General features: G+C 39.1%; 3 protein-coding genes across 11 annotated transcripts; 2 read left to right on the forward strand and 1 right to left on the reverse strand.

Moving 5' to 3' along the window:
• The first annotated feature begins 1,065 nt into the window (after positions 1-1,065).
• USP33 (ubiquitin specific peptidase 33) lies at positions 1,066-71,385 on the forward strand. 3 transcript variants are annotated; one of them, XR_014297194.1, is made up of 25 exons: positions 1,215-1,267; positions 28,084-28,215; positions 28,419-28,472; positions 28,905-28,967; positions 30,101-30,253; positions 32,491-32,593; positions 33,333-33,402; positions 34,901-35,014; positions 37,492-37,570; positions 38,705-39,116; positions 41,465-41,605; positions 42,869-42,984; positions 44,141-44,313; positions 44,414-44,508; positions 45,506-45,539; positions 47,176-47,221; positions 47,666-47,846; positions 48,249-48,375; positions 49,521-49,690; positions 50,839-50,920; positions 51,565-51,673; positions 61,804-61,906; positions 63,296-63,364; positions 63,766-64,096; positions 71,331-71,385. XR_014297194.1 is itself a non-coding variant. In XM_082661772.1 (24 exons), the coding sequence occupies exons 2-24, from the start codon at positions 28,135-28,137 to the stop codon at positions 63,921-63,923; spliced, it is 2,733 nt and encodes a 910-aa protein (XP_082517898.1). In that variant the 5' UTR covers positions 1,066-1,267; positions 28,084-28,134; the 3' UTR covers positions 63,924-64,927. The 3 variants fall into 3 exon arrangements, 2 of the variants coding, with proteins under 2 accessions (XP_082517898.1, XP_082517899.1); XM_082661772.1 differs by lacking the exon at positions 71,331-71,385 and having other exon boundaries at positions 1,066-1,267; positions 63,766-64,927; XM_082661773.1 differs by lacking the exon at positions 71,331-71,385 and having other exon boundaries at positions 1,066-1,267; positions 44,438-44,508; positions 63,766-64,927.
• A 14,101-nt stretch (positions 71,386-85,486) lies between these two features.
• ZZZ3 (zinc finger ZZ-type containing 3) lies at positions 85,487-188,129 on the forward strand. 2 transcript variants are annotated; one of them, XM_082678310.1, is made up of 14 exons: positions 85,487-85,600; positions 127,366-127,499; positions 129,110-129,263; positions 134,331-135,886; positions 168,363-168,501; positions 171,569-171,716; positions 171,803-171,918; positions 173,238-173,309; positions 174,346-174,447; positions 175,111-175,206; positions 177,598-177,750; positions 183,550-183,684; positions 186,220-186,320; positions 186,634-188,129. In XM_082678310.1, the coding sequence occupies exons 4-14, from the start codon at positions 134,382-134,384 to the stop codon at positions 186,776-186,778; spliced, it is 2,712 nt and encodes a 903-aa protein (XP_082534436.1). In that variant the 5' UTR covers positions 85,487-85,600; positions 127,366-127,499; positions 129,110-129,263; positions 134,331-134,381; the 3' UTR covers positions 186,779-188,129. The 2 variants fall into 2 exon arrangements, with proteins under 2 accessions (XP_082534436.1, XP_082534437.1); XM_082678311.1 differs by having other exon boundaries at positions 171,806-171,918.
• Positions 188,130-193,457: 5,328 nt separating this feature from the next.
• AK5 (adenylate kinase 5) lies at positions 193,458-430,465 on the reverse strand (the record flags this gene model as incomplete). Of its 6 annotated transcripts, none has more annotated exons than XM_082678332.1 (14): positions 193,458-193,520; positions 209,295-209,483; positions 221,585-221,701; positions 224,166-224,329; positions 253,607-253,651; positions 255,898-255,940; positions 306,286-306,362; positions 313,911-314,001; positions 380,833-381,024; positions 414,758-414,871; positions 414,968-415,137; positions 419,058-419,225; positions 425,939-426,125; positions 430,406-430,465. In XM_082678332.1, 14 exons carry the CDS (start codon positions 430,463-430,465, stop codon positions 193,458-193,460), a joined length of 1,680 nt encoding a protein of 559 aa, XP_082534458.1. The 6 variants fall into 6 exon arrangements, with proteins under 6 accessions (XP_082534458.1, XP_082534457.1, XP_082534460.1 ...); XM_082678331.1 differs by having other exon boundaries at positions 193,458-193,526; XM_082678333.1 differs by having other exon boundaries at positions 193,471-193,526; positions 209,291-209,483.
• Between the last annotated feature and the right edge of the window lie 58,280 nt (positions 430,466-488,745).

Here is a 488,745-nt window from a genome sequence, read left to right on the forward strand (position 1 = left end):
CTTCGCTACAAGACATCAGGGAACAAATGATTTTCATGATCGTTCTCTTATGTCTTTACAGAGGAGTATAAACATTTAAAAACATTTAGATATTTGATTTTTTAAAAATAAAAATTAACCACATTGCTGACTACTGAAGCATGTAAACTGCAATATTTTGAAATATGCTGACCATCAGTGAACCCAGGATAGGTTGTGGTGCAAACTGAGGCCTTGGTGTCAATCCCTATATAGGATGCTGGCAAAACTTCATTTCTTCTATTTTTACCATACGAATAGAATTGAAAGCTCTCATATTCTCTATTTGCTTCTGATGGAGATTGAGCCTCTTACATAATGCTTGAGTACAAGCTCCCATTTGGGAAGCCAAAAAGATAGAGGTAAACAGACATGTTGAAACTGGCAATTTGAACAATTAATTAATATTAATTTAACTATTTTTATTATTTGCATATCAATTGAACGGATTTTAACAGATCCATAAATTACAAGGCAGATCTCTTCAAATGCTCTAGTCACTAAGCAGATACTAAAGTTTCAATAAATATTTGATATGATCTTGATTTTGGCTTAAGGGAAAATGGGAGAGATGAATTTCTACTTTGTAGATGTGGAAAAAGAAACGCAATGACTTTCAGATAGTCTATGTCCTAAGACGTTGGGAGAAGAAAGAGGAGAGGAAGGGAAAAGGGTTGAATTGAATTAAGTAGTCTAATTTTTCTTTGCACAAAGTCAGAAACCTGAGGCCCTTCAGTGGACAGCCTTAACACAAATTCTGTAATGCATAGAGACAGACCTGCTAATGGTCGTAGTGTGACTGCAGAAGAGGGGAAGAACACGTGTAGAAACGAAAAGTGCCCCAGATCTAAAACTGCTCTGCACGTACGGTCCCTGTGCCGCTAGCTACTTTGGAAGTCCCAGCGGTGAGAGCAGCTTGGGTCTCCACACCTGGAGCCGTTCTCCGCGGCCACGCCCCAGAGGCGGGAGGAGCTTTCCTCGAAGCCCCGCCCCTGCCCGCCCTCCTCGCCCTCCTGCGACGCCCTAGAAGCCGGTGGCGGTCGCGAAAACACCGGAAGGAGCTGGAGCCGTTGCGGGAAGTGGCCGGGAGGCTGGTATCCCGCAGGCTGAGCTGCGGGTCCGTTTTCCGGCCTTCCAGAAGCGACGCCGCCCCCTCCTAGGCCAGGGGAAGAAAAGCGGAGCTGGTGGGAGGTGCGGCCGCAGGCCACCGTCGGCCGCGCTGGCGGGGCCCGTGGGGAAGGCCGTGGAGGTGAGCGCGTAGCTGTTGGGAGGGGCGCGGGGTCGAAGTGCGCCTCGCCTTTAGCTAGGGATCGGTCTGTGTTTTCGCTCCCGCGCGCCGGGGCTGTGGCTGCTGCAGCGGCTTCTTTTTCTTGGTTCGGGGTGGTGGTGGGTGCGCGGGTGGGTAGAAGGCCTAGGCCCCTCCGGTGCTCTGCGCTGCAGGGATGATTGATGGCCTCCCCAGTAGGGGCGGTGGAGGATGCGAGTCAGTCGTAGATTTGAGGAAGGGTCCCCAGGGGGCGCTCCCCTGGGAAGCGGGAGGAAGGAGGGGTGAGAAGAGTCCCGAAGCGGGCCTCCTCTCTTTTCCTCGGTCTCCGCATGCCGGCTTATCAGTCCAGCACGGTGGGCGCAGGCGACTGAAAGCCCCGCAGTGCGCTGGCTCCTGGGTTCTGATTTCGCTTTGCGGCGTAGTTGGGGTGATCGGACCCATTCGTGCAGCCCCAGGGGTCCCGTTATTAATTGTTGTCAGCAGGAAAACCTAGGCGTCAACGTCACCGAAATTTTTCTTAGACGAATATTTAATCCTTACTGTTTCACCGGTTACTCCTTGCGGTCTGTCCATCCGCAGCTTTTGTTTGAGTCAGTTTCCATGGTGTGTGGTTTCCCAGACCGTTACTCTTACATATTTTACCTACTACAAAATGATCTTCATTTGAATATTTACAGGGTGCAAATTGAGCTGTTGGATGACTATGGGTGTTTTGCACTCAGGTATTTTTAGGGTTTACGTCTCATATAATCAGTATAAGGCCGGGAAAATTGGGCCAGAGGGGATAACGCTGGCAGGAGCATAGGCTCTAAACTTACGATAAGAATCTCTAGACTTATTGCTTAATAGATGTATAGAATAGTAGAATTTTTTAGTTTAATCAGATTATTTTTCTTTTAAGGAAAACTTGTTTCAAAAAATAATGAGGCTGTTCTAGTTCCACTTCTGGTTGAGACAGTTGTATCATTTGGAAAGGTCTGACCAAAGCAGATAATAAGCTATTTGATTTGAACCTAATACGAATATTGTTAGTGAATTCATGCTATTAATATAAACATGGGGAAAAGTAGGAATCTTATTGAAAGACAGTGCTAATTTTAAGGAAAAGTAATAGTAATAAGTTATACTACACCGGAGGCTTTATGTTATTTAATTTACTTTGGCAGCATTAAAATAAAAAGGACAGTACAAAAGTATTGCAGGAATAAACTATTTGACCTCTTGCCATATGCAAGAGGGATAGTCTACTTAAGATTGCTTCTTATTTTTGATCTGGTTTATAGCCAGCTTTCACTTTTTTGTCTTGAGCTCTTTATAACTTACGCCTTTATAACCTATTTGTAAAAAATAACTGTGCATTTAATGACGTTAGATTGTAGTAAATAGATTATTTTAATCGTTTGAAATTCAGAGTTAAGGAGATAATTTTTACATTTATTTATTGTTAGAATTTTCAGTGACCTTTCACATATACAATCTTATTTGATCCTCATGCCAGTCCTCTGAGTTAGAAATGCCAAGAAGTAAAGTCTTTTCCCATGACAGAAGCATTTCAAGATTGTGTAAGGATCAGAATTTCCCTAAAGCCTGAAATAATCTTGAAGTAACCTTTGATATAAATTGGAATTCAGCTAAGTATTGGAACACTGTGAAGTATAACATGGGACAGACTCTGGACTCTTTGCAAGGAAATGAAGTACATACATGGTGAAAGATTTTTGGTGAGAAACATGAAATGTAGTCATTTCCCAAAAATAAAGGAATAAGTAACAGCTTTCTTTAGTGTTGTTTTTAAACTTTTTTTTAAGTCTGCATGTGATTTCAGGAGCATTTTGATAAATAGGTTAGTCCCAAAGAGTCTGAGATAAGCTCAGTTTGTTTGTCTGTAAAAAGGAGCATGAATTTTGTACTAATACTTAAGAATGCATATATAAAAATAAATGTTCTTTTCAAAAGTTACTCTAGAAGGCTATGTAGGTCAATATCTATGGGTCTATCAGGGAAAGAAAGCCCTTTGGAAAATAAAAAGAATGGAACATGGTTTCTACCCTTAAAGAATTTAAAGTCAGGCTTGTAGTCAAGTAGGGTAGGTTTTTACAGAACTGTGGTAAAATGTCTTATGACTATTACAATCAGGAATTTAGGTGAGGGAGACATTACTTGTGATTGAATCTTGATAGAGATGATATTTGAGATGAGTGAGCTTTGCAAGGTTTTCAACAGGCGAATATTGGAGAACATTTCTAAAAACAGTAGATTATTGCGTTCCTGGAAAGGTACAACTTATATTTGAGAAAGGATCAGTACAATAGTTTGGCTGATGATAAGTTATGATTTATCTAAGTTAGAAATAGGAGATGAAAAAGACAAATCACGAAGGGCTTCATTGAAGATGTTTGGTTAGAAGAGGTATGTGATCCATATGAATGCAGAATGAGCTGTAATTGGGAGATGATTGAGACCAAGAGAACACTTGGGCAGCTTTAGGTTAAGCAAGATCTTGATAGTGTCACTTTTTTTTTTTTTTCAGTACGCGGGCCTCTCACTGTTGTGGCCTCTCTCGTTGCGGAGCACAGGCTCCGGACGCGCAGGCTCAGCGGCCATGGCTCACGGGCCCAGCTGCTCCGCGGCATGTGGGATCCTCCTGGACCAGGGCATGAACTCGTGTCCCCTGCATCGGCAGGTGGACTCACAGCCGCTGCGCCACCAGGGAAGCCCCGATAGTGTCACTTTTGTGGCCCTTGTAGTTTCTCCAAAGTGCTATCTTGTAAGCAGACCTTGAGATAACATGGGTGCAGGTGAGATGCCAGGAAGCACAAGTGAGGGAGTGGGTAAAGAGTCAGGAAAGGGAAAAAAAGCCAGTGATGGGCAACTGGGGGTTAATCCTGTGGAGATTTTTGTAGAGCTGCCTTAGAATTGTCCTACTAACTGAAGGGTAGATGGGGAGTTTTTCCACCTACTCTAGTCCTCACTGATGGAGATTGTTCTTGAAATGTTTCGAGCACTTCCCATTGTCTTAGCTAGGGTTGGGCAGGCTCCTGTTGGTGGAGGTGGGAAGCTGTCAGGATACTATCTGTACCAGCTGCAAGGTGAGCTGAAGGGATGGGGGCCGGATGTCAACTGTGTCTGTTAATAGGCATTCTTATTAAATAATCAAGATGTGAAATAAAAGCCTCAATTTAGGTGGAGATCTAGAAGAAATGTGAGTTGAGAAGTGATGGATAAAAGAAGCAAGCAGTAGAATTTGGTAACTGGTAGAATATAGAAAATGAGGGATGCTAAAATGGCACTGAGGTTTGAGAGTTATGTAACTTGTGATTGAGGAGGGTTGACAGAAGGTCACTGACATTCAAATTAGTTATTTCAGGAGAATAAAGGAATTACAGTGTGTTGATAAAGTAGAGTGTAGGTGACCAGTCATTCAAAAGGGAAAGTAGGGTGGAGATTTGAACAGTGCTGCCACCCCTACTAGATACACAGTGTCTGACCCATACTTGATTGGGCCTTTGTTAAATTAGCCTCTAAATGCCTGGGGCTAGCGCGTCCTGAAATATGGCAGTATGGTGAAAATATGAGACTGAATGTGACATAAGAAGATTTCTTACATTTTTTAACTATTTATAAAATCCTGAAGGAGGAATTGCTAATATTTTTAGTAGAGGCATTATTTAGATGAATAAATTCTGATTCTTTTTTATAATCAACAATATTCTGGTAAAGAAAAAAATTGGCAAAATTTCTTAGAGTGGTTCTCATTTGAATATGGTGGTTGCAATTGTTTTTCCATGATTCTACATGTTCTACTTAAGTAGTTTTAATGACTGTCCCATAATGTTGATACTCTGTTAATTTAATTACCCCTCCATCTTGCTCAGAAGTGACTTAGGGTGAAAATTACCATCAGCTGGTTTGTGCTTCATTCTATTCATTGATTCTTGTTCTCCATTTCTCTTCCTCTTGCTTCCTCCCTCTTCTCTCTTCCCCCTCTGCCTAGTGTTTGTCACAATTATTTCAACTAGATAAGGCTACAGTTGACTATACTTTGCTGTTATTGGACAGATTTTTTTTCTTTGTAGGAAATGCTGGTTAATGTTTACAAATCTTGATTAAGGAATTTTATTTAAAGCGAGGTTGCCGGGTTGGAGCTATGCTTTTGGGTGGTTTATTGTGGCAGTGTTAAGAATAGGTTCTAGAACAGCTAGATTGCAGGTAGAGCAATCAATTAGGAGATTATATAGTTCTCTTAATAGACTCAGTAAGCCTCTCATTAATTAGACTGTTAAGGGTCAAAGGGACAGATGTTTTTAAGAAAAGGGAAATTAGAAGATTAGTACTAAATTTCTTTTTCTTTGTTATGATTTGAACGAAAATTAAGAACGATTAGGGGAAGAGTTATAGGACTGTAAGATCTGTGTGAAGATTTTAAGGAGTTTGTGTTTGCTAGAATATTTGTTTAAAGGACAAGAAACACAGTTCTTAAAAGTGCTCATCAGGGGACTTCCCTGGTGGCACATTGTTTAAGAATCTGCTTGCCAATGCAGGGGACACGGGTTTAAGCCCTGGTCGGGGAAGCTCACATGCCGCGGAGCAACTAAGCCTGTGTACCACAACTACTGAGCCCGTGTGCCACAACTACTGAAGCCTGCGCGCGTAGAGCCCATGATCCGCAACAAAAGAAGCCACCACAATGAGAAGGCCGTGCACCACAACGAAGAGTATCTCCCGCTCGCCGAAAGTAGAGAAAGCCCGCGCACAGCAACGAAGACCCAACGCAGCCATAAATAAATAAATAAATTTAAAATAAAACAGTGCTCATCAGGGGACTTCCCTGGTGGTGCAGTGGATAAGACTCCACGTCTTATCCACTGGGGGCCCGGGTTCGATCCCTGGTAAGGGAACTAGATCCCACATGTGTGCTGCAACTAAGAGTTCGCATGCCACAACTAAGGAGCCCATGAGCCACAACTTAAGACCCGGCACAACCAAACAAATAAATATATTTTTTTAAAAAGTGCTCATCAGCATATTTTATAGATTAAAAGTCTCCACGGACTCTTATTATAGATTGATTTAGAATAAAATAAACTTTTCTGCCTATTGTACTCTTTGCTGATATTAATACTTCTATTGTCAATGTTTTTGGCTTGCTTTTGTTGTATAGTAATTTTCTTCTATGGTAAATATGGAAAAATAAGCTGTAAGGTTATTATAATGTTGCATTTTTACAATTAAAATAATTTTGAAACCTAGTATTTAAAATAGTACAGTTGGGCTTCCCTGGTGGCACAGTGGTTAAGAATCCACCTGCCAGTGCAGGGGACATGGGTTCGAGCTCTGGTCCAGGAAGATCCCACATGCTGCGGAGCAACTAAGCCTGTGCGCCACAGCTACTGAGCCTTCGCTCTAGAGCCTGCAAACCGCAACTACTGAGTCCACATTTCACAACTACTGAAGCCTGCCCACCTAGAGCCCGTGCTCCGCAACAAGAGAAGGTACCGTAATGAGAAGCACATGCACTGCAACGAAGAGCAGCCCCCACTTGCCTCAACTAGAAGAAAGCCGCACACAGCAACAAAGACCCAACACAGCTAAAAATAATAAATAAAATTAAAAATAAAATAAAATAGTACAGTTGGGGGCTTCCAGGGTGGTGTAGTGGTTAAGAATCCTCCTACCAATGCAGGGGACATGGGTTCGATCCTTGGTCCGGGAAGATCCCACGTGCCCCGGAACAACCAAGCCCGTGCACCACAACTACTGAGCCTTGCGCTCTAGTGCCTGCGAGCCACAACTACTGAAGCCCACGCGCCTAGAGTCCGTGCTCCACAACAAGAGAAGCCACCACAATGAGAAGCCCGCGCACTGCAACAAAGAGTAGCCCCCGCTCGCTGCAACTAGAGAAATCCCAGGCAGAACAACAAAGACCCAATGCAGCCAAAAATAAATAATTATTTTTAAAAAAACAGTTTAAAAAAGTAAAAGATAAAATAGTACAGTTGGACTAGTCAGATTAGTTGTAGTAATGGAACAGTTGTATAGGTTGAAACTACTGACAGACAAATCAGTTTTTCTGCAGTCAGAGAATCTTAGAATTGACTTTAGGGCAAAATGCTGTCCTTTGAAACACCTGACAGTTGGTCTTCCAGCCTCTGTGTGTAACAATGATGGGGAACATCCTACTTCCCAAGGTTCCACCTTCCATTTTTATATAACTCTAATTGTTGAAAATCTTCACCATTGACTGGAGTTGCTATTTCTAAATTTCTCAAGTTACGTAAAAAAGAAAAGATCTCTCTTACTTTGGTCATAATGTCCAAATAATTGGAATGCATGTATCAAGTCCTCCAACTTTTTTTTTTTTTTTGGCTGCTTGGAGCGACTTACGGGATTGTAGTCCCCCAGCCTAGGGCCTGGGCAGTGAAAGTGCCGAGTCCTAACCACTGGACCGCCAGGGAACTCCCCTCAAGTCCTCCAACTTTTGCCTTCCGCTGTCTAAACATAACATCCATACTTTCAATTTTTGCTTATAATAGTTAACATTTATTGAGTGCTTACTCTCACTCTGTTCAAAGTAATTTATATATGTTAACAAATGTGTTATATAACACCCCCCCAACTCCACGAGGTAGATTTTTGTAATTATCTCAATTTTATAGATGAGGGAACTCAGGCACAGAGAAGTGACTTAACCCTGGTCACAAATCTAGGACATGGTGGAGCTTGGATTTGAACCCAGGTAGCCTTGCTCCGGAAACTTTACTTTTAGCCATAGTGTTGTCTTTATGAGGATACAGTTTTCAAATTATTTAAGACTGTCTATGGAAGGCATTTGTATTCTGTAGCTTTTAACGTTCTTCATAAATAAAACGTTCACTAAATAATCTACTTAGTTTATGAGTACAATAAGACTGGCTTCTCTTTTTATTGTGAAACCTATTCTGTTGATAAATTGAGTGAGAACTGCACTGTTGTTTCCTTCGTCTTTTAGCATCTAGAATCTAAATACCTGAAACCCTTTTTTTGGCCTTACTTTAGACAGTAGACTCTTTTTTTTTAATTAATTAATTTATTTATTTATTTTTGGGTGTGTTGGGTCTTCGTTTCTGTGCGAGGGCTTTCTTTAGTTGCGGCGAGCAGGGGCCACTCTTCAACGCGGTACGTGGGCCTCTCACTATCGTGGCCTCTCTTGTTGCGGAGCACAGGCTCCAGACGCGCAGGCTCAGTAGTTGTGGCTCACGGGCCCAGTCGCTCCGCGGCATGTGGGGTCCTCCCAGACCAGGGCTCGAATCCGTGTCCCCTGCATTGGCAGGCAGATTCTCAACCCCTGTGCCACCAGGGAAGCCCCTGACAGTAGACTCTTTTAATGCTAATATAGAATACTATATCTATCCTTGTTAATCTTAGCTCATTTTTCTAAATAAAATGTCATTTCTTTAATTATTTTTATAATTTTATAATTAGATTTAACTAGCCTGTCTTCTGTGTCTTTATCCAGATTTTTGTTAAGAATTTTGAACAGTTCTGCCATCTGCTAATACAGAGTTTCTTCTGGATTCATATTAATCTTCTGTGTAACTAATAAATTAGCAACCAGTTCTCATGACAAGTTTTTTTGTCACAGTCGCTTGATTCTGATTCTTTATAAATAGCTTTACTTTTTGGAATAGACTAGATAATGGAATACAGGCAGTTTTTCAATATTAAAAGGTTTTCCTTAGGTTACCAACTATGTCTTGATGTGTAACAAATATTAATAACACTGGTCCCTATGCTTTTCCTGTATTAAAACTTGAATGTCTGCTATTCTTTTATTAGGATGACTAGGTCAGAATTTGGGGCCTGAAGATTTGGGGATTGTACTGCTAAAAAGTAATATCTTCCCCACCTCCTTAAAAGTAATATCTTCAGAAGCAGTTTTGAATCTACAGATGGGCACTTGAGCCCCTGCCAAAGCTGTACATCATACAGCATGATGCTGTCATTTCAACCTGGAAGATTTTTCAGTTGTTATTACCATCATTATTGCTGAGGAGATTTCAAATTGTCCAGATAGGGTAGATAGAGGGAAAAGTTGTCTGATAAAAGATTGCAAAGGTCAGGACAAATTGAGGTCAAATTATGGAAAGCCTTAATTTCCATGCACAGTTTGAATATCTTTTGCTCTCTAGTAATTCCCAACCTGTGATCCCCAAGCTTCCAGAGGAGTCTTAGAGTTTTGTAGGTTAATAGTTTTGTAGATTTGTATATTTTGGAGATTAAACCCTTGTTGGTTTCTTCACTTGCATATATTTTCTTCCATTCTGAGGGTTGGCTTTTTGTTTTGTTTATGGTTTCCTTTGCTGTGCAAAAGCTTTTAAGTTTAATTAGATCCCATTTGTTTATTTTTGTTTTAATTTTCATTACTCTAGGAAGTGGATCAAAAAAGATCTTGTTGCAGTTTATGTCAAAGAGTGTTCTGCCTGTGTTTTCCTGTAAGAGTTTTATAGTGTCTGGCCTTACATTTAGGTCTTTGATCCATTTTAAGTTTATTTTTGTGTATGATGTTTGGGAGTGTTCTAATTTCATTCTTTTACATGTAGCTGTCCAGTTTTCCCAGCATCGCTTATTGAAGAGACTGTCTTTTCTCCATTGTATATTCTTACCTCCTTTGTCATAGATTAGGTGACAGTAGGTGCATGGGTTTATCTCTGGGCTTTTTACCCTGTTCCGTTGATCTGTATTTCTGTTTTTGTGCCAGTACCATACTCTCTCGATTACTGTAGCTTTGTAGTATAGTCTGAAGTCAGGGAGCCTGATTCCTCCAGTTCCATTTTTCTTTCTCAAGATTGCTTTGGCCATTTGGTGTCTTTTGTGTTTCCATACACATTGTAAAATGTTTTGTTCTAATTCTATGAAAAAATGCCATTGGTAATTTGATGGGGATTGCATTGAATCTGTAGATCGCTTTGGGTAGTATAGTCATTTTCATAGTATTGATTGTTCTGATCCAAGAACATCGTATATCTCTCCATCTGTTTGTTCATCTTTGATTTTTTTCATCAGTATCTTATAGTTTTCTTTTGTAAAAAATAAATTTATTTATTTTTATGTATTTGGCTGTGTTGGGTCTTAGTTCCAGCGTGCAGAATCTTTGTTGCGGCATGTGGGATCTGTCGTTTCAGTGAGCAGGCTTCTCTCTAGTTGTGGTGTGCGGGCTCTTGAGCGTGGGGGCTCAGTAGTTGCGGCACGCGGGCTCTCTAGTTGTGGTGCACAGGCTCCAGAGCATGCAGGCTTAGTTGCCCCGTGACATGTGTGATCTTACTTCCGCAACCAGAGATTGAACCCGTGTCCCCTGCATTGGAAGGCGGATTCTTAACCACTGGACCACCAGGGAAGTCCCAGTATCTTATAGCTTTCTGAGTACAGGTCTTTGGCCTCCTTAGGTAGGTTTATTCATAGGTGTTTTATTCTTTTTGTTGTGATGGTAAATGGGACTATTTCCTTAATTTCTCTTTCTGATCTTTTGTTGTTAGTGTATAGGAATGCAAGAGATTTCTGTGTATTAATTTTGTATCCTGCAAGTTTACCAAATTCATTGATTAGCTCTAGTAGTTTTCTAGTAGCATCTTTAGGATTTTCTGTGTATAGAATCATGTTATCTGCAAATTAATTCTCATTAAGCTGTTTAAATACCAGAACATTAATAGCAGAATGGAGAGAACTGATCTTTCTCTAGTCCCCCTTTCTTCTTTGCTGTGAGGCAACATTCTGAGTACATAACCTTCAAAACTGTATTTTTATCCTTTTACAGTGGATATGTACATACAGATACAACGTGCTATTATGCATGTTTTGTTTTGGGGCTTTATTTTTTTTGAACATTGTTTTCTTACTTTTTTTTTTTTTTTTTTTTATTTTAACTGAAGTATAGTTAATTTACAATGTTGTATTAGTTTCCGGTGTACAGCAAAGTGATTCTGTTGTACATATATATATTTTTCACATTTTTTTCCATTATAGTTTATTACAGGATAATTAAATATAGTTCCCTCTGCTATACAGTAGGACCTTGTTTACCTGTTTTATATATAGTAGTTTGTATCTGATAATCCCAAACTCCTAATGTATTCTTCCCTCAGGTTTTAAATTTTTACTTCAGTGGTATCATAGAGAATGTATTATTTTGCATCTTCCTTTTTTTCTATTCAACATTATGTCCTTTAGATCTACTCATGTTGATAAATTATCCATCCAGTTCATGAAGTTAAACTGATGTGTAGTGTTCAGTCATGAATATATATACATATATATGTATATATATGTATATGTATATATATATCCAACCTTGTACTGATGCACTTAAAACATTTTACAGTCAAAAGTGAGATAACATACTGTCTAGAAAGCAGTGAGAAGAACATTTCCATCCCATTGGCAAACATTGGTGTTAAGAAGAAAATGTATAGTTTAAATACTTTTATTATTAAGTAAATAAAACTAAGAGAATTCAGTTCCCATATTTAGGGATTAAGAAAATAAAACAGAAACCAAATAGGACATGGGGATTAAAGATAAAAATGTAATTAATGAAAGTGGAAACAACAAAACAAAAATAGTGGGAAGGATAAATCCCAAAGCTGGTTCTTTGCAAGGACTGATGAATTAGATAAACCTCATATAGAAGAGAAGAAAATGGAGTAAAAATATGCAATATTAGGAATGAGGAAGGCGACATCATAGATACCCAGGTATAGGAGAGGTTAACGGAATTTTATGCAAACCTTCTTGAGAATACTACATGTTATGCCATGATGCCAAAGTTGAAAGTCAAGATTAATGGATAATTTTTTTTTTTTTTTTTTTTGTGGTACGCGGGCCTCTCACTGTTGTGGCCTCTCCCACTGCAGAGCACAGGCTCCGGACGCGCAGGCTCAGCGGCCATGGCTCATGGGCCCAGCCGCTCTGCGGCACGTGGGATCTTCCCGGACTGGGGCACGAACCCATGTCCCCTGCATCGGCAGGCGGACTCTCAACCACTGCGCCACCAGGGAAGCCCTAATGGATAATTTTATACCAAAATATAAATTAATAAAATTGACCCAAGAAGCAGAAAAGTTGAATTGACCAGTTCTTGCTCAAGGATTGAAAAGATCATTGAAGATCTGTCCTTGAAAGAGACAGCATAACAGATGGTTTCACAGCTGACTTTTATTTAGTTTATAAACAACATATAGTTTTTTTAAAAAACTGTATTGTATGTTATTAAAGATGCAAAGCTACTCAGTGCATTCTGTGAAGTACACATATTGGGTTAGCCAAAAAGTTCGTATGGGTTTCTCCATAAGATGTTACAAATTTTTGGCCAGCCCGATACTTTTATCCCTGATTAAAATGCTATCAAAAAAGGTCAATCTCACTTACATCTAGAAATGCAAAATTTCTAAATACAATATTAGCCAATAGAATCTAGATATGAAATAACGGACTAATAGTACATTTTGACCCAGTAGGGTGTATTACATCAGTGCAAGGATCCTTAGTATCAAGTCTGTTAATATAATAGATAATATCAACAAATGAAACAAGGAGTCTAGGAAGCCATCAGTAGCTGCTGAAAAGACATTTAAAAAAAAAAATCTTTATTGGAGTATAATTGCTTTACAATGTTGTGTTAGTTTCTGCTGTATAACAAAGTGAATCAGCTATATGCATATGTATATCCCCATATCTCCTCCCTCTTGAGTCTCCCTCCCACCCTCCTTATCCCACCCCTGTAGGTGGTCACAAAGCACCAAGCTGATCTCCCTGTGCTATGCAGCTGCTTCCCACTAGGTATCTATTTTACATTTGGTAGTGTATATATGTCAGTGTTACTCTTTCACTTCATCCCACCTTCCCTTTCCCCATGTCCGCAAGTCCATTCTCCACATCTGTGTCTTTATTCCTGTCCTGCCCATAGGTTCATGAGAACCATTTTTTTTTTTTAAGATTCCATATATATGTGTTAGCATGTGGTATTTGTTTTTCTCTTTCTGGCTTACTTCAGTCTGTATGACAGACCCTAGGTCCATCCACTTCACTACAAGTAACTCAATTTCGTTTCTTTTTATGGCTGAGTAATATTCCATTGTATATATGTGCCCCATCTTCTTTATCCATTCATCTGTCAATGGACACTTAGGTTGCTTCCATGTGCTGGCTATTGTAAATAGTGCTACAGTGAACATTGTGTTACATGACTCTTTTTGAATTATGGTTTTCTCAGTGTATATGTTTGGGATTGTTGGGTTATGTAGTAGTTCTATTTTTAGTTTTCTAAGGAACCTCCATACTGTTCTTCATAGAGGCTGTGTCAATTTACATTCCCACCAACAGTGCAAGAGGGTTCCTTTTTCTCCACACCCTCTCCAGCATTTGTTTTTTGTAGACCTTGTGATAATGGCCATTCTGACCAGTGTGAGGTGATACCTCATTGTAGTTGTGATTTGCCTTTCTCTAATGATTAGTGATGTTGAGCATCTTTTTTTTTTTTTTTCTGTACGCGGGCCTCTCACTGCCGTGGCCTCTCCTGTTGCAGAGCACAGGCTCCGGACGCGCAGGCTCAGCGGCCATGGCTCACAGGCCCAGGTGCTCCGTGGCATGTGGGATCTTCCCGGATGGGGGCACGAACCCGTGTCCCCTGCATCAGCAGGCAGACTCTCAACAACTGCGCCACCAGGGAAGCCCGAGCATCTTTTCATGTGTTTGTTGGCAATCTGTATACTTTTTTTGGAGAAATGTCTGTTTAGGTCTTCTGCCCATTTTTGAATTGGGTTTTTTGATACTAAGCTGAATGAGCTGCTTGTATATTTTGGAGATTAATCCTTTGTCAGTTGCTTCGTTTGCAACTATTTTGTCCCATTCTGAGGGTTGTCTTCTTGTCTTGTTTATTTTTTGTCTCCTTTGCTGTGCAAAACCTGTTAAGTTTCATTAGGTCCCATTTGTTTATTTATGCTTTTATTTCCATTTCTCTAGGCGGTGGGTCAAAAAGGATCTTGCTGTGACTTATGTCATAGAGTGTTCTGCCTGTGTTTTCCTCTAAGAATTGTATAGTGTCTGGTCTTACATTTAGGTCTTTAATCCATTTTGTGTTTATTTTTGTGTATGGTGTTAGGAAGTGTTCTAGTTTCATTCTTTTACATGTAGCTGTCCAATTTGCCCAGCACCACTTATTGAAGGGACTGTCTTTTCTCCATTTTATACTCTTGCCTCCTTTATCAAAGATAAGGTGACCATATGTGCGTGGGTTTATCTCTGGGCTTTCTATTCTGTTCCATTGATCTATGTTCCTGTTTTTTGTGGCAGTACCATACTGTCTTGATTACTGTAGCTTTGTAGTATAGTCTGAAGTCAGGGAGCCTGATTCCTCCAGCTCTGTTATTCTTTCTCAAGATTGCTTTGGCTATTCGGGGTCTTTTGTGTTTCCATACAAATTGTGAAATTTTTTGTTCTAGTTCTGTGAAAAATGCCATTGGTAGTTTGATAGGGATTGCACTGAATCTGTAGATTGCTTTGGGTAGTCCAGTCACTTTTACAATGTTGATTCTTCCAATCCAAGAATGTGGCATATCTCTCCATTTGTTTGTATCATCTTTAATTTCTTTCATCAGCATCATAGTTTTCTGTGTACAGGTCTTTTATCTCCTTAGGTAGGTTTATTCCTAGGTGTTTTAGTCTTTCTGTTGCAGTGGTAAATGGGAGTGTTTCCTTAATTTCTCTTTCAGATTTTTCATCATTAGTGTATAGGCATGCAAGAGATTTCTGTTCATTAATCTTGTATCCTGGTACTTTACCAGATTCATTGATTAGCTCTAGTAGTTTTCTGGTAGCATAGGATTTTCTATGTATAGTATCATGTCATCTGCAAACAGTGAAAGCTTTACTTCTTCTTTTCTCATTTGGATTCCTTTTATTTCGTTTTCTTCTCTGATTGCTGTGGGTAAAACTTCCAAAATATGTTGAATAATAGTGGTGAGAGTGGGCAACTTTGTCTTGTTCCTGATCGTAGAGGAAATGGTTTCAGTTTTTCACCATTGAGAACAATGTTGGCTCTGGGTTTGTCATATATGGCCTTTATTATGTTGCGGTAAGTTCCCTCTATGCCTACTTTCTGGAGTGTTTTTATCATAAATGGGTGTTGAATTTTGTGGAAAGCTTTTTCCACATTTACTGAGATGATCATATGGTTTTTATTTTTCAGTTTGTTAGTATGGTGTATCACATTGTTTGATTTGCATATATTGAAGAGTCCTTGCATTCCTGGGATAAACCCCACTTGATCGTGGTGTATGATCCTTTTAATGTGTTGTTGGATTCTGTTTGCTAGTATTTTGTTGAGGATTTTTGCATTTATGTTCATCAGAGATATTGGCTTGCAGTTTTCTTTTTTTGTGACATCTTTGTCTGGTTTAGGTATCAGGGTGATGGTGGCCTCATAGAATGAGTTTGGGAGTGTTCCTCCCTCTGCTATATTTTGGAAGAGTTTGAGAAGGATAGGTGTTAGCTCTTTTCTAAATGTTTGATAGAATTCGCCTGTGAAGCCATCTGGCTCTGGGCTTTTGTTCGTTGGAAGATTTTCAATCACAGTTTCAGTTTCAGTGCTTGTGAGTCGTCTGTTTATATTTTCTGTTCCTTCTTGGTTCAGTCTCAGAAGGTTGTGCTTTTCTAAGAATTTGTCCATTTCTTCCAGGTTGTCCATTTTATTGGTGTATAGTTGCTTGTAGCAATCTCTCATGATCCTTTGTGTTTCTGCAGTGTCTATTGTTACTTCTCATTTTTCATTTCTAATTCTGTTGATTTGAGTCTTCTCCCTTTTTTTCTTGATGTGTTTGGCTAATCAATTTTGTTTATCTTCTCAAAGAACCAGATTTTAGTTTTATTGATCTTTGCTATTGTTTCCTTCATTTCTTTTTCACTTATTTCTGATCTGATCTTTATGATTTCTTTCGTTCTGCTAACTTTGAGGGGGGTTTTGCTTCTTTTTTCTTTAATTGCTTTAGGTGTATGTTTAGGTTGTTTATTTGAGATTTTTTTTTGTTTCTTGTAGGATTGTATTGCTTTTAACTTCTCTCTTAGAACTGCTTTTGCTGCATCCCATAGGTTTTGGGTCATCATTGTTTTCATTGTCATTTGTTTCTAGGTATTATTTGATTTCCTCTTTGATTTCCTCAGTGATCTCTTGGTTATTTAGTGACGTATTATTTAGACTCCATGTTTTTGTATTTTTTACAGTTGTTTTCCTGTAATTGATATCTATTCTCATAGTGTTGTGATCAGAAAGGATACTTGATATGATTTCAGGTTTCTAAAATTTACCAAGGCTTGATTTGTGACCCAAGATATGGTCTATCCTGGAGAATGTTCCATGCGCAGTAGAGAAGAAAGTGTATTGTGTTGTTTTTGGATGGAATGTCCTACAAATATCAGTTAAGTCCATCTTGTTTAATGTGTCATTTAAAGTTTTTGTTCCTTATTTATTTTCATTTTGGATGATCTGTGCATTGGTGAAAGTGGGATATTAAAGTCCCCTACTATGATTGTGTTATTATTTCCTCTTTTATGGCTGTTAGCATTTGCCTTACGTATTGAAATTCTCTTATATTGGGTGCATAAATATTTACAATTGTTATATCTTCTTGGATTGATCCCTTGATCATTTTGTAGTGTCCTTCATTGTCTCTTTTAATAGTTTTATTTAAAGTCTATTTTGTCTGATACAAGAATTGCTACTCCAGCTTTCTTTTGATTTCCATTTGCCTGGAATATCTTTTTCCATCCCCTCACTTTCAGTCTGTATGTGTCACTAGGTCTGAAGTGGGTCTCTTGTAGACAGCAGATATATGGGTCTTGTTTTTGTATCTGTTCAGCCAGTATATGTGTTTTGGTTGGAGCATTTATCCATTTACATTTAATGGAATCATCAATATGTATGTTCCTATTACCATTTTCTTCATTATTTTGGGTTTGTTTTTGTAGGTCTTTTCCTTCTCTTGTGTTTCCTTCCTAGAGAAGTTCCTTTAGCATTTGTTGTAAAGTTGGTTTGGTGGTGCTGATTTCTCTTAACTTTTGCTTATCTGTAAGCGTTTTAATTTCTCCATTGAATTTGAATAAGATCCTTGCTGACTAGAGTATTCTTTGTTGTAGGTTTTTCCCTTTCATCACTTTGAAAATGTCCTGCCACTCCCTTCTGGCTTGCAGAGTTTCTTCTGAATGATCATCTGTTAACCTTATGGGGATTCCCTTGGTTATTTGCTGCTTTTCTCTTGCTGCTTTTAATATTTTTTTTGTAGTTAATTTTTGATAGTTTGATTAATATGTGTCTCAGAGTGTCTCTCTTTGGGTTCATCCTATATGGGACTCTCTGTGGTTCCTGCACTTGATTGACTATTTCCTTTCCCATGTTAGGGAAGTGTTCGACTGTAATCTTTTCAGATATTTTCTCAGTCCCTTTCTTTTTCTCTTCTTCTTCTGGGACCCCTAAAATTGAATGTTGGTGCGTTTAATGTTGTCCCAGACGTCTCTGAGACTGTCCTCGATTCTTTTCATCCTTTTTTCTTTATTTTCCTCCCTAGTAGTTATTTCCACCATTTTATCTTTCAGGTCAGTTATCTGTTCTTCTGCCCTGTTATTCTGCTATTGATTCCTTCTACAGTATTTTTAATGTCAGTAATTCTGTTGTTAATCAGTGTTTGTTTCCTCTTTAGTTCTTCTAGAACCTTGTTAAATATTTCTTGTGTTTTCTCCATTGTGTTTCTGAGATTTTGGATCATCTTTACTATCATTACTCTGAATTCTTTTTCAGGTAGGTTGCCTGTTTCGTCTTCATTTATTTGGTCTTGTAGGTTTTTACCTTGCTCCTTCATCTGTAACATATATATATATATATTTTTAAATTAAATTAAATTTATTTATTTATTTTTGGCTGTGTTGGGTCTTCGTTTCTGTGCGAGGGCTTTCTCTAGTTGCGGCGAGCAGGGGCCACTCTTCATCGCGGTGCGCAGGCCTCTCACTGTCGTGGCCTCTCTTGTTGTGGAGCACAAGCTCCAGACGTGCAGGCTCAGTAGTTGTGGCTCACAGGCTTAGTTGCTCCATGGTATGTGGGATCTTCCCAGACCAGGGCTTGAACCCGTGTCCCCTGCATTGGCAGGCACATTCTCAACCACTGCACCACCAGGGAAGCCCTGTAACATATTTTTTTGTCGTTTCTTTTCTTTTTTCTTTCTTTTTTTTTTTTTTTTTTGATGGATGGATGGTGCTGTATTCCTGTCTTACTGGTTGTTTGGCCTGAGACATCCAGCAATAGAGTTTGGAGGCAGTTGGTTAGAGCTGGGTCTTGGTGCTGAGATGAGGACCTCTGGGGGGGCCTCACTCTGGTTAATATTCCCTGGGGTCTGAAGTTCTCTGTTAGTCCAGTGAGTTCGACTTGGAACTCCCACCATGGGAGCTTGGGCCCGACCTCCAGCCTGGGAATTGAGATCTCGCAAGATGGTCGCTGGGGGTTCCTCCCGTCCCCTTAGGTCTCCGTGGTCCCCCACCAGTGCCTGGTAGGTGCCCTAATTGTGAGGAGATGTGAATTCCACGTCCTCCTAGTACACCATCTTGACTCCGCCGTGAAAAGACATTCGATAGAGTTCATTAATACCATTTCTAACTAATATAATAATATAAATCAACTATACTTCAGTTTTTAAAATTAATTTATTTTATTTTTGACTGCACTGGGTCTTTGTTTTTCTAGTGGCCAGCGGTGGCAACTCTTCATTGTGGTGCGCGGGCTTTTCATTTCAGTGGCTTCTCTTGTTGCAGAGCACAGGCTCTAGGCACGCGGGCTTCAGTAGTTGCAGCACGGGGGTTCAGTAGTTGTGGCTCTCAGGTTCTAGAGCACAGGGTCTGTAGTTGTGGCGCATGGGCTTAGTTGCTCTATGGCATGTGGGATCTTCCCGGAGCAGGGGCTTGAAGCTGTGTCCCCTGCATTGGCAGGCAGATTCTTAACCAGTGTGCCACCAAGGAAGTCCCTGTACTTCAATTTAGAAGACCATTTCTGATTTTAAAAATGTAAGTACACTAAGAATGGAAAAAAATTATAGCAGATATCCTAAATGGCAAAACATTAATATAAGGACCCTGACATGGATGCTTACAGTCACCTTTATATTCAAGATTGCCTTTAGAGGTTCTAATAAATGCATTAAAACAGTAAAATTAAATAGCTGGTAGCAATATTGGAACAGAAGAGGTAAAATTATCAGGTTGTCTAGTGTACTTAGAGAGTAGACAAGGAAATGGAAATGGAACAGTGAAGGAAGTATGTTTTTACAGTTATCAAACTATTCTGTGTAGAATATTAGTTTCTGAATTAGATTAATATAATATGGGCACAGACAGATGAGTTTACAAAAAAAGAAAATCCAGAAATATTTTATGTGCCAATTTAATAAAGAATAAAGATAGGATTATAATTCAGTGGGAAATGTGTTGATTGTATAATAAAGGCACTGGTACAAATGTCTACCCATCTGGAGGAAAATAAAATTGGATTCCTGTCTTAAGATAAACTCCAGATAGATTAAAAGCCTTGTTAAAAAAAAAAATTTAAGGGTATTCTACAGCTTTAGCTCTATAAATTAGGGTGAAGGAAACCTTAAGATTGGAAACTCAGATGCTATTATAGAATGAGATCTGTCTGATTTTATAAATGCAAACTTTTAATAATAAAGCGTACCATAAGAAAGTTAACAATAGTTTTAGGCTTTTTTTTTTTCAGTACGCGGGCCTCTCACTGTTGTGGCCTCTTCCATTGCGGAGCACAGACTCTGGGCGCACAGGTTCAGTGGCCACGGCTCACGGGCCTAGCCGCTCCGCAGCATGTGGGATCTTTCTGGACCGGGGCACGAACCCGTGTCGCCTGCATTGGCAGGCGGGCTCTCAACCACTGCGCCACCAGGGAAGCCCCTGACAAAAATTTTTATATATAAGGTGTACAACGTGGCAGTTTCATATAAACATACATTGGAAAGTAATTACCACAGTCAAGCTAGTTAGCATTCATTACCTCATGTAGTTACTTTAATTTTTTTTTCTTGTCATGCCCCCACCCCTTCCCCTTTGGCAACCACCTGTTCTCTGTGTTTATGTGTTCGTTTCTGTTTTGTTTTTTAGATTCCATGTATACGTATTTGTCTTTCTTATTTTGACTTATTTCACTTAGTATAATACCCTCTAGGTCAATCCATGTAGTCACAAATGGCAAGGTTTCATTCTTCTTTATGGCTGAGTAGTATTCCATTTTGTGTATATGTGTGTGTGTGTGTGTGTGTGTGTGTGTGTGTGTGTGTATACACCCCACATATTTTTTATCCATTCATCTGTTGATGGATACTTAGGTTGTTTCCATATTTTGGCTGTTGTAAATAATATTGCATTAACATAGGGATGCCCATGTATGTTTTTGAATTAGTGTTTTTGTTTTCTTCAGAAAAGTATGCAGAAGTGGAATTGCTGGATCATATGATAGTTCTATTTTTAATTTTTTGAGGAACTTCCATACTGTTTCCCATAGTGGCTGTACCAATTTTCAATCCCACCAACAGGGCACAAGGGTTCCCTTTTCTCCACATCCTCACCAACACTTGTTTGTTGTCCTTTTTATAATAGGCATTTTGACAGGTATGAGGTGATATCTCATTGCAGTTTTGATTTGCATTTGCCTGATGATTAGTGATGCTGAGCATCTTTTCATGTGTCTCTTGGCTAGCTGTATGTCTTTTATGGAAAATGTCTATTTAAAATGCCCGTTTTTAAATCAGGTTGCTTGCATCTTTGATGTTGGGTTGTATGAGTTTTTTGTATATTTTGGATATTGATCCCTTATCAAATAAGGGGCAATTGTGGGGTCTTCTGTTGTGGCAGCGCTGACTGCTGTGGGTGTGCTAGTGGCTGGGGCTGGCCCCTGGCCTGGTTGGCTGCCAGGTGCTGCCTCTTGTAGAGGTTGCCAGTCAAGAGTGGAGTTTTGTTTCCTGCAGACCACCAGCTTTCCCATACTCAAGCCCTGCTGGCCTTCAGAGCTAGATATTCTGGGGGCTCATTTTCACTGTGCAGATCCCTCAGGCTGGAGAGCCCAGTGTGGGGCTCAGAACCTTCACTCCTTGTGGAGAAACTCTGTAGTAGTGATTTCTTTTTTAATATTCCTTATTTTTGGCTGTGTCTGGTCTTAGTTATGGTACGTGGGATCTTTCATTGTGGCACGTGGACTCTTCATTGTGGTGCGTGGGCTTCTCTCTAGTTGTGGTGTGCAGGCTCTCTAGTTTAGTTGTGGCTTGTGGGCTCAGTAGTTGCGGTGCACAGGCTTAGTTGCCCTGCAGCATGTGTGGTCTTAGTTGCCCAACCAGGGATCCAACCTGCGTCTCCTGCACTGGAAGGTGGATTCTTAACCACTGGACCACCAGGGAATTCCCTGCAATTGTGATTATTCTCTTGTTTGTGGGTTGCCTACCCAGGCGTGTGGGTCTTGACTATATTGCATCCCTGCTCCTTCTATCTATTTCATGGTTCCTTCTTCATATCTTTAGTTCTGGAAAATCTTTTCTGCTAGTCTTCAGGTCATTCTCATAGATAGTTGCTCTGTAAATAGTTGTAATTTTTGTGTGTGTGTGGAAGGAGGTGAGCTCGGGGTCTGCCTACTTCACCATCTTAGTAAAGTATCCCCTGGTCAAATGTTTTTTGTCAAGAGTGCCAAGACCATTCAGTGGGAGAAAAAACAGTCTTTTAGAGAAAGGGTATTGGGCAAACTGTATATCCATATGCAAAAATATGACATTGGATCCCTACCTTACACAAACATACAAAAATTGACTTTAGTGGATCAAAGGCCTAAACATAAGAACTAAAACTCTTAGAAGAAAACATAGAGGGGGGAACTGTGACATTGGATTTGGCAGCGACTTCTTGGATCTGACACTAAAAGCACAGATCACAAAAGTAGTAAATAGATAACTTGGATTATATCAGTTAGAAACTTCTGTGCATCAAAGGACACAGTCAACAGAGTGAAAAGGCCACCTATGGAATGGGCGAAAATATTTGCAAATTGTGTATCTGGTAAGGAGCTAAATATCCAGAGTACATAAAGGACTCCTACAACTGAACAACCAAAAAGCAAAAACTCGATTAAAAAAATGGCTCAAGTACTTGAATAGACTTTTCTCCAAAGAAGGTATATAAATAAATGCCTAACAAGCACATGAAAAGATGCTCAACATTACTAATTGCAAAAATGCAAATCAAAACCACAGTGAGATATCACCGCAATTGAATGTTATTCAGTCTGGAAAAGGAAGGAAATTCTGGCCCAAGCTATAAAAATCAACGAACATTGAGGACATTATTCTAAGTAAAATAAATCACAAAGAAAATACTCTATTTCACTTGCGAAGTACCCTGACTAGTCAAATTTGTAGAGACAAAAAGTGAAACGGTGGTTGCCAGTGGTTGGTGGGAGGGGGAATGGAGAGTTGCTGTGTAATGCTGTGGAGTTTCACTTTTGCAAGATGGGATGAGTTCTGGAGATTGATTGCCCAACAGTGTGAGTGTACTTAATGCTACTGAACTGTACATTTAAAAATGGTTAGGATGGGCTTCCCTGGTGGCGCAGTGGCTGAGAGTCCGCCTGCCGATGCAGGGGACACGGGTTCGTGCCCCGGTCCGGGAAGATCCCACATGCCCGGAGCGGCTGGGCCCGTGAGCCATGGCCGCTGAGCCTGCGCGTCCGGAGCCTGTGCTCCGCAACGGGAAAGGCCACAACAGTGAGAGGCCTGCGTACGGAAGAAGAAAAAAAAAAAAAAAAAGGTTAGGATGATAAACTTATGTGTATTTCATCAAAATTAAAAATTAAAAACTTAATAGACAAATAGTAAGTTTGAAAAATGGTTGCAGTATAGAAGACAGGATTCTGTTTACAAGAAGAGGCTATCAACCCAATTGTAAAAAGAGCAAAGATTTAAAGAGCCGTTAAATAAAATAACAAATCTAGGAGGCTATAAAATTCATGAAAAGACAGTCTCACAGGTTGTCAAGGTAATGCAAATTAAAGAGTCTCGTGCTCCACTGACTGAGCTAGCCACGCATGTCAAGACAATGCAAATTAAATACTAGTGAAATATAACAGCATACCCATCAAATGACAACAGTTAAAAAAAAGAAAGCCAGTAATACCTTTACTAGTATAGAAAATAGTGTTGATGTACAGAAAATGGTATTCCCTTATGAGTGGAAATATGAATTGTTATAGCATTTTTGGAAAGTAATATTGTAAAATCTATTTTTATAAATTGGCCCATGTAATACAAATATAAAAGCCCACCCATTATGTTTACATGGATTTTTTAGTGGCAGAATATGGAAGCAAAGTGAAAGTCTATTATTAGAAGAATTGATTGAATGCATGCATCCATGTGTGAATGCATTTCGTATGTATCCATGAAAATTTTGACATAAATGGATGTCTTTTAAAATATTATTGAAAAAATAAAATATTATTGACAAAAAAGATGGCCATGTATATCTCTGTATGTGTATTTGTGTATGATTTATATAGAAAATTATTAAAGCATACCTACAGGTTTTATAGTGCAGGTATGCTGGTGATAAATTCTTTCAGCTTTATTATGTCTAATGCAGTCTTTATTTTGCCTTAGTTTTTGAAAGATATTTTCCTAGGTATGGAGTTCTTGGTTGACAGTGTTCCTTCAGTAAACTGTAAAGATGTTGCTCCTCTGCCTTCCAGCTTATGTTGTTTCTAGTATACATTCTGGGTCTTTTGGGGCTGCTTTTAAGATGTCTGTCCTGTCACTGGTTTTAAGCAACTTGTTTTTGATATGCTGTGGTTTTATTTGTTCTTATATCTTGTGTTGCTTCAATTTGTAGGTTTTTTAGTTTTCATCCTGTTCAGACTTTTCCATCTAGCTGAGTGATGCTCTTGTTTAAGTTTCTCCATCTTTGTGTTTCATAGTTTCTTTTGCTGTGTCTTCAAGTTCATTATTCTTTTGCCTTGTCTTATCTACTCTTAATCTCATCCATTGTATTTTTCACCTCAAATTTTTTTTTTAACATCTAAATACTTGATTTGGGTCTTTTTTCCCCTATCTTTCATGTCTCTCCTTATCATTTGTATCCTTTATTCTATCATCTGTCTTATGTCTGGGTCCCTTAGTTTTTCTTCCCCACTGAGGGTCAGATTTTCCTTCATTGTATATCTTATAATTTTTTTTGTTTTGTTTTTGCGGTATGCGGGCCTCTCACTGCTGTGGCCTCTCCCCTTGCGGAGCACAGGCTCCAGACGCGCAGGCTCAGCGGCCATGGCTGATGGGCCCAGACGCTCCGCGGCACGTGGGATCTTCCCGGACCGGGGCACGAAACCGTGTCCCCTGCATCGGCAGGCGGACTCTCAACCACTGCGTCACCAGGGAAGCCCTATCTTATAATTTTTTTAAATTAATTAATTAATTTGTTTATTTTTGGCTGCATTGGGTCTTTGTTGCTGTGCGTGGGCTTTCTCTAGTTGTGGCAAGCAGGGACTACTCTTTGTTGTGGTGCACTGGCTTCTCATTGTGGTGGCTTCTCTTGTTGTGGAGCACGGGCTCTAGGTGTGTGGGCTTCAGAAGTTGTGGCACATGGGCTCAGTAGTTGTGGCTTGCAGGCTCTAGAGCACAGGCTCAGTAGTTGTGACGCATGGTCTTAGTTGCTCCACGGCATGTGGGATCTTCCCAGACCAGGGCTCGAACCTGTGTACCCTGCACTGGCAGGCAGATTGTTAACCTCTGTGCTGCCAGGGAAGCCCCTGTATATCTTATAGTTTTTGATTGGATGCCAGACATTTGATTTTTACCTTGTCAGGTGCTGGTTGTTTTCATTCCTTTAAATGTTCATTTTTTTTTCTGAGGCACAGTTAAATTTCTTGGGAACAGTTTGACCCTGTAATGCTCTCTTTTGAACTTTTTGAAGGCAGAACCAAAGTAGTCTTTCTTCTAGGGATAATTTTTTCCCAATACTAAGGTGATACCCTTCTGAGTATGCTATTTTATTCCTTCTGTATTATGAAATCTTTCAACTCTGGTGGAAACACAGACAGACCTGGGTTGGCTTTGAGAATTGTTCTACCTGCTCCTTTCCAATAGTTCTTTCCCCTTCTTAGGGTAGTTTAATCACAGGCACATGCTCATCAGTACTGGTTGAAAACATAATGGTAGCCCTTTACGAATCTCCAGAGTTCACTTCTCTCTATTCAGTTCTTTACTGTCTGTTACTCACCTTGGCCTCCCTGAATTTTCAACTCTGTCTCTTCAACTTAGAGAGATCACCAAAATCTGTTTGGGTTTTCTTCTACCTGTACTGTGGCCTAGAAGGAAATTCTCTCCAGGCAGTAAGTTGGGGTAGTCACCTTGTTTTTATCTTATGGATCAGTGTCCTGCAGTACCTGTTATCCAGTGTCTGTGTCTGAAAACCATTATTTTATATTTTTTGGTCTGGTTTCTTACTTATTTGAGAGGGTAAATCTGGTCCATGTCACTCCATTATGGTTGCAAGTGGGAGTATTTGGGTAAGAGGGAAAAGATATCTAATTACAAAAGGAAGTGAGAGGTGGGTGGGAAACCCTCCTCCATATATAAATAAAAAATGGAAAATATTAATTATTTTAAGTTTAACTTCATGCTCTGAAAGTCAGGAGCATGGCTTATGTAATATTACGTAGTAATGTGGTATTTATAAATAATGACTTATTCAATATCAACCCCAGCCTTATTCCTGTTGTATTTAGTAAGTTGCAGTATAATATTGGACTTATCATTTGATTTGATTTGATAGAAGCTTTTTATTTAATGTGTTTTCTAATGTGTTAATATTTCAGCACATGTATAACTGTTTATTCTTTCCTAGAAAGTTTCTTAACTTTTTCCCAAATAATTTTCTCAAACCCCAAAGATGAATGAAAGTTCATAAAATGCCCTGTTATTAAGAATGTACAATCCGGGACTTCCCCTGGTGGCGCAGTGGTTAACAATCCGCCTGCTAGTGCAGGGGACACGGGTTCGATCCCTGGTCTGGGAAGATCCCACATGCTGCAGAGCAACTAAGCCCGTGCGCCATAGCTACTGAGCTTGTGCTCTAGAGCCCACGAGCCACAACTCCTGAGCCCCTGTGCTGCAACTATTGAAGCCCACGTGCCTACAGCCCGTACTCCACAATAAGAGAAGCCACTGCATTGAGAAGTTTGCGCACCGCAACGAAGAGAGCCCCCACTCTCTGCAACTAGAGAAAGCCTGTGTGCAGCAACAAAGACCCAACACAGCGATAGATAGATAGATAGATGGGTAGAATGTGCAGTCCAAAGACGACCTAGAAATCCTTACTGAGTTAGACTTGAGATGTTTACTTGGAAATCACTCACTTAAACCATTCATAAAATAATCTGGGCATTGAATGCAGTGTATAAGTTTGCTCTATGATTCATAAGATTTAAAGTAGAGGTAGATAAAATTTAGTGACATTACAGTACATTGTGATGTCTTGGAGGAAATTAAGTTCACTGGGATTGCAAAATACTTTGCCTTCTGTTTACTTTAATGGAATTGAGGAAACTCCTGAAGAATATTAGGAAAATTATTATTGATTTGGGAAACTACCTCAGTCTTAAACTGGTTGTCTCATGGGGGAGGGAGGTCTGAGACCTTTTACTGGTCATATAAAAAAACCTCAAGGGATGATGCAGAGTGCCTAATAAAGTTTTATGTGTATGTGTAGTATGTGCTACACACGTGACATGTACTACCTCATTTAACCCTTACGGTAGGAGTACGGCATTCAGCACTTACTGGAATCTTCAGGTCTATTTGACTTTAGAGTCCTTGGCTCTTACCCATGAGATATATAGGTGGATTCAAATCCTAGTTTGAATCCTATGTTAACAATGCGAACTCAGTTAGGTTTTCTTCTCTTATTAGCCTTATATGCAGATGAAGATAATAATGGTGCCTATCTCAGTGCTGTTGGAAGGATCATATGATAATGTGGTTCTCAACCTGGGATGACTTTGTCCCCAGAGGACATAATTTTACACTGTCTAATGACATTGGTTGTCGAAGCTCAGAGTGGTAGTAGTGAGGGTGTTCTGGTATCTAGTGGGTAGAAGAAGGAATGTTGCTAAATATCTTACAATGTACAGGACAACCCTCCACAAGAGAGAATTATCTGGCCTGAAGTGTCAGTGGTGCCAGAGTTGAGAAACTCTGATGTGAATTGACTATGCTGGTTTATTGCTAGGATACCAAACTATTTCATTTATATCATCAGTGGGCTATTGCTAGTGTGAAAATGAAGGTTTCCATTTGAATTCTTTTTCTTTTCAATTCCAATTCTAGCCTAAGGGTTAATCTTTTTAAACGAAAAATAAGAAGGGGTAAAAATACTTAAATTGAATAACCTGACGTTTTTTCCCTTTTATTTACCTTTAAAAAATGAAATGGGAGAAAGGGGAAAAAGCAGCAAAAGTAATGGAGAAAAACTTACATTGACTCATAGGTATCAATTTTAATAAAATGATTATTTATTAGTAGAGAAACTTCCAGTGTTGAAATTAACTTCAATTGTGAAAGTACCCTAGATGTATTTGAAAATATACACTTTTGTAGGGCAAACTTATAAACATGTATGCTTCTTGTTTTATCTTTTAATAATTTTTAATATATTAGCACTTTTAAAATTGACTTTTCTGGTCAATTTTTCTGTAGGTATTACCTCATTTGGAAAGCCTTGAGAAACAGGAAAACATTTCTAACAAAATGTCAGCTTTTCGAGGTCATTGTCCGCATTTGGATTCAGTTGGTGAAATAACTAAAGAAGATTTAATACAAAAATCTCATGTAAGAAAGAGGGCTTTTTTTCTTCCTTTAAAAAATCCTTTAAAAGATCATATTCATTTTTCTCCCAGATATGTGTTTTCTGTAGATTACTACAATATTCTATGTTCATGAATCCAAATTTTTTATATATGATATTAGTGAATGTATATATTTGGCTGTATTTATGTAACGGTAATGTTGCCTGTGTGATTTTCCTTTCATAGGGTTCTTGTCAGGATTGTAAAGTCAGAGGACCAAACCTTTGGGCGTGCCTGGAGGTATGTGTATGTTTCTTCTCAAAAGTTTGATATAAAAATTTATATCTGAATAAGGTTAACTAGAAGATTTTTTTTGACACTTAGAGGACTTCATAAATGAACATACTTTAAGAAGATCATTATCGATTATAAAAATTAAACTTTAAACTTCGGGCTTTAATTTACAGTGCTTTTCGCAGAGTTTGGTAAATCACTAAAATATTTTACCCTCACCTTTTATTAGCGGAGACATATCTTTTAGCTTATAAATATTCCAGTTATATTCTTTTGTGCCTAGTACCTTTTGGTTAAAATAACTGACTTGGGAAGTCATTTAATCTTTCCGTTAAACCATGTGATCAGAACTTCATTGTAAATGTAATTGTAATGCTATTATTGTAAACTTACATGTTATAAAATACCTAATTTTCCTTTTTATATAATTATTTATAGAATAGATGTTCGTATGTTGGCTGCGGTGAATCACAAATAGATCATAGCACCATACATTCTCAGGTATGTATGTAGAAAAATTTCATGCAAGACGTTTTTTAAAGAGAGCCTGAAGGAAAGGGAAAGCAAATACAACATTAAGTTGTAATTCAAAATTTTGTACGTTTTTCTTTTTTTTTTTAATAAACGTGTTAAATCTTAGCTTATAAAAAGGTGGGGAGGGGAATTGCTAAGATCAGTATTAGAAAGAGGTTGTAATTAAGAGAGTAGTGATTTAAGAAATGTACCTCCAGATGTATGGAGGTGGTAGCTGAAGATATTAGTAGGATATGGAAGTTGAAGTCAAGAATAGAAGCCTAGGCTATGACAGGGCCTGACTGACTTCAAGTCTCAACTCATATACCTTTTTCTCTACATCCTCCTTACTGGAGTCCCGTTTCTACGTCACCCTGGTTGTTTGGTGCTTGTGTGTAATTCTGGCATGCTTCTTTTACAGATTAGATAGAGCTCCCATTCTAAACTATACATTTTCTTGAGAATGAACTGTCTTGTTCATATTTATCTCTACAGCATTAACTGTTCTCAACCAGGGTTCTTCAAGAGAATTAATTAAGGCTCTCAGGCATCATGGTACATAGTTAATTTACTTCTCTTTGGTGCATCTAGAATGGTGGTACTCTGTACCATTCTTGGGAGAATTGAGAAAATAGTTACTCAGATCATTGTCTATAGGGCATTATTCTCTTGCAGAACTCTAGTTGAGAAAGGCTGGAGTTTCGTATATCCAAGATCATATTCACTATCGCTTGAGCTGTTTTGTGCTTTGATTCATGTCATTTATATTCTTTTGCCATTCTGATCTCCTGGAACAGTTAACTGTGCTATTGTCAGTTTTCTTGTATTATAATTACTTGCTAACCGCAAAGCAGAGTCTTATAATAACTCTTGTGTTTATCTTTATAATGAATAGTGGTGAAAAATGACAATAGAATAACTTTTGGAGTAGGCTTAGATTTATCTATTTATCTATTTATCTAATTTATCTAAAAAATGGTTTTTTGGTGCTCCAGTTTAAATTTTCTCTTTTGAGTATATTGTTATTCATCAAAGGCCAGCAGTTTATCTTCTATGATCTTTTGAAAGGTTTTCAACTATAATTTTGACTCTTCTTCCCTCTCTCCCATGAAATTATACAGGAGACAAAGCATTATTTAACTGTGAACCTTACCACTCTTCGAGTATGGTGTTATGCTTGCAGCAAAGAAGTATTTTTGGATAGAAAATTAGGAACTCAGCCTTCATTACCTCATGTAAAACCACTTCACCAAACACAAGAAAATAGTATCCAGGTAATAATCTAAATCTGTGTAATTAAAATATCAAATATTTTCAGGTAATAATTTCAGAATTTGTCATGTAGCTGAAATCTAAAAGAGCCCTACTTCACCTGTACTTTAAAAAATTTCCATAATGTGCCTCCTTTCCTCAAATGAAACACCGAAGCTGGCCTTTGTTCTTTTATAGAGTGATGGATTAGAGTGAAGTTGAAGCCCACACCTGTCTGAAGATGGAAAAGCATCTGATGTGTTTTAAAAACTTAAAAAAACAGCTGGTTTAAATAATGTTTCTTTTTCTAGCCAGTCTGATTCTAGGAGAGGTGATGGGCCTTCTTTGATAGGCCCTAATTCAGCTCTCTTTTCCTCATTTCCCTCCCTGCTTCACCCCAATGTATATTACTGTAAACATTTTACTAATTTATTGAAAACCAGATAGAATACATTAAAGCTTAACATCAGTGTTTGGTTACAAAAGATGGGTAAGCTTGCAAAGATTGGTCACTTAATATTGAGACTTTTCTAGTCATATAAAAAATAGGAAAGGGAGGGACTTCCCTGGCCCTCCAGTGGGTAAGACTCCGCGCTTCCGCTGCAGGGCGCATGGGTTCGATCCCTAGTTGGGGAACTAAGATCCTGCCTGCCGCGCGGCGTGGCCAAAAAAAAAAAAAAAGAAAAAATAGGAAAAGGAATGAAAAAAATAAGAATAGTTGGCGTCCTATCATCATTTGGTCTGTATGGTTTAATTAACACATCAGTGAGTTTTTTCCTTCTGTGTTATAGAAATCACATTGTATTTCTATAATTGTGTTCTTCGATACCAATTCTTAAGATATTTTGTGTTGTATCTTTGTATCACATTCTGATGGTAGATATTTGTGATAGTAAATTTGCTTGCCTCACACGTTATATAACTTCAAGTGACTAGATTTTAGACAAGGTATACTTGTTGCATTTCTAGTTTCATAGTTGAATAACTCTAGTTTATAAATTACCATCATTACTGTTTCTCCTACTGATACCTATTTATCATTCAAAAACGTGTTTTTTGGTTTTCTTTTGAATGCCATGGTAGTTTGAAAATAAGTTTACCTGAACCCTCTAACACTATTAACAAAAATGTGATAATTAAAAGTTTAATCACATGAGGAACTGATAACAATTTATAATAATCTAAAGAATAAGTACAGATAGTTCACAAAGAAGAAATACAAATTAAAACACATCGAGAAAATAATCATCACTGACTAAAGAAAAGTAAGTTAAAACAGCTATCTGCCATTTCTGCCCAAATAGATTATGATTGCACACTCTTAGTGAATGCTGAATCTGGTTGAATAAGTATACTGATACTTTTCTGATAGCTTGTAAATAATTTTCTGGTGAGTTATATTTGTAACACATAAAAGGCATGAATTTAATTTCATACAACTTCCTGATGATCCCATTGTTGAAGAAATTACTCAGAAGAAAAAGAAAGTTATTTGTACAGATTTTTTTTAGCAGTATAAAATTTACAGGCTGTTTGAACCCAGTTCATCAGAACATTAATTATAGAATAACAGTATTGGAAACCATTCAAATGTCATTAAGATTTTTCAAACAGTTTTGTAGGAGGTAAGATTTTGAATGATTTTTTTTTAAAGCTGCTCTACTTCTCTGTATTTCAATACACCAAAGTGAGAATATGGGGCCTACCCAACTATCTAGTATCTACAGATGCCAGGAAGGTAAAGTAAATGTATAAAGTGGGTGGGTGTAAGTGCATATATGCATGCCTTGAAGAAGAGAAATAGGCTGTAATAAGTTGGAGAGCACGTGCTAAGTACATTCTGCTGTTCAGTTTCCTCCTCCCACTGATGGTTGCTAAATGGGTTCAGTGTACTTTGATCTTCTGCTATTAGAAGAGAACTTGCAGAATTTGATTTTTATATGAGCTCACTCAATTTTTAAAATATTAGCTCAAAGTTTTGCTTTTGTTTCGGTTTTTGTCCTTTTTTTTTAAAACAGTGTGGACTAGCATTTGACCAAGTCACCAGTTGCAACCTCTTGAGTTAATCCAATTCTCAGGAATTAATATTGGAATTTTAAAAAATATTTAAAACTATTTCATATGCATAAAAGGATGCAAAATAACTTTAGTAACAAGTATCAGGAGAGATTGTAGAAGTCTACAGATAAGCTGCGAACAAATTAAAAAAAATTTTTGACCTAAGGATTTGTTCAAGCCTGCTATCTTTTCTGTTATCCAGGATTTTAAAATACCCAGTAACACAACGTTAAAAACTCCTCTGGTTGCTGTATTTGATGATCTGGACATAGAAGTGGAAGAAGAAGATGAACTTAAGGCAAGAGGTAAAATAATTCTCCTGTATAACACTCCTTTGTATGCTACTGTCCATTTCTTTAGGAAATTGTATCATGTGAATATTTCAAAATCTAGAGATGATCAGAAGATAATTACAAAAAAAATTTCTAGGAATCAGATTATCGGTTATGCTTTTTAAAAAAAATTATCAGTTTACATAATCAGGGTGCATTTTTAAGTTCTACCTTTTTTTGTTTATTTATTGTATTATGCATCACTTGAAAATACCAAGGAAATATCCTTTTGTTTTTAATGATGCATGAGTGGAAGTAATGCTAGTTGGCAGTATTTGATTGTAATAAATCAATAAAGTAATTGTATTTTAAAAAAAGTTCTGAAATTTGACCTAGTAAAATTGTATCTGTGAAAAAGCAAACGGACAACTTTGATGCTTCTTTTCTCTTGCATCACTTTACTAAAGCCCACAGTTCTTAGTATAAACTATCTGTATAGTTTAGTACAGACTTTTCTGTTTTATAGTTGATGTAAGGGAATCTTAACCCTTTAAGGATATATTTAAATAATTTTCTGAAAATTAACACTTTGGTGTAAGTCTGACCTCTTTGGTTATTCAAGTTGCTGTTTGTATTTCTATAATGTATTTTGTATTTCCTTAACATAGTTTGGGAACCATAATAATTACCTAGTTACATATTCAGCGAACACTCATAAAATTGAGTCATTGCATTATTGAATGATAACATAACTTATAATTTTTCCTAATAGGTCTTACAGGTTTGAAAAATATTGGAAATACTTGTTATATGAATGCAGCTTTGCAGGCTCTTTCCAATTGGTAAGTAGATAAATTAATTTTGTTAGTATAGTTTTTTAAAGTTACTCTTGGAGGACTTCCCTGCTGGTGCAGTGGTTAGGAATCCGCCTGCCAAGGCAGGGGACACGGGTTTGATCCCTGGTCTGGGAAGATCCCACATGCCACGGAGCAACTAAGCCCGCGCGCCACAACTACTGAGTCTGTGCGCCACAACTACTGAGCCTATGCTCCAGAGCCCACGAGCTACAACTACTGAGCCTGCGCACGTGCCGCAGCTACTGAAGCCTGCGAGCCTAGAGCCTGTGCTCCGCAACAAGAGAAGCCACTGCAATGAGAAGCCCGCACACTGCAACAAAGTGTAGCCCCCACTCACTGCAACGAGAGAAAGCCCGCGCACAGCAACAAAGACCTAGTGTAGCCAAAAATAAATAAATAAAATAAAACTATGAAAAAAGAATAATAGAGTTACTCTTGGAGCAGAAAACCGTGCTGCTGTAGTACACTGAGAAGAAAGGAGTGAGAAGAGAAAAGAAAGAAATATACATTAATAGTAATATGGGAAAGAGGTGACAATTATATTCAATTCCCCTAGCCAACAGGATCCCATTAAATCCTTGCTGTACCTCTTCCCTCACCCCTCTCAACACATAGTGCTGCCTCCCCCCCTTTTCTGAAATGCCCCCACTTAAAAAATTATCTGGATTAACTAAAGCCTAAATGTGTAAATATTCCTGAAAAAGTTATTTCCTCTTTCTTGTTGAGTAACTCTTAAGGTAGAGTAGGTAAGAAACTGAGTTGGGACATAATCCATTGTTGTCCCAATGGGGTTGCTTTGATCGTGCCTGTAGTTTCCTAAGACTGCTGGTCCTGGCTCAGACCCTAGGTGGTTGTATGTCTTTGAGGAAGTTATTTGTTTTTACATCTAGAAAACAAGGAGCTTAAACTAATTAATTCCTCAAATCACTTTTAGTTCAGAGGTCCTAGGAAAATATTTTATATTTTTCTGTAGGTGGAAAGTCTCTAATAAAGCAATTAGTTTTTTTTTTTTAATTATAGTCCTGTAAAGTAGGTAGGTGCAGTATGGAATGCTCTGCAGACGATCACCCAGGGAAGAGATGAAAAGTTGAGGAACCCTGATAGTTATATACCTGGTAAGAGCAGAAAAAACAATAAAGAGGGAAAAGAGTTACCAGAGAGGTCAAGAAGAAAAGTAAAAAAGTGCATTACGTTGGTCAAGAGAAATGGGTGAACCACCTGTGACAAATGCTACTGAGGGGGAAATGAAAGGTCTTTACTGGATTTGGCAGCATTGAGGACTCTGATGTGGTGGGTCAAATCTGATTTGATGGGTTGAGCAAGATAATGAAGGAAAGAATGTGAAGCTGTAAAAGGGAGCAAAGAAGTAACAGATACAGGGCTCTATGTGCTGTCAATTCATTGAATGACTAGAAGTCAATCAGTATTAAGCTGTGACTGCACTCTAACTTTTTTTTTTAACCTTTTTTTTTTTTTAAACTAGCCCACCTTTGACACAGTTTTTTCTTGATTGTGGAGGACTAGCCCGAACAGATAAGAAACCAGCTATTTGTAAAAGTTATCTCAAACTGATGACAGAGCTGTGGCATAAAAGCAGGTATGTACTTAATATGTTTATTTTCATTATTATATTTTTAAATGAATATCATAAATATTAAACATTTGCAGGTGCATTTATAGAGCTGTAAAAAGGAGATTTGAGACACTCAGTTTTGGGCATGTTATATTTGAAAATGAACATCCAAAGGAAATATCTGGACTGGAGATAAAATGTTGAACTGTTAAAGCTGCTGTTACTGACACTTTTGATTTTTAATTCAGGAGTAGGCATTCTCACAGTGCTAAAATCAGACCATAGAGGCATATATGAATGTTTATTTTTCTGCTTATCTTTATTTATTCTAAGTGTAGCATTAGAAAAATAATTGTTTGCTGTAATATTTTGTATTAGAACTATTCAGAAAGTTGCATTTAATGGTTCCTAAGAACTGCCCAGCCTTTCTTCTAAGAAAACAATCACCAAAGCTTTCATGTACTTATATTCTTAAGTGCTTCAGTTTTCTTTGAGATATTTGACTCCCTACTAAAGAGTATCTCTAGAGTTAAAAATTTGTTATTACTGTCATTTCAGTATGCTAGGAAAAGATTGTTTTAATGAATTATTTTGGGATGTGAAGTTATATATCATTCACATTTCTAATATTCAAGAGACAGAATTCTCTCTTGTCATTTATCCCTATTGGGTATTACCCGTTGCTGCCAAGGGTTCTAACATTTCTAAGTTCCTTACTGAATAACTAGAATTAACCCTTAACTGCTATGTTTAAGCTTCTTTGCCCTGCAACTATAAACTTAACATTCTTGGAAGTTTACTAAACTTCAGAAGTGTTATAGTACAGAATTTTAAGTGATTAAATCTTGCATCTGGTTTACTTTTCATTTTTGTTTTCATGAGTATTTGATGGCTGGTTTAAAATTTTTATTTAGATAGTGTACTAGATATACTTATCCCAGGAATTTTAAGTAATTAAAATATTATTTTAAGTAATTAGAAGTATTTTTTGAAAAATCATATAGTAGAGCATAATCATTTCATTAGGGGGGAGAACAATAAATTACGTAGCTTAAATATCAAAAATAAGCTATTTTGATGAACCTGTGAAGCATAATACTAGGCAATTTTTTTGTTTGCTTTTGTTCTCTTTTTTTTCTCACTGTTTTCTTTTTTAAACGAAGGGGCAATCTTTTTTTCTTTTTTTAAAAATTAATTCATCAATTTATTTATTTTTGGCTATGTTGGATCTTCATTGCTGTGCGCGGGCTTTCTCTATTTGCGGTGGGCAGGGGCTACTCTTCGTTGCGGTGCACTGGCTTCTCGTTGTGGTGGCTCCTCTTGTTGCGGAGCACAGGCTCTAGGCGCACGGGCATCAGTAGTTGTGGCTCGTGGGCTGTAGAGCGCAGGCTCAGTAGTTGTGGTGCACGGGCTTAGTTGCTCTGCAGCATGTGGGATCTTCCCGGACCAGGGCTCAAACCCGTGTCCCCTGTATTGACAGGCAGATTCTTAACCACTGCGCCACCAGGGAAGTCCCTGTATTTTAAAATTTCATTTTATTTTTTTATACAGCAGGTTCGTATTAGTTATCTATTTTATACATATTAGTGTATATATGTCAACCCCAATCTCCCAATTCGTCCCACCACCACCACACACGCCCTCTTTTTAAAAAAAATATTTATTTATTTTATTTGTTTATTTGGCTGTGCCGGTTCTTAGTTGCGGCATGTGGGATCTAGTTCCCTGACCAGGCATCAAACCTGGGTCCCCTGCATTGCGAGTGCGGAGTCTCAGCCACTGGACCACCAGGGAAGTCCCAGTATTGGGCAATTTTGAATGATTCTTTTTATTTTTTTTTTGCGGTACGCGGGCCTCTCACTGTTGTGGCCTCTCCCGTTGCGGAGCACAGGCTCTGGACGCGTAGGCTCAGCAGCCATGGCTCACGGGCTTAGCCGCTCCGTGGCATGTGGGATCTTCCCAGACCGGGGCACGAACCCGTGTCCCCTGCATCGGCAGGCGGACTCTCAACCACTGCGCCACCAGGGAAGCCCTTGAATGATTTTCTGAAACACAAATACTTTTCAGTTTAACTCTCTGAATTTTTGATTGTTCGTTTCTTTTTTTTATTATTATTATTTATTTTTGGCTGTGTTAGGTCTTTATTGCTCACGCGGGCTTCTCTCTAGTTGTGACACGCAGGCTCCAGAGTGTGCGGGCTCAGTAGTTGTACCACACAGGCTCTTTAGTTGTGTTGCATGGGCTCCAGAGCACTTGGGCTCTGTAGTTGCGGCATGCGGGCTCTTTAGTTGTGGCACGTGGGCTCCTTAGTTTTGGAGCGTGGGCTTAGTTGCTCCACGGCATGTGGGATCTTAGTTCCCTGACCAGGGATCAAACCTGTGTCCCCTGCATTGGAAGGTGGATTTTCAACCACTGGACCATCAGGGAAGTCCCTGATTGCTCATTTCTAAAATAAAAACTAAAAATCACAGATTTCTTCCTAAAACTGTTTTCTTCCTCAGGCCAGGATTTGTAGTGCCTACTAATCTGTTTCAAGGAATTAAAACTGTAAATCCAACATTTCGGGGGTATTCTCAGCAGGTACGTCTTTATTGCTCTTTATTCATAATATTAATCTTTAATACATTTGCAGAGTGCTATTATGCATTATACTATTATATACTCATTTGCTATTCTAAGAATAATAACCCCATATCATATTTTTGGCTTACATTTTTCCACTTTTCTCTTAATTTCATATTTTTCTAGATATTTTAAATTTGGGGGTGTTTAAATATGTCAGTATATTCTAGCGCTTTTAGCTTTGAAAAGTTCCACATCCAGAGATAAATTTTACCTGTATTTTCTGATTTAATAAAAAAAAAATTCTTTAGACATGTGTCATTTATTTCACATTACAATATAATCCAAATTTAATTTTCCGCAAACAGCTAACAAATTGTATGAAAGTACAGATTTAAGAATTTTCTTATCTGGTTTTAAAAGTTTCTTCTTTATTAATTTGATGCTTACATTAATGTATAATAAGGTCTGTTTCTGGGCTTTCTAAGCTGTTTCATCGACCTGTAATTTTTTGGATTGACACCAATGGCAGTTTCAATTATTGTACTTTATATAATGTTTTTTCATGTTAATACCTGGTCCTCACATGTGTTTCTTTTTCAAAACAATACCTGTTCTCTGTTAACTTTTTCTGTTGCAAATTCCTGGATCACAGAGACTTGGTAGACATAAGTTGGGGCCTACGAATTTGTATTTTCAATAAACATTCTAGGTTGATCAAGGATTTTTGAGATACAGTGCAAAATTGGATAAAGCTTTAGTTTTAAGCCAAACTTATACTTGAATTTAGGATATCTCTCTCAGTTGTTATTGTCAGATGAGGCAAATCCTTACTCAAGTTTTTTAAAATAGCAGCAGTACTAAAGCTGACCTCCAGATCATCTTCAGTTTTTTGTTGCTGTTGTTTATTGTTTTTTTTAGTTTTAATTGAAATACATGTTCAGTTTTTTAATTACTTTTGTTTTATTTACATAACTTTTTAGAACTTAGTGCTTCCTATCCCTCCAATGCCTTGTGTCTACAAAGTTGTATTTCCTTAGTATAAAGCTACACATTTAGAAATCAGTTGCTAACCACATTTTGTATATTTTCTCATTTCTACATACATGTGTTTTTAATGAAATGGTAATATCTATGTTGCTTATATATTAGGATGCTCAAGAATTCCTTCGATGTTTAATGGATCTGCTTCATGAAGAACTGAAAGAACAGGTCATGGAAGTAGAAGAGGATCCTCAAACTATAATGACTGAGGAGACCATGGAGGAAGACAAGAGCCAGTCAGATGCAGATTTTCAGTCTTGTGAATCTTGTAGCAGCAGTGATAAAGCCGAAAATGAAAATGGGTCTAGAAGCTTTTCTGAAGATAATAATGAAACAACAATGTTAATTCAGGATGATGAAAACAATTCCGAAATGTCAAAAGATTGGCAAAAAGAGAAGATGTGCAATAAGATTAATAAAGCGAATTCTGAAGGAGAATTAGATAGAGACTCTGTGTCTGAAACAGTTGACTTCAACAATCAGGAAACTGTCAAAGTGCAAATACACAGCAGAGCTTCAGGTGACAATTTTTATAATTTTCAAATGATAGTGTTTCATTTTTAGACAAAGGGTGCAAAATGTGTTTATATATATATATATATATATATATATATATATACACACACACACACACATATATATATATAATTTTGTGTGGGTGTGGGGGTGTGTGTGTGGGTGGGTGGTATGCGGGCCTCTCACTGTTGTGGCCTCTCCCGTTACGGAGCACAGGCTCTGGATGCGCGGGCTCAGCGGCCATGGCTCAGGGGCCCAGCCACTCTGCGGCATGTGGGATCTTCCCGGACCAGGGCACAAACCCATGTCCCCTGCATCGGCAGGTAGACTCTCAACCACTGCGCCACCAGGGAAGCCCCAAGATATGTTTATATTTAAGATGATATTTGTAATTTTACCATTTTCTGATTTGGGGGAGAGCGGAATTAGCCTGACATGTGACTTTAGAATACATTTCTAATTTACATGTTAATGTTCACAGTTTATATTTAGCATAATAAAAATAAAATAGAATAATTAATAGCTTTAGCTTAATATTTTGTGTGTAGTATATGACATTATAATTCAACCATACTAATTGAAAGAAAGAGGGTATTAAATAGATGTTACTTTTGGGCTTTCTGACTAGTAGAGTTTAGTACTATTTGCATGTGAGTGTTAAGTTAATGTCATTTAAAGTAGATTCGGTTGAGATCTGCAAAATAGCAAAATAATCCAAATTGTAGACTGTTAGATTTAGATTGCTGTCATTGGAGTCATATCAGCTATGAAATACTTGGTGTATGTTTGGCATAGGAGTTTAATTAACTATAATGAACCCTGTTACGATAGATTATACCGTTATACATGTCATTGTTCCTGTGGGAAAGAGCAAGTGGCCAAATGAAAAATAGTTGAGCTAGGTTGCTTTGCATTTTATATTTATTTCTTCTAGGGTTAACTTGTGTTAGCTTAATGTGGTATTTAATTCTCCAAAGCACATAAAATTAAACCATCAGAGGTTCAGATTCTCTGACCTTAAAATAAGTGGCAGACAAGGAACATAAAAAATGTATCTTTTGTAATTACTGAAGAGTAGGAACTACTAAACAATTTACTTACGTTTTTGAACCCCACATTTTTTCTGGAGGAGAAGGATATTTCCTTAACCACAGGAATACTTGTGGTTCACCCATGTGCAGTGCATAAATGCCTTCTAGTCAGGAGAACATGTTAGGCTCCTTGATTATACTGATGTTATGTTTAGCAGTTTAGATGTGGTTAGAAGTTGCTTAGTCAATAGATATGTGAAATTTCAGTATTGAAAGACTTAGCCGTCTGCTATCTAGCCTTTCCTCATCAAAAGCCTGATTAAGCCTGATTACTTGACCTACTGGTTCTTTATTGCTCCATAGCAAGTTTATGCTTACAATTAGTAACTAATTGATGACCTGGATCAGGGATCTGAGGTTTTACATTTTCTGATTGAAAAATGTGACAAAGACCGTGTATGACATGCAAAACCCAACATATTTACTATCTGGTCTGTTACAGGAATCATTTGCCAATCCCTGACCTAGATGATATTAACTTTATTCCCTTCTGAAAGGCTAGAGCGAGTCTCCTCCTCTTTCTTCCCCCAATATTATGCAGTCTGCTTTTAGTCATGGTTGGGATAATGAGAAATGCCTCTGTGAAAGTAACAAAAGTCATTTATTTTGCATTATCTGGAAAAATCCCTGAAATCATTCTGTTTCAGGGTCTGTTATGTACAATTCTCTTTTCTTCACTCAAATACTTTTTGAGCAGTCTCTTGCCCTGGAATATATGTTATGTACTAGGAATCCAACAGCAAATCAAGATAGCTCTCATAGAGCTTATATTTTCTTGATTCATAATTTAATTCCAAAAAAGGTGTTTTTTTCTGACAGAGGGTTTTATTTCCTTTTATAACAGAGTAAAATAATTCATAATTACTTTATGCCTAAATTTCTTGTTAAATTTTGCTTACTATGTCAGTTTGGGAGGATAATCTCTTTTTCTCCCATATAGTTTTAAAGCTTTCTAAAAAACTGCCCTAAATTGCTTTTGTTTTTTAAATACTAAGGACAAATATGATCCTCTTTGGCTTTATATTTCCACACTTATATTTGCACAGTTTCTGGATTGCCTACAACAGTAACGTGTTTTAAACGTTAATTAGATTCCTAGGGGGAAAATCACTGTTAGTTTGCTTAGCAAGCCTAATGTCTATCAGGTGTTTTACCTGACGTTTATTAATGTGAGTTGTGTTCAAAATCTCAGATGAAGAAAGCTTTATTTGACAGGTGGAATAATTTTACTATTTAATAATACAAATTTTAAATATTACAGAATATATTACTGATGTCCATTTGAATGAGCTGTCTACATCACAGACCCTCCCATCAAGTGAAGGTGTTAACCCACGTTTATCAGCAAGCCCTCCGAAATCAGGCACTTTGTGGCCAGGATTGGCACCTACACACAAAAAAGGTAGAAGTTTCAGTTATTCAGGTTCCTTTGCTTTGATAGTTTAAAGTGTTAATTATGAAATATTATTCAAGCTTTTTAAATTGACAGCATAGTTTTACACAACCATGATTTAAAATTTGTGTGTGTGTATGGCACAAATTTACATACAACAGAATTCACTCTTTTGGTGTAGGGGTCTGAGTTTCAACATGTGCACAGATTGTTACCATCACCACAAACAGAATATAGAACAGCTCCAGTACCCCAAAGAATTCCCTTATACTATCAGACCCTCCCACTACTCCTCCCAAAGCCCCAGCCCTGTGAATCTGTTCTCTATTCCTATTGTTTTTCCTTTTGCAGAATGTCATATAAAGAGAATTATACAGACGTAGTCTTTTGAAACAGGCTGCTTTCACTTAGCGTAATGAATCTGAGATACAGTCATGTCGCAGGTCTGAATAGCTCTTTTTTATTACTGAGTAGTATTTCATTGTGTGACTGTACTACTGTTTATTCATTCACTGACAAATACTTGAATTTGTTTCCAGTTTTTGGCAATTATGAATAATGTTGCTATAAACATTTATGTACTGGTTTCTGTATGAACATAAATTTTCATTTGTTTAGGGTAAACACCTGGATGTGGGGTTATTGGGTTTTATGTTAGTTTTATGCTTAATGTTGTATGAAATTGTTTTTCGGAGTGGCTGTATCATTTTGCTTTCCGACCAGCTATGTATGAGAGTTCCAGTATTAGAAAATGTAAAACTGTAAAACTCTTATAATAGTTTTCATGACCTTGTGTTAGAATTCTTTAAAAACATCAAAGACATCAAAAGCATGATCCGTAAAAGAAAAAAAATTAAAATCTTTCTTGACAAAAGACACCATTAAGAGAATGAAAAGATAAGATTGGAAGAAAATATTTGCAAATCGCATAGCTGACAAAGGACTTGTATATAAAATCTATAAAGAACTCTCAAAGCTTAATAGAATCCTTTCTTCAAATAAAGCCTTACTTGGGAGCAAAAACAAATAAGTAAAAGCAAAACTATTCTGGTTGAAGTCAAGATGGGAAGCTGAATACTTTCTATTTCATCATCGTTTCTCTTTGAGGTTTTTGTGTGTGTGTGTGTGTGTTTTCTTTAGGTAATGCTTTTGAATGGTATTTTGACAAATTTCTTCAGCATAGTAATTTTGCTGTTAAAAGATTTCAGAAAAAAATGCTAAAGGAACTACTTTGATTTCTAAAAAATGTCTATGCTTGTTTTTCAATCCTAGCTCAGTCTGCATCATCTCCAAAGAGAAAAAAACAGCACAAGAAATACCGGAGTGTTATTTCAGACATATTTGATGGAACAATCATTAGTTCAGTGCAGTGTCTGACTTGTGATAGGGTGAGTATGAAAGAATTATAATACACAGGAAATTTCTGTCAAATGCTCTCTTTTAAAAAAAAAACCTGACAAAATGGTGTGAAAGTTTAATGTCTTTTCCTTGTTGTTGATGATTATACATGTATTTCTTGTGTTTGAAGAAATATAAATTGATTCTAGGAGTAGAACTTGTTTTTTGGAAGCAGTAGTAACATACTGATTTAAGGATGGGTCTTGACCTGTCACTGAACAGGCATGCATTTAGCAGGAAGAATTAACTCAGTTCTTCATCTCTGGTCACATACAAAGGAGATATGTTGCTCAGCAACGAGAATTTGTAACACATGCATATTCTTCCAAGGCTGATGAAATTAGTAGGAAACTGTTGTTATTCACAGGCACAAGGCTATGTATGTATCTTCTCCACTTGGTTGTATGGCTTATAAATATTTTCCCATGTTAAGTTTGGATTCAGATAATAAAAGTAGTATCAGGTTCATAAACAAGAACATGAATTAAAATCATCATGAGATTTTTAATAATACCTCTAAATTCCTGAGTTTCCTAGAGGTTTTCTTAAGAACAGTTTTACTTCAGTGCAGTGATGAATATAATTAAGATGAATGTAAAATGAACTATCTCAAAAAAAACCCAAAAAAAACCCCAAAGTAAGTTTTCAGTTATTGTGTTAGAATTAAGTCAAATCTAAGGGTTTTCAATAGGGTTATCTTAATGTAGGCTATTTTGGTACCAGATATTTAAATGGAATTATCCTGAAATGTTTTCAGCTGTTTAGGTTTCACATCTTGTTTTTTAAGCTACATTTAAAAACTATCACTAGAGGTCATTTTCAAAAATAAATGCAGTACTGCTTAACAGTCTGGAACTCAGGCTACAGTGGCTGTGTGTGAGATACTTCTCTTTACTGCAATGTCCTTGACTAATGGGGATGTTAGTAGTTACCTCATAAGGTTTATGTGAAGATTAAATTTAGAACAGCACCTGGTACAAAGCAATTTTGCTTTCGTTATTACTATTTTAGCTTTTTTTACTATATAAAAAGCAGTTTGTTTTTTTCTTATTATAATTTGCTTTGATCTTTGCCGTCTAAAATCTATCCTCAAATGTTTGTGCTGGATTATTTTCATCCCATTGTTAAAACACAAAACAATTTTAGGTGTCTGTAACCCTCGAGACCTTTCAAGATCTGTCCTTGCCGATTCCTGGCAAGGAAGACCTTGCTAAGCTGCATTCATCAAGTCATCCAACATCTATAGTCAAAGCAGGATCATGTGGCGAAGCATATGCTCCACAAGGGTGGATAGCTTTTTTCATGGAATATGTGAAGAGGTATGTATGTGTTTTCTTTGTATTAGTTGATTGTTAAAACTGCTGTTTCTGCTGTACTGGCAGAACATTTCCTTTCTTTTTTCTATCAATAATGTTTCAGGTTTGTTGTCTCATGTGTCCCTAGCTGGTTTTGGGGTCCAATAGTAACCTTGCAAGATTGTCTTGCTGCCTTCTTTGCCAGAGATGAACTAAAAGGTAAGAAATACGAAATAGTTTTCATCTATGGCTAAACTGTTGTGAGTGATCTAAAATACTAGTGGGACAAAATATAGAATGTATTCATAAAAGCTGAGTTTTTTTAAAAATTTATTTTTGGCTGTGTTGGGTCTTCCTTGCTGTGTGTGGGCTTTCTCTAGTTGCGTCGAGAGGGGGTTGCTCTTCTTGCGGTGTGGGGGCTTCTCACTGTGGTGTCTTCTCTTGTTGTGGAGCACGGGCTGTAGGCGTGAGAGCTTCAGCAGTTGTGGCATGTGCACTCAGTAGTTGTGGCTTGCAGGCTCTAGAGCGCATGCAGGCTTAGTAGTTGTGGCGCACGGGCTTAGTTGCTCTGCGGCATGTGGGATCTTCCTGGACCAGGGCTCGAACCAGTGTCCGCTGCATTGGCGGGCGGATACTTAACCACTGCGCCACCAGGGAAGCCCAAAGCTGAATTTTGAGGCAGCTCAAATAGTACTTGCCCATATTGCCATAGTGCCAGTATCTACCATGACAACATAAACACTATAAATAATATCCTGAAATAATTGATACAGATTCCTATAGTACTAGACAATATGGTATTTGAAGTGTCTAAAATCTTCTCTGGGATTGAAAAAAGAGAAAATTCAACCAAAATATAAAAAACTTACTTGTATATCTGGATTAGTCTGAATTTCTCCATAGTATTTAAGATCCAAGCCTTCACTATTTTTGTGTGTCCAGCACCTTGCTTGGACATATAACAAGCAGTCAGTAAATTTTGTTGAGTGAATAAGTGTACAGATGTTATTTGAGATACGCCTTCAAGGTTGAAAAAAGAGCAGATAAAGGGTGTTGTAGGTGTGGTAAACGTGCTGACTCGAGCAGAGGCTAAAAAATGTGAGCCTTGTGTTACTGTTCTACTGGTTCAGCATTGCAAGCTCAAAGAATTGCAGAACCAAAAGAAAATAACTTGCTTTTAGTTTGAGAGGAATGACCAGATCTGTTCTGTTTTCAGGTGACAATATGTACAGTTGTGAAAAATGCAAAAAGTAAGTGTCATTGGCAATGCTTTCAATTGCATGTTTTGTAGTTTAAATGGTATTTTTATTGGTAATTTGAATTGGCCATGTAGGGTTAATTTTCCGTTTTATTTAGAAAAATATAAAGGCCAGTAAGCTTTGTCCTAGTAAAAAAATGACTGGTTGTTCTGCAAAACAAATCTGAGGTTAAAAATTTAACAAATTTAATCAGCTTAGCTAAGATGTGACAGTGTATTTTAAGATATAAAATAAGTATGTAATTTTGCATAAAACATTTTCCAAATATGTTATAAATATATACTAGGATATATAACATATATTTTTATTACATAGGTTAATTCTGTCATCATAAATAACGCAATATTCTTTTCTGGCTTACCACCTTAACAGGCTAGATTTAGGAAGTGAAAGTGACTGTAAAGGTACATAGTTTCAAGTTTGTGTAAAATTCAGAAAGGTTATACCATCTCTAATGTTACCTGCTGTATGAGGGCCGAATAAAGAAGACAGTTAAGAAAAGTATGATTTTATTTCTTTATATCTACTACTAGCTGCCTTTTTCTGTCTTGTAATAAGTTTAGGCTTTTAAGCCTTCTTGTTGATGAGTTAGAAAAGAAAAGTAAATGGAGAATTGAAAGCAAATATGTCTGAGGTAGAGTGAACTGGAAAATTTTTCTGAATCTCTCTGATAGAAAAATAATGGCCTCCGAATAAGATCTATTAATAGAGTCTTCATAATACAAACTTCTGACTTTTGTCAAAAACCCAGGGAAATGTTGATCTGCAGCTGTTGGTCTTCTTCATTACAAAAAGGAATAGTATATTGTTAGGTCAATAAGGAAGAAAAGCTGCTTTGCACTTTCTAGAAAAAAATACACCTCTAGTGAATTGGAAAGTATTTATTATCAGTTTGTCCTTGAAGCCACAGCTGATAGCTGAAGACTGAGTTGGCCCAGAGGAGGAATCTTTCTTGGAAAAACAGTGCCAACTAGGAAAAAGATAATAGTGAAGATGGAAAAGAACTTGCATCTACCCCAGAATCCAGAGTAGAGATCTGTCAAGTATAAATTAATATTGATTATTGGGAATTCCCTGGCAGTCCAGTGGTTAGGACTCTGCGCTTTCACTGCCGAGGGCCCAGGTTCGATCGCTGGTTGGGGAACTAAGATCCTACAAGCCGCGTGGTGTGGCCGAAAAAAAATTTTTTTTGATTATTAATAATAACCTCTCTATTTTAAGTTATTTGTTTTCACATTTAGGAATAAAGGTTGTAATATATTGACCTGACCAACCAATTCTATAAAATTGGGATTTTATTTTACCCAGTTTTACGTGATACCTGAATGTTATAAAGGCATAGCCAGGCCATAGATAGTAGAAGATTTTCATCAAAGAATTATACAACTCTAAATTTTTATTACTGATGTCTTAATTTAAATACTTTTTTTACAATAAGGGGTTCCAGTGTTTTATTAGTATTTTTTTAATTGGTAGTGTATAATTCAGTAGTAAGCATTTTTAGTCTGATACCTTTATTTCTGCATTTTCTAAAAGATTTTGCTGTATATTTGAAAATACTAAAGGTTTTGTAGATTTGTATGGGAAACAGGTTTATTAAAATTGGTTTTCTCTTTTCACCCCTTAGATTGAGGAATGGAGTAAAGTTTTGTAAAGTACAAAAGTTTCCTGAGGTATGGGCTTTATCACAATTTAATTTATTTTATGTGATAGGTAAGGTATTAATATAACACAGTGTAGTAAATTCTTTAGCTTTGGTCGAAGAATGGAATGGTTCTATTGACCAGTGACTGTGTATACCCTATTAAGATTATCCATTTTTTAAATATTGAGTTGCATACCAAGTAAGTGCCCTTAGCAGTAAAACTGTGTTGAACACAGTTTAATCAGATACTGTAGGGTCTTGCAGGCATAAAGTGTAAAATTGGAGAAGCCAGTAGCTATGAACTTAGGAAGTACCATGTTTCATCATTTCCACATTTTAACGTCTCTGGAATCAGGTTATCAGAATTGCAGGGTAATGTTTAATCTTGACAATATGTATATTTAATAGACTCTTTTATGTAGCATATGAAACAGTAGAATTTTAAATAATCCTACGTTTCTCTTTTAAAAAGATTTTGTGCATCCATCTTAAAAGATTCAGACATGAACTGATGTTTTCCACCAAAATTAGTACCCATGTTTCATTTCCACTGGAAGGCCTGGATCTTCAGCCATTTCTTGCTAAAGATAGTCCAGCTCAAATTGTTACCTATGATCTTCTGTCAGTCATTTGTCACCATGGAACTGCAAGTAGTAAGTATCCAAGTTTGACATATGTTTTTAGATTTTAAAGAAAAGAAACATCTGAATTGATCTCTTAAACAAGACCCGACTGAACAAAAGAAAAAAGTATAAAAGTAGATTTTTATTAATTATTTTATTTTGGTTATTAAAAACATGTCAGAAATTTTAGGAAATTGAATAATTTTACTCTGAAGTTTAAAATACTGGAAATTATGTTTTATGTGAAGATAAATAATAAGGACTTAAACATGATTATTTTTACACTGGGTTTTTAAGATTACGTTCTCTGTCCTGATTTTCATTTCCTCAAGTGGTGGTGGTAAGGGTATCTACTGGAAAAGAATACGAAGATAGTTCTTGCTATATCTTTTTATTACTGAAATTATTTAAATTTTTTCTGCTTAAATTCAGGTGGACACTATATTGCCTACTGCCGAAACAATTTAAATAATCTCTGGTATGAATTTGATGACCAAAGTGTCACTGAAGTTTCAGAATCTACTGTACAAAATGCAGAAGCTTATGTTCTCTTCTACAGGTGAGGAAATAACTCTCCTGGATAGGCTGTTTTGACAAATATGACAGAACATCTCATGTTGAGGTTAACAGTGACTTCTAAGACTTTCAAAGTGGATTTCTGAGTAAAGATTAGAAATTGCTTTACTCTCATTTCATTATGTGAGTAAAAGTGAAAGGTTGCATGCAGAATGATCTTTTGTTAAGAGAATGGTAAGTCATTTAGTTGAAGGGCAAAGGAATATATTTTGTTTTAGAAAGACTGGTTTTAATTTTAAAAATTAGGCACTGACAGTAGGAATTGTCTCCTAACATAACTAATAAAGGAGGTATTGGACTTCCCTGGTGGTCCAGTGGTTAAGACTCCGCGCTTCCAATACAGAGGGCATGGGTTCAGTCCCTGGTCAGGGAAGTTCTGCATGCCACGCGGCATGGCCAAAATAAAAATTAAAAAAAAAAAAGGTATTAATATAAAAATAAATCCTTGGTACCTTTTAGTATCTTCTAAAAGATTGTAATAACTACTAAAACAGGAAAGCAGATTAACTGTTTAGATCTTATTAACAATCATTTGAACGTCTGTTCTATAGCAATAGTTATGTGGATACTAGTAGTTAAGATATAGTATCACCCCTAGAGTGTGTAATGTAGTGGGGGCAGGGTGGAACAAAGTATATTTCTCATGAATAATTTTCAAGACCTAACAAGATTCACAGTACAGTCCACCCTCCATATCCATTGGTTCCACATCCGAGGATTCAACCAACGGCATATTGAAAATATTGGGGGGGAAAAGATTCCAGAAAGTTCCAAAAAGCAAAACTTAAAATTGCACACCAGTACTATCTACATACCACTTATGCTGTATTTACCAGTGTTTGCATAGCAGTTACATTTTTTAGGTATTATAAGTAATCTAGAGATGATTTAAAGTATATGAGAGGCTGTGCATAGCTTATATGCAAATGCTACACCATTTTATATAAGGGACTTAAGCATCCACAGATTTTGGTATTTGCAAGGGTCCTGGAACCAATCCCCCACGGATATAGAGGGATGACTGTGTTAATGTGTGTGCTAAGTCTAATAAGTGAGCGGAAAAATCCACTTACTAATCTAATGGAGTAAAATGCATATTGAATTTAATGAATCACTGTCCCTTAATAGGAAGAGCAGTGAAGAAGCACAAAAAGAGAGGCGGAGGATATCAAATTTGTTGAACATAATGGAACCAAGTCTCCTTCAGTTTTATATTTCTCGACAGTGGCTAAATAAATTTAAGACCTTTGCTGAACCTGGCCCTATTTCAAATAATGATTTTCTCTGTATTCATGGAGGTAAGAAACTCTGTAATGGAAAGTAGTGGTAGGGATTTGCTGTTAAATAATTTACAAATAGGAAAGAGCCAAGAATTTTCCTCTTCCATTTATTTTCCATTTCCCCATCTACATTCCAACTTAAATGTGTTTATTTTGCTATGGTTTCAGAAATTAGCTTTTTCTTCTAATTATAGGCAATCTGTAGCCTTCTCATAGAACAGATATTTACTGAGTACCTGTTCCAAACCCTGTGCTAGAGCCTGAAAGTACCAGAAACACTATTTCTATTTGCATAGCTTTAATTTCATAGTAAAGACAGATGCATAAACAGGTAATTATGGTGCAGTGAACACTTCTATTCCCCATCATTTTTCTCAGCTGAGAGACATGCAGCTCCAACTGTATCCGTGGCTCTTATCCCTTTTGTCTAAATGAATAGCTGGCTCTTTTCCTAACTATAAAAATGTACTCAGAGTTTAGTAAAAAAACCTCATGCAGTTATTTGCTAAATGTAATTTATGCCTTTGTGACTGTGTTAGTGCTTGTTTCTATGACAACCTTAGTGTGACACCTTAATTAAATTTCATGGTTGAAGACTTGATATTCTCATTAATTAATTATTTTTGCAGTGAAACCACAAGAGATAGTAGAAATGTCCTATATTGGATTTAGAAATCTAAAACTTGAAAATATTTCTTTCTTTTTTTTTTTTTTTTGAAAATATTTCTGTATGTGAATTTTTCTCTTATTATTTCCCTACTTGAGCTACTAACTTAAGTCTCTTCCGGTTCCAAATCTCCCTATAATCCTTCTATGGCATTTATCTGTGCCTGCCTTTTATTATGGTTATTCATATAAATTCTTCATTTCTACTGCTAGCTCATAAGCTCCATGAAGGAAAGATTGTCTCTGATTTATCTCTGGCTTGCCCCAATACACAGTCAAGGCTTAGTAAAGATTTATGTAAGTTAAGTACTTGAACATCTTGGTTAACTTATTTTTCTCTATTTCAAGAAATATGTTCATCTTTAGGAACATATACTTAATTTTTAACCTTTTGGGGAGAGGTTTTAAGAATAATGATTGGAAAAAATACCAGTGATTAATCAGTTAAAAGTAATATAACGGAATTTAAGAATGAGACAGACCCATTTAAACTTTTTTAGGTGTTCCTCCACGAAAAGCTAGTTATATTGAAGACCTGGTATTGATGCTGCCTCAGAACATTTGGGATAACCTATATAGCAGGTTTGTTTTTTTAAATCAGACAATATGGTATTGTGGAAATCAGTTTGTGAAATTCGTTAAAAGGAGATTGGATTATTTTGTATATGCTCCCTGTGCTGTATGTTGCTTATGTGGAATATTCCCTTCTTCCTTCATTTATTCACTCTGAAGTGTGAGTAGAGAGACTTTTGTGGCTAGTGTGGCCCTAGTCTAGATAATTAATTCTAAGTTTTATGTTCTGATAATCTGTATCTCTAAAAGTATGCCGTGACATTTTTCTTAAATATTTTTTCTTAAATATTGAAAATAATTCATTCTATGAATTCTTAGTGGCCAGGGGAAGCCTCCTTCTAATTAAAACTTGATTAAAACTGTGGCTGTGTATAACTTAAGATTTATATGTTGTATGCTAACTTTTGACAGCCACTTCTTTTACTTTATGTTGTTGCAACAAACATATTTTGTAACAAAAGTAGCTGTAAGGGAAAGTTGAAATACAGATGAATCAGTAAGTCAATAAACTGATAAAATCAGCGACCCTGAAAAACATAAAATCAGGCCCTTACGATAATTTAGTTTTTACATTTTACTAAAACTTGGACACATTTCCTAGAACATCAGCTTACTTCCAGATTATCATACTTATTAAATTCTTCATGCATTAGGTATGGAGGAGGACCAGCCGTCAACCATCTGTACATTTGTCACACTTGCCAGATTGAGGCGGAGAAAATTGAGAAAAGAAGAAAAATTGAATTGGAAATTTTTATTCGGGTAAAAAAATGATGCTTTTCAAATTATCAAAATGATCTAGAATAAAGATAAAGAACTGACAATTAGAGGAACGATGTTAGTGAAATGATTGGACGAAAGAGTTGTAATACATTTTAAGTCTCATGGGCTCATAACAGTGAGAGACCCCAGTCAGGTGACTATAGTTCTAGTGAGTTAAGTTCTTCTCTTGGGGGTTTTTGTTTTCATGGATTGGTAATAAATTTTGTTTTATGTATTGGCACTGGCAAGAAATCTCTTTATTGAAATGGTAAATTATAAGTTTCCTTAAGTTAGTGGTTTTTCTGAAAGCATCTACTCAGATTGCATTCTTTACTTCCACCCCTTTGTGAAGTATAATATTGTTTGGGGGGACTCTCTATACTTATACCTAGTTCCCACAAAGTGAGTATGTTATGAGGCATTTGTTGATTGCAAGCAACAGAAAGTCTGATCACAGAATCAATAGGAAGAGCTGAATAACCAGGTTTTATTGGACAAAGACTAGTATAGTTCCATTTGTCTAGGTAGCAAGAAGTAAGTTTCTTCAAAGTGCTGCTGTCAGTAATACAGCTCCAACCATTTATTCATTATTCGGGTTCCTAATAGAGAATACTACTAGAGTTTGAGTCACCTGAGAGGCATGTTCATTGATATTTCTATTGAAATTATATTGGTGGAGGGATAATTCTATAAGGGAAGATTGAGATTCTTTTAGTAAAAGAAGGGGAGAAGTTAATTGAGCAGATATTATAGATGAACAGTACATTCCATGTTGTGGCCACAGGCTTCTTTTCATAGATTTAGGGGTGTTTTGTGTGTGTGTGTGTGTGTGTGCCTTTGCCTAAAGTGAAGCGATTTTCACATACACAGGAAGATATTACAGGTGTGGATTGATTTACTGTGCTTGAGCCTCATTTGCTTTCTAAATATAAGGAGGCAAATTTCAGTTGAATAGTAAAAGTAGTTCATTCCACGAATGCTTAAATAAATGGCTAATGACTATATCCATTAGGGTTTTTTTTCCAATATTTATTTATTTATTTGGCTGCGCTGGATCTTAGTTGCGGCACACAGGACCTTCATTGCTGCGTGCAGGATCTTTAGCTGCGGCATATGAGCTCTTAGTTGCGGCATGCATGTGGGATCTAGTTCCCTGACCAGGGATTGAACCCGGCCCTGCTGTATTGGGAGCATGGGTTCTTAACCACTGGACCACCAGGGAAGTCCCATACATTAGGGTTTGATCAACAGAAGCCATTCTAAGTATTTTGAGTAGAATAGGAATACAGGCAATGAAAGACTTAAATAGCTACTAAAAAGACTGGGCAGTGAAAATCAAGAAGACCATAGCTGACTTTCAGGAAATCTGGAAGGCTGCCATACTGGAGGTAGGAGTGGGCACAGCAGCTCAGAGTGGGGTCTCAGAGCCCAGACAAGGTAAAGAAAGCTTCTGTGTAGTGGTGTGGGCCTGGTCAAGGATGTTGGAGCCCAGGCAACGTAACAGTGGATGCCCGTGTTGGCTGGAGATTGCTGTGTGAGGCGGCACAGCTTAGTGGTGGTGGTAAAATTGAGGGATTGATTCCATGTGTAGGATTGATCAGATAATATGAGTGTAATGAGAGCCAGATTTCTTATTGTCAGATAAGGGAGTTACAGATATTGAAAGAGAGGAAACTAAAATGGACTCTTTGTTATTGGATTAAAATTGTAGGCATCTTTGTGAACTCACTGTGTTAGATACATATATACATATAGAGGTATAAATGTGTGTATATGTACACATATATAGAAATAAATGATGTACCTAAGTTAATTTCCTAACTCTGTCACTGAAAAGGCCTGGAAGCAGTAATAACTACAGTAGGATTGAGCATACTTAGCTCTCTTCGGATCTTGGCTTCTAAACATCTTTCTCTAGTAAAAGGAACCAGCCCTCCTTGGAGAAATGGCTGCTTTCAGGGCTGGGGCAGGGGAATTACAAGATGAGCTTGGAATTTCTTACTGTTCCAGAAATTAAAGAAGTTTTTGAAGAATGATGGGGAAATGTCAAAAGTACACAGAAGCCAGCTTGAAGGGACTTTTACTTGCCAAATTTGGGACAATTTATGCTTCAAAATAAATTATAATGGTATTATAATGCATTAAACAAAATAGGAGATATTGTGTTCATACTGTTATAAATAAGTGAATAAATTGAAAGACTGATGCGGAATGGAATATTAACATAGTTCCAGCTTATTCCCCACAAAATACGTGTTAATTTTGAAGAGAAAAGACTAAGCAAGAAGAGTCTGGCACCAACTCAATGAAGTCATTAAAGTGAACATCAGTAGCAGTGGAATATATCAAAATCATGTGCTAGGATAGGATACAGTGAGAAGAACACAGCATCACTTGTTTGGTAGACAGTGCATAACCTGAGTTTCAAATGAGGAAAGCCAGGCAGACCCAAATTGGGGGACATTTTATAAAACAACTGGCTTGTAACCTTCAAAATTGTCAAGATCATGAAAGTCAAGACTGAGGAACTGTGCCACCTTAAAGGAAATATGAAGTTACATGCAACAAGTGATTCTTGCTTGTTTTTGTTTTTTGTTTGTTTTTTCGGCTGAGCGGCATGTGGCATCCTAGTTCCCGGACCAGGGATCGAATCCGCACCCCCTGCAATGGAAGCGTGGAGTCTTAACCACTGGATCGCTAGGGAAGTCCCAACAAGTGATTCTGAACTGGATCTTCGGGCTATAAACAAGATTATTGGATCAATTAGAAAAACTTGATGGAGTCTGAGGATTAGGTGCTAGTATTACATCGATGTTAATTTCCACATTTTTATCATTTGTGTTAAATGTGTAGGAAAAAGTCCTCGTGTGTTTAGCAACTTACTCTGAAATGGTCTAGGAAAAGAAAATTTCCTCGTATTGTACTGGAGTTTTCCTGTAAGTTTGAGATTGTTTCAAAGCTAAAAAGAAGTTTTTAATTGCACGAAGCTTCTGGAAATTACCTATGTTGCTTACCACTGGCAATCTCAGGAGAATGCTCAGAAACTTGATAGACTTGATAAGCCGCTAATCTCAGGACCCTGGTGGGTTATCCTGAGGATGCTGCTGTTAAAGATGTTAGCTGCCTGTGGCACCGAATGAGGGATTCTTGGGAAGATGCTTGGAAGTGGTGGCAAAACCCTACTTGTGCCATCTGTGGAGGCCTCAGTCCTGCCGCAACTGCCACCAGAGGACGTGGGGGAAGTTTCTCTTTCTCTTGTGCCTTCCGTATATTGCATATATCATTGGCAGTGACTGAGCTGGAGCACTACTGGCAAGCGATCCTGGAAAATGAAATCTTCTCTTTTCATAGAAGAGAGTGTAAGAATGAATGGAAATGATGCATTAACAGACAATAAATACAGTATAGTTTGCCCCCCTTGTCATATGCATTCATACGTCAGCAACAACAGTAGCAATAGTATCATGTTTCTGCCTAACATGATGCAGCTAGCTCATGTACCACTAGATGCAGCATTTATCCTTTCCCTAAACTTGGAAAACCCAAAGTCCCATCAGTCAGTGTATCCATTTCTGGATGATGATCATTCATGTTTAGTTCAGTCAGTTTAGTCATAATTTCCCTTTTATATTCTGCAAGCTAAAGAATAAACGATAAGATTAACCACCAACAACATACCTTATATGAAATAGAGGAATGAAAGGAAATATAAATTGGTAATTTTTCACAAATTTAGAAATATTTACAAATATGTATTGGGTTGGCCAAAAAGTTCATTGCGTTAGTGAATACATTGTTCAGTAAAATTCTTGGTGAAAATGAAAAAGGTGTCTTTTAGTTCTACTTAAAACCGAATGAACTTTTTGGCCAACCCAGTGCATGGGGGAAGGAAGAAGCATGTGTCTACAGCTTATAACTACCCATTCCATATTCTCTGTTTTCTCATCCAGCACTTCAGCTGGTTATTTACCTGATGAAGTAACCCAGACCTTCATTCCTGAAGAGTCTGAGCTCTTTGTAGTCTTGCCTGTGTTAGATTTCTCTAGTTGGCTATGAGCTTTTAATCTGTGGATATGGAAATACTGAATGGTGCTTATAGTGGATTGAATGCTGGCCCCCCAAAAAGGTGTTTCCGTGTCCTAATCCCTGTGAATTGACTTTATGAAAAGGATCTTTTTATATATAATTAAGGATCTTGAGACAAGATCAACCTGGATTATCTGCATGGACCCTAAGTCTAATGATAAGTGCCCTTATAAAGAGATGCACAGAGGAGAGATACACAGAGAGAAGAGGTGAAAGCCATATGAAGACAGAAGACAGAGACTGGAGTATACACTCACAAAGCAGAAGGTTGAAGAGGCTAGGAACCAAATCTCCCCTTCTCCACAAGAAGCACGGTCATGCCTACACCTTGGTTTGGACTTCTGACCTCCAGAACTTTGAGAGAAAAAATAATCTGGTTTCAGCCACCAAGTTTGTGGTGATTTGCTATAGCCCCCCTCTGAAACTAATACAGTGGCTATAACCTGATTTTCAGACATAGTTCCCCTTGTTTCTGTTGTGTAGTAGTCATTTTATTCTACTTTTTATATAGCCCTACCCACTTTGTCTCTTGGTTCAGTGACATGAGGAACCCAAAATGGCCAGAGGAGTGTCTCATCTTCCAGTCCAGTAAAATCATTGTTGTGTCCCTTTGGAACCTAATACCTCTAAACTAGTAGAGGCCAAAGTTGTGATAATTAGAAGCAAAAAAGCTTTTGTGTCAGTAGGTAGTAATAGATAAACTCTCCTACTTCCTTTACCTGGTACCTACTCTCATGTTTTCTGGTTGTGGGAAAAACAGCACCATAGGGTTGTTTCTAGTTTGAGGCATATACTACATCCCATAGGATAGTACCAACCCCACGGTGTTTTGCCACCCGGGCACAAAAACAGTATTCAGTAGGCCAGCAACTTTTAGGTGATGCCATATGGTAAAGTCAGTGAATTCTATGGATGTGAGCCCATTGCTTCATTTATTTTGTGTAAAATTAGTTACATAATCAGAGGTGATATGGGATATCATCTCAGGAAATGAGACATTCAGTAAGACCAACAACGGTGATACTGGAAGAAACACTATAGGTTAGGAAGGTAGGCCCAAATCCAGTTCTAAGCATTTGTAAATCATTTATCATCAAGGGGCTTGTATATATCCAGATTATATAAGATTATATAAAGAATTCGTACAACTCAAGAAGATAGATATTCCAATTTAAAAATAAGAAAATATTTTAATATACATTATCCTTAAGATATGAGTGATAAGCACATGAAAAGGTACACACTCTCAGCAGTCATCAGTAAAGTGCAAATTAAAGCTACAGTGAGATACCATTACATACTTCTTAGAATGGCTAAAATAAAGAAGTGGACAATATCAAGTTCTGACAAAAATGTTGGGCTTCCCTGGTGGCGCAGTGGTTGAGAGTCCGCCTGCCGATGCAGGGGATGCAGGTTCGTGCCCTGGTCCGGGAAGATCCCACATGCAGCGGAGTGGCTGGGCCCGTGAGCCATGGCCGCTGAGCCTGCGCGTCCGGAGCCTGCGCTCCGCAGCGGGAGAGGCCACAACAGTGAGAGGCCCGCATACCTCAAAAAAAAAAAACAATGTAGAGCAACTAGAATTCTCATATAAACACTGTTGGTGGCCATGTGATGTCACATGCCAGATGACAACCAGTTTGACAATTTCTTATAGGTTAAACAAACACTTAGCACATGACTCAGCAGTCTCACTCCTAGGTATTTACTCCAGAGAATGAACACTTACGTCTGCAAAAACCTGTACACAAATGTTCATGAGCAGAATTGCTCATAATTGCCCCAAACTGGAAATTGATGTCTATCAGGTGGCAAATGGATAAAAAGGCTGTGGTATACTACTAAGCATAAAAAAGGTAGAACTACTGATGCATGCAGCAATATGATGAATCTTAGGAACATTATGCCAAGTGAAAGGAACAAGACAAAAACGACTATGTAATGTCTAATTCCACTTATATGAAATATCTAAGAAAAAGATAGGGACTTCCCTGGTGGCACATTGGTAAGACTCTGTGCTCCTGATGCAGGGGGCCTGGGTTTGATCCCTGGTCAGGGAACTAGATCCCACGTGCATGCCGGAGCTAAGAGTTTACCTGCCACAACTAAGGAGCCTGCGAGCTGCAGCTAAGGAGCCCTTGAACCACAACGAAGACCCAGTGCAACCAAATAAATTAATTAATTAAAAAAAAAGAAACACAAAGTAGGTCAGTGGTTTCCTGGGGCTGAGAGGAAGTGATTGTAAACTGGCACAGGGGAGTTTTGGGAGTGTCAGAAGTGTTTTAAACTGGATTGTGTTGGTGGCTGCACAATTATAAACTTACTGAAAACCATTGAACTTTACACTAACACTGTGGATTATACTTTAATGAAGCTGTTTTATAAAATGCAAGTCTATAATTATTCCATAACACTAGGGTTTTTTTTTTGTCTTATTCTACCAGCACCCCTTTGAAAAAAAGAAAAAAAGCAATGTCTTAGTATAAAAAAATAACAGGACTTACGTGGCGGTCCAGTGGTTAAGACTGAGCTCCCAATGCAGGCAGCCTGGGTTCCATCTCTAGTCAGGGAACTGGGATCCCGCATGCCACAAAAAAAATTAAAAAAAACAAAACAGAACACTAGAGTACAAAAATAGGTGCCCTTGCTAGACTGGAAATTAAGTGGAGTTTCTGAAAAATTGAGAAAGCAGATAGGATCAGTTTGAAGAAGCAGACCAATGTCATGGGAAATGACCACACAGGCTTTAAGCTTGGAAGCAGCAGATACTAATAGTGATTTCAGCACTCTGCCCCCTGCATTGTACTAAGCAGCAAGCACGAAGTTGTCTGCTTGGATTGAGCAGTGAATGTGGACCCTTGGGTTGGTTAAAGAAGGCGTTAACCTTAGCTAGCTTGTAATACCTAGAAAGAATTGTGTCTTCCTAAGTTATGCCTTAAAATAAATGATTGATTCTCAGAGAGATGCATAAGGATATTGTATCCTAAAAACAAAACAAAACTCAATAGATGGGTTGACTGAATGGCAGAATAAATACTGCTGGAGAGCATATTAGTGTACTGAAAGATCTAGTGAAGGATTTCTCCTAAAATGAAGCACAAGGATAAACAGGTGGAAAACAAAAGTTTTGACACGTTGGGTAGATACAGAATCCAATGTTTTTCTAATAGGTATTTTAGAAGAGAGTAGAGAGGTGGAACTCCTTTGAGAGCAACAGTTTAATTTCTGAGAACTAGAGAGAAACAGATGCCTTTAAATAACTGGGGTGATTATACTTAACTCAATTTTCAAAAGCCCCCACCTAGACACATAAGGAAGAAATGTCCTAATGCCAGAGAGAAAGTCCTGAAAGTGTCCAAACCTGGTAATGCTGTGAATGAAACGGATTCATCTGACAGAATCAGTCTAACATTACATTTCAGAAATCTCAGTTCTCTAAGGATAAGTTGTACATCACAGGAAGTCTAAACTTTAATTCTTTACCTGGAGACAAACATGCCTTGATTTCATCAGAGGCAATCACAACATTATTCATTGTCTTTCATTGTTCTGTGGAAGCAGCTACCTTGTGTCCCAGAAGGATCCTTGCTCTCAAAGAGCTTACATTTAATAAATAACAAATACATTATATATCAAAAGGTAATGAGTTCTATGGTGAAGGAAGATATCTAACAGGATAAGAGGATCAGGAGTATAGTGATGAGGAGAGGAGTCAGGTGCAGTTATAAACAGTGTGATCAAGATGGGCCTCATTGGGCTTCCCTGGTGGCGCAGTGGTTGAGAGTCCGCCTGCCGATGCAGGGGACACGGGTTCGTGTCCCGGTCCGGGAAGATGCCACATGCCGCAGAGCGGCTGGGCCCGTGAGCCATGGCCGCTGAGCCTGCGCATCCGGAGCCTGTGCTCCGCAACGGGAGAGGCCGCAACGGTGAGAGGCCCGTGTACCACAAAAAAAAAAAAAAAAAAGATCGGCCTCATTGAAAAGGTGACATTTAAGCAAAGACTTGAAGGAGGTGAGGGAGATATTCAAATATCTGTAAAAAGAAGGGATGCCCATGCAAAGGCTTTGAGAGACAGGAATGTATCTGCTTGATTTTGGGAGTAACAGAGAGGTTTGTGTGACCACAAGTGAATAAATGAGGAGGAAAGTACTAGAAGATGAAGTCAAATCATGGGGCCAGAACATAGAGGTACTTCTGAGCTATTATTATAAGGATCTCTGGGGACAGTGGCAGGGTTTGGATTAGATTTGATCATAGGGGAGAAATGAGCTGAACATCACTGTTTTTGTCCATAGGTAGTATGTACCGCGGGCATTTAGTTACCCAGCATGAGATATCTGCAGGAGTCTCACTGTCTTTTCACACTATTACAATTAGATAATTTTCAAATACCCTTCATTTTCCTCAGGCTCTGTTGCTGTTCCTCTCTTTTTTTTTTTTTTAAATTTATTTATTTAATTTATTTTATTTTTGGCTGCGTTGGTTCTTCGTTGCTGCATGGGCTTTTCTCAAGTTGCGGCGAGCAGGGGCTACTCTTTGTCGCGGTGCACAGTCTTCTCATTGCGGTGGCTTCTCTTGTTGCGGAGCACAGACTCTAGGCACACGGGCTTAAGTAGTTGTGGCGCACGGGCTTAGTTGCTCCGTGGCATGTGGGATCTTCCTGGACCAGGGCTCGAACCCGTGTCTCCTGCATTGGCAGGCGGATTCTTAACCACTGCGCCACCAGGGAAGCCCCTGTTCCCCTCTTTCTATGCCAGTTTTTCTGTCAGTTTGGTTTTTGGTTTTGTCTTGTTTTGTTGGGTTTTTTTTTTTTTTTTTTTTGGTTTTTTGTTTTGTTTTGGCTGAGCTGCGTGGCTTGCGGGATCTCAGTTCCCTGACCAGGGATTGAAGCCAGGCCAGGGCAGTGAAAGCCCGGAATCCTAACCACTAGACCACTGGGGAACTGCCCAATTCGGTTTTTTAATTGAAAGTCGTAGAAGTCAGATTGGCTAACTTAAGCAAAAAAAGAAATTTATTGAAAAGAAAATTTGAATAACCAGACCTCCAGAAATTCAGGAACCAAGTTACTCCTGTATAGCTAACAAAATTGACATTGGAATAACTCTGTTCCAATCATTAGGTTACTCCTCTGAAGATTTCCATTTCTAGTAGTTTTGCCTAGTTTGAGTCATATACCCATTTCTTGGGCCTTGGGACTAGAGGAGGAAGTGGAACGTCTTCAAGGACTGTCCCACCACTTTTGAGAATTTATCCTATATATATATATGTTGTTGTTTAAAATATTTATTTATTTATCTTTGGCTGCATTGGGTCTTCGTTGCTGTGCCTGGGCTTTCTCTATTTGTGGCAAGCGGGGGCCATTCTTCATTGTAGTGGCTTCTCTTGTTGCGAAGTACGGGCTCTAGGCACGCGGGCTTCAGTAGTTGTGGCTTGCGGGCTTCAGTAGTTGTGGCTCACAGGCTCTAGAGCGCAGGCTCAGTAGTTGGGGCACACGGGCTCAGCTGCTCCGTGGCATGTGGGATCTTCCCTGACCATGGATTGAACCCGTGTCCCCTGCATTGGCAGGCGGATTCTTAACCACTGCGCCACCAGGGAAGTCCTATGTATATGTTTATTGTCTATGAAATAACACGTACAGAACTTTCCGTTTCAACATTCTGTTTGTAATAGCAACATGTCTACCAGTATCTTAAGTGAATGGAAGTAAGATGTAGACAGTGGGTATGGTATGTTTAAATAAGATTTACACATCAGATTTTTAATAAATATGTGGAGTATTTATTGCCTTGAAGACTTTATCTTGACCATTTTCACTTATCCAATCATTATGCCCCTTTTGTGTATACTTGATAAACTTTGAGATATAACCTAGAATGTTTATTAGGTGTTACCACGTATCCTAGTATTAAGTTAACTTAGCATCAATGTAAGTCACATTATTTGTGTGTGAGGAATTGGCCTTATCAGATGCTGAAGTAGAATGGTTGTATTGTTCTGCTACAAAGCAAGTTGTAGATTTTAGATGACTAATTTTTTTCCCTCTATAGCTCAACAGAGCATTCCAAGAGGAGGATTCTCCAGCTACTTTTTATTGCATCAGTATGCAGTGGTTTAGAGAATGGGAAAGTTTTGTGAAGGGTAAGGATGGAGGTAAGTGTTTAACTGAAAGACGAAATTCTTTGCAGATTTTTTTGTTTATTTAACAAATGTTTTTTGAATATCTACACGCACTTGGGATTACACTACTGAACAAGAGAGAAAAAAACGTACATTCTAGTTCATATGTTGGTTATTTTTATTTATTTATTTTTTTGTGGTATGTGGGCTTCTCACTGTTGTGGCCTCTCCTGTTGCGGAGCACAGGCTCCGGACGCGCAGGCTCAACGGCCATGGCTCATGGGCCCAGCCGCTCTGCGGCATGTGGGATCTTCCCAGACTGGGGCACGAACCCATGTTCCCTGCATCGGCAGGCAGACTCTCAACCACTGCGCCACCAGGGAAGCCCTGTTGGTTATTTTTAATTTTTTAAAAACTTTCATGGATTATAGCATATTCATAGCAGATATAAAAGAACTGAATAAAAATTAGTCTGTGATCTTAACATTGAAAAATTTTAAAAAATATCCTTCCAACAATAAGATTGGTTAAACCATAGTTTATCCATTACAATGGGATACTATGTGGACTTTAAAAATTATTTGTGTAACAGTGTTTAAAATTTAAAAATAAGATGTTCTTGATATATGAAAAAGGTTGTAATGCAGTATGCATAGTTGGAACCTTTTGTTTTAAAAAAGAAAAAGGCAAACATATGCAAAGGCAGAAAGACCTCAAAGGTACTAGAACAGTTTGCCTGTCTTTCTGTGGTAGGATAACAGTATCTTTTTCCTTCTTGTGCCTTTTTGTTTTTTTAAACAGTTTTTGATAATGAACATGCACTGTACTTTTGTATCCAGGGGGAAAACAAGGTTTCTTTCCTTAAATTAAAAAAAAGGATGCACTTTGGGAATTCGCTGGCAGTCCAGTGGTTAGGATTCCGCACTTTCACTGCTGAGGGCCTCGGTTCAGTCCCTGGTCGGGGAACTAAGATCCTGTAAGCCACAGGGCGCAGCTTTTAAAAAAAAAAAAAAAAAAGGATGCATTTTAACATTTCATTTTATCATGCTTTTAGTTTTAGTTTAATGGAGGTCTTAAACCAAGAATTGCATTTCTTTTTAAATTACAAAGAATTGTTCTTTTGTAGCATTAAAAGTGCATTTTAACCTGTAATCCCCAAATGGATACTTAAGAAATCATTTTTATTAAATTTTGGATGGTAGTGAGAGAACTTCTCTCAGCTTCTTTCCTGGTTCTATTTTGGGGGAATTAAGACCCAAAAAGGAAGAAGCTTAGAAGAAGACAGTTAAGAACTGACTATAATAATCTGACTGAAAAATAATCTGATTATACAGTTATATCCTTCATTAATTCAGGCATAGAAATATGCAGTTCTTTGGTACATTTATACATTTTGATTATTTGTTTTTCCTTTTGACTTAGATCCTCCAGGTCCTATTGATAACATGAAAATTGCAGTCACCAAATGTGGCAATGTGATACTCAGGCAAGGTAAGTTTGACTAATACTGTTAAGCCTTTACTTGTTAGTAATTTGTCACACTGTTAAGAATATATCATCACTAGCCATCTATACCACCTTTATATCCAGCTCAATGATGTAATTCATACATGAATTAGGACAAATAGTGGAAAAATTGCCAATGTTTAATTTTTATCTGAAGAAAGATTTTAAGGCTGTTAATAGGAGGCAGGAAAAAGGATCTCTAACTTTTTAAGGCAGACCATAAAGTTGCAACTTGTAACAGTATGGGCCGGTAGTCTGAAGATTCATGTTCCAAAAGTTCTCAATTATTCCTAGAGTATTCATGCTGGGGGTACATTATGAAAGTTTTTGCAGTATGAATATGTAGGTTTGTAAATATTATTCTTTCTCTATATACTTAATTTTAGGAGCAGATTCTGGTCAGATTTCTGAAGAAACATGGAATTTTCTACAGTCTATATATGGTGGAGGGCCTGAAGTTATCCTAAGACCTCCGGTTGTTCATGTTGATCCTGATGCAATACAAGCAGAAGAAAAAATTGAAGTAGAAACTCGGTCTTTGTAATTTTGAGGATATAGAGAGTTCTAATGAGAAATCATTTTCACTTCTGCTGACATGTTCCCATGCAAAAACATTCCTAAAAGCATGTTTATTTTCTTGATTTTTAATACTTTATCTTTCATTCCTTCTTACTGGGCATTATGGAAGAATGTGTCAAAATGTATAATATTCTACAGGTTGGTATATTTAATGCTAGATAACTTATCATAAAGTCTTTCAGTGTAATATTTTTGAAAAAAGAAGGAATAATTGTGATCATTTGGTAATCAGTAGGTTATCTTTGATCTTTATACTACATGTAAATCCATAGTATCCTTTGTAGCTTTGTAAATACTTTTGCTTTGAAAACTTTTCCATTACCCTAAGCCACCATAGTTCTGACCAATCTTTTCAGTTCCCCAAAAACCTAATTTAATTGTATAGTTTTGACATGGCTTCATATAATAAAGAGCCTATTTTAAATGGAGAGTAGTAGTCAGAAGAATGTTGTTAATCTCCTAAAGCTCAGGAAACTGTTAGGGTGTCACGCCTTTTGCACTGCAGCATATAAACTAGCATATTAATATTTACAAAATGTCTTTTTGAGTGTATCAATGGTGTATTTAGTCTGAGTGGAATTTGTGTCAACAGATATTAGTAATTTATTGCCTCTTACACTGTAAAATGTTAAATTTCAGTTCCTATAACCCTGAATAGTATTCACTAATATCAGTAAAAAACTTAGGGTTAGTTTTAGGGCACTTTTTATTTTGAGAGCATGGAGTACAGAATGTGTCAATGAGATTGTTGATAAAGCTGAAGCCTCTTGCAAAATGATTTTTTAAATGAAATGCATAAAGTCTTTTTGAATAATATAATATGCACTGCTATTTGCTTGATTATGTGATGTCAAAAGTTTAACTATATTCCAAGTACAAAAACAAACTGGATTACTTTGAGAATGTTGAATAGCATTCACAATGGCTTTGTTTTGGTTTGGGGCAGCCGCCACCAGCTAAAACAGTGTTATTAAAATTAGTTCAATAAAAATGATTTAAAAATGTAGAACTTGGATGTATTTATTTGATAGATATTAAGGGTGAAGGGTATAAAGTTTGTTAATGTCTTGTTATTTTTTAATCAGAAGTATGCAAAATAAGTCATTTGGTATAGTATTTAAAGTTTTGGTATTTAGTGAAATGAAATAATCAGCCATTAGAATCTATTTGAATTTAAAAAAAATAGTTTTTAGTTTTCTTCTTTCTCATGATTATGCTATAATCCTCTTCAAGGATTGAATGATACAACTGATCTGTCTTGTATCACCAGAGATCAGTGTAATGCCTGGCATTTAGGAGATAATCAAAAAAGATTCATTTTTAATAGTGCTTGCCATTTATTACATATTTATGATGTTTCAGTCACTCAACTAAGGGCATTACTTATATATATATATATAAATAAATTTATTTAGTTAGTTTAGGCTATGCTGGGTCTTTGTTGCTGTGCGCAGGCTTTCTCTAGTTGCGGTGAGTGGGGGCTACTCTTTGTTGCAGTGTGCAGGTTTCTCATTGCGGTGGCTTCTCTTTGTTGTGGAGCACAGGCTCTAGGCATGCGGGCTTCAGTAGTTGTGGCACACGGGCTCAATAGTTGTGGCTCGCGGGCTCTAGTGCACAGGTTCTGTAGTTGTGGCGCACGGGCTTAGTTGCTCTGCGGCATGTGGGATCTTCCCGGACCAGGGCTTGAACCCGTGTCCCCTGCATTGGTGGGCAGATTCTTAACCACTGCACCGCCAGGGAAGTCCCGCATTACTTATATTTAATCCTAATTACAACCCTATGACTTAGGTCAGGTGGTTTGCCCAAAGTCGTACAGCAAAGAAGTAGCAGATATGGGACTCCAACTAAAGTCATTGCAACTTTATACCACTGTCCTTATTCACCATATTTTCTCCCACTGAATTATTTTAAAACAGATTATAGTATTACTATTAGATTCATTAATAGCATCTGTCATTGGGATATATAATATGGTAAAGAATACTGGTCTTGGACTTCGCTGGTGGTCCAGTGCTTAAGACTCCGTGCTCCTACTGGGGCATGGGTTCGATCCCTGGTTGGGGAAGTTCTGCATGCCGTGCAGGGCAGCCAAAAAAAAAAAAAGAATACTGGTCTCTAAAGGTTTATATAATTTTTTTTACATTATAATCATCAAAATACATAACAAAATAGTACGTAAAGGATTATTAGCAGTCCCATAGACTCTCAGCTGAAAGTTGGCGTATGTGTTAACAGGTGTCAAATAAAAGATATGGTTTATCTGAGGATGATTTTCTTGGAAATACTTAAGCTGAGAAATAGGAAAATTGCAGTTAAGGGATAGTGAGAGCCTACAATATTTTAAGAATACTACATTGATTTATAACACGAAGGTGATTAGTTTTTGGACTCTGGAGTCAGTTTGCTTCTGTTCAAATGCTAGTAGATAAGTCATCTTCCAGCTATGAGTTGGAACAGAACTTAGAGTTCTCTATCTCCAGTTTTTTTCATCTCTTAAACAAGAATGTTTCAGGTTGGGTTTTCCAGGACGCAGACACTGAGATGGAGTTAGAAGTACAAATGATTCTTCGGAAGTAACATCAGTGAAAGAAAACGGGAGGAAGCAGGAGTTATCAGAACATAATGCTGACCTGACAGAGTTTCTCCCAGCTCCGTAGAAAGATCTGGAGCTAAGGTTGTCCATTAGAGAAGTCTTGCATTGGGCAGAAATGGGTAGGCTCTTGTACTGTCACTGACTAGTGGCTACCTGGAAAAGAGAGTGACCTCATATTGACACTGCAGGGACTAATAGCAAGATGCTATCAGCCAAGCACTCTCCTCTCATCTGGGTAATGAGTGCTTTCTTGAAGAGTGGTCTGAAAATCTGTGTGTATGCCATACTTGATCATAAGATTATGATAGTTATGTGTATTGTTATATATATTATACTTAACATAACTTGGCACTTGATGAGGTAGTCCCTTATTCTCTCTCTCCTTTTCAAAATGTGTAACTTTTAAGGACACATCTTTGTAAGAGGGCTGCCAAAAATATTTAATCTGAAGCTAATCATGAGGCGGGAGGGAATTGTGATAATTGTTTAAAAAAGGCACATTATACAGAACAGCTTTCCTGGACTCTTAAAAAATTAGTGTTATGAAAGACAAAAAAAGACTGATGAAGTTTAAGAGAACATGACAACAAAATGTAATGTGTGATCCTGGATTGGAGGTAATAATTTATAAGGAGTGATACTGGGACAGTTGGGGAAATTTGGATAGGGAGTATATATTACATAATAGTAATGTATCAATGTTAAATTTCTTGAGTGTGATAACTACTGTAGTAATGTGAGGGAATGACCTTGGTAGGAAATACATGGTCAAGTTTTTAGGGTTAAAGTCATGCTATATGAAGTAAACACATGTGAGAGATAAAGCAGGGAGAGAAAGTGCAAAGAGGTGGCAAGTGTTAATAATTGGTGAATCAAATCAAAACCACAATGACATGTCACCTCACACCTGTCACAATGGCTATCATTAAAAAGAACACAAATAACAAATGTTGGCCAGGATGTGGAGAAAAGGGAACCCTTGTACACTCTTGGTGGGAATGTAAATTGGTGCAGCCACTGTGGAAAACAGTATGGAGGTTTCTCAAAAAACTGAAAATAGAACTACTATATGACCCAGCAGTTCCATTCCTGGGTGTATATCCAAAAAATATAAAAACACGAATTCAAAAAGATACATGCACCCCAATGTTCATAACAGCATTATTTATAATTGCCAAGACATGGAATCAACCTAAGTGTCCATCGGCAGATGAATGGATAAACAAGATGTGAAATGTATATATATATATATATATATATATACACTCAGCCATAAAAAGAATGAAATGTTGTCATTTGCAGCAACATGGATGGACTTGGAGGGTATTAGGCTAAGTGAAATAAGAAAGAGAAAGACAAATACTGTATGATATCACTTATATGTGGAATCTAAAAAATACAACAAACTAGGAAATATAACAAAAGAGAAGCCGGCTCAGATACAGAGAACAAGCTAGCGGTTACAAGTGGGTAGAGGGAAGGGGTGAGGGGCAATACAGGGGGAGGGGATTAAGTGATGCAGACTATTAGGTATAAAATAAGCTACAAGAGTATATTGTACAGCACAGGGAATATAGTTAATATGTTAAAATAACTATAAATGGAGTACAACCTTTAAAAATTGTGAATCACTATATTGTACACCTGTAACATATAATGTTATACATCAACTGTACTTTGATTTTTAAAAAGGTTAAGTAAAAAAATAATTGCCGCATATAGGGGTTCACCCTATTCTTGGAACTTCCAATAGGTTTGAAATTTTTCAAAATAAAAAGGGCATTTCCTGGCAGTCCAGTGGTTATTTAGGACTGCACTTGCAGTGCAGGGGGCATAGGTTCAATCCCTGGTCAGGGAACTAAGATCCCACGTACCATGAGGCCAAAAAAAAAAAAAAAAGTTGGGGTCAAAAAGCAGTTGTTACCAACCCTACCTCCCAAGTTTAAAAAATTTAATCTCCCTTGATCCTGACAATGACTCCATTGCTCAGAAAGGTTATGATTTTGCATTGCAAGATTATGGATTCGGGTTAATTAAGAAGTATATACTCTGATACTCATATATCCTGAACTATTACTAAACTGCTTGCAGTTTTAAAATGTAGTTTAAGAAGGCATAGAATTTCAGAACCATTTAGAATCACTGAACTTAAAAAGTGAAGATGGGAAGACTAACAATATCTATATACCTTTACATGGTAATCATAAGATACTTATTTTTGCATCAATTTAGTTCCCAGAGTTTAGTGACATCTTTAGTGATCCTTTGTCAATTCGTCAGGATAACATACTACCACACCAGCTCTTCCAAACCTTGCCTTTCCCTTGGTTGCAGTAAATAATCTTACCCCTCTTTTGTTAAGATTGAGGAGGCATAAGCTTCTTTGTCTTCTGTTGCCACCTCTTAATATTTGGCATCTTTCTGCATTAGAGAAAGGAGAAGCCCTTCTGTTTCCTTCTCTGACTTCCTGTCTTCACCATGAATTTATTTATTCATTCAGGGTACTTTTCATGCCCTTTCACTTCCTTCAGTACATTGTTTTTTAATTTAAAAAAATTTTAATTGAAGTATAGTTGAGGTACAACATTATGTAAGTTACAGGTGTACAATATAGTGATTCACAATTCTTAAAGGTTATACTCCATTTATAGTTATTACAAAATATTGGCTATATTCGCCATGTTGTACAATATATCCTTGTAGCTTATTTTATACCTAATAATTTGCACCTCTTAATCCCTGACCCTTATATCGCCCCCACTTCCCTCTACCCACTGGTAACCACTAGTTCTCTGTATCTGTGAGTCTGCTTCTCTTTTGTTATATTCATTAGTTTGTTGTATTTTTAGATTCCACACATAAGTGATATCGTACAGTATTTGTATTTTTCTGTCTGACTTATTTCACTTAGCCTAATACCCTCCAAGTCCATCCATGTTCCTGCAAATGGCAACATTTCATTCTTTTTTATGGATGAAGTGGTAATCCATTGTAATACACCTCAGTACATTTTAAAATTAAGTATCGGGACTTCCCTGACGGTCCAGTGGTTAGGACTCAGCGCTTTCACTGCAGGGGGCACGGGTTTGATCCCTGGTCGGGGACCAAGATGCCACATGCACCACATCATGGCCAAAAACAAAACAAACAAATTTAAGTATCCACACCATAGACTTTCTCAAACTTCCCCTTTTCACTTGCACCTTCCCCTGCCTTCACTCTTGCTAAATTTTCCCTTATTGGGAGGGAGAAGATGAGGGAAGTTAGTATTTCCTAGACCAATTTGCCACACCATATATATTTTTTTATTGAGGTATAGTTGATTTACAATGTTGTGTTAGTTTCAGGTGTACAGCAAAGTGATTCAGTTATACATACATATATCGATATATCTATTTTTTTCAGATTCTTTTCCCTTATAGGTTATTACAAAATAATTGAGTATAGTTCCCTGTGTTATACAGTAGTTCCCTGTTGGTTACCTATTTTATATATAGTAGTGTGGATATGTTAAACTCCTAATTTTCCCTCCCTCCACCCTTCCCCCCTGGTAACCATAAGTTCGTTCTCTAAGTCTGTGGGTTTCTTTCTGTTTTGTAAATAAGTTCATTTGTATCATTTTTTTTAAGATTCTGCATATAAGTGATATATGATATATGTCTTTGTCTGACTTAACTTCACTTAGTATGATAATCTCCAGGTCCATCCATGTTGCTGCAAATGGCATTATTTCATTCTTTTTAATGGCTGAGTAATATTCCATTGTATATTGGAATTTCTTTATCCATTCACATATTGATGGACATTTAGGCTGCTTCTATGTCTTGGCTATTGTAAACAGCACTGCAATGAACACTGGGGTGCATGTATCCTTTTGAACAATGTTTTTCTCCAGATATATGCCCAGGAGTGGGATTTCTGGATCATACGGTAGCTGTTTTTAGTTTTTGAAGGAACCTCCATACTGTTCTCCATAGTGGCTGTACCAGTGTACATTCCCTCCAACGGTGTAGGAGAGCTGCCTTTTCTTCACACCCTCTCCAGCATTTATTTTTGTAGCTTTTTATTTTATTTTCGGCTGCATTGGGTCTTTGTTGCTGCGCGTGGGCTTTTCTCTAGTTGCAGCAAGTGGGGGCCACTCTTCATTGTGGTGCGCAGGCTTCTCATTGCGGTGGCTCCTCTTGTTGCAAAGCACGGGCTCTAGGCATGCGGGCTTCAGTAGTTGTGGCACACAGGCTCAGTAGTTGTGGCTCGCGGGCTCTAGAGCGCAGGCTCAGTAGTTGTGGCGCACGGGCTTAGTTGCTCCGAGGCATGTGGGATCTTTCCAGACCAGGGCTCAAACCCGTGTCCCCTGCATTGGCAGGCGGATTCTTAACCACTGCACCACCAAGGAAGCCCTGTTGTAGACTTTTTGATGATAGCCATTCTGACTGGTGTGAGGTGGTATCTCATAGTTTTGATTTGCATTGCTCTAAATAATTAGCGATGTTGAGCATCTTTTCATGTGCCTCTTGGTCATCTGTATGTCTTCGGAGACATGTCTTTTTAGGTCTTCTGCCCATTTTTTTATTGGGTTGTTTGCTTTTTTGATATTGAGCTGCATGAGCTGTTTGTAAATTTTGGAGATTAATCCCTTGTCAGTCAGGTTGTTTGCAAATATTTTCTCCCATTCCGTGGGTTGTCTTTTCTTTTTGTTTATGGTTTCCTTTGCTGTGCAAAAGCTTTTGAGTTTAAGTAGGTCCTATTTGTTTATTTTTGTTTTTATTTCCATTACTCTAGGTGACGGATTGAAAAGATATTCGTGAGATTTATGTCAAAGAGTGTTCTGCCTGGGACTTCCCTGGTGGCACAGTGGATAAGAATCTGCCTGCCAGTGCAGGGGACATGGGTTTAAGCCCTGGTCCGGGAAGATCCCACATGCCACGGAGCAACTAAGCCTGTGTGCCACAACTACTGAGCCTGCTCTCTAGAGCCCGCGAGCCACAACTACTGAGGCCTGCATGCCTAGAGCCCATGCTCCGCAACAAGAGAAGCCACCGCAATGAGTAGCCCGCTCACTGCAACGAAGAGTAGTCCCTGCTCGCCACAACTAGAGAAAGCCGTACACAGCAACGAAGACCCAATGCAGCCAAAAATAAATAAATAAATTTATTTTTTAAAAAAAGTGTTCTGCCTATGTTTTCCTCTGAGAGTTTTATAGTATACAGTCTTACATTTAGATCTTTAATCCATTTTGAGTTTACTTTTGTGTATGGTGTTAAAGAACGTTCTAATTTCATTTTTTTACATGTAGCTGTCCAGTTTTCCCAGCAACATTTATTGAAGAGACTGTCTTTCCTCCATTGTATAGTCTTGCCTCCTTTAGCATAGATTAATTACCCGTAGGTGCATGGGTTTATTTCTGGGCTTTCTATCCTGTTCCATTGATCAATATTTCTATATTTGTGATCTATATTTATTTTTGTGCCAGTATCATACTTACTGACAAAGTTCTTACTTGATTGGTCTACACTCTTGTTACTGAAACAAACTTGGGTCCCCTTGCCTGTGCACAGTAAAGCCCATCTACTGACACCAGGTCGTGGTGAAGGAAAGAGCAGCATTTACTGTAAGGCGCCAGACAATGAGTCCAGGGCAGCTAGTGTTCAAAACATCCCAACTCCCCCAGTAGGTTTCAGGGAGACATCTTTATAGGCAAAATTTGGGGGCAGGGCTGCCGGATGTGTAACCCTCCTTTAATTGGTTGGTGGTGAGGTAACAGGGTGGTATTCCAGGAATCTCAATCATCAATCAGCCTTCTGGTTCCAGTTGGTCTGGGGTCCAGTGCTTATGCTCAGCCTGAAGTTACCATCTTCCACCTGGGTGGGGATCTTAGTTCTTGTAGAAGAACTCAGAGATATGTATCAAATTGTTATTCACATCCCCCAGGAGGAACCAGGATTTCACCCCATTCTGCATTATTGTTTCTTTTTTTAGAAAAATTATTAATTTATTTATTTTTGGCTGTGTTGGGTCTTCGTTGCTGTGCACGGGCTTTCACTTGTTGCAGTGAGCGGGGGGTGGGGGCTACTCTTCATTGTGGTGCGTGGGCTTATCACTGTGGTGACTTCTCTTGTTGTGGAGCACAGGCTCTAGGCGTGTGGGCTTCAGTAGTTGTGGCTCACGGGCTCAGTAGTTGTGGTGCACAGGCTTAGTTGCTCTGTGGCATGTGGGATCTTCCCGGACCAGGGCTGGAACCCGTGTCCCCTGCATTGGCAGGCGGATTCTTAACCACTGCACCGCCAGGGAAGCCCCTGCACTATTGTTTCTTGATTGCTCCTCCTTTGTTTTTGCATTCCCTCATTTCCCTGGTTAGCAACTGTTTGTGTCTGCCTTTTGGAATACTGGGGAGGTCTAGGAGGCTGAATGAAGCCTATTTCCTACAAACAAGAAACAGGGGACATAGAAAGGGTTTATACCGGGAGGGCCGCACAGCGTCCTGCTCTGTTTCACTCCTTGCTTCCACTTCAGTATTTACCCTCTTTACTTTTCAAATCTCTGGCCTTTACTGTTGCCACCTGGCTCAAAAAAATTTTTTTCTCTTATATGGCTTATTAGCAATCATTACTATTTTCATAACTAACTTTGGAATATTATTTGCAGTTAATTATATCAGAAAGATGCAATTTCCTTGTATTTTGAAGCTACTCCCTTAAGTCTCAAAGGAAGATGATCAGTTTGAATATACTAGTTACCATTTTGAAGGATTGTGAGTAAAGAGATTAGGAAGAAACTGCTGTGTAACCCAGATTGGGACTTGAACCCACAGTATTTTAACTGAGATCACACACCTGGTCTCAGGACTTAATGAAGCTCAGGTTCTTGATGTCTCGTCACAGAAAGAATTCCGAGAGAGACAAAGTGATAGGTAAGAAGATTTGTTTATGGAGAAACACACTCCACAGAGTGTGGGCCGTCTCAGAAGGTGAGAAAGGCACCAGGGTATGGGGGTTGTCAATTTTTATAGGGGTGGGTAATTTCATAGGCTAATGAGTGGGAGGAGTATTCCAGCTATTTTGGGGAAGGGGTGGGGATTTCCAGAAGTTGGGCCACTGCCCACTTCTTGGCCTTTATGGTCAGCCTGGGGACTGTCATGGCACCTGTGGGTGTGTCATTTAGCTTGCTGATGTGTTACAATGAGCGTATACTGAGGCTCAAGGTCTAGTGGAAGTTGACTTGTCTGCCATCTTGGACCTATTTGCTTCTAATCAGTTTATGTCATGTCCTTGGGCTGTGCCATTCTTCTAAAGGTTGTGCCCTGCCCCCTTACCTCCTGTTTCTCTAGGGAAAAAAAAATGGGCTATCATTCAAAACTATTAACAACACAACCACTACTAATCCCTACTAATTTTGAGTTCTTAGCAAGTGTCAGACATTAGGCTAAATGTGTTTACAAACAAATTAATGTTCCTGAGTACATACAACTATTAAGTGTCAGAATTCAAGCCCACATGTGTCTGATTCCAAAACCTATGCTTCTGTCAGAAGTCACAAGTAAATTTCCAGTTAGAAAGTCCAATGACTTTCTCAGTGACAACTATATCCTGAAACTTCCCTCCTTCAAGTTGCATGGTGCTGCTTTCCACCCATTTTTTTCCTCTCTGCATATCTGCCTACTGTGGCTTCTCTTTCTGGATGTTAAATGATAAATCTCTGTCGTTCTACCTTTGTAAATACATATCCTCTTATTTAGGGAGCTCGGTTACTCCCTTGCTTTCAACATCATGTCTTTTATTATTTTTTTTTTTTGGCTGTGCTACACGGCTTGTGGCATCTTAGTTCCCTGACCAGGGATTGAACCCAGGCCCTTGGCACTGAGAGCAGGAATCCTAACCACTGGACCGCCAGGGAATTCCCTGAATATCACTTATTTTATTTTTTTTAACATCTTTATTGGAGTATAATTGCTTTACAATTGTGTGTTAGTTTCTGCTTTACAACAAAGTGAATCAGCTATACATATACATATGTTCCCATATCCCCTCCCTCTTGTATCTCCCTCCCTCCCACCCTCCCTATCCCACCCCTCTAGGTGCTCACAAAGCACCGGGCTGATCTCCCTGTGCTATGCGGCTGCTTTCTTTTACTTTTTTATTTTATTATTTTAAAAATATTTTAAAAAAATATTTATTTAGCCTGTGCCGGGTCTTAGTTGTGGCATGCAGACTGTTAGTTGCAGCATGCATGTGGGATCTAGTTCCCCAGTGGTCCACAAACTTTTTGGCACCAGGGATCGGTTCTGTGGAAGACAATTTTTCCACAAAATTGTGGGCGTAAGGTTCAGGCGGTAATGTGAGAAACGGGGTGTTCAGGCGGTAACGCGAACTATGGGCGGCGGCAGATGAAGCTTCGCTCGCTCAGCCGCTGCTCACCTCCTGCTGTGGGACCCAGTTCCTAACAGGCAGCGGACCGGTACTTGTCCATGGCCCAGGGGTTGGGGACGCCTGTACTGCCCTGATCAGGGATCGAACCCAGGCCCCCTGCATTGGGAGTGTGGAGTCTTACCCACTGGACAACCAGGGAAGTCCCAATATCACTTACTTGAAAATGATTCTCAAGTATATTTTACTACCCTCAATGCCTCTTACAAACTCAAATTTCTCTTTGCCAAATGAACCTACTTACATGTCAGTCACCTAAAACTTGAACAATCTGAAAAGCAATGTAAGTAGTCATTGGAAGAATGGGCTTCAGAGCCAGTGTATCAATTACTTTTGCTACAATAATGCTATGTAACAACCACAAAAACTCAGTAGTATACAAGAACATTGATTTATTTCACAAGTCTGGGGAGTTGAGCTAATCAGGCCTTGGCTGATCTCCCCTGGGCTCACTCCTCACTCGTGTATCTGCAGTCAGCTGAGGGACGGCTAGGCTGGCCTCTAACCTTTGCTAGGCTCACTCATTTGTCTAGGGTTGGGCTGATGGAGGATGACTTCCATGGAGATGACCGGAGCAAACTGGTTCTGTTTCTTATGTCCTTCAACATGTTCTCTTGGTCATGGCAGAGGGACAAGTCGTTTTCAAGTCTCTGCATATGTCCTATCTGCTAATATTTGCTTGACCAAAAAGCAAGTTGTGTGGTGTAACTCAGAATCAAGGAGGGGGGAATACATTCTACTTTTAATGATAGGCACTTGGCAAAAGACGTGGATACAGAGAGATGTGAACAATTAAGGTCATTAATACAATCAATCTACAATAGTCAAATTGCTTACATTGAATACGGGCTCTTCCACCTATTAGCTGTGTGACCTTGGCAAGTTCTCTCACCTCAGTTTCCTCATCTGCAAAATGAGTATCTACCTTGAGTTGTTACGAAACTAAATGTTTAAAGGATACAAAGTACCTAGTAAATGCACAGCATCTCTCTCCCCAGTTTTGGGTGCATATAACATGCCCTGTCAGATGCATAATCCCACAGTGCTTTTCACATGTCACCAATGGCAGAAAGTCCAGGACACCAGACCATCCCTCTATAGTGCTCCAAATACTAAGTAGATAGTGACTTTGATAATTCATGTCTGAATTGTGTATTGTGTGGCAAAATTATGGAGGCATAGTTATTTATGATAGCAACTATCCAGGTGCAGATTTATCAGACAAGCCTTTTGGGTTTAAGTTCCTTCAATTCTCTGTCTCTCACCCATGTGAAGTTCTGCTACAGGACCTGAGGACACTGAAGTATGAGACTGTTCATGAACACAGCAGCTGGCATAGTTCTCTAACAGTAAAGTCATGATGCTACTCAAATTGAAGACGATCCTTTGTAGTGTGACAAAGGGCCCCAAAGCTTACTGACTTAAAATCAAGATTTATTATTTTTCATAATTTTCTGGGTCTGGGTGGTTCTTCTCCCTGTGGTGTTGTCTGGAGTCACTCATGAAGTTAATTGAGCTGGCAGATTTGCTGTGCTGGGAGGTCCAAGAAGGCTTCTCACATAACCAGGGCCTTGGAGCTGTTGGCTGAGGCACTACATTTATTTCCATCAAGGCCTCTGTCTCCAGGATCTCATCCCCTAGGGCCTTTCCATATGGCTTCCCTCTGTAGAAGGATACCCCAATCTTCCTTACTCCCCCGCAGCTACATTCCAGGAAGGTGAAAGAAAATGCTGCAGGCTTCTAAAGGGTTGGGACTGGACCTGACACAGTACCATTTTTGGCCATCTTCTTTTGGGAGGGAACTATATAAGGGCTTGAATACCAGGAGGCATAGTTCACTGGGAGACACCAATATAACTGTCTAACATGTTTGATGAGCCTGGTGAAGTGAGGGGGTCATACAATATTTGGTTATCCCACTTTTAATGATACAAGGATTGATCAGTGGGTTCAGATGGTAAGAGCTCAATCCTTCAACTTATCAACGTATAGTATTATCTACTGATATTATTGCCTGATTCAGTTATTTCATTACAGGCTGAAAAATGGTGATTTTTCTAATTCTACCATTCTTTTTGAGGGACTTTTTCAAAATCTTCTTTACACTGTAAATGGACTGTGGAAAAAGAAAGTGGTTCTGGATCTGTGATGTGATAAATGTCAAAACCAGTACTAACCTGGAGCCCTTGGGGTCAGTTGAGATCGCTCCTTTAGTGCTTGGTTTAAAGACCCTTGAGTGCAACCAGTTGGGGCTACTTGTAGTTCCCCTCTCACATTGCCACACATTCACATTCATGCAGTTCCCTCTGCTGAAAATGGTCTTTTTTCTCTGCAAAGTCATGCTGTAACTCAAATGCCAACCCTTGTAGAAAACCTTTCCCAAGTCCTCCTCTGTTGCCGCAATACTTTATTTGTATCTCTATGTAGAACTTCTGCAGCTCAAACTTGGGTAAGCTACTTAAACTCTCTAAGCCTATTTTCTCATCAAAAAAAAAATGTGAATAGTGTCACATGTTGGGTTCTCCAGAAAGAAGACTCTTACATGATTAGTGTGCATGTTTATTAGGGAATGCCCTTTGGATCATCACTTGTGAGAGAGAAGGGAAGAATGGGGCAGAGGGAGAAGTCGAGCTGCAATGCAGTCTCAATGGAATGCAGGTTGTTCTGGGGATGGGATGATCCATCAGAACTGTCCCAACTTGAGGTGAGAGGGCTGGGCCTTCCAACAATTTGTAGACAGATATCTGCCTCCTGGGGAAGGCGTGTGACATTAGGCAATGCCAGAAGGGGTCTGACATCTGATGGCTATGGCTGTCTGTGGGCAACACTCCTGGCTGCTGGGGTAGTATGTCCCTCGTTCCTGAAGGGGATCTGAGAAGTACATTTCAGTGTCCCCCACTAATAGCATCTATCTCAGGATTACTGGAAGCCTAAAATAGGATACGGTATAAAAAGTACAGAGCATACTGCCTGGCACATAGGACTCAAGAAGAGCTAATTGTTAAGGTTACTATAAATTAGTATGTGGCTCTTAAAAGCATATAGAGCAAGGTAGGGAAACCTTGTTTTGTTAATTTTTGTGTCTCTAGTCCTAGTATAGGGCCTGGAACTAATTAGATTCAATAAAGGCTTGTTGATGTGTCAGTATAAAAATATACCTGCCATCCCTGGTCTCCAAGCAGATATTATTTTGAGTTGAACTCTCAACTAAAACAAATACAAAAAGGCATTTCAAGCATTTAATAACTTTTATTAGCAAAATAAAAGGAGGCACATATCCACTTGCCTGAAAAAAAAGTTTCAAACACAAGGTAAACAAAAGCAATGAAGCACTACTGGACAATTGCTGAAGAGCTCCAGTTAAAATAGCTGCTACCACTGCATTTGATATTTTTAAAATATAATCTTCAAATTATACAGAGGGAAGGAGATTTAGTTCAGCTTTTTCACAGCTCATAAAAGGTGAGGTTGTCAATGAAACTACCAACCCAAAGTAAGTACTTATCTCCATCAATGGGTATTGGGCCTTTATTTTCCTCCATGCTCACTATGGTTCCTTGATATAATTTAATACAGTATCATACACTGCTTTGTTCCAGACACAGGTTCTGTGGATACAGCAAGATCAAAGGTTACAAAGTCCCTGCCTAAAAGGATCTCTGGACTCCCTCTTGTGAGAGTACCAGAATCACAACTAACTGCTGAACAATTATCAAGAGGAAGACACTGGAATTCCCTAAAAAAGATATCCCACATCCAAAGACAAAGAAGAAGCCATGATGAGATGGTAGGAGGTGCGCAATCACGGTAAAATCAAATCCCATAACTGCTGGGTGGGTGACTCACAAACTGGAGAACACTTATACCACAGAAGTCCACCCACTGGAGTGAGGTTATGAGCCCCAGGTCAGGCTTCCCAACCTGGGGGTCTGTCAATGGGAGGAGGAATTCCTAGAGTATCAGACTTTGGAGGCTAGAGGGATTTGATTGCAGGACTTCAACAGGACTGGGGAAAAGAGACTCCACTCTTGGAGGGCACACACAAAGTGTGTGCATTGGGACCCAAGGGAAGGAACAGTGACCCCATAGGAAATTGAACCAGACCTACCTGCTAGTGTTGGAGGCCCTCCAGCAGAGGCGGGGGGTGGCTGTGTCTCACCATGGGGAGAAGGACACTGGCAGCAGAAGTTCTGGGAAGTACTCCTTGGCATGAGCCCTCCCAGAGTCTGCCATTAGCCCCACCAAAGAGCCTGTAGGCTCCAGTGCTGGGTCGCCTCAGGCCAAACACCCAACAGGGAGGGAACCCAGCCCTACCCATCAGCAGACAAGCAGATTAAAGTTAGACTGATCTCTGCCCACCAGAGCAATACCCAGCTCTACTCATCACTAGTCTCTCCCATGAGGAAGCTTGCACAAGCCTCTTAGATAGCCTCATCCACCAGAGGGCAGACAGCAGAAGCAAGAACTACAGTTCTGCAGCCTGTGGAAGGAAAACCACATTCACAGAAAGACAGAGAAAATGAAAAGGCAGAGGACTTTGAACCAGATGAAGGAACAAGATAAAACCCCAGAAAAACAACTAAATGAAGTGGAGATAGGCAACCTTCCAGAAAAAGAATTCAGGATAATGATAGTGAAGATGATCCAGGACCTCAGAAAAAGAATGGAGGCAAAGATATAGAAGATGCAAAAAATGTTTAAAAAAGACCTAGAAGAATTAAAGAACAAATACCTAGAAGAATTAAAGGACAAACAGAGATGAACAATACAATAAATGAAATGAAAAATACACTAGAAGGAATCTATAGCAAAATAACTGAGGCAGAAGAACAGATAAGTGACCTGGAAGACAGAATGGTGGAATTCACTGCTGTGGAGCAGAATAAAGAAAAAAGAATATAAAGAAATGAAGACAGCCTAAGGGACCTCTGGGACAACATTAAACCCAACAACATTCACATTATAGGGGTCCCAGAAGGAGAAGAGAGACTGAAATGACCTGAGAAAATATTTGAAGAGATTATAGTCAAAAACTTCCATAACATGGGAAAGGAAATAGTCACCCAAGTCCAGGAAGTGCAGAGAGTCCCAGGCAGGATAAACCTAAGAAGAAACACGCCAAGACGCATAGTAACCAAACTGACAAAAACTAAAGACAAAGAAAAATTACTGAAAGCAACAAGGGAAAAATGACAAATAACATACAAGGGAACTCCCATAAGGTTAACAGCTGATTTCTCAGCAGAAACTCTACAAGCCAGAAGGGAGTGGCATGATATATTTAAAGTGATAAAAGGGAAGAACCTACAACCAAGATTACTCTACCTGGCAAGGATCTCATTCAGACGGAGAAATCAAAAGCTTTACACACAAGCAAAAGCTAAGAGAATTCAGCACCACCAAACCAGCTCTACAACAAATGCTAAAGGAACTTCTCTAAGTGGGAAACACAAGAGAAGAAAAGGACCTACAAAAACAAACCAATAACAATTAAGAAAATGGTAATAGGAACATACATATTGATAATTACCTTAAACGTGAATGGATTAAATGCTCCAAGCAAAAGACGCAGGCTCTCTGAATGGATACAAAAACAAGACTCATATATATGCTGTCTACAAGAGACCCACTTCAGACCTAGGAACACATACAGACTGAAAGTGAGGGGACGGAAAAAGATATTCCATGCAAATGGAAATCAAAAGAAAGCTGGAGTAGCAATACTCATATCAGATAAAATAGACTTTAAAATAATGTTACAAGAGACAAGGAAGGACACTACATAATGATCAAGGGATCAATCCAAGAAGAAGATATAACAAGTATAAATATATACGCCCTCAACATAGGAGCACCTCAATACATAAGGCAAACGCTAACAGCTATAGAAGAGGAAATCGACAGTAACACAATAATAGTAGGGGACTTTAACACCTCACTTACACCAATGGACAGATCATTCAAAATGAAAATTATTAAGAAATCACAAGCTTTAAATGACACAATAGACCAGATAGATTTAATTGATATTTATAGGACATTCCATCCAAAAGCAGCAGATTACACTTTCTTCTCAAGTGCACATGGAACATTCGCCAGGATAGAGTACATCTTGGGTCACAAACCAAGCCTCAGTAAATTTAAGAAAATTGAAGTCACATCAAGCATCTTTTCTGACCACAACACTGTGAGATTAGAAATCAATTACAGGGAAAAGAAACGTAAAAAACACAAACACATGAGGCTAAACAATACATTACTAAATAACCAAGAGACCACTGAAGAAATCAAAGAGGAAATCAAAACATACCTAGAGACAAATTACAGTGAAAACACAATGATCCAAAACCTATGGGATGCAGCAAAAGCAGTTCTAAGAGGGAAGTTTATAGCAATACAAGCCTACCTCAAGAAACAAGAAAAATCTCAAATAAACAATCAAATCTTACATCTAAAGAAACTAGAGAAAGAAGAACAAACAAAACTCAAAGTTACAGAAGGAAAGGAATCATAAAGATCAGAGCATAAATAAATGAAATAGCAACAAAGAAAACAATAGCAAAGATTAGTAAAACTAAAAGCTGGTTCTCAGTTTGCAGGGCATAAATAGAGACACAGATGTAGAGAACAAAAGTATGGACACCAAGGGGGGAAAGTGACAGGGGGGTGTTGTTGTTGTGATGAATTGGGAGATTGGGATTGACATATATACACTAATATGTATAAAATGGATAACTAATAAGAACATGCTGTATAAAAAAAAATTCAAAAATTCAAAAAACAAAAAAACCCTAAAAGCTGGTTCTTTGAGAAGATAAACAAAATTGATAAACCATTAGCCAGACTCATCAAGAAAAAGAGGGCGATGACTCAAATCAATAAAATTAGAAATGAAAAAGGAGAAGTTACAACAGACACCGCAGAAATACAAAGCATCCTAACAGACTACTACAAGCAACTCTATGCCAATAAAATGGACAACCTGGAAGAAATGGACAAATTCTTAGAAAGGTAACCTTCCAAGACTGAACCAGGAAGTAACAGAAAATATGAACAGACCATTCACAAGTAATGAAATTAAAACTGTGATTAAAAATCTTCCAACAAACAAAAGTCTAGGACCAGATGGCTTCACAGGTGAATTCTATCAAACATTTAGAGAAGAGTTAACACCCATCCTTCTCAAACTCTTCCAAAGCACTGCAGAGGAAGGAACACTCCCAAACTCATTCTATGAGGTCCCCATCACCCTGATACCAAAACCAGACAAAGATACTACAAAAAAAGAAAATTACAGACCAATATCACTGATGAATATAGATGCAAAAGTCCTCAACAGAACACTAGCAAACAGAACCCAACAACACATTAAAAGGATCATATACCATGATCAAGTGGGATTTATCCCAGGGTTGCAAGGATTCTTTAGTATGCACAAATCAATCAATGTGATACACCATATTAACGACCTGAAGGATAAAAACCATATGATCATCTCAACAGATGCAGAAAAAGCTTTTGACAAAATTCAACATCCATTTATGATAAAAACTCTCCAGAAAGTGGGCATAGAGGGAACCTACCTCAACATAATGAAGGCCATATACAACAAACCCATGGCAAACATCGTTGTCAATGGTGAAAAACTGAAAGCATTTCCTCTAAGATCACGAACAAGCCAAGGATGTCCACTCTCGCCACTATTATTCAACATAGTTTTGGAAGTCCTAGACACGGCAATCAGAGAAGAAAGAGAAATAAAAGGAATACAAATTGGAAAAGAAGAAGTAAAACTATTACTGCTTGTGGAGATGACATGATACTATACATGGATAATCCTAAAGATGCTACGAGAAAACTACTACAGCTAATCAATGAATTTGGTAAAGTTGCAGGATACAAAATTAATGCATAGAAATCTCTGGCATTCCTATACACTAATGATGAAAAATCTGGAAAAGAAATTAAGAAAACACTCCCATTTACCATTGCAAGAAAAAGAACAAAATACCTAGGAATAAACCTACCTAGGGAGAAAAAAGACCGGTATGCAGAAAACTAAAAGACATTGCTGAAAGAAATTAAAGATGGTAGAAACAGATGGAGAGATATACCATGTTCTTGGATTGGAAGAATCAATATTGTGAAAATGACTATACTACCCAAAGCAATCTACAGATTCAATGCAATCCCTATCGAATTACCAATGGCATTTTTGGCATTTTTTACAGTACTAGAACAAAAAATCTTAAAATTTGTATGGAGACACAAAAGGCCCCAAATAGCCAAAGCAGTCTTAAGGGGAAAAAAGGGATCTGGGGAAATCATACCCCCTGACTTTAGACTATACTACAAAGGTACAGTAATCAAGACAGTATGGTACTGGCACAAAAACAGAAATATAGATCAATGGAACAGGATAGAAAGCCCAGAGATAAACCCATGCACCTATGGTCAACTAATCTATGACAAAGGAGGCAAGGATATACACTGGAGAAAAGACAGTCTCTTCAATAAGTGGTGCTGGGAAAACCGGACAGCTACATGTCAAAGAAAAAAATTAGAACACTCCCTAACACCATACACAAAAATAAACTCAAAATGGATTAAAGACCTAAATGTAAGACTGGACACTATAAAACTCTTAGAGGAAAACATAGGAAGAACACTCTTTGACGTAAATCACAGCAAGATCTTTTTTGATCCAGCTCCTAGAGTAATGGAAATTAAAACAATAATAAACAAATGGGACCTAATGAAACTTAAAAGCTTTTGCAAAGCAAAGGAAACTACAAACAAGATGAAAAGACAACCCTCAGAATGGGAGAAAGTATTTGCAAATGAATCAATGGACAAAGGATTAATCTCCAAAATATATAAACAGCTCATGGAGCTCAATATTAAGAAAACAACCCAATCCAAAAATGGGCAAAGACCTAAATAGATATTTCTCCAAAGAAGACATACAGATGGCCAAGAAGCACATGAAAAGCTGCTCAACATCACTAATTATTAGAGAAATGCAAATCAAAAGTACAATGAGGTATCACCTCACACCAGTTAGAATGGGCAGCATCAGAAAATCTACAAACAATACATGCTGGAGAGGGTGTGGAGAAAAGGGAACCCTCTTGCCCTGTTGGTGGGAATGTAAATTGATACAGCCACTATGGAGAACAGTATGGAGGTTCCTTAGAAACCTAAAAATAGAATTACCATATGACCCAGCAATCCCACTACTGGGCATATTCCCAGAGAAAACCATAATTCAAAAAGACACATGCACCCCAATGTTCATTGCAGCACTATTTACAATAGCCAGGTCATGGAAGCAACCTAAATGCTCATCGACAGATGAATGGATAAAGATGTCACACATATATACCATGGAATATTACTCAGCCATAAAAAGGAATGAAAGTGGGTCATTTGTAGAGATGTGGATCGATCTAGAGACTGTCATACACAGTGAAGTAAGTCAGAAAGAAAAAAACATATATCATATATTAACGCATATATGTGGAACCTAGAAAAATGGTACACATCAACCGGTTTGCAGGGCAGAAATAGAGACAGACGTAGAGAATAAACGTCCGGACACCAAGGGGGGAAAGCAGCGGGGGGTGGTGGTGTGATGAACTGGGAGACTGGGATTGACATATATACACTAATGTGTATAAAATTGATAACTAATAAGAACCTGTTATAGAAACAAATAAATAAAATTCATAAAAACCCCACCAGATCTCACATTCTTGGTGGCAGAGGACAGATAATTAAGGTCAGCAAGTGATAACTGTCACAAAGAAATGTAAGCGTGTAAAGACAGCAAAAGCGGCGGTGCAAGTGTGCTCCTTTGGATAGAGCGGTCTGCGAAGACTCAGATATCGATCTTTGACAAAGGACCTGAAATACGCGCCGAACGAGTTAAAAGAAATCTGGAGGAAGTGTTCCAGACAGAGGGAACAGCAAGCACGAAGTCGTGAAGTGGATCGAGCCTGCGTGTTGTAGGAACAGAGGGAAAGCCAGAGAGGTGAGCGAGGGACCTATGCGGTGGGAGATGAGGTAGGCAGGGGCACATACAATATACACACATATTTTTCTACCTGAGACCACATTACTAAGGAAGGGCGGTGTACAAATCTCTCAAGAGGCCACAAAAGGCAGGATGAAACGGACTTCCAACCGCGGCGCTCCAGGGACGCCCTTCCTCCAAGGCTAGAGCCAAGTTAGTCAGCCGTAGGAGATGGACTGGGTCCCGCCCTCAGAAGACCAACCCTTGCCCAGGAGCAGGGGCGGATCGCGGGGGTGGACCTCGCCTGGGCAGCCGGCGCTGCACCGGCCGCGGTTACCAGCAGGCGGTGTAGTGAGCGCGCCTGCAGCTGCAGCCGCAACCGCAGCAGCCCGCCAGTCCCAGCAAGGACGAGAAAGGAGGGGACCGGAAGGAGCCACTGGTGCTGCGGGAAGTGGCAGGAACGGGAGGCGGGGACCCACCTGGAAGCGCCCCAGCGCCGCTGTCGAGCTTCCTGCGGCGGCGGCCAGCCGAGCCAGTGCCGTGGCGGGGGCGGAGAGCGGCCACGGCGACGGCGCCTCCCGGAGTGGCCTGCGGTACTCGGCCCCGCCCGAAAGGTGAGCAGGCGCTCGGGGCACGTGGTGGGGGCCAGATGGGGGAGGGGGAATGGAGGAGGAGGGATCTTGGGGATGATCGGCTTTGGGACCCGGATTTGGAACCGAGTGCTAGGAGGGGGTGGATTGGAGGCGGCAGCGGCGACGGCGGCGACGGCGAAGCCCCCACGTGGGGCGGGGGGGCGCGCGCACGTGTGCGCGGGCAGAAGGGGGGCGGGGAGGGCTCGGGAGGGTGGCGGGCGCGCGCTCGCTCAGTAGTGGTCCACGTGACCGGCACGCCGAGAATGTTTCCACGTGACAGGCTCGGAGGCTGGCTGAGGCAGAAGATTGCTGTGTCTGTGTAGCGCAACCGTGGTCGTCGGAGGCTTTAGGGTTGTTTGCCGCTTTTCATCTCTACTAGGGGGGTATGAAGAGAAATATAAGGCGGAAAAGACTTCCCGCTCTTTCTCTGTTATACACATTCTTTTCGTAAATGAAACCCTTTCTAAATGCCGAAGTACTGATTTCTGTGTACCGCCATGTTGGTTCTGGGGAAAACTCGCGAGATGCTAGTGGGTTTGTATCGCGAGATCTCCCGATTCTCGCGGGACCTTGTTGGCAGAGCAGTTGTCCTGGATGGCGGAGCCCTGGGTTCCGGGGGCCTGGGACCCGCAACTCTTTCTGCAAGGCAAGTTGCGAGGGAGGGGCCGGGGGCAAGTGCCTCTTGGTGCCGGGAGCCGTGCTGCGTCATCTTCCTGTAGTCTTGAAGGGAATACATTGACCCAATTGAGGCGACACGATCCTCCTCCTCCCCACCCCCCTGCGGGCGCTTCGCCACCTGCAGAAGCCACCCCTCAGCCCGGGCTCCTTCTCCCCCGCTCAGTGATAGTTCCTCCCCCGTCTCACTGGAAGTACGGAGCCGTGCTAGCACAGACGTGAGGATTACATTGGATACCGTTCCTCTTACTTACAGACGTTCTTGTCAGTTTTTCCCCTTGTTACAATTTTCTGAAGAATTCCAGACCTGTTAACCATTCTCTCGCTTGTTTCTGCTGCAGAACCTTTCTCCACGGCCCCTTCTCAGACGCTTAAAATAGAACGCATTCCATTTTTTCTCTCTGGGCATCAATTACTCACATTTATTTGGTCATTGATAACTCCCTCATCACTCTAACTTTGTGTTTACGATAACTTTTGGCAGTATTTGGAGGGATCCTTTATATCTCTGACAATACCTGATGTCAGAATAAAACCATTCTTTTAATTTTTTTGCTACGTGCCTATTAACTCATAATTATCGATAAGTTTTTTTTTCCGACAGGATTTTGATTACTATTGTTATGAGTTTGCCATCTTTGTTGTTCAGGGATGATTGATTTAGTTTACGTATTTAAGGCAATAGTGGAATGTTTTAAGTCGAATTTAAAAGCAAACTAATCTTCGTAAACTTTGATGTCAAAACTTGAGTTCAATTTTTCCTTAAATGAATTTGACGCAAGATTAGTTTTTCTCCAACCCGTCAGTGTTTTATCAAAGATGAATTTATAGTATACTGTTTTTTTCGTATTTTTGAGCAGTCTGGATTTATTTAGTATTCGTAGTGGTAAATTAATCGCAAACTAATCAGATAATTAGGTAATCCGGTCATAATTTTTTTTTAACTACAAACGTGTTATTTTCCTCTACACTTAGTACAGAGAAAAATAAAGGGTAAAATTCTTCCTGTTACATTCTACCAAGTTGCCTCCCTCAGTCCTAAATCTCTGTAAATACTCTTAGCGGTAGCTATGTATTATTCCAGATATTTTCCATGTGTTTTATTTTTTTTTAACAAAGAGGAGGAAACGGAGGGGTGTTGTTTTAAGATACTCTGTCACAACATTAGCAATCAGTAAAATTTTTTCTGCTCACTTATATTTTTATTTAGTGGTTTTTTGACTCATGCATACATGCTTTAAAAAAGTAAATTTTTTGTACAGATATTTTGGTGGTATAGTTTTGTGAAAATAGCTTGAGTGATAGCATTATTTTTACTGTAGAGTGGTATGCTGGTTGTTCTGTACAAAAATAAAGTACATGTGAAATAAGATTTAAAGATACAAATGTTTTGTCACTTGAGTTTTATATTTTTATGTTTAATAGTTGTGCTGTCTATTTACATTTATATTTATATGTTTATATTTCTTGATAACTTATATATTCTAAACTGTTACCGAAGTGTGTATATCACAGTTTTCCAGAAGTTTAAAAAGTTATCAGCTTAATTAAATAGTTCTCAACTGAAGAGTGGAAGATACATCAGTAGTTAATACAGACAAACATCAGTAGTTAATACAGACAAACATACATATACTCAAAAGTTGCTAAGCAGCATTTTGTGATTGTTTTTTGTATTTTTCCCTCCAAACTACCAGCAATATTATTTATCACACTTGTCACGTAAAAAAAGTGACCACTCGTTTTGGTCACTGTAGTTTTCTCTTGTAATAGTTAAAGTAGGAATGTTGGGGAATAAAAGTGAGTGTTGAGAGGTGAGATGTGGGAAAGAGGAAAAGGAGACACGGGAGTGTGTATAGGTTGATATTGAAATGGAATTAGAGAAGTTGCAGAGAAAAGAAAGGATGGTAGAAGGTTGACAGAGCCATGGTCCAAAAATAGTCTGTTCATGATGGCGGGAGGGTGACTTGAGTTGACCAGAATTTGGAATCAGTATGTGTGGCAATTTTTTTCCTCTTAAATAACTTTTTTTAAACAGGTTTCAGCCCACCCCCAGATGTGCTTGATATCACCTGTCCCCCCCCCAAAAAAATAAAATCAACTGAAGTTGATGTTTAATCGGAACTTTGTGAATTCTTTACTTATTTTATGTTTTTAGAAGTAGGAGCTTGTGAAAATAACAGTGGATTCAAAAGATCACAGTTCTATAATGGCCTTTGCAAACTTTACAAAGTTTTGCTTGGGAATTGGGCCTTGAGAGTTGTCATGTGCATCTGATCCTTGTAATAATATATGTTACTTATTCGTACAACTTTGTTTTATAAACTGTTTTTGGTAGAGGATCTTAGGAATTAGCAAACTTTTACAGACACTAAAATACCCATATACTGGGTAGAAATATACTGAGACAATACAAGAAGAAGAGAAATATATTTTATGTGAGTTGAGTTTTGCTTGAGTAAAAACCAGAAAATTTTATTTTCCTGTTTCTCAGTTATTACTGTCATAGAAGTGACCTATGAGAGCTAATGAGCTTCAGTAATCAGAGGATATTAACAAAAGTGATAATATGATGTCCTCACTTGGATTTTTTTCTTTAGATATGACACAATGCTAGTTTCCATAGACCTGTAACTTTGTAACTATATAGTGTAATACCTATGTTACATATTAATTATATGAAGAATGTACATTTTATTTCCTGCCTCTTCCTGAACCAGTGTCCAAGACAGATTACAGGAAATTACTTGACCAGAAATATCAAATACGTGCAGGTGCTTTTTTAAACAATCTGCCATTTCATATGAAAATTCATTGTCAGTTTAAGTACAAGGAATATTTGCTGCAAGTCTTTCCATGTTTTTTGTTTTGTTTTGTTTTTTGTTTTTTTGGCCTTGACAGTGAAAGCGCAGAGTCCTAACCACTGGACCACGAGGGAATTCCCAGTCTTGATTTTTAAAGTACTATTTAATATATATGTGGTATACACTGTAGTGCAGTTTTCTATAGTTAATATCCTGATAACCACTGTAATTATGCTTTAAAAAACACTATGTGTAAATATTTCCCAAAGTCATAAGTCTTGCCTTCTAGAACCATGCAGTATGGACTTTGCTATTTCATTTGAACTTGTCCTTCTCACTTCTTTCCTTCTTTTTCTTTTCATCTGTTATTTCTCAGCTTACTTAGGTAATTTTTCTCTGGTCAGAGACAAGTGAGTTGAGTAACTTTGAGGAGACTATCAAACTATTCAGTTATGATTATTTTGGAACTCCAGAATATGTGTAAGTTGCAGTTAGTAATTAAACATTTTTTGAGTGATTGTGATTTTAGTCATTTCAAACAGCAGAGATCCTGAGGCTTCAAAATAACTGTAACCAAGTATAATAAGCCTATGAGCTTTATTCAGAATCTACTAACTGGAGTAAATAACTTAACATTTTGCAGCCCCAGCAGGGTTGGTTATCTGATTTTTCAGCCCACAGATTACAATTTGCAAGGTTGGCCATTGGAGTTAGACACACTGACAACTGAAATGTCATCTTATTTCAAGGCTACTGAAGAACTATTAAAAAGTATATGGAACTATAAAAGGGTAGTGTTTTAAGGCCATTTCGTGGAGACATACAGTTCTATAATCATCAACTTCTGAGGGAATCACAATGTTGTAGAGTAGTATAGTACATGGTCTGTCACAGTGATGATCTTAATCATAAATAAACTTTTACTCTATGTACTGTGTTTAAGGAATTAAGAAATTGGTGTCTTTTTAGAAGACTCTTATAAGGGTAAACATTTTCAAAGCTTTTTAATAAATTCATTTCAGTTTTCTAGAAAATTCACTTAACAGAAGTCATCTGATACCCCCCCCCAAAAATGGGGCTGCTGTGTGTGGAATTGTCTTTGTTTTATTTTATTGCTTTTATCTACTTATTTCCTTATTTAGTATTTCAAGGAGTTGCCTCCCAAGTAAGACTCTATTACATTTAATATTTGATATCAGTAATAATTAACCAGTTGGCTAAAGATAAGCACGTTTGTTGATGAAGGAATTTTCAGAGCAGATAATTAGAATTAGTAAATGACCTGTCTGTGAATCAGTTGTATAGTTCTGAATCCTGGTAGTGAGTCTCCATCCTTAGCACAGCTGAATGTCCAGAGGTGAGAAATGTTTCTTTTTGTAGTAGATTTTGTTTGTTGCTTTGCTTGCCTTTTCAGTCTCTTTTAATATGTTAATTTAAACCTTACGCGCCCTTCAGTGGTAGAGTGATGGTGTATAGCACTTGATTTAGGTATTAAGTGTGTATATTTGTGTGTGTTTTAATGATTTTGATGGCTGGTTTGAGGATTTTGAATCTTGGGAATTAATATAACCATATTAAAATTTTGATGTATTTCTTCTATTATTTAAAATATATCTTTTACATGTTTACAGATAAAACATATTTAATTTCATGTCCTGCTTTTAACCTAATGTTAGGTAACATTTTCCCATTCTCACAATGAGGTTGTGTTTTTTTTGTTTTTTTTTTTGTTTGTTTTTTGCGGTACGCGGGCCTTTCACTGTTGTGGCCTCTCCCGTTGCGGAGCACAGGCTCCGGACGTGCAGGCTCAGCGGCCATGGCTCACCGGCCCAGCCGCTCCGCGGCATGTGGGATCTTCCCGGACCGGGGCCCGAACACATGTCTCCTGCATCGGCAGGCGGACTCTCAACCACTGCGCCACCAGGGATGCCTCACAATGAGTATTTTTCACCATCATTATAAGTGGTTGTATGATGTTCCATGTGTAGATGTATATCATTCTCCTGTTCTACTTTTTTGCATAAGAGTGTGAAAAACATTTATATATAAGGTGTTTCTTATTTATAGTATTATCTTCTAGTATATTATAGGTATAATTTTTAGGTACATTTTAAAGGCTCTTAAAATCGTGTCACGATATTTGTCAAAAGGATCAATTTATATTCACATTGGAGTGGCTGTTGACTCTATACGTCAACATTAAGTATTGTTTATAAAAACGTAATACGGGGGGTTTCCCTGGTGACACAGTGGTTGAGAGTCCACCTGCCGATACAGGGCACACGGGTTCGTGCCCCGGTCCGGGAAGATCCCACATGCCGCGGAGCGGCTGGGCCCGTGAGCCATGGCCGCTGAGCTTGCGCGTCCGGAGCCTGTGCACTGCAGTGGGAGAGGCCACAACAGTGAGAGGCCCGCGTACTGCAAAAAAAAAAAAAAAAAAACCGTAATAGGGGATAAGTCGTATTATAACATTTTTTTTCTTAGATTACTACTGGGATGAAACATTATGCTTAATAGGTGTATTTCTTTTGTGAGTTTTTCAGATAAACGGAATTTTAAAATTAATATAATCAAATCATTGGCCTAATTTTGTTTTGTTTCTGATCTTACGAAATTCTTCCTTCTCTAGAAATGTAATAAATAATACTGATCTTAATACTATTTATTTTAGTTTTTCTAAGTTAGATTTAAATAAATTTAACTTTTTATCTCATGTGGCATTGGTATGAGAATGTAAATGTTTTCCTGCAAATCGGTAATTGTCTCAAGTCTATTTATTAAATAATTTTTCTTTGTTTTGCATGTTTCATTTTTACATTTTAAATGTTTATATCTTATATTGCTTATTTTTAATCCCAAACTTAAAAAAATTAGTATTGTTTTTTAGATGATTCTTACTACATGTTTAATATCTTTTGCCCTGGTCTCTTTATTGTGTTTGTTTTCTTATCGATTTTTGAAAGCACTTTATAATTTGAGGATAATAAAAGCTTATTTTGTACAAAACAATGTTTTATAATTCCTTTTGTCAACCAAAATTTGAAATATTCTTTTCCCATATATCAGAATTAAGTAGGATTAAATGAAGCAATTTCTCCTTTCTTGAAAAGATAAAATATGAAACTATGTAAAGGTATACAGTACAAGAGGCTGTAAAGAGAAAAACTACTTTGGTAGATTTTGTGGAATTAAAGAAATAAACTTCTAAGATCAACAATTTAGGATGTGTGCTTAAGGTGTTTCCCTCATTAAATAGTAATATACAACTTGACATCATATCCCTCTAAAATATTTAGAAAAAAAAAGTGTTCATTTGCAGTTCTAGGACTCAAGTTCCAGAATCACAATTCCTTTGTTTTTCAACTGTTAAGAATGATGGCAATGTTGTGTGTTTACTGAAATTAAGTAATGAATCTGAGAAATTCTATGTGAGCATTCGTGAGGGCATCCATGCCAAGGAGAGCTTTTTAAATGTTTAAAGTTCTTATTGTTTACGAAGGTGTGGTTTGTTTTTTCCTTTATGAAATAATTATTCAAGATAATAAAATAATTTTTTTAAAAGTGAGATATTTATACTTACATTTTAAAACTGTAATGTTCCAAGCTATTATTTTATTAAATATTGACTAGCATTTTCTGTTGGCTACAGAATGGTATGGTTACATAATTGCTAGGAAGAAAAACCAGATTAACTTTGTATGAAAACGTAATATTTGAAAACACATATGCCCTGTGCTTGGGTATTACATAAAGAGAATTGCAGATGAGGAACCAGGTGTGATGAAATTTCCTTTTACCTTGGATTGGGATGAGATTTATAGGGATTGGAACATAATTTATATCTTTTATTTCTACTAGAATTCTGCTACCCCCTAAGGGGTGAGTTTATTTTTCAGAAGGGCACTGAAGTGGTCCAGGAATAGCAGTTGCTAATTGTGTTCTGGCATTTACTTACCTCCTTACTAATAACTTTTTTAAAAAATTGGACAAAAGTTTAAGGAAAGTAGATACTGCAGCTCATATACACTTCCCCATTAGAAGCAGATTTATGTGTTTCATAAATAGAGTGAAATTTAGCTTGGCTGTATTATAGAGGGAGGTACCAAGATTTTTTCCTCCTGAAAAAGGTGTGTGTATGTTTGTGAGATTTATCTACTGAAAGCCCTTGAGGAGCTTTCTAGTACTTCTCCATATTAACTCTCTACTCCCCACCCCAAACCTGTAATTCTTAATCTGAATGATCTCCACTATTTTTTTTTTAATACATTTATTTATTTATTTATTTATTTTTGGCTGTGTTGGTTCTTTGTTGCTACTCATGGGCTTTCTCTAGTTGTGGCGAGCGGGAGCTGCTCTTCATTGTGGTGCGCAGGCTTCTCATGGCGGTGGCTTCTCGTTGCGGAGCACGGGCTCTAGGTGCGTGGGCTTCAGTAGTTGTGGCATGTGGGCTCAGTAGTTGTGGCTCGCCGGCTCTAGAGTGCAGGCTCAGTAGTTGTGGCACACGGGCTTAGTTGCTCCACGGCATGTGGGATCTTTCCGGAGCAGGGCTGGAACCCGTGTCCCCTGCATTGGCAGGCGGATTCTTAACCACTGCGCCACCAGGGAAGTCCCTAAAAATTTTTAATGTTGCTTTTGCAGTAATACGTTTCATTTCCTGAAGGAGAAATTCCCCCCCACTTTAAAAAAAAAAGTAAATATGATTAGCATATTAATACACACAGAAAGTTCTCCTAAATGTACAGTTCAGTGAATTTTCACAATATGAACACACCTGTGTAATTATTACTGAGAAATAGAACATTATCAAAACCCCGGAAACTGTCTTGTGCTGTATTGTGGTCATTAACTCCCCACGCCCATGAGAAATCACTATTTCGATTTCTAGTACCGTAGAATAATTTTGTCTGGTTTTGAACTTTAACTTCCTTTATAAACGTTAATGCATTGTTATCCTGTTTTGATATAAGTAACTTGAGAAATCCTAGAACTTGATCTAGTTTATACTTGGACATCTCAGCACTTAGACATTTTTCTCATGGTATTCGTAGTTTTCAGGAACTCTAGAAGGGGACATCAAAGAACCACCTTCTTTGCTTTCAGATTGTGTGGTATACCCTGTTTGTGTTTTAATGTTGTTTGGGCAAACAGGATGCTTTTAATTTCTGTCATTGATGGCCTTCAAGAGTACCTCACCTTTTTTTTTTTTTTTCCCTCCTACTTAAAAATTTTGTTTTGAAAACTTTGGTATAGCATTCCTGACCAGCTAATGGCTTTTTGGACTTTCATCCTATGAGTTGGCAGCTTTTTTTTCATTCTTTGAATTCCTTTCAAGCAGTGATTCCCATTCACATTTTTATGACAGCTATCCTGTAGTATCTGCTGTTATTTCAAAGAATGTCGTGAGTACCCACCCCTCCCTTTCCCTCCCCTCTCATAAAAAGTCTCAGGTTAAGTCATTTTACTTTTAAAATATTTATTTTGTATTTATGAACATTATAACATTGTGGTATACAGATTATAGATCAAATTATAGGCTACTAAACAATTGAGTCAGCTATACCTAGTTAGCAACTCCTTTCAGGCTGGCTTCAAGTGTTAAGTGTAACTTTCTTATGAGAAATTCTCCCTTTGTACTTTCTTTTCTACCCCTCCATTTCACTTTCTTAATTTTAAAGGAAGGCATAGGAAAGATTTATTACTGTGTTCCTGCACATAGTTTTTCTTTCATTTAAGTCCCACAGTTAGCCTGGAAGATACACTTAATTTCCTTTATAAACGAATTTTGCTTGCTGTCACTCAGTAATTATTAGGACCAGAATATTATAAATAGCCTGTAGCTGTCAAAATTAGGTGTTTTGTTCATGTATAATTTAAGAGTAACACGTACCTACATTTTGTACCCTAGTGCTCTTTCATTTGCTGAGCTTCTGTGGAAATTAAACGTTATGCAAAAATTTAGACTAATTTCTAAAACAAATTTTTTTTTTTTTTTTGCCTGGATATTTTAAATGTTTGACTTTGGGCATCATGTTATAGGAGAACATCTCATGAAGAGTGAAGGAGAAAGTAATTGACTTTTGTAAAGATTATAGAGTTACCACTAAATTTGAATAAATGCTGTTCTTGGTGAATGAGTCAGGACAATTTCCAGGTTGACCTCAGGCACATTTATGGGTAGGTACTTTTCTTTCTATAGTTAGCAAAATTTCATGCAGGAAATTTTGATTCGTGTGTAACTATAAGGCAGTTGTTCTCAAACTTTAGCATACATCATAATTGCCTGGAAGTTTTGTTTTTATTCTTTAAAAACAGTGCATGAGTGTCAGGTTTAATAGATTAGGAGATCACACAATACTAGGGTGTAGTAAGGGCACCTACATTTAAAAACAAACAAAAACCCCACAGGTGTTTCTGATGTACATCCTAGCTGAGAACCTTTGAGCATTATTTCTTAAAATATCGTCCTGGGAATTTCAGTTGGCAATCTGTTAAAGGTGCAAATTCTCTCAAACTCTGGGGTGAAACCTAGAAATCTATTTTAAACTAGCCCTCCAAGTGATTCTGGTGTGTGCCAAAGCTTGAGAACCATCCTTGTAACTCAGAAGTGGCCTTCCTTGACACCTGTCTGGGAGCTTGTTAGAAATGGAAATTTCAGACCTTCTCGATAACAATCTCATTTTAACTAGATTCCCAGGCAGTTTGAATGTATATTGAACATTGTGAAGGACAGCTCTAGATGATTTTTATTACCATTATAAAAATAATAATTTAAAATTATTGAACATTTGCTGTATGCTAGATACATGTAAATACTGTATTCATTATTATTTGGTCCTCACAGCAACCTTGTAGGGATGTTATTTATGTATGTATGTATGTATGTATGTATGTATGTATGTGTTGGGTCTTTGTTGCTGTGCACAGGCCTCTCATTGTGGTGACCTCCCCCGTTTCAGAGCACGGGCTCCAGGTGCGCGGGCCTCAGCAGTTGTGGCTCGCGGGCTCCAGAGTGCAGGCTCAGTAACTGTGGCGCACGGGTTCAGCTGCCCTGAGGCATGTGGGATCCTCCCGGACCAGGGCTCCAACCCACGTCCCCTGCAATGGCAGGCGGACTCCCAACCACAGCACCACCAGGGAAGTCCAGGGATGTTTAGTTTTATCCTCATTTTGCAAATGAGCAAGTTGAGGCAGAGAGGTTAAGTATCTTGTTCAGTGTCACACAGGCATTGAATGCAGGGTTTAGGATATGAACTTAAGCATTCAAACTCTACTTTTGGGGTTTGAGATGCTATTATCAGGACCATTTATGTGCATGTATATGTGTCTTCCTTGTTGTTCGAGCTCCATTGTATTGACATATATTCTAATGAGTTTTTTGTGTGTCAAATTTTACAGTGGCATTTGAATTTTCTTCCAGATCTTATATTCAAGGACTGTTTTTGCTAAAATATTGTGTTTTATATACAAAAACAGAACTGGAAGTAGCTGTGATTTGAATACTTCGGTTTTTAAGAATAGAAATCACTTAAGTTTATTCATCAAGGTGTTACTTATCCAAACTCTTTGTTCCCTTATACTTTTGTTTTGTGTGCAATTGTAGTAAGGCAGCTCTTACTGGTTAGTGTTTCATTTAAAATTTTGCACAATGATAAGTTCATATATTCAAAAACTGTATTTGTTTATTAAAGAGGACCGGGCTTCCCTGGTGGCGCAGTGGTTGAGAGTCCGCCTGCCGATGCAGGGGACACGGGTTCGTGCCCCGGTCCGGGAAGATCCCACATGCCGTGGAGCGGCTGGGCCCGTGAGCCATGGCCGCTGAGCCTGCGCGTCCGGAGCCTGTGCTCCGCCACGGGAGAGGCCACAACAGTGAGAGGCCCGCGTACCGCCAAAAAAAAAAAAAAAAAAAGAGGACCACAGTTGTAGTTAAGTACTTAGAGGCCCCGATGTGCTGAAACTATACTTGGGGTTCATTTCAAGTAAGCATGCGTATTTGCAGAATAATAAATCTAAATGATGGCGTTTATTTCAAGGTAATAGTATAAGAAAGCATTCTGGTCACCTTATTAATAATAGGTTATTTTGGGAGGATTTGAGTCATATTTTTTAAGTGTACAATTCACTGATTTTTAGTAAATTTACATTGTTGTGCAACCATTTCCACAGTCCAGTTTTAGAACATTTCCATCAATCTGATCTCTTTTTCTTTTTTTGTCAGTCTCACTTTCAGCTTATTATAGATTTTTTAAAAGTCAGCTGGTGGGTTTCCCTGGTGGCGCAGTGGTTGAGAGTCCGCCTGCCGATGCAGGGGATGCGGGTCCGTGCCCCGGTCCGGGAAGATCCCACATGCCGCGGAGCCTGGGCGGGCGTCCAGAGCCTGTGCTCTGCAATGGGAGAGGCCACAACACTGAGAGGCCCGCGTACCGCAAAAAAAAAAAAAAAGAAAAAGTCAGCTGGTGCATTTTAGAAGTCCTTCAATATAGTACCATACTACATTATTAGTTGTAAAAACCTGTGTATAAACCTTAATCCATAAACCTTTTTTTAACTTACTTTTAAGAAATGGGAAAAAAAATTAGTGTTCTAGTTCTTAGTTTCTGTTCACTCAAATCAGTTAACTGATTGGCAGGATTCAAAGTGATGTGAATGGTAGTGTTTAGGCCTAGGAAACATTCTTTCATTCACTTAATTGGCTATTCAATCGTATGAAGAGAGAATGAGGAGAAGAGAAAGAGAAGATAATTAAGGGAAACTATAGTTCCATGATGATATTGACAAATACAGAGTTCTGTTTGGTGGTTGCTTGGTTTCTGGAAAACTATGGTAAGCATTTCTGTTGTCTTGATCTGAATACCTCACAAGAATGACAGTTTTTTTTAAAAAAAAAAAAAAAACCTTTTTCGCTACATTGTTTTAAGAATTTTGAGGATGAGTAGCACATTATGCTGAATAAGGTAGTTCAGCCACCTGACTTTTTATGTCTCTCACCCTGGGTTTTTATGATTGCATATAAGGCTCTTTTAACACAAAAATGTCTGAAAATTACGTGTGGTATAATGTAATAGAATTTTTCCTTTTTTTTTTTTTTTTTTGTGGTACGCGGGCCTTTCACTGTTGTGGCCTCTCCCGTTGCGGAGCACAGGCTCCGGACGCGCAGGCTCAGCGGCCATGGCTCACGGACCCAGCTGCTCCGCGGCACGTGGGATCTTCCCGGACCGGGGCATGAACCCGTGTCCCCTGCATTGGCAGGCGGACTCTCAACCACTGCCACCAGGGAAGCCCTTTACTTTTAATTAAGTGGATTAATTAAACAATACATTAACAATAAAGATTATCAGAGCTTTTGATACATTATTCGCTGGCAGTTTAGTCTCCTGAATGTGGAAGAGAACTGCTGGTATGAAATTGATTCCGACCAACAAGGAAGAACAGTGAGGGACGTGTGGAATTAACTATTATTGAACATTTGTTTTGGGCAGGTGGACCCATTTTATAGTCTCTTCTTTGTGTTGTAGGAAAAAGAACATGGGCTTGGAATCAGACCTGGATTTAAATCCTGGCTCTAGTACTCAGAAACTCTGTGACTTTAAGAAAATTGCTTATATATAAGCTCTTGTTTTCCTCAATATAAATGATACATACTTTCTACTTACATATAGTGTATAAGGTACTTGATATAAAATAGGTGCTCATTAAATCTGTTCTTTATTGATGTCAAAATGGAGACTCAGAGAAGTTTGTTACATGGCTAGTGAGTGACAGATATCTGTCTGATTTCAAAGTCCATGTTTTTCCAAAATACTGTTCTTTGTCTCCTAGATAGAAATGGAAATCATGGGAATCAGAAGTTGAGACTGTGTCACTTTGGATTTTAAATTATTAGGTAGGAATTCACAGAAAAGCAAGTTTCAGAAAGGTCAGAAGAAAGATTGGTAATGACCACAGATGATGTAGACAATATTGATAGAAGGCACTTAAAAATGAAACATGTTATTTTAAAAAATGGAGCATGTATTAAAATTATAAAAAATTTCCACTGAGGGGAGAAAAATGCATGAGTCATTCAGAGAAAATATTGTGACTTTCACATAGGTAATTTCTAATAAACTTCAAAAGAAAACGTATCAAGAATACCTGCATTACTAATGGTTTATAACTGATGGTTAATACTAAAATGTGTCAGTAGGAATATGGGGAGGCTAGAGCTCTGAATGAGTTAAAGTTTGCAAAAAATGCTTAAGCCAACAAGGGAGGGCTTTAGCTAAACTCAGCAAGATAAGTAAGGAAGAAAGAGACCCATTCATTGGGGAGGTATTAAATAATGACAACTACTCAAATCCTGTTTTACTTCTCTTATGTCTAGGAAGATGACTTTCATACTGGAAGGGACACAACCTTGTTTAAAGAGGAGACTATTCCATGATTGTTATGTGGTAAAGAGCACCTAGTTTCATTAAATAAATTTAGATCTCTAGTTCTAATGAATTACTTAGAGCAATGAAGCATCATTGTTTCTTGATGTCTGTGGCTGCTTTTGGGTGTAAAGAAGACCATTTACAAGTTTTGGTAAAATAATATTGAGTAGTTAACAAATTAAAAAACTTGTCTTTTAAGTTCAACTTATATATTTTATTACTCTATTAATAAATTGAGCAAGTTTCATATAAACTAAGAATATTTTTGTTATCCTGGGTGGGGGGATGACACTTTGATTACTGTATCTTAGTAATTCTTGCTGAAGAGATTAAATCTCCCTTAAAACACCCTTTCCAGGTAAAATGGCTTTTGTACTTGTTTTCTTTTTCTGTAATACACTTATATATTTGCATGCCTTGCTCCCTCATTTCTTAGGTTCAAATGTCACTTGGTCTAGAGAGGTTTTCCCTGATGAAGGAGTTTCCAAGGGGCATCATTTACATAGGCTTCCCTGCGAATGATGCTTACTGGTGTGACCCTCTTTATACCATCTAAAAGAGCACTTCCTCCTTTCAGTTTCCCTGGTTTATTTTTCTTCACAGTAATTATCATATTTGATATTTATTGTTTGCCTCTTCTCATTAAAATATGAGATCCACGAAGGTTGAAATTGTGTTTTCATAATTCACTGATTTATGTTCACTGATTTAATTCTCAGAGCTTGGAACAATGCCTAGTTCATGGTGTATGCTCAGTGATTATTTGTTGAATGAATGACTTTATATTGTAAAGTACTTGGAACAATGTTGAGCACTAGGAAAATGCTCTTTGAATGTTAGCTGTTAGTAGCACTACTGCTGCTGCTTAACTTAATTACATTCCTTATATTTACACATTAATTATACTGGTTTTTATTTTATTTTTTTAGCACTTTATATACCTTACAGAGTAAATGTAAAATTTCAACAAGCAGGACTTTCCCGAATACTTAAAACTCCTTTAAAATTAATAAGTGGAACTTATAACTATAGTCAGTCATAATTTCTCTTAAGCATTCCAATATTGCTTATTAACCAAATCAAATACTTTATACCTTTAAACTTAATGTCCTAAGGCTGAAGTCAGTTACTATTTTAAATTTAGAATTATAAGACTGTCAGATTCTATAATGTTAAAGTTCTCTTAAACACTATAAAAACTTAAAAAATACATAGTTGTAAACTTAACATGGAAATATTAATATTGTGGGTTTGATATATAATACTTAAATTTTAGTAGTATTTAATTCTAATTCACCTTGGCAGAGAGTCTGTTACTTAAGGGAATAGTTTTGTTGTCTCAAGCAAGTTGAAATTTCTGTGACACAGTTTATGAACACAGACCAGTTACCATCTCTTGACTGGCTGATTATCAACCTGACATTGATTGGCTTCAGAAGCTGCCTTTGTCCAGGTGGTTTTTCTCATTCTGCACACGGACACGTTGAACCTTTAACAAAAATCGTGATATGATAACAGTGGAACTCCAAGACAATGTCTTTTGGTTTCTTCTCCATTCAAGTTTAAGGCTTTTTGTAACTGCCTTTTAATTCCATTGCCTGATAAAGTTCTGTAAACCCCACCCAGGTTGTTTCACCATTTGATTGGATTCCAAGAATTCATTTTCTACCTATTTGGCTAATGCCACAGGTTTTAGATCATTTAAATGACACAAAGGAACTGAGAGAGATGTTGATAGCTTTTGTTAATTTGTGGTGAGTCAGAGTATGCCAGAAGATTAGAAACAGACAGTCTTATTTAAAAAAAAACAAAAAAAAAAAGAGTAGTTTTTAAAATCATTTTCCAGTCCTTGGAGGTAAGGTAGAGAAATAGGCTAGTTCATCAGCATTAAGAACGTTACATTACTAGGTGTAAAATAACCTTTCTTAAATACTGGTACAGAGGGATTTATGTCAAACTTAAGAGATATATCTAAAAAGGCTTTTTTTGTCCTTGTCTATTTTAATATTTTTATTAATACTTCGCATAAATATACAGTTGTGCTTATTTTCTGAACAACTCAACTGGCAAGGATAGATGACTAAAAACAGCTTTCAAAATTTTGTCTGAAATCACAGGCAGGAACCTATAGTTTGAGTTACTTAAAAGTGAAGAATTTCTGAAAAAGTATGGAATTCGATTGAAAAAGTTCTCTGAGTAGAATTCTATTCAGTTCACCAATTTTAAGGAACTGTACTAGAGAATAAAACATGAATTGCACTGTTCCCTCAAGGAGCCTGTAATCAAGTAAGGAATATACACACATCAAACTATACATTGTAAATTCTGTGATAGAAGATTTAAGTGTTATGGGAACAAAAGAGAGCATTTAATTCTGATGGATCACTGAATTGGGTTTTGAGGAAGAAAAGTTTTCTAGGAGTTGAAGATGGGAGAAAGTCATTGTGGTGTTTTGTTTTGTTCTCTTTTTTTTTCTAATAAGGGGACTGAAAAATCAGCCAGGGCTCTGTTTATTAAGACATATATTTGTGAATAGATAAATAATACATTGGAATGGGAGATTAATTAGGCTATTACAGTTGTTAAAATGGGGTGATGATGGCCTGACCTGGAGCAGTAACAGGGCAGAAAGAGTAGAAGGTTTTTTTCAGGACATTTCAGAAGTAGAAGAAGTAGGGTTTATTGATTGTATACTGATGGGAAAAGGAAAGAGTTAAGATGTCTCAAAGTTTTTTAGTTTGGGTGATTAGATATATGTCCTTTAGATTGTTGACATAGGGAGGAGATAGTTTTTTGGAGGTAGAAAGAAAATGACTAGGGATTTGTACTTGTTGAATACAATTACTTTTGGGATATCTAGATTGAGAGCTCAGAATATGCCAGTCTGAAGTTTTGGGTATTGGTTGGGGCTAGAAATATAAAACTGTTTATAGATTAAATTTATCTGAAAGAGTTTGACTTCAGCTATGGAGAGAGGGTTAGAAAGGGCGGGACATGTACATTTTGTTGGGAGCAGAGAGGAGTCACATTGCATGAGAAAATGGAGGGGGAAAGCCTTAGAAAATTTATCTCAGGTAGGAGGAAATCTAGAAGGAAATGAAGGTCAAAGATGGGAGTTTCAAAGGAAGGAGAGAAGCGATGACTTGATTAAAAGCTCCAGGGTGTGGCTACTGAGAAGAGAAACCTTTGCAGCTGGGGTAAGAACTAGCTGGATTTGATAGAGAATTTTAGGAGTTTGGTTTTGCATAATCTCAGAGATCCAACAGTGTGAGTTGTTTAAAAAAGAACAAAACAAAACAAATGAGGTACCAGGTTATATTAATGGGATTCTGTCCATAATAAGGGATATACTGTAATATGTATTCCATGTTGGTTAGAACATGTTTACGATGTTGGCCTTGCTTTTAGAAGCTGCATTTTAAGAACAGTAAATGAAAAATTGAATGTGTCAAGAGGAGGGTAACCAGATGATGATGAAGTGTCTGAGAACCTTTGAAGGAGTTTGGAGTGCTTACTGTGGAGAAGGGATGACTTGGTTGGAATGGGTGGAGAATGGGAAGCAGCAGCTATTTTCAGGTAGTGAAGGGCTGTAATGAAGTTTCATAGAGTGGAACTAGATCCAGGTATACTGCCAGACTTTTTTCCTTAACTGAGATATTCTTTTTAAAAATCGCAGTTACAATGATCAAAATCAGGAAATTTAACATTAATATAATATCTAATTTATAGTCCATAATTAAATTTTGTCAGTTATCCTAATAATTACTTTCATTGCTTTAAGATCAAGGATCATGTGTTGTATTTAATTATCCTGTCTTTCTAGTCTCCTTTAATCTGGAACAGTTCCTCAAGTTTAGGCCCATTATTTTGTTGAATGTACCTCAGTTTATGTTTCTGATGTTTCCTTTTGTTTAGATTCAGGCTATATGTACTGATACCTTCAATTCCAGTCACTGCAGTGTGTATTCCAGTTTTCCACCCTGATATATTTGTAACTCTCTTCTCCAATAAAGGTAATTAAAAGGTTTTTTTTTTTTTTGCATCATGTTTAAAAGTACCCTGTTTCCACTTTGAACTGCTCAAAAATGGAGAAGGGGATATCTTGTGAGTTTAGAAACTCCCCTGAATTGGATAAAGGAAACTGACAACATTCTACAATGATCTCATTTTATTTATATGATAATTATCAATATTAAGATTGGTATGCTTTCCTTTTTTATACAAGAGAAAATCGCTCCTCAGAGAATTGTAGTTTGTTACCAAATATCTAAATATAAAGTTCATATTCATTTTCCTCTGAGTGTCAGAAAAGCTGTTAGGGTGTGTCTTCAGGGCTGAATAACGTCTGAGGGTGTTTTCAATCATTGCATTGGAAGTTTACTTTTTGTATGTGTGCCATTGTTAACTGCATGCTTTTCTGGGTGATTTTTATGAGGGGATCTAGCGATGTTTTTTTTTTAAAGTTAAAACAATTAATGCTCAATTTATTGATGACAAATTAGGGTGGCAAATGCACTTAGAGTACATATGGAATTTGAGTTCCTGAATTTTCCCAGAAAAGTTTTTATAAATGAAAAATATATGTTTTGTTTATGTTGTATGTTCATAAATGTGTGGTTCCTGTTGGAACAGCTATTGCTAGATATAAATTGGAAGAAATGGAGATTAGCCCAGAATGATAGGAACCTTGGATTTGGTCACAATGATAGTATAAAGGGAAGGGAAGATAGTTGGGCTCTAAAATAATGGGATAGAAGTAATTGTGGCCTGTTACTTAAGAGGCATACCTTTACCTGCTAGAAAATGAAATGTGCCTCTTCATTATTGGTCCCTATTGATACTTCTCTACTGTAAGTTTATTCTTCTAGCTTCTTGTTTATAGGAGTGTTAATTGCAAATGTAATAAACTTTTTCAAAACCTTTTTGTTGAGGTATAACATAAATACGAAAAACAAATCATCATTAAGTATAAAGGTCAGTGAATTTCCAGAAACTGAACCAACAGCTAGATCAAGAAAGAGAGCATTAGCAGTACCTCCTTTCTTTTCTTCCTCCCTCCCTCCCTTCCAAAAAATAAAAATAAAAAAAATATATATATATATATACACATGGCTGCACCAGATCTTAGTTGCAGCATGTGGGATCTAGTTCCCTGACCAGGGATTGAACCCAGGCCCCTTACCCACTGGACCACCAGGGAAGTCCCAGCAGTACCTCCTTTCAGTCACTTTCTACTTCCCCATGCCAAGGGTAACCTTTATCTTGACTTCTGATAGTATAGATTAGTTTCTCTGATTTGAACTTTATGTAAATGATATCACATAATGTTAATTTTCGAAAGATTTTAAACCTAAATGCTTTTACTACTTTTGTTATGAAATCATAATCATAAAAGTTTTATCCTTTCACTTCTAGGGAAAAGATTATCTTTTATATTTGTATGATTAGTTTAAAATGTGAGTCTGCGCTAACTTTTCCATCGATTTATAGAAATTTTCATAGCTCTGTATGGTGAAGTTTATGCTGACATTTCTGGAGAAATGAACAAAAATTACATTAATATATTTCTTCTGGATAAAGATAAAACTTTTTTTAGTGAAAAATAAAATCATAAGTGGTTTAGTTATAAAGCAGGGTTTAATTTGGAATATCCAATTTAGGTGTTTTCTATAAGATTTTGATGAACATACTGATTGGGAAAAGGGGTATTATTGTAGAAAGAGAGGTATAAAAAGATAAAGGATGTTAATGTTATCCAGCGCAGGCCCATCCCTCGTCCTAGGGGTGGAATATGTTATCCAGGCTAAAGCCGGATCAGCTCACCACTGGCCAAGTGATTGGTTCATGAGAGATGAGCACATGACTGAAGTTAGTCCAATCAGAGTGAATCTCAAGGCTTTACTGTTACTGGAGTGTAAACTCAATAAAAGTAGGGACCTTCCTTACCTGTCTTATTTCCACTGCTTCCACAACATCTAAAACAAAGTAGATACTTAATAAATATGTTTGAATGTTAAATATCCAAAAATGGAGCTAAAAGTGGAATAAAAACTGGATTTTAATGACATCGAATTCCTGTACCTCAGCTAAATCTACCCCTAGGTCATTCAGTTACTAAGTCAGTAATTTTCTTTGTTTGCTTATACCAGTTTGAGTTTGGATTTCTCTCACTTGAAACCAACAGGTAATAGGGAAATAGGACAGGAAAAAAAAAAAGATAAAAAGACTTTAGTGATAAGCGTTTGATATTAAAACCAGAAATTAGACGTGGTAAAGGAGAACAGCATAAAACTCTATCTTTTAGTAGGGAAGCTTGATGACACTTGACATCTTCCCCCCCCCCCCCCATGTCCTGTGTTTCTTGGTAAATAATCTTTTACACTGGGGTTTCTTACAGTGGGCAGTTGGGCTGTGACCTTAAAACAATGGAGTGAACTGGCATTTGGCAGTGGTTCCTGAGAGATACCTTTAGTCTGAAGTTCTGATAATCAGCCATTTGGCATTCGGCACCTGTGTGTTTCTCTGATAAACATTGCTGCCTCAATGTCAAGTTACTTTGTGGTTTTTCAGATAAGAAAATATTCCTTAGGTAAATTGAAATACCTTAGAATCAGTATATATAACCATTCTGTAGCCTTGAGCAGAATATCAGAACGCCTTTACAGAACTTCTAGCAAGTGTCCCTTTTAACCTTTATTGATTTCTGCTATATTTATGACACGCCATCTTCAGGTTTTTTTTTCTCCGAGATGTGTAGGAATTGGAAAAAAAAATTAAAATCTGAGACCTTCACAGCCACACACTTTCTTTGAAATGCAGTTTTTTTCTTTTTTAAATCAGAATATCAGATTAAACATTTTAAAATTTAAAAAAGTTGATTAGGTTTATTAGAAAATGTTAAATGGAATAATAAATTGGTTAGCCTATATCTAAAATCGTCTTTCATTAGTAACATTAAAACACTTAAAGGTACATCGAGTGATAGCAAATTATTGTAGTATAAGCAACCTTTCTATATAAAATGTGCTTAATAAGGATTTTTTTTTTTTTTTAATGCGGTACGCGGGCCTCTCACTGTCGTGGCCTCTCCCGTTGTGGAGCACAGGCTCCGGACGCGCAGGCTCAGCGGCCGTGGCTCACGGGCCCAGCCGCTCCGCGGCATGTGGGATCTTCCCGCACCGGGGCACGAACCCGTGTCCCCTGCATCGGCAGGAGGACTCTCAACCACTGCGCCACCAGGGAAGCCCCAAGGATATTTTAATGCATTGTTTTGTAGTCACCTTAAATTTAGAAGTTTTAACATATTCAGCTTTATATTAACAAGTATAAAATATAAAAATATAAAACCTTTATCTGAAAAGCAACTTGACGGTGTTCATCACAACCCTAAAAAAGTTCATATCGTAGGACCCAGTAAGTCTGTTTTAAACAAGTAGTCAGGGATGCAGAAATGTACAGAATGTACAAGGACATGCATCAAAGGGTTATTTATAATCAATAATAAAGTATCAGAAGTAGTCTAAATGTCCTAACAGAATGGATATGGTTGAATTAGGGACTGCTTACAAGGTTTTTCTATATCCATTAACAATTTTAAGACTTAACCGTGTGACATGTTAAGTCTGTGTGAGGCAGGATGTAAAATTAAGAATGTGAATGTGAGGGCTTCCCTGGTGGCGCAGTGGTTGGGAGTCTGCCTGCCGATGCAGGGGACACGGGTTCGTGCCCCGGTCCGGGAGGATCCCGCGTGCCGCGAAGCGGCTGGGCCCGTGGGCCATGGCCGCTGGTCCTGCGTGTCCAGAGCCTGTGCTCCGCAACGGGAGAGGCCACAACAGTGAGAGGTCCGCGTGCCACAAAAAAAAAAAAAAAAAAAAAAAAAAAAAAGAATGTGAATTTTGACTTAAAAAATGCACATATAATAGGAATGGAAGGGAATACACTAGTATTTTAAGTGGTTGTTGAAATGGGTTAAGCTATATTTGTACTTTATATTAAGGATGTGTCTAATAATGTTTGTATAGTAATTATTCATTTAACAAATAGTATTGGACATCAAGCTCTGACTAGGCTGTGGATTATAAAAGAGAAGAAAACAAAGTCCTTCTAGTGGAGATTATACGTAAGTTGTGGGAGGTAGCAAGCAAATATTCCATTGAACCTTATTAAAAGGCTGTTATTTGATCATTTTTGACCTACTAAACTGGAAGTTTCATATGATTTAAACATATGTCAGATGGTGATAAGTGCTGTCGAAAAAACTGGAAGTAGGGTAAAGGGGATGGAGACTGTGGTTGTGTGGAGGCAAGGAGTGGCCATCAGGGAATATCATATTTAGGTGGTCAGGGAAGCCTGATACAGTGATATCTGAGCAGAGGACTGAAAGAAGTGAGGGAATTAACCAGAAAAGTATTCCACACTGATACAACAGTAAATTGAAGTCCAGAAGCCTGCAGTTGTATACTGTGCTTTATGCTTGTGAGAATGCTTTACCTTGTTTTTGCAGTATCATGTGTTCTAAACACATGATCCTAGGTTAGGTCAATTATATTAGCACATTAAAATTTCTTAGGCAGAAAAATAGAATTAAGATAATGATTATCTTCTCTGTGTTTTTTAGGCATGTGTATTTTCTGGATAACAGTTCCCAACTCTTTCCCTATAAAACTTCTCATTTATTATTTCCCCTCTAATCTATATTTTCAAAGGCTTTTACTAAAAAAATTGCATTATTAATAGTTATGATCAGCACTGAGATAACTAATGTGGCCATATAACTTTCTAGTCAAGAAACAGGTAGAGTGATAAGAATGTAAATATGGTTGATTTTCATTATTCGCAGGTTTTGTATTTATGAATTCACCTACCTGCTAAAATTTATTTGTAACACCAAAATCAATACTCCTGGAGCTTTCATGGTCATTCACAGACGTGCAGAGTGGTGAAAAATTTGAGTTGCCCAAGGCACATGTTCTTAACTGAGGTTGAACAGGGTCATGACCTGCCTTCTTTCAGCTCGCATACTGTAAACAGTGTTCTTTTCATGGTCTATTTAGTGCCATGTCTTTCACATTTTTGTGTTTTGGGGGGTGAGATTTTGTTGTTTAAAGTGAACTCCAAGTGTCGTGCTGAAGTGCTGTCTAGGTTGTGATGGTTGTGATGTATCTTACAGAGAAAATAGAAAATATGTTAGACAAGTTTCATTTTAGTACTAGTTACAGTGCTGTTGGCTGTAAGTTCAATGTTAATGAATCAATAATGTATATTAAATAAGGTGTATTTAAACAGAAACGTACATAAAACAAGGTTATGTATTGATCAGATGATGAAAATGTGACCAGAGGCTTGCAGGAGCTTAACTCTGCATTTCCCTTAGGAGAAATGGTTCAGTATTGGCTAATTCAGTGTTTGTGGCAACTTTATGGAACATAACTACTGTGGATAATGAGAATCAACTATATGATACTTGTGTTATGGCAGTTTTAGGTTTTTGAAATATTAAAACTAGCTTGGGAACTCCTTAACCTCTATAGATTCTTAGAGGTGGTGGAGCATCCACTTAGAGGTGGATTAGTATACTGGTGAATTTTTTTTGTCCTTTCTGAGATAATTGATAGTAAAAATTCAAGAATTTAGAGGAATTGCTAGAGATCTGATAAGATTTCAAGGGTTTTGCATTTTGATATTCTGCCCTTGATGATGATATCAAAAAATATTTCTGGGCTTCCCTGGTGGCGCAGTGGTTGAGAGTCCGCCTGCCGGTGCAGGGGACACGGGTTCGTGCCCCGATCCGGGAAGATCCTACATGCCGCGGAGCGGCTGGGCCCGTGAGCCATGGCCCCTGAGCCTGCGCGTCTGGAGCCTGTGCTCCTCAACGGGAGAGGCCACGACAGTGAGAGGCCCGCGTACCGCAAAAAACAAACAAACAAACAAAAATTTCTGGGAGGACTCTGTCCTGAGAGAAGAATGGTAAAATGTCCTAATTCAATATGACTCTTTACCTTAGTTTGTCTCCTGTTGATTTTTTTATTTGCTTTTAAGATTTTTCATAGTCTTTAAAAAAATTTTTAATTTTATATTGGCATATAGTTGATTAAAAATGTTGTGTTAGAAGACTTTTCCTAGTCTTCATTGTTGGTCCTTGATATCTGTGTTGACCAAAACCATTGAGAATTCTTAGGACAGATGGAACATGTCTTTTAGAAAGGGTTAAGTAATCATTTGTTAACTGTGACTGGCTTTTAAAGAAACTGGCATTACATAACATCCTTAAAGATAAAAATCACTGAATAAAGTTAATGGAAATTTATCCTTTTCTTCAAATTTAACTAATTGATAAATTCATAACCACTCTAGAGCATTACAGAATTTGAATTTAAAATCATTATAAATATAAGACTTTTAACAACTGAAGTATAGTGGATTTACAATATGTGTAAGACTTGTTTTTAATATTTTAAAACAAGCACTTACAATCATAATTATTTGTAACCATTTTCAAAATGTTATGTACAGCTAGGCAGCTCTGAAAGATAGTTTTAGTGAGGAATATTACTGAAAGGAAGACATTTATACAAATTGAAGTTAATAGAGGGATCTTTACGTCAGACATTTCACATAGGCCTTGCTGAATTATTAATACTTACATTGCAAATGTTTACTGAAGGTGAACCATTGTACAGAGCTGAGATTCTGTCTTAATGATGGTAAGTGCATAGTAACATAACGTGCTCAGTTAATGTATCTTGAAATAAATCAGTCTTGATAGTCCAAGAGTCATTTCCAAACTAGTCTGTTCCATGAACAACCAAGCTAGTTTGGACCTCAGAATGATGTATAGATGCATTCCCATTTCATTTTTTGAAAGTCATCAGTCAACTAAGGGAATATTTTTGACTTATGAAGTTGAAAAGTTCAGATTGTTTATCTCGCTTCAGGCAGAACTAAATCAAATTGTTTAAATGATGGCCCTTTAGGGCTCTTTTTCCTTCTTTTGCTTGGGCACAGGGAGATTCAACCTTATTTTTTGCTACTGTAGAGAAAAATCCTATCTGTTAGGCTATTTCATTAGCCATATAAACAGATCTCATGGAGGAACTGTGATTGGTGCTGCTTGCGTCATATGCTCTGTGTGTGTGTGTGTATGTGTACATATACATATATACATGTAGATGGAGTCAGCCATGTTTAAATCAACTGTATCAACACACATTAGTTTTACTTGTTCTTGAACTTTATATAAATGGAAACATACAGTATGTACTCCTTTGTGTCTGTCTTCTTTGGCTAAACATTATGCTTATGACCTTTTAATTGTTGCATGAACTTTTAGCTTATTTTCATTGTTGTATACTATTTCATTGTGTGAATAATCAACAAGTTATATATCTATTGTTGATGGGCATTTAGGTAGTTACAAATAGTGCTGCTGTGAACATTCTTATACATGTCTTTAGATGAACATACGCATGCATTTCTCTTTTTTCCCCCATATGTATACATTTCTATTGGCTATATACCTAGGATTGAAATGATTGGGTCAGACAGTGTGTATTTATTGAACTGTAAATATTGACAGTTTCCCAGAGTGGTTATATCAGTTTACACTTTTCCCAGTAGCGTATCAGAGTTCTGGTTGCTCCACATTCTTGGTCAATTTTTATTTTTTTATTTTTTGCCGTGGTGTAGGCTTGTGGGATCTTAGTTCCCCGACCAGGTATTGAACCCGGGCCCTTGGCAATGAAAGCACCAGAGTCTGAACCACTGAACTGCCAGGGAATTCCCTCTTGTCAATTTTTGTTTTGCCTTTTTAAAAAATCATAGTCATATGGTTTTGATTTTTGTTTCCTTGATGAATAATGAAGTAGAGCATCATTTCATGTTTATTGGCTAATTGGCTTTCATTTTTTGTGTGGTCAAATCTTTGCCTGTTTAAAAAATATTAGGTGTGTATCTTGTTCTTATTGGTTTATAGGAATTTTTAAAATATATTGGAACATGAGTCCTTTCTTGATTGAAATATACATTGCAAATATCTCTTCCCACTCTGGATTGGCCTTTTCATTCTCTTAATGGTATCTTGTGCTGAACAGAAGTTCTAAAATTGTAACATAATCCAGTTGATCCATTTTTTTTTCTTTTCTTTCTTTTCTTTTTTTGTTTTTTTTTTTTTGTCCACAACACGATGGGGATCTTAGTTCCCCAACCAGGGGTCGACCCAGTGCCCCCTGCAATGGAAGCAGTCCTAACCACTGGACCGTCAGGAAATTCCCAGTCCATTTTTTCAAATGCTGCTTTCTGTGACCTGTTCAAGAAAATCTTTGCCTGTTCCAAGGTGATAAAGCTGTTCTCCTGCTAAAAAGTTTTTAAATTTTTCTAAAAAGTTAAAAAATTTTTTTTACCTTTCCCATTTAGATCCGTAGTCTGTCTGAATTGATTTTTGTGTATGGCATGAGGCAGTAGTCAAATCACATTTTATTCCATATGGATATCTAGTTGACTCTCTGTAATCTATTGAAGAAAACCTTTCTTTCCCCACTGTACTATAGTTTTACCTTTGTCATGAATCAGATGACCATATTTGCTCATACCCCTTTTGGTTAAAAAATAAGTAGCTGGGGCTCCCCTGGTGGCACAGTGGTTGAGAATCTGCCTGCCAATACAGGGGACACGGGTTCGAGCCCTGGTCTGGGAAGATCCCACATGTGGCGGAGCAACTAGGCCGGTGAGCCGCAACTACTGAGCCTGCGCGTCTGGAGCCTGTGCTCTGCAACAAGAGAGGCCGTGATAGTGAGAGGCCCACGCACCGCGATGAAGAGTGGCCCCCGCTTGCCACGACTAGAGAAAGCCCTTGCACAGAAATGAAGACCCAACACAGCAAAAATAAATTAATTAATTAATAAACTCCTACCCCCAACAACAACAACAAAAAAAGTAGCTGTTTCTTTTAAATATTTAAAAATACTGTCATGACTAAAATCCAGTCAAAGTAAAGGTAATTATAGAAGAAGCAATTTTAATTTTGATCTTACAAATCATTTGTTTGATCATGTTGTGTCAGTATTAACTATTTAATTGGCTTCCTTCTCTTAAGTTTTCTATTCTAGGAGACAAATAGGAGATAAATACAATGAAGGGCACTTTTCGTATCAAGCCTTAGGCTCTGTCTTGTGTTCAGTCTTTACGCCTTTCCAAAGGTGGAAATCTTTTCCCTCTTCATGAACAGAGAGAGGGAATGAGTTTGCAGGAGAGACTGAATGACTTACAAAGAAGTATAAAACTCTTCTAGTTCTCTGTTAAATGATGTCATTGTTTAAACAAGAAGCATACACAGAAAACAGTAATGGACCTGTCAAAATATCTTGTGTTTTTGATTAGCACTGGGATATTCTCACAGACTTCATGTAAGTAGGGTAATGGTGTTATTGATATTCTTAAGTAAATCTATATTTTAACTTCTGGTAAATTTGACTGTTGACAGCCATTGGGAGGAAGTATTAACATAGGTCATGTATCATCTGTTTATTAGATATAACCTCTCTTGTTTTCTTCTGGAAGGAGTGCTTCATTCACAGTGTTTATAGAATTATTACCATAATATAGAGAGCCACATAGTCTCATAGATTGAACTCTGGTTTGAGCAATAAGACCTAGGCTCAAATTCTGGCTTTACTAGTTGTGTGATCATAGGCGTTTCTTGAGTTTGTTGCCATATGCTACAGGAAATGAAGATCATGCCTATCCTGTATACTTTTGAGATTATTGTGAAGGTATAATGAGAAAGTTGTTATTGTAAAGCACAGTATCAAAGTGGTTAAGACTCTTTTCTGCCACTTAATTATCTGTGTAATGTTGAAGAAAATATTTAACTTTTCAAGCCTTAGTTTTCTCATGTGTAAAATGGGAATAATAATAGGACCCCCCCCCCAGGTTTCTGAGAGTTTTAAATGAGATGATGAATATAAACTATAGTGCCTAGCATTGGACATAATAAATGTTAACAATCATTATTATGTGTATCTATTGATTATGTAATATGTACTGGGAGTACTTTATATAAATTATTTCATTTAATTCTCAGGACAATTCTGTGTGGTAGGAATGCTTTTTCCCCATTTCACAGGTGAGGAATGAGTGTCAGTTAATTGCTCAAAGTCATATAACTAGTAAGTAGTTTAGTTTGGATTGGAACCTAAAACTCTCCCCCCACCCCAACACCCAGTATATTAAGATTCCTTTCAGATATATGCTGTAGGTACCTTTACACCATATAGACGAATCACCTTTGATTCATGTTTACAGATTTTTTCAAAGACTGATTTTGAGTTTTCCAGTGTTTTCAAATATCTTTTATTCCAGTCTTCCTAGGTTTCTTTAATTTGCTCGATAGACTAGAACTTATACTACAGAAATAAACATGCTTTGTTGATATGTAATTAAGAACAGTTAATAGTTTGTTTATAAGCCACTAGACTCCTTGAGTCTGGCTGACTTAGCTATTACAAAGTGACTTTAGACTTTGCCTCTGGTAAGGGAAAAATACTCTGATTTTATCCTCTCTTTGTAAGAGCTTACTTCAAGTTGAAGTGCAAAACTGTAATTGACTTTGTAGCCAAGGGAAAAATGTCAAAAGACCCCAAAATGAAAAAGTACCTAGCATTAAATATTTCTGGTTGAAGTCTTTTGATGCTGCGTCTGGGAAAATAGAAATAGATATTGTATTCAAGGGAAATTTGGAGAACTCTATTGAGGTTTTCTTGCTTATTCTTTTAATTTTTTTCCTGATGCAGTCCAGTTTTTGAACTTGGAATACTAATAGAGACCTTTAAATTATCCTTAGGCATTATGATGGCCTTTCACATTTCATTCCATCACTGTAAAATGGGCAGCATTCAAATGAACTCTCTCACTTGGTGCTATATATTTGTTTAAAAAGCATTTTTAAAAGAGTTTTTATGAAAAGGTTTATGTATTTGGGATCAAAAGATATTCTACTGATAATTCATCTGTGTAGTTGAGGTTGTAAATCATTGGGAAAATGTGAATTTTTATCAACAACTTGGAATATATGTTCTTTGTGGAGTTAGATATGAGTGTTTATAAAAGATAACTTGTGTATTTGTAGGTCGTAATAACACCATTTCCCAAACATTAATCCTTCTCCTATAACTTTATTGTTTTGTTTGCTGAAGATTTGACTCCCTTAATTTTTCTTCAGACTAACATTAGAGCATTCACTTATATAACATAAGTCAGAGAAAGCAGATTAAATGATCTTCCTTACCCTTGTGCTGTGACATCATTAAAGTGCACATAATGTACAAAAAAATATATACGATGAATGATTGGATATGGGTATGGGTGGGTGGGTTGGATGATAGAGGAAAAGGGAATTGAAAAGGTTACTCCTAGGATTTTAGCTTTGGCAGTAGGGTATTTTGTAGTATCATTCATTTAGGTAAGTAATTCTGATGGACAGGTATTGGTATTGGGGCTGAAGGGAAGAGGTGAATTCACTTCTGAACAAGTAGAATTTGAGGTTTTTGTAGAGTCCAGCGGGCAGTTGGATATAGAACTGAAGCTCTGAAGGGAAATGTAGAAGCTGCTGTATAGATTGAGGAGCCCAAAGCATTGAAGTTATTGTGCAAGGATAAAAGAAGGCAGTAACAAAGGAGGGAGTAGGACAGAACCTTGCAGAGTACTCCTGAGCAGAGGAGGAGTAGTTCTTAGAATCTTTGACTTTCTTTTAAAGCTCCACATCCAGAGTATTAATGATAGTGAATTCGATTTGGCCTGCTTTCAAAATCTAGGTTGAAGTGGCTACTTTCTTGCCACTTCCTCTGATAATGCACTGGTATTTCTCCCATAGCAGTAATATTCTCTGGAACTGTCCTTCATGTTTCTGCTCTTGCTATCTACAGTCTGTTCTGCACAGAGCTGTTGGAATGATCCTTTTAAATAAATGTCACATCATGGTACTCCCTTGATTAAAATTCTCCAGTGGCTTTCATCTCACTCTGAATAAAATCCAAAGTCCTTACCATTGCCTACCAGGTCCTACATGATCGCTATTCAAATGTTAGGTCGTTCTTAGAGATTGTCATACTGAGTGAGGTAAGTCAGACAGAGAATGACAAATGTCATATGATAACACTTATATGTGGAATGTAAAAAAAATGGTACAAATGAACCTGTTTACAAAACAGAAATAGAGTCACAGATGTAGAAAACAAACTTATGGTTACCAAGGGGGAAAGGTGGGGGAGGGATAGATTGGGATTGACATATACACACTACTATGTATAAAATAGATAACTAATAAGAACCTACTGTATAGGACAGGGAACTCTACTCAATACTCTGTAATGACCAATATGGGAATAGAATCTAAAAAAGGGTGTATATATATATATTATAACTGATTCACTTTGCTGTACAGCAGAAACTAACACAACATTGTAAATCAACTATACTCCAATAAAAAAATTAATTAAAAAAAGTTAGGTCATTAGAGAATTCCCCCCTGACCACTCCCATCATTTTCATTGTCTTATCTTGCTTTTTTTTTTTTTTTTTTTTTGCGGTACGTGGGCCTCTCACTGTTGTGGCCTCTCCCGTGGCAGAGCACAGGCTCCGGACGCACAGGCTCAGCGGCCATGGCTCACGGGCCCAGCCGCTCTGCGGCATGTGGGATCTTCCCGGACCCGGGCACGAATCTGTGTCCCCTGCATCGGCAGGCGGACTCTCAACCACTGCGCCACCAGGGAGACATAATTTATCTGTTGAATTGTTTATACAAAATGTAAGCTCTGTGAAAGCAGGAATTTACCTCTTCCCAGTGTCCAGAACAGTGCCAGGACCACAGTTGGTCCCAGTTAGTATTTGTTGAATGAATGAAAACAAGTGACAATATTGGATGTAGTCACTTTCCTGCTTAAACGTTTATTCTTTTATTCCCTTTGTTCAAATTTATTAGGATACTCTTGTTCCCTTCCCATTATGCTCTTGAGTTCACATTCACACAGCAGTCAGAATGATCTTTTAAAACTGTATATTAGATTGTGTCATTCTCTTCTTTAAAATTCTTCTATGGAATAAATACTTCAGATTAAAAGTACATAACAAGGGCTTCCCTGGTGGCGCAGTGGTTGAGAGTCCGCCTACCGATGCAGGGGACACGGGTTCGTGCTCCGGTCCGGGAAGATCCCACATGCCGTGGAGCGGCTGGGCCCGTGAGCCATGGCCGCTGAGCCTGCGCGTCTGGAGCCTGTGCTCCGCAACAGGAGAGGCCACAACAGTGAGAGGCCCGTGTACCGCAAAAAAATAAAATAAATAAAAGTACATAACAAAATTAAAAAGTAAATTTAAAAAACCCCAAAGATCAAATTCCTATCATGGCCTACAAAGCCCTTCATGATCTGGCACCTGTCTGCTTTAAAGCTTATTTCATTATGCTTCCTCCCTTGCCCACTTAAGGTCCAGCCTAACTGGCCTCATTTCAGTTCCTCTGATATGCCAAGGCTTTTTCTGTTTCAGTACCTCCATTAATACTGTTTACCTTTTCTTAAACATTTTTCCCCTTACTGATTTATCCTCCATATTTACTTTTAGTTTGAATAATGTTTCAGTAATAATGTTTAATTAATGTTTTCTAAGCATCAGGGAAATATGAGAGGCCTTGCTATAAACTAGTTTTGGTGAATGAAATACAAGTGAATAGAAGAGTATAGTAAGTAGTAATTTTCAAACTCCTAGGGGAATAGTTTGAGGGAGGGTGGGCAAGCTTACTGTCATGCAGTGACTTTACCCTTGTTTTTAACTAGAGCAGCTTTACTTTCTTCTGTTTCTTTAGCATATAATTTAAGAGTTCTTGCTTTAAAAAAGAGTTCGGAAAATACCACATGTGCTCAGTGGTATGATAAGAGCTATGCACAGGATTCCCTGAGAACATATAGCTTCTTTATAGCTAAAGTCTTTTTTTTTTAATTAATTAATTTTTTTGGGTGCGTTGGGTCTTTGTTGCTGTGTGCGGGCTTTCTGTAGTTGCGGCGAGCGGGAGCTACTCTTCCTTGCGGTGCGCGGGCTTCTCATTGTGGTGGCTTCTCGTTGCGGAGCACAGGCTCTAGGCGTGCAGGCTTCAGTAGTTGTGGCGCTCGGGCTTAGTTGCTCCATGGCATAGTGGGATCTTCCCGGACCAGGGCTGGAACCCGTGTCCCCTGCATTGGCAGGTGGATTCTTAACCTCTCCGCCACCAGGGAAGCCCCACATAGCTTCTTATAGGAGTTGGTTGCATCTGATCTGTGACTTGAAGGGCAAGATAAATGTTAGCTAGCAAAGGAAAGAAGGTAAAGACACTTGAGGCAGAGGTAGTAGTTTTAATCCTTGGTTGTTTGTTTATGAAAATTATCCTTGGAACTCTTATATACCTCTACACTTTGTGATAATTCATCAAGCTGCATGTTTAAAATTTGCGTACTTCTCTGTATGTATACCATACTTTTAATAGGTAAGTTAAAAATAACATAAAAAATGAGATAACATAGGGGACTTCCCTGGCGGTCCAGTGGCTAAGACTGTGCTTCTACTGCAGGGGGCATGGGTTTGGTCCCTGGTCAAGGAACTAAGATCCTGCATGCTGCGAGGTACAGCCAAAAAGAGAGAGAGAGAGAGAATATAAAATTTAGATATAATAAAATCACCCCTTTAAAATGTATAATTCAGTAATTTTTAATATATTCACAAAGTTCCATAACCATCACCTTTAGAATACTTTCATCACTCTAAAAAGAAACCCCATACCCATTAGCAATCACTTTCTACCATCTCCTCCCTTCCTCCAGTCTCTGCAACCACTAATCTCCTTTTTGTAGCTTTTGGCTATGAATTTGCCTGTTCTGGATATTTCATATAAATAGAATTATACAATATGTGACCTTTTGTGACTGGCTTCTTTCACTTATGTTTTTAAGGTTCATCCATGTTGTAGCAGGTATCAACACCTCACTCCTTTTTATGGCTGAATGAATATTCCATTGTGTACCACGTTTTATATATCCATTCAGCAGTTTATGGACATTTGGGTTGTTTTCACTTTTTGCCTATTATGAATAATGTTGCTATGAACATTCATGGACAAGTTTTTGTGTGAAAGTGTTTTCTTTTTGCTGGGTATATATCTAGGAGTGAAATTTCTGGGTCATATGGTAATTCTATCTTTAACTTATTAAGGACCTGCCAGACTTTTCCAAAGCAGCTGCAACATTTTGTATTTACACCAGCAAGTTATGAGGGTACCAATTTCTCCATATCCTGTCAGTATTGTTATCCATTTTTTTGTCATATTAATCATAGTGGGTATGAAGTGATATTTCATTTTGGTTTTGACTTATATTTCCCTGATGACCAATGATATTCAGCATCTTTTCATGTGCTTATTGGCTTTTTGTACATCTTTTTTGCAGAAATATGTATTCAAGTCCATTGCTCATTTTTTAGATTGCTTGTCTTTTTGTTTAGTTGTAAAGGTTCTTTGTAGATGAGTGATTTACAGATATTTTCTGTCATTCTGTGGTTTGTCTCGTTATCTTGATACAGTTCTTAGAAGCACCAAAGGTTTAAATTTTGATGATTCCAGTTTATCTGTATTTTCCTTTGGTTGCTTCTTTCTTTTTAGTTTTAATTTTTAAATTGTGGTAGAATATCCATAACATAAAATTGACCATTTTAAAAATTGAAGTATAGTTGATTTACACTATTGTGTTAGTTTCAGGTGTAAAGCATAGTGATTCAGTATTTTTGCAGATTATATTCTATTATAGGTTATTACAAGATTAAAGTATATAATTCCCTGTGCTGTATGGTATATCCTTGTTGCTTATCTATTTTATAGTAGTTTGTATCTATCAATCCCATACTGCTAATTTGTCCCTCCCCCCTTCCCTCTCCCTTTTGGTAACCACAAGTTTGTTTTCTGTATCTGTGAGTCTGTTTTGCATATATATTCATTTGTATTATTTTTTAGATTTCACATGTAAGTGATATAATATAGTATATGTCTTCCTGTCTGACTTATTTCACTAAGCCTAATCTCTAAGTCTATCCATGTTGCTGCAAATGGCAGTATTTCATTCTTTTTGTGGCTAATATTCATGTGTGTGTGTGTGTGTGTGTGTGTGTGTGTGTGTGTGTGTGAGTCCGTAAAATTGACCATTTTTAAAGTGTACAGTTTTGTTTTTTTTTTTTGGCCGCATTGGGTCTTCGTTGCTGTGCGCAGACTTTCCTAGTTGCGGTGAGTGGGGGCTACTCTTCATTGCGGTGCTTGGGCTCCAGGTGCACGGGCCTCAGTAGTTCTGGCACGCGGGCTCAGTAGTTGTGGCTCTCGGCCTTGGTTGCTCCGCGGCATGTGGGATTTTCCTGGACCAGAGCTCAAACCCGTGTCCCCTCCATTGGCAGGCAGATTCTTAACCACTGCGCCGCCAGGGAAGTCCCTAAAGTGTACAGTTTTAATGGCATTAAGTACATTCACATTGTTGGGCAGTCATCACTATCATCCACCTCTAGAACTAATTTGATTTTGTAAAACTATAACTCTATCCATTAAACAATAACTTTCCATTACCCTCTTTCCCTAGTCTCTGGAAACCACCAGTGTATTTTCTATCTCTATGAATTTGACTACTTTAGTTACCTCATATAAGTGGAATCGTGTAGTATTTGTCCTTGGTTGCTTGTGCTTTAAGGGTTATATGTAAGAAACCATTGTCTAATCCAGGGTAAAAAGGATTTATATTTATTTTTCTTCAAGGAATATTATAATTTTAGCTCCTACACATTGGTCTTTGATTCATTTTTAGTTAATTTTTGAATGTAATGCAAAAATAGGTGTCCAACTTTCTCTTGCATGTGGATATTCCATTTTTGTTAGCACCATTTTTGGGGAAGATTATTTTTTCCCCCATTGATTTATCTTGGTTCCCTTGTTGGAATAATTATCTTTTAAATACGGAATCTACAGTTATACCACTTCTTCTTTTTTTTTTTTTAATTTATCTATTTATTTGGTTGTGTCGGGTCTTAGTTGCGGCATGTGGGATCTTTTGTTGTGGCATGTGGGCTTCTCTCTAGTTGTGGCACACAGGCTCCAGAACGCACGGGCTCTGTAGTTGCGGCACACAGGCTCTCTAGTTGAGGTTCGTGAGATCTTAGTTCCCCGACCAAGGGTCGAACCCACGTCCCCTGCGTTGGAAGGCGAATTCTTAACCACTGGACCACCAGGGAAGTCCCTCCTTGTTTCTTAATATTAATAATTTATATATATTTTTTCCTGATCAGTCTGGCAAGAGATTTATCAGTTTTATTGATGTTTGTTTTTCTGTTTTCAGTTTTCATTGATTTCTGTTCTTTATTATTCCCTTTGTTTTTTATATGGGTTATATTATTCCTTTTTTCCCTAGTTTCTTAAGGTGGAAGTTGATGTTGTTATATTGAGTTCTTATTTCTTTTCTAATGTTTTCTGCTATAAATTTTCCTTTAAGTGCTGCTTTTGTTGCATCCCACAGATGCTAATATGTTGTGTTTTTATTTTCATTTAGTTACACTATTTTCTAATTTCTCCCTTCATTTCTCTTTCTTCTTTGACTCATGGGGTATTTAGAAACATGCTATTTATTTTGAGATATTTCGGGATTTTGAGATATACTTTTAGTATTGATTTCTAATTTAATTCCATCATGGTTAATTTATATTACTTGAATCTTTAAAAATTTATTGATATTCTTTCCAAGCAACTTTTTCCAAATAACTATTTTAAAACTGATTTTAGACCATTTACATTAGCTGTAGTTAAGTTTAAACCTACTACCTTGCTATTGTTTAAAATTTTTTCCTATATTGTCTTTGTTCTCTTTTCCCTCTTTCTGCCTTCTTTTGGATTTAGTATTTTTTTTTATGTTTTATTTTATTTCTTTTGTTGGCTTATTAACTATCATCTTTTTTTTTTTTTTGCAAGTGATTGCTTTTAGGGTTCATAGTCTACATCTTTAACTTATCACAGAGTATCTTGAAATTATATTATACCACTTCACATGTAATATAAGAACCTTACAACATTGTATTGTTGTAAGGTTGTTGTGCTATTATTACCTGGTTGTTGTGCTATTATTACCTTCCTGGTTGTTGTGCTACTATTGCCTTTCTGGTTGTTGTGCTATTATTACCTTTTACTTCTGTGCATGTTATAAACTTCACAGTATATTGGTATTATTTTGTTTTAAATAGTCAATTATCTTTTTTAAAAAAATAAATTTATTTATTTATTCATTTTTGGCTGCATTGAGTCTTTGTTGCTGCGTGCAGGCTTTCTCTAGTTGGCGGTGGCTTCTCTTGTTGCGGAGCACAGGCTCTAGGCGTGCGGGCTTCAGTAGTTGTGGTGCATGGGCTTAGTTGCTCCGAGGCATGTGGGATCTTCCGGGCCCAGGGCTCGAACCCGTGTCCCCGGCATTGGCAGGGGATTCTTAACCACTGCGCCACCTGGGAAGTCCCAGTTATCTTTTAAAGAGATATAACAACTAAGGGGAAAACTCTTTTAGATTTACCCTCATTTTCCATTTCTGGTGCTTTTCATTCATTTGGTTAGATCCAGAGTTCCAACCAGTATCTTTTTTCTTCTGCCTAAAGAACTTCTTTTAACATTTTTTGGGGGTGGGTGGGGGCTGTGCCACGCAGCATGCAGGATCTTAGTTCCCTAACCAGAGATCGAACCCACGTCCCGTGCAGTGGAAGCGCAGAGTCTTAACCACTGGACCGCCAGGGAAGTCCTCTAACATTTCCTATAGTTTATTTCTGTTGGTGATGGCATCTTCCAACATTTACCATTTGAAATCATCTTTATTTCAACTTACAGAACATATCTTTCAAAAACTATCGAATTATCAGTTGATAGTTTCTTTCAGTATGAAGGTAAACTTCACTGTCTTGTGTCTTGTGTTGTTTCTAGTGAATAGTCTGCTTTCAATCTTATTCTTCCCGTGTATATAATGTGTCATTTTTCTCCATCTGCTTTTAAGATATTCTTTTTTTTTTTTTTTTAACTTATTTAAAGCAATTTGCTTATGATGTGCTGTGCTTTTCTTCATGTTTCTTGTGCTTGGGGTTTAGTCTCTGTGATCTGTGTGTTTATAATTTCCGTCAAATTTGAAAAATTTGGGGCCATTACTTTTTCAGACATTTTTTTCTGCTTTTGTGCACTCCAGTTACCCATCTACTAGGCCGCTTGACATTGTCTCACAGCTCATTTATGCTTTTTTTATTCAGTTTTGTTTGTCTCTGTGCTTTATTTTGTAGTTTCTGTTGCTATGCTTTCATGTTCATTGACATTTTCTTTGCAGTATCTAATCTGCTGTTTATCCCAACCAGCATTTTTCATTACTAGAAGAATCAATTTTTAAAAATATCTTTCATATCTGTACCTAACATGCTTAACCTTTCCATTTATCTTTCTGAATGTATTAACAACAGTTATAATAACTGATTTAATGTTCCTGCCTAGTAAATCTTTCATGTATGTGTCCTTTTTAATTGATTGATTTTCTCATTATATGTAGTATCTTCCTGTTTCTTAGCATGTCTGGTAATTTTTTATTAGATGCCAGGCATTGTCAGTTTTACGTTGTTTGGTGCTAGACGTTTTTGTATTCCTATAAATATTTTTGAGTTTTGTTCTGGGATACAGTTAAGTTCCTTGCAAATGGATTTATTCTTTTGGGGCTTGCTTTTAATCTTTGTTAGGTGGGACTAGAGCAATCTTTAGTCTAGAGCTCATTTTGTCCCACTACTGAAGCAATGCCCTCCTGAGCACTGTACTTGATGTCTTATGAATTATGAGTTTTTCTACTCTAGCTGATAGGTATACAAACTATTCCTGGCCCTGTGTGAGCCACGGGCAGTGGTATACTAGAGCTTGTGAGGGCCAGTTTTCAAAATATTGGGAAGTTTGTGAGCTGGCTTAATTCTTAATAGAATTAAATTATACACACTTACAGTTAAATCAGTTATATTAAGAATAAAGGTGATAAATACTCAAAACTCATTACTTGCAAATTATATTATTACTTATTACTATTTTGATGCTTTGGTGGTAATTTATTATATCACTATTTTAGAAATATTCTGTAATGTTTAATGTGTTATCATGTATCTCTTCCCATCTTTGCACTCAGTGTTATTCCTTGATAGCTTGAAATTGGCCATGGGTAGGAGTATTCACACCAGAGTCATTGGTAATCCTGCAAACCAGGAACTATAAACCACCAACTGCCCTTGGTTGTTACACATTTTCTAGCGTACCCCTGGCTATGGGTAAGAGTGGTTTTCCAGGCCTTGGATACACTGCATATACTGATCAGTGCTCAGCTCAAGACTTGAGGAGGATCTCTGCAGATCTCCTGAGGTCTTACTTGCTCTCTCTGAAGCTGCCTCCTCTCTGGTACAAGTGTTCTGGGAACCTTAGCTACTTGGGTCTCCCCAGACTCTGTGCTTCATTTTCTTAAATCAGGGAGACTGCTTTGCCTGGGATCACCCTCCTCACTCTGAAGCTTGGAAACTCTCCAAGCAGGAAGCTGGGGCTTTGCTTTATTTGTTTCTTCTCTTTCATCGATCACTCTCCTATATTGTCTGGTTTCCAGTGTCTGAAAAACATTTTCATATATTTTGCCCAGATTTTTAGTTGTTTCGGATAGGAACGTAAATCTCATCTCTGTTACCCTGTCTTGGCCAGAAGCGGAAGTCCCTTGGAAGTTTTAGATAAGAGAGTGACAGAAATGTGCGCTTTAGACCCCGCTGTAGACCATGCATTTGTAAGGGACAAGACTTAAAGTAGAGGGACCAATTATAAGTCATGTGGGTTAGTTCAAGTGAGAAGTGATGAAGGCCTAATGTTAGTCATGGATGACACTAGAGAGGTGGAGAACGATTTGAGAAACGTGTATGGGGAAGAACCTAGTTCAGGGTTTGTAAAAGGATGGGTCATGAGCCATTTACATCTCAATCACCTGTAGTGTGTTTGATAAAAATGAAGATTCTGTGTCCTGCCCCACCTTTATTGAATCTGAATTTCTAAGGATGAGGTTTAAAAATTTGTATTTTAAATAAGCCCCTAGGGTAATGCTTACAAACACTAAAGTTTCAGAAGAAAGTGATGGAATTTTTTTTTTCAAAGGGTGAGCCTCATCTTTGGGGGATCCCTACATTGGAATGACCTGAAGTGGTTAATTAAAAATAAAGATTTATGTGTGCATGTCCAGAACTGCTGAATCTGAATTTCTGGGGCAGTTAGTTCCAGGAATTTCCTAGGCACACTAAAGTTTGCCTGCTTTGCAGGTATAATCTCACTGAACTTCATAGTAACCCTGAGATGTAGTCGGCAGGTATTATGTCTCCTGTTTTATAGGTGAAGAAATGAAATGCAGAAGTGCAAAGTGGTTTTCTCTTGGTCAAACAGTTATTATTGATGGTGGGTAGAGAATCATATTTCCTTCTCCTTCCACCAAATCTGATGCTCTTTCTATTCCTTTCTGTTGACTATGTAATAGGCTTATCTCTGAAATCTGTAGGAGGCATCCAAGATGTTGCATCTGTGGTTACAAACAATTTAGGGAGCCAGGAAAGTGTGATCTTCTTGGTCATACTTTGTACCAAGTGAAAATTCGGTTCAGCTCTCTATAGCAAGTAACTGTGATAAACTTAATTGTCTAGAAAAAGTATTTTTGTCTTTGACCATTATATTAATGCTTTTTACAACCAGCTTTGAATGTCCCTCTCTCTGTTTTCTTTTAAAATCACTTAAAGCCATAGTGTACTGCAGTGCATGTGTTCAGTATTTTTCTTATAACAATTGAAGAATTGGGTGTGAAATATGAATCTATATTATAACCTTTGTTCTGAGTTTTTATCCCCAAGGTCTTATAAAACTAAAAAAAAAAAATTCAGTGTCTTATAATTTAGATTGCATTTAGCTTGGATGTCACTGTTTTACTTTTATAGTATGTTGTGTGGCTTATAACTTTGCTATATTAGTAGAACTGATATATTTTCTAGTGAGATTTTCTGTAGTCTTTTGAAGTGATTTCATATGTGCCATGAATCTGAGATCCGTAATCTGTTTAACACAGTAGTACTAGTGTTAGACTGCAAATGGTAGGAAAAGTAATTCTTTTCAGTCAAGATTGGTTTCTGGATTTGCTTTTGGAATTCTTGAATAGTCAATGAATTTTGTTAGTACGTGAAAACAAGCAAAGCTCTGTGGCAAAGAATAAATAAGCCCTTAGGAATGGGATTTAAATGGTTTGTTTTCTATTTTGTATGCGTTTCAAAAGACAAAGTAGCTAAGTTTTTTAAACTTCTGGAAGTAAGTTATATATTTAAATAGTTCAAATTTAAAAATTATTGTAGTTTGTCACAATTCTAAGTAGCTTTTCTGCTCCAGAAAGCATATAGTATTTGTGCAGAATCTTAAATATGAAATGTATAGTGAATGAAATGAAGACTGCTATGTAGGGAATATAAGAAGAGTTTTGACTATTTTAACTCCTTGCTTGTTACAAGAGAATTTATATCAACTTTTAAATTTAGGAATACCTAGATCTGTATTAACTTTTTTTGGCATTTCCTAAAGTCTTTTTTAACGTTTGAAAACAAATGAGGTAATGCACTGACAGTCCAGTGGTTAGGACTCTGTGCTTCCACTGCAGGGGACCCAGGTTCAATCCCTGGTCGGGGAACTAGGATCCCACAAGATGTGTGGAGTGGCGGGGGAAAAAAAAAAGAAAACAAATAATAGGAATGAAGTGTTTGAGGATAGATATTAGTATTTCTTAATCGCTGTCTATTTTTTTTTCCTCCAATTAAAAAAAATTTAAATATAATTGATATTATGTTAGTTTTCTACTGTATTTTAGTGAAACTTTTCACTGAGAACATGTCAGGTTGACAACTCCAGTAACAAATTTTATCCACAAAACAGATGTAAGGCTATCTGCATTTTCTGTGTAGATTTTGGAATTTGGGATGGTACACCATGCTGAATCATTTTAGAATGCCATTGATAGATTTCTTTGACATACATATGACTTTTTTTTAGCTTATTTTTCCAATAATAAATGGGTAGAAATGACTTAAAGTTTTATATAATGCTTTTCATTATCATTGTAAGCACATTGATGTGTTTCTCAGACTTGTAACCTACAACCATGTGTATGTTTTTAAGAAGCTTACTTTTTTTTAAGGAACGTTTGTACAGCTACATCTTGATTTGTTTCTTCACTTATTTTGTCACATTTATTTTCTATTTATATTCAAAATAACATGGTCAGATTAGTCACAGAGGGATAATCTAACCAAGACAAAAATGTTACTTTAAAAGACATAGAATGTTTTAAAGTCACATTTAGGGGAAAGTCATGATCTTTTTTTACTGCATTCTTAAGCTTCTAGATTTATTCCCTAATATTGTTATAAAACACAAAAAAGTACTTTTCTATTAATGTCTGAGAAATTACAGATATATCTGTATGTCTACATTGGTAGTCAGAAAAGGAATCTAAGAAGCTCTAAAACTTGTAAGAATTTTAATTTAAAATTAAATTTGAAATATTTTATGTGGGTACTGTGAGAAGCATTTGTAAGAGTGTTAAATCATCTTAGTCTGCTAAAAAGTAACATATTTTGTAGCTAAATATAAGGAATTATTTGTGAAATTTATTAGAAAATGCAGTGTGTGGTGTGTTAAGAAATATTATCAGTTTTATCCACAAATCTGTAAACAGTAACACATCCATAGTGACTATATTGTGGTTTCCCTTCACAGATATCAAGTTGTGCTAGTACAACCATATAAATAAGTAATACCTGAAGTCACAGTGTAACATGGACATTAACAGTGATGACAGATAAATGCAGACGCTTGGGAATCAAATACTAGGCGAAACACTTTTTAAAAAGGTAAGAAAAAATGTAATCTTAATTAAGGCCAAGTGGGCTTTAGTTAGTAGAAGTAATTGAAGTTTCCTTTTCACTGTATTAGGCTTTTAAGAAGCCTAATCTGCCTAATCATCTGCATGATCCTGTTTATCTTAATACTGGTAGGACTCAGCTGTAAGTATCAGTTCTTCTGTGAAAATAACTGTTGCAGATCTCCTTGCCTGGCAAATATAATGGATGATGTTTCAACAGCAAACCCTACCCAAATAGGATAGTAACGTGACTGATTGGAACTTGATAGAGCGCTGGAATGGGCGTGCCAGCGGATACTCAGAGACACATCCTAAACTGTGGATCCTCTTTGGCTCTGTTGTTTGCTACCATCTCCATACACCATACAGTGTAATGCTTTACCATGTTTGTGAAAGGATTTCAGGGCTGAGTACAAAGGCGTTGGCAATTCGAATGTTATAAGAAGAGTGAAGTTTCAAGTCAAGGGTTACTTTTTTGTAGGACCATTTTTCACTGTGCACCCTCCTCATGTTAATTTAGAACATTTTTTAATGTAGTATTAAATAATTTTATTTAGACAATTTTCCTACCTTGTGCTTTTCAAGAATTTAGAAGACATATCTGGGAGAGGTTGCATCTATAGATATTAGATATTAGCCTTGTTGCCCTCTTGCTGACTTAAACTGTAATCTATTTATTTTTTCTAGGCAGTAAATCTAGTTTACAAAGCTTGATAATTGCATCAGTTTTTATTTAAAAAATTTTTTTGCATTAGTTTTTAAGTTGCAATCTTTTACCAAAAATAGTGTCACTTCTAGAATATCTAGTTTTATGTTTATAATAAAGTGACAGTTTCCATCATGAACATCGTTAGTCTTTTTCCTGGTGTTCCTCCTTGTTTTTGGATGGGCACTCATAGTAACCCATTTATCCAGATTCTCTGAAAAGGATATCATAATACATTATTATAAAGTAAAACTGTAATTAGCCAGACTGTCCAAGAAATGGATTATAATTAGATTAATTAAAATATCTGGCCAACTGGGTACTAAAGCCAGAAAATCCTTATGTTTTTGTTTTTGTTGAAAATCCATATGCCAAAAATAATAGAAATTTCCCTTTATAAAAAATTTCCCTTTGTAAAGTCTTGTAGCACTTTATATAACCAAAGTTATAATGTATATATATTGCAGAAGACTTGGTTGATTCTTTGTTGTACATAATCTAAATTAATTTTGTTGTTCAGTTCCTAGTTTTAAATACCTGAAAGCCAAACTTTGGTAAGGCCTCTAGAATAAGAGTAAGAGATTATAAATTCCGTATGAGAAATCTTCTTATCAAGGGCAGTCTTTGGGTCACCTCAAAACAATATTGCCTTAGACTCTAGAAAAGAACTGAGTTACATTTTGACTCAAAATAATACTGAGTTGTTGTAAAGATTTAGTATATTTCAAGCTCTTTTTGGTTTGTTTTTGTTGGTTTCTAAAAATCCTTTTCCAGTTTCTTGATATATCTGAGGCTACAAAGTTAACAAGAATTACCAAAGATGTTACTAAAATATTTTAGCATAAGTTAATTTGATTCTTTAATTCTTTTTTTTTATTATTTTATTTTTAAAGAAAGGAATTTAGGAAGTTCTAGTATTCTCCATGGCTGAAGCTGAGAGTCTGAAACCATGATGCTTAAGCTCTATTCTAGATCATAGCTCCAACTCCTTCAGGATATAAGGAAAAGAGATAATATTTCCACAATGATAGATCTTTGGTTATACAGGTAAGTTATTTAGTTTTGTAGTAGTGAAGACAACTATAGTCTGTTTGTTTGCCTGTAATTAAGGAGAGGAGGCTTGTTATTTTTCTATACTTCCTTCGGTGCATGGAAAATTCTGCAGTCTGGGTAGCTGTTCATAGGAGCGCAGAGCTATAGGGAATGGCGTAGGGATGATATATTTTTCCAACAGGGGATAAATGAAGTGACTTAAAGTACATTGGAATCTCTAGAGCATTATACCTTTCTTTGACACTCTAGGTATTTTTGATTCAAGGGTAGTATGAAATTCCTTGACTTCTCTTTCTCCTCAGTTGTCTTTTTAAGTGTATATTCATTCAGCTCTCTCTATATCTATGTCTCTCTGCCTACCCCTTCGCCCCTCTCTGAATGGGGAAGAAAGAAGAGATCCCTTTAAACAGGGGATCAAGGTAGTATGTAATAGAGTTCCCAGGGTTCAAAGAGACTGATATTAAGAACCTTAAGTTGAATTACATAGATAGGTCCCCAGGTCTCACTCTCCTTCTTTTAACCTTATAGATACTTTTGACATTATAGATAATAGTGGTAATTGCTCAGTGAAGAAATTTGTCTTAAAAGAATTGTATGACAAGGATAGTCCCTAAACCGTTATTAAACAGTTCCTGTTTATGTTCTAGACAAATAGAAAAAGAATCATTGGTAACACTTCGCAATTGCTCTTGTTCTTTTTGCCTTTCACTTTGGTTTGTCTACATGGTATCATGACCAGTTCCTAAAAATTGTTCACTTAATAAAACTAAATAAATATCAGCTAGAACATTGATGTTAATGAAGGATTGCCAGTCCTTCAATTCCCAAAATAAACCATACTACTTCAGTAATTATAGTGGAAAAAAAAGCTTACAGGCAGTGTCTTTGAAATATCTTTTGAGATTTCTAAAGTAAAGGTGATAGATAGCTGGAGTAGTGTTTCATTAGGTGGACCATTTTACTTTCAGTCACTGAAACAGTGGTACAGATGTGATCACAGGGGCTGGAAATTTATGATCTGAAACATAGCTGATACTGTTTCAGAGAGCGTTTCAGAATCCTATAATTATATTTGAGAATCCTATAATTAGATCCTACAAGTAGATTCAAATTTGGGAGAGGGTAGTTCAGCAGTAAATAAATGGGTGAGACATTGAATTATAGGTAGGATTTGGGCCTTAATGTGAATGGACAGGGTAAAATTAGGTTGACTCTCCTTCTGAGATATGTCCTGCAATAGAATGAAAACTCACGAAGGTGGGGAAGAGAGGAATTCTAGTGATTGATTATATTCTCTTCCCTCTATTGTGGAAAATGCCATATTCATTAGTTTGTGGGTAACATAGGAAAAACGTCATTCTAGTTGCTAGATTGGGTTTTGCCCATATGAATCTGTTAACTAACAGTTTCCCTTAATTCTAAAACTAGAGTGATTGATTGAATTACCAGTTCTAGTTAGGTGCTGGCTAATGTTTAAACCATGTTAACTATTTACTTAACTAGCAGGGGTATTTTCTGAGATACTTTGTTTGTAAATGAGTTTTTTTCTCTTCCTTTAGCAACCTAATTTTTGGCTGGAATATAATTTTGTACTCCAAACCTCTTCACTAAATTTCTTTAGTAACTCTTGTGTTATGCAGCTAAAATGAGGAAGACAACTGCTTTTTAGTCTATAATACTTTACACAGCATGGCAAAACAATGTTGAGACTTGGTTGAGATAATTGGAACATTGTTAGTCTCTTTTCGGTAATTGAATTTTGCACTCAGTTTATCAGATAACTACAGAAAATATGTGTCTTTATAAATGCTTATTCAAAAATAGAAAAGATAATGAAGAAAAAGGTTAGAACAGAAGAAAAAAATCATTAGAAGGAAGAGTGTTGAAATTTCACTTAACTCTAATCTTCAGAATTTTAACCAATTTAATACCTTAAGTATATGTAATATGTTAATTTCAGGCAAGAGATTTTTATAGTCCTCTATTTGGTGCTTCCTTAGCCAAAGGGATAATGGTTTTATTTATAAATTTTTTATTATTAGGATCGAATAAAGAATTAAAGGATATGTTATAAATGGTCTAATTTAGTGTGAAACTTGATATATTTTAATAGACTACTGTCTGGATGCAGTGGTCTAAAGCACTGCTTCTCAAACCCTAATAGACATTTAATGACCTAGGAATCAAATTAATTGGAAGGTCTAAGGCAGGGCCTGATATTCTGCATTTGTAACAAGCTTCCAGTAGATGTCCATGGTGCTAGTTCTCAGGCCACACTTTTTTTTTTTTTTTAAGACTTTTATACTTTACTTTAAGGACAGTAAATATGAGTCACCAAATTTCTATACAAAATATTCTATTGGTTTCTTTATTATTATTATTTTTTTTTACTTTTTATTGGAGTATAGTCTATTTACAATGTTGTGTTAGTTTCAGGTGTTCAGGCCACACTTTGAGTTGCAAGAGTTTGAGGTACCACAAGGGTTCTTATCACAAAACAGTTTCATTTAAAATATGGCCCAATAGCATAGGGTTTGAGAACTCTAAAACTTGGACTTCATTGTAGTTGTGAACGGAATAAAAATATTTTTAGGGAGCAAAAGAAATGAAAAAAGTTTTAATATTTCATGTTGATCAGTGTTTTGATTGATCACTGGAATAGTGCAGAAATAAAACAGACCCTCATTATAGGTGGTGTTTTATAATGATATATATATATTCTTTGTTAGTAGTTTTGGGTACTACGAATAATAGGATTACTTCATTAATAATGATAAGGCAGAAATTTTGCTCTCATTTGGGTTGGTGTGGAGAGAAAAGGGCTAGGAATGCCTGTTACCAGAATCATTTGAAGTTTATATGCCCTCGATTGGCATCATATTTTTAAAAATAAAGATAAACAGTTTTTTGTGTGTGTGTTTATAAAATATTACTATTGCCAATATTATTTTTGAACCATAAATCACGAATATAATCAAGTTGGCATTAAAGATATTTGCATTAGGTTTTATAAATAAAGTTTATAAAATTAGCTTATGTTTGTTATATTTACATAGGTATTTAATATTTAAAAATCTGTAATCTTCAAATTTGAAGGCTTCAGATTTGGATACATGAAACAAATACATTGATTTTAATATTTTTTAGTTTGTGCTCTTTTGAAACATCATCTGAAGTTTAACTTAAAGTTTTGTAATTAAAAGTGGATGTTTATGGGTCATTCACTGTTTATTACCTGTGAATAAAAATAGACTGTAATCTTGATAAGAAGATTTTAACAGAAGAGAATTATACATCAGGTCTGACTAATGAGTCCCAAAAGAGTAAAAGTTTACTTTGAAAAGCATTATTTTTAAGTTCTGATCAATGTTCCATACTTACTGTTCATGTGATTGCTATGGAATTCTCTAGAAAGAATTTTCACACTTTAATCCCAGGGCTGATTTTGTGAGTCTTGTAAGGTTTTAAAAAATTGTTAATTAAAAATTTAGAAGTATGCCATACTCTGAAACAAAACTAAATTCAACTGACTTACATATTTTACAGGATACTTCTTCACTTTATTCATTTTGTCAGCAGGCAGGAACAAGAAGGCAGTTTCTTCTTTTTGTATGTGATACCGTGTTGCTGTATCTTCTGTAGCTCTTAATAACCTTTCCAACTGTTAGATACTTCTAAGTTGAGGCAAAGGAGAGATTGTATTTGATTTGTGAGGAGAGGGGTAGAATGGCATTTGGAGGGTTATAGGAGAGTGAGCTTGTGGGAAAGCTGGCAAAAGGGATGAGGGAAGAGGTTCCTGTGCAGCTTTGTACTACGACCATTACTGGCCTCTTTTCTCTGTCCATCCTGCACCCCATTTGAAGTCAGGCAGTGAAGTGGCAAAGTACCTTTTGAAAGCTAAATAGAGGAGGAGCAGAAGAATGGAGACTTGAAATTTTAACAGCTCCTTTAATTCTGCTTGTTCGGAGAACCTTGGAAAATAATCACTGAATCGCTCAGTTTATACAAATGGATCAATCAGGGCAGTTTTCAGTTTCCCTCTCATTTGTATTATAGAAGCACCAAAGCATCCACACCAGAAAGCCTGCTCATCTCCTCAACATGCATTAATACTGTGGCATACACATATACTCAGGAGTTGAAAGAAGGAAAGGATGGGGTTATATGTGTATTCCTGATTTCTTAAATGTAATATTTGTTCGGCAGTGTGCTTCTTTCCCTTTTTCTTCTATCCTCTTTAGAATACTTCCTTTCACTTGCTAATTTGTGGCTCTACTTCTAGAGACTAGGGTGCCTTGGCTTTGCTCTGTATTGCTCTTAGCAAGTATAAGCTACGGTTGTGATTTCTGTTCATCTGCTTAGTTATAAAAAATTCTACTGCGATTTCTGTTCATCTGCTTAGTTATAAAAAATTCTACTGCAGCCAAATTTTTTTGGATGCCACGTGGTTTGTTATCAAAGAATTTGACCTGAAACTCATTTTAGTAAGAGTGAATTAAAAAGAGCAGAGCCTGTCTTTTTACCTCCCAGAAGTGTTGAGAAAACATGAGAAGTGATTGGGATAGTTTATATGATAGCTGCTATATAAATTCAAGGTTATTATTTTAATAACCAAGATGAAGTCCTGTCTTTGAGAGAGATCTTTCTGGGCGCTTTGCCCCTGTATATCTGAGAGGTAGATACATAGCGAGGAAGGTTAAGAGCGTGGAATCTAGGGCCCTGCCCAGCAGTTTACTAGCTGTGTGAATTTGGACAGATTACTTAAACTGTATGTGCCTCAGTCTCCTCATTTATGAAGTAGGAATGATAATAAGCACTTATTCTAATTGTTGTTAGACTTAAGTGAGTTAACGTATGTAAAGCATATAGAACGATTCCTGGAATGTATTAAGTGCCATGTAATTGTTAGCTAATATTATCACTTTTGGAAATGTTAATAAAATAATTATATCACAAAATTTAATATGGCTATACATGGATTAAAAAGTTACAGCTTTATACTTTTGTTTTAGGTGTATTAACTATTACCTTTTTCTCATTATTTTGTTTACGTTTTTGAAGGTTTCCCAATGAGTGGATCATGATGACCGTATTGTAGGGACTTGCCATAGTATGGCTGCTTCCCGATCTACTCGTGTTACAAGATCAACAGTGGGGTTAAACGGCTTGGATGAATCTTTTTGTGGTAGAACTTTAAGGAATCGTAGCATTGCTCATCCTGAAGAAATCTCTTCTCATTCTCAAGTACGATCAAGATCACCAAAGAAGAGACCAGAGCCTGTGCAAATTCAGAAAGGAAATAATAATGGAAGAACTACTGATATAAAACAGCAGAGTACTCGAGAGTCATGGGTAAGCCCTAGGAAAAGAGGACTTCCTTCTTCAGAAAAAGATAACATAGAAAGGCAGTCTGTAGAAAATTGTGAAAGAAGGCAAACAGAACCTGTTTCACCAGTTTTAAAAAGAATTAAGCGTTGTCTTAGATCTGAAGCACCAAACAGTTCAGAAGAAGATTCACCTATAAAATCAGACAAGGAGTCAGTAGAACAGAGGAGTACAGTAGTGGACAATGATGCAGATTTTCAAGGGACTAAACGAGCTTGTCGATGTCTTATACTGGATGATTGTGAGAAAAGGGAAATTAAAAAGGTGAATGTCAGTGAGGAAGGGCCACTTAATTCTACAGTAGTTGAAGAAATCACGGGCTATTTGGCTGTCAATGGTGTTGATGACAGTGATTCAGCTGTTGTAAACTGTGATGACTGTCAGTCCGATGGGAACACTAAACAAAATAGCACTGGTTCCTATGTGTTGCAGGAGAAATCAGTAGCTGAAAATGGGGATTCGGATACCCACACTTCAATGTTCCTTGGTAGTAGGAAGGAGGACAGTTATATAGACCATAACGTGCCTTGCACAAATTCAGAAGTGCAGGTCAAGTTGGAGGACCACAAAATAGTAACTGCCTGCCTGCCTGTGGAACATGTTAATCAGCTGACTACTGAGCCAGCTACAGGCCCCTTTTCTGAAATTCATTCATCTTTAAGGGATTCTGAGGAGGAAGTAGATGTGGTGGGAGATAGCAGTGCCTCAAAAGAGCAGTGTAATGAAAACACCAATAACGCCCTGGACACAAGTCTTGAGAGTATGCCAGTCTCCGGAGAACCAGAACCATCTTCTGTTCTAGACTGTATTTCGGCTCAGATGATGTCTTTATCAGAACCTCAAGAACATCGGTATACTCTGAGAACTTCACCCCGGAGGGCGGCCCCTACCAGAGGTAGTCCCACTAAAAACAGTTCTCCTTGCAGAGAAAATGGACAACTTGAGGAGAATAATCTTAATCCCAGTGAAACAAATGCACCTGTTAGTGATAATATAAGTCAGTCTGTCACAAATCCCGATGAAATTTCTCACAATGAAAAAGGCATATGTTGTGACTCTGAAAATTATGGGAGTGAAGGACTAAGTAAGCCATCCTCAGAGGCAAGACTCAATATTGGACATTTGCCATCTGCCAAAGAGAGTGCCAATCCGCACATTACAGAAGAGGAAGATGATGATCCTGATGTTTATTACTTTGAATCAGATCATGTGGCACTGAAACACAACAAAGAGTATGTGTAAATATGGTAACCATGAATTCTGCTTTGTTTATTATTCCCCAAGTTTTCATTTATTCATAATGTCTATAGCATTTTTATTACAGCTAAAATTAATGCTTTAGCTGAAATTTTGGGTTTAACACAATGATATTCTCAACTCTTAAAAAAAAATTTTCCAAAAAAAAGACTAACATCCAGCTTTATTAGCCTTCTCAATGGCGATATGGTTTTCTAGTTTTAAGATTTCACACATCTCAAATTAGAAAAGACATGTGGAAACATGGTTGATGGTGTTTTTATTTTTTAATAAGTTTTATATTATTTGAGTTAATTTATAAAATAGAAACATCTTTAGTTATCACAGTACACTTGTAGAGCTTTATGAAGTGTATATGGTGTCCACATAATGCAGAACAATTAATGAGTGAATAAACATCATCCAAATAAGGGAAATCTGGCAGGCTACAAATCTACATTTATCTTAGTTATTTACATCTAATTTCCAATTAAAACTTTTGATTTAAACAATGTGCTTTATGCATCATCTTTGACTTTTGTGATGTAGAGAAGTAGATATTACTGTTAATACTGTGACAGCTAGTTGTATGTTGTAATCAGCTAATTAGCAAGAGTTAAGTCTGCTCTATAGTTTACATAAAGCATTTGAGACAGATTTCTTTATTTTCCTGATTCTAAATTATAAGGGGAGACTGTATCTTAAAATACTATCTGTTCTCAACCTTTGTGATAAAGGTACGTTTTAAAATAAAGAATTCCATGTCCAGATTTATCATGATTTTGCTTAGATTTTCTTTACAGTACTCTGGGCAATAACAAATGAATTGGAGCTATGTCTAAATCGTGAAAGGAACTGTTAACAAAAGTGCTTATCATAAATATCATGACCAGCAATAGTAAAAGATAGACTTAATCATGTTTACTTTTACAGAGTAGACTTTTGAATAAATATCACAATCAGATTATATAAACTGTGTAAAAATACTTATTTGAGGAACCTTTTTAATGTTTTTGTTGTGGCAGCTGTCAGATCCTGCTATATATTGGATGAAAGTATCAAATCCTGCCTTGTAGAATATAATAATCTTTTGCCACGCATTATAGATAGTTTAGATTTGTACATGATAACATGGTGGCCTTTTAGCATAGGTCTCTTTTCTGAAAATTTTCTTCTGTTTTCTTTATAAACAGCATTTTAACATTGTGTTTCATAGATCATTTTATCTGAGCGTTTTACTTATTTTGTGGAACTGTTAGCATTTTCATGTATTTGAAATGTTTGAAGTCCAGTTTGAGATAAAAAAAATTCATAAATGAAGTTTTTTCAATTTGAGATAAATTAAGTTCTTACCATTAGTATCATGTATCAGTTTTCAAAAGTAGAGTTTTTTCCTGCAGGCACTAGGAAGCAGAGCATGTGTCTTGGGGGAAATACCGAAAAGTCTGGAAGTATGCATATTTACAAAATGATACTCTATTCTATTCTTTGCTTTTTATTGTTTCTTTGGCAAAAGAGATACTGTCTTATTAAGGGTCAACTGGTTATTAATCATGGAAAATATTTTCCCATTAGTACATTGTTACTTTTTTGGTAAAAAAGCTCTTCTGGTGATTCTGAAAAACGATGTTCCTATAAAATGATTCTTTAAAGATAGTGGCCATAACATTTGAAGAGTAAGGTGCATATTCCTAAACCTTTGAGAATGAGAACAGTAGTTTCATGGGTTCCTTAGGGTATACAGAGTACTTTGGAATTTGGATGCTAGTTGCTTTATTAGGACAGTGTTCTCAAGTTAAATTAGTGCCTTGTTGGGTGACTTTGGGCAACAGAATTGATTCCTTCTTGCTTTTTTGCTTTTTCCAGATCTTTTGAAAATAGCACCTTTGACCTTTCACTTTTAACTTTTTTTTCCCCCAAAGGAAGCAGATCAGCAGAAGTGGGATGGAGAGGGAGCATCTTGATTAGCATCTTGGTTAAAGATAATTTAAGAAAAACTGGGATGAGGTGTTTGATCATATCACATGTAATCTCTTCCAGTAAAATCCCTGTTCCTATCTAGAACCAGGAGATGGTTAGAGAAAATGTTTTGACTCTTTTTACCCAAATTGTCATTGTTGAAAATAGCATCATGATACCTGTCTAGTGCTTTTAATTCTCAAATAAATTTCTGGCAGTTGGAAAAATGTTAAAAGGTACTTTGGGGAAAGAAAGAAAGAAGAAAAAAAAACACTTGGGGTAGATGGATTATTGTCCTCCTGCACACACAGATCTCCACCACTAGGGAATGAGTACTTCCTGATGGCCAGTTTAGAAAATATATTATGAATAGAAGACACTGAGTGTGACGTAGCTCTTTGTCTGGAGCCAGGAGGCCATAGCTCTTTGTTCCAGTTACAGTTCTTTGAATTAACATTAATTAATCAGCAACCTTCTGTCCTGGCATTCATCCTATAATTTATCCATCTTGTTTGCAGGGATATCATATACAAGGTCATCTAATCACTTCTAAATGTTTGAAAAGATATTCTATGTCGAGTCCTAGACTTAGACCCGATTCATGGTAATTAGGCCATAGGCCAGAGAAATGAGCCTACAGATGTTTTGGGTGCTTGCCCTGTTTCTTCTCTAGATACCATCCCTCTTCTCCAGCATATAAACCCATAGGTGCTTTAATGTATTTATTTATCCAAATGGAGAACTCCACTGTGATCAAGGGACTGAAGAGTATCTTCTTCTCTGTTGTGATTCCAGCTGTGGAGTATTTTACTAGAATATGCCTTCTTAAAGATTAGGGGGTGGGGAATCAAAAAGAAATATACTTCAGCTCAAGACACTCTCATCTTCTAGGTTGATAGAGTCTGTTAAAGTGGTAGATAATACCTAATGACTCTCTTTTTGGCCTAAATAGCTGGACTAACTGAGATCATGTGCTTAAAACTGGATTGCTCTTTCTGTTAGAGAATGGAGCTTTTGCTGATTTTGAATCAGAGACACTGAAACTGACCTCTAAATTTTGAAGTTCTGGTTCTAGGGAGAGAAGATATGGAAGATTTCAGGTCCTGGGATTTAATGTTCAGAGCTTTCCTTCCAATTCACAAGGCAGTCACTGGAAAATAAATTTTCAAATAAAAATGTGATTTGGTCAGTTGCCTCTGAATTCTCATTGTACAAGAATACTTAAATAAATTTGTACTTGAAGGGCCTTGGATAGCTTCATGAAAGCTTTTATGAACAGATAGAGGGTGGAAAGTCAGATTCAGGGTTTCTAGATTTTTGAGGTCTTACAAATGATTTAACTCATTGATAATATTGCTAATGTTGATATTGATTTGTAAGTTGCTAGATAATGAAAGCGTAAGAGTAAGATAGTTATTGCTCATCTAAGAGTGTTGCTCTTGTAGTGTTCAGGTAAAAATCTTGTTTTCAAATCATATTAAGGAATATTACAAGAATTGTAGTTTCAAACTTGATTCTCTGAAAACATTAATGTACTAAATAATTATATGTCCTTCTGTTGCACAGTGCTTATGAGGAATCATTTGATACTTCATCAGTTTCAGAAGCTACATAGGAAAATCCTCATCAATTCTTCTAGATTCACTACTTCCTATGAGACTACTTTTATTGTTTGTCAAGGTAATTTCTTTCAAAGGGCCAGAAAACTCCAAGACTAGGGATGGATTTTGCTTAGAAAGCACTAGAGTTGAAATCCGGCCCTAGATAAAATAATTTTACATTTGTACTGTGTTTCATAATTTACAAAGTAATTTCATCTAGTTTCTCATTTGACACCCCCTACTACTTGGAAATAGACAGCATAGGTGGCAGTCCCTGTTTCCTAACTCATAATCAAGGTTTTTAGGTTATTTACTTAAAGTATGATGAATTCTGGGTAGAAATGGGGTTAGAACTTCTGTCTTTCAGTTGATAGTCTGAACTAGGTTCCCTGATCTAATAAAGATTTATTCCATGGACTTTTGGGATTTCTAGGTTGAGGACTCTAATGGAGCAGATCTTGGATACCCAGTTTTCAAAATTTGTTAGCCCAAGTTTAAGCTCTGTAATTGTAATCATAATTATTTGGTTTTATCTGTCAGAGAATCAGCCTTATAGGTAAGTAACCTGTTTATTGAATGAAATACTTTCATGTTCATTCTTTTTAAAAAATAAATTTTATTTATTTTTGGCTGCGTTGGGTCTTCGTTGCTGTGTGCGGGTTTTCTCTAGTTGCGGCGAGTGGGGGCCTCTCTTCGTTGCGGTCCACAGGCTTCTCATTGTGGTGGCTTCACTTGTTGCAGAGTGCAGGCTCTAGGCGCATGGGGCTTCAGTAGTCATGGCTTGTGGGCTCTAGAGCGCAGGCTCAGTAGTTGTGGCGCACAGGCTTAGTTACTCCACGGCATGTGGGATCTTCCCGGACCAGGGCTCGAACCCGTGTCCCCTGCATCGGCAGGCGAATTCTTAACCACTGCGCAACCAGGGAAGCCCATGTTCATTGTTTTGAAGAACATTTTGTTAGTGTGTCTGTGAAGGATAACTCCCATGTACAGTAAACTGGGGAAATAAAATTACAGCTACAACTTGACTTTACATAGAGGATTTGGATAATGCGCAAAAAATACTTTATGGAGGGTAGTTTAGAATGCAATTAGGTATATTAAAGTCAAAAGTTACTAGGGAAAACTCATGGGAAAACTGTGGAATACCAAGAGCCAGATTGGCCCCAGTAGTTTGACACAAAGATTAATGGGAGGAGGGAGATAAGTGTCCTAAGTATAAAATTTTGGGTTGAAGTGGAGTAAGCCATTGACTAGTCAAAATATTCAGTGAATTCTTTGTTTTTTCCTTTGAATACCAACATATTTTATTTCAACTAATGTCAATGGTTTCCAAAAGTAACTATCTGCCTGTGACTGAACTATATTTATACTCGAGTGTAATTTAATCTGTTCTTTTTGATTTAGGGTCATCTTTGCTGGCAGGGGTTATGTGGTGATACTTTTTCTGGCATCACTGCCAGAAGGTCTGTTTTCACCTGTGTTAAATGATTTGAGCTTCTCTGCTTTTTATGCTCTTAGAATGTGGCTTCTTTTCTGAGTTCTCTGGCTTCTTATGATTTTCTTAATTTTTGTTGACTTTCATTAGTCACTTGTGCTGTGATGGTACTTACCTTCTAATAATTCAGCCTTCCCTTCTAATTGCTTTCAGTTTTCTTTCAACTTGGAAACCAGGAATAACCAAGCTTGTAAGAATTGTCTCATGATTTTTAAGAGATGCACTGAGAAATTTCTTTTTGAATTAGTAAATGAGCATTAGTTCATGAAATTTTTTTTTTTTAATTGTGGGTTTTCTTGTTTGCTTCCTCTCTGATTTGGAGGCTGTGTCTTATGTAAGTTACCAGGTATCTAAATTTTGAATAAACAATAGTTGTTTCTTTATACATGGCAATAAATACTCATTAGAAATAAAACCCATCTAAAATAATTATCATTTATTTGAGACTGATTGAAGCTTAGCCTTTAGCTGCAGGAGCTTTATTTCTGTAAATTTTTATAGTAGGCTAAAAATGTTGTATTTTTACGTATTAGTAGCCTATACCATATATACTGTTTCTTTGATGATGCACGTCATCAGGTATTATAATGTACAGTAATAAGTGGGAAAATCTGTCTGTGACTGTTCTACTCCTCCCCACCCTCCTCCCTTCCTCCCTCTTACTTTAGTGGAATCTCTCTACCACATTTCCTTTGCATTATTATGGAAAGCTGCTTCTACTTGTCTCTTTAATTTCTGATTTTAACAGAGGGAAATTTGTAAAGTGATGAGAGGAGACTGAGTAATTTGTTCAGGGTTCTCTCAGTAGATAGAATTCTCTGTAGTGTGTTATGATTTTATTTTCACGTATCTAGTAATATTTGTGTGGTAGACATTGTAAATATGTTGTTGACTGTCTGGATTTTGTTCTTTCTTTAAAAAGTGTTGAAATTTGATCTGACAGGCAGTTAATTTACTTGATAATAAGCTTGGTCTTAATAAGGCTTATACTTTTAGCTCTGTTAGGGGGAAGTCCAGAGTAGCCTGTGCTCTAGATCTAGTTTAGCCTCACTTCTATGCCATGGCCTTTCTGGTGTCTCTTTTAAAAAGGTCTTTACTCTGGCTAGTTGAAACCCTAATGACTATAGCTAACCTCATGAGAATACTGGTAGTTACTCTTTGCTTGGTCCTGTGGAATCTCATGTTTTACATGTGCAGCTTTATGTTCAAGCCAAAGACTCTAGGTTTCTGTGTTCCATCCTTTTCTGTTTCGCTTCTTGTTTGGTGCTCTGTCCCACAAATTCCAGCTGCTTCAGCTTGCCCAAACTCTGTTTTCTGTCTCTCTGCTCATCCAGACCCCTTCTTATTTCATGATACTGATGGTACTTCTATGTAGAAAGTGAGTGTGATCCTAGGGCTTAGCTCATTTGTTTGCCCTCTCTCACAGGTCATAGTTCTGCTCTGCCTGTTGTCCATTGTCTGACAGTAATTGTTTCTATATTCTCTCTAGTTTGCTAGTTATGTATAGCAGGAGGGTATTCAGTGTCAGCTACTTGTCATAACTGGAAGCGAAAATCTCTGATTTAATTTTAATATACATTAGGTGTGTTTTCTTCTCATTTGACACTCACGCCCGGCCTACGGTTTGGCCATTTGGAAGTGATTTTTTGTTGATGCTCCTGTGACAGTGAGGGCTAGTTTTTTTGTTTTTGTTTTTTAAAAAAATATTTATTTATTTATTTCGCTGGACCAGGTCTTAGTTGTGGCATGCAGACTCTTAGTTGCAGCATGCATGTAGGATCTAGTTCTGACCAGGGATCGAACCCGGGCCCCCTGCATTGGGAGTGTGGAGTCTTAGCCACTGGACCACCAGGGAAGTCCCTAGTTTTTAGTTATACCTTAAAAATCAGTTTAAGTGACTTCTTTTGCTAAGAAGCTTAAGTCAGAGAAATTGGAATAATAACGATTTGAATTGAAGAATGAAGGTAAAAAGAAACTTGACATTGTTTTAGTTGTGTTGATGAGGTATTGTTATGGTTGAGGCAGAAGTAAAAAATTGGGTTACTGGTTGATACATACTTCAGGAGGAGAGTAAAAGAGAAAGTGACATACAAGAAGATATGAAACATTATTTACTAGGTTTAGAATGGTAGCCATAAATGATTAAGGAGTAATGTAATGTATCTGGATTTTAGTTAGCTCTTTTTCTTAGACCCTTCAGATCTTTTTGCTGGACCAAACTTTCTGTATTATATTTTCAGAAAGCCATGATGAATGTTCCCTTTTTACGACTATCAGTTTAATCCAGTTTCTTTTGTATATTTTTTTCTTAAATAAAATTAAATGTAGAGTATTATGCAGAAATCTATTTTGCCTGGTACCGTAATTTTTATCATTTGTATTAAGTTGAAAAATTTTGGCTGAACTCTTTCTTTCTTTGCTACTTTTCACTTGTCTCACATTATCTTTCCCCATAATTTTTAAATGTATTTTTATCATGTTTTAAATAATAGGTCTCAGAATATAAAAGCATAAGATTATTTTGCTCTGCTTAAACTTTAGTTAGAGAGCAAGGGTCATGCTAAAAGTTTATTGGCAATGAGGGTAGGAAGTGGGAGTGAAAAAGATTACAATCAAAACCTAAAGTATCTTCTTAATAAACACTTCAAAACATATATATGGGTGTGAAGAGTCAGGTTAAAGGCAACAAATATAACATTTTCTGTCAAAATTAGAGTTTTTCTTAAGGCACCAATCATGAGTAGATAATGTTTGTGTTTTTCTTTTTATTTACTTATTTTTTATTTTTGGCTGCACCACACAGCATGCAGCGTCTTAGCTCCCCAACCAGGGCTGGAACCTGGGCCCCCTACAGTGGAAGCACGGAGTCTTAACCATTGGACTGCCCGTGAATTCCCAGTGTTTGTGTTTTTAAAATGCTAACTCGTTTAATTGTAGAATCTCAATATTTAAAAAATTTTTATTTGTAAATTATTTTCAGAGGTTGGACTAGATTTGAGGAGTGTTCCAGTCCCCTTCCATTACTGTTCTAAACTGGTACTATGGAGCTGGGTAAATGTCTTTAACTTCTGTGGTTGTCAGTTTTCTCATCTATAAAGTTGACGTGATTTGATTTCTGTAATTCTAATTATTGTTTCATATATGTCTGTCTATCTGTATATATGATTTTGAATTCTCTTTGTCTGCTCTTCCCTTTACTTTTGGCCCTACTCAGGCTTCAGTTGTTTACTTTCTTCATATTTTGCATGCTCTCTGGGCATTCTCACTGCTGTGAAATTGCCATCTTATATACTGATGGATTTCCAAATTTACATGTCCAATCAGATTATTCTTGAACTTTGGACCGTTTATAAGATATCTCCATTTACATGTCTCACAGTAACTCAGTGGAACATGTCTAAAGTTGAACTCATCGTTGCTTCCTCCATACACACCCAATAAACAACACCATCTTTTTACTTAGTTGGTAGAATCTTTCATTTGTCCAGTCTAGAAAAACGTACTCCTATTTTTCTTCAGTTACTTCTTCACCATACCCTCCTCTCCCACCAATGTTGATTCAACTTTATTTCTTTATTATTAATGTCACTTTCTTAAATTAATCTTAAATTAATGCCACTATCTTCTCTTTTCTAGATTATTGGAAATGGTTCCTCAGTTGCTTTCTGTGATTGTGTATTGTTTGCCCCATGGATTCCTGTATTGTAGCTGGCATAAATGTCTTTAAAATAAAACCTATTCTTTTTTTTTTTTTTTTTTAAAGAAGATGTTGGGGGGTAGGAGTTTATTTATTTATTTATTTATTTGTTTATTTATTTATGCTGTGTTGGGTCTTCGTTTCTGTGCGAGGGCTTTCTCTAGTTGTGGCAAGCGGAGGCCACTCTTCATCACAGTATGCGGGCCTCTCACTATTGCGGCCTCTCTTGTTGCAGAGCACAGGCTCCAGGCGCTCAGTCTCAGTAGTTGTGGCTCATGGGCCTAGTTGCTCTGCGGCATGTGGGATCCTCCCAGACCAGGGCTCGAACCCGTGTCCCCTGAATTAGCAGGCAGATTCTCAACCACTGCGCCACCAGGGAAGCCCCAAAACCTATTCTTTAAAATGAATTACTGCATGATTTTAAAATATTCTCCTTTACTTTCTGCCTCTCACTCTGTATTTGAAACAGATTAAGCCTTTAGTTCCTTGATGATTGTATTCTTTCACTCTAGAATTTCTCATATGCCTAACTGCTTGCTCTAGTCCACTCTTACCCCCTTGCCCTGGTTACCTTCCTTTCCCTGTCTGCAAAGGGAGAAGGCTGTCACAGTTTAGATATCATATTCTCTGTGAGATCTTTCATATCTTCCCATGACTAATTAATTACTCCTTGTGTTCTCTGTCATAGCAAATTATAATTTCCTGTAAACATGTACCATACAGTGAACCTCAAGCTCTTTGAGGTGTCCATGCCTTACTAGTCGGTTGATGTATCATCATTGATATGTCAAGCCTTATCCTGCTTTGAAAATGTCAGAAAAATTTGGCATGCTTTACATACTAGAAATTTTTTTATGCCATTAGTTTGACTTTTAAGATTCTGAATTTATGGAGTTAACATTAGTGATGATTTCCCTTTTTTTTACTTAAAAATATCTAGACTTTAAATTTTCAAAAGAAAAAAATGAATAACCTGCATAATCATTCACATAGTTCACTAAACTCAGGAACTGGGAAGAGATAATGGCAGGGGGTGGGGAGATAAAAGGGTGTGTCTCATGATCAGGGATGGTTGTCTGAACACAGTACCTGGTTAAAATAATGTTTTTACATGGTCACATAAAAAAGTAAATTCAGTTGTTAATACCAGACCCAAAGAGAAGAAGTCATTGTATTATAAAACAAATTTACAAGTTTGGTATGATCAGAATGTTTTATATGGCTTCAGATATATTTTTACAATCTAGAGTTTTGCCAGCAGCCTTTAGAAAGCATATGGAATGATAAGAATTTTTGTTGAGGTTGTCTTTATTGAATTGAAGGACTTGAAAGAAAATGTGTGTTCCTGTCTATGTATGTGTGTCTGTCCTGTTATTTAAAGATTTTCATCAGAGGTTATTATCCACCTTTCTCTGTACAAACTCATAATTTTGAGTAGATACTAGAAATAATTAAATATGACAAGACATATCCTGTGCCTTTGAAGTTATTGTGAAATGATCAGATACCCTAACAGATTTGTAGTTTGCTTATATTTGAGGTGTGTTGCCTGTTAGAGTATTAGCTTATAACTAGAAATTACTAGCTTGTCGCAATTATTTGAAACTTTAATTTATTTGCAATTCCAGAATAGAAGGTGAACTTTTTAGATGTTACAGAGGATTGTTTCTTAGAGTGGGTAATCTAAAACTCTTGAGTAGGGAAAATATGTGAATCTTGGTCTGACTGGTCAGGATTTTTTCTAGATGACTGTGCAACTTTTATAATATTGACCACAATACAGTTGCACTCAGCTTCCTATTTAAGAAGGAAAACTCAAGAATTCTGTTGATTAGATTTAGAAAAACAGGTACTAGGAACAAGTTGAAAGATCATCTTTTAAGGTTTATTACTACAAGAAACCTGGAGTCTTTAGGGAGGGAAAAAACTGCATTATTTGGAGCCTATAAAAGTGTGGATTAAAAAGAATGATACTCACATTCTTTTAAAAACTCCCTGTGAAAGCCTTTGTATGGTTCTTCAAAAGGTATTCAATTTGAATACAAAATATTAAAATCCATTAATTAGTAAGGAACCTCTTCAGGTTATTTAAAACTAGTGAGAGAAATAAAGTCAAGGTTGTCGGAGCTTGTTTTAGTAAGAACTTGCTGGTTTCAGGAATCAGAAACCCATTCAAAGTATGTCAAATAAAAAAAAAGTTTATTTTGAATAAATAGTAGACAGTCTTATGAATATCCAGTGTCAGGAAATAAAGTCTAACCAAGCCTCATGAAATTATAACCTGTCAGTATCCAAGATTATACTCTCTTACCTCTGTTTCTCTTTGTGCAGCACGGACTGTGGTTTTTCTCTTTACCAATGTTTCTTTGCACACTTTTTGCCTTCTTTCCCCCATAATTTCAGTTTGCGAATGGCAATGACTTCCCACTGTGCTTGCCCTGATCCCCACACTGCGTCATCTTTATTCTGCAGAGCTGCTTCTCACATTCTCTAAAGAGAACCTGGTTATTGACTTTTCAGTAGATGGACTCTCCTGGGTCAGGTTTCTATCCCTGGCAAAATTATCAATGGTCAGGGGTGGAATTACTGTGGGAGGGAGGTGGGGTGGAGCTGGAGACAGTCTGTTGTGGCGTATCCTTTCTGCAAGGATATCTTCTAGGAAAGAGGTTGGTGGGCAATGTAGGTGGTCAAAACATGCGCATTATAGACCAGTTGGTGTTTTGGGTCAAATTGTATTCTTGATCAGTTAGATATCTATAAAATGGGTTGTGGGAATCCTCGTACATTGCTAGTGGGAATGTAAAATAAAATGGTACACCTACTGTAGCAGTCTGTTTGGAAGTTCCTTGATATATTAAACATAAAATTACCATATGATCCAGCAATTCCACTTTTAGATATATACTGAAAAGAATTTTTAAAAACAGGTATTCAGGTAAAAAACCCTTGTACACATGTTCATGGCAGCACTGTTCACAGTAGTAAGAGGGTGGATACAACTCAAATGTCCATAAACGGATGAATTGATTAAAAAATTAAGTTTTATCAATACAGTGGAATACTATTCAGCCATACAAAGGAATGAAGTACTTTTACATGTTACGACATGGATGAATTTTGAAAATATTATGCTAAGTGAAAGAAGCCAGACACAACAGGTCACATATTATATGATTTCATTTATGTGAAATATCTAGAAGAAGCATATTCATAGAGATAAAAAGCAGGTTAATGGTTGCTAGGGGCTGATGGTTGCACAACATTGTGAATGTACTAAATGCCACTTAATTGTATGCTTTAAAATGGTTAAAACGGTGAATTTTTTACTATGTGAATTTTAACACAGTAAAAAGAATGACAAAGTATGGATGAGGTATGTGCATACCAGAGGATGCTCAAGAAAATCCATTGGGAGATAGGAAGAAAATGCTATTTATATGTATTTTTCCTTATTCTTAAGAATTTTGGGAGTTCTTTGTATTTGTTTATAATGTATATAATAAGTACAGTAAAACATATAATTTATAAGTAAGTATACATATATTGGAAGCATGTGCCACAATTTTTATTTTATTTTTACCAGTAGAGCTGCTTGGTACAAAAATATGAAAACCATTGTTTTTAACAAGGAAAAGTCAGTTATTAATCATTAACTTTTTGCTTAAGCGGGGAGTTTTAAAAAAAAATATTAGTAGATTCTCTCTTGAAGTCAGGATTATAGAATCCTAATAATATATTGAGAGAAACTGTTGGCCTCAGCTGGCATTCACTTTACAGTGAAAACAGCTTTGGGTTACTTTAGCCAAATCATGGTGATCTATTATAATTAGACTGACTTTTTTTTTTTTTTTTTTTGCGGTGCGTAGGCCTCTCACTGTTGTGGCCTCTCCCGTTGCGGAGCACAGGCTCCGGACGCGCAGGCTCAGCGGCCATGGCTCACGGGCCCAGCCGCTCCGCGGCATGTGGGATCTTCCCGGACCAGGGCACGAACCCGTGTCCCCTGCATCGGCAGGCGGACACTCAACCACTGCGCCACCAGGGAAGCCCTAGACTGACATTTTAAGTATTACTATCATTCTTAAGAAGAACACCAAAGGGATTTTAGGAATCAGAGACTTGTGAATTTTCTTCATACTGGGAAATTGAAGCCAGTAATGCTAATGATAATAAATATGAATACTGGTTATTTAGAGAAAAACCAATGATTTGGGGAAGAGGAATCATGGTTTCTGCAAGGGCAAGGATGGGAAACATGCCTAGCCAATTAATGAGAATTCTTTAAGAGAAAATTGTTAATAAAGAGCACTCAGGAATGTATAACGTATGTAGACTTAGGAGCCTTCGGGAAGGTTCCGTGTTATAGTTATTTCTTTTTAAATATGTGATTAAAAATATTAGTTAATTTGAAGGGATCTTTGACATACAGGAATCACATAGTGGTTATATTGATATTAGGTAGCATGTGACTGTAGGTAGTACTACTGATTTGCTAAGTTTTATTTAAAAAGCAAAAATAAGTAGAACATCTTTCACTTTACAGATATCAGTGCCTCACTTTACTGGACTCAACCATCATGCTCAAAATGTTTTTGGAACTCAGTTTCTAACAGCTTACAGAATATCCTCAATGGCAATAATTTTTGAAGGATATTTAATTTTTACTTGGTTTCTTAATCAGGTTTGGTACAGAAATACAACATGGAGAAATAAATATACTTTGTGTCAGAAATGAAATTGTAAGTAATGAAACTGATGTTCTTTCATTCCTCACTAACCTGAACCTAATGTGACTAATGAACTTGGCTCTGAAGAATTTCAGAAAAACTTTATAGCCATTTTGCATATGCATCATCTATCACTATCTTCTTTCCTAGATTGTGAGTTTCTTTGAAGGTGGGACCAGGTTTGTTGTACATGATGTAGTTTCTTCACATTGATTTAATCATTACTGTCTTTGTTAAAGATTTAGAATATTTTATGGATCTCTCCGCACCTCCTCTGTCTCATTTTTCTAGTCATCATAGTAAAAAAATTCTGGGAAATAATACTGTGTAAAGACCATCCTACTCCTTGATTATATTCTATAGTTCTGTATCTGTTTAATTTTGAACAACCTTTCTTACTACCCTAAGTTGATGTACTGTGATGGTGGTGTTGCCATTTTTTTGTTAAGTAGAAAGAAGGCTTCCTTGAATTATTTGGTCTGCTGATCATCACTTGTGAAAGCAAAGAGAGAAAGAGAAGAGGGAGCAACTGGGGCTACACCATTGTGGAGATTGATGGTTGTAGATGCCTCTACTGCTGGTGCCATGCTGTGCAGTCATTCCTGCCACCCCATTCATTAAGGCTTCTTTGAAGAATGAATGTTCTTTTTACATTTGCTTGCTTCTCTAATATTAGAAGTGGATTATAACTTCTGGTCCATTGCCCATGGTTAGACTCTGAAGCTATATTTTGATATGAAAGTAGATAAACATAAATATTGTGAAGGATTTGGAACTTGAAGCTAGCTAGGCACACCCTGGGCTCTTCTGTTTTTGTTTTTTTTTTCTCATTTTATTTCTCTTTGCTTTCAAGACTGTACTCACATCTGATTTTTGTATCCAGTCATCCATGTTATTTTTAATTCTTTGCTACTTTAGGATGAAGAAACAGTAGTTAATAAATCATTTAATAAATGACTGGACCAGTCTAGGGTTCAGCGTGGTGAAAGTCAGCTCCTAGTTGTAGAAGTGGCAGCTATTATGCTAATCATCCATGTAATTAAACCTGGTTTTATTTTTCTCTTTAGAGGAACAGCAAAGTTGCTTGTTTACTGTTATGATCTACTGGATAAAGAGATTTATTCTAACACTTTACAGTTGCTGTGATGTTAATGGTTTCAGAGGCTGTTTTATCCCTCTAAATTTATAGGTGTAAAAACCTAGACCAGAAAAGATAACTCATGTTCAAGATTGTAAAATTAGTGGCAGAGTTGCCAATTGTTCCATGTTTCCTGACTCTCAGACCAGGCATTTTCTACTCTTAATTTCTTATAAAAGTTTAAAATTGTTACTATTATTATTATTTTGGTCTGCATAACAGTCCTGAGGGTGTGCTAGTCAAATTTTACCACCTCAGGAAGAAACTATAAACTTCTCCAAAATTTTTTAAATGGACTTTATTTTTTAGTACAGTTTCAGATTTACAGAAAAATTAAGAAGAAAGTACAGAGAATTCCCATATGTCCTGCAGTATTTCCTCTGTTAACATCTTATAGTAGTATAATATATTTGTTATAATTAGCGAATTGATATATTTTTTATTAATTGTATATAATATAGTTCAGTTAACATATAAAATTTATTAAAGTAAACACTTTGTATTCAGAGTTCCTTGGTTCCGGAATCCCAATTAGTATACCACATTTCTTTTCGTTTTCGTGTCTCCTTAGGCTTCTCTTGGTTGTGGCAGTTTCTCAGACTTGTCTTGTTGATGACCTGGGCAATTTTGAGGGATACTGGTTAGGTATTATAGGTGCCTCTGTATTGTAATTTGTCTGACTTTTTTCCTCATGATTAGACTAGGGTTGTGGGCTTTTGGGAGGGAGACCACAGAGGTAAAATGCCATTTTTATCATGTCATATCAAGGGATACTGTTAATATGATTTATTGCTGTTGATCTTGACCTTGATCACTTCACTGAGGTAGTATTTGTTAGGTTTCTTATTGTAAAGTTACTCTTCTACCAGTATCCATATTGTATCGTTTGGAAAGAAATCACTGTACAGCCCACACTTAAAGAGGGTAGAGCATTTACATAAATTATTTGAAATTCTTCTGCGTGGGATATTTTTTTTTCTCTTTCATTTATTCAGTCATTTATTTAAATCAGTATGGACTCATAAATATTTATTTTTATACCTTGGGGTATAATTTAGTACTGCTTTATTTTATTGCTCAAATTGTTCCAGCTTTGGCCATTGGGAACCTTTCTGATGGCTCCTGTGTCCCATTAAGGTGATATATTTTTGTTGTGTGTATTTGTTTTTTTGAGCACTTTCTTACTTTTTGGAACTTCAAAATACTCCAGACTCATCTTGTATGTTTCCTGCCCCAGTCCTAGAATCAGCCTTCTCTGCAAGGAACCTCAGTTCCCTTTATTGGAAAATGGTATTAGAAACCAGTATGTGAGTGCCTGTGAGTACTCACTGATACTAGGGTTGCTGTTGCTTTTATTTAGTGTCACAGCAGATAGAGCAAGAAAATATATGTGTGTATACTAACCTGTGTATACACATATCTATAAATCTTTGTTTTAAATAATTTTTTTTTTTTTTTGTGGTACGCGGGCCTCTCACTGCTGCGGCCTCTCCCGTTGCAGAGCACAGGCTCCGGACGCGCAGGCTCAGCGGCCATGGCTCACGGGCCCAGCCGCTCCGCAGCATGTGGGATCCTCCCGGACCGGGGCACGAACCCGCGTCCCCTGCATCGGCAGGCGGACTCTCAACCACTGCACCACCAGGGAAGCCCTATTTTAAATAAATTTATTTATTTTTATTTATTATTTTTGGCTGTGTTGGGACTTTGTTGCTGTGTGCGGCCTTCAGTAGTTGTGGCTTGCAGGCTCTAGAGCGCAGGCTCAGAAGTTGTGTCCCCCCACCAAAGAAATGGAAGGAATAGCAGTGGAGAATAAGGAATTTTCTTTCTTTTGATTCTAATAAAATCAAGGTATTTATTACATTATTTAAGACCTGGTCTTCACAAATTTATTCTATGGTTAGGGCTTCAAAAGTATAATTCAGCTAAATGCAAGTGAAAACAAGCTTCTATTTAAGAGAAATATGTTATACTCAAATTTCTTCAGAGATGGAAGAGTTATTCCTGCATGCTGTTGTATTAGGGATTGTGTGTTTAGACCAATACTTTAACAGCAGCTAGATGATGTTTTAGTCATTTACTGATGAAGGTAGAACTTGCCAACTATTACCCAAACAAGGTGGTAAAAGTAAAGATCGTCAGACACTTTAAAATAAGGGCACACTCTGTAAATACTGATTTTCTTGGCATGGATTATTTTCGTTTTCCCTTAGCTAAGAAAAATAAATGATGTTTCTATTTTTAATATGCAGGCTAATATTTTATAAACAGATTATATTTTTGCCTTTAGGTTTTTTTTCAGTCAAAGCCATGTAAGTGAAAAATTTTCCAGCTTAAAAAAATATTGTGTGTGTATATAATTTAAATGGAGAAAAGAGCTAGTCTAAAACAAAGACAAGTATTCTTTAAATTTTTTTTTTAACCAAAAACAACATAGGAGGCATAAGACTATGTCTAAGCATAAAGGGAACGAGGGCTGATACTATCAAACGCTCATTGAAAGTTTTTGAGATGTGGGAAGCCTCAATTCAAACATATTTGCATTCAGAAGCGAACAGCAAGGTTTGGAGATCCAGGGAATGGGTGTAGAACATAAGGGATTGGTGAGTTGACTGTTCTCACATAGCTTACTAGAGATATTACTTTTGGTATGTGACACTGCCTAAGTTTGCTTTCTTGATTTGTAAAGACTTAAATTTAGCTCACAAATAATTTTTTAAAAACATTTTTATTGGAGTATAATTGATTTACAATTATGTTGTTAGCTTCAGGTGTAGAGCAAAGTGAATCAGTTATATACATGTACATATATCCACTCTTTTTTTCGATTCTTTTCCCATATAGGCCATTACAGAGTATTGAGCAGAGTACCCTGTGCTATGTAGTAGGTCCTCATTAGTTATCTCTTTTATGTATAGTAGTCTTTATGTGTCAATCCCAGTTTCCCAATTTATCCCTCCCCCCTTAGCCCTGGTAACCCTGTTTGTTTTCTGTATCTGTGACTCTACTTTTGTTTTGTAAATAAGTTCATTTGTACCCTTTTGTTAGATTCTACATATAAGTGATATCATATTTGTCTTTCTCTGACTTACTTCACTCAGTATGACAATCTCTCACAAATAATTTTTAAAAATTGTATTGCAGTTATACATTATCTTTGCCCCTTAGTTGTTAAATTATTTCATTTATTCATCTCAACTGTGAATAGTAGTTTCTAATATTGATAATAATTTTTTTTTTTTTTTTTTTTTTTTGCGGTAAGCTGGCCTCTCACTGTTATGGCGTCTCCCGTTGCAGAGCACAGGCTCCGGACGCGCAGGCTCAGCGGCCATGGCTCACGGGCCCAGCCGCTCCGCGGCACGTGAGATCTTACCACACGGGCACAAACCCGGGTACCCTGCGTCGGCAGGCGGACTCTCAACCACTGCACCACCAGGGAAGCCCGATAATTCTTTTTTAGAAGATATTTATTTATTTATTTGGCTGTGCCAGGTCTTAGTTGTGGCACGCAGGATTTTTAGTTGCGGCATGCTGGTTTATTTCCCTGACCAGGGATCGAACCTGGGCCCCCTGCATTGGGAGCTCGGAGTCTTAACCGCTGCACCACCAGGGAAGTCCCTAATATTGATAATTCTTACTTTTTTTTTTTGCGGTATGCGGGCCTCTCACTGCTGTGGCCTCTCCTGCCGCAGAGCACAGGCTCCGGATGCGCAGGCTCAGCGGCCATGGCTCACGGGCCCAGCTGCTCCACGGCATGTGGGATCTTCCCGGACCGGGGCACGAACCCGTGTCCCCTGCATCGGCAGGCGGGCTCTCAACCACTGCGCCACCAGGGAAGCCCGATAATTCATAATGAATCTTTATTGTTTTTTAGGATTGATACAATGTAGCAGAATAGAGCTGCACATTAGAATCATTTATGATGTTTTAAAAATATATGAATGCCTAGACTTGCCCTAGAGATTCTGATTTAGTCTGTGGAATCTCAATCACCCCTCTCTCTCTTTTTTAAAAAGCTCTCCAAATGATTGTAATATTCAGCCAGGTTTGAAAATCATTGCCTTATATAGGATAGTTTTAGAACCCATCTAAAAGTTTCAATACTGAGAGTAATTTTATTTTTTTTTGGCCACGCTGCGGCTTGGGGGATCTTAGTTCCCCAACTAGGGATCCAACCTGAGCCCACGGCTGTGAAAATGCTGAGTCCTAACCACTGGACCGCCAGGGAATTCCCTACTAATTTTTTTTTTTTTTTTTTTTTTTTTTTTGCGGTACGCGGGCCTCTCACCTCTGTGGCCTCCCCCGTCGCAGAGCACAGGCTCCGGACGCGCAGGCGCAGCGGCCATGGCTCACGGGCCCAGCCGTTCTGCGGCATGTGGGATCTTCCTGGACCAGGGCTCAAACCTGTGTCCACTGCATCGGCAGGCGGACTCCCAACCACTGCGCCACCAGGGAAGCCCCCTACTAAATTTTAATGATTCAACTTAAAAAGAGAAATTTCAGATTGGTTTTTCAATTAAAATATTTTAAGAATTTTAAATTTGGATTTCCCTGGTGGCGCAGTGGTTAAGAATCTGCCTGCCAATGCAGGAGACACGGGTTTGAGCCCTGGTCCAGGAAGATCCCACATGCCGCAGAACAACTAAGCCCATACACCGCAACTACTGAGCCTGTGCTCTAGATCCTGCGAGCCACAACTATTGAAGCCCGAGTGCCACAACTACTGAAGCCCACGCGCCTAGAGCCCATGCTTCGCAACAATGAGAAGCTCGCGCACCGCAACAAAGAGTAGCCCCTGCTCGCCGCAACTAGAGAAAGCCCTCGCACAGCAAGGAAGACCCAATGCAGCCAGAAAATAAAAAATAAATAAAATTAAATTTAAAAAAAAGTTAAATTTGTTTTTAGGAGAAAAACTTTTAAACTTAGAACGTGTATTTTCCTTTTTTCTTTTTATGACCCTTAAAAGTGAGTGCTAATCTTTAATTTGGCATCTATAATAAGATGTCTTCTGACATTTATTAAGCATAACTATTATAATCTACAATAATATTAAAAAATTCTTATATTGTTTATAAGCCATTAGATGACAGGCAGCATAGAATTTTAAAGGGCCAGTCCAAATAGCATTATGTCAGAAGTGGTTTCATGGTAATATGTTGCACTCTGATCATATTTTTATTTATTTGGTCTTATACTTTGAAGAGCAAGTAATAAGTAAATGTCTGTAAATTATCAGATGTAGTTTCCCTCAGTCTTCATTTGTGTTAATATTCATTTACTGAAAAAGATATGTCCTTGAGAACATCTTCCATAATTTCTTTGATTCAAACGATTGAAATCTTTCAGTTTTCTGGAACACTTCAGCTAATATATAGTAACATTTGAAGACCGCAACAAAAATGCAAACTCAAATTACATGGATTTGTTATGATTAATTTAAAAATAGGTATTATTCTTACAAATATGATTTTCTAATGTCTTACTAGCCTAGCTGAAACTTGAATTGGCAGGCTCTTGAATAAATAGATGGTTCTAGTTTTAAGAAATTATTATTTTTTTCTAGACATAGTAATTTTTGTCTGCCATGTTCAGAGTCCTAGGTTTAATTAGTTCAGAACTATCTTAAAGATGGGGTGAAAAAAATTACAGTAGCTTGTTAATCATGCTCATAAATCATGTAAAAATAAATGATTGTGTATGACCAGCATCTGTTTTGACTTATTAAGTGTTCTTAGTTAAGTGTAGGTGAAATCCAAGTCGGTCACTGGCATTGTGATTTAGGGCTCACAAGTCTTTCAGTGCTAGGGTAATTACCTTTGGTTAAAGATGGTGCTTCAGTACTATAGATCCTTTTTTTTTGATTATATTTGATTAACAATGCTGTGTTAGTTTCAGGTGTACAGCAAAGTGATTCAGTTATACATGTATCTGTTCTTTTTCATACTCTTCCCATTTAGGTTATTACAGAGTAGTGAGCATAGCTCCCTGTGCTATACAGTAGGTCCTTGTTGGTTATCTATTTATTTATTTATTTTAAAAAGGTTGAGCCTTCTTTTAATTAATTAATTTTTATTTTTGGCTGTGTTGGGTCTTCGTTTCTGTGCAAGGGCTTTCTCTAGTTGTGGCAAGCGGGGGCCACTCTTTATCACGGTGCGCGGGCCTCTCACTATCGCGGCCTCTCTTGTTGCGGAGCACAGGCTCCAGACGCGCAGGCTCAGTAGTTGTGGCTCACGGGCCTAGTTGCTCCGCGGCATGTGGAGACCAGGGCTCGAACCCGTGTCCCCTGCATTAGCAGGCAGATTCTCAACCACTGCGCCACCAGGGAAGCCCTATTTATTTATTTTTATAAATTTATTTATTTTTGGCTGTGTTGGGTCTTCATTCGTGCGTGTGGGCTTTCTTTAGTTGTGGCGAGTGGGGGCTACTCTTCGTTGTGGTGCACAGGCTTCTCATTGTGTTGGCTTCTCGTTGTGGAGCACGGGCTCTAGGCACGTGGACTTAAGTAGTTGTGGCATGCGGGCTCAGAAGTTGTGGCTTGCGGGCTCTGGAGTGCAGGCTCAGTAGTTGCGGCATGCGGGCTCAGTTGTTGTGGCTAGTGGGCTCTAGAGTGCAGGCTCAATAGTTGTGGTGCATGGGCTTAGTTTTGCTCCACAGCATTTGGGATCTTCCCTGACCAGGGATCGAACCTGTGTCCACTGCATTGGCAGGCATATTCTTAATCACTGCACCACCAGGGAAGCCCAGTTATCTGTTTTAAATACAGCAGTGTGTACATGTCATGTCCAAACTCCCAGTCTATCTCTCCCCACCACCCTTCCCCCTGGTAACCATAAGTTTGTTCTCTAAGTTTGTGAGTCTCTTTGTGTTTTGTATATAAGTTCATTTGTATCTATTTTTTTTTTAGATTCCATATATAAGCGATATCATATATTTGTCTTTCTCTGTCTGACTTACTTCATTTATTATGATAATCTCCAGGTCCATCCGTGTTGCTGCAAATGGCATTATTTCTTTTTAATGGATGAGTAATATTCCATTGTATACATGTACCACTTCCTCTTTATCCATTCATGTGTTGGTAGACATTTAGGTTTTTTCCATGTCTTGGCTATTGTGAACAGCAGTGCAGTGAACATAGATGTGCATATATTCTTTTGAACCATATTATTTTCCAGATATATGCCCAGGTGTGGGATTACTGACTCATATGGTAGCTCTATTTTTAGTTTTTGAAGGGGCCTCCATATTGTTCTCCATAGTGGCTATACCAATTTACATTCTTACCAACAGTGTAGGGGGATTCCCTTTTCTCCACACTGTCTCCAGCATATTGTTTATAGGTTTTGTTTTTTGTTTTTTGTTTTTTTTTTTTGACTGCATTGGGTCTTCGTTGCTGCATGCCGGCTTTCTCTAGTTGCAGCAAGTGGGGGCTACTCTTCCTTGTGGTGCGCGGGCTTCTCATTGCAGTGTCTTCTCTTGTTGCAGAGCACGGGCTCTAGGCATGTGGGCTTCAGTAGTTGTGGCTTGCGGGCTCTAGAGCACAGGCTCAGTAGTTGTGGCGCACAGGCTTAGTTGCTCCACGGCATGTGGGATCTTCCTGGACAGGGATCGAACCCATGTCCCCTGCATTGGCAGGCAGATTCTTAACCACTGCGCCACCAGGGAAGCCCTTGTATGTAGATTTTTTGATGATGGCCATTCTGACTGGTGTGAGGTGATAGCTCATTGTGTGTGTGTGTTTTTTTTTAAGATTTATTTATTTGTTTGGTTGCACCAGGTCTTAGTTACAGCAGGTGGGCTCCTTAGTTGTGGCTTGTTGGCTCCTTAGTTGCAGCATGTGGGCTCCTTAGTTGTGGCAGGTGGGCTCCTCCTTAGTTGCAGCTCCAGGGCACCTTAGTTGTGGCTCGTGAGCTCCTAAGTTGTGACACATGGGCTCCTTAGTTGTGGCATGCAAAGTCTTAGTTGTGGCATACATGAGGGATCTAGTTCCCTGACCAGGGGTCGAACCCAGGCCCCCTGCATTGGAAGCGCAGAGTCTTATCCATTGCGCCACCAGGGAAGTCCCCTCATTATAGTTTTGATTTGCATTTCTCAAATAATTAATGATGTTGAGCATCTTTTCACATGCCTCTTAGCCATCTTTATGTGTTTTTTTTGGAGAAATGTCTGTTTAGGTCTCCTGCCCATTTTTTGATTGGGTTGTTTGTCTTTTTTGACGTTGATCCACATGAGTTGTTTGTAAATTTTTGAGACTAATCTCTTGTCGGTCGCATTGTTTGCATATATTTTCTCCCATTCTGTGGGTTGTCTTTTGTCTTGTTTATGGTTTTCTTTGCTGTGCGAAAGCTCTTAGGTTTAATTAGGTCCCATTTGTTTATTTTTGTTTTTATTTCCATTACTCTAGGAGACAGATCGAAAAAGATCTTGCTGTGATCCATGTCAAAGAGTGTTCTGCTTTTGTTTCCTCTAAGAGTTTTATAGTATCTGGTCTTACATTTAGATCTGTAATCCCTTTTGAGTTTATTTTTGTATGCTGTGAACAAATGTTCTAATTTTATTTTTTAACATGTAGCTGTCCAGTTTTCCCAGCACCATTTATTGAAGAGACTGTCTTTCCTCCATTGTATAGTCTTACCTCTTTGTCATAGATTGACCATAGGTGTGTGGGTTTATTTCTGGGCTTTCTATCCTGTTCCATTGATCTATATTACTGTTTTGGTGCCAGTACCATACTGTTTTGATGACTGTAGTTTTGTAGTATAGACTGAAGTCAGGGAGCCTGATTCCTCCAGCTCCGTTTTTCTTTCTCAAGATTGCCTTGGCTATTCGGGGTCTTCTGTGTCTCCATACAAATTTTAAGATTTTTTTTTCTAGTTCTGTGAAAAATGCCATTGGTAATTTGATAGATTTGCATTGAATCTGTAGATTGCCTCGGGTAGTATAGTCATTTTAACAATGTTGATTCTTCCAATCCAAGAACATGGTATATCGTTCTGTCTGTTTGTGTCATCTTCAGTTTCTTTCATCAGCGTCTTATAGTTTTCAGAGTACTGTACAAGTCTTTTGTCTCCTTAGGTTTATTCCTAGGTATTTTATTCTTTTTGATGTGACAGTAAATGGGATTGTTTCTTTAATTTCTCTTTCAGTCTTTTTGTTGTTAGTGTATAGAAATGCAACAGATTTCTGTGTATTAATTTTGTATCCTGCAGCTTGACCGAATTCATTGATGAGCTCTAGTAGTTTTCTGGTAGCATCTGTAGGGTTTTCTTTGTATATACTGTCATGTCATCTGCAAACAGTGACAGTTTTACTTCTTCTTTCCAATTTGGATTTCTCTTATTTCTTTTTCTTCTCTGGTTGCCATGGCTAGGACTTCCAAAACTGTGTTGAATAAAAGTGGTCAGAGTGGGCACCCTTGTCTTGTTCCTGATCTTAGAGGAGATGCTTTCAGCTTTTCACCATTGAGTATGATGTTAGCTCTAGGTTTGTCATATATGGCCTTTATTATGTTGAGGTATGTTCCCTCTATGCCCACTTTCTGGAGAGTCTTTATAAATGGGTATTGAATTTTGTCAAAAGCTTTTTCTCCATCTGTTGAGATGGTTATGTAGTTTTTATTGTTCAATTTGTTGATGTGGTGTATCACACTGATTCACGGCTATAGATCTTTTTTTTTTTTCTTTTTCTTTTTCTTTTTTTTTTGCGGTACGCGGGCCTCTCACTGCCGTGGCCTCTCCCGTTGCGGAGCACAGGCTCCGGACGCGCAGGTTCAGCGGCCATGGCTCACGGGCCCAGCCGCTCCGTGGCATGTGGGATCCTCCCGGACCGGGGCACGAACCCGCGTCCCCTGCATTGGCAGGCAGACTCCCTACCACTGCACCACCAGGGAAGCCCCAGAATCAACCTTTCTAATGGTCCCTTTCCCATCTGCATTTAAACATGCTTAAGTCTTTTCTGATTTAAAGATTATCTTTTCATTTCCCAAATACCTTTCAACTACTTACTTTCTCCCCTTCACAGCTAAATTTCTTGATTAAATTGATTATATTTCCCATTTCTCCTTTGTTAACTTTTCACTCAATCCTAAAGTATTGAAGTCTAGCTTAAACCTCCCAGCACGCCACTGAAGTGACTTACTAATGATTTCCTTGTGTGAAATCTAGTGGACATAGCCTTTTACCTTAGATTTTTTTTTAAATTAGAAGTTGGCTTCACTGGCCCTCCTTCTTGAAATTTTTTTCTTTTTTAATATTTCTTTTGTCCAGGCAGTCACCAAGTGCTATAGAACCTACCATATAAATCTCTCAAATTACCTACTCACCTCATTCTTTCTCCATGCCCACTACCTTAATACAGTCTGTCTTTCCTCTTGGTTAGTACAACAAGAGCTAATTAATTGGTCTGCTTCTGGAGTCTTGCTCCACTCTAATCCATTCTCCTTGTTCTGGTGTGAACGGTTTTTGTAAAAAGCAACATTTTTTTCCTTCAGCTTAAAACTCCTCCAGAGCTTCCCATTGCCCTTAAAATCAAGTTCAGTCTTGACTTTACAGACCCGTGTGTAATTGATCCCATTCTTCCTCTCGAGCCTCAACTCTGTCTTCACTCCCAGTCGTACCAAACCTCTTTTCTGGTCTTAGGTTCTGTGCTTTGCCTAGAAGCATTTCTGCATAATGTTCCTTCTGTTTGGTTGGAAAAATTCTTGAACTCTTCTTCCCTTCTACACCTCTTCCCCAGCTAATTCCCTTTCTTCTTTCTGGTCTCAGCTGAACTTCTTTGGGGAAGCTTTCCTGACCCTCAGAGACCTCTGTTTAAAGCCCTCCTATATTGTGTGCATTCCTCTTTACAACACTCATACCCCATATTGTAATTGGCTGTTTACTTATTTGTGTTGCCCCCTTGACTGATACCTCTGATAGGAAAAGGCCCTTTGTATCCCGAGTGTTTAATGCAGTACTTTAGCATAGGAGGTGAATGAGTTAATGAAAACAGAATGAAATCATGCTGCTTCTTCAGGTATTTGTAACTAAGAAAAACTATGTTAAAAACCGTACTTTGGCATCAGAGTATAGAAATATGTATGAAGCTTGTTTAAACCTTCTATTTAAGTTAGACCCAAATAAAACAAAAAGTGATGAGACAAGGAAAATATAGCTTAACTGTCATGCTTTTTTTTGTTGTTGTTGTTAAAGTATTGTAGACAGAGATTGCAGACTCCAATCTAGATCTATCCTAGGCCAGTTTCCAGGTACTAAGATAGACTCGGAAAAGAGAAATCTGATAACTTTTATTGTAGAGACCATTGAAAGAATGACTGTATCTTCAGGATATTGATGAAACCTTAAGGGAAATGCCTTTTTTTTTTTTTTTTTTTTTGACGGTACGCGGGCCTCTCACTGTTGTGGCCTCTCCCATTGCGGAGCACAGGCTCAACGGCCATGGCTCACGGGCCCAGCCGCTCCGCGGCATATGGAATCTTCCCAGACCGGGGCATGAACCCGTGTCCCCTGCATCGGCAGGCGAACTCTCAACCACTGCGCCACCAGGGAAGCCCCTTCTATGCTTTTAAAATTAAAAAAGTACACGGTTTTTTCTTTATTTGTTTTTATTTATTTATTTTATTAATTTTTTTTTTAAATTTTTGGCTGTGTTGGGTCTTTGTTGCTGCGCATGGGCTTTCTCTAGTTGCGGTGAGCAGGGTCTACTCTTCGTTGCTGTGAGTTGACTTCTCATCGTGGTGGATTCTCTTGTTGTGGAGCATGGGCTCTCGGCACACGGGCTTCAATAGTTGTGGTGCGTGGGCCCAGTAGTTGAGGCTCCCAGGCTCTAGAGCACAGGCTCAGTAGTCATGCTGCACGGGCTTAGTTGCTCCGTGACATGTGGGATCTTACCGGACCAGGGCTCAAACCCCGTGTCCCCTGCACTGGTGGGCGGATTCTTAACCACTGTACCACCAGGGAAGTCCCTCTTTATTTGTTTTTAATTCAGCATTTTTAGTTGTTTTCAATACAGGGTTGATCTTTATATCTGGAAAGACGTACTGTCAGGAGCTGAGGTGTTAGTTTCTGTCTTAACACAGAATTTCATAAAAGTCTTTTTGATCATTCTTTAATGAAAAGTGAGAGAGACCATTTGTGAATTATTGAATTTGAAAATCCTGTAGTTTTAGTGTTTCAAATCCTTCGTGAAGGAAGACAATAATTTTAAAAACCATGTGTTCTACTTTCATGAAAGTAATTTCTGTTCAATCATGTATATACATGGTGAGCTCAATATTTTGCAGACAGTGGAAAATGCCACACTTAGTTAAGATAATGGTATAGTTAGAGGAAATTGAGGCTCCTCCCTCAGTTGTTTTACCCTGGTAGATTGCTATGATGAAATTTGTTATTGTTTAAAATTTTGTTAAAATGTTACTGTTATTTTTGAGAACCAATTTGCTTTACATAACTTTGTCCTATTGAAAATAAAATCTACAATAAATCTTGCTCTTCTTTTTCTTATTTCCTTCTACTCACAATGCATACAAGAGTGCATTTGTGCACACATGTGAAAACATTTGTTAAGTCATCTGATTGTAAGTTTTTCCTATACCCCTTTTCCTTTTCTTCTTACAGTATAAACTAATAGATTTATTATTATGTCATGTTACTTCCTCTAGTTTTTTTCGGTGTGTTTAATCAAGCTTAGTGTTCCAGCTAATAATAATCATGCTACTCTTTCCCCCTCATCTTCGTTCCCACCTCATATACTATAAAACTTTTCTTTTTGCTAAGCCGGGTTTTAATTAATTAATTAATTAGTTAGTTAATTTGGCTACGCCAAGTCTTAGTTGAGGCCCGTGGGATCTTCGTTGCGGCATGCAGAATCTTTTAGTTGTGACATGCAAAATCTTAGTTGTGGCATGTGGGATCTAGTTCCCTGACCAGGGATTGAACCCAGGCCCCCTGCATTGGGAGCACAGACACTGGACCACCAGAGGAGTGCCTGCTAAGCTGTTTTAAAGTGTGTTGTAGACTTATCACCCGTATATGTTAGTATATGTCTCCTAAAAACAAGGACGTTCTCCTACATAACCTTAACTACCTTATTACACCAGTTTGGCACTGATACAAACAGCAATATATTAAAAATTTTCCATCTATACACCCAAATGTCCGTTTTCCCGCTGTGGGAGCTAATCTCAGATTATGCATTACATTTGATTGTCATGTCTCTGTATCTTTTGATCTAGAGCAGGGCCTTGCAGACTTTTCCCTAAAGGCGCAGATAGTAATATTTTAAGCTTTGGGGATCAACTCCACTTTACAGCTACTCCACTCTGTCATTGTAGCTAGAAAACAGCCATAGACATTGTGTAAACAAATGAGTATAGGTATGTTCCAATAAAACTTTATTTAAAAAAACAGGCAGACCATAGGTTGTAGACTTCTGATCTAGAATAGCTTTCTTTTTTTTTTCCTTTCCTTTTTTTTTTTTTGGTGAGGTCTTTAGTGACACTATTTAATGACTGAATAATCAAGCCAATTTTAGGGGCAGAATAACCCTCAGTTTAGATTTTTTAAAATGTTTCCCCAGGGACTTCCATGGTGGCACAGTGGTTAGGAATCCACCTACCAGTGCAGGGGATACGGGTTTGAGCCCTGGTCTGGGAAGATCCCACATGCCGCAGAGCAACTAAGCCCGTGTGCCACAACTGCTGAGCCTGTGTGCCACAACTACTGAAGCCCATGTGCCTAGAGCCAATGCTCCACAACAAGAGAAGCCCACACACAACGAAGAGTAGCCCCTGCTTGCTGCAACTAGAGAAAGCCCATGTGCAGCAATGAAGACCCAATGCAGCCAAAAATAAATAAATAAATAGTTTCCCCATTAGTTTTTTAAAATTACAAATGCCATGTAACCTTCCACAATAGAATTGAAATCTGACTCCTTGAAAAAGATTCTGGCTTGCTTGGAAATAAAATCTTTCTCCTCTCTCTCTCTCTCTCTCACTCTCACTGTCTCATAGTGTGTGTAATATCACTGCCTAGAAATTGGAGAATACAATTAAACTTCTAGATTGTTAATTCTTGGTATCCTCTTTCAGACATCAGTATTTTTACAAATATACTTTCATATAAATGTTTTAAAATTCACAGAAGTGAGTAAAGAATTCAGGAAGGCTTGGAGAGTGAAAGGTAGTGAAAGTAACTTTGATGTAGATTTGAAGAGTATTTCTATTTTAGTCAAATGTGATTCCTCAGTATACAAGCTAAAATTCTTTTTATGTTGAAGACATGAAACAGAAATAAAATTAACAATTATCTGCCACAGCTAAGCTTGCTGTTCTTTGCATTGGATTCAGCTTTAGAAATAGATAAAAAATAATTTTGATAGATTTAATACAGAGTTGTCCATGTGGGGAAGCTGTACTCTACTTGCATTCATGTAAAAGTGTATACTTTTTTTTTTCCCCAGTCTTTCCATCCTCTTGCTTGGTTCAGTGAATAGCAGAATTGAAAGCAGCATGTTTTACTGGAGTAAAAGAGTTTCAGGATTTTTTTTTTTTTTTTTTTTTTTTGCTATACGTGGGCCTCTCACTGTTGTGGCCTCTCCCATTGCGGAGCACAGGCTCCGGACGCGCAGGCCCAGCGGCCATGGCTCACGGGCCCAGCCGCTCCGTGGCACGTGGGATCTTCCTGGACCGGAGCACGAACCCGTGTCCCCTGCATCGGCAGGCGGACTCTCAACCGCTGCGGCACCAGGGAAGCCCTTCAGGATTTTTTAATGCTTGAATTTCCTTTAAATATCTCTGTGAACATCTATGGTGATTGGGCACTGTCCTACCATCTTTTATTGGTTTTGACTGAGAGGTTTTTCTTCATATTGTGCCTTATCACAATTTGATTCTAGTTTGCCCCTTTGTACATTATAAAACAAGTCTATTTTCTCTTCCACGTAACTGCATGTTACATAAAGATTGAAATAATATTTTATTGCAGGTTCCCATTTCTTGGCTAATTATTCCTCACATCACATTATGGAACAAATGGCTGGCATGATCTGTGCCTTGGTTTACTTATCTGTGAAATAAGGGTAATGGTACCTATCTTGTAAGTTGATTATGAGAATTGACTAATTGCACATTGTATAATATATATAGTACACATACAGTAAATGTTTGACACTATTTGTTATTTCATATTACATAGTCTCCCATCCATCTTGTGTGGTCATGAACCTGTTTGTCTCTCAAAGCAGAGCTGAATACAGTAGCGAGTATGATCCGACTAGCCCAGGAAGAGTACAGTGGTCACATCACCGTTAATTTGAACTCAAATTGGAGTTTTCTTTTTAACTCATTGTGGAGAACTTCAAGCATACAAAAAAGTGGACAGAATGGTATGCCCATTCTGGCCATTCACATGCCCATCCTCCATCCCCCACAACATGGCAGTCCTGTCCCATTCGTTCCCATCCAGTTCCTTTACTCCTTCTCTGGTGTAGTGGTAGATCCTCTGTTATACCTAAGCTCTGTTCCTGATTTACTTTGATAATTACTGAAGCTTTTAAGGATAGTGCCTAAATTAATGAACAGATGAATCTTGCCTCAATTGATGCCTGGGTCAGATTCCAGTGGTTTGCTTTTAGAGGTGAAGTGAGTGGATGGGTAGGATTGAAATTAGATTTGTCTGTATTATACTGTTTTTTAGATGTCATGCCAGTTTTTTATTTTCTCCATCTCTGCTTAGGGATATGTATGATAATCTTATTGGTAAAATCTCTGAATAGGAAATTATTCAAATTAGCTGGCCTAGAAGACTTAAATTCACTATCTTCTTACAGTCTTTTTACTTATTCTGGACTTTTAAGTCTTTACCAATGTATATATTAGGTCTTTCAATTTGCTAATCATTTAATCTTGATTGAAGAGAAGCAAAATAGGGAGTGAAGAGTTATACTTTCTTTGTAATCTCTGTTGGAATTATTTTTTAAAGTCAGAATCATTGTGGAATAATTTACATACAGTAAAAATTGTTATAATTTACTGACTTCAAATAGAGGCCTTTCTTCCCAGTGGCAGTGACTGACTGTAGCACTTTTTTCAAGCCTCTGCTTGTTTTTCCCTATAACTCTGTTCTTACTTGTGCCTCATTAATTGTTACTTGCTTACAGTAGTTTGCTGCAAGTTTAATAGACTCATAATCATTTTCATATTGATGATACAGAAGTGTGTCCTATTTAAAGCAGGGGTCAGTCATCACAGAGACACCATGTAAGTCTTTGGTTATTCAGCTACATGGGGTAGGTATTCTGAAGGTGAAATATGGCAATTAAGAATATTATAGAGGGGTTAGGTTCTACCTGACTCAGTACAATCACCCTAAGATTGAGCGTGGGTGAGCCTGCCTGGTAAGAAAACACCAGCACGGTCAAGGTTTGTACACGCCATACACCTCAAAGCAAACAGAGGCAGAGTGAAGGTGAGTTTAGGCTTAACCTCTGTAACTGATCCAGGAGTAACTTAGTACAGCCCTTGGTTTCCAATTCAGTTCTAACTTTTGAATGAAGTATCACTAGCTTGAGAGAAGCCTTACCCTTCAGTGTTAGGAGTTTTTACCTTGATTATTAAACATCTCATCAGGGATTAGTTAACAAGGGACTTGAGAATAAGAATATGTTTTAGGCAGGGGGCTGAAACGGTGTTCTAATAGAGAATGTCATGTTGCAGTTACGCCATGGCCATGAACATCAAAATTGCATTGTTTTACCCTTGAAATTTCTGCTTGTTTGCTAACTTCCGGACTTAAAAGTTTCAGTATACTTTTGATTGCACAGAACATCTGTCCATTTGTTCATTCAAAGAATATTTACTGAGCATCTATATGTTGGGAAGTGTGCTGCACACTGAATAAACAAAACAGTGGACTTTTCAGATGTGTTTGCCATTATGGAGTTTATAGTCTGTTGGGAAACAGAATGAAATTTATTGAAAGCCATAAAGAAAAATTGTGCTTCACTAATATTTTAAAGACCTAGTGACTTATTTTGAAGTGAACTTGGAGTGATTTGTTCTTGGTTCTTTTGCAAAATGCATTCGAGTATTCAGGGGTTTTGTGCTAACGTGTTTCCTTATGTGTATTGATATGTGAAATTAGACATTAGAGAGGCAGGACAATTTGAACTGGGGTTGGGGGGAGGAGAATATGAACAGATAGTAGGTTTGTGTGGGTAAAATTCTATGTTAGCTGTGCTAAATAGACTGTTATAGGCAGGGAAGTAAGAAATATCTTTGAGTCTTTTCTTCTGTAAAAATGTTTAATACTTAAGAATTGACAGGGAAGTAAACTTCCTCTAGAATGGAGGTATAACAGAAAGAGCAAATGAGAACCATGCCAACTAAGATCATGTCTGAATTATGTGACAGTTTCTTGTAACTCTGGTCAAGAAAATTTGCCTCAGATTTCTTATTCCAACAGAGTACAACAGAGGGACTGAATTTGGTGATCCCTCCTGGTGCTAAAAATCTTACGATTTAAAAAAAATTTTTTTTTTTTAAATTTAGCTGTTTCTTAATGACTTGGATTGCTGGAAAGTCAAGATGCTTGCTTTCTGACTTTCTGTACTTGTTCCGGTTCAAGAATTAAGAACTTTAGATGGGAGAATAAGGCTTTGCTTTCTCTAACTGCTATTTTCTGACTAGGTACTTCGTAACTCAGGAAGACCTCATTTATTCCCAGTAATATGTTTTACTAAAACTCTTTCAGGTAACTTTACAAAGACTGTGTGACTTAATAGTAGATCACGGCTTGAACTCAGTTTTTATTTATTGTTGTAACTAGAAAATTTTAGTGAGGGCTTTTTTTTTTTTGTCTCTGTAGTTATCAGAGACTGTTACAGACGATTGCTGTACTCGAGGCTCAACGTTCTCAAGCAGTCCAGGACCTTGAAAGCTTAGGCAGACATCAGAGAGAAGCACTAAAAAATCCCATTGGATTTGTGGAAAAACTCCAGAAGAAGGTATATATTGAGCAACTTTTAAGATTTATTGAGATGTATTTGGTAATAACTTGGTTTATTCTTTTTATATGATTATATACTTGTTTAAATGTTTAATTTTTTTCCCCTTCTGTAATTAACCCATATTACTGAAGGCAGAATACTGCCTTCCTTCACCCCCACCAAACACACAATAAAATATACCTCAATGAAGATAGCTAGGAGCTTTAATTGGATGTGTGTTTAGAAACTTGATGTCCTGTTCCTAGCCATTTTTACAGTCTTTTTCTGTTACTTTCTTCCTTCCCCATCTTAAAAATATTTTCCCTGTTTTGCTTTCAGGACTTCAAGGTTGTTGAAGCTAAAAGAAAAAATACTTTAGTATTTATTTACTGCTCAGTTTAGAGTTACTTTTCTAACTCTGAACGTAGTGAGATAGAAAACAATGGTGATACAAACAAAAACTATATTTTAAATGTCTTTAAGGTTATGGTTGCCAAGTCTATGAGAATGAGGTATATAAATTTTACTTAATTTTGAAATGTTCTTTTATTTTAGTGTAAAATTCCTTATAATTTTATTTTTTCCTTAAAACATAACTTTCATATTTAAGCAGTTAACCATTTGAAAGTGATTCAAGTTTTTATAACTTTCTTAGTGTGTAAACATGGAGATAATCTAGATGTGCATTTGTGCCATAGTATGTGTCTTGAATTAGGGGCCCACTAATTATTCAGTAAATTTGAGAGGCAAATATTAATCAGCATTGTCTGAAAAGATTAAAACTGAAAAACTATGAAAAAGAATCCTCTTTTTCACCTTAAACAACACAAAAATTTAGCCTGTTCAGTATGAAAAATTTAGTTATTAGTTACTAGTTTTTAATGAGTCACAGAAGTGGTCTACCAGGTGTTGAGGGAACAGCCCTGGGGACTTCATTTTATTTAGATGATTATTGTTTGGATTTGGATTTTTCTAGTTATGTTATTTACTTGGCAAGCATTCCTTTCTCTGCTTTCAGAACACTGAATATCATAATAGACGTAGGATCTACATATTGATTTGTTAAACCTTCTAGAGTTTTTAGAACCCTATTGTACCCTCTGTGTTATAGTGGGCCCACTTAGGTGTTTATTGATTCTGCACTGCTGTCATGAAACAATTTGCTGGTGCAAAAAGATACAGTACTTACAGTGTTTACTTATCATTGATTCAACTAAAACAGATGGTGTTTTAACCTTAATCGCATTTTATTCATGTTCTTGGGTGGGCAAAAAGATGCAGTTATGCACATTTACTAGATATGTATGTGGTTGGTTATTTGCTGGTTTTCCATTTCTGTGTTTAGTTTAGAACTGAATTTCTTTTCACTTTATCTCAGAAACAGAGATGTGATATTGACTATCTTAAGAATTTTTTCAAAAATGTACAAATGTGTATTAAATCCCAGATACTTTGGTAATCATGAAAGACTTATGTTCCTTGGAAAGAAAATTTTCTGCTGGATTTAATTTAGAAGTTTGAGTTTTCACTTTTTCTGTGTCAACTCATGTATGCTTAAATTGTCTATTTTCTTTAGGTTTACCAGAGTAGTTAAGTTGTTGACATGTGATCTCTTTGTTTTACTGGACATCTAAAAACTCCTAATTGAAATTAAGGAAACTTGGATTATATATTGGTATATAGAATGCAGGGAACCTTTATGGCTTATTAGCTTTCTTTGATATTACTACCATCATTATTTTAAAAGACACTCTGTTCTAATTTTTCTAAAGTTGAACCTTAGACTAATATGTGCTATTATGATGATGGTGCTAATATAATATGTCACAAGCAAAATAAAAATTAAGAATTCTGTGTCACAAAGTGGATTTTGCCTGCCAATTTCATAATTTATGACCTGATTTTTTTCTCAACGTTTTATTTTGAAAAATGTTAAGTAGACGAAAAAGTGGAAAGTACTGTATAGTTAGCACACACATCCACCCCCAGATTCTACCATTAACATTTTATTATATTTGCTTGATTGAATGTTTATGCAATTCTTCCATCCACCATTCTATCTTATTTCAAGATGGAATGCATTTGATGCATTCCAGAGTTGCAGACATGCACACTTAACACCAAAACACTTCAGAAGGCATATCGTTAACTAAAATTTTTTTTTTAAACTTTTTCAGGTGAAATTTACATACAATGAAATTCAGAAATCCCAATTTTACCATTATATGAGTTCTGACAAATACACCCACCCATGAAACCCAAATCCCTATCAAAAGATTGACCATGGGCTTCCCTGGTGGCGCAGCGGTTGAGAGTCCGCCTGCTGATGCAGGGAACACGGGTTCGTGCCCCAGTCCGGGAAGATCCCACATGCCGTGGAGCGGCTAGGCCCATGAGCCATGGCCACTGAGCCTGCGCGTCCGGAGCCTGTGCTCCGCAACGGGAGAGGCCACAACAGTGAGAGGCCCGCGTACCGCAAAAAAAAAAAAAAAAAAAAAAAGATTGATCATAATGACCTGGTTTTAGTAATTATGACAACTATTAACTTCTCTAAAGGTGGTTGGCAAAGTAATTGAATTCCAAGTAAACTAAAGATGTAGTTTTGATTCTCAAAATGTGATTTTTTTTGTACACGTGCTGAGTTATATAGTGTGAAAATAATTAATAGTTTTATGGATAAGTCAGGAACACATGGGTCCATTAAAAATGAATTCTGTGTATCAAGTCATATCTATTATATTTCAGTCAAACACATTTCATGTGCTGTTCTTAGAGATAAAAATCTTTCTTTGCTATTTCTGTTTAAAGTGTGTTAGTGATAAAGTACAGTATGTTTATATAGTTCAGCTCTAGACCTCTAAAAATAGTGCCTATGTTTTGTTAAGTTCATTTTCCTTTACTTGGCTATCATTTCTGCCATTTAGTGTTTATACTGTATTAACTTCATTGGCTGTTGGATTCAAAAAGTGAGTAGAAATGCTCAGTTGATGATTATTTAGATTTGGAGTCATCTGAAAATTTGGTTGTAGTTGATAATTTCTTGAATTAAACTTAGTTTGTCACTTTCATTTTTTTCCCCCACCAGGCTGATATAGGGCTTCCATATCCACAGAGAGTTGTTCAATTGCCCGAGATTGTATGGGACCAATATACCAATAGCCTTGGGAACTTTGAAAGAGAATTTAAAAATCGTAAAAGACATACTAGGAGAGTTAAGCTAGTTTTTGATAAAGGTAAGAAATTACATGATACGAATTTAATTAGAGAACTACCTGACAAAGTCTTGCTTTAATAATCCTATACGTGGTTTTCTTTTTAGTAGGTTTACCTGCTAGACCAAAAAGTCCTTTAGATCCTAGGAAGGATGGAGAGTCCCTTTCATACTCTATGTTGCCTTTGAGTGATGGTCCAGAAGGCTCAAACAGTCGTCCTCAGGTAAGCAGGATAAAGTGTTAGAGCAGGAAAATTTGAATTGTAGACAAAACATTTTAACATTTTGCTGGTTTGTATTCTTAAAATTCAAGCAGTCTTTCACTTGAAGGTATAATGAGAACATGAACTTTGAAGTTAAGAAAAAGCTGGGTTGAAATCATAACTCCACCACTTACTAGCTGTGGAACTTCAGATGTCATCTATATTAAAGTCTCCAAGCTGCAGTTTCCTCTTATATAAAATGTGATTAATATCACCCTATTTTGTAGAGCTGTTGTGAGGAATATAATGAGTAGTACATGTAACATGCCCAGTTCAGTGCCTGACACATAATACAGTATTTATTCTAAAAATAAGAGCTCTTTGTGTGTAGTGGAATGTAACTAGGATTTGCTGGTTGTAACCTGGCCTTGCTGCTGTTAGTTAGATGAACTTCAATAAACATGTGGGTTCAGAATGAAAAAGTAACATTTCTTTAAAATAAACAATAGCCATAAAGATAGTGGTATGTTGAGCTGTGTAACTAGTTAAAAATATTATGTACATTTTAGTAAAATTGATATTAGGCTCCATTTTATGAGCAAGACATACGTTTAGGATATTACTTTATTATTACTTAAATAAAAGGACTAGCACATTAAAAATATTATAATGGAAAAAATTCCACATATAATTTCCTCATTGTTAGCAAAGAATATATATGATACATTATTATTTCTAAAACTGCCCTAAACAATCAGTACATATGATCTCTTCAAGATGTTTCCCCACATCCTTAGGCTAGAAATAAAACTGTTCATATTTCAAAAGTAAAGAATAAATAGATAACAATAGATAGCACCTGGTGTGTATTCATGCTTTGTTTCCTTGATTTTTCTTTGTGAGGGTGGATGTGATGCTTTATTTAAAAGATTGGGATGGAAATACTCTTCTGAGGTACAAGACACTAATTGGAAAATGGATTTGTTAAAAATATTTGAATTCTTTGGTTTTCAGATGATTTGCAATCTACCAAAGAAAGGTAATTCAAATAAAATATAAGCAATGTAACAATGATTATTAAAAAAAAAAAGAAACATTTCTTTTTCTTTAAAATGAAGTTGCTGTCACCTATATCTCAAGATTGCTAGGAATATAAAACCAAATGAAATAAAAGAACATGAAAACATTTCGTAAGCAATAAATTATGTGCACATTAAAAAAATAAATTTACTCACATATTTTGAAATTAATTAAAAATTTCACAATTTGTGTGTTATTTGGCTATATCAAAGGGTAGTCTTTGTTTTTTCTCTCTGACAAAAACCTTGTTTTATATGCAGATGATAAGAGGACGCCTGTGTGATGATACCAAACCTGAAACATTTAACCAGTTGTGGACTGTTGAAGAACAGGTAATAGGTATTTCTAAATTGTGTAGGTTTAAAAAAAAAAAAAAAAAAAAAAAGCAGTTAAAATTAGAGCCAGTATTATGAGTAAAGTGTATATTGTTGTATGTAATCCCTCTTAACCATGAATTTAAAATATTTAAACTTGTTTCTGTATACCTTTTTGCATACTTCAAGAATTTTGCATTCTGAGAATATATGAATTCCATTTTGGGGATAATTTTTAAATAAGGAACCTGGGTTTTGGGGAGGGGATTGAAAAAGATATTGAAACAGATGGAGTAAAGTTTTTGTAATGCAGCTTTGTGAGACAGAAAAACCTGGAGCCAAGTAAAGCTGTGCTTCAAAGTGAATTCTTGTTTTTGTTTGGAGGGGAGCTGGCAAAGCCAAGGTCAGAGTGTTCTCTTACATTTTGGCATATAGCTAGGATTGTTTGTGGGTAAGGTTTGAGACACATCTCTATCTCATGTGAGGATTAGCCCCACAGCTATAATGAGTTTATCAGTTTATAAAAAGCTTCAGGAAACTTTTATTTCCAACATTTGGACTGTTTTGCATCCTTAGGACTATGGGAGAATTTAGGAGATAGGTCAGAATATTAAAATTAATATTTGAATGAAGGACCACACAAAGGAGGAAAAGATCTCTTTTAGTATTCTGTCTAAATCCAAATGAATTTACATAGTTTTGTCAGATCCATAGTGGCAAGCCTAAACATAGTCTAGCAAGATAAAGTGGTCAGTGGAAATCACTAAAATGTGTAACATATTAATTAATTATTTTCTTTGTTGGGGGTGCTTTCCTTTTTTTACTGAAGTGCATAGAAAATCTTTATAAGGTCTTTCATAGGTTTATTTTCTCATCTTATTTTTCTTGTGAAGTCTTAAATTCCTTACTAGAAATTTTTCCTATCATGAGGATTTCTAGTTGACCTAACCCCCAGAGTTGGGGAGGGAGTATTATAGTTTAAGATGAAAGGTGAATGTATTTATTTAGAAACTCAGTATTAAACTTTCTTAAATTTGGTCTTTGGTTGACTTAGAAAAAGCTTGAACAACTACTCTTGAAATACCCTCCTGAAGAAGTAGAATCTCGACGCTGGCAGAAGATAGCAGATGAACTGGGCAATAGGACAGCAAAGCAGGTAATTGAGGAGATAGCCCCATATTGTTGGCATGTTTTTGATGGTTTTTTAAATGAAGGATAGTGAAGCTAAAATCAGTAGACCTGCCCCTTCATATTTAGCTACACAGTGCTATAGTATGTGGAGTTTTAAAAAACAACACTGTGTATTTTTCTGTTGATTTTAGAAACAACTCTGAGATAATTCTGCTTTGGATCATTACTTAAAAATAAAAAAGTAATGGACTTGGTGTCTCTTGAATGTTTAATGAGTGCACCAGTTTGTGCTTTTTGGTTAGACTGTGCTAATAGATTTGTGATAGTGCCTTAGTCAGCATTCCCTGATTGTCTTTCTAAAAAAATATCTGTCAATTTTCTCCTTCACATTCCCATTGATATTAATAGATGTGTTTTTATGCTACAAGCACTTGTGTTCACAAGTTGAAACTGTGTTTAGCTTTGGAATCAAACAGATTTAATTTATTTTAACAATTTTTTTGTCTCTATTTTAAAACATAAGTGTCTTTGGTGGCAATTTAAAATTATTTCTAGATTTATGGTAGATTTTAAGTTGTTACTATTCATTAAGATACACATGTATGTTTTAAAAACTATTTTAAAAAACTATTCTGGTACTGCATGTCTTGTCATTTATTACGTTAAAAGGCTTGTCATGTTTCCTTAGGTTGCCAGCCGAGTGCAGAAGTATTTCATAAAACTAACTAAAGCTGGCATTCCAGTCCCAGGCAGAACACCAAACTTATATATATACTCCAAAAAGGTAAAAAGAAAATAGGTAAAAGTAAACCTTAGATCTCAGATTAAATTCATCAAAGTCAGAGTTCCTGTGTAAAAGTTTATATATTTATCAGAACACGATTATTTTATTTTTAAAATTTGACTCACTCTAAACATTTTCTTATATATGGTAGGATTCCATTATTGCTACTCAGTGAGTTTCAATGATGATTATTCATTATTTTCTTAGGAGTAGGTTAGTTTATGTGAATGAGTGCTATTTGAAAGATATTAGATTGTATGTATGTCAAAAAGGCCTTTGTGATGTTAAAGTTTTTAGGGTGTTTGATTCTTTAATAAATATAATCAATTTCTGTTTTATACATATATTATATAAATCCAAGGTTAGAAATATTTATTAAGATATTTAATCCTCACTGTAATTCTAGAAGTGTAGGTAGTATCACCTTCACTTTACTCATGATAATATTAATAGATAGCTTTTGTTCTTACTGTTGAATGCTCTGGGCTAGGTACTGTTCTACAACCTTTTTATAGATGAGAAAACTAAGTACATTGAGTAAATTGTCTAGTCATATAGCTGGTAAGTCTGGGAATCATTGATCTTCTGATTCTGCACCTAAGCCTTTTCCACTGTTCTCTGCTGCTCTGTACAGTGAAAAAGCTACTGTCCCTCTCCTACATAGAACACTGCGTAGAATTACAGCCAATTTTTTGCTTTAATTGCAAAAAAATAAAGCACATCATTGGCCTTCTTTCATTTACTTGGTAAATTCATCTGGGTACTTCCACTCCCCCGCAACTGCCACCATTCACCTAAAGAGAAGCTAGGAGCCGATCTAATGCTGTTACCCTTCCTTAGTGAAGCTAACTGTTTTACATTAAGAATATTGTCTATATAGCTCCATGTTTTAAAAATTTTGTTCTTATTCTTTTTACCAAGCTATGGAAGCTTGTTTTAATTTGTCAGCTGTTTTAAATATTTTGGATTTTTTTCTCCCCAAATATAGTATTATCTATTTAGATATGTAGAGTTCATCCTGTAACTTCAGAATGTTGGAACTTTGATAACCACCATTAACTTAACAGCTTTAATTTTCGTGATTTCTAGGTTATCTTCAGATGTGTTGTGCACCTTATGTTTTCACCACTAAGACTAGACGATGATAACAAAAGGAATACTAAAGAAACCTAAATGTGTTCCGTTCTTTGGGTGCACTGAATTTTAAGTTAACAGACATTTTGACTGCAGAGATCTAGCCCAGTCATAGACGTGGTTAGAGGTTTTTTGTTTTGTTTTGTTTTAAATAAATTTAATTAATTAATTAATTTATTTATTTAGTTTTGGCTGTGTTGGGTCTTTGCTGCTGCGCACAGGCTTTCCCTAGTTGCGGTGAGCGGGGGGCTACTCTTTGTTGTGGTGCGCGGGCTTCTCATTGCTGTGTCTTCTCTTCTTGCGGAGCACAGGCTCTAGGAGTGTGGGCTTCCGCAGTTGTGGTATGCGGGTTCAGTAGTTGTGGCTCATGGGCTCTAGAGAGCAGGCTCAGTAATTGTGGCGCACGGGCTTAGTTGCTCCGCGGCATGTGGGATCTTCCCGGACCAGGGCTTGAACCTGTGTCCCCTGCATTGGCAGGCGGATTCTTAACCACTGTGCCACCAGGGAAGTCCTGACATGGTTAGAGTTTGAATTTTGAAATGAAATGATGGTTCTCTATGTGACTGAGGTTATTCTTTGTGGCGGTGCTGTTAGTGAAGAGAGGAAGTCTGCATAGGGGTTCAAAGGGAGGCCTTTGGCTCCACAGAGGCCTATTTTATAATCTTGATTCTACCACTGCCTAGCTGCAGTACCTTGAACAAGAAAGTTAACCTCCTCATGCCTCCGTTTTTTCACCTTTAAATTAGAAGTGATAATAACTACTTTACAGGAATGTTTTGAGGGCTAAGTGACATTGACAAATAGTAAGCAGTCAATCAGTGTTAGATACTATTTTCAGACATTCATCATGTTGGGGAAATTTTCTTTTTACTTGATAGTTTTATATCTGGCTTTGGCTAACTTCATCCTCCTTGATCATCTGTAAGACGACCTTAAGAGGAGCTCAGCATGTGAATGCCAAGAGTGTAATAAATGTTGGGGATACAAATATAAGCTACATAATGAGCATATGGTCCATTATATTCCACGTAGGTATTCTGCCTACATTTCTGTTTGTTGATTTGGTTTGTTTTTATTTAAGGCTTGTTGTCTTTTGAAAAATCCAGATAAAATAGAAAAAGCAACCACGTAAGAGTATGCTGAAGGGTAGAGGTGCAGTCCTTCTGATTAGGCAGATTTGCAGGAAGTAGCATTTATATTTTTGATTCTTTTAATGATTGTCCACTATCCCAATTAAAAATTTGTTTTCTCACTTAGTCTTCAACAAGCAGACGACAGCACCCCCTTAATAAGCATCTCTTTAAACCTTCCACTTTCATGACTTCCCATGAACCACCAGTGTATATGGATGAAGATGATGACCGATCCTGTTTTCGTAGCCACATGAACACTGCTATGGAGGAGGCATCAGTAAGTTATCTATTTATACTATATTTATATCTGTCTATCTATCTATCTTTATCTATGTATTATACAGATCAGGATACAGAATGGGAGCACCAGGATTTCCTAATTATTCCTATTCTTCAGAGAATATTGCTTTCTTTTCTTTTAATTAACTAGTCAAACTTGTTTTACAATGGGCTTTAAAAATGTTTTTATGAAGAAACTTTCAAGCATATACAAAAATAAACCCATGTGCACCCATTATTCAACTTCAACAATTATCAGTTTGTGGCAATCTTATTTGCATCTGTACTTCCTACCCACCCAACTTTCTGTCTGGGATTATTTTGGAGCAAGTTCCAGACATTACAAAATATCATTATCATGTTTATTAAAAGGTACTTCTTTATATAATCCAGATATACAGTCAATTCACATTTCCCCAGTCATAAATTGCAGTAGTGCCTCCCCCCCGCCGCCCTTTTCTCTCTCTTCTGTTTTCCCCTCTCACATTTGTTTTGTTGAAAAACTGGGTTATTTGTCTTGTAGAATTTACCTCAGTGTGGATTTTGTTGTTTGTATCTCCTTGGTGTCATTTAATCTGTTCCTCTGTTCCCTGAATCTCCTATAAATTGATAGGTCTAGATAACTGATCAGATTCAGGTTTATTTGTTTTTTTGTTTGTTAGGGTGGGCAGGACTACTTCATGTATACTTTTATCAGTTTGACATAGCATACATTGTTGCTTAGATCCATTAACTCATTAGATGTTACAAAATAGTAAAATTCTTTCTTCATTTATTTGATAGAATGTTCACAAAGTAACCCCCCCATCAACTATTTGATTATCCTAAGTTACATACAGAAAACGCAGCTAACTGCTTGATTCTTCCCTTTATTTTCTTGTTTTTAAAATAATGAGTTTGTTCTCTGATATCCTCCAGATTGACTCATGAGGTTTGAAAATTTTTGTATTCTTATGAATTGTTGGACTTAAAATATATTTAATGTGTTTCAGTGCATTGATATTATTGTCTTTATTAGTGTACAAATTGGCCCATTGGTTGGTTGTAACCTATTTAAGCTGGATTTTGAGTTCTTTTGACAAGACTCTAGTAATCTTTTATAGCTTTCTTACTGTCCAGTAGGACAAGGAAATTCCAGGCTCATCTTGTATATTTCCTGCTTCAGACCTGGAGTCAGTTCTGCTTTCTTTTATTGAGAAATGGTATTTGGAGGCTCTGTCATGTTACAGGATGTTACTTGCTACTGGATTGATCATTGTATCTAAGCCTATATAGTGGACAGACCTGAGAAATATGTTATATATTTGTTAAAATTAAAAGACATCATAAATTCATCATTTTATTTCAAATTCAACTTAAGGACTGTGGGAATTTTACTTAACCCATATTGATCTTTAATATGTATCATTTTTCTCCCATGCTGAAAATTCCAGTTATCAGTGACATCAACATAATGCTTACTTTCTTTGTCTCACACTGCCCACAGTAGTCTCAGAATTTAATAATACTAACACTACCATCAACAATATGATCCTGAAAACAGGTTTTTTGGGTAGCACTGTTTTTGCAGAGCACAGGCTCCAGATGCTCAGGCTCAGCGGCCATGGCTCACGGTCCCAGCCGCTCCACGGCATGTGGGATCTTCGCAGACCAGGGCACGAACCCATGTCCCCTGCATCGGCAGGTGGACTCTCAACCATTGCGCCACCAGGGAAGCCCCGGGTAGCACTGTTTTTGCCTTAGGATATACCCAACTACAGAAATAGAGTAAAATTATACTTTTTAAATCCTCTTGGACTAATTCCTCTCTGTGTTGTCATCAACTGGATGCTCTTTTAGGTTAATTCATTTCATTTTACTTTACATTCAGAGATTCCTTTTTATTGCTGTTAATATTTTTTATTTTACTATGCTAAAATTCTTCCTCAATAAGTAACATGATTCTGATTCCTTGCTTAAAGGACATGAAGATTGCCTTATATCTTTCTTAGTACTTTGATTATATATGGTAACTGGAAAAGGAGATTTTAATGAAAAGTCAGCAGATAAAAATAAGTCTCCTTTGTTCTGTTTCTAGATTAATCAAACACTGATTGTATAATTTGGTATGAAACTACTGTAAAATGACTGTATTCTTAAATTTTTTTTTTCTTTTTAAACTTGTCTTTTTGAAAAACAGCTAGATTCTGCTGTGTCTTAAGATATGGCATTTGTGTGTAATTTTGTATTTTGTGACTATTAGAATTACTCATTTGAGAAATGTTTATTTACACTTAATATGTAACAGGCTCTGCTAGAGGTCAGCTCCATAGTTATGAATAAAATATCTATGATCTTGGGGTTCTCATAAATCTTAGTTTTGTGGGAGGAGATAAATGTGTAATCACATCAATAAATTACAAAATTTTAAAAATGCTTCAAAAGTATGTGTCATTGTAATTATTTTAGAGGTACTTAATTCAGATTGAGAGTTTAAGTGGAAGACCCGAGGAAGTGATAGTCAAGTTGGCCGTTGAAGGATGAATAAAACTTAGCTAGGTGAGGAGTGATGATGGGATGCTTAAAAGAAGTACATTTTGAGAAAATTGGCAAAATATAGTATAGGTGGTTGAATTTGATTTAGCTTTTGTTTGGTTGATTTTATTTATTTATTTTTAAATGAGCACCAGTTCACATCATTCTGATTACTTTAAAATAGCTATTTAAATGTATATTTATGAATCCTCTAGTGTAAAATTTATAGATTTCAGTTTCTCTTTTCAGAAAAGCAGTAGCTAGAGAGACAATCTGTATACCATTTAGACCCCCTTGAAATTGGTCGTAGTATTTCTCCTTTAAGTAAATTTAAAATGATTATAACTAGGAAATCTGTTTATGGGTGAGCATTTTTAAAATATTTGTTTGTTTTTTTGTTCATTTTAAAGTAACATTGGTTTATAACATTATATGTTTCATGTGTACAGCATTGTAATTCAACTAATACATATGCACTACAGTGTGCTCACCACCAAAAATTCTAGTTTCTATCCATCACCATACATTTGACCCCCTCTACCCATCTCTCCCTCCCCCTACCACTCTTCCCCTCTGTGGAAAGAACACCAATCTGTTCTCTGTACCTGTGTGTGTTTTTGTTTTAATTTGTTTGTTTATTTATTTTATGTTTTTTTAATATTGAACATAAGAGTGAAATCTCGGTATTTGTCTTTCTCCTCTGACTTATTTCACTTTGCATCAATTCCCTCAAAGTCCATCCTTGTTGCCACAGCTGGCAAGATTTTATCTTTTTTTTTTGATGGCTGAATAGTATGGAATTTTAATTTTTAATTGTGCTGAATACCCATAACAGAAAATTTACCATCTCAGCCAATTTTGAGTGTACAGTTCAGTGGTGTTAAAGTACATTTACGTTATTGTGCAGCGAATCTCCAGAACTCTTTATGTCTTGCAAAACTGAAACTCTGCATCCAGTAAACATCATCTCGCTATTCCCTCCTCCTTCTAGCTCCTGGCAACTACCATTCTACTTTCTATCTCTTTGAGTTTGACTACTCTGGGTACCTCATATAGGTAGAATCATACAGTTTTTGTCCTTTTGTGACTGGCTTATATCACTTAGCATAATGTCATCAAGGTTCATCCATCATGTAATGTGTCACAATTTCCACTTTTACGGCCAAATAATATTCCATTGAGTGTGCATACCACATTTTATTTATCCATTCTTCTGTCAGTGGACACGGGTTGCTTCCACCTTTTGGCTGTTGTGACTAATGCTGCTGTGAACACGGGTGTACAAATATCTGTTGGAGTCTCTGCTCTCAAATTCTTTTGGGTATATACCCAGAAGTGGAATTGCTGGATCATATGGTAATTCTGTTTCATTTTTTGAGGAACCACAGTACTGTTTTCAGTAATGGCTAGAACATTTTATATTCTCATCAACAGTGTACAAAAGTTTCAATTTCTCTACATCCTTGCCAACACTTATTATTATTATTACTATTTTTTAATTTTGATAGTAGCCATCTTAGTGGGTGTGAGGGGATTTAACTTTTTTTTTAACATCTTTATTGGAGTATAATTGCTTAACAATGTGTTCATTTCTGCTGTATAACAGAGTGAATCAGCTATATGTATACATATATCTAACTTAATCTTGTTGACCAAATTTAATAATACCCTTAGACTTAAAATGCAAATTAAAAAATTTAGCAGAGTTTGTATTCTTTGTATTTGCCTAAAATATCTAAATTTAATACATTTTATTATAAAATTTCTTACTACATTATTTAATTATTTGGGTTACATCATATTTATTGGTATTACGTATTTATTACATTATTTATGTTGTCTTTCTCAGGGGTAACATAGGAAGGCAGTAGCTATAATTTAACATCTTTAGTTGACAAGAATTTGAAATGGATGAAAGATAGTGGGAGATAAGGTAGGTGAAGTGTGAGATTGTAAAGAATCATTATCCAGCTGAGGCCTTTGGGCTTGACACTGTAGATAGCGAGGAAGCCATTTTTAGCAACAGTGAGACAGAGGAGGGAGTGGATACTATAGAGGACTGATTTGAGAGAGATTTTAGGTAGTATTAAATAGTGACAGAATTATGTTTTATTAGATATGACAGTGTAAAATTAAGGATAACACTTAGATTTAGGCCTTGGGCTGCTAGGTGTGTAAGGGGTTAGTTATATGGACAAATCTGCGTTCAAATCACTTGACTCTGCGACTAATTAACTATGTAAGCTTGGGCATATGTTATAATTTCTATAAACATCAGTTTCCTTGATATAATATAAATATAGTAGTTAAGAATACGTAACATGGAGAGCAGGAGGAACGGGAGGTGCAGGGGTTGTCTGGTCCAGGATTGAGAATTGATGGAACATGGGATTAATGAATTGGGGATGCTTTTAGGAGGGTTGTGGAAATCAGTGACCATGGGATCAGTCATGAGGTAGCAAAGGGAAGAAATGGATTCTGGGTGGCAGAGCACAAATAAATTGGGAAAATAGGAAGCAGTTAGTGATTCATCTGTCAACTTCAAATTCATATAGCTTTCACTGTTCATTTCTTTATTGTAAATAATAATCTTTGTAACTTAAGTTTATCCATTTGAGTAAGAGGAATGTACTGTCTTGATCATTGGGAGTACTGAGCAGAAAACAGAAGAGATTAGTTTGCTTGTTAAGAAAATGTCATATTTACCTGAGGAAGCTTAAAAATCTGTTAGATTGGAGAAGAGGAGCTTCCTGCAGATCAGGAAAAAGTAGATCCTGCAGATCATAGAAAAAGATCCCGCATGCCGTGGAGCGGCTGGGCCTGTGAGCCATGGCCACTGAGCCTGTGCTCCGCAAAGGGAGAAGCCACAACAGTGAGACGCCCGCGTACCGCAAAAAAAAAAAAAAAAAAAAAGAAGCCCTCCAGAAGTATTAGTCTAAAATATTGCTGATAGCAGTGATGATTTTCTATAAGCCCTAAAAGGTTGAGGGTCTCTTTGGCCTCTCCCGTTGCGGAGCACAGGCTCCAGACGCACAGGCTCAGCGGCCATGGCTCACGGGCCCAGCCGCTCTGCGGCATGTGGGATCTTCCCGGACCGGGGCACGAACCCGTGTCCCCTGCATCGGCAGGCGGACTCTCAACCACTGCGCCACCAGGGAAGCCAGAGGGTCTCTTAAATGTGAAAAATATCTTGTCAATAGAAAAATACTCTTTATCAGTATTTCTTATACTAGTTCATTTTAATTATGAAACTAACAGTTTTGTGTTTTGTTTTTTTCAATAGGATGAAGAAAGTATTCCTATTATGTATAGGAATTTACCTGAATATAAGGAACTATTACAGTTTAAAAAGTTAAAAAAACAGAAACTTCAGCAAATGCAAGCTGAAAGTGGATTTGTGCAACATGTGGGCTTCAAGGTAAATTCTATTTAATTCTTCTATTCATTTAATTTTTGAAAGGGTGATAGGATATATTTAAGGTGGTTTTCGGAGCTTTAAGCTCCACGACTTTCAAGCACACAGATAAAAGTAAGTTTAGCTCTTGTCCTGTTCATTTATACAAAGTAGTGTGCCACAGTTACTGGTGTCAAGAGATTTATGATTCAGTAGAGATAGAGAAGAAAAACATACAGGTATACTTTGAGGTAATATATGAGATGAGAGGTTTTTCTAGCTATTTCCCCACCCCAAATTTACTGAGATATAACTGACAAATAAAAACTACATATTTGTGTACAAAAAATTTAAGATATAAAAAAAATTCACCTCACATAGTTATCTTTTTTTTTTGAGATAAGAACACTTAACATCTGCTCTCTCAGCAAATTTCAAGTATGCAATGCAGTATTATTAACTATAATTACCGTGTTGTACATTAGACCTCCAGAACTTATTCGTCTTATAACTGAAAGTTTGTACCCTTTGACCAATGACACCACGCCCACCACTACCTCTCCCCACCCCACCCAGCCCCTGGCAACCCTCAGTAACCTCCATTCTAATTCTTTGCTTCTGTGAATTTAACTTTTTTGGATTCTACATTTAAGCGAGATCATATAGTATTTGTCTTTCTGTGTCTGATATATTTCACTTAGCGTAATGTCCTTAGGTTTCATCCATGTTGTCACAAATGGCAGGATTTCTTTCTGTTTTATGGCTGAATAATATTCCGTTGTGTGTGTGTGTGTGTATATATTAGAGAGAGAGAGAACACATTTTCTTTGTCCATTCATCCATAGAGCTATTTCTTTTGTTGTTGCTGTTGTATATGGATCAGAAATTTCTTTTCCCCTTTCAGATTCAGTTATCTCTGCTGTTTTTTGAGGGGCTAGTAGAAATACATTTATTCATGCCACAAAATTTTGAGATATCCGTTTATGTTCCAGGCACTTTGCCAAGTGCTAGGGATTCAGCAGTAAACAAGATGGACTCACATCCTTCCCTATTCTGTTTTCATCTCATAAGTGATTTAGAGAAGTTAAATGAGTGAATTAGTTGAGTGTGACTAGTGTGCATACTGGAGAGTAGTGAGAGGCTATTTAGTTGCCTTGGAAATTTTGCTAAGGAGTTTAAACTCTTCTAAAATGTTGGAGAAACATTGAAGGATTTTAAGCAGAGTAACATGAAATTTGCATTTTGGAAAGATCATTCTATTTTCTTAAACAATACAACCCTTAGGAAGGCAGTGGGTTTAGAGTGGATAACTCTTAATTCTGACTACAGTATTGTTAAATTCTTTAAATAATAATTTGTTCATGTATATTTTTTATGTAATTGAAAAAAAATTAAGTGAAGGGGGAAAAAGATCATTCTGGCATTAGTATGGAGAATGGATAGGAAGAAAGCAAGGCTGAGGGCAGGGAGACTAGTTGGAGATTCTCTTCCTTAATTTAGACAAAAGATGAGAATGTCCTGAACTTGACTGGTGGCTGTAGAAATAGAGAGATTGACAGGTTTGAGAACACCTTAGATGTTAGAACTGGCTATACTTGGTGGGATTGGAGGAAGTAAAATTGAGACCATGAACTACAGATTTGCTGGTAGTGGTATACATAAAAATACTGATGTGTGCTGTGACTTAATAAATTTAAAACAAAATTCTTATACCTCTGACCCTCTGGAGTTGCTATTAGCCAGAATATATTAAATGATTTTCTTTTCTAGATCTTTCAGTGGTCCTGCTTCTCCATGTAGAGATTTTCCTAATTGACAGCTGTGTCTTTCCAGGAAGAAACTCTCTCCACTTCTCATAATTTTGTTGTAAGACCCAGCTGTGGCTTGTTTGCCAGTCTGTCAGCCACTCTAGTTGGCCTGATGATCAAAGAAACTAGAAATGAGATTTACTTTGATTTCCAAGATTGCGCAGAACACACCGAGGGCTACCACACTGCCACAACACTGAGAAAGAGCTAAATTTGCCTTTTCTTCATGGTGGGCGTTGGTTATTAGGAGCCTTCAAGGCTTTGGAAAGTAACTCAGTAAGGTGAAAGTTCAGAGAGGATTTTGTGTTCAGTTGGGTTTATGTTAGCTGTGGTATCCTGTTTTAAATAGTTCTGTAACATATTTGGATAGTTTTAACAATGGTATTAAGTCAGTGGTTCTAAATCCCAGTCATTGTACACTGGTCTGAGGTACGTTTCAAGTCAATAGCTACTAATAATCAAATGCCCAAGTTTGCAGATGATTTACTTAAGATTTTTAAAAATAAATTAAAGCATATTATGATGTTCCTCTCACCCATCTGTATTGTAGCTCAATCTTGAATGGATAGAGTTTCAACTAGTTTGCTAGAAATTGTGCCTAACTTATAACCATTTTTTGTGTTATCCCACTATCTTGTGCATGGGGAGAGAGGAGAGAATGTTTATGTGCACATTATGTGTTGCCCAGCAGGAAAAAAGAAAGCTTGAGAACAATATAGTTTAATACTTTTTCTCTCTGAATCTTTAATAGTGTGATAACTGTGGCATAGAACCTATCCAGGGTGTTCGGTGGCACTGCCAGGATTGTCCTCCAGAAATGTCTTTGGATTTCTGTGATTCTTGTTCAGACTGGTAAGTGTTATCTATCATTTTAAGTCTTAAATTTTGACAAGAGCTTCTCAGACACTAGTGAGTTTGATTTCTAAACTGCTCAGAAAATCACCACATTTAATGGGTTGAACTTTGTTGTTCTAGACAATTAAGAAATTTTCCTTAATGACACCATATCGCAAGTAACTTTCCATTAGAGATTTTGAGAGATTATTGGATTTAAACAGGTAGAGCTGTGAGGAAGTTTGATAATATCTAGACCAAAATGCATCCAATGCCATGTAATGATGTGTTTGTATGTGTGTGTGTGTGTGTGTGTGTGTTTTCTTTTCAGCCTTCATGAAACAGATATTCACAAGGAAGATCACCAACTAGAACCTGTTTATAGGTCAGAGACATTCTTAGACAGAGACTACTGTGTGTCCCAGGGCACCAGTTATAATTACCTTGACCCAAACTACTTTCCAGCAAACAGATGACATGGAAGAGAACATCATATACTAGTCCTCTTCAACACATAGCAATGGTATCATTGTGAATTATGTGCACAGTTTGGAAAGATTCTCTACTTTCCCTGAAATGACACTCACAGCATGACAGCTTCCTGAGTGTTCTCGTCAACAGCTCTGCACCGTTGTGGCTCTAGATCACTGTTCAGCAGCTGAACATTCCTGGTGAGCAAAAGGGTTTCCCTGGTGAAATTCGCACCACCACCTTAAAGCCTTTTAGGTGGTGATCTTAAATGGGTGAGATGGAAATGAGAGCACATATTAAAGAGAGAGTAAATTCCAAAGGTTTCAAAGAACTTGGTCATAAATATGCTAATGAGAAGACAAAGTATTTATATTAAAACAGTTTAGTAGCTTTCAGTTTTGTGAAAATAGTTTCCAGCACAGAAACTGACTTCCTTAGACAAAGTTTTAACCAATGATGGTGTTTGCTTCTAGGATATATACACTTTAAAAGAACTCACTGTCCCAGTGATGGCCGCTGATGGCCTTTAGTAAATTGGAGCTGCTTAACCATGTTGATGTCTAATTTCTTTTAACCACAATGAACTGTCCTTATTACCAACAGTGAAGCACTACAGGAGGCAACTGTGGCATTGCTTCCTTAACCAACTCATGGTGTGTGAATGTTATAAAATTGTCACTCAGATATATTTTTTAAATGTAATGTTATATAAGATGATCATGTGATGTGTACAAACTATGGTGAAAAGTGCCAGTGGTAGTAACCGTGTAAAGTCTCTAATTCACAACATTAATTCCTTTAAAATACACAGCCTTCTGCCTCTGTATTTGGAGTTGTCAGTGCAACTCATAGAAGAAAACTGCCTAATAGAAAAATCATATATATGGTAATAATTTCCCTCTTTTGTAGTCTGCACAAGATCCATAAAAGATTGTATTTTTATTACTATTTAAACAAGTGATTAAATTTAGTCTGTGCAGTGAGCAAGAGTTCACATGCATTCTTTTATACTGCTGGATTTTGTTGTGCATCATTTAAAACATTTTGTATGTTTCTTCTTATCTGTGTATACAGTATGTTCTTGAATAATGTTCATTTGTCAGAAGAACTGTGAGAAATAAACTATGTGGATACTGTCTGTTTATATTATAGAATGCTTGTTGTGACTTCCTTCGGTTAGATTTTGGATTTTATTTTTACTAGTATTAAAACCAAAACAATTTTTTTAAGGTTTTTTTTTTTTTTCCTTTACCTATCTGTCCATTAAAAAAGAGTAAGGACTATATGATGGAAAAGAAGGTAAACTTGAGAATCTCTGTAAAAGATGGTAATGTTTTCACTCAGTGTGTGTGCTGAAACACTAAACTAGGTTAACAAAAAAGAATATGTACCATGGTTAAAGAAAAAGACAATTATTAATGTCCAGATGTGAAAACTAAACTTAGGTTGAAAACTTTTAACCTAACTATCATTCTTTCTGATGAAATAAGCCCCCCATGTGTTAAATAAGTGGTTTTTGAAAATCGCTGTATTCCCTGGAAATTATTATTGACTACTGGAAAAGAAAATACAAATATTCTAAGATTGATTAAGTATACTGACGCAATTTTTAGAGTCTCCTGTTTTTTCCAATTTTAAATCAAGGGGACATTATTTACCAGTCCTCTTCAATACATTGCAGGGTACTGAAATAATACCCTGAATTCTTTCAGTTGAGAAAAGTAATACAGTTTTAACTATAGAAATATGAGAATTTTAAAGTAATATATTGATTAAAGAATACTGATGATTTTGATAAAATATATCACATCAGAAGAAAAGGAAATGGACTTGAATTAGAGTTTTTGCTCTGGAATTATTAGTTGGGGCAAGAAGAGGGGAATCATTAACATTCTGGGCATTTGGCTATTATACTTCAAGTGAATATGCCAGAGATCTACCTTCAACTTGTAGTAAAGTTGAAGTAGCACTTGATGGTAACTTCTGTGTTTGCATAGAAGTAATACCAGTCAGTTTTGGAGAACCATTCAGAGCCATTCAGAAATCCCATAAAGTGTGAAGTATGCTTTGAAAGAGTGATACAATTGATATTTATATAAGCAGAATAGACAAAATAAATCCACTTAAATGTATTTTTTAAGGAAAAAGATTTTGAGAATTTTGAGTAACAAAATTTTCTGCTTGAGCAAAGATGTGTTTATTTTGCATTTTTCAGCTCCAAGCAAATAGTCCTCATTGCTTTAAAAGGGTAGTAGTAGTGGTAATGTGTTTTGTTGTTTTAATGTGAGGAATGCACAGGGCTCTCATTTGCAAGTAGGCCTTCCATCTCCTACATAGAAGCATTGGTTGTAAAAGACAACATAGACCTACTTATTAAAGCATCACTTATTTAGTAGTATTCGGTAGGTCAGTTGTATTTCCTGAAATATTCTGCTCAAGTTATTTGCTAAGAACTGAAGGAACTTTTAATGACACCTAAAACCACTGCTTTAATGTTTTTAGGCAGAGGGGATTTTGGTTGGTGTGTGATGTATGCTAAGAATAATAGCAGACACTGATAGAGTGCTTGTTATGTGCCAAGCAAGCATACAGTAACGAATTTAATCTTTACAACCTTATGAGGCAGGTTCATTTTTATCCTGTTTTCATATGAGGAAATCTAGCCAGAGAGGTTAAGTAACTTGCCCAAGGTCATATAGTTAGTAAAGTGGTGATGCTTAGATTTTAGCCCAGACAGATTGCTTCAGAGTCAGCGTCTGAGCAAGAATGTTCCCTTTGTGTCAGGGGTCTCAGAGATGGTGGAGGTGGAGGTGTGCAGGAGTTGCTTTTCTGTCTTCTCTTCTGGTGCGGTATGCACCCTAGAGTACAGATGTGAGCGCACGTCCAGGTTTATAGCTCAGAATAGAGCAGCATATCTGTGGATGGGGAAACGCATCGGTCTGTGAAACCGTCTGCCCCATGACGAATTAGGAAAACACATAATTTACATATTCTAATTTGACAGCAAACATGTGGTCATGAGGCTTTAGGCAAAGCTGGGACTGAAGACTTGGGTCTTCTGCCTCAGGTACGATTTGTTTCCATGCATGTTTGGTGCCTCTCACTTAACCTAATAGTATGCTGTGTCCATTTTTCTCTCCTTTTCTCTTTTGTTTAAATTAAATTGCAGAACACAACAATTTACTGAGGTATGAGGAACATTTTTTTATGAAATTAAAAAATAATATATGACATGTATTAAGGATAAATACTTTGCAAATTTCTATGGTAGTTATAAACATAAGAGTGGCATGCTGTATAAACTATACTTCTTATTGTGGATAACAGAGTTTGAAGGGCATTATTCTAGGTACACTGGGTAGATTGAAAGCCTCCAGATAACAAGTAGATTTTTACACAAGATTATGTCCTATTTAGGTTCTAAAGGTTTGTTTTTATTTCACATCTTGAAGAAAAATGGGCTTCTGTTTATATGATCCCAGGAAAAAAAAAAAAAAAAAAACCTTTTCCCCTACAGTTCAAGTAGCTGATTAAATGGATTTTTGAGCATGGTGTCACATTTAGCTCCATGAGAACAGAGACCATCTGTGTCTATATTTATCCCTAGGGCCTGGCTCTTAGTAGATTCTCGATAAATATTTATTGGTAGTAGGACCAATGTTTTGGTTACATTTTTCTCTAGGAAGTTAGAGAAACCACCTGTGTCTGAGTGTGTCTGTGAGTGCATCTGTGGGACCCTTAGAGGGTTTGCCTCAGGAGATCTCCTTTACGGGGCTCTGGGAGGAATAAAGGATCATTACATCCTATTTTATCTGGAGGATGTGGTTCAAACCTGGGTGGCTGAGATTTTGGTTCTCTCTGGGACCCCATTTTCTGCCATGTTTTTAGAGTGATATAATGTTAACTAGCATGGAAATTCTGGGTCCTAGTCTCAGTTGTGGAAGTGAGACCCTCAACAAACGTTGACAAAGAGCTGCCTCTTATTGAGCACTAGGAACTAGTAAATGATTTACATGTATTATTAACCTGCTTAATCAGCACAACACCTCTATGAGGTTGCTTACTATTGTGACCTCCATGGTACAGATGAGAAAACCAAGGTTCAGAGGATTTAAATGTTAGTTCTCCATAATGACTGCTATGTGTGGGACTGAGGATACAGAGCCTTGCCCTTCTGAAGCTTATATTCTAATGCCGAAGACCTGCGGTAAACAAGTAAATAAAAAATACTATGTAATTTTATGCAGACATAAATGCTGTGAAGAAAAATAATGCTTGAAAAAAAAAATGATGGACGAATCGGGACCAGCCTGCCATTTAGAGGGAATAATCAAAGAACACCTCAACAACAAGGGTAAATTTGAACAGAGACCTAAATGGAGTGAGGGAGTTAGCCTTGTGGGTAATCTGGAGGAAGAGGCAGAAGGATAGCAAGGGCAAGGGTCCTGATCCAGTAGAGAGCTTAGCTTGTTCAGGCAACGTTAAGAGGGCCAGTGTAGCTTGAACCAAATGAGTAAGAGGAGAGTGGTAGTTGTTGAGGTGAGAGAGGGCAGAGGGCCAGATCAGGTGAGGCCTTGAATGTAGATCATTGTAAAGGAGTTTGGACTGTGTTCTGATGTCTTCCACATACAGACAAGGTCTTCTTCGAGGGGCAGAGACCTCTAAGGTCCTTTCCTACTTTAGTGACTTCAGTGATGTCATATCAAGCCATTCAAGTCAGTCGACCTGTTTTAACAGTTCTGTAGAAGACTTGCTTTGCACCTCTAGATACTCTTCTTCCGGGCAAAGCCGTTTACCCCTGCTGATCTTTTTCAAGAGGGTGGCCAACTGCAGCCATAAAAGCCATGGCTGGGCTTGTCTGCTGCCCTGCTGTCTATCAAAGCTGTGGTGGGCATGGGCTGTTGACCAATATGTGGTATGTGTTTAAAGAATGTTAATTCCTACAAAGAGTCACTTTGTGTTTTCTGGCACAACTGATGATTTTCATCCTGTAACTCTCTTTTTCTAATTTGCTCAAATACTCCTTGTCCTCCCCTGTAGAGAGTGTTACAACTCGGGGTAGTAATGAAGTATTTGACAACCGTGTGAGTTGTAGGAACATGCCCCTTTTTGTTAATAGAGGCGTAATTGTAACCAAAGAAATTTAATTTCTTCTTTAGCAAACACTGACATTTCTGTTTAAGAATGACTGCTAGAGTAAAAGGAAATACCATGTATCATGAATTACACTGGAAGTTCTTTCTGTAATAGCTCAAAACTGGCCTATGGCCAAAATTAAAACCATATGAGCATATCATAAATCTCAACTCTTACTGTGTTTGCTTCTAATTCTGTTTGGAATAAGGCTTCAAATGCTTTCCAGAATGATGTGAGTTACAAATAAATAGAAAAAAGTTATCCTGTGTTCCATTTACTTTATTTATACATATCCATTTCAAGAAAAAAAAAGATTTTAAAAATACAGTTCTGTCCCAGAAATGGATCCTTATCTGCACAACCATTGAAGAAAAAAAAAATCATGCAAACGGAAACTGTGGTCTTTTCTAGTGACTGAATGGAAGATGCAGTTATTCCAGTAGAATATATAAGAAACTCTTATTTGGCAACTGATAGCACAAAAGAGAAACCAAACTTCACCAGTTTGGTTTGAGGAAACACAATTGTACATACGGATAAAAGGTTTGCACACCCCTGGAAAAGGCCTGTATGGAAGAAATACAGCATTGGTATCTGTTAAACATGGTGTACTGACATGCCCTTTCCACCCACGTCAGTTTTGTTACTATATTTCTTACTTGCTTGGTAACTAGATAATCATTTAAAACCAAAGCCATAAGTTGACATTAGTCCAGTGAATGTGATACCAAACCACCGCATGCTTTTAAATTCTGTTTGGTCATTGGTTTTAACGTATAATTCCCCAAATGCACCACCAGGTATAGAAGAGACTAGGTTATTAGATAATTTATCCAATTTGTTCACTTAGCCAATACGACACTATTCCAAGTAGCCAGTATCATAGAAATGAATAGAGAAATGTTACCGGTGACTAGTCTAGATTTTGCTATCTTGGAAAAGCTATACAATTTCACATACAAAAAAGCTCTTATCACATTTTTTCAAATTTAATCAAATTTCTTATGAACAATTTGTGTTGTCTCGTCAACGCAATCTCTTCAGCTCTGAGCTGGATGAGACTTGAGGAAACGTCCAGAGGAAGAGGCTCAGGCCTGCCCCCCATCTTAAGGGCCTTAATCAGGTAACAAGAGATAGATCTTCAGAAGAGGAAGGACGATGTGACAGGGCGTTAGGGATGCTAACTCCTCCCTATCTGCAGAGAGTAGAACCGAATGATCAGACCCTAGTAAGTCCTGAAGGCACAACTGACACAGATGGGCACTGCACTGCTGTTCATGTACTAATTTAGCTCAGAGGTGATAGAAAAGTGTGCTGCTGTGAGTGCAGACAACTGTCTGACTTAGGAGGAAAAGGTTGGATAATACCAAATACACCATGCATGATTTCCAGACACCTCTCAGGTCAAGCTGGGAAGCAGACAGCAATGTCAGGATTTGGGGGCGGGGGGCATACAAAAGGTTTAAATGGAAACATACAGTGTTAAGGGATGAACTTTTAATATTTTTCTCTGTCTCCACTCTCCTTAACATACATGCATTTTTGCCTTCAGAAAATAGAGTCAATAGCTGTGCAGAGTTGAAGAAAAACTTCCTCTGGCGTCCCCTCTGCATTTATCTGTGTTAAAAAGGAAAGAAAGAGAAAGTTAGTCTTAAGAAATGTTTTTAAATAAGGCCACTTTTAGGAATAAAAAAGATTACCTGCTTATAAGTTGCTGTGCAAAATTTTAAAACACAGGACTCCAAAATCACAGAGAAAAGAGTAGTTGTTTAAAAACTAGGTGCCTAATTAGAAAAACAAGACACGACTACACACCTATTAGAATGGGCAAAATCTAAAACACGTCATCAAATACTGGTGAGGATGTGAAGCAACAGGAACTCTCATTCTTTGCTGATGGGAATGCGGAAGGGTACAGTCACTTGGGGAAAGAGTTTGGCGGTTTCTTACAAATTAAACACGCTTAGCATATGATCCGGCAGCCTGTGCTCTGGTACTTACCCAAAGGAGTAGAACACGTATGTCCACACAAAATCCTGCACACACGTTTATAGGAGCTTTATTCATGATTGCCAAAACTTGGAAGCAACCGAGATGTCCTTAGGTGAGTGGATAAATAAACTGTGGTACATCCAGACAATGGGATATTATTTAGTGCTCAGAAGAAATGAGCTCTCAAGCCATGAAAAGACTTGGAGGAAACTTAAATGCATATTACTAAATGAAAGAAGCCAATCTTAAAAGGCTGCATACAATATGATGTAATGGAAAAATGGCAAAACTGTGGAGACAGTAGAAAAGGTCGAGAGCTGGGGGGAGAGAGGAATGAGTAGGTGGAACGCAGGATTTTTATTGTAGTGAAACTATTCTGTGTGATATTATAATGGTGGATACATGTTGCTATACATTTGTCAAAACCCATAGAACGTGCAACGCCAAGAGTGAACCCTAATGTAAACTATGGACTTTGAGTGGTAATGATGTGTTGATGTAGGTTCATCAGTTATAACGAATGTGCTACTCCTGTGTGGGGTATTTGTGTTCTGGGGGGTTTTTTTTGGCCACACCGTACGGCTTACAGGATCTCTGTTCCCCGACCACGGATTGAACCCAGGCCCCCTGCAGTGAGAGCTCGGAATCCTAACCGCTAGGCCACCGGGGAACTCCGTGTGGAATGTTGATAGTGGGAGAGGTTGAGTGTGTTTTGGGACACGGGGAATATGAGAACTCTACTTTGTGCTCAATTTTGCTGTGAACCTACAGCCCGTATAACAACAACAGCAAGAGCTAGGTGCTTATTGAGGTAGATAAAGTATTGTTAAAGGTCACGGAAAGGCTTTGAGTTAGTTAAAATGAGACCTTATGAGTGTTCTGGAGTGTTTGGAGCAGGGTAGGAATAGGGCAGAGGTTGGGGGATGAGAAGGACGGGTGTGGAAAAGAAAGCAAAAGTTGAGACCTCAACTTGCAGGTGTGCTAAGTGCTAAGGGCAGAGCCCTCTTGGAGATTGTTGATACGCCAGGGCAAGGAGCCAACAACAGAGGAAGTAGGAGGGAGCTGATTTCCTGGGCATGAAGGCACTACCACCCGCTCCTCTCAAAATTTCCTAATATTGTGACAGCCACTGAGATTTGTCCCACCGCACATGTAGTATCCATAGAAAGTAGAGGCCTGGTGATGCGAATGAGACTCATGGAGGGGGCGGGGTTGTGAGCTTGCTAAAATGCAGCTTTTTCATGCTTCATCTCCAGAGGTTCTCATTTGGTGAGTTTCGGCTGGGCCTTCTAATCCGCGAATTTAATCAAGTTCTACAAATGATTTTGATGTGGATCATCTCGGACCACACTTTGAGAAACTCTAGATGATTGCTTCAGTTCCTGTCTACCTTCTTTGTGCAGATGAGTTTTGATTTCACAACCCCTGGGATTCCAGAGGTAGAATGAATGCTCAAAAGGAAAAAAAAAAAGTACACATTTAGGGACTTCCCTGGTGGTCCAGTGGGTAAGACTCCATGCTCCCAATGCAAGGGGGCCCGGGTTCAATCCCGGGTCAGGGAATTAGATCCCACATGCCACAACTAAGAGTTCGCACGCCACAACAAAGATCCCATGTGCAACTAAGACCCGGCACAGCCAGATAAAAAAAAAAAGTAAATGTTTAAATATCCTAGAAAATAGATAATAACGATGTTTGTAGAAGCATTGTTTGTAGTAGTCCCAAACCGGAAAAAGTGCAAATGTCCATCAGCAGTAGATGGATAAATAAATTGTGGCATAGTCATATAATGGAATACTATAGTAATGGAAAAAACAAACTACAGCTACATCCAGCAACGTGGATTAATCTCACAAGGTTGAGGGAAAGAAACAAGTTGAAAAAATATGCATTCAGTACGATTCAATTTATATGAAGTTCAAAAATGAGCAAAGCTAAATTATATCGATTAGGGATCCATACACAGATGATAAAACCACAGTGAACCAGGGAAATAATTATAAAAGTCAGGATGGTGGTTACTTCCTGGGGAGAAGAAGGGAGATTTGATTGGGAGGGAGAGACATGTGGCAGAGCTTCTGTGACTGTCTGCTGTTTCTTGACCTGCATGGTGATTACACGGTGTTCATTTTATAATTCTTCAAATTTTACATATAACTTTTACACATTCCTGTATGTATGCTGTATCTCACAAGGAAAAAATAAAACCTAAAAACATTTTTTCAGCTTCTACCCCTCTTCCCCATAAACGTATCATACTTGATCCTTACAGGAGGGTTAAAGAGCAACCCGCAGTTGGTTTGTCTCCCTGGCTGGCGGCTCTCCATCTGGGGGGCAGGGACGTTGCTGTTTTCTGTCCCTCATAGCACCTTGCTTGTTGCTTTACCTCTTCTTCTTTTCCCTTTCAACCAACAAACATCTTCTGGGTGCCAACAATATATTACATGCTGGAGAAACCACGGTGAAATGGACATAATGGTCCTGCTCTCAAGGAGCTCACAGCTCAAGGGTAAAGACAAACAACAGGAATTCACGCTGTTGTCAGGTAAGCACAGGAGCTCTGGATAAAGGGATACTTTACACCATCTTGGGAGGGCAGGAAGCTTCCTGAGGAAAGCTGTCGTCGTCATCATCATCATTAAAAATAATACACTTTACTACTAATGAAGCATAAGTGCTATTTTTTTCACTTCCACCCTTGCTTTACTTTCTCGCTTCCTTTTCTCCCCTCCCTCCTGCCCTCTCTTAATCCCGTCCATTCCTCCATCCCTGCTTTGCTCACTCCCTCACTCCCTACTGGGCTCCCTCCATCTATCACACCGTCCCTTTTCTGCTCCTCTCTCATTCCCTCTCCTCTCACTTGCTCCCTTCTTCCAACCCCTGCTCCATCCTCCCCTCCTCCCTAGCACAAGTGCTTTTAAACAAACAGGTAATTCTAACAATGATCTTAGGCGACAGGTATTGTTATCCCCATTTCACAGATGATGAAACTCAGGTCCTGAAAGATGAATTAAATTTCCCAAGGTCATACAGCTAAGCAAGTGTCAGACACCTGGTTCAAACCCAGGTCTCTGACTCCAAAGTCCTTGTACGTGTTGACTACATCCTTGTATATTACATCCACCAGTTCAAAATAGCTGGATGGTTGAACTTAGTGGGAGTAGCAAGGAGTGAAGCTGGAATAATAAAAAGAGGTTGACTATAAAGAGGCTAATAGACTATTATATAAGAATAATGGGGAGTCGGGTAATGGTTTTTAAGGAATAGGTTGACATAATCAAACAGAAACATTTGTTTCCTCAGAGATTGGCTCTAAATAGGTATCTAGAAAGTATCCTCTAGATATCCAGTGATCCCACTCCTGGGCATATATTTGGAGAAAACTATAATTCGAAAAGATACATGCACCCCAATGTTCACAGCAGCATTATTTACAATAGTCAAGACATGGAAGCAACCTAAGTGTCCATTGACAGATGAATGGATAAAGAAGATGTGGTACATATATACAATGGAATATTACTCAACCATTAAAGAAGAGTGAAATAATGCCATTTGCAGCAACATGGATGGACCTAGAGATTATCATACTAAGTGAAGTAAGTCAGACAGAGAAAGACAAATATCATATGGTATCGCTTATATGTAGAATCTAAAAAAAAATGATGCAAATGAACTTATTTACAAAACAGAAATAGACTCATAGACATAGAAAATAAATTTATGGCTACCAAAGGGGAAAGGCACGGGGGAGGGATAAATTAGGAGTTTGGGATTAAAATATACGCACTGCCTTATGTAAAGTAGATAACCAGGGACTTCACTGGTGGTCCAGTGGTTAAGAATCCATCTTGCAATGCAGGGGACCCTGGTTCGATCCCGGGTCAGGGAACTAAGATCCCACATGCCGTGGGGCAACTAAGCCCTCATGCTGCAACTACTGAGCCCAGGTGTCACAACTAGAGAGCCTGTGTGCCACAACTAGAGAGAAGCCCACGCACCACAATGAAGAGCTCACATGCTGCAACGAAAGATCCCGTGTGCCGCAACTAAGACCCAAAGCAGCCAATAAATAAATAAATATTTTTAAAAATTAAAAAAATAAAATAGATAACCAACAAGGACCTACTGTATAGCACAGGGAACTATACTCAATATCTTGTAATAACCTATAATGGAAAAGAATCTAAAAAATGAATATAAATATATATGTATAACAATCACTTTGCTGTACACCTGAAACTAACACAACATCGTAAATCAACTATATTTCAATTAAAAAAAAAAAGTACCCTCATTTTCCCATTCCTTCTTCACTTTCCTCACAGAAACAGGCTATTGTAGGAGCAGAAACACACTCTTGGAGCCCATTTTCTGACCCACTATCTGGACTTTATAGAAAGATATGGATTCTCTCTTGTAAAAGCTGGGCAACTTGGTTTCAGAAACAAGGGCTAATGAGCACAAGCATCTGAAGTGCGACACTTGATACTTTCTGACGTCTGAGACTGGGAGGCAGAAGGCTTTGCAGCGGGATCTTGTCACTCAGGCCAAGGCTGATGTTTGGGGGAAGCTGCAAGCTGGGTTGAGGGAGTGAGTCATGCCCTGGAGCTTTAGCTGAGCCATCTCCCGCTTCTATTTCCATCCAAAACCTCCCTCTTCATTTTGCTTTGTGGCTTAAATCCAGGCCTTTATTTATTTAATTAAATAAAAGAAAGCTGCTCATTGCCATCCAGAGTCACGTGCTGTGGTGTGTGCCTCTGTGGAGCCTAAGGACGTGAGGAGATTTCAATACAGAATCAAATAATGAGACTTTCTAGATGCAAAAAGCAGCCTTTGACTTGGGTGAGTGGGAAATATATGAAGTTAATCTGAGACCCTCATTAGGCCCAAGAAGCAGAATTCTGAGAACAAAAATTGCGAGGCAATGAGATAACATCTTTCTTCTTATAGAAGCTCTGTGTGTGTGGGCGGGGGGAGGGGAAGGTATAGACTGGATTTTTATGGAGCAAAAGAGAGCCCAACTGAACTGAGTGGGATCAAAGCCCTCTGTCTACTCTCCAGATTTCTCCTTCAGTTCTTCAGAGATGACCTGATCATTTCCTGAATCTCATCTAATTCCCACATGGGGAATATTTTAAGAGAACAACAAGTGGTTTTTATATTTTCATATCTAACTGTGGAACTCATAGGAAATGGAAAAGAACCAACTTCCTAAGTGCTTTCTAAGCTATAGGAACTATTCTTAGTGCTTACAACTTGAGCAAATTTAAATGAGCTCACAAGGTGCTAGTGTTTAGTCCTTGATGAACAGATAAGAATCCTGTGTAATTAGCATACTAATTGTACAGTGTGAAGAGAACTTCCTCAGCAATTGTGCAAACTCGAAAATAAGGTGTCCTCCCACATACGGTAAGTTTTCACCCCATAATCAATGTGATAATATTAATTTACAGCAACCCTTTTTTCCCATGAAGAGTAAAAGTAAGCTTCATGATCTTTTCCCAAAGGATCTCCAATTCTGAATCAGCAGAGTCAGAATGTATGAGGTTTTCATATATTTAATTTAATTGAAAACCAGGTGAGTGGATTTGCTTCTGACTTGAAGAATTTATCACTTTTGGTCTGAGACTTGATATAAAATCCTGCAGTAAGTGATACCCTGATCAATATACAAAAGATTTTTTTAAATAAATAAACTAAAGACAAGTGAACAGGAAATATGATTAAATTTCTGAGGTTTCACCTGACTTCTGGAAGGAAAAGTAGAGCAGTCAGAGATAGTATTTCTGCCCAGCCATCAGCAGAACAGATTGCAAATTAGGAAAGTAGTTACACCACCTTGGGAATTGCACGTTTTGTCTACTCTTTAGTTCCTTGAATTTATGAACCGTAAAACAGTTGGCTGGGGCATATACCCTGAGAAAACCATAATTCAAAAAGAGTCATGTTGGGCTTCCCTGGTGGTGCAGTGGTTGGGAGTCCGCCTACCGATGCAGGGGACACGGGTTCGTGCTCCGGTCCGGGAAGATCCCACATGCCGCAGAGCAGCTGGGCCCGTGAGCCATGGCCGCTGAGACTGAGTGTCCGGAGCCTGTGCTCCGCAACGGGAGAGGCCACAACAATGAGAGGCCCGCGTACCACAAAAACAAAAACCAAAAAAAAAACAGGGTCATGTACCACAATGTTCATTGCAGCTCTATTTACAATAGCCCGGACATGGAAGCAACCTAAGTATCCATAGACAGATGAATGGATAAAGAAGATGTGGGACATATATACAATGGAATATTAGCCATAAAAAGAAACGAAACTGAGTTATTTGTAGTGAGGTGGATGGACCTAAAGACTGTCATACAGAGTGAAGTAAGTCAGAAAGAGAAAAACAAATACTGTATGCTAACACATATATATGAAATCTAAAAAAAAAAAAAGCTTCCGAAGAACCTAGGGGCAGGACAGGAATAAAGATGCAGATGTAGAGAATGGACTTGAGGACATGGGGAGGGGGAAGGGTAAGCTGGGACGAAGTGAGAGAGTGGCATGGACATATATACTTTACCAAATGTAAAATAGATAGCTATTGGGAAGCAGCCGCATAGCACAGGGAGATCAGCTCAGTGCTTTGTGACCACCTAGAAGGGTGGGATAGGGAGAGTGGGAGGGAGACGCAAGAGGGAATAGCTATGGGAACATATGTATATGTATAGCTGATTCACTTTGTTATAAAGCAGAAACTAACACACCATTGTGAAGCAATTATACTCCAATAAGGATGTTAAAAAAAAAAAAAAAAAACAGTTGGCTGGGGCCTCCCCAGTGGCGCAGCGGTTGAGAGTCCGCCTGCCGATGCAGGGGACACGGGTTCCAGCCTTGGTCTGGGAAGATCCCACATACCGCGGAGCAACTAGGCCCGTGGGCCACAGCTACTGAGCCTGCGCGTCTGGAGCCTGTGCTCCGCAACAAGAGAGGCCGCGCCAGTGAGAGGCCCGCGCACCGCGATGAAGAGTGGCCCCCGCTCGCCGCAACTGGAGAGAGCCCTCGCACAGAAACGAGGACCCTACACAGCCAAAAATAAATAAATAAATAAAATTTTTTTAAAAAAAACAAAAAACAGTTGGCTGGTTCAAACACTGCCCAGATGGAGTGTTTTTCCTGAATTTTCCTACACTGTTCAAAACATTGCTTGAGTTTCATTGGCGCCATGGGGCTCCTGGGAAAAAACCAAGCTGCTATTGAGTGTTTTATGATGATTGTGTGGGTGTTGGCCACCTTTTTCCTCTTCTAACCCAGTCCTCTGTTCAACCAGACAGAGCCCCACACCACAGGGATCCCTCACAGCCAGAGGAGAGCATGGTGCCCAGCCATGGCCAAGCCCTTCACATGCAGCACTTGTGCATGTCTCTGGACAATCATTAGATGCGCTTTTCCAAAGTCGGGGTCATGGAAAAGGCTGCCCCTGGGGAGTTGTCCATTTCAGAGATCTGGTCAGGCCACACATTACTCCTCACTCTCAAGGACTTAGAAAGAAGGAGGACTATGTACACCTTTACTTTAGAGAGCTTTAAGGACAAGCTTTAGCAAAAATACAAGGATGATTCATAATCTGCACATTAATGATGGTTCTATATGCAGGACTTCCCAAAGTACCAGCAGTTTGTCCATTTAAAATGTTACCTGCTACTCCGTTTCCTTCTTTCTCTTCCTCTCAATTCTGTCTGTAGTTCAAATTTGACTAACATCTTCTCACAGACATGAAAAAACAAAAAACTGTCCTTTCTTAAAGTGACTTTTCTAAAACAGATCTGATCAGCCATGTCCCTGCTTGAAATTAGTGGTTCCCTTCATTACTTGCAGTACTTAGTTCAAACTTTCTAGAAGAGGCTAGAACTATCCAGGATACAGTAAACACTAGCCACAGGTGGCTACTGAACACTTGAAATGTGGCTAGTATAAATGAGGAATTAAGTTTTTGATATTCTATAATTAAAGTGAATCTAACTTTTAAAACTAATATTTGACTCAATTATTGGAACATTAAAAAATATATTTGGGGCTTCCCTGGTGGCGCAGTGGTTGAGAGTCCGCCTGCCGATGCAGGGGACACGGGTTCATGCCCTGGTCCAGGAAGATCCCACATGCCACGGAGCGGCTGGGCCCGTGAGCCATGGCCGCTGAGCCTGCGCGTCCGGAGCCTGTGCTCCGCAACGGGAGAGGCCACAACAGTGAGAGGCCCACATACCACCAAAAAAAAAAAAAAAATATATATATATATATATATATATATATATATATATATATATATATTTGAACAAGTTGGGTATGTGAAATCTACCTTTTCAACTGGAAATTTTATGAGATACAAATACCATTCTAGTATTTCTGATGAAAATTTAGAATCTGAATTGAGATATGCTTAAATACCAGATTTTGAAGACATAGATTGAAAAAAGAATATAAAACCATCTCATTAATGCTTTTTATATTGATTACATGTTAAAATGATAACATTTAGGCTATATTAGGTTAAATAAAATATATTGTTAAATTAATCTCACTTGTTTCTTTTTACTTTTTTTTGGTTAATGCGACTGCTAGGAAATTGTAAATCACCTATTTGGCCCAGATTATATCTCTGTTGGACAATGCTGATCTAGAATATTTATTGTATGAAGGAGGAATGAAGCCTCTACTTTGCTTTTTAGTCAAGTCTTCGCATGATCCAACAATTCCACTTCTGGGTATTTACCCGAAGAAAACAAAAACACTAATTTGAAAACATATATGCATCATTATTCACAATAGCCAAGATACGGAAGCAAACTTAACGTCCACCAGTAGATGAATGGATAAAGAAGATGTGGTACATAAACAATGGAATACTACTCAGCCATAAAAAGAATGAACTCTTGCCATCTGTGACAACACAGATGGATCTAGAGGATATTATGCTAAGTGAAATAAGACAGAGAAAGACAAATACCGCATGATCTCATTTATATGTGGAATCTAAGAAACAAAACAAGCAAACAAAACAATAAAAACAGACTCATAGACACAGAGAGAAAATGGGTGGTTGTCAGAAGGGAGGGGAAGGGGGTTTTGGGAGGTTGGCCCAAATTGGTGAAGGAGATTAAGAGACACACACTTCCAGTTATAAAATAGATAAGTCATGGGGATGTGATATACAGCCTAAGGAATATGGTAAACAATACTGTAGTAACTTGGTAAGGGGACAGATGGTCACTAGATTCATTATGGTGATCATTTTGTAATGTATTTGAATTTCAAATCACTATGTTGTACACCTGAAACTAACGTTATATTGTGGCTACTAGAAAATTTAAAATTACACATACGGCTCACATTTAATTTCCATTGGATGGCACTGGGGTAGAAGGAACAGAGTTATGTGTTCTTGAGAAAAACAAGGAACAGCGGTACATAAAAAATACAGCAAACGTTCCTGAGTTAAAAAAAACTGTCATGCCATTGAAAATCAGACCTATATCTGGACTCCAGTTTTAAATTACACGGAAAAACATTAAAATTTTTTCTTTAAAGATACTAGTTGAAAAAAGTTTACTTCCAAATTTGTTTTTGCCTTTCTTCCAGCACACTAAATGCTTCAAAACAACGGGGCAACGTTTACTGACTTGCCATAGAGAAATACTGTGACCTAAATTTTATATACAGTGAAACGGTTATTTGTGTAACAAACCACCATAGTGACATTCTCAGGTATTCGTGGAGAGATTGAACTAAAAATTAGGTCAAGAGTTATTTTAGCCAACTGAAAGAAGAATTTGAGTACAGAGAATTCAAGGTATAAAAGTGATCTGAGTTTTTCCTTGCCTTGTGCTAGACTCCTATCTTAGGAACGCACTTGGCTAAGGGCTATCAAGTGGATGTTGCATCCAAGGGGTAAAATTTGATTCGATGCTGCCTTCTGCTTCCACTCCTTTCATGGAAGTTGCAGCAACTACATTTCTCATTCTTGATCCCTCAGTTCACAGGAAGTCTCCTGCCAGGTTGGATGACTACCCAGAACAATAAATGGGTACAGCTGTATTTTGGGACTTACTAAAAATGACTAAGCTATTTATGAAGTTGGGACACTGCAGCAGAAGAACTGTTGAACGAATAACTTATTTTCTCCTTTACAAAAGCCAAGTTACCAAGGAACTGGATTTTCTGCATCTGTTGAATGCATGTTTAATGAGTCATTGGCCTCTCTTTTTATGTTTTAAATTGATTAAGACTAATAAATAACCCAGGGATGGATATCATCTGTTACCAGGACCACTTCCTCTATGGCCTGGGGGTATTTCTGGGCTTATGATGCCATGAGCAAAAAGTATATTAAAAAATCAAGAGGGTCTCGCTGGTGGCACAGTGGTTAAGAATCCACCTGCCAATGCAGGGGACACAGGTTCGAGCCCTGGTTCGGGAAGATCCCACATGCTGTGGAGCAACTAAGCCTGTGCACCACAACTACTGAGTCTACGCTCTAGAGCCCACGAACCACAACTATGAGCCCGTGTGCCACAACTACTGAAGCCCGCGCGCCTAGAGCCCATGCTCTGCAACAAGAGAAGCCCCCGCACCACAACGAAGAGTAGCCCCTGCTCCCTGCAACTAAGGAAAGCCACGCACAGCTTGCACAGCAACGAAGAAACAAAGCAGCCGAAAATAAATAAATAAAATAAATAAATTTATTTTAAAAAAATGAAGAAACACAAATGTAAGAAAATATATCAAAATGTTCATTAATTGTTATCTTTGGGTTGAAGATTTCTGGATAATTTTTATCTTTATGCTCTTAAATTTTCTAGTTTCTTTTTTTTAAGTAGTTGTTACTTTTATCCTTAGAAAAAGGAGAGGTTTTAAATATCAATTTATACACTTCTGTACATGTCACTTGAGGAAGCTATTTCTGGAATTTCTCCCAGTTCACAAGATCTTCTCTTCTGGAAAATCCTTGTTCTCCCCTCAGTTTTTAGGGAAGAGTCCCAGGCAACCATGCAACCATGTTTTTATTAGTCAGGTCTTCATTCAAATGCTACCTCCTTAGAGACTTTCCAAGCACCTGTCTAAAGTCCCCATGCCTAACAAGTCACTCTGTTTTGTCTTATTCATAGAGCTAATCCTATTAGCAATTATTTTACTTCCTTGTCTACTGCTCTTCTCTTTTCAGTGAGGGACTTTGTCTTGTTTATTGCTGTGTCTCCACACGTGCTATGCACTCAATAGAACAGCCACAACAAGTGAAAAAAAGCCCCACGTGACCCCGTCTGCCTGGCCATAGCTGATAGGACCAGGGACTGGAGCAAAACAAGGCCAATCAGAATACTTCTCTCTGGAATTTGGAGCTGTTGTGGTAACATGAACATGGAAGCTGCACGTTTGCCATATTCTAGCTTCTGGGCCAGAGAAAGAGAAAAATCAAGATGAGAGAGAGAAGGAGGGCAAGACAGGTGTGAAGAGCATAGGGAAGCCTGGTCCCACGGGCTTCCTGGACCTGCTGCATTTCAGCCTCGGTTCACATAACCTTACAAGTAAGCTCCGTGTTTCAGGTCAGGCTGGCTAGGGTTGGTGCCTCTTACCTACAACCTCATGAATATACCTGTGGTCACCATCATGCTTTAAAAATTCATAGCCAAAATATTTGAAGGAAATAATCCAGAATTAAAACTAGGACTACCTAGTTTTCTATATTTTCTAAAACAAGTCTGTGTTACTTTTATGATTACAAATATATGTTTTATGTTTTTTGTTTTTTTTCCCTGAGAAGCATGGAGTGACAGACCTAGGGTATTCCAGGAGATCCCATTCTGTCCATCCATTTTATTCTGCTGAGAGGTTTAGCTGTGAAATGACTCACCAAGTTCCCAAAGCTCATTCACACCACTGTGGCTTGGGTTTTCTTATACCCAGGCCAGTATTCTCTCTACCAGGCAACCTCTGGACAATTATTGTGCTGTTCACTTCAAAATGCTACATTTCAATTATTTCTTCAATAATAAATTCTCTCCCTCAAGGTGAAAAAAGCTTTCTCTTACAGGTCAACTCTAGTGAGTTGTGTGTGACTACCTGTATTGCTGTGTTGAGAGTTTCTGAGGCATCCAGACTGGGTAGAAAGGTAAGTACCACAGCTGACGAATGATGTCTGCCCTGAGTGCAAGGAGGAATGGAGTGACATGGATGAAAGTTCTAATTCTTTCTTAGATGCAGCGCAAAGCTGGCGTTGTGAGAGAGGAAAACGGAAGATCAGGGGATCCATTTGGATCACATATACTTCTATCCCTTGGTTTATGTTACAAGAATTTCTAACTTTATTGTATGATGATGGCATAACAAAGACAAAGAATAAGGCAATGGCTATATAAGTTTTGCTTTGCTTTTTTATTACTTTTGTTTGAAATTTCATTGCACTTTTCTAGCTAGTTGGAGGCCAAAAGGGCTGATTATCATTAGGCAGTAAATGTGTCAGGGGATGGATCGACCGTAAGCATAACTGGGCAACACAGGTCTGAGGGAAGTGCTTTTGGAGGGTCCTGTGTTTCTGGGCTGGACCACTGGGCAGCTCTAATTCCTAAAGAAATCTCACTAGCTACTGATCCATATCACTTGCATCTTGAAGTGCATTCACCAGCCCCATCTAGTTTAAGAAATTTTCTTGGGCTTCCCTGGTGGTGCAGTGGTTGAGAGTCCGCCTGCCGATGCAGGGGACACGGGTTCGTGCCCCGGTCCGGGAAGATCCCACACGCCGCGGAGCGGCTGGGCCCGTGAGCCATGGCCGCTGAGCCTGCGTGTCCGGAGCCTGTGCTCCGCAGCGGGAGAGGCCACAACAGTGAGCTAAACATATATGCATCATTATTCACGATAGCCTTAAACAATATCACGATATTCCTTATTTCCATGAGCCACCATTCATTTTCGCGTACCGCAAAAAAAAAAAATTTGCCAAGTGGATCATACATGTTACCTCACCACAGACCCAACAGCCAGCATCTCCAAAATGGGGGGTGGGGTGGAGCTGCAGAGATGAGCCGCGTGGGACGGGAAACTCCCTTTCCCATTAACTTAGATATTAAATTTCTAAAGAGGATTCCAGAAATCAGCTTTGTCTGAGAACTTGCTTACCCCCGCATGCACGTGCCAGTCATTTGTGAGTGTGTAGAATTCAGGTTGGAATAATGCAGTATAGAGGTAAAAGGGCTTTTCTGACTCTGAATTACTTAGGGACTTTTCTCACCTCTGCAAATCTTGAAAGTGGAAGGTAATTTCCATGTGTGTTCTAGGCGGCACGAAGGGTGGAAATCACCAATCCAGGAAAGGCCTCTGCCACCTGAATTCTGAATTCTTAAGACCCTGCTCTTACATAGTGCACTTTTTGTTTGCTTGTTTCTAAACATCTAGGTCTTTGTTTTATGTAGCAACCGGAGGTTACATGAAGTACAGCAAATAGGATTCGTCTTGCTCATCAAGTCCTAGCAGTTGGAAGTAGCTGCCTGGCGCGCTGTGCTAACAACATCATGAGGGCACGTCTGGGCCTTGAGGAAAGCACCACGATGCTGTAGCAGTGTCTGCTGTGGGTGCAGAAGGCGGGGATGATAGCTCTCATGTCACATACATGACACCTCTGAGTTAAATCATGGAGCACCTTTCAGATTCGACACAGGGCTAAGTTCGTAGGAGTCTGGAAAATGGACCATTAACAGGCTCAGAAGATAAGAATTCATTATCAGTGGTTTTCCCCAAGGAATGGATCATGTAGCTGTCTCCGAGACAAGTTTGTTATTGATTGACTCGTGTCTCCTTGTAACTTCCTGGGAAAAGCAGATAGTAGCTGTTCACTCTCTCTCCTCTGCATTGGGTCCTCAGGGTTTGGTTCCTGCATACTCCCCAGCCTCCCAGTGGTCTCCTGGCCTGACCTTCTTGGGACCCATTCTCCACAAGGCTGATGGAGGGAGCTTTCTAAATGGAAGCCCTGACTATGTCTGTCCCCTTTGGTAGTTCCCATCATCATCCTCAGGATAATTATTGGCTCCTATGATTGGTTCATCTTGATCTGGTCCTTGCTTGCCTCTCCACCTCCCCCTCTTGTCGCTTGTTTCCTTGGCACTATATGTCACAGCCAAGCTCCTTCTGTGTGAGGTTCTGTGTGAGGTGCTCTGCTCCCCGTACGGCACCTGCACCTCGGGCTCAGCTTAGTTCTCCTCTGGTGAGCTTCCTCAGTGCCTTCTGTCTCCCCTCAGACCAGGTTAAAGGGCCCTTGGAACTCACTCTGTGCTTGCTTTGACCCCATATTGTGACCCCAGGCGTGTCTCTCTCCCCTACTAAACCCAAGGCTCTAGCAGGCAAGAACCGCATCTTATCACCTGCATCCAAACCACCAGGGCAGTGGATGGTCCATAGGAGGTGCTTGAGACATAGTTATTAAATGAGTGAATGAATGGGGATTGGGTAGTTTTCCCAAATTCATGAACTTAACAGGGACTCAGCATGGATTAGCGCTCATGATCATTGAGTTGACACCACCCATTTCCTCATCGTTTCACCTCATCTGCTCTCCTAGCCCCATATGCTGCTTCTCCCAATAACACTAGTCATTGCAAGAAACTGAGGCAGCCAAGGGCCAATTATGAACTAGGCAAAAATCTAGAAATGCAAAGTTGTTGAATTTTAGATCCAGACGAGACCTTCTGGATCCTCCTGTGCAGCTGAGGTCTGGGAGGCAGAACTTATGCCTCATCCATGCCTCCCTCCCTCCCTCTCCCCTCCCCCTCCCCTCCCCCTCCCTCCCTCCCCCCGTCCCTCCCTCCTTCCCTCTCTCCCTCTTTCTTGGAAATAGGACCGGTTTCCAGCAACCATAATGGCATCTATGAACATTGTATAGCCAGCTTTTCATGGTCCATATGATGACATACAAAAGTGAAGAGAGGGCTTCCCTGGTGGCGCAGTGGTTGAGAGTCCGCCTGCCGATGCAGGGAACACGGGTTCGTGCCCTTGTGCGGGAAGATCCCACATGTCACAGAGCGGCTGGGCCCGTGAGCCATGGCCGCTGAGCCTGCGCGTCTGGAGCCTGTGCTCCGCAACGGGAGAGGCCACAACAGTGAGAGGCCCGCGTACCACAAAAAAAAAAAAAAAAAAAAAAAAAAGTGAAGAGAGTAAGGGACCCACCCACAACAGTGAGAGGCCCGCGTACCACAAAAAAAAAAAAAAAAAAAAAAAAAGTGAAGAGAGTAAGGGACCCATATTGGCCCAAATTGTGCAGCTATATGCAGTTCTAATTCCAAGATCCCTTAACCGAAATTTCCTATTTTTTTCTCTTTTTTTGAATAAAAAATGGGTGGCTGGTTCATTTTGGGGGGCTGTGAGGTGACTCACCTTACGTAGCTGTGTTTTTGTCTCATAGTAGGCGACCATAGGGATGGAGGCCCGGTAGTAGGTCTCAAGGCGCTTGGTGATAGCGGTTCTGTCGTCCGCGTGCGGGCTGCCCCCACTCCTCTGGAGAAGGCGGTTGGTCATGGTGTCTGCCGAGCAGTCCATACAGATCACCAAGCGAGGGTCTCCAATCTGGGGATGGGGAGGGGGCACAACATGCTCAGAAATTCCATTCAGCGAGGTTCTGGAAAGACCTGGGATCCCTAGTTCTTTACTTCTGCTTCCTCTCAGGGTCCCAGACCTACACTGTGGCAGAGTTGGGACAGGACATCACGGCTCCTTATTTCCATGTTAGCAGCTTTCCACAGGCTGCCTCAGAGCTGTCTCTTGTCCTCAGCTTTTAGGTCACCTCATGTAATGCAGGAATTGTATAGAATGCTACCCAATGCAGTCACAATCTGTCCTCCACACTAAGGGGAGGGGTGTGTGTGTGTGTGTGTGTGTGTGTGTGTGTGTGTGTGTGTGTGTGTGTGTGGTGTTTCCTGCTGGGAGCCCTGCCTGACCTACTGGGACAAGCTAATCACCTCTTTCTTTGTCCACCACTATATCTTACATGAGCCACCAGGAGCACAACGTGGCCGTGTCTGTACTACGTGGTGGTCAGTAGAGCATAATGGTTGAGCACACAAAGGTTCGAGTCAGGCAGCTGAGGGTCAAATCCTGGTGTGGTGACTTGTCTCCAAGATGGTCTTCATTGATTCATTACCTCCATGTACTTTAAGCTCTTCCCCCCATTGAGACATAGAGCCCATTCCTCTACCTCCTTGAATCTGAGCTGAACTGTAACTGACCAACAGAACATGGTGGAAATGATGCCACACGCTTTTATTATTTATTTATTAATTTTTAACACCTTTATTGGAGTATAATTGCTTTACAATGGTGTGTTAGTTTCTGCTGTATAACAAGAGTGAATCAGCTATACATATACATATATCCCCATATCTCCTCCCTCTTGCATCTCCCGCCCACCCTCCCTCTCCCACCCCTCTAGGTGGTCACAAAGCACCAAGCTGATCTCCCTGTGCTCTGTGGCTGCTTCCCACTAGCTATCTATTTTATATTTGGTAGTGTATATAAGTCCATGCCACTCTCTCACTTCGTCCCAGCTTACCCTTCCCCCTCCCTGTGTCCTCAAGTCCATTCTCTAGTAGGTCTGCATATTTATTCCCATCTTGCCCCTAGGTTCTTCATGACCATTTTTTTTTTTTTAGATTCCAAATATATGTGTTAGCATACAGTATTTGTTTTCCTCTTTCTGACTTACTTCACTCTGTACGACAGTCTCTAGGTCCATCCACCTCACTACAAATAACTCAGTTTCATTTCTTTTTATGGCTGAGTAATATTCCATTGTATATATGTGCCACATCTTCTTTATCCATTCATCTGTCTATGGATACTTAGGTTGCTTCCATGTCCTGGCTATTGTAAAGCCACATGCTTTTAGAAGCAAGATCATAAGAAGTTTTGCAGTTCCTGCCTAGTCAACTGCCATCTAAGATGTCCAGTGACTCTGACTGCTAGGCTGGGAGGAAGCCCAAGCTAGCCACACAGAGAGGCCATGTGGACAGAGATGCCTGACCAGACCTTGGCTGTTGTAGACATCCCAGCCCCTGCTCCAGACATGTCTACTCAGCCTTACCAATTACCTGACTGCAGCTGAATAAAGGACCTCAAGCGAGAACCAGCCAGCTGAGCCCATCAACCCCCAGAACCCTATGAGAGAAAATAACAAATTGCTTCTTTAAGTTACCTGACTTCATTATTAACTAAAGGTGTCACTCAACTTCTCTGCACCCCCAACTTTCTCATTTGTTCAATGAGGATGATCACAGAATTGCTGTGAGGATTAAATACAATTAAATAAGGTAATGTAAGTAGATTTCTTGGCATATGGAAACACTTGGTAAGTATCAGTCACTATGTTATGTCCCGTATTGGGCTATGATCTCTTTGTGTGTAGGCGTTAGGAATGCTCAGTTCCTGATCCCAAGTCTTGTATATAGTAGGTAACAAAGAAATGTTTTCCTAAATGAGTGATAGTGTATGATCGGTAGTGTGTCTCTCCCTATCTCCCCATCCTTCCCTTAAAGTGTTCTTTTGCTTCTGATGTCTGTCTCTGGAGGATACCAACCTTGCCTCCACTACCAATCTCAACCCTGGATCAAAAGAAATTGTTGCTCTCTTCTGATCTTGCAATGTAAACGAAAGTTTACCTCCCCACTGTGGAAAGCGCCTGGGAGGGATGGGAACAAAGTCAGGGTAGGGGAGGACTTTAAGACAACATGCAGAGCCGTTAAGTTGTCAGTAAGTGCTGTTCAATGATTTATCTACCCCCTCTGAAGGATGTACTTTAAGAAACAAAGTGGAAAAATTCTCCAAAATATAGAAGAGTGAAATAAGCCTCTGGAACATGTCATCTAACTCTTCTGTCTTTATTAATTGAAAGAAAAAAAAAAAAAAAAAGAGCATTTGAGCAGTAAGAAAGCTGGGTGAAAGTTTAGAAGACAATGACCCTTGTCCACCAGCAGAGGGCGAGCTTGGGAGGCAGCCTAGGGCTCAGTTACAGAGTTTGGCTCCTGGAGCAGTTTCCGGTCGGGGTTGTGTTTGGAGACTAGGCGAGTTTTCTTACTGTGGCGGTTTTCAGGGCACTTGTGAGGACACGGATGACAATTCAGGGACTCATTCAGGTACAAACAGAGATAATGTGTGTCTGAGCAGGAGCTGGCAGTAAATGAACCGAAATAAGTGCAGGACAGAGAGGGAGCTTCCACCTTGATTCTCAAAGTGTGGGCTGTGAACCAGCCGCACAGGCTTCATCTGGGAGCTTGTTAGAAATGCAGATGCTCAGGCACCATCCTCGACCTGCTGACTCTGGATTTTAAGAAGATCCCCAGGTGATTCTTCACAAAATAATACCTTGAGAAGCTGCTCTCCTGCCAAAAATGGGGTTTGACCTAACCTATTTCTCCTGGAGTCAGCACTCCCTTCCTACATAAAAAGCTGTCAAGCGGCCATTCCATTTGGAAGTGGCCTGTACCACTGATTCTTTTTTTTTTTTTAATTAATAGATTTTAAGTTTTAGGTTTATGGGAAAATTGAGCAGATAGTACAGAAAGTTACCATATAATTCCCCTCCCCTGGTTTCCCCTATGATGTCTTTAGGGTGGTACATTTGTTACAATTAATGAAACAATACTGAAGCATTAACTGAAGTCCATAGTTGACATTAAAGTTCATCCTTTGTGTTGTACATTCTATGGGTTTTGACAGTTGCATCATGTCATGGTCCACCATTATAGCATAATACGTAATACTTTCACCCCTCTGAAAATCTCCTGTGCTCTTCCTATCCATTCCTCCCTCTCTCTCTTCCCTAACCCTGGCAACTACTGATCATTTTTTTTTACTGTTTCTATAGAATTGCCTTTCCCAGAATATCACAGTGTTGAACTCATCCAGTGTGTAGCCTTTTCAGACTGGCTTCTTTCACTTAGCAATATGCGTTTAAGTTTCTTCCATGTCCTTTCATGGCTTCGGAGGTCATTTCTTCCACTGATGCTTTTAACACCTATAAGTTTTTGAAATGTTTGAGTGAAATACCATTCAATCATTTTTCAAAACGCTTTGATATATTTCTTTAGAAAGTCCCTTGGAGTAGCTCTGCCTTTTTTCCCTGGACCATGGTTAGCCTCTAACACAGCGGTCCCCAACCTTTTTGGCACCAGGGATGCATTCGTGGAAGACAATTTTTCCACAGACACGTGGGGCGGAGGGAGGGGAATGGTTTAGGCGGTAATAAGAGCGACGGGGAGCCATGGGGGGCGATGGGGAGAGGCAGATGAAGCTTCGCTCGCTCACCCGCCACTCACCTCCTGCTGCGTGGCCCGGTTCCTAAGAGGTTGAGGACCCATACCAGTCTGCGTCCTGGGGGCTGGGGACCCCTGCTCTAACATCCCGTGGAGGGGAGAACAGAGAACTCTGTCCTTGTCTGGATGAGTCACAGAGACTTGGGGACAACTCCATGTCCCCAGCACTCCCCTGCTGGCTCCCTGGAATTCTGCCACTGCAGTGCTGGGCTCTTCATGGCCTTTGGGTATTCAGGGGACCCTTATTAGAGCACAAGTGCCCTTGGGAGGGCATTGAGATATGTAAGAACATTTCAGCAGTGGGCGCACTGTGCCATCGCTCTAACCGCTGTGGGGAGCAAATGGAGGCCCACAGAGGTTAACTTGCCCCAGATCACTGAGGACTAGTTAGTGACAGTCCTGAGCCAGCTGCATGTAACTCCAAAGCCTGGTGACTTCACCCTAGTGGAGGGTGCCAGAGCCTTCAGAATGGGACTCAGGCCAGATGCCTGGTGGGCCAAGTGGAGCCAGGAGAGGAGGGTGGGGTAGTAGGAAAAGAAGTGGACGGTGTCAGAGGCCATTTAGTTTTATTTTGCGGAAACTTGCTTTCGCTGCCTCTGGGAATCTGGTTGGGATCAGCAGTCACTCCAGCTGAGAGCAGCCCACCAGGATGAGGGTGTCAGCTGACTTGTGATGATGGCTTTGCCTGGAGAATTCCAGCAGGTAGAGCATTAGGAGGCATTTTCCCTGCTCTCCTCTGCCCCCACCTTAGTTTTCTTCTGATTAAGTCAGGACACGGGTTAGGTCATATTACCAGTGGGCAGGGTCCTGCCATTCAGGAACTTTCGACGGTTCAGAGTACCAGCTTTCTTGTTCTCTCTGGGCGCCTCAGTTGCCTCATTTTAAATGAGGATGACAAGAGTTTCTGCCTCATAGGACGGCTGCCGAGGATTAAATGAGTTAATACACGGCCCATTTCAAGCACTGCATAAATGTGAGATAATGTTATTTAATGTGGGCCTGGCAAGATTCATTTTCATCCCTTTGTACTTCGTAAAAGCCCCTGTTGGTCAGATTTGAATTTAGAAAGAGTCAGAGGCCCCACCCGTGCTTTTAGCCTAAGTCGTACACTCCAGCGTGTCTACCAGCCTCACTGCACTGGGAGGGAAGGCCCGGCTAACAACAGAGCCACAGGCCTATTTCCCATTTGCTCTCACTCCTGAGCTTTATCCCCTTGGGGAACCTCAGTAGAGGAGGGGTGATGGGGTCATTTCAGCATTGCTGAACACACAACCCTAATAATAATAATACCACCCCATCGCCACCGTAACGTCTGCCCTGGTGCTGCCATTACATAGCTCAAAAGTTCTGCAATGAACCGGAAGTTGGAAGAAGAGAGTGGAAAATCTCAAGTGGAAAATCCCAAGGTGGTCCCAAGGCTTGCCACAATTCCAAACCACTAGGACACACCAACTAGAAAGTTCCTTGGCCAGACTCATGACTTTTTTTTTCCTGCTAAGTGTTCATTCCAAAGAGTAGAATGCACTTATAAACAGAATCACTGATTCTATAGATGAACAGTGTTATGAGACAGTTCAGAGCAACCAGGCAGAGCGATACACTGTCATTATCCACACATCCGGGAAACTCATCTGCATAGTCAGGCTAAGGGCAGAATTTCAGCTAAGAGGCTTCTGGGAGGAAAAGGCAAGAGCAAACCCGTGCATTTCACTTCTGTTAACGTGTGTTTAGCTTGGCTGCTGAAATGTTGGGTTAACACAGGAAAGCGTTTCCATTTCACACCAGGGAGTCAGGCTAAGCACACACCCTCCTTGAGATGAAAATAAACTATAATAATACCTACTGAATAGGATTGTAAAGATTAATACAATTAATACAATCCTGAATAGGACTGTAAAGATTAATACAATGACATGGGTAAAGCATCTAGTTCAGTTCCGGGCACATTTTAAGTGCTCAAAAAATAACAGCTATTATTCAGATAGTTATGTATCCTGTACGATTTTAACTGCATGAAGATAGGTACAACCAAGACCGGAAGAACAGACATCAGAGTGTTATCTCTGGGTGGTTGGTTAGTCTTTGTTTTACATTTTCCTGTATTGTCTCATACCTATATAATTCCTACTTCTATAATCAGAAAAAATATACATAATTTTGAAAAAAACCATAACAGTGTATTGAACATCATACGCAGGCTTATACATATATAAGGCACATTTCAAGGATTTCAGCCAATCCTCCCAACAAGCACTGAGGTAGCAATTTTTTCTTTTTTTTAACTGAAATATAGTTGACACACAATATTAGGTTCCTTTCAGGTGTACTACGTAATGCTTTAACACTCGCATACATCATGAAATGATCACCATGATGAGTCTAGTTACCATCTGTCCTCATACAAAGTTATTACGATATGACTGACCATATTCCCTATGCTGTGTGTTATATCCGTGACTTATTTACTAGACAACTGGAGGTTTGTACATCTCAATCCTCCTCACTTATTTTGCCCACTCCCCACCCCCTCCCTTCTGGCAACCACCTGTTGGTTCTCTGTATCTATGAGTCTGTTTTTGTTTGGTTGGTTTTTTAGATTCCACATATAAGTAGATCATGAGGTATTTGTCTTTCTTTGTCTGACTCATTTCACTCAGCAAAATACCCTCTAAATCCATCTATGTTGTTGCAAATGACAAGATTTCTTTTTTTTTTTTTAATGGCTGGAGGTAGCTATTTTCCACCTATATTTTATAGAAGAGGAAATTGAACTCTGTAGAATCAAATGACTTGTCTTGGACTTATAAAGCCAGGCTCTAAATACAGGCCTGTGCCACGAAGTGACTATAACCAGGGCTTCACAAATGGGGTGGGAGCTGGGGATGGTGGTTAGAAACCCCAACTCCTCCTTCATATTCCTTCTCTCTCTCTCTCTCTCTCTCTCTCCTCTCTCTCTCTCTCTCTCTCTCTCTCTCACACACACACACACACACACACACACACACAGTGACAACCTTCCCTTCCTTAGCACACTGTGTTGGATACTGAAGGTACAGATCATTAATTCGATGGGGGGAAAAGTAGGCTTGGGAACAGAAGATAGGGTGGTAATAGAGGAAGCACATACAGACTTACCCCTAAGCTGTGGACATGAGTTTGCACCTGGTCTTTAGTGGTGTTGTGTATGGTAGCCAAGCAGATCCTCAAAGGACCTGCCTCTCAGAGCAATCAGCTATAGTATGCAAAAACATCAGCCTAACTAACTGAACGGGATTTTTTTCAGCCATAGATGGTCCCAAGCATCAGACACACATCAGTCTCTGTGATACAGAAGGGCTGGTGAGGCATCTATGGGCTGGAAAACCACCCGTAGGCCTGAATGGGCTTCAAACAGAGTCGCAGGCCTGACAGGTACACAAAAAACACTCACTGTGCTTTCAGCCAGGCTTATTACTCTGAATCTCTGGGGAAAATCATACATCTGTATTTGTCTTTGCCAAATTTCAAATGAAATGCTTGCCTGTAATTTGGATGGGGCTGTACAAATGATTGAGTCCCTTCAGGGCATAAATGAATCAACAGCGGCTGGTTCCGTGTTTGTAGCATCTTTGTTGTTCTGGTCAGGTTTAAAGCAGTGCTTGTTTTGGAGGGCTGGATGTGTTCTCTTGCACACAAGCCAAACTGATATTAGAATCTTCTAAATCGCTGTACCCAGGGACAAATCAAGATCACGCTTGATCTTTGCAAACTCCTTCCAGCAGAATGCAAAAGACTGTCTTCGTAGACATCTCACTTGAAGGTCGCCGGTTCATAAATGAAAGGGGCACTTGCATATTTTTGGAAGTGCGTCATGAATTTTAGCATTGGTTGAAACTATCCAGTCATCATGTTGATGACTCTTTCTCACTCCAAAGTTCTAGTTAAGCCTCTTATCTGACACTTTCTAAAACCTGTCTGAATGGGACCCACAGTGGGGAAGGAAGTTTTGCTTTACTTTAGGAAGATCGTATGGATGATTTGAATTCATATTTACCCAAAGGCCAGGGATAGACTGGTTGGCCATCTAGAGTCCTGAACTCACCCATCCTGGGTTATAAGCAAAGGAGAAAGGCATGACGGAGCAGGAATTTATGGGCTTGAATGAAATGTGATTGAAAAATGGGTGACCCTAAAGTAGATAATATTTTATAACCTTTTATAGCTTAGGAAACACATTTATGTGTGTTACATCATTTGATGCTCACAAAACCCTCTAAGTAGGATTTGGCAGATATATTATTTTCTCTGTTTCACAGAGGAGGAATCTGAAGTTGAGTGACATGCCCAGGGTCACACTAATCTATGACCAAGGTGAACATCCAGCTTTTTCGACTCCAGACAGCATAAGTGATGCGCTTTAAAGACGTCACCGTGGGAGGCTCTGCATGAGTGCAACAGTGCTGTCACTGCTGCAAACAGTTCGGACCCCATAGGCCTAAGTTCAGATATTTGCCTTCAGACCCAGTTTAAAAAGTTCCCAAAGGAGAACAAAGATCATAATTTTGTGGTTGTTTGCACACAGTAGTTGACAAAAAAGATGTTTCTCTTTACCCTACACCTTATTTATCACACTTGGCCATTTGGGGGTTTCAAAGAATATTCTACTACCACTGAGAGCAATTAAAAAAAAAGACATTGAAAAGGATATTTTCCCCAGCACTTCCAAGCAAGTTCGTGACCTTTCCGGACTGTCCCAGAGACCCTGCCAGTACTCTCGGACCTTAAGTTCACGGGCAAGGTCAAGTGTGGGATAATCTGGTGGGGTGCTGCCACCTTGAAGCCTGAACCTCAATCAACATTGCTGACTGGCAGCAGTGAGCGCTCATCTCCCTTGTGTGTGTGTGTTTTTCTTTTTTTTTAAGGTTTTGCCCTCTTGTGTTTTAATGGCGTGTTCACACAACTGCCAATTTCTAATAAGCAGGGAGCCCCTAAAGGGCCCCGACCACCCCTTCCTCTTCTCTGGATCTCCCCTCACCCTCGGCCTTGCAGAGGCCCTAATTCAGAGGTGGTGCAGGAAAGATGCCCTTGTTCCTCAGTTCAAGAGTATCCCCAGGAACCTTATTTACAGCCTGGACACTGGCTGGAAGATCAAAATAAACAAAAATGTAAGACAATCCACGGAATACTTAATATTGTTAAGATGTCAATACTACAAAAGTGATCTACAGATTTAATGCAATCCCTATCAAAGTTCCAATGACATTTTTTTGTTGTTGTTGCAGAAATAGAAATATCCACCCTAAAATTCATGTGGAATCTCAAGGGACCCTGAATAGCCAAAGCAACCTTGAAAAAGAACAAAGTTGGAGGGCTCTTACTTCCTGATTTAAAAACTATTACAAAGCTACAGCAATCAAAACAGTGTGGTACTGGCATAAAGTCAGTAACTTAGACCAATGGAATATAATATAGAACCCAAAAATGAACTCTCGGATACACGGTCAAATGATTTTTGAAAAGGGTCCAAGACCACTCAATGGGGAAAAAACAGTCTTTTCAATCAGTGGTGTTGGGACAACTGGTGATCTCCATGCAAAGAATAGAGTTGGACCCTTACATTACACTGCTTACAAAAATTAGGTCAAAATGGATTAAAGACCTAAATGTAAGAGTGAAAACTGCAAAATTCTTAAGAAAAAACAGGGGAAAAACTTCATGACACTGGATTTGATAATAATTTCTTGGACATGATACCAAAAGCACAGGAAACAAAAGCAAAAATAGATAAATTGGATTATATCAAAATTAAAAACTTCTGTGACTCAAAGGACACAATCAAGAGTAAAAAGGCAACCTATGTAATGGGAGAAAATATTAGCAAATCATATATCTGATAGGGGGTTAAAATCCAGAACATACCCCAGACTCCTACAATGCAACAACAAAAACCAAATAACCTGGTTAAAAAATGGGCAAAAGACTTGAATAGACATTTCTCCAAAAAAGACATACAAATGGTCAACAAGCACATGAAAAGATGCTCAACATCATTAATCATTAGGGAAATGCAAACCCAAATCACAATGAGATACCACTTCACACCCATTAGGATGGTTACTATCAAAAAAACAGACAATAAGTGTTGGCGAGGATGTAGAGAAACTGAAACCATGATGCACTGCTGGTGGGAATGTAAAATGGTGCAGCCACTATGGCTGGCAGTATGTATGCATATGTATTGATTCCTCAAAAAATTAAAAATAGAATTACCATATGATCTAGCAATTTCACTTCTGTGTATATACCCAAAAGAGTTGAAAGCAGGATCTTGAAGAGCAATCTGTACATGTACATTCATAGCACCATTATTTACAATAGGCAAAAAGTTGAAGTAACCCAAGTGGCCATCAATGAATGAATGGATAAACAAAATATTATTCATCTTTAACAAGGAAGGAAATTTTAACATATGCTACAACATGAATGAACCTTGAGGACATTATGCTAAATGAAATAAGCTAGTGACAAAAGGACAAATCTGTCTGATTCCACTTATGTGAGGTACGTAGAGTAGTCAATTCATAATGACAGAAAGTGGAACAGTGGTTGTCAGGGGGCGGGGGACAGGGAAATGGGGAGTTTAATAAGTGTAGAGTTTCAGTTTTGCAAATTGAAAAGAGTTCTGGAGATTGGTTGCACAACAATATGAATACACTTAACATGACTGAAGTGTACACTTAAAATCGGTTAAGATGGTAAATTTTATGTTCTGTAAATATACAGAACATGATAAAATATTACCATCATTTTTAAAAAAACTAGAACAATCCTCCCAATTCCATTTTGTAAAAAAGTAGTTGATTATGTAAAAGTCTGAGCTCCTAAAGTGGTTTGTTTGGTGGGAGAAGGCTGTTTAGATTTCTGGTACATGAGTGCCCATCAGGAACCACCTGGAACTGCCACAGTCCCAGGTGCTGCCACACAAAACCATTTCCCCCTGCCTACCCCCATCTTGTTGATAAAGGCTCCTGAGTTGAGATTCAGAAAGTCAGTCCCGGGGGTTAGGGCCCACCCTTGGCAACTGCGCCAGGGAATTTCTTCTCTGACTCTGGTTGCAAATAGGAAATGCAAGGGAAGGTGAGCAACTGTCCTTTAAGTATTTAGATACCATGTAAGGAAATTAATTAAAACAGAGACTCAGAAGGAGGTCAAACTAACTCCCAGGGAACACACAAGTACCATTACCCCTAATCAATGTTGCAGTGTTAGAGATGGATGGAGATAGGGCCCCCCAAATCTTAGTCCTACCAGTAGTTGTCACTTGCCAGTGAGTTGGCACTTACTAGCTGTGGGGCTGTGGGCAAGTCATGTAATCTCTCTGGGCTTAACTCATCACCTTTCCCATGAAGAAAATACCTCCTTTCTCTATCTAAAAGGTTATTAAAAATATATCAAATGAAATAACATATATAAAAATGCTTTTAAAACTAGTCTAAAGAGATCTCTATATAAATATTAATTCTTGTAGGCTCTGGAATCTTTGTTTAATAAATGGGGACAATTGTTTCCCTCTTCCTTGGACTTTGTAAAATTAGAGATAATGTGTGTAAAGTGTGTAGCCCAGGACTTAGCCCAGAGTAGGCTCAATAAATGATGGAACAATATTTTTTACTTCCTGCTGTTCCCCTGTGAGTGGCCTCCTAGTGAAGAGTGTGGAACATATATCTGATTCTGGGATGGTCATAGGGGTGCATATATCTGATTCTGCCTGTCCAGCAACCTTTCTCCTTGCCTTCTTCTAAGGGCATCCTATTTTTCTTTGGGTAATTCCCTTCCCTTTCTTTTCATGGTTCAGGTGTGGTGCCCATTCTCCCTCCTTTCTTCCCATCCTTGCCCTGGTCCTCCAGGCTGGACCAGGATATTCCTGGATATCCACAGTGATTGGTTCAGTGATGAGCCCAGGACCTGATAATCCAGGATAATGAAACAAAATCCTGGGTGTTTTGCTGGAGAATAGAAACACTTTTCTGTGAGATCACTTAGATGGTAGAATATAAGCCTGTAACAGGAAGAAAATGAGGCCGACGCAAAGAAAGAATATCCAAGGGATGGAGAACGTCAGATCACCGATGAACAAATTTGAATACGTGGATCCAACCAAGTGTGAGCTGCTCTTGGAAGTTTTAGTTACTTGAACCCATAAATCCACCACCAGCATTCCCACCCTCCACCCTTCTTTTGGCATGCATGCTGAGTTTCTGCCATTTGTAATAGAAAGTTTTATTTAATGTAATTGAGGAAGGCATAGACTTCGAATTTATCCCCCGGCCTCGATGATGTCCCCTACTTTTCTTCTGCTGTGATCCCCATAACAACACTCACCCTACGTCCGAACTCTTCCCCTTGCTTCACTTCCTGAGGATAGCCATCAATCAGGAAACCCTTGGTGTTTCTGAGGTTGGCCACCATGGCCTCCTTCAGGAGCTCCAGAACGATGCCCTGGAGCAGAGGGAGAGCAGTCAGGACGCGAGCTCTTCCACAGAACAACACTGGAGTCAGCACAGTTCTCCCGAGCCATCCCATCATGGGAGGGAGAGAGATAACAGGAAGATGTTGAGAACAAACTTATGGATACCAAGGAGGGAAGGGGACGGGAGTGGGGTGAATTGGGGGACTGGGATTGACATATATACACTACTATGTATAAAATAGATAACTAATGAGAACCCACTGTATAGCACAGGGAACTCTACTCAACGCTCTGTGGTGACCTAAGTGGGAAGGAAAACTAAAAAAGAGGGGATATATGTATATGTATAACTGATTCACTTTGCTGTACAGCAGAAACTTACACAGCAGTGTAAAGCAACTATACTCCAATAAAAATTAGTTTCAAAAAGATTAACAGCAGGCAGCAATATACTGTATTTCATCAACTCCAAATCTCACCCTCCCCCCATTTTAATGTTTATGGAACTGGTAGGTACCTTACAGTCAGTACTGGGTCATAGTTTAATAGTGTTTTTTTCTTACCGGTATATTTTTATTGGTTATATTTTACTGAGGTGTCTAAAAATAATGACATCTTAGATTAGGTGAAATATAGTGCTATATTTCATACAGTAGCACTCCTTGAATTAGGCCTAATGCCAGTTTAAAACTAGACAAAACACAGTATAAAATGTGCTTCACTGTTGATTTGTTCCAGTAAATATTTTATAAAATTTGACACGCACTGACTTGAGGACACTTTCAGTAGATATGAAGTAGCACTTTCTAGCAATATCACTTTGTTAAAAAATTTGGTTTAACTTGCACTTATGGAAAATAAGGAAGGACGGATACATGGAAGCTTAGGAATGGATGTAGGAAAATGCCACCAGCTGCCCAAACTGGGGGGAATTCCTTGTGTTCTCTGGGTCCCAGGCATCCTCTGACTTTTGGCAGGGACTTGGGGAATGCAGCCATCGTAAGGGCGGTCAGAAACTATCCCTAGATAATAACGAATTAAATCTGCATGAAGCTTACCTTCTAGTGAAAAAGACAGATAATAGACGAACAAGTAAATATATAGAAATAATCAGCTAGAGAGAACTACTAGGAGCAAAATTAAAGCAGGTCAGAAGAAGCAGAATGTTACAGGTGCTATTTTAGAGGGGGTGCTCAGCAAGGGTCTCTTTGATAAATTGTGATATTTAAGTAGAGATCTGGATGAAATAAAGGAGCAAACTATATGCATATATGAAGGAAGAGGGCTCTGGCTAAGGAAAGAGCAACTGCAAAGGCCCTGAGGCAGGAACAGCCTGGCCTGTGAGAGGAACAATGAGGAAGTGACTGGTTGGCTGAGAGTAAACGTGAGAGTGGTGGGGAAACAGCGTCAGAGAGCAAGCTGGAGTCCAGAGCCACGGGAAGGACTCTGGATTTCATTCTAAGTGTGGTGAGGAGCTGTTGGAAGCTTCTGGGGAAGGGGATAAACGTTTTCAAGAAATCACTCTGGCTGCTGTGAAAAGAGTAAACTGTGTGGGGAAAAGAGTGAACAGAAGGAGGCCCACTGAGAGTCATCTGCAATGGTCTGTTTCCTTTCATGAGGACCATTCTGGCTTCCAGGTGGGAAACAGACTGTAGCTGGTTGAAGAGGAAGCATAAATCTCTGTTAGCTAATAGGGGCTGCATTGTAGGAGCCCTGACTACAGAACCTAGTGTGGGACCTAGTCTGGAAGGGATGAATGTTTTTTGATACCAGTGGCATCTAGCTTCTCAGAGGCGGACAGTGACTTGAAAACAAACAAAAAAAGGTAAATAAAAGGGATATATATATATATATTTTTTTTTTTTTGTGGTACACGGGCCTCTCACTGTTGTGGCCTCTCCCGTTGCAGAGCACAGGCTCCAGACGCGCAGTCTCAGCGGTCATGGCTCACGGGCCCAGCCGCTCCGCGGCATGTGGGATCTTCCCGGACCGAGGCACAAACCCGTGTCCCCTGCATCGGCAGGTGGACTTTCAACCACTGCGCCACCAGGGAAGCCCAAAAGGGATATTCTTTACTTCAGCCACACAGGGAAGATACCAAATTTCAAGTTAACGTCATTATACCTCTCAGAACTAGACCAAAATGTTGTTTTTTATTTTCCAGTGGGTTCTAATTCTAAGTTCTGCTGCACCAAGCTCACTTCTGCTTTGAAGATTTTAACTCTAAAGCGGGGACCCATATTAGAAGAAAATATGAAACAAGGTAACATTCAAGGGGCTGGCAGAGCAACAAGACAGAAGGAACCTGGGCCTGGACAACTTGATCTGGCAGATGGGTCTCTGCTGCTGACCTCCTGCCTACCTCTGGACTGTTACATAAGAAAGAAATGAAATACAGCTATTGTCCTTTTTGGGTTTCTTTGTTTCAGAAGCTTAGATTAATTGCAACACTCCCAAATCTCTCCCCAGCCAGAGAAGGCAGCTGTTGCTTACTGAGGGCACCAGCTCTCCACGTTCCATGATGTTTCCAATCAATTTGCTTCTTTCAGATTCTGATGACAGCTCATTCCGCAGGAGCTTGCCAGTCGAGAGATGTGTAAATCCATATTTTTCCACCAGCTTTTCACACTGTGTGCCTTTGCCAGAGCCTGGGCCACCTAGAAAAGAAGTCGTGTATCAGACATCCATCCCAAATCTGGTGCCTCATTTGGGGCTACAGTCACCATGGTGAGCAGGCCTCAGTGCTTCATCCACCAGCATGGACTGAACAGTGATGATTTACTGGGAGCATGTCCAGAGCTGTGGATACAGTGGAGAATGGGACACAGACCTTGCCCTCAAAAGCTTACTGTCCATGGACGGCAGATGGTGTTGTAGACAAAACACAGCAGTCACTATAGGTGGTCTAGTGGGGAGGAGTTCCAGCTATTACAGGGGGCAGAGCAGGGGTCCACAATCCCAATTTGGTAGACATGCATGTCAGAGAAGTTTCCTGGGACACTGAATCCACTCATGTGCAAAGCACGGACCACAGTGCCTGATACACCGTGAATGTTCAACAAATGCTAGTCATTACTTTTTTTTTTTTTTTTTTTTGCGGTACGCGGGCCTCTCACTGCTGTGGCCTCTCCCATTGTGGAGCACAGGCTCCGGACGTGCAGGCTCAGTGGCCATGGCTCACGGGCCTAGCTGCTCCGCAACATGTGGGATCTTCCCGGACCAGGGCACGAACCCGTGTCCCCTGCATCGGCAGGCAGACTCTCAACCACTGCGCCACCATGGAAGCCCGCTAGCCATTACTTTTAAAATAAATTGTTTTCAAATTTATGGTTATCAAAGCGGCAAGAGGAGGGGGATAAATTAGGAGTTGGGGATTAACATATACACACTACTATATATAAAATAGATAACCAACAAGGACCTACTGTATAGCACAAGGAACTATACTCAATATTTTATAATAACCTATAAGAGAAAAGAATCTGAAAAAGAGAAGATAAATATATAACTGAATCACTGCGCTGTGCACCTGAAGCTAGCACAACATTGTAAATCAACTATATTTCAATAAAAAAATTGTTTTCATTTTCAAACACAAACCTACAGAAGAGTTATGAATACAAAGAACTTTCTGAAACATTTAAGAATCAGTGGCCAACCTGATGCCTCATGGCTACAGAACACCTTAATGTCATTTCTTCCGGACAAGGAACCAAACACATTCTCCTAAATAACTACATCTTCAGACCCCATTCACATTTCAGTGGAATTGTCCCAGTCATCTCAATAATGTCCTCTGAAGCCGATGGATCAAGTTCAGAATCATGTGCTGCCTTTGGTTGTCATGTCCTTTTGGTCTTCTTCCCGAAGGAACGGTTCCCCTGTGTTTCCCTGACACTTTTGAAGATTATAAATAGTTATTTTATAGAATGTTCCTCAATATGAATTTTTCTGTTGTTTTCTAGCTATTATTACTGATGATCTCCCATAGTCCTTTGATGAACATTACATCTTGACTCTTTCCTTGCCCCTCCCTAAGTTCAACTAGTTGCTAAGTTGTAAGCTTTTACATCTTGAAAATAATAATAGCTAACCTTTGCCAGGTGCTTACTGTACTGGTCACTGCTCTAAGCATTTCGTGTATATTAATTTTAAATGATCTTAAGAGAGGCAGGCACTGGTATTATTCCCATTTTACAGATGGGGAAGCGGAGGCACTGAGAAGTTAGCTGCCTTAGGTGGCAAGAGCAAGTAAGTAGCAGTCTAGGATTCGAAGCCTGGACTCTGGCTCTCAGAGGTGTTCCCACCTCTCGCAGCTGCTGCGCCCAGATTCACCTCCATGGTTCAGGTCCTTACGCTCTCGGTGTACAGCAGCCATCCTGCCTCTGCGTTGGGCAATGGGTGAGGCTTTGAGGTCCAGCAGACCTGCTAGCAGGATGATGTGCCTGAAAAGCATGTCACCACCCAGCTCAGAGCATTCAGTGGCTTGCCATTCCTCACAGAATGAAATCCCAACTTCTTAGAGTGGCATTTCTAGCTTCTAGAATCTAGTTCCATCCAACCTCTCCAACATTTTTCTTCATTTCTTATCCTCACCCAACATTGTTATGTCCAACTGTAGACTGCTCCTTCCTCGAGACATACTTTGTAAAAAAAACTTTACTTTGAGATAATTGCAGATTCACATTCGTAAGAATAATATAGAGAGATCCCATGTATCCTTTACCAATTTTCCCTTGTGGTGACATCTTGCAAAACTACAGCATAATATCACAACCAGAATATTAGCATTGATGCCATGAAGATATAGAACATTTCCATCACCACAAGAATCCCTCATGTTTTCCTTTTATAGCCACACCCACTTCTCTCCTACACACAACCCCTCCATCCTTAACCTCTGGCAACCACTAAATCTGTCTATAACTATGTCATTCTGAGAAAATTATATAAAAGGAACCATAGACATCAAGATATACTTTTCCAGTGTGCTTTTGCTATTCTAGGGTCCTCAGCCTGGAAGGCTTTTGCTTCCCCCTCTAACTATCAAGGTCCTCTTTATCCCTTAGGCCTGGACCCAGTGCTGTCCCCTTCTGGCATCAGCTTGTCCCCCTCACCTCCCTTGGGGAGAGTGATGTAACCAGGGCTTGGGTGCCCTTGGCCTTGTCTTATGCTTGATCTAGGTCTCCCACTCGACCTTCTGCCCCACAGTGCCTATAGCACAGCCCCTGTACACTGTAGGTGCTTCTTAATGCCTAGAGGATTCCCTGTTAAAAGGAAATATTGAACTGAAATGTAAAACACAGTTGAGGTTTTTAGCATAGCAATGAGAATTTACAACTTGTTCTCCAATTTTCCTGGCTGGCCTCTCTTCACATTCAAAACTCCTTTCTCAGAACAATTGGCAAGACCCCTCTTGAGGGGCATTAGTTGTGGTCCCTCATCAGTAGAAGGGCCTCTTACTCCCTCTCCTGTGCCTTGGCAGGAAATCCAGGAAAGGTGCACGTTTTCTGACTTCTGCTCATCCGTACGGCTGCTCTCAGCCCAATGGGGTGGGTTCAGACCCCTCACAGTATTGTCATGGATGGCCTAGATGTAGTAGGGAAACAGCAATTACAAAGACTTGCAAAAACAATGCAGACCATCTAACAGGAGCGGCCGATTGCCAGCTGATGCTACGTTTGCTCCGAGCACTGTGACTCCTGTCTCCTGAGATAATGGAAATGGAGAGTGGAAACAAGCGAAGGCCACTCAGGGGAGAAGGGCTTCCAGATAAAGGAGGAAGGGGAACAAAGGGCTAGGCTCCTGCAGCGGCCGGATTTACCTAGAAACTCTTTTGCTGGGATGGCTGGAAACCAGTCACATGGGAAAGATATTTTCAGACTTGGCTTACAGGGCAAAAATGCTGCGTTCCAATTATTTTCTTCCTTCAGCAACCTACTAATATGACTATTACAGTTTTTGCTCCTCTAAAATGTTATTTAATAAATCTCAACACAAAGGCAATTAAAAAAGCTTCAGCTCAAATTAACCGCAGCTGTGTGTGAAACGGCAGCCACTGCCCCAGTTAGAAACCTTTCGAGGGAGCGACAGCTGCAAATTCTTAACATTCTTGGGCAAACGGTGCAGGCACAGCGGAATTTTAAGTAATCTACACAATGGTTTGATTCTTCCCACGGCTCCAAACCCGAGAACAAAGTGATTATTATCACTGCCATGAAGGCACAAAAACTGCTAGGAGATGTATGAATTTTCATACACTGTCTCTGACATTTCTTTGAGGCCTTCACTTATGACTTTTAAATGAAAAGCACTGGAGCCTTGATATCCTTCTGGGATAATTTGTTACATGGGAAAAACTCTTTCAAGGTGCCACATATCTGAACAAGTGGGCTGTGTTCTCTGGTGACGAGACGGCTGACAGAGATGAGTAGCTGTCACATTTACTGTCATCTCCCTGATTTTTCCTGTATCACTACTCAAGGCTCAACCCCTGAACACACCTATACACAATACTGCGTGCTGTGATTCAAAAAGACAGCCTGGGGTAGGAGGTTCCATTTCGAAAGGGTCTGTCAACCTTCAAGAAAAAAAAAAGTGAAAATTCTTTATTCTCAACCAATGTGATTGAAATTTTTTTCCATGTGAGGCCAAAGGTGCTATATTGTGAGAAGTGTAGATACTGGGAACGTCCAGCTCAGTGCATCCCTTCCCTTAACGCTGCACCGAAGGACGGGGAAGAAGAGCCTGCAGGAGATTTGCGAGCCCAGGGTCCATGGCTGGATTCTCCCTCGCGCATTCTCCTTGGTACCTGGTGTTCTCTGAGGTGGAAGTGAAACAAGGTGCATCACCTGAGCATGCCCGCCTGAGCCACCTTTGCCAGCGTGCTTTTTATCTTCTGGGGCAGCCCTCTCAGGGGACAGCTCCTGGATTCATTAGCTGGGCTCTGCAGGAGAAGACCTGCCTCCTATGTGACTTTGCAGGGTGCCTGGCCTCAGGGCAAAAAGAACAAAACGGCAAAGCTGGTGTGTTAGAGCACATTCTGCACTCAGAAAGAAAGCCCAAGTAAATACTGATGGCAGGTTGATAATTAGCTGGACCCCAAATACAAACAGATGCATGGACGTAAGTTTCTATTACACTTAACAGTGTTTTGAATAGTAATGGTGTAGAGCAGGCTCTAGTGTCCTTGGTTGACATTTTATTGTATCTCGTTAACCGTAGGCTGCAACCTGGAACTAAGCATGAGGCCTATTAATACTGCTCTTCATTTGACAAACATCTGTTGGGCAGCTACTGGGGTCAGACACTGTGCTAAAAGCTGGGAAGCGAAAGATTCAGAGGCCCTGTCTTCTATCAGAGAACTCACCCTCTAAGGGGAAGCCGACAGGTGAGCCCAGCATCACAGCAGTGTGAGGGGGCTACAAGCCAGGCCTGTCAACACCCCTGCAGGGGCGCTGGGCTGGACTCCTCGCTCAGGCAGGGGAAAGCACGTATGATTACCTTTGCTAACACTGGGGAAGTGTGGAAAAGAAGAGCAGAAGGCTGAGCTTGGTATCTTCAGCAAAGTGACTTGGAACATGAAAAGGTCTTGCAGAGAACGGTGGGACAGGGAGCATGGTGTACTGGGAAGGGCACAGGACAGATGGGTCAAGTAATAACCCCTGGCTCTACCACTTACTAGTCTAGTGGTTCTGGGTGAGTCTTAACTTCTCTGAGTCTTAGTTTCCTCATCTGTAAAATGGGGGGAAATAAGAACCAACTCTCTGCCTCATTCTACCTTTGCTCTCCCTCCTCCTCATCTTCCATTCCTGACCAGTCAATAAGCTACTTTGAAAAGTTGAGTCTACATTCGAAAAGTTTCTGAAATCTGTCCCTTTGTCCCAAATCTCCCTTGTCACATCTCTCTGCCAAAAAAAGTTGGTGCTTGATAAATGCTACTTATAACGAGAGGAGGTTACTCATCCCGTTAGCTCTTCCTGAGTTACATCTGCAGGGTGTCATCCAGCATATCAAGGTTGGAATCCAACATAATCCAGGGCTTCCCTGGTGGTGCAGTGGTTGAGTGTCCGCCTCTGATGCAGGGGACACAGGTTCGTGCTCCAGTCTGGGAAGATCCCACATGCCATAGAGCAGCTGGGCCCGTGAGCCATGGCCGCTGAGCCTGCGCGTCCGGCGCCTGTGCTCCGCAACGGGAGAGGCCACAGCAGTGAGAGGCCCGCGTACAGCAAAAAAAAACAAACAAAAAAACCATAATCCAACAACAAGTATGGGGACTAGCCATCACTCCGAGACGTCCAGACCACTTGCAGGTAATTAAGATATATATTAGTGTGTGTGTTCACACACACACACACACACACACACACACACATTTGACTGTACATTTACAAATATATGTATCTGGTTTGGAAAACTCATAAAGTTTATTTTCTCTAAGGCAAAGCAGAGGGGACAGCATTCTACAGGTTCTAATGTCATCAACAAAGCTTTGCAGGCCTTAATTCCCATCCCACCCCAGCCTCACTCTTCTCTAAACCTCTTTAGCACCAATAACCTTCATCACTAACCCACTTTCAGCTCGCCTTTGATCTGGATGAACTTGAGAGTTCATCATTACTTGGGTCTGTCCTCCCACCCTGCTCGCGTCTTCTTCTTCTCCCTGGCTCTTTTCTCTTGACCTCACTTCTTCTCGACTTGTTCTCTGTTCTCACTGTGACCTCATCGAGTAGGTCCATTCCCTTCGGGCTCCACTCACCTCCCTGACCAGCTGGACACCAGGCCCTTTCAAGTAACTCTGAATCCTTTGCACCCTTAGAATTCTATTGTGCCTGTGATGAGAACCACCAGCCTGCTCTCTGCCCAACCCACCATTTACTTGATTTGCATCTAGTCTGGGTAGCTAAGAATTCCATACGAAGGTCAGAAAACCGAGCCAACTGGGCTTCTATCTAACTTCATAATAGCTTTTAATGCTTCTTGGCAGATAATCTTCTTTTGCTGATACCAAATTCGATGTCCAAGGATGGATTCTAATATATTTCCCCATTGTCCATAAATCCTCAAACATACTCTTATTCCTCTCACTTTTAACAGGCATTTACATCTTCCTATTATTCACTAAGAAGGTGAAGATTATCTTCTTTCCTCAACATTTTCAAAATATGTGTATCTTCATCCTTTGTCCTCCATCTCTCCTTTCTCTCATTTGGAAGATGCTATACAACTAGTCAGCCTAAGGCTAACTTCTCTGCTTTGGCTCTCATAGCACCTCAGCGTTTTCCTCCATAGCATTTTTCACAGAATATAATTACTATCTATCTGTCTGTCTATCTATCTGTCATCTATTATCTATATATCCATCGTCTATATCTTTCACCTATCTCTTATCATCTATCATATCTATCAATTATCTATCATCTATATCTAACCATCATCTATATCTACCTATCATCTACCCATCTACTGTCGCTATCACCTATCCTATCTATCTATCTATCTATCATCTGTAGTTTACTTTAAGTCTGTCTTCCGTATTAGACTTTACAGGATATGAGTATGCTTTGCTTACCACAGTGCCCAACATAGTGCCTCAAATACAGTTGTCTACTGTGTTTATAAGTTGTCTACATTATAATAGTGACTGAAATAGTAAATACTTTAATGGTGAATGGATCCTTTCTTCCTGCCTGCTCCAAAAACTTGATCCTCTCTTTCTAGTCCACATTAAATTCATTCCTCTCTGTTGGCACCATCTCTTCTGTAAACAACATGCTTAGCTCTTCCCCATCCAAATGAAAATATTTCCACCATTGTCTGTATCCTCTAGTTATCTTTACATTCTTTCGCTTTTTTCCAGTAGCCTGAAACTGCCCATTTCCGTTTCCTCCTCTTTTATTGACTCCTTAGCCTCTTGCAAGCTACCTCCTACCCTCATCACTCTCTGAAATTGATCTTTAAAGTTCGACAGTGATTGCATAATTGTCATCTTATTCAATGACCTTCTTCTAGTCTTTACTGTCTTTGACCCTTTAGTAGCATTTAACCCCACTGATAAACATCTTAAAATTCTCTTTTCCCTTGATTTCCAGACACACAATTTGCCCATTTTCTCTCCCTTCCTTTGCCAGACAGAAACTCACAGAGAGTACAAACTGCTTTATTTATGTTGGTCTCCCCACAGAACCTTGCGAAGTATCACATGCAATTGTTGAATAGAGTCAATGTCTAGGAGGCTTATGGCCCCACAAGAGTGACAACTATATTCCTTTTCCCATTAAAGGAACCCTGGACCAAAGGAATCGAGTTCTAGGTTCACACCCCAGACCTTTATCTGGTGAGATGACTTTAATGGAGTCACTTCTCCTCTCTGAGCTTCAACCTCTTCAATTACAAAATAGAGATGATCAAAATGCCTATTGGTTGTGAGGACAAAATGTGATAACGCACATAAATTGCTTGGAATGGTAGCTGGCACGGTGACGTACTCAATAAGCATCATGTTGATTGTCTGTAAAATGAGGCAGCTTGTGTTAGTGCTGCCTAGAGGTCCTCCCAGCTCTAACATTCTGTGCTTTTACAAAGATGAGATACATCATTTTATATTGTGGTACTATTTTAACATCTTTAAAGACAGCCTTCACAGTCACAGCCTGTGAAGGTATCAAATCTTCTGTAAATCAAACTGTCCTATTTTTAGATAGTCTTCAGGGTTGTTTAAAAATCTACCAGATTTCTACCTCTTGAAATATTTCTTTCTGTCTGAATGAAAATGGGCTTCAAGATCGGGTTCAGGTTTTTGTAACTGAATGATTCCTTTAAGAGAAAAGCTATTCTGCCATCACATCATGAAATGACTGTGCCCTAGGAATGATCCTCAACCACTGTGGGCCCATGAGTCACTTTAAATATCCTGTATCTTGGATGAGCTGTGTCACCATGCAGAGTTTCAGCAGGGTTGCTGGGAATTGGCTCTCTCTGACCAGAAACAGTTACGAAAAATAGATCGTTATCCTCAAAGACAGTACCTCTATTCGTTCTGAAATGCACTGCTGTTTCAGGTTATTTGCTGAATAGGATGAAGAATGCCAGTGATAGGGTCCGCTGAAGGTTATGTGGAAGAATTTCACACGGGACTGGGAACTTCCTGATAGCAGGGACTGTGCCTTATTTATTGGTACGTGGTGTATAGTAGGCACGCAATAGTTATCAGATCAATCAATGAATAAATGACTGAATGAATGGATGGTGAATGATCTGGGAGCCTCAGGGAGGTAGCCTCCTAACATTGGGAGTTAGGAGACCTTGGTTCTAGACCATTCCTGGTTTGAACTAGCCGAGAGATCTTGGGAGAGTCACTCTGCCTCCTCAGATGCTATAGCTTCCTTGTCTGTAAATCAGAGTCTGGATTAAATTAGTGTTTTCCTGTGCTATTTTATATTACATTTCCTAAATATTCCAGCTTCTCTTCAATAGTGCTTCTCCCCGAGGAAATATTACTCATCCCCACCTTTTGAACTTAAAAGTCCCCAAGTGACTTGCTTTGGCCAATGAACTGGGGGCAGAGGTGGATGTGTGTCATATTTAGGCAGAGGTTCTTATAGCCAATGCATGGTTTTCTGTGTCTCTTTTCTCTTTGCCATGAAACTAGTAATATTTTGGATAGTAGGGGCTCCATCAGAATGGTTACCAGAGCGAAGCCCAGTCAACTGTTGACAAGCATGTAGCATTAGTCCAGAAAAAGAAGACGAGGCGGAGGTGGAGGAGGAAGAAGAAAAAGAAGAAACATCTTTGTTGTTCTACATCACAGAGATTTTTAGTTATGCTTCTTACTACAGCATAACTTAGCTTCTTCTGACTGATACGTTCCCAAACTTGACTGTGCATCAGAATCACCTGGGGAGGTTGAAAAATTGCTGAATCAGCAGATCTCTGAACCTCTGGGGTTGAGGCCTTGGAATTTATAGTTTTAGAAAGTTCCCCAGGGAAAGTATACAGATATCGGCAATTGACTTTGAAATATGTAAGGAAAAAAAGATGTATTGAGGGATGGATAAAGGGGTGGATAGAGGGAAAGATACGTGATAAAAGAGTTATTGTAAATGTTAATGGCAGAATCTAGGCAGTGGGTTTACGAGTGTTCACTGTAAAATTCTTTCAGCTTTGCTGAATATTTGAAATATTTTCAAAATAAAAAAAGATCTTAAAAAAAATTTCCTCAGGTGATTCTGATGGTTAGCTTGATCTGAACTTCTAGACGAGATAATCTAAGGAAGGCCATTTGCTGCGAATGCCCCAGCGGTCACTGCAGGGAGTCTGTAGTGTTGATCTTTCTTTTAATATTTACAGTGTAATAAGTCTTAGATAATGATTCTTTCTGAGATAATGATTCTATCATGAGTGAACACTTGCTATAATGGTTAATGAGAATCCGTATGGCCTTATCAAAAGCAAGGCTATCCTTTCTGTTGCAGATGAGGGAACTTTTTGTTTTCTCAGCATCGAGCTGGAGGTAACGGAAGGGGGACTATGGACGATTTTATACCAACAGAGTGGGTCAGAGACAAGTTCGAGGGGTCACTGCAGACCATTCAGATAAAGGTATCCGGTTCACAGTGCTTTTGGCTTGATATTTGACCCTAATAAGTATCTATCTATATGTTTTATTTGTAATAATTCATTTAATGCTTACAACTATGTGAAGTAGGTGCTCTATTATACAGATGAAAAAACTATGCCCAAGGGCCAACTGTACCTTGGTAACCACTAAGCTCTATAGCCTCTCATATGTAAGGTCATTCTGGAAATCAGACCAACTTGCTGTGCAGAAAAGCACTGTACAGTCTTCAGTCAATCAGAATGGTCACCGGGAGATGGGTTTTCATCATGGACACCTAGGGTTTCCCGCTGAAATACGGGCTGTCCAGTAGATATTGCATGAAACATACTTATACTAAACACTGTCACTGCTTATCTAAAATCCAAATTTAATTGTGTCTCATATTTTTATTTGTTAAACCTGTCAAATCTATCAGGCCCCACCAGTTATTAGCTTAGAGACTTTTGGGAGACATGATTTTATCTCTGTTCTGACAACTGTAATGGTTTGTGATTCAGCGATTCATTCAGCTAATACCATCACAGCCCTAGCGAGACATGTGAAATGTCTAATTAAGACAAGACGCTGAAACTGGTTTCCATGACTCTAGCTCTTACGTAGACAGATGACAAGGAAGGTTCAGGTCTTGGGGGAGAGGAAATCACAGGCACCATGATGCACCCTAAACATTTACACCCCATGATGCTCCTAAACACCCCATGATGCTCCTACAGCTCATAGCACCCCAACCCCATCTCATCCCAACAGGGACAGAGACAAGATTTCCAAACTGCTCACAAGTAAATACCACTAAAAACCCTGTCCTCTGTTTCTTCACCCGGAGATCTCCAGGGTCTATTCCAGACACAACTCAACAAACTTACAGACTGGAGCCTTCTAATAGGTGCTCCATCAGGCTCTGCTTGTTTGGGTCTCTGAATTCTTGGCCTTCATTCTTCTAGAGTACTCATCCTCTTCCAAATTCTTAAACTTATCAAGCCACCTTTTCCCCTGTTTTGTAGACCCTTCACACTATGATCTTAGGCACACATTAAATGACTATAATAGGCAATTTATAATCCAACTTCTCCTCTCTATTTTTTCCCTTCTTTTATTTTTTTTAATTTTTTTTTTCTTTGCGGTACGCGGGCCTCTCACTGCTGTGGCCTCTCCCGCCACGGAGCACAGGCTCCGGACACACAGGCTCAGCGACCATGGCTCACGGGCCCAGCTGCTCCACGGCATGTGGGATCCTCCTGGACCGGGGCATGAACCCGTGTCCCCTGCGTCGGCAGGCAGACTCTCAACCACTGCGCCACCAGGGTTGGCGCCACCTCCCTTCTTTTACATAAAATAATTTTTCTTGACTGTACAAGAAATATATGCTCCTTATTGAATATTTAGACAACTTGAAAAAGTGAAAAGAAGAAAAATCTCCCATGGTCTCACTCCCCAGATGTAACTGCCAAAAATACATTTTGTTTTGTTTCTTTGCAGCTTTTTTTTTCTACATATGGTTTTCTGGTTTGGTTTTTGTTGGGAATCTGTCCACTTTGATATTTCTTCTCTTTGGGCTTTTGTATTCTCATATGAAAATGAGCTTGTTGGACTAGATAAATTCCAAGGTCATTTCCAACACTACCATTCTATGTTTTTGTCTTTGTTAGGGAACTTGGAGAATATTTGTGCTTGCGGTCTATTTTTGTACTGTAAAAGGAAGTGAGGATATTTAAGATGGTTAGGGACATTTGCAGTGAATGTTAGTTGGATTCCATCTGGGGTTTTGTGTTCAATTTTGGGCCATACCATGGAAACTGGAAGTCTTATGCACTGTGATGAGAATATAAAATTGGTGTAAACTTTCTAAAGGGCAACTTGGTAATATAAGTCAAAAGTTTTAAAAGTTTTCAGGTCAATGGATTTATCCTAAGGGGGGAAAATCATGTTTTAGTTACATAGATACTCACAGCATTTTTAATGAAAGCAAAAAATTTAGTAAAAATGCATGACAATAGGAATAAACTCAATAAATTATAATATAGCAATACAAAGGAAAAGTATGTGGTTATTAAAATGACGCATTGAGGAACGTACAGTGGAGAAAGGACAGCCTCTTCAATAAGTGGTGCTAGGAAAACTGGACAGGTACATGTAAAAGTATGAGATTAGAACACTCCCTAACACCATACACAAAAATAAGCTCAAAATGGATTAAAGACCTAAATGTAAGGCCAGAAACTATCAAACTCTTAGAGGAAAACATAGGCAGAACACTCTATGGCATAAATCACAGCAAGATCCTTTTTGACCCACCTCCTAGAGAAATGGAAATAAAAACTAAAATAAACAAATGGGACCTAATGAAACTTCAAAGCTTTTGCACAGCAAAGGAAACCATAAACAAGACCAAAAGACAACCCTCAGAATGGGAGAAAATATTTGCAAATGAAGCAACTGACAAAGGATTAATCTCCAACATTTACAAGCAGCTCATGCAGCTCAATAACAAAAAAACAAACAACCCAATCCAAAAATGGGCAGAAGACCTAAATAGACATTTCTCCAAAGAAGACATACAGATGGTCAGGAAGCACATGAAAGAATGCTCAACATCATTAATCATTAGAGAAATGCAAATCAAAACTACAATGAGATATCATCTCACACCGGTCAGAATGGCCATCATCAAAAAATCTAGAAACAATAAATGCTGGAGAGGGTGTGGAGAAAAGGGAACACTCTTGCACTGCTGGTGGGAATGTGAATACAGCCACTATGGAGAACAGTATGGAGGTTCCTTAAAAAACTACAAATAGAACTACCATATGACCCAGCAATCCCACTACTGGGCATATACCCTGAGAAAACCAAAATTCAAAAAGAGTCATGTACCAAAATGTTCATTGCAGCTCTATTTACAATAGCCAGGAGATGGAAACAACCTAAGTGTCCATCATTGGATGAACGGATAAAGAAGATGTGGCACATATATGCAATGGAATATTACTCAGCCACAAAAAGAAACGAAATTGAGCTATTTGTAATGAGGTGGATGGACCTAGAGTCTGTCATACAGAGTGAAGTAAGTCAGAAAGAGAAAGACAAATACTGTATGCTAACATATATATATGGAATTTAAGAAAAAAAAATGTCATGAAGAACCTAGGGGTAAGACAGGAATAAAGACACAGACCTACTAGAGGATGGACTTGAGGATATGGGGAGGGGGAAGGGTAAGCTGTGACAAAGTGAGAGAGAGGCATGGACATATATACACTACCAAACGTAAAATAGATAGCTAGTGGGAAGCAGCCGCATAGCACAGGGAGATCAGCTCGGTGCTTGGTGACCACCTAGAGGGGTGGGATACGGAGGGTGGGAGGGAGGGAGATGCAAGAGGGAAGAGATATGGGAACATATGTATATGTATAACTGATTCACTTTGTTATAAAGCAGAAACTAGCACACCATTGTAAAGCAATTATACTCCAATAAAGATGTAAAAAAAATGATGCATTGAAAGAAGACAGATAAAACCGAATACATACAGTGTGATTCCATTTACATAAAGTTCAAAAATATCTATGGCATTTTTTGCAGGGGGCAGTGAATAGAAGAGGGCACAGGGACGCTTCTGGGATTTTTGTGGTTATGCTTTTTTTTTTAACATCTTTATTGGAGTATAATTGCTTTACAATGGTGTGTTAGTTTCTGCTTTATAACAAAGTGAATCAGCTATACATATACATACATCCCATCTCCTCCCTCTTGTGTTTCCCTCCCACCCTCCCTATCCCACCCCTCTAGGTGGTCACAAAGCACCAAGCTGATCTCCCTGTGCTATGCGGCTGCTTCCCACTAGCTATCTATTTTATATCTGGTCGTATATATGAGTCCATGCCACTCTCTTACTTCGTCCCAGCTTACCCTTCCCCCTCCCTGTGTCCTCAAGTCCATTCTCTACATCTGTGTCTTTATTCCTGTCCTACCCCTAGGTTCTTCAGAACCATGGATTCTGGTTATGTTTAATCTCTTGATCTGCGTGTTGGTAAGATGCGTGCGTCCACTTAGTGAAAATCCATCAAGCTAAACACTTATGATCCAAGTGCTTTTCTGTTTTGTTTCAGTTCAGTTACAAAAAAACCTTTAAAAAATTAAATCATTTATTCAGTTTTACAGTCTTGGAAAGATGCCCATGATATCTTGTTAAGTATAAGAAGTAGGTTTCAAAGTTGCATGCTCTCATTTTGATGAAAAACATATACTTAAAATATATATACATAGAAAAAAATCTAAGAGGAACGTAAGTCAAAATCTTAATACTATTCACTCCCAGGCTTTGGGATTTTGGGTGATTTGTTGCTGTTGATACATGTTTTCTAGAAAGAAGATGTAATATTTTGTAAAAAGAAAAATCCTTAAACAAAAATTCTGGAGAAATTTTGGCTACATGTGTTCAAGAGACCTGATGGGGTGAAAAATGATGAAATTAGAATTTATGCATTCATTCCATAAGTTAATATGGAGAATCCACACGAGCAATACAGTATTTCAGTATTGAGGACACAAGGATAAGACAGTGCCCAACTCTCAAGGAGCTTACAGCCTACAGAATAACAGAAGAAGCTGGGTGTTCTTAATCAGATGAAAACATGACTCACAGGGAAGTTATACATGTCTTCAAATATTTGAATGGCTACAATGATGGAGAGGAAGCTGATTTGTTCCGTGCTGCTCTGCAGGGCGGGATTAAACAAAACAGCGGAAGTTTTGACAGAGCAGGTTTTGACTAGATCTTAGGAAGACCTTCTTAAAGACAGGAGCTGTGCAACAGAAAGAGACCCTCTCACCTGCAGGGAGACCAAGCACATGCAGCCAGTTCTCTCCACTGGGGCCCAAGGATAGTCCCCTCCAGTGATGTTGTGCAGTGTTGGAGTTAACATTTTAATTTAGGGCTCTTCCTTCTTCGGAGAGGACTTGAAAACAAGGGCTCTAACCAGTTGTTTTTGTTCAGTCTGAGATACTGGAGATGCAAACCTTTTCTTTCTTTCTTTCTTTTTTAAAAAAAATATTTATTTATTTTATTTTATTTTTGGCTGCGTCGGGTCTTAGTTGCGGTGTCTGGGCTCTTAGTTGTGGCACGCGGGCTCCAGAGTGTGCGGGCTCAGTAGTTGCGGCATGCAGGCTAAGTAGTTGTGGAGTGCGGGCTCTCTAGTTGTGCGGGGGCTCGAGGGAGTGGGCTCTGTAGTTGTGGCATGCGGGCTTAGTTGCCTCGTGGCATGCGGGATCTTTTCCCCGACCAGGGATTGAACCCACGTCCCCTGCATTGGAAGGCAGACTCTTAACCACTGGACCACCAGGGAAGTCCCACAAACCTTTTCCAAGTTTGCATCCTCCTACGCCTATTTTCCCTGAGAACATTAAAAAAAAAAAAAAATCCTGTAAAACTAGAAGGTAAATATGAGAGGTATACGGGCAGATTCATCAAGGGAATTTTTTCCCTCCTGGTGCTTCCTCGCCTGTTTACCAGCCCTGGACGGGTCCTTGGTCAACACCTCTTCGATCACATCATTCCTCAGCATCCAGGGCTTCTGTGATTTGGCCATTTCTTTTCTGTTCCTGGGCCAGGAGGGGCATATTCCTACCACTGTGATTGGTTCCTTACTTAAAATTTCCCTTCTTGGAGCCCCCCATCTCCCCAACTCTCTCCCAAACTTAGGGGACCCCACCCATTCGCTGAGGCTCCCCTTGGTTCTCAGCTTCTCCAAAAAGGGGCTCCCGACCATTCAGCCATTGTGCTTTCTTCATCTCCTCATCCCTGGTAACACTCACTGAATAGCTCCTTTGTCTACCTGTCCTGTATTGGTTCTAAAGTTTTCATAAGCATCAATCCTTGCTTCATCAAATAGATTATAAGCTCCTTGAGGGGTGATGACATTAAAAATTTAAAAATTCTCCCTTATATTTACTGTAGTGATGATGCATAGTTCAGCTTTTTCTTGCTCTCCTATCTTTAATGACAATTTAGCAACATATGAACTCCAGTCCATACTCCCTCCTCTGAAGGATGGTGACACTTGGAAATCAGTACAACCAATGGAATGATTTGCTAGCTCTTTGTTTTGTATTTTGTATGCTTCCTGGCATCTATGCTAGCTACATAGTGGTGACTGGAACTTGATTCTGATACAGAAGCCATATGCTACCTTACCCAGCAAAAGCCATATTTGTTTTTGTCTTTGTTTGGTGAGAAGGGGCCAGGAAGACTTCGTGAAGAGTCCATATTGCTCTTTCAGGACCCAACCAGAGGAAGAATCTCTTAGTTATAGCTGGTTCTTAAAAATGGCCAAGCCTTATAGTTTTACTTAAAACCTCTGCTCTTATAATTATGACTCCAAATGGTTATTAGAAGACAGGTTAATACTGTTATTTCTGACACCGTGTCTTTATTTACCACAGCTGAGCATGGGGAACGTGGGGACAATAACTTAATCTTAGCTCATCATCATCTTGCTTTCTCATTCATTCATTCATTCTAAAGACTTATATTGAACACCTACTAAGTGCCAGGTTTCTCACTGCTTAACATTCTCTTCCATTCTCAACAACAGATGTTGGAATGAGGGACAGTCTGGGGGCTTGCCCCCCCCAAGACCAAGCTGAGGACTTCCAAGAAAAACACAGTTGTGCTCTGCATGCTGCTCTGCCCATGCCAGCTTCCCACGTGTTTACTCCAGGAGTTAGTCCAAGCAGAGAAATATATAATTGGACCAAATATGTTCCTTCCCCTTTAAACTAAGGTCATTGGGGAAGTGTGTGGTGCGAACATGGTGATCAGCTTTCTGGTAGAAGATGTTCCTCGAGGAGTGGTAGGACCATCAGGAGTGCCCCAGAAAATATGGGAAGAAAATATCAACTGGGTCACAGGAACCTGTCACGTTAAAGCAAAATAGCCACATTCGCTTACGAGGAAAGAGTCCTTCATTGCCTTGACCATCTGATGGTTTAAATATATTTCATTTACAGCTAAAAAGGGACTTCCCTGGTGATGCAGTGGATAAGAATCCATCTGCCAATGTAAGGAACACGGGTTCGATCCCTGGTCCGGGAAGATCCCACGTGCAGCAGAGCAACTAAGCCCGTGCGCCACAACTACTGAGCCTGCGCTCTAGAGCCTGTGCGCCACAACTACTGAGCCCACAAGCCACAACTACTGAAGCCTGCGTATCTAGATCCTGTGCTCTGCAACAAGAGAAGCCACCGCTGTGAGAAGCCCGTGCACTGAAATGAAGAGTAGCCCCTGCTCGCTGCAACTAGAGAAAGCCCGCGTGCAGCAACAAGGACCCAATGCAGCCAAAAATAAATAAATAAACAAATGAACATGTTTTTACAGCTAAAAAGGTGCTCTGAGACTCTCGGTCCTAGAGCTTGGAGCAAAATGAGAGGGAAATACTTTGGGAGTGTTACATATAGGAAGGCCAAGGGCCAAAACAGTCACTGCCCCCTTAATCACTGGCTTGTTATTCTGCTTCGTTCCTCAAGGCTAAATATGGTCTCCCAGAGTAAAAACTTGTTGTGTTGTTGTAAACAACTTCAGGAATGTGTCCACAGAGGAAATGGCAGCCAACAGGCAGGCCTAAGCCAAAGGTCTAAGAGATACTTTCTCACCTCAACTCACCCTGATCCTAGCCAACCACACTTATTCTAGGTAACACCCCATTTAACAATCAATCCCTTAGGGAGTGTTTAATTTGAATGAACGACATCAGAAGCAGATACAGGAATTTAACCAATCTCTTAACATCTATCATGGCTGCTGATGGGTTCCAATTGTAGGTTCCAATTAACTTCTGATTCCATCTTCGTCCCCCTTTTATCAAGATATTCTCTTTCTTATTGGTTGTCTCCCCTAACTCAATAAACAGTAGTTATACTGATGGCTACTGCTTGTTGAGTATTTACTAGGAGCACTGTGACATGTGTTAACTCATTTCATTCTCACGTCAACCCTATGACCTTGGTACTATCATTGCTTCCACATCACAGATGAGGAAACTGAGGAAGAGTGAGTGTAAGGATGTTGCCCAAGGTCACACAGCTAGGACATGGGAAAGCTGGGATTTGAACTCAAGTGGTTCATACTCTTAACTAGACTCTGTACTGTCTCTCTATTTATACAAATGTGCTTGACTCTCTTATGTTTAAGAACTATTTCACTCTGGAGCTTCCTTTTCCTTTAGATACTGCCCTAAGTCTTTTCTTTCTCTTAGAATTGAGTACATCTTCATTCCCTTACCTCTTAATCACCCCAAACCCACTGGCTTTCCTTTCTCGTTTTCCACTGGAATTGCTCTTACCAAAGTTACCAATAGCTCTTTGGTTGCTAAACCCAACAGACACTTTTCATTACTTTTTATTTAAACTTCCCTGGATGAAAACTCTCTCCTCCCTTGCCTTCTATGACACTATTTGCTCCTGTTTTCTTCTTTCCTCCTTCGGCTCTGGCATGGGTGTTTCCAAGCCTCCAGATCTCAGCTTTCCTCTAGCCTCCCTCTACCCAAGCTCACTGGGTGATCTCTCCCACATACATGTCCTCACCAACCATTGATATCCTGGTGAATGCTACATCTCTGTCTATAGCCAGAACTTGTATTCTGAGTACCAGATCTCAAAAACCTCTTGTTGAATGGACATTATCTCTGGATGTCCCAGAAGCATCTCAGTCTTGAAATGTTTAGAACTGAACTCTTTATGGCTCCCCAAAACCCACTTCTACCCCACATTCCTTATCTCCTTGAATGGCACCTCTGTCCACCCGGTGGTCTAAACCAGCCACTTCTGAGTCATGCTAATTCTTCTCATTCACCTGTACACACAATGGATTTTTTTTTTCTTTTTTTTTTTGCAGTACGTGGGCCTCTCACTGTTGTGGCCTCTCCCATTGCGGAGCACAGGCTCCGGACGCGTAGGCTCAGCAGCCGTGGCTCACGGGCCCAGCCGCTTCGCGGCATGTGGAGTCTTCCCAGACCGAGGCACGAACCCGTGTCCCCTGCATCGGCAGGCAGACTCTCAACCACTGCGCCACCAGGGAAGCCCTAGATCTATAAATCCTGTTGATTCTACGCCCCACAATCTCTTGGAGCTGTTTCCTCTTTTCCCTTTCAACTGCCTGTTTGTTCCTCACCTGTATGACATCCAGATGACCTGTGGACTGACCTCCCCACCGTAGCCTTGGCTCCCATTCCCTGCTGTCACGGTGCTCTTTCTGAAACCTGCGTCTGATGACACGTGACTGAGGAAAAGCCCTGACGGCTCCTCACTACTGCAGGATTAAGTTCATATTTCTTAGCCTGGTCACGATCCAGACCTTGTCTCATCTCCAGCTCTGCCTCGCACCACTTCCCACCCCCTCACCTCTGGGGCTCCCTCTTGCACACTTTTCCCCTCTCTGTGCGTGGGCCCACCCCAGTCATCTTCCCACTTGCACTTGGCCAATTCCTTTTCTTCCTCAGGACTCAGCTCTGACTCTCCCCTCTCCACCCTCACGTCCCCACTTCATCTTTCTCTCCATCACCTATGCTTCTGCCATTGCATGTACCAGCTGCACCATTTCTTTGTCCCCTCCCTACAACGTGAGCTCCTTGAGATTAGGTAGCCTTGTCTTTTTTCTTTGTACACTTAAGTCTATCTCTTTGCTGACATATATTAGAAACTCAAAAAATGTACCAAATGAGTTAATGAAAGTAACCCAAAAGAATATATACCTAATGGAAGAATTTAATATAGCAGCAAGGGAACAGATTTATCATTCGGGGAGTTAAGCAGCCCCCTTAAAGTCTATGTATCCTTTAGCTTAGGCCATTTTTTCCTCCACCTCCATACTAAGCCATTGTTTGAGATCAATATGGAGTCAGGGTACTCCATCCAACCCACAAGAAAGCACCAGAAGCACCAAGCTTCCTCAGATCCACCCAGCACTACATCTTCAGACATTTGCTAGTTGCAGCCCTTGGCCTTCTGAAATAGTTTTGGTAAAGCTCACAAAAAGGTACCCACAATATGTCTTAGTAAAAGATGCAATGTATCAATATATTCTGAAATCAATGTGCTCTGGGAGGGGTTCAGTAATGCTTCAGATATGGCATCAAATTGTTTCCTTTTTTGAAGTTAATATGGAATTTCACATAACTGGGAGAGACATAGCTGGGGCACTCAGAGGTCTTTTTCATTGATACTCATTTGATGTCTTATTATTTTGTCATTGTTTTCAGACATCAATAGCTAAATATACAGGAACAAAGTAAAATAGAAAATTGAGGTACTTATTCAAAGAATTATGGCAAGCCCTTCCCTCATCTACCATATTCTCACAACCACACCTAGATTTTGGCCTCCTCACTATATATTTACATACCCTTCGATAGCATGAGCTTTGAAGTCTGAGAAATTTGGTCTGAGTCTTAAGTCTGTCACTTACTAACTGTGCAACCTTAGGAAATTTACTTAACCTTTCTGGACCTCCATTTCTTCATCTGTAAAATGGGGAAGTATATGAGTACAGATGATTGGTCTGATGATTAAATAAGATAATATGTATAAAGATGGCACAGTATATGGAACATAGTAAGTCCCCAGTATATGCCAGTTTTAATATTCTTATGAGGTAAATAAAATAAACATTTTTGAGGTAGAGGATGGGAACTTTGGCTTATTCAGTCGTCTTCACACTTCATTTCCTTGCGGCCATGTCTCTGCTGTACATGCTTCCAATTAAGAAAACAGTTCGCAACATGTCAACTCATTGGCTATTCAAACTTGGGGTGAATAGAGGACAAACATTATTTTGCCATTTAAAAGAAATTCAGAGAGGCTAGGAGGTGAGTGACCAAGATGGCAGAGTAGAAGGACCCCAAGCTCACCTCCTGTCATGAGCACACCAAAATCACAATCTGCAGAATGACCACTGTTGAAAAAGACTGAAACCAGCTAGAAAAGATCCTCTACAGCTAAAGACATAAAGACGGAACCACAAGATAGGTAGGAGGGACAGACTAGAGATCTAATCAAATCCCATACTCCTGGGTGGGCGACCCACAAACTGGAGAATAATTATGTTATAGAGAGGCTAAGGGATTGGTCCAAAGGCACACAGAGCTTGGACACAAACGTAAGATTTTGGGTGTTCTCTCATCTCCAGTGCTGGGTCTTGGGTCTGTAGCATCTGACAGCGTCCAGTGATCATTCTTCATGGGTCTTGGAACAAGCAAAAGGGGCTTTCAGTGAGTCAAGCTTGGAGATGTGGCCTTGACTGAGTGAACAGGCTCAGTACCTAAAACTTCACCAGATGACTCTGTTGGTGAATTAATGGCATTTCCAAAAAGAGCTCAACAAATGCGTAGGAAGACAATGAGTGTGAGGGTGTGAGGTCACCTTCACTTTACCTGGTAAAACTTACTCGCTTGTGCTCTTTTCTTTTTAGCAATAATTTGTCCTTCTGGATGACGTAACTCAGCAACATTCTTTTCTTTGAGGAAATAATTTTAAAACATGGAGAAAAAAATCCCCTCTGCCACGTCATGCAGTGTTCCAAGGATCGTTTAATGTCTTTTTGAACCTCACAGTTCTTTAAGCATAGTGAGCCCTTGATAAAGGTTTATTAATTTGGTCTGTATAAAGGAAGAAAGTGTTTTGTTCTAGTCAAACATACTTAGAGCTTTTTGCAGTGAAAAGGTTTATGTAATTAAGTAGGTTCATAGTCAGCACACAATGCCTGCATTTCTCCAACGTTAGAAGATATCCCATTGTTTTGTAAATATATTTGAGCTTGTCTTGGTCTTTCCAGTGTGTCTCCCGTTACTTCCATCCTGAGTGGCCTGGACTTTGAAAACAGGTATCAGCCAGGGTGAGTGCCAAAGGGCCCCTTAGTAACTGCACCCCTTCAGGGGAGAAAGAGCTGTGGCAATCACGCGGCTGTGTCTAGAGCAGGGATGATGTTTCACAGTTAGGGCAAGCCACAGGCTTTGGAGTCAGATGGAACCTTATTTCTCTATGTGAACTCAGCCTAGCTCATGAGCTGCCTGTTTTCTTGTCATAGTGGAAACTCAACCAAGTCTAGGCTGGGTTTTCTTAGCCTAATTCAATCATTTTTGATAACCCTGATAGTCCAGTTCTTTGTGTCCCCCACCCCCCACCACGCAATTCCTATGTTAAATCCTAAAGTCTAATGTGATGGTGTTAGGAGGTGGGGCCTTTGGGAGGTGCGTGGGTCACGAGGGTGGAGACCCCATGAATAAGATTAGTGTCCTTATAAAAGAGGCCTCAGAGAGCTCTCTAGCCCCTTCCACCATGTGAGGGCACAGTGAGAAAATGGCTGTATAGGAACCAGGAACGGGTTCTCACCAGTCACTGAGTCTGTCGGTGTTTTGATCTTAGACTTCCTGTTTCTAGAACAGTGAGAAATAAATTTCTGTTTTTTAATCTATGGTATTTTGTTAGCCCAAGTGGACTTGGACAAGCTCGAAGTTCAGTTTCCAAGTCAGCGCTGTCTCCCATCTGGAGGGTTTTCTTCACCCTTCCTTCAGTCCTGGTCTTCCCGGTGCTGTTGGTTCCCCGGGGTGTGTCCCCTCCACCTTCCATTCAGTCCCTTTTCTGAAGTCTCCTCCTGGTCCTCCAGATGCATTTCTCTTTGCCAGTTCTGACTAGCACCCAGACTTTCCTTTCAGGCATCCCTTGCACCACGGGGTACAGAGAAATGTTCAGAACTTTTCCAGGCCCACAGGAGCCCAGAGAACCAGGGACTTTTGGTAGATGCACCCCTTTTCCCTAACTTCCCCTAACCTCACATTTGTGAGGTTATTTGCTTTTTTTTTAAAAAAATAATTTATTTATTTTTGGCTGCTTTGGGTCCTCGTTGCTGCTCTCAGGCTTTCTCTAGTTGCGGCGAGCGGGGAGCTACTCTTCATTGTGGTGCACAGGCTTCTCATTGCGGTGGGTTCTCTTGTTGCGGAGCATGGGCTCTAGGTGCGTGGGCCCAGTAGTTGTGGCTTGTGGGCTCAGAAGTTGTGGCACACAGGCTCAGTAGTTGTGGCACACCGGTTTAGTTGCTCTGCAGCATGTGGGATCTTCCTGGACCAGGGATTGAACCTGTGTCCCTTGCAATGGCAGGCAGATTCTTAACCACTGTGCCAACAGGGAAGTCCCAGTTATTTGCTTTTGAAAGGACAAGTGAAAACAAGGCACAAGGGAGTTTTTCCCTCCAAGATCTCCCAAACACTAAGTCTGGGGTTTCATATAGCTGCCCAACAACACACCCCCAAATCTAATTAGCCCTAGGGTTCTCATAGTGTGGTCCACAGACTCCGGTCCCCTATTTTGATTACAACACTAAGAGGTTATTGCTTTTCACTGATGGTGCAAAAGCAATGGCTGTAAACCTGTGGTGCCAATCAAAGCCAATTATTCTAGTATTCTTCACCACCATGAACTCACAGAAAAAAAGAAAGAAAGAAAGAAGAAAACAATGCCATTGTTACTTAAGTATGCTCTTGATGAAGCAATGAAAAAGTTTAATTTTGACCTTAAGTACATATTATTGTAATATTTTGTGAGACAAAATGGGAAGATGCGTAAGGCACTTCAGCACAGCCAGGTACATTTAATGGTTTTCTCAAGAAAACCACTGTGTGATCGTTTGAGTTGTTGAACTAGCTGTTTTTTTTTTTTTTGCGGTACTCGGGCCTCTCACTGCTGTGGCCTCTCCCGCCGCGGAGCACAGGCTCCGGACGCGCAGGCCCATTGGTCATGGCTCACGGGCCAGGCCGCTCCGCGGCACGCGGGATCCTCCCAGACCGGGGCACGAACCCGTGTCCCCTGCATCGGCAGGCGGACTCTCAACCACTGCGCTACCAGGGAAGCCCGAACTAGCTGTTTTTTAGTTGAACACCATTTTTACCTTCTGAAAGACTGAATAACAGATAAAGCTATCGTTTTTCAGACTTGAGTATCTGGCAAACATTTTCTTGAAAAGTAATAAAGTGAGCCTGTCACTTCAAGGAAAACAACTGGCAGCATCTTTGCTAATGATAAAATCCAAACTTTCAAGCCCTGGATCCATCATTTACTAGTAAATTACTTAACTCTCTGACGTCTTACTTGAAAAATAGGATGGCGATAATACTCCATAGAGCAGATACATTAAGTAAGATAACATTATAAAGCATTTTGTACAGTGCCTGCTGTGTAAGCGTTCAGTAAACATTGGCTTCTATCATAGCTACATCAAGTTAAAACAATCAGATTTCATTTTCATTTGTAATTTGACCAAATACATGAGTCAATTCCACCAAAAGTGTTTAACCTGATCTCCAAGGAAATACTCTCTAAGAGTTAGATTTATTCATAGTTCTTTAATAACAGGGCAACTATGAAATGACAATAGACCTTAATAAAATAATGACAGGCATTGAGATATTGGGTTTTAAGCAAAAATTCTCATTTCTTTAGTTGTCCTCCAGGAAATAAATAGGACTAGTTGTGCGGTGGTGAAAGAATGCACAGAATAACACAACATATTATACAAGTACCTCCCAAAGCTTACTAGTTAAAAGCGGTAGTTCAGCACCAATGCCAAGGTACACAAGGCCCTCTGTGTTCCTGCTACACTGAAAGCTACAGCCATTGAATGATGTCTTGATCATTATGCCATTAGTCTCACACTTCTGTAAAGTCAGATGATTTTCCAAACTGAAGAACTTCTACCAAGGCTTTGGATAGGAATTCAATGGGAATGGGAATTCAGGTTATGTTACATTTGGGGGATAGGCAGGCCATGAAAAGCAGAGAAGGGAAAAAGAAGCCAAAATAGATTGGATAATAGCAAGATAATGATCAAGAGATTTAAAAAAAGAAAAAAGGAAAAAAATGTACCAGAAAAGGTTGTGAAAAACTGTAGGAGCCTGTTAATGGGAGGTCACGGGGCTCTTTAAGATATTTTTGCATTTTCCAAATAATTTTCTGCTTTCAGCAATGATTGCATCCCAGTCTTGTACTTCAGCACAGTTCTTCTTCTTCTTTTTTTTTAATTTATCAATTAATTAATTCTTGGCTGCATTGGGTCTTCATTGCTGTGTGAGGGCTTTCTCTAGTTGCGGCGAGCGGGGGCTACTCTTCGTTGCAGTTCATGGGCTTCTTACTGCGGTGGCTTCTCTTGTTGTGGAGCACGGGCTCTAGGAGCATGGGATTTAGTAGTTGTGGCTCACAGGCTCAGTAGTTGTGGCTCGCGGGCTCTAGAGCACAGGCTCGGTAGTTGTGACGCACGGGCTTAGTTGCTCTGCAGCATGTGGGATCTTCACGGACCAGGGCTCGAACCCGTGTCCCCTGCCTTGGCAAGCAGATTCTTAACCACTGCGCCACCAGGGAAGTCCCCAGCACAGTTCTTATATCTTGTTTGTGAACAACCATAGAACCCTTTTCAATCCTTTTGATCACCAGGCCCTATCCTGTGAGATCTCTTATCTGTTCTTTGGAAGGCATTTCTCTATAAATATCTACTGAGCTGCCTTCTCAGTAGCAATAATTTTCTCAGAGGCAATAATTTTCACAACATTCAAAGGGCCAACTAGGTCCATCCTTGTCACTTTTCCCTTTGATCCAGACGGTACACTTTCTCTGAACAATTTTTTGACTCAGAGGGCAGTCAGTGCAATTATTTGTCCCCACTTAAAACTATTTTGCAAATGAGCAGGAAATAGTAGCAGCTTGGAATGGGGAGGAGTTGTGTGGCTTGTTCTCCGTGAGAAGGCAGCAGCCACATGGCGTAAGAAGCGTCTGGTTAGGTTCATAGTTAACCTGAAAACCATCCCGCCAGAAGCAGCCTGTCAGTTCTGGTCCAGGAATTCCAACTGCTATTTCAGTTGTTACGGAAACTGACCACACTGCTTCTTAAAGAATTCATTATTCCAACAAATATTTGTTGTTCTAGTCATTCTGGGGCATCTAAATGAGTGATGCAGACACAGGGATGGAGAAGCACAGCGGAGGAAGGCTGGAGATCAGAGAAGACCGCACAGAGACCTAAGAATTAAACCTGACCTTGGGGCATGATTTGTCAGGGGAGAAGACATTTCAGGTGAGAGGACTGGCAAAAGCAGGGGAAAGTTCAAGAGATAATAATGGTGCAGGTGAGGTTGGGGCTGAAGACTCCTGTGTGGGAAAAGGGGAAGACACGTTGAGGCCAGTAGGGAGAGAGCTTGGAGGCCAGACTAAGGAGTTGGACCCTTCTCTGGGCAAAAGGGAACCAGGAGACTTTAAACCAGGATACTTTAGGAATATTAATATTATTATCTTAAGACTAACAGTGAAGATGTCAACCTAGATTCTGGCTAATACTACAACCCCACCTGTCTTGGTAGCTGTCAGGACAATAAATTGAAAAACGAAAAATTCAGCCATCTTCTCATATAGACAAAACCACACTTACTTTACTGAAATCAGCTGACTGTGGTTGATTAAAGCTCATCAAAACTGCTATGGGTGTGTCGACGACAGCCCGAGTATTTTTATGAGCTTCAAATTGACCTGCAATAATACAGCCTCAAAATACCATCCTGCCATCTGTCGAGAAAGTACAGTCGATCCTTGAACAATGCGGGGCTTAGGGGTGCGAACCCTCCCTGCAGTCGAAAATCCATGTATGACTTATAGCCAGCTCTCTGAATACTTGGTTCCTGCTGATACATGGTTCTGAATCCGCGGATTTAACCAACCTGGACCGGGTAGTACTGTAGTATTTATTATTGAAAAAAATCAGCGTATAAGTGGACCCGTGCAGTTCAAACCCATGTTGTTCAAGGCTTAAGTATATTTAGAACTAAAGCCTTAATTTTCAAGCAGAATCCAGTAAATAGCCTAGAAGGAGAACCATCATTTTCCTTCTCATTGCAGTTGCTTTGTACATGGCCCAAACAGTAAGCTGAAATCCTTCTTTTCTAGAATAGTGACTGACTAACAAGTTGAAGCACAGGACAGTCTGGTTGACATAAAAAAAAAAGAAAAACCTTTATTCAGAGCGGCAGTTTTTAGTGTGGTCTGTGGACCCTGGAGGGTCTTAAGGTTTGTCTGGTGCCAGACTTTTTTTTTTTCTTGGCCGCACTGCATGGCATGTGGGATCTTAGTTCCCCAGCCAAGGATCAAAGCCGCATCCCCTGCATCGGAAGCGCGGTATCTCAACCACTGGATCACCAGGGAAGTCCTGATGCCAGATTTTATATTGTGCTATTTCACCTTCTGAAGGGCACAGGGCTTAGTAACAGATGAGCTGAGATCTTTAGGTCTGGCTAGATAGAAGCAATATTTGAAAATACACTCAAAATTCAAGTATGGTGCCAAACAATGGGTACATCTGAAATAATATTATTCTTAGAGACAATAACAACCACCACAAAACATGCTGTACTACTTTAAAAAGCTTTTTTTTGGACCACATTATTAAAAACACAGATTGCTATGTGATAATAAAGCCTCATTCTTTGGATTCCTGAACTTCAAGTTTAAAGAGTTTCCCCTTTTCCTAATTTGGCCTCTAAGATAAAAGCTGGACGGAAAGTATAATTTATTGTGTATACTCTAGATGCCAAGATAATTGATTAAAATTTGTGTGGAAAGGGGAATTTTCTTTGAAATTATGATGATGAGTTTCTTTTCGGTAAGGAGTAGACATAATGTACTTTTACTTTCTGAAAAGAATGTAAACTAAGTGAGGCAATTGTTCATCCAGTTCCCAAGGCTAAGGTCAACTAGAGACAAGCAAGTCAGAAACAGAGTTCAGTTGAGCTCAAGAATTCTCACTGCTTAGACACGCTGTTCACTTTGGCTAGACTTCGTCTTCCTCTCACCTCCCACTAATCCCTTCAGTCATCCATCTTTTCCTTTAGTTCCCTGCTTAAATGTCACTTTCACAGGGCCTTCCCTGATCACCCATTTTTACCCCAAACACTTCACCCTGCTTGTTCGCTGTTTCAGCTCATTTCCTTCCCAATGCTTTTCAAGGTTTGTGATAATAATTTGATTAGTTCTCCTTTTCCTCTAAGATGGAAACTCTCTGATCCCTGCTCACTGCCCAGCATGGGTCCAATATTCAGTAAGTAGTTGGTGGATGATTAAATGTGGGGGACCGTCTAGGGTGACAACCCACATAACTCAGTGGTGGGGTGAGGAGGGCCCGGAAATGGGGAACCACAGCCATGGACCCTGGTCTCCTCTCTGCCACCAGTTGCTTGAATGACCTGCCTCAAACCCCTTAAATTCTCTGTGACTCAGTTTCTTCATCTGACAATGAGGGAGGTTTACTGAGAGATTTCCAAGGAAGAATCCTGACTTTAGGGTGCAAGATTCTAAGTATATCTGAGTATATTTCTAGGGTGCTGATAACCATTCTTTTTCCCACTCATTGAGGAGGTGTGGACCTTTTCATTATTTCTGAATATAAATAGGTATTTTCTGAAAAATGTACAGTATTAAGTGAGTGTATTAACTTTTCTATACACTTGACTAGCTAGAGGGAAAAGCACTAAGTTTTGGGAGGTGATCTGATGATATTTTGTCCTATTCTATGTAATTTTAACTGCTGTGCAACTAGTCCCATTTATTCCCAAGAGAAAAACTGGAAATCTGGTTCTCATACTAATAAGCTCTGTGACCTTTGACAAGTTGCTTAACCTTCTGAGGCTCGCTTTTCTTGTCTGTGTAATAGATATGTAATAGGGATGGACCGCCAACCTATAAGATTGTGTAAGGATTAAAGGAGATAACTTGGAACATAATAGATGCTCAGAAAATGCTGGTTAACCTGAAATGAATTTTATCCCACAATTTGTTTCCCAATGAGTTTCTTGTACTAGGGCATAAAACAAACGAGATTGTTTTTGTTGTTAGCTGTATGGAATGCAGGGTATGGTTATTAAGGTATATTTGAATATGTGGTTACTGATGTATTTAGTTTAGGGAGGAGCAGGTCATTGTTCAAACAGAAAAGGTGTCAAATTTTAATAGACGTAGGTATCCTTTTACCCGTGGGATTATAATGCATTTTATTATCATAGAGCTAAACTCAGGAGTTTGATATTCCTTAGAGTCCTGCTTTGTCTATGCTGAAAAGATACAAAGCCAAAGTAATATAAAACTGTATAAATGAAAGGAATGATCTGGAAGCCTCGGGGGTGTAATCTTGACTAAAAAAGGGCCAAGACTTCAAAACAGGTTGAGAAATGAGTAGTCTTCTTTCCTTACCACATTGTTATTATTAGCAATTACATTTGAAAATTTGAGGGCTGTTACTCACCAATCAGGAAAATAATTTTACACTTTCTCAAATCTTCCGTGAAACCTTTAAAATAAGAATAATTTAAGTTATACAGAAAGAAAAACTGTATTGAAACCCTGGTTTTATACTATATAGTATATAGTATTATATAGTATATAGTATAGTATAATATATACTATTACATTATGTATTATAGTATACAGTATTCTATATAATATATAGAGAATAGATAGGATAGAGATAAAACAAAAGTCATGAAGGTGGGGAGTGAGAACTGAATCTTGGGAACCACTGCTTTAAGGCAAAGGAATGATTAGGGATTTTTGGCAAAGTGTGAAACTCTGCAGAGTTTGCGGAGCCCTAAAAGATTTCCAGTTGTCACGTGATGTAGTAGGTAGTCATGAAGTGGATCACTTATATACACAATGCTACATTTTTGCAGGAATCCACTATTAGTTGAGTGAAAGGCCCAACTCTACCAGAGAGAGATAGAGACAGAGAGCGACAGAGAGAGAGAGAGAGAAGAGAGAGAGAGAGAGAGAGAGGGAATAAGGCATGAAGAATTGAGTTGGGGTAGAAGAAGAAGGAGACAGGGAAAAAGAGCTGGAAACAGAGGAAAGAGGTGAATTTGGGGGTCTTTGGAACCATTTGGTTTTCACATGAAAGGATTTTTTGTTATCGTTCTCTGAAATCAAACAGATGCTTCAGTCTCTTTACAGAGTAGCCCATGGTGACTGGAAAAATCGAGTATTATCTGGAGCTTTCTGTTAAAGGCAGATAGATTGATGCTTTTAACATGTGGAGCCAAATGGTCATCTCATGTTCTCCATACTTCTAGTTTGCTTTTTTCTTCTAGTTTACTTTTTTCTTCTAGTTTGCTTTTTTCTTCTAGTTTACTTTTATGAAGCTGAGCAACATTTAATGTATTTGCAATCTAGGAAAGTGGTTATTATTGTTAGTATTAGTAGTAGTATGGTTATCTTATTCCAGTTTAAAAAAATAGTTCTTTTTTTAAAATTACTAGTTATTTTAAAAAATTAATGATGGTACATTCATAAAATGATAGTACATTCATACAATGTGGTCATTACAAATTAAGTTTATAGAGAGTTTTCAATGACATGGGAACAGGCTTTTGTTAGGATAGGTACAAAATATTGGAGATAATGTTTGTATATACACATGTATTCTCAACTAGGTAAAGATAGGTATATAGACAGTACACTGCAATAAAATAAACCAGAATGTTACCCATGATTATTCAGAGGTCATAAAGTCTTAGATGGCTCTTATTTTCCACCTTAAAAAAATTTCCACATAAATGTGTGTTAATTTTATAACCAGGAAAAGAGGAAACGTTATTCAGCAATCAATCAATCCCCATCCAGTTGGGGCTGAGTTGATTATTTGCACTTGCTTCATGTTTATGTGCCTTTTCCTCATGAGTCACCATTATGTCATTTGATGACTGCAATTTTTACATCCTGCTTTTGCCATTATCATCAAACGACACTTTATCTACTACCCCATGCTCATGGAGCAGCAGGATTAGAGTTGGGGTTATTTAGAAAGCCAATTCACTTACTTGTATATGCTCCCAGTCAATGTAAATATATTTCCATGGACCATAATTATAACAACAGTTATCACAGAGTGGAAATGATAGCAGGTATTTTTTTTCTAGGACAATCATGAAACTTATCTTTCTCTGGACAAACTCAAATTCACATAATTTTATCTATTTTCAGTTCCATGTGTAGCTAATTATGGTTGGATTTTTTTTAGTTTTGGCAAGACTTTTAACATGACAAAATTATGAAGCAGTATAATTTAGGTGTTTCTTAAGTTGCATCCCAATGGTACACTGCAGAGTAGTAACCACGATGCAGGAAAAAGACTTTTGTGTTCCAATAAAATTTGAAGAATGGTGAATTAAAGATAGCCAGCTCTCTTTCCTACAGGACATGTGGGAGTCTTGCTGTGCTCTTATATATGTGAATCTTCCAAAGGGGATTGGGTATTGTGTTTTCCAAACATTCTAACCAGAGCATCCTCTCTTCACTGAGGGTCTTGGGGCTCATGTTCTCTGGGCAGTGAGGAAATGCATCTCTTAGTAAGGTGTCCCTTTGATTCTTTACATGGACCAAAAGGGGAGAGATCCAAAGAGTCCCAATCTTAATCATGTTCCCTGGCTAAGGGAAAAGTACAAGCTGTTGGTAGATTGTTATCTCTTAGTGGTGTTTAATAAAAAAGACATGCTCAGAGCTACTAAAATGACAACTTTGGTCTGATCAGTAAAGAAAGCTCACCTCCTATGGTGTCTTCTTCAAACACATTTAACTGGTCATCACCCTGTTTATAAAAAATCAAAATATTAGATGATAATACTAACAGGCATTGTACTAAACTTCTTGCCAGCATTAACATACTTAACCTTCCAAACGACTCTGTGAAGGAGGTACCATTATCACCCAGCTTTTACGGATGAAAACCATACTGAGTTCAAGAAGTTAGTTGCCCAAGGCCACATAGTCGTGAGGGACAAAGCCCAGATTTAAACCTGGGCTGTCTGTCCCCGGAGCTCATGCTCTTTGTAACAGGTGCAATAGCCTGCCTTTTTCCTCGGTGCATAACTCTCTGTGGTCAGAAAAGCTGATGTAAAGAAGACAAAACTGATAGAAGTACTTGAAGCTCACTGATAGGAGGAGTACAGCTATTTTACAAACAACTCCATGATTTACAGCTGGACTTGGCAAACTTTCTGGAAAGGGCCAGATAGTAAACATTTTCAGCATTGTGAGCCATATGGTCTCACTACTTAACCAACAGCCTCAGTTTGCCAATCCCTGAACGAAAGCATGAGATAAGGGAAGTTGGAATGACCAGCTTTGATTGATGCCTGCCTTTTAAATTTCCATTTTATTTTTTAATCAAACAGCTCTTCCCTTTTCCTTACAGAAAAACCTATGATGGTTGGGAAAAAAATCCAGAAAGGAAATCTGTAAAAAGGCATTGGTGAGATTTCTCACTCCCACCTATGTCTCTATCCATCCCATTTTCTCACTCCCTCATCCCTTAGAGATAATCACTCATAAAAGTTTTTTGGGGGGTATCTTTCCAGATACACAAAAACTGACTTCTAGATATCTATGGATACACTTGAGTATAACTATATGATCTTATTACGTCCATTACACAGAAAGAAGCAAACATATTATGTATGCATATGTGTTTATAATATACATACTAATCTGATAATACTGTTCTTCCCTTTGCTTTTTCACTTATCAATATATCCAGGAGAACCTTCTGTATCCGTACAGATATTCTTGGGTTATACAGTATTCCACTGTGTATGGAAGGTACCATAGTTGTTATTGTTTTTAACTAGTTCTTTACTGATGGACCATTGAGTTGTTCGCAATCTTGGACTATTTTTGAAAAAGTAGCACAATGAATAAACTCATATAAATGTCATTTCACACATATATACCTGTAGGATAAATTCCCAGAGAGCGTGCTGTGCAGGCAAAGAATAAATGTATTTATAATTTTGATAGATGTTTCCAAACTGCTCTCCCTAGAGGCTGTGTAGTTTTTCAGGGACAGTCTCTGGCTCATGCTTTACTCCAGCCTCTTGCCTCTAATTTGCTTTGATACAGGAGTCAGTTAAATGAGGTTGCCTGGTTGTATTAATGCTCCCTTTAGGTAAACTGCCACAAAAGCACTTTGTTTGAAAACAGAGCCTTGCCATCCTTTTTTAGAACATACGCCTTCAGGGCAACTTTATTGCTTGTCTTCCTAGATTTGCCTGTGTATCCAGAGCTATTCCAGGTGAGGGAAGAGTATTCAATGGACTAGTTATTCAGGGACACATTTACATTAATTAACTCCTTTCCATGAATAGAAGAAAACATCCACTATTCCTCAGTGAGCCTCCGCCCACTACCTTTACTGAAATCATTGCATTTCACATTGTGCAGGGATCGTCTAATCCAACTCTACCACCCCTGCTCTCCCATTTTACAGATGAGGAAATTGGTAGTTGCAGAGGCCATGTGAGGGGCCCGTGGCCATATCATCATGTCATTAGTGAGGCCAGGGTTGGGATGAGAACCACATCTCCTACCACACAGTCTGGCTCCTAGAGATTTAGTCCCATCATCTTAGCTACCATAGTGGACCTGTTAGTGTCCTGCTGCTCAGCTGGCTGGTACACCCATCCCCCAGCTGCTGCTAAGAGCACACAGGAGTCTGGTCCCTCCCTCAAGCTCGGATGACTCTGGTATAAGTTGTTCCCCAGTGGTCCCCCTGAGATCAAGTTGAAGCTAATATCCAGCTGGCTTCTCCCCCTGCCCTATCCTGCGTCTCTCCCTGTCTCACAAGAGCACACCTAATAACACACTTGCAAAGAATCCCCATCTTAGCCTCTGCTTCTAGGGAAGCCCACATGAGACAGGGACCTACTTGAAGCAATTAATATGTTTGCCTAAGATGCCGCTACATAGAAAGAGGCTCAGTAGCCTTTGTTGGAAAAGAATCGTTTAATCAGACTCTGCTTATTGCTTGTCAAACAGCTATTGAATATATTCAGGTAACGTTAAGAGGAAACCATGAGGTCTATTCTCTCAATTTTTTTTGGGGGGGTGGTACGCGGGCCTCTCACTGTTGTGGCCTCTCCCGTTGCGGAGCACAGGCTCCGGACGCGCAGGCTCAGTGGCCATGGCTCACGGGCCCAGCTGCTCCGCGGCATGTGGTATCTTCCCGGACCGGGGCACGAACCCGTGTCCCCTGCATCAGCAGGCGGACTCTCAACCACTGCGCCACCAGGGAAGCCCCTTTTCTCTCAATTTTTAATATTATTGTTGAATTATCAGACTTACACTCACCTTATAGACCAAACTGTAACAGACCTTTCTTGTACCTGGCTATCATGTCTTGGGAGTTTGATCAGGGTTAATCTGAATTCATAAAACAATGCACCAGGTTATAAAAGGGCCTTTCTGACCTATATTTGGCTTCTTGAGTCTGACCTGCTTTTATCCACAGGTCTTATTCACAGTCTTCTGTTCTGTTTGCCCAAGTGCTTCAGATGAGCCCCAGCTTCATTTCCATGAACGCATTGATAGTGAACAAGTTTCTGGAGCATAGATGCAACCGTCAGACACTCTCCATCAGGAAAGTGCTGCACTGCACTCAGTGACATGAAAACCCAGGTGAATGGGATGTTTGATTGCAGGGTGTTATTTCCCGGTGATGCCCAATAAACTTCACAATTGATCTTTTGTAGATAAAATTTATCTGACATCTAAACACACACATACATGAAACAACCAGTGAAAGGCAAACACTTCTGGTTTTGGTGAAAAGATGTCATACAGCCTCCGGGGGCCCTACTTCTTTTTCTTTTCAAATGCTAGGTGTGTTCTGCATAAGAGGCATTAATTTCAGAATGTCAGTTATATAAGGTGCAAAATGTTAGATAAGTTTCTTGGAGAAATGGCTGATAAGGTGTTTATATCCAGTTCCACTGTAGCTGCATCTTCTGTGAGGCATTCTTGGAGAAAACACAACCCACCAACAACCGAGTTCCACCCTGGGTACCTGTGGGTGCCTCTGGGGGTTGCAGCCTTTTACCTTGTTGCTGCTCTATCCACTAAGCCCTTTGTTGCCTGTAAGTCTGAATGCGGGGTTAGACTTTGTGGGTACAGTGAGACATAGAAGACTTTCTGCAGTGTAAACCTAGGCTTTCGGGGCAAGAAGTGGCATACCAAGTATGAAGAAACTTACAAAGAGAGGTAGTACAAAAACAGGCACAGATTTATGTAAGTGCCATTTGTGACTCACTAGTCTGGAACCCAGACACAGCCTGCAACGACGCTGTTAATACTGGCGAAGGTAGGAAAGCCTGCAGCAAAACCACTAGCCCCCAAAACCCAACTCAGGTTGCCACATTTTTTTTGTGTGCTCGGTATTTGATAATATGTTGGTAGTTGATGGTGAGAAATCTAGAATCCTGTTGAGCACATTTAGAACCTCAGGGTAGCATTGGTGGCTTTATGGGGAAGCTGGATTTGGACTACAGATTGGTTTTGGTCTCTATCCCTCATTCCCAGTCAAGCCAGAGCCGTAGGAGAGTAAAAGCAACCTGCATTCAACTTTACTTCTCTGCGTGGATCTGTAGGCAAGCAACTCCTTCTGCAAGGCTGGATTCTGGTATTCTTTGTAGGAAGAGCAGCTAATTGGTGTGTGTTTGTGTTTTCCTTTTGGATCAGAGGTCCTATTATCTTCACCTTGAGATATGGATGTTTGGTCGCTCCCAGTGCCTTGAATTATTGAATTATTGGTGGGCAAGATCAAAACAACATAGCTTCATAGATGGTTCACCATCTATGGTGAAGTTCTTCATCCTGCTTTGATGTCAGCACAGCATCTGCTCCTGGTTACGGGACCAGTGGCCCTGTCACAAGCAGATCAAGTCATAATATGAAGCTGACACTTAAACAGTGCTTTACAGCTGAGGACTGACCTCAGTGCCCTGATACCAAGCTACATTTCCTCATCAGCATCCTCTTACTGTTATGTGTGTGTGTGTGTGGGGGGGGGCAGTCATCAGGTCCTCTACTGCCCCTCCTTGAGTAGACGGTGTTGATTTTTAAAATCCTTTTGGGGACCACAAAACAAAACCTCCCCTGGGAAAGAGAGGGAAGTAGTAGGTCATTTGGGGAGTGTTTTCCTAGTTCTCGTTTGTATTAAACAGCGTGTGTGTGGATGTCCCTGGTGGCACAGTGGTTAAGAATCTGCCTGCCAATGCAGGGGACACGGGTTCAATCCCTGGTTTGGGAAGATCCCACATGCCGGGGAGCAACTAAGCCCCTGCGCCACAGCTACTGAGCCTGCACTCTAGAGCACACAAGCCACAACTACTGAAGCCCATGCACCTAGAGCCCATACTCTGCAACAAAAGAAGCCTCCACAGTGAGAAGCCCGCGCACCGCAACGAAGAGTAGCCCCCGCTCGCCACAACTAGAGAAAGCCTGTGCGCAGCAATGAAGACCCAATGCAGCCAAAAAATAGATTAAAAAAACAAACAAACAAGTGTGTGTGTTTCATGGCATAAAAAATGTGTATAGCTTCAAGTGGGATTATGAGAAAGAGGCTTTATATAATAATAAAAGGTCACAGCAAAGATTAATTTTTGGCCCTAAAATTCACAAATACTGCAAAGAAAAAACTATTTTCTTTCTCTGGCACTGAGCCCAGATAAAAATCCATTTTTAATTTATTTTCAAAATCCAAAAAAAATTGATTTCAAAGAGATTCTGTAGTTTCTGAGACAATGTGAGGAGCAGTGTTTTCTAACTTTTTCGTACTTCAACTAGTACTAAGCAGATCATGCAAATTCTGGGAGAATCATGACCCATGAAATGGCCTATGAGGATTTTCTATTTAAATTTGTCTAAAGACACTATCTCTGATTATAAGAAGCAATAGCAGGGAAGTAGGGCTGGGGTTGAGATGCAAAAGGTCCTGCAGTTCTCAGAAGGGTTCATCTTTACTGAGAACCAGAATCTTAACAGGAAAGAAGAATAAGCAAAAAGGAACAAATAAAACAGTACCATGTCCCCATTTTGGAGCCTGAAAATGAGATTTTTGGATTCTCTTTCTTTATGCCTGTTAAGGAACAAAACCAGCAAAACACCTCACATAAACAATTTTAAAAATGGTTATCGGGGGGTTTCCCTGGTGGCGCAGTGGTTGAGAGTCCGCCTGCCGATGCAGGGGACACGCGTCCGTGCCCCCGTCCGGGAAGATCCCACATGCCGCGGAGCGGCTGGGCCCGTGAGCCATGGCCGCTGAGCCTGCGCGTCCGGAGCCTGTGCTCCTCAACTGGAGAGGCCACAACAGTGAGAGGCCCGCGTACCGCAAAAAAAAAAAAAAGGTTATCGGAACTGCTCTTTGGGTAACATTTGGAGTGTTTGCAATATGTGTGATTTCATCTGGTCCTCCAGAAAACACTAGCAGGTAGGCAGGTTTGCTATTTCCCATATTTCAGATGGGGAAACTCAGGCTCAGAAAGCTTATGTGACTCGTGCAGGATGCTCCAGCCAGTGGGGTTCCCTGATTCCCAAGCTCGTGTTCTAAACACCTCTCCTGCTGCCCCAGAAGGAGGGTGATGACTTGTCTGTGTGTCAAGTGCAGGAGGACAGAGTATATCGAGCGACTGCACCACAGCAGGGTAGGGAACGCTCATGGTGTCACATGAATAGAGATGAAGATGGATTCATCTGCTAAAAGAGGGACTGAAGCTGGATCCTGCTCAGCAAGTGATTTGAAAATGGAACTCTCAAGTTTTACTGGTGAATGAAGTTTTGAAATTCCTCAGATCTTCAGCAGGAGAATATTGGAAAATGGAACAATGCCTACATTGTATCAGCAGGAAGAAGGGAGAATGGTCCCTGAGAAATGCTTTGAGTGTTTACAGTTCTTTTCTAAAAATGTTTTCATTTAAAGTAATGGGCAATTTGGAAAAAAAAGTATGGGAAGTGGTATGTAATTTAATTACACCCAATAATTTATTTTACAGCAAGTTCCATTTCTCTTTCACTGAAGTCTACACAATTAGAGGTCTTGCTGTGGAAGTACTTGTATAATTGAGTAAACAGGGAGGAAAAAATATAGGGGATGCTAGGCTAGCCTTTTCCCCATCTTATTAAATTGCTTATTTAAACTACTTTAAATAGTGGTTTACAGATCTAGTTCTTGAGGAGGAATGATAATTTTCTTCTTTTATGTATAAGTTGAAATGTTTGTGTCTCTAATGAGAAATTTTAAAGAAAGAAGTTTTTCCCTGATGTTTTCCTGTAAGTTCCTGTTTTCATCATCTTAAAAATACGTCCAACTCAACTCATTGCTGGAAGAGTAAGGAGGAAACACTTGGTCTTGGCTTCATGTGCCAGATTTGGCCCTAGGGCTTTGCAAGGCTGGTGGTTTAAAGAAGGGACCAAAGTTCTCATTCTGATTTCATCTCATTTAAAGTGAATGTTGGCCATAAAGTCACACCTGACTAGAGTCTTACCAAGGAGAGTTATTTGGCCTTTGCCACTTTTGTTTTCTGATTCCTTATGAAACAGAAATAAAATGGCAAAGTTTAGTGTCAATCATTGGGAATTACAGAGCATACTGGCCTGTCTTGGGTACTTTTGTAGATGCTATGAGGATATAGGCTCTTTATGAGATAGCCTCAGCAAAATGGAAAATCAGATTATTAGATTAAAGCATACTGTATGTGTGTTCATGTGTTTTTCAGAGAGAAAAATATTGCACAGAATCATTCATCATCCTTTGTCCCACCATCTTTCTTCAAAAAGGAAGTAAGGTTGGGAGAAGGCATATCTGGATGGGGTGAGCAAGTGGAGGGTTGGAAGAACTCCTTGCAAACTCCTCCTGATTCCTCTTCCTTCTGAGTCCTCTGCTCGTCACGGGTGTGCCCTCTGCTTTCTCAGTGGCCTGAAGTACTTCATGCCTATCACTATTACAGATGCAACAAACAGCTTTCCATGGACCACCCGTACATCTACAGTCTAGCTCTGACCTTGCCTCTACTTCTCTCACTTTCGTTATTCTCCAACTTCAATGTCTGTGTTCAGTTCCTTGAGGTTTTAGGGGGTAAGGCTGAGTGAGGAGTGGGACAGGGTTAGTTAGTGGCCGTGGAGCATAGAGCAAAGAGGAGCTAAAGATGATCTCCAGGCTGGAGTTGGGAATCAAAGAGGCAGGTCGAAAGAAGTGTTCTTTCCACTAGAAGCAATCACTAGACTTGAGACCATGGGGCTTAAGTCTCTACAAGTCCCAAGAAGGGTTCAGGAGCAGAGAACTTGGAGAGACTGCGGGGTAGTTGCCATCTACAGCTGCTATCTACAACTTGGATAAAGTTCATGCTGTTTTGCCCAAGCTAGTTAAGATAAACCCTACATGAGATAAATAAATCTATTCATTTTCCTAGAACTTGACCTGTTTAATCTGGCCTCTGAACACCTGCCTTCTGTGTTTGTCCGGCGTGGAATTCCTTCCCCTTTACCCTAAGTTTGTTTACATTCTGCCTCTCCTCCCAACCCTCCTCCTCCCTGAGCCTTCTCCAGTCACTGCTGCATCAGCGAACTCCAGGTGCATCAGTAATTTGACCCAGAGCATCTGTGAATGGTAATAACAGCAACAGGAGCAGGTAACATTTTTGGATCACTTGTTACATGCCAAGCACAGTACTGAGCACTTAACATGGATGAACTCATTAACTGTATTGTTATTTAACTTCTTATGTGTAGGATTCACTTTCACAATAACCCTCCTGAAGATTGGAGGCTGTCTTTCATCTTTTTGTAACCCCAGTTACTGAGATGGAGATGTGCTAAGTGAAGATTTGTAAATGATAAAGACAATAAGTCATTTTTTTCCCTCCAAAATTGGGGAAGAAGAGTCATATAGAAGATACAAGGTGTAGATTTCTCCGGAAAGAAGGGCAGAAGTAACCTAAGGAAGAAAGGTCTAAATGTCTAAGATCTATAGCTGTCCAACAGTGGAAAGGTTAATTTGGAAGGTGGAGAGCCCCCAGCACCAGAAGTATTCAAGCAGACGTGGAATGACTATCTGCCAGTGAGGAGATTCCTAGACCTTGTAAGAGGTTAGACTACATGCTGTCTAAAGCAGCTTCCAATGCTGAGATTGTACTGTTCATTTAACAATTCTACAAATATTTATTGAGCTCTGTGGTAGACAGAATGATATGCACATCCTCAAAGATGTCCACCTCCTAATTCTTGGAACCTATGGATATGTTATCTTACATGGCCAAAGTGACTTGCAGATATGATTAAGTTAAGGTTCCTGAGATAGGGAAATCATCCTGGATTATCTGGGTGGGCCCAATGTAACCACAGGGATCATTATGAGAGGCAGGACTGATGGATGCAATCAGAGAAGATGTGATGGCAGAAAATGTCGGAGTGATGCCATTTGCTGGGAGGTGGCTACAAGCCAAGAAATGTGGGCAACCTCTAGAAGCAGAAAGAGGCAAGGAAATGGATTTCCCCCAACTACTCCAGAAGGAATGCTATCTTGCCGGGACCCTGGTTTTAGCCCTGTAAACCCGTTTTGAATTTCTGACCTCCAGAACTGTAAGATAACAAATTTGTGTTATTTTAATCCACCAAGTTTGTGGCAATTTGTTATAGCAGCAATAGGAAATGAATACAAGCTCCTCCTATATGCTAGGAACTATCCTGGATGCTGGGAATGTAATAGTGAACAAATAATTTTGACTCACTGACTTATATCAGGTATTAGTATATTAGTATATTAGGTATTTGAGTTTGCAGCGAAGGGTTACAGATGATGTTTATCCACGGAAGATTTTGTTTGAGCAGGATTCTATGTGGAAGAAGAATGGAGCCACTCTGGGTGGAGGTGGCATGGAAGGCACCAGAGCTCTGCCAGGGCCACCTCCTCTGCCCTCCTCCCTAAGCCCTTCGGCAGACACCCCTAGACCCCTACTCAACAGCCCACCTTCTTCTTGCAGGCTGCAGCCACCTCCCTCTTCCTCTGCATGATGGGTACAGGCTTGTGGCCAAATCTGGGCCAAAAGGATGTAAAAAGCAATCTTTGAGGGGTGGGTGCTTCAGAGGAGAGATTTCCTCCCTATTCAGAAGAGAGAGGGACACACGCGGGGAGAATCAGCCTCACTCACACATTCCAGTTTTGCAAATGGTTGTGTGGGGAAAAGCGCTGTTTGGAGGCACTGCTGCCATCTTGCGACCTTGAAGGGAGGTCTGCCCACATGCTGAGAAGGGCAGATAGGAAAGAGGTAACCGGTCTGACTGTGTGTGGCCACTGCTGCACCAACCCCACAACCATTTATCCGTGGATTGCGGTTAAGAGAGAAAACCACCTTTTAAATTGTTTAAGCCAACTGTAGTTAGGTGACGTGCAGGCAACCTCACTGAATCCTACTGAATTTATCCATAGTTGCAAAATCCTTTCTTGGGTGAACAATGGTGCAAGTATATAGAATTTCAGTTTTTGCCTCTACCTGAAGGCATTTACCACTAATTTGATACAGAAGTTATTAAAGGTTAATAATGTTCAGAATCCAGACTTAAAATCAACATGCTTTTAGAGCTTTTGGAGGACTCTAGTTCAGTACTCTAAGCATTTGGCCGCTATACAGGTCCGGCATGTACACGTGCTGAAACTGGCAGTCTTACAGTTTCCAGGAAGGATGCTTTGTTGCTGCAGGAGCAGAGAACTTGGAGAGACTGCTTTGTTGCTGCAGGAGCAGAGAACTTGGAGAGACAGCTTTGTTGCTGCTTTTCTTGCTTTTCCATTACAAATTATGATTCCTTTATATTCCTTATCATCCGCTTAAGTTGTTTACTTAATGCTACCCGCTTTGCACTGACAGTCTTTGTGGACAGACTAAGATCAGCAAGTTCGATGGTTCACGGATAAACTTCCAGACTATTCCAGGTACAGAATTTGCGTCTCTAAACACCCCAACCTGCTGGTGCAATAACACCCCGATGTGCAGAGTTAGTTTTTTGGGGGAAAAAGGCTAACAGGTGAAGTAGGCAGTGGAGACAATTTTAAAAATGCATTTCAGGGGCTTCCCTGGTGGTGCAATGGTTAAGATTCTGCCTGTCAATGCAGGGGACACAGGTTCGAGCCCTGGTCCGGGAAGATCCCACATGCCGCGGAGCAACCAAGCCCGCGAGCCACAACTACTGAAGCCCGTGTACCTAGAGCCCATGCTCAGCAACAAGAAGCCACTGCTTCTCAGAAGCCTGCACACCGCGGCGAAGGGTAGCTCCCGCTCGCCACAACTAGAGAAAGCCTTCGTGCAGCAATGAAGACCCAAAGCAGCCAAAAATCAATAAGTAAATAAATTTATTAAAAAAAACAAAACAAAAGCATTTCAGTGCATTCTAAACCCTGAACTAATGTTTCCATCATTTTATCATATTGGTTATAATAACAATAACTACGTTTATTAGGCATTTTCATTTTCAGCCTACTGAAAAAGGTGCTATCGTTCCCAGTCTACATATTTGAAGCTGTGTCTTAGGGGTTAAGGGAGGTGCCTGAGTCATGGAGCTAATGTGAGGGCTGAGATTCGAACTCAGGTCCGTTTGATTCCAAAACCTGGGCACCAACATTTAAAGCTATAGCTCCTTGGGCTTCCCTGGTGGTGCAGTGGTTGAGAGTCTGCCTGACGATGCAGGGGACACGGGTTCATGCCCCGGTCCGGGAAGATCCCACATGCCGCGGAGCGGCTGGGCCCATGAGCCATGGCCGCTGAGCCTGCACGTCCGGAGCCTGTGCTCCGCAACGGGAGAGATCACAACAGTGAGAGGCCTGCGTACCGCAAACAAACAAACAAACAAAAACAAAACAAAACTATAGCTTCTAAATGTGCCATTAAAATAAGAAAATTCAAAACCATGGAGACAAATTATGGGGATTGGGTTGTGTTTGCATCCATACGGTGTTTTTTTTCCTTGAAAATTCAAACACTGTTTTGGCATCACCACATACTGACCAAGCTTTTTGTCAAATAATTATTTTGTATTAAAAATAATTTTTATCTATGAATATTTCTTATTGAGGCACAATTGACAGGTAACATTATAGTAGTTTCAGGTATACAACATAATGATAGTTGTATATGCAAAATGATACCACAATAAATCTAATTAGCATTTGTTACCATTCATAGTGATAAGAACGTTTAAGATCTACTCTCTCAGGAACTTTCAAACATGCAGTACAGTGTTATCAACTATAGTCACCATGCTGTACCTTATATCCCCATCACTTACTTATTTTCTAACTGGAAGTTTGAACCTGTTGATCCTACCTCCCACCTCTGGCAACCACCAATCTGTTCTCTGTACCTATGAATTTGTTTGTTTTTTGATTAAACATATAAATAAGGTCATACAGTATTTGTTTGTCTCTATCTGGCATATTTCACTTAGCACAATGCCCTCAAGGTCCATCCTGGTTGTTACAAATGACAAGATTTTCTTTTCTACAGCTGCATAATATGCCATTGTATATGCATTCATTTTCTTTATCCATTGATTCTACCTATGTGTAATGACGCTGCAAAAACACTTAAAAAATGTCCAGTCCTGTGCCTCAAATATATTTGCCTTCTCTTTTCTAGCACGCAGTAGGTGCTCAAGTGTTACCATCAAAGAGAAGTATCATTTGTTGAGTTTCTGCCAGGCACTACAGCAGTTGCTTTCACAGATATCTCATTATTCTTATGCTAATATCATGAGGTGGGCTATACTATCCTCCATTTGCAAGTGAGAAAATTAAGGCTCTGAATATTTTAGTTTATAGTTTTATATAGTTTTATATAGTTATTTAGTTTATAGTTTTACTGCCTTAAAAAGAGGGAAAAGGTTGTTACAAAATAATTTTAAAAATTTTATATTGGAGAACAGTTGATTTACAATGTTGTGTTAGTTTCAGGTGTACAGCAAAGTGATTCAGTTATAGGTATATATATATACATATATCCACTCTTTTTTTAAAGATTCTTTTCCCATATAGTCCACTACAGAGTACTGAGTAGAGTTCCCTGTGCTATACAGTAGGTCTTTATTAGATATCTATTTTATATATAGTAGTGTGTATTGTTACAAAATAATTTTGAGGTTGTTCCTTTTCTGCATCATCATATCAAACAGTCTGTGATAGGTTAGTGGCAACTGTGGCCTCACATTTTCTCTCTTCCCTGCATTCTTGCCCTTGCAATGTCACTTTGCACATACTCTCATTGAGAGGTGAGTCTCATTCCATGCCCTTGAATCTGTGCCAATCAGACTTGCTCCAGCCAACAGAATGAGGAAGAGTGCTGGTGTGCCGTTTCTGAGGCTATGCTTCAAGAACCTTTCTTGCTTCCACATTCTCCCTTGGTCCCCTGCCCCTGCCATGAGGATGAATCTGAGGTAGCCTGCTTGAGGATGGGAGGCCGTGTGGAACAGAGTTCCATTCATCCCAGAGAGGCCATCCTAGACCAGCCAGGTCCTGGCTGACCCAGCAGTTGACCAGTTAGGGTTCTATAAAGAAGCAGAACTAGCAGGATATAACTCTACCTATGTATCTCTATCTCTATCAGAGATTTACTACAAGGAATTGGCTTATACAATTGTGGAGGCTGGCTAGGCAATTCTGAAATCTAGAGGACAGGCTGGCAGGCTGGAAACTCTAGGGCAGGAGGTGACGCTGTAGAACATAGAATTTCCTCTTCCTCAGGGAAACCTCAGTTTTGCTCTTAAGGCCTTTCAGCTGATTGGATGAGGCCCACCCATATTATCAAGGATAATCTCACTATTGGTAGAAACGCAAATTGGTGCAGCTGCTATGGGAAACAGTATGGAGGTTCCTCAAAAAATTAAACATAGAGCTACCATACAACCCAGCAATTCCACTTCTGGGTTTTTATATGAAGGAGATGAAATCACTCTCTCTTTTTTTTTTTTTAACATCTTTATTGGGGTATAATTGCTTTACAATGGTGTGTTAGTTTCTCCTTTATAACAAAGTGAATCAGTTATACATATACGTATGTTCCCATATCTCTTCCCTCTTGTGTCTCCCTCCCTCCCACCCTCCCTATCCCACCCCTCCAGGCGGTCACAAAGCACCGGGCTGATGTCCCTGTGCCATGCGGCTGCTTCCCACTAGCTATGTACCTTACGTTTGTTAGTGTGTATATGTCCATGACTCTCTCTCACCCTGTCACAGCTCACCCTTCCCCCTCCCCATATCCTCAAGTCCGTTCTCCAGTAGGTCTGTGTCTTTATTCCTGTCTTACCCCTAGGTTCTTCATGACATTTTTTTCTCTTCTTAAATTCCACATATATGTGTTAGCATACGGTATTTGTCTTTTTCTTTCTGACTTACTTCACTCTGTATGACAGACTCTAGGTCTAACCACCTCATTACAAATAGCTCAATTTCGTTTCTTTTTATGGCTGAGTAATATTCCATTGTATATATGTGCCACATCTTCTTTATCCATTCATCCAATGATGGACACTTAGGTTGTTTCCATCTCCGGGCTATTGTAAATAGAGTGCAATGAACATTTTGGTACATGACTCTTTTTGAATTTTGGTTTTCTCAGGGTATATGCCCAGTAGTGGGATTGCTGGGTCATATGGTAGTTCTATTTGTAGCTTTTTAAGGAACCTCCATACTGTTCTCCATAGTGGATGAACCAATTCACATTCCCACCAGCAGTGCAAGAGTGTTCCCTTTTCACCACACCCTCTCCAGCATTTATTGTTTGTAGATTTTTTGATGATGGCCATTCTGACTGGTGTGAGATGATATCTCATTGTAGTTTTGATTTGCATTTCTCTAATGATTAATGATGTTGAGCATTCTTTCATGTGTTTGATGGCAGTCTGTATATCTTCTTTGGAGAAATGTCTATTTAGGTCTTCTGCCCATTTTTGGATTGGGTTGTTTGTTTTTTTTGTTATTGAGCTGCATGAGCTGCTTGTAAATTTTGGAGATTAATCCTTTGTCAGTTGCTTCATTTGCAAATATTTTCTCCCATTCTGAGGGTTGTCTTTTGGTCTTGTTTATGGTTCCCTTTGCTGTGCAAAAGCTTTGAAGTTTCATTAGGTCCCATTTGTTTATTTTTGTTTTTATTTCCATTACTCTAGGAGGTGGGTCAGAAAGGATCTTGCTGTCATAGAGTGTTCTGCCTATGTTTCCTCTAAGAGTTTGATAGTTTCTGGCCTTACATTTTGGTCTTTAATCCATTTTGAGCTTATTTTTGTGTATGGTGTTAGGGAGTGATCTAATCTCATACTTTTGCATGTATCTGTCCATTTTTCCCAGCACCACTTATTGAAGAGGCTGTCCTTTCTCCACTGCACATTCCTGCCACCTTTATCAAAGATAAGGTGTCCATATGTGCGTGGCTTTATCTCTTGGCTTTCTATCCTGTTCCATTGATCTATATTTCTGTTTTTGTGCCAGTACCATACTGTCTTGATTACTGTAGCTTTGTAGTATAGTCTGAAGTCAGGGAGCCTGATTCCTCCATCTCCTTTTTCGTTCTCAAGATTGCTTTGGCTATTCGGGGTCTTTTGTGTTTCCATAAAAATTGCGAAATTTTTTGTTCTAGTTCTGTGAAAAATGCCAAAGGTAGTTTGATAGGGATTGCATTGAATCTATAGATTGCTTTAGGTAGTAGAGTCATTTTCACAATGTTGATTCTTCCAATCCAAGAACATGGTATATCTCTCCATCTATTTGTATCATCTTTAATTTCTTTCATCAGTGTCTTATAATTTTCTGCATACAGGTCTTTTGTCTCCTTAGGTAGGTTTATTCCTAGATATTTTATTCTTTTTGTTGCAATGGTAAATGGGAGTGTTTTCTTGATTTCAATTTCAGATCTTTCATCATTAGTGTATAGGAATGTCAGAGATTTCTGTGCATTAATTTTGTATCCTGCTACTTTACCAAATTCATTGATTAGCTCTAGTAGTTTTCTGGTAGCATCTTTAGGATTCTCTATGTATAGTATCATGTCATCTGCAAACAGTGACAGCTTTACTTCTTCTTTTCCAATTTGGATTCCTTTTATTTCCTTTTCTTCTCTGATTGCTGTGGCTAAAACTTCCAAAACTATGTTGAATAATAGTGGTGAGAGTGGGCAACCTTGTCTTGTTCCTGATCTTAGTGGAAATGCTTTCAGTTTTTCACCATTGAGGATGATGTTGGCTGTGGGCTTGTCATATATGACGTTTATTATGTTGAGGAAAGTTCCCTCTATGCCTACTTTCTGCAGGGTTTTTAATGATAAATGGGTGTTGAATTTTGTCAAAAGCTTCCTCTGCATCCATTGAGGAAATCACTCTCTTGAAAAGATATCTGCACTCCCATGTTTATCATAGCATTAATCACAGTAGCCAAGACAAGGAAGCAATCTAACTGTCCATTGACAGACGAATGGATAAAGAAAATGTGGTATATACACACAATGGAATATTATTCAGCCATAAAAAAGGGAATCCTGCCATTTGCAACAACATGGATGGATCTTGAGGGATTATGCTAAGTGAAATAAGTCAGACAGAGAAAGACAAATACTATATGATCTCACTTTTTTGTGGAATCTAAAAAAATAAAACAACCCATAGATACAGAGAACAGACTGGTGGTTGCCAGAGGTGGGGCTGGGGGATGAGCAAAATGAGTGAAGGTGGTGAAAAGGTACAAATCTCCAGTTCTAAGGTAAATAAGTCCTGGGGATGTAATAATATACAGCATGGTGACTATAGTTAATAATATTGTATCTTTGACAGATGCTAAGAGAGTAGATCTTAAAAGACATCACAAGGAAACAAATTTGTTAACTATGTGTGGTGATGAGTGTTAACTAGACTTATTGCAGTGATCATTTTGCAATATATACATATGTCAAATCATTATGTTGCATACCTAAAAATAACACAATATTATGTCAGTTATATCGCAGTTTAAAAAAAGATGATCTCCTTTACATAACGTCACCTGATTGTAGATATTAAACCATATTTACAAAATACCTTCACAGTAATGCTTGGATTGGTGTTTGATTAAATAATGAGGGACTATATCCTAGCCAAGTTAACACATAAAAGTGACCGTCACACTGTGGATGTGTGAGAGCTGAGTCCAGCTTTGATCAGTGGATCTGCTCAGTCAACACTAGTGTCTCAAGAAAAATAATAAATGGATGTTGTTTTAAATTCTGGGCAGTTTCACAGCAGTAGTTCACTGATACACAGCACCTCTTATTTTGAAACGGTATTTGGAAATCCTTCATCCCAAGCACTCTGCCCTCTCGATTTGGGCTCTCTGTTATAACTTTCCCAAGACAATGCAGAAGAGAGCTAAGTTTGGTTTCTGGAATGAACTAGCTGTGAGCCTCCTGGAACATGTTGTACTTTATATCACTTCTTTGTTCTAAAATCTTAGTACAAAGTTCCACAGGAGGAAAAGAGAAACATTTTATAATCTTTTGAAAAACCTTTGGCAAAGAGTATTTGGGGAATACTTAAAAGGTACTGATAACATCATATTGGAAAAGCACACATTCAACCCACTACCAAAAAGCAACCAGATATAGAAGACAAGGAAGCCAGCCTGCTCTCTACTACTGCTCAGTCCCTCATACAGAACGCTGCGCAGAAAAAAGAAACAACTGCCAAAGCAGAAATAAAAGAAGCTCAGGTAAGACAAGGTTTTGACCATTAGCTTCGCAAATACACACATACATTGTCAGCCTTGGCCTTCCCGAGTGTTGTCCCTGCTCTGATTATACTCACTACTCAGCAGCAGGCCCTGTGCAAGAGATTGCAGGGTGCAAAGAGGGATACTCATGGTCGTATGTTCAGGAACCCTGCGCAGGAGAAATCAGGACCCCTGCTTTACAAGAAAGGAAACCGAGGCCTGGGGGTAGGGGTGACACAAGTGTCAATGTCACACCTCTGGACGTGAGCCAGGGGATCAGATACAAAGACCCAGTGAGCTTTTCCCGATCTATGAATGAACAAGAGAGGAGACGACATTATTTTCTACGCGGGAGTTATGTTAGCACATATTCCAGGAGTTACTATTTGTTATACATCCACACATGTCCACATCTAAGTTAATCTGGTCCCACAGAACACACTGTATTTTCTCGAGATTTCAATGTCTTGTATTTGTGTAGTGTCTCACCCAATGGAGAATGTTTGCATTTCTAACACCTGCCACGCAGTGTGGCATGCTAAGAAAGGTGCTGGATTCCTAGGAGTTGGGTTTGAGTCCAAACTGCTGGGTGTTTTTGGTCATGTCAGTGAGGCCTTCATTCAACACCGAGGCCCGCTCTGCCAAGCACTGGCCTGGGTGAGCAAACACACATGGTCCCTGCACTTAAGAGCTTCATGTCTAGCTGGGGAGACATATTAATTAGATAATCACATAAAGAAATGTATATTAAATATGGATCTATATAAAACACAGGGTGTTAGGAAAGTTAAATCAGGAGCTCTGGGGCTTCCCTCGTGGCTCAGTGGTTGAGGGTCCGCTTGCCGATGCAGGGAATGTGGGTTCGTGCGTGCCCCGGTCCGGGGAGATCCCGCGTGCCGCGGGGCGGCTGGGCCCGTGAGCTGTGGCCGCTGAGCCTGCGCGTCCGGAGCCTGTGCTCTGTGGCGGGAGAGGCCACAGCAGTGAGAGGCCCGCGTACCGCATAAAAAAAAAAAAGTGAAACAGGAGCTCTGGTATGCACTGGGGTCAGGGAGTGGGCGCTAAGTTGGCCAAGTGGGCAAGGGGGGACGGTGGGTGGGGAAAGACAAGTCTGTCCCAGCTGGAAGAGCCCTCAGCTGCTGCAAAGGAGGAGCAGACCACACCCTAGAGGAGCCGCGGGAGGCCAGCAGGGCTGGCCACAGTCGGGAGGCTGGGAGGACGGTGCGCTGAGGCATCCTGCGGGGCCTCAGGTCTTACCCCAGGAACAAAGGGCAGAGAGGCATTGAGGACAAGCAGGGACGTGACATGATTGGTTCCGTGTTGCATTAAGATCATTCCGTGAACCATGGCTTAGAGGTGTCCTTCTGTCTAAAGTGATGAGAGCAATGCCCACGCCAGAGGGTGGTGGTTAAGAGGAAATGAGGCAATTAAAAGTTTTATAAATAGCAAATTATTGTACACATCTAAGGTGCTCTTATTATATCCTTTGTTTCTTAGTATATCAGGCAGGAGTTTTTTCTTTTGTTTTTTTGTGTTTTTTTTGTGGTACACGGGCTTCTCACTGCTGTGGCCTCTCCCGTTGCGGAGCACAGGCTCCGGGCACGCAGGCTCAGCGGCCATGGCTCACGGGCCCAGCTGCTCCGCGGCATGTGGGATCTTCCCGGACCGGGGCATGAACCCGTGTCCCCTGCATCAGCAGGCGGACTCTCAACCACTGCGCCACCAGGGAAGCCCAGGAGTTATTTTTTGTGTCTTCAGAAAAGTCACATCTCTTGTTTAATGTTCTAAGTCTGGGGTGCTAGAACCCACCCACTATTCCCACCTACTTTTCCCTTACAGGATCCACTCCACTACCTTAACAATAGAAAGCGGCCTTCCGTGGAAGTCGGAGGTAAGCAAATGTTACCCCAGAAAATTCTGAGATGAAATCTGGGGCTCACGTTCCCAACCACGAAGACAGCAGGCCTAGCATCTGGCTTGGCAGGGAGAGGGAAGCAGGACACGCTACTTGAAATGCAAAGTGAGGCGCAGAGTCTTAGGAAAGACTTGGGGAAAATATCTCACCACACGTTACCTTCTTTCTTTCTTTTTAAAAAAAGAATGTTCAACTCAAGAACAGCTAGAGTACATTTTTCTTCCTTTTTTTTCACTTAATTGAGCAGTTGCCACAGCAACTCAAGAACAGACTACTCACTGCCTTCAGTGAATTGCAGATACACATTTTTCATCAACTGAAAGTGGCAGTGAGCTTTTAAAGAAGGTAATCTTGAGCTGTTGCTTTTTTTTCCTGGCCTGATATCAGTATTCTCTCTCCACAGGACCCTGAAGTGGCAGCACTTTGCTTTCATGAATGAGAAAAAATGAGAAAAATATGTCCTGGGGAGAGAGGGCTTAGAAATTTCATCAGGATTTGGACCTGCCAGTAAGTCAACAACACTCCTCCAGGCTCATCTGTGTCATTGTCTGCTCCCACATACCCTCCTGGCTGTTCCCCTGTGTGCACAACCATTTCCAACCTCGATACTCAGCCTTTTATTTTTACCTAGAATGACCTGCCTAGCTTCCTACAACTCCTCTTGTTAGAATGCCCATTTTAAGACTGAACTCAAGAAACTCTCTCCTTCCTCTCATTGGGATTAATCTCCTTCTCCGATGTGCTCACAGAGCGTGTTATGTCTCTGTGATAGTGCACACCACATCACACTCTCAGTTAGTTGTGAATTTTATTTATCTTTTCATCTTCCACAGTGCCTTGAACACAGAACATAGTAAGTGGCTCCCTCCTCATTAACTCATAGCACTTCTATAATTTCTCAATGCAATGAACATTTATTGGACTCTCTGCTCAGCCCCCATCCTGCCCCTAAAATGTGACTCTAGCCACCGGTGACTGGATCAGCAGTGCACCCAAACCAAGTTTGGACAATTAACGTCCTTCCCTATGAATTCAGATGGAGAGAGATTGGCTTCTGTATTGGCTGGACCAGTTGGTAGACCACCATGTAAATACGACTAGCAAAAGAAACAGGTCTGCAAAGAGAGAAAAGAAGGTAATGCATAGAGGGGTGCAGACATACAGTGGAGGGAAATTCTTAATGGCCTTTCAGCACCTAATTCAGCATTGTTCCAAGTGCTTGGGTACATTCTTCTTTGGATGTGCGAGAGGTCCCCAAAGCTTTATAGTAAGTTTACCTTTATGGTGAAGCTAAACAGGTTTTTGTAACCTGCAACCAAAAGAATCTTAACTAAGGCACTCACATAATGAGGGTATGATTTTGTAACATGCTTATCTTTCCCACAAGCCTGAGATCTTTGAAGGTAAGGACTAAGAGAATCTTAATTAAATTTGGTAACCCCAGAATCTGGCACTGTGTCCGGAATTTAGTAGGTGTTAAATACATAGTTGTTGAATTGACATATTGACATTTTCTTGACTCAGATGAGATGCTTTATAAAAGCACTAAATCAATGTGGGCCTAACTTATTAACAGACTAACTCTGCTGAGCTCTGGCCACTTACTCCTCTCCAGAGGAGAGGGGGAGTATTTGGGAGAATTCTCAATTGTTCCGAAGTCAGGCAGGGAGAAGGGGTGCTAGTTATTGGGTCTCCCTCAGACATTAGGAGGGAAGAAGAAGGTCCTCCCTCCCACATTCTCCTGTAATTTTTTGAAATGGTTCATTAATTCACACCCAACTAATCCATATTTATGATAATCCCACAGGATTATCCATTAAGATCAGAATTTTTTGCATGCCAAAAAAAGGATTTGATGTTAAGCTTCAGTTAAGGCAGCAGGGATACAATTAAATTAGTCAAGAGAAAAAATTTTCAGATACCCTGAGGCAATGCAGAGGTTCTAGTTTGCCACAGAATTGATATAAATTACTTTTCTTCATAAAAGCAGGGTTCAAGTTATTAATAATAATATTCTTAGCTTATCTCAAGAATATTTTCAGCAAATCCAGTTTTATTATATTAAGGTATAGAGACCTACAAAATTCCCCAATTATTGTGTGTTTTTTCTACTTTTATGCAACTACTCAAAAATGGTGAGGAAGCATATTGACTAGGATTGAAAGAGGTTCACAACAGTGTTATGTGAATAAATAGGCAACTAAAGAGCAGAAATACTGTGATCCCATTTTTATAAAAATATATGTATACACAAAAGTTCTTTATAAAAATTAAAATGTTAGCATATTAAATGGTTTAAACATGGGTCCATGGTTATAGATCCTTTTCCTTTTATTTATTTGTTTGCTTGTTTCATTTTAAAGTTTTTTATTTTTTTTATTGTGGTATAACTGACATATATTAGTTTCAGGTGTACAACATAATGATTTGATATTTATATATATTGCAAAATGATCACCACATAAGTCTAGTTAACATCTTTCACCATACATAGTTATAATTTTTTTTCTTGTGATGAGAACTTTTAAGATCTACTCTCTTAGCAACTTTCAAAAATGCAATACAGTACATTATTAACTATAGTTGCCATGTTGTATATTACATCCCCAGGTCTTATTTATTTTATAACTGGGAAGTTTGTACCTTTTGACCCCCTTCACCCATTTCACCTACTTCCCCCCAGCCCCTGCTTCTGACAACCACCAAATTTGTTCTCTGTAACTATGAACTTGGGTTTTAAAAATTTTTTTTAATTCCACCTGTAAATGATATTATACAGTATTTGTCTTTTTTTTTAACATCTTTATTGGAGTATAATTGCTTTACAGTGGTGTGTTAGTTTCTGCTGTATAACAAAGTGAATCAGCTATATGTATACATATATCCCCATTTCTCCTCCCTCTTGCATCTCCCTCCCACCTTCCCTATCCCACCCCTCTAGGTGTTCACAAAGCACTGAGCTAATCTCCCTGTGCCATGTGATTGCTTCTCACATGTGACTGCTTCTCACTAGCTATCTATTTTACATTTGGTAGTGTATATATGTCCCTGCTACTCTCTCACCTCATCCCAGCTTACCCGTCCTTTTCCTTTTAAATACATCTTATAATTTCTATAAAATAAACATGTACTACTCAAGTAAAAAAAATATTAAACAGAAAATTCAGGACTCACATATAACTCATCCATTCATCCTTCCACCCATCCACCCATCCACCCATCCATTCATCCATCCATCCATCCAGTTATTCAACAAATATTTGTTAAGCCCCTACAACGTGCCAGGCCAAGTTAACCCAGATCAAGACAGTGAAAGTATTCCTTGGCCTGTTCATCTTCTTGTGTGGAAGCTGTAATGCTAAAGTTTATGATGTGGATAATATAGACCATCTTGTCTCTTGTCTACAACTTTTTATTAGGATAAGAGCTTATGGACCTTGGAAAGACAGGAAATAGTCTTAGAAAGTAGAAAGTCAGAAATGCTTTCTACTTTGTTTGTCCTTCTACAAAGGAAATTACTGTTTGTCCTTCTACAAAGAAAATTTTCTGTTCTTCAAATGATATTCCTAGTATATTTTGGTTGACCCTCTGAATCATTTTAAACCAACTTGAAATGTAGATTGGCAGGATTGGCAAATTAACTTCCAAAAGACAATGGGTATTATGTTTTTTTCATTTTTACTGGTGCTAATGTACATGAGCAAACGAATGTTCTAATCTGGGTTTGGTAAAAAATCCCTGTTTCAAGGATGGAGGAGTGTGTCTACATAAAAATACCCATTCTTTCTTTGTCATGCTTTGTATATTTCCTGTGACATTTATTATCATTTTAAAAGCTCTTCATCTGATTCATCTTTTGCAATGAAGCTAGGAATGACATAATCGCTATCTACCCCTTTGCTTATTTTGTGCGTATGGTGACCCATTCTGTTAAGGTCCGAGTCACTTTATCAGCATCCATTGGACACAGTCCCTGCATTTGAATATGTTCTTTTTTCTGTCTTGATGACTCTTTTTTTTTTTTTTTTCTGTACGCGGGCTTCTCACCGCTGCGGAGCACAGGCTACGGACGCGCAGGCCCAGCGGCCACGGCTCACGGGCCCAGCCGCTCCGCGGCATGTGGGATCCTCCCGGACCTGGGCACAAACCCGCGTCCCCCGCATCGGCAGGCGGCCCCCCAACCACTGCGCCACCAGGGAAGCCCTTGATGACTCTTTTGTTAAAGAAATTTATATTCTTGGACAAGATCTAGAGCTGTGTCGTATTTTCGAGATTCTAGATGTACCTGAAGCCTGAAATGATCACTCTGCTCATTGTAAGACTGAGATTTAGAGCCTTCACCAATTTCTCTGAATGTCAGTGTTTCCACTTGGTACTTGCACAGTACCAGATAAAAGATTGTAAGCTTTATTTCTTTAAAATAGGATAATCTTTTTTAAATTTAATTTAAATTAAAATTTTAATGATTCAAAAGTCACAGATATTTAAGCAACTATTTCCTAGTTCAAGAAACTTAAGACAAATTTAAATAGTATCTCTTCTTCCTGCCCCAGCTCCTTATATTAGTAATGATGATAATAATAGCTCCCATCAATTGAGGCCTTACTATGTGCCAAATACTATGGTAGCTGCTGGGGATATAGAGGTGAACAAGACAATGCTCATAGGTATGCATTAGATCTGTATGTAGTTCTCAAAGTGTGGTTCCTGGAGTAGAAGCATCAGCATCACATGGGAACTTGTAAGAAATGCACATTCTCAGACTGTATCTCAGACTTACTGACTCAGAAGCTGTAGGCGTAGATATAATTACATGAATTCTTTTTTTTTTTTTTTTTTTAAGTTTTGGCTGTGCTGGGTCTTTGTTGCCGCACGCAGGCTTCCTCTAGTTGCAGTGAGTGGGGGCTACTCTTCGCTGTGGTACGCGGGCTTCTCATTGCGGTGGCTTCTCTTGTTGCGGAACACGGGCTCTAGGCACGTGGGCATCAGTAGTTGTGGTGCATGGGCTCAGTAGTTGTGGCTCGTGGGCTCTAGAGCTCAGGCTCAGTAGTTGTGGCATATGGGCTTAGTTGCTCCGTGGCATGTGGGATCTTCCCGGACCAGGGCTTGAACCCATGTCCCCTGCATTGGCAGGCAGATTCTTAACCACTGTGCCACCAGGGAAGCCCTTACATGAACTCTTAAAGAGAGGGGTAGGATGGTCAGAGTCCGAATAGGAGATGTAAGAAAGTAGTAGTTGTCAGAGAGGGATGAAGGGAGGGAGGCAGAGGGATAGATAGGTTTGAAGAGGCTACACTGCTGACCTTGAAGGCAGAGGAAGGGGCCACAAGCTAAGGAATGCAGGCAGCCTCTGGAAGCCAGAAAAGACAAGGAAACAGATTCTTCCCTAGAGCCTCCAGAAGGCAGACAGCTCTGCTGACATCTCGACTTTAAGAACTTCTGACCCCCAGAACTATAAGTGATAAGTTCGTGCAGTCTTAAGTCACTAAGTCTGTGGTAATTTGTTATAGCAGTATTAGGAAACTAATACACTGCATGACCATGCTGGACTAAAGCTTCCTACTTCAGATCCCCCATACACACAGAGCTGTTAACCTGTCTCAACTTTAATATAAATGGACAGCTGTGGATCCCAAAATTTAGGAAGAAACCTTCAAATATGAAAGAAAGGGGTCCAAATAAACAAAATACGTCCAGAAGAAATAAAAATAATGTAAGAAATGAGGAAAATTTAGAAAGTAATCTCAACATTATTATTCTCAGAAAATATATGAGATATTACAGCCCAAAATAAAAACTTATGACATGTGAAAGGAACAGTTAGAAAAGAAGAAAGAGCTCTTGAAAATTAAAAATATAATAGCTGAAATCAATTCAGTAGAACAATTGGAAGGTGAGCTTAAGGAATTTCTCAGAAAGCAAAACGTAACAGAAAAGTTAAGAGGCAGAAAATGGGAGAAGAGAATGAGAGGGTCAATTCAGGAAGCCTAATATCCAATAAAGCAGGAGGAGGGGACATCCTTGGTGGTCCAGTGGTTTAGACTCAGCCCTGCCAATGCAAGGGGTGCGCGTTCGATCCCTGGTTGGGGAACTAAGATCCCACATGCCGAGGGCGTGGCCAAAAAAAAGGATTAACCAAAAAGCAAGAACAACAATAGCAGAAGGTAGAAAATGAGCCAAAAAAAAAAAAAAAAGATTATAAAATGTTCCAAGGTTGAAGGACCTGAGTCTCCACCTTGAAAGGTCACATCAAATGCCCAGTGCAATGAATGAAAAAAGATCCACACCAAGACTCATCACTGTGAAACTTCAGATCTTTAAAAACGTCCAGGGATGGGGGGAGGGTGGGAAGACATAGGTCACAATGACAGAGGATGGAAAACCAGAATAACCCCAGACTGCAGTCCAGTGAGGTAGAAGGCAATGGCATGATGCCTTCAACATTTTGAGGAAAGCTGACTGCCACTCTTGGATTAAATACCCAGTAACCCATCAGAAGATTATGAGGAAAGTGTAAAATCATTTAGTAATGGAAGACAAAAAGTTTTACCTTCCATCAGCTGTTTTTAGGGAAGCTATTATAGGATGTGCTCTAGAAAAATAAAAGAAACTTTAGAGAGGAAGACATCAGACCCCAGACACTGGAAAGAGGGTCAAACAGGCCCACGCAGAGGAATTTTATAGACCTTCAGAACAAGCTGCACAAGACAGGTGAGAAGAGCAGGCTTTAGACTTCAGTGATGCCCTGCACACCACTCCTCATCGTTCTTTGAGACTAGAGTGACCAACCATCCCTGTTTGCCAAGAGCAAGGGGTTCCCAGCATGTGGAACTTTCAGCTTTTAAATCAAGACAGAGCCAGGCAAGTTGGGGTGCTTGGTAATCTTACTTGGAACTGTGGGCCCTGCCCATTCTTTCAGGTCTGTGCTTTTACATGTGTTCTCTCTTCCCTGCACACACGCTCTCTGCCTGGACAAATCCTACTCACCTTCTAGGTCCCAGCTCAAGTTTGGAGATGGAGAAATGTACCCATGTCCAGGTGGCTCTGCTCCAGCAGGTGTAATACCAGAACACAGTCTGCTAACCTCCTGAGAAGTCTTTTTAAAATTAATTATTAATTAATTAATTATTGGCTATGTTAGGTCTTCATTGCTGCGCGCGGGCTTTCTCTAGTTGCGGCGAGCTGGGGTTACCCTTCGTTGCAGTGCACGGGCTTCTCATTGCAGTGGCTTCTCTTGTTGTGGAGTATGGGCTCTAGGCACAGGGGCTTCAACAGTTGTGGCTCACGGGCTCTAGAGTGCAGGCTCAGTAGTTGTGGTGCAAGGGCTTAGTTGCTCCGCGCCATGTGGGATCTTCCCAGACATCGAACCTGTGTCCCCTGCATTGGCAGGTAGATTCTTAAGCACTGAGCCACTGGGGAAGTCCCCTGAGAAGTCTTTATTCAGGCTGATGACGAATGAGACCTCTCCCTGCTCAGAGGGGAAACGGCTTTTGGAGTGGGGTTTAGTTCCATTTTCCTGCAGGTTCAGAGACTACAGTCTAATCTTTGTAGGTATTTAAAAACTGAAAATCTTGAGAAATTATTTGCTGTTTTAGGAGCTTCTCTGGTGGTTTTCTCCACCAGACACTTTGCAAAGGCAAAGCTGAAAAACTGTATGGAACTTGCAAAATCCCTGGCACCCCACTTACACTTACTCTGACTTGGGGTCACCTTCATGAACTGGCACACATTTTTCACATTTAAACAAATTTGAAAAGATCATATTTTCTTACATTTTGGAAAGCACTGCTCCTGGTGCTTTTGATCTGCTCTACTATTTTTGGGCACTTGATCCCTTTCAGCTATCAGCCTTCTAAGCTAGTGGCGGTGGGTCTCACGCCAGCTGCCCATTAAAATCTCCTAGAGAGCTTTTAAAACATAGTTTTGCCCAGACTTCACTTTCCATAGTGAAGAGCTGCAGGTAGAAAGAAGTGCTATCTATTTAACTGACAATGTTTTTTTTTCTTTATTAATAAATTAATAAATATTAACTTCCTGCTTTGGTAAATCTATTTGAAATCACTTTGGAAAACATAAAGACAACCAGATAGCTATGGTCTGGTTTATAGAATTTAAATATATGTCAGTTGAATGCAATCATTTTCAGAGTAAATAAAAGCTGATGAAAATCAAAATGATTAAAAATCTCTAGAAATAAAGCTAGTGAGATATGTGATGAAGAAGTAATCATGTCTTATTTTCTGCTGTTGGTTCATTACAAAAGCAAATATAAATAAACAAGAGAATGCTAAGCGCTAGGAGTAGCATTGTCCAAGAAAGGGTACGATTAAAGTAGGAACTGAGGAGAGGGGAATGGGCCAATACTGCCTTTCCCAGCCAGGAGAGTGCAAATATTCCAGCAAAAAGGTTGGTAGTTTGTGAATTGAGGGGACCTGACCCCACTCCTACACCAACAGTCCCAGGAAACACCAAGACCAATAGTGGGTTTGGAAGGTGGGTGTCTGGGATCTCAACTGCCCCTGTGGTCCAGCTGGTCACAGTAGCATGCCTGCTGTGAGTGCAGCAGTCCACTTTTGAGTGGATAAACACAGGCTTGAACAATAAGCCATCTCATGTGGACCATAAAGAGCTGAAAACCAAAGACTCTTCCTCAAACTTTTTGGACCAGATAAGTCTTCTCAGACTCTACTAAGAACCTGAAGGAGAGGAAGAAGGGGCTTCTCGTACCATGACTGAGAATGAAACTTCCATTACCTACAAGGACAGGGCCTGATTTAGAAAAATACAGAAATATTACATGGAGGCAGTTTACAGTCCTTACCTAACTCCTGTACCACTGTTTCTAAAAACGTTTCTAATTTAACGTTGATATGTATACTTCAAGTACAGCATAACTGTGCTTACACAGTTTTTTACTGATAGAATTGCACAAAGTGACAGAATTGCGTAAATCCAATTACTCTGGGTATATAATTATTTCATTTAAATATTTAAAAGAATCAGTTTGGTGAGAGCAGTTTGGAAACGTGTAGTAAAGTTGAAGATGTACAAACCCATTGAGAGATTAGCTGGCCAACTGGCTCCATTTCACTTGTGATGCCCAGAGGGCTGTGCTGATTTCCCATCTTTCCATTCACCCCAGCAGAGATTTGGAAGAGGAAGAGATGTAGGAAAGACAAGGGCCAGTCTCTTTCCACTTTCTCCCCTGTTATTTGTTATAGAGAAACTCCTACACAATTGAATAAGAAAGTGCCAGGATGTTCACTGCACCAAATTTACAGAATTAAACATTGGAAACAACCTAAATGCCTATTGTCAGAAGAATGGATAACTAAATTGTGTTATAGTCTTACATGGGAATGCTATGTTGCAGTAAAAATGAATGAAGCAGAGTTACGTTATCAGCATACATTGAGGAGGATATGTACAACATGGAACAATTTATAAGGGTCAGAAACATGAAAAAAAAACCTACATTGCTTGGAAATACACAATCTATTTTACATAAAATAAATCTTTATTGAATACCTGCCCTGTGCCAGATGGAGTTTTAAGTGCTGGTGATATGGCAGTGAATAAAGCAAAGTGCCTGCTTTCCTGGAACATATATTCTAGTGACACAGCTGCACACAGAGTAGAAATATAAAGACAGATGTGGGATTGATAAAGACTGAATTCAGACTAGTAGACACCTCTGGAAAGGGCCAGGGGAAGTGATTGTGGCAGGGCACAGAAGCCTTCAATTATTTGCAATATTTTATTTCTTAAGCTGGAAAGTGGGCAAATGGTGTTTGCTATATCATTCTCTATATCTTTTAGTCTGTCTTATATATCTTATAAAAATCAATTTAGTTTTGTTTCCTACTTCTGCTTCTACAACTTTCTTTCATTCCTTTAAAAACACGTTTTCCTCCATAGATAATAGGAAGGTCAAATGAAACATAAGAAGATTAATGGAGATGTTCTGGGAACTAGCTTTAAGTATTTAAGAAAGCCTATGTGTTTGGAAATGACACAAACTCTTGGACATTTTGAATAATATTGTTTCTAGAGAAAGGAAGAAGGCCATGAAAACACCAGCACAGAGCCGGGCCCAAAGAAACTAAGCAACTGCTTGTGAAATTAAGGACTGATTGTGGACTTAACTTGTTTGCAAGGAAAAGCCTGGGATGGGTTCTGCTACACGTCCTAGAGACTTAACCTAGCCTGGCCACGAGGGTGACTGACATATTGGAGGACTGGCCTCTTGATCAACGGACTGCAGATATTTTAGTATTTAATGTACACTCTGCATCCTGAGTCATGTGGGACTAAATCTGACCCAGTTTGACAGCTCTTATTTCAAACAATTTAGATAAACAGCCTTATCTAAAAATTCTTCCTCCTTAGAATTCTTTAGTCCCATCAATAATCCTTGCTTTATTATTGAAGTGTATCTAATTAAAAAGAAGTGGAAATATTGCAATACTACCCTTAATACACTTTGGCCCAATAATCCCAGTATTAGTAATCTCTCCTAGAATAATGATCAGAGAGTTGGGCAAAGTTGATGTGTAATGATATGCCAGGGCAGCAATGTTTATAGCAGTGAAAAGATGAAAAGTAAGTGCCCTGCAGTGGGGGAATGATGAAAATAAATATAGCACTCCTAGTACTATATTTATAGTAGAATAGTAGAATTCTATTTTATACTGTCATTAAAAATGTGTTTACAAAGGTGATTCAATGACATGGGAAAGTCTATATTATTAAATGAAAAATTTGATTATAACTTGATTAAATATCTACCTAGTAATCAATGAAATGCTCCAAAATTAATGCTAATTTTCTTTTTTATACTCATTGTAATTTTCCAAACTTTCCCTGGCATGTAGTTTTGATTTTATAAATAAGAAAAAAGTTGTTAAACTAAAAAAAAAAACAAGGAAATGGAAGCATATGATGTACTGAAAGAGAAGCAATCTTGACATTTTGACAGACTTGACATTTTTTACAATCTTAGACATTTGCTTACAGGGCTTGCTCATTTTATATAAGCCTGTGAAGAGATTAACTCCTATGATTGCAAATACTAGGATAAAATATAAGCTAGTTTGTGTGTGTGTGTGTGTGTGAAGAGAGGTTTTCTGGGGATCATTATTATAGATTCTGGGGCAGCAGCATGACTTACTGGAAAGAGATGAACTTGGAGTGAAGACATTACTAGTTGTGTGACCTTGGGGATAATGATATTTTCCTCCCAGGGTTGTAGTTAAGATGAAGTCAGATCATGAGAGCTCTGGGCACAGGATAGGCACTTAATAAAATCTGCTGACTCTGAATTTTCTTCAAGGTTATGAACATACAGTAAAAAACTGCAAGTTTTAGGTTGTGTTCTCTGCCAGTTTCCTCTAGACAAGATTAATTAAAAAGCAAAGTGGTTTTAAAAGGAGTGTTGTTGCATTTACTGTTTAGAACCAAGCGTGTTCTTCATGAGTCAGCAAGCTTCTAAATCAAAGACAAGACAAGCAGGGCTTCCCTGGTGGCGCAGTGGTTAAGAGTCCCCCTGCCAATGCAGGGGACACAGGTTCGAGCCCTGGTCTGTGAAGATCCCACATGTCTCAGAGCAACGAGGCCCGTGCACCACAACTACTGAGCCTGCGCTCTAGAGCCTGCAAGCCACAACTATTGAAGTCCGTGCACCTGGAGCCTGAGCACCGCAACAAAGAGTAGCCACCACTTGCCACAACTAGAGAAAGACCGTGCACAGCAACGAAGACCCAACGCAGCCAAAAAAAAAAAAAAAAAAAGACAACACAAGCAAACAGAAGCCCCATCCCTAGCACTACATGGTGTGCCTCCAAAGTCCACCCCGTCTGTTCTTCTCTGGGCCCATTCCCACTCCTGACCTCGTGGGGAGTTCTAGCAAAATCATCCAAGGGTAAATGAGCTCCAACTGTCTTTGACTTCTCCTCACCCCAACACCCCGTCTTCCTTTAGATCTTGGAACTGAACATGGTTTCTTGGTTTTCCAAAGTCCCCTTCAAGGGCTATCCTGAAGTGGAACCATAGTGTGGTGGTTAAAATTTAGTCTCAGTAATGTCAGACTGCCTGGTTTTGAATCCTTGACATGTTACTTAACCTTTCTGGGTCTTAGTTCTACATCTGTAAAATGGGAATTAAAAAAAAAAAAAGCCTCACAAGATTGTGGCCAGATTTAATGCATGTAATGTGCTCTGAATAGTGCCTGAAACATAGAAAGCACTCAAGAAATTTTAGCTATTATTATGATTACTTTTCTTGCAGGTTCTTACTCTAAAAATCCCTCATAAATGCAAGGCTAGAGAGCAACATCCTCAGTGAGGAGGTGGTGGAGGCTAGGAGCACAGGTTCTGGCACTGGAGAGGATGGAGAGGGTACAGTGTGGTACAGCTCTGCCTCTCTCCTGCTGTGTGATCTGGGAAAAGTTGCTTAGTATCTCTAAGTCTCAAGTGAAACTTGGGGCTGCAGGTAGGGTTGTTAAGATAACTGAACACTACTTACCATTGTGCCTCATTCTCCGTAGGTACTTGATACATTTTAGCAATTATTATTGTTCTAAGTGTATGGTATATATTATCTCATTTAGTCTTCACAAAACCCCCGTTTTGCAAGTGAGGAAACTTTGGCATTGAGAAGTTCAAGGTCACACGGGTAGTAATTGGCAGAACCAGAACTTAAATCCAGACGGTCTAACACCCCAACCCATGGTTTTAACCACAGTACACCCCTGCACAACACCAGCTCTGCTTAATGATAAGGAACTCATTTGTGCTTCAGGGTCAATGGCCAACAATTACTTAATATGTTTCTACTCCTCCTAATAGGGTTACCTTTTAAAAGAAAACTCCTATGATTTTTGATATTTCATAATACAATAATTTTTACTGGTCTGAATTTAAGCCTGAAAAGGATTGTACAATTAACAATGTTCCAAGATGATAGTAATTTTATTCAGCTGTAGTTAGTTACATTTGGTTAAATGATATAAGCTAATGATGAAAAATTGAGAGAGGCCTTCTAGTGACACAGTATCACCCCCCTTTAGATTCCACAGAGATAGGATTTTAGGTACTGAAGCAGGCTAGTGGGGGTGATATTTAGATATTTCTGGGATAATGATGGTGGGAGTTGATGTTACACACACACACACACACACACACACACACACACACACTTTGGCCCTTTCTTAAACAAACAGACTCAGAGATGGGAAGGACCTTAGGAGGCATCTAATTTTCCCACCCAGTACAAAAATCATTTTTTGTAAGCATCCCTGAAGAATGGCTACCTAGAATTTGTTTGAATATCTTCAGTGAGGTATCCAGCTGGATAACACTAGTTAGAAAACTCCTTCCTACGTTGATCTGAATTCCACCTTTGTAATTACCAGCTCTAGGACCTGATTCTCTCTTACATAGTAATATAGAAGTCTAGTTCCCTCTTCGAAAATAATATGGTCCCTTACAGATAACCGAACTTCTTCACTGAACAGTTAATTGTTGAGCATGAGTCAGGTGCTATGCAAGGCACTGGAAACAGAGTTGTGGACCAGACCACAAGTCCCGCCCACCATGGCGTGGGCAGGCCATACTCTCAGGAAAACGTACTTCTCCACTTAGATATTTCCAGATCCTTCAACCACTTCTCGTCTGATAGTTTTTAGATCCCTTAACCTCCTGCTACCCTCTTTGGAAAACATGTAAATTAAAAAAATGTCACCATTGCATGTAGATTTGTTTTAATCCCTGTTCTCTGTTTATAGTTTATAGAATATCAGGCTTCTTCCTTGTACATCCCTTTGAGATTCTTCTTTAATCTGTTTGTGAAGAAAATATTTCTGAATTGCCTTCCTATACTTTCTCAAGCATTATTCAAAGAATTGAGGAATTATAGTGAAGTAGACATTGTCCGGGTCCCTAGGTATAATCTCCTGGGGGAGAAAGACATGTATACAAATGGCCATAACACTGTGATGAGTGCTATGACAGAAATAGGAATAAGTGCTGGTAAAAGTAAGGCAAGTCTGCTGAAACCTTTCAGGGTGGGACTGGAATCCCAAGTAAATTTTCACTCTTTTATTATTTTCTTCCTCTCTGTGCTATTACTTAATATATTTTGAAGGGAGGGGTCCTTCCAAAATCCTGAATGGTAAAACTGTTGTTCTATAGTATTTTCTATCTACATTCAAAAGAGGATATGAGAAACTTACAGTAAACAATCATCATGTTAAGACTTTATGTTTCTGTAACTACACGTATACTGCTTTACATCTGTTAGAATGCCTTGATAGAGAAATCAGCTCTTTAATCTTCACATTATTTTCTTCATTCTACAAATTTGGAAACTGAGGCTCAGGGAAGTAAGTGGATATGTCAACATCACGAAGCCACTAAGTGGTAGAACCAGAACTCAAACCCGTCCAGACCTCTAAGCCTGGGGGCCTTTATTTGCCTAGCTGCAACCACCATTCCTGATAAAACCATGGATTTGACACAAAAGTTCCTGAAACCCCATAGAAAAAGACAGATAATTCATCAGTTGGTGGACAATGGTAACCTCGCTCCTTGGCAACCGACTCCGAGGAGCAAAGGGCACCCTCCCCACATCCCTTTCTTGCCACTCACATTTAAGTCTGTATGAGCCTGTGTTTGCTTTTAGATTGGGTTTTCAGGCTTTTGTGCACTCTCCCCACCCTTACTTCTGTAAATACATAATAAGCCCAGAAGGTTATCTGGTTTCCCATTAACAACAGTTTCCTGTCTTTTAAGTCTCCAAGTCACATCACATCAGGGGTCACACATGAGTTCTATTTCCTTTCCTTTATTTTGCAGGGATGCTATTATGTTATCACAAATATTTTCATTTTGCCTTCAAAATGACAGGGCATTCAAGGTTATTCCGGTTAATAAGATGTCACAGGAATGAAATTAATTATAAAACCTGTCTGACAAGAATAATAAGGTTTTTGAAAAGAGAAAAACAAGCAGTCTCTACTGATCAGTCCTTCATAAGTTTTTACCCCTGGAGTATATCCTATTGCTTTGAAATAAGGAATTCTATCAGTTCTTATTTCCTTCTGCAAAGATTTCTCCTCTAGTCCTGTGATGGGTCACACCAGACCTGCATTGTGATGAGGCATCCACTTTCATGTCTCCGAGTTTGGAAATATACTGAACTCCTGGCTCAAAACTGGTAACCTAAGTGACAATGTTGCTGTTTAATGTTTAATATCTATACTGAAAATACGAAGGATACCCCTGACTTTTCAGTGAAGAATGGTGAAAATACATCCTTGTATAATTTATGAGGTTTGAAAATGGGACTTGTCTTTCTTCTTACAGAATCAATTAGCTGCAAACGGCCCGTGGCCCATGGAGACAGTCAGGAAGGGCTGGCTGCCTGAACGTGCAGCAGATATTTTTGTTTTATTGTTTGGGGAAAGCTAGACTTACATCTTTCTGACCTTGGTCCTTCTCCCTCTCCTAAGTCCCTGCTTTCATGCTTCCAAGAGGCCACCAATAGTTTTCACTACCAAGTACAGGTATTTCTTACAGAGCTGAGAGGTAAACCTGGCCATTCCAGTTTCCCAGCTTCAGTCAGTCCTTGTAGAACTTGCCGGAAAAACCTGACTTATGCATTAGAATAGGACTCAGGGTGTCAGCTACAACTCGATAAATCTCCAAATTATGATCGGTGCTGTATTGCTGAAATATACTGCTTTGGGAATGGCACTATTTTAAATCAGCTTTACACATACAACCTAACACAGGTTTTGGCTTAGTGTAATATTTCTCGATTTAGAAGCTGAGTATCTCTACGGAAATTCTTTTGAAATACACATGTGTGCCCACATCACGTTAAAGTCTGTTATCTGCTCTGACCCGGGAATGTGGCATTACGATTTTATTCAGTCAGTCTATTTTGATCCTGGCACTGTCCCTGTCACAGTGTAGTAGACACAAAAGAAGTACATGATAGCATCCTCCTTCTCAAGAAGGAAAGAAAGAAGAGGAAATATTTACTGGATGGTCGACTGTGTCAGGTGCTTTTATGTGGATCATCTCTTTTAATGCAAATAGCCTGGGGGTATTATGTCTGTATTTTCAGATGAAGAAACTCAGGCTTGAAGAGGTTAAGTAACTTGGAACCCATAAGTCTGGCGCTGAATTTGAACTAGGTCTGTCTGGCTCCACAGTAATGCTCTTTCTCATAATGGATGCATGAAGGAGACAATCAAGGAGTAATAGGAGTCAGTGTGCAATGAAATACAAAATTACATATAATCAAGTGTTAAGACTTAGGGTATGAACCTCAAGTGCTTTGGGTGTTCAGTGGGACAGGCAAGAAATGAATGTTTTCTCTAATTATTAAAGAAGGTCTCAAGGAAGAAGAAGCAGGGTTTGAAATGATCCTTGTAGGATTGCTAGGATCAAATATTCTTTTTAATAAAGAGCCGGTTCATATTTGTGACATAGAGTTATATTTTTAAAGAAGTCAAATGTACTTCTGGGTCTTCTGGGCTTTGCTCCCTAACTGTGGTCTGTCCACTTCCCTTCCTGTCCTTAGTGCACCATCCCTTACACTGCTAATGCTCTGCCCTGTTAGCATATTCAGTAAAATTCCATTACTGAGTGAAGCATACTATAGACAATCTCTGTGCCCCTTGGGAGTTCCTCCGCCCTCTTTAGTATCTTTAGTCCTAGAAGAGTGTCTGGCATCTCTGGGACACCCAACTAACATTTGCTAAAAAAATGGAAAAAAATGAAAAGGATCGATTGGTCAAAAACCAATTTTCAGGACTAATGTCAAATGGGCTCTCATACTCTATATTAGACTCCAATCCTGTTAGGTTTCCTTAGTTCATTCTTTGCTGGATTCCACAACATTTCAATCCTCCACTTGCTTCAAATCTTGCACTCTTAACAGATGGTTTTGCCTCATCAGCATCCCACTATTAAACATACAAACCCACACTCCCATCCGATCAATGTTCCTTCTGTTACAACGCGCGTGTGGTCCCTCTTCTGTTCTTAGGCCTGTCTCTCCACCTGTGCTTGAAACCCCTGTGCTTTAGTTCCTCCTGCATTCAGAGGAAACTGCCTCTCTGTTGTCTATTATCCTTCTCATGAATGAGTGGATCCTTCCTATGAGTTTTTAAACATGTTCAAGTGTCTTCTATTACAAACAAACAAGACAGCCTCCCCCAGCAGCTCTTTGGAAGGTCAACAATTTCGTTTCTATATACAATGGTCATTTTCCATGCTTCCTTTTTCTAATCTTTGAATCAACACTTGACACTCTCTGCTTCTTGAAATACTGTTTTCTTTGGCTTTTTAGAATACCACATTCTGCTGACTTTCCTCCTATCTTTCTAACAGCTTCTTTCACATCTTTTTTGCTGCCTTGTCTTCCTCTACCCAGCCTTTAAATTTCCTTAGTACTCAGCTTTAGACCCCCTTCTGTCTCTTCTCAATTCTGCTCTCTTTCTTTAAGTATCTCATCTCCACTCAGTTTCAAGCTCTACCTATATTCAGAAGCTCACAAATTTATATGTCCAGCCCAGATCTTTCCTCTAAGCACCAGACCTGTGTACTTAACTCTTCACTTGAATTCTCTACTTGGGTGCATTAAAGCACTTTGTACTCAGCATGTCTAAGATGATATTCATGCTCTTTCCTTATGGAGCTGGTGTCTTCTTAGTGTTCTTGCTCAGTGAATGTCACTACCATCCACCCAGCTGTACAAGTTAAAAACCCAGGAATCATCTTCAACAGCTTACTCCCTCTTGGCTCTCATTTCCATTCCAACACAAAGTCCTGTTGATTTTACCTCACAAGTACCTCTCAAATTCATCCCTTCCTGTCAATCTCCTCCACTACTCCACTCCAAGGTACCATTCATGATCTCTTGCCTGGACTGCTGCAGCCTCTCCCTGGACGTCCCAGATCCATTCTCACCTTCCTCCAAGTGTTCTTCATATTGCAGCCAGAACAATCTTTTTTTTTTAAAATTTAAACACAAATATAATGTTAACACACCCTCCTCTACCTGAAACAAGAGAAAACAACTCTTCAGTACTTCCCACTGCCCCACTCTCCAGGCTCATCTCACACCCCTTACCCCTTTACTCTGCAATTAGTCACACTGGCCTCATTCCAGATGCTGTGCCTCTTCCTGCTTATACAGGCTATTTCCTCTTTCTGAACATCTCCTGTGCCCCCCATTCTTTCCTTTTCTTTCACTTTCTCACACATACCTGGTTACCTCTTACTCATCTTTCAGATCTCAACTGAAGCATCTCTTGTCTTAGAAAAGCCTCTCCTCACCTCACTGATCACCTGACCACATCTATGCACTGCACTTCTTTTATTTTTATTTTATATTAGAGTTTAGTTGATTAACAATGTTGTGTTAATTTCAGGTGTACAGCAAAGTGATTCAGTTATACATATACGTGTATCTATTCTTTTTCAAATTCTTTTCCCATTTAGGTTTTTACAGAATATTGAGCAGAGTTCCCTTGCTCTACAGTAGGTCCTTATTGGTTATCTATTTTAAATACAGCAGTGTGTACATATCAATCCCAAACTCCCAATCTATCCCTCTCCTCCTCCTGGTAACCATAAGTTTGTTCTCTAAGTCTGTGAGTCTCTTTCTGTTTTGTAAATACATTCATTTGAATCACTTTTTTAGGTTCTACATATAAGTGATATCATATGATATTTGTCTTTCTCTTTCTGACTTACTTCATTTAGTATGATAATCTTCAGGTCCATCCATGTTGCTGCAAATGGCATTATTTTATTCTTTTTAATGTCTGAGTAATAGTCCGTTGTATATATGTACCATATCTTCTTTATCCATTCATCTGTCCATAGACATTTAGGTTGTTTCCATGTCTTGGCTATTGTAAACAGCACTGCAATGAACATTGGTGTGCATGTCTCCTTTTGAAACATGGTTTTCTCTAGATATATGCCCAGGAGTGGGATTGCTGGGTCATATGGGTAGTTCTAGTTTTAGTTTTGAAGGAACCTCCATACTGTCCTCCACAGTGGCTGTATCAATTTATATTCCCACCAGCAGTGCAAGAGGGTTCCCTTTTCTCCACACCCTCTCCAGCATTTATTGTTTGTAGATTTTTTGATGATGGCCATTCTGACTGGTGTGAGGTGATACCTCATTGCAGTTTTGATTTGCATTTCTCTAATAATTAGCAATGTTAAGAATCTTTTAATATGCCTCTTGGCCATCTGTATGTCTTCTTTGGAGAAATGTCTATTTAGATCTTCTGCCTATTTTTTAATTAGGTTGTTTGCTTTTTTGATATTGAGCCATGTGTGCTGTTTGTAAACCTTTGGAGATTAATCCCTTGTCAGTTGCATTGTTTGCAAATATTTTCTCCAATGCTGTGGGTTGTCTTTTTGTTTTGTTTATGGTTTCCTTTGCTGTTCAAAAGCTTTTGAGCTTCATGAGGTCCCATTTGTTTATTTTTGGTTTTATTTCCATTACTCTAGGAGATGGATCAAAAAAGATATTGCTGCAATTTATGTCAAAGAGTGTTCTATGTTTTCCTCTAAGATTTTTATAGTAACTGGTCTTGCATTTAGGTCTTTAATCCATTTTGAGTTTATTTTTGTGTATGGTGTTAAAAAATGTTCTAATTTTATTTCTTAACATGTAGCTGTCTAGTTTTCCCAGCACTATTTATTGAACAGAATGTCTTTTCACCATTGTATAGTCTTGCCTCCTTTGCTGTATATTAATTGACCATAGGTGTGTGTTTTTTTCTGGGCTTTCTATCCTGTTTCATTGATCTATATTTCTGTTTTTGTGCCATACCATACTATTTTGATAACAGTAGCTTTGTAGTATAGTCTGAAGTCAGGGAGCCTGATTCCTCCATCTCCGTTTTTCTTTCTCAAGATTGCTTTGGCTATTTGGGGTCTTTTTTTTTTTTTTTAAACATCTTTATTGGAGTATAATTGCTTTACAATTGTGTGTTAGTTTCTCCTGTATCACAAAGTGAATCAATTATATGTATACATATATCCCCATATCCCCTCCCTCTTGCATCTCTCTCCCACCTTCCCCATCCCACCCCTCTAGGTGGTTATTCAGGGTCTTTTTCGTCTCCGTACATATTTTAAGATTTTTTATTCTAGTTCGGTGAAAAATGCCATTGGTAATTTGATAGGGATTGCGTTGAATCTGTAGATTGCCTTGGGTTGTGTAGTCATTTTGACAATATCGATTCTTCCAATCCAAGAACATGGTATATCTTTCCATCTGTTTGTGTCATCTTTAATTTCTTTCATCAGCATGTTATAGTTTTTGGAGTACATGTCTCTTGCCTCCTTAGATAGGTTTATTCTTAGGTATTTTATTGTTTTTGATGTGATGGTAAATGGGATTGTTTCTTTAATTTTTCTTTCTGATCTTTCATTGTTAATGTATAGAAATGCAAAATATTTCTGTGTATTAATTTTGTATCCTGCAACTTGACCAAATTCATTGATGAGCTCTAGTAGTTTTCTGGTAGCATCTTTAAGATTTTCTATGTGTCATGTCATCTGCAAACAGTGACAGTTTTACCTCTTCTTTTCCAATTTGGATTCCCTTTGTTTCTTTTTCTTCTCTGATTGCCACGGCTAGGAGTTCCAAAACTATGCTGAATAAAAGTGGCAAGACTGGACATCCTTGTTCTGTTCCTGATCTTAGGGGAAATGCTTTCAGCTTTTCACTGTTGAGAATGATGTTAGCTGTAGATTTGTCATATATGGCCTTTATTATGTTGAGGTATGTTCCCTCTATGCTCACTTTCTAGAGAGTTTTTATCATAAATCAGTGTTGAATTTTGTCAAAAGCTTTTTCTGCATCTATTGAGATGATCATATAGTTTTTATTCTTCAATTTGTTGATGTGGTGTATCATACTGATTGATTTGTGGATATTGAAAAATCCTTGCATCTCTGGGATAAATCCCACTTGATCATACACACTGCACTATGTACTTCTTCTCCCAAACACTTAATTCAGTTTTAATATTATATTTATGTGATTATTCTACTATTATCTATTTCTACCATAAAAGCCATGATAGTAGGAACGTGTCTTCTTTTGCTCACCATATATTTTCAGTAGCTCATATAAGAGTCTGGAACATCAGATATTCTCTACTTTAGTTGAATGAATACATAAATTAATAAAGTTGAAGTCATGGGCATGGCTGAAGCAGTTGTAAAAGAAGAGGGACCCTCCCACTCCTGACAGAGCCCATTAAGGCATCTGGATGGGTTTTAAACAGAATGAGTATATAACAGTGTCAGACATATTCTTCCTTCCTTGAAAGCTGGCATTAAACAAACAAACAAGAAAAAGGAACTTGGTGAACACAATATTTTAAAGGCAGGGCAGAGTAAGAAAAACCATGCTGGGGGGTGGGGAGGAGACAAAGAAATAATGGCCATAGAGGTGGCATAAGCCAAGGGAGCCAAGAGTTCTGAGAAAGCAGAAGTGCCATCAAGCATCTGGAGCCCCAGACATTGTAAGAAACAGGAAATGTTCTCCTGACTTGACATTAATTAGATGACTCTTAATTGTCTCTTAGGGGAATAGGTAGGCAGAAGTTTTATAGGACAGAATGGAAGGTGAGGACGTAGGAGCAGGGCAGCTGACATCTCTTTCACCAAATATGGTGTTGAAGGAAAGGGGAGAGGAAAGACAGTATCCTACTTGGCCTTTCTATGACACTTGGCACTGTTGATGGCTATCTCTTTCTTCAAAGTGGGGATGGTGGCTTGTTAGATAGAGAAAAAAGATACTCTGAAGATGAGAACTTTAGAAAGATAAAGCAGTATCAGTTAATGCCGCAAGGTCCTGGGGCAAATGGAAGGAATGGGATCAAGGACTTGGGCAGATGCTGCATCTAGAAACTCTGTTGTTAGGAGCATATACATTATGAATTGTTACGTCTTCCTGGAGTATTGACTGCCCCCCCCCCTTATCATTATGTACTGCCCTTCTTTATCCCTGATAACTTTCCTTGCTCTGAAGTTTTGCCCTGTCTGAAATTAATATAGCTATTCCTGCTTTCTTTTTTTCTTTTCTTTTCTTTTTTTTTTTTTTGCGGTACGCGGGCCTCTCACTGTTGTGGCCTCTCCCGTTGTGGAGCACAGGCTCTGGACGCGCAGGCTCAGCGGCCATGGCTCATGGACCCAGCCGCTCCGCGGCATGTGGGATCCTCCCAGACCAGGACACGAACCCGTGTCCCCTGCATCGGCAGGCGGACTCTCAACCACTGCGCCACCAGGGAAGCCCCCTGCTTTCTTTTAATTAGTGTTAACCTGACATATCTTTCTCCATTCCTTTACATTTATCTATATGTGTCTTTATATTTAAGATAGGTATCTTGTAGACAGCATGTGGTTGGATCTTGTATTTTGATCTACTTTGAAAAACTCTGTCTTTGAAGTATTTAGATCACTGATATTTAAATTGTTTTTTGATATAGTTGGATTATCATCTAGGATATTTGTTACTATTTTCTATTTATTGCCCATGTTCTTTGTTTTTATTTTTGTCTTCCAAACTTTTTCTGCATTGGTGGCTTTAACTGAACATTTTATCTCATTCCATTTTCTCTCCTTTCTTAGCATATCGATTATATTTCTTTTTAAACCTTTTTTTAAAAAGGGTGGTTGCCCTAGAATTTGCAATATACATTTAAACTAATCCAAATCCACTTTCAAATAAGTGGACAGTACAAGTACCTTGTAATAACAAAATATTCCTAATTCCTCCCTTCCATCCCTTGCTGTCATTCATTTCATTCATACATAAACACACATAATCAAATATATTGTTGCTATTATTTTGAGAACACTATTATTGGTTAGATCAATTAAGAATAAGAAAAATAAGTTTTTATTTTACCTTCACTTATTCATTCTCTGATACTCTTCCTTTCTTTATGTAGATCCAAATTTCTGACCTACATCATTTTCCTTCTCTCTAAAGAACTTCTTTTAGCATTTCTTGCAAGGCAGGTCTACTGGTAAAAAATTGGCTCAGTTTTTGTTTGTCTGAGATAGTCTATTTCTCTTTCACTTCTGAAGGATAATTTCACAGGATACTAAAGTCTAGGGTTTTTTTCCTTCAACACTTTAAATATTTCACTCCACCCTCTTCTTGCTTGTATGGTTTCTGAGGAGAAGTCAGATGTTTTTCTTATCTTTGCTTCTCTGTAGGTAAGATATATTTTTCCTCTTGCTTCTTTCAAGATGTTTTTCTTTGTCTTTGATTTTCTGCAGTTTGAATATGATTATGGGTAGATGTAGTTTTTGTTTGTTTTTATATTTAACCTGCTTGGTGTTCTCTGAGGCTTCCTGAATCTGTGGTTTGGTGCCTGACATTAATTTGGGGAAATTCCCATCATTATTGCCTCAAATATTTCTTCTGTTTCTTTCTCTCTTTCTTTTCTTTCCAGTATTCCCATTACATATGTTGATATATTACACCTTTTGTAATTGTCTCACAGCTTTTGAATATTCTGGGGGTTTTTTTCAGTCTTTTTTCTCTTGACATTCAGTTTTGGAACTTTCTCTTGTCATATCCTCAAGATCAGAGATATTTTTCCTCACCCATGTCCAGTGTATTATTGAGCCCAACAGAGACATTCTCCATTTCTGTTACAGTGATTGTGATCTCTAACATTTCTTTTTGATTCTTAGGATTTTCATCTCTCTGATTACATTAGCCCTATGTTTTTGCATGTTGTCTACTTTGTCAATTTAAGCCCTTAGCATATTAATCATAGTTTTAAAGAACTCCTATTCTGATAAGTCCAGTATTCCTGACTTATCTGAAGACTCTTGTTCTAATGCTTGTTCAGTCTCTCCAATCTGTGTTTTTACCTTTAGTATGCCTTATAATTTTTTGTTGAAAGGTGTATGTGATGTACTAGGTAAAAGGAACTGCAGTAAATAAGCTTTTAGTACTGTAGTGGTAAAGTGTGGGGGGAGGAGACACATTCTATGGAGTGTACATAGTCCTATGATTAGGTCTCAGTCTTTTGTTGAGCCTGTGCCCCTGGACTGTGAACTTCACCACTGCTTCTCAGGTTTCCCCCACTTAGATGAAACAGGATGGGTATTTCCATTCTCCTAGGTAGGTTAGGCTCTAATAAAACCCCAGTAGGTTAGTTTCTCCTGAGAGCAGAGGCCTTATGAAGAACAGAGTGCTCGGGTGGCTTTCAAAATGATTTTTTTTTCTCCTCCGCCTGCTGGAAACATGAGGAGACTGATATTCACTGTGAGAATCTGGTAGAGCTCCTAGTGGTAAAACCCACAAAAGTTTGGGGACCCCATGACTGGATGCCCATGGAGTTTTTATCCTCAGACTTGCCTACATTGAGTCTCCAGCAATTCATCAATTACAGTTTAGGTTTTCTTACCCTGGTCCTGGTTCTTGTGGAGGTTTCTGCTCTGGTAAGTTGTGATTCTCTGAATCTGCCTGTTTCTCCAGTTTTAGGAGCAGCAGTTTGCCTTGTGACCTCACTTCTAAGAAGAGATTTTTCAGTTTGTTCAGCTTTTTACTTGTTAGGACAGTGGTAATTTTTAAGCTCCTACATGCCAGACTGAAAACCATACGTGCTCCATTAGGATTCACTTAACTGAAGCAATGGTGGCCTCTGTCAGCTACAGAAAGACACTGATTGCTGAAAAGTTGGGTCTGGGGGAGGAGAGAAAGGGGTTCATATTTATGAAGCTTTTGTTCCGTACAAGGTACTTTACACTCCCTACTTCTCCAAACAGCATGTCTAAGTGGGGTTATTGTCATCACTTTTGAGAAGAGGAAACCCAGGCTCGAAAGAGTTAGCAAGAGTTAGCAAGTTATCAAAACGTTACATATTAAGTAGAAGAACTGGAAATCGTTTTATTGACTTTTTAAAAAAATGAACATTTATTGAGCACACACTGTGTGTTGGGCAGGAGAGCAGAACACAGTTCCTGCAATGCAAGAGGCTATTACAACACAGGGTCTCATGGACCCCCCAAGAAGGTGACATGTAATGAGAAGGGCTTCCTCAAGGAGAAGCGTGGTTCTGATGGAGCATGAGTAGGGGTTAACCAGCATAGGGGTGATAGGGTTGCGGAAGCTTCCATATAGAGGAAAGAGACTGTGCAAAGCACAACCCACTTGGGGGGAACTGCAAATGGCTTGGTGTGGCTGGAGCATTCAGTGTGTTTTGGTGATTGGCAAGGGATGAGTTTGGGGAAGGAGGGGAGAGGGTCAGACTCTAATTTGAAAGTTCCCATGTATTATGATAAGAGGTTCTGATTTAATTCTGACATCAATGAGGAGCCATGAAGAGTTTTAAGCAGTGGAATGTGATGATTGACTTGGCTTTTCAGCAAGATGATTTTGATGGGTGAGGAGCCTGGGGTAGGGAGACTGGTTAGGAGACTGTCTCAGTGGTCCTGGGGAAGAAGGGTCAGGGTGGGAACCAGGACAGTGGCAGTGGACCTGGGGAGGGAAGGAGAGATGCCTGCACAGGAGAACTGACCAGGTGACCAGCTTCTTGATCAAACTGATGTAGGGAGGGAGAGAAAGGAAGGAGACTAGGAAGATGCCCTGGTCTCTGGCTTGGGCAGCTGGGAGGATGGTGGTATCCTTCACAGAAATAGGGGAAGCAGAAGGAAGAACAGATTTTGTGGGGGAAGATGGTGAGTTCAGTTTTGGACTTGTTGAGTTTGAGATGCACATGGGAAATCCAGCCAGTGCTGTTTAGCAGACAGACATAGGCGCTGGGAACCCACCAGGGAATTCTGAGTGAAGCTGAAATGCTCACATTTCCTCACTATTCCTTGTGAACAGAGCCCCAACTTCGTTGAGGTTTCCATGCCTTAGGAAAAGAGAAACTGGCTGTGGTCAAGCTTCTAAAAGGAGAATAAGTGCAGTGAGGACTGAAGGGTCCCTGGCCAGGATGCTGGCGGGTACCCGCACTGAAATAATAGACCAACAGAGCAGAGCTCAGCAAGGAAAGCAAGAAAGAGTGAGCCAAGAAGTAGGAGGAGTGCCAGAAAGAGAACACATGGTGGGGGCCAGAGCTTTGTGGCCCAGGCTGGCTTCGCACTCACTAAACCTGTCTCTCTCTTCCTGGGCACCTGAGTAAGCTCCGTTTTCCATCCTTTTGCCTCTTCGCACAGAGGGAGAGCCAGTGACTAGGGATGTCAAATGATCGTGGGAGGAGGAAATGTGCAATGAAGAGCAGGTCCCCCTTCCCATGCCTTTTCCCTTCCCATCCATGATCCCTCTGGAGGTCTCGCTGGAAGGAAAACACTCAGACTTTGAGTTTTGTTACCGTAGCAGAGCCTCACCTATCTTTCCTGATCCTGGCTCTGCAGTCAGACGGCTGTGTTTCAATTCTGTCTTTACCTCTTGCCAGCTGTGTGACCTTAAATAAACTGCTTAATTTCTCTGTACGTCACTTTCCTTATCAGTAAAATGGGGGTAATAATATCAATTTCACGTAATTGTCTCAGGATAAAATGAGGTAATAAATGTGAAGCACTTAGAACAGTATTAAATACTATAGAAGTGTTAGAAGCTAACGGAGAGGACACTGTCGAGAAATGGAGATGGTTTATAGCCGCGGTCAGCAAACTACGGCCTGCAGGTCAAATCCACTCTGCTTCCTGTCTATGCACAGCCTCTCAGTTAAGAATGGGCTTTACATTTTCGAATAGTTGAAATAAATCACAGGAAAATATGTGGAATTCAAATTTCAGTGTCCATAAATAAAGTTTTACTGGAGCACAGCCATACTCTTGTTTAAGTATAGTTGTGGCTGCTTTTGCACTACAATGGCAGGCTTTGAGTAGCTGCAGCAAATCCCTTATGGTTCACAAAGCCTAAAATATTTACGACCTGGCCCTTTACAGTAAAAGTGTGGTGGATCAAAGGCAGCAAAGGTCAAGAAAGATAACTAAAAAGTGTTAACTGGGGGACTTCTCTGTGGCGTAGTGGTTAAGAGTCTGCCTGCCTATACTACAAAGCTACAGTAATCAAGACAATATGGTACTGGCACAAAAACAAAAACATAGATCAATGGAACAAGATAGAAAGCCCAGAGATAAACCCACGCGCCTATGGTCAACTAATCTATGACAAAAGAGGCAAAGATATACAATGGAGAAAAGACAGTGTCTTCAATAAGTGGTGCTGGGAAAACTGGACAGCTACATGTAAAAGAATGAAATTAGAACATTCCCTAACACCATACACAAAAATAAACTCAAAATGGATTCGAGACCTAAATGTAAGACCGGACACTATAAAACTCTTAGAGGAAAACATGGGAAGAACACTCTTTGACATAAATCACAGCAAGATCTTTTTTGATCCACCTCCTAGAGTAATGGAAATAAAAACAAAAATAAACAAATGGGACCTAACGAAACTTCAAAGCTTTTGCACAGCAAAGGAAACCATAAAGAAGACGAAAAGACAACCCTCAGAATGGGAGAAAATATTCACAAATGAATCAATGGACAAAGGATTAATCTCCAAAATATATAAACAGCTCATGCAGTTCAATATTAAAGAAACAAACAACCCAATCCAAAAATGGGCAGAAGATCTAAATAGACATTTCTCCAAAGAAGACATACAGATGGTCAAGAAGCACATGAAAAGTTGCTCAACATCACTAATTATTAGAGAAATGCAAATCAAAACTACAATGAGGTATCACCTCACACCGGTCAGAATGGCCATCATCAAAACATCTGCAAACAATAAATGCTGGAGAGGGTGTGGAGAAAAGGGAATCCTCTTGCACTGTTGGTGGGAATGTAAATTGATACAGCCACTATGGAGGACAGTATGGAGGTTCCTTAAAAAACTAAAAATAGAATTACCATGTGATCCAGCAATCCCACTACAGGGCATATAACCAGAGAAAACCATAATTCAAAAAGACACATGCACCGCAATGTTCATTGCAGCACTATTTACAATAGTCAGGTCATGGAAGCAACCTAAATGCCCATCGACAGATGAATGGATAAAGAAGATGTGGTACATATATACAATGGAATATTACTCAGCCATAAAAAGGAATGAAATTGAGTCATTTGTTGAGACATGGATGGATCTAGAGACTGACATACAGAGTGAAGTAAGTCAGAAAGAGAAAAACAAATATCGTATATTAATGCACGTATGTGGTACCTAGAAATACGGTACAGATGAACCGGTTTGCAGGGCAGAAGTTGAGACACAGATGTAGAGAACAAATGTATGGACACCAAGTAGGGAAAAACATGGTGGGGTGGGGATGGTGGTGTGCTGAATTGGGCTATTGGAATTGACATGTATACACTGATGTGTATAAAATTGATGACTAATAAGAACCTACAGTATAAACAAACAAACAAACAAAAAACAACTAATACTAAAAAAAAGAAAAAAGAGTCCGCCTGCCAATGCAGGGGACACGGGTTCGAGCCCTGGTCTGGGAAGATCCCACATACTGTGGAGCAACTAAGCCCGTGCGCCACAACTACTGAGCCTGCACTCTAGAGTCTGCGAGCCACAACTACTGAAGCCCGTGGGCCTAGAGCCCGTGCTCAGCAACAAGAGAAGCCACCGCAGTGAGAAGCCCGCACACTGCAGCGAAGAGTAGCCCTCGCTCGCCGCAACTAGAGGAAGCCTGTGAGCAGCAAGGAAGACCCAATGCAGCCAAAAATAAATAAATTAATTTATTAAAAAAAAAAGTGTTAACTGGAATTGGTGATAGATTACCAGTGACCTTGATAATGGCTTTATTTGGAGTGTGAAAGCATAAACTAGATTTTGGTGTTGGGGTGGTCATAGTTTGATTCCTGACTCAACTGCTTGTTAGTTGTTTGGTCTTGAAAAGTCATTTAACCTCTATGAGCTCCAGTTTCCTGAGCTGTAAATTGGGGATAAACAGAGCTACCTTCTTGAGGTACTGTAAAGATTAGCAATAATGCATGTAAACCATAAAACACAGTGTCTGGCTTACAGTAAGTACTCAATAAATGCAAACCCTTGCTTCATTTAATCTTCTGCCCCCCAAATTGCTGTTCCTTTATAGGTAATGCCTTTTCACTTTTAATATTTTATTTTTGTCCTCTGTGCTCTAGATGTTTTACATTATATGCCAAGTCTTTGCTCAAATCTCACCTCTATAATGAGGCCGTCCAAGTTAATATTGACTCTCCTGTTTAATACTGTAATCTGCCCTCCCCAACCCAGCATTCCTAACCCTCCTACCGTGTTCTACTTTTTTTTTCTTCTCATAGCACTTAACAATCTAGAGAATTTACTAATATATTATGTTTATTGTTTACTCTCTGTCTTCCCCACCTGTATGGAAGATCCTTGCCTGTTTTATACAATTAGATATTCCAAGTGCCTAAATGGTACCTGGCACATAGTAGGTGCTCTATTAATATTTGTTGAGGAACTAAATGGAAAAAGAATAGGTGAGGATTTTTTTTTCTTGCTCAGGACTGGATGTGCTTCTTCAATCTGGGGACTTGTTTTTTCTCACCTCTTTAAAGTTCTCAACCATTATCTGTTAAAATGCAGCTCTGCCCCATCCACTCCATTTTATCCTCCTGGAACTCCTGTTAGAATACGTTGACCCAATCATTCTATCCTCAGTGTCTCCTAAGTTCTTTCTTTGACAATGATTTAGCTCTCTGTTTCATTTGAAGGAAATTTCCTCAGCTCTATCATTGTCTGTCTCTCTCTTTTTTTATCGGGGTATAGTTGTTTTACAATGTTGTGTTAGTTTCTACTGTACAGCACAGTGGAGTTCCCTGTACTGTGCAGCAGGTTCTTATTAGTTATCTCTTTTATATATATTAGTGTATATATGTCAATCCCAATCTCCCAATTCATCCCACCCCCCACCCCATCACTGTCTCTTTTTAGCTGTATCTAGTCTACTCTTCAACCGTTAATTGAATTTTTATTGCAATGACAATATTTTTTTTGTGCCTAGAATTTCTATTTCTTCCTCCCTATTCCTTCCTGCTTCTTCCTTTCCATTCTTTCCTGTACTTGTTTCATGGTTTCTAATCTTCCCTTTATCTCCTTGGATATTTTAAATATTCCCAGATTAAGATTTCTTTCAGGCTTTTCTGTTATCCCCAGTCCTTGCAGTGTGAACCCTTCCATTTGTTTAATCAGCTGGATTTCTTGCTACTGTTCATTCCTTGGTGCGGTCTGTAATATTGGATGGTGAGCTCACCCTTCACAGAGGTTGTCTGGCATTTGCCTTTGCTGGGGTCTTAAGAGTTAGCAACTGAAAAGGCTCCAGAAAGGCACCACTGAATGGCCTGTCTTTGGAGGTGAGGATGAGGGTGGCAGAGTGCAGGTGTTAAGGAAGGTGCCCTGAGTTCACTTCCCCACTGTGAAACTATTTGCGTAACTGTGCGCAAATTACTCTTGGAGTCTTAATTCTCTTAATTATAAAATAAAGATAATAATTCCTATTTCCTAGAGATGTTGTGAGGAATTAGTACAATAGTCAAGTTAAGGAACTTAGCACAATGTTTAGTATGTATGAAGTGCTTAATATATGCTAAAAAATATTTTAAATACTTGTCAATATCTTCTCCTTGCTTTGTGATATAAGGGAAGAAACATAATGCTTGTGAAAATAGCTTCTGAATATGTATATGAAACAGAGAGACAGCCATTACATTTGGACACTGGTCAGATCTATCCCCTTTATTTGTTACACATATTAGCTGAAAATGGGGGAAAAACAATTCCAGAAGAACATGCTCACTTGGCTTTCAGCCACCACAGAGGAGCACTGATGAGAGGTGGAAGGAAATTTCAGACATGATGCTTTTTAAAAAATAAGGCCTAATTAGAGACTGGGATCATTTGCCAACTATTTTGGATCATTCAAATAGAGCAGGAGGAAGAGTTCTTCTTCTGAGAAAAAAATGACCCAGATAAATTAATTTCTTTGGTTTTATTCAAATAGAAAATATATTAATATCTTGGCTGTGTTGTCCTTGGTCATCAGTCTCTTTCAAAGGTTAGAAAGAGAAAAGCAGAGCCCTGAACCTGTAACCAATGCTTAGTAAATACCGTGGGCTTATTACAGGGAATGGCTAGAGACACAGGCAAATTCTTGGCCAAGGGAACCTCATGTAACTTCACTTCTATCTCATGTAACTTTTGACCACAAATCTTTCCTCAATTAATTGCCACTTTGAATCTGTGGATAAGGGAGGGTTAAAGGGCCAAAGTTAATGTATAAAAGCTGTATGATTTATCATGGAATAGATTATTTTAGTTCTCTGTAAACATTTCACAGAATGATTTGTAATTCTAATTTTCATGAATCATTTATAAAGACTAAAATTAGAAACATTTAAATAGAGAAATATTTTTAGATTCTAAGTACCTGATCTTCATAATCAGATCCTGTATCAGTGATCTCTCCAGTGTCCAACAGCATCGAAGGATCAAGGTCACTTGAACCTAAGATTAGGAAAACAAAGATTACCTGATGGAGGCCATCCGTGTACATTTCTGAGGCAAACAAACGCCCACCAAGTTTCCATATTGTCTTATTTACAAATATTTCCAGACTCTTCCCATCTGCCAGGCACTGTTTGGCCTGCAGATGGAAAATGCAGATGTAACAGAGCAGGACCCTATGGGGCCTTCCCAGGACAGACCCCCTCCCCCATATCCTCTGCTTTAGCTCCTCTCTGAAGTACCTAGATAACAGTATCTGATGCACATTTCCTGCGTTGTTTTACAGAGGTTAAAACCACCACCAAATGGAAGAAATTAACTACATGACGATCATGAACACCTAGCTCCCAGATCTACTAGTGCCTAAGGATTGAGAATGTTAACCCCTGTGACACCGCCCAGTTACCTCACCATCAACCAATCAGAGAGCTGTGCACGAGCTGATCACATACCCTGGGACACCTCTCCCTCACCTGGCTTTTAAAAATACTTTGTTGAAACCCACAGAGAATTTGGGCTTTTTGAGCACTAGCTCTTCTGAACTCCTTGTTGGTCACCCTGCAATAAATGCTGCACTTTCCTTCACCACAACCCGGTGTCAGTAGACTGGTTTTACTGCATGTGGGGGAGTAGACCCAAGTACGGTTTGGTAACACAGATACCTAGACACTGTCTGTGCCCTTAAGAAGACAATGATCTTGTGGAGGAGATGAATTTATCAACAGCAAGGTTCAGAAACCAAAAAGAAAGACTAATTCTGATTAGTAGTGGAGGAGATGATGGGGGTGGGATTCTTCACAAGGAAATAGTTTGTGAGTCTAAACTGTGAGGGTGAATACGGGTGGTCCAGGAGGAGAAGTGGTTTAAGGGTGTGCCATGGTGGCTGAGGAAGAAGGAACACCAGGAGCAAAGTACAGAGTGAGAGTAGAGCAAGGGGTTTCCAGGAAAAGAAGGGCTGCGTTTGCTCACTCCATGAGAACCTGAGAAGTTTTTCCTCTAGCCTTTGGGTCACCTTGGTCCCCGAAGGTGAGAAAAATCAGGTTAACTTAATGTATTAATATAGAGTTTTTTCCCCCTAGGTGCTACAGGTTACACTGAATTACCTTCCCATTAATCCCCAAGGCTCACACTTAAACCAGTAATTTTCTTAATGGGACTCCTGAAGCACAATTGATTCATCGTCCTCATCTAATGACTCTTTCTTGCTGGGAAATATATATTACCTAACTAGCCAGAAAGACAGAATTCAGTGCTGTCCATAAAAAGCCAGGCACCCTGTGAAGAAACCAACCACTCCACGCTTCATTGTAAACTTGCCCTTGCCGAATAACTCTTGTTCAGAATACGCAATGAGTAATGTTTAATGAAGATGAATCTTCAAAAAGATGTCAAGCATCTCACACACTTCTCAGATATGGACCTCTCCCAGAGATGCTGCTTCCATACTTTCTTCCAGAAAAAGAATCAAGGTGTGTCCCTAAACAGTCTTTTGTCATTTCTACTCTTCTCATCATTACCCCTGCTGTTCACCAAATTGACTAAGTACTAACCCATTATCAAATCGACTAAGTACTAAGCAGTAACACCATTGTTTATTGTGTTTGTAATTAAAAAAAAAATTTTTTTTAAGTACAGTAAAGGCTTTCAAAATGGAGATGCTTGACCCATCAAACCATTTTGGAAAAGTAACTAACTGTAGAGCTACCATGTATAGTTGCATAAATGTGTACTGCACAATTCTTGGTGATGCCCTTGGCAACACAGTGTTAATGAGGTGCTTGTAGAATGGAGTTAGGAGGACTATTAATAAAGTGAGACTAGAGGGGTGATATGGAAACATTTTTAATTTTATATATAATTTTTTAAGTAGAAGGATTATATACTTGTAATTTTTCTGTCTCTGTGTTTTAAGTCTTTTTCAGATAAATACTTTTATTTATAAGGTGTACCTTATAAATAAATGTGTACCTTAGGGCCAAACTACCTGATGTCTCAGAACCCAGTTGGAAGACCATTTTGCCCTTATGTGTTGGGAGACAGTAAAGATGTCAGAAGTAAAACGTACATTTTCCCATTTTAAGATCATGGACATTTTAGAATTTAATATTTCATAGAATCCTACCCTGTCACTTTAGAAAAGAGGAAAATGAGCTGTGGAGGAGTTATATATCTTGGCCAAGGTCATGCAGAAAGTGACTGAGATCAAAGACAGAAGTCACTGCTCCCATTTCTAACATAGCCTACTGACTCCAAGTTGTAAGCAGGCAAAATCCGAATGGCTTTATAAACACGATCTTTCATTACAGTGCTCTATAGGGGAGGACCTTGGAGGAGTGTGCTATCTCTTCTACATTCTGAGAAAATAGGAACAGTGAATGGCCGATGATGAAGTGGGTCACTGGGTGGCTGCGGAAAGGGGAGAATAGAAAGTGGAATAAAGAGGTGTCACTCCAGCCTGTGACAGTCAAGGTGGCTGCTATTGACAGCACCGTTGAAGGCAATGCCAATTTTAACTAGCTTTTGCTACTTCCGCAATACGGATATTATTCACCATTGACTAGTGGTGATAGATACTCAGATGATACCCTCCCCTTAGAATTTAGAGTGATTCATGTGCAGCGAGCAACGTGATCTGAACACAAAGGCTCATTAAACATATAGCTGTTTCAGTTCCTGTGTCCTACTTATTTAATTAGAAACTATTCTTTTGGTCGTTTTAATAAAGTAAAATGTGAAGGACTCTTAGACAACCCAGTTAACAGAGATATTACACATTAATATTTGAAAATGGAAAAAGATTATTAGAAAACTATCTTCAGCGATGGTAGAATGAAGAGGTCTTTGTTTAAAAAGCAACTTCTGCTCATAAGGAAGAAGAGATTGGCTTTCCTAATAAAATGTTTTGAACAGAAATTTTATTGTATCATCAAGGGGTGGAATTTCTTGACGTGCTGTTGCTCTTGGCAACAGTACTAATAGATCATAGAAGGCATAGACAGAGGATGTCATTATCAGCTCAGATAATGATTGAATAGCTTTCATTTTCTTTTAGTATTGGTTGCTTGGTTTGCTGAAAATGGGACCTTTAACAACAGTCTAAGGCTTGACATACACAATAGGGAGGTAAATATAACCATATGTACACATTTTTGCCATCTTTCATTGGATAATTTAACACATAAAACAACTGCAATGATCTTGTTACTCAAAGAAGACAGCAAAATTAGGACCTTTTGCAAAAGTGATGGTATGGCTTTCGTTTCCCCCTATTTTGAACTTCTTGATTTCTTTTCAGATTTAAAAGTATCCTTCCCATAGATAACAGAGAAAGGTATGAGCTGAAATAGAACCCCACAGGGGGCACTCAGTGTCACTAGTTTTAGACATTGAATGGTCTTCGGAAATATTTTCAGGTTGTTTCCTTAAATTTAAGTGGGACGATGACAAATTGGCTTCAGAGGTACAGAAAGGCTAACCATACTGCCTTCTGGGACACTGGTAAAGACTTGTTTCCTCCTAGTGGATCTTCGATCTGAAGTTTGAGGAAGGCCCTCCTCCCACTTGGAGTACCAGATAGAGGGAGACTCCTGCCCCGTCTGAGGAAAGCGGTCTCTCCCTTCTCCTGTCTCTTCTGCTAAACCATCAGCAGCTTTAGGTGGGGTTGTATTTCTTCTCTGAATCTAAGAACAAAACTTAGAAATTCTATGCATTCGATACATATATGCTGAATGACTGAAAAATGGATAAAAGGACAGTTACGTTTCACTTTTGTGGATCTCAATCTTTTTTTTTTTTTTAGCATCTTTCTTGGAGTATAATTGCGTTACAGTGGTGTGGATCTCAATCTTAATCATTCGCTCCATTTGCTCTTTGAACATTAAATCCCTCCTAAGCGCCTTAAGCATTAGGCACGGAGAATCCAGCTCTAATTCCAACAGGCTTGGAAGTGTTAGTAGCAGTTTGTGTTAGAATTCCTTTGAAGAAGGGCATTGTATTTCTTTGGAAAAAAATATCCTGGCAGTATTTGGGACTAGAAGGAAGCTCCTCGAGGGAACTGGGTGTTGGGGGACTGTTCTGGGTGAGAAGAGAAGGGGGGATTTTTTTTTTTTAGTTACTCCATGACAGTGGTGGGGGAAGGGAGGAAGAGAGGGAGAAGAGGGTAGAAGTCAACCTGGGAAAAGGGGGAAAGGCTGTGCTGCATAAGATGTGGTCTCTCCCCGCGACCCCTCAAATCCTCAGCAAAGATACTAACCTATGCTTAACCTTTTAAATGGGACAGCCGCATGCTTTATACACATAAGCCGTTTACTCTTCACAACTGTCCTATGAGGTAGCGCTAATATTCTTCCCTTATAGATGGGGACACTGAAGCCCAGAGACACTGAGTGATGTAGGCAGATGACTCTGCTAGAAGTATTACTGGAGGGCTCCATGGAGGAGGAAACACCACAGACAGGGTGCAGAGGTTCATGGACTGGCATTCTCTGGCCTGGAGGCAAGGAAATGCACACTCTGCTCTGGAGCCAAAGGAAATTTGGTGTGGCTGTGAGTTGATGGGCCCAGGTGAGTAGCCCAGCTGAGGTGACCAGCTAGAAGAGAAAGGGCTAATGTGGCATCTCACATAAGATTCATACCGGGTTTTAAACCAACGCTCATGTATACTCTGTCCTCATGAAGTCCTGCACTCTTGTAAAGGAAATAGATTTTAAACAAACAATCCTATACCTAATTATATAATCACAGTTGCGATGAATGCCCTGAAGGTAAAGGGCAGAGCGCCACACAGGGATGTAGTCTGGGATGGGGTCTGAGAACGTTTCCTTGAGGAAATCACATTTAAACTGAGATACAAAGCAGGACCCGGCCAAGGACCGGATGAAGGAGTGAGAGAATAGAGGGATGCAAATGGAGATAGGTGGTTCCAAGTACTTTGTGCAAATGGCCAGAGGCGGGAAGGTACCTGAGGCATTCAGGTGCTGGAGGAAGCTGGTGTGAGGGAGGGGAGAGGTGACGCTCTGACGGGGACATGACCACTGCAGGAAAGCCAAGGATATTTTTGTCACGGTAAGAACCCTGGTGCTCAGCCTGCAGGAAAGTCATGGAAGGTTTTGCTTTGTTTTGATTTTTGTCAGGGGGCTGCATTCTGGGAGGATCCCCATGGCAGCAACAGGATTCCTAACAGACGGACGGGCCGGGCCAGGAATGACAAAGGCTTCGATGAGTTCGCTAGGTATAGTGAAGGAGGCCTGGACTCCCAAGGTGTCTCTGAGGAACGACGATCCATGATCGGTGTGAGGTGTGAGGGCAGGGACACTTTTGCCTGGCTCTCTTAAAAGAAAAACTGCGTGATCTCCCTTGCATGTGGAACCTAAAAAAGTCAAATACATAGAGGCAGAGAGTAGAATGGTGGTTGCCACAGACACGCAGGTGGGGGAAGTGGGGAGATTTTGACCAAAGGGTACAAAGTTGCAGTTACGTAGGAAGAATATGCCTAGAGATCCAATGCACAGCAAGGTGACGACAGTTCATAATATGTATTGAATACTGGAAAATTGCTAAGAGAATATGTTTCAGATGCTCATTCATCAAACACAGAAGAATGGTAACTATATGAAGATGAAGTATGTTAATTAGTTGGACTGTAGTAATCATTTCACAAATCAAATCATCGTGTAGTATATCTTAAACATATACGATTTTTATGTAAAAAATTTAAAAGAATTGAAAGCTATTCACGTGGAGGTGATATGAGAGCAGTGGGGCAGCTGAGATACTGCAGAGAGAGGATTCAGGAGAAGGGAAGAGCCACGGGAGAAAACCTGGGGGCTGCCGTGTCACAGAGCAGAGGCCACTGACATGGCTTGTTTAATTGACCAACATTTACAAGCTGGGAGATTTCACCTGCTGGTGCAGGCTCACCAGGGCTGTTACAGATAGAACAAGTTTACTTTAAGGCTGGAGCAGAACCCAGTTTTCAGGGGTCTTGGAAGTGGAAGGGATCTAGGGGGAGTTGAGGCTGTGAGCACAGACCCCTCTGTTCATAAGCTCGGAGTTGTAGAGAGGAAGGAGTGGTCTCCTGGAAGCCTCTGCTATGGGCCAGGCACTGTGCACTCTACCAAGGGGACATGAAGAGGACAAAGACACAGTTTACTGAATTGCACACAAGCCAGCCCAGCTACATCACTATAGGACGAGGCTACTTTGGAGCAACGCTACTTGAGAGCCATAAAGTGCTGGGAGTTCTAAAGAAGGGGCCGCTTAAATCTTCTCCTCTTCTCCACTGTTTGGAAACTGAGGGTATCTAGCCGACAGATATTTGTTATTAGAGGTCTAAATGAATGTTCTAAATGAAACATTAAAATAAAAGCACAGGTGTCAGCAGTTTTCAGAGCAGTGGTACTTCTGTTTACATGATCTTACATGCTTCTCAACAACACTCCCTCTTGCCCTGCAATAGGCCATCTTTCTGTAAATATCACTGGAAAATGAGGCAGGCGAGTTTACGTCAGCTGTCTGTGCTCTGCGGGTCTGTCCAGAAAGACTACTGCCTTTTAAAAAACTCTGTCTTTCTTCAAACCTACTTGCAGTGAGCTTCAAATACGGCTTCAAACTTTTAGGTGTTTAGCCTTTTCCTTTACAGCCCGGAACTTTTGGTCTTTATTCACTGAGGCCATAACTGAGAAGAAAGGTGAGGACTGAGAAAGACTTGAGAGTCATCCATGTAGAATTGATGGTTGAAACCAGGACGGACAAGGAGCTGACCCAGAGAAAGAGTAAAAGAGAGTGAGAGAAGGGTCAAGGACAGAAATGTGAGTACCGCCTACTTAAAGGGGTATGATTATCCTGCACGATTGTCCAACGTCAAACTTCTAGACATAAGAAGACAAGGGGCAGAGCCACAACAGGGGCTGTGGGTCGGGATGGGAGCAGCTATCACACCAAAGAGGAGGCATTTCCCAGGTGGCACAGGAGAGACAGGTATGAGTTAGGGAGTTCTGGAGAAACTGTAACTTTTATTGTTGCACAAATTGTGGGTTAGATCATTATAAAATTATAGTAACAGAGGTCCTTTGCTACATTGTGACTGCCTGCTAATTTGCACTTTCAATGACTGGAAGAAAGGCAGTAACTGTTAAGAGCCAGATGTATGGCTCTTTTCTATGTCGTTTTGTGCCTTTATTTTATTTTTTATTTTTTTGCGGTATGCGGGCCTCTCACTGTTGTGGCCCCTCCCGTCGCGGAGCACAGGCTCCGGACACGCAGGCCCAGCGGCCATGGCCCATGGGCCCAGCCGTTCCTTGGCATGTGGGATCCTCCCGGACCGGGGCACGAACCTGCGTCCCCTGCATCAGGCAGGCGGACTCCCAACCACTGCGCCACCAGGGAAGCCCAGTGCCTTTATTTTTACACCAGAAGTTGTAAAGACCTGAGGACAACATCATGCTTACGACCTTACGGCAGTTTGTTGAGCTCCAACCTTACTACAAAGCCCTAGACGCTTGGCAGGGGATCAGGGTATACTGTAGCCCAAAGGACACAGTGACTTACCTGCTGCAGCCTCTTTGTTTGGAAATAACTTGCTGTCAACTGCCATGCTGATGTCATAGAACACCTCATCCTCGTCTCGGTCGGCATCAAACTGGGAGAAATCAGGACAGACACGTTGGGAACGTGAGGATACATAAATTAATTCATTCCAAAATATAATGAACATGCATCACACAACTGTATCTCTAATGAAGCAGGACAACAGGAACTGAGTCTTTAATCAGATATTTAGAGGGTTTTTCAAGCCCGGACCTCATATCAAACAGAGAGGGGTGTTAGGGAGTAAGTGTACAGTCACTAACGGTTAAGAAAATTGTGTAGAATTTTCTTAATTTCTAAAACAAGCTTTGGAAAAACCCATAACTTGTGCTTTTCTGGCTCCTTAGTTTTGTTTTGAAATCTTCCCTGCCGCCGCCTCCTTCATGAAAAAATATTTCTAAACAACATGGGGATAGATTTTCTAATTTATTGTTAACAAAAGAAAAAAGAGACCCCTCAAACCAAATTTTAGCTACTATACAAATACTATAGATGCTATCCTATAGGTATAGTCTACAGACACTATCGGTTTAGATGTAACAAAAATTATGGATTCAAATATTTTACCATTCTCTAAAATTTACAAAATTTTAAATATTAAAAATGTGGTTACATTTATAAATCCCCTATTTCCCAAGTTGTTCAGTGGTTTTTAAATATTTATTTATTTGGCTGTGCTGGGTCTTAGTTGCAGCACGTGGGATCTTCATTGCTGCGTGCGGGGTCTTTAGTTGCAGCATGTGAGATCTAGTTCCTTGACCAGGGATTGAACCGGGGCCCCCTGCACTGGGTGTGTGGAGTCTTAGCCACTGGACCACCAGGGAAGTCCCTCAGTGCTTTTTAGAAATACACTTTTGTCTCTTTGTTTTTTTAAAATAGGCTTACTGAGTTATAACTGATATACAATAAACTGCATATATTTAAAGTGTACAAAACGGTAAGCTTTGACATCTGTATACACCTGTGAAACCATCATAAAAATCAAAATAGTGAACATCTCCATCACCTCCCCCCAAAGTTCCCTGGTGCCCCTTGGGAATCCCTTCCTCCTGCCCCACCCCCCCATCAGGTAATCATTGATATGTTTTCTGTGACTAGAGATTACTTTGCATCTTCTAGAATTTCATGTAAAAGGAATTGTACAACATGAAATATTTTTGTCTGGATTCTTTCACTCTCCACAATTATTTTGAGATTTATCAAGTTTATTCCTTTTCATTGCTGAGTAGTATTCCATTGTATGGATATACTATTAATTCCATCCTGGGTATGTTTCGTCTTGGACATTGTAGTTTTTATCCATAGATGTTTGATTTGAGTCTTTAAAAATATCTATGTCTCTATTTAAGGTTTTAAACACATGAACTACAATTATAACGTCTAATATCCTTCTCTACTGATTCCTACAACTGAGTTGGTTTTCACTGATTTCCCCCATTATTATGGGGCATATTTTCCTGTTTCTTTGCATGCCTGGTAGTTTTTTACTGGATGCTGGGCATTGACAATTTGACCATGTTGGATGATAGGTGTTTTTGTATTTCTATATTCTTGAGCTTCATTCTGGAATGCAGTTTAGTTACTTGGAAACAACTTGATCCTTTCAGATCTTGTGTTTAAGATTTGTTGGACTGGACCAGAGCAGTGTTTAGTTTAGGGTTAATTATTCCGCCCTGTTGCGGCAAGACACTTTGAAGTACTCTACACGTTTCCTTGTGAATTAAGGGATTTTCCAGTCTGGCTGTGGAAACAGGCACTCTTCTCAGGCTGGTGTGAGCCCCAGCTACTGTTTCTGCTGATCCTTTTGGGTGGTTTTTCCCTCAGCCTTGGGCAGTTTGCTCATATGCATGCCCTGATTAGTACTCTGCTGGATGCTGGAGGGGAACCCTCTGCAGATCTCCAGAGTTCTCTCTCTGTGCATCTCTGGTACTCTGTCCTCTGCAGTCCAGCCACCTTGGGTCTCTTGCACTCTCAGCTCCATTTCCTCAACTCTTGGAGTCTACCCATCTCCACAAGGCTTCCTTCTCCCTGCACTATAGCTGGAAAGTCTCCAGTAATAAGCTGGGGACAATCACAGGCCCATCATATTTGTTTCCTTTCTCTCAGGGAATCACCTCATTGTCTGATGTCCAGTGTCTTAAAATTGTTTTTTTTAAATATATATTTTCTGTTTATTTATTTTTGTTTGTTTCATGGGAGGGAAAATACAGTCTCTTTTATTTCATCTTGGGATTTTTTTTTTTTTTTTCGGTACGCAGGCCTCTTACTGTTGTGGCCTCTCCCATTGCGGAGCACAGGCTCCGGACGTGCAGGCTCAGCGGTCATGGCTCACGGGCCCAGCCGCTCCGTGGCATGTGGGATCCTCCCAGACCGGGGCATGAACCCGCGTCTCCTGCATCGGCAGGGCGGACTCTCAACCACTGCGTCACCAGGGAAGCCCCCATCTTGGTTTTTAACCTTAATTATTATCTTGAAGATATTTGAAAAGATTTAAGTGATTTATTCCTTTATATTTTCCTACTGAAATGCTTCATTATTTTTAGTGAGAGGAATTTAGAAGCCCAAATTAGAAAGTTATTACCTAATCTCCCCTTACACAGTTAAAGCTCATCATATGGTGCTTTAAAGTATTTTCACTATGTCACATCAGCCCACAGGAAAGGTGAGGCAGATTATTTTGTTTCTATTTTACAGGTGAGGAAATACCTACTCAGATATTATGACTTTCTCAAGTCAAACAGCTGACAAGCAGAAGTAGGACTTGCACTTAGGATGACTGACACTTTCCATCCTATCAGGCTACATGTGATCATCATAGTCAGACAAATACAGCCCTGCTGCTCAAATGAGTGTTAACAGCCCTTCTGTCTAAACGCAAGGGTGAGAAAAGCAGATGGTGGTTAGGGCAGATACGAGGGGACCACCAAGGCAAGATTAGTGCCACCTTTATGCACTGCTTCCCACACCCATAGACCATGGCTGGTTTTTTTCTTTCAAAATGTCTGTCAGCTATCATCAGTAACGGGTAAGTTCTACTAAGGGGGGTTTGTTTTTATTTTTTTCTTGGGCTTTTGAAAGATGGGTGGCAGCATATAATTTTATAAATAAAAAAGCATAAGCTTATGTTTTAGCCGTAGTTCCCCAGAAAACAGAACCTAAGGCAAAACTTATAGGTTAACACTTTATTGGGGGCGCGCGTATGCATGTAATCCCAGGGCAGTTAAGTTTGAAAGAAAAAGGGAAGTGAGACAGAGAAGGAAGCAAAGCAAATGTAAGGTGGCATGTTACTGATCTTGTCCCCAGCTTCACAAAGTCACAGCTGGTCTCCAGAAAGGCTAAACGGAACCAGTACATCTCAGAACAGTCTGAGGAGGGAGGTAGGGACAGGCATTTATATGCTGTCTTTTCAGTTTCCTGCTTCCACTGGTCCAAGTTTTCCTTATGAAGAGTTAAGTCCCCCCACCTCTTGGTTGTGTTTCCTAGACCCCGGGGCAGCCCCTGGGAAGCCAGATCCCATGCCCCAGGGAGTGGCAAAAAATCTGGATCTAGAAGTGCTGGAAGGTGCCCAACCCCCTACAGGTATGGTCTGGTTGAGCCTGGGAGCCATCTCTGCACAGGCTCCCACCAGGCTGGGGACGATGAAGCCCAGCCTTCATCCTTAAGAGGCTGGCTGGGTCTGTCAGCCATGCCGGAAGGCAGGGCATCGGTGGACAGCTCTCCATTCAACAAGTGACCGAGGCCCAGGGCACATGGGCCAAGTGAGTCAGGGGAAGCTTGTAAACTGGTTTAGGCAGCTTAAAACTCAACCAGAGCTTGATTTGAATTTCTGCTTTCCCTGTAGCAGCAGTCTGATCTTGAACAACTTATTTCCCTGTTCTTAGCATATATACAATGCGATTATTATTATTATTATTATTATTTTGCGGTACGCGGGCCTCTCACTGCTGTGGCCTCTCCCGTTGCAGAGCACAGGCTCCGGACACGCAGGCTCAGTGGCCATGGCTCACGGGCCCCGCCACTCCGCAGCTTGTGGGATCTTCCCGGACTGGGGCACGAACCTGTGTCCCCTGCATCGGCAGGCGGACTCTCAACCACTGCGCCACCAGGGAAGCCCCATACAATGTGATTATTGTGAGGACTAAAGAGATGGTGTATTCAATACCCCAATACAGAGCCTGGCATAACTGCAGTCCTTCTTTTTCCTCCTTAAGGCTGAGGGAGTATGTTCTATAGACCTTTGATTGCTTCTGTACTTTGAACAAGGCATGTGTATGCTACACACACACACACACATGCATACACTTATTTTTTTTTTAAAGTTGGGGATTGTGTAATAAGGAATACAACTGACTTTGAGATTTTCTAGGAGATATTCTATCCTCCAACCGATTTGAACAAGGATATGTTTAGCTCTGGCAGACTAAAGTACTTAATTGTCCAATCCAAAAGGCAAAATGCAAAAAGTAAAACATCATTCATGAAAGCATTCAACAAATATTTGCTGAGTATCTACTATGTCCTAGGTAGATTCTTCAACTGACCACTCTTAAGTGATTGGACTACGAACAAGGAGCCCCAAGGAAGGAAGATGACACCCACACAGCCAACTCAACTCTGGGATTATAGAGATGTTGTTGAAGCCCACTGACTCTTGCATCAGGACCACAGAATTTAACCTCGTCTTTCTTATTTTCTGTAACATCCCACTTTGACAGCTCCAGGACTAGCATGGGACTCTTGTCTCTAGTCGCTTGGCAAATTATGTGGCATCTGGACCTTGGAGAGCACTCTGATTGGGTACTATCAGGACAACTGCCACTTAACGGACAAAGACCTTTACAAATTGGTAACATTCAGTGTTGGAGAGGTTGTGTGTATGGTGAGTGGAGATGTGGCTTTTCAATCATCAGACTTTTTACTTACTATCTGTTTTTGCACAAACCATACACATCCGTGGTTCTCAACCAGGAATAATTGTGTCCACCCCTCCCACCCCTGCCCCAATATTTGGCAATGCTGATAGATATTTTTGGTTGTCGCAACTGGAAGGGGGGAGGCTATTGTCTAGGGACGCTGCTAACTACCTTACAGTACACAGGACAGCCCTCTCACAACGGAGAATTATCCAGTCTAAAATGTCAATAGTGCTGAAGTTGAGAGACCCTCATCTACACCAAAGCATTCTCAGTTTTGGGGTTTCTAAATAGTGTTTTGAAACTCAAGTAGCAGTGATCTCCTTTCTTTCCTTTCTCCCTCCCTCCCTCCCTCCCTCCCTTCCTTCTCTCTCTCTCTCTCTCTCTCTCTCTCTCTGATTTTGACCTGCAAGAACCCGTGCTGTAAACTTCAAAATACAGAGGATAGTAGAAGTGATAATACTGCAGGGGTAGCATAGGTATAGGGTGATGAAGGTTCTAGAAATAACAGTTTCTATAGATCTCGTGGGTCAGAAACAAGCTTTGGGGGCAGATGTAACTGTATGCCACTAGGCCAGATGATGTCCGAGGTTGTTCCCAGCTCTGAAATTCTGTGATTAGGTGGGCCCTTTATCTTTTTGGTGATTGTTATTTAATATCTAGCAATCTTAACAAACCTCTTTTCTTATTCTGAGGGAAAGAACTCGCAGAGGACACGGTCTGCATGATTGTTTTATGTCATTTAATGTAAGAGGGCTGGGGAGGTCAATTGGAAATTTCAAAATGAGATGCTTACCAAATTCCCCAGTTCACTCACAACATGTTTTAAGTTGAATAACAAATGTTGTAACAGCTTTCAAAATCATACAAAATATATCTAGATTAGGAAAGGAAATTATAGTAGATTGAGCAGAATTAGGCACCATCTGAGGAGAAAGCAACAATGATGGTTTGCAATTTTTTCTTTTTTTTTTTTTTTGCAGTTATGCGGGCCTCTCACTGCTGTGGCCTCTCCTGTTGCGGAGCACAGGCTCCGGACACGCAGGCCCAGCTGCCATGGCCCACAGCCCCAGCCGCTCCGCGGCATGTGGGATCCTCCCGGACCGGGGCACGAACCTGCGTCCCCTGCATTAGCAGGCGGACTCTCAACCACTGCGCCACCAGGGAAGCACAACAGTTTGCAATTTTAATGGCAGAAATGAGCTCTTGTTTGTTTTCTTTTGGCTCTGATTTGCAGACTGCAAGAGGCTGCCCAGATCTTCTCCACAGAGACAAGGCATTCTGTATTCTTAGCTCTGCTAGCTGGGAATGTTAGGTGTATAAAATATGCTAAAAGGACTCGAAAGGGAGGATAACAGTTCAGTCTTTCTAGATTCCACTTTCATTAAACTTAGCTCTGTCTCCTGTATTTTCTCTGCTTCAACATTTGAAAAAGAAATAAATTGGCTCTGTTATTAGTATTGTCTCAGTTTTATATATCCCATAAGTATCCTTCTCTGAGCATCATACCAGCTTCTTCAACATTTTACTTCTCCCTGGTTTCCTGCAAGGGATTTCAATTAAGTATGCTCTCTACCAGATGGTTTTCATCATTTGCTACTGGAGACCCTTCAACATGCAAAACACTGGCCCTTCAAATCTTTTCTTTTATATGTCTCGAGACTTCCTTCTAAAGAACTGATTGGTTGGTGTCCTCTTTACAGTACTTTGTTTTCCTCCAACAAAAATTGGAGTTTGTACTAAAATAGTGATCATTAAAAAAACTTATGGTCCCGGGAGTGAAATCTGTAGTTATGAGCTATGGAGTAATCACAGTTTATATTATTCTGCAGAACTGTCTTTCTAAAGCTTCATAATTAAACACAAAATTTGAAGAGAAGCATCGAAGTAGGTCTGGTTGGGGGTGGGGTGGGTAGGGACAACATTCTGTCTGGGAAAGCCAAATCATGTAGGTGGTGGAACCAGGATCTGAATCCAGATCTGTCTACATCGAACGGCCAAGGCTGTTAGGATCAGGTCTCAGCTCCATGGGGCAGCCACAGATCTTAGCTGGGCTCTTGCAGAACAAACCAGAATTAAAGCCCTAAAGGAGAACTCTCAGGACAGACTGAAGCCAAGCAAAGCCAGGTCCAGATGTGATATACTCAAATATTCTTGATCTTGTTTTCCATTTTGAGATAGTAGGTGATTTTATTTCTCTGTATAACATGTGTACCCTGCCAGATGGATGTGTCTGTTGGCAGAAGAACCTCTCTGCAGGCTGGCCAGGAGCGTCAGAAGAAGCAAGGACAGGCAAAGCTGACCGCAAGAGGCAGAAGATGTCCCAACTCCAAACAGAGCTCTCTCTCGCGGTCTTTAGCTTAAAGTTATCAATTTCACAGGGAAGCTGGCTACTGCTCCTCCATCCTGTTTGTCTACTGTTGACTCTAGTTGTACCTTCCCCAGTAGCCTTCTACAACTTAAACAACCCTGTCCTTTAGTGTGTTAAGAGGACTGAAGTCATCTAGCGTGGATTCTGTTTTTCTCCTCTCATTACCACTCAATCCTTCCTCAGTGATCAAAGAAAGAGTAGGCCTGCCCTCCTTCTAAGAGCCTCTCTGGGGTTGGAGAGTAGATTTCTGGTCTGGGTCCATTTTCAGTCTAGCACTCCCTGTGGACGCTGCTCTGGTTTTGCCCCAGGGGTTCCCTATCCCCCAGCACCTGAGGCACAGCCTTGGCTCAGCTGCTCCTCCTTACATCCCAGCCAGGGCTTCAGCCCTGCCCCTGACTGGGCGGCAACATTCCAGACTCCTTTCCCAGAGCTCCTTACTCTGGGTTGTCTCATTAGGGGATGGGGGATCCAAAGCCAGACCGCCTGCAATAAGAGGGGAGAGACTAGGTCTCAGGACTTGCAGACGGTTGCTGGGAAGAGTCAAAGCGTAAAGAATCCAAGTTGGTGGTGGAAACTGGGTCTGGAACAATTTTTGAGCTGAATGGTATGTGGCTACAGTAGTTGATTTTTAATACTTTGCAGGCTAAAGTAGAGCCCTAGAGCAGACAGCCTCAAACTGAGCAATGTCCAGATAATGAACCGATATCAAGTGCTCAATATTCTGCTCATGGATCTGTTGGCACTAGGAGAGGACAATTTTCAGGTTAAGTTGCTCCATGTGGCATCTTAAAAAAACGCCAAACTCCAGAAACAAGAGAGTAGAATGGTGGTTGCCAGGGCCTAAGGGGTGGAGGAAATGGGGAGATGTCAGTCAAAGGGTACACATTTCCATTATAAGATGAATAAATGCTGTGGACCCAATATCCAACATGGTGACTATAGTTAACAATACTGTATCATATACTAGAAAGCTGCTAAGAGAGTAGATCTTAAATGTTCTCACCACACACACACATACACACACACACACACACTGTAATCATGTGAGGTGATGGGTGTGTTAACAACCTTATCATGGGAATCATTTCACAACATATATGTGTATCAAATCATCTCACTGTATATCTGAAACTTATACAATGTAATATGTCAATTATATCTCAAGCTGGAAAAAAAAGTGAAGTAAAATTAAGTTGCCACAGAAAGCATATATATAAAGGGCATAGATATCCTTTTTATTCTTTTTGGCCTTGCCTTGAGGCTTGTGGCCTCAGTTCCCTGACCGGGGATTGAACCCGGGCTCTTGTCAGTGAAACCACGGAAGCCTAACCACTAGGCCAGGGAACTCATTTTGTTTTTGGCCGTACCGCGTGGCTTGCAGAATCTTAGTTCCCCAACCAGAGATCGAAACTGTAATTAGTCTAATGGAGGTGTAGCTGAAAAAAAACCCTATTTTAGTACATGTGAACGGATTTAATATATTTTTAAGATGATACTACTAAATGATGTGTTGTTTCTCACTCCGAAGTTAATTAAAGAAATAGATCTGCAGCCCAGCAAATAGGTTGATACAGTGGATTTTGTCAGGTAAGAAAAGTTTTAGAATGTGTCTTAGGATCAGGATGGATCTACAAGATGCAATTCAACTCAGTAAAGATTTATCAAGCACCTACTTTATCCTAGGTATGCGCTGGGTACTGAAAATACATGAAAAGAGGATTAAATCATGTAAGCTTTTCTGTAATTATTAAGGCACAAACAAGGATTAAAATACTTTGAAAAGATTTGATAAAGAAAGGTTACAGGAAGAAAATGGAGGAAAATAGGCAAGATATACTCACTGTAGACAAGAATCACATCACGTGGTTCCTATATTTTCTCTACTTCACCTAGCAGGGTGCTGAGCCCAGCAGTTAGACAACAAATACTTGTCAGACTCAGTTAACCAGAAAATTCAATGAATTAAAATACCCTTTCCCTTCCTATTTTCTCTTTTTTCCCTCTCGTCCCAGCATTCCAGCAATTTGAGACTTTATAAAACTACAAGGTGGTGGCATAAAGATTTAAACCTCTGCCAAGAAATCGTGCAAACTCAAACTAGTTAAGAGTCTCAGAAGTCAAATTTCAGCCTCCTGTGACATTTGGTACCTCTCATAATTACAGGCTCCATTCTCTCTAGTGCTCAAGTGTCTCCTCTGTAGAGCCCTAAGTGGTACCCTGGAAGCCTGAAAAAACCACCTGCTGCCAAAGCGCCAGATGTGTGACTAGGGACTAATTTAGGCCTTGGGAAGATCAGCCTCCTTCTTTCTTTTACCAATTTTTTCCTTTCCTTTTTTTTCCCCCAGTTGAGATGCTTCATTCTTTTATTTTTAAAAATATCTCACCAGCGGTGTGGACTTTAACAACCCTAGCCAAATGTGGCCAGTTCATAATTACATGGGAGATTTAGTGGAGATCAAGTGGAATCAAAGAGATCAGCTCAGAAAACGAAAAGCAAAGGGAAATGTATCTTGCAATGTCAACACGGGACCTTAGGATGAAACATGTTGCTTACAAGCAGAAAAAGACTTAGGATTTTAAATCAAATTCCTTTTTAGTTAGTACACACTTTCTATGTTACCAGTACTGAGAGGTTGTCTCTCTATACAAATTTCTTTAGGATGGCAAAATTTCTTTAACACTGATGAAAACAGATTTTATTTGAGTAGCCAGCAATTGTTCTGGATAATAAAATAGCTCTTAGAAGAATCATGCTAATGTTTCCCCTTGTTGGATACATGGACAAGAAGTATTATAAGTATGACTTTGGGGAAATAATTTAATTTAATTCAGTCAAATATGGCAGTGCCTTTGCCCTCATGGAGTTTAAGGTCTATGTTGAGAAACTGATAAGTAAATCATTAATAACAGTTCCGTGCAAGAAGGGCCTTGATGGGGTGTACATGGGGTGTCCTGGGGGTTGGGACTGTGCAGGTGGGCAGTGTGGGGTTAGGGGAGGGTCAGAGAAGGTTTCCTGGAGAAGCTGATCTGTGAGTCAAAGTCTGCACAAGTGAGACTAAGTGAAGTGAAGAAAGGAAAGGAAGGGCATTTCTTTCAGTGACAAGGAATAAAGGTATGAAAGCCACAGTTTCTTTGAAGAAAATGAAGGTGACTTTGCCTTAAAATTTTGGGATTCACCTTCTGAGAAGGGATTGGGTGGTGATGCACCTTCTTGCTTCCTGAAGTTATTTGATGGCTTTCTTGGGGTTTTTGATCTGGTAGCTGCTTCCTCTACCAGAAATCCCTGGGCATGTGCATGTACTAACTGTGTGCTGGGCTGTGTCCACAGGAAAGTGACAGATGAGTTCATGGGCATAACAATAGTTACCATTTATTAAGCACTTTCTATCTGCCAGGCAATAGGTGAAGCACTTTGTAAACATCTCAATAACACCCAGAACAACCCGAGGTGTCACTCTCCCAAGGAAATAGTTAGCTCAGAAAGGTAATACTTATTTAAGGTCAAACTGGTGAAGAACAGGGTTTGGGTATGAGCTCAGGTGTGTCTTACTTCTGTCTTACCATACTACACGTGTGCTCTTAAGAACTAAGCTACTAAAAAAAAAAAAAAAAAAAAAAAAAAAAAAAAAAAAAACTAAGCTACTTTGCTCTGTGAAGAATAAATCCTATGCAGTCAGTTATCCCACATTCATTTCTTTTTTTTTTTTTAATTGGAGTGTAGTTGCTTTACAATGTTGTGTTAGTTTCTGCTGTGCAACGAAGTGAATCAGCTGTATGTATACATATATCCCCTCCCTCTGGGACCTCCCTCCCACCCCCCCCCATCCCACCCATCTAGGTCACCACAGAGCACTGAGCTGAGCTCCCTGTGCTATACAGCAGGTTCCCACTAGCTATCAATTTTATACATGGTAGTGTGTATACGTCTTTTTCCCCTGTATTTTTAGTTTTAAGGTCATTTCCAATTTCAGAGCCATTTAAACAACCATCCTCACTTTTTCCTTTATGCACTAACCCCAGGTTTAGTACTTTGTGAAAATGTGGTTAGTACCAAGTTCCCAAAAAATCAATCTGGTCTTTGTTTCAGAGTAATTAACTTACTAACAAGATGGCTATGATTTGATGGTAAAAAGTAATTTAAATAAAAGAATGGATGATTATTTAACAATTTAATAGCCATTGGGCCCTTTGGATAATTCAGCTATTTTGTTCCAAGTTTTAGGAAAAATATAAATGAAGCAAGCAAGAAAAATAAAATTATGAGAACGGAAATCAGATTTATAATAATAGGATTTATATTTAGGTCCATGGACAGAGGAGAGGAATTAATGTGCAAATGGATAAAAAAGCCCTATAAATTCTTCTGATGCTGACTTTATGTGGTTTTAGCTGACTCAACTAAAAGGATGGTTACTCTTCACATTCCTCTGCTAAAGTCATTAGACCTTTGACTAGAAGCAACATGTAGAAAAAGAGATTACTTGTCATCCATAAACAATATCTATATTTTATTTGTTGAATTGTGAAGTGGGTCATCTAGAAATTCCATTGGCCACATATCACTCAAGCAATCTTGCACTCAGCAAATTCAGATCATGTGTAGCCCTGGGTTGATTCTGTTGGGTAAGTATGGTATTGATAGATCTTTCAGGCAGTAGCTGAGGTGGGTGGCTAGAGAGGATGAAGATGAGTGAAAAAGGGGATACAGATGCAGAATATGCCTCTATCTCATCCCATGGAAACTTGTACATGTGTGTCCTGCTTCACCTTCTCCATCACTTTTGTTTGTTTGAGGCTAATTTTTGTTTAATTATTCCTCTTTTTCATTTTCAGATACACTTGAGACCCTAGAAGAAATCCTGTCTAGCCTCCCATAGATATCAGCAATGAGAGATTCTGTTCTATGCAGGTGTGACTTCCCTCAAAGATAAAATGAGCATAGCCTCTGAAAAGTGATTAGCCTCTGTGCTGTCTCCAGCCAAGTCTCCTTCTCTTTATGATTTATCTCTGCCATCGTGGACATGGTGAACTTCCTCCTAAAGGGGCTGGGAAGTGGTAAGCTTACCTAAGGTATAAAAGGTGCATAGTATTTGCAAAGCAACAGATTTCTCCAAAATTTTATAGACAGCATTCCACGTGGTACACATGGGACGTGCCAGTGGAGACCAAAGCCAATGAGAATCTGTTAAGAGCCTCAGGACAAAAAAGCTGAGCCTGAGAAAACCAAAACTAATGTCAATTTCAAATGCAACCTTCAGAATAAGGCAGCTTTGATTACACAAAACAAAGGCAAATATACCAGCTTTCACAAAATGATGAAGTGACTTTGTAGGATATTTAGGAAATTTATCACATCCTGCAAGACCTCTTGCAAGCTATTGGAAGGTTCTCATAGATGGTTTTCATTTACTCAACAAATATTTGAGTACCTAACATGTGCTGTGGGTATGGTATGCAAAGATGTTTTACTCCAGTATCACATAGTAGAATAAAGAAGACTGCGTTTTCGCCTGTTATGAATGTCCTCTCCATTAAAGGTAAGTGAGAAAATGACACTATTGAGTGTGTGGAAACTTTTATTAATTTATTCATTAAAAACACATCTTGTGCACCTACTATATGCCATGCATTGGAGGTTCAGTGCTCGGTAAAATAATACTCTTGCCCTTGAAGAATTCATAGTCCAGTGAGGGGACATTCACTTGAACCCTAACATTAGTATATAATAAAGGCAGTCACAGAGCTATAGAGAAATGTACATGGGAGATCAGAGGAGAAAGGAGGATTAATTGGTCTCAGAGAGAAAAGGGGGATTAAGAAGGATGTGTGGATAGATGGGATTTGAGGATTAGAAAAAGTGTCAGAGGAGATGAAGGCATTTGAGTCCCAAATATTTAGGACCCATAAATATTCTTGTCTGGGTTTGTGGCTGCCCCAGATCTAATAAAGATATTCTTTATCTGACAACAATTTAAGAATCAGAAAACACACAGCCAGATCTACTCAATTCTTTATCTGGTTGGAGAATTAGGTTTCTCAATAATGTCAATAATAATTCATTGTTTTGCTTTGACCACAGGTAACCCTCAAGGGAAATGATGAGGTGTAGAGAAAGACTCTTAAGCTAGATGACCTGGATTCAAATCCTAGTCCTACCATTACTAGTTGTGTGACTGTGATTCTCTAAGCCTCTTTCCTCATCCATAGGAAGGTGATAGCCATAGTGCCTACATCACAGGGTTGTGGACTGCTAAAAGGGTTAAGTGAGATAATCCATTATTACTGTAGAGCTTGGCACATAGTAAATCTCAAAAAGCGTTACCTATTACTATACTAGGGAGTAGCAAATGGTTGTCTATGTAGAATCACATTTCCTGGAAGCACTTAAAATGGGATAAAGTCTTTTAAGTCCAAAATGATTTACATCTCTTTCTGACAACTTCTTAGATCTCATCATTGCTTCTGCTTTTTAAAAATCTCCCTGGTTGTAAATCAACGATGCGCCTATAAAAATTTTTAAAAATCAATAAAAATCTCCCTGGCTTACATTTATTTTATAAATATCATTATAACATTGATAAAGGAAATAAAAGCCACAATAGCAACAAATCACCCCAATCTGTGCCTCACTTTCACTTTTCCACAATCTTTTTTTGGACCAAACGTTCTGTAAGTGAATAAATGAATAAATAAATGAATTGTGATCTCAACAGTTCTGTCTCAAAAAGAAGTATAAGGTATCATAAAAATCATGCCCTAAGAACTAGGCTACATTTCTGTGTTTACCCCAAAAGCTGGGAATAACTGTAATATAAAATGATTTCCTGAATTTTAAAATATTTAAAAAGAAGTCCCATCACTATTTCCTGGTAGGAAAGGCAAAAATGGAAGATTGAGGGCAAAGTGATAAATTTGGAATGAGAAACTACAGCAATGACGTTAATACTAGCACCAAAACAGGTTTCCACGGAGTATAAAAAACAGTCCTTTGGGCACTAAAAGGCCATTTCCTTTTGGCATAAAATCATGACCTACTTAGCGGTCTTGTCAGGAGAGAGAGAATCATGATTATGAATGTGCAGATTCAGGTTCTGCGTTTCCCTGGTCGCAATGAACCCAGCTGGACGACAACCGAGGGGGTTAAACATAATCCCCTGAGCACACACTGAAGAGAAGGCAATACGAGTTCTCTATTTAAAATTCAGATACTTTTTTTTTTTTTTTTTTTTTTGCGGTACGCGTGCCTTTCACTGTTGTGGCCTCTCCCGTTGTGGAGCACAGGCTCCGGACGCGCAGGCTCAGCGGCCATGGCTCACGGGTCCAGCCGCTCCGCGGCATGTGGGATCTTCCCGCACCGGGGCACGAACCCGTGTCCCCTGCATTGGCAGGATGACTCTCAACCACTGCTCCACCAGGGAAGCCCCAGATACATAATTTTTAAAGATTTGTAAGTAGCCAGATACTTGTCTCACTTTAAGATAATATTAGTATTCATTTAAAATGTGTTATTTTAAGTTTTTCAACATGTCAGGTGAATTACAGAGGGATGTGGCTTAAACTTTAAGTGGCTTAGCTTATAAACGGCACAGAGCAAACTAGTAATTACCCTGAAGAAGAGCAAAGCCACTCATTAGAACAGCCCCAAATGTGTTTGAGGATTTCCTCCATAAGATTCATGAGAGTTTAAGTCTGGAAACTTGCTCCTTGGAGGAATACTGAAAAATAATTAACATCCATTTTAATCTCATGCCGTCTAATAGTATTTATGGTATATTTTTAACTGCAGCCAGGCCTAAACATAAACAACCAATTTAGAAAGTATAATTATATATGTGCTTATTCAGTGGTTAATCTATCACATAGCAGAGACAAAAAGACTGGGAATCTTCTAGATATTTCAACCACTCTGCATGTTCCAAGGATTCTAGAATTTCTTATTTTATTCAAGCACCACCTTGGAGTTGATATGCCTGGTCTTTTAGAAGGAGGGAGGTGTAGCTGGTAGTTCCATCTTTTACAAGGAAAACGAAGCCACTCTGTGAAGCTATAAATGACCCGGGGTCAGTGGTTTTCAACATTGGTTTTACTCTATTCCACCTTCCTCATTTCTGAGCATTTGGTACAATGAAGAGGTTAAGAGTGTGAGCTCTGATATCACACCAGCTATGTGACTCTGGAAAACACATCATCTCAGTTTCTGCAGGTATAAAAGGGGGGTAATAACAGTTCCTACCTCACAAAAATCATCCATGCATAGTGTCTGCACATGGCAAATGTTTTATAAATGCTAGTTATTGTTATTATCTATTTTTTATTATCTGGTTTTCGGTGTCTTTCCTGTAGCATCTATCCATTTATTTACCCACCCATTAGCTATTAATTGAGCACCTGCTAAGGACAGACACTGGGCCACATCAATAGCCTGAGGATGTTTTTACTTGAAGAAGGTCCTGAGAGAGACAAATATATATACCAGGTTGGTAAACCCTTCCCCAGCTGCTGAGAGTACTGGCTGCGAACAGCTCACCCCCAGACCCTTTCCTGGAGGACTGCTCTTGGCTGACGGGTGCTGCCTGGAAGCAGCCCCCTATCCCCTGGGCCATCTCTGTGCAATCCTCTGTACGGAGCTGCTGGTGAGATCAGGCTGAGTCTGGACTGCTCCTGAAATTTTTAATTTGTATCTGCCTTCTTTCCCTGCCTTCTCCTGTTCCCCTCACTCAATGACAGGTGTATTCTGAGAGCAATCCCTCAACAGACCCTCTCAGAAGCTCTGCTGCTGCAGAATACAACCCAAGACAAAACATGCCCATGTACTATTCATACACAAATTTTGATAATGCAGCTTTCAAATAAATATACCAATAATGATTAACCATAAATTTCTAGAACTTCTTTAAAATACACAGATAAAAATAATCTATTATTCTTCTAAAGCGATTGAACATGTACTTTTAAAGTATTCTTTAATTTAAGGCTTCACTCTGCCTTTTTTTAATCTTAGCTTTCTTATAATTTCCTCACTTTTAAACTAAAAAATCATGCTGTAAAATGGATATAAAGTAAATAGAACAAAAATCTTATTTATGAATTTTTAAAAAACATTTTGGGGTTTGTTTTTTATTTCTTACATTCTTTCAAAACTGGAATAAAGGGCTTCTTTTCTGGATGCGTTGGTGATTTTGATCATCTCTCTGGTTCAGTGTTTATTCCCATTGATATTTTTTCTTTTACTCTTTATGAGTGATCTGGGTTTGTCATTCTGTGTAGAAGTTGGTTGTTAGCTTCACAAATTCTGGGCTCTACGCGCTCACCTAAGTGTCCAGTGTTACAGTTTTACCAACTGTTTAATGACAGTGGTAATGAGCCACCCAAGACACATACAGCAGTCTGGCAAAATACAAGTTTCACAAAGTAAAACGTGCTCTGGTCAAAACTTTCACATCTCTGTTTTATAAACTACGACAGATAATGAGGTTATGAATAATTATAGATGAGTGCGTGGTCTAGGCATTTCATCCTATTGGAGATCACGTTATATCAAAGAAGTTTTTTGTGAAGCTAAGCATAACTGATTGTAACTGGGTATGATATTCAGACAGGAGCAGAATGCGCTTCTTAATATTCTGCAAGTGTCCTTTCAAACAGCTAACTATCTTTTATAACTGGTGATCCTTCCCCAAACCACAGAATCACAGGGTTATATCAGACCTCGAGTGTCCAGCTGAGGCTCAATTCTTACTCGAATTCACAAAGACCCATGTTTGAGGTCTGCCTGCCACATAAATCATCCTGTTTTAAAAAAGAAGTTTAGAGGAACTGTGGTTTCAAAATAATGACAATTGTTAAAATAGTAATAATTTGCAATTATTTTACCTCCCCAATTTCACATTAATCACTTTATCAATTTCTTTAAAAAGGTAAAATTGTATTCATTTCCTCTATCTTCCTCTTTTCTGTAGTCTTCTCCCTTCTCACTGTGTCCTCCAGTCACTTTTCTGTACTTTACTTACATAATTCAGCATTTCTGCTGCACCAGGCAATCTCTGTGCTCCAGATAATGCCACTTTTTTTCTTTTCTTCTTTCATATCAGTGAGGCCCAGAAATTCTTCTTGTGGTAGCCATAGATTCATCCAATTTCTTTCCCAGCATTTGGAACAAGAATTTGCAAATATCTTTCCCACATGTTTCAAAGGTGAACATTACCATTCCTTCCCCATCTCCGCCATTTTCTTCTCTCAGGAGGATGTGGTCTTGACTTTCACCAATACTGCATCACATCAAAATAATTCTACAGTGTCCCTCTGGGCATCAGAAAATCATCCTTAGGCTATCTAGCTTAAATACATGGCAGGCCTCCAAATACAGTCCATTGCAACTTAGGCTTTGGTTTAGTCAAAGAAGTCAGTTACTGTAATCAATGCCATAAGCTTTACACATCCTTAATTATGCTATTCGGTTATCACTGAGCCTTCTATTTTCCAGGCAGGATAGTTCTCTTTCCCCGAGCTAGATCCTTTTCCTTCCAGTCCTCCAGTTCATCTCTACTTTCTGCCACATTCTCTGATCTTCTGAATTTGCTTCCTTAATCTGTGGTCTGGGACTCAGCCTGTCTATTGAAACAGCAACTCTTCTGGTCACCCCATCAAAAACGTCTTGCTACTTGGCCATTCTCCTTTAGGCCAAGAGGAGAAAGCTCGAGGCTCGGATCAATCTTCTTCTTCTTTTTATTAAAATAGATCTCATCCTTCCCACACTTTGTTTTCAGTAGTGCATGAGTTCTCTTAAGTGTCAGGTGTTATGCAGCTGACAAGATTGAAAAATATTTCTCCCACATTTCATTCTAAATTATCACAGTTTCCCATACATGAGGAATGCTTACTGTGAAAAAAGAAAGGTAAGATGCAGAATATTCTACATGGATTTTGGGTTACTCTGAGACACTAAAGATTTGGCAGCAAAGGCTGTACCTGAATGCTGAGAACAGCTTACAGAGAAAGAGAGAGAGAGAGAGAGAGAGAGAGAGAGAGAGAGAGAGAATGAACAAGAGAGCAAATGATAGGGGTGGTGATCACCCAGAAGAGAATATACAGTTTAATTTTCTCCCTAAATGTAGCATATGACAGGGACAGGGCATCTCTGATTCACTTTTCCTCCCCTTTAATGACAACCACCTGCTAATCTAGCAGCTTGACTTATGCCATAAAATATAGACATCACCATGGAGATCTTTGAGGCTGGTCTGAAGAAGCAATGAATGCCCAACCCTTGTGATAGTCTCTGTGGGCAGAGTTATGGAAGATGAAAAACGTCATGGAGTGGAATAAGGGATTCAAACCTTGGGCTTGTTAAGGCCCCATTTATATATGCATATGACAATGGAACTTTTAAACAATGTGATTGTTAATGTGCCATTAGGTCAGAATGGATGAAGAATCAGTGATGCTTGTTCTTGTTTAAAATGGCAGGATAATCAGAAAATAAGTAGCTTGGAAATCAGTGTTAGAAAAAGTATCCAGGTGGTGGTTTTAGCAGCCAATTTTAACCTAGAAATAATGGTTTATCTTGCTTTAAGCAAACATTTAATGGTGGAAAATCTAGTCTTAAGCAAAAGATAAATGAGGGGATTATTATTTACTTTTCAAGCGACTTGATTGTTCTCTAAAAGTGCAACTAGGCAGACACACCAGGTCCTGCTAATTCTCAGCAGAATGTAACTGATTTTGAACAAGATACAAGAGGCTCATTCTGGCTCCATTTTGCTAACAAACTTGCCTGTGATTTGGGATGTGTCTGGTTACATTTCTTTACCTATAAGTGGAGACATTCTGGGTGCAGTCAGTAGTTTCCAACTTGCGAGTCTCCCTGGGGTTTCAGAAAGCAGTGATAAGCATCCCTAAGTAACTTTTCTAGGTATTTTGTATTTCAGAATACCGTGGAGGTTGTACCTTTATTCACAAAAATTCTCAAAGAGCCAACTCACACCTTGAGTTTATTTGCTTGCCCTTGTTAACTTGGTAAAGTAACAGTAGTTAGCTTATGCTAGTCAAAGGCTCTGATTGGTTGTAATGACATTCTAGAAATTTCCAGTGACAGGATAAATTAATTTTATTTCTTTAAAATTTATTTTATTGAAGTATAGTTGATTTACAATGTTGTGTAATTTTTACACACATATTTTTTTTCATATTTTTTCCATTAGTTTATCACAGGATATTGAATATAGTGCCCTATGCTATAAAAATAATTTTCAAAATTCCTTGGAGGTGTAAATATTGTGAATCTCTAAGCTTTTCCATCTGTAATATTCTAATCTTTCCTTTCCATTGCCACAGCCATTGTTACAGTTAAAATCGCTCTCACCCCCTAACTGGAATATTGCAATAACTGCTTAATTCTTCTCCGACCTCTGGTCTGATCTCCTGATCGTAGCATCCCACATACCACCACCAGGCTGATCTTGCCTACGTCTTGCTCAAAAATGTTCAGGGACATGTTATTTCCTATGAAATAAAGTCCACACTTGGCATTGCCTCTCCAGATTGCTCCTTCAGAATTATTCCCATTACACCCCCCTTTTAAAATATGAATTTTGGGACTTCCCTGATGGTCCAGTGATTAAGAATCTGCTTTCCAATGCAGGGGACGCAGGTTCGATTGCTGGTCAGGGAACTAAGATCCCACATGCTGCGGGACTACTAAGCCTGTGAGCCACAACTATTGAGCCTGCGCACTCTGGTGCCCGTGTGCCACAGCTAGAGAGCTCGCGTGTTGCAACAAAGGACCTCACATGCCTCAACAAAGATCCTGTGTGCTGCAACTAAGACCCAACACAGCCAAATAAATAAATAAAAATTAAAAAAATATACAAGTCTTACGTTGCTGCCAAGCTGGTTTACTACTGGTATGGGCTAATTGTGTCCCCCAAATGCAAATATTGGAGCCCTGACCTTCAATACCTTAGATTGTGACTGTTTGGGGAGATAGGGCCTTTAAAGAGGTAAGCAATAAAAATGGGGTCGTTAGGATGGGCTCTAATCCAATATCACTTATGTCCTTATAAGCAGAGGAGGTTTGGACACAGACAACACAGCCAGAGGGAAGACCATGTGAGAAAAAAGCAAGAAGGTGGCTATCTTCCACCTAGAGAGAGGTCTCAGAAGAAACCAAACCCACTGACACCCTGATCTTGGACTTCTGGCCTCCAGAATGTGGGAAAATAAATTTCTGTTGTGGAAGCCACCCGTTCTGTGGTATTTTGTTACGGCGGCCATAGCAAACTAATACACTATTGGTCTCACCATCACGTCTGAGCTGCTTTTCTTTGCTCCCACTTGCCTCCTGTCATGCCCCTGGGAAAGGCCGCGGCACCCCTCCACTCACTGCCTGCTTCTTACCACTGCGCGACTCTGCCTCTCTTCTCCGTGAGCTGAAGGCCACGTCAGACCATCTCTTCTCTGAAGTCCTGAGGCTTTCCAGTCCATTACTTTTATTTAGTACTGGGAATATGCTGCCTTACAGTGTTGTCATTCTGAATAAACCACAGACTTATGGAAGGAATGGACTGTCTTACAGATCCTATATTCCTTCACAGAGCCTAAAATAATTGATTGGGCTTTACTAAAAGGGCTCGGAGATAACGAATATTGATTGATTTATAAAAATTAATCTACACGTATTGCCAGGAACACAGCTATTCTATTAAGCAAGGTTATGACTATTCCAAATCTTTTTTTTTTTTAATTTATTTATTTTTGTCTGCGTTGGGTCTTCGTTGCTGCGCGCGGGCTTTGTTTCTAGTTGCGGCGAGCCGGGGCTACTCTTCATTGTGGTGCGTGGGTGGCTTCTCTTGTCATGAAGCACGGGCTCTAGGCGTGCGGGCTTCAGTAGTTGTGGTGCGCAGGCTTCAGTAGTTGTGGCTCGCGGGCTCTAGAGCACAGGCTCAGTAGTTGAGGCGCACCAGCTTAGTTGCTCCATGGCAGGTGGAATCTTCGCAGACCAGGGCTCAAACCCGTGTCCCTTGCATTGGCAGGCAGGTTCGTTTTTAATTTTTAAAAATTTAAAAAAAAAATTTATTTTTTAAATTTTATTTATTTTTTTATACAGCAGGTTCTTATCAGTTATCCATTTTATACATATTAGTGTATATATGTCAATCCCAATCTCCCAATTGGCAGGCAGGTTCTTAACCACTGCGCCACCAGGGAAGTCCCCAAATCATTTTTTAAACTTAAAAATAATTAAATCAAAACAGTACATCCACAGAGTTAAAAAGAAAAAGAATATGTTATTGTAAGGCTTAGTGAAAAAGAGCACTCTACTTTTTCTTGCAGGTAAAACACATTTTTACTTTAGATGTTTCTTCTGGAAGTTATTGCAATTATGAATAATATAGTTATACTGCTATTTCTTGATTTATCAGTTTTAGGATTTATCTCTTACACCTCTTTGCACCTCTTTATTGTTGTGATCTCTCGATAATATTAGATCACTTTTCCATTAAATAATTAATGCTTTCTTATGCATCTTGCTCCTGTCCTGTGGTGACACTATTTTCTCCTATTGCTCTGAAGATGTAACTAGAATATTATTAATGTTTTCTCTCATTTCCTGCATGTCTCCTTTTCTTCCAGATTCATCATTTTCTGTTGTTTATATTGCACCTGCTTTCATGCTGGAAACTCTCCTCAAAATTCTTTTTGGTCGGAGTATTTTTAAAAAAAATTTTATTGGAGTATAGTTGATTTACAGTGTTGTGTTACTTTCTGCTGTACAGCAAAGTGAATCAGTTATACATATACATATATCCACTCTTTTAGATTCTTTTCCCATATAGGTCATTACAGAGTATTGGGTATAGTTCCTGTGCTATACAGTAGGTCCTTATTAGTTATCTATTTTATAAATACTAGTGTGTATATGTCAGTCCAAATCTCCCAATATATCCCTCCCCCACTTCTCCCCTGGTATGGTTGGCATATTCATGAGTGAGGCCATTTTGCCAAGAGACCTCTCAAACGTTAGAATATCCTTCACTGGGGCCCATTAGTTTCTCTCGAGAGGTGTGACTGATCTCTAGCCAGAGGAGAGGGTCTTGACCACTGACGCAGTGCACAGGGCAGGGCAAGGGGCCGTGGTCTAACGACCTTGTAGCCAGGCTCTCAATCCACCTTCAGCCTATATCTCACCTTGGCTGCTGTACTAGGTGTTATGGGCTGACTTGTGTCCCCCCAAGTTCATATACTGAAGTCCTCATCCTCAGTACCTCAGAATGCGACTGCATTTAGAGATAGGGTCTTTAAAGAGGTAATCACATTAAAATGAGGTCATACAGGTGGGCCCTAATCCAGTATGGCTGGTCCTTATAAGAGGAGATTAGGACACAGATGACACAGAGGGAAGACCATGTGAAAACCCAGGGAGAAGACGGCCATCTGCAAGCCAAAGAGAGAGGGGTCTCAGAAGAAACCAAGCCTGTGGACACTTTGATCTCAGACGTCTAAGCCTCCAGACCTATGAGAAAATAAATTTCTGTTGTTTAAGCTCCCCAGTCTGTGGTACTTTGTTATGGCGGTCCTAGCTAACTAATATGCTTGGTGTGTTTCATCTTGAGTTTTTCCTGGTTTATTTCTGTGGAGAAGAGCTCTCAGAATTTCTCCCAGGGGGAGGAGCATGGGAAACCATGCTCTATTCATGGGAATCAGGTGGGAGGAGCCAGCTCTTTTTCAATAAATGTCTGTATTTGGTGCTGAGCTTATCTTTATGTTCTGCCATACCTGGTACTTCCAAATCCTGAACCTCTCCAAGGCCTTGCTTTTTCTTGTTCATAACCTCCTTTTATACAACTTAAACTGTGACTTCCTTCTTTCCTGTTAAATCAGTCACTTGTATCCTTCCTGCCTTCTGTCTTAACAAAAATTTATTGGACTTTCTTAGTCATGGATGGCCTCTCCTGTTGTCATTGTCCTTGTACTTTGTACATTAAAAAAATCCTTCCTCATCACTTTACTGGACTCTGGAGACGGAGAGGAAATAAACATGAGTAGGTCAACTAACCGTTCTTAATCTGACTCAAATCTTTACTTAAAGTTAAAAATTGGAAATAAAAGCCATTTTCAATTAGTTACTTAAAAGCAGGATTAAATGTAGTAATGGTTAAGTCTTACTTCTGATTAAAAGTATTATTTACAATTGGATCTTAAATTTTATGATTTCGCTGTATGGCTATATAGATAGCTTACCTAAGGATTTAAAATGGAATAAATAATAGTTATACCATGTAAAAAAATAGGGCATAATGCTGAACCAAATTTGATCTCATTTATAAATAATAAAATTAATACAGCATAAATTACAAAACAACAAATTTTTAGAGTAGTTTTATTGTAATATGAATTGACTTGTGTATTATAGCGTTTTAATAATGTGCATTATTAGTACCAGGAATAAAGAGTATATTCACCAAAATCTGTTAATAGATTACTATGAAGTGGGGGAGATGCTCAGGACAGGGCAGTTTAGCTCTCCTGTCATGATATTTTGGATATTCTGTTTTCATAAAATTAAACTGAGATTTTACAATGTGTAAGTATGTGCTTCTGTTTTTGTTCCCCTCTATCTGACTCCTAATAATGGATATTTGGATCAAACTTTACCTAGTGAGGCTTCAAATTACTTCTGTTTATTAAGCAGCCACTAGACTTTAATTTCTCTTCTGAATTACGTGGCATTAAATAGGTCATTAAAGGATTCCGAGTTCCATTTCTTGATTGGTTGCCTTTTACAGGACTATGTGAAGTGCTACCATTTTTTGCATAAACAGTTGTTAAGGAAGGGGGGTAAGATGGTGATAGTCGTTATGGATTCCTGAATGTGTGTATTATCTCTAACCCTCTCAGAGAATTACTGTTTGATTTCATATTTACGTTCTGTACAAGCCCTTGGCAAAACACTGCCTTTGCAAGTTAAAGTTAATTTAAAAAATTGCATTTTTCAAATGTTTCAATATTTATGGAGCTTTTCGACCTAAAACTGCAAATATTTCTTTGCCTTTATGACCCTTCTGAATGTATTCACATAGTGTTTTCTTGGCATTTTTAAAAACATATATTCAATGTGTTATCACATTTTGCAATCATTTCTACTGTCACACACGGATCAGGTACCGTTCTTGGTGTTCAACATTTATCCACTCATTCAGCCCACTAACATATCTATGAAATAGGCACTATTTTCTCCTCATTTTACACATGAGGAAATTAAGGAACACCGAGTTTAAGAGTTTAACCCTACTGTTCAACATCTAGTAAGGGACAGACCTGCACCCACGCAATTCATTTCCACTAATCTATACTTCCTCTCACTCCATGACTACTGAATAATCCATAGTCCTGCTGTTCATCAATTTTTTATTATTATTAGTGCCATCATTACATACTTTTAGAAGAATTACTGAATAAAAGGGGTGTGCTCATTTTGATTGATGTTTTTCTACACTTTGAATTGCCTTCCATAGCTATCGTTGGGCATTGGCTACTTCTAATTTTCCTTAAGAGTCAAACAGACTAGTCGAAAAAAGTTTCCTATTTCTTTTCTTCCTTGTTCTTCTCTTTCCCTTCCCTTTTCCTTTGTTTTCTCTTTTTCTTTTCCTATTTTTCCTTTGCATTCCATCAGAGGCAGCATGGTGTGGTAGAAAGAACTTGGGTAAACCAAGATCTGAACCTCTCTGACCTCTCTGATTTATTTAACCTTTCTGGATCTCAGTTTCCTCATCTTTAAAACACAGTCAGCAATATCTACCTGGAGTATTTTAGTAAGGATGGGAAATCATATCTATAAAGTGTCTGGTGCAGTGCTTACTCAAGTAAGTTCTCAGTAAGTGTAGTAGCTATAATTATTATTACATAGTCCTAGTAATATTGCTACATAAAATGATAGGGTCATTTTGAAAGATCTTGTTACATAGTTTCAACCATTTTTCATAATGATTGTATAAAACTTACATGGCTGCCTGAAATGTATTAGTATACACTACAGCTCTGTTATTGTAGAACTTCATTATTTTTGATAATTTAAGTAGTTGTGAGGTGGCATTGCACATTTTGGTTAATCAATATTTCCTTGATTACCAGCCAAGTGTGAACAGTTTTTTCCTAAATGATATTTATTCATATCCATCTGTAAATACGGACTTGTTATTGTGCTTTTAGCTTTCTTTAAATGTGAAGTTTAGATGTGAATATAACTATCACATTCATGTTGGTTTCATTATATCTCTAGTATAACATATTTTAATAATAAAATTCATTTACTTATTATTTCTTATGTTGGTCCAAACATAAAAGCAAATATATTTACTTTCAGACTTGGAGCAATTATACCACTGCATTTTTTCCTGAAAAACCCATATATTTTGCTGTTTTGTTCAACGGGAGCTTACTGTAGCCTATGGTATAAAGTTTGAGTTACACTGATTTTTCTTTATATTGACAACTGTTCATTCCACAGAGCATTATCACCATTTAAAAATACTTGATTTAACATACATCTATATTTTGCACTTTTCAATAGTTTTATTAAGTTCTTTATATTTTGACATTACATTTTGATATTTTGATTGGATTTGAACTTTGAGTCTTCTTAAATATTACAGTCAGGAGCAAGGTATATGTTGGCTTTCACTCAAACTGTTCTTTATTTCTTCCATTAAGGCTTGGCAATTTTATCTGCTCAGTGTTGGAGAATGTCATATTAGCTTAAGTAGAAGATATTTATTATTTTCATTGATACAGTAAATGGGAACCCTTTTTTCTTTATTATTTCTCAGTTTTTGACCAGTCCCTTTACTAAATTTTCAATGCCTTTAATTTTTGTCAATTTGATTACTATGTGTCTCGGCCTGTTTCTCCTTGGGTTTATCCTGCCTGGGACTCTCTGTGCTTCCTGGACTTGGGTGGTGGCTATTTCCTTTCCCATGTTAGGGAAGTTTTCGACTATAATCTTTTCAAATATTTTCTCGGGTTTTTTCTCTCCCTTTTCTCCTTCTGGGACCCCTATAGTGCGAATGTTGGCAACGTTTAATGTTGTCCCAGAGGTCTCTTAGGCTGTCTTCATTTCTTTTCATTCTTTTTTCTTTATTCTGTTCCGTGGCTGTGATTTCCACCATTCTTTCTTCTGGGTCACTAATCTGTTCTTCTGCCTCAGTTATTCTGCTATTGATTCCTTCTAGTGTATTTTTCATTTCAATAATTGTATTGTTCATCTCTGTTTGTTTGTTCTTTAATTCTCCCAGGTCTTTGTTAAACATTTCTTGCATCTTCTCAATCTTTGTCTCCATTCTATTTCCAAGGATCATCTTCACTATCATTATTCTGAATTCTTTTTCTGGAAGGTTGCCTATCTCCACTTCATTTAGTTGTTTTTCTGGGGTTTTATCTTGTTCCTTCATCTGGGATATAATCCTCTGCCTTTTTATTTTGTCTACCTTTCTGTGATTGTGGTTTTCATTCTGCAGGCTGCAGGATTGTAGTTCTTCTTGCTTCTGCTGTGTGTCCTCTGGTGGATAACGCCATCTAAGAGGCTTGTGCAAGCTTCCTGATGGGAGGGACTGTGGTGGGTAGAGCTGGGTGTTGCCCTGGTGCATAGAGCTCAGCAAAACTTTAATCTGCTTGTCTGCTGATGGGTGGGGCCGGGTTCCCTCCCTGTTGGTTGTTTGGCCTGAGGCGACCCAACACTGGAGCCTACAGGCTCTTTGGTGGGGCTAATGGTGGACTCCAGGAGGGCTCATGCCAATGAGTACTTCCCAGAACTGCTGCTGCCAGTGTCCTTGTCCCCATGGTGAGCCACAGCCTCTGCAGGAGACCCTCCAACACTAGCAGGTAGGTCTGGTTCAGTCTCCTATGGGGTCACTGCTCCTTCCCCTGGGTCCCAATGTGCACACTACATTGTGTGTGCCCTCCAAGAGTGGAGTCTCTTTCCCCCAGTCCTGTTGAAGTCCTGCAATCAAATCCCACTGGCCTTCAAAGTCTGATTCTCTGGGGATTCCTCCTTCCATTGCTGGACCCCCAGGTTGGGAAGCCTGATGTGAGGCTAAGAACCTTCACACCAGTGGGTGGACTTCTGTGGTATAATTGTTCTCCAGTTTGTGAGTCACCCACACAGTGGTTATAGAATTTGATTTTATGGTGATTGCGCCCCTCCTACCACCTCATTGCGGCTTCTCCTTTGTCTTTAGATATGGGGTGTCTTTTTTGGTGAGTTCCAGTGTCTTCCTGTCGATGGTTGTTCAGCAGTTAGTTGTGATTCCAGTGTTCTCACAAGAAGGAGTGAGCGCATATCCTTCTACTCTGCCATCTTGACCCAATCCTCCTACTAAATTTCCTAACAGCTTGTTGTAGACTACATTGTGTCCTCCCTCTAAAGATAAATGTTGAAGCTCTAACCCCCAGTGTGATTGTATTTGGAGACAGGGCCTTTAGGGAAGTAACTAAGGTTAAATAAGGTCATAAGGGTGGGGACCTAATCTGATAGAACTAGTGTCCTTATGAGATGAGGAAGAGACGTCAGAGCTTCTCTCTCTCTGCCACGTGAAGACATAAAGAGAAGGAAGCCCTCTAAAAGACAGAAACAGAAGTCTCAAAAGAAACCCAAGCCTGATGTCACCCTGATCTTGAACTTCTAGCCTCCAAAACTGTGAGAAAATAAATTTCTGTTGTTAAAGCCACATGGTCTGTGGTATTTTGTTACAGCAACACAAGCAGACTAATATATAGCTTTTAGTTTAGTACCCTGGATTTTCTAGCTATGAATAGTTTGCAATGGTGATATTTGTCCTCTCTATTTCTCTATTGATCCCCCTTCTTTGAACTTACTACAATGGCAGGAATCGAATAATGCAGAAAGCTCAAGTACAAGAAAGTGAACTCTTGTTTGGAAATGTCTGAAATATGTCTTTGTTAAGTATAGTGACTCTTAATTTTAAGTAAATCTTATTATAAAAGAATCATTTCATGCTTAAATTTTTACTTTTCAAAAAATCCAGGCAGATGTACATTTCTATTAAATGTCTTTTTGAGGAATCTATTCATAAACTCATCATGAGTTTTTAAAATCATGCTGTTGATATTTATCATAATAATGGTTTTTCTCATATGGTACTACATTGTGTTCTAGGGGTAAGCTTAATTTAGTTATGGCAGTCAAACTGATGAACATATTCATTCATTCTCTTTGCATTTCTTTTATTAGGCTTATCAGTGAGTTGTCTGCACAAGAGGTTACTTTTAGCAATAAACTTAGCCAAATTTAGGTTCCAGATGACAGGTACCTCAAGAATCCTGTGATACTGGCTGCAGAAGTGTTACTGTTACTGTTAACAATAACATCATACCATGTAGGGTTTGAGGGCTGGAAGATCCCTTAGAGAACATCTAGTATCCAATGTTAACTCTTGGTTAACAGTTGAAGAAACTGAGTTCCCAAAATGTGAATGACTTACTCAAGAGCCCACAGATGGTTGGTGGCATAAGCTAGAATCAAAACATATAAAAACTGTGTTGTAAGCTCTTAGAAGGGATAGCAGTATTGAAGTCAAATAGTCATTGCCATCATTCTCCCCAGTCTTACATTTTGTGCACAATTTCTAAGCACAGACAGAGGAATAACTAAAGGATTAGGATATTGGTCTTACAATAAAATTTAAGAGGAATTGGTTCATCTAATTTATGGGGGGAAACATTGAAAGGTCTTAATATCATCTTCATGCAAAAAAAAAAATTCTTAATGAAAGGAATGCTTGAAAATCTGTTTCACAAAAGTTCACAGAGGAACTGCTGGGTGAAAACTGCTGCCTGAGATACCCAGGCAGTGTGACAATGGCCTTCAACCTGAACAGCATCTCCCTGCACTGAGAGGTGGGGGAAGGTGCCATGTGTACATGGTGAGGGAGGCCTGGCGAAGAGTCCCTGAAAGTTAATCATTGGGTTTAAGTTTTTTTCTCATTAAACTATTACTATTTTCTAGAGTTTAGCTGAATACAATAGGGAATGCTGAGAGCTCTAGGTAATAATGATAGGAGAATACTGGTAATGAAGAGATAGAGTTACCTGGGAACCCCAAAAGTTTATGGACTTTTGTTTATGAGCTGAAGAAGGATGGTTCAGAATTCCTATTTCAGAATTCTGTTAAGCAAACCTCTGAAGTAATTCTGTTGAGTACTCAGTAAAGACATATTTTATAACCGCCTCTCTGTGTATCTGTCTCACCCTCCTGTACATGATGTCTTTGAAAGCAGGGACTCTGGGCTGTTCTTTGCAGCCTCTGGTGCTGAGCACAGTGCCTTGCACAAACTCGCCTGGAGTTAAATATTGGTTGAAGAAATAAATGGACAACTGGAATCTGGGCTAAACTGAATCTCTTGTTTAAGAAAGAGAGAATTTTCTTTATTAATGTTCCGAGAGGACTTGAACCTTGAAGCATTAATAACAGTAAATTGAAAAGTGAAGTTAAGATTTTAGTTTCACCTCTTCCATGTCCCCTCCTTGGTCTAAATTCCAGTCACAATAAACCTGCTGTTTCCTGACCATGCCATGCTTTTGCCTCCATGCTCTCTCTGCCTAGACTGCCTTGGTCTCCACTCTTCGCCCAGCTAAATCCTATTTTCCTTCATGGCTCGGCTCAGAGACACCTCCTCTTGGAGATTTTCCCTGACCTTCTTAGAGGGCCCAGTCTCTGTGGCACACTTCTATCTTGACAGTACTTGATACTCAGTACTGTGGGGTTACCTGTCTGTCCCCACCACCAGTTAGTGCGTTCCTTGAGGGAAGGGTTGTGTCTTAACCATGTTTGTGCCCCGTGCTTAGCACAGTGCCTGGTACAGCAGAGGTGGTCAATACATGCATGTTGATTGAATGAAGACGTGTGCTCACAATTTTCCATTGGGGTTTAACACAGTGTGTTATATATAGCAACTATTTGAGAAGCTGAATGAACATCCTCCAGATACATACAGGAGGGAGAGGGTAGAGCCCAAATGGCTGGAAATACAGGCTCTGGAGTCGTGACTGGTGCTAGACCTGCTCTTGCACTTACTAGTTCTGTGACCTTAGGCAGTCATGTACCTTCTCTAAACCTTAGTTTCTAGTGTGTAAAACCAGGGATAACAATACTGCTCACAATGGCCTGGGGATTTGGGAGGACTGGCTGTGAAATGCTTAGTACGGTATCAGATGCTTGGCAAGTGCTCTTAAAAGTGAGCTCTTAACTATATGGTTACCAAAGGGGAAAGGGGGTGGGGAACAGATAAACTGGGAATTTGGGATTAACAGATACACACCACTGTATATAAAATAGATAAACAAGGACCCACTGTATAGCACAGGGGACTATATTCAATATCTTGTAATAACCTATAATGGACAAGAATCTGAAAAAGAATATATGTATATGTAAAACTGAATCACTTTGCTGATTCATTACACCTGAAACATTGTAAATCAACTACAATTACAAAAAAATATTTTTTAGGGCTTCCCTGGTGGTGCAGTGGTTGAGAGTCCACCTGCCGATGCAGGGGACACTGGTTCATGCCCCGGTCCGGGAGGATCCCACGTGCCGCGGAGCGGCTGGGCCCGTGAGCCATGGCCACTGAGCCTGTGCGTCCGGAGCCTGTGCTCCGCAATGGGAGAGGCCACAACAGTGAGAGGCCCGCGTACCACAAAGAAAAAAAAAAATTTTTTTTTTAAAGTGAGCTCTTATGATGAAGTGAAGTCCTGAGAGCTCTAGGCTCGGGTTTTGCATGTTACTGCACTTTCCTTCCAGCCTCCAGGGTTGAGGTGTGGTGTCCTCAGCAGTTCCTTTTTTTTTTCTTCCTCTGGTTTTATTGAGATATAATTGACATACAGTACTGGATAATGTTCTCAGCAGTTCTTTTCACCGCCCAGCCCTGCTGGGGAAGATGCCAATAGGAGCTGCACCTGGCAGCCATCACATGTCAGCTGGCCTACGCAGTGCATATGCCTTCTGAACAGTTTCCAGCACTCTACTCTGTGGGCTCAGTGCGAACCTTCAGGATGCTGTCATTAATAATTATTAGTTCCTTGGAACCCTGCAAGCTGTTGACATGCTACAGAAACAGAAAACCCACAGGGGAGAGTCAAATATGTTTTAGATTCCTTTGGCTTTCAAGGCCTGTGTGAAATGCATACTTTAAGCACTGACCCAGATCAGTTATTTATGAGTTTTAGGTTCTTGTCATGTACAAGTTATAATCTGAAAAATGCCATGCAACAAAAACATGGAGAGCAAACAGCACTGTCCACAAAGTCTACTATTCCTCTTGTGTCTGCCCCAACATTTATTTTCTTTTCAAATTTCAACTTGGACATCTTGCCTATTTTTTAAAGACAGATATACCTGCCTCAGCCCACGTGTACTAGCCACAGGGTTAAGGAAACCACTAATTAAATCATAAATTCAGGACATAGAACATGCTCCTCCATCCTCAAATTTACTACATTTGCAGGTCTCTTACTCACCATGAAGATTATTTGAATCACTAGAAACAAAGGACCCTAAATGGCCCTTTAAGAGTGTGCAGAGTACAGCCCTCAGGAATCTCTGATGCTAATCTGTTGGACTCATAAATCCAAAGGACAAATAATCATCCTGTTACCTGCTGTCAGCAGAGAAAGGAAGCAAGAAACCTGAAGCTTCTCCCTTTCAGGGGTCTGTGATAATGATGGTGATTAATGCACTCTGCAAACCACAGTGAGCAGGTCTCCAGAGGAGGTGCCAAAGATGCCAACTGCACCCATTGCAGGGGGGGGCATTTACGCACAGGGAGACAGTCTGAAGCTTCCTGCCAGGGCTCACCCAGAGCTAGGGATCTCTGCCATACACTGATCCCTCCTACTTAATCACTGGTCCTTCTCATGCTGGATCACCCTAGACCCACCAAGGTCAAAAGGCACATGACATGTTTGCACCACAGGACCGTGGGACAATGCTGCATTAGTGGTTAGGACTGGGGAGCAAAATTAAGAAACATGATTTTACAGAATGAATGCAGTGTGTTCTCTCTTGTGCCCGCTGTGGTATGTTTTTGCCCAGACTTCCCAAGCCTGTGAAAGCATGTCCCCCGTCCAGATGAGCAGCTGGAATAATAATCTGCCTCAAACACTGTTTATTGTACCTCTTTTCTGTTCAAACCTATGGCAGTTTGCTGTCCTAAGATATCTAAGCCTCCCCTCAGTATAGAGAGTCTAAGTACTTCTGTCACTTTAGTTGCATCAACCCTAGTCCTTGTAGCCTTTGCAGCTCCATTATCCTCCCTGGAGCGCTTCCTCAGTTTTGCATACTTTTTCACATACACTCACTTCAGTTCTTATGATGACGTCTCCCCGGTTTCTTCATCAATGCAACCTTGTTTTAGTATACACCTTTAATTAATCAGGCACCTTCAAACACTATTATGCCATTTCACATGTAGTGTAAGGCTCTTATGATCGTATATTCCTACCTTTCATCTTTTATGCTCCTGCATTGTACAATTTACATTGTTGTACATCTTACTTTTAAATATGCTATAAACACAAATTACACGCCTATTGATTTTACTTTATTTATTTACTTATTTATTTATTTTTGGCCACACCACACGGCTTGTGGGATCTTAGTTCCCCGACCAGGGACTGAACCCGGACCCTCGGCAGTGAAGGCGCAGAGTCCTAACCACTGGACAGCCGGGGAATTCCCTGATTTTACTTTAGACAGTTTTCTTCTTAAGTAATTAAAAAATAAGAAAAAATAAGTTTTCCTTTAACTTTTCTTGAATTGTAGGTCTGCTGGCAATGAATTCTCTCAGTTTTGTATTTGTCTGAGGAAGTCTTCATTTCTTCATTTTTGACAGGTAGTTTCATTGGTACAGAATTCTTTGTTGACCTTTTTATTTTTGTTTCAGCACTTTGAAGATGTAACTTCATTATCTTCTGGCTTCTAAGTCTTCTGAGAAGAAGTGTGTTGTGATTCTTACCTTTGTTCCTCCGTATACAACGTGTCTTTTATTCTCTGGCTGCCTTCAAGGTTTTCTCTTTGTCTCTTGTTTGCAGCAGTTTGATTATTATATGCTTAGACGTTGTGTTTGTTTTTGTATTTACACTGCTTGGTGTTCTCTGAGCTTCTCGTATCTGTGGTTTGGTGTCCATCATTAATTTCTGGAAAATTATTTCTTCAATTTAAATTAAATTTAAATTGTTTTGCTCTATTCTCTTTCCTTCCTCTTCTGGGATTCAAGTAACATGTATGTTAGATTATTTGGTATGTTCAGTTCTGTGGGCTTTTTGCTTGTTTCCCCCTGTTTTTTCCCTCTGTATTTCACTTTGGGTAACTTCTATTGAACTACCTTGCAGATTTCTGATACTTTCCTTGGCTGTGTTGAATAAAGCTGTTTCATAATTTTTATTAAAAGAATGTAATAAAACAACATAAGTGTTATTAAGGAAGAGGTATTCACAAGTTGCTAGAGAAACACAGAGGAGGAAAGTTTCAACGAGATTGTGACATTCAAGTTAAGTCTTAAAGAATGAGTAGGAATTCTCCAAGGGTAAAAGGTGTGCAAAGTAGCATCTTTTACAAAAGCACAGAGGTATAAAACTGTATTCCCCACTTAAGAAACCACTAGTATTTCAGCAGAGTCAGAAAGGAACATGGTAGAGTAGTCCTAAGTTCATGCTAAGGAATCCTCATTTTATTCAAGAGGTAACAGGAAAGCAATGAAGGATTTTAAGCAGTTGAGTGACATGACCATACATGTCACCCATGAAGCATGTGCTTATTGTCTGGAAGGGATTGGGTTGGAAAAAGGGAAATTGGTAGATTATTGTAGAAATGCCAGCAAGAAGGAAAGGGAGTGGGTGGAGCGCCTAAATGATAGCTGTAGCAGTAGGAATAAAGAGGAGGGGCCAACCCAAAGAGATACCTAGGGATTAGGATGATGAGAACTTGGTCACTGATTAGAGGGTGGCCTAGAGAGACTGAGGCTCCTTAGGAGATGGTATTAACGTTTTTTTGAGGTAAGGATGTAGGGTAGAAGCCGGGTTGGGGAAGGGCAGAAATTGTAAATTCAGTCTTGGACGGACTGTGTTAAACTGTCCATGGGACATCCAAATAGAGAGGACCCCAGTATCGAGGAGCCTGATGTATGGGCTTGGAGCTGCCGCAGAGTATGAGGAGAAGAGGTGGGGGGGGGGGGTCAAGAGAGAAACCAAGAATGACAACACAAAGTCTGAGAGGAGAATCAGCCACAAAAGATGAGGAGAGGATGTTCTTCGTACTTCTGGGGCAAGTGACTGTCACATTACTTTGAACACTCAGGTAGAGTGATGTGATTGCTTACTTCAGCTTTACTACAGAGCCATGTTATTTAATGGTATCACTTAATGAAAGTGGGACTTCTGTTTATTTCTCATTTTATCCAAATCCCTTTGTACATTGGCTGACATTGTGCAACCTTTCTAGTAAACACACCACCAAAAAGCTAATGGTTCTTTTGGAAAATCAAAGAGGAAAAAAAAAATCAAAGAGAAGAACCACAGGAACACCTACACATACCACTGATTAAACCAGTAATAATTTTAAAAGATGGGTTTTTTTCCTGGCATTGAGTGCACTGAAGTTTTCACTTTTCAGCTTGGTTTTACATCAACTGTAGACATGGCAGGCTCCCTTTCCCCAGTCGCTTGGAAGTGAGTATCCTCAGAGCCTGCCTCAAACTGCTCGCCCTCCCTCTTGATTTGTACTAAGTAAGTAGGAGGAGAGAGGCAGGGAGCCTGAACCATGTGCCTGTAGACTGTAAGTCAAATTATAGTCATGTTCCCTAATTATTGTTCAGTGTCTGGAGTTTCAAGTGACATAAACCAGTGGTGCCTTCTTTGAGTTTTCAGGCAGCGCCAGAAGTCTGAGGCTGTGGCGAATATGATAAAGTACTGAAGCACGACCTTTACTGCTACTTTTTTTCATAAGAAACTGAAAAACATTAAAAAAATTACACATTAGCTGTTACACAAATCTCTAATAACTTAAGCACCTAGCTCTTTGGTATTTTACAATATATTTGCATTCACATTCTTTCACTTGAGCATAACAGCAACCTAGTGAAATAGATATTAACATGATTTGTCCATTTCCAAAGATGAGAAAACAGAGGTTCAGAAATTAAGTCATTAGGTCACACATATACCAAGCGGCAGGGTTGAGAATCAAACCCGGCTTCCAAACTCCAAACCATGATCCTTTCCTTGTACGACATTGTCTCTTGTATGGAACCAGCACTTTGAATCTGTTTGATTACTGCAGTCTCTCTGCATAGCTGCATTCTATTGTGTGGGCATAGGGAAAAAGTAGCCAGTGCAACATTAAGATGATCCAGTGGGATACAGTTTCCCAGCCCTACAGGTTATCTGCTGTACAATATCCCCAGACAGGGACCTAGGAGGCACAGCAGGGACCCTGAAGAACAGCTGCAAATTCAGTGCATCAAAATATTTGTGACTTACAGAGACTGTAAAACAACAACAGCAACTTTTCTCACATTGAGCAAAACATGAGGAGAATATAGATGGGACACAGAGCATCAACACTCTAGGGAAGTCCAGTTCTAAGATGGTTACTTCTCCTTTCCACTTGCTCCAGTATTTCTCTCTAGGCATGGATGGCAGATCTCAGCAGGCAAACTGTCATCTCATTTCCTGCCTTTATGGCTGGCGCTACTAGGCATCCAAAACACTCTGATAGAGCTTGAATTGCTCACCTGCCTCAGCGCAGCATCAAGGGGGGCTACTGATCAAGTTTTGCATGTCAGACAAAAAGCTTCAGCATTCCTACTTTACATCAATGATCTGAACTGCCTTGTGCTACACTGCAGCACTGTGAGCACAAGGTGTTATTTTTGAGGAACACAGGCTCCGGACGCGCAGGCTCAGCGGCCATGGCTCACGGGCCCAGCCGCTCCGCGGCATGTGGGATCTTCCCGGACCGGGGCACAAACCCGCGTCCCCTGCATCGGCAGGCGGACTCTCAACCACTGCGCCACCAGGGAAGCCCAGCACAAGGTTTTGACCCAGCTTGAGTCTCTAGAGCTGTGTGGTCTTGGCCAAGTACTTTCAAGTCTCTCTCTCTCGCCTCAGTTTCCTCATCTCTAAGATGAGGCTAATAATACCTTAAAGTATATCGTTATTGAGAGGACTAAATGAAATAATAAATATGAGTCACTTAGCTCACTGCTTGGCACGTAATAAGCACAGAGTAAACAGTGATCCTGTTATTGATGTTACATAACTCATGTCAAAGGAATTCATTTATTCATTTTATGGATTAATAAGAATGCACTTACTAATACTGTTAAAATTGAGGAATCAGAGAAACTTAGTGAACATTAAACTAATGTATTCACAGCTTTTTCAATGTAACTTTTAGGTCTCTCTATTATATATAAAACAAACTTGTACTTACAGAAAATAAAGCATATTTGGAAGGAATATTGTTAAACCTCATACCTTTTGGTTTCCTTCTCTTGGTTCTTAGAAAAAGCATTAACTCAATTGGTATCAAAGAACTGAATTGAAATGTAATAGGGAATTTAAACTCAAAAGGAAATTCTTTTTTTTTTTTTTTTTTTTTGCGGTACGCGTGCCTCTCACTGTTGCGGCCTCTCCCGTTGTGGAGCACAGGCTCTGGACGCACAGGCTCAGCGGCCATGGCTCACGGGCCCAGCCGCTCTGCGGCATGTGGGATCTTCCCGGACCAGGGCATGAACCCGTGTCCCCTGCATCGGCAGGCGGACTCTCAACCATTGCGCCACCAGGGAAGCCCAGTCCCCGTATTTTCATGCCTGTTACTGTGAAAGGGAAATGGCATGCATTTCTCTCTGTGTTGTGCAATTTGTGTTCTTAGAATTTTTTAAAACACTTTTCTAAAATTTCATAGGAAACATTAAAAAAATCCAGTAGTATTATTCAAGGTCAGGTAAGTGACAGTGATTAAAAATGTATGAAGAGGGTGGGTTATTATTTGTGATTTATCAGAGAATAGCACATGCTAACAGAGCATGCTGTATTAGTAAGGATTAGGGATAATAACAACAAACAAAATCACAAGCAGATTGAGAGATCCAAAGGTTCAGATGAGTGCATGCCTTCATGGAGGATGGCAGGTCTCCCTCTCACAGGTCATTTCTGAGAGGGTCAAGCAGCCTGAGCAGAACTAGTTAAATCAAGGGATTCTGTCACTTCCTTCTCCCAGGATGGAACTTTCCAAGCAGTGTTGATAAGCACCAAATTTTTTTTTTAACATCTTTATTGGAGTATAATTGCTTTACAATGGTGTGTTAGTTTCTGCTTTATAACAAAGTGAATCAGTTATACATATACATATGTTCCCATATCTCTTCCCTCTTGCATCTCCCTCCCTCCCACCCTCCGTATCCCACCCTTCTAAGTGGTCACAAAGTACCGAGCTGATCTCCCTGTGCTATGTGGCTGCTTCCCACTAGCTATCTATTTTATGTTTGGTAGTGTATGTATGTCCATGCCACTCTCTCACTTTGTCAAAGCTTACCCTTCCCCTTCCCACTCCCCCTGTCCTCAAGTCCATTCTCTAGTAGGTCTGTGTCTTTATTCCCATCTTGCCCCTAGATTCTTCATGACCATTTTTTCCCCTTAGATTCCATATATATGTGTTAGTATACGGTATTTGTTTTTCTCTTTCTGACTTACTTCACTCTGTATGACAGACTCTGGGTCTATCCACCTCATTACAAATAGCTCAATTTCGTTTCATTTTATGGCTGAGTAATATTCCATTGTATATATGTGCCACATCTTCTTTATCCATTCATCTGTTGATGGATGCCTAGGTTGCTTCCATGTCCTGGCTATTGTAAATAGAGCTGCAATGAACATTGTGGTACATGACTCTTTTTGAATTATGGTTTTCTCAGGGTATATGCCCAGGTGTGGGACTGCTGGGTCGTATGGTAGTTCTATGTTTAGTTTTTTAAGGACCCTCCATAGTGTTCTCCCTAGTGGCTGTATCAATTTACATTCCCACCAGCAGTGCAAGAGGGTTCCCTTTTCTCCACACCCTCTCCAGCATTTATTGTTTGTTTTGATGATGGCCATTCTGACCATAAGCACCAAAATTTAACAACTAAAAATTGTCTTCTCTTTCCCTCTATTATTCTCTACTTTGCACACTAAATATGGAGTCGTGAAATAATGGAGACTTTAATGTATCAAACGTTTATTCCGTGTTAGGCTCCTAACATTAAGAGGCTCCTAAATGTTAAGTCCTCCTAATACTCCTGTGGAGTAGGAGTTATTACTTCTATTTTATAGAGAAGCAAGCTGACCCCAGTGAAAGGTGAGCTGCTCCAATGTCATGCGGGTGGTAAATGACAGAGCTACTGTCAGAACACAGGACTGCCTGACTTGAGAGCCCATATTCTCTACAACCAAACTTTCAAGTCGATTCTCAAACGCCTGAGGGGTGGGCAACAGTGAGAATAAAATGAACCAGGCCAGGGCACTCCAGGCAGAAAAGGCTTACTAGCAGACCTAAAAGTATCATTGAATTGACTTCCAAACTCGTTGCTTTTGCTGCCTCCTTAGAAACCTTTCCAAATAGCACCTCCAAGTCTATAAAATATAAGATGTTCCATCTGGACATCTCTAGTCTTCAAGGAAAATTTTAAGGTTGGGCCCCTGTCGCCTCTTGCCTATCTAGATAGACTAGCCAGCTCCTGGACAAGCTAGGACTGTTCTTTCAAGTAAGCCACATACATATGTTCTTGGAAGGCTGTCAATAATGCCAGGAAGGGCTCCTGGTTATGTGAGAACTATAGTTAGGAATAAAAGCACATTATCATGAATCAGAGCCTAAGCAGAATTCTGACTGCAAGAGAGAAGCCCTGAACTGTGTGAAGACATGTGAATGGAAAAAGTGTGGGCATTTATAGTCTCCCCATGCCCACATCCTCTCTTGTTCTGCATGGGATGGAGTCAGCCGGTAATGAAAAGTGACATCCAGCCACGCACACATGATTTTAAGAAAACAAAAAGAATAAAAAGGCAGATCGGGGCTTCCCTGGTGGCACAGTGGTTAAGAATCCGCCTGCCAATGTTTTTGAAGCAGTGCCCGGTTGGGAGGGAGGGTCCCGAGCCTGGTTCCCTGGCTGCTGGCCCTGCACTGCGAGGCAGGCTTGCTGAGCTGGACTGGCCAGCGCTGGAGGCTGGCTCACTCCTACATGAGGTGAGGTAAAATATTCCCTTTCTTCTACTCACTGTGGCTTTCCAAAAGTACTAAATGGGAGGATAACCAAGAGAAGGAATGCCTTCAGTGTTTCTACACCAATCTACGGTCTGTGAAAGAATTTCAATCTAAATCGGCTATAAAACGGAAAATCTCCTGCCTGTGCCCTCAGGAAGACAAAACTTAAGGACTGAAAGACCCATTTCCCTGTAAATGCCCAATTTATAGAAAACTGATAATATTGGAATTTTCTTTAATGACAGGGATTTGGTCAGGGGTTGCCTCATATTCACCCTTGGGAAGCTTTACTCATGGTTTCCAGAGGCATGAACAAGAACTGATCTAGGTCAGGTGGTCTCACAAAATAAGCTGAACGAGCTTTGTAGGACTTGCATTGGTTTTGTCTGCTCAGGAAATTTTCAAAGCTGGTCTTGGTTTGGTTTTGATTTTAAGTCTCTAATTGAACTCTCCCCTCTTAACATTCTCTGCCCATAAATACAGCCTACCCCAAACATCAACGGACTCGCCTGTATTCCTCTGCTATTCCCAAATGAACTCATCTTTTTAACAATTTTGTGCTTGCTTTTTATTTAGGTTGACATGTCCCTTTTGACAATCTTGATCCATCTGAAGTTTTTAAACCCCAGTCACTAAGACAGAGTAAATTATTCAGTTATCATACATGGAGCTGAAAAATAAATGGTAATCCAAATTCCCCCCAGTCTGTTTGCAATTTCTTTTGCTTGTGTGAAGGTTTACTTTTGAGACAGGCTGTAAGGCGTGAGGGTGCCTGAGAGTTTGTGAGAGAGATCATGTAGGGGATGATTTGTTAGAGGCTGAAAGGGAGAATTTGCTTCCTTTCAGCTTTGAGATTTGGGGCTTAATCACTTTTCAGTGACTTTTGGAAAAAAGTGTCAGGCAGCCAAGCCCACTCCTGGACTTCTCCTCAGGGCTGGAGGTGAAGTGTGAAAACAAAAGCAGTGTACATGTTGCCTGGGACAGGTGTGAGCAGGTTTGAAGCAGCTGGGTGGGACCAGAGCTGTGAAGAAGGCATCTACCTCATCTCTGGTCCCAGACTCGTGTCACTTCAGCCTGCCTACAAGGGCAGAAACATGCCTCTGAGAAAAGTGTCTCTCAACAGCATTGGATGCTGGTTGGGGAAGAAAAGTAATGCTGGGAAATTACGTGGCTTTCTCAAAGCTGATGTAATTGCTACGTCACAGCAATAGTACGTGCCACATTGGAAAGGGCAGGTACTGGCAGTGACATTAAAGTTGTATTTTGGAAGAGCATGGCTGTACTCTCAACTCCAAAACTTGTCCATTTTCCTTTAATAATTTATAATGAATTTATCCTGAATGCTTTTTCAAAATGCTTCTTGAAACTACTTAAATGTGTACTAACCTTAAAAGTAATAATGACGTGTGAAGTAAAATATCAATACTCTTTCCTCGTAATACAAGTAATTCTAATACTACAGATTCTTATTTTTATTTGCATTTACCATTTTCATATACTGTATATTATACAAAAGGCAGTATAGTCCCATTTTGTCCTCAAACAAATAGATGGAGGAGGCCAAAATTAATATAGCTCTCATGTTTAATTGATACAGGAGATACAAAGATTTTATGTGTGATAACAGACTACGATGATAAGAGAAGATTGTACTAACTTGAATAATTTGGGAGCGCCTACAACACTACAAAAAAGATGTTTATATTACTTATTTGAAGAAGAAAATTAGAGAAAATAAAAGTAGTCTGTTTTTATTGAAAAAAACAATTTGCTAATATAACACTTCCTTAGAAATTTAGATTGTTATTTGTGTTTTAAAAGTAGATCTTGCTAAACATATATTTTTTTGAATAAATTTGAGGTTGTGTATTAGAGAGAGAACAAGCTTTGGAATTAGATAGATCTTGGTTTAAAATCTGTATCTGTATCATATCCTGATTAAGAAAGGTTATTTAACCTCTCTGAGCCTCAGCTTTCTTGTTGTAGGATAGATGACAAAACCTCCTTTGAATAAGGTTTTGAATAAGGATGAAAATGAGCACCATTTCAGTGAACCAGGCATTTGGTAGTCTGGTACAAACTGCAAATAGTGTAGGTTGTTTAAGGAGTGATATATGACCACATTTGATTGTTAAATGGAGCTGGATTATTAAATTAATATTATATATATCTTTAAAGATGTATATATAACTATTAAACTATTATCACATTATTCAATCAGGAGAAAAAAGAACCCTCTATAATATACCTTGCAAGTTCTCCTGAGAATATTTAATTTTGGAACCAAAGGCCAACAGACCGTAACTGCAGAGTCTCGGCCTTTCTGAAGTTGATGCTACTACTCACAGACAGATCATTGACTTTTGTCAATGATGGGTGTGGGCTAATACGCATTAATTGTAATTATTCAAGAAATTTAAAAAAGCATTAAGCTCTCCACTTGGAAAGTATATAAGCCAAAAGTGAATTTTAAATCACTGAGTGATTTACCAGCATTTTAGCCCAGTGACAATACCTTGTCATTATAACTTGACCTTAGTGAAGAGAGAGATTTTAGGCTGAAAATAGTCCACAAGTTAAAACCACATGTTCTTTCCTGATAATTTAACTCTAAGACATATGGTTTATGTTCACACATGCATCCAAAGCAGAGTGTCAAAAATAAAGTAACTAAGAACAGATAACTTGATACCAAACTTTTTGGGACTCACAGTGAAAATAAAACTTTGTAATCAGTATTCCTGGGGTAGAGGTAGAAGCAGGTGATAGGAAGAGGATTGGCTTTGCAGCTAGGCAGACACAGAAGGAACTCTGGCTCTGCCACTCACTTGCTATATGAACTTGGGCAAATTCCTTAATCTGTAAATATTACAATCTTATCCACATTACAGTTAAAGATCGTTAAACAGATGAGAGATAATAATGACAACCAAAACCAAAAATAGCAATAGTATATTCAAATTACAGAGGCTTACAACGTGCTAGGTACTGGACTAAATGTTTTATATACTTTTAATCTGTATAGAAGTTCTCTGGTGATAGCGCTAGCCTAGTTCACAGATGAACAAATGGAGGCTTAAGGAGGCTAAGTAGGATCTTAACCTCTCTGACTCCAAACCTTGGTTATTTTGTCTGCTTCCAAAGGTACAGAAAAGACTTAGCACCGGTACATAAAGTCTGTGACAGCCTTGAAAAATAGTAGCTGTGATGATAATGATCCTATTTCCATTATATGGTTTTTGGAAAAAAACTGTTTATAAAAACAACATTTATGTATAATGTTTGGCAATAAAAAAGTACTACAAAAAAGATAACAAGAAACGTCTTGTAAAATTATCACCTAGAGGTATCCAAAATTAAGATTTTGCTGTATTTCCTTCAAGATTAAAAAAAGTATAATGTCACAAGATAGTTTAAAATTTTGCACATTTCTATGGTACTAAAAGTCTTTGAAAACATGACTCCATGTTTATAAACATTTCATTGTTTTAATGTGCCGCGATTGAGTAGTTCTCCTATTGTTGGACTTTATTTCCTTTTTTTGCTCTTGTAAATTTGTTAATCCATTCAACAAATGTTTATTGAACATGTACTATGTACCATGTACTATTATAGGCATTATGAAATAACAATGAATAAAGTATTCAAAAAAATTGCTGCCTTCATGGAGCTTACAATCTAATAGGGAGAGGTAGACAATGAATAAAATAAATTAAATGGCATATTAGAAGGTAATAAAAGTCCTGGAGAAAAATAAAGCAGATAAAGGGGATAGAGAGTGCCGGTGAAAAGATGTTGCAATTTTGAATAATGGGTCAAGTAAGATCTCAAAGAGAAGGTAACATCTGAACAAAGACTTGAAGGCTGTAAGAAGCAAGGCATGTGGATATCAGGGAGGAGCGCCCCAGGGATAGGGAACAAACGTAAGGCCCTGTGGCAGAACTGTGCCTGCAGCATTCTGAGAACAGTAGCGAGTACAGTGAGTGAAATGAATAAACAAAGAGGAAAGAAGGAGGCATGAGGTCAGAGCGATAACAGGACACCACAGCAGATGTAAGACCACATGGGTAAAGACTTTGGTATTTACTCTGAGATGAGATGCTGTTAAAGGATTTGAACAGGGGAATGACATAAGCTAATTAGCTTTTTAAAATGTTTCCTTGGGCTGCTACGTGACTAGCCTTCAGGGGACACAGAAGCAAGAAGACCAGTTAGGAGGCTAACATGATAATGCAGGAGAGAGATGGTGTATCCTGGGCTAGGGTGGTAGTGATGGAGGTCCTGAAAAACAGAAGAATTTTGATATACTTTGAATAAAGAGCCAGTAGGATTTGTTGGCAGACTGGAGAGGAGTCAAAGATTATGAAGTTTTTGGCTTTAGCTACCACAGAAGGATAGAGGTGGCATCAGCTGAAGACCGGAATAGAACAGGGTTGGGGGGGGTGTGGTGGGAGATCAGGAAGCCGGAGGTCAGTTAAGTCTGAGATGCCTATTAGACGCCCAGATGGAGATGTCAAGTGGGCAGTTGGATAGGGGAGCCCAGAGTTCAAGGAAGAGGTTGAACTTGGAGGTATGAATTTGGAAGTCAGCAGTGTATAGAGAATTTATAGATATGAGGGTGGATGAAATCACCAAGGAAGCAAATATATCTTTGATGAATATTCTTCTTCATAAACACTTATCCTTATCTATGGTCATTTCACCAGAACACATTTCTAGGAGTGAAATTATTGAGTCAAAAGGCATGTCATTGCCAAGGCTCTTGATATATGTTGCCAAATTACTTTTCAAAGCGGCAACAGTTTATATTATCAGCCAACACTGAGTACTATACTTTAAATAATCTCTTTTAATTTGACACATAAAAATAGAGTTTTATAGAAAACAAAGTTATGGTTACCAAAAGGGAAAGGTGGGGTTGGAGGGATAACTTAGGAGTTTGGGACTGGCAGATCCAAGTTGCTATATATAAAATAGATAAACAACAAGTCCTATTGTACAGCATAGGGAACTATACTCAATATCTTGTAATAAACTGTAGTGAAAAAGAATCTGGAAAAAAAATATGACTGAATCACTTTGCTGTACACCAGAAAGTGACCAACATTGTAAATCAACTACGCTTCAATAACAAAAACAAAAACAGTCTTACTGTTGATTTGAGTTTTCTGATGGCTAGTGAAGTAAAAAGTTTTTACAATGTGTTTGTTGATCATTTTTATTTCTTCTGTGCATTGGTTAATGGCCTGCTCAGAGTAAGACTTCTGTTGGAGTACTTTTTAAAAATTTTGTAATTTGCATAATTTATAGCTTTATTATTTTAGTTAATTATTTCTAACCCTTTATTTTTATGTATAGGATAAGTACAAGCTAAGAAGAGGGATCAGACTGATGCCAAAGTGGCCTTTCCAGGGATTCATGAGTTGTGACATTTTATTTGCTTGGGCAGATAATGGTGGCTGTGATATTGTGATTTATAATAAGAAATACTTATGTGATCTTAGTTCCTATTTCCAGAACAGAGTTCCTAAAACCCTTAGAATTTCCGAACTAATGAGAATGATAAAGAACAAATGTCTTTTGTTCTGTTAATGAGGTAACTTTTGCATCTCCCCACTCAGGATGGGGGCTGGTGGTCCAAAGAACCTACCCCGTGATTAGAGGGCTGGAACTTCCAGTCCCACCCCCTACCTCCCATCAGGGAGGGCAGAGGAGTAGAGCTGGATACTGAGTTCAGTCACCAATGGCCAGTGATTTAATCAATCATGCCTCTGTAGTGAAGTCTCCATAAATACACAAAAGAAGAGAGAGGGTTTGGAAAGCTTCTGGGCTGGTGAACACATGGAGATCTGGGGAGAGTGGTGTGCTCATAGCTATGCCTCATGCCCTTTCTCCGTAAGTGTTTCTTCTAACTGGCTGTTCCTGAGTTATATCCTTTTATAATAAGCCAGTAATCTAGTAAGTTAATTGTTTCTCTGAGTTTTGTGAGTCGCTCTAGTAAATTAATTGAACCCAAGGTAGGGGTCAATGGAACCTCCAAGCTATAGTTAGTAGGTCAGAAGCACAGACCTGGCTTCTGAAGTGGGGATGGTGGGGGACAGTCTTGTGGGACTGAGTCCTTAACCAGTAGAATCTGATGCAATTTCCGAACAGACAGTACCAGAATTGAGTTGAATTGTAGGACACCCAGCTAGCATCAGAGAATTGCTTATTGCTGTGGGGATGCCCTCACCCACCCACCACATATACATGTTGGAACTGTATCTTGAACTTTTAGCAGTTTTAAAGTATTGAACCACAATTGGGGAAGCATATATAATACAGCCATTATTAAATACACATAATAAACAGAAAAGTCAAAACAACACAGAAGTCTCTTAAAAAGTAAAACACTGTGCTCACTGAAATGAAATTACCTGAAAACTAGAACTATTGCTAATATTGCTAAAGGGTGAGTAGCAAACATTTTAAGTAAACTATTTTTTAGTCTAATAATACACGGCAGGGAAGAAAATAATAATAACAGCGAACATTTACATAGTACTTATTACATGCCTAGTGATGTTTTAAGAACTTTATTGATACTGCCTCATTCTTTCAACAACTCTATGAGGTAGGCAGCAGTTAGAAACTCCTTTTATATAGGAGGAATTTGAACCCCAGATAGGTTAAGTAACCTGCCCAAGATGCCCCAGTAGAACCCAGAGTCTAACACACACAGTCTGGGTCAAGAACCCAGACTGTTTCAGTTGCCTGATAAATATTATTTCATGTATGCTTTTTTTTTTTAAGTTTTATTGGAGTATAGTTGATTTACAGTGTTGTGTTAGTTTCAGGTGTGCAGCAAAGTGAATCAGTTACACATATATATATTTCATGTACTCTTGATAGCGACCTTCAGAGGTAGATTTACCTGCTCATTCTAGAGATGGAGAAACTAGATGCAGGACTTGCTCAGGTCTTGCGTGTAGGGAGTGATACAGGCTGGATTTGACCCAGGTCACTTTGAGACCATGCAGTTGGGGTTCCTTCCCTTAATACAATACTGTCTCCTAGAAAACAGTTAAGAGCTGAACTGTGCAGTACACATGTTAAGTGGTAAAGGAATTCAGAAACAGAGGAGACTGACAGAGGCTGGAATAGTCAGGGAAAAGAGGTGAAATAACCAGGGACAAAAGACAGGATCTGAAAGGAAGAACGGAAGAGAAAGGGCAACTTAGGCAAGAGGGGCGAAGGCTGGAGGATGAATTGGGACGGCCTGTGTGGGGAATGTTCAGGAGATTTCGTACTGGTTCGTGGGCCTTTATTGTCTGTCCTGTTCTTCTGGTAATTGTCTTCTGGATTTTATTTTGACACATATTAATTATGTGGCTTCCTGTCTCTTCCCCTGAATAGATTCTCTTCCTGTGAGTTGCTATCAAGCTGTAGTTTCTACAAAGCAGGGAACTTGTTCAGTTTTGATTCCTAGCCTATAAGGACTTAACATATATTTGTTGAAATTGGTTGAATTGCTGGTTTGGACCTGTTCTAGACTTTTAGATAAGGCTTCTTACATTCATGGGGTCGTGTCAGCCTCTTCCTTTCAACCATGTCCCTTCCACCAGCATTGAAACTCACTCAAGTCTCCCCTCTCTGAAACAAAAGCAATGGATGTAAAACAAAAGCAACAACTGTTTCCTCAGCTACACTCTTCCATCTAACTACTGCTTTATTTTTCTCTTTTCCCCCACAGTCAAATGCCTTGAGTTTCTGACACCTGCCTATCCAGCTCTCTTCTCACCTCGCACTTATTCCACTGCTTACTCCTATCTGGTGTCTACTCCAAACGAGCAATGGACAATAAAATTCTCTAACTACCCTCCAATTTATAACAGGAACGGGTTTTTATCAGTCCTCATCTTACTTGACTTCCCACAGAAGCAACTTTGGACAGTTGATGCCTCTCTTCCTGGAGCACTTTTAATTTAGGTATGGTATAGGTATGGCACTCGGTTCTCCTTTTCTCCCCCATCTTTGACTACTTTCTCTTCCCCTCCTTGCCTCATCTTCCTCTACCAGCCTTCAGATGTTGCTTTTAATTAAGACTCTATTGCTCTTTATGTAATCTAATCACCACCAACAATACATACTTATTGAATTAATGAATGGTCAAACAACCTAGTGCCTTCCTTGGGCTGAGCCCTAAGAAAATCCATTTCTTCCTCCTTCTGCTGACTGTTTCATTTAACTTTTTTCCTATGCTATCCCTGCATTTTCTACATCTTGCTAAACTCTCTACTTGGTCCCTTTCCCAATTTATCCGTGAGCCTCAGCTAATCCAAGATCTATCCCTTGGTCTGTTAATTCAATTCCTGGCTCTGACGAAGTTATTTAACTTTGGACAACTTTGATAGCATGAATTCCCAGTAGACTTCATGGAGAGAGAAAAAACACTGCCGCTGAATTTGACAGTTGTTTGACATACCGTGAAACCAAATAAATAATTTGAAGGAAAGCTAGTGAATCATCTGGGGAGAGGTTCTGTAGAGTTCAAGGAAGCTTAGTATGTACTTTTCCCTCATGGAAAATATTGCACTGGTTTCCTGTAGATATCATATTGCTGTGTTTTGTTTATTTGAGCTGAATTCTCCCACTTCTTATTTATTTAAACTGGTTGACAATGTTATTTTTGATCTTTGAGCGTATGAGTTCTTAGTAATTTTCTTTTTTCTAGATTATCAACAGGATACATATTATAGTAGAAAAATTTGTAGAAAAAGAGAAGAAAAAAGATAAAAATTATTCTTAATTCCACCTTTCAGACATAACCAAACATGCGAATTTTCCATAGTAACATAATTATGTAAAAATACCCCTTATATGCTTCTGGCAAAAAAAATAGTTTAGATTTTTTTTCTGTAACATAAAATAACAGAATCTTAAGAAGCTTTCTCGTTTTATAATTCTTTTTTTTTTTTTTTAGTCCAGGGGTCTTTCTCTATAAAATACTAGTTTTAATTTAAACAAATCATTATAAATGATCTGAGTTTACAAAAAATAGACCTTTTCTTTCCTCTTTCTCTTTCTTTTTTTTTTTTTCCCCCAAGATGGGCTGGAAATTTACTATTCAACTGGCAAATCACATTATTGGGGGTAAAATTATAATTATGTCTGAGGTAAGAAAAAAATAATTCTCTGAAGCATGACTCATTTTAAAACTGAAAGAGCCAAGGATAGAAGGAATTCAAGATCTGAGAACTCTTTTTAAATAATTAGGCTAAGTTCTACTCATAGTCAAAAGAAGAGCTTAACCCTCTGCTTTTCTCTAATGTTTTCATATTTTAGCTTCATTTCTTGGACCAGACCGTGAACTCTCTGGGGTCAGGAGCTGTGTTAAGTCTTTTCTGGATCCCCACAGTGGTTTGCAGAGTGCTCTGTAAATGCGTAATAAATATGGGCTTTTTGACGCCTCAAATCATATGGATCAGAGTAAATAATGATCTCATTTGTGTGCTCTACAAGTGACTTACAAAGGACCCTCACATCTTTTCTAATCTGGACTTCATGTCAATTCTCTGAAGTAGGCACACTAGGTTATTCATTACTATTACGGCTTTAAAAGGAAAAATAAATATCTTGCAAACACGTTCATGATATAATTTTTTGTGTGTGTGTGGTACTCGGGCCTCTCACTGCCGTGGCCTCTCCCGTTGCAGAGCACAGGCTCCGGACGCGCAGGCTCAGCGGCCATGGCTCACGGGCCCAGCCGCTCCGCGGCATGTGGGATCTTCCCGGACCGGGGCACGAACCTGTGTCCCCTGCATCGGCAGGCGGACTCTCAACCACTGCGCCACCAGGGAAGCCCCATCATATAATTTTAAGTTAAAAAATGTTTAATGTATAGCACAATATGATTTCAGCTGCCAAATACTATCAAAATATCATAGAAAAACACTGCCTGGAAAAGACCCAAAATGTTAACAGCGTTTTTTTCTGGGTTGCAGAATAATGCATGCTTTTTATTTTCTCCTTATACTTGTCTGCATTCTTTACCCCCAGCACCCACTCACATGTAGGCATACACACACACACACACACACACCCCCTCTCCACAAATATCACTTGTTTTCAATAGGAGGATTAAAATTTTTACATAAAAAGAATTAAAAACAGAAGTAAACAGACTCCATTTTTAATCCTCTGGATTGAAACTTGAAAGCTGCTCATCCTTCAGGCAGCTCTGCTTGCCAATGTTGAGAAGGAAAAGGATAGAAAATAACAGCATGCATCTGCCAAGGCAGATTTGTGGTTGACATTTCTTCTGAAAAATGTCTCCATTAAAATAAGTAGCTGTTGGTGTCGTCTCCTGATTTAGTCATTTTGAAAAGTAATGAGTGGTTTTCAGAAGTGGATTTCTGCTTTCCCATGGAATCCATCACTTTGAATGGATATACCTTAGACATTATGAGCACATGATGAATTTATCACTGGGTATAGTCATCTTCCTAAAACATACTTGCATGATGCTGTTCAGCACAGTGAAGTGCTCAACAAGTGTAAGCTATTATTCATTATGAATATTTTGGACATATTTTTATTAGACTTTTTCTAAGTGTTTTAGAGCTCGGACTATGGATTACACTAATAACTGCAGATGTCATTTATTTAACCACCCATGTGATATGAGTCCTTTATTCATACTATTTCTAACCTTAATTCATCTTGCAAGTCAGTTAACTCCAGCCCCATTTTACAGATGAGGATACTCCAGTTCAGAGGAGTTAAGAAACTTGCCAGGATTCAAACCCTGGTCTTTGTGACTTCAAAGCCAGCCTTTGGGGACTTCCCTGGTGGTCCAGTGGTTAAGAATCCGTGCTTCCACTGCAGGGGGCATGGGTTTGGTCCCTGGTCAGGGAACTAAGATCCTGCATGCCGCGTGGTGTGGCCAAAAAAAAAAAAAAAAAAAGCCAGCCTTTGGCCCATGATACCACACTATGTTTTGCTGAATGTCATATTTATCATTGAGTTCCTTGTAGTATCTTCCTAGCACGGGGTTCCTTTGAATATATTAGAAATTGAGCAGGGTTTTTGAATGATACAGGCATGAACAAATGTATGGAACCAGCAGCCCTACCCATCATTCTTGGTGTCTGAGACCATTCTCAGGGAGGGAGAAAGGGGAAAGAAATCAGGGAAGAGGTTTGCTTCCAAGTGAAAGCAAGCTTAGAAGAAGAAAAGAGAGAAGAAAGAAATCAACATCAAGAGTCTATAAAATAGCTTCTGAAGGGCTTTTACAGCTGGTGAGAGGTTTGGCAACGCTTCTTCCAGCTGGGTTCAATTTTTTTAGTTCATCATTTCACAGGAGCTGCAACAGGTACCTTTAAAAAATGTCTCTGGATCACAGGAAATTTTCTCTTGTCATAAATCTGATATAATAAAAAAATCAAGATAAGAAAGTAGCACAGCACATGTGGTTGCTATAGCATTAATAATACTTCTGGCCAGTGCAGGGGGCAATACTATCCAAATAATAATAATAACAGCCATGCCTGATTAGTGCTTTTTCTCTGCTGGGCACTGTATTGAATGCTTTAATTACCTTTTCTCCCTTAATCTTCACAGCCTACCTAGGAGGTACGTAATATGAGATTCAGTTTTCCAATGTCATAACTGAGGACCTGAGAGTTTCTGTAACTTGTGCAAGGCAAGAGCTGGTTAGAGGCCTACAACCATGATCGGTTTGCCTCTGAGTTTTTAATCACTGGCCTTGTTTTTCTCTGTTGATAAATGGTGCTGTTTTCACTTGTCTGGCCATGTTCATCTCTTTCTCTTTATGTCTCCAATCCAGTATGTGATTAGGGTGTTGGTTTAAATCTATGTTTCATTCAGTAAATATTTATTGAGCATCTACTACATGCCAGACAGTGTTCTAGGAGTTTGGGATATTAGTGATAAAGAAATCACTCAAAATACTTTCCCTCATGGAACTTTTGCTTCAAACATTGCATATTCTTTCTGAAATTTGCATTATTTGAAGAATTCTAATTTACCTCATGAGAGTGTGGAACAACAAAAACAAAAAAAATCAAAATCTGATGTGCAGTTTAAGAGTTAAATTTTGAATCAAGAGACCTAACACTTAAAAGGAAAACAAAGCATGTTTAGGGCAATGTAAAGACTAGAATTCTTTTCTTTTTTTTTTTTTGGCTGCATGGCTTGTGGGATTTTAGTTCCCCGAACAGGGATCGAACCTCGGTTCCTGGCAGTGAGAACACAGAGTCCTAACCACTGGACTGCCAGGGAATTCCTGTAGAATACTTAAAAGATGTAACCTAGGATTAACTGCAAAGATGCGAAAAAAGGTTTTCAAGGTGAAAGGTGTTTTTTGGCTTTGTTTTTGCTCCCTCCCCCCATATATGGACTTATGGGCTCCAAGTTGGGTGCTAGAAATAAAATATTGAAGACAACAGTAAAGTGATACAAAAGAAAGTAGACAGTGGAATTATAAAGACAGAATTATAGTTGAAAGATACTAGAATCATAAAGAAGTAGAATTATAAAATAGGGTAATAACTGTCATGATAGGAATCAAAAGGGGTGTTGGAGATCTCATAGGTGGAGGCATCTGTCCCAGACAGAGTGGATTCCCAGAGGAAGCCATCTCGAGTGTAACAGCCCAGCGAGGTCAACGCGGTGGCAAAGATGATCAGGACTGCAGGGAGAGGGAAAAGCTCGGGCAACAGCCCCCAGCTCAAGAGAATGCAGTGAGTGAGCAAGCTACAAGTAGGAGAAAATAATTTGAGCCAACTGAAGTTTCGTATGTTTTTTCTCTTCTCTTCCAGTTTTAAAGCAGAGCTATCATTTCACAGAACATGGAGTAGAGCAGTGCCATTATGGAATTGTCTACCCATACAATTTTAGGAAATTAATTAGTTGGTATTGTTAATAACAAATTTCAGTGTTTTAGAAATTCAGATGGAATTGATGAAATGAAAATGCAGTCAGAAGCTGCAGTCATCCAACATTGCTAATAGAGCCAAGAGGATTGCACCCGAGGCTTTAAGATCTTCTGAGAGAGAGAGGGTTTAGTTGGAAATTACTACTGAATTCAGTTGTAAGGGATCATATAATCTTTTGGGACTTCTGTCAGAATGAATTTATCAAGAACATTTGAACTCTAAAGCCGTGGTAGAAAAACTAAAAATAAATATTATCAAGTATGTATCAAATGATGGCCATGTCTGTATTCACATTTTTAAGCAGAAGTTTCAGGATAGAAGAAAAATCACATTTCCCATTGCATAACAATCTCAATATTTTCAAACTAAATTTTCAGGTAAGAAACAAGATTCTTGGGACTTCCCTGGTGGTCCAGTGCATAAGACTCTGTGCTCCCAATGCAGGGGGCCCAGGTTTGATCCCTGGTCGGGGAACTAGATCCCGCATGCATGCTGCAATTAAGAGCCGGCATGCCGCAACTAAGAAGCAACTAAATTGGGAGATTGGGATTGACATACATACACTATTGATACGATGTATAAAATAATTAACTAATGAGAACCTACTGTATAGCACTGGGAACTCTACTCAATGCTCTGGGTGACCTAAATGGGAAGGAAATCCAAAAACGAGGAGATATATGTATACACATTGCTGATTCACTCTGCTGTACAGTAGAAACTAACAATATTGTGAAGCAACTATACTCCAATTCAATTTTTGAAAATAAATAAATTAAAAAAAAAAGAAGCAACTAAGAAGTTCCCATGCCACAACTAAAAATCCCTCATGCTGCAATTAAGACCCGGCTCAGCCAAAATAAATAAATGGATAATAAAATAAGTAAATAAATATTTTAAAAAAGAAACAAGATTCTTAAAAAAAAATCCATTGTTTCTTTTTTTCTTCCCTGATCCTGAATTTGACAGCAATTGTAGAAATTGTTTGAAGCAATACTTAGTATTTTCTGAGAAATCTCTCAAGGTTGCTGACACCTTCAAGTAACCTGTGAATTGGCAACGGTTAGAGGCCAGACCATAGGGGAAAGCATGAATTTTTGAAAGCTTGAGTTTAAAACACTACTGAAAAGCTACTTATCCAATCCGAATGAATGAAGTCTAAACAACGTCTTGTTACCACTAAACTTATTAGAACTAACTCATTCAATGCAACTCATAACTTAATGCATTAATTCAACAAATATTGATATTTTAAAGCACTCTGTGTATCTGGTACTGCTCTGGCTGCACAGTCCCTGCTAAGCTGGTTACTGAAGAGAACAGCTACAACTTATGCACACCCAGGTTTCTTTTCTACAGACGTCCTTTTAAATTCAGGGTTGTTTTGCTACTTCATATAGAAGATCTGAAGGCCAGAAATCAATGTCTTCATTAATATTTGAGTACCCCCTATTAACTAGAAATCTCAAAACAATTGTTTAAAAAGAAATTGATGAATGAGTAGATTTTTAAGTTTATTTGATACTGTGTGCAATTAAATTCCTAAATTAGGGAAGGGGCAATCAACAAGAAATTAGAATGGTTAATACAAAATTTCTTTTATTTCCTCACTCCTTCCCTTGTTGTTCAGCCTTTGATTCAGTCTTTTCTGTCCACCTCTTTCTGTTTCCAATCCTGAACTTGGTAATGGCTAGGACCCCTCACTCAGTAATTTCAAATGTCTGATTACTTCCCTGAATGCGTGGAGTAAGTTCCATAGACTGTCCAGAGTGTTCGGACTTCATTCTGTCCCACGGGAGCTACCATGGAGAAGCCAGAGGCAATTTGCTCCACCTTGCAGCCCTTTGTGCATCCTTCTATCATCATAATGGTCAGATGCTTTGAGGCCACTCGTTTATCCCTCTCTCCCCCTTTCTACCTGAGCTCCTTCAGAGCAGGGGCATGTCTGCATATCTGTCTATGCCTCACCTGCTAGGTCACCACCCTTGGGACTGAGGTTTCCAGAGGCTGGCTAGGTGAGAGGCAGGACGAGAGGGGAGCCAGTCACAGCAGATGAGACAACAGCACGTGCTGAGTCTGAAGGGTGATGCAGGGCAGACCGGAGACGGAAGAGTAATGTCAGAGTGAGACACAAAGTGAGTGAGGCAAGAGTCAGGTTGTACAGTTTAGGATTTATCTGAGAAAGGATAGCAAAGCTCTTGTCTTTACCCAAAATCAGCTAAGTTAGCTGTAACACCTGGCACATCCAAGGCACTAAATAATTTTAATACCTACCTAACAGGGTTGAGTGATTAAAAGTGGTAAAGATTAAAAGAGGTAAAGAGCTGGCATAGCATTTGATCTAGTATGTTAGTCCTTCTCCATTTCTCCTAGAATTAGATTTCTCAGTCAATAACATCTTGTCATTCCCATTACTATGGGCTTTATCAATATCTTTCCTGACTTTTTTTTTTTTTTTTTTTTTTTTTGCGGTACGCGGGCCTCTCACTGTTGTGGCCTCTCGGGCCCAGCTCCGCGGCCCGGACCGGGGCACGAACTCGTGTCCCCTGCATCGGCAGGCAGACTCTCAACCACTGCGCCACCAGGGAAGTCCCTTTCCTGACTGTTTTGAGAGGGAGGCTAACTCTTTTCATGGCTGCAAGTCTGGCTCAATCACTTGTTATTAACTGAGTGGACTCTGTGAGACAGAACCTATTTCAAACCTCAGCACCCTCATTTACTGGCTCTGGCATTTATGGTATGTTCCTGAACATCTCTGAACCTGTTCCTTTCATTAAACTTTAAGGACGATTGTGAGACTTGGGTATAAAGTGGATAAAGGTCCTGGAATATTAAAAGTACTTACTGAAATGTAGCTATTACGAAGCACAGACACTTTCTACTCAAACTATTTTGGACAGAATTTGTAGCAAATGTATTTCCCAATATCTTTTTAAACCAAGAAAATGGAATTTTTTTTAAACCTTGTAGTGGTTATCACAGGTTGGTTTATTTAACATTTGTCCTAACACTTTTCCTTTGCTTTCCTCTACATCAGAGGCTGGGAAGATAAATAATTCATTTCCCAGCCTCCCTTGAAGGCAGGGGGAAACCTGTGACCCAGTTCTGACTGATGAGACCTAAGTGTGAGTCAATGAGGGAGAGAGAGGGGATTTATGGGAAAGCTCTTGCTTTCTTGGCAAAGGGTAATAGATATGGTTACCCAGCCTTTTGCCCTAACCTCTTTGTCCTATTTGGAATCCTGGATTTGATGACTAGAGCAGCAGCAGCCATTTTGCTACAATGAAGAAACACGTCAAAGAGGGTGGAACAGAAGGATAGAAGGAGCATGGTTCCTTGATGACACCATTAAGTCACTGTACCAGCCTTAGATCTTCCATCTCTGTACTTATTTTTACACAAGTCAAATAAACCTGTTTGTTTAAGCCGTAGCTATTCAGCTATTCTGTCACTGGTAATCAAACATATCATTAACAGGTACAAACCTTATATTTTTGATTATAACTGACTACTGTGCAGTGGTTTAATGGAACTATGTCCTCATATCTGTAAAATGTATAGGGCTCTCTGCCATGAAAATAAATGGTTCCAAATATATCTATAAGTATTTACTTAATTTATTTACTCAATGAGTTATTTTGAAACAACTATTTGTGGAAAGAATAATTGGAAATTCAATGGACTCTGCTGTCTCTTTGCTTGGATTTTCATGTCACTTTACAATGCTTTAGCTAATCACAATCCTTAGTACATTAGTTTTCTTTTCCCATCCTCTTTTCTTTCAACTTTGGCATGAATGCTGTCCAAATAAGAAATCAAAATAATTAAATTGGTAAAATGTATGTTACATCTCATATGCAGGTGATTTATGCGTGCTATTCTTCCTCGAGCACTTTTTTGGTTACTCCCACATTTGCGGTTGGTTCCAGACGGTTGTAGGTTCTGCCCTATGGAGAAGTAAAACCCTGTGGCACCCACAGTCACCATCCCAGCTTAGGTCCTTATCAAATCCCTTCCAGATGTTTTCACCATTCAATGTTTTACACACAGCTACGAGCTTATATTTCCAGTTGTGTCATTCCCTTGCTCAGAGCCTTTAAAGCTCACCCCTGCCCATAGAATAACCCTTCCTCCTTAGCTGAGCACTTCAGGGCCTTCCTCATTTTGATCTCAGCACATCTGTCCCCCCCTACCTTTCTAATTCTCACTACTTCGTCATATACCCTCCCCACCTTGTGTCTCTTCATGTCTGCTTATAATTTCCTTCCTTTCCATTTCTGGGTTCTCTTCCCCAACCCACAAGTGCCAATGTTTCTAGGAAAGCCTTTCTTAATCTTTCCAGGAATAAGTCACTTCCCTGACCCTGACTCTTCCTGGCCTATTACAGCTATGTGTGTGACACTTACCCCCTCCTGTACTATATTCAAGTTATTTATGTTTACGTTATTGCCTGCACACAAACTCCTTGAAGGCAGATCTACCTCCATATCATCTTTCTATTCTCTACAGTGCCTGATGCGGTCCCTTTGTTTGACAGGCGATAGGCCCTCAATAAAACTGTTTGAATAGATGACTATAAAAGGACTGTCATAATGGGGAAGATGAATTATAAAACTCCAAGTAGATAAGGATAGGGTTTTGCCTGAAGCAGAACTGCAGCCATGGTTTTACATTTGATTTGTAGAACTGAGCAAGATCAGAAATGATGGGTAGTGTAGATAAAAAAATATACAAGGCCCGGGCTTCCCTGGTGGCACAGTGGTTGAGAGTCCGCCTGCCAGTGCAGGGGACATGGGTTCGTGCCCTGGTCCAGGAAGATCCCACATTGCTGCGGAGCGGCTGGGCCTGTGAGCCATGGCCGCTGAGCCTGCGCGTCCGGAGCCTGTGCTCCGCGACGGGAGAGGCCGCAGCAGTGAGAGGCCCGCATACCGCAAAAAAAAAAAAAAAAAAAAAAAAATACAAGGCCCAATAACTGGCCATTCCCAGTAAAATTTTCTTCTTGTAATGTGTGCTCAGATTAATCAATTTTATGAATTATCTTAATTATTTGACATCTGTTATCTAGTAAAATTACTTTTTGAAAAACCTCTCAGTGTAATGCACCAACAGAATGAATTTTCTCATTTATTCTTTCCAAAGAAACATAAATGAAGGGATTACAGCCGAATAGAGGTGCTTATCAAATGATAAATGCCTGGAGAAAGCAGTAATGGGCTTTCTCTTCAAGATCCAGAGTGCATAAGTGCCCTGTTTCAATGAAGGGACAACATAGAAATCACAGGTGCTGCCTCTGGGGTCAGCGCTCTGCATCTGGGCCAAGGCTCTACTGCTCTTATGGGATGCTGGGCCAGCTACACTTTGGTGTGCTTTAGCTTTCTCATTTACAAAGTGGAGATGATAATAATATCAGACTCATGGAGATCTGGTGAGGATTAAGGGCCTACCACATGTGAAGCATTTTGCATAGTACCAAGCACATACTAAGCACTTATAAATTGTTAGCTATTGTTTTTTGACACCATCTATTCGTAATATATTCTTGTATTTTCCTCACTGGTAAGTCTTAAATGCCTGTTCTTTTTCTTTTCTTTTGTCTTCATTTTTATTTTTGGTCACTTAATTTAGCTATAGTGTCTCTATTTAAAAATATCGATCAATTCCTATTAGTTTCATCTGAAACAGAAAGAACTTAGTCCAAGAACTTTACAAAAAATATTATTTTCTTACTCATGTTTCTGATAAGTCTCAGTATAAAATATTAAAATAAATTAAGATCTAATTCTGGAAGTGTGGAATGTTCACTGACACTATTTTTTTTTTTAAATTTAATCAATCTATTTATTTTTGGCTGTGTTGGGTCTTCATTGCTGTGCACGGGCTTTCTCTAGTTGTAGCGAGCAGGGCCTACTCTTTGTTGCGGTGCGTGGGCTTATTGGGGTGGTCTCTCTCGTTGTGGAGCATGGGCTCTAGGAGCATGGGCTTCAGTAGATGTGGCACATGGGCTCAGCAGTTGTGGCTCGTGGGCTTAGTTGCTCCACGGCATGTGGGATCTTCCTGGACCAGGGCTCGAACCTGTGTCCCCTGCATTGGCAGGCGGATTCTTAACCACTGAGCCACCAGGGAAGCCTTTGCTGACACTATTATCATAATTATTGTTCTGATCAGAGAGCTTCTCCTGGAGAAGTGACCAGCTGAAAATGTGTGTGTGTGTGTGTGTGTGTGTGTGTGTGTACATTTTCCTGTCAGGAACTGAAGAGTTGAAACAAGGGTTTACAAGAAGCTGTTAGTGTGACATGACATTCAGCTACCAACTATCTACTAATCTGCTTTATTTTACTTAAAAAAAATTATAAACAAAGACAAGCTATTGTAGAAGGCCGGTCTTAAACTAAAGTATTCTTAGATAATTATTTGTCAATAATAGTTCTTGGAATTGGGATTTTCTTAATGTGAATTTTCCACATGTGTTCACTTGAATATTATCTTGATTTTATCCACACTACTTATTTCATGGTTATCATGTAAGGACCCTAGTTTATACTTTAGCTGATTAAAGAGTAGTGCGTAGAGCTTTTTGGACTCCATTTCATGGGTATTTGTAATAATAAAATCAGCAGAAAAATATCTTATATCCTTTTGGGGATGGAACCATGTTCATTCTTTAAGTTCGTCCTCATTTTTCCTGTAAAGATCTGTATGAAACATCACAATGAGTATATTGCATTTGTTGGTGTGAGAGCTCTTCTCATCAGGCACCGACGATAGGTTCGCCATGTGGTTGGCATTAATTTCCCACTTTGAAAGGAGCTGCATTCTCTGAGCCATTTAGTTTGCTCTCTGACAGTGGAGTATGGATAGGCCTGACACTGAGTGAGCTTTGGGTGTGGAAAAGTTGTGAGTCAGAGTGCTTGCTTGTTACTAAGACAGAACGACAGAATTAGCTGTAAATACAGTATCTGCTTGTTCTCCCTTTTGTTTTGATGCTGTTTAGGAACCAGCATAATTTGCCCCAGAATGTGGATGTTACTTTGCTACAAGTAGGTTGCCACTTTATGAGCAAATAGTGATCTCTCAGTGCTTTTATTTTCCTTTCTATATATAAAAGATCCGAGAATGAAACTGGTATCATAATTGTATTTTCGTTTTTAGAGCCCACAATAATGACAGTTATGAAAGTAATCAGATTCACTTTTCAATTTAGTTCTGGAATTTTAAAGCCAGGATACAAAGGTCTGTGTCACTAGGTAAATTGAATGGGTCCCACTGACTAACCCAGAGATGGTACCCTCCTAAAGTAGGCCATGGTACTTTTTCTAGGGCAGTGCTGTCTTGCCAGCTTTGCACACAGTAGGATTTGATAAATGCCTGTTGCCCAGACAGTGTGATTCCTTATAAGTTGCTCTTAAGTCAAGCCAAAAATGGGTATTTCTCATGTTTCTTTGGGGTGCTTCACATTGAGGCTCTATCAGTATTAGGTTTGATGCCAGAAAGTACTGTCAACTAGATTTAAAATACTTTGAATTTAAAAATTTATTTATTTATTTATTTTTACAGTAGGTCCTTGTTGGTTATCTATTTTATTTTTTTAATATATTTTTTCCTTTGTCTTTTTAAAAATATTTATTTCATTATTTATTTACTTATTTAGGCTGCACCAGGTCTTAGTTGCAGCACGTGGGATCTTCAGTTGTGGCATGCATGTGGAATCTAGTTTCCTGACCAGGGATCGAACCCGGGCCCCCTGCATTGGGAGCGCAGAGTCTTATGCTCTGGACCACCAGGGAAGTTGCATGGTTATCTATTTTAAATATAGCAGTGTGTGCACGTCAATCTCAAACTTTCAATCTATCCCTCCCGCTCACTCCCCCCCCCGTAACCATAAGTTCATTCCCTACATCTGTGAGTCTGTTCTGTTTTGGAAATAATTTCATCTGTATGAAAAAGTACTTTGAATTTAAAACAATTCAGAGGGTCATATATCCGGGTGCATGTATATACCATCATCACCCAAGCAAATATCTTACAGAATACCCCCATAGCCTTTCCTATTTATTAACCTTTGAAAACTTCTCCCTGACTATTTTCTATCTTAGTTACTAAATCCACCAAATAGGAATTAGTGGGGGCTTTTGGTTATGTAACAATGAATGCTTAAACAGCATATAATCAGTGATGTTATATAAAGGAAATATAGCTTCATTATGTTACGTATTACAAATTTATCAACCTCAAGCATTGGGATGCAATAAGAGAATTTTCCTCCTAGTAATTTTAGGAGTATGGGTTTGTCTGAGTAAACTGTTATCGGGTATTTTCATTGCCTTTCTTCTGTTTATGTGGGCTGCTGAATTTACAGAGGGCTTGTGCTGTTTAGATTTCTTTCCTACCACCCCATGCAGTGATGCTAGTGGAGATGGCGATAATTAACCAATGGCTGTGCACCAGGAGTTTAGGAATAAGTGTACTTGTATTTAAAATCTTAGTGTTGATGCCTATGAAAACTGAAGTTAATTAAGAAATAATTATTCAGCAGTTCTGTCTAAATTAACTTTTACTATTTCTGTTTATTTTCTCTCTGGCTAGGAGTGCCTGGTGGGATGGGAATTACATAGTTTCAGTGGTAAATTTGAAATACACCATGGGCGCATTCTCAAATTTGAAGGAAGTCATAGGGGCAGATTAAGCAAATGTAGTGCTAATGGGGTTATCTGGGGGCTCAGGGACAATGCCTAGTGAATCACTAATAGTGTGGTTTTGACAAGGACGTGTTTTCTATGCCAGGGGTTCCCCAGAACTGGTACCAGTTTATGATATGATATTTTGTTATGATAACAAAATGACAAAAATAAGGCAAATGTTGCGAATTTTTCTTATAGTCAAACAGATTTGTTTAGAGACTTTATTTGGAGCTACGTTATTCCTAATTTTTTTGTGCTAAAAATATCCCTTTCAAACAATGGCAATAATAGACCTTTGTTTTCCTTTCTAATGCCCTCATTTAGTAAAATTTTTTAAAAAGTCAACTTGGGAAATGCAAATTAAAACAAGATACTACTACAGACCTACTAGGATGGACAAAATCTGGAATACTGACAACATCAAATGTGTTACTGCTGAGAATGCAAAACGGCACAGTCACTTTGGAAGACAGTTCAGCAGTTTCTTTCAAAAGTACACATACTCTTACCAGCAAACATGCTCCTTGGTATTTATTGAAATGAACTGAAAACTTATGTCCGCACAAAAATCTGTACATGGATATTTACAGCAGCTTTATTCATAATTGCAAAAACGTGGAAGCCACCAAGATGCCCTTCAGTAGGTGAATAGATAAACTGTGGTATATCCAGACAATGGAATGTTATTTAGTGCTCCAAAAAAATGAGCTATCAAGCCATTGGAGGAAACTAAAATGAAAGAAGCCAATCTGAAAAGGCTATATAGATTCCAACCATATGACATTTTGGAAAAGGTAAAACTATGAAGACAGTAAAAAGATCAGTGGTTGCCAGGAGCCAGGCTGGGGGATGTGGATGGGTGAGGGATGAACAAGCAGAGCACAGAGATATTTAAGGGCAGTGAAAATACTCTATATGATATTGTAATGATGGGTACGTGTCACTGTACATTTGTCCAAAAGCATAGCATGCACCACACCAAGTGTGAACCCTAAGGTAAACTATGAACTTTGAGAGATTATGACGTGTCAATATAGGTCCATTAACTGTAACAAATATAACACTCTGGTGGAGGATGTTGATAATGGGGGAGCCCATGCATGTGTAGGGGCAGGAAGAATACAAGAAATCACTGTATCCTCCTTTCAGTTTTGCTGTGGGCCTAAAACAGCTCTAAAAAAATAAAGTCTTTAAAAAAAAACCAACTTCATCTTAGCCCCATTAAAATTTTTTTCCCGATCTATTAATTACTGAAATTAGGGAATCACTGGCCTATGTGGCCTTGTTATATGCTAAGATGGTTTATAATTAGTCCCTCACCTGCTGCCCTAGGAAAATTGGTGTTGGTGAACAAGAAATAATCCTGTCTTAACATCTTTCACATTTCCTGGCTGAAGAGATCCAGTCAGTTAAGCAGAGTATTAGTTAGTAGGCCTCTTCATACATCCTATGACTCTAGCTTACTTCTCATTTTTAAGTTATGCTTCTCTTGCTTCCTCCTATAAAAAGTCCAGAAGAAAAATGACCATCAGCTTACTTCACAGTCTAAAACTAAATGTGGACCTTCACTGATTGTCATCCACATTAGGTAGCATTTGTTCAATGCACATGAGTGTGCAACCATTTCCCTGGTAAGTTGAGTGTTGTTTCAGCTGAGTGGAATATCCAATGGCACATACATTCTGGAAAATAATAACATAAACACTACATCTTACCCTATTATTTTTCAAGCAGCTAAAAAGACCCTTTTCTTAAAAATATAAACAAAACAGCATATATTTTTTAAAGAGTTCATCAAGCTTGTAAAGACTTGAACTGTTTCAACTAATAATATTTCTTTTTTTTTTTCTTGGCCATGCTGCACGGCTTGTGGAATTTTAAGTTCCCTGACCAGGGATCGAACAAGGGCCCTCCACAGTGAGAGCACAAGAGTATTAACCACTGGACCACCAGGGAATTCCCACTATTTCTTTAAAAAGTGTTCCACCTTGTGAAGATGACTAAAACAAAAGCTAAATAAAATAAAATAAAGATAAAAAATTATCTCTAAGCAGACACATTATTGGGGTTTTTATACAGTTTCACGAAATCCAAGAGCTCCAAAATGTCATGAGACATAGTTTACTCAGTAAGACCAAATAAGTAGCTTTCCTAGTCCCAGGAATACTAAAACAAACTTCAAAGAAAAACTTCTGATAAACTTTGGGAAGTCACAGCATCCTAATCTTTAATTAGGAGCAAAAAGCTGTAAAAGACATGATGAGAATTCATACTTGCATGGATGACTGTATACAGACAACTATTAGAAAAGAATAAAAGTGAAGCAGTCCATGTGATGGGAACCATGTCAATAAGATACAGTATTCAGGCAACAGCCTGTTTTTCTGGCTATTTTGATTAGGTTTTGTCTTCAAACTGGATTTGTTCTTCAGTCAAATCTGCCAACCGATACAGTTAATGTTGAAGTGAAAAAGAAAAAGGAATGGGCTGACCTCTGTTACAGTTCAGCTACCATATTGACACATACCCATTATATAGCTTGATTACACGGTTGATAAAGAAGTCAAAGAAAACACTGGGACAATTTTCTAACTGATTAACAGACACTTTTAAAGAAAAAAAAGAGAATTTGGGGAAAAGTTTTTAAAATCTAAATTCTTCATTTTGCACTTATCTATGGGAGAAAAGGGAACAGAGTACCCTCCAAGAGCACGGATTTGTTAGTGGTAATTGTAGGTTCCAAAAATGGTCATTAGAGGTGGAAGGAAGAAAAAGGAGGAAATACGAAAATTACAAAATAATTTCAATCACTTATATTTCACTTACAACAGTCCTGGCACCGTTCTAAGCACTTGATATCCACTTACTCCACACAATTACACTGAGGTAGGACCGATAATCATACCCACTGCATGGGTCGGGCATCTGAGTCACAGAAAAGATAAGTAACCTTCAGGAGGTCACACGGGTGGTAGGTGATGCAGCAGGAATCTGGACCAGGCAATGTGGCTACATGGTGCATCCGAACCACGACCTCTGTGCTGCCATCGTCTGCCAGGCTACATGCATTGTCTCATTTCACCCATACAACATTATGCGGTCGGTAACATCATCTCCAAGTTATAGATAGAGACTGAGTCCTAGAGCACCATGAATTTATTAAACGGCAGTGGAGCTGAGATTCCAGGTGAAGGGTTTCAGACTCTAAATCCCTAGGGAAGGGGAGCCCCAAGATAATGTTTCTCACCTGGACTGAGAGGTATGTGGTCTCTGTGGTCTTTAAGAACCTCACACCAAAATCAATGATGAATCCTACTCGCGGGCGGAGAGAGTCTGTTCTACTCACTACGGGGCATTCCTGTAGTGCACGACATATGTGTGAGGCCCCCCTGTACATTCTCCTTTACAGCAGTCATCACACTTGATAACTCATTGTTTAATATCTGTTTCCCCATAGACTGCAAGCTCTGTTCATTTACTGGCAACGTACTGTGTACCAGAGAGGCACTGTTCTAGGAGTTTGAAGTGTGTCAGGAAATAAAATAAAGATCCTTACCTTTTGTTTATTTAGCATTGCACCCCTAGCACCTAGCAGAGGGTCTGGCACCCATTGGTTCTCAATAAATATTTACTGAATGAATAAATGAATCAATTAGGAGGGGCAGGTAGAAGCAAAAGAAAAAAATTACAGAGAAAAGGAAATATTTGGGTTTAATCTATTAACTCCCAGATTTTTATTAAAATCTTAATATGTTTTTGATTAATCAGGATAACCGTTTTAATAATTTAACGCATCTTTAAAAGCAGAAATGCTACCAAGTATATTTTAATTCCCAGAGCGACCTATGATCCAGGTTCTGAAGGAGGACATGTGCTTCAGGACACTGCACTCACTCTTTTGTCAGACTAAAATTTCCAGTGACATTTCCCAGAGCTTAGCCTGTGTTTGTGTTCGATTTTCAAAAGGTGACTTTTGAAAGTCACCTTTCAAGTCACCTTCTGCAAGTCTTCTCCCAGTAATTAGAGGCATTTATCTTAAAGCTCATCGGGGTTTAGCAGGGAGGTTACAGGCTGTCATCCGCATTGTTATTGACGCCCACAATTAGAGGCAATGGCATTTCACCTCCATGCAAAATATTAGTAGATTAACAGTCCCCACTCTGCATTCATTTGGGAAATATCTTCTGCTTGGGATGATGAACGTGACAAGCAGGGAGTAATCAGAGACACTCTGGTAATACCTTTAAGCCTTGCAAACATCAGTTAAAACTCTGGCTCTGCAGCTTGCAGTTGGGCTTTTGTCTGTAGGGTAAATTTCTATTTTTATGACACGACACAGAAGTCAGCATTGCTAATTTCCAGGAGAAACAAGCAACAACCCCAACAAAAAAGAGCCAGAGAAACATCCACCCTGATTTTCTTGAATCTTTCATGTCACTCAATGTCTCTTTTAGACCATAAATGGACTCTGGCATTGTGGACAACTTTCATGTCAGATTTATAATTCTCTGACATGACAACTTTGACTCAAAGGGCAAATTCTAATAAATATTTCTTTATAGTGATCAAAAGACTGCAAAGAGATTATTATTCAAATGTCGTTGACTGTCTCTTTCAATCTAAGGGCACTTTAGGCTAATGAAGAGATTTTTAACACAGTAAATTGTTAGGTCATAGGAGCTCTGTGGATGGGCTTCAGGAGATTTACCTAAAATTTATGGAAAGCATCTTATGTGCATTTTATTGGGATGGGCATGTATCCCTTTCATCAGATTCTGCACAGCTTGTAGCCCCACTAGACAAGAATCTCTGGTCTCGTGAGAAGAGCTAAGGGCTGAAAGGAGGGTTATGCCAAAGTCTGCTACCACCACGGAGCACCCCAAGCTGCTTTGGTTTTAGTGTCTTCTTCTGCAAAATGCCTCAGCTGGCCAACGATCCTCTGTCTCCTCTATTCCATAATTGAATCTCTGATGTGTGGGGACCGTAAATTTAGCTAAGGTTTCACCTTCAGCTTCCTGTATTCTAATAACTGTACTAACCAGTGATTCAGCTTCATCCTTCTTTGGCACATTCAGTATCATTAACCACAAAACAAACTATTTATGAACAAAGTTAATATTTGCATTGTATCGATGGAGCAGAAAGATCGATGCCTTCCATTTTGAGACAATATCACTTCTTTATGACAAGTCAAATGCTTAATAACTTTTTGGGCCATCAAAATCTCATTTTTTTATGTGGTAACCTATGATAAAGTCTAACTTACAATTTAAGCCTAATATAACACTGTATCAATTCTGTTTATAAGCCTATCAATTTTATTAGGTTTTCAAAGACAGGAGAGTTGAGAAACTGGGCCAATATTGCTTAAAATGATCAAAAAATTATTTAAAAATACTTTAAAATTTGTGGGCCACAGAATTCTAGCCAAGGTTAAAATTTATCATTTTTTGTAAAATCAATTAAACTAAAGTGAAAGTGCTTTTACCATCACGGCTTAATAAAGGCAAATCAGGTCAAAATTACCAATTATTTTTCATTGGATCTCCACCCAAGAAAAGTCACTTTTTTAAGGTAAAAGTTATTTCTAAATGAGAAGAACATAGGATAATTAGAAATCTGAAAGATCACTCTTGTATTAGACATGTAAATTATATCTAACTTACTGTCATGATGAGCCCCTTTTCCTGGAAGTATTTAACCAATGGAGCAGCGTTCTGCTTGAAGTTCATTAGTCTCCTTTGGGTAGCTTTCAAATTGTCATCAGGCCGCCCCTGTTGCTCTGCGCGCCTCAGTAATCTTTCTTTGAGCCTCTGATTGGTACAGGCCAGGAACACCACCAAGTCAGGAGTACAGATCTGTGGAGAGCATCAAACAAGTAGACAGGCATTCAACATACCAACCAATGTGAGTGTGGGCAGTGGCATTTCTCTCTTCTGGGTCTGTGGAGACTGCCATATTTTTGACCCTCTATGTTTTTGCCAGCATATTTCCAGGGCTACGGCTCCACATAAGGCCAGGAGGAGCTATTGCTATTACAGTCCATGTAAATGGTATACTTCAACTCACAGAGTCGTGTACAGTGGCCCTCCAAATTTCTGGAAAATACTTTTTGCCTATTCTCAAATAAGTTTTCAAATTTCAAGTTAAGATCAATATAGGCCAAACTCTGCCAAAGGTAGATGTGACCTGTTTAGAGGGGAAATGACTATTGAGCTACAGATATTCTCTACAGTAAACAAGTACTGCTGCTATTATTACTATGTGCTGCCCTTTTAAAAGTATGTACTGTATGCCAGGCCCAGTGCTAAGTTATTTCCTTATGCTGTTGCTAAACTTTACAACAATCTGCAAGGTAAATATTATCTCCATTTTAAAGATGAGCAAACTGAGGCTCTGAGAAATTAAGTACTTGTCTGAGGTCACATGGTCAGTAAGGTCAAAGGTGATACTTGAACCCAGGTCTGTCTGGTCTATGGTCTGTGTTCCCTCCACTATTACAAAGAATCAAATGGTTCAAAGGCCTTCATAAATTTCTGAAAATACCAAGGAATAACATGAAAAGAACCTATGAACTAAACAGTTTTTATTTAACTCAATTAGAACTAGTAATGTATGTAAAAGATAACGTGATCATTTAAAGTGAATGTATTTTCTTGTTGAAAATGGGACAAGAAAAAGAGGCAGTTTTGCATAGCGCTTTAAAGAAATGATCTCCAAAAATTTTTTATTGTATCCTCACATTAGTAAATTATTTGAGCATCTACCTCAATAAATATATACCTATTAAATTATAAATTATGCATGAAGGTATGATAGCCATGTACTACCATACTAATATATTGTATATATTACATACGTACATACATATGTACGTATGTAATATATTGTATAATAGTATGTATGTTGTAAAATACACACAAAAATACAATTTTTAAAGGATGACATATGATAATCGTAATTTTAACATTTTCTTCCCACACTACAGTGGTTTGCCTTGTGCACTCTTGAGACCACTGGTTAGAAAATGGACCCTGGAGTCTGGGAAACATGGATTACTGTTCTTGCCCTAGGATTTATCAGCTGAGCTATGGGCATATGGCTTAACTTTACTAAGCCTCCATATCTTCATCTGTCAAAAGAGATACATGAACCTCCTCCCTGAGTTATTATAAAGATTAAATAAAATCAGCACAAACTTGATCAATGGTAGGTGCTCAACAAATTTTAGCCATGTTTAATATCTCTTGGTTGTCATGATTCTATATTGTCCTGGTTCTCATTTAACTTTTTGTTCTGTATTTTTTTTTCTCTTTGCTCAAATTTTTTTCCTTAAAAATGTAACACAAATAATGATGTTTATGAGCCTTAGATAATGTTTTCTTTTGTTTTTCCCTCTCCAGGTTCTTATTCTCTCAGCTCCCTTCCACTGTTCTGGTTTCAACCACCTATCTTTTGTTGATGGATTCCAAATGTACATTTTCAGCACTGACTTTCAACAGCACTTATATCCTATATGATCAAATGCTTATATGACGGCTCTACCTGAAAGTCTTGATTTTTTTTAAGTTTTTTTGATGTGGATCATTTTTAAAGTTTTTACTGAATTTTTTACAATATCGCTTCTGTTTTTATGTTTTGGTTTTTTGGCCGTGAGGCATGTGGGATCTTAGCTCCCCAACCAGGGATTGAACCCACACCCCCTGCACTGGAAGGCGAAGGCTTAACCACTGGACTGCCAGGGAAGTCCCTGAAAGTCTTAATATTTATTACGTGTGACTCAGCAAGGCCAAATCAGTTCCAGCACGTTTTTACCTGAATGAAATTCCCATCTTGCTTATATATGTATTTATTTATTTATTTATTTTTATGGTAGCAACACTACTTTCCTGAATCTCTCAACTAGAAGTCTTTTTTAAAACTTTTTTTTAATTGAATGAAAGATTATTCTTTTTTTTTTTTTTTTTTTTTTGCGGTACGCGGGCCTCTCACTGCTGTGGCCTCTCCCGCTGCTAAGCACAGGCTCCTGACGCGCAGGCTCAGCGGCCACGGCTCACGGGCCCAGCCGCTCCGCGGCACGCGGGATCCTCCCGGACCGGGGCACGAACCCGCGTCCCCTGCATCGGCAACCGGACTCCCAACCATTGCGCCACCAGGGAAGCCCCAAGATTATTCTTTTAAAATAAATTTATTTATGTATTTTTGGCTGCGTTGGGTCTTTGTTGCTGTGCGCTGGCTTTCTCTAGTTGCGGTGAGTAGGTACGGGAGCTACTCTTCGCTCTGATGCGTAGGCTTCTCATTGCAGTTGCGGAGCACGGGCTCTAGGCACACGGGCTTCAGTAGTTGTGGCTTGTGGGCTCTAGAGAGCAGGCTTAGTATTTGTGGTGCTCAGGCTTGGTTGCTCTGTGGCATGTGGGATCTTCCCGGACCAGGGCTCGAACCTGTGTTCCCTGCATTGGCAGGTGGATTCTTAACCACTGTGCCACCAAGGAAGCCCTGAATGAAAGATTCTTTAAATTCTATAGTGTTTTACAATTTTCAAAAGTTTCACAAATGTGATTTCATATAATCCCATAATAACTCCTTTTAAAATTCCCTACTCTTATATTGCCCCTCCCCCCTTCCCCCTGGTAACCACTAGTTTGTTCTCTATATCTGTGAGTCTGCTTCTTTTTTGTTTTATTCCCTAGTTTGTTGTATTTTTAAGATTCCACATATAAGTGATATCATATAGCATTTACCTTTCTCTGTCTGACTTATTTCACTTAGCATAATGCCCTCCAAGTCTATCCATGTTGCTGCAAGTGGCATATACACCACATCTTCATCCATTCATCTGCCGACGGACATTTAGGTTACTTCCCTACCTTGGCAACTATAAATAACGCTGCTATGAACATTGTATCTTTTTGAATTCTCAGCTAGAAATCTTAATATCATTTATAACCCTTATCAAAACTTCACTCTCTCAGAGCTATCACCATGGACTGTGGAGTTTGGTCTTGAAACACTATTCAGATTCCCCTTCCCCCAGTTCCCACTGCCACTGTGTAAGCACAGGCACATACTTGCATAAGTGATTAAGAGCATGAATTTTAGAATCAGATCATCCTGATTTTATATCTAGAATCTGCTATTAGTCATTTGTCCTTGGGCAAAAGGTTCAATATCTCTGAACTTCAGTTTTCTCAACTATTTTTCCCTTCCCATCTCAGTAGTTTAATATGTCCCATAAAACACTTTTAAGTAGCTTTTGAGAACCCTTAACAATTTAAAAATCACTTTGTAATTTTTGTGTGATATATGGTAAAGAGATTATCTGAAGTTAAAACTTTTATACTATCAAATATTATAATGCAAAATTCAAATTAAATAAAATCCTTGGTAATATTCAGTCTTACCCAACATAACAAATGACATCCTTTTAAATTTACTTTGAATAGCATATAAGGGAGAAGACAATTTTTGACAAATAAATTAAAATGACAGGGCTTCCCTGGTGGTGCAGTGGTTAAGAATCTGCCGGCCAATGCAGGAGACACGGGTTTGAGCCCTGGTCTGGGAAGATCCCACATGCCGTGGAGCAACTAAGCCCGTGCGCCACAACTGCTGAGCCCATGCACCACAACTACTGAAGGCCGCGCGCCTAGAGCCCATGCTCCTCAACAAGAGAAGCTACCACAATAGAAGCCCTCGTATCACAAGAAAGAGTAGCCGCTGCTGGCCGCAACTAGAGAAAGCCCGTGCGAAGCAGCAAAGACCCAACACAGCCAAAAATAAATAAATAAAAATAAATTTATTTAAAAAAATTAAAATGACATTGTATTGTTCTTGGTTTGGTCATATTGTATATTAAAATATGGAAAAAACTTCAACTACTAGCTCAGTGTTGAATGCAGGCAAAACCTGCATTTAGAAATTCTTGCATTTTGCGTTTAAACAAATTAAATGCTATACTTTAATACATTTTGTGTTTTGTTTCAGACTGCAATGTATGTGCTTCTCCCTACTTAACACAATGAGGTTATGGGGAGACTTAAATATGTAATCATCACTATGTTTTTTCTTTTAGAATTGGCTTTTGAAATTAGCTTGAAATTTATAAAAGACTTTTTTACATTTTGATAAAACTGCATTTTGTTTATTTTAATTAATAGACTTTAAAAAAAGCAGTTATAAGTTTATAGGAAACAAGTAGAATATCTAAGGTATTTGTTGTTGCTGTTGTTTCTTTAATTTCTCCCAATACTTTTTATTGCAGAGCTCTGTAGTTTTCTATGTAATGTTCTTGCCCATTTAAAAATTATTCCTACCTATTTGATATTTATTTTTATTTTTTAACATATTTTTTATATCTAAGATTTTTGATCAATGAATGCAACTTCAGGTCTGATATAGATGACTTTGAAGTGAATCTGCAAAGCTATTTAATTTTATAATTGTAATTAACTTGCTGTCTTTTCTTGGTATAAACTAAACAGCATATAACCAGTGATACAAAAAATTAAAACGTGGAACAGGCGAGACCTCCATGGTAGCTGGGATAACCGGCTGACTGCTCAACAGTGATCTCAGCCACAAGCATGCTCACCTGATTCCTAGTCACCCCCGCATATGCCCACTCATTAGGACCCTCGTTCTCCAACAGTGCTCAATTTTAAAAGAAAAAATTTAATTGTTTATGTTTTATTCCCAAAAAATGTAAAATAGAAGTAGACACCATTCTTTCCGAGAAGATGTGAAGCACCTAGAAAGTTTTCATGAAATTCACTCATGAAACATTGAAAAGTATCACCAAACGAAGTGGATCCTTGGCATACCTTTTCTTAGCCTATGTTCTCAAAATGTATTTGCCGATTGAATGAATGAGTGAGTAAGTAAAAGATGAGAACAAAGACCAAGATACCACTTTTGTCTACATGGAAGTAAACTTCCCAATTGCTGATATTTTTTCTGCCATTGGATCAACTAAATCAATCTTTTTTTCCCTGTCATTATATGCACAAGTCAATCTTCTTCTATCCATTTTCTCAAAGTCCCTTATCTGAATGATTACTCTGTTAAAAAGAACCTATGACCATCTTTGATTAGCAAAGATGTATTATTCACAGTATCAGACTACTAAGTGAGCTTATTTTAGTGAGCTCTCTTCTTAACTGTCAGTGCTTTTGACTGCCATATTCTTTATGAAGACATGTTCAAAGGCCTACACTCCATAGTTCAGATCACTGTCAGAAACCAAGAAGCAAAGTATGAAAAAAAAAAAAACCCCACAAAGAGAGAAGATCACAGTTGGAACAAAAACTGGAATCACAGAAATAAGAGATGAGAAAATCTTGGAGGTTATCTAGCCGAAATTAATGCCAAACCTGTAATCATCTCTACAATCTCTTGACAAGTGATTTTTAAACTTGAACCTTTAAACTTGAATGTTCTTTGTGAGCATTTCTTGTGATGCCTCACTACTTTTGAGGCAGCCCCTTTCATTACTGGATAACTCTAATAACTGGGAAGTTCTTTCTAATACTGGGCTAAAATTTTCTTTCTTAATTCTGCCTATAGGGAAAATGTAAAAGAAATCATTTCTTTCACCCATTAAGCATTTATTGAATATACACCATTATTGCAGAGGCTAGACTAGATCAAAAAGGGAAAAAGGATAGATACCTGGACTTCACTATCATTTAACATGCAGATAATTTCCGGGCAAAGCTCTTAATGGACTATGGGGCTGAGGGGACAAAAACTGGAATATGGGGCCTACCATGGAGGAGGAGCTCTAGAAACTACTACTGCTGCTCCCAACTTAGGTTCCTGGTTGGAATCCTAAAGGGCTATACCATCAGAGTTTGTGTGAATCAGCCTTCACAGGACTAAATTCCATTTAGAATCATCCCATATCCTCATTATACTAAATGTGTTAATAGCCAATTAGGCATTGAAAACAGAATTAGTGAACTAAAAGTTCAGGAGAAAATATCCAGACTGAAGCAAGGGGGAGAGAGGGGTAGGAAAAGTACAGAAAAGAGCAACAGAGACATATGAGACAATGCTTAGAAAATTCTAGAAGAAGAAGAGAGAAAATGAAGAAGCAGTGTTTGAAAATGTAATAGCTAAGAATTTTCCAAACTCATAAATAATATCAAGTCCCAGATTCAAGAAGCAATATAAAAACCAAGAAGAAAAAACTCAGATCTAAGCACATCATAGTAAAACTGCTGAAAGCCTAGACAGACACACACAAAAAAATCTTTAAAGCAGCCAGAAAAAAGAAATGATAGATTACCTTCAGAGGAGCAATAACAAGACAGTTAAATTTGCCAAAGAAACAATGAAAGCCAGAAAACGATGAAATGACATCTTTAAAGTGCCAATAAAAAATAACTGCCCATCTAGGTTTCAACATCCAGTCAAAATATCTTTCAAAAACTAAAAGTAAATACAGATATTTTCAAACAAACAAACACGGAGAGAATTCTCATCAGAAATTCTACTCTAATGGAAATATTAAAGAATATTCTTCTGGTAGAAGAAAAATGATCCAAGATAGAAATCTGGCCCAGAGCAATGAATGAAGAGCAATGAAATGATAACTCTGTGGGTGAACCTAAATGAAGATTGACCATATAAAAAATATTAAAAGTATCTTGTGGTACTTAAAACAGAGATGAGTCATGAGGCAGGTAAATGAAGTTCAACCTTTCTAAGGTCTTGCTTAGGAAGTGGTAAAAATACTGATTTCTATGAGACATGAATAAGTTAATGATGCATGTCATAATCTGTAGAACAGGAATCAGCGGACTTTTTTTGTGAAGGGTCAGACAGCAAACATTTTAGGTTTTTCAGACCATGTGGTCTTGTAGCATCAAAGCAGCCATAGGCAGGAAAGCAGGAGTGGGGACTGGGGAGAATGCAGAGGAGGGGTCAAACCAGTGCAAAGGTGCAGTGTCGGGTTAGTCACTGTGATGGAGACTGGGATGCCATGCTGCTGGCTCTTCTAAAGGGACATGTGTGAGGAGCCTCTATTTATCAGAGCCTGTCCCCTGCTGGTCAAAAGTACCCCCTTGGCACACTGCCTCCTTCACACTTTCACAATGTGTATATCTCAGGGCAGGAAGTCAGTGAGTTGCTGTCCTGGGCAGCATTACATGGGTACAAAACTGGTCACAGCAGCAAAGGTCAAATAAAAGGTGGGCTGAGAGAATATAAGGTAGGGCATCAGAGGTGCTAGATACAGCAGTACACTTGAAATATAAAGACACAGAAATGCTAAAAGTAAAGGGATGGGAAAAACATACCATGGAAACATTAACCAATAGAAAGCTGGTAAAACCATACAAATATCAAATCCAATTAAAAATGGGCAAAGGAAACAAAATATCAATTGAAAGTATCCACTAGGAAAGTGGGTCTTGAAAGTTCTCATCATGAGGAAAAATTTTTATAACTATGTATGGTGATGGACATTAACTAGACTTACTCTGGCGATCATTTTGCAGTATATACAAATATGGAATCATTAGGTTGTAGACCTGAAACTAATATAATTGTAATTAATACAATTATTCCTCAATACATTTTTTAAATTAATAAAATGCCTGACAATCCATTTCCTACAAAATAAAGGGCAAAGGACTTGAACAGACATTTCTCATTAGAGGACATACAAATGGCCAACAGGTACAAAAAAAGTGTGCTCAGAATCACTAATCATCAGGGAAGTGCAAATCAAAACCACAACGGGGGACTTCCTTGGCAGCCCAGCGGTTAGGGCTTGGCGTTTTCACTGCTGGGGCCCAGGTTCAATCCCTGGTTGGGGAACTAAGATCTCTCAAGCTGTGCAGTGCAGCAAAAGATACCCCCCAAAACAAACAACAACAACAACAAAACAACACAATGAGATATCACCTCACACCTGTTAGAAGGGCCATTATCAAAAGACAAAAGATAAGTGTTGGTGAGGATGTGAGGAAAAGGGAACCCTTGTGCACTGTTGGTGGGAATGTAAATTGGTTCAGCGACGATGGAAAACAGCATGGAGATTCCTCAAAAAAAATTAAAAATAGAACTACCTCAATTCAGTAATCCCACTTCTGGGTATATATCCAAAGGAAATAAAATCAGTACCTCAACGAGATATCTGCACTCCCTTGATCACTGCAGCATTATTTACAATAGCCAAGATATGGAAACAACCTAAAAGTCCCTTGAGAATTCCTTTCCTCTAGGCTACCAGCAGCTTAGAGCCTAGGACCAAATCAGGCTAGGAGACCTCCTCCAACCCTAATCCCACCCACTAAGTCTCAGATTGTCACAGTGTCGTCACAGAAATGTTCATCCAGAGAATGCCATTGGAGGAGAAGACAGGAAGTAGAGCCAGGAAGCCATAAATTATGCCAGTGCTTAGAGGTGCCCAATGCAAGCCTTCTGAAAATTAAGTCCAGCCGATCTCACTAGCTGCACTAGAAAGAAGCAAGTTCAAAAAATTAGAATTAGTTCAAAAAAAAAAAAAAAAGATGAGCAACAAAGAGAAAGAGAAATGGGTAGGTAAAGAAAATTAGTATTTTATATATATATATATATATATATATATATATATATATATATATACACACACACACACACACACAAAGAGCTAAATATTCAGCCTTAAGCAAGCAGGAAAACCTGCCATTTGTGACAACATGACTGAACCTAGAAGACATTATGTTAAGTGTAATAAGCCAGACACAGAAAAACAAATATTGCATGATCTCACTTTTATGTGGAGTCTAACGCAGTCAAATCCACAAAAGCAGAGAGTAGAATGGTTGTTGTCAGCCGCTGGGTGGAGGGGAGATGGGGAGATGTTGGTCAAAGGGTGCAAGGTATTAGTTATGCAAGATGAATAAGTTCTGGAGATCTAATGTACAGCAATGTGACCACAGATAGTTAATAGTACTGTATTGTGTACTTGAACTTTGCTTAGAGGGTAGATCTCAAATGTTCTCATCACAAAAAAAATTTTTTTTAAAAAGAAGAAAGTTGTAACTGTGTGAAGTGTGGCTATGTTAGTGAGCTGGATTGTGGTGACTACTTCACAATGTATATATATACCAAAACGTCAAATTGTATGCCTTAAACATATGCAATTTTTATTTGCCAATTATACCTCAATAAAGGTGAAAAAAAATCAGACAAGGTAGTCGACTTTAGGGAGAGAAATATTACTAGAGGTAAAGAGTGTCATTTCATTATGATAAAAGATTTAATTATCCAGGAAGACATAATAACTCTTAATTTGCATTACCCAATAATATATGCTCAAAGTATACTGAACTTGGACAGAACTAAAAGTAGAAAGTTACAAATCCACTGTCAGAGTGGGAGATTTTCATAAATCTTTCCAAATAACTGATAGAACAAGTGGCAAAAAAATCAATATGGAAAAAAATCAGTAAGGTTATAGAAGAGTTTAATACAATTAACAAATTGATATATATTTATAAACTATAACCATCAAGTTGAACACAAAAATTTTAAAATACGGACAGAAAATTTAAGAAAGTTGACCATATTCTGAGCCATAAAGGAAATCTAAACAAATTTCAAATGATCACACAGATTATCTTTAATGACTACAATGGAAATAAACTTTGCATAAATAATAAAAATATAAATAGAAAATCCCTGTTTGGAAATTAAGCAATACATTTCAATATAATTCCTGGGTCAAAGAAATCACAATGGAAATAAAAATATTTTTAATTAAATTATGATCAAATTATATATAACATTCCAAAACTTGTGGGATGTAGCTATATCCATAGTTACAGGGACATTTAATGCCTTAAATGAATATATTAGTGGAAAAAAGAAAGGTTGAAATTAGTGATCTAAGCATCCATCTCAAAATGGTTAAAAAAAAAGAAGAAAAAATCAGACCTTTTAGGTCTACTAAAAAAGGAAAAATATAAGAGCATAAATTAAATTACATACATAGTTAAAATGCATAATAAACACATTATAGCTAAGGGTTCATTCTTTGAAAACACTAATAAAATCGATAATCCCTGGTGAAACTAATCAAGGAAAAGAAAAGGCAAAATATTGAGAATAAAAAGGAAGGTATCCCTAAATATCGTACAGCGATTAAGATGATAAAATAGGATATTAAGAAACACTTCATGAAAACAAATTGGAAAATATATATGAAATGGACAGATTTCTAGAAAAACACAACTCTCCCCCCCCCAAAAAAAGAATAACCAGAAAACCAGAATGGCTCTTTATTTATGGAAGATATTAAATCCACAGTTCAAAACTCTTGCACAAAGAAAACTCTGAATCCAGATGGCTTCACTAGTGAATTGTATCAGACACCAATCTAACAGAAACCCTTCTACTAAATATAAAGAAGAAAATACTTCCCAATTCATTTTATTAGGTCTGCATAATCTTTGAATCCAAAGCCTGACAAGGACATTGAAAGAAAGAAAAGTTATAGGTCAAGCTCACTCATGAACGCAAGCAAATATTCTAAGTAAAATATTAGCAAATGAATCCATCAATGTATAAAAAGGATTATATACACCATGACCAATTCAGGTTTATTCCACGAATGAAAAATGTGTTTACCTTTCAAAAATCAAGCACTGTTATTTACCAAACCAACATAATAAAAAAGAAAAAAAATCATGTGATCATCTTAAATATGAAAAAAGCACTTGGTAAAACTTAACATCCCTTCACGATAAATACTCTTATCAAACTAGGAATTCAAGAGAATGTCCTTAATCTGATAAATAATAAATACATAGAAGTTACAGCAGGCAGCATACGTAACTGGGAAATGCTGAAACCTTCCCTCTGAGATGAAATAAAGATGCCCATTATCATTATTTCTAGTCAACACTGTAATGGAGATTTTAGACAGTAAATTAAGACATGAAAAAAAAAACCCCACAGGATTGAAAGGAAAGAAATATAATAGTCATTTGAGATAATATGATTGTATGTGTAAAAAATCCAAAAGAATTTAAAAGCCATAAGAATAAATATGCATATTCAGTATGGTCTCTGCCTAGAAGGACAGTATACAAAAATCAATTTTATTTCTATATACTAAGAACAAACAATTTAAAATGAAATAAAAATGCTAGTTAAATAATTAAAAAATCATTTAATTGCCTAGGGGAAAATCTAGTGAAAAATGGTACAAGAATACTACACAGACTTTGGCAGAAATTAAAGATTTAAATAAAATGAGGTATATGCCATATTCATGAATGGAACACAATATCATAATGTCATTCTTCCCAAACTGATCTATAGATTTAATGTAATCTTTAAATTCAAGCAGGGTTTTTCTTTGTGTATGTGTGTATGGGAATTGAAAAATTGACTCTGAAATTTATTTGGAAATTCAGACGGCCAAGAATAGCCAAGGCAATCTTCAAGACAATCTTGAAAAAAAAGAATAAAGTGATAGAACTTACTGCCAGATAGTGTGACTTATTACAAATCTACAGTAATTAAGACACTGTGGTATTGGTTTTAAGGAAGACCAGTAAACCACTGGAACAGAGAGAGAACTCAGAATCAGATCCACTGCCCAAATATATGATTTACAACAAAAGTGAGGAAAGCACAGTCTTTTCAATACATGGTACTGGGTCAATTGGATGTTCATATGGAAAACAATGACTCTTGACTCCCTACGTTATAGGATATGCAAAGATTCATTCCAAATGGATTTTCAGATCTAAATGTGAAAAGTAAAATGATAAAGATTTGAGAAGGTGACATATAAGAAAATAGCTTCTAGACCTTATGGAAGACAAGGATTTCTTAAATAGGGCCTAAAACACCCTAACCATAACAGAAAAGTTTGATAAATTGGATGGCTTTAAAATTAAAAAACACTAATATATTTATTAAAATAGACTAGTAAGAGAATGAAAATGTCAGTTGCATAGTGGAAGAAGATATTTGCAACACATATAATCAACAAAAGGCTTGTTTTGAAAACATGAAAAGTAATCTTACAGATCACTAAGAGAAGGAGAAAACAATAGAAAAATGGGCAAGAAACTTGATCAGGTATTTTTATAAAAGAGGATATCCAAATGACTAATGAATTGAAAAGGTGCCAACTTCATTAATAATCCAGGGAATGAAAATTGAAATACATACCCACCAGAATGGCTAAAATTAAGAAAGAAGACCAACAATATCAAATGTTAGCAAGAATATATAACGGTTGGAGCAAGTTTGTGATAATTCATCAAACAGCACACTCAAAACCTGTGTACCTACTATGTGCTAGATTCTATTCTATACACCAAAGACTAACAATGACCACAAATCAGGTATGTCCTTTCCCTGGCTGAGCTTATGGCCAGTTGGAGGAGACAAATTTTAATCAAAGAATCGCACAGATAAATATAAATCTATAACTGTGGTAAGTAGCTCTTACTATGAGAATATTATAATAGGGAGATCCAAACGTATCATGGAGATCATGGAAGGCTCCTATGAGGAACTGACAATTGAGCTGAAATCTGAAGATAAGAAAGGATTAACTAGAGAAAGAAGGGGAGGAAAGAGTGGTCTTTCCAAAAGACCAGAAATTCATAGAGAAGAGCCAGCATGTGGGCCTAAGAGGAATGCAACACCCAAATTTTGCATGAAGTTTGCAGCTCACAAGATGAGAATCTTTTAGACATCATCCTCCTAGAAAGGAGACCATCTAAACAGGTAGGCAATTTTTTTTTTCCAGGATAGGGGAAGCAGTTAATGTCTTGATTGGGAATCTCTCCAAATTAAGTTTGACATGTACAAGTAGAAAATTCTAGACACAGGAACAGATGAACTGGGACCCTGGCAAACATGAAATTCTGTCATCTGTTTTCTTGGTCTGCTCTCTTTTCCCAATTAACATGCATGGGCTCTGCAGCACACAACTTGGTTATAAACTCCACGACTTAAGCTATTACATTAAGACCCTTGGGTTTACAGAAAAGGACAAGAAGTAGGATAATGTGAATCTCTAAGGAAAGCAAGTTCAAGACTCTTCTTCCATTCTTCCTCATCCTCTTCTCTTCACTTTTGAGGAGAAAGGTGCGGCCAAAGTTGGTCAGAGCAAGACTCTTCACTGAGCTACAGTCTTAGGTAGGGGCATGGTTTCTCTCACTTAAGGTCCTCTCTTTTACTTCCAAGAGGTTGAGAAGTAATCCCCATTTCTCTTTCTCTTTGTTGCTCATCTTTTTTTTTTTTTTTTTGAACTTGCCTCTTTCTAGTGCAGCTAGTGAGATCGGCTGGACTTAATTTTCAGAAGGCTTGCATTGGGCACCTCTAAGCACTGGCACAATTTATGGCTTCCTGGCTCTACTTCCTGTCTTCTCCTCCAATGGCACTCTCTGGATGAACATTTCTGTGACGACACTGTGACAATCTGAGACTTAGTGGGTGGGATTAGGGTTGGAGGAGGTCTCCTGGCCTGATTTGGTCCTAGGCTCTAAGCTGCTGATAGCCTAGAGGAAAGGAATTCTCCTTGTGGTTCAGATGGTACTCTTGGGCTCCACTGGGTTTAAAGACAAAGTTTCACAGTTAAAGAATATACATTTCTTGGTCTTCCCTGGTGGCGCAGTGGTTGAGAGTCTGCATGCCGATGCAGGGGACACGGATTCGTCCCCCGGTCCGGGAAGATCCCACATGCCGCAGAACGGCTAGGCCCGTGAGTCATGGCCGCTGAGCCTGCGCGTCCGGAGCCTGTGCTCCGCAACGAGAGAGGCCCCAACAGTGAGAGGCCCGCGTACCACAAAATAATAATAATAATAATATACATTTCTTTTGCTGTTAGTTGCTGTCCCTGCACGTATTTGATTTAGGGATCATGGTGGAGGACTAGTAGACTAAGGATAGGTTTGCTTGTTCCCCAAATATCATTTTAATCTCTCATATTTCCAATGATCAGTACACAGTATTAGGCTTTGATTAGGAAGAGGAATAAGACATCTTCTCTGACCTTAAGGAGCTATAGTTTAGTAGTTGAGATGAAACAATACTTATAATACAATATGACTAGCACAATGTTTAAAAAAATATGGGAATAAAGACAAGGGCGTCTTCCATATGGCTATTCTTATAATACTGGATGTCAGTTAAAATATTCTCCCTAAGCGTTCTTTTTTACAAGAAAACTGCCATTCCAGATTTCCATTACTGTTACAATTGCATGAAATTACAGGAATTAAATGAAATTTGTTTCACTGAGGCAAACTCTGATAACAATGTGCAGAAGACCCTACAGCTGTTACTGAGAGAGTAGTTGTTACACCAGCTGCCCTTGCATGGGCATCCTTGGAAACTTGTTAGAAATGTAAATTCATGAGCTCCACTCCATTCTACTGAATCAAAAGCTCTGGAGATGGGACCCAGGAAACTATGTTTTAACCTGTGCTTTATATTATAAGAAACACTGTATATAGACATGAGTGCTTGAAACAGTAACTTAATGAAGTTGTAGGCTCTTTAAAAGTAAAATAAAAACAATAAAAATCCTAAGTGGAGAAATATGATTAAGTACAAAAATGAAAGAAATTAATCGTTTTGTTTCACTTAGGGAGAAAGCTAGTATGTGAAACTTTATTTTTTATAGTTTGGGCGTTTCTCATTGCAAAACTCTATTCTATCCATTTCCATGGCCCAGTGGTAATCTCTTACAGTCCAATGCGTATTGCTTCCACTACTTTAGTTAAGTAGTTATCTACGTTACTCTGTCTTTTCATAATTTGTCACACGTCAAATTAATGATATCTGCTGAACAGAGTATATCATTAATGTTTTCAAAAAAAATATCATTAGTTTATGAAAAGTACATTTCTGTGGTTTGATTTTTATGTTGCAAATCTTCATTTCAATAAAAGCAATTGGAGGACATTAAGCTGCCAAGATGGAGGAATTTAATGAAGAGGAAAAGAATAAGGTTTTATTTAATATATACCAGGATGACAATATGGAAATGAATGTAAATTTATAATGCTATTTTTTCCAAGATATTTTTTCCCCAGCACTAATTTGATTATGCAGGCATCTACTTCATTCATTTATTTATTCATTCACTTAATATTTACTAGGATCCTATCGGGAGCCAGAAATTGAAGTTCTGGAAAGGTAAACCAAGACTAGATGGGCTGGCATTGCTTTCCACCCTAAGCAGTTGGGGTTTTATCTTATAAACATGGAAGTAATACGTTTTATTTTGTGCCTTAGAGTGAATGCCAATGGTAGTGCAGGGGGCAGATTGGATAGGGAGAGACTGAAGGCAAGCAGATCAACTAATGGAAGAGCTAATGAACCTGAACTGTCTACAATGATGTGCCCCTTATGAATAGAGGGTAAATAAAGTACAATGTAAAACACGATCATTATTCTTAATACTGTCTTTATAGATGTGCTTGATTTTAATGATAATTTAGGAAATAGGAGAAATCAGTAGTGCCAGCATTAGGCAAACGACCCTGAAATAAAACAAAAAGACCTTCTGACATTGGAGGGGAGAGTGGAATGAAGACAAATGGGTAGAGTCTAAAAATACAACAGCTGTTCTTACACCTGTGGGATGAGCCATTCCTGCCTGGTTCATAGTGGTTGGTTTCTGCACTCTTCATTACTACTGCATGTGACACAGGACTGATTAGACCACAGAAAACAGTATCTATTAAGAAAGCAGTCAAACAATTGTATGATGATGTTGGCTGATGTTGCCAGACCCAGCCAAGAAAATCACCATAGAGACAGACCTTGAAGTGGAAGATCTCAGCATGTGGCTATTGCTCACCCTTAGCCAACTTCTAAACCAGAGCCTCTCTATGACTTGCCTCTTTACAAATATTTAATATATAAATCCATAATACTGACAATAGGAATAACTATCCAAGAGATCCTGTCATTGGTAGGTGGGCATAAACCCCATTTATATTGTCCACTACATTCTAAATTCATGGAAGCAAAGAAGAGAGGGAAGGATTCTTAATGATCATGTGGTCCAAATCCCTGTCTGGTTTACTGCATAGCAATCAGTTTTCCAAAAAAAAAAAAACAACTGTTAGAGCTAAATACAGGGTATATTTTTGGTTGCAGCAAATAAGATAAAATATATTCATTTTATAAAGCAAGAACAGTGCAGTTTCTCCCTGACTTACCGATTTTAGACAACTGGATTTTATGCTTTGAGACATACTGCATCCATTCAAAGGAAGTATTAGAAAAGTGACTCAGAAATTAAAGCAAAAAGCGCATTTTTGAATCTTTTAAAAGCATTTCTTGGAGGAAAATGAAATTCAAGAGTATATTAAGTGCTAACTGATATGGGAATGTAAAGTAGATAAGAAATTATGTGATAGTTCCATTAATACTCCATGCGCAGACTTACTGAGTGGAATACAGGCTGAAGATTCACCACTAAAAGCCATTATTGAAGATTTCTATTTGAAGTTTAGATGGAAATACTTTTTTGCCCTTCAGCTTTGGTATCAGTCCAAAGAAAAATCTGGTATCTTTTTCTCAGCTGTATGTTATCTTCATACATGTGGCTTGAAAGAAGCTAATACTTCAAAAGAAGATGCATGCTGATAGAGGGAACTTACCTCAACATAATAAAGGCCGTATATGACAAACCCACACCAATATCATTCTCAATGGTGAAAAACTGAAACCATTTCCACTAAGATCAGGAGCAAGACAAGGTTGCCCACTCTCACCACTATTATTCAACATACTTTTGAAAGCTTTAGCCACAGCAATCAGAGAAGAAAAAGAAATAAAAGGAATACAAATCAGAAAAGAAGTAAAGCTGTCACTGTTTGCAGATGACATGATACTATACATAGAGAATCCTAAAGACACTACCAGAAAACTACTAGTGCTAATCAATGAATTTGGTAAAGTAGCAGGATACAAAATTAATGCACAGAAATCTCTTGCATTCCTATACATTAATGATGAAAAATCTGAAAGAGAAATTAAGGAAACACTCCCATTTACCACTGCAACAAAAAGAATAAAATACCTAGGAATAAACCTACCTAAGGAGACAAAAGACCTGTATGCTGAAAACTATAAAACACTGATGAAAGAAATTAAAGATGATACAAATAGATGGAGAGATATACCATGTTCTTGGATTGGAAGAATCAACATTGTGAAAATGACTCTACTACCCAAAGCAATCTACAGATTCAATGCAATCCTTATCAAACTACCAAGGGCATTTTTCACAGAACTAGAACAAAAAATTTTGCAATTTGTATGGAAACACAAAAGACCCCGAATAGCCAAAGCAATCTTGAGAAAGAAAAACGGAGCTGGAGGAATCAGGCTCCCTGACTTCAGACTATACTACAAAGCGACAGTAATCAAGACAGTATGGTACTGGCACAAAAACAGAAATATAGATCAATGGAACAATATCAAAAGCCCAGAGATAAACCCATGCATATATGGTCACCTTATTTTTAATAAAGGAGGCAAGAATATACAATGGAGAAAAGACAGCCTCTTCAATAAGTGGTGTTGGGAAAACTGGACAGCTACATGTAAAAGAATGAAATTAGAACACTCCCTAACACCATACACAAAAATAAACTCAAAATGGATTAAAGGCCAAAATGTAAGGCTAGACATTATAAAACTCTTAGAGGAAAACATAGGCAGAACAGTCTATGACATAAATCACAGCAAGATCCCTTTTGACCCACCTCCTAGAGAAATGGAAATAAAAAAAATAATAAACAAATGGGACCTAATGAAACTTCAAAGCTTTTGCACAGCAAAGGAAACCATAAACAAGATGAAAGACAACCCTCAGAATGGGAGAAAATATTTGCAAATGACAAAGGACTAATCTACAAAATTTATAAGCAGTTCATGCAGCTCAATATTCAAAAAAAACCAACCCAATCCAAAAATGGACAGAAGACCTAAATAGACATTTCTCCAAAGAAGATACACAGACAGCCAACAAACACATGAAAGAATGCTCAGCATCACTAATCATTAGAGAAATGCAAATCAAAACTACAATGAGGTATCACCTCACACCAGTCAGAATGGCCATCATCAAAAAATCTACAAACAATAAATGCTGGAGAGGGTGTGGAGAAAAGCGAACCCTCTTGCACTGTTGGTGGGAATGTAAATTGATACAGTCACTATGGAGAACAGTATGGAGGCTCCTTAGAAAACTAAAAATAGAACTACCATACGACCCAGCAATCCCACTACTGGGCATATACCCTGAGAAAACCATAATTCAAAAAGAGTCATGTACCACAATGTTCATTGCAGCTCTATTTACAATAGCCAGGACATAGAAGCAACCTAAGTGTCCATCAACAGATGAATGGATAAAGAAGATGTGGCATATATATATACAATGGAACACTACTCAGCCATAAAAAGAAACAAAACTGAGTTATTTGTAGTGAGGTGGATGGACCTAGAGTCTGTCATACAGAGTGAAGTATGTCAGAAAGAGAAAATACTATATGCTAACACATATATATGGAATCTAAAAAAAAAAGAAAAAATATATGGTTATGAAGAACCTAGGGTCAGGTCAGGAATAATGATGCAGATGTAGAGAATGGACTTGAGGACACGGGGCGGGGGAAGGGTAAGCTGGGACGAGGTGAGAGAGTAACATTGACATATATACACTACCAAATGTAAAATAGATGGCTAGTGGGAAGCAGCCACATAGCACAGGGAGATCAACTTGGTACTTTGTGACCACCTAGAGGGGTGGGATAGGGAGGGTGGGAGGGAGACACAAGAAGGAGGAGATATGGGGATATATGTATATGTATAACTGATTCACTTTGTTATAAAGCAGAAACTAACACACCATTGTAAAGCAATTATACTCCAATAAAGAGGTTAAAAAAAAAATAGAGCATGCTGAATACAGTTCTCTTTCACACTTATCTATGTTGATTGCTTAGCATTTACTTAAACACAAAGGTTGTCTCCAAGGAAATTTAGAAAAGACTATTAAGTTATTAGTAGCTGGAGGAGGGGGGATGGTATTTCCCTCTCTTCCTTAGACATTACATTCTCTCTCTGCTTAGCTTATCTTAGAGTAAATCTTCTGATTCATATAGATAATGATGGAAAATACTTTACACTCATATCCTCAGACAATCTTTGAGGCATTAAGTAAGACCCAAATTCCAGTCAGAATTTGAGAACATATTTTTAGAACATCTTGTTTTTAAGATTTTCTCGGACATCATAAGTATGAGAACCACTAAGGAAGATTCCTTCATTCTTCCACTCATTCAATCTGTGTTTATTAACTATTTTAATATGTTCCCACAGTGGTTAACTAGATCCCTCTTTTTTCATTCATTTCTTTTTGTTTTTTACACTGATAAGCGGAGTTCAAGCACTACTTGGAAATGCATTTATAGGTGTTCAGTTCAACATATATTGAGCATCTACTATGAGCCAACTACCATACTGGATGAAGGAGATGCAGAAGGGGCAACACATGGTGCTTGCCCACAAGGATCTCCCAATCCCAATGTGGAAGCAGACATAAGGTATTATTTCAATACAATGGGAATTCCACTATGTTGGAATACAGTTCCAAAATGAAATCCAGGGGCAGGGCACAGCACAGACACAGAAAAGGGCCTGGAGTTGTGAAGCTTGTGGCCCATGTGAATACCAAATGACTAAAAGGGATATCTTCTTTCGCCAGAAACTTTCCAGGGCTCCACTTTTCCTGGGGTAAGTGTGTAGAGAGAGGAAGAAATGAAGAAATTATATCCAAGTCTATGTTTGGTAAGCAAAACTGGATCTATGAGAAATCCTGCTGATATAATTAAATTCCTCTTCTATCACTTATTCATTCACTTAGTGAGATCTTGTTGAATACTACCAAGCACCAGAAGTATAATAGTTGCATTTTGTATTAATAATGTATCTCATAATCTTGCCTCCAGCTCTAAATTGCTCTGATGTAACAGAATGTGATGAACTCAAGGTTTATTTTAGAAGTTGATGGCCTGGTAGCCATGGTTACATCCAGAGTACTGAGCTAAGCTGAGAGACTACCCAATGAAGTGACCAGCACTATATGTGAAATCAGGAGTCTTTCTGACAACCAGGAGTAGTCTCTCTGGGTATCCCCATCCTATCCCCTGCTCCTTAAATGCAACCCCACTTCTAGGAGGTGGGTAAAGGATATGTTTTTTTCCTTTAAAGATCTAATAAATGGGCTTAGTAGATTCAGTGTTTTAGAACATCTGGGATGGGAATTCAAAGTGTTATAATCTCAAGTCTATACACCTCAGATATGGCCCATCTGGAAGCTTTCTATCTGGAATGGGCAGAGTTTCATCATTGCTAATGATCATAGCACTCCGGATTCAGCTTCAACATCTTTCTCAACATAGCAGGCCAGGGAGCCATTACCAGTTGAATATAGTACACCAGATGAAATATTTTTGTCACTGCTGGTTTATACACATTAGTGAGGTGGCTCTATAAGCCATACATAAAAATTAGTTTCAATTCATTCTATAGTCACAATGAGTAACACACACACACACAAGCAATACAATTAACTAGATTTTCAATGCTAAGTAGTGGTGGAGAGAAGACGGTTTTTTAAAAAATTAAAACCAAGGAAGTTTTTCCCAGAATGGTTGATTTCCACTTTCAATATTCTACTCAGCGGTTTCAGCAGGCTGATCTTTAGCTTACTTTCCCATTAGTAAATGAGTAATTTTCCAAGGCTCTAGAAGACAACAGCTATTGTAAAAATGGGTCTTTTCAAACTGTCCTGGTGCCACTGAGCTGAAACCAGACTTTTGAGTCTTTTTTGGCCACAGCAACTGCCTTCATCTTGGCCTTTCTGCTCTAACATGGAGCCAGAGCACTGAAATATAATAACTCTAACAGGATATTTTTTTTCATTTAGTGCTTTGAAATGTATGAGTGATTTGGGAAGAAACAAATCTGAGCTGGAAACACTTTCCAAATATTTCTCTCCCTTCTATCTATCTGTCTATTTATCTACCTATCCCTGTGTATGTATACACATACATGCACATGTATACATACACACAGCTGAAAGAATAATATATATTAGAATACTTGGTAGTTCAAATACAACATACTTGGGTGAGTTTTCAGAAGGCTCATTATTAAATTTTAATAGAAAGCAAAGAACCATGGATATGAAAAGGCCCACCAGAGATTTTAAACTATTATCCTTTTATTATCACTTACTCATTTCCTCACTCATTCAGTAAATATTGAGTGTTCAGTGTGTGCAAAAATAATATTAAAGAATTTCTAAAAATTTCTAGACAAGAAGAATCAATGGTTGATTCTAATAACTTGCTTTAATGCTTAACAACTGGTACTTTTAAAGAGGTTTTCATTATATGTAATTCAAAATTATTCTCTTAAATACAAATACATTTACTCGGCAGAGAAGAATCAGACAATACACTATTGATAAAACTCTTAGACATGCTTGAAAAACAGTTATGCGGAAATGACTATGAAGACAAACAATGATTTTGAAGTAAACATCACAGAACTAATAAAGCTAAATGTGCTTTCTCCTTCAAAACAGATCCTTTGGGGAATTAAAAAGTCATTTTAATATGTTGTCCACTGTTCAAAATGTTTTGGGGGCTGCCTTTTGGATCTAAGTCTAAAGAGGCTCTTTTGTGGGGTACAACCCAGTCCTTTGAGACTAGACTTGACCTTTTCAATTGCTCAGGAAGACAATATAGTTGGGTGGAAAGAGCACTGGGCATAGAAGTGTGGGTTGCTTCTTCTAGCTCAAGAGTTACTCTGGCTTTCACATTAACTAGATTTATGAAATCCAGCCAGTCACTTAACCTCTCTGGGAATCAATTTTCTCATTTATAAAATGAGATTGGTACTACCAAGCTTTTTTAATTCAAAGATTCTTTTTAAAGGTTTTTAAAAATTGCTAAGAGTTTCCATGTAGTAAAAGCTGTACTTTTGCTGTCAGCTGATTGAGAAAGTGCTTATTTTGCCTACTTTTGTTTGCCTCTGGAATGACTCAGAACCCCAGAGGCAGAGACCACCAGTTATGATATGCAGGGTAAAGTAGCCTCTAAAATTTGTACTTCTGTGAATCTGTGTACTCATGGAGGATATTATTTAAAGCATGAATGGGGAGATTTTTCTTTTTGGCCATGATTCACACACATACAAAAGAGAGAACTGAAGAGTACACCAGATTAAATGCAATAATCAAGTGCTACTCACCACATTAGAAAATTAGTCACTACTACTTTTTTGATGCAAACAAACACAAGTGTATTATCCTTTGTCCCATCCACATTTATAGAGTGGTACCAATGACTATGTATTTGAATAGAGATACCCTTCTAAGTCAATATTTTAATAAGGAATCATCATGGGAAGTTAAATAATAAGCCAGAGATGGCTCACCCTATTTTTATAATACATAGAAATTTGCTGCTAATATATAGAACTACAATTGATTTGTACCTTGACCTTGTATTCTGTGACCTTGCTAAATTTATTAGTTTTGGTAGTCATTTTGTAGATTCCTTAGGATTTTCTTTGTAAACAATCATATCATACACACCTACCGACAGTTTTGCTTCTTCCTTTTCTATATTTATGCCTTTAATTTATTTTTCTTGTCTTAGCTATTATTAGAACCTCCAGTACAACGTTTAATAGAAGTGGTAAGAGTAGACATCTCTGCAGTTCCCAATCTTAGGGAGAAAGCACTCAATATTTCATAATTAGGTATGATATTAGCTACTGGTTTTTTTATAGATGCCCCTTATCAGATTAAAAGAGTTCCTCCTAGGCTTCCCTGGTGGTGCAGTGGTTGAGAGTCCGCCTGCCGATGCAGGGGACACGGGTTCGTGCCCCGATCCGGTAAGATCCCACATGCCATGGAGCGGCTAGGCCCGTGAGCCATGGCCGCTGAGCCTGCGCATCCGGAGCCTGTGCTCCGCAACGGGAGAGGCCACAACAGTGAGAGGCCCGCATATCGCAAAAAAAAAAAGAGTTCCTCCTGGGACTTCCCTGGTGGTCCAGTGGCTAAGACTCCATGCTCCCAATGCAGGGGGCCTGGGTTTGATCCCTGGTCAGGGAACTAGATCCCATGTGCCGCAACTAAGAGTTTGCATGGTGAAACTAAAGATCCCGCCTGCTGCAACTAAAGATCCCACATGCCGCAACTAAAGATTCCGCGTGCTGCAACTAAGGCCCGGTGCGGCCACATAAATAAATAAATAAATATTAAATAAATAAGTAAGTTCCTCCCTTCTATTCCCAATTTGCTGAGTTTTTTACATAAACCAATGCTGAATGTTGTCAAATGCTTTTTCTGCCATTTTGGCCAAAAAACATACTCTATAAGATTTCAAGCTTTTAAAATGTATTAAGACTTGTGCTATGGCTGAGTATATAGGTTATCTTCATGAAGGTCCCTTGTGCATTTGAAAACAATGTCTACTGTGCAGTTGTTGGATATTGTATTCCAGTTATGTTTATTGTTCCTGAGATCTTCCAGGTCTTTACTGATGTTTTGTCTCGTTTTTATGTGAAATAACGAGAAAGGATTGTTAAAATTATCAAGTATGAGTGTGGATTTGTCTCTCACCTTATTTCTGTCAACTGTTTGATTCACATATTCTGAAACATTTTTATTAGGTATATACACATTATAATTTTCCTATCTTTCTGATGAATTGACCTTTCTATCACTATGAAGTGTTCTCTTTATTTCTGTTAAGAGTTTTTGTCTTAGAGTCTACTTTACCTAATACCAATGAAGTCATTCCAGCTTTCTTTTTTTTAAATTTTATTTATTTTTATTTTTGGCTGAGTTGGGTCTTCGTTGCTCTGCGTGGTCTTTCTCTAGTTGCGGTGAGCGGGGGCTACTGTTCGTTGCAGTGTGTGGGCTTCTCATTGTCGTGGCTTCTCTTGTTGAGGAGCACAGGCTCTAGGCGTGTGAGCTTCAGTAGTTGTGGCACGTGGGCTCAGTAGTTGTGGCTCGCGGGCTCTAGAGCTCAGGCTCAGTAGTTGTGGCGCACGGGCTTAGGTGCTCCGCAGCATGTGGGATCTTCCCAGGCCAGGGCTCGAACCCGTGTCCCTTGCATTGGCAGGCAAATTCTTAACCACTGCGCCACCAGGGAAGCCCCAGCTTTCTTATATTTAGTATTTTCAGGGTATATCTTTTTCTGTCCTTTATTTTCAACCTGTCTGTGCCTTTATTTTATTTATTTTGTTTATTTTTTTTGCGGTACGCGGGCCTCTCACTGTTGTGGCCTCGCCTGCTGCGGAGCACAGGCTCCGGACGCGCAGGCTCAGTAGCCATGGCTCACGGGCCCAGCCGCTCTGCAGCACGTGGGATCTTCCCGGACCGAGGCACAAACCCGCGTCCCCTGCATCGGCAGGCAGACTGTCAACCAGTGCACCACCAGGGAAGCCCCTGTGCCTTTATTTTTAAAAAGCAACTATTATAAAACTAAAGTATGTTTGTTTCTACCCAAATAATGAAAATCCCAGTTGAATCTTTCTGTAAAGGTAGGAGTCCTTTTGTAATGTAAACAATGACCCTGTTTATTCTTCATAGAAATTCAGCATCTCTGACCTTATTTTCTCATAACACAGGGCACACTTGTGCACATATTTACTCTACACAGAATGTGATGTGCTTAGAGTCAGTGAGGCTAAATTGGTAGGATCTGAGAAGAGTACTGTGGGCTTCCAAAATATGACAGCCAGTTTAATTTGAATTTATATTTTTGGTAATTACTGAGGAGACTCAAATTATAACTGCATCTGCATTTTCTCAAGGAACTGGCCTTTTCTATTAAAGACATTAAGGGAATTGGGCCTGGAAAATAAGGAAATACAGGAGTTTCTGTTTGAATGAATCACTGTGCAAAAAATACAAAATGTTAACATTGGGAAAGCCTTTTATCACTCATCCTTATCAAGCATTCTGGGCAAATAAAACCAATGGGTGCTGGCATAAAAAATGAAGATATAGTTACAGAACGACGACTATATGCAGTAGCTCATTACAGGGCTGTGAGGATGACAAAAAGTAGATGCAAGACTCTCTGCCTTAATGAATTTGTAATTGTGCAGTATCTTTTCCCTTTGCCTCTCTTGCTCCACTCTCCACCGTTCTCTCACCAACTCTGGGCCCTGGCTGGCTGACTTTCTGGAATGAATCAACGGGTTCTGTCGCTCTGTGGTTTTCAGTTGGTTTGGGGCTGTGGTCAACATCAGGAGGAGATCAGAGGAAGGGAGGAGATGAAAGTCTGTTCCCTTGGTTCTGTTCCTCTGGGTTTATCGTAAGCTGGCTACCTCTCTCTATTGAAGGTCAAGGCTTCGGTAAGGAAGCCTTCTTCATATATCTGTCTTTTCTCTGAGTTCAAGGAACTTCTTCCCCTTACTACACTGTGAGCCTGGGGATGGTAACCGATCCCACTTTTACCAGCCTTGTGATATTGAACTATCCTTTGTAGTTTCCTTGTGTCCTATACATACCCTTTCAATAATTTTTCATAAAACTTTTCTGTTTAGCCTGTTTGCATGTTCTATATCTTTCCTGTTGGAATCTGACTGACACAGAAATCTAAAGAACGAATAGTTATCAATTTAAGGTACTATATGATAAGTGCTATACAAATATTACAGACAGTAAAATATTTTGCTCAACGAGCTGACAGTAGAGAGAAATCTCCAAGACTTGGGATCCTAAGGGAAGGTGTCCGGGGGAGGGTGAGATTTGACAAACAGCAAAAAATGACTATCAAGGAGGGACAAATCATGAGACAGCAAGGGCAAAAAGTGTTCAAGAGATGGTAAGACAAGCCAAGTCCATCTCAGATCAGATTGCACGGGGCAGTGATTTCACAGAGACTCAAGAACCCTATGACACTAATATTGAGAACACAGCTTATGTGAAATTCCTCCCATTCTAAGGAATTTCTCTCCCACTCAAGAAAGCAAGTGTGAAGACTAGTGAAGATGACATTATTGGGATAACTGTGGGCTTATGCACTAATTTCAGAACTTCAGTATTATTAGCAACAGCAGGCTTGCTTCATAACTATGGCAACACGCTATGGCTGAGAACCTTTGCTATGTGCTGTTAAACACTAAATCAATTTGCACTTTAGTGTGCTTAAGAATCAGCTTTGCTAAAGATTTTTAACTTGTTAACTTGCAGATTCTTGGGTTCCACTCACGAAAAATTCTAATCCAGTAATTCTGTGAAGGGACTTGAACAATGCACATTTTTTGGCAAGGCACGTACCTGATTCTGAAACAAACCATACAGGGAGAAACATGTTCGTGGATAGTAATTGGCATTAAAGCCTTTCGACCAGAAGAATGAATTAATGACAATGGTCTTTTAGAAAGATTAATCTGGTCACAGGACACAAGACAGACTGGATGTGGAGAGAATAAGGACCAGAAAGGTGGAAAAGTGAAGACAATAGATGGAAGTGAGCACGTAGCACGAAAAGACTAGGAAGAAAGGAAATGAAGGGAAGGGACAGATGTGAGCGAAGTGAAGAATGAGTAGGTATTTATTTACTGAGTGTCATGGTGTGGTGGTTTAAAACATGCTGACAAGTTTTTGGGTTTTTTTTTGACACTCTCCTAATTAAAAAAAACTGGATTCTAAGTTCCTGCTCCTTGAATATGGGAGCATTAGTGACTAATTTCTAACAAACAGAAAGTGATTGATGTGATGCATGACCTTTGAAGCTAGGGTAGGGCTTCCTCTGGCTCTCTTGGGTGACATGCCTTTGGAGCCCTGAGCTACTGTGAAGTCCAGTCACCCTGAGACCTCCATGTGATGGGATAGGAAAAGATGCTTGAGGAACTCCAGCTGTTCCAGACCCCAGCTATTTGAGTCTTCCTCCCAAATCAAGCATCAGACATGTTAGTAAAGAAGCCTAACTCCAACTACCATTTAAATATGATGTCCTGAGAGATCGTGAATGTATGTATAGCTGATTCACTTTGTTATACAGCAGAAACTATCACACCGTTGTAAAGCAATTATATTCCAATAAAGATGTTAAAAAAAAAAAAAAAGCTTCAAGTCATTAATTCCAGGGGGAAAACATCCACATTTTCTTTACTATTTTGCATGAGCATGCTAACGCTTAGAAAAAAATTTGTTAATTAAAATTAAATCACTCCCCTTTAGAAGCAAATCAAATTTGTCTCCCTTAGGAATAGGAAATCAAATTATGAATCTGTCAAGTCAATTCACTACGAAAGCAGGATGACAGCCCTCTGAGCATTTTTCATTTTATCTCCAAGCATTTTTTAAAACTATATTTATCTAGTTGAGAATTTCTCATATATCCAGTCTCACTCACTCAAACTCAGAACTTAACTCTATTCTCAGACGTAGCCATGTTTCTTAAGTCCTCATCAATGGACTGTGAGAAGTGATGTGTGCTGCCTTGGGGTCTGGGACTTAAGCAGTTGAGCACGTACCTTCTCCACTCTTCTCCCTCTTCCAACCACCTGGAAGTAACCATGGCAGTGACCTAGCTTTCACCACGCAGATGTCAACCATGTCCCAGGGAAGTGGTAATCAAAGTGTGCTCTCGAGACCCCTGGGGATTGCTGAGACCCTTTCAGGGAGGAAACAGATCAAAACTATTTTCATACTAACACTGAGAAACTGTGTGCCTTTTCACTCTCATTCTCTCACAGATGTACAGGAGTTTTCCAGGGGCTACATGAAGTGTGACATCATAGCAGCTGGACTGCAAAAGCAGACATAAGAACCCAGCTCTCTCATATTAAGCTAGAACTTAAAGGGATTTGTAAAAATGTAAAGCAATGTTTCTCATATCTTTTTTTTTTTTTTTTTTTTTGTGGTACGCGGGCCTCTCACTGTTGTGGCCTCTCCCGTTGCGGAGCACAGGCTCCGGACGCACAGGCTCAGCGGCCATGGCTCACGGGCGTAGCCGCTCCGCGGCATGTGGGATCCTCCCGGACCGGGGCACGAACCCACGTCTCCTGCATCGGCAGGCGGACTCTCAACCACTGCGCCACCAGGGAAGCCCTCTCATATCATTTTTTTTTTTTTTTTAGTTTTGGAAAACATGATTGCTTTTCATAAAAATGTGTTATCTTTGTTAACCTGTATGGATTTATTGTAATTTTTAATGACCATATTTAAAGATTTCAGTTTTAATTTCTCATATGCTAAATATCAACAGATATAGTCCATGTACATGAAAGCTTTTTGAATTCTTTAATAATTTTTAAAAGTGTTAAAGAGTCTTATGACCTAAAAAAACTGAGAACCATTGCCCTAGGGGCTGGAAGAACGATAACTTGGAAAGAACCTGCATCTGTGAATGAATGTGAGGACTGAAGCTATGAATGAATGAGGGCCCTCATTCACGGAGAGGCTGTCACATACAAGAGAAATAAGTTACTGTGTTACTCCACTGTACCACTGTCTTTTTATTATAGCATCTTGGCTTCACTCTAAAAAATACAGACAATAGTCATATGAGTAGGACACTACTACATCAAAAACTAAATTATATGGTATTGGTTTTCTTGGGCAATAAAGGTACAGATATTTTAGATTGGAAGTTGGTGACCCTTGTTATACCATTGCAAAACGACTGGTATAACTATTGTGATAACTTGGAAGGCAGACCATGTTCTTATGGAGCCCATAGTTAGAGATGAAATGGCTAGAAAGAGCTAGAATGTTAGTATGTGTTGATGTTCTCTGTTGTATTTGGCAACATATAACAAGAAAAAGATAAGCCCAAGAAAGAACTGACCAATTTGCAAGCAGATAAAGAAAAACGAAAGTATCTGGTAATTTAAGACCTTATAAGATTGAAAAAGCCAACTGCTTCTATACGTCTAGACAGCAGAATATATGGCTAGTGCTGTTCAAAGGACTCCCAATAACTACCCAACTCCTTCCAAAAGTAGGGACCCAGCCCCAAGGCAAAACCCAGACTAAGAATGTTGCCTTCCTACCCAAGCCTGTTGTTTTATATGGCCTCAAAGTAACTGCCATCAAGATGAGAAAACAAACAAAGCAGCTTAATATCTATTGATATGTCCAGAAAAGGACTTTGAATGTAGTTACAGGTACATGGAACTACCTGCAAGCAAAAAGAGCAGAAGCCTACCAAATTTTTGAGAAAATGCAAAGCAACTATAAGCCTAGCCAGAAAAAGCTTGTGTATTTTTCACACTTAGAATACCTCCCCTAAGGAAGGCGTAGTCTCCAACACATCACTTTGATGTGACCTGTGACCATGCAGAATAATAGACAATAAGAACTTCTCAGAGGGCCACGGGACTCAGAAGAGAACAGGCAAAGAGTTACTCCTTGAGAGAGAAAATGGAGTTGCCAATGGGCTAAGCCAGGAAATCACTCCACTTTCAGGGCAGAGACCCTTGGCAATCCCTGCCTCACAGCATTTATTTGCTGTGGTTCAGGGACTACCATTTATATTGCCCAAATTCCCTTTTCTGAATAGGAGCCTCTATTTCCCTTCTTCTGGTATTACTCCTCCATTGCTTATTGTTGGCAGGGAGGTTAGATAACTTAATGTTTATAGCTGTCTGTGATGAGGAATCAAATCTGGACCGAATGGAGAGAACTGAATATCAATAAAGATTCTCGACTTTCGAACTAGATGATGGGGTGTTGGTCTGTGTTCTTTAGGGAGAGAGTGAGTACATTCTGTGTGGGAAGAAGGGAGCATGGAGACATTTGGATGGTCAGAGGGGCAAACTTGCGTAGAAGCTGCTAGTCAGTTCTCCCATCCTTCCACAGTAATAGAACTGGACTAAGTTTCCCAGCCTGCCCTGCAATTACAACACATCTAAATTCTCAACAACGTCATGTGAGCAGAAGTGATGGATGCCACTTCCAGATCTGGGACTTCAGACCTTCATGTTCTCTTCCCCTTATGTGCCAGTTGGAATCCATATGTGATGGCAACCCTGCTTCGATCAGACAGATGATGACATGGCCTAGGAGGTGGCAGAACAAGAACTTGGAAAAAACCTAAATGATCTCAAGGAGAAAAGCTGCCCAGCCAATCTGGACTGTTCATGTTGACATTTTTCCCTATGAGAAAAAAAAAATACACTTCTTTGTGCACTTAAGTGTTAGGTCTTTTTGTTACAATGGTCTTACCATCACTAGTGTATATGGCTGATGTCAGAAATCCATCTCTTCTTATGCTCTGGACCTGTGAGGAAGTCTTGGGGAAAAATTTCTGCCTGTGTGTTTATACATGTCCACATGTTCAGTAAAAAAAAAAAAGCTGGTTAAAGAAAAACTTTGAGGAGTGTGGTATAATAAAATATATATATTTAGTGTTTGTCCCTGATTCCTGACACAGAGCTTCTAAAACACTTGGAATTTCCTGAGTGATAGGAATGTCTTTTGTTGTTTGTAATTAGCACCTTCTGACTACACTTGAGTCTAAGCTAATGAGGTGACTCAGGGCAGGGCCACTGGATAGCCTCAGGATGGAGTTGGTTTGCTGGAAAGACCAAGCATGAGACAAGAAGGTGAGAACTTTCAGCCCCATTCCCCCGCCTCCACGGAGGGGAAGGGCATTTGAAGACTGGGTTATAAAAACTCTTCAGCAATGAAGTTTGGGGAGCTTTTGTGTTTGTGAACACACTGACGTGCTGGGAGGGAGGTGCACCCAGAGACGGCATGCAAGGTCCCTGCCATCGTCAACCCCATACCTTGCCCTACACATCTCTTCTATTTGGCTGTTCCTGAGTTGTATTCTTTTTTTTTTTTTTCTGAGTTGTATTCTTTATAATAAACTGGTAAATGTAAATAAAGCATTTTCCTGATTTCTGTGAGTTGGTCTAGTGAATTATCAAATCTGTGGGAGATGCCATGGAAAGCTCCAAATTTACAGCTGTTTGGAGAGAATACAGGTGCCCTTAGGACTTTTGAATGATGTCTGAAGCGGGAGGCAGTCATGTAGGACTGAGCCTTAACCTGCAGCGTCTGTGCTAACTCCAGATATTTAGTGTCAGAGTTGAATTCAATTCTTGGACATCTAGTTGGTGTCAGAGGATTGGAGAATTGGTGTGGAAACTCCCCACACATTTGGTGTCAGAAATGGTACCCAAAAAAATGACATCACAGGAGCTTAAGCCTATATAGGGTGTGGAGTAATAGGGACTGACCCTAACACTTTGCTTTACATAAACCCTGCAGCTTTGCCTCTGCACTCTCCGAACTCCTGCAGCTCATCAAAGGCAGCACCAACTTCAGACACCACTGGACTGCCTGAGGGGGCAAGAACCTCTAGGCTGCTACAGTGGCAACCTAAGAAAATGTTACATTGGACTTTCCTAGCCTCAGAAGTGTGGCTCAGAACAGTAAATGCAAGTGACTGTACATTCTACAGAGAGATACCAGACCATCTCATGGAATCTGCTAGCAGGTGTCCCCAAACTGATACCGTGACCCTTCACCCATTGTGGTGAAGGCCCATCACTCATGACCAGGCTATAGAAGAGAAGGTGGAGACTGATCAGGTGTGCAGAGAGAGCTGCTGGAGAGTCATGCATTTTCTGCCCCTTCCTCACTACTTGCCCCATTGCAACATAAGGAAGAATTTCAGGATTCTGAGACAACACTTCAGGTTTCTGAGCCTGAACCAGGCCCAAGCTGAGGATAGCAGACATGTTAAACTGAATAAGAAACTGAAGTTTTGATTTATATTGGACTGGGCTTTTTTTAATTAAATTTTTTTCCGGCTTTACTGAGATATAATTGTGGACTGGGCTTTTTAATACCTAAAAATGAAACTATCTGTGACCAGGAAAACTCTAGGATCTGCCTGAGTTATTATCCAGGGGAGAAGCAAGAGACATAGCATGTTTGAAAAGCGATAGGCAGAAAGAATCACTCAGCTTTTCTGCTTGTACTCGCCAAGTGCATTTCATTTGAAATGAAGTGTGGACCAGGTTTGGGTGTGAATTCCTGCCTGATTGGCTCTCATGCTTCCACTGTAGCCACGAATCACAAGGAATGGCTGACACAGTACCCATTTTCAACAGCAATATCATTTGGCAACAATAGCAAAAACAAAAAATTGATTTTTCTAGTTTTTCTCTCTTCAAGGCCAGAGCAATTAGAACCAAGCCCGTAAGCTGAGTAAGATAGAGGTTCTGGACTTGCTGTGGGAGGGAGAGATCTGAGGAGGGGAGAAAGATATTGCAGCACAATAAGCATCCCCAAAACAGTTAATGTGAATATTCAAAGACAGCTTTCATGAAGCCATCTTTGGCCTTGAACTGCCTAACTCCACACTTCTTTTATATGAGACATAAACTGACAACTTATTTGACTTAGTTCTCCTTGATATAGTATCGGTCATATATTAAAGGCTTCTCTAAATAAGAAAAAGAAAAACAAGTTTGTAGAAAAATAGGCAAAGGAAAGCAGGCATTCACACAGGGAAGAAATACAAACGGTGAATAAGTATCTGAAAATATACTTAACCTCAGTAATAACTCAAGAAATATAAATATAAAAAGTGAAATACTGTTTCTTACTTAACAGGTTGGCAAAAATTTTAAATATGAATTATATCTGGTTGGAAAGGGTCTGGAGAAATATACTGTTATTCAACATCGATGGGACTATAACTTGGAAAATTCTTTTTGGAGGACAGTTTGGAAATAGCTATGAAAATTAAAACTGCATTTGTATGTGAGCATGCACACATGTCCATGCCTGGGTGTGTAAAAGTGTAGTATATAGAAAAAGGCCTGGAAGGATATATAATAAGCTTAACACTATTTCTATGTCTCAGGAGAGGATGGGCAGTGGAATGGAAGAAGGCCATTAATGGACGTTCACTTTTTACAACAGGACTTGAAATTTGTTATTTTTTGTAATGAACATTTTTCAATGAAAAATTAGACACACTAGCTTTACAAAGATTAAACAGATATACAAAATATTTTAGTTGATTTATTTCTCTTTCAAATAGATTACTGGGTGTTGAGCAGGCATAGTCTACTCAAATTTGAGTAAACTTTGGCACACTGAGCCCTGCCTTGTTATAGACAGGTGGTTTAGTGTTTCATACACCGGTGAAGAGGGCTTCCTTAGCTGTGAGTGTAGGGTGATATTTTACATCCCCAGGCAGTACTGAATAAGGCTTGTTTTAAGTGATTAAAGATTAAAAATACAATCTTAGGGAAAGTATTCTGAAGTAAAGGTTAGAGACATGTGCATTTTTGTTAAAAAATAATGAATTCTATTACTGGTTTTTATCTTTTCTTTTTGGCAGAGACTGTGTTCAGTTTTTAAGCATGTGTGCCAACAAAATGACCTTCTGCCAACCCAAATGAATGTACTTGTTCATTTTCAGATTAGAATTCATTCCAAATAAGAGCAAGTCTTCCAAGAAATATATATATATATATTTTTAATCTCAAATATTTAAGCAAAAAAAAAAAAAGGTCATTTAAAAGATAAGGAGACATTCTTACTTGGTCCTCAAAAGATAGAGCCTGGGCAACATCTCTGGGAAATCCATCGATAACAATGCCCAATTCCTCAGGCATTTGCATCAATTTTTGTTTTATCTCTGTAATTGTTGTTTCCTTTTTTAAGAAAAAAGATGAAAAACCACAGTTAAACTTTCACTCACAAGTGGTATAAAAATCTTTGCAGAACAGAAGCAAATTATACAACAGTACCTGAGGGGCCAATTCTCCAGTGGTAATTATTTTGGCAATAAGACTCCATTTCCTATTGCTGCTGGCACTGTGGATCTTCTTCCTTAATAATTCTCCCACAGAAATGTATTGAAATCCATAACGTTCAGCGATTTTCAAACTCTGAGTACCCTTTCCACTTCCGGGACCACCTATCATTTAAAACAGGCAAGATTGGGACCTTCTGATACAATAAGAAACACCCTTTCATACAACTATTATCTTCATCTTGAGATGCAGAGTCTAGATCAGTACCAGGGCAGAAACCATTCTACTTGTGGCATCTCAGTGCTACCTCTGAATGCAGAGAAGGTGTAGATTTAGCCGAGGAAAGGGTAGAATTGTCGTGATTGATGTATTAGATGAAAGAGACATTTTTTCCCTTACCGATTTTAGTAAACTACTAGTTTTAAAAATTGAATAATGCAGTTGAAAGAAAGCGCTCCTGTTTTTCTGTGTAAACTCTAATACTTTTATCCTCTGTAATCAAAGAAAAATCTATGAGATACAAAAAACAATGACTGCAATGGCAGAAATGTGTTACATCCGAACAAAGAGTTAACGTGCAGTTTCGTGAAACGTAAAAATTAGTTTTAACCAAAGGCACACCAATATTGACATGGCTTATTTAAATCTTTCTTTGAATTGTCTGTTCATCCATCTCCTTGCCTTATATCCTTTAAAATTCAAAAGAAGTTTTATGCAATAAATACGCAGAGTGAATGGAAGAGATCTTTAAGGTAGAACAATTTCGTAGAACTCATGATAGTTTTGATTTTGTGATACATTAGCATGAAATAATCAATATTTTGCAACATAAATCAATACCAATAATCAGTAACTGCCATTTATTTTTTAAAAGCATAAGCACTAAAAAATTATAAAATGTATGTCTCAGATTTTATTTCCAAATCATATTACATTATTTTAGTAAATTTATATTTCTAGACAACCTAGACTAACTGGAATCTAACTGAGCAAATTTCAAAATAAAGCACATAACAATCATCCCAGTCTGATTTGTTATTTGTTGGCAATTATAAAAATAAAATATTTTAAAATACTTAATCATAAATTATTGACTGTAGAAAAAATATTTTAAAAAGTCAATGATAATAAGTAATGAATTGTTTTTGGTGCTATTCACTGAAACATAATTATAATTGGTTAAGCAATATTAAAAATAAAAATTCAATAGAAAAGTGAGTTGATGTTGTCTCTACTAATTCAATTTATCAAGTTTTTTGGGGGGTAGCAATCATTTTACACACCATTATTTAGTATATTTTAAGAAATTCTTGTTGCAAATAACATAAGCAAAAAAGAATGGTGTTTGCTTCGCTTTGTTCTGGATTTTGTAAGAAGAGTTCTGAGTGAGTGAACTTGGTTGGCTAGGGGTTATTTCCTCTTTAAAAATTTTAATGTGCAGAATTCTAAGATCAACTAGTATACTGAGACCCTTTCCTTAACCTCAATCCCAAATAATGATCCTAATAAAACTGGTTTTTGCGTTTTCATTGCCTTATTAAACTTATGATAGAAATTTGTTTACATTTTTGACATTGTCTTTCTAAGAAACGCTAAATCCAACCCTATTAGACTTACCACTATAAACTACTACTGTATTAAATTCATTACTTCACAAATGAAAAGTTTTGGTTCCAAGTAGCTGCTCTTGGCCTATTAAGCCATGGGTAAACCATGGACTGGCTTGAAGACAAATAATTATATGATCAATGCCATCGACAAATTCAAACTAATTTGATCCCTGAAGAATGAAAATTATGTTTCATATTTTCACACCTGATCTGACAAATCATCAAAATAAGAGAACATATTGAATTTTTAAAACTTCAGACATGCTAAGAAAGTTACGGCACTTCAAGGAAAAACATTTTTTTGTCAATTAATGGAGGCATTAGCAGACAACAAAAAAATACGACTAGCACAATTGACAGAGAAGAGCATTAATTTATTGGATGAGTTTGATTACCGGAGCTTCCTAACAAACTAATCTTACTTTCTTCTCCCTGAAACCAGAGTAAGTTTAATTTTGCTATATTTATTTAATTCTACTACTTATAAATATTAGGATCCATCTAACTCTTAGATTTTATGATTATGCTAACATAAGAGAGATTCATTAATATCTGTGCCAAGAAGGTTAACTTCTTTAAAAAAAAAAAATCTGTATTGCCAGAAGGGAAATTTTGCTTATTTGGATGTGGATATCTGTACCTCCCCCACTCTTTTTCAGGTTGGAACTAATAAAAATTTGTAAGGTTCAGGTTCAATTATTTTATAATTCCTCAAAAGTCATAAAATTGTCTCAATTTTCTCAGATTCACTTTTTCTGTTCTTCTCTTATCTCAGTCCTCTAAAAGTTACTTACACTCATTGGTTCTGTATCATTCTTGTAATACATAAAATGTTACAACACACAGTGTAAGTCTAAAACCAAAATCACACCCTTGGGAAGCAAGTTGATTTTATTGAGTAAAAAAGAACTGTGAAGTGTAGGAGATTTAAGCATTTATATCTTCTCCACAGACCTTAGTTTACTGAAATAGTTTAATCATTTTCATATAAAATTCACAATGCACAAAAAATTCACATATATGTGCTGTTTTATGCAAGAACAACTTGTTTTACACCTTTTTCATGGACAATCAAGCCTTCATTTGTTTATCCTGATAATAATCGCCAATATTGTACTAACAGCAAGAAAAACAAAAATGAAAGACTATCTCATTTTAAAAAGGTGAAATAATTTCCAATTATTCTCCACCTGTAGCTCTATTTTTTAATGAAGCATTTCCTTGTCTTCTAGGTAAGAACCCCAAATTTTTAAGCACACACACAAAAATTCCACCTTCAAGAATAGATAGAGATTTATGGCATAATAGTGGCTGCCATAAACCATGAAAATATTTTGACTTTTAGAAAGCTGATTTCTGTACTCTCGTCTTACAGTTATTTTTCTATAATATAACAATTCAGGGATAAACATATTTGCAATTTCATTTTCATTACACTTACAGATGTACAAACATCCCTCCTTCTAGACTGGTGAACTTAAATTCTTGTTCTAGTTTGGTGTGTTTATTTACATGTTTTTTCCCCAGTTGCCATCATCGTTACATCTTCTGGGAGCAGTACTTCTTTGCTTGGGGGCTGTATACATTTGGCCCTCGGTTAACAGTTACTGGCTAGAATAGCTTTAACATCTTATGCTAGATTTTTGCTTTTGGTCATCTTTGTGAAAGCTGAGTCAAATTGGAAAGTGAGACAATGACTACAAATGTTTCATGTTGACAGGGCTTTTCAAAATTTTATAGCTTTTGAGGAAGTTAGAATTTGCAAAAGTGGTCAAAAATGCATTCTGCAAAATTACTTAAGACATTTTCAATATCTAATCCTTGTGAAATGGCATCAGACTGATATTTTCATATTCAACATAAGATTCATAGTGGCAATTTAAAAAATTAACTATTATCCTTGTTATTTTCATTAATACTCAGATGTTACGTGCTGTGTAAAACACTATTCTATTAGATTTGCTTGTCTAATAACATCAAACTTAGATTTTATCATTGGTGCCAGTCTGTCATAAGGAAGATTCATTTACATGAATCTTTACCAACATATTATTATTGTTGTTTACTTTTTGCTCTGAAGTTAATAGTGAATAAAATTTCAATTTGTTGAATTAAAGGGAAAAAACACGTCATGTTTAGAAAACTTCTAATGGATTCAGCTATCTACGTTAAAAATTAAGCAAATAGAAACCATAAGATGGTAAATCTTCATTTATTACAGAGAACTTCTACAACATTGTAATGAGATTCTATAAAAGTGCAATAAGCGTTAGATTATATAATTATAACAATATATGTTTTATTGAAAAGTATGCTAAAAATATTTCCATCTACTGTCTCTCAAGCTTTTGTTTCCATTGTTTGTCATTATCCAACTACTTGCAAATATGATGTATAGTTGACATAATTTTTGAAATGTAAATACATAAACAAAGTGAGCAACAGTATGAAAATTTTGCTTTCTGTCCTCGTACCTATGACAAGAATGATTTTGGGTCGAGGTCTAGTAGGATCAAAGACCTCATACTCCTCAATTAACTCCGCAGTCTCTGAGAGGTCTGTGTCACTTTCTATGGAGAATTGATGGATTGGAGGGAGCCGATCATACCGTCGATAAGGAAAGTTTGAATTTTCAGGCATTACTGCAAAAGAGTAAGATAACTTTGAAACGGAAAAAAAAGCACAATAAAACATTTTTTTGCACTTAACCAATTAGTTGAAGAAATTTAAAAATGAAATGAGTCTGATTTTTTTCAACTGGAAGAAGACTCCCGTCCCCTTAAGTCGTCAGCAAACTTTTCCTTAAAGGGCCAGATAATCAACATTGTGGGCTTTGAGGAACAGAGAGTCTCATACTCCACTTAGCCAGGAAAACAGTTGTAGACAATAAATAAACAAATGGGGACTTCCCTGGTGGCTCAGTGGTTAAGAATCCGCCTGCCAAGGCGTGGTACACGGGTTCAAGCCCTGGTCGGGAGGAACCCACATGCCGCAGAGCATCTAGGCCCATGTGCCACAACTATTGAGCCTGTGCTCTAGAGCCCACGAGCAACAGCTACTGAGCCCGCATGCCACAGCTACTGAAGCCTGTGCACCTAGAGCCCGTGCTCCACTGCAAGAGAAGCTGCCACAATGAGAAGCCTGAGCACCGCAACGAAGAATAGCCCCTGATCACCCAACTAGAGAAAGCCCGCACGCAGCAACGAAGACCCAACATGGCCAAGAATTAAATCAATCAATCAATCAATCAATCAATAAACAAATAAACAAATGGATGTGCTCGTGTTCCAATTAAACTTTGTTTATAAAAAACAGGCAGTGAGGGGCTTCCCTGGTGGCGCAGTGGTTGAGAGTCCGCCTGCCGATGCAGGGGACACGGGTTCGTGCCCCGGTCCGGGAAGATCCCACATGCCGTGGAGCAGCTAGCCCCATGAGCCATGGCCGCTGAGCCTGCGCCTCCGGAGCCTGTGCTCCGCAATGCGAGAGGCCACAGCAGTGAGAGGCCTGCGTACCGCAAAACAAAATAAAACAAAACAAAACAGGCAGTGAGCCAGACTTGGCCATGGGTCATAGTTTGCCAACCTCTGCCCTCGAGGAACCTTCTTAAGTACTGCCTAGTCTTGCTTGGTAGTTGGTATACATCCTAGTCACCGAAAATGGTGCTCCTAGAGTTTTGTAGCACACACCTTCACAACTTTCATAACCATATGCAGCTGCCGATCGAGGCAATGCTTATGCACAACGTGTTTCATTTATCCATAAATATAGATACGCAATCACTATGATCCAGGTACTCTACTATAGTCCAGTGGAATGGCTTGGTGGCATAATGCACAGAAACTTAAGGTACTGTCACAAGACAGGTAAAGAGCAGCAAACAATTTCTATATTTGGAACATCTTTCAACATCACTTAACTTTACATTCTCAATATTTATTATCTTTAATCTCCTTGATTTAAAAAGGTAACTATGAAGATTTAAATTTACATCTACAACAGCAATAAATCTTTGCTATTTATTGTCAGACATGTTAGTGTGTTGAGGATGGTTCAGTAGAAGAATACAATAAGAGGTAGTCCTGTCCCCACAGAGCTTACAGACTAGAGCTCAATGCTTATATCTGAGAGCGGTATGCACACCAGGCAGGATAAGTGCTAAAATGAATATCTCTTATGGTAAACACCATAGGAGTTCAATTGATGGGTAGATCCATTTAGGCAGGAGTGGTAGAAAAAGACTGCAAAAGAGGCAGGACTTGAACTTCGAAAGACTAGAACAGGTGATGAAAAGTGGAAAGTATTTCTCAGTTCGTAGAAACGAAACACAAAGACTCAGAATCGGAAATACAAATGACATGTTCAAATAGATCAGAGGACAGAGCCGGCAAGCCCAAGTGAGGCAGATGCTCTCTACCAGTTATTGCTGTTTGATTCATGGATCTTTCCTTCCTCATTCATGTGCTGGTATTCAAGGAGGCAAAGAGAAGCCCTAACTACCCAAAAAGCACCTGCACAAAGGAGACGGAGGTCACCTGGCCTGCCATGAGTAATTTGGCTAAGCAGATTACTGGATTTTAGCACGGCATAATACTCACATTTCCTCTGGAGATCAGGTAGAACTTTCCATTCTCTGTTGATACAGTAAATGAGGTCATTGACTACTGACTCATGGAACTCACTTTAATTCCACGAAAAGAGTGAAGCAGTCTACAGATGACAGTGGATATTCTTTTTTTTTTTAAATTTTATTTATTTTTGGCTGTGTTGGGTCTTCGTTGCTGTGTGCAGGCTTTCTCTAGTTGTGGCGAGCGGGGGTTACTCTTCACTGCAGTGTGCAGGCTTCTCACTGCGGTGGCTTCTCTTGCTGTGGAGCATGGGCTCTAGGCGCCCGGGCTCAGTAGTTGTGGCATGTGGGCTCAGTAGTTGTGGCACGTGGGCTCTAGAGCGCAGGCTCGGTAGTTGTGGTGCACGGGCTTAGCTGCTCCGCAGCATGTGGGATCTTCTTGGACCAGGGATTGAACCGGTGTTCCCTGCATTGGCAGGCGGATTCTTATCCACTGCGTCACCAGGGAAGTCCCGACAGTGGGTATTCTTTAGAAAATTCTGGGAAGAGCTATGTCAGGAAAGGCACTAACAACATTATCCAGTTCTGCCTTGAAATTGAACTGCTTCACCCAATGCAGGGCAAAACTCTAAGCATTACCATTGATTACCTTCTTCCCTCACTCTTCATATCTATTCCCATAGACTTCTCTCCAAAGCATATCCCAAATGCACACGTTTTTCTCCATCTCCACTACCACCACTCATCCCCAAGCCGCCATCATTTATCTGGACTACTGTAGACTCTACGAGTTGCTTGCTCCTACACCACAGTCCATTGCTTGAAATGTTCTTTCCTTGTTGATCCCATGGCTGACTGCTTCTTGTCATTCACACCTCAGCTTAAATGTCACCTCCTATAAGAGGACTTTACTGACCTTTTAATCTAGGGTAGCCAGCCAGTTAATTTCAAGGACATCATCCCTTACAATAATGCTCTGCACAGCACCTACCACTTCACCATTGTTTGTCCTCTCCCACTAGAATAAGTTCTATAACAGCAGGGACCTTTCCTATCTGGAACTTTGTATCCCTGGGAGCTAGAACTATGCTTGGCACAAAGTTAGTGTCCAATAAATACTTGCTGAACCAATAACAAAGAGAACAATCTTGCTGAAGTAGATGGTGCCCATGGAGAAAAGCCAGAAGATGGGTAGGTAGAGTGTGGCCGCAATGTGGAGGGCCTTGATCACCAGGGTAAAGGGTTTAGCTTTAATCTGGTAGAAAGCCAGTGGAGGTTTCTGGGGGGTAGAGAAATGACATGATGAAATATGAAATATATTTTTTAGGAAAATTAACCTGGTGGTGATTAGAATGGATTTGAGTAGGGAGAAGCTAGGAGGTAGCTAGGGTAGCAGCTAGGAGGCTGTTGAAGTAGTTCACAGGTAAGAGGTGAGGGCTTAGACTAGAGGGGAAATAGGGGAAATGGAAATGAGTGGTTGGATATGAAGGATATGATTCGGATTCAGATATGAGAGATGACAGAAGATGACAGCTCAAAAACAATTGCCAGGTGTCAAGTCTAAAACAATAAGGAACATATTGCATTTCATCCAGTATCTTTCTGCCCTCTCTTTTATGCTCTAGAAATACTGGGCTTCTCTCCTTCCTGTCTTTATCCTGGCTTCTTCCTCTATGTCAGAAATCTCTGTTCTCTGTTTACTAGTATACTCTCATCTCCATCCTTCTCTAGTTGACATCTACTCACCTCTCCGTCTCTTAGTATTAGCATATCACTTCCTCCAGGAAGCCTACCCTGAACCCCGGCTTAGGTTGGATCCATCTGCCTGTTAATATGGTTAGTTCTATAGCATATGGTATTTTCTATAGCATCCATTGTGCTTCTAATTATATTTTTAACACCTGACTTCATCACTATAGGGCAGGTGCCATGTTTGTTCATGAGGGCAGGCGCCATGTTTGTTAGTTTTTGGTGGTTACATTCTCGGTCTTAAAAGAGTGTCTGACACATAGTAGTACTCAATAAGTGGAGGAGGGCTGGTTTTGAAGCAAATATGATATGTTTGGTTTTGGACATGTTGAGTAAAGCTGACAACGAGATATTCCAGAAGAAAAGCTCTATGGACAGTTGGAGCTATGGGACTAAAACTCTTATTTGTGAGTAATTATTTGTTCAATTGTATACAAACGGTAGAAAAAAATGGCTGCTCACCTCATATTTACGGTACAATGCTTTAAAGAACTGTCAGCTAATAATTTATCCTTGCTTTTATCATATTTTTACTTAGGAAAGTAATTTGCTTAAAAATTATTAAAATGTTCTATTTCACGGAATAATTTTTCATGATAATTATATATTAGCATGGTTATGTCAATATTTCAGCAAAAAAATGCATGAATCACTTTTTGTTCCTAGACATAATAATAGTGCTTACAGTTACAGGGAAGTTAGCAATTTTGTCAATTTTAATAAGCTATTCTGTAAATCATAGTTAAAAACCTACAAAGCACACACGTGCAAAGCATTTCATAAAATAATATTTTATTATTATAGGATTAATCAGTTTAGAAACCATTTTCTGTCTTTTAGCCTACATTCCAGATATTAAACAGTGTGATACAACATTCTTGTCACCATAGTATGTGAAAGGTTTTATTTGATGATTAATTAAAAGATCTCTGAGTTGGAATTCTGGTAAAGTACTAGCAGATATGGAGATTCTAAAATTAACTAGTGATTTCAGTTCTAATGAAAGTTAAATCTACATTTTCCATTCCTATTTTAGCTTATCCTGCTAGATCAAGAGTTCCAAACTGGTCATCTGTGGGCCCAATGTAGCCTCATAGATGTGCTTTGTTCAGCTCGACATTTTTCCAAAATTTGTGCTTGACTCCCTTTAGACAATGATTGTTCACTCTAGTTCTGTTCTCTAGTTTGACCACAGTCTCCACCATTCTCTATTACATACTTGACCTGCCTGGCTTCTACATATAATCAAGTCAAGTAACAGTATAAAACAGAAGCATTCAAATTTCATTTTGTTACAAAATGGCCACTTTATATAACCAGCTTTTCGACTAAGTGAATGTCACATCCTCTTAGACTTAAATTTAAGAACATAAAAATATCTTAGACTAAATCCAGTAATACCTAAGGTTTGTTAGTGCTTTAAGGTTTAAAAAGAAATTCCCCATATTTATGTCACTTGATTTAACAAGGGCCTAGGGCATGTATTTAACATTGAGCCAGATTCTAACATATGATGACACCCTGGGAAGGAAGTTAGCCCTTTTGGGAAGGCGTATGAACCCTTCAAGCTCACAAAAATATCATTTTATTCACTTAAGCAGTAATTTACCAAGTGGTGTGCTGCAGTGGTAACTGCTTAAAGCTTCTCTCTTGAGCACCCAAGCCCAAATCACCTAGTGGTGACCCTGGATTGACAGGGAAGGAGCCTTCTCCTCTCTGGAGATGTTTCTGAGACAACGTCATTTCTGCTTTTTCTCCCTGCTTGTGTTTCTTAAAAATTAACACACTCTGACTTTTCCCCACATCATGTTCAAATAAAATCTAAGTGGGTCATGACTAAGTAAGATAAAACAAATTAAGATTTATTTCCCCCTTGTATTTATTGCAAATAGAATTGTCTCCGCTTCAAATTCTGTCTGTATAACTGAAACTTTTCATGGTACAATTTTTGAGAATGGCTTAAATTTTGAAAACAGAATGATTTGGGCCACTGGGAAAGAATTAATTGGTTTCCTCTGATTGGAACTGATTTCATTTTGCACATACTATTGTACTTCTCAATTTTATCTGGAGCCCAAAAGGCTGCTTAGCTGATTTTGAACTAATTTTGATAAGCACATATTTCAGAAAGCTGGAATACCATGAATCTCCTCTAGTGAATTCCAGTTCTTCGTTCCAAACTATCCCTAAAACTGTTAAACAAGTTTATGCATCCCATTTCTTTTGTAGCACCCAGATGCCTAATCTCATGCATTGCATTCAGTAGCTGCTAAATAAATCCTTCTTGAGTTAACTGGTATAAACTTTACATGCATTTATGCAGATGCATTAATATGAACTCTGAATTTGGAAACACAGTAATAAGTTAAATCTCTTCTGAGTTAATCAAAAAATGTGGTAGTTATACAATAACTATCAATTCTGTCTGTCAACTACTCATTTATTTGGAAAAGTCTAATTTGCAATTTTAAGAAAAATTCAGTTTGCTAATGTAATTCATTTTACAAAATAACGAAGTCAGGACTTCCCTGGTGGCGCAGTGGTTAAGAATCCACCTGCCGATGCAGGGGACAAGGATTCGAGCCCTAGTCCGGGAAGATCCCACATGCCACAGAGCAACTAAGCCCGTGCGCCACAACTACTGAGTCCGCATGCCACAACTACTGAAGCCCCCGTGCCTAGAGCCCATGTTCCACAACAAGAGAAACCACAGCAATGAGAAGTCCGTGCACCGCAATGAAGACCCAACGTAGCCAAAAATAAATAAATTAATTAATTAAGAAGAATAAACAAAATTAATGAAGTCAGTAAAAAATTTCATTGAGCTTACAAAATTACATACAACGGTATGTAATTTTGTTTGTCTTATCATGGAGGTGATTAGAATTAGTAGCAGAGACAGAATAGTCACATTCCAGGGCCAAATATCCTTTTAGGTGCTGGGAAACCTACTAAATTAAATCATTGCCTACAGTTTGTATGATAGGTTTTAAAGAAAATTGCTCTAAGTATAAACTGTCTATTATTCTACAAATACATTACCATTTCTTAGAAAGGATCTCCGTGACTGCCCTCCATTGAGCGGAGGTAAGGTCTTCTTCTCCTGGCTTACAAATGAATCCCACTTCACCTTGTCACAGCCGCCTAGTTCCTTTACTTTCTGTAAACAACTTTCCAAGTACTCTACTGGGTCTTCAGGCTTAGAACACATCAGTCCATTCAAAAGGCTCTGAAATACAACACAATATGCCCACAGAAAATATGTTTTTAAACCACCTTTGTCAAAATAGTGTATATCCCGTCTTTAAATTCTGGGTTGTTTTGATTCTTTGCATTTAAAAAAAAATAAACAATTAGAGTTGAAATTATGCTCTGATTGAATAATTAAAATACCCCCTTAAATTCCTGACCAATTAGTTTTCAGCTCAGCATTCTCTGTCTTTTAAACCATTAAGGCCAACTATACTGTTTAAAATAGAAGATCCTTATCAATATGAGATAAAGTGCAGTGTGTAAAAATGCCCCAGTCATGATTTATCTCATTCCTACCCATCCTTAAAGGCTCCAAGCCTCAGTTTCAGAGGATTTTTTAAGGATTAAAAAATGTAAATATTTTGTAAATATAATGTATTTTACATACATATAATGTACGTAAATATTTGTAAAGTACATATTAAGTGCCTGGAACATAGTAAATAATAAATGTTGGTGGTTGTAATCATCATCGTCATCATCATCATCATCAGGAAGTCTCCCCTGAGCCCTCAGGTTGGCTTGTGGACCCAACACCCTTCCTTGGTGTTCATGATACCCAGAAAAAACTATCTTACCTGTCATTCATACTAAAACCACCAGTTTATGTGTTGGTCTCCTCTTCTAACCTACAAACTCTTCAACAGTACAGTGTGGGTCTTATTTATTTCACAATATCCAGCCTCTGACACTTTCCCTCGCACAAGGTAGGTACATACTGAACTGTTCTCTACTTAGAAAAAAAAATTTCACTCAAAACATAAAGACTGAGTTTAAATAAACACATTTGATATATAATAAATCACTACAATATCCATTGATATTACAGAGGAAAACCTGGTGTCTGATATTTCATAAGTATTAATTTCTAAAAATGCTATAAATTTGGAAATGCTGATTCCTGGGAACTGAACTGATGTGCAAAATATTTTCCTTTGGAGTATTTCATGGAAAAAGCATAGAGGATTATTACCACCATTATTAATGCACAAAACATACACCTTTGAAAAGCTGACATCTTTCCTAAATACAGTATTTTATTTTCAAATTATTCTTGTGCAATTTGCTCTAAATGGTAGGCAGTTCCTACCAGGTACATTTGTTCTCTGAAATCCTAAATAACGTAGGTTAGAATGTTCAATCAGAGGAGTTCAACTGCAGAGGGAGCAGAAAAAACTAACCTGGGCATCCACAACCAGTTTGTATGTCAGGGTCTGTGTGCTACACACACACACATTGCGTTTAACTCCTCGGATTCCTCCTACCTCAATGTAGCTAACTCTGTGGCAGGGCTTACTCAGTATCTTTGCATGTTTTAGCTTACCCAATGCACTTTCAGCCCTATGTGGCATTATTATCACCATTTATAGACTAGGAAATCCTGACTCAGAGATGTTAGTGAGTTGATCTAGGTTACTCAGCTAGAAACTCGTAGGCCTAGGATTCCAAGTCAATGGTTTTGATTCCAAAACCCATATATTCCTCTCTCTACATCTTGCAAAAAATATGATATGGGATTTAAAAAGTGCCAGATTTTCTGTGCCCCATACATAATCCAACTGCAATTCAAGTCACTCAAGATTAGGTTTTTAGTTTTTTGATCCCTATTATTGCCTAAAATGAGTGAACGCACTCAATGAAGATTTTTTTTTTTTACTGGAAACTATGGTTCCAGCCTCCCTAAACATACCTGACTCCACAAAGGGTACTGATTTTAGAAGGAGGAATGAGGTCCACTCCTTCATAGATAATTTAAATCCATTCTTCTAACAGTCAGCCAGAATCGGGGATCCAAAACAAACAGCAAACATTTTTTACTCGGTCTACTTGAGTCAACCCTTTGAGAAGCTGAACAATCTAATTTGACTTGCCCCAGTATTCAAATTAATTGCCAAATCTTTGCTCTAAGGTACAGCGATACAAGATCAATATACACACCATAAGGTTAACTAGAGTTAAGAACTCATCTAAAAATGGAAACACATTTCAAACTTGAACCTACCAGAGATATCCCATTTAGCCCATATGATGTTTCAAGTCAGAAAGAAATCTGAAAAGGTCAGTTAGATACAGCTAGTTGCTTGACAGTATGTAGATTCAATAATCAATCACTTGGTCTACAATGGTGTCTAGTATCCACAACTGTGCCCAATGTTTTGGGCTTGATAGATATCTAACTGCTAAACTTTGTATGCCTAGAAACTTTGTATACCTACACTGTGGTTTTGAGGGAGAAAATCTCCCTCAAACTTAAAGTGTTTGGTTTAAGTTTGGAAACTTAAAGCGTTTGGTTTAAGTTTGGAAACTTAAAGCATTTGGTTTTGCTGTCTACACTCATCACATGGAGAACTGCCAAGTTTTACTTCTCTCTTGTGCTGTGCACAGCACAGATTCTTCTTACTGGAAGGATGGAGCTTTTGGAGGTCACCAGCAGTCTCCTTCCAGCTTCCCATTGCCTTGGATTGCATTTAAGTACACTGTATATCTGTATTTCACCTAAGCAAGTTGACTTCCCTTTCTGGGTGTGCACTATTTTAAAACATCACATTCATATGCAGAAAAGCCAAGGAAAAGCATAGCACCTGAACAAAAATGCCTGCCATCACTTATTTGCACAGTGTAGATTTTCATACACAAGCTATCAAAATCCTCTGTGGTTACCAAGGCGGAAAAACAGTACTCACATTTATATAGAAAAAAAAGGTGTACTATTAAGAAGCACTTTGCAATCAGGTGGCCCTGCTGCAGATGTTTCTAATTACTCTTTTAGGGATGACATTGATCTCAGTAGCAGTATTTATGACAAAACCCTGCAAGCTCTTCATCTCCATATTTAGTTTTTGAAAATTAAAAAAAAGAAAAGAAAAACTCTTAACGAGAATCCTGCATACCCCCAAGACCTGTCCTTATGCAACACCTCCTGATTATTTTCAAATACTAGTAACACACTTGCTAGATTGGGGTTTCACATACTAGGCTTGTGCTCAGTGGGTGATTTACCTGGAAATCTTGTCTTCAGATGGACCTGAAACCGGTGGCTTATGGAGGTGAGAGGAAAATGGAGATCTGTAATTATGGCGGCCCATTTAAAGATAATTTGGGAAAACAGAGACAAGATTATTTTCCCAAGTAGTGTTATAAAATTCCTTTTAGCAGAACAAACCCCCCAAATAGGAGAACGAGCAACGCATAACTTTTAGTTTACTGTATCAGTCCACAGTCTATCACCTTTCAGAAATGGGGGAACAGGTTTCAGAGGTCGCTCTATGAAGCTTGGCTCGCTTCCATTTTTTTTTTTCTTTTCCTTAACCTAAGTAAAAACACATAGGATTCAGGAATGTTCTAAAATTCACATACGGAGAGAAGGAAAGGAAACAAGACGATCCGCGACGTAGCCTATGGTTTAGAACTAACCAAGGTTCTAGTTCATCCATCAAGCCTCCTCTCCCACATTCCCAAAGTGTTCCCCATTTCCCGGGTCTCTGGTGCAGATGATGCTGTGATGCGGTCGGAAGACAGAGCAACAGGAGTCACGCCCGCCTCGCCACTCCCTCTCCGATTCGCCTTCTCTACATGGGTTGGTGAGGACAGGCGAAAGCTATGGGCTGGGGAGGTGAGGAAGGAGAACCATCCCTTCCAAGGTGACGGGGAAACGTGCTCAGGAGTTCATTCACCGAAAGCGCAGAGCAGCGCTGGGTGAGAGCCACCCGGGAGGTAGCACTGCACTTGATGGGTTTGGATTTGTTTTTTGCATCTTCATCCCTCTCCCCCAAGCTGTCCCTGTGGTGGGCTGCTTTCGTCCTCACTTCCCCGTCAACACGGGGGTCCCAACCCTCGGCGCGCGAAGGGACTAAGGCTCTCGATTCCCAGTTCCGAGTCCTTGCTGGCTGGTGGGCGCCAGCGTACCCACCTGGCCTGATCCTCACCCCGGGAGAGCGCGGCCGGCCACTGCCAGCAGCCCATCCTGGGGGTCCACATGGGAGGGATGCGCTGGGGGCAGCCTGCTTCCAGAACCCTGTTTGAAGACTGAAACTTGATTTTCGAGATGGAGGCTTCTGAGTCCAGCCTTCCGACAAGGACCCCGCAACCCGCCAGACAGGCAGCTACCCCTGGGCAAGCAGGCGAGCAAGCTTCCGCAAGCGTCTTCACTTCCGTGCCCCGCGTCGGCAAGGTGGGACGGCGAACGGCCTCTCACCCCGAGCCCCGGGGATGCCCTCCCCGACCCTCCCGTCCTCTCTGCCAGACCTAGCCCCCTACCTCGAAAAGCTGCGGGATTTCCCTCCGGGCCAGATACTCCTTGGCTTCGTTGGTGTTCATGGCTGTTCCGCGCGCGCCCTGGGGCGCAGGCGGGAGGCTCCCGGGCTGCGGCGATCAGGGCTGGGGCTGGCGGTGTCCACACCGAACACCGCGCAGCCCTCGCTCTCACGCGGAAATACGCGCTCGGCTCTGCCTACCCAGGCCGGGCCCCCCTCCGCCTCTCCGTGGCGACTGTGGTCTCAGAGCTCCCACCGCCCCCTCCTCGGTGCTGGTCCCCACGCCGGAGCTGCGGGCTCGGAGCCGCGGCTTCCCGGGCTCTAGGCTGCGCGGCCGCCAGCGGAGGGGCGGAGGGGGCGGAGGGAGCGGAGGGAGCGGAGGAAGGAGAACAGCGCGGCGGACGCCAGGCAGCAGCCCGCCCGACGCCAGGCAGCAGCCCGCCCGCCTGCTTGTCCCGCTCGGCGCGCCGCGCTCTGAGCCTCCCGTATGCGGGCGGCGACGGCGGCGGCCAGTCACGCTGCTCGAGCGGAGCGTGGCGCGGGGGTGGGGAAGGGTGCGCGCGGGGGGCTCGCAGTCACGCCCCCCGTGTCACACCACCGCCTGGCGCGCTTCCCTGCGCGCGCCGACCCCGGAACGCAGCAACCTGGGACCAGGTGGCCAAAGGAACAGAGTCGGGGTCTGTAGCAATGTGCGACCCTTTCACCTCTCCCGACCCCCCCACCCGACCCCGACCCCCCCCCCACCGCCACACGAGTTACTCGTGCATGCCCGAGGAGCTCCCAGGAAGAAACCTAATTGTCACAGAATTTATCATTTATTCCTAAGGTTACCGGTGTTTCGTAACAGGGAGCTGGGAGTAAGGAGAAAAGGGGATTGAGGGTGTTGACTCCATCCCCTTAAGATAATTTTTAGATCTTGAGTATTTCTATCCTTCAGGAACGTTTTGCTAGCTGGTCTCGAATTTTTTTCCCTGTTAGTGTCACAAATCCTTACAGATTTCAGAATAAGGCCTTACAGTGAGGTTGGAATCTTCCCTAACAGAAGGATTAGTAAGTAATCAACTAGTTAATTATGTCTGTAGAGAGGAATGGGAAGGTGGAGGCGAGAAGTGGGTGGTGGTTGAGAGCCGGAGACGGCTTAAACTGGAAACATGCTTGGTAGGTGACTGGGCGCCACCGTTAATCCGATCGGAGGAGTGTGCTGTTGGTGGACCATGGGCCGTTGGAGCACCCTGGGGTGGGTATGGGTTGATGTGATAAAGCAGCGTTACGGGTCAGGTATCTTCCCATTTCCCCCATTATGATGTCTTTTCATTGCCTGCTTGAAAATGGTCCATGCCACCCTGGGAACATGACCTCTAATTCCATACAAGACCCAACACGTGGGAGGGCATGTCAGAGAAAGGAGGCTCTTGCCATCGGGGATCAGGCCAGGGAGAGAGGCAACACCGCCACTGCTTCCAGGAACCAGTGTCTGGATGTCCATTTCAAGTTCATCTTTTGCAGATCTTTTCTTGGTTTTATTTCTTGTCACAGTAAAGACTGCTACTCATGCCTTCACTATAGCTGCAGTTTTGTTTTATCCAGGGAGGGAACTCAAGAATTAATTGAGTTTTGTAAAGTAAATGAAGTTTTCTGAACATTTGTGAAACCATGTGTCATATGGTAGCCTTAAATGAGGCAGGTGTTCCATAGAAATTGGTTTCTGCCCTCAGAATATGCCACATCATTTATAGTTCCAGCTTCTGACGTTCTTTACCTTGTGTAAGAGCAGGTTTTGACAGTAGTGAAGCGTTGTCTGTTCCCTGTGCAACAATGCTTGATAACTACCAGGATCCATGGCCTGAAAGCTTACTTTATGAGCAGGCACAGCTGAGGCAAAGCACCTAGGACTGAAGAGGCCACTTCCTGCTGGACCTTTCAAGGTCATCCTTTACAGGCAAGAGTCTGGCAGAGTACAGCTCACATCTTCTCTCCTAGGGAGGAATGAATCCTGAATGGATATATGATTCTAAGTGCACTTTAGTGTAGTCAGGCAAGGATAACCACTTGCTTGTATAAAGAGCGTGGATAATGAAGACTGCATTGCACTAAATATTCTAAATAGCCTGAAAAAACATAGTAGCTGGAGATGTGGCAGATTTTCAGGTAGCCTCATACACTGACAATCAGTGCTCTTTGGTGTGTTCCAGATGTACGAAAGAAGCAAGTATTCACAATTACTTTTGCAAAGGGAGTTGTAGCCTGTTATGGAAGGGCTATATGGGGAAAGTGTAGTGCTTAAAAGCCAGGCTGATTGTTTGGAAGAGAGGCAATAGAAAGGACAAGGAACAACAAATACATTCTTGCCATGGGAAAGCTGGCTCATCTCTCCCTGATATGAAATTCTAAGGGTGGGTAAATAAAGGGTTTCTTTGTTTACTTGGGGATACGTCGTTGCAAGGAATCAAGATGCTTACTGCATACCTAGTGTCTCCAGGCAGAATCTCTTCTGCTCCCATATTGGGAGAGTGTGCTGCGTTATACAGCAGTGAATAAGACATACATAATTCCTCTGTCAAGCAATATACATTCTCCTGGAGAGTGCATGTAAGAAGTCCAGATGGACCATAAGCAAATAAAAATGCAGAAACAACATAAGATAGTGATAAATGAAGAGCAGATAAATAATTAACCCCTCCCCCACCAAAGACATAAGTGAGAACATATCAGATAGTGATAAATGTAATGATGAAAATCAAACATGCTTAACTGTTGATTTGATGCAAAAGGGTGGAGTCCAGATTCTTTGCTGGAAGTAGCAGAGCAAGTGGGAATGGTGATAACGTTTGAGGTGATAGCTAGAACTTTCCAAAGTTCTTGAGGAGGAGCCTCTTGGTGGGAATGTTTCTCTGGCTCACTGCTGACACACAGGCTATGTCTCAGCAAAGGGCTGAACCTTGCTCTGTCGCTATTAAGCAGCTGTCTCAGAGTAGAGACCATTGACTGCATCCAGTTGAGAAGACTCAAGGGCTCTGTACCCAGGGCAGCAGCAGAGATGGTTGGAAGCCATGCTTAAATGCTCATTCATTCCTAACAGATATTTATGCCATTTATAATTTAAATAGGGCAAGTTTAACTGCAGAAAATTTTACTGATAAAGTGTCAAATATTTCTTATGTTGCAGTTTCTCACCCCAGGAGAGGAGTCTAACGGGATCTACCACAGGCCCTGGTATAGTTGATAGTAATGATGTCATGAAAAATTTGGCCATAATACAAGGTAAAAATTCATTGAGTGTTATGAGTCAGGCATTGTGACAAGCACTTTATAAAGTATATTGTATATGCCATATTTAATTCTCAGATCAACCTGTGAGATATGTATTACTTGCATTATGTAAATGAAATAACTGAGATTTAGAGATCTTAATTCCAAGATTATACTAGTAGTTACTATCAGTCCAACTGCAAATCCCTATGCATCCTCATTCCTTAGAACTTCATCATCACCATGCCCTTCAATGTTACAAAGGCCTGCAACCTTCCATTCTTCCTTTCCTATTCCCTTCCTTCCTTTCTTTTTTTTTTTAGCAGATGTTATTTTGTATTTGAGGGGAAATGTGTTTCAAAACACAAGTACAACAACAAAACATGTATAACAAGTTTATCTCTATAGATTTTCTAATTGTTTAAGGTTCTTTTCTATTTGAAAGTTTTTTCATGATTCAGAGGTTGAAAAGATAACACAACATTCCTATTTGTTGAAATCTTGAGTGTTGAATTTCTCTCATTCTGCACAAAACCCCCCCAATATCTCCCTCCTAATTATTCTATTTCCCTCACTAATTGACAACCCACTGGGCTATTTGTATTTTCAGGGCCATTTGTAAATATTTTGTTTATCCAGAAAAAAATCTAAATACATAAGACTATCCATATTGTGTACATTGCCCTGATAAGTATACCCCTTATTTACGGGGTTTTTTTTAGAAAGTCTTTCTGAGGCTTTTACTCTTTTGTAAATGTGGAGTATACATACTGGTCTGTGAAATCTGGGGTAAATGCAGGATGAAATAATGATGTATAACACAACCCTTCAGCCAAAGCAGAATTTCCCTATGCTCTATTTCTTTTCTCCACACTGGCCGAGTAGCTGAGCCAGACACTTGGATTCTGGATCTCAAAGACCTCTAGGAATTTTTGGGTTAGTGGAGGTTAGAGGTAAGAGATTGAAAACTCTCCTACAATGTCTGAAAGCTTTAGGAAAATTTCCAAGTATATAATTTATACACTAAGAATAGGAAAATCCTATATATTTATCTATTCATTAATATGTTCATTGATCAAACAATTATGAAATAACCTTGTATGATCCATACCTGTGTCTGGAGCTACGAATACAAACAGCAAGACTCAAAGGGTTCGCTGTCTAGTAGGGAGACATGGGCTTGTAGTAATTAAGTACAGGTAAACGTAATACTATGTTTTAATAATATGATAGAAGTAGATATGTGGAGGTGGGGGACACAAAGGTACATGACTCATATAAATATGTATATGATAAAAAAAAAAAGCACTTAGAACAGAACTCACACACACTGCTGGGGGAATGTAAACTTGCACAACCACTTCAGAAAACTGGGAATAACTATGGAAGCTGATGTATTTTTATATTCACCAAAAGATATGTATTAGAATTTTCACAGAAGCACTATTTTAAATAGTCCTAAACTAAAATATACTCCAACGATCACCAACAAGTAGAACACATAAATTGTGTTAGATTCACAGCATGGAATACTATAAGCAATGAGGATCAACAGTCTACAGCTACATGGAACAACATGGATGAGTCTCACAGGCATAATACTGAGTAATCACCAGACAAAAAATATACAAGCTGTATGATTTCATTTATATAAAGGACAAAAACAGGCCAAAAAAATCTATGCTGTTAGAAATCAGGACAGTGGTTACCCATAGGAGAATGAAGCGACAGAGCTCAAGAAGGATTTAGGGGAAACTGCTCACGTTCTGCTCCTTGATTTGGGTGCAGGTTACGCGGGTGTGCTCATCTTGTGGAAACGCATTCAGCTGTGCAGATAGAATGTGCACTTCTCTGTGTGTATATTAAACTTCAGTAAAGACATATGTTGAAAAGTAAAAGATGGTGAAGTATGGGATTCAAACCCAAGACCATCTCATTCTTAAATCCCATGCCCTCCTAACAGTTCCATGCTATTTTATCATTTAATAAGCAGATCAAAAGTGAATTTGCAATCCATGGCCCTTTGCTTGTGCCTTTATTATTGCACTTAGAGTCAAATTGCTGCACTCAACACTATGTTGTTTGTAAGTAATAATTTACTTACAGTTTAGTCTCTCTCACTGTAAGATTCTGAGCTTCTCATCAGTAGGACCATGTCCTAGAAATCTCTATTTTCTCAGTGCTTTGGACAATGTCTGGCTTAAAATAGATACACATGAATGCAGGAATGAACTATCTGTATCTATATGTATAGAATGCTTAGAACTCAGCCAAAGAAATTTAGAAAGATATCCTAGCAGGAAAAAGTAAACTTTCTAATATTTTTTAAAAACAAATAGATTGAAATCTTTAAAAATTGCACCATGATGACTTGAAAGAGTTAATGCCATTTGTAGGGATTCCTGATTTACCATGTGGGAGTTTAGGTGCTGAGAAAATCTAACTCAGACAATGTTTTTGTAAGGTCTAGAAATATAATGGTTTATAAATACATGATTAAGCTACACAAATTAAAATGAAAACAGTGTTTTGTAATCATTCATTCAGTCAAATATTTCTTGAGTTCCTAGTATGTGCCAGGCACTGCTGTGCTACTCAGCACATAGACAAATAAAATACATGCGTATAACATATATCTAGAAGTTGGAAACAATAAAATAATATTTTATAAATCATATATGTATTTTTTATATTTATAAATCATATAGGTTGTTAGAATGTGATAAATACCATGCGAAAAGAAAAAGCAGAGGAGAGTAAGGAGGGACAGAGGACAGTTTCAGTTTTTTTTAAAAAATTTATACAATTTTAAAGGTTATTTTTCATTTACAGTTATTACAAAATATTGGCTATATTCCCCATGTCGTACAATACATCCTTGAGCCTATCTTACACCCAATAATTTATACGTCCCATTTCCCTACCCTTATATTGCCCCTCCCCCCTGTAAGCACTAATTTGTTCTCTATATCTGTGAATCTGCTTCTTTTATTTTTTATTCACTAGTTGTTATATTTTTTAGATTCCATATATAAGCAATAGCATACAGTTTTTATTATTGTCTGACTTATTTCATTTAGCATAAGGCCCTCCAAATCCATCCATTTGTTGCAAATGGCAAAATTTAGTTCTTTTTTATGGCTGAGTAGTATTCCATTGTATCTATATACCACATCTTCTTTATCCATTCATCTGTTGATGGATACTTAAGTTGCTTCCATATCTTGGCAATTGTAAATAATGGTGCTATGAACATTGGGGTGCATGTATATTTTCGAATTAGTGTTTTCGTTTTTTTTCAGATATATACCCAGGAGTGGAATTGCTGGGTCATATGGTAGTTCTATTTTTAGTTTTTTGAGAAACCACCAAACTGTTTCCCACAGTAGCTGCACCAATTTATATTCCCACCAACAGTGTACAAGTGTTCCCTTTTCTCCACATCCTCATGAACATTTGTTATTTGTAAACTTTTGATGATAGCCATTCTGATAGCTGTGAGGTGATATCTCATTGTGGTTTTGATTTGCATTTCCCTGATGATTAGCAATGTTGAGCATCTTTTCATGAGCCTGTGGCCGATTACATTTTTAAATAGTGTGGTGAAAGAAGGTGTCATGGAGAACGTGACATTCCAGCAAAGATTTGAGAAGGTGATGGAGTTAACCCTGCCAGTATCCGGGGGAGCAGCCAGTTCAAATATCCTAGGGGGGAAGGATGCCTGACATGTTTTGGCAGCAGCAAGGGGGTGGGTTGACTGGAGTGGAGTGAAGGAGGGGAAGGGCAGAGGGGAATGCAGCCAAATCATGTAGGACCTTGTAAACCTAGTAAGTTCTTAGACTTTTCCTCTGAATGAAATGGGAAATTAGTGAAGGGTTTTGAGCCAAGACTAACATGATCTGACTTATATTAAAAAATTTTTTTAATTTTATATTGGAGTATAGTTAATTTACAATGTTTTATTAGTTTCAGGCGTACATATATCTATTCTTTTTCAGATTCTTTTCCCATATAGGTTATTACAGAATATTGAGTAGAGTTCCCTGTGCTATACAGTAGGTCCTTATTGTTTATCTGTTTTATATATAGCAGTGTGTATATGTTAATCACAAACTCCTAATTTATCCCTCCCCCCCCCCACCTTTCCCCTTTGGTAACCATAAGTTTGTTTTCTATCTGACTTAAATTTTTAAAAGGCACATCTGTCTACTGGTTTAGGAAGAGGACAGAGGGCAAAGGTAGGCGCATGGAGAACAGTTGGGAGGCTATGTGATTCAGATGAGATGAAGTCAGTAGAGGCGATGAGAACTGGTTAGATTCTAGATATATTTTGAAGATAGAACAAACAGGATCTTTGGACAGATTGCATGTGGTATATGAGAGAAAGAGAAAACATCAAGGATGACTTCATGTTTTTTGGCCTGAGGGTAGTAAACTATTAACTAATTGGCCACAAGTAGCTTGCTAACTTAGAAAAGCAGATACATGGAAGGGAATTTTGACTTGCTCTGAAGGAGGCCTGGTACATGGTGAGCTCTCTCTGCTACTCACTGACCAATTTTCTGTTTTCATACACAACCTTTGGCTTAAGTGCGGCCATCTGAGCTCATGTTAGGTTAATGTACATGTCACAGGAAGTCAACCTCTTGTGCAAGTAGAAGAGAGGAATTTCCAGTTATTTCAGGAACATATTTGGAACTTAATGTTTTAGGATTTCAATGTCCATTCATTGGCATGACTATTTTACCTACCAATGGGAAATCTGTAATTCCATCACATCGGGTCTTCACCAGTCAACCTAACTTGGCTAAGATAAATACAAATAAGGAAACAACTTGAGCTCCAAGGAGCTTCTAAATTTAAATGCTCTAGCTAAAATACATAGAGAAGCATTTTCATTTTGACTTAAATGAATATTCTGACAGAAGCTTTGAAGTAAAAGCTTTTTTGAGTCTCATAGAAGCCCCAGAGAAAAATAAATCCATGACATCAATTTATGTTTTTAAGTTTGTTTTCACAGAATGCAAAGAACACATTTGAGTTTTTATTATTCTTTTTTATCATTATGGAAAAATGGCAATTCTGTGAGCCTAGAGGCCTAAAATTTCTAAATCACACATATGTGTCAGAACCAGTATGCCCTTTTAAGTGTCTACATTTCTTACTTTTGTCTTTTTACTACATGCCTTATGAACAGTCTATTAGTAATGCATATATTAATCAGCTTAGGATGAGTAAGATATAATCTTTCCATCCAAGGAATGAAATGTACTCTTTCTCAAGAGTCACAAGGCATTCATGTTGGTGTGCTAGAAATTTTTAAAACTTACCATAATTTACCATCTGCTACTGTTTTTTAAAATCTTTTTCATTTAGTCACATTTTCTCTATTAACTGTTCTTCTATAATACAATTAATTAGCATTCACAGTGTTTTTCTAATTAGGTGAAATCATAAAACTAAATATCTAGTAGAGATAACATGGGCAGTGACTAATTTAAAGAGGTCCCTTCCCCGAATAAATCAACATTTTAGATTTTGCAAAGGAAAACTAATACTGAAGCATTTCTCCAGTCATGTCAGTCTCTTGTGCAAACATTTTAGTGGCTACCATTGTCTGCACTGTCCAATATGGTACACTAGCCACCTATGGCTATTTAAAGTTAACACATTATTTAATAATAATTTTAAAACAATAAAATTAAAACTTTAGTTTCTCAGTTGAACTAGACACACTGCAAGTACTAAATAGTCATGTGTGGCTAGTGGTCACCATGTTTGGATGGAATTAGATATAAATGTAGATATAGATATAGAACATTTCTCTCATCACAGAAAATTCTTTTGGAAAGTGCTGGTGTAGAGAATAACTTGTAATTGTTTTAGCATGGAATTCCAAGCACTCCATTATTTCATTCCAGTTTACCTTACTAGGTATATCTTCCACTATACTGATCACATATGACCTATGAATCCTATACTTTTGTATTTCTGAGCCCTTACTTATTTGATTCCCTCAGCTTATTATTAATTTCATCTGTTTTCCATTTAGTGAAATATTCCCATAGCTACAAGGATCCAGTTAAATGTACCTTCTTCATAAAAGCCATCTATATTCAGCCCTGGTGGATTTAAGTAATTTCTTCCTTGCTGTTCTCTAGAATGTGCTTGTACAGGTATCCCCTGGTTTTTGATAGTTCGCTTTACGCCACTTTGCTTTTATGAAAGACTTGCATTAGTACTTGTTTTCTCTAACCAAAAGAAATCCAAAGATTTTTGCTTTTACAAAAAAGGAGAAAATAAAAAATGGCATTCAGCACTTGTTTTGTAGCTAGCGTTACAGAGGCAGCACATGACCTGTGCAGCAAGAGTGGTACCACCAAGCTCCTTCCCTGGGAACTGCGCTCAGCACCCCAGCATCAAGCTGCCATAGCTTTGAACTGTGTCTGTGAGCATCTGTGCTTTATCTTGATTTATTTATTATCTTTCAGCATCCTTTTTCTTTTTCATCGAATTATAATTGACCTACGCTATTATGTTAGTTTCAGGTGTACAACAGAGTGATTTGATATTTTTTACATTAAGAAATGATCACAATGTCTAGTTACCATTTGCCACCATGCAAAGTTATTACAATATTATTGACTATAATCCCTATGCTCTACTTTACAACCCTGTGATTTATTTGTTAACTGGAAGTCTGTACCCCTTAATCTCCTTCACCTATTTTGCCTGTCCCCCCACCACTCTCCCTTCTGGCAACCACCAGTTTGTTCTCTGTATCTATGAGTCTGTTCCTGTTTTGTTTTGTTTTGTTTGTTCATTTGTTTTGTTTTTTAGATTCTACATATAAGTGAAATAGTACAGTATTTGTCATTCTCTGTCTGACTTATTTCACTAAGCATAATACCCTCTAGGTTCATCCATGTTGTTGCAAATGGTACGATTTCACTCTTTTTTATGGCTGAGTAATATTCCATTGTGTATATATACCACATCTTCTTTGTTTATTCATCTATCAATGGATACTTAGGCTGCTTCCATATCTTAGCTATTGTATATAATACTGCAACGAACAAGGGGTGCATACGTCTTTTTGAATTAGTGTTTTCATTTTCTCGAATAAACACCCAGAATTAGAATTGCTGGATCATATGGTAGCTCTATTTTTAATTTTTTGAGGAACCTCCATACTGTTTTTATAATGGCTGCACCAATTTATATTCCCACCAACCGTGTACAAGAGTTCCCTTTTCTCCACATTCTCACCAGCACTTGTTATTTCTTGTCTTTTTGATGATAGCCATATCTTGATTTTTTTGTGCATCTGTTAGCAAGATGTGTCCTAAGGTACCTGCATCTTTGCTTTACACCGTTTTGGCTTACAAATTACTTAATAGGAAAGGTCTACTTTCAGAGAGTGTGGAAAACCTGTATCTCTATTGTACCCTGTATAGGATTTATGTACTTTTGTTCCTATCATCTGCTCCAGCCCCCAAAGTATGTCTTCATGGTTGTACCACTATACAGCTCATCAGTGTCATGTACATGAAGAATACTCTAAAATGATGATTTGAGTAATTTATAATACATTTAAATATTACTTCTTCTTCAACCCCATTGTTTGATATGTTTTGAATTTGTAAATTTGTTTGCTCCATTATTTTTTAGGATGATCATTTTCAAACCCCATCTCCGTTGACTAGCCTAGATTTGGGGGCGGGGGGCAGTGGAGAGATTAACCGCATCAAGTTATAAATACAAGTTTCTCTTCATGTCTGTAATTCGACACTTGAGCATTTCAACTGCCTTCTCTATTATCTCTCATGCCTATAGCTAGAAAACAGGATGCAATTTAAGCCAATCAAACAGAGTGTCTACTAATCCCTGATAATTGGTGCTATGGGCTAGGTGTCTTTTCATTCATCTGCCACTGGTCACTAGTTTTGCAGAATCACAATCATCAGAACAAAAAAAGGTTGTTATGACCTTGTTTCTGCCTTTCTGAAAAACTGTTGGCCATTACTACACTTCCATTTTTAAAGCAAAACAAAGCCTCTCACCGGTTAATCTATTATCAAATTATAAGCTCCAAATGGATTCCCAGAAGTCATCACTCCTCTCATCTCTAGAAAACACAGCACAAGACCATAGCACATTCCTTTTAGGGAAATTTTGAATTGTGTTTCTCTTGTCTTTCACAACAGTCTCACTTGTAATTTTTCAGAAATTGGCAGGTGTTATTTGTGAAGATTATTCATGCTAACGAAATGTTGAAAGTCCCAATGTTGGAACTGCCTTTGTGGAAAGAGAAGAGGAAGTTTTTGTCAATCTCTGTTATCCTGAGTACATGCCTTCAAAAGAAGGTGTTTCCTAACATGACTCTGGTGGCTTCGTGGCGACAGTCATCCTGATATCTTTGGACTTGATAGCTACCATTCAATATGAGTAGAAAGAGAAAGTATTCTTATGCTCACCCTGAAGTCAATGTATTCATTAAATGGCCTTTGAATTTATTACAAGCACATATCAACTTATCTATCTGCTGGCTACACCAATGACCTGTCAGCAGGTGTCTTCCACATCTGTTTATCTCCAGCCCTAGCCTCTCTCCTGGGCTCAGTTCTGCCATTAAAACAGTTTGCTAGATACTTATTCTTTCATTCAGCTAACATTTATTGTTCACATATATATGCCAGACACGGTGCTAGGATTTTAGGAGACAAAGACACAGCCAGTGTGGCAAAATGCTCATCGTGTCCACAGAGGAAAAGGCTACTAAACCAAAGACGACAATGCAGCAGAGGACACTAGAGCAGAGTGGAAAGAGAATAGGCTGTGGAGTCCTAATTTCCACTCTTGTCTCTTTCTTACCCAGCTATCTGATACCCACAGGTTATTAACCAGCCTAAGCCTCTGTTTTCTCTATTACAAAAGTGAGAATATTATTCTTTAACTCACTGAGTTATTTGAGGCTTAATGGAGCCGGTAAGTGCAGAGTTGAAGCTCAGCCTAATTCTTTGTCTCCAGAGTCCGTTTTGTTGCCTACTGAATTTCTTATTCTATCTTTTAAGACCCTGATCTTAATTATCCACTGTTTCCTCTCCCACATTGTAAGCTCAAATTAAACTGATTCACTTCCTGTTCCTTGGATACATTTGCCTGATGCCTTTTTCCTTTGCTCAGGCTCTTCTTTCTGCCTGGAATAGCTCACCAGTTCTGCACATCTAAATTCTTCCTGCTTCGGGGCTCTTGATGAAATATAATCCTCTTCATAAAGCTTTCCTTGGTTTCTGCAGCATGAAATGACTGGTTCCCATATAATCCTGTAGAATTCTGTTCTAACGTTTTTTAAATGTTGTTTTTATGAGATGTGGTACGTCGAATACTAGAATGAGAATGATCATTAATATCTATGCATTGAAGTATTATAACTGTGACAACAGTTTGTCATTTGAGCTTGTGGAGGATGACGTGGTGGAACAATCTTACCCCTGAAATAAAAAGAAACTAATGGAGTGTGGAATGGGGATGCTCCTCCTTCCCCATATTCAATCCTCAATTTGCCCTTGCTATTCTCACTTCACCACTTTAACTTCCCTCTCATTGTCTTCAGGAAGCCCCTTCTATGTTTTAAAGTAAATTAGAAATGGTGGTAATAAACCAGACCTAAAAACCACCTCATATAAGTCTTTATGAACCACTTCAAAGTGAAGTTGCTACCTTGATTCTTGGTAAATATGGGTTTGCTGGCTGATTTTTCCTTGAACCATCTTTCAAAAGTCTTGAATTCTTGGAAAGGTATGAATGTCTAGAGCTTCAAACTGTTTTAATCGTTGAAGAAAGAATGGATTTCACTGGTAATCTCATTTGCTGTCATTAGACCATTCAACCAGTAAATACGTTGAATCTTCATAAGCAAGAAATATTTTCCATAGCAGCAATTTGGTACCTATTGTTCTTAAGTTTGAGAATACATAATGAATTAAATTATTCAGTGACAAAGTAACTGCACGTTCTGTGTCTGTGCAAATGTTAGTAAAGTTCAGAGATTCCTATTAAATTCTTAGGCTCTCTGATGAGTAAACATGATTTTATGGTGAACTATCACCACTCTTATGGCAGTTATGAGCATCCAGGTAGGGACCAGAAGATGCTGGACCAAACGAGTGAACAGCCCTGTATAGTTTTACATGTCCACTGTGAGTGCCAATTGTACCTCGTTTTGTAGTAATGGCCATCATCTTCACTTTTACATTAATATGAATATGTATGAATTAGCTGTACAATATGAATGTATATATGAATATGTACACATGGTTTCAATCAACTCTGTGAACAACTTGGCCTATTAATCCTAATTCACAGACACACTTACACACGCCACAAAATGGAGCAAATGAGCTCTTCCTGTTTGCTTCCTTACACTCTTTCTGCTAGAAATTTTAGAACAATTTTAGTTGTTGATTTAGCAACTCTATACATTAAATCTCAAAACCTTGGTCATTTTATGTCTTTATCAGCCAGGCTGCAAACTTCATAGCATAAATACTGCCTCTTTTTTTTTTCCCTTGAGACAGTTACAGACTTTGTTCTTAACTTTCCAAGTTCTTTAAAATTTTTTATTTCTGTTAATAGTAAAAGATTTTTTGTGTTCAATGTCTCTGCTATATATTTCCTACATTCTCTGTGATTTTATATACTATTTTTTTCTTGCTTATCTGATCTCTTTATTTAAACAAAATGCTGAACTATTTTATTCTGTATAGAAGGCCTATATTATTCAACTGACCCATGGATAACGATCTGCTGATGGCCACTGCCCACTGTTGAATGTCTATCTGAGGCATTTCATTTTGAAATACCTGATCCATGACAGTGTCAGGGACTGGTGATATAATTCTACAAATCTGCTTTCTATGTCAACTCTACTCACATCCAGCTGCTGCATCTTCATTTCCACCTCAGCCATATGGTGTAGTTCCCAACCTGGGCACCCTCCTGGAAGAGAGATGACAGATCTAATGCATGGGTACAACGGATGCCACTGGGGAGAGTGTTTATCCTTCTTTGCCAGTGGCACTTACCACTTTCTCTCTAGTGGTTAGAACAGACTCTGGTAATAATTCGTTGAGTGATTAATATGAACAGAGAGCACTTCTTCTTCTTCTTTTTTTTTTTTTTTTTGCGGTACGCGGGCCTCTCACTGTTGTGGCCTCTTCCATTGCAGAGCACAGGCTCCGCACGCACAGGCTCAGCAGCCATGGCTCACGGGCCCAGCCGCTCCGCGGTATGTGGGATCTTCCCGGACCGGGGCACGAACCCATGTCCCCTGCATCGGCAGGTGGACTCTCAACCACTGCGCCACCAGGGAAGCCCCAGAGAGCACTTCTTCATGGCCCCTGACTTCTTGTGACTAAAAGTTTGAATGTGAGGACGAGGAGAAGGAATCTCATCTCTCTCCTTTGGTACTTTGCTCGATGGAAAAAACAACTCAACCCGACAATGACATAATCTGTCTACTATTGCAGCACCAGATGGCAACATCAAAAGGATCCTAAGGGACCTGGGAAATCAGTTCTACATGTGACTGTGAACCGCGTATGGAAAAGATTCCACCGGTGTCTTAATTGAACTAGGCAGGCTAGTGCCTTAAGTTATTCTGGAACCGATAAGTTCACAGCTGACTTATAATCATTTCCCTTCATGTGATTTGAACTGTGAGTCATCTGTTCTGCTGAAATTGTGGACACATTGGTGTATTTTTAACTTACTATGAGCCACTCTTCTAGAATAAAACAGAACAGAAACGCAACATGCAATTGTCTAAGGGGCAATGATGTACAAGGTCTTGAGTGGAGATCTATGTCTTGGATCCTGGAGGCGCTCATGAAGGGCTCCAGGGCTGAGGCTCTCAGCCCCTGTTACCCAGGGCTGCCTTCCCATTCCAGGAGAAGAAGAAACACAATTTCCCACAGTGATTCATTCCTTGGGGTTCCTGTAGCCTTTGGTTTCTGTGTCTGCCTCTTTTCTGGACTCAGTCTTATTCACCTTTGCAACTCCCAAACCAAGCGCTAGTACCTAAATCATGGTAGAATCTACATACCTGTTTGTTGAATCCAACTATCCATTATTCTAACAGATACTTTATCTAACAGATACTTATTATGCACTTATTATATACAAGAGTCTGTGCTAAGCATTGGGGATACAGCAGAAAACAAAATAGACAGTTCCTGCCCTGACAGAGCTTAATTTAGTGTGTTAATTTTAGTGAGGGTGGGGTAAGTCAGATTATACATGAAAAATTATACAAATAATTCCAAATTCAATATTTGTAAGTGCTCCAAAGGACTAGGGAGTCCTGACCAAACTACTAATAAACTAACAATATAACACTAGCCAAATTACTTAACCTCTCTGAGTTTCAGGTTCCTCATTTGTAAAATAAGAGATTTGCGTGAATTAACATCTAAAGTCCCTTTTAGGCCTGAACTTTATGATTCAGTGAATCATAGTGAAGAAATATGTTTTGTACAAAGAGCAGCTGATTAAAATTAGTCATTAAATAATTATACCAGTAACAATTATCAGAAAGAATTCATTTAATAAATTTTCAGACTCTCAGTGACTATAGTGGGAACTTCACCACACAGAGAGAAATAAAGTAGGGAATCTTCTGGACAAAAGCAAAACCAAACCAAACCACAATTACATTAAGAATTAAAGTAAAATGAATGAAATGTCTTAAATCTTAAATACTAGGCATCATTACAGGACAGTGTGAAGTATTAACTGAAATCTTCTCTAGCTCCAGAAGGTTACAAACAGTGCAAGGCTTACAAAAGAGATAACATCTTTCTGAGAATAAAATTACTAAATGCTTTAATGCTGAGTTTGAAAAAAACCCAGTTCTAGAACATTCTTTGACATAAATCATATTTTTTTTTGGATCTATCTCTGAAAGTAAAGGAAGTAAAAGCAAAAATAAACAAATGGGACTTAGTTAAACTTAAAAGCTTTTGCACAGCACAGGGAACCGCTGACAAAATGAAAAGACAACCTACTGAACGGGAGAAAATATTTGTAAGTGATATGACCAATAAGGGATTAATAGCCAATGTATATAAAAAGATCATACAACTCAACAAACAGCCCAATTAAAAAAATGGGCAGAAGAGCTAAGTAGACATTTTTTCCAAAGAAGAAATGCAGATGGCCAACAGGCACATGAAAAGATGCTTAATATTGCTAATCATCAGGGAAATGCAAATCAAAACAACGAGATATCACCTCACACCTGTCAGTTTGTCTATCATCAAAAAGAGCACAAACAGCAAATATTGATGAGTATGTAGAGAAATGGGAACCCGTGTACACTGTTGGTGCAGCTACTGTGGGAAACAGTTTGGTGGTTTCTCAAAAAACTAAACATAGAACTACCATATGACCCAGCAATTCCACTCATGGGTATATATCTTTAAAAAACCCCACTAATTCAAAAAGACACATGCACCCCAATGTTCATAGCAACATTATTTACAGTAGCCAGATATGGAAGCAACCTAAGTGTCCATCAACAGATGAATGGATAACAAAGATGTGGCGTGTATATATACGTATATATATGTATACACACACACACACACACACGTACAATGGAATACTACTCAGCTATAAAAAAAAGAGTGAACTTTTGCCGTTTGCAGCAACATGGATGGGTTTGGAGGGTATTATGTTAAGTGAAATAAGTCAGATGGAGAAAGACAAATACTGTATGATATCACTTATAAGTGGAATCTAAAAAATACAACAAACTAGTGAGTATAACAAAAAAGAAGCAGACTCACAGATATAGAGAACAAACTAGTGGCTACCAGTGGGGAAGGGCAATATAGGGGTAGGGGAGTAAGAGGTACAAACTATTATATATAAAATAAGCTACAAGGACATATTGTACAACATGGGGAATAAAGCCAATATTTTATAGTAACTATAAATGGAGTATAACTTTAAAAATTGTGAATCACTATATTGTACACTTGTAATTTATATAATATTGTACAGCAACTACACTTCAATTAAAAAAAAACTTAAAATTTTTTTTAAAATTTAAAAATCCTAGTTCTTAGCAAGAGACTTCTGGTTTGTTCCCACATGAGAGGGGAAAATTGGATTGATGACTTTTACCAATGAGACAGAGATGAGGAGGTGAGAAACTGGGAAATTAGAGTGTTTTAGGGGTTTTCTCTCCCTTTCATCATGGAGGAAGGAAGAGAGGTGCTCAAATAGTTTCCTTCCTTGAAGATGAGGGAAGGGAGCCCAAGAGTTTCCCTCCTTGGGAAAATTGGCAGGGTAGCTGGTAGGAGAACAGCCTGACATCTCAAGCCTGGTGGTTGCTTGCCGACTCTTGGCTTGTTGACTTGTCCTAGGGCTATTGGAGGGAGGGAAGGAACACTGAGAAGACGTTTTGTGACTGTAGTTGGCCAGGTGGGTGGGAGCAGGAACTACTCCCTGCAAGTTCACTACTTCCAAGAGATACAGCGGATACCTGTGAGCAGATGGGGCCTCCCCATGGGTGCCGCAGAGCATCCATGAGATGGGGTGAGGGAGAGACTTGCTGGGGACTGCTACGGCACGAGACAAAGAGGCACACACAGAAAAGAGATGTAGCATGATGCTAAACAGGAATCCTCCAGCTGAACAGGCCCAGTCTCACAAGGTACCATCAGTGTCCAAGGGGAGTTTTAGGGATCTGAATCCTTCATCTGTGGGTTCTGTTGGATCCCCTACTCACTCCACACTGAGACAGTAGATCAGAAGCCAGACCAGTGGTGCTAACCACAGAAAGGGAATAATTAACTCTGCCACAGCAGGGTGGAAGTGTTCATAAAAGGGAACAATGGTTACTTCCAAGAAAGATGAAATCAGTCAAGTAGCCCTGGGCGGTCAAGAAAGGAATGTTTGTCTCTTTCTTCTTGCCTGAGATGAGACAGGGAGGTCTGGCTCCTGCCCAAGGCAATAAGTTTCAGATCATCTCTCCAGCAGCTCAAAATCAAGCAGCAGATGAACTAAAGGACATCACCCAGGGACCAGGGGAAGCAGAGGACCAGGTGCCTGACAGACTCTTCCCTGGCACCTCCCCAATGAGGCCACACCCTACCTTCATCACATGAAGGCCATTTTAGGGAAAGAAGCATGGAAAGGCTGTCTGAGAGACCACATATGTTTATCTAAGAGAGACTGAAATACTACCCAAATGAGTATTTAAATGATTATGTAGTACTAAGCTTTAAAACATATTGAACTCACAGTTAATTTTGTTCCTACTGTTTGTTGGATGAGGGGCTCAAGGGAAATCAGGAATAGCTGTAACCAAAATAAAGAATTTACATTTACTTTATACACCTAAGTTTTCAAGTCGGGAGTCCTGACCTGACTCTGGATTCCTATACGCTATTACTGAGTGAAATAAATAATTGGATCACAAAAAGTCTGAAAAATTCGGTTCTTTTATAAAAGTAATGTATTGAGGAAGTAATGTAATATAGAAAAACCATCTATGACCAAACCTATTTTGATAAGAAACAGCACAGCTTCATTTCCCGGCTCTGCGGCTTATTAGGTGTGTGGCCTTGGGCACGTTGCTTAATCTCTCTGACTTAATTTCTCCATCTTTAGAAAATGTAAAATAACAGCTATTGTGTTGGATTATTATAAGGCTTAGGAGTAATGAATGTAGAGTTCAAGTACCGTCTCTGACACACAAACCATGCTGAACATTGACAATTGCCATTCTTATCATTATTATATGTTGTGATCTTCTTACATTTTCTATAACAGGGAAGCCAGAATTACTAGTCCCTCTTTACTATTTGCTTTAGATGAATCAAGCTTAAGAAATCTCTTAGCTAGTTCTCCTATTGTGTAATATAGACAGCCTACGCTTACCAAAAGCCACACTGGGGGCTAAATTCTACTTGTTGTTAACATTACTTTGTAGTGTCTTTTAAGTTAAAATATATTTCTTCAATGAATCACAGGAAAATAAATGAGAGGGAGTTCCTGGGTGGTCCAGTGGTTAAGACTCTGCGCTTCCACTGCAAGGGGCATGGGTTTGATCCCTAGTCAGGGAACTAAGATCCTGTATGCTGCGAGCCTTGGCCAAAAAAAAAAAAGAAAGAAAGAAATGAGAATAAAATGTGAAAATTAACTTTAGAAATAAATGAAATTCTTGAGACTGGTTTTCTAGACAATAAAAATGGAGAGCTGAGAAATTTTTATTTGATCCTCAAAAGTAGCTAATTAGGTTATTTTCAGCCCCCAGTTCTTCCTTTTCAGAACTAGTAGGAATTATTTTGTTCTAAAACATCAAAAATTACTTTAATTCTCTTTAAAGAGCTAAATAGGCACCTGTCTAGATGGAAAAGGCATAGAGAGAAACTATTTATGAAAATGATAGATATCAAGAAAGTATTCCTAAAATAGCATAGTTTACTAGTTCTCTAAATGCATAAATAACAAAAGGTACAGAGATTTTCTGTCTTTGGCAATATCTTTTTCTTATTTATCCATTGCATTTCTCCATACTAAAAAGGTGTTTAATAATATTCATTGAAAAAACCAACAGTGCACCATCTCTCAAGCTTCCTAATTCAAAATGACATAAAGTGTAAAAACATGACTAAAACCATTGAGATGAAAATAGAGAAGTTGTAGTGCATCCATCCATTTCTATAATCTAGGTATCTTTTATTGTTTAAATCAAACATTTGTGCTTTTGACTGAATTTCTTAGCTCTTGTCTCTATGATTAATCATAATAAAGAAATTAATTAGTTAATCACACTTGAATGCTGCACTGTGACTCCTAAGCCATATAATAATCCAATATCACACTTTTAATATCGCTTTAATGTTTTTGCTCCCTGTGGTTACAATTCCCGTATACTCCATTTTAGCTGTCATACCTGGGTGCTCTGGGATACTAGTAAGTTCAAATATTCTGTGTTGTTGGTCCCTCATCCTCACTCATCTATGAACACTAAACACCTCCTTCTTACAGGCTCTGTCTCCCCTTGTCTTTGTGCCATCCTCGGGAAGGAGGTTTTTTTTTTTTTTTTTTTTTTTTTTTTTTTGCGTTACGCGGGCCTCTCACTGTTGTGGCCTCTCCTGTTGCGGAGCACAGGCTCTGGATGTGCAGGCTCAGCAGCCATGGCTCACGGGCCCAGCCGCTCTGCGGCATGTGGGATCCTCCCAGACCGGGGCACGAACCCGTGTCCCCTGAATCAGCAGGCAGACTCTCAACCACTGCACCACCAGGGAAGCCCAGGAAGGAGGATTTTATGAATTTTTCAAGTAGATGGAAAAGAAGTCAGGTGAAGTCCACAATTAGTTGTTGATTCACACTCCCAACATATGCATATGGAAGTTTCAAATTAAAATCAGGATGAACTTAGACGTGGCAGAATAATACATCCTAGTTTTCCTCTCACCTCATTGACTACTCCTTTTTTGTTACTTTTGTTGGTTCCTCTTCATCTTCCCAACTCTTAATTGTAGAGGGTACCAGGCCTCAGCCCTTGGACCCTTTTTTCTCGTTATGGATCCACTCCCATTATGACATCATCCAGTCTCGTGGCTTTATATGCCATCAATAGACTTAGTCTTCCCAAATTTATAATCCCAGCCTAGACTTTTCCTCAAGCTACAGAAACCCTTGTATAATAATTTCCTACTTGATGATCCTACTCTAAAGTCTAACTGGTACCTCAAATTTAATATTGCAAAGCCAGCTGCCTGGTCATCCCTCTTCTGCCTGTCCTTTCAAAGTCTTCTCTACCTCAGTTAATGGTCACTCAAAACTTTCAGTTGCTCAGGTCAGAAGCGTTGGGTCATCCTTGACTCTTATCTTTCTTTCATCTGCCACAAACTGTTTCCTGTGGCTTTACAACATACAGAATCCAAGCACTTCTCTCTGTCTTCATCACTACCACCTCAGTCCAAATGCCATCATTTCTCACCTGCATTATTGGAATAGCCTTCTCACAGTTCTCCCTACTACCATGCCCTGTGGCCTACCACTATTCTCAACACAGCAGCTAAAGTGATCCTGTTAAAAATTAAGTCCAATCATGTCATTCTTTGCCCAAAACCCTCCAACAGCTTCCCATCACACTCAGAGAAAAAGTCAAAATTTTACAGTGGCCAAAAGCAGTCTACACAGAGGACCTTCAAGATGGCAGAGGAGTAAGACATGGGGATCACCTTCCTCCCCACAAATACATCAAAAATACATCTACAAGTGGAATAACTCCTACAGAACACCTACTAAACACTGGCAGAAGACCTCAGACTTCCCAAAAGGCAAGAAAATCCCCACGTACCTGGGTAGGGCAAAAGAAAAAAGAAAAAAACAGAGACAAAAGAATAGGGACGGGACCTGCACCAGTGGGAGGGAGCTGTGAAGCAGGAAAAGGTTCCACACACTAGGAAGCCCCTGCACTGGAAGAGATGGGGGGCGGGCTAGGGGGAAGCTTCGGAGCAACTGAGGAGAGCGCAGCAACAGGGGTGCGGAGGGCAAAGAGGAGAGGTTCCCGCACAGAGGATCAACGTTGACCAGCACTCACCAGCCCGAGAGGCTTGTCTTCTCAACCGCCGGGGCGGGTGGGGGCTGGGAGCTGAGGCTTGGACTTTAGAGGTCAGATCCCAGGGAGAAGACTGGGGTTGGCTGCATGAACACAGCCTGAAGGGGGCTGGTGCACCACAGTAGCCGGGAGGGAGTCCGAGGAAAAGTCTGGACCTGCCTAAGAGGCAAGAGACAATTGTTTCAGGGTGCATGAGGAGAGAGGATTCAGAGCACCGTCTAAACAAGCTCCAGAGACAGGCGCAAGCCATGGCTATCAGTGCGGACACCAGAGACCAACATGAGACGCTAAGGCTGTTGCTGCAGCCACCTAGAAGCCTGTGTGCAAGAACAGGTCACTATCAACACCGCCCCTCCCGGGAACCTGTGCAGCCCACCACTGCCAGGGTCACTGCTGGCCTCGCTGCCACAGGCTTGCCCCGCATTACATACCCCTCCCTCCCCCCTGCCTCAGTGACCCAGAGCCCCCTAATCAGATGCTACTTTAACCCCATCCTGCCTGGGCGGGAAATGATGCCCTCAGGTGACCTACATGCAGAGGCGGGCCAAATCCAAAGCTGAGCCCCTGGGAGCTGTGAGAACAAAGAAGAGAAAGGGAAATTTCTCCCAGCAGCCTCAGGAGCAGTGAATTCAATCTCCACAATCAACTTGATGTACCCTGCATCTGTGAGATACCAAAATAGACAATGAATCATTCATGTGGTGGACTTTGGGAGCAACTGTAGACTTGGGGTTTGCCTTCTGCATCTAATTTGTTTCTGGTTTTATGTTTATCTTAGTTTAGTATTTAGAGCTTATTATCATTGATAGATTTGTTTATTGATTTGGTTGCTCTCTTCCTTTTTATTATATATATATATTTGCCTTTTTCTCTTTTTGTGAGTGTGTATGTGTATACTTCTTTGTGTGATTTTGTCTGTATAGCTTTGCTTTTACCATTTGGTCCTAGTGTTCTGTCTGTCCTTTTTGTTCTCTTATTTTTTTTTAGTGTAGTTTTTAGCACTTGTTATCATTGGTGGATTTGTTTATTGGTTTGGTTGCTCTCTTTTTCTTTTCTCTTTTTAAAAAATATTTTATTACTTTTTTATTTTTTATAATATATTTTAATTTTAATAACTTTATTTTATTTTTTCTTTCATTCTTTTTTTCCTCCTTTTTCTTCTGAGCCATGTGGCTGACAGGATCCTCGTGCTCAGGCGGGGTGTCAGGCCTGAGCCTCTTAGGTGGAAGAGCCGACTTCAGGACATGGGACCACCAGAGACCTCCCAGCCCCATGTAATATCAAATGGTGAAAGCTCTTCCAGGGATCTGCATCTCAATGCTAAGACCCAGCTCCACTCAACGACCAGCAAGACACAGTGCTAGACACCCCATACCAAACAACTAGCAAGACAGGAACACAACTCCACGCATTAGCAGAGATGCTGCCTTAAATTATAATAAGGTCACAGGCACCCCAAAACACACCACCGGATGTGCTCCTGCCACCAGAAAGACAAGATCCAGCCTCATCCACCAGAACACAGGCACAGTCCCATCCACCAGGAAGCAAACACAACCCACTGAAACAAATGTACCCACTGGGGGCAGACACTAAAAACAACGGGAACTACGAACCTGCACCTGTGAAAAGGAGACCCCAAACACAGTAAGTTAAGCAAAATGAGAAGACAGAGAAATGTGCAGCAGATGAAGGAGCAAGGTAAAAATGCACCAGATCAAACAAATGAAGAGGAAATAGGCAGTCTACCTGAAAAAAGAACTGAGTAATGATAGTAAAGATGATCCAAAATCTTGGAAATAGAATGGAGAAAATACAAGAAATGTTTAACAAGGTCCTAGGAGAACTAAAGAGCAAACAAACACTGATGAACAACAAAATAAATGAAATTAAAAATTCTCTAGAAGGAATCAATAGCAGAATAACTGAGGCAGAAGAACGGATAAGTGACCTGGAAGATAAAGTAGTGGAAATAACTACTGCAGAGCAGAATAAAGAAAAAAGAATAAAAAGAATTGAGAACAGTCTCAGAGACCTCTGGGACAACATTAAAGGCACCAACATTCTAATTATAGGGATCTCAGAAGAAGAGAAAAAGAAAGGGACTGAGAAAATATTTGAAGAGATTATAGTTGAAAACTTCCCTAATATGGGAAAGGAAATAGGCACTCAAGTCCAGGAAGTCTAGAGAGTCCCATACAGAATAAATCTAAGGAAAAACACGCCAAGACACATATTAATCAAACTATCAAAAATTAAATACAAAGAAAAAAATGTTAAAAGCATCAAGGGAAAAGCAACAAATAACATACAAGGGAATCCCCATAGGTTAACAGCTGATTTCTCAGCAGAAATACTGCAGGCCAGAAGGGAGTGGCAGGACATATTTAAAGTGATGAAAGGGAAAAACCTACAACCAAGATTACTCTACCTAGCAAGGATCTCATTCAGATTCGATGGAGAAATTAAAATCTTTACAGACAAGCAAAGGCTAACAGAATTCAGCACCACGAAACCAGCTTTGCAACAAATGCTAAAGGAACTTCTCTAGGCAGGAAACACAAGAGAAGGAAAAGACCTACAATAACAAACCCAAAACAAATAAGAAAACGATAATAGGAACATACATATTGATAATTACTTTTTTTTTACATCTTTATTGGAGTATAATTGCTTTACAATGGTTTGTTAGTTTCTGCTTTATAACAAAGTGAATCAGTTATACATATACATATGTTTCCATATCTCTTTCCTCTTGTGTCTCCCTCCCTCCCACCCTCCCTAACCCACCCCTCTAGGTGGTCACAGAGCACCGAGCTGATCTCCCTGTGCTATGCGGCTGCTTCCCACTAGCAATCTATTTTACCTTTGGTAGTGTATATATGTCCATGCCACTCTCTCACTTTATCACAGCTTACCCTTCCCCCTCCCCATATCCTCAAGTCCATTCTCTAGTAGGTCTGTGTCTTTATTTCTATCTTACCTCTAGGTTCTTCATGACATTATTTTCCCTTAAATTCCATATATATATGCTAGCATAATGTATTTGTCTTTCTCTTTCTGACATACTGCACTCTGTATGACAGACTCTAGGTCCATCCACCTCATTACAAATAGCTCAATTTCGTTTCATTTTATGGCTGAGTAATATTCCATTGTATATATGTGCCACGTCTTCTTTATCCATTTATCTGTTGATGGATGCCTGGTGGCTTCCATGTCCTGGCTATTGTAAATAGAGCTGCAATGAACATTTTGGTACATGACTCTTTTTGAATTATGGTTTTCTCAGGGTATATGCCCAGTAGTGGGATTGCTGGGTCGTATGGTAGTTCTATTTTTAGTTTTTTAAGGAACCTCCATACTGTTAACCATAGTGGCTGTAACAACTCACATTCCCACCAGCAGTGCAAGAGTGTTCCCTTTTCTCCACCCCATCTCCAGCATTTATTGTTTGTAGATTTTTTGATGATGGCCATTCTGACTGGTGTGAGATGATACCTCATTGTAGTTTTGATTTGCATATCTCTAATGACTAATGATGTTGAGCATTCTTTCATGTGTTTGTTGGCAGTCTGTATATCTTCTTTGGAGAAATGTCTATTTAGGTCTTCTGCCCATTTTTGCATTGGGTTTTTTGTTTTTTTTGTTATTGAGCTGCATGAGCTGCTTGCAAATTTTGGAGATTAATTCTTTGTCAGTTGCTTCATTTGCAAATATTTCCTCCCATTCTGAGGGTTGTCTTTTGGTCTTGTTTATGGTTTCCTTTGCTGTGCAAAAGCTTTGCAGTTTCATTAGGTCCCATTTGTTTATTTTTGTTTTTATTTCCATTTCTCTAGGAGGTGGGTCAAAAAGGATCTTGCTGTGATTTATGTCATAGAGTGTTCTGCCTATGTTTTCCTCTAAGAGTTTGATAGTTTCTGGCCTTACATTTAGGTCTTTAATCCATTTTGAGCTTGTTTTTGTGTATGGTGTTAGGGAGTGTTCTAATTTCATTCTTTAACATGTAGCTGTCCAGTTTTCCCAGCACCACTTATTAAAGAGGCTGTCCTTTCTCCACTGTACATTCCTGCCTCCTTTATCAAAGATAAGGTGACCATATATGCGTGGGTTTACCTCTGGCCTTTCTATCCTGTTCCATTGATCTATCTTTCTTTTTTTTGTGCCAGTACCATAATGTCTTGATTACTGTAGCTTTGTAGTATAGTCTGAAGTCAGGGAGTCTGATTCCTCCAACTCCGTTTTTCATTCTCAAGATTGCTCTGTCTATTTGGGGTCTTTTGTGTTTCCATACCAATTGTGAAATTTTTTGTTCTAGTTCTGTGAAAAATGCCAGCGGTAGTTTGATAGGGATTGCATTGAATCTGTAGATTGCTTTGGGTAGTAGAGTCATTTTCACAATGTTGATTCTTCCAATCCAAGAACATGGTATATCTCTCCATCTATTTGTATGATCTTTAATTTGTTTCATCAGTGTCTTATAATTTTCGGCATACAGGTCTCTTGTCTACTTAGGTAAGTTTATTCCTAGATATTTTTTTGTTTGCAATGGTAAATGGGAGTATTTTCCTGATTTCACTTTCAGATTTTTCATCATTAGTGTATAGGAATGCCAGAGATTTCTGTGCATTAATTTTGTATCCTGTTACTTTACCAAATTCATTGATTAGCTCTAGTAGTTTTCTGGTAGCATCTTTAGGATTCTCTATGTATAGTATCATGTCATCTGCAAACAGTGACAGCTTTCCTTCTTCTTTTCCAATTTGGATACCTTTTATTTCCTTTTCTTCTCTGATTGCAGTGGCTAAAACTTCCAAAACTATGTTGAATAAGAGTGGTGAGACTGGGCAACCTGGTCTTGTTCCTGATCTTAGAGGAAATGCTTTCAGTTTTTCACAATTGAGGACGATGTTGGCTGAGGGTTTGTCATATATGGCCTTTATTATGTTGAGGAAAGTTCCCTCTATGCCTGCTTTCTGGAGGGTTTTTATCATAAATCTGTGTTGAATTTTGTCAAAAGCTTTCTCTGCATCTATTGAGATGACCATATAGTTTTTCTCCTTCAATTTGTTAATATGGTGTATCACATTGATTGATTTGTGTTTATTGAATAATCCTTGCATTCCTGGAGTAAACCCCACTTGATCATGATGTATGATCCTTTTAATGTGCTGTTGGATTCTGTTTGCTAGTATTTTGTTGAGGATTTTTGCATCTATGTTCATCAGTGATATTGGCCTGTAGTTTTCTTTCTTTGTGATGTCTTTGTCTGGTTTTTGTATCAGAGTGATGGTGGCCTCAAAGAATGAGTTTGGGAGTGTTCCTCCGTCTGCTATATTTTGGAAGAGTTTGAGAAGGATAGGTGGTTAGCTCTTCTCTAAATGTTTGATAGAATTCGACTGTGAAGCCATCTGGTCATGGGCTTTTGTTTGTTGGAAGATTTTTAATCACAGTTTCAATTTCAGTGCTTGTGATTGGTCTGTTGATATTTTCTATTTCTTCCTGCTTCAGTCTTGGCAGGTTGTGCATTTCTAAGAATTTGTCCATTTCTTCCAGGTTGTCCATTTTACTGGCATAGAGTTGCTTGTAGTAATCTTTCATAGTCCTTTGTATTTCTGCAGTGTCAGTTGTTACTTCTTTTTCATTTCTAATTCTATCGATTTGAGTCTTCTCCCTTTTTTTCTTGATGAGTCTGGCTAATTGTTTATCAATTTTGTTTATCTTCTCAAAGAACCAGCTTTTAGTTTTATTGATCTTTGCTATCGTTTCCTTCATTTCTTTTTCATTTATTTCTGATCTGATCTTTATGATTTCTTTCCTTCTGCTAACTTTGGAGTTCTTTTGTTCTTCTTTCTCTAACTGCTTTAGGTGCAAGGTTAGATTGTTTATTCGAGATGTTTCCTGTTTCTTAAGGTAGGATTGTATTGCTATAAACGTCCCTCTTAGAACTGCTTTTCCTGCATCCCATAGGTTTTGGGTTGTCATGTCTCCATTGTCATACGTTTCTAGGTATTTTTTGATTTCCTCTTTGATTTCTTCAGTGATCACTTCGTTATTAAGTAGTGTATTGTTTAGCCACCATGTGTTTGTATGTTTTACAGATCTTTTCCGGTAATTGATATCTAGTCTCATAGCATTGTGATCGGAAAAAATACTTGGTACAATTTCATTTTCTTTAATTTACCAAGGCTTGCTTTGTGACCCAAGATATGATCTATCCTGGAGAATGTTCCATGAGCACTTGAGAAAAATGTGTATTCTGTTGTTTTTGGATGGAATGTCTTATAAATATCAATTAAGTCCATCTTGTTTAATGTATCATTTAAAGCTTGTGTTTCCTTATTTATTTACATTTTGCTTTATCTGTCCATTGGTGAAAGTGAGGTGTTAAGGTCCCCTACTATGAATGTGTTACTGTCAATTTCCCCTTTTATGGCTGTTAGTGTTTGCCTTATGTATTGAGGTGCTCCTATGTTGGGTGCATAAATATTTACAATTGTTATATCTTCTTCTTTGATTGATCCCTTGATCATTATGTAGTGTCCTTCTTGGTCTCTTCTAATAGTCTTTATTTTAAAGTCTATTTTGTCTGATATGAGAATTGCTACTCCAGCTTTCTTTTGATTTCCATTGGCATGGAATATCTTTTTCTATCCCCTCACTTTCAGTCTGTATGTGTCTCTAGGTCTGAAGTGGGTCTCTTGTAGACAGCATATATATGGGTCTTTTTTTTGTATTCATTCAGCCAGTCCGTGTCTTTTGGTGGGAGCATTTAATCCATTTACATTTAAGGTAATTATCAATATGTATGTTCCTATTCCCACTTTCTTAATTGTTTTGGGTTTGTTATTATAGGTCTTTTCCTTCTCTTATGTTTCTTGCCTAGAGAAGATCCTTTAGCATTCTTTGTAAAGGTGGTTTGGTGGTGCTCAACTCTCAGCTTTTGCTTGTCTGTAAAGGTTTTAATTTCTCCATCAAATCTGAATGAGATCCTCGCTGGGTAGAGTAATCTTGGTTGTAGGTTTTTCTCCTTCATCACTTTAAATATGCCCTGCCAGTCCTTTCTGGCTTGCAGAGTTTCTACTGAAAGGTCAGCTGTTAACCTTATGGGGATTCCCTTGTATGTTATTTGTTGTTTTCCCTTGCTGCTTTTAATATATTTTTTTTGTATTTAATTCTTGACAGTTTGATTAATATGTGTCTTGGCGTGTTTCTCCTTGGATTTATCCTGTATGGGACTCTGTACTTCCTGGACTTGATTCACTATTTTCTTTCCCAGATTAGGGAAATTTTCAACTATAATCTCTTCAAATATTTTCTCAGTCCCTTTCTTTTTCTCTTCTTCTTCTGGAACCCCTATAATTAGAATATTGGAGCATTTAATGTTGTCCCAGAGATCTCTGAGACTGTCCTCCGTTCTTTTCATTCTTTTTTCTTTATTCTATTCTGCAGTAGTTATTTCCACTATTTTATCTTCCAGGTCACTTATCCGTTCTTCTGCCTCAGTTATTCTGCTATTGATCCCTTCTAGAGTATTTTTAATTTCATTTATTGTGTTGTTCATCATTGCTTGTTTCATCTTTAGTTCTTCTAGGTCCTTGTTAAATGTTTCTTGCATTTTCTCTATTCTATTTCCAAGATTTTGGATCATCTTTACTATCAATTTTCTGAATTCTTTTTCAGGTAGACTGCCTATTTCCTCTTCATTTGTTAGGTCTGGTGGGTTTTTATCTTGTTCCTTTATCTGCTGTGTGTTTTTCTGTCTTCTCATTTTGCTTATCTTACTGTGTTTGGGGTCTCCTTTTTGCAGGCTGCAGATTCGTAGTTACTCTTGTTTTTGGTGTCTGTTCCCAGTGGCTAAAGTTGGTTCAGTGGGTTGTGTAGGCTTCCTGGTGGAGGGGACTAGTGACTGTGTTCTGGTTGATGAGGCTGGATCTTATCTTTCTGGTGGGCAGGTCCACGTCTGGTGGTGTGTTTTGGGGTGTCTGTGGACTTTTTATGATTTTAGGCAGCCACTCTGCTAATGGGTGGGGTTGTGTTCCTGTCTTGCTAGTTGCTTGGCATAGGATGTCCAGCACTGTAGCTTGCTGGTCGTTGAGTGAAGCTGGGTCTTGGTGTTGAGATGGAGATCTCTGGGAGATTTTCACCATTTGATATTACGTGGAGGTGGGAGGTCTCTTGTGACCAGTGTCCTGAAGTTGGTTCTCTCACCTCAGAGGCAGAGCACTGTCTCTTGGCTGCACAACCAAGAGCCTTTCATCCACATGGCTCAGAATAAAAGTGAGAAAAAGTAGAAAGAAAGAAAATAAGAGGATAAAAGTAAATAAAATAAAGGTAAAATAAAAGAGTTATTAAAATAAAAAATAATTGTTAAGAAGAAAAAAATTTTTTAAAAAGTAAAAAAAAAAAAAAAAAAAAAAGGACGGATAGAACCCTAGGAGAAATGGTGAAAGCAAAGTTATACAGACAAAATCTCACACAGAAGCATACACATACACACACACAAAAAGAGGAAAAGGGGAAAAAAAATCATAAATCTTGCTCTCAAACTCCACCTCCTCAATTTGGGATGATTCATTGTCTATTCAGGTATTCCACAGTTGCAGTGTACATCAAGTTGATTGTGGACATTTAATCTGCTGCTCCTGAGGCTGCTGGGAGAGATTTCCCTTTCTCTTCTTTGTTCGCACAGCTCCCGGGTTCGGCTTTGGATTTGGCCCCACCTCTGCATGTAGGTTGCCGGAGGGCGTCTGTTCTTCGCTCAGACAGGACGGGGTTAAAGGAGCTGCTGATTCGGGGGCTCTGGCTCACTCAGTCCGCGGTGGAGGGAGGAGTGTGGGGCGAGCTTGCGGCGGCGGAGGCCGGTGTGACATTGCACCACCCTGAGGCACGCCGTGCTGCGTTCTCCCGGGGAAGTTGTCCGTGGCTTCTGGGACCCTGGCAATGGCAGGCTGCACAGGCTCCCGGGAGGGGAGGTGTGGATAGTGACCTGTGCTCGTACAAAGGCTTCTTAGTGGTGGCAGCAGCAGCCTTAGCGTCTCATGCCTGTCTCTGGGATCCGCGCTTTTAGCCGCGGCTCACACCTGTCTCTGGAGCTCCTTTAAGCAGCGCTCTTAATCGCCTCTCCTCGTGCACCAGGAAACAAAGAGGGAAGAAAAAGTCTCTTGCCTCTTCAGCGGGTCCAGACTCCCTCCCGGCTAGCCGTGGTGCACTAACCCCCTTCAGGCTGTGTTCACACCGCCAGTCCTCTCCCTGCGCTCCAACCAAAGCACAAGCCTCAGCTCCCAGCCCCACCCACCCCTGCAGGTGAGCAGACAAGCCTCTCGGGCTGGTGAGTGCTGGTCGGCACCAATCCTTTGTGTGGGAATCTCTCCACTTTGCCCTCCGCACCCCTGTGGCTGTGCTCTCCTCCGTGGCTCCGAAGCTCCCCACCTCCGCCACCCACAGTCTCCGCCCGTGAAGGGGCTTCTAGTGTGTGGAAACCTTTCTTCCTTCACGGCTCCCTCCCACTGGTGCAGGTCCCATCCCTATTCTATTGTCTCTGTTTATTCTTTTTTCTTTTGCCCTACCCAGGTATGTGGGGAGTTTCTTGCCTTTTGGGAGGTCTGAGGTCTTCTGCCAGCGTTCAGCAGGTGTTCTGTAGGAGTTGCTCCATGTGTAGATGTATTTCTGATGTATCTGTTGGGACGAAGGTGATCTCCATGTCTTACCCTTCTGCCATCTTCCCACTCTCCTTGATAATTACTTTAAGTGTACAAGGATTAAATGCTCTACCCAAAAGACATAGACTGGCTGAATAGATACAAAAAAAGACCTGTATATATGCTGTCTACAAGAGACCCACTTCAGACCTAGGGACACATACAGACTGAAAGTGAGGGGATGGATAAAGATATTCCATGCCAATGGAAATCAAAAGAAAGCTGGAGTAGCAATTCTCATATCAGACAAAATAGACTTTAAAATAAAGACTATTAGAAGAGACCAAGAAGGACACTACATAATGATCAAGGGATCAATCAAAGAAGAAGATATAACAATTGTAAATATTTAGGCACCCAACATAGGAGCACCTCAATACATAAGGCAAATACTAACAGCCATAAAGGGGAAATCGACAGTAACACAGTCATAGTAGGGGACTTTAACACCTCACTTTCACCAATGGACAGATAAAGCAAAATGTAAATAAATAAGGAAAGACAAGCTTTAGATGATACATTAAACAAGATGGACTTAATTGATATTTATAGGACATTCCATCCAAAAACAACAGAATACAATTTCTTCTCAAGCGCTCATGGAACGTTCTACAGGATAGATCATATCTAGGTGACAAATCAAGCCTCGGTAATTTAAGAAAACTGAAATCATATCAAATATCATTTGTGATCACAACACTATGAGACTAGATATCAATTACAGGAAAAAAACTGTAAAAAATACAAACACATTGAGGCTAAACAATAAACTACTAAATAACCAAGAGACCACTGAAGAAATCAGAGAGGAAATCAAAAAATACCTAGAAACATATGACAATGGAAACACAATAACCCAAAACCTATGAGATGCAGCAAAAGCAGTTCTAAGAGGGACGTTTATAGCAATACAATCCTACCTTAAGAAACAGGAAACAGCTCAAATAAACAACCTAACCTTGCACCTAAAGCAGTTAGAGAAAGAAGAACAAAAGAACCCCAAAGTTAGCAGAAGGAAAGAAATCATAAAGATCAGATCAGAAATAAATGAAAAAGAAATGAAGGAAACGATAGCAAAGATCAATAAAACTAAAAGCTGGTTCTTTGGGAAGATAAACAAAAGTGATAAACCATTAGCTAGACTCATTAAGAAAGAAAGGGAGAAAACTCAACTCAACAGAATTAGAAATGAAAAAGGAGAAGTAACAACTGACACTGCAGAAATACAAAGGACTATGAAAGATTACTACAAGCAACTCTATGCCAATAAAATGGACAACCTGGAAGAAATGGACAAATTCTTAGAAAAGCACAACCTCCTGAGACTGAACCAGGAATAGAAAATGTAAACAGACCAGTCAGAAGCACTGAAATTGACACTGTGATTAAAAATCTTCCAACAAACAAAAGCCCATGGCTTCACAGGCAAATTCTATAAAACATTTAGAGAAGAGATAACTCCTATCCTTTTCAAACTCTTCCAAATTATAGCAAAGGGAGGAACACTCCCAAACTCATTCTATGAGGCCACCATCACCCTGATACCAAAACCAGACTAAGATGTCACAAAGAAAGAAAACTACAGGTCAATATCACTGATGAACATAGATGCAAAAATCCTCAAGAAAATACTAGCAAACAGAATCCAACAGCACATTAAAAGGATCATACACCATGATCAAGTGTGGCTTATCCCAGCAATGCAAAGATTCTTCAATATATGCAAATCAATTGATGTGATAAACCATATTAACAAATTGAAGGAGAAAAACCATATAATCATCTCAATAGATGCACAAAAAGCTTTTGACAAAATTCAACACCTGTTTATGATAAAAACCCTCCAGAAAGTAGGCGTAGAGGGAACTTACCTCAACATAATAAAGGCCATATATGACCCACCCACAGCCAACATCATTCTCGATGGTGAAAAACTGAAAGCATTTCCTCTAAGATCAGGAAAAAGACAAGGTTGCCCACTCTCACCACTATTACTCAACGTAGTTTTGGAAGTCTTAGGCACAGCAATCAGAGAAGAAAACTAAATAAAAGGAATCCAAATTGGAAAAGAAGTAAAGCTGTCACTGTTTGCAGATGAAATGATACTCTACATAGAGAATCCTAAAGATGCTACCAGAAAACTACTAGAGCTAAGTAATGAATTTGGTAAAGTAGCAGAATTCAGAATAATGCACAGAAATCTCTTGCATTCCTATACACTAACAATGAAAAATCTGAAAGAGAGATTAAAGAAATACTCCCATTTACTATTGCAACAAAAGGAATAAAATACCTAGGAATAAAGCTACCTAAGGAGAAAAAAGATCTGTATGCAGAAAACTATAAGACACTGATGAAAGAAATTAAAGATGATACAAATAGATGGAGAGGTATACCATGTTCTTGGATTGGAAGAATCAACATTGTGAAAATGACTCTACTACCCAAAGAAATCTACAGATTCAATACAATCCCTATCAAACCACCAATGGCATTTTTCACAGAACTCGAACAAAAAAATTCACAATTTGTATGGAAACACAAAAGACCCCGAATAGCCAAAGCAATCTTGAGAAAGAATAACAGAGCTGGAGGAATCAGGCTCCTGGACTTCAGACTATATTACAAATCTACAGTAATCACAACAGTATGGTACTGCACAGGGACAGAAATATAGATCAATGGAACAGGATAGAAAGTCCAGAGATAAACCCATGCTTGTAGGGTCACCTTATTTTTGATAAAGGGGGAAAGAATATACAATGGAGAAAAGACAGCCACTTTAATAACTGGTGCTGGGAAAACTGGACAGCTACTGTAAAAGAATGAAATTAGAACACTCCCTAACACCATACACAAAAATAAACTCAAAATGGATAAAAGACTTAAATATAAGTCCAAACACTATAAAACTCTTAGAGGAAAACATAGGCAGAACACTCTATGACATAAATCACAGCAAGATCCTTTTTGACCCACCTCCTAGAGAAATGAAAATAAACAAAGGGGACCTAATGAAACGTAATAGCTTTTGCACAGCAAAGGAAACCATAAACAAGATGAAAAGACAACACTCAGAATGGGAGAAAATATTTGCAAATGAAGCAACTGACAAAGGATTAATCTCCAAAATTTACAAGCAGCTCATGCAGCTCAATATCAAAAAAACAAACAACCCAATCCAAAAATGGGCAGAAGACCTAAATAAACATTTCTCGAAAGAAGATATACAGATTGCCAACAAACAGATGAAAGGATGCTCAACATCACTAATCATTAGAGAAATGCAAATCAAAACTACAATGAGATATCACCTCACACCAGTCAGAATGGCCATCATCAAAAAATCTACAAACAATAAATGCTGGAGAGGGTGTGGAGAAAAGGGAACCCTCCTGTTCTGTTGGTGGGAATGTGAATTGGTACAGCCACTATGGAGAATAGTATGGAGGGATCTTAAAAACTCAAAATAGAACTACCATATGACACAGCAATCCCACTACTGGGCATATACCCTGAGAAAACCATAATTCAAAAAGAGTCATGTACTACAATGTTCATCGCAGCTCTATTTACAATAGCCAGGACATGGAAGCAACTTAAATGTCCATCGATAGATGAATAGGTGTGGCACATATATACAATGGAATCTTACTCATAAAAGGAACGAAACTGAGTTAATTGTAGTGAGGTGGGTGGATCTAGAGTCTGTCATACAGAGTAAAGTAAGTAAGAAAGAGAAAAACAAATACTGTATGCTAACACATATACATGTTATTAAAAAAAAAAAAAGGTTCTGAAGAACCTAGGGGCAGGACAAGAATAAAGACGCAGATGTAGAGAATGGACTTGAGGACACAGGGAGGGGGAAGGGTAAGCTGGGACAAAGTGAGAGAGTGGCATGGACTTATACATACTACCAAATGTACAATAGATAGCTAGTGGGAAGCAGCTGCATAACAGGGAGATCAGCTTGGTGCTTTGTGACCACCTAGAGGGGTGGGATAGGGAGGGTGGCAGGGAGACGCAAGAGGGAGGAGATATGGCGATATATGTAAATGTATAGCTGATTCACTTCGTTATAAAGCAGAAGCTAACACACCATTGTAAAACAATTATACTCCAGTAAGGATGTAAAGAAAAAAAAAGCTGAGAAAAAAATGTAAATACTTGACTACAACAGTTGGCAAGTTATTTATTTAATTAAAAATCTGGTTGAATTTCGTGGTTAATATAGACAATAATTATATTTAAACTTATAATGTTATCTGTTAATATCTTTGCAGTTTGATTTAGAAATTTCCTTGGAATGGATATTTTTTCCTCCACATTTTGCTACTAACTCAATGTTTTCAGGTGCAATGAATGATGACACATTGTGTTTCATGTAGGGAATATTTTTAGCATTTCCAGCTTTAAAAAAGTATTTAAGCCACTTAAATTATTAACCATAGATGTCATATTTTTCCGTCATTTTAGGTATTTTAAGTCACACTAGGAAAAAGATCTAATGCATTTCTAACTTTAATATCCCATTTTCTCACCACATTTTCTTATCCTTTTCCTCTTACCCTTGCCTTCCTGCTCTAATCCCTCCTCACTCAGCCTCCTAGCACTTTGTTGCACTGTACTTTTCTAGATCATTTCCCGATGATATTTCTAAATATTTGGAAAGGCAGTCTCATGCACACAGTCTTTCAGTCTCTTCTTGGCTGCATAAGAATGGGCCTGGGACCTGGAACATTTACTTATCAAGAGATAAAGTGCACGTGCAGCCTGTGTTCGACTTGTCACCTGTGTGGGAATATCTTTCCGTGTTTCACACCCAATGTGTACTCTTTTGTTCTGTTTAGTGTGTGTGTGTCATATGACACCTGACCAGCCCCACTGCTATATCTGTCCCCTGCAGGAAACTGATGAGGTCCTTCTGTTGCTGCACAAGAGGGGTTCGTGCAGGTCAGTTGTTCTGTGTTGGCTGCTGAGAGGGACCCGCTGGCTGTGGGAAACCATTGTGCACTCCTGAAGCTGATCTTGCCCTATCTCTTTACGTGAGTAAAGCATCGTTCCTTCCAGTGCTTGACAGTGTTGTGTTTTCCTTGGAGACTTTGATAATAACATGCAGTGGGCAGAAGTGCTTGGACTTCTACTTCTGGTGACAGACAAGAGATGCCACTTGCCTGACACCAAATCTTCACTAAAAGTACTGCTTCTTTATTTTATTTTGCTTTCATGGAAATTACTGGTAGGCTTGAACTTTGTGCCCAAGTGCAGTACCTGAGTGGAGACATAGGAAAGATATAGAAAGGGCCCTGTACTCACACAAAGCTTGAAATTAAGGCATCAAGTCAAGTTTCCACAAATCCCCAAGGGAAAGCGGAAGCCTCAACTGATACTGAGTTACAATTGCATTCTAATCTTGAAAGGCCAGTGAGAGAATCTACTCATCAAGGGACCACTAAACATAGTAACTTCATTGTACTATAGCTACTACCATCTTTTTTTAAAATCCAAAAGACTGGGAACTATTGCCCTAGCCAGCAGTCCCCAATTCTATCAGACCCATAGATACTGTAACTTGTATACAAACTTCCCAAAAGTAAATATATATGTGTTTATATATATATATATGTATAATATAAAGCAGGAGGAAAGGAAAGCAATTTATAATAAAATAACATGTTGAATAGAAACTAGCTAGCCAAAATTTTACTTTGAAAAACTTACAGTGAACTAGATCAAATCCATACACACATTTCTTTTTTCTTTACCTAATGTTTATTTATTTATTTGGCTGCACCGGGTCTTAGTTGCGGCTCGCAAGATCATTGTTGTGGCACGCAGGATCTTCGTTGCGACGGGCGGGATCTTTAGTTGCAGCATGTGGGATCTTTTTTCAGTTGCAGCATGCGGGAACTAGTTCCCCGACCAAGGATTGAATTCCAGCTCCCTGCATTTGGAGCATGGAGTCTTAACCTCTGGACCACCAGGGAAGTCCCATACACACATTTCTTCATTTTTAATTCATAGAAAAATCCCTTTTAAATTTTTGCATGCAAAGAGATAGCATAGCTTAAGAGGGCAACTCTAGAGTCTGACTGCCAGGTTTTGAATCTTGATTCTGCTCTTTCCAGCAAGTTACTTAAGCTCTTTGGCAAGTCACTCAAGCTCTTAGTGTTTTACTTTCCTCATGTGAACAATGTGGATAGAATTAGTACTATCATAGGGAGTTCTGGTGAGCTTTCAATGAGTTAATGCATGTCAAGCACTTAGACCAGGCTCAATAAACACTAGCTCTTATTATTATTGTGAAATGGTTCGAATGAGTCCACTGGACATGCCAACACAGAAACAAAGTACATTTGCAAATCTTCTATAAATATTTATCCTGTTTCTCCCTTAGATTAAACTACTTTGAAAATATATAAAATAAAAAGAATCTTTCTTCTGAAATTGAAGAGAGCTCTAGGCAAGGGCTCCAGAACGAGAAGGAGAGGAGCTCAGATTGTAAGGACATGTAAGCCGGTAAGCAGAAGCAATCCCTAAACATAGCTGGGAGGATGTTTCTGAGCTCATAAACTTATAGACTCAAGGTTTAAAATTCTCAAAAGGTATAGAAGTGAAAAAGTAAATTTGTGCTTTTTCACCCTCTATGCTAACACTTTATGCTGTTGCCAAGGGTTATTGTGATTAATAGTGTCTTATTTTTCTTTCCAGGAAGTATCTATAAATACAGAGGCATATATATTTTTATTTTAAATAAAAGTTTCTCTCTGCTTGCCTCTGTGATACTATAGCATACCATAACACCTGGAAAAAATTCCATCATGTTTGAGAGGAATTCACTGAGGATGGTTTGACTTACAATACAAAGTGTACAGCAGAGTTGAAAGTCACTTTGGAGAGTCTGTTGGGTCCATTCCAAAGTAGCAGGCAGTTATCCTCTAAAGCAAATGACATTGAAGTACAGGAAGCTTGTGTGCTGCCAAGTGGGAAAGAAGCACATATAGATTAAAACATCAAGGACACAGAAGCCAAACTTGGGTTTCAGACATGGATCCCAAATGGGAATCCACTCCAAACTGCAGCTGTTGATTTCTGATGAAGGACTTTATCATGTGAGAGGTTTTGGCAGTATCCTTTAGGATGAGTGGCAGCAGGGATCTAATTATTTCATATTGGTAATGAATTTCTCAAGCCACCTGGGCAGGTTCACTGATTCTACACACATCCTTTCTTCCCTCACGTACAATATTTTGTGGTAAACACAACAAATATATGAGTCTACTCTGTGCCAGCCATCATGTTAAGGATAAGGTTATAAAAGTAACCAACACTTCGTCCTTGACCTCACAGAGTTCAAGTACAATTAAGAAGTTTCCATTAGTGGTCTGGAGGGTATGCCAGGTGTAACCCACTTCGAGCCTGAAGCTCTTAGCTGTAGGGAGGAAAGCACAGAGAGGGCATCCTTAGATACTATGGATACATTTTTAGAATAGTTCTTTATTCACAAATATTCATTTTTTCAACAAATATTTACTTAGTAAAAATATTTGGTTGGTAAGCCCTGGTAAGTCATTGTAAGAACATTGGCTTTTACTCTGGGTGGGATGGAAGGGATTAGAGTTTTTAGCAGAGGAGTGATGTGATCTGACTTACATGTTAACAGATTTACTATGGCTACTGCATGGAGAGTAGAGTTTAGAGAGAGAGGGGGCAGAAAAACCAGTTAGAGGGTTATTACAATGAGAGAGAGAGAGAGAGAGAGAGAGAAAGAGAGAGAGAGTGATGGTGGCTTGGACCAGGGTGTTGATGGCAGAGGTGGTAAAAATCAATTGTATTCAGGGTATATTCTGAAGACATGTTTGAGGATGAATTAGACTGAGTTTTGAGCATGTTGTTGTGGGACTCGAGGGACATTGTTCCAGCTAATGATTAAGAACTCTCCAGACAATAGGGGCTTCTTACACAATGGGTGAATTTCCAGGATGTCCGGCCCCCTTCCGAGAAGGAGGGAGATAAACAAAATGTAAAAAAGGTGTCTGTCAAAGACCAATCAGGAAGCTGGGGACAAGTTCCCTCTCTGGTCCGAGCCTAAGCTGGGACCAATCAGCAGGAGAACACAACCAAATCTATAATTTACATACGGGGAAGTGGGAACCTATAAAACTGACATATTCGCGCCCAAAAGGGGTTCCTTCTTCGACCTCCTGCGTGAGGACCAAGGAACCCCGGTGCACCGGCCTTCAATAAACCTCTTGCATTTTGCATCGGCTTCCGACTCTTGTTGTTTCCTGGGCGAGTCGAAACTCCTAGGAGACAGCGAAGGTCTAACATTGTCAATGGAGAGTTGGCTGTAACAGGGGTTAGGCTTTAAGCAAGCATATATGCTGTATGCTGGAATATGATGAAGTGAATATGAATGTAAGAGAATGGATTGTAATGATTTTTTAAAATTAATTTATCCATTTTTGGCTGCGTTGGGTCTTTGTTGCTGTGCGCGGGCTTTCTCTAGTTGCGTTGAGCGGGGGCTACTCTTTGCTGTGGTGCACAGGCTTCTCATTGCAGTGGCTTCTCTTGTTATGGAGCATGGGCTCTAGGTGACTGGGCTTCAGTAGTTGTGGCATGCAGGCTCAGTAGTTGTGACTCGCGGGCTCTAGAGCACAGGCTCAGTAGTTGTGGCGCATGGGCTTCATTGCTTCACAGCATGTGGGATCTTCCTGGACCAGGGCTCAAACCCATGTCCCCTGCATTGGCAGGCAGATTCTTAACCACTGCACTACCAGGGAAGCCTGGATTGTAATGGCTGAATGTGGAAGTCAAATTATTTGAAGAGGGACATGAGCACTTGAGATGAGGTGAGGAAAAGTGAAAAGGTGATAGAATCAATGAATCGTTGGTTTTGATATGATCAGAGAGGTTTGAAGACAGGGTTCTAAAAGAGTGAGCTAGAAAAATAGGTGGTGGTGGGAAGTTAGAGGCTGGAAATTTAGATTATGGAAGGTTTTCAATTTTTGGTAATAACAAGGTCTAAGATATATCATAGGAATGAGCGGCTGATGTAAAGTGATGGACAAGATCATGGAGGAGAGGAGGTAAAGGATCATGGAGGAGAGGCTAGACTACTGGAAGGATCATCCACCTGGATTTTGAAGTGACTGAGAGTGAAGAGAGTAATTGTGTTGAAGAGAGTGACGTAAGCCAGGAATTAAAATTTGGTGGACGATTGCAACAAGGAGAGGTAAGGGGTAGTATAGACAGATGATTTGAGATTCAAAATCAGAGAATTTTAGAAAGGAAAGAAAAAGAATGACCTGGAGGTGAAGTAAGGAGGACACGTATCTTACATCTTATTTTACCTGCAAGGCCCGATACTTCCAGGTAAATGGAGGAAAAGCAGCTTGTATGTAGAGGATCCCGGGGCGAGCCAGGTTTACAATGAAGCAAGAAGGTGAAGGAAATGATGAGAGAAGGGACTGAGAAAATAAGAGAATTTGCTGATGATGACCCATGAGTTCCAGAGAGCACAGGGCTCCCTCCTCACTCCTGCCACTGGAAAAGCAGAGCCCTCTCAGCAGGCATGTTTCCCAGGCTTTGGTAAATCATGACTCTGTACTAGCAGAGTACGTATTCTTTTGGATTTTTGAAGTGGAAATGCCTTTTACATTTTAGGATTAATACACTTTGTCTCTTCTAGGAAGGACCTAGATGTAGAACCAATCCATCTACCCACTATAGGTTTCCTGTAATGGTCACCTGAAGGGACTCATCAGAAACAGAAAAGGGACCCATTTAGATTGATGATCTAGGCCCCTAGGACTAAGATTATTAAGCAAATATCCGGGAACAGAGACTTCCTGAACCTCTCCGAAAGTCTCCTGTTTGGTAAAGGAATTAACACAAAGGTAGAAGAGACCTGAAGCTCCTGGAACATTTTGTGGTGCAACACTGATAGATTTTTTTTATCCAGCAGAATTGCTGGATAAAAGTTCAGAGCCAGACTGTATTCATTACATAGGTTTTGTTATGCTCACCACCTTGACCTCTGCAATGTGATTAGGGTGCCCGAGAAAGCCAGGATTGCATACATCTTAAATTGATCAAATCTGACAATGTTTGGCACTAAAGGAATATACTGCTTTTCTTTTCTTAATGGAGTTAGATTTTCTTTATAAGCCTTTTTTTTTGTAATAAAATAAATCATCACTACACTTCACTCACAACCCTCAGCTGGAATAATGTAATGGATTTTTAAAAGCACTTTCTTCCCTGATAATAACATTTGGGGGTAAAAATGGATCCTTTGTCCAAGTAATTTCAAAAGCATTTAACTGACTTGTTTTTAGAAGATTCCATTTCTATGTTCTTAGAATAGAAGTCGAATGGTATTTGACATACTTAAACTGTACAGATTATATTTGATGTCCTTTATAGCTATCGTTAGAAGAGCAGTAGTGAAAATTGAATGGCTGTATCACTATTGCTTAATTATCTACAATGGAATAAAAAACTTACTTTTCTCTGACATCCATAACCTCATATATAACCCTTGTGGCACTATTACATATTGCTTAGGTATGATTTTATTCTTAATTTTTAGCATTTTTGTGTCTTTTGGGGTCTGTATCAAAACTAGAATATTGTAATTATTCAAGGAGCAACATAGTCTTTAGGCCTATATATGTAGCAGGTGCAAATTCCACAGACACAAACAAGTAGGCTGTGCAAAAGATGATAACTCACTTTATTTTTCCATAATAAAATTTAATTTCTACTTCCAGCACTTGTTTCCACCTCATAGTAGAGAACTGTATCTTGTAATTTGAGGTGAACTCAGGTAAATATGGTAATTTCTAGTAATTTAGCTTTAAATATAGCCCAGTTCAGAGCGCTCTCCCTCCTCTCCCTAGGATGGCATCTCATTTAAGGGGGGAGAGAGAGGGAGCAGGTGTTAGAGGGGTCACGTATAGCATTATGGCATTGAATAAGCAGAGAATTCTCCCCTGGAATCCTCTGAGGTGGCTGGTAATTGCTCATGTTGAAATATACTAGGTCTGCCTCTGGTTTCCTGTTGGCACTGTTCACACAGAGGTCTGCAGATATGACCCCTTTGAAGGACTCTGAGACCCTTTGGTCCTCTGGCTGTTTGCTTTGTATATTTCATTCTCTGAATCAAGGAGAAGGTGTCCCTTCCCTTCCCCAGGGCCGTGAGCCACCCACAGCTGTCACTGGGCTTCTCTGTCCCACTGCCTTCCCCTTGTGTGGCCCAAGGCACTTCTTTGGGACGCTTTGTGACTCACGTGCAGAGCACTGATGTGAAGCAGACACAAGCCTTGTCTAGAGACTCCCCTCAAGGTTCACTACCTTCCCCAAGACTGGCTTTTGGATGGGCAGGAAAAAGGCCTATTGCGAGGACCTGTCAGAGTCTAAGCTTTCTTCTTTCACTTGAAACTCTTCTCCCTAGAAGGTGGTAAGTGGGTGTTACTTTGGCACTTTTTTGGAAGAAACATTAAGCCTCAATTTTTCTCAAGTGCAGCTTTTTTTTTTTTTTTTCGGTATGTGGGCCTCTTACTGTCTTACTGTTGTGGCCTCTCCTGTTGCAGACCACAGGCTCCGGACGCGCAGGCTCAGCGGCCATGGCTCACGGGCCCAGTCGCTCTGCTGCATGTGGGATCTTCCCGGACCGGGGCACGAACCCGTGTCCCCTTCATCGGCAGGAGGACTCTCAACCACTGCGTCACCAGGGAAGCCCTACATTTTTTTTTTTAAGTGCAGCTTTTTAAAACAAAAATGTTTCAAGGGCCTACTTTGGAATTCAAAATATGAGTGTTGACCATTTCTACATTCCTGCTATCCTCTGGAGGCAATGGATGCCCTGACCAAGTAGGGGAGTTACTTATGTAAGGAAGTGCTGGGGAATGGACAGAGGAGAATGTAGAGAGGACACAGACACACTGGCGAAAGCCTGAAGCTACTATCCCACAGCATTTACTCTCATCTGTGACCATCTCCATCCATATAGTCCTCTCTGGGTCCTCTCTGTGTTCTGCGACATTAGTCTGTTTTAATTTTCTTCCTACCTCTTTAATTCGTTCTTTTTTCTCTCTTTCTACTCTTGTCTCAAACCGAGAGGTTCTGGTTTTGGCTCTTGATTTTTCTCTCTTCTTAAACCTCTGACCCTTTGAAATTTCATGCATTCCAACACCTCCATCTGGTTCTATCTATACAAACAGGGCCTACCTCCAATCCCTACCTCCAATCTCACATTTCAGTGACCTTGAAGACACTTCTACTTGGACCTAACATCACCTCAAAATAACACGTCCAAATCCAAATTCTTCACCTTCACATCACCTTTTAAAACTAACCTTCGCTTTTCTCCCCATGTCTGTTAATGGCATCCCCATTTTTGCATTCACCATATCCAAAACTCTCCCCCTTTTGACATCTAATAGTCAACAAATCTCACGGATTCTTTCTTTGAAATATCTCTTATATTTGCAACCCCATTCACCTTCTGCCTCTCGCCACCGGCCTGTGGCAGCTTATGTAACCTGACTTGAGAATTTCTTCAGCCTCACTTCCTCCTGCCACGTCTACCTCCTGTGGATCTCAGTTACTCTCACCTTGTGACTCTACATCTTGGCTCTCATATTCCATGTTGCTTTTTAGATGGATGAATAGATTTTGGTTGTTCTAGTCTGGCTCTGTTTTTAGTGTATTTCAGCGTATCTGTTCTTCAATTTCGTGTGCCGGCCCTGCGCACTGTCTTGATTGGTGAGGGATCCACTTGCTAGAGCCTAGTCATCTGACTTCTGCCTAACTGGGAAAGGGCTTCATATTAACGTGCCTTGCTGCCTGCAGTCTGCTGAACACCGTTCTCAGGTTAATGGTAGCCTTATCCTGTCCGATAAGGATTCCTTCCTTCCTTCCTCGTCCTCAGGGATTCTTCCTCGTCCTCAGGGATTCTTCCTCGTCCTCAGGGATTCTTCATCACCTACAGGAGAAGATTCCAGCATGTGGAATCTTCCTTCCTCGTCCTCAGGGATTCTTCATCACCTTCCTCGTCCTCAGGGATTCTTCATCACCTACAGGAGAAGATTCCAGCATGTGGAATCTTGCATTTAAGCTCCTCCACATTCTATCATGAATCAGCTTTCTAGCTTTACTACTAACGACTGTCATAAAAGAACCCTCAGTCAGCCCCGCTAAATAGATCCAATTACCATCTCTCTAGAACTTTTTTTGCTTTTGGACATCTGCAATTTTATTTGTGTCCTTCTGGGTATTTGAAATCCCTCCCCCACCTCCCCCACCCCCATCCCCAATTCATCTATGGAAAACATACTCTTGTTTCAAATTTTAGCTTAAATTGTTTCTTGAAGCTTTCCTACCAGCTTACTGTATCTTTCCCTCTGGAAACACAACACAATACCAGGAACTGAAATAATGAATCATTATAATCATATCAACAGATATATAAAATGTAAAGATATCTATATATAACAGTTGCATGTAAGTGATTTTACCCATGTTACCGCAATTGGATTAACCAGGCTCTGGATGGATTTCTGTGAAAAAAAGGAGAGATGATTTTTATTTGCTCTAGCAAAGATCATAATGACCTCTGAATCCCCAAATCTAGCCCTTCTTCCCAGGCCTCTTCCTTCTTGATGTTTGTTGCATGTGTCCTCCCCAAGCCCCTACACCCCAAATTCTCTCCCAATTGGTCCTTCTACTTCCACATTGATCACCCCCTTTCAGGCTGGTTTTCCATCTTTCTTTGCCTAAACCCTGGTCTGCAGGTGCTCCCTCAGTGATATCACCACTGATTTCAAGGACCAGCTTATGACACAAATGTTGAAGTCTACCCTTGACTCTTCTACTAGTAAGCTCAGTCTAGACCTATGTTTTTGGCTTGGCAGCTCTGTAGATAATTCAAACTCTAAGTAACCCAAACTGAACTCACTATTACCCTCCATGACTCCAATTGCTCCTTCTTCTGTATACGCCTTTCGTGTTGGAAACAGCATCATCTCAGTCACCCATTCTGAGAGAATCCTCAGCTGCTACTCTCTCCTCTTCCCTCAACACCAATTCACTCCTCTCCTTGAAATTCTTCAGAGCATTTTGTAACACTCAGACTTCTGTGCAAGTTTTACCATGGCCCTAAAAGTGGTGTCTGCCTAATTCTCCAACCTCATCTCATGCCACTATTCTCCTTTTGCTGAACTCTAATAACTCGGATTTTCTACCTCATGGCTGGCCTATTAGGATTCTTTATATGCTAGCTTAAAGACCACCTTCTCAGAGTCACAATTGACCTAAGTAAAGTAGCTCCCCTTGTATTATTTTCTATTAACTATCATTCTATTTCTTTGTTTCTTTGTTCTTAATATAAACCACAAATTTCTCTTCCACTGGCAAATAAGCTTCCTGAGAACAGGTGACATGCCTACTTTTTCATTGTTTTAGCTGCAGGTGCTTGCCATGTGGTAGGAACTCACTCAAATTTTATTGAGTGAAAAAATCAGTCATCAAATTCTGTTGATTCTACCTTCAAAATGCCCCTTGAATACACCTTCCCTTTCCATTACTGCTTTTTCTCTAGCTAGACTCTTATTAATTGAGAAGCAATGAAGGATAGTGGTTAAATATACAGGCTCTGGAGTAAGACATTTTGGGTTTGAATCCTAGCCTTAACACTTCCTACCCATGGACACTTTAAGCAAATGATTTAGCAACTGTATACCTAAGTTTAACATCTGTAAAATGGAGATAATAGCATCTTCTTTATAGAGGTGTAATAAGAATATACATAAATAGGCAAATAGTTAGCATATGAACATTATAAGCATTGTCTGTTAGCTATCACTACTTTTCTCATTTAAACTATTATTGTAGCCTCCTGTCTCTAGTATCTTTACCGCTGTCTTCCTAAAACATAAATTTGATTGTATTACTTTGCTACTTGGAAAAACACTTTTTTTATAATGGCTGTGTACTGTCCACAGGATGAAACTCAGCACTTGGCATTGAGTCCAGAGTTCTTCACAGTCTAGCCCCATTTCTCATCACTCAGACCCATGCTCCTACATTCCAGTTACTTGGGTTACTCATCCTTCCTCAAAAATTAACAGCATGAAAAAAAAAAAATTAACAGCATGCTTTTCCCCAGTTTGTATCTTGGATTGTGTCCTTACCTCTGCCTGGAATTTTCCTTGCCCCTTCCGATCAGGCAAATTCTTATTCTTTCCCCCCATCTCTGAACACCCAGTTCTAATATTGCCTGCTCAGTGAAACCCTCCCTGACTCTTCCTAATAATAATTATAGCAATACTAAAAATAATGACAGCTGTTAAACTTACTGAGTACTTACCACATGCAAGCTACAATGCTTCACATTATTATCTCATTTAATCTTTTTTTTTTTTTTTTTTTTTTTTTTTTTTGCGGTACGCGGGCCTCTCACTGTTGTGGCCTCTCCCGTTGTGGAGCACAGGCTCCGGATGCGCGCAGGCTCAGCGGCCATGGCTCACGGGCCCAGCCGCTCCGCGGCATGTGGGATCTTCCCGGACCGAGGCACGAACCCATGTCCGCTGCATCGGCAGGCGGACTCTCAACCACTGCACCACCAGGGAAGCCCTCGTTTAATCGTTTTAATGACCTATGAGATAGGGCTAATGTTAGTCTCCATTATACAAATAGAAAAACTAGGCTTAGAGAAGTTAACTGGAATTAACGATTTCTCTACACTCCAGTAAGACTTTAATATACCTTCATCATAGCTCTAGAACCCTGTTACTCTATTATTTATTCAAGTGGCTGCTCTTTGCCTCCCTTCCTGCAGAATGAGCCCCTTGCAACTAAGAACTGTGCTATTTAACTTTGCATCTATGGGGCTTACTGTGATGCTTGGCACGTGGTACTTAGTCAGAAAATGTTTCTCTTGCCCGAATTGTGTCTTCACTAAGATCTCCAAGATCAGTTTTAGACAATTTTCTCTAATTAAGTCTAAACTTTCTTTTGAATCCTTGAGCCTGGCTTAAAATGGCCTTATTAACTCTTTTTCTTTTGAAATAAATAATTATAAATCTCCTTTAAAGAAGGGATGAAGAAAACAAGAAAGAGCTACACGGGGACATTAAAATTTGTTTTACTTACTCGAAAAGTCAACTTAGATTTCAAATGATAAAAAGTTCCAACTGTAAAAAGAAATGAAATGTAAGCAAAGCATTCATATTCATTTTGTGATACAAACACAAGGAGTAAAAATGCATTTTATTTTGATTAAATTTGTTCTCAGACCTCTACATCTTAATGATGCCCTTAAGAACTAAAGTAGTTTTTACTTTGTATTTTTTGAACCAATAGGATTCAGCTATAGAAAGTTATTGACATCATAACCCTACATATCTTTCACTGATACGTACTTCTGTATTCAAAACAATTTATCTCTTATTGGCGAAGAAGATTTTGAAACCACACACGGAAAGATTAGGCTTTTTCATCAGAACAGACAAATAAAATTCAAAATTCTATGAAAGATCTAATTTATGTGAAAATTTCATTTTTCCCCCCAAATATGCCACTACAGAGAGAGGTGTCTGGCAATGTGAAATATAACTTAACTCTATTTTACTATTCCCATGGATAGAACTATTAGAAATACTAATTTGAATTTTGCAAAGATTTCCTTGAAATTATGGGAAAAACAAGAACATTGAAAACAATTAATTTTATTAATTACGTAAAACTCAGGAAGGCACTGGGAGTACATTTTGCAGTGCAGTTACAAATCAAATTACCAGAATAATTTTTGACCCCTTAGACCCACAGTTTGGTGTTCTATTGGGGCAGGCAGAGAACAAACTAGAGAACTTACTGGAGACAGGGAATGGGGCTGACCATAATGGATGGGAAGAAGGAAATGTTAATAACTATTAACTCAACACTCGTCATGTATCAGACACTGAACTAGGGGCTTTAGCATACATATATATGCAATATCTCATGAAGTACGCATTATTATTAGTTCCATTTAGTATATGAGGACTAAGTTTAGAAGAATTATATAACTTGACCAAAGAGACATAGCTAGTAATGTCTAGCCGAGACCAGGACTGACTCCAAGGGCTATACTTTTTTTTTTTTAATAAATTTATTTATTTATTTATATTTATTTTTGGCTGTGTTCGGTCTTCATTTCTGTGCAAGGGCTTTCTCCAGTTGCGGCGAGCGGGGGCCACTCTTCATTGCGGTGCGCGGGCCTCTCACTGTCGCGGCCTCTCCCGTTGCGGAGCACAGGCTCCAGACGCGCAGGCTCAGTAGTTGTGGCTCACGGATTCAGCCGCTCCGCGGCATGTGGGATCTTCTCGGACCAGGGCTCGAACCCGTGTCCCCTGCACTGGCAGGAAGACTCCCAACCACTGCACCACCAGGGAAGCCCCAAGGGCTATACTTTTAACCACTAGGCCATAACAGACTCAGGAGGCCAAAAGATGGCCTCTAGAGGTTCTATGTTCAGCTTTAGCCTCCATAGATAGCAATTCATGTTGGTTATATTTAAGATCATTAGGTTCAACAGAGGAACTTCAACAAATAGGATATTGAGAAAAGCATGCCTAGTCAAGACTGATCACTGTTGGTCTTGGGGGCCTTGGAAGGGGCTCTACATCTTAAGTATGCTTCTTAGACAATAAGAAAATTAAATGCACAAATAGGAAAATTAAGGTGTACATACAGAATCATATAATTTTTGATGATAACTGCAGAAGCCTTACTGCCCAAACCATTATAAAGATGCAGTTTTTAAAAAATTCACAAAAATCTCCAGAGGAGGTAGTTTACAAACTTAAAAAACATTATAGTCATAAATTTCTTTCTGATGTCTAACCCAAATTTATGAAACTGACATTAAAACCCTAATTTTCTTAGGTATAAATGATGATCATTTGCTCATCCATATACATTCAAGGAAGCTATACAAAATGCTGAGTTTAACTCTGCAGAGATGCAGTGACATTTGGGAATATTCAGGGTCATTACTTAAAATAATCTTTAGGCTGGTAAAATATTTTGTGAGTCTCAAAGAATTTCTTAGTTGTTGATGAATCTGTCAAGTGTCGATATATATAGCTAATACTAAAGGTCTAGTAATGATTATTAACTTATAGATTATTCATTCCCTTTAACTTTTGTCCTGCTCCCTTTGGCTGACTGCCCCATACAACTGTTTTGCTTATTTGCAATTTAAATCTATCCATCTTGCTATTTGTTAGCTGATGTGGTTAAAAATATTTTTTAGTACTGTAGTTAAAATAACAGTTAATCAAAATAAAATTATATATCACACATAGAATCATCATTTAAAAATGTCCCTACTTTTTCTTACTAATAATAGACTCATTTTGCTTTCTTTAACATACCATGTCATTTTCTTTTAGAATAATTCACTGAATTTGGTCCTCACCAATTGTCTTTTCTTGGTCTGTAAGAATAACATGGTCTGTACTTTTTATTGATGCATTTTATTTATTAAAAAAATTTTTTTATTGTGGTAAAAGTCACATAATATAAAACATACTATTTTAACCATATTTAACTGTACAGTTCAGTGACACTAAGTACATTCACACTGTTGTGCAATTCTCACCATCATCCATCTCCTGAATTTTTCACCTTCCTAAACTGAAACTGTGTCTCCATTAAACACTAACTCCCCATTCCCCCTCCCCCGCTAACTCCCAGCCCCTGGCATCTACCAATGTACTTTCTGACTCCATGAATTTGACGATTCTAGGTACCTTGTATAAGTGGAATCAAACAGTATTTGTCTGCACCCAATGTATATTAGAATGCATTTTTAAGGTTAACTTAATATATGTCCTGCAAACAGATTGTACCTTCTTTTTATTTTTCCCCTGTGCTATACAGTAGGCCTTTATTTCTTAGAGAATTTTCAGGTTCATAGCAAAATTGAATGGAAAGTAGAGTTCCCTTATATTTTCTGCTCCCTCCTCTGCACCATACACACAATCTTCTTCACTATCGACATTCTGTACCACAGTGGTATATTTGTTACAAGTGATGTAATTATATTAACACCTGAAGTCCATAGTTTACATTAGGGTTCACTATTGGTGCGGTACATTCTATGGGTTGGTCAAATGTATTATGACATGTGTCCACACTGTAGTATCATATAGAATAGTTTCACTGCCCTAAAAATTCTCTGTGCTCTGCCTATTCATCTCTCCCTTCCCCCAATCGCTGGCAACTACTAATCTTTTAAAAGTCTCTATGGTTTTGCCTTTTTCAGAAAGTTGTATAGTTGGAAGCACATATTGATTGTATGTAGCTTTCACAAATTGGCTTTTCATTTAGTAATATACATTTAAGATTCCTCCATGTCTTTTTATGGCTTTATGGCCCATTTATTTTCAGCACTGAATAATATTCCACTGTGTGGATGTACCACAATTTATTTATCCATTCACCTACTGAAGGACATCTTGGTTGTTTCCAAGTTTTGGCAAAAATGAATAAACCTGCCATAAACATCCACACACAGGTTTTTGTGTGGACATAAGCCTTCAGCTCATTTGGGTAAATACTAGGGAGCACAATTGCTGGACTGTGTGGTAAAAGTACATTTAATTTTGCAAGAAACTGCCAAACTGCCTTCCAAAGTAATTGTACCATTTTGCATTCCCACCAGCAATGTGTGAGAGTTCCTGTTGCTCCACATCCTTGCTAGCATTTGGTGTTGTCAGTGTTTAGATTTTGGCCATTCTAATACATGTATAGTGGTATCTCGTTGTTTTAATTTGCATTTCTCTGATAACCTATGATGTGGATCATCTTTTCATATGCTTATTTGCCACCTGTATATCTTTTCTGGTGAAGTGTCTGTTCAGGTCTTTCGTCCATTTTAAAATATGGTATTCATTTTCTTATTTTCTTTCTGTATTTTGGATAACAGACCTTTATCAGATGTGTCTTTTTAAAATATTTTCTCCTATCTTATATTTTTAATATAAAACTTTCCCATGATTTCTATAGTTATTCTTTCCCCTGGTTAGTATTCTTCATTATTTAAAATTTTTGAAATCTCATTTGTTCATATGTTTATTCAAAATACATTTATTGAGCATTTTTATTTAGTATGTCCTAGATCATGGGAATACAAGATGAAAAAGGCATGGTCCTTGACCTCAAAGATGCAGTCAGTCCACCATAAGAGACAATAAAACTATTGCTACAATAGAAATACATGTAGGGTGTTATGGTAACAAGAGACAGTTGTGACTCTTCTGGGAAAAAATAAGGTTAAATGAATAATAACGATAGCAATAATATCTGAGATTTATTTAGGAAGCTCTTAACTTTGTACCTGGCATTGTAGCCAAGAGTTTTATATACATCGTCGTATTTAAAGTTCACAGTAACTCTGTGAGGCATATATACTTTAATCTCATTAAATTAGGATTTCTGTTCAATGAAGGACAACATGAACCAAGGAGAAAAACCAATGACAGGAGGGGTAGAACATACCTGAAATGTCTAAAACCAATAAAGGATTAAATATCTGTACTTTGTAGGAACACCTGCAAATAAACAAGGAAAAGATAGAAAACACAACTGTAAAATGGGCAAAGAATATGAATAGGCAATTTACAAAAGAGGAACTCTAAAAGGTTAACAAGTATATGAAGACGTGCTCAAAAGTATTAGTATTCAGAGAAATGCAAATGCACATTAAAACAATGAGCTATCAGTTTACCCCTGTTAGAATGGGAAAAAAAGGAGAGAGAGAGAAATGACAAGTGGGGCATAGGAATCCTCATGCACTGTTGGTAGTAGTTTACATGGACCATCTATTTTGGAGAGAAATCTGGCTTTGCCGTGTGAAATTAAATATGCGTATCTTTTCCTCAGTGATTCTACTCCTCCTTCTTTGCTCACAGAATCCTAGCTTTTACTGGAAGCAGTTACCAGAGATCAGGGACAAACAGTGATTGACCTTGGTTACTATTAATCCTGTGCCCCTTTGTCACGTCTGGAAATAGACATGTGACCAAGCCTTGGATAATCGCATGTAAGGGAAAGTCTGCTAGGAGGCCATTAAGATCGTCTTTCTTGATATGCAAGGATATGATATTTGGAGCATCAGCAGCTATCCTGCTACCGTGACAAACAAATCAGGATCCCAGAGTCAATAGGCTGAGATGGCAGAACAGGACGCTTGGTCTTTGAAGAAATCATTGAGTTTGCAAACCAACCTTGAAACCACCTTTCAGTGCACCGCTTGTCTTGCCAAGTAATTAAATATCTTTGGTTTAAATCACTGTTAGTGGAAGTTTCTGTTGCTTTTGGGTAAAATTATCCTTACTAATGCAGTGCACAAATGTTTGTTGAGTGAATAAATACTGGTTGCTACAATCATCATAAAACAAACTGTTCTTAGTCTCTATTTCTACAATAAGAGAGGTTAAAGAAGAGGACAAAATAAAGAATGCAGCCAGCATAATACTAAAATATATTGGTTGGTTATGAAAATAGCTACATTAGATCCTATATTTGTTTCCTAGAGCTGCCATAACAAATTACCACCAACTAGGTGGTATAAAACAACAGAAAATTTCTCTCACAGTTCTGGAGTCTATAAGTTGGAAATCAAAGTGTTGGCAGGGCTATGTTCTTTCTGAAGGCTCTGGGGAAGCACAAATCCTTCCTTGCTTCTTGCTAGCCTTTGATGGCTCCTAGCAATCCTTGGTTTTCCTTGGCTTTTAGTTGCCTTCCTCAACCATCTTACATGACTTTCTTCTCTCTGTGTGTGTCTCTCTATGTGCTTTCCTCTTCTTATAAAGACATAAATAATTGGATTTAGGGGTTCACCCTAATCTAGTATGTTCTCATTTTGATCCTTATTTTTAAAAATTAATTAATTAATTTTTGGCTGTGTAGGGTCTTCATTGCTGCATGCGGGCGTTCTCTAGTTGCGGTGAGCAGGGGCTACTCTTCGTTGCGGTGCGCGGGCTCCTCATTGCGGTGGCTTCTTTTGTTGTGGAGCATGGGCTCTAGGCACGCGGGTTCAGTAGTTGTGGCACATGAGCTCAGGAGTTGTGGCTTGCGGGCTCCAGAGCGCAGGCTTAGTAGTTGTGGCGCAAGGGCTTAGTTGCTCCGTGGCATGTGGGATCTTCCTGGACCAGGGCTCGAACACATGTCCCCTGCATTGGCAGGAGGATTCTTAACTGCTGCACCACCAGGGAAGCCTCTTGATCCTTATTTTGATTACATCTGCAATGACCCTCTTTTCAAATAAGGTCACATTCTGAGGTTCCAGGCGTTCAAGAATTTTGGGAGGACACTATTCAATCCACCACAGATCCAAAATACTTTATTTCATCTAAAGCAAGAATATCTGAATTCTAAATCTTCCATTTTATTATCACATTGATATCTTTACTTTTAGTCTCTCATGTTTGTAATTTAGCTGATATAAATCTCTGCTGCAACTGTAATTTAACTTCTTATTGTGTCATTATTATTATGTCAATTCTACATTATGACACTTTTTTATTGAACATAGGCACATTTATGCTGATTCTAATTAAAGGACATTATTGCTCAAAATGTTACAGACATCTAAGTGTACTGAGAAGCAAGTAAACAAATAAATAAAAGGGATCACTTAAAATTGGTAAGATTTTACTTATTTAGAAATTTTGATGTCACAGTAGTTATTAATGAGGGCATATTTATTATAGAGATGTTATTTTCCCCTCTACCCATCTGAAGGTAATCACAAATTATAGTTCGGAAAATTACTACTCATCTGGGAATTGTAACAGAAGATTTTAGTGTTGAGAAATTTGGAACTTTTGGTTTTTGTAATATCCAGTTATTTCATTTATGAAATTACTTTAAGAAAAATTCCTTTAGTGATACCCTTTGTGTTGATTTCAAAACAATTTTTGCTCTTTGTTCCTTTCCTTGTGTTCCTTAATTTTGATCTGATAAAAATAGCACTGTGATGGGCAAAGAACCTGGGTTTTAATTCCCTCAAGGTCAATGTTAAGTGCATTTCACAGCTCTTCTTGATAGATTGACTATCAAAAGGTAATACATCTCATAGTTTCCTAAGGTAAGCTCTGGACAAAGAAGCTATTTAACCATTATTTTATTTTACTCTTTTTGTCCAGTGGCTTCAATTTATTAACTTAAATATTTCAATTGACTGAAGTATATGAGAGAAGGAGAGGAAAATGTCTGTTCATTAAGCTAAATTTGGCTAAATCAAGCCATATGAGCAGACCATTTCTAGCACTGAGCAGCTGTGTTTCCAGATATAAAGAGAGGGAGGAGTGTTAGTTATTCCTTTAAAAAAAACACTAAAAGGACTCATTTTTTATAATAGTAAAAGTGATATGTGCTCTTTACAGAAAATTAAGAAAATTTTGTTTTCCACCTCTGTCTGGCAAATTCCCATTTATCCTTTAGTTTTAAGCTGAAGTTCCTCAGGAAAGCATCCCCTGACTAGGTTAGCCTGCCCTAGGACATGATGACATCACCTGTACTTCTCCTTTGTTGAACTTCTCAAAATATAATTAATAATTTGTGTAATTGCCTGTTCCCTACTACGTCTAAATTCCATGAGGGCAGGGGTCGTCTCTATTTTATTCTCATTTGCAATCTCAGTTCCTAGCACATTCTCCAGCACAGATAGATGAATAACTGTTGAGGGACTTCCCTGGTGGCGCAGTAGTTAAAAATCCGCCTGCCAATGGAGGGGACATGGGTGCGAGCCCTGGTCTGGGAAGATCCCACGTGCCACAGAGCAACTAAGCCCCTGAGCCACAACTACTAAGCCTGCCCTCTAGAGCCCATGAGTCACAACTCCTGAGCCCGCATGCCACCACTACTGAGGCCCACGCCCCTAGAGCCTCTGCTCCACATGCGAAGCCACTGCAATGAGAAGCCCGTGCACCATAATGAAGAGTAGACCCCGATCACTGCAACTAGAGAAAGTCTGCGTGCAGCAATGAAGACCCAATGCAGCCAAATAAATTAAAAAAAAAGAATATTTTTAAAAAATATTCACTGTTCAACAGTTCATTCACTGTTGAGTGAATGAACCGGTACATGAATATTGAACATCCCCAATCTCAATACCCAGGACTGAAAACTGCTAACATTTTAGTAAGCTTCCTTCTTATTTTCATCTAATTTTTTACATGGTTGAGAGATTATTCAATATACAATTTATTTCACTTAATATTATCTAGTTTCTCTTTTAATGATTATTTATTTTTATTAAAGATGCTATACAAATCCATAATAAAACAAAAAAGTGTGAAGAATGGACAGTAAAAGCCCTCTAAGACCCCAATCTTCATTCCCAGATCTCCAGAGGGCAATAACCACTGTTCACAGTTTAAGTACCTACAGTAGTTTCCTATTGCTGCTGTAACAAATTACCATGAACTCAGTGGCTTAAAACAATCAAGTTTATCATCTTCTAGTTCTGGAGGTCAGAAGTCCAAAATGAGTTGGTAGAGCTGAGTTTCTTTTGCAGGTACTGGGGGAGAATCCATTTTCTTGCCTTTGCCAGCTTCTTGTGAAACTACTCACATTCCTTGGCTGGTGGCCCTTCATCACTCTGACTAATGTCTCTGTCATCACATCTCCTTTTCTTCTCTGATCCTCTTGCCTTCTTCTTATAAGACCCCTGTTATTATAAAGGGCCAACCCAGATAATTCAATATAATCTCCCCAACTCAAGATTCTCTCTTTTTTTTTTTTTCAAGATTCTTAATCATATTTGCAAGTCCCTTTTGTCACTTCAGGTTCACAGGCTCTAGGGAGCCATTATTTTGCCTACAACAGTACCTTTCTAGCAACTTTCTATAAAACACACAACTCCTCCCTCCCCTCCACACCACTCCAATATCTTCCTAAGAGAGGCTTTCAGAATGTCCCACACTTTACTAAACATGGTATAATTAAAGTATTTATTAAATGTCCTTGGGACTCCATACAGTCTCAAAAGATGCTTAATGAATAAAAGCAATAAACAACTGAATAAAAATCAACTGAATAAAATCAGTTGCACTTGTAGGAAATTCTTAGCTCATGGAGAACTAAACTCTATCAATTGTCTTTGCACCAACAGAACCAGTGGCTTCTTGATTGACAAGGGAGCATTACACTACTCATAAGATACCAAGTTTTACATCACTAAAGTATTCAACATAACTTTCTGTCCAGGTCATAATGGCATTTTCATGACAACACAGGATTTCCAAAAATGAGACTTTGAAGGGCATTTGCTCTACTCTTGCACTGAAGCAATGTTATTCTGAGTTAGTTCTGAAGTTAATAAGAGGGTCATGAGTTGGAAACTGATTACAGCCTAACAAACTATTATTTTTTTATTTCTAAGTTTTGAAACAAATACCTTTTATTTTTCTGATTTTTGTCCTGGAACAGGAAGAAATACCAAAAACATTTTAATGCTGAGGACTAAAACTCCAAATTGCAAGGTACAAGAAGGTTGGTGAGAAGTAAACAAAAGTAACTGTATACCATCATATGAAAAGCAAGTCACATACAGAATAAAATTTGTTCCTAATTTAAATCATGATGCTAATAATTATCAAATTTAAATCATGATGCTAATCATGATTTAAATCATGATGCTAATAATTATCAAATTACTACTAAGTATTTTCTAAGGATATATTATATGTATAGGACTATATTCTAGACTATATTCTAGTTCCTGATTGGGTTCACAAGAAATATAAAACCTAGGTCTACCATATGTTCTTTTCTTCCTTTTTTAAATTGTGTTAAACATAATATAAAATCTACCATTTTTAAGTGTCCAGTTCAGTGGTGTTAAATACTTTCACATTGTTGTGCAGCCATCACCACCATCCATCCCCATAACACCATGTGTTCTTTTTTTTTTTAACATCTTATTGGAGTATAATTGCTTTACAAGGTTGTGTTAGCTTCTGCTGTATAACAAAGTGAAACAGTTATAAAATTCAAAAAGAGTCATGTACCACAATGTTCATTGCAGCTCTATTTACAATAGCCAGGACATGGAAGTAACCTAAGTGTCCATTGACAAATGAATGGATAAAAAAGATGTGGCACATAAATACAATGGAATATTACTCAGCCATAAAAAGGAACAAAATTGAGTTATTTGTAGTGAGGTGGATGGACCTAGAGTCTGTCATACAGAGTGAAGTAAGTCAGAAAGAGAAAAACAAATACTGCATGCTAACACATATATATGGAATCTAAAAAAAACCAAAAACAAACTATTATTAAATGGCTCACTGGAAGGAGGGAAGAAAAGTATTTGAGGCCAAACTTAAATGGAATTTAAGATGGTGCAAAATTAAAAAAACAGTACTAGAAAATGATATAAATATACTGGAAAGAAATGTTTTTGCTTCATTTTAATTGATTTTTTCCTTATGTATTTTATTGTGTATCTAATGTCTGCATCTAATTTTATTGAGTATTATCTTGCCCAAAGAAATATTTTGACTGTTGGATGTGAAATGTTTTCAGCAAATACTTGTGGTGCTGATTGTTGTAGCAAACAGATTTGTCTGTAGCAATTAAACTGTATAGTGTAAACCACATTGCAAAATCTCAGGGGCCATGTTCTGATCCTGATTAAACTTATCCTTTCCACTCACCTCATTTTCTAACAAAATTTATTTA

Source organism: Grampus griseus (assembly GCF_964374135.1).
Source record: "Grampus griseus genome assembly, chromosome: 1".
Lineage (NCBI taxonomy): Eukaryota > Metazoa > Chordata > Mammalia > Artiodactyla > Delphinidae > Grampus > Grampus griseus.

Coding starts and splice junctions, on each gene's coding strand:
- USP33 (XM_082661772.1), top strand. CDS start 28,135: ATGTCAGCTTTTCGAGGTCATTGTCCGCATTTGGATTCAGTTGGTGAA. Junction 30,254..32,490: donor CACAAGAAAATAGTATCCAG/GTAATAATCTAA, acceptor TCTGTTATCCAG/GATTTTAAAATACCCAGTAA. Junction 48,376..49,520: donor GCTTATGTTCTCTTCTACAG/GTGAGGAAATAA, acceptor GTCCCTTAATAG/GAAGAGCAGTGAAGAAGCAC.
- ZZZ3 (XM_082678310.1), top strand. CDS start 134,382: ATGGCTGCTTCCCGATCTACTCGTGTTACAAGATCAACAGTGGGGTTA. Junction 135,887..168,362: donor GCACTGAAACACAACAAAGA/GTATGTGTAAAT, acceptor TTGTCTCTGTAG/TTATCAGAGACTGTTACAGA. Junction 171,717..171,802: donor TAAGCTAGTTTTTGATAAAG/GTAAGAAATTAC, acceptor TTTTCTTTTTAG/TAGGTTTACCTGCTAGACCA.